This window comes from Ovis canadensis, chromosome 3 (genome assembly GCF_042477335.2).
Source record: "Ovis canadensis isolate MfBH-ARS-UI-01 breed Bighorn chromosome 3, ARS-UI_OviCan_v2, whole genome shotgun sequence".
Classification (NCBI taxonomy): Eukaryota; Metazoa; Chordata; class Mammalia; order Artiodactyla; family Bovidae; genus Ovis; species Ovis canadensis.
This window is the reverse complement of record NC_091247.1, coordinates 192,413,895-192,990,610: the sequence shown is the minus strand read 5'-3', so window position 1 is coordinate 192,990,610 and position 576,716 is coordinate 192,413,895. Positions and strand designations below refer to the sequence as shown.

Below are 576,716 nucleotides of genomic sequence, written 5' to 3'. Positions count from 1 at the left end.
AAATATTTCTCTCTAGTATTTTGTCCTGACAGCTCAAACAAATATAATATGAGAATACTACCTGTGGCTTTTTTTTTTCTCTTTTGGTTTCTAATGCTGAATTTATAATCTTCTCTAACTTTGTGTGACCACACATATTTAAAATTCCTGTATCAATTTGATTCACAGCCACATTTCCTTGTGTGTAGAAAAGGAAGTTACAGACCTCAAATGGCTTTTACATTGTCTGGGGTGATAGGTGCCCTGTACGTATGGGATATCAGATGTTTCGAGGCTGCTCTTGACATTGCTGCTGTTAATGTCTCTTTCATTTGAGAATATTTCCATTCTGTACCAAAAATCTATCTCAGGGGTGAGGGCAAGGGGTGGAAATGGGTACCACGCGGATGCCAACAAGTTTCCCAGTGGGTTATAATCACCAAATTCTCCCGAAAGGGATGCCTGGGGATGGGGGAGAGTCAGAGTGGGGAGGGAGGTAGAAAAACAAATTTTGGCAGACTCAAGTTTAGAAGAAAAACAATCCTTTCACCGAATTTAGCCTCTGCTCTCTGTCATAGAAAATTATAAGTACAAGAGAATTGCATTCAATTTGGGTCAACTATTATTGTTGGAATATGCATCAGTCAGAATTGGCCTCATTAGGAGGGCACTTTCTGAACAGCTATGCAGTGGTTCTCAAAGCATGCAGACTCCTGAGAGGGTGTGATGCGGAGTTTAACAAGCTGATTTCACGTCTCGTATCATTTACATTTCAATCTAGGACTCAAACCAGGGCTTATACAGAACTTTCAATGGCAAGACATGGAGCAAAATATCTTTATATATAAACATGCAGTAACATTATCAGAATTGCCATCGCCTGTTAATTATAAACATAGACCCACCTATTGACAATATAGGCTTGGTCTCTGGGCCTCTTTTTTCCCCTTTCTAATAAGCTGACATTTTCCACTGAACCTACAGATGCGTTGAATTTACATACCAGTCTACACTGAGGCACATGTTTTTATTTTGCTTCCCTATTTATAATCTTTATTTTGAAAACAACAATTGTGGTTTGGATTTACCATGAGGCTGGATTTTACACATGTATAGTCTCATAATATTTTCTTTTTCCTGGAGGCTCTTAAATCATTTTTAGCTATATTATCAGATTTACCATCATCTCATCAGGACATAGTAGATATAGCGTATATTTCCAAACACATGTAATAGATGAAGAAAATGAGGTAGAAGATTAAGAAGCTAGTCCAAACCGAAGTAAAATTTTAGGGGGTGTTTGATTAAGTTAAAACTGGGCTAAGAGAGGCAGAGGGGAAAATCTTGCCTACTTTCTATCCAGTGCAGAAAGTCCGAACAAATCGAAACTTGAACATATTCTGTATCTTGATACTAATGTTAAATCAGAAATTCTGTAACCCAGAACAGAGAAGCCAAAAGCTCAGAAAATCTCAGGTCTGTTTACCCGGGAGAGGTGCTCTGGAGAGGATGTGGGAACTCTCACATATAAGCAAAGGCATTTCCAGTAGGTTTGGGCTTCCCCCTAAAACATCATTGCTGCTTTTTTCTTTTTCCAGGTAAACAAACATATGCTAATGCTGGCTGTTGCCCTAGTTGTTTATGTCTTCAAATCAGGGCTCTATTAATGACCTAGAGAGGTGGGAAGGGGTAGGAGGTTCAAGAGGGAGGGGAACATATGTATACCTGTGGCTAATTCATGTTGATGTATGGCAGAAATCAAACCACTAGTGTAAGTCAATCAATTAACAATAAATATAATCATAATAATTTTTAAAATGGTGCTGATTGGATTCCAACCCTAGCACGGAGAAACTTTCTTCGATGACTACTTATAAGAAAAAGATTGACCTATTTGAAATCACTCAAACTTATGTTCAGGTTGGAGGATTGTATGGAAGCCTCCTGAAAACTTTTTGGGTCTCTCTGAGGTAGCAGAGAGAATATCTTTGAAAGGGAGGTTACTTTTCTGATCCTGCCTTCTCAGTGGATTCTAGCATTTTCGCTTGTGGCCCGAGCCAGAAAGTACCCAGGTGTACATAACTCTACTAAAATTAAAATCTATGATTTCTTTTTTTTTTTCCTTCATCTCTCACACGTTCAGGTTCAATTTTATTTGGCAACTAGGTTTCAGGCAGGTTCTTGTTTCTTTTGAACCAGGTCATCCAGCCCCTGTTTTTTCATCAAAGAATCTCGGTTAACTTTGATTTTTGATTCTCAGACACCCAACTCTCTGAACCACCCATCCTGCCTCAGTGCCCTGTTCCTTTCTTCCATATAAGGCCTTGAAGTGTACTCACCTTACTCAGTGAAAAGCCCTGGGGGATGGGGAGCTGCCAGCCGTTAGAAATGTGATCTAGAGTCGCTCCGCTCGAGGCTGGTCACATCCAGTCTAGACGATATCAGGTATAAAGTGAGAAAAAATATTATCTCACAGTGCTTATCAGACCATCTTCTTATAAGTCCTTTTCTTGTTTAGCTTTTTAGTTCATTTCTTGGTTTTTCTGGAAAAAATGCTGCAGTTATGTTGCTCACGCAGCCAAAAATCTGCACTTAATTGGGCACATAAAAAAAAAGCAGACAGGAAGTCTATTTCCTCACAGAGATATTGTGGTTTATGGATTCTGCTTTCATACTGCTAAGCCAGTGCATTATTTTATTTTTTAATACACTTCTGCTAAGATGTCCCTGGCAACCTAGAAGCTGTTTAAGAGCCCAAGGGAATCAGTTATCAGCCCAGGTAGAGGTCCTTGGTTACAAAATATTAGTTTAGTCTGGGTTTGATTCCGAATCAACCTGAAGTTCTGAAGTTTTCTGGATGCTAGGGAAATAGGGATTTAATATTTGGGTATGCACTGAAAAAGTTACACATGTTTGAGCCGGAGGCGGCTGCATCGCCCAAGGAGGGCTGTGTTGACTCTAGGAGTTCTGGGAAAACATTTAAGTTGCCTGTGTAACTTCCCCCCCACACACCCTCAATTCACTCCCCTCTGAGCAGGAGCTGGAGAGTTTCCTGAGGGCTATCGAGTTACAAAGGGGAAGGAAGCCTTTATCGAAAGATTGAAGATGCTTACTTTTCCAGAGGCCTTTTCATCTCTTTAGCTTTATCCTTTACACTATTCCTCTTTTCATGTACACCTCCTGCATAAAATTAACTTCCCAAGAATATGAACTTGAGAGTCTTGAGAGTCCAGCTTCCCATTTAGAGATGAGGAAAGGGAGAACTAACAAAAATTAGTTCTCATGGTTTTTTTTTTTCCCCCCAATGACATGGGTCTCCAATAGCATTGACAGGACTGACTGCAGCATTGATGTGTGAGTGGAAAAACAAAAATGAAACTACTGTTCTCTTGTCACTTGGTTTGAGCCGTAAGATTGGGTACATTTGGTTCTAGGCCTTTTCTATCTGCTAGTCTTGGACACAATGCCTCATAATTTGGAGAAATTATATAAGCCCCAAATTTTTCCTAGGGCATGTGAGAAACTGCCATTTGTTTTTAGCAACCTAGCGTCATAAAGTTAGGGTGGGCCTAATCCCACTGAAAAGTTAAATGAGAGCTTTGTGTAATTGCTTTGCCTTTTAATTCAAACTAAGCCTCAGGTAATCAAGTCTTTCCCTAATACCCTGGGCTTTATGCAAACTAAAATCCATCCGGTTTGTACAGGTATCTCTAGCCTCAGATTGGAATTTCCTAAGGCTCATGGTCAGCTCAATTCATGAAGGGGAGTTATGCCATGCAAGTGTTTTTACACAGCCCTTTGTCTGGGACTAATTTTGACTCTTTGTCTGCCAGAGAGGGTAAAACTTAGAATCTTTCTCCTGTCCCCTGGGCAATGCAGATACTGGGTTGGAAACTTGATCAAGGGATCAGAGAGAGCTTAGACTCCGTCTCAGGTTCTCAAACTTGTCTCTGCCTCTTTGGCTCAGACTTCAAAGGACTAAACCAAACAGGAAACAAGCCATTGTGCATGGTCATGTATGGCTGTATTTTGACAAGGGGTACAGATCCTACTCTTGGGGTGTTCTATAGGGGAATCATGCGTGGGGCTGAATATCTCCACCTGCTGATTTGGGGATCTGAGGGTAGGGGCAATGGCCCCTCTCTTATTTCTATAGGAATGACTTTTCTAGCTCTTCTTGGTATTGGCTTGGTACCAACAAGCTCACACAGAAAGGGAAAAATAGTGATGAATATTATCATTTATTAGCAAGTTTGTACTACACATCAGGGCTGGTTTCAGTGTCTTCCTCTATATTATCTTACTTTCCAAATCATTGAATAATGTAGGATTTATTATCCTTATTTTGTAGGTGAAGGGGAAAATATCAAATTCTTTCCATCACCCTCAGGATAAAGTCCAAACCTCTTAACAGGAAGAGGCAGGAAAGTGTACCAGTTAAGGGTATGAAGTATATAGCTAAGCTGTCTGGCTTGAATCCCAGATCTGCCACTTACTAGCTGTAAAAATTTAGGCAAGTTCCTTAAGTTTTGCCTCAGTTTCTGCATCTTTAAATTTCAGACATAACTTTATATGGTTGTTAGAGTGTTAAACATTTAGTAAATTTAGTGTGCTTAAAGTAATATCTGGCACATAGTTCTAAATATTGGTTAATACTACTCTTGGGCTTCCTAGGTGGCTCAGTGGTAGAGAATCCACCTGCCAATTCAGAAGAAGCGAGAGACGGGGTAGGGGTTTGATCCCTGGGTCAAGAAGATCCCCTGGAGAAGAATATGGCAACCCATTCCAATATTCTTGCCTAGGAAATCCCACAACAGCAATATTGCGTGCATGCTTAGTTGCTCAGTTGTGTCTGACTCTTTGTGACACCATACACTGTAGCCCACCAGGCTCCTCTGTCCATGGAATTCTCTAGGCAAGAGTACTGGAGTGGGCTGCCATTTCCTTCTCCAATTATTGCTGTTATTAGCAATACTATTACTATTATTAGCAATAGAATGTTGAATAAGATATTCACTATCTCAGATTTCAGCTAAAGCCTCTAAGTTGGGAATACTAGATGATACATATCCTCACATTTTAAAGAACAGTAGATACCATTCCATAAGGCTTACTGAAATGTAGCTGAGTGGTTCTCATTCCATCACACATTTCCACTTATACAGAGAAAAGACTAGAAACTCAAGGATCCTTTGAAGTAGAGAATTCAGTTCTCAGTCTAGAGGGCAGTGCTGTGGCATTTCTCCAAGACAAATAAGAAACTCTGAACACTGTGAGATCTCTGAAAGGAGAGACTGGGACCTCATCCTCACCTGGAAGCTTTCTATGCTTGGGGCATCTGTGAACTGCTTTAGTGTTGCCCCCAGAACAGAGTGCGGAGAGAGAATTCTGGGAAGTCTGACAGACTTGTGAGCAGAGAGGTTCATGCTTGCTTCTTCCCTGGTGGATTCTTAAGGAGCAGCCCTTTTTGGTTGAGTAAAGGAAGACTAGAAGGGCTCAGCTTGCATTCCTCCCGTTTCATTTGGTGAGGACCTATGGGCTTCCTGTGGCTCAGCTGGGTGCTTTGAAAGTCAGGTGGACTTTGGACCATCTGAAGATGCCTTGTCCTAGAAGGAAGACTGTTGACAGTGGAAGACAGGTCTATGGCCAAGAGCAAGGAACTGGGAGAGGGTGACAGGAGGCAGGCTGGAAAGCTCGTTAGTTGTTTGAACAATGCTTCGTGGTGTCTCCTGAAGAACTTACATCCCTCTGGTGGCTCAATGGTAAAGAATGCCTGTAATGCCAGAGGTGCGGGTTCAACCCCATGGCCAGAAAGATTCTGTGGAGAAGGAAATGGCAACCCACTCCAGTATTCTTCCTGGGAAAATCTCATGGACAGAGGAGCCTGGTGGGCTAAACAGCTGGACGTGACTGAGCAACTAAACAACAACCAACAGCCACATCCCAGGACAGAGCTAACATCTGAAGGACCATGACAGGCAGTCAGTCCACACTGGCGCTCACGCTGAAGGAACTGCAACTGCAAGACCAGTTAGGTTAAAAATGTACTTTTCTCTGTGTTCTCCTCACTCCTTTTCCTGTTTTCTGACCCTGGGAGGGGAATAGACAAGGAGAGAAAGAAAAGATCATCATACCTTATTCAATACAGAACCCCAGGCCACACTAGGGTTGCTTTGAGATTGACACTTTAATTTAGATTTAGTAAGTCTTTTTCTTAAGAGTGAGCCTTAATTAATGAAATTAGATTTTTCTTTCAGATATAATTCATCTAGATGCCAAGGACTTTGCTTAAAATATCAAAGAGCAAGGAAAGGGTATTCTACACAATGTGTTTGAGTTCTTCAAGTGAATAATTAAATATTTTTAGTAACTTGCCCAAGACTACAGAGCTTAAATGGCAGAGTTTGAATGTGAACCCATGTTTGATTACCCATGCCATGGTATTTTTACCACATGGAATTTCCCTTAAAATTTTATGATGAAATTAGCCAGAAGAATTCTTCTAAAATGTGCTGTAACTCTTGTAGAAGGCTTGCTAAATTTGCATAACATAGTCAAATACCATATAAGAATAAATAGGACTGAATAGAAAGTATTTTGGCAGCCCCTTAACATTTGAGGCATGACAACTTAGGGAGGAATATCTGCCCATAGAGAGAGAGTTATAAAGACACTAGAATTAATATATGTATCTTAGACTTACATATATATTTGTGTGTATGCATGTGAAGTTGCTTCAGTCATGTCTGACTCTGTGACCCTGTACACTGTATGTACTATATGCTATATACTCTGTGACCCTGTACACTGTATGTACTATATGCTATAAACTCTGTGACCCTGTACACTGTATGTACTATACGCTATAAACTCTGTGACCCTGTACACTGTATGTACTATACGCTATATACTCTGTGACCCTGTACACTGTATGTACTATACGCTATATACTCTGTGACCCTGTACACTGTATGTACTATACGCTATATACTCTGTGACCCTGTACACTGTATGTACTATACGCTATATACTCTGTGACCCTGTACACTGTATACACTATATGCTATATACTCTGTGACCCTGTACACTGTATACACTATATGCTATATACTCTGTGAGCCTGTACGCTGTATACACTATATGCTATATACTCTGTGAGCCTGTACGCTGTATACACTATATGCTATATACTCTGTGAGCCTGTACACTGTATACACTATATGCTATATACTCTGTGAGCCTGTACACTGTATACACTATATGCTATATACTCTGTGAGCCTGTACACTGTATACACTATATGCTATATACTCTGTGAGCCTGTACACTGTATACACTATATGCTATATACTCTGTGACCCTGTACACTGTATACACTATATGCTATATACTCTGTGAGCCTGTACACTGTATACACTATATGCTATATACTCTGTGACCCTGTACACTGTATACACTATATGCTATATACTCTATGACCCTATACACTGTATACACTATATGCTATATACTCTGTGACCCTATATACTGGAGTCCACCAGGCTCCCCTGGTCAATGGATTCTCCAGGCAGGAATACTGGAGTTACCCTGCCCTCCTCCAGGGAACCTTCCCCACCCAGGGATCGAAACTGCATCTCCTGCACTGGCAGGCGGGTTCTTTACCACCAGCACTGCCTGGTATATATATATATAACCCAACATCAGGTTTTTTTCCCAATGAGTTAGCTCTTTGCATCAGGTGGCCAAAATATTGGAGCTCCAGCATCAGTCCTTCCAAGGAATATTCAGCATTGATTTCCTTTAGGATTGATTGACTTGATCTCTTGCAATCCAAGGGACTCTCAAGAGTCTTCCCTGGTACTGGGAAAGATTGAAGGCAAAAGTAGAAGGGGGAGGCAGAGGATGATATGGGTAAGTAGTAATATCAGCTCATTGGACTTGAGTTTGAGCAAGCTTCTAGTGATGGTGAAGGACAGAGAAGTCTTGCGTGCTATAGACCATGAAGTCCCAAACAGTTCGACACAACTGAATGACTCAACAACAACAAATATATACATATATATAAGCTTCTCTGGTAGCTTAGGTGGTAAAGCATATGCCTGCAGTGCGGGAGACCCAGGTTTGATCCCTGGGTTGGGAAGATCCCCTGGACAAGGCAATGGCAACCCACTCCAGTACCCTTGCCTGGAAAATCCCATGGATGGAGGAGCCTGGTAGGCTACAGTCCATGGGGTCACAGAGTCAGACACAACTGAGTGACTTCACTTTCACTATCAATCACATATCGCATATATGCCTAAATGTAAGAAACTAGATCTAAAGAGGTGAAATCAAGTCTTGGTCTCAAGAGAGTAAGAAGTAAAGTCTTTCCTTTATTCCTTGTACAGAGCAATAAATTACTTCTTGCAGCTTAGGGTGCTGTGCCGAGTCAGAGGTGTGTTTCTGGACAAAAAGTCGTACACACACACACACACACACACACACACTTTTCTAAAGTTCTGGGTGTGACCTCTGCCCCCTCAAGTAGTTTCAAGGACCACCTTGAGAGAGTGCATCCTTTGTCAGAGACTTAGTCAAAGGAAATAGACTCTGTTGAAGAGTTGGGCTAAAAGAGTGATAACTCTTGACCAGCTCAACCTGAGTGCTGACACATGCTTGTGGACCTACAGATAGCTTGGAGGCCCTTGGCCATACAACCAGGAGCTGAGGCTGTGGCTAGGATTAAAATCTTGCACAAGAACTCCTTTGATGGGCAAGTAAGCTATGATTTTTAACACTTTTGTCAACATGGGGCAGAAAAGTGGGAAAGAGCCTCCACTATAAACCAATCTCTCCTTTGGAAATCTCAGTGACACTGAGGTCCTTATAAAGACCAGAACCTTTAGTCTAAAAATCTATGTCAAGACCAGAGCCTTAGCTGTGATTACTCACACATGGAACAGAGCAGAAACAAATGGCCTGGAAGGCATTCTTATAATTATAAAGGAAATGTATTGCCAAATAAGCCAGAAAACCAGCCTGCCAAAACCTGTGACAAATCAACCCCATTCCTAGATCTATAAATCGACACCAGCAAGAAGCGGAGTATGGACATTGTTGTGGCCCTGAAAAAGCGTCCTCACCGGTGTGTGCTCCTTATGTGGCTATGGAAGATGATGGACAAAAGAAATCCTCCCAGAAATCCACAGCAGCCAGATGGGCTGACCGGGGACTTACACATCAGTGGGGTCAGAGTTTCTAGCTCCTTTTCAAAGGGTCTCAGTATTTCTAATAGATTGATGACGGCTGTGTTTTCCATTCTCCCATTCCTAATTTCAGTTGTTCAGCCCCCTACTCCTTCCTTTTATTTTGGGTGCTCATGGGCAGATTACTTGTTAGTTTATTTGTGTAGTGGTGGTTAAGCCACTAAGTCCTGTCCAACTCTGTGACCCCATGGATTGCAACACATCAGACTCCTCTGTATTCTCCACTGTCTCCCAAAGTTTGTTCAAATTCATGTTCATTGAGTCCATTAATTTATAGGCCACCTTGTTACAAAGAGCCACCTTGGGATCTGATATAAAGGACTGATTCAGCCAGAGAAGCTTCCACCTTGATCTAGATGCAGGAACTGAATGAGGTGTTGGGACTGGATTCCTTGGGAAGGGAATAGAGTATTCTCTGTGGAGAATGAATAATCTGTGTGTGTGTGCTAAGTCACTTCAGTTGAGTCTAACTCTCTGCGACCCCCATGGACTGTATCCTGCCAGACTCCTCTGTCCATGCGGCTCCCCAGGCAAGAATACTAGAGTGGGTTGCCATTCCTTTCTCCAGGGGATCTTCAGGCCCCCCGGACCAGGGTTTGAGCCCGCATCTCCTGCGGCTCCTGCACTGCAGGCAGGTTCTTTACTGCTGAGCCACCAGGAAAGCCCTGAATAATTCAAACACAGCCAAAGAAAAGAAATGTGGCCAAGACTATTCACTGTCCCTCCAGACCTACCTGCTACTTCTCCTTGATTTTGGGTAGACACGAGAACCCTCGGAATAAAACTATTTGCCAGGCTTCCTTGTAAATTGGAGAAGGGAATGGCAACCCACTCCAGTATTCTTGCCTGGAGAATCCCATGGATGGAGAAGCTTGGTGGGCTACAGTCTATGGGTCGCAAAGAGTCGGACACGACTTCACTTTCACTTTCAGTTTCCCTTGTAAATGGGGATGGCTGTGTGAAGTTCCTCCTAATGGGCTGTGCACAGAACGGAAGACTATAACTTCTTATCCATTACTCCCTTAATGAAGGAGACAAGTTTTACCTCCTTTCTCTAGCCCATTGCTTGGAACATGGTTGCGATGAGAGATATCCAGAATCTCTCAGACAGCGGATACCCCAGACTTCCCTGGTGGTCCATTGGTTAAGAATCTGCCTGTCAATGCAGGGTTGAGTCAGGGATGGGTTCGATACCTGGTCCAGGAAGATCCCAGATGCTGCAGAGTAACGAAGCCTATGCACCTGCACTCTAGAGCCTGAGTATAACTCCTGCTCACCATAGCCAGAGAAAGCTCACAGGCAACCATGAAGATCCAGTGCAGCCAAAAATAAATGAATAAAATAATTTTTTAAAAAGGCAAAGGGTGCCACAGTGACAGTGGAGCTAGAAGACAGAAGGAACTGAGTGCCCATCTTTTGGCAATTACATACATAAGAAGGACTTTTATATCATCTTTAGGCATAAGCTATTTGGGGCCTTTGTAACATTCAGCCAATTCTTTATCCTTTTCTTCATTTTGTCTTTCATACAATCTTTAATATATACTGTCAAAGAGTTTATGATCCAGACTTTTCTTTCAATCTCTGAACACTGAGATCAGCTTAATGTAGCTCTAAAATGTAAAGATCAAGACATAGGCTGTCTCATTCTCCACTGCATTCCTGGTACTCAGTAGACATTTAATCTTTGTTTCTTTGCTCCATGCTAGTAACTGGTCATTTAATTAACTAATTCAGAAATGTTGATTTAATACCCAGTATGTGTAAGATTCTGTGCTTCGAAATAGCAATAATAAGCATTTATTGAACACTTACTGGATGCTAGGCACCAGCATACGTGTGTTTACCTGCATGGTAGTTATGCATTTGAAAATGAAAGTGGAAGTTGCTCAGTCGTGTCTGACTCTGCTACCTCATGGACTGTAGCTTATCAGGCTCCTCTCCCCATGGGATTCTCCAGGCAAGAACACCAGAGTGGGTAGCCATTCCCTTCTCCAAGGTGTCTTTCTGACCCAGGGATTGAACCCACCAGGTCTCTTGCATTGCAGGTAGATTGTTTTCTGTCTGAGCCACGAGGACCTGCTGACATTTATGCATTTCATCCTCACCATAAACCTTTGAAGCAGATTCTGGTATCATCTCCATTGTACATATGAAGAAACTAAGGCACTGAGAAGTTGTGACTTTCCCAAGGTTACACAGATGTTAATAATAAAAATGAGTATCTGGGACTAGAACCCTGGGAGCCTGCCCTAGGGTCTCCCCTCCTAAGCACAGCCCTCTACTCTCTTTCCAAAGGTTACTAGGCATTCATCTTCCCATTAAGCAGCTAATTGAACCACAAAAGATCATGGTTTCTCCAGTGAATGTCCTGGAAAATGAAAGTTCATATCTGAAAATCACAAAGCCTATTTTAGACAAAATGTACTATGTGTTTGGTTAAAGTGGTAATTATGTTGTCAGATAGTAATAGAACTCCCCCAAAAGACTAATTTTAAGGCAACAGAATTAACTTTCTAATACACAAACTTACATTATAATTTTATGAGCCAGACAATTTCATTTCCTGGTTAGTAAAAAAAAGGAAATTTTAGAGTCTTTACTAATTGTTTAATGATACTTTTGGCAAAAATAAAATAGTACTTTTTTCCTTTAATAACTACCATTTATACAAACCAAGTAAAGGAATAATTAAGTCTTGTCTGAAACTGGTTGTTCAAAATGATATAAAAAGACACATACAAAATAATTGCTCTTTTTTAATAAATTAAAAAATAATTTATTTTAAAAAGATAAATATAGGTATTCAAAATACAATTCTCACATGAACCCTAACTGCTAAATATCTAACAGCTTATAAGTTAGATGGAATAGAATAAAAAATAAGTGGTAGGCAGTGCTTATATTCAGATTGCTTAAAACCAACTGTACAATTTTCACTATGTATATGCTCTCACCAAGGTCAAGGTCAATTTCAACCTACCAAGACAAGGTCATAGAACATGAAGTTGGGAAGTGATGTGTACAGACTGCCCTCCAATGCTCATCTGAGCAGCTCCAGCACACCAATAGCTCACAACCAACCAATCACATTCCAGATACAAACACAAGTGCCTACTGTGGGTCTAGAGTTGTACTCCATGTTTTAACAGGGACTACAAGTAGAATCTGGGCTTCCCAAGTGGCACTAGTGGTAAAGAATCCACCTGCAATGCAGGAGATGTAAGAGATATGGGTTCTATCCCTGGATCAGGAAGATCCCCTGGAGGAGCGCAGGATGATCCACTCTAGAATTCTTGCCTGGAGAATCCCATGGATAGAGGAGCCTGGCAGGCTATAGTCCACAAGGTGACAAAGAGTTGGACATGACTGAAATGACTTAGCACACATGCGCAAGTAGAATATACCCCGTACTCTTAAGAGTGAGAATATCTCATGCAAGTTCAGAGAAGCATCTCCTGAACAGAGGGATGTGCAAGAAAATAAAAGTAGTCTGGGCCTTTCCGGAACTGAGGTGTGCAAGATGAGCATACACAAAATATTCCAAGTGTCACTTGCAGAAAGTATTCATTAACCATGCAAATCACACATTATAGGTGCCCAGTCATACAGCCTGTGGCCCAAGATGAAAATGAAATGCAAGCTCCAGTCTTTTTTGTATAAGAATTCCAAGCATTTTTGGCATTAAAAATAAAAAGCATAATAAAAAACAAAAAGCAGTTTTGAGTTTTAGATTTTTGTAAGCATCTGTCTTAGTCTATTTGTCCTTGCAGTGTTAGAACTTGTCCATGCTACTATTTCTTTCATCTACTTTATCACTCTAAATGTGGCAAAACTGATTAGAAGAAGCTTCTTGATCCTGGTCTAGAGGAACAAAATCTAGAACCCTATAGTCTGGGCTTAGGACTTAGCATATGAACCAGTCCTAGCGCTTCAAGTGACATGTACTATGTTCCATGTGAAAACTAAGGTGGAGACCACTGAGAGACTCAGAAGAACAACTATAATTTGCAAAATGTTTTCAGGTAGCATTTTAACATTTCACTTGGTTTTACACATAGAAGTAAATGCTACTTTTACTTTCAGTTCAGTTCAGTCACTCAGTCGTGTCTGACTCTTTGCGACCCCATGGACTGCAGCACACCAGGCCTCCCTGTCCATCACCAACTCCTGGAGTTTACTCAGACTCATTTCCATTGAGTTGGTGATGCCATCCAACCATCTCATTCTCTGTCGTCCCCTTCTCCTGCCCTCAACCCCTCCCAGCATCAGGGTCTTTTCAAACGAGTTAGCTCTTCGCATCAGGTGGCCAAAGTATTGGAGTTTCAGCTTCAACATCAGTCTTTCCAATGAACATTCAGAGCTGATTTCCTTTAGAATGGACTGGTTGGATCTCCTTGCAGTCCAAGGGACACTCAAGAGTCTTATCCAACACCACAGCTCAAAAGCATCAATTCTTTAGCACTCAGGTTGCTTTGCAGAAGGCAATGGCAACCCATTCCAGTACTCTTGCCTGGAAAATCCTATGGAGGGAGGAGCCTGGTAGGCTGCAGTATATGGGATCACTAAGAGTCGGACACGACTGAGTGACTTCACTTTCACTTTTCACTTTCATGCACTGGAGAAGGAAATGGCAACCCACTCCAGTGTTCTTGCCTGGAGAATCCCAGAGATGGGGGAGCCTGGTGGGCTGCCATCTATGGGGTTGCACAGAGTTGGACATGACTGAAGTGACCTAGCAGCAGCAGCAGCAGCAGAAGGTTGCTTTACAGTCCAACTCTCACAACCATACATGACCACTGGAAAAACCATAGCCTTGACTAGATGGACCTTTGTTGGCAAAATAATGTCTCTGCTTTTTAATATGTTGTCTAGGTTGGTCATAACTTTTCTTCCAAGAAGTAAGCATTTTTTTTTTTAATTTTTCTTTTTTTTTTTTATTTTTAGTTTTTTATTTTTTACATTTTAAAATCTTTAATTCTTACATGCATTCCCAAACATGAACCCCCCTCCCACCTCCCTCCCCATAACATCTTTCTGGGTCATCCCCATGCACCAGCCCCAAGCATGCTGCATCCTGCGTCAGACATAGACTGGCGATTCAATTCACATGATAGTATACATGTTAGAATGTCATTCTCCCAAATCATCCCACCCTCTCCCTCTCCCTCTGAGTCCAAAAGTCCGTTATACACATCTGTGTCTCTTTCCCTGTCTTGCATACAGGGTCGTCATTGCCATCTTCCTAAATTCCATATATATGTGTTAGTATACTGTATTGGTGTTTTTCTCTCTGGCTTACTTCACTCTGTATAATCGGCTCCAGTTTCATCCATCTCATCAGAACTGATTCAAATGAATTCTTTTTAACCGCTGAGTAATACTCCATTGTGTATATGTACCACAGCTTTCTTATCCATTCATCTGCTGATGGACATCTAGGTTGTTTCCATGTCCTGGCTATTATAAACAGTGCTGCGATGAACATTGGGGTACATGTGTCTCTTTCAATTCTGGTTTCCTCGGTGTGTATGCCCAGAAGTGGGATTGCTGGGTCATAAGGTAGTTCTATTTGCAATTTATTAAGGAATCTCCACACTGTTCTCCATAGTGGCTGTACTAGTTTGCATTCCCACCAACAGTGTAGGAGGGTTCCCTTTTCTCCACACCCTCTCCAGCATTTATTGCTTGCAGATTTTTGGATCGCAGCCATTCTGACTGGTGTGAAGTGGTACCTCATTGTGGTTTTGATTTGCATTTCTCTAATAATGAGTGATGTTGAGCATCTTTTCATGTGTTTGTTAGCCATCCGTGTGTCTTCTTTGGAGAAATGTCTATATTTCATGGCTGCAGTCACCATCTGCAGTGATTTTGGAGCCCAAGAAAATAAAGCCTGCCACTATTTCCACTCTTTCTCCATCTATTTGCCATGAAGCAATGGGACTGGATGCCATGATCTTTGTTTTCTGAGTGTTGAGCTTTAAGCCAATTTTTTCACTCTCCTCTTTCACTTTCATCAAGAGACTGTTTAGTTCTTCTTCACTTTCTGCCATAAGGGTGGTATCATCTGCATATCTAAGCAATGTAATATTGTGTGTGTGGCAAATGGGAAGGGAATAATGCACCATAGTTGTCTCCACTTATAAGGATTCTGTGGTTTCCCCAAATCTCTTCTTGCTCCATTACTACAAGGTTTCCTTCTGGCTCTATAGGAAAGGATGATGCAAAGACAAAAACTACCTATCTTGTCTTAAAACAAGACTCAGAACCTCTGCCAATGGATTTTCAAGTAGTCTTGTGTGAGAACAACTCATGGGCTTCATAATCATATCTTTTGAAATAATCTCCATGTTTTAATGAAAGGGAGTATTCAGTTCTGCTGGTCAGTAGTCCATCTGATGCATTGGAAATGCAATAGAACTTGAAGTTGAGAGACTCACAGAGGAAGAGTGAAGACCTAGGAGAAAAACTGGGAGATGCCTCTTCCAACCTGAAAATTTTCCTCCCAAAGTTAACCTTGGAAAGTCATGGATACGGTTTCACATAAAGGTAACCACTGCCATCATGAAATTAGCCAGTCACTGGTGACCTCTGATTCTTTTCCACTATCTTGACACAGAAGTGAACAAAATCTTTGTCTTCTCAGTTCGTTAGTGACAAGGCTAGACTTTTTCAAAGAGTACTTGGGTAGTAAGCTTCTGCCTACCCCAACAGAAAAGCTATTAGAAAATTTAAAATTCATCAAAGCATGGGTGTAATGGTACAAACTATCAAAATGTATTTAAGGTTCCAGTGTCACTTTAGTTTGGCTGGAACATCTATTGGGACACTCAGACCTTAGCTGCTTTCCTCAACTTGAATTTGCAGGCAGTTTGGATGGATAGCCAACCTTATTTACCAGGTGGTAAGGGAGCCTCTGATCAAACCAGCTGTGTATAGTTGTGGTGAGACCCTCCCTCCTGCCAAGAGCAGCTTCTACTTTTCTCTTCTCTGTATTTGACTCCCTGGTGGTTGCCTCTGTGCCCAGGATTCTCTGCACCTCTATCTCCTCAGGCGTCTGTGAGAGCTTTTGACTCACTGGTACAGAAGGAATTTTTGGATTTCCCCTAAAGATTTCCCTCCTGTGTTTTGTCCACTTTTATGTATGTGTGTTAGTTACTCAGTCATGTCTGACTCTTTGTGATCCCACCAACTGTAGCTTGCCAGGCTTCCCTCTCCATGGAATTCTCCAGGCAAGAATACTGGAGTGGATCGCCATTCCCTTCTCCAGAGGATCTTCCCAACCCAGGGATGGAACCCTGGTCTCCTGCATCGCAGGCAGATTCTTTACCATGTCCACTCTTATACTATACTGTAAATCTATCCTTTGCTGTCCCCTGCCAATTCCTTTCACCTCCCCTGGTGGCATGCACATGCTCAGTCATGTCCAACTCATTGCAACCCCATGCACTGTGGACTATAGCCCACCAGGCCCCTCTGTCCATGAAATTTTCCAGGCAAGAATACTGGAGTGAGTTGTCATTTCTTTCTCCAGGGGAACTTTCTGACCCAAGGATCAAACCAGTGTCTCTTGTATCTCCCTGCATTGGCAGGCAGATTCTTTACCACTGCACCACCTGGGAAGCCTTCGCCTCCCTTATCTCCCACAAAAAATTCCTCTTCTCTTCCTCTTCCTTCTTCTTTTCCCCTTCCTCTTCCTTCTCCTCCTCTCTCCCTCCTCCTCCTCCTTCTTCTTTCTTCCTCTCTCTTGAAACATTTGTAATTTATTTGTAGAAAGGAAACTTCAATATAAAAAATTAGAAAGCATCTGTGAGACAAATGTGCAATAGCAGGAATAGTGAGTTGCTTCTTAAACTGAAGAACAATCCTGCCCAGTGCCCTTGTCTGCAGCCAGAGTCTAAATGCATTCTGGAGCCACAGATGCTACATGGAGAAAATTCTTATTCTTTTTAGTTTGTCTTCCTAAGAATTCTCCTACTTCAACCACTCAGGGATCCTACAAAGAAAGACAAGTACTCTACAGTTTTAGAGGTGAGAAAATTGAGGCACAAAGAGACTGAGGGACTTGTCCAAGGTTAGGTGGACTTTTAATTTCAGAACACGGTATTGCATTTAAAGAGTTCTTATCACTGACTGTGTAGAAATATTCATTTTAAAATATTTCTGTAGTTAAAACATTTAGTAACTGAAAAATTAAAATATTATACTCATTCTTGCAAGTAGGTACTCCACCATTAGCTAGGAACATGTAAGAATTCACTCTGGGTAAGGGAAATGATGATTTAATTTGCTAATGCTTGCTTATCTGTTTAAAAAGATGTTTATCGATTTGGCCGCACCAGGTCTTAGCTGCGGCATGCTGACTCTTAGTTGCAGCATGTGGGATCTAGTTCCCTGACCAGGGGTCGATTCCAGGCTCCCTGAATTGAGAGCACAGAGGCTTAACCACTGGGCCACCAGGGAAGTCCTTGCTCCCTTATCTCGAGATGAGAAGACTGGTAAAAATGTTAGTGGAATGATAAATGTACTATACTCCTTTTTAGAGGGAGTTGTTGTCCATTTCTTATGGCCTGGTTTTCTCAGCGACTATATTTGAGTATATAGTCTGCAATGCAGGAGGACCCCAGTTAGATTCCTGGGTTGGGAGGATCCCCTGCAGAAGGGATAGGCTACCCACTCCAGTATTCTTGGGCTTCCCTTGTGGCTCAGTGGGTAAAGAATCTGCCTGCAATGCGGGAGACCTGGGTTCAATCCCTGGGTTTGGAAGATCCCCTGGAGAAGGGAAAGGCTACCCACTCCAGTATTCTGGCCTTGAGAATTCCATGGACTGTGTAGCCCATGGGGTCGCAAAGAGTTGGACATGACTGAGTAACTTTCACTTGGACACGACTGAGTAACTTTCACTTTCACATATTTGAATATAATAGGGTTTTGCTGTATCACTCTTTTCAGGTCTCAGGCCATAAAAAAGTATTAAAGATGAACCCATGTTGCAACAGTTTTCTTCTGGCACTTATAATAACTGAATCTCTTTGGATGGAACCCAAGAATCTAACTGTGCTCAATTAGACTTCACACCATGGTGGATTGTGTCATAACAAGATTCTGATGTTCACACATTATTTTTCTTTGATGATAGTTAATGAGACGCTCTTGATCCCTGGTGAGTAAATTCATTGTCAATTCACTCCCACTTTGAAAGATTCTGAATTTTTTCTTGCCTCAGAGGATCATTTCTAGCCCCAAAGGTAAATTAATCTTTTCTTTCCTGACTCCCCCCACCCCCCATGGCAGTAGGAGAAATGGCTTCTCACAGAATGTTCAAATCTGAGGCTTAGTCATTCATTATACCTCTGTGAACACATAGTGGTGTGAGTACTATCGTTTCCATTTAGAAAGAAGGAAGGGCAAGAGAAAGCAAATAAAGAAAAACAGGTGGCAACGTATTATCTCTCCATATTGTATCTTGCATCAGTTACTGCAGTCACTTTTGTCAGACAGGAGATTGCTCACTGTTTGAAGTTGCTAGGTTTCTTCATTTAAATCTTTAAAATATGTCAAAAGAACAAATTATTCATTAATCTCTAATGCCCTCTTGGTATATTGTACTCCTCCAAAATGGTCCACACTGAATCAGAATTCTAGCTGATTTTTTTCCTTTGTCCCCAAACAGGGATGTGAACATGTTAAATGGCTTAGTGGTTCATCTGGCACAACTGAAAATCTGAATGCTTATCTGAACTTTATCTGAACTTTATCTGAACTATCCTGAGTTTTCTTGGGTTTGTAAAATTGGAACTGAAATCTCATGGAAACTGGCTTTCTCAAGAAAGTTTTGGTGAGCCAGAAATACTGTGAGAGCAGCCTTTCCCGTGGTGTTTTGCCAGTTTTTACTTTGGCTTCAGAGAGAACCAGGAAGTTCAGAGGTGAATGAGACTGAAAAATAATGGAATAGTAACTGATCTTTTTTTTTTTTTCTTGGTGCTTCAGAAAAGTTCAGTTCAAAATTGTTTTAGGAACATATCAAATCACTCTTAACAATGATAGGCCTTGTGATAATATGTATCAGGAGAGATTTGGGATGCTATTAATAATTCAGCCCACCTGTGGTAAGAAGGCGGCAACTAGAAATTATTATTTCCTCTCTTTTACCTTTTCATACCGTTCATGGAGTTCTTAAGGCAAGAATACTGAAGTGGTTTGCCATTCCCTTCTCAAGTACACCACATTTTGCCATTCCCTTCTCCAGTGGACCACATTTTGTCTGGCATGAGATCCCCGTACTTCATGGCAAATGGATGGGGAAAAAGTGGAAACAGTGACAGATTTTATTTTGGGGGGTTCCAAAATCACTGAGGATAGTGACCGCAGTCATGAAATTAAAAGACACTTGCTCTTTGGGAGAAAAGCTATGACAAACCTAGACAGTGTATTCAAAAGCAGAGACATCACTTTGCCAATGAAGGTCCATCTCTAGTCGAAGCTATGTTTTTTCCAGTAGTCATGTATGGATGTGAAAATTGGACCATAAATTAGGCTGAGCTCTGAAGAACTGATACTTTTGAATTGTGATATTGGAGAAGACTCTTGAGAGCCCCTGAACTGCAAGATCAAAGCAGTCAGTCCTAAAGGAAATCAATACTGAATATTCAGTGAAAGGATTGATGAAAAAGCTGAAGCTCCAATACTCTGGCCACCTGATACTAACAGCCAACTCATTGGAAAACATCCTGATGCTGGGAAAGATTGAGGGCAAGAAGGGAAGAGGGCAATAAAGGATGCACTGGTTGGATGTCACCACTCTCAATGGACATGGGTTTGAGCAAACTCCAGGAGATACTGAAAGACGGGGAAGCCCGCATGCTGCAGTTCATGGGGGAGTTGGACAAAACTGAGTGACTGAACAATGAATAATTTTCTATTGTTTTTCACAGTTTTATTACATATTTTATAGTATCACTGATCAATTTAATTAGCATATTTCCCCTGACATTACCTATATCATGGCAGATACTTTAATAAGTTAACATTGATTTTCTTTCAATTCAGTTCAGTCATGTCTGACCCTTTGCTGCCCTATGGACTGTAGCATGCCAGGCCTCCCTGTCCATCAGCAACTCCTGGAGTCTACTCAAACTCATCTTCATTGAGTCAGTGATGCCATCCAACCAGCTCATCCTCTGTCATCCCCTTCTCCTCCCACCTTCAATCCTTCCCAGCATCAGGGTCTTTTCAAATGAGTCTGTTCTTCTCATCAGGTGGCCAAAGTATTAGAGTTTCAGCTTCAGCATCAGTCCTTCCAATGAATATTCAGGACTGATTTCCTTTAGGATGGACTGGTTGGATCTCCTTGCAGTCCAAGGGACTCTCAAGAGTCTTCTCCAACACCACAGTTCAAAAGCATTAATTCTTCAGCACTCAGCTTTCTTTATAGTCCAACTCTCCCATCCATACATGACTAGTGGAAAAACCATAGTTTTAACTAGATAGACCTTTTGTTGGCAAAGGAATATCTCTGCTTTCTAGGTTGGTCATAACTTTTCTCCCAAGGAAAAGTATCTTTTAATTTCATGGCTGCAGTCACCATCTACAGTGGTTTTGTAGCCCCCCAAAATAAAGTCTCTCACTGTTTCCATTGATTCCCCATCTTTTTACCATGAAGTAATGTACCCAGATGCCACGATCTTAGTTTTCTGAAAGTTGAGTTTTAAGCCAACTTTTTCACTCTCCTCTTTCACTTCCATCAAGAGACTCTTTAGTTCTTCTTTACTTTCTGCCATAAGGGTGGTGTCATCTGCATATTTTAGGTTATTGATATTTCTCTCGGCAATCTTGATGCCAGCTTGTGCTTGATCCAGCCCAATGTTTCTCATGATGTACTCTGCATATAAGTTAAACAGGCAGGGTGACAATATACAGCCTTGACGTACTCTTTTCCCTATTTGGAACCAGTTTGCTATTTGATGTCCAGTTCTACTCGTTGCTTCTTTACCTGCATACAGATTTCTCAAGAGGCAGGTCAGGTGGTCTGGTATTCCCACCTCTTTAAGAATTTTCCACAGTTTGTTGTGATATGCACAGTCACAGATGATTTCCTTTCCCATCACTTAATTTAAATTCTTACCATCAGGTTGATTGCATTTTCATGGATTTTCATATATAGAGGTTCGGAACCTATCACTAGAGCTTATTAGAGATTTTAGTGGATAGATTTTCATAAATTGTCCTGTAAATCAGTTTTCTGTTTGTAAGCCATGCATGTAGAGGATGCATGAATTATATTTACAGAATCATTGTGAAGGAGAGAGGGATTCTTGTATATTAATATAGTAGTCCTCAAACCTTGGTTGACTTGTGACACTTTTAAATAGGGATGCCCTGGTCCAACCCTAGTCAACCCCACCAGATTGCTGACAATGGAGCCCAAGGTGCTGTGTTTTTATCAAGTCCCACTGGTAATTTTCAATTTAATTTAAGTCTGCAAGGAGACCCAACCAGTCCATCCTAAAGGAACTCAGTCCTGAATATTCATTGGAAGGACTGAATGTGAAGCTGAAACTCCAATACTTTGGCCACCTGATGCGAAGAACTGACTCAACTAGAAAAGACCCTGATGCTGGGAAAGATTGAAGGCAGGAGAAGGGGTTGACAGAGGATGACGTAGTTGAATGGCATTACCAACTCAATGGACATGAGTTTGAGCAAGCTCTGGGAGTTGGTGATGGATAGGGAAGCCTACCATGCTGTAGTCCTTGGGGTTGCAAAGAGATGGACACGACTGAGCTGAACTGGTGTACCAGTATTTTGATGTGTACCAAAGTCAGCTAGTGCAGCAATGGCAAGCGGTGACTCAGGTATCATGAGCTTTTCATCAGATTGTAAAAAACAATGCACAATGACATATTCTATTTATACAAGCACTGACCACTTCATTTCATACATTATAATCTTCATTTTTTGCCAAAAACTACATAAGGACACCCCTGATATCATTCTCATTTTATGCTTGAAGGGACTGAGGCTCAGAATTTCAATACTTTTCCCAATTATTAAGTGACAGAGTTGAAATTCAGATCCTGAAAAGACTAGATCCTGGTCTTTTGCATTGGAGCATGAACTTTTCCACTAAAACGCTAATGCACTGCAGGCAGGGAAAGGAGAAACACCTGTTTGTGCTATTTTAAAAGGTTAAGAAAGGTTGTATTTTCTGAGAAAGACATGCCATTATAAACAACAATAACACCGAGAATTTGATAGACATTTATTTCTAAATGACTTAGTTACCAAAAAAGGCAGAAAGGTAATTGAGACAGACTCTCTAGATAATGTCCCTCAGATATTTGTTCCAATCTGTGAGTGCCCGATAAATCCTTTGTGATAGACTATGGACTTGAAGTTTTTTTTTTTCTTTGTAAACCTTTGTAAAACATAGCAATTAAAGTGCTAATCAGCAATTCTGAGGCTGTGTTGTCAGTCGCTGGAAAGGATCGATCTGTCTTGTTAACCACACCGTGAATTCTATGCTCATTTTTGTACAGAGGCTTGGACAACAAAGGAGATCGGAAACCAGGCTGAGTTACTTCATTTTAAATTGCTAATATATAATTCCTGTAGTGTTCCAACAAGCCAAAGTTTATAAAAAGTTTCTGTAATTTTTCAGAAAATGTGTTGAAATGAATGCCCCCCCCAAAGATTCTTACTTCATTGTTTTTGCTGGACATGTTTTGAAAGCCATTCACCCTCAGTGAACTGAAGGACTGGGCTTTGAATAACTGATACCCTTTGGATCAGTTGTGTCTGTCTCGTTATTTGTGCAGGACTGGCATCTGTCAACCTGGCCTTCATCCCAGGCATTCACTGGGAATATAGTCACCAAGGATAGGGCAAGAGTAGGGGGGCATGAGGGCAGAGAGGAATGATTTCCAAGCTCAGTGATAGTCAAGGGGGGAGAAGTCAATCCCAAGAGGAAAAGAGTAAGTGGAGTTTGTATGTGACTAAATGTGTGCAAGTTTTCTGGAAAACACCGAAGTGTATGTAAGCACAACGAAGTGCCCTTAGGCAGATTTAATGAGTGCAATTGGCATTCATACAAAAGATAACCTAACCTGACACTAACCCTGCCAGTAGTTCAGGGATAATATTTTCACTATGATGAACTGCTCTTGAACTGTTTCTGTAATTTATTTGGTGCAAATAGGCTTTCCTTCAACATCAGACATGCATGTCTTATGGCCATCATTTGTTTATTGTAAAAACATATTTATGATAGCCAATGCAAGCAAAACCCTTCTTCCCACTGGTGTTTGAATTCCCCTGGAGCCTTCTCGTACTGTGTACCACAGCCCTCATGATGAAGTACACGCAAGCTTGTTCCAAACCATGTCCCATGTTTTCTTTGGACTTGCCTTCAAAATCTGTTGCTAAAGAGCAACTCCTAGTGTTTTATAACTTTTTACCATGGTGGTGCTTATCCTTTGGACTTGAAATGATTTTCTTTCTCTTGGTGAAAATGTCAAGTGTGTCTGAGGATCTAATCAGAAAGTGGACATTGGGCTAAATGGAAAGAAAGGAGAACAGCTGACCTTATATAATAGAACAGACATGTTTTAGAAAACCACAGGAGCGTAATAAAGGTCAGTTGGTAGAATCTAGGTACCACAATGTATTATCAGTTTAATCATCACCATTGTTGTTAATATTGTTTATCAGTTGTCTTGGTGATTCTAGAGATGATAACATCTATGGACTAATTCATTCCAGAGATATCTTCTTAAATGATTACTATGTGCCAAGCAGTATACAGTCCAGAAAAAAATTTCATCTGCCAAATCCAATTATTCTTTTCCTATTTGGAACTACCCAATCCTCATCTTGAATTAGTAAGGCAAATTATTTTGGGTTCACTCCCAAAATTTGGGATGTCAGCCATCTTTTAGGGTACCAAAAGAGTCCAAAGATCCAATGGGCATTTTAAACCTCACTTATGAGCACATTTATTTAAGACAAGAAAAGCAAATGAAAAATGATTCGTTTGTACCTCTGGTGATGAAACATCTTGGGTAGAGCTGAGATGATTCTACAAAAGAATGAACACTTCTTTTGAATAATACATGTTAGGACTGTTACCAGTGCATATGACACCTCTGTTTAAGTTAGGAAAAACTGCCCCTTCATCACGACTCTACTTCAATAGGAATATTGTCATAATAAATATACAAGTCTGTGACATCTATAGCACCCTGCTAGAAGTGCTTTCTTGGGCAGTGCACAGCTTACTCAGCCATATGCATTGGCACTATATAGCAGCAATCTCAGACAGTTTAGAGGGACTGCAAACAAACTGGAACAACACATCAATATTAATGCTCCTAATGAGTATCCTCCTAATGAGAAAAAAGTGCTGATAATATTCTGTCACCAAATGTTTCTCATAACTCCATCTCTACAGTTCTCTTCTAAACACACACTTAGTTGGGAATCTGAGTTTATGATTAGCATTTAAACAAAACCTATTTTACTACCTTTCTCACTAATCTTCATTTTTTTCTGTAAATTTCCCTAAATGTTTTCTCAACTGAAAACTCTGTTCCTCCCATTAATCTAATGTAATTTTGCTTTGCTACTCATGGATTATAACCCTCAGTTAACATGGTCATTTGAGGGAGACTTGAGGGACAAAATTGGCAATCCTTCTCATAAAATTCTACCCATTGGAATTTGGGAAGTTTGATTTGTTTATCTATCAACCATCAATTGGTTAGTTCTATATTACTGTGTGAAAGAAACTTTCCCAACTGCCACCCTTCATTCCTTTTTTTCTACCTTTTCTCTGTGCTGCTTGCTGCTGTGTTCAGTCATGTCCAACTCTTTGCAACTCCAGGGACTATAGTCTAGCAGGCTCCACTGTCCATGGCATTTTCTAGGTAAGAATAGTGGAGTGGGCTGCCATTTCCTATTCCTGGGGATCTTCTCAACCCAAGGATAGAACCCATATCTCCTGCATTGGTAGGCACATTCTTTACCTACTGAGTCACCTGGGAAGCTATCTCCCATTTATTTCTACTTTAAAATCATAGTCTAGTCTATGACATGGCCATTATAACACATATGGCAGGAAATCACCATGTCCAACTCTTTGTGACCCCATGGACTATACAGTCCATGGAATTCTCTAGGCCAGAATACTGGAGTGGGTAGATTTCCCTTCTTCAGGGGATCTTCCCAACCCAGGGATCAAACTCAGGTCTCCTGCACTGCAGGCAGATTCTTTACTGGCTCAGCCACAAGGGAAGCCCAAGAATACTAGAGTGGATAGCCTATCCCTTCTGCAGGGGATCTTCCCAACACAGGAATCAAACTGGGGTCTCCTGCATTGCAGGCAGATTCTTTACCAACTGAGCTATCAGGGAACCCAAATCTCAAAGGCTAGTATACATTAAATATATGTCTTTAATTATTTGGACAAAATAAAGTTAAGCATGTATGCAGTAGGGACTAAGAGAGCTTCTTTTTGTCTCAGAACTCTACTCTAAAAATGTCAAAAGCTTCCCTAGAAGAAACAAGCATCACCAAGAAGTTAAGATGGGGAAACTATCAGGGCAGATTCATGGCATCCCATTCCCATTTCAATCAGAAGAGGTCTCCTTTTATGTATCTAATAACTTCAATTTACATATAAGGGAGGAAGGATTCAACAATTGCCACAAACTTAAAACCTATTTGCTTTGGAAATGCATTAGCATATAATCCTCAAGTAGTTACTGTATATCTTCTCCATTCTAACCTCTCCTCCATCTAAATCTTCATCTCCTCAAGGGCTGGCATTGACTCATGACCAACTCTTTGGCTGGCATCATACTTAAACAGGTACACAATAATGTCATTCAAAATTTTTTATTCATACACACTGAATATAAAGTAGCCGTCACATTAGTAATATAATGGATAGGAATTAGATTTAGGCTGATCAAGACTAATCAGAAAAGGAGAAGGTAAAGTGTGTATTGTAAAGTGAATCATAATTATAAAGTGAATAATTTTCAAAGAGGAACAATTATTTTTTAAAGCTTTAATGAATGCCTGGCATGTCTCCATGACATTGTCTTAAAATGATATTTCATGTTCTGAAACACTGGATGACTTTCAAAGTAGTAATATTTCGAGAAGCATTCTTTATTATTTAATTACACTTCTATTTCTTTTTACACTGGAGAAGGCAAAGGCTACCCACTCCAGTATTCTGGCCTGGAGAATTCCAAGGACTTTGTAGTCCATGGGGTCACAAAGAGTTGGACACGACTGAGTGACTTTCACTTTCACTTCCAGGTGTCTTTATTTATTTGTTATTTAAGAAAAGAAGGAAATAACTTTGCTTTTATAGGCTGAAAAAAAAAAGTCTGAACACATCAAATGACCAGACATGTTACAAAAATAGAAAATGGTAGATTAATCCCAGGGACGGGGGAGCCTGGTGGGCTGCCGTCTATGGGGTCACACAGAGTCAGACACGACTGAAGCGACTTAGCAGCAGCAGCAGCAGCAGCAGCAGCAGCAGCAGCAGATTTGTACTACTAATCTCCAATATTCTTCCTCTTTAGCCAGGTAGAGCCGTATGACTTGCTTTTCCTGCTGAAGTGTGACAAGAAGTCACATGAAGGTATAAGGGAAAGTGTGTGCTTATTCCCTTCTCCCTTCCTTCTGTGATAGTTGTCTCTGTCATGAGTGAGGCTAATAATGAGGATCAGAGATCCAGTTGATCACCATGGTTTTGTGGTGTGAACAGGGAACACAAATGACAACAACAACTTTGATGTTGTAAGCATAGGAGTGAGAGTGAAAAAGTGGTTAGGGGATGTATATTTTTATTTTTGCATGTGAGGTCTGAGTCCAAATGTGTTATCAGACTCTTTTGTGGTCTTCCTGCAATCTGGGCCAAGTGTATAAAAACAAACCACACTGGTTTCGTCTCCCCAAAAGTCAGAGAAGGAGGAGATAGAACTGCTGCAGCTATGGCAACAACCTTATTGTTAGGGGAGAGGGCATCTCATTTATTAGTGTCTGGGAAGTTTGAATATGAAAAAAGAAGCTATGCATACCAGAGCAGGAAAATTTTCACTTAGTAGGAAACCATTCTTATGGATATTTGTTGATTGGTCATTTTATCTTCCAAAATCTTCACATAAGTTTAAATCCCTAATTTTTCCTAATTTAACTAGAATTATTAAATTCTAGAGTCTAGATTTAATGCTACTTTGAACCAAGTTCCTTTAATCTTCTGGGGACCTAGCATTCAACCCTTTCCAGCCACAGATTATGTGTGGGCCTGTGTTGGTAAGTATTAACTTCACCCTCTCTGCCTTTCATGGAAAACTTGCCAGGAGCCCAAGCCAATATTTAGACTATTGACATTAATTCTGTCCCTGTCCTTCTCTAAGGTGGTATATAGTAACTTCTAAGATCAAATTGTTAGACAAGCAAAAACATTTTCAGATTTCCTATATTTTATCTTTCATTTTATGCCAAAGGTATAAATTTACATCCAGCATTTGCTACAATCACATGGCCCTCCACAGCAACCCAAGCAAGCAGCCAGCAGAAACAGGAAGTTTAATAAAACCCTATACTTCCATAAAATGTAGCCTGAAATGTGTTGTGGATCTGGTCCCTCCCTTCCAAACTAATAAACTAACATTTTATTTTTAAGGTTACTTGTTACTCTAAATATATTTGGTTGTTTTAAGTGACTCAAGGAAGACATACTTTCAATAGTTGCAGCAGGCTTTGATACGAAAATGCATGTGGACATAATTTTTCATCATTAATTGATAAACTATTTCAAAATAATTCCTTTATAACTTACTGTATTAAATAAAATTGTCTTTATGGTAACGTGTGTATTTTGGAATGAACTATGACATTTTATCTGTGCATTACCATCACCATGCTTTCTGCTTATCAGAGAGAAAAGTTTCACTGTGACTTTTTATTGAACATATATATAGCTGTAGCTGTATACTCAGAAATGATAATTTAGAAGAATAATAAGGTCTTGAAATATATGCCAGGAGGTTGTAGTAGGTTTTTTTTTTTTTTTTTTAAAGAACTGTCATAAAACAATCAAATATACTATATGGGAGGGGGGGGAAGAATGACAGGTAATAAACCCTCACCAGATTAATATTTTTTATAGAGTGTTTAAAAACTGTGAACAAGTATTTGTCAAGAATTTTAAATGTTAAGAAATTACAGCTTCTATTAAGTAGAAATTCTAACTATGGACATGCGCGTGTAGAAAAATAGGGTGAAGTAACATACAATGAAATTTGAATTGGCAAACAAAAGAAATGGAAGAGGAAACAGAACCATCAGAGAACTAAAGGCTATGTTTGGAGTAGGACCAAAAAAGAATAGATTTTACTAAAAACATCATAAGGAATACTGTAGAGGTAGAATATTGTAGAGGTAGCAAAATAAAATGAAAAGTTAAAGGGAGATTAGAATAATGCTGCCCCCAAGGATAGACCATAAAATGTGAAAGAAAAAAATATTTAAAGATATAATTAAAGAGAATTTCTTAGCAATAGAAATAGTCTCAGACATGTTGATTGAATGGGTGCATATGACATGGTTCAGGAATAATTGAACTTAAAACAATGAACAAAGAAACACATCTTAGTAAAGCTTCTAAAGAGTAAGCATGAAGACAAAGTTATTTGAGATTCTAGTAAAAAAGATAACAGATAAGGTGAACTACAGGAGAGTTTATAGAAAGAAACGAATGCTAGAACACAAAGAAGAAATACTTTTAACACCTAAAAGGAGTATAAGCTAAGACTTTTCTACCTGTACAAATTTGTTTATGAATGAGAGAAGATAATCCTTCAGAGGAAAACTTTGAGTCAACCAACATTGAAAAAAAAAAAAAACAAAGAAGAAGTACTGGAGTGGTGCATTGAATCCATTTAACTTTCAAACAAACCCAAAATTAAAAAGTAAAAGAGAGAGTATATTTTTCAGGATATAAATATTTAAAAACTGACAAAGTAGCAGGCAAGCAATCACCAGAAAACAAAAGACAAGTATGCTTAAACATAGGAAAATATGCTCAGTCTCACTCATAAGAAAAGAAATGGAAAATGTGTATGGAACCACGAAAGACCTGAATGGTCAAATAAGCCTTGAGAAAAAGGAATAAAGCTAGAGGCATCATGTTTCCTGATTAAACTATTAAACCTGTTGCTCAGTCACTCAGTCATGTCCAACTCTTTGAGACCCCATGGACTGCAGCACACCAGGCTTCCCTGTCCTTCACCATCTCCTGGAGCTTGCTAAAACTAAAAGCCATTGAGTTGGTAATGCCATCCAACCATCTCATCCTCTGTGGTCCCCTTCTCCTTCTGTCTCCAATCTTTCCCAGCACCAGGGTCTTTTCTAATGAGTCAGCTCTTCGCATCAAGTGGCCAAAGTATTGGAACTTCAGCTTAAGCATCAGCCCATCCAATGAATATTCAGGGTTGATTTCCTTTAGGATTGACTGGTTTGATCTTCTTGCAGTCTAAGGGACTCTCAAGAGTTTTCTCCAACACCCAGTTTAAAAGTGTCAATTCTTTAGTGCTCAGCTTTCTTTACGGTCCAACTCTCACATCCATACATGACTACTGGAAAAACCATAGCTTTGACTAGATGGGCCTTTGTCGATAAAGTAATGTCTCTACTTTTTAATACGCTGTCTAGGTTGGTCATAGCTTTTCTTCCAAGGAGCAAGTGTCTTCTAATTTCATGGTTAGTCAGTCACCATCTGCAGTGATTTTGAAGCCCAAAAAATAAAGTCTGTCATTGTTTCCCCATCTATTTGCCATGAACTGATGGGACTGGATGCCATGACCTCAGTTTTTTGAATGTTGTTTTAAGCCAACTTTTTCACTCTCCTCTTTCATCAAGAGGCTCTTGAGTTCCTCTTCACTTTCTGCCATAAGGGTGGTATTATCTGAGGTTATTGATATTTCTCCCAGCAATCTTGATTCCAACTTATGCTTCATCCAGTCTGGTATTTCACATGATGTATTCTGTATATAAGTTAAATAAGCAGCTCTAGTAATCAAAACAATATAATAATGTCATAAAGCAGATGTGTAGATCAATGGAACAGAATCGAGAGCCCAGAAATAAACCCACTCATATTAGGTCAACTAGTATTTGACCAGGGCACCAAGAATACTCAGTAGTCACTTCAATACATGGTTTGGGGGAAACCAGATATTCACATACAAAAGAATGAAACTGGACCACAATATTATACCACTCACAAAAATTAACTTAAAATGGATTAAGGACTTAAATGTAAGACCTGAAATCATTAAAACTCCTAGGGGGAAAAAACAGAAAAAACTCTTTGGTCTTAGTCTTGGCAATGATTTTTTCCAATATGACACCAAAAGTACAAGCAATAAAAATAAATATTAATAATTGAGACTAAAGCAAATCAAACAGTTTCTTTACAGCAAGAGAAACAATGAAAACATGAAAAGGCAACCTACAGAATGGGAGAAAATATTTTCAAATCATATATCTGATAATGGGTTAATTAAAATATACAAAGAACTCACACAATTCAATAGCAAAATTACTCCCCAAAATTTGATTAAAATATGAGCAATGGAACTAAATCGACAGTTTTTTCCAAAGAAGACATACAAATGGCCAATAAGTACTTGAAAAGGTATTCAACATCACCAATCATCAAATGCAAATCAAAACCACCATGAGATATCACCTCATACTTCCCTGTTAGAATGACAGGGTTGATTTCCTTTAGGATTGACTGGTTTGATCTCCTTGCAGTCTAAGGGACAGTCAAGAGTCTTCTCCATCACCACAGCTCAGAAGCATCAATTCCTTGGTGCTCAGCTTTCTTTATGGTCCATCTCTCACATCCATACATGACTACTGGAGAAACCATAGCTTTGACTAGATAGGCCTTGTCAGAATGAGTATCATCAAAAAAAAAAAAGAGAAGCGAGTATATGGAGAAAAGGGAATCCTTATGCATTGTTGATGGAAGTGTAAATTGGTGTAGTCGTTTTGGAAAACAGTATGGTGGTCCCTAAAAAAATTAAAAAAAGAACTGTCATATGATCCTGCAATCTCACTTCTGGGTACATAATCAAAGAAAATGAAAACAGGATCTCAAAGAGATACCTGCATCTCCATGTTCGTTGCAGCATTATTCTTAAGACATGGAAGCAATCTAAATGTTGATTGATGGATAAATATAGAATATTATTCAGCCATAAAAGGAAGGAACTCCTACCATTTGTGACACTACGGGTGAATTTGAAGACATTATGCAAAGTGATACAGACAGAGAAACACAAATACTGTATAATCTCACTTATAGATGAATCTAAAAAATGTTGAACTCGTAGAAACAGTAGATTGGCAGTTCCCGGAACCTAGGAGATGGGAGAAAGGGGGAGATTTCGGTGAAAGGCTACAAGCATACAAGCTGAATAAGTTCTAGGGATTTAATGTACAGCATGGGGACTATAGTTAACAATACAGTTTGTATACCTGAAGGTTGCTAACATAGTAGATCTTCCCCCCACCCTGTTAACTGGAGATGTATTAATATGCCTTTTGTTACCCAAATGTTATTGACCAGAGATGTTTTAATATTCACTTACATAACAAATTGCTGGTGACAGGCATTAGTTTCCACAAAATTTCCCCAGTCAGTAGTGTGTTAAATGTTTTCATCACACACACAAAAAGTAACTATGTGAGATGAAGGATATGCTAACTAACCTTTGTGTGGTAATCATTTCACAATATATATGTAAATCAAATTATCACACTATATACTTGACATGATATTATGTCAGTTATATATCGATAAAACTGTAGAAATATAAATTTAGCTATCAAAAATGAAAAAGTAGGGAAAAGAAAATTAAAGCTGTGATATATCTTTTTTACTTAGATTAATGAAGATGAAAGAAATTATATAACTGGTGACAATGTATGGATATTAGAAATTTTCATACATAGTTTTTGGGAGTATAGATTATCCAATCTCTGTGGAAAGCAACTGTATGATAGCTATCCATAAATTGGAAATGTCTATAACCTTTGGCTTAGCAATTATATTGTTAGGAATTTATTCCCCAAGTATACTTCAGCATTTCCAAACTATGTGTAAGGGAATATACTTCAGTATTATTGATAACAGAAAAAAAATATTGGAAATAACCTAAGTGCTCTTCTTTATGGGACTAATTTAACACTGAAATAAATACAATGAAATACTATGCAGCCATTAAACTTAAGGAGCTCTGTACATAATGATATGAGGCTATATTCAAGAATGTCGCTAAGCAAGATATAGAACAGGTTGAGAGAAGCACCCACCAATGATGCAAAAAAAAAAAAAAAAGAAAGAAATCAATTAGAGAAAGTTAAGAAGACATAAGGAGCAGCAAACACAGGATAAACATCTCTGTGAGAAAGAAATGAAATATAACACGATGGCCTGGAGACCTGTGGCTCCTGGGTTCCAAGATTAGAAGCACATTTTAGGAGACAACATCATTGAGAATATGGACTTTAGTATGTTTTCCTGGGGTCAAATTTTAGAGTTTTAGTAACATGAACTGGAGCAAGAGCAGTCTCATAACTCCTTTACGCCATGAATTGAAGATATGATAAAAGGGAAACCATACAAATATTAAGTGAAAGAAGAGTGCTGTACTAATATTAACATCAGACAAGATAGAATTGAAAGCAAAAAGCATTGCTGGAAATGAAGGTATACACCACATGATAATAAAAGTGATTGTTCCATGAAGAACGTATATCATGAACTTCTATACACTTAAGTTTAAATTATATTCGATAGATGAAAAGCAAAGGGAATATATGAAGCTTTATTTTATTTTTAAAAAAATTTTTAATTTTACTTTATTTTACTTTACAATACTGTATTGGTTTTGCCATACATTGACATGAATCCACCACGGGTGTACATGCGATCCCAAACATGAACCCCCCTCCCACCTCCCTCCCCACAACATCCCTCTGGGTCATCCCCGTGCACCAGCCCCAAGCATCCTGTATCCTGCATCGGACATAGACTGGTGATTTGATTCTTATATGATAGTATACATGTTTCAATTCCATTCTCCCAAATCATCCCACCCTCTCCCTCTCCCACAGAGTCCAAAAGTCCGCTATACACATCTGTGTCTTTTTTGCTGTCTTGCATACAGGGTCATCATTGCCATCTTTCTAAATTCCATATATATGTGTTAGTATACTGTATTGGTGTTTTTCTTTCTGGTTACTTCACTCTGTATAATCAGCTCCAGTTTCATCCATCTCAACAGAACTGATTCAAATGTATTCTTTTTTAACAGCTGAGTAATACTCCATTGTGTATATGTACCAAAGCTTTCTTATCCATTCATCTGCTGATGGACATCTAGGTTGTTTCTGTGTCCTGGCTATTATAAACAGTGCTTCAGTGAACATTGGGGTACATGTGTCTCTTTCAATTCTGGTTTCCTCGGTGTGTATGCCCAGCAGTGGGATTGCTGGGTCATATGGCAGTTCTATTTGCAATATTTTAAGGAATCTCCACACTGTTTTCCATAGTGGCTGTACTAGTTTGCATTCCCACCAACAGTGTAGGAGGGTTCCCTTTTCTCCACACCCTTTCCAGCATTTATTGCTTGCAGATTTTTGGATCGCAGACATTCTGACTGGTGTGAAGTGGTACCTCATTGTGGTTTTGATTTGCATTTCTCTAATAATGAGTGATGTTGAGCATCTTTTCATGTGTTTGTTAGCCATCCGTATGTCTTCTTTGGAGAAATGTCTATTTAGGTCTTTGGCCCATTTTTTGATTGGGTCGTTTATTTTTTGGAATTGAGTTGCATAAGTTGCTTGTATATTTTTGAGATTAGTTGTTTGTCAGTTGCTTCATTTGCTATTATTTTCTCCCATTCAGAAGGCTGTCTTTTCACCTGGCTTATAGTTTCCTTTGTTGTGCAGAAGCTTTTAATTTTAATTAGGTCCCATTTGTTTATTTTTGCTTTTATTTCCAGAATTCTGGGAGGTGGATCATAGAGGATCCTGCTGTGATTTATGTCTGAGAATGTTTTACCTATGTTCTCCTCTAGGAGTTTTATAGTTTCTGGTCTAACATTTAAATCTTTAGTCCATTTTGAGTTTATTTTCATGTGCGGTGTTAGAAAGTGATCTAGTTTCATTCTTTTACAAGTGGTTGACCAGTTTTCCCAGCACCACTTGTTAAAGAGATTGTCTTTACTCCATTGTATATTCTTGCCTCTGTCAAAGATAAGGTGTCCATATGTGTGTGGATTTATCTCTGGGCTTTCTATTTTGTTCCATTGATCTATATGTCTGTCTTTGTGCCAGTACCATACTGTCTTGATGACTGTGGCTTTGTAGTAGAGCCTGAAGTCAGGCAAGTTGATTCCTCCAGTTCCATTCTTCTTTCTCAAGATTGCTTTGGCTATTCGAGGTTTTTTGTATTTCCATACAAATCTTGAAATTATTTGTTCTAGTTCTGTGAAAAATATGGCTGGTAGCTTGATAGGGATTGCATTGAATTTGTAAATTGCTTTGGGTAGTATACTCATTTTCACTATATTGATTCTTCCAATCCATGAACATGGTATATTTCTCCACCTATTAGTGTCCTCTTTGATTTCTTTCATCAGTGTTTTATAGTTTTCTATATATAGGTCTTTAGTTTCTTTAGGTAGATATATTCCTAAGTATTTTATTCTTTTCGTTGCAATGGTGAATGGAATTGTTTCCTTAATTTCTTTTTCTACTTTCTTATTATTCGTGTATAGGAATGCAAGGGATTTCTGTGTGTTGATTTTATATCCTGCAAGTTTACTATATTCATTGATTAGCTCTAGTAATTTTCTGGTGGAGTCTTTAGGGTTTTCTATGTACAGGATCATGTCATCTGCAAACAGTGAGAGTTTTACTTCTTCTTTTCCAATTTGGATTCCTTTTATTTCTTTTTCTGCTCTGATTGCTGTGGCCAAAACTTCCAGAACTATGTTGAATAGTAGTGGTGAAAGTGGGCACCCTTGTCTTGTTCCCGACTTTAGGGGAAATGCTTTCAATTTTTCACCACTGAGGATAATGTTTGCTGTGGGTTTGTCATATATAGCTTTTATTATGTTGAGGTATGTTCCTTCTATTCCTGCTTTCTGGAGAGTTTTTATCATAAATGGATGTTGAATTTTGTCAAAGGCCTTCTCTGCATCTGTTGAGTATATTAAGCTTTAAATAAAGAGTTTTATATAATTCCATGTGAGTGCTCAGTCGCTTCAGTCATGACCAACTATGTGTGACCCTATGGACTGTAGCCCGCAAGGCTCCCTCTGTCCATGGGATTCTCCAGGCAAGAATACTGAAGTGGGTTGCCATGACCTCCTCCAAGGGATCTTCCCCACATAGGGATCAAACCCAGGTCTCCTGCATTACAGGTGGATTCTTTACCACTGAGCCATTGGGGAAGCCCTAAATCTCCCCAAAATAAAAATATACATTACCTTCAAGTATACACAATATTTACTTTTTAAAAAATTAACTATATGCTAGACCACCAAAGACACCTCAATAAACTATAAGAAATTAATATCATGTAGACTACATTTTCTGACCATAATACAATTAAACAAGAAATCAAGATCAAAAAGTGATTTGAAAGAACCCATATGTTTGGATTTTAAAATATATTTCATGTGTTAGAAAAATATATAAATATAAATAACAATGAAATTAATGCTATACATAACATTTTAGAAATAAGTAAAAAGAATTGGTATATGGCTGCAAAAGCAGAGCCTTTAACATGTTGAAAATAAAGATTTGGAACAAATAAATCATCTAATTCAGGAGGCTAGGGGGAAAAATAAAGGAAACAAAAAAGTATATCTAATTTAAGGACATAATAAAGATAACACAAATTAATAAGTAGAAAATTAAGAAATGATGTGGAGGATTAATAGGCCTGTAAGCTAAAGCTCTGATAAAAAAATGTAAAAAATAGAGAGCACATATAATTAGTAATAAAAAGGAGACAAAATATAGACATAGTACAGATACTAAAAATAAGAGGGACATATTAAATCAATTTAAGATTTAGAGGAAATGTCAATTTTTTAGAAAAATTAAAATTACCAAAATTGACTAGTGAAAAAAATTGAAAACATGAATAAACTAATAACGAAAGAAATTAAAAGTCTCTTTCCAATGACACCAAGCCAAGCCATCTTTAGAGGTGTATTTTAACAAACTTCCTAACAACAAATATCTGTTGTTTTACTATGAATTGTTTATAATAAAAGTTAAAGAAAAAAAGCTGGCTGGCTCAGTTTGTGAGGTTAATATGCTGTTGATACCCAAACTAGACAGAACATTATAAAAGTGAAACTATAGAAAAATTCCTATATGGGCATAAAAATAATCCTAAATAAAATATTACAAGTTGAGTTCATTAGTGTATTAAGAACACACACACACCATGTTTAAGTAGGCTTTATTGCAGAAGAGCAAAGCTGTTTCAATATCATAAAATCTATCAACTGTATTAGTACATAAATCATAGATGCAGGAAAAGGAAAGACTATTTATTCATGTATTTATTTAACAAATATTGATTTAGTATATACTGTGTGTTAAGCATTGCCTAGGCAATGGATTGGAGAAAGCGATGGCACCCCACTCCAGTACTCTAGCCTGGAAAATTCCATGGGTGGAAGACACTGGTAAGCTGCAGTCCATGGGGTCGCGAAGAGTCGGACATGACTGAGCGACTTCACTTTCACTTTTCAGTCTCATGCATTGGAGAAGGAAATAGCAACCCACTCCAGTGTTCTTGCCTGGAGAATCCCAGGGACGGGGAAGCCTGGTGAGCTGCCGTCTATGGGGTCGCACGGAGTCGGACACGACTGAAGCGACTTAGCAGCAGCAGTAGCAGGCAATGGTATGTATGTAACAAGTAAATACAGAGGAAAGTGCTCTGCTTCATAGAGTTTACATTCCAGTGGATGAATCACATGAATGTGTGCTAAGTTGCTTCATTCCTATTGGACTCTTTGCAACCCTTAAGGACTGTAGCTGTCCAAATTTCCTTTGTCTATGGGTTTCTCAGGTAAGAATACTGAAGTGGCTTGCCATGCCCTCCTCCAGGGGATCTTCTCCAACCAGAGATGCGACCTGGGTCTCTATGTCTCCTGCTTTGGCAGGCAGGTTCTCTACCACTAGTACAACCTGGGAAGACCCTCGGATGAATCACACACATAACCAAATAAAGATAGCAAAACTGCATAAAGTCATGGTGTAATAATCACTATCCTCATAGCTCAGTCGGTAAAGAATCTGCCTGCCATGCAGGAGACCTGGGTTCAATTCCTGGGTTGGGAATATCCTCTGGAGAAGGAAATGGTAACCCTCTCCAGTATTCTCTCCTGGAGAACCTGGAGAATCCCATGGACAGAGGAGCCTGGTAGGCTACAGTCCATGGGATTACAAGAATTGTTCACGATTTAGTGACTAAACTACTACCAATAATCCCTACAGAGAAAAACGAAGCAAGACAATGAGAGAGAATTTGATGCTGAGTGGTTTTGAGAGGATCCCTGGATGAATGGAGGCAATAATACAAAAGTTTTAGTGAGAGAGCACATCAGGCAGAGAGAACTGTGAATGCAAAGGCTCCAAGATAGGAATCTGCTTGGATCAAAGAAAGAAGAGGAACATTTAGAAGCGTGCTTGGCCGGCATGAGGAGAAATAAGATGGTTGGAAGGACTGAGTAAGAGGTAAGGGTTTGGAGAGAATGCTAGAACTCAAATCATGAATGGTTTTATTTACCAAAATAAGGACTCTGGATTTTATTCTAAATGTAATGGGAAAATCTTTAAGGGTGTTCAGAAGGGGAGTTACAAGTTCTGATTTGTGTTTTAAATGACTTCTCTGGCTAACATGTAGGGAATAATCTATACTAGAGCGAGTATAGCTGATATAAAAACCAGTTAGAAAAGGAAGACCAACTAAGAAGAAATGGTAATACCCCAGATGAAATGACTTGGTGGCTTATACTAGGGATATTACAGTGATGAGAGAGATTAAATTGATTCATGGATAAAACCTGGTAGCAAATGGATTGGTCAGGGCTTTCCAGAGAAAGAGAACCAATAGAAAATATCAATATATGTGTCTTCTTATAAGGAGTTGACTTGCCAGTTATGGAGACTGACAAGTTTACGATCTGTGGTTGGCCAACTTGAGACTCAGGATAGCTAACAGTATAGTTCTAGTCCAACTCCTAACTCCAGAGAACCAGGAGAAACTGTGATGTAATTCCAACCTGAAGGGTGGTAAGCTTGGGACCCAGAAAAAGCCAAAGTTTCAGTTTGAACCTGAAGGTAGGAATGATGTTCTATCTTGAAGGTAGTTCAAGAAGGAGGAGTGTCCTTTTACTCACTGGAGGGTTCAACTTCTGTTCTCTTCCGGGCTTCAGTTATTGGATGGGGCCACTCACAATAAGGAGTGCAACCTGCTTTACTTACCCTATTGACTCAGATATTAGTCTCATCCAGAAACACTATCATAGCATATCCAGAATAATGGTTGATCAAAATGTCTAGACATCCCATGGTCTAGTTAACTTGACACATAAAATTAGCCATCACAGCAAACTAAGAGTACCCTTAATAAAGAATAGCAGCAGCAGCATGGAAAATCTAGAGATATCACACATAAATGTGAAATTTTAGAAATGCTCCTAGCCTCAGACAAGGATATCACTATAACCACCTATAGGCAACAGTGTGCTCAAGGTCTCATCTGGGACAATATAAGAAGAAAGGTAAGTGCTACAAAATTTGAAAAAGAAACAATAAAACTTTCCTTATTTGTAAAAAAATGTGATTTTAAAACAAAGAAAATCCAAGAACTTGTAAAGCTATGAGAACAAATAAGAAAGTTCCATAAGTTTATTGGACTCAAATCAGCATGCTAAAACCACTGTTTTGTCATTTCAACAAAGCAATAATAACCAACTAGAAAATCAAACAAAAAAGTCCACAAAATAAACCTAGAAATAAACCTAGTGTATGATGGTTAAGACCTCTAACAGGAAAATGAAATATTTTTGAACAATAAAAAGATTTGTATAGGGATACACACTGTTATATTAAAAAAATTTAAAGATGTCAGTTTCTTTCCAAAATACTCTATAAACTTAATAAAATTCTAACCAAGATAAAAAAGAGACTTTATGAAACTTGACAAGCGAATCTTAATATGGAAGCACAAAGAATCAAAAATAGCCAAAATAAATTTAAGAAGAATAAGATGGGGGGAAGGGAAATTTGCTTGACCAAATGTATCAGGAATTTATAGAGCTATAGAAAATAAGACTGTGGTATTGGCATGGGAAGAGTCAAATAAACTCAAGTAATATGATAGAGAACCCCAAAACAGATGCTTTTATATGTGGAAACTTGAATTATGACCAGGGTGGCAATACAAATCAATGCGGAAAAGCAGGACTATTCACTAAGTGGGAAAAATTAAGTAATACTGGATCCCAGTCTCACACCATATACAAAAACAAATTTCAGATGGATTAGAGATCTAAATGTTAAAAGCAACTTTTGGTAGAAAATATGGAATATCTTCATAATATTTAGTTGTGGAAATTTTTCTTAGACAAAACAAAAAAGTAGAGGAAAAGATAGGTAATTTGATACACCAAGATAAATTTTACAAACATCTTACTTTCAACAAAGACATAGCAACCAAGTAAAAAAAAAATAAACCACAGCCTGTAAAGCACATATGAATGACAAAGATATTTGTTATTTTTTCCTAACCAAAGAGAAGAATGAACAAAGTCCATTAACAGGCAACTTAAAGAGAAAATAACCTAAGCAAATAGTGAATATATGAAAAGATGCTCAACCTACCAATAATTAGGGAAAAATAGCAGTGGGATATCATCTCAAACAGGCAACATTTCAATTATGACAGTATCGATAGTTGTCATGGTTGCAGTAACTGTAACTCTTATATGCTCATATACTACTAAGCAGCGTGTGAATTGGTATCATTACTTTGGAGAGCAATTTTGAAATATCAGGTAAAGTTGACATTCATACTCTTCAACTTGGTAATTCCCCTGCCATATATATATATATATATATATATATATATATATATATATATATATATATATATAGTACTTCCCCTGGTATATAACTTGGAGAAAATGTGTATGCTAGTGAATGGGTGCACTTTGTTTTAGCATAGTTTCTAATGAAAAAAAAGTAGAAACAGAAATGTTATTCAATAGGAGAGTACATAGATAAATTGTGATACACTGGAATACTATATAGCATTTTAAAAGAATGAACTAAGATGAACAGTGAAAGCATAGAGTGATGGGGGGGAAAGCAAGTTGCAGAATGGTATTTTCCGTAGTATACCATTTAATAAACTTTAAAAACTGGTAAACATAACCACATCATGTAGTATTTCTACAATGATGGATACATAAATACTGAGTGAAGATATGAGTTATGCATGGAACTTATAAAACTAAATCTGTGAATGTGGCAAGAAAGCAAAATAATAGTGAGATCAAGAAGGGATACTCAAATAACTTCTACTGTCAAAAGTTTCAAAAATTTGGAGAAAATATAATCATTTTGATATGCTTTCATAAAACTGTATGGTGAATATGATGCCAAAATATTCATCTTTTGTCATTTTCCATAGGGCTACCTTACTTCACAGAGAACCAATCACATCATAATCAACATAAGAGGTATCCCATGGAGCTGTGAGGTCCACAGCTTGTGTAGTAATATGAAACAATATGTTATCTATATGTTTGAAATGTTTCAAAAGAGTTAAAAACATTTAATGACATGAAAGCAAAGTGCCTGGTACAATATATGATATCCTATATATTCTATACATTTTCAAGCATGACACAACTCTGGAAGAATAGTAGGGAACTGTTCACAGTTCTTTTCCCTCCATTTAGGGGACAAGGACATGAGAGAGACATATCTACTGTGTATTCTTTTATACTCCTTCAGTTCAATTCAGTTCAGTCCAGTCACTCACTTGTGTCCCACTCTTTGCAACCCCATGGACTGCAGCACGCCAGGCTTCCCTGTCCATCACCAACTCCTGGAGCTTACTCAAACTCATGTCCATCTGTGATGCCATCCAACCATCTCATCCTCTGTGGTCCACTTCTCCTGCCTTCAATCTTTCCCAGCATCAGGGTCTTTTCCAACGAGTCAGCTCTTTGCATCAGGTGGCCAAAGTATTGGAGTTTTAGCTTCAGTATCAGTCCTTCCAATGAATATTCAGGACTGATTTCCTTTAGGATAGACTGGTTGGATCTCCTTGTAGCCCAAGGGACTCTCAAGAGTTTTCTCCAACACAGTTCAAAAGCATCAATTCTTCAGCACTCAGCTTTCTTTATAGTCCAGCTCTCACAAGAGAGAGTGAGAGTTGTGTGAGTTGTACTCTCTTGACTATATTATTTATTTAAAGTTTGCAACAACTTAAATGAAGGGAGATGGGATGGTGGAGGAGATGGTGGAGGAGATGGTGGAGGAGAAAATATAACTACATCAAAAATACATCTACATGTGAAACAGTTCTCACGGGACATTTACTGAATGCTGGCAGAAGAACTCAGACCTCCAAGAGGGCAAGAAAATTTTCATATAACTAGATAGAACAAAACGAAGAAGAAACAGAGAGAGAGAAAGAAATTAGGACAGGACATGCCAACCCTGGGAAGAAGCTGTGAAAGAAGAAACATTTCCATACCCTAAAAAGCCCTTTCACTCTTGGGAAGATCAGAAAGGACAGATGGGGAGCTTCAGGGCCTTGGATGAAAATACAGCTACCAATTTGCTGAGAGCAAAGTGGAGAGAGACTTGCAGAGATGGTTAGTGCTGCAGCTCAGAACTCCCCAGCCTGAGATGCTCATTGCCAGTGTGGGTGGCAGCTGGGTGCTGAGGCTTGGGCTTCAGAGGTCAGACCTGGGGAGAAAAATGGGGTGGGCTGCATGGAGATAGCCTGAGAGGGCTGTGTGTGGTATGCCACAACAGAGGGTGTAGGAAGAAGCCTGGGCCTGCTAGAGAGACAAGATGACATTGATAGAGGTGCATGAGGAGAGGGGCTGGACTGTCATAGGAGCTTCCTTTTCTATGTGTGCTCTCAGGTGGTAGGGCACTACCCACATGACCTCCAGGATAGATGTGAGAAGGTGCCAGCTTCTGCCTCTATTTCAGACTCCAGAGGAGGGGTGCAGGCCATTGCCACTGCAGAGGATCTCACGAGCTGGAGTCAGTCGCAGTTCCTGCCTTTCCAGGAACATGTTTTAGCTGCAAATCTGCGTACTCCCTCTCAAGGGGATAATAGCCAGCACACCCTGAGGAAAGAGATAACAAATATCTAAACTAAAAGCAGCCCATGTACCAAAAAATTTTAAATGCAAGCAAGCTACACAAGGACATTCCTGCATATAAATAGCCCTCTAGGACTACAGTGGAGGTGATGGAATTCCAGTTGAGCTATTTCAAATCCTGAAAGACAATGCTGTGAAAGTGCTGCACTGAATATGCCAGCAAATCTGGAAAACTCAGCAGTGGCCACAGGACTGGAAAAGGTCCGTTTTCATTCCAATCACAAAGAAAGGCAATGGCAAAGAACACTCAAACTACTGTACAATTGCATTCATCTCACACGTTAGTAAAGTAATGCTCAAAATTCTCCAAGCCAGGCTTCAGCAATACGTGAATTGTGAACTTCCAGATGTTCAAGCTGGTTTTAGAAAAGGCAGAGGAACCAGAGATCAAATTGCCAACATCTGCTGGATCATCAAAAAAGCAAGGGAATGCCAGAAAAACACCTACTTCTGCTTTATTGACTATGCCAAAGTCTTTGACTGTGTGGATCACAATAAACTGTGGAAAATTCTGAAAGAGATGGGAATACCAGACCACCTGACCTGCCTCTTGAGAAACCTATATGGATGCGAGAGTTGGACTATAAAGAAAGCTGAGCACTGAAGAACTGATGCTTTTGAATTGTAGTGTTGAAGAAGACTCTTAAGAGTCCCTTGGACTGCAAAGAGATCCAACCAGTCAATCCTAAAGGAGACCAGTCCTGGGTGTTCATTGGAAGGACTAATGCTAAAGCTGAAACCCCAATACCTTGGCCACCTCATGTGAAGAGTTGACTCATTGGAAAGGCTCTGATGCTGGGAGGGATTGAGGGCAGGAGAAGGGGATGACAAAGGATGAGATGGCTGGATGGCATCACCGACTCGATGGACATGAGTTTGAGTAAACTCCAGGAGTTGGTGATGACAGGGAGGCCTGGCGTGCTGCAATTCATGGAGTCACAAAGAGTTGGACACGACTGAGCAACTGAACTGAACTGAGCTGAGGACTACAGTAGATAATTTTTTCTCCTAAATTCACAAAGTAAGAGAAATATAAGTATAATGAAGAAGTTAAGGAACCACTCCAAGTTAAAAGACTAAGAGAATTCCCCTGAAAGAACAAACAATAAAACAGACCTTTTCAGCCTAATAGACACTGAATTCAAAAAGAAGGTATTGAAAATACTGAAGGAATTAAGAAAGGCTATTGACAAAAATGCAAATTACTTTAAGAAAAGAACTAGAAACTGTAAGTAGCCAAGAAAAATTAGAAAATTCATTTGCCTAAAGAAAAGTTGAGTTAAAGGCAATGAAGAGCAGAATGAAAAATGCAGAAGAAAGGATAAGTGATCTGGAAGATAAAATAATAGAAATTACCTAGTTAGAACAGTTAACACAAAGCCAGATGAAATAAAAAAATAAATAAAGGCAATGTAAGAGACCTTTGGGATAATATAAAGCATACCAATCTACATATGATAGTCATTCCAGAAGAAGAAAGAGAAAAGGGGACTGAAAAATATATTTTAAGAATTGTGGCTGAAAACTTCCCAAGCATAAAGAAGGAAACTGATATTCAGATACAGGAAGCACAGAGGGTTCCCAACAAAATGAATTCAAACAAATGTACACCAAGATATAATAAAAATGGCAAAGAATTAAACAGAAGATTTTAAAGGCAGGAAGAGAGAAGCAAAAAGTTAATTACAAGGGAACCCCCATAAGCTTATCAACTGATTTCTCTACAGAAATTATGCAGGCCAGAAGGAAGTGGCAAAATATACCCAAAATCTTGAAAGGGAAAAATTTGCAACCTAGGATACTCTACCCAGCAAGATTATCATTTAGAATAGGAGAAGAGATCAAGAGTTTCTCAGACAAGCAAAAACTAAAAGAAGGCATCAATACTAAACCTATCCTAAAAGAAATATTGAAAGGTCTTCTTTAAAAAGAAAAGAAACAAGATGATAGAGGAAAGAAGAAACCACAGTTGGAAAGTAAATCACTTAATTAAGCTAGTATACAGATTAAAAAACCAAAAATCTATTTGTGAAAGTGATGATAAACACAATGAACAGCGAAAGGATAAAAATGATGGTATAAAACAGGCCATAAAAATTGTAAAATTTGAGGGAAAAGAGTAAGAAAACATAGATTCTTTTTTTTTTTTGAATTTTATTTTATTTATTTATTTTTTTTAACTTTATTTATTTTTTATTTATTTTTTTTTTTAATTTTAAAATCTTTTTATTTATTTATTTATTTTTTTTTAGTTTTTTATTTTTTAAATTTTAAAATCTTTAATTCTTACATGCATTCCCAAACATGAACCCCCCTCCCACCTCCCTCCCCATATCATCTCTCTGGGTCATCCCCATGCACCAGCCCCAAGCATGCTGCATCCTGCGTCAGACATAGACTGGCGATTCAATTCACATGATAGTATACATGTTAGAATGTCATTCTCCCAAATCATCCCACCCTCTCCCTCTGAATCAGTTCTGATGAGATGGATGAAACTGGAGCTGATTATACAGAGTGAAGTAAGCCAGAAAGAAAAACACCAATACAGTATACTAACACATATATATGGAATTTAGGAAGATGGCAATGACGACCCTGTATGCAGGACAGGGAAAGAGACACAGATGTGTATAACAGACTTTTTTTTTTTTTAGAATGGGTTTGAGCCTACAAGACTATCAGTCTAAAGCATCAGATATGGGAAGGGGTTAATATATTTGAAAAACAAGATAACCACAAATCAAAAACATGCAATAAATTCACAAAAACTAGAAAGAAGAGAACACAAGCAAAGAATAGAAAGAAATCATCAAACCACAAAGAGAAAAACAAAAAGGAAAAGAAAGGAACAATAAAAGAACCATAGAATCAATCAGAAAACAAGGTTTAAAATGGCCATAAATACATACTTATCAATAATTACCCCAAATTTCAATGGAACATGTGCTCCATACCTAAAGACACAGAATGGCAGATGATTAAAAAATCAGAGCCTATAATATTCTGCCTATAAGAGACCCACTTTAGGCAAAGGACACATATAGATTGAAAATGAGGAAATGGGAAAAGATACTTCATGCTAGTAGACATTTAAGAAAGTGGGAGTCACTATACTCATATCAGACAAAATAGACTTTAAAATAAAGGCATAAAGAAAGATAAATAAAGACACTATATAATGATATTAAAGATCAATAGAAGAAGAAGATTTTATACTTGTCAACATATATGCACCTCAGTTCAGTTCAGTTCAGTCGCTCAGTCGTGTCCGACTCTTTGCGACCCCATGAATCGCAGCATGCCAGGCCTCCCTGTCCACCAACTCCTGGAGTTCACCCAAACTAATGTGCATCGAGTTGGTGATGCCATCCAGCCATCTCATCCTCTGTCGTCCCCTTCTCATTCTGCCCCCAATTCCATCCAGCATCAGAGTCTTTTCCAATGAGTCAACTCTTCACATGAAGTGGACAAAGTATTGGAGTTTCAGCTTCAATATCAGTCCTTCCAGTGAACACCCAGGACAGATCTCCTTGCAGTCCAAGGGACTCACAAGAGTCTTCTCCAACACCACAGTTCAAAAGCATCAATTCTTCGGTGCTCAGCTTTCTTCACAGTCCAACTCTCACATCTATACATGACCACTGGAAAAACCATAGCTTTGACTAGATGGACCTTTGTTGGCAAAGTAATGTCTCTGCTTTTTAGTATGCTATCTAGGTTGGTCATAACTTTCCTTCCAAGGAGTGTCTTTTAATTTCATGGCTGTAGTCACCATCTGCAGTGATTTTGGAGCCCCCAAAATAAAAGTCTGACACTGTTTCCACTGTTTTCCCATCTGTTTCCCATGAAGTGATGCGACCAGATGCCATGATCTTCATTTTCTGAATGTTGAGCTTTAAGCCAACTTTTTCACTCTCCTCTTTCACTTTCATCATGAGGCTTTTTAGTTCCTCTTCACTTTCAGCCATAAGGGTGGTGTCATCTGCATATCTGAGGTGATTGATATTTCTCCCAGCAATCTTGATTCCAGCTTGTGTTTCTTCCAGCCCAGCGTTTCTCATGATGTACTCTGTATATAAGTTAAATAAGCAGAGTGACAATATACAGCCTTGATGTACTCCTTTTCCTATTTGGAGCCAGTCTGTTGTTCCATGTTCAGTTCTAACTGTTGCTTCCTGACCTGCATATAGGTTTCTCAAGAGGCAGGTCAGGTGGTCTGGTATTCCCATCTCTTTCAGAATTTTCCACAGTTTATTATGATCCACATAGTCAAAGGCTTTGGCATAGTCAATGATGCAGAAATAGATTGTTCTTTGGAACTCTCTTGGGCACCCAAATACATAAAACAAATGCTAAAGGACATAAAGGGAGAAACTTATGGAAAAACAATAACAGTAGGAGACTTAGCACACCACTTACATCAGTGGACAATTCTAGACAGAAAATAAATACGGCAACAAAGATTCCAAATGAAACAATAAAAGAGTTAGAGTTAGTTGTTATTTCCAGGACAGTACAATCAAAAAGTGAGAATACACGTTCTTTTCAAGATGTGCACACGGAACATTCTCTGGGACAGGCTGTATACTAGGGCACAAAACAAACCTCAACAAATCTAAAAGTATAGAAATTATTTCATGTGTCTGACCACAGTGGCATAAAACTAGAAATGAACCACAGCCAGAAAAAGAATGAGAAAAAAAGATTACATGGAGACTAAGCAACATGCTACTAAAAACACCAATGGGTCAATGAGAAAATCAAAGAGGAAACTGAAAAATATCTTGAGACAAATGACAATGAAAACACAACCATAGGAAATCTATTGGAGGTAGCAAAAGCCATTCTTAGAAGCTCATAGTTACACAGGTTCTTCAAACTTCACCTCCACCAAAAAGAATTAGAAAAAGAACAAACAAAACCTACAGCCATCAGAAGAAGGGAATAATCAAGATCAGAGGGGACGTAAAACAGATTTAAAAAAAAAAATAGAAAAAGTCAATAAAACTGAGAGCTGGTTCTCTGAAAGGGTGAACCAAGTTGACAAAAATCTGGCCAGACTCACCAAGAAGAGAGACAGAACCCAAATAAGCAAAATTAGAAATGATAAATGAGAAATCTCAATGGATACCACAGAAATGCAAAAACTGTAAGAGGATACTATGAATAATTATTTGCCAACACATTTGACAACCTAGAAGATATGGACAACTTTTTAGAAACATACAGTCCACCAAATGTGAATCTAGAAGAAATAATTTGAACAGACTAATCACTAGAAATGAAATAGAATCTGTAACAGAAAAAACTCCCTACAAAAAAAATAGTCTAGGACCAGATGGCTTCACAGGTGAATTCTACCAAATATGCAAAGAAAAATGTATACTAATCCTTCTCAAATTCTTCAAAAGACTGAAGAGGGAAAAATCCCAAAGACATTCTATTAATCACCCTCATCCTGACACTTAAACCAGACAAAGATACCACTAAAAAAATGGTCAGGTCAATATCTTTGATGAATATAGATGCAAAAATTCTCAACAAAATAATTGCAAACCAAATCTAACAACACAGAAAAAAAGATCATACACCACAACGATGTGGGATTCATCACAAGGATGGTTTAACATACACAATCAATCAATGTAATACATCACATTAAAGAAAGAAAAGACAAAAACCACATGATCATCTCAATAGATACAGAAAAAGCATTTGACAAAATTCAATATCCATTCAGATGACATGGTACTATATGTAAAAAACCCTAAGGACTTCGCACCAAACTACTAGCACTGATAAATGAATTCAGCAAAGAAGCAAAACACAAGATTAACATTCAGAAATCTGCTGCATTTCTTTATACTAACAATGAAATATCAGAAAGGGAATGTAAAAAAAAATGCTCTTTAAAATTGCACAATCAAAATAAAATATTTAAGAATAAACCTGAATAAGCAAATGAAAGACTTATACACTGAGAACTGTAAAACATTAATAAAGGAAATTAAAGAGGATTCAAAGAAATAGAAAAATATCCCATGCTTTTGGATTGTAAGAATTAATATTGTTAAAATGGCAATATTACCCAAAGTAATCTGCATATTTGACATGATCCCTATCAAATTACCCATGACATTTTTTAACAGAACTAGAACAAATAATCCAAAAATGTATATGGAAGCATAGAAGACCCAGAATTGCCAAAGTAAAACTGAGGGAAAAAATGTGAATCAGGAGGTACAACTCTCCCAGACTTCAGACAGTATTACAAAGCTATAGTAATCAAAACAGTGTGGTACTGGTACAAAATCAGACATGCAGATCAATGGAACAGAATAGAAAGCCCAGAAATAAATCCACACACCTATAGTCAATTAATCTTTGACAAAGGAGGCAAGAATATAAAAAGAGACAAAGACAGTCTCTTCAGCAAGTGGTATGGAGAAAGTTGGACAGGTGCATGTAAATCAATGAAGAAAAAACACCCACTCACACCACGCACCAAATAAACTCAAATATACACAAAATAAACACAAAATAAACAAAATAAAGACTGAAACAGAAGACGTGCCACCATAAAACTCCTAGAAGAGAGCATAGGCAAAACATTCTCTGGCATAAATTGTACCAAAGTTTTCTTAGGTCAGTCTCCCAAGGCAATACAAATAAAAAATAAATAAACAAATGGGACATAATCAAATAACAAGATTTTTCACAGCAAAGGAAATCATAGAGAAAAAGACAACATATGAAATGGGAGAAAATATTTGTAAGTGATGTGACTGACAAGGGCTTAATCTCTAAAATATACAAATAGTTCATGCAATTCAACAACAAACAAAAAATTCAGCAGAAAAATGGGCAGAAGAACTAAATAGACATTTCTTCAAGAAAGACATTTAGGTGGCCAATAGGCACATAAAAAGATGTTCAACATCACTGTTAGAGAAAGGCAAATCAAAACTACAATGAGATATCACCTTACACTGGTCCGAATGGCCATCATTAAAAGTTCCACAAATAACAAATGCTAGAGAGAGTATGGAGGGAAAGGAACCCTCCTACACTGTTGATGGGAATGTAAAAAATTGTGGCCAGTATGGAAAACACTATGGAGGTTCCTCAGAAAACTGAAAATAGAATTACTATATGACCCAACAAAACCGTTCCTAAACATATAGCTGGACAAAACAATAATTTAAAAAGATATATGCATGTCTATGTTCATCAGAGCACTATTCACAATAGCCAAAACATGGAAACAACCTAAATGTCCATCAACAGATGACTGGATAAAGAAGACGTGGTACATGTGTACAACGGAGCACTATTGCTGCTGCTGCTAAGTCACTTCAGTCGTGTCCAACTCTGTGCGACCCCATAGACGGCAGCCCACCAGGCTCCGCTGTCCCTGGGATTCTCCTACTCTGCCATAAAATAGAACAAAGTAATGCCATTCTGCAGCAACATGGCTGAAACTAGAGATTATCATACTAAGTGAGATAAGTCAGAAAGGGAAAGACAAATACCATGTGCTATCACTTATATGTGGAATCTAAAATATGACACAGATGAGCACATCTAAGAAACAGAAGCATAATCATGGACAGAGAACAGACTGATGGTTGCCAAGAAAGGGGTATTGGGAGAGGCATGGACTGGGAGCTCAGGCTTAGTAGATGCAAAATACTACATTTAGAATAGATAAACAAAAAAGTCATACTGTTTACACAGGGAAATTTATAGAATCTCCTGGGATAAATCATAATGGAAAATAACATAAAAAAGAATGTATATATGTGTATAACTGAGTCACTTTGCTGTATAGCAGAAATTAACACAATATTGTGAATCAACTATGCTTCAATAAAAAATAATGTAAGTATAAAACTCATTTTTACTATGTATTTTCAATTTTTACTCTTTCTTTCTTACCTGCAAGCCCTCCAACCTTAAAAAAGAAAGTCACTCCTCTTTCTTTTTCTTCTAGAATCTAGTATATGTTACCATTTTAATAATCAGAGGAAGTGTTTGAGTTGTCATTTCTGTAATAGGGTGGCACTGCTGCGGCTGCTGCTGAGTCGCTTCAGTCGTGTCCGACTCTGTGCGACCCCATAGACAGCAGCCCACCCGGCTCCCCCGTCCCTGGGATTCTCCAGGCAAGAACACTGGAGTGGGTTGCCATTTCCTTCTCCAATGCATGAAAATGAAAAGTGGCACTACTGTGACATTAAATCAGGTTTTACAACTCCAAGTCTAGAGTTCTTTAAAGGAAAAACTATATATGTATATATACTCTATATTTATATACACACACAAACGTATCCATACATATACACATCCCATACTACCTAGGATGATTTCAAGAAATTGAAACCTGAGTTTGTTGGTTTTTAAAGCATAGAACGCAATAGTCCTACTTCTTATGCAAATATCACAAACCAGGCCCTATCTTCTGGCCTCTCACCTGGCATTTTGGAGACTAGGACCGTTTCATGCATGTTCAGTTGCTCAGTCATGTCCAGCTCTTTGCAGTCCTATAGACTGGAGCCCACCAGGACTCTCTTTCCATGGAGTTTTTCAGACAAGAATAATAGAGTGGTTTGCCACTTTCTACTCCAAGGGATCTTCCTGACCCAGGGATCAAACTTGAGTCTCCTGTGTCTCCTGCATTGGCAGGTGGATTCTTTACCACCAATGCCACTTAGGAAGCCCCAGGACCATTTCACATTTGTCTTTCCATCCTCAGCATGTGAATAAATTATGAATAAATGAATAAAGACACAAACCTCAAAGTAGTCTCTATGTTTAGAATATAACTGTCCAGAATCTACCATACCTTTATAGGGAGAATGTAAAAATATTTTGAGAAATCTGAACTATCTTTATGAAAGGTGATTTGTTTAGAATCAGATACCGTGTTTTCAAATAAAATATATTTCAATTAAGATCATTTATACTGGAAGCACGAAAGCTAGAAATCAATTTCCGATAATGGCTATTTCCCTCTCATTTGGGAATAAATTTGGAAGGTGAAGCTTCTGCCTAAACAAAGGTTGATGGAAACATTTCAGTGTCTGAAAATACATGAGCTGAACAGATTTTCCACTCCCTCAACTGCTTAAGACAAGTTACTGCTTTCGTAAAGTATGAACTCAATCCTGGAATTCACTGAGTTAGGTTTTTTTTTGCCCCTGTTTACTGTGTGGCATCAACTTCAGTAGCTTTATTAAAACAGTTGTGTCAGAGGCCTTGATAAGTTAATACCCAGCTGGGTTTTAAAGTCTTAATTCTTCATTCAAATAGTAATTAAACTCCAAAGCTTAACTCAGTTAAACCTTTCTTTTTTCCTTCCATTGAACTAGCATGCTTGTCATGGCAGGGGGTTCCTAAACTTCCTAAGCCCTGATTAAAATATTTTTTTACAAACATAAGACACAATCACCTTATATTATGTAGCTGTTCTTTTTTTTTTTAATCTTATGGTAGAAAATGCAAGCTGATAACAGCAAAACAATTTTTTTTCTTTTTCACTAATGTATTTAATTCTACCAATTATTTTTACTGAAGATGTATTTCAGTGAATAATTCACATTTACTAGAAAATTTGGAAAACAAAGTAAAAAATAAATAAAAGATCTATAATCCTCTCACCTAAAGACAACTCCCATTAAATGCTGATGAGTTTTTTTATTTCTATTTAGCCTTTTCTGCATGTACAATCTTTTGGTTTGGGTTTTACATCATTATAACACACCACAGGAAGCATTAATTTTTGTTTTGTTTTGTTTTTAAGAAAGTGATACAAGCTAAGCAAAATCTTTCAGGCCAATAGGGCCAATCTAATTTCTTTTTTTAAAGCAGGATCAACTAACTATAAATCAAACTTTGGTTGTTTTATTCTTTGGCATGGCTCAATTAGTTTATTTAGGTCATTCTGATGTAGGACTTAAAAGCTATGTGTTTTAGTGGAAAAAAAGTTTGGAATCTCATCAGTCTAGGTATGGATTCTAGTTTTTTCTCCTAGTAACTATATTCCTTAGCTATGTTCGGTTTCACATATGTGTGCTGCTGTACATGGTCCATATTTGTGTTTGCTTGATTTCTGTTTGTTTGTGGTTTTTTTTTTTTTTTTTTGGTATGACAGACACTGTTAGTCTGAAGTATATATTTAACCTCTGGGAATCCCCGTTCCTTCCTTTGTGAAGTGAGAAAAATGCATCCTTTCTTGCAGGACCAATGAGGGCACTAGAAGCAGTGTGTACTAGTGAAGAGTACTACTACTACTAGTACTAGTGTGTAGAGTGTGAAGACTGTGTGTAAACTCATAGAATGGTGACTATTTGAGTCACTTAGAAAAATCCTCACGGATTTTCAAACACACTAGCTTCCAATTAGGCAAACTATTAATGACAGAAATAAAGTAGTTAATTTTAAAGGAATTAATTCTCTCTGAAGAAAGTGTTTAAGTAAAGCAACAAATGGGTGTCTGAAAGATTTCACACTTGCTGCTCTGCTCAGAAGCTCTGTAGATCAGCAGGCTGAGACAAAGAAGAGGAAGGAGGAGGGGGTGGGTATGATGAGGAGAAGGAAGCAAAGAAGGAGGAAAGGAAGGAAGAGAGAAAAGAAGGGAGGAGGGGAAGGGAGGGAGGAGGGGAAGGAAAGAGCGAAGGAAGGAAGGGAAGAAAAATGGATTTGACTCTGGCACAAAGACTCTAGAAGTATGGGCAGTGTGAATTGATTAGAAAAAAATGGGAGTCATGGGACTTTCCCAGTGGTGCACACAGCTTCGTTCCCTGGTCTGGGAAGATTCCACGTACTGCGGAGCACTAAGCCGGAGTGCCACAGCTACGAAGCCTGCACACTCTAGGGCCTGAGTGAGAGCCACAGCTAATGAGCCTGTGAGGGCAGCTACTGAAGCCCAAGTAACTTGGAGCCAGCAAGTCACAGCTACTGAGCCCGCATGCTACTGAAGCCTGCGCACATGGAGCCTGTGCTTCATAGCAAGAGAAGCCTGCACACAGCAAGAGAGTAGTCCTCACTCCCTCAACTAGAGAAATCTCGTGCTCAACTAGACAAGACGCAGTGCAAACAAAAATAAGTAGATATAAAAAAAAGAAAAAAATAAAGTGTCTGTAAACAGCTGAAGGATATGAATCTTAAAAGAAGAAGAATTCTGCTGTGAATATGAGACAAGAAGGAAATAGTTCAGAGCAGCTGCAGTAAAGGATGAACTGATTTCACAGCTAAGTGGGATAGTCACTGTGATTGTATTCCAAAATACAGACTTTTAAGAACAAACTAATTGCCTTCTTCTGACATAGAAATTGTGTTACTTCAAGTCCATTGGGTTAATTATCTTCTGAGAATAGTCTGATAATGGTGACAGCCTATCACCAGCAGCCCTAACACCGGCCAAACTGTCATGCACACTATCCTCCATCTAATCCCCGGCCCCGCCGCCCGCCCCCACCCCAGAGCATCTCTAAAGGGTAAAGGAGTTAAGGGCAGGTGAAGGGGGAAAGAAATGGTATGCCTTCCTTTCACTGAGGGAAATAACTACTGATTGTAATAAAATAAATAACCTAATTGCTGGGTTTGTCTTTCGGAGCTTTTAAATAAACACCAACAAAAAAGGAATACACATTCTATAACAAACTGTATTTACCTGGTAATACCAAGTTGCACTAATTTGACATTTTTTCTTCATTGCTTTTTAAAAGAGAGCACTTAAAAATTTAAGCGTTAAAATCCACGTAGTTGTGTAAATGCCAATGAAGAGGTGAAACGATGAACTTGCGTTTATAGGCAGACAGAGGGCTGAAGTGATAGATTTCTGAGAATCAGCGGCTAGACAACCAGCTATAGTTGAGCAGCTCTGCTCTGATCCCTTCTCACTAAAGCAAAGGCTGCTATTATGACAAATAGAAATTCTTCTGGTAAGTTTTTCAACATAATTATTGAAACTCGTATGTGGTACTCTTTTTCCTAATTCTCTGGTTTATAAGGTTTTGTTTAAGTTTTATCTTTTAAAGAGAATTGCTAACTTAGTGTACTATCTACCAAATCAAAAAGTATTGGCATTTTGATGGCACATTCAAATGTGTTTTATATTCCCTCTTCCCTTTGGCCCTTCTGGGGTAGGTTTAACTTGGTTTCATATAAAGGATGAGCCAAAATTGGGATTTTTTTTTTCCCATTCCCTTAACAGCTATAATCAGAACCACTTTCCATCAATTTTGATCCATTTTTTCCTTTTTTTTCCTGAAGTATGAAAATCTCCAAATTAAAGAATTATAATCTGAGGTATTTCTCCTGTGTATTATAGGTTATTTCTTCTTATGAAATTTTGGAGGGCTAAACAAAGGCATTGATAGTTAAAAAAAAAATAATACTTTAAAGATACAAAATAAATACACAAAATCTTTACTTATATTTAAGATAAAATTAGATTAGTAAGAAAGCAACATCAAAAAAGAAAAGCAATTTCTACATGAAGTCAAAGTATTTAAAGAAATATTTAAAAGCAAAGAATTCAGGTAAGAATGGAAACAAAAAATGAAATAAATAGGTTAAGAATTGACTATATTTGGGGCATAGTAACTTTGAGAAGAAATGTACCCAAGAGGCAGATATCATCACAGTAGTTTTTTATGATACTCTATTTCTGTGTTTTCTGTAAGAATTTGGTTTTAATTATCAAAGGAATATTTAAAATGAATCATTTTATACATGTAATACTTTAAAAAATCTATTGTGAATACTATATATCAATCATTTTATATCTTTGAAGTTTATACTTTGACATCCTCAAAGCAATGAAGAAAAACTAAATTCAAGCCCCAGGGTATAAACAGTAACAAGGAAAGGTCAAGCTGAATCTTTTTCCATGTTAATGATGGTGAGAGTGGGTTTAATTCTTTATTGAACTGTGTGGACCTTTATTTTGATACAGTTTCTCTCCTTAGAACATTGGATGAAAACGGCTGACTTAGAGCAGACAAGGGAATTTCTTGCTGTAAGGAACAAATGCAATGCTCAATCAAATTTCTCATACCCTGAAAAGTGCCACAGAAATCCATACAGATACAGTAGAATGCCAGCTGGCTAGGGCACAAAGCTCCCAGTTTTGTTGAAAGCATCCAAATGCAGTGAAAATATGACGTTTCTTTAAATATCTTCCTCTCTCTTTTTTTTGTGCTATATCAAAAATATTTTGAATATGGGTTTCCCCCCAAGCTCTCTCCTATTTACTAATAACATCACAAATACTATAGTTCTAAATTTCTTGGCTTGTTATTACCGACATAATTCGTTTATTCTTCTTCCAAGAATTGTTTCTATCTAAGCTCTCTTCATATTCTGTGATGCATACTGGTAACCAAAGGTTTTCTAGTAGTTTTTGTGTTTCTGGTTGGAAAAGAAAAAAATGATATCACCCATTATGTACTGTCCAAAGTAAACAAAACTGAAATACTTCCAGCATTTGTTTTGCTGTTTCTTTCAAAGTGCTGGGACTTTAAAGGAGATTCTTTTAAAAAGGACTTTAACAATAGAATATTAAAAGAATAAAGATTATTATTCTTCATCAATATAAAAACCCAGCTAAACTTTTTAAAGCATTTTTTAGTCACTTATGCTCAGTAACTTTTTCCATTCTTATTTGAAAACTTGCGAATTCTTATTTCAAATAATTATGATAATGTTTCTCCTTGATTAATTGAAATTATCCTCTAGATTCAAGAAGGATGATGATAGAATTTATTGATCTAATGCTATGTTTAGCTTTCAATGAAAAATAATAGTCTTAACTATTACATGGCCCAGAAGCTTAACACTGGCATTTCCCCTTTTCCCTCATTTCCAAAATATGTTGCTGTTTCAGTTGTGAAGCATTTATAAAATTATTTCTTCCCCTCATGTAAGGAAAAATGGCAGCTTCCAATTTTAAGATTTAGAGATTTTTTCACTTTTAGCAGAAATCGTGTTGCAACAACAAGCTGAAATAGGTGAGACCTCATTGCATAGACAGAGTTAAAGATATATAAATTTGTCAAAAGATCCCTCAAGTGTTTTGTTTTAATTTTTAAAACTAATCATTAAATACCATAGGGCTATTTGGTAATTATGGGTTCTTCAGATATTGATTGCTGATTATTCTGGTTTTTTAAGGTTTTCATAGCTATAATATTATGATAAGGGGTTCAGTTAAGGAGAATTTCAAGTTTTTATCTTCTAAACAAAAATCAAATTTATAATGAATCTTAATGCTATGAGTAATGTGTTTGTTGATCATAATTTTTTATTGTTATATGTAGAAAAAGTTTTTCATACTAACTTACAGACACCTGGTTAAGTTTTATGGAGAAATTACCTTTGTATTCAGTATAACACCTAATTCAGCCATATACATAATGAATATCAGGTTAGCCAAAAGTTCATTCTGGTTTTTCCATAACATAATTGGTCAGCAAATAACTGTCCTTTGACATGTTGTAAAACTGATATCATTTCACATAAAATGATCTCATGCAAACTTTCCTGTTCATGTCCCTGAAAAAAAAAAAGACTTTATTGAATAACTCTGTCTCTGCCTGGCCTTATTTCAACTGTAAACACTTCTCTTGGCAGACGTCAATGTAGATATTTCTCCAACTTCAATGTTTGTTTGCTAGTTAATTTACTCATATTTAATTTTCATTTATTCGTGCTGCCATGTATTCATTCTCTATTCCTCTTAAGAGACCATTATGTATGTAAGGATGATTATCTGATTTAAACCAGTGATCTCAGGACCAATATCTTTTACTTTCTTCTGCTTCACTAGCTCTGGAAAAAATTAAAACAAGTATTCTCCAAATGTGATAAAGGCAAAAATTACATATCTGTACTACTTTCACCATGATATCTGATTTCTTTCAGAAGTGACTAAATGTTTTCAAGTGTAAGAAAACATGGAATGCCTTGGATCACAAGATCTTTGTTTTAAGATAGCACCCTTCATTCTAAAAACTCTAGAATTCTAAATTCTAAAATATACACAGCTTCTGCTTTGACCACAGAGAGTAGAGTAGCACTCCTATTTTTAAAGATGTATAGAAGAAGTATGTTGTTGTTCGGTTACTAAGTCATGTCTGACTTTTTGTAATCCCATGGACTACAGCACACCAGGCCACTCTGTCCTTTGCTGTCTCCTGGATTTCATGTCCATTGAGTTGATGATGCTATCTAAACATCTCATCCTCTGCTGCCTCTCCTCTTTTTGCCTTCACTCTTTCCCTGCATGAGACTTTTCCAATGAGTCGGCTCTTTGCATCATGTGACCAAAGTATTGGTATAGAAGTATAAATAGTATAAATGAGCTACAAGGATATATTGTGCAACACAGGCTATATAGCCAATATTTTATAATAACTGTAAATGAAGTATAACCTTTAAAAATTGCGAATCACTATGTTGTACATCTGAAACATGTAATATTGTGCATCAAGTATACTTCAATTAAAAATAATTTAACTGAAGAAAAAGAAGTCTGAGAGAGTTTTTCCAACAATTTCCATTTTATTTTTCACCTCTAAGGAAACTGTTTCCATGGAGATGCCTGGTGACCTTCCCTCTACCAGCATTAGGCTCAGAGGATTGGCATGTGGAACTTATGCTGACGAAAGACACAGAGGTGCAAAGTCCTGTCATCTCACGCTCAATCCTCCCTCCCTTCTAAATAGCTACCCCATGAAAAAACAGACTTTTAATCATCACACAGCCCATAGCATGCTGATCTGGTAAAGGCCAACGCCACAGAATGAGGCCTTCGGAAAACGTTTCCATGCCTGTTCTCCTCCCTGCTCCCTGACTCACTGCTACCTTGCTTATGTCATTGGCTATTTGAGGCATCCTGTTGTTCAAACGAAACTGCTACCAAGGTATTTGCTGACCACCTACCTCACAGAAGTGTTGTGAAAGCTATTAAGCTATTAAGCTATTAAGCTATTAAGCTGCTGTAAAGCCATCAGAAAACAAAGTGCTACAGAAGCATTAACAGCAGGGACTCAGTGAGGAAAGGGACCATATTGTACATTAAATCATCATCATTTCCTTCTTTTAGTCTTTCGCGGTCATCTCTTGAGGAAACGTGCTATTCTAGAACAGTGAGATCTCTGCCTGCTCCTGGAAGGTAACCAGGGCGACCGATTTTAAAAACCAGTAAAACCATAAGCCATATTGAATTCTTAATTTGGGGAAACTGATTTTTTTAAACGAGTCAAATTTTTCAGGGAAGTTTTAAGTTTACAGAAAGGTTATCAGAAATTAGAGAGTTCCTACATGGGTGTGTGCATGCACGCACACACACACACACACGCACACACACAGAGAGCTTCATCTATTATTTATATCTTGTGTTACTATGGTACATTTGTTACACTTGAGGAACCAATATTGATCCATTACTATTAACTAAAGTCCATAGTTCCCTCATGGCTCAGACGGTAAAGAATCTGCCTGCACTGTAGGAGACCTGGGTTGGATCCAGGGTCGGAAAGGTCCTCTGGAGAAGGGAATGGCTACCCTCTCCAGTATTCTTGCCTGGAGAATTCCATGGACCGAGGAACCTGGTGGCCTACAATCCATGGGGTCGTAAAGAGTCTAACATGACTGAGCAATTAACACTTTCACTTTCTTAGTTTAATTAGGATTCACTCTTTGTGTTCTTCAAAATCATAGAATGGACTTGAAAAATCAATGTTTTTAATGAGTAAAAGAGTTGTAACTGAAAACACACACACATGATATATGAGGAAACAATGACAAAAGAGACCAGTCAGTTCTCAGAGTAGAAGATGCTTTACATCACTACGCTGAACATCATTGAACATTGAACATCATGTTAGAGAAGAGGGGAAGAGGCTGGAGTAAGAATGCAGAGCAATTCAATTACACAAATAAGTAAAAAAAACTGATAGAAATTTAAAGTTAAAGGATATTTTTTTGGGAAACCTGGAGTTATGCAAAATTTATTTCAAGCAAATGAGATAGGGGAGGCCCTTAAAATTCTCACCTGTAAAAGGCGGGTAAAAACCTAAAATTAAACTTTGAATGGGAATTGGAAAAGTGTTAGGATCACAGAAAAAAAAAAACAACTTAGAGACTATATAGTAGGGGAATTTTGAGAGTATTTAGTATCTTTCAAAAGTGAGAACTTGAAAATGTTTAAACTGTGACTTCATGAAGTCAAAGGGAATCTTTGAGAAGATAAAAGGAGCATTCAACCATTATGCTGACTTTCTTATATGGTTACCATTATTCTCATACAGATGAGCCTATATTAGTCCAGAGAACACCCTTCACTTATTCCCCTCTTTGTAGTATCAGTTCATGATTTATTATAACTTCCAATGAAATATGGAGCATGGAGAATTAAGAGGTGATTTTGTGGGAGTTCTCATTCCTTATTAAAACCCAAGTAAGGAGCTTGCTATTTTTTTTTTAAATTATAGCAAGGCTATAATAATGAGGTCACACAGTAGAGAACAAATACAAAATACCAGGATCTAATGACCCTTAAGAAGTCACAAACTGTAAGTAGCTCTATTATCTTATACATCATGAAAGAAAACTTTCCCAATGATTATTTTAGTAAGGATCTTAATTTAGATGTTTAAATGTGGGAAAAAAAATGTGCCTTAGAGTTGATGAAATACAGCTTATGGAGTAATCTAGAAGATGAAATACTTGATTCTTTCTGCCTCCATGTAGAAAGGTAGCCTATTTAAAAGATCCTTAAATTGTTTCACATTTAATCCTCCATTAGAGAGTTTCTTTCTTCTTCCTGCTATATTAGTTAATTGCCAAAAGCATTAATGAGTCTGCTCAATTTCAACATTCTAAGTTTGAGATCCTTCTCTTATAAGAAAAGAAAATTCACATTTTGAATCAGTACCAGTTTGATTTAATTCCAAGTGAGTTCTTATAACTCACTAAGCCTCAATTTTGTGAACTATAAAATGAGTATAATAATAATGCTGATTTTAAGGGTTATTATGAGAGATAAAGGAGCACTGTACCTGGTGCATTGAATTAATATCAGCTACTCAGGGCTTCTCTGGTGGCTCAGATGGTAAAGAATCAACCTGTAATGCAGGAAACCTGGGGTTAATCCCTGAGTTAGGAAGATCCGCTGGAGGAGGGTATGGCAACCCACTCCAGTATTCTTGCCTCGAGAATGCCCCTGGACAAAGGAGCCTGGTAGGCTATAGTGAGTCCATGGGCTCACAAAGAGTCAGACATGACTGAGCAACTAAGCACATCCAGCTATTATTATGATTTGGTATGCAGGAATTATACTGATCTAGGTTTACTTTCTTTTACTATAATTTTCTACTCATATCAACTTGAAGAAATTGATTAGCCTCTGTGCCTCAATTTCTTCATCATAAATGAGGCTAGTGACACTGGTCTTTCAGGTTCTTAGGAGGATTCAATGAACTACTTGAAACATATCACCTTTCTTACAGCCAGCAACATTCTGCCGATTAACTGAAAATATGATACTAGTATATAAACAGTAGTATGTGTTTGTGTTCACACACCTTATACTCATTGACTCATTTAATCCTCTCAATAATCCTAGGAGGAAGCTAGAGTTATTATCCTCGTTTTACAAACAAGGAAACAGGCACAGCTGAACACAGCCTGGGCAGCACGGCCCCACACCTTGCAAACTGCTTAAGCTACTTCTTCACTTGCCCCAACATTAGCATTAGAAACAACACAAGGCAGCCTTCCAGAATGGACATGGCCTTCTGCTAGACCACAACACCAGGGAAAGAGCAATCATCCAAGTCGCGCTCTTCGGTGGAAGGCAAAGGCAGGCCAAGGGACGTGCCTTTAAAGAGAAGGCTTGCTCACAGCTACAGTATTTGGCACACAGTTAAGAGTTGAGTCATTGAGAAGTCTCTACATAGCCACATAAGCTGGGGAATAACATGGAAGGTATTTAACAATCTGTATGAACACGTAAACCCAGCGTAATAATGAGTAATCTGTCTCCCCAGTTAATGAAAAGAGAAACCGTTCTAAGCAAATTTAAACATTTGTGCAGACAACCATATTTAAGGATGAAAGGAATGTAATACTTGTGCTTGGAAATATTTAATAGACAGGTCAGATGAAGTTCAAGGGAAAGGAGTCAGATTGACTAAAATGGTAGAGGGCAATGGAAAGATTTAACTACACAGGGCACAGAAAATGACAATATAGAGCAGGTAGGGAGGGAGGTGGTATGGAAACCAATTTGAAAAACAGCTCATGAACTCTGAGCTCCCATTGTACCGATAAGTAGTAGTGTAGAATTTTAAGTTTGGATTTTCCTTTGTTTCCTGTGTGTTTATGTGGGTTCCTAAGCAAGACCAATGACTGAAATGATGCAGTGAGAGACACACTAAGATTGGGATCAGAGGAGAGTTGTCTAAGACCTGGCCTGCCTCCTCAGCCAGATGTCTGCAGACAAATGTTTCTTCTATGTCCAAGGTTCCTCATCTGTGAAATAAAGATAAGAATATCTACTTAAAATAAGAATGCGTGTGGAAGGATTTTATAAAATGTATCAGTTCAGTTCAGTCGCTCAGTTGTGTCTGACTCTTTGTGACCCCATGAATCACAGCACGCCAGGCCTCCCTGTCCATCACCCACTCCCGGAGTTCACTCAGACTCACGTCCATCGAGTCAGTGATGCCATCCAGCCATCTCATCCTCTGTCGTCCCCTTCTCCTCCTGCCCCCAATCCCTCCCAGCACCAGAGTCTTTTCCAATGAGTCAACTCTTCGCATGAGGTGGCCAAAGTCCTGGAGTTTCAGCTTTAGCATCATTCCTTCCAAAGAAATCCCAGGGCTGATCTCCTTCAGAATGGACTGGTTGGATCTCCTTGCAGTCCAAGGGACTCTCAAGAGTCTTCTCCAGCACTACAGTTCAAATGCATCAATTCTTCAGTGCTCAGCTTTCTTCACAGTCCAACTCTCACATCCATACATGACCACAGGAAATACCATAGCCTTGACTAGACGGAACTTTGTTGGCAAAGTAATGTCTCTGCTTTTGAATATGCTATCTAGGTTGGTCATAATTTTTCTTCCAAGGAGTAAGTGTCTTTGAATTTCATGGCTGCAGTCACCATCTGCAGTGATTTTGGAGCCCCCCCAAAATTAAGTCTGACAGTGTTTCCACAGTTTCCCCATCTATTTGCCATGAAGTGATGGGACCGGATGCCATGATCTTCGTTTTCTGAATGTTGAGCTTTAAGCCAACTTTTTCACTCTCCACTTTTACTTTCATCAAGAGGCTTTTTAGTTCCTCTTCACTTTCTGCCATTAGGTTGGTGTCATCTGCATATCTGAGGTTCTTGATATTTCTCCTGGCAATCTTGATTCCAGCTTGTGTTTCTTCGAGTCCAGCATTTCTCATGATGTACTCTGCATATAAGTTAAATAAGCAGGGTGACAATATACAGCCTTGACGTACTCCTTTCCTATTTGGAACCAGTCTGTTGTTCCATGTGCAGTTCTAACTGTAGCTTCCTGACCTGCATACACATTTCTCAAGAGGCAGGTCAGGTGGTCTGGTATTCCCTTCTCTTTCAGAATTTTCCACAGTTTATTGTGATCCACACAGTCAAAGGCTTTGGCATAGTCAATAAAGCAGAAATAGATGTTTTTCTGGAACTCTCTTGCTTTTTCCATGATCCAGTGAATGTTGGCAATTTGATATAAATGTGAGGTTTTCAGAAGAAAGGAAAAATCATGAGCTTATAATACCTGAGATCAAGACTTTGTCACTTACTAGTTTTACGACTGGCATAGAGTAATTCACTGATGTCACTTAACCTCTCTGAACTTTAGTTTCTTTTATCTATGGAATAAACTAGCGGTAATCAACCATTTCAGTGGACTTCTGTGCAGGACACATCATCCCTGCAATGTAGATAGCATCACCCCCAATTTTATAGATAAGGAAACTGTGGAATGATGTTTTCCCCTGTCATTGTCATAAGGATTCTCTTAAGGTCTGCAACAGTTGTGGATATGAAATAAAAACAGATATTTATTGGTAGATGAATTCAAGTACATAGTTTCTTAACGGAAGAAAACCATATGTCAAATAGAGGATCTCTTATTAATTCATGAAGGACATGTTATAAAATGCCTTCCTGGGATGGTTGGTCCAGATGATCTCCCAGTGGTCCTTTCAGTTATATTATTCTGGGAAGTCAAGGAGAAACTGAACAAAGAACATAATTGGCAGAAATGAAATTACTGCTTTCCTGGAGACAGTGCTATTTGTCTGAAAATTGTAAAATGTAGATGGGAAGGAGGAAATAATAGGTCTGTGATTCATGATACTAGAAGCTAAGAAAAGGTGGGTTTTCTTTGTGGCTATAAAACAAACAGAAAAAGTACATAAACCCAGTATTTAAATGTTAATTTGCTACAGCCCATCATATGTTTATAGCAAGAATTTGATGGAAGCTTCAGATTAAAAAAACCAAATCTTTCCCATTGCTTCATTCTTATAAGGAAGATACCCAACTGTCTTTAGCAATGCGTATTTACATTTCTGCAGGGAATATCCTGACCTTTTTTGCTGTCATGACCATGAAACAATGCTTCTATGATGGGTAGTATGAGATATTTCAGAACAAAGCAAAACCTTGTGGTTTCTTAGATAAAGAAAAGGCTATCCCTATCTTGCATTTCTTGTAGTTACTGCTCTGTACTTGATTTATCTATTAGCCAGTGTACCATGAGTGCTTTGTAACTGCCCTTCAGACTTGCTCAACTCTCCACATTTTAAAGCAGACATTTGAAAATCTAAAATGGTTAACATGGTATCTAACATGTTACAGATTTTAGAGGCTTTTGGCAAACAAATGAACAAGGAATTGCTTATTCATCTGAAACAGTATCCAGGCACAGGACATGTTTCCCCCAACTTTCTTTGTTTAAACACACTTTTATCTACTTTGAGTTCATCTTATACTGAGGCTTAAATCAAAGAGGAAAAAAGAACTCACAAAATTCCATAGCATTCCATTTGACAAACTTTAATAAGTAGGCTGTTCTGTAAAATGTCTGGTCAGGGAAAAGGCTGAGACTACCAACTAAAACGAGGTCTGAGTTTCTTCTGAGAATTAGAATTCCTTGTGCTCTTCCAAGTCCTAGATGACATAGATAATGGAAAATTAATTTTAATGCTAATGATATGCTTAAATTGGCAAAGATCAGTAGTCATTATGGACTGGTTTTTGTTCGTGTCTTAATTTTGCCATATTCTAAACCTTTGAGCAGGTTTTAAAAACTTACTACAGTACTCCCCAAACTCCAGTGTTTACCTTCCTCCCCAATCCATCTTTTATTACTTTACTTTCCTTCCACATAGAGAAGTATGAAGGTTTTGGAGCAAGACTGACTGGATTAAATCCAAAGGTTTCTGCTAAATTGTGTGACTGTGGGCAAGGTTTTTGATCCCTTTGTAAAATAAGGATACTATCCTAGAAGACTCTCTTCTTAGGAGTGAGTGAGGATTAAATGAGATACTATGCACAATGACTGGATCAACTTAAGTCTTCTCATAAATGTTAGTTATTGTTACTCCATCTAGTAAATCAAAGTATGTGAATATTTAAAATGTTTCCTACTTAATGTCCAAACTGCTTTGGAATTTGGGATTATAATCAAAGTTAGCCCTTTACAACTATGTGACATTGATAGACTCCACCCAAAGGAAATAGATTACATATGCAAACTAAAAATGTTTAATGAAACACAAGTCTGAAAAATTTTAGTAAATTTTTGGGTTTTTTAATTCTTTTATATCTCTATAAAGCTCTTAGAGCTATGTGAGTTTAGAATTGAAACCTTGAGCAAGTTGCTTAATCCCTTTGTCTTTTTTGTAAAATGAGTATATTATAGTACCAATTTCATAGTGTTACTATGAAGATAAAGTGAGTTAATACATTTGAGAGTAGAATAGTGCCTGACATCTCCAGTGAATTCTCAGTTAAGTATTAGCTATTATCATTAATTTATTATTATTTTACAAATGAGGAAATCAAAGTCAAGCAAGGAAGTGAATTTCCCAATTTAAGTTAATGACAAGCAGTAAGGTCTAGCATTTCTGATTTTAAGTCTGCAGTTGTTTCCACTCTGACACCAACTTACTCTTAACCTTGGCCTTGCCCCTAGATATGCTTCAGTTCTTCCGCTGTGGACAAGAGCTTTGCCTTGTTCATCTACAGCTTAGACAGTGAAGATGTGAATTCTGATCATTGATATTTATTGCTGATATTGCAGAAAGACTGACCTCAGACAGTGAAAGAGTTAAGTTCTACACTTGGATGGCACTTGAAGTTTCTGCTCAGGTTCTATCGTTAGCCTTTCCTTTGATTAATCACAAAATACCCTACATAAACTAACACAACAACTACAACAGCAAAAAAACAAAACAAAACAAAACAAAACAAAAAAAACACCCTACAGCAAAGCAAAAGATAAAGAAAAATTTTCTAGAATAAAAACTGTAGCAACTCCTTAAAGAATCCATGATGTGATTTAGCAGATTCCTTAACAACTCTCCCAAACCTGCAAAGCATGGGCACACAATAAGAGTATTTTTAGTGCATCTGAACTGGAGAAGAGGCTGGTTTACAGTGTTTCCCCTGAGGAATCTTTCCCTGCAGGAAGTAAGCAGCAAAGAGAAAAGGAGGCAGACTTGTGGGGGGAATAAGTTAAACCTCATTTTCTTTTTAGCTCTTTGCACATCCCGACTTCAACACCCACTGTAGCCCCTACCTATTCATTCTCTTGTGTCATAATCCCAGGTGCACTCAGCAGCATGCAAAACAAACTGAAGGTGGATATATTTGCATGTCAAGATGGATAAACCAAATTTGGGCAAATGGATAAAAACAAGCACAAGTCATCAGTCTATGCTTGCAAACAACTTTTCAGTTAGACCTTGGGAACAAGGAATATGAGAGTCTTTCTACAAACTAATGTGCTTTCTTACTGGAAATAAGTTTTTTGGGTTTGTTTGAAAGAAATGTTCTAAGTCTATTTTAAATGTTCAAAATTGGTTGTCTGCTAATAGGGAGTTGCTAGAGCTTGGATGTTCATGCTTTGATGTTTTTAGGCATAAATTTTCCAATTTTTCTACCAAAGTAAATTAATCACAGTCAAGAGCAAAGACCAAAGGTTAGAGACAAAACCTGAACAGGTTAGCCAGAGGTAACTTTTTCAAGTTTTCCATATGTGGGGCATAGAATTTAATAATGTAGATTCTTAAAGACAAATGGTCTAGTCTTGAATCCCTGAGCCAACACTGACTAGCTGAGTGACGTTGAACAAGCAAGCTATCCTTCTTCTGCTGCAGTTACTTCAGTCTGTTCAGTGGGGATAATAGTGGTGTCTCTTTCTGGAGCTGTTGTGAGGATAGAACGAGTTAGTTCAAGTGAAGTACTCATAAGAAGGCCTGGCATACACTGAGGGCTCAGTAAATGAGTTTTGATTATTTTGAACATAATCCTTTGCATTCTATGCTATGATATACCTTTGTTTACTTAAAAATAATTGATCCCTACCCCCCAAAAAATTATCAGGGAATTTATCCATTTCTTCAAGAAGAATGTATTGAGGGCATATTGAAGACCTATGCTAAGTCACTTCAGTTGTGTCCAACTCTTTGCAATCCTACAGACTGTAGCTGTCCAGGCTCCACTCTCCACGGGATTCTCCAGGCAAGAATACTGGAGTGGGTTGTCATGCTCTTTTCCAGGGGGTCTTCCAGACCCAGGGATTGAACCCGTGTCCTGCACTGGCTGACGGGTCCTTTACTACTAGTGCCACCTGGGAGACATTGTGAAAGATACAAAGATAAAGCACACAGCTGGCTCTCAAGGAACTTAGTCTTCTAGAGGAAATGAATGAAATAGAGACTGGCCCAATAATAAAAACAAGCATTTATCGACAAAGTACTATGTACCAAGTTTTATGTAAACTAGCTAGGTTCCAAACAGTCCTGCAGGGTGGATATTAGTTTCTCCATTGTACAGCTGTGGAAGCAGAGGCTCAGGGAGGTCAGGTAACATGCCCAAATCACAGGGTCTGCATGTGATGGAGCAAGGACCTGAATCGATGTCTGTCTGAGTTCACAGCCCATGACTTCTCTGCTCCACCTCTGTCATTCTAGTTTGTTGACTCAGTGGTCTTGGTTTGGAAACTGGAAACCCCAGATAAGGACTGGTACCCAGAGAAGGGCAGAAACATCAAAAATTGTGTAAGGATGTTTAGAAAATGAGAGAAGAAAGAGATCTCAAAAAAAAAAAACCCAACCCCACAAATAATTGGTTCCACATTGGAGAGCCTAAGTCTGCGCAAGGACGAAGGAGAGTAGTGGGTTTCATCTCTTGTGCTGGCTCTGCTTGGAGGGTGCTGTTGGGAATGCCAGGTTGGGAAGCATTGTTGATCACGTGGACTTAGTGCAGAGAGTTCCTGTCCAATCATCTGTGTCTTCTGTGAGCAGTAGGAGTGGGGGGGCAGCGCGGTATCTGTAAGCCCCAGCCTGGGGTAAACAGAAAAGCAATGAAAGCAGAAACAGATGAGGATAATTAGTAGGGATCGCTCTGAAGGGTAGAAGGAGGCAGTGAAACTAAAACAGAGGATTGAGCTATTTCTGCTCAACCCTTGATGTCTGGAAAAACAGTCTCTTGAGTTCAGACTATGGTACCACACCCTGAGAAAGACTGAAACTGTTCTAAGCTCTGTCCCCCTAATTTGGATTCCAGTGGTATCTCCTGAATTTTGCTACCAAATTGCCCTGGATAATACAAAGTCCAACTGAATATCTCCATTTGGATGTTCTGCAGGTTCCTAACTCCATTTCATCAAAAAGAACTCATCTTCCTTCGAAAACCAGTTCCTTTCACAGTGTTCAGTGTTATAGTTTAACAGTATCAAATCTATCCACTCATGCCAAATGAGAAGCTAGTCCTAAATTTTAGTCGCTCAGTCGTGTCCAACTCTTTGTGACCCCATGGACTGTAGCCCACCAGGCTCCTCTGTCCATGGACTTCTCCAGGAAAGAATGCTGAAGTGGAGAGTTGTTCTCTTTTCCAGGGGACCTTTCCAACCCAGGGATTGAACCCAGGTCTCCTGCATTGCAGGCAGATTCTTTATGATAAAATTCTTCCTTCAAGTTTTCTATTTCTGCTTATGTACTACCACCTCTCTTCTCTGTTCAAAGTGTCAAATGAATCAATTCTTTGAACAAAGACACATCATTGTCACTGTGGGAAGTGTGCTGTTATTGGCTTACAATTCCCAGAAAAGTCCTATTCAAAGCCAAAGTCATGGGATCACCAGGGTTAATGTCCTGTAACCTCATAAAACTCTAGGCGGAAACACCGGAAAAGGGACACTTTGTGAGAGAAAAGAGGGTGAGAAATATTGGGAACATACAAAACTTTCCAAAAGGAGGAATGGAAGACAAATAAGCAAATTAACATTCCCACTTCATTATTCTGCTCAGAGAAGTCAGTTGTAAGAAAATGGGCTTAGAGCTTTTCAGTATTGGTTGGGGAAAGGTGAAGCATGAAAAAGCAAATTGGATAGTCCACCTTCTTCTTTCATCTCCTAAATCCACTACTCCTGAGGCCTCCTAGATGTGTATCTTCATCAGCCATGACAGAGAGGTGATGATTACATCATTTGACGTTTCACTAAAGTCCTTATAAATATGAACTTTTATTGAGGGAACCCTAAGGTTTCGGTGCAGTATTTATACTGTGAAAGTACTGACATCATTTCATATAATTTAGTGTTCTTAGCATACTCAATTCAGAAGAGCCTAAAACCTTGGGTGCTAAAGGTCAGGGCCTGAGGTACAATGGCAGGGCTGTCTATGGGAAACTTCTTGGATGTCTGATCAAGTATTGATTAAAGGTACTACAAATGTCTAAACTGCATTTACCCTAAGTTTGCTGGAGTTTTTGAAGGAGAAATCCTATTCACAGGTCAGAGGGACACTTGTGATATAAGTCAATTAGTGAGTTGTTCTTTTGAACTGTGTTGCTTTTACTGAATTGATTTTCACTTGTTATTCTACCTTGAGCTAATTAAGTAAGTTGTCCCAAGCTTTAGATTCTCCGTCTGTGCTGTAGGAGTAATAATACAACCTAATTCATTGGACCATTGGAGGAATAAATTAAGCAATCCTGACACACAGTGCATGCTCAAATAATGCTAGTTGTCTAATAATAATAATAATAATTCTACCAAAGGACTATTAATTTTGAAAACTCTTTAAACCCTTCTCTACTTCTACTGGACTTCCCTGGTGGCTCAGATGGTAAAGCATCTGTCTACGATGTGGGAGACCCAGGTTCGATCTCTGGGTTGGGAAGATCCCTTGGAGAAGGAAATGGCAATCCACTCCAGTACTCTTGCCTGGAAAATCCCATGGACAGAGGAGCTCCACGGGGTCACGACTGAGTGACTTCACGTTCACGTTCTACTTCTACTATTATAGGCAGGGATAGGGAAAGAATACCTGCAAAGTACTCTTAATAGGACAAGTTTGGATTTAATTTTTGTCTTTCTTTGCCATCTCTGCTTCTATTGCTTTTAAATCAAAGTACTGTAGAGCATTACCTAAAAAGTTGAGCAGTGCTAGAGAAACAATGATGAAAAATAGTGGCTACTACCCCATTTCTGCCTCTTGGAAGTAATCCTTTAACTATTCTAGCTACTTCTGGTATTTCTAAATAGCATGCTTATGGTGACTTTTTTCCTTTTCTTGTATTTCAGTATTAGAATGTATTCACTGGCTTCCAAATATGGGAGGTAAGATTGGTGTTCTTTTATTTCATACACACACACACACTTCACCATTTTCCTCCTCTTCTTCCAGAAAAGTTCCTGTACATTCAGTGTCTAGCTTATCTATTTTGTTCACCAGTGAGTCATGACGGGTGTGATTACATTTCCTTTACTGCATGACTCTTTGGTTTTCCTTAGAGTTATCGTATACCATGTTTGTTTGTCTGTCTCAGTTTCTTTGTTTTCTAGGTACCTGTTATTAATGTACACTCAAATTTTCTACCCGATCTAACTGTAAAACTGTTGTGAATACAATCTCAGACACATTAGGTAATTTATTGTTTAGTTTTTTTGCTTGGAATCATGTCTCTATCACTCTTTGCTCCAGTCTAAACACATTGCTCTTTGGATGTACTATGTAGATTCTCTCTTGGTATTTCCTTAGTCATTATCCTGGGAATTTCTGTCTTCTACTGGAGTTTCTTGTCCTGGACCTGACTTCTTCCTCTTTATGGTTTATTTTTCTGTTTTAATGGCACATCTACTCCAGTAATTGTCTGAAAAAGATGCAGGAAAGGTATATTGCATGCTTGCATGTCAGAAGGTGCTGGTTGTTACCAATACTTCTATTCCTCTTCTCTCATAGTTACAGATATTTTAGCTGAGCCCATAGCTACCTTCCAAGATTGAAGACCAGATTTTCCAGTGTCTTGAGCAGCTATGTGGTTAGTATGTCTAAATTCTGGAACAAAAACATCAAATGTTAATCTTCCAGGGAACTTCCATGAGATAGAGATGAAACAAACCCTTTTTCATGCCTAGAATATAGATGCCGCCTTGGACTATGAGAACCTGGGTCAAATCTAAGGATGACAGAGCAAAGGATTATAAGGGGTCTGGGTCCCTGAGGGCATCATGGAACAAATCCCACCCTGACTGCATAACCCTGTGCTTTTACCTAAGAGGGAAATGATGTCTATTCCAAGGACTACATAATCTCATCCTTCCTATTATACCTTTCATGTAAGAAAATTTCTTTACCTTCAGACTTGAGTGAAAATTTGGTTCAGTTTAGAAATCTAAGTTGGAAACTATTTAGGCTCTCAGAAATATTGAAATCTAGGTACCTTCTAGCTTCCAGTAATGTTGAGAAATCTGTTGCTATTTTGATTCTTAATACTTTAGATATGAGCTTCTTATTTTTAATGTCTCTCTCTGAAATCTTTTATGGTTAGTCTGATATTTAATGACCTGTTTTGATGTGGATCATTTTTCATTCCTTGTGGAAATCATTTGAGGGGCCTCTTCAAAATGGAAATTTATATATCTCAGTACTAGGAAATGTTCTTAATTTATTTCTCGAATAATTTTGTCTCCTTTCTGTATCTATTTCTGGAACTCCTATAACCTGGATTGTTAGATCATTATTTTAAATTTGTTCTGTATTCTTTGCTATTTTCATTTTTAATCTATCTTTTGCAAATTTGTATTCTCCCATTCAACTCATATCAAAGTTTTATTTCTTCTATAACACTATTCATCACAAGACATTTTTGTTATCTCTAAATATATCCTTTTAAAATAGCAACCTATTTTGTCACATATTTTTCTATGCATATTAATAATTTTAAGTGCATTTTTCCTTCTCTCTGAAATACTGACTCCCTCTGAATTTCTTTTTATTAAAATTACAATTGATTTACAACATTGTGTTAGTTTCAGGTATACAACAAAGTGATTCAGTTGTACATATATATATTTCAGATTGTTCTCTAGTACAGGTTATTAGAGATGCTTGGTTGCTCAGACTATAAAGAATCTGCCTACAGTGCAGGAGACCCAGGTTTGATCCCTGGATCAGGAAGATTCCCTGTAGAAAGGAATGGCTACCCACTCCAGTATTCTTGCCTGGAGAATTCTATAACAGAGGAGTCTGGCAGGCTACAGTCCATGGGGTCACAAAGAGTCAGACACGACTGAGCATGCACACACACCTATAGGGAGAGCCCTCCTGTTCAGTATGCACACTTGGTCCCATGTCCAGAGCCCAGGATACTTTGGGGTTTCCCTTGTGGCTCAGCTGGTAAAGAATCCATCTGCAATGCAGGAGACCTGGGTTCTATCCCTGGGTTGGGAAGATCCCATGGAGAAGGGAAATGCTATCCATTCCAGTATTCTGGTGTGGAGAATTCCATGGACTGTATAGTCCACAGGGTCGCAAACAGTCGGACCCAACTGAGCAACTTTCACTTTCACAGGTTAAGATATTAGGTACAATTCCCAGTGCTATACAGTAAATGTGCTATACAGGGTTGCAAAGAGTCAGACACCACTGATGTGACTTAGCACAAACACATATAGTAAGTCCTTGCTGCTTGTCTATTTTATATATAGTAGTTTGTATCTGCTGTTGGGCACTTGTGTTGTTTCCATGTCTTGGCTATTGTAAATAGTACTATTATGAACATTGGGATGCACATATCTTTTCCAGCTAGAGTTTTCATCTTTTCCGGATATTTTCCCAGGAGTGGGATTGCAGAGTCTTGTGTGCTAAGTCACTTAGTTGTGTCCAACTCTTTGCAATCCTATAGACTGTAGACTGCCAGTCTCCTCTGTCCATGGGATTCTCCAGGCATGAATACTGGAGTGGGTTGCCATGCCCTCTTCCAGGGGATCTTCCTGACCCAGGAATCAAACTTGCTTCTCTTACGTCTCCTGCACTGGCAGGCTAGTTCTTTACAACTAGTGAAACGGGGGAAGATCTGCAGAGTTATCCAGTTTTCTAAGGATACTGTCTTGATACCCTGGAGGAGGAAATGGCAACCCACTCCATTATTCTTACCTGGAAAATCCCATTGACAGAGGAGTGCTGCACTTCATGGGGTTGCAAGAAAGTTGGAGGTGACTTAGCTACTGAACACACATAGTGTCTTCCATAGTGGCTGCACCAAATTACATTCCCACCAATAATGTAGGAGGGTTCCCTTTTCTTTACACTCTCTCTGGCATTAGTTATCTGTAAACTTTTTGATGATCATGTGAAGTGATATCTCATTGCAGTTTTGATTTGCATTTCTCTAGTAATTAATGATGTCAAGCATCTCTTCATGTGCCTGTTGGCTGTCTATATGTCTTCTTTGGAGAAATGTCCATTTAGGTTTTCTGCCTATTTTTTAATTTTTTTTTCTTTTGGTGTTGAGTTATATGAGCTGTCTCTATATTTTGGATATTAACCTGTTTTGGGGCACATTGTTCACAAATATTTTCTCTCTTTCTGTAGGTTTTTTTCATTGTATTGATGGTTTCCTTTGTTATGCAAAAAGCTTTTCAGTTTGATTAGCTCTCACCTCCTGAATTTCTTTTTATCGTTGTTTTGGTCTTTCATGCTGGAACTTTCTTCCAATATATATTGTATTTTGCCATATGTTCATATTTAAGAACGGTGTACAAAAAATCAGATTGGAAAGCCTGCATGTGTGTAAGAGGGAGAAGGGGTTCTCATATTCATAGTGTAGATCTGTGCTTACATCTCCTACTTTAGGTGGGATGCCTCATCCCTGACCGCCACCTGCCCTCATCTCATCCTGAGCTTCTGTTCAGTTTCTAGTCTTTTGTCAGTCTTGAAGAGAGCTTATTGCCTGGTTATATGAAGTTGGAGAGTGGACCAGGGATCTAGTTTCTTTTATAAGAATTTCACCTCATCATCTTATTTTTTCAAATATACTATACAGTCTCTTCTTCTGGGCTCTCTAGTGCCTCCAGTTCCTGAGACTTTTCAAGGCTCTGCAGTATGACTTGTTCAATTCCTGCAGCCATTCTGTCCATGGATATTTAGGTTTCAGCTTGATTGTGTCAGTTACATCTCATCTATGTGTCTTCCATTTTTGAAAAAAAAGTTTTGGTGTTCCTCGACCCACCAATTGATAGTTCATTGACATCATTTTGCCCCTGCAAATGAGCTTATGTTTTAGGGGAAGATACAGATAATATGCAAAACCCTAAAAGGTACAATGGCAATAAATGCTGTAAAGAAAAGTAAATTAGGATGAGAGGGATAAGAATGACAGGAGTGCTAGTTCACATGGCATGTGCACAGAAAGCCTCTTCCAAAAAGTAGCATTTGGATAGAAGCCTGAAGAAAGTTAGAGAAGGAGATGTGCAGATATGGAGAAGTTCAAGTGCAAAGGACGTGAAGCAGTAGAACCAGCAAGGAACAGCAAGGAGGCCAGTGTGGGGAAAGGAGGAGGTGATGTCAGAGAATAGAGGTAGTGCAGTGTTTGTGCAGGGGCCCTGTAGCTTGGCAAGGACCATGGACTTTGAGCAAGATCGGAAGATGTCGATGAGTTTTGAGTTAGTAGTGATATGATCGGTTTAACTTTACACCCAGTCTTGTCTCCTCTCTGGTTTTAGTGGTCCTTGTGAGCTTTCTTTTTTTGTTGTTTTTTAATCTGTTTACTGTGTTTTGTGTAAGGTTTGGTTACAGTGTGTAAGAGTTCAATCCGTGTGTTTGACCAGAAGTCATAGCTTCCTTATTTTAAGAAATTTTCTAACAGTTGTAGTTGTCTCAAAAAATGGAATGACCTGCTGTGAAGGCAAAAAACAAGGATGGATAATCACAGTCACTCTCAATCAAATAAAATTTTGCTTTCTCTCTGTGGATTTTCGTAGCTAAAATGAGCTCTAAGGTTGGGATGAATTGGGAGACTGGGATTAAAATACATACATTATTGATACTATGTGTAAAATAGATAAGGCTTCCCTGGTGGCTCAGATGGTAAAGAATCTGCCTGCAATGTGAGAGACCCAGGTTCAATCCCCGAGTCAGGAAGATGCCCTGGAGAAGAGAATGGCTACCCACTCCAATATTCTTGCCTGGAAAATTCCATGGACAGAGGAGCCTGGCAGGCTATTTGCTCAGTCTCATCTTTACTTTCATTAAATAGGTAATTAATGAGAACTTATTGTGCTCTACTCAATTCTCTGTGGTGACATAAATGGGAAGGAAGTCCAAAAAAGAAAGACTATATGTATGCAAATATCTGATTCACTTTGCTGTATAGTGGAAACTAACACAGCATTGTAAAAAATTGATTTAAAAATTAATTTAAAGTAAAATGAGCTAGTGAGACAAGGTACACTCTTGGAATATCCCACATTCCAGCAGTTCTCACCTGGGGTTGAACCCACCCCTAAAGGGGGCATTTGGAAATGTACCCACTCAGCCCAAAGGGGCATTGAGAAGGTATAGGGATGCTATAGTTTCATGCTGAGGATTCCCCCTTCTCTCTGCCACTGTTGTGCCACAAAGAATTATCCTATCCAGTAATCCAATCGCATGCCCATTGAGAAACAGCTTTAAGTCTCTCCTGAAAAGGGAGGCCAAGAATCCTGTCTCTCCATCATGTGAGGATGAGAGTGAGTCTGGGATGCCTAAGTTTGGCTCTAAGTATCAGGTTCCTCAGGTGTATTGATTTTACACATGAGGGTACCACAACGCTTGAGGTGTACTGGGTGGTTAAATTACACCTGTCTTTGAGTATTATCTTTACCCTGAATCAGATTACAAGTTTCTTAAGGAAAAACACGTGGCTCTTCCTTTCCTCACCATTGTGGACACATAGTAATTTCTAAATAAATACTTGTAGGTAAATCTGAGTTCTGATACTGATTTTGTCATATGAGGTGATACTTGTGGAGCACACATCTTTACTTTGATCAAATCAATCTTCTGTGAATTAGCTTTTTAAATAAAATATTAGTATGGCACATATTACTGTAACTCACATATAGTAGTGGAACTTACCTTCTTCCTTGACACTCTGTGAGGAATAATTGCCATATGATTACAAAACCCCATGAGAGTATGAAATATTTTGTAAGAAGGAGGTGAGGTAAGTCATTATTACATAAAATGCAATTCCTCCTATCATGGCTTGTCTGTGGTGTGGAGGGCCTTGGAGGCGAGCCACAGAGGGCAGACCTTGTCATCAACACACATCAACTCTGAAGAATGAACACTCACTGCTTGTGATCACAGATACAGCTGAGCCCACAGGAAATACCTAACTCACAATCGATCTCCTCCTCACTGTGGTCTGGCAGGACAGGTGATACCTGTCTTCATGAATTTTTGTGCAGGGAATTCATTTTTATTTCAGAATGGAAATCACAAACCTTTCTTGACCAGTGGGAAACATGCTGATGGTCTATCATGCTTTTATTTGTTTTTATAACAACAGGCCTTCCATGGCCATTGCTATTTGTTTAAATGACAGCATTTCTTCATGTGAAAAGCTTTCTTTCAAAATATTTTCAGAATTATGTCTTTTTATTCTTCCAACAATCTTGTGAAGAAGTGAGTAAAAATGACTTCCATGACAAACAGAGTTCAGAAAGTCCATGGTGTTAAATAAATTGCTTATCAATATTGATTTCCTTATTCAACAATGTGAATAAATGAACAGTTAAAAAAGCCTGTGCTGAACATCGGTACAAATGTCACCAGTCTCCCCTGTCCCTGGGATTCTCCAGGCAAGAACACTGGAGTGGGTTGCCATTTCCTTCTCCAATACATGAAAGCAAAAGGTGAAACCGAAGTTGCTCAGTCATGTTCGACTTAGCGACCCCATGGACTGCAGCTTACCAGGCTCCTCCATCCATGGGATTTTCCAGGCAAGAGTACTGGAGTGGGGTGCCATTGGCTTCTCCATGTGAGATTTTAGTGCCATTTATTGACTATGATTTAAATATTTTGTTTGATTTGTAAATCTAGCCTTTCCAAAAACCCTTGTCTGCAATGTGTCACAGTATGGGAAACCAAGAGGTGGTTCCTGCCATGTATTAAATCACTTTTGAAAAAACCATTAATCCCTACATATGTGGAATACAGGGAAACAGAATAATTTAATAACTATATTTTTTAAAAACTTTATACTGTATGTATAATTAATAGAACTTGCTTAAAACTGACAAGAAGAAGAAAAGGAAAGGAGTGTGAGAAAGAATGAGGTAGAAAACTATATTTTAATAGCATTAAACAAATAAGAATAACTACAAAACAGCTTATTACAGTATTAATGTAATGCCAGCTGGACTTTGTTGAAAACTCACATATTAAGGTCAAACTATTGCAGAATGTTTGCCTTAAATGGAAGCAAGAAAATCTAAATATAGTCCAGATAGGTTAAAGATTTCAATGCATATAAGAAATCATAATACTAATAAAAAATAAATTGTCTTATAATTTTACATAGAGAAAGGCAAACATAAAGGAAAGAATGAATAAATGGATAAGTGTTATAAATTTGTATAATCAAAATAAAATATATGCAAACTATGGCAAACTGGACGCAAGTTTCATGTTGGCATAATATACGGCAATTATTAATATACTGAAGATATGAGAAGCATTTGTTGTTATTTAGTTGCTAAGTTATGTCTGACCATCTGCAACCCCATGGACTGCAGCCCATCAGGCTCCTCTGTTCATGGGATTTCCTGGACAAGAATAATGGAGTGAGTTGCTATTTTCTTCTCCAGGGTATCTTCTTGAGCCAGGGATCACACCTATGTCTCCTTCATTGGAGAGTAAATTCTTTACCACTGAGTCACCAGAGAAGCCCCTGAGAAGTATTTACAAATTGATAATAAAATTATAAACACCAACAGCAAGGTGAATAAAGACCCTAAACAGGCAACTCACCAAAGAAGAAATGTGTATGATCAATAAATGTATGAATGGATATTCTCCCTCATTTGTAATCAAAGAAATGCAAACTCCAATGACACTTTTTACACACAGATTTCCAAAGATGAAAATAATAGAAAATACCCAATTTGATAACATTACATAACTTACAAACAGCTATGAAAAGATGAGAAGGGAAAGGCAAAGGAGAAAAGGAAAAATATACCCATTTGAATGCAGAATTCAAAGAATAGCAAGGAGAGATAAGAAAGTCCTCCTCAGTGATCAATGCAAAGAAATAGAGGAAGACAATAGAATGGGAAAGATTAGAGATCTCTTCAAGAAAATTAGAGATACCAAGGGAACTTTTGATGCAAAGATGGGCACAAGAAATGACAGAAATGGTATGGGCCCAACAGAAGCAGATATTAAGAAGAGGTGCCAAGAATACACAGAAGAACTATACAAAAATGATCTACATAACTCAGATAATAATGATGGTGTGATCACTCACCTAGAGCCCAACATCCTGGAATGCGAAGTCAAGTGGGCCTTAGGAGGCATCACTACGAACAAAGCTAGTGGAGGTGATGGAATTCCAGTTGAGCTATTTGAAATCCTAAAAGATGATGTTGTGAAAGTGCTCCACTCAATATGCCAGCAATTTTGGGAAACTCAGCAGTGGCCACAGGACTGGAAAAGGCCCATTTTCATTCCAATCCCAAAGAAAGGCAATGCCAAAGATTTCTCAAACAACCACACAATTGCACTCATCTCAGATGCTAACAAAGGAATGCTCAAAATTAACCAAGCCAGGCTTCAACAGTGCTTGAGCTGTGAACTTCCAAATGTTCAAGCTGGATTTAGAAGTGGCAGAGGAACCAGAGGTCAAATTGCCAACATCCTTTGGATAAATGAAAAACCAAGAGAGTTCCAGAAAAACATCTACTTCTGCTTTATTGACTATGCCAAAGCCTTTGACTGTGTGGATCACAATAAACTGTGGAAAATTCTGAAAGTGATGGGAATACCAGACCACCTGACCTGCCTCTTAAGAAATCTGTATGCAGAACAAGAAGCAGTAGTTAGAACTGGACATGGAACAACAGACTAGTTCCAAATTGAGAAAGGAGTATGTCAAAGCTGTATGTTGTCACCCTGCTTATTTAACTTATATGCAGAGTACACCACGAGAAATGCCGGGCTGGATGAAGAACAAGCTGGAATCAAGATTTCTGGGAGAATTATAAATAACCTCAGATATGCAGACAACACCACCTTTATGGCACAAAGCAAAGAACTAAACAGCCTCTTGAAGAAAGTGAGAGAGTGAAAAGTTGGCCTAAAACTCAACACTCAGCAAACTCTCATGGCATGTGACCCCATCACTTCATGGCAAATAGATGGGGAAACAGTGGAAACAATGGCTGGCTTTATTTTTTGGGGCTCCAAAATCACTGCAGATGGTGACTGCAGCCATGAAATTAAAAGATGCTGGCTCTTTGGAAGAAAGATTATGACCAACCTAGACAGCTTATTAAAATGCAGAGACAATACTTTGTCAACAAAGGTCTGTCTAGTCAAAGCTATGGTTTTTCCAGTGGTCATGTCTGGATATGAGAGTCAGACTATAAAGAAAGCTGAGTGCTGAAGAATTGATGCTTTTGAACTGTGGTGTTGGAGAAGACTTTTGAGAGTCCCTTGGACTGCAAGGAGATCCAGCCAGTCCATCCTAAAGGAGATCAGTCCTGGGTGTTCATTGGAAGGACTGATGTTGAAGCTGAAACTCCAATACTTCAGCCATCTGATGCGAAGAACTGACTTATAGAAAAGATCCTGATGCTGGGAAAGATTGAAGGTGGGAGGAGAAGGGGATGACAGAGGATGAGATGGTTGGATGGCATCACTGACTCAATGGACATAAATTTGAGTAAACTCTGGGAGTTGGTGATGGACAGGGAGGCCTGGCATGCTGTAGTCCATTGTGTTGCAGAGTCAGACATGACTGAGTGACTGCACTGAACTGAACTGAATGTTGACAAAGTTGTGAGAAAGTGGGCGTGTTTATTGGAGGAAACAGATTAGTGATTTTTTTTTTTCAGATAGTAATCTGAAATACAGGTTTCAACAGATTTCAAATATTCTACATACAGTACATTCCCATATTCAGTTCAGTTCAGTTGCTCAGTCATGTCCAACTCTGTGTGACCCCATGGACTGCAGCACGCCAGGTTTCCCTGTCCATCACCAACTTCTAGAGCTTGCTGAAACTTGTGTCCATTGAGTCGGTGATCCCATCCAACCATCTTACCCTCTGTGGTCCCCTTCTCCTCCTGCCTTCAATCTTTCCCAGCATCAGGGTCTTTTCCAATGAGTCAGTAGTTTGCATCAGGTGGCCAAAGTATTGGAGCTTCAGGTTTAGCATTAGTCCATCCAATGCACATTCAGGACTTATTTCCTTTAGAATTGACTTGTTTGATCTCTTTGCAGTCCAAGGGACTCTCAAGGGTCTTCTCCGACACCACAGTTCAAAAACATCAATAGGATTCTGTTTAAGAACAAACATGTGTACTGAGATAGATACATGAATATTCAAATCAGCATTATTTACAATGTTTAATGTTTTTCAAAGAGCAAAATGAGACTACTTTAAAAATTATAGTTGATCCATATCATATTAAGTAGACATCAAAATGATTTCTGTGTCTATATTCATCTTGTCCCAAATAGCATATTTTTTGCTGCTCTGCATTCTCTAATAACACAAGAGTAAAATGCCACCAACACTCAATACCTCAAAGATCCAGGGATTAATCATGTTCACTGACAGACATACACTCCTTCAAAAGGTTTCATGTATATATAGGTATAGCATGAATGTTAATGACAACATTGAACACAGAACTCTGGTCTGTAATTTCTTTAAAAAGATTTTTTTTTAATTTATTTTTTTAATCTTTAGTTCTTACATGCGTTCCCAAACATGAACCCCCCTCCCACCTCCCTCCCCATAACATCTCTCTGGGTCATCCCCGTGCACCAGCCCCAAGCATGCTGCATCCTGCGTCAGACATAGACTGGCGATTTAATTCTTACATGATAGTATACATGTTAGAATGTCATTCTCCCAAATCATCCCACCCTTTCCCTCTCCCTCTGAGTCCAAAAGTCCGTTATACACATCTGTGTCTCTTTCCCTGTCTTGCATACAGGGTCGTCATTGCCATCTTCCTAAATTCCATATATATGTGTTAGTATACTGTATTGGTGTTTTTCTTTCTGGCTTACTTCACTCTGTATAATCGGCTCCAGTTTCATCCATCTCATCAGAACTGATTCAAATGAATTCTTTTTAACGGCTGAGTAATACTCCATTGTGTATATATACACAATGGAGTATTACTCAGCCGTTTAAAAAGATTTTTACTAAAGTACAGTTAATTTACAATGTTGTGCCAAACACTAGTTCCTTTTCTTTTTTAATTTAAAATACGTTATAGATATCTTTCTTTGGCTGAGTAGTTGATACTTGGTACAGAAAAATGTTTACAACATAGAGTAAATGAGCAAAATAGATAAATAAATAAATGGCATTAGAACAATGATTCTCAAATGGAGAGGTGGGAAAAATGGAAAGGTATGAAAAAGGAGGCGGAATCATTCGCTCTTCTCTCCTCTCTCTCATTTTGTCTTTGCAGGAGCCATGTTTGAGTAAGGTGGCAAGCCATGCGTACACTTAGAGAGAGCCCCAAATGGTTCCAAATCACCAGCCGCACCGTCCTTTTCCTCCCCTACTCTTCCCAAGTCAAGAATCATGACTGTTTTTTTTCATTTTAGGAAAATAATATATATGAATATGAGCAGAGAAAAAGTATCTGGAAGTATGTTAACTGCAGTGATCTTTGTAAGGAAGATAGGTAATTCTTATTTTCAGTTTTATACATTTTTTGGAATTTTTCATTTGTTGAATTTTAAATAATATTAACATTACTTGCATTAAAAAATAAAACAAGAAACTTGAAATCCTTGAAAACCACTGCTGGAGAAATCAAGTGACAGCAGTGCAACATGTAACCACAATCATAACAAGCTGAGAAGTACATAACAATAGATACCTTTTGTACTAAACTATAGTTACGTGTTCTAACCCAAGAAGCTAGATAAAGTCAAGTGTACAGCATAGATGACCTGGAGAGCAACAAAAGTTTAAGAATTTGCAACTTTGGTAAATGATGGTGTAAATAAAAAAAAGAGACCATCTAAGTTTCTAAAGTTGTGAAGCACACTGATAATCCTATTCAAATGAGGAACATCCCCATAAACTTTGTTAAACAGAAATTTAGAAGAAAAGGTACATTTTATATAATGGACAGAAAACTTGAAATGCATTATCTCTAGAAATGAATGAGAATGACATACATAAATAGGCTGAAGAGATAATTACTGAATAAGAAAATTAACATTAGATTAAGGAAAGAAAACAGAGAATTGGGGAGTGTAATTCTAAACACTCTAGTCTGACATTAGAAAAGCCCACTAATTTCCCCATAAATCATCTCTGTAATCAGAGACAGACCAGAATTGCATGAATCTGGGTCTGACCGCAACAATTTTTTTTCCATTATAAATTCCAGTTAATGGAATACAAATAATGATAAGCTTACCATCTATTACTTGTGTTCAGAATCGGCAGTTTAAAGATTTAAGTGAAAATATTAATGAAATGGATCTTTTTAGCTTCACGGAGAAGATTCAAAACAGCAGAGAGGGGATGCTGCTCTGTTTTTTGCTTTCTGTGCACTTGTCGGTTCACGCTGGACTTGTGGTCAAGCAGAATTTGTCTACGCTTGTCCTGAGACTTCTGGGTTCTAGAAATAGTAGTCATCCCTCATCCAAATTAAGAGAGAAAAATTATTAAGGAAGATATGAGCAATTAGTAGAGATGTAGGCAGGGAAAGATGTAGGGTTTGCTAAGGTGTGCCAAAGCAGGAAGAGGAAACAGTGCAAAAATTATTTGAGGTAAAGATTCCAGCCAGGCGTGTGGTTCGTGGAAGTGCCCTTATTTTTATTTCCTATTCAGAGAAATATGCTTTTATCTTATCACTGTGTTTTCAATCTGACATCACCTACCAACCAAAGAAAGCAATTTCTTAAATGAAATGGAAACGCCTTTTGCAAACTAATCTTAATCTATACTCTTGATTGCTATTCTTCACCCTCTTCTCACCGAAGGGTTAGGAGAAATCTTCTTCCTGAAAAGTTCTGTTCGTCATTACAATTATCCGAGTATTGGGTTAAGTTTGTAATTCTTTACTCCATTAGTTCTCAGAATTACCACAAGCCATTCTTTTGTTAACGTGCTTCTTTCCTTGTTTCCTTTTCGCATGAACACACAAATACCTTTTCTGTTTCAAAGTTCACCTGATCTAGACTCTGTTCCCCCACGATCTCCACCCCTGTTGAAATCATAAGTTTCTGCATATGATCTTGTAGTCTAGACACACTGTTGATGTGCTAATTGTCACGTACGAAATCTTATAAAATCAGAGACGTGCGTGTAGGTGCAGGTCTGGGAGAGGATTTTGCAAGGTAGATGGTGACGCGGTTGTCCAGATTCTGTTCCCTGGGTGGAATTGACCCCACAGGCTGTAAGATTGGTTTTTCTTCTTCAAATATTTTTATTAGAAGAATTAACAGTGAGAAATAATGAGACTTCATTTCTTTTATCAGTTAGTAACAATAGGCAGAAGTCTCTCCCTTCAGCTCAGTTCAGTTCAGCCACTCAGTCGTGTCCGACTCTTTGCAACCGCATGAATTGCAGCCAGGCCTCCCTGTCCATGACCAACTCCCAGAGTTCACCCAAACTCATATCCATCGAGTCGATGATGCCATCCAGCCATCTCATCCTCTGTCGTCCCCTTCTCCCCCTGCCCCCATCCCTCCCAGCATCAGAGTCTTTTCCAATGAGTCAACTCTTTGCATGAGGTGGCCAAAATATTGGAGTTTCAGCTTTAGCATCAGCCCCTCCCTTAAATTAGTCCAGATACTTTGCTTTAAGAAAGTACTTCTTTTGTTGCAAAGGAGCTTCATTTTCAAACTTTTGCTTTATTTTGCAGTTCTCTGCTTCTCTGAAACTTAGATTTTAAGAGATTTAAGACAATTTTTGCTTAGCATTATATATAGTCCAAATACATATACGAAATGTATGCCAAACACCTTCAACAAGTTACTCTCTCTCTCTGTTTTTTTTTTTAATATATATTTAGTGCCTTGTCATTAATTCAACCAACATACATTGAGCACATATTTTGCACTTAGCATCCTTAAAACACTGAAATAAAGATGACTAAGACATCTCTCAGAGAACCAGAGGATTGATGGGGCCCCCTTGTTGTAAACTACTACACAAAGAGGAAAAGGTTAAGGCAGGCATGTATGGTACCTCTGTGCTTTGGGTGGGAATGGCTATAGGAAGATACATATTGAGAGTGATGTTTATGGAATTTTCAGATACTGAGCAGAAATTTGTTAGGGGCCTAAGAAGGAAAGACAATTCCAGGGAAATGCATCAGTCTGCCCAAAAACTTGGAGATGTGAAATAGATGGGCATGTCTGTGAAGCTTTGAGGCAGTTAAGGCTGAACCATAAGGAGTGAATAGGGGAAAGCAGGGAGATACAATAACAAGGAGGAAAGAGTCAGATCATGAAGGGCCCTTAATGTTCATTAAAGAAAGGAGCTGATTTTTTTAAAATAGGTGATGAAAATTCATTGAAAGGTATTAAGCTGAGAACTGTCATGACGAGTTTTGTGCTTTAGATACAAACAACAACAATGTAGAACCCAGATTCAGAAGCCAGGAAGCATGGGAAAGCCTGCAGGCAAGGAGATCTGGTCATAGGCTGCTGCAGCAGAACAGGCAAAGAGTGCTGAGTCTGAAGTCAGACAGAAGCGGTGGGCATGGAGTGGATCCAAGAGATGTCCATAGACTCAAGCAGACATAATGAATTTTTATATACAGGAGTAATGAGGAGAAAGTGATTTTGAAGTTTCTGACTTGGATACTAAGATCTAATGAAATGAAGTGGAGCAAAATTAGAAAGAGGAAATAAGACAGTTTAATTTTGGATTTGCTAAGTTTAAGATGTGTGTGATATATCAATAGAGAGGTCTATTGCTGAGTTGCTTCGGCCATTGTCTGGCTGTTTGTGACCCTATGGACTGTAGCCCGCCAACCTCAGCTGTCCAAGGGATTTCTCAGGCAAGAATACTGGAGTGGGTTGCCATGCCCTCCTCCAGGGGATCTTCACGACCTAGGAACTGAACCCATTGTCTCTTATGTCTCCTGCATTGGCAGGCGTGTTCTTTACCACTAGTGACAACTGGGAAGCACACAAGCCTAGAAATACGAAACTGAGGTTCAACAGAAGGGTCTGTACTAAAGATAAAAATCAAGAGTCATAAATATCTGGCACCTGAGAGTACAGGATTGGCCAAGACTGTCATGGAGAGTGTGTAGAGAATAGACAAGTGCAAGGACAGAATCTTGGAAGTAAACCAGAGTGTAAACAGGGCCAATTGTAGAAAAAAGAAACCAAGGAAGAAGGAGATAGAACAAATAGAGGTAGAAGAGGATCAAGTAATTGCCACATAAAGTAAGAAAGGCAAGCATTTCAAAGAGAGCTGGTAAATATTTTAAACTCTGTTAAAAAATCTATTGCAATAATAATTAAGTTCCCATCAAAATTTGCAACTATAAGGCTTTTGGAGACTATCACAAAAATAATTTTCTGAGTATGAAGGAGGAAAAAGCCAGATTGCAAGAGATTCAAGAGAGAAGAGGAGGGAAAGCGGCAAAAATATCAGAAGGATGACTCTTGCTAGAGGTCTGAGTGTGAACAGAGGTGGAAGAAAGCCAGCTTTCTCTCTCTTCTCTCTTTCTCTTCTCTTTTTCTTTCTTTCTCTTTCTGGTCTCTTTTTTCTTCTTTGTTCTCTCCCTCTCCTCCTCTTTCTCCTCTTTGTTCTTCTCTTTCTCTCTCTAAGAAAAGAAAGATTTTTTTTAAGCTAAAATTAAGAGGCATTATTTCAAAGAGATGCCCTGATTTTGGAGGGTACTATTAATACAAACATCTGCTTTTGGGGACAAGTCTTCGTATCCTTTAATTTTTTTCATCTATAGTTAGGTTTCCAGGAACACCATCCGATCTGTGACAAACCAACTTTTACATTTATAGCCCTTTGTCCTGCAGCAAGATTCAACTGCACTCACACGGAAGAGCACATGGAGTGAAGCCACCAGCCAGAAATTCCAAGAATACTGAGAATCACTCAGCAAAATGAAGTACTTTCAGCCCAGTGTGTAAGGGTGTAATACCATGCACAGTATTTTTAGTTATTTTCTCTTTATTAAGTCCATTAGATAGATCAATTTAAAAAGCTACTCAGTAAGCATTTATTTTGTACAAAATTAAAAGTATTATAGATCATCTTATGACCATTGTGTACTAATATTCTTGAATTTATCTCCTTGGGTTCCTTCAGTTCAGTTCAGTCACTCATTTGTCTCCAACTCTTTGCAACCCCATGGACTGCAGCACGCCAGGCTTCCCTGCCTATCACCAATGCCAGGAGTTTGCTCAAACTCATGTCCGCTGAGTCGGTGATGCCAACCAGCCATCTTATCCTCAGTTATCACCTTCTCCTCCTGCCTTCAATCTTTCCTAGCATTAGGGTCTTTTCCAATGAGTCAGTTCTTCACATCAGGTTGCCAAATTATTGGAGCTTCAGCATCAGTCCTTCCAGTGAATATTCAGGGTTGATTTCCTTTAAGATTCACTGTTTTGATCTCCTCACAGTCCAAAGGACTCTCAAGAGTCTTCTCCAACACCACAGTTCAAAAGCATCAATTCTTCAGCACTCAGCTTTCTTTACACATATAAAAAGAAATAAAGTTCATAGAATCCTTATGGTTCTTATATTTGGGAAACTTAAAACCCCTTTCAGATATTACCTTAGTAATCCTCATAGCTTTTTATGCTATTTTTTCCCCTAAACTCCACATCATTGCCTTGGGTAGAAAGTAAGAGATGTGTCATTATGACAAACTCTGTGTTCTATCCCAGGAAATACAGCTTATACAGACAGTTTTGGCTGACTAAAAGGCTTTTGAGTCTCAATAAAATGAACTATCCTTGGCTGTGATCCAAAAGTCTACAAGCAATAAATGCTGGAGAGGGTATGGAGAAAAGGGAACCCTCTTACACCGTTGGTGGGAATGCAAACTAGTACAGCCACTATGGAGAACAGTGTGGAGATTCCTTAAAAAAACTGGAAATAGAACTGCCTTATGACCCAGCAATCCCACTGCTGGGCATACACACCAAGGAAACCAGAATTGAAAGAGACACGTGTACCCCAATGTTCATCGCAGCACTGTTTATAATAGCCAGGACATGGAAACAGCCTAGATGTCCATCAGCAGATGAATGGATAAGAAAGCCGTGGTACATATACACAATGGAGTATTACTCAGCCATTAAAAAGAATATATTTGAATCAGTTCTAATGAGGTGGATGAAACTGGAGCCTATTATACAGAGTGAAGCAAGCCAGAAGGAAAAAAACCAATACAGTATACTAACGCATATATATGGAATTTAGAAAGATGGTATTGATAACCCTGTGTGCGAGACAGCAAAAGAGACACAGATGCATAGAACAGTCTTTTGGACTCTGTGGGAGAGGGAGAGGGTGGTATGATTTGGGAGAATGGCATTGAAACATGTATAATGTCATATATGAAACAAATTGCCAGTCCAGGTTCGATGCAGGATACAGGATGCTTGGGGCTGGTGCACTGAGACGACCCAGAGGGATGGTACGGGGAGGGAGGAGAGAGGGGGGTTCAAGATGGGAAACACGTGTATACCTGTGGCGGATTCATGTTGATGTATGGCAAAACCAATACAATATTGTAAAGTAATTAACCTCCAATTAAAATAAATAAATTTATATTTAAAAAAATTTAAGAAAATGAACTATCCTGTTAACTGTTTTTCCACTCATAGCCTCTATTTTACAGATGAGAAAACTTAAATGTATAGCATCACAGAATTAAAGGGTAGAGAGGGATCTCTAGATTGTTGCTTGTTAATAACTACAAACAGGATGACTGGAACAGGTAACAGGAAGGATGTCTTGAACCCAGGCAGATTCTATCACTTATTGCCTTTTGCTTCTGCCTTTTGCTTCTATATTTCTCTGTCTTCTAGTTGGTTAGGTAGAATATGGCTCAAGTTTATACACTGCAACATGAAATATGCTCCGCAATATTAAATACTGAATCTCCTTCTTTCCACCACAGTTCCATACCCTGAGGGAGAAACACTGATTGGTGCTACTCATGGTCCAATAGATTGTGGTTGTACCTCATCAAGCTATAGGAATATATCCCTGAGTTTGGGGTGGAGAAAGGAAGTAGTTAAGGGGATCATTGTAGGCTAAGCAGATATTCCAAAATTTGTCCCTCAGAAAGGTTACTCCCACCTTGCACCCACTATCCCTACCCCAAACACATCATTTTAATGGAAGGAAACATTCCCTCAAATAGTAAATTACTTGGCCAAGGTCATAAAGCGAAAGTTTCCCATCTAGTTGTAATTTTTCATATGCTTTAGCTTTCCAATTGGCACTTGTAAAGAATCCTCCCACCAATGTAAGAGAGGTAAAAATGGGGGTTCGATCTCTGGATGGGGAAGAACCCCTGGAGGAGGGCATGGCAACTCACTTCAGAATTCTTGGCTGGAGAATCCCATGGACAGAGAAGTCTGGTAGCACACGACTGAAACAACTTAGCACGCTCAAATTGTTTTTTGTTGTTGTTGTTATACTTTTATTTTATTATTATTTTTTAGACTGTATCGTATTTCTTTTTTATTATTTATTGTTTATTTTATTTATTATTATTATCATTATTATTATTATTTTTAACTTTTGCTTTTCTTTATTTCACTCTGAATCCCCCTGCTTTTCTATTTGTTTCTAAAAGGTTAGAAGGAGATCAGCCCTGGGATTTCTTTGGAGAGAATGATGTTAGATGGCTGGATGGCATCACTGACTCAATGGACGTGAGACTGAGTGAACTCCGGGAGTTGGTGATGGACAGGAAGGCCTGGCGTGCTGCAATTCATGGGGTTGCAAAGAGTCGGAAATGACTGAGCGACTGAACTGAAGAAGTTAGAGAAAATGCTGTTAGATTATTTTTTTTCAGAAACTCTTACCCTGGTAGTATATTGACTTGTCAATTATTCTTTATGCTCAAAGAGCATGCTTTTATGCTTACAAGTGGAGGGAAGTTAACTCTAGGGTATGAGAACAAAAGAATCAAAACTCAAGACCTCTTTTTTTCCCCAAAGTAACTTTCCTAAATAATTGAGAGAATAATGTAGCCATAAATGATAGCAAAAGTAAATGTATAGCAGTGTAAGCCAAACTACCTAGAAATCACTAAAGGAATAGAAAATAAAGACTACAAATAGAAATCTGCAGAGAAACTTTTAAGGAAATTTGTAATAGCTCTTAGAGAAGATAATGGTAATTATACCTCAGAGGTTGCAAATTTGTGGCCCTCAGACGAATTAGCTTACCTTGTGTTTTATTGGGACAGCATGGTATTTTGAAAACCAACGTAAATTTGAATGTTTTTACATAAGACCTGCTGCTGCTGCTGCTGCTAAGTCGCTTCAGTCGTGTCCGACTCTGTGTGACCCCATAGACGGCAGCCTACCAGGCTCCCCCGTCCCTGGGATTCTCCAGGCGAGAATACTGGAGCGGGTTGCCATTTCCTTCTCCAATGCATGAAAGTAAAAAGTGAAAGTGAAGTCGCTCAGTCGTGCCCGACTCTTAGTGACCCCATGGACTGTAGCCCACCAGGCTCCTCTGTCCATGGGATTTTCCAGGCAAGAGTACTGGAGTGGGGTGCCATTGCCTTCTCCGTACATGAGACCTGCTCCTTCCAATGTAGCCATGCTCTGAACTACTCCTTCGTGTCTTGTTCTGTCATTTACTGTATCATGACTATGCTGCCTGCCCTGGCCCTGAAGACATGTGAGTTTGTACTCCCTAGATGTTGACTGTCATGATGAAAGAAGGGGGCACTCATTCATTCTTGACAGATCAGCTCATACAAAGGCCAAGAGATGTGAGCCATGGATGTGTCTAAGTGAAACAGGGATGCCATAGAAGTTGTCCGAATGAAATTAGGAGACTCTATTGGTAGAATTCTAATAGATGAAAAGGGAGAGTTTCAGAAGGAATTGGTGACAGAGGCCCATAAGTAATGAGCTCAAAAAATTTAGATTTTCTCCATTAAGCAGTTGTCTGACACTTAAATTCTTGTTTAAGAGTTTTTGGAGTTACTTGAGGCAAGGCACTTAACTTCTGTATAATGGTTAAAGTTTCATGAAAAGAAAGATATGAGCTCAAAACTTTTTCATTAATCCAAGTAGGAGATAAGAGTTTTAATAAAGGTGGTGGTGCTGATGATGGAAAGACATAGAAAAGAGGGTAACAGAAAATGGGATTAGACAAGAATGACAAAAGAATTTATGAGACTGCTCTTTCCACAGAGACAAAGAGAAGTGGAGAGAAATGGCAGAATGTGGCATTCTGTTACAAAGGTAATGAAATCAGCCAATGCTGGTTTTCATGTGAGCACAGAGCAGCTCTCCATCCTGCTGGTCGGTGTATTTTCTGCCCACATAGTTACTCATGGCTCTAGCTACTTAACCATGCAGCTTGTCAAGAAAAGAACAGGCAGCTTCAAGGGGTCTTCTGTATTTTATTCATTACAGCTCCTTTTATTTGTTGTTTTAATGTATTTAATTTACTAAATTATTACAGATGTTTTGTATTACAATTCTAACAAGAAAAATGTGAAAAGATGCCCAACTTCTTTTAAGTCTGGTAGAAGTGGAAACATTTTTCCTTCTGCCCGTTCAAATTTCAGTTGATTCTTTTTGAAAATGCTGACTTTAAATGGATGGGTCCTACTCATTTTAAATAGAGAGAAGGGGGAACAAATTTTAAGTGACATTTTGAAGAAAGCATTATATCTTCTGCTTTGAGAATATTTGTGACATTGAGAATCTGGAAGTCTCATAAAGGTCATTACAAGGTACACTGCTACTCTTTTCTAGTATCTTTATTATTATTTGAAAATATTATACACATACATGTATTTGTAGAGGAAATGCTGATAGCATGCCAGCATTATTTGGTGTTAGTATTTGTCGGGGTGTGTGACAACCTTTGGAGAAGGCAATGGCACCCCACTCCAGTACTCTTGCCTGGAAAGTCCCATGGAGAGAGGAGCCTGGTGGGCTGCAGTCCATGGGGTCGCTAGGAGTAGGACACGACTTGGCAAACTCAATTTCACTTTTCCCTTTCATGCTTTGGAGAAGGAACTAGCAAGCCACTCCAGTGTTCTTGCCTGGAGAATCCCAGGGACCGGGGAGCCTGGTGGGCTGCCGTCTATGGGGTCACACAGAGTTGGACACGACTGAAGCGACTTAGCAGCAGCAGCAGTGACAACCTTAGACCCAGATTTTGTGGATGGCTTTTGTGGGAAATATACTTCATGTGGAACAAAGGAAAACCATCTCCCAAGAACTGTATTTATGTGTGATTCATATATGTGGATTAGACCACTTAGGAAAAAACTCAACAAAGAAAAGGAACTTTCCCTCCGGGCTTCATGATTTATCCAAGTTAAATTTGTCCCTGTTCAGACAGTTATAGAAGGCTCACCTAAAGTTGTATTCTCCAAACCCTGGACTGCATTAAAGCTTAGGATACAGCCACAGGTAACTAACTTTCTTTGAACTCTCCCCTAATTGGTGCCTTGTCACTGCAGAGAGAAGTTGAAATTTAATTAAGGGGCAGGAAAGTCCCATCTAATTTTTCCCCGAGCTCTCTGTGGGTTGTCTCGCAGAACTTCAACAGCTGGTGAGTGAAGGTTTTTGGTGCAGATGCTAAATAATGCCTACCCTGGTGAGGCACTTCTCGATCACGATACAGCACAATGGCTTCTTTCTAGGCAGCTGACTCTCCATCTATGGGACACATTGTGTTTCGCTGTCAGACTCCTACTTGCATTGATGCAATTTTTTTTTTTTAATTTTTGAAAAAAATTTATGAAAGGATAGTTGACTTGCAATGTTGTGTTAATATCTGCTATACAGCAAAGTGACAGTTTTACATATATATATATATACATACATACATACACATATATTATTTTTCATATTCTTTTCCATTCTGGTTTATCACAGGGTATTGAATACAGTTTCCTGTGCATACAGTAAGACTTTGTTGTTTATCCATCCTATATACACTATTTTGTTGATGCAGTTTTTAAGGGCACCTTCAAATAAGGGCCAAATGTAATCATGATAAAAGTATTTCAACAAAGAACTCAATTTTTCTTTCTTCTATTCCAGTTATAAATTTCCTGTTGTTTTGCTACAAAATACCCCCAAATAATCAGCTCATCTGAACCTAGTGGGGAAAACCAAAAGGCAATTAAGCAAATACATGTAAAAAAAGATCTCTACAAAGAAGAAAAATTAAGATATTATCAAATACTGTTTTAACAAAAACAAACTTCCCAAAGACACAGTATAAATTTCTGTAAGATTCGTGCCAAGAGGATAGCAGAGCTCTGCTTCCTACATTAGCTCCTTGGAGTAGGCCCAATGTGCTGTCTTAGGAGCATATCCTTCCCACCAGAGTGGATTTCTTCAACCACTCTCCAATGCGTGACAAGGATTCTTAACTACCTGATTGGCTTACATTATATAGAACATACTGGATATTTAGCAATCCAATATGTGCATCTGCTGAGAAATTTAAACATAACTACTGTGTAATGCCTCTAGTAATAATAAAAATATGGTGTTCATCTTTTCATTATGTGAATAACTTAATTACCAATGAGTAATTTCTACTTTATGGTGCAAACTTGACTCATTTGGAAAAGACCCTGATGCTGGGAAAGATTGATGGCAGGAGCAAAGTTGGGGACAGAGGATGAGATGGTTGGATGGCATCATTGACTCAATGGACATGAGTTTGAGCCAACTCTGAAAGATAGCAATGGACAGGGAAACCTGGTATGCTGCAGTCCATGGGGTCACAAAGAGCTAGACATGACTGAGCAACTGGACAACAATAATTTCTACTTTGGGGCTTCCCTGGTGGGTCAGTGGTAAAGAATCTATCTGCCAATGCAGGAGATGCAGGTTCAGTCCCTAGGATGGGAAGATCCCCTAGAGAAGGACATGGCTACCCACTTTAGTATTCTTGCCTGGAAAATCTCATGAACAGAGGAGGCTGGCGGGCTACAGTCCATGGGGTTACAAAAGAGTCAGACAAGACCTGGTGACTAAACAACAATGAATTTCTACTTTATCATATGGTCTAATATATATAATATATATGTAATATCTATATAGAATTTAATTTTTATATATATATATATATATATATAACTATCTACAAGTTCAACTGGACTAAATTTTTGGAATGGCTAGAATCCCAAAGGTTCAATTTGAAGTGATAAAGTCATACAGTGGGCAAAGCCTAGGTCTCAGACCAAGCATGTCAGGATGAACCTTTAGGGATAAAGCAAAGATTCTGAGTATTGCGCTTGTTTGCTTGCCTTCATTAATATACGGGCTTATGGATATCAAATGAAACAGAGGATAAATGTGGTATATTACCTCTAACATCTAACTGAAAGGCATTTGGGTACTACTGCTGAATTCCTTTACCTGCTTCAATCTTTGGGGAATATAGGGCTAGGAGAGTTGGACTGAGAATCATTTTGACTGGATTGCCCATGGAGACTCCAGTTTCATGGTATGCTAACATGGGTGACTTGTACTACCCATGAATGTTCAGCTGTTTTACTGGAAATTATATTTTTATATGGGGAAAATATAAGTAGTAAAAATTCCCAAATCATCAGTTCTGATCTTTTCAATACAATTGATACTTATAAAAACTGGAAGTTTTACTTCAAGTGTATAAATATTGGAATAATTCAGTGAATTTTTCATTCTTCCAAATATGTTGTTTTGAATAAATACAGCTTATGAATCTTTTTAACATATTGTTGCCATGTTACCACGTGCTGTAAATGCAATAGACCAGTTAAAGACCAAGTACTAACCGCAGTCATGTATTTCCTTTGTTTTATATATTTAGGTCAGACGCTAAACATGGGTTTAACATATTTTCTTTGTGGTTTAATTTCCTTTGTGATGATTTCTTTTATTTAATGGGAGTGTAAAAATGTCCCAAGGACTAAAAACAAATTGCAGCTTATTTTTAACACAGGCATTAAGAAGTTCTATGTTATTTTGCCTATGGGTCAAGATTAAACTTTCAGGATCATTTTGGGTTAAAAACGCAACAGCGAGACATTTACATTTTCTTAACAAAACATAGGGGACTATATTCACGTGGCATTCTTGCACACCCACTTGGGCCCAAGTCTTACAACAAACAAGGAATGAGAAAACGTGGGCTCTACAGTGACTTTCAGTGTATCTCTGGTCTGCGCCTCCCTAGAGATGCCCGGAAGGCGCCTGCTTGCAGTACCACCCCACAGCTCATAATGACTCCCAGGAGATGGGGAAGGATTCCTGGACATATAAGAAGGAAAGGCAAACGAAGTCATCAGGGCAGCACCCCAGGACCACCGTGAACTTCACAGCAGTGCACAGAGTGATGTGTATTCATCTCCTAAGTGTTAAAGCTGCAACGGGGTTTTTCATTTCAAATTTACTATCCAGCCCATTAACGTATGTTTGCTTCTGGCACTTCATCCAGTTTATACCCTGATAGTGAACAGGTCTGTTTTAATGGTGTGTGTAATTCTCCTTTCTCAGTAATTTGTTGAAATGTTTGCTTCTTAAACAAGACAGGAGCCTTTTCTGTTGTTGTTGTTGTTTTTGACATTCACTTACCTGCCTGTTTAGTGAGTAGCAGAAATGTATTTTCTTTTACTTTGGCCTTTCTAGACACAATGTATTCGTCAAATCTTGAAATGCATGCCTAATAGAATGTCCTTTGATTTTATCCAGGACTTACTATATTTAACACCTGGATAAATTTAGAGGTCTTTTGAACTAAATGAAATCACTGAGAATCTAACAGTTACCAGACAGCTGTTAATAGTTTTAATAACTTCTTGCAGTTGCCCAGAGGGAGGAAAATGTGCTCTATTTCAGATCTTTATATAAAATAGTGAATTACAATGGGAACAATAATTTAGCTTTAATAAAGGGGAGACTTGTTGATTTTAATAGAACTAGTATTTCAGTTAAAACATTAAATATCTTTACTTTCTTTGCATTAAAAATGAGAATCATCTAATAAATGTACCCATAAAAATTAGTAATGATTTTCTACTCTTATTCTCATTATGGGTGGAAAATACATCTTGAAATGACACAGAAAAGTTTTTCTAAGAATATTTATTATTTGAATAGCAAATTCCAATTTTCCTAAAATGCACTGAAAGTTAATATTGTCTTAAACTAGTGGCAAAAGTAAACAAAACATAGAAAAATTTAAGCAGTCTCTCTTTTTCTAGGAAGGCATAGGATATTTAAGAAAAAGAGGGCAATTATTAAATGGATATTGTTCTAAAAATACAAAAATATTAAAATCAGACATAAATTGATGATTGTTATTTAAACATTAATGAAATTTTCCTAAATTCTTTTTGCTTTGCCAAAAGACAATATAATCCACTAACCACTTATCTAATTTGTAAAGGTTTGTTTTATTATGTAAACAAATATTAGATACACACATGGTTATGCAGATTCAATTCAGAGTGTTTCAGACTAACCATGCTGATTTTAATAAAAATATTTCCCTAAAAAAATTGCTATTGGTTAACTTTGTTTCTTCATGAAACGTGTTTCTACTGCTTCCAAAGATCTGGTAACCGTTCATACAAATGAAAAAAAAGTATGTTTTCCATACATGCATAAGTTGTTCCACAAACATCTGGTAATGAAATTTTGAAAGTTGCTAGATTCTGAGCCAGACCAGGTGTTCTCTACAGCATCTCTAGAACTCAGCAATTGCCTGCAGTAATTTGTTGCAACTCGTATTGGCATTTTTATGGTTATGATGAGGCAAAAGGTGATGACATCATGTACTAATGTTTCGAAGGTGCTGTGAATTCAGTGTGAAAATTCCATCAATGAGTGATTGTTCCTGAAATTGACTACATTGGTGGCCATCACATTTTGCCAACTGAAACATCTGGGCACAAGTTAGTCGTGGCACACCTTGTAAATAACTTAATTGAAATTAATTGCCAGGAGTTTGCAGTACCCTAGGTAGTTTATAAGTACCACTTCTTATTCTACTGCAATGTTTTTGGGCTTAAGGATCTTGTGTTGTCAGATTCCATGGCAGCAGCTTGTGATAAAATTGAAAAGTGTAGAAAACTTATAAGTAAATAACAGGACAACAAGGAAATGAAAATGCCATTTATATATAAAGAAGAAAACATTATATCTCATATATCTACTTAAATGTATAAAATATTTATCTCACAGAAATAATTTTTAAACTATTGTATCTAAAGCAGTTTAACAAAAGAAGATAGTTGAATAATTGGAGTTGGGTCTCTATTTCTCTGAAAAGAAATATTTAGTATTCAGTTCATGTTATAAATATCAAATGTTTACTGTGTTGATAAAAATACTTGAAATTATTGTAGACTAGGAAATCACATATTTGAAAAGATTAAGCAGTTGTTCTATGTAAAAAGGGAGAAGGCAATGGCACCCCACTCCAGTACTCTTGCCTGGAAAATCCCATGGACGGAGGAGCCTGGTAGGCTGCAGTCCATGGGGTAGCTAAGAGTCAGACATGACTGAGCGACTTCACTTTCACCTTTCACTTTCATACATTGGAGAAGGAAATGGCAACCCACCCCAGTGTTCTTGCCTGGAGAATTCCAGGGACGGCAGAGCCTGGTGGGCTGCTGTCTATGGGGTCACACAGAGTCGGACACGACTGAAGTGACTTAGCAGAAGCTTAGCAGCTACGTAAAAAGCGGGAGTCTGAATAGAAAATCTGGGTCCTATTTTTGCTATATAGATTCTAAAGCACAAGTTCAAATAATTTTCTGATTTATTCACACATTCATGCACAGTTCAGTTCAGTCACTCAGTCATGTCCAACTCTTTGCAACCCCATGGACTGCAGCACACCAGGCTTCCCAATCCATCATCAACTCCAGGAGCTTGCTCAGCCTCTTTCCATAGAGTCGGTGATGCCATCCAACCATCTCAGCCTCCGTCATCCCCTTATCCTCCTGCCGTCAATCTTTATCAGCATCAGGGTCTTTTCAAATGAGTCATTTCTTTGCATCAGGTGGCCAAAGTATTGCAGCTTCAGCTTCAACATCAGTCTTTCCAATGCATATTCAGGACTGATTTCCTTTAGGATTGACTGGTTGGATCTCCTTGCAGTACAAGGGATACACAAGAGTCTTCTCCAACACCACAGTTCAAAAGCATCAGTTCTTTGGTAGTCAGCTTTCTTTATAGTCCAACTCTCACATCCATACATGACTACTGGAAAAACCATAGCTTTGACTAGATGGACCTTTGTTGGCAAAGTAATGCCTTTGCTTTTTAATATGTCATCTAGATTGGTCACAGCTCCATGCATCATAATTAGGTAAACGTAGAGCCAGACATCCTGGAATGTGCAGTCAAGTGGGCTTTAGGAAGTATCACTATGAACAAAGCTAGTTAGTGGAGGTGGGAATTCCAGTTGAGCTGTTGCAAATCCTGAAAGATGATGCTGTGAAAGTGCTGCACTAAATATGCCAGCAAATTTGGAAAACTGAGCAGTGGCCACAGGACTGGAAAATGTCCATTTTCATTCCAATCCCAAAGAAAGGCAATGCCAAAGAATGCTCAAAATATCACACAATTGCACTCTTCTCACATGCTAGTGAAGTAATGCTCAAAATTATCTAAGCCAGGCTTCAACGATATGTGAACCGTGAACTTCCAGATGTTCAAGCTGGATTTAGAAAAGGCAGAAGAACCAGAAATCAGATTGCCAACATCCGCTAGATCACTGAAAAAGCAAGAGAGTTCCAGAAAAACATCTATTTCTGCTTTATTGGCTATTGTAAAGCCTTTGACTGTGTGGATCACGATAAGTAAGTAAATAAGTAAGTAAAGTCATTCAGTCGTGTCTGACTCTTTGTGACCCCATGGACTGTAGCCCACCAGACTCCTCAGTCCATGGGATTCTCCAGGCAAGAGTACTGGAGTGGGTTGCCATTTCCTTCTCCAGGGGATCTTCCTGACACAGGGATCAAACCTGGGTCTCCCGCATTGGAGGCAGATGCTTTAACCGCTGAGCCACCAGGGAAGCCAAATTCTTGAAGAAATGGGAATACCAGACCACCCGACCTGCCTCTTGAGAAATCTATATGCAGGTCAGGAAGCAACAGTTAGAACTGGACGTGGAACAGCAGACTGGTTCCAAATTGGGACAGGACCTGCTTATTTAATTTATAAACAGAGTACATCATAAGAAACCCTGGGCTGGATGAAGCACAAGCTGGAATCAAGATTGGTGGGGGAAATATCAATAACCTCAGACATGCAGATGACACCACCTTTATGGCAGAAATCAAAGAACTAAAGAGCCTCTTGGTGAAAATGAAAGAGGAGAGTGAAAAAGTTGGCTTAAAACTCAACATTCAGAAAACAAAGATCATGGCATCTGGTCCCATCACTTCTTGTCAAATAGATGGGGAGGCAGTGGAAACTTAATTAATTTTATTTTGGGGGGCTCCAAAATCACTGCAGATGGTGACTGCAGCCATGAAATTAAAAAATGCTTACTCCTTGGAAGGAAAGTTATGACCAACCTAGACAGCATATTAGAAAGTAGACTCATTACTTTCTAACAAAGGTCCATCTATTCAAGGCAAATAGATGGGGAAACAATGGAAACAGTGGTTGACTTTATTTTTCTGGGCTCCAAAATCACTGCAGATGGTGACAGCAGCCACGAAATTAAAAGACGCTTACTTCTTGGAAGGAAAGTTATGACCAACCTAGAAGCACATTAAAAAGCAGAGACATTACTTTGCCAACAAAGGTCCATCTAGTCAAGGCTATGGTTTTTCCAGGAGTCATGTATGGATGTGAGAATTGGACTATAAAGAAAGCTGAGTGCAGAAGAATTGATGCTTTTGAACTGTGGTGTTGGAGAAGACTCTTGAGAGTCCCTTGGACTATGAGGAGATCCAATCAGTCCATCCTAAAGGAGATCAGTCCTGGGTGTTCATTAGAGGGACTGATGTTGAAGCTGAAACTCCAATACTTGGGCCACCTGATGTGAAGAGCTGACTCATTGGAAAAGACTCTGATGCTGGGCAAGATTGAAGGCAGGAGGAGAAGGGGACGACAGAGGATGAGATGGTTGGATAGCATCACCCACTCAATGAACATGGGTTTGGGTGGACTCTGGGAGTTGGTGATAGGGAGGCCTGGCTTGCTGCGGCTCATGGGGTCGCAAAGAGTTGGACACGACTGAGTGACTGAACTGAACCGATTCAAGGATATGGTTTTTCCAGTAGTCATGTATGGATGTGAGAGATGGACTGTGAAGAAAGCTGGGTGCTGAAGAACTGATGCTTTTGAACTGTGGTATTGAAGAAGACTTTTGAGAGTCCCTTGGACTGCAAGGAGATCCAACCAGTCCATCCTAAAGGAGATCAGTCCTGAGTGTTCATTGGAAGGACTGATGTTGAAGCTAAAACTCCAATACCTTGGCCATCTGATGCGAAGAACTGACTCATTGGAAGAGACCCTGATGCTGGGAAAGATTGAAGGCAGGAGGAGAAGGGGATAACAGAGGATAGGATGGTTGGATGGCATCACAGATGCAGTGGACATGACTTTGGGTAAACTCTTGGTGTTGGTGATGCACATAGAGGCCTGGCATGCTACAGTCCATAGGGTTGCAAAGAGTTGGACACGACTGAGTGACTGAACTGAACTCAACTGAACCAAAATATTACAAGGATGTTTTAATCAACAAATTTTAATGTCAACTCTTTGCTTCTTTCCTTCTTGAATAGCCTTACCTTTGAATTCTTTTCTTTTAAGAAAGGTTTTGCAAATATACCAGTTTAAAAATATTCTGTTGATTGTTTATATTGACATGAAAATTCAATTAATAAACTAAAGTTTATACTTTCCTTGAACATGTCACAACTTATTTTTACACAGAGCAATATAAACTCCCATAATGAACTCAATATTTCAAAACTTTTGTGAAATGTCTACTTTTAAAAATAACTGTATTGTGACTTCCCTGGCTGTCCAGGGGTTCAAACTTTGCCTTCTAATGCAGGGGGTGTGGTTTCAATCCCTGTTTGGGGAACTAAGATCCCACATGCTTCATGGACAAAAAAGAAAAATACAGAAACAGAAAACAGAATTAATACTGCTACAAATTCAAGAAAGATTTAAAAAAATGGTTCATATCAAAAAATCTTAAAAATATAATTGTGAAGTATGAAGATTCATCCATATACCAGGTTTGTTTTAGAGTTTAATGCAGGTAAGAAGTTTTTCTAACTAGTATAATTCTTTTTAGTATATTCAGAAATCTGTGCAACTCATACATATATATATATGGCTTTACTATCAAGGAGGTTAAAGATAATTTTTTGGTTGAATCAGTAGTTATCCTAAGTTCAGACTTTCTGGTACAACCAAATTGCTTCTCTCTTTCCCCTTTTACTTTTCTTGGCTTTTGGGCTTTTATGCTTCTATACTTGCTTCGATAATCAATTGTATCTGTGTTTTCTGTGCAGACTAGAGTAGGTGGGATTTAAATAACAAATGCTTTAGAATATCTAAAGCCATCATTTGGTATTCTTTCATATAAAAAATTTGCAAGTCTATTTATTCTTCCTAGAGCTATGGGTATTTTATATCTGAATTTTTTCCTCCTTATAGCCCACTATAGTTAGATAATACTTTCTGACAACAGTGTTCTGCATTGTTTTTGAGAACAGAAGCCCTTATGTCCACAAATGAGCTTTTGATATAGCAATACAACCTAGCTATTACAATAAAGGATTTGAATTCCTTTCCTGAACTGAAAAAAAATGTATCTCTATACTCATTCATAAAAGTAATCCTGGTGCTTTGTATAACAGACATACAGTTCAGGCAAAGTGAGTTAAATGTATTATCCAAATGTAAGAAAGGAATCCATTTACTCTTTGCTTTTGTTAGAAACAAGCGTGGAGAGTATGGGCAAAGAAGCAGCTTTAACTTATGGTTTTAATCTTAAATGTTTGAATCCCTGTAAGTTTCCCTGAGGTTAATATTTTAATGGTATCAGATCAAATTAAATAAAAAATACATAAAAGGAATGGCAGGCAATTAACAGAGCCATACAAAATCAATGATAGTTGCTTTTTAATCAGATTTCCACTCAGCTGTTTTTCACTACAAATAAATGTATTTTATAATACAAATATATAAGTGTTCGAGTTATAGGTAGAGCTGTACGATTTTAGGATATAGCTTTGTAATTTAAGGAATTTTAAAAGTTTTTTTTTTTCTTAAGGGTCTTACTCTTAATAACAGCTACATTTAGTAAAGCTATAAAAGAGTCAGAAGTAGAAAAATGAGCCTGGGGTTTTGCTAAGGTGTTGCAGAATTGAGAGACATTGAAAGGTTTTTAGGATGCAGTACTGAACAGCACAAGAAATACAGCAAGTCCCCTACATGAGAACCTTTTATTTGCCAACTTTCAAAGACATGAATGTGCATTTGAATGTCCAATCAGGTAAGTTAGTTCACGTCTGGCCTACATTGTCATATATGTACATTCTCTACAAGTGGTTGTTCTTTTGCATACTTTACTATACAGTATTGTATAGAGTACCTTAGCATAGTATCTTTATTTCAAGCCCAGGATGTCTGAAAGCGAGCTTACAGCAGCAGTGATGTAGCTGGTACTGCTAAGAAGCACCAAGCGATAATAATGGAAACAAAAGTGAAAATAATTGAGAGTGTGGAGCAAAGTGAAAAGATGGTGGTAAACATCACTCAGTCTTATAACATTGAACTCCTTGCTGTGCAACAAGAGGAGCTTTGTAATGAAGACCTGTTAGAACTGGAGGCTCACAGAAAGAATGAGACACTAGAGGAAGAAGCAGTAATTGAAGGACCAAGAGATTCATGACACAGGAAATGGCAAGGGGATTTTCTTTATTTGAAGGGGCACTGTTAACTTTTGAGACAAAGGACCCAAACATAGAACTGTACATGAAGGTTGCAGCAGCCATTCAGAATGCAATCTAGTTGGAAGAATCAATATTGTGAAAATGACTATATTACCAAAAGCAATCTGTAGATTCAAAGCAATCCCTATCAAATTACCAATGGCATTTTTCACAGAACTAGAACAAAAATTTTCAAAATTCAGATGGAACCACAAAAAACTTTGAATGGCCAAAGCAATCTTGGCTGGAGGAATCAACTTTCTTGACTTCATATACTGAGCACCGAAGAATTGATGCTTTTGAACTGTGGTGTTGCAGAAGACTCTTGAGAGTCCCTTGGACTGCAAGGAGATTCAACCAGGCCATTCTGAAGAGATCAACCCTGGGATTTCTTTGGAAGGAATGATGCTAAAGCTGAAGCTCCAGTACTTTGGCCACCTCATGCGAAGAGTTGACTCATTGGAGAAGACTTTGATGCTGGGAGGAATTGGGGGCAGGAGGAGAATGGGACAACCGAGGATGAGATGGCTGGATGGCATCACTGACTCGATGGATGCGACTCTGAGTGAATTCCGGGAGTTGGTGATGGACAGGGAGGCCTGGCGTGCTGCAATTCATGGGGTCACAAAGAGTCGGACACGACTGAGCGACTGAACTGAACTGAACTGAACAATGATATAGTCATCGAGACAGCATGCCACTGGCCACACACAGAAATATAGGCCAATAGAATAAGATAGAAAGTCCAGAGATAAACTCATAAACCTATGGGCACCTTATCTTTTACAGAGGAGTCAAGAATATACAATGGAGAAAACATAGTCTCTTCAATAAGTGGTGCTGGGAAAACTGGACAGCTATGTATAAAAGAGGAGAAGGCAATGGCAACCCACTCCAGTACTCTTGCCTGGAAAATGCCATGGACAGAGGAGTCTGGTAGGCTGCCATCCATGGGGTCGCTAAGAGTCGGGCACGACTGAGCGAATTCACTTTCACTTTTCACTTCCATGCATTGGAGAAGGAAATGGCAACCCACTCCAGTGTTCTTGCCTGGAGAGTCCCAGGGACGGCGGAGCCTGGTCGGCTGCCATCTATGGGGTCACACAGAGTCGGACATGACTGAAGCGACTTAGCATGTATAAAAGAATAAAATTAGAACACTTCCTAATACCATGCAAAAAGATAAACTCTCAAAATGGATTAAAGACCTAAATATAAGACCAGAAACTATAAAACTCTTGGAGGAAAACATAGGCAGAACACTCTTTGACATAAATCACAGCAAAATCCTCTATGATCCACCTTCTAGAATAAAGGAAATAAAAACAAAAACAAACAAGTGGGATCTTATTAAACTTAAAAGCTTTTGCATAGCAAAGGAAACCATAAATAAGTTGAAAAGACAACCCTCAGTATGGGAGAAAATAATAGCAAAAGAAAGACTGGCAAAGGATTAATCTCCAAAATATACAAGCAGCTTAATCAACTCAATACCTGAAAAACAACCCAGTCAAAAAGTTAGCAGAAGACCTAAACAGATATTTCTCCAAAGAAGACAGATAGATGGCTAATAAACACATGGAAATATATTCAACATTGCTTATTATTAGAGAAATGCAAATTATAACTATAATCATATCATCTCATACCAGTTAAATGGCCATCATCAAAAAAACTCTACAAACAATAAATGCTGGAGAGAGTGTGGAGAAAAAGGAAATTGTCTTTCACTGTTGGAGAGAGTGTAGACTGATACATCCACTATGGAGAACAGTATGGAGAGTCCTTAAAAAACTGTGAACAAAACTATCATATGACTCAGCAGTCCCACTTCTGGGCATATACCCAGAGAAAACCATTATTGAAAAAGAAACAGGTAACCCAGTGGTCACTGCAACACTATTTATAATAGCTAGGACATGGAAGCAACCTAGATGTCCATCAACAGAAGGACAAAGATGTGGTACATATATACAATGAAGTATTACTTCGCATATAAAGAAATGCATTTGCGTCCATTCTAATGAGGTGAATGAACCCAGAGCCTATTATACAGAGTGAAGTAAGTCAGAAAAACAAGTACACAATATTAATGCATATATGAAATCTAGAAAGGTGGTACAGATGAATCTACTTGCAGGGCAGCATAGAGACACAGACATAAACAACAGACTTGTGGACACAGTGGGGGAAGAAGAGGGTGGGACGAATTGAGAGAGTAGTATGGAAACAATTATATTACCATGTGTAAAATAGGTAGCCAGTGGGAATTTGCTGTATGACTCAAGGAGCTCAAACTGGTACTCTGTGACAACCTAGAGGGGTGGCATGGGGTGGGAGGTAGGAGAGCAATTAAGGAGAGAGGGGACATATATATACCTATGGCTGATTCACGTTGATGTATGGCAGAAGCCAACACAATATGGTAAAGCAATTATTCTCCAATTAAAAGTAAACACATTTTTTATTCTCTATCACCCACCTCCCAGAATACTGGAAATAAAAGCAAAAATAAACAAATGGGACCTAATTAAAATTAAAAGCTTCTGCACAACAAAGGAAACTATAAGCAAGGTGAAAAGATAGCCTTCAGAATGGGAGAAAATAATAGCTAATGAAGCAACTGACAAACAACTAATCTCGAAAATATACAAGCAACTCCTGCAGCTCAATTCCAGAAAAATAAATGACCCAATCAAAAAATGGGCCAAAGAACTAAATAGACATTTCTCCAAAGGAGACATACAGATGGCTAACAAACACATGAAAAGATGCTCAACATCACTCATTATCAGAGAAATGCAAATCAAAACCACAATGAGGTTCCATTTCATGCCAGTCAGAATGGCTGCGATCCAAAAGTCTACAAGCAATAAATGCTGGAGAAGGTGTGTGGAAAAGGGAACCCTCTTACACCGTTGGTGGGAATGCAAACTAGTACAGCCACTATGGAGAACAATGTGGAGATTCCTTAAAAACCTGGAAATAGAACTGCCTTATGTCCCAGCAATCCCAGTGCTGGGCATACACACCGAGGAAACCAGAATTGAAGGAGACATGTGTACCCCAATGTTCATCGCAGCACTGTTTATAATAGCCAGGACATGGAAGCAACCTAGATGTCCATCAGCAGATGAATGGATAAGAAAGCCATGGTACATATACACAATGGAGTATTACTCAGCCATTAAAAAGAATACATTTGAATTAATTCTAATAAGGTGGATGAAACTGGAGCTGATTATACAGAGTGAAGTAAGCCAGAAAGAAAAACACCAATACAGTATACTACACATATATATGGAATTAAGAAAGATGGTAACGATAACCCTGTATGCAAGACAGCAAAAGAGACACAGATGTATAGAACAGTCTTTTGGACTCTGTGGGAGAGGGAGAGGGTGGGATGATTTGGGAGAATGGCATTGAAACATGTATAATATCATATAAGAAATGAATCACCAGTCTAGGTTCATTGCAGGGTGCAGTATGCTTGGGGCTGGTGCACTGGGATGACCCGGAGGGATGGTGTTGGGGGGGGGAGGTGGGAGGGAGGTTCGGGATTGGGAACACGTGTACACCTGTGGCAGATGAATGTTGACGTATGGCAAAACCAATACAATACTGTAAAGTAAAAAAATAATAATAATAATAAATTTTTTAAAAAGTAAATACATTTTTTAAAAAAAGAATACAATCCAGGCTACCATGTCATTTATGATGAGAAGGAAAAGAGCTACTAACCAGACATCATTGGTTTGTTTTTTCAAGAGTGTAGTAAGAATCTAATCCAACCAGGAATGAGAACCTGTGCCGTTAATGTCAGGCATAGGTGAAATTGCAGTTTGCCCTCCATCTCCTATTGCTGACGGCCTTTCAGTTCTACCATCTCTCACCTTCTTCCCCTTCTCCAGTCAGTAACTCTTCTTGCCTGTTCACTGGATGTCAGCCCCTGTATGCTATCTGTTGGATTGTGCTACTGTCCTTTTCAAGGTACTGTGCTGTAAGATTAAATATGTTTTCTTTATGTTTTTGTGTTTGTTTTTTATGTATCGCTTGTGTGAAAAGCATAATGAACCAATTATAGTGCAGTACTACACAGCCAGCCTTGTTGGTTGGATATCTAGGCTAACTTTGTTGGATTTAAGGACACATCAGACTTAAGAATGCACTCTCAGAATGGTACTTGTTCACATGCAGGGGACTTATTGTAATGAATATGATGTGATACAGACACTAAAAGGAGGGACAAGCTAAAACTATCTGTCAACTCCTTCTAAAGGAGATCAGTCCTGGGTGTTCTTTGGAGGAAATGATACTAAAGCTGAAACTCCAGTACTTTGGCCACCTCATGTGAAGAGTTAACTGATTGGAAAAGACTCTGATGCTGGGAGGGATTGGGGGCAGGAGGAGAAGGGGACGACAGAGGATGAAATGGCTGGATGGCATCACCGACTCGATGGACGTGAGTTTGAGTGAACTCCAGGCGTTGGTGATGGACAGGGAGGCCTGGCATGCTGCGATTCATGGGGTGGCAAAGAGTTGGACATGACTGAGCGACTGAACTGAACTGAACTGAGACATTACTTTTTACTTTAAATAAAATCACAGTTTACTTTATAAGACAGGGAAGCACAGAGACAACAAATCTGAATTATGATGTGTTAGATATCAAGATAATGTTAAGCTTGGAAATGAAGGATGGGTGGAAGAAAGAAGGGAACACAAAAGACACCTTGAGCTTCTGCTAGGTTGTTCCTTGGTCTGCATGTTGCTTACATGCATGTATTCACTTTGTGAATATTCACTGAGCTATACTCATGATTTGTGCACTGTCCTGAATTTAAAACTTAGTAAAAATTTACATGAAAGTGAAGAGAAAAAAAGATAGGAACTGTTGAATAAATACTTAAAAGTTATGTCTTCCTTTGCTTTTTCAAAAAAGCCGTCTCAGCTCTTTGTTACTACTCAGTCTATTACAACATCTAGTACCCTTCACACATTTCCAAGATTCAGCTCTATAGGATTGTCAAAGACAGGATCACCAACTCTCAAGTCCTTTTTCAATCTTTATCTCCTATAGTGGCTCTGGCCCCTTGATTCTTTGACTGTTCTTTACCTTAAATTCTTTCTGTAAATTAGGATATCTTGAAATTTTTTTTCCCCTAATTTGTGTTTTGTGACACCACACTCTCCTGGTTCTTATTCAATTATTGACTTGTTTCTTCTCAGCCCTTTTCACTAGATTTTCTTCTGACAGTTCCTTAAATATTTATGCTCCTCTGTTTTCCATCTTCAGCATTTTCTCTTTGCTATACTTTTTTTGGGGGGTGTTAGTTCTAGAAGGTCTTGTAGGTCTTCATTAGAACCACTCAGCTTCAGCTTCTTCAGCATTACTGGTTGGGGCATAGACTTGGATTACTGTGATATTGAATGGTTTGCCTTTGAAACGAACAGAGATTATTCTGTCATTTTTGACATTGCATCCAAGTACTGCATTTCAGACTCTTCTGTTGACTATGATGATTACTCCATTTCTTCTGAGAGATTCCTGCCTGCAGTAGTAGATATAATGGTCATCTGAGTTAAATTCACCCATTCCAGTCCATTTTAGTTTGCTGATTCCTAAAATGTTGATGTTTACTCTTGCCATCTCCTGTTTGGCCACTTTCAATTTGCCTTGATTCATGGACCTAATATACCAGGTTCCTATGCAATATTGCTCTTTATAGCATTGGACTTTACTTCCATCACTAGTCACATCCACAACTGGGTGTTGTTTTTGCTTTGGCTCCATCCCTTCATTCTTTCTGGACTTATTTCTCCACTGATCTCCCATAGCATATTGGGCACCTACTGACCTGGGGAGTTCATCTTTCAGTGTCTTATTTTTTTGCCTTTTCATATTGTTCATGCAGTTCTCAAGGCAAGAATACTGAAGTGGTTTGCCATTCCCTTCTCCAGTGGACCATATTTTGTCAGAACTCTCCACCATGACTTGTCTGTCTTAGGTGACCCTACACAGCATGGCTCATAGTTTCACTGAGTTAGACAAGGCTGTGGTCCATGTGATTAGATTGGTTAGTTTCCCATGATTGTGGTTTTCAGTCTGTCTGCCCTGTGATGGAGAAGGATAAGAGGCTTATGGAATCTTCCTGATGGGAGAGACTGACTGAGGGGAAAACTGGGTCTTGTTCTGATGAATGGGGGGCCATGCTCAGTAAATCTTTAATCCAATTTTCTGTTAATGAGTGGTGCTGTGTTCTCTCCCTGTCATTTACTTGGAGCCAAACTATGGTGGAGGTAATTAAGATAATGGCGACTTCCTTCAAAAGGTCCCATGCATGCCCTGCTACACTCCATGCCCCCAGCGCTGCAGCAGGCCACCACCGACCCATGCCTCCACCGGAGTCTCCTGGATGCTTACTGGCAAGTTTGGGTCAGTTTCTTATGGGGCCACTGCTCCTTTCTCCTGGGTTCTGGTGCACACAAGGTTCTGTTTGTCCCCACCAAGAGTCTGTTTCCCCAGTCCTGTGTAAGGTCTGGTGGCTCTATGGTGCAGTTAATGGTGACCTCCTCCAAGCGGGCTTATGCCATGCCCAAGTCTGCTGCACCCAGAGCCCCTGGCCCTGCAGCAGGCCACTGCTGACCCATACTTCCACAGGAGACACGCAGACACAGTTCTATCTCAGTCTCTGTGGGGTCCCTGTGTCCTGGGGTTCACAAGGTTTGTTTGAGCCCTCTGAGCATTTCTGGCGGGTATGGGGTTTGATTCTAAACGTGATTTCACCCCTCCTGCCATCTTGCTGGGGCTTCTTCTTTGCTCTGGGATGCTGGTTATTTCCTCACAGTTGCTCCAGCACCATGCAGCCACCACTTCAGCACCTACCGTCTGGCTGGGGCTTCTCTGCCCTTGAACGTAGGTTATCTTCTTAGAACCCCTCCAGCACTATGCAGCTGTCACTCTAGCGCCTACCATTTTTCATTGAACATTAGCACAGAAAAAAAGGTTCAAAATTGTCATTTCCAAAGCCCACTCACAATGCAAAAAAGGCAAAACTAAAAAAAGATATCCTTTTCATTATAGGGGACTAGAATGCAAAAGTAGGAAGTCAAGAATTACCTGGAGTAACAGGCAAATTTGGCCTTGGAGTACAGAATGAAGCAGGGCAAAGGCAGATAGAGTTTGCCAAGAGAATGCACTGTCCATAGCAAACACACTCTTCCAACAATACAAGAAAAGACTCTACACATGGATATCACCAGATGGTCAACACCAAAATCAGATTGATTATATTCTTTGCAGCCAAAGACGGAGAAGCACTACACAGTCAGAAAAAACAAGACTGGGAGCTGACAGTGGCTCAGACCATGAACTCCTTATTGGCAAATTCAGAAATTTGAATTTGAATTCAAATTCAACTCTTAAACTGAAGAAAGTAGGGAAAACCATTAGACCATACAGTTATGATCTAAATTAAATCCCTTATGATTATACAGTGAAAGTGACAAATAGATACAAGGGATTAGATCTGATAGACCGAGTGCCTGAAGAACTATGGATGGAGGTTCATGACATTGTATAGGAGGCAGTGATCAAGACCATCCCCAAGAAAAACAAATGCAAGAAGGCAAAATGGTTGTCTGAGGAGGCCTTACAAAGAGCTGTGAAAAGAAGACAAAGGAGAAAGGCAAAGGAGAAAAGGAAAGATATATCCATTTGAATGCAGAGTTCCAAAGAATAGCAAGGAGAGATAAGAAAGCCTCCCTAAGTGATCAGTGCAATGAAATAGAAGAAAACAATAGAATGGGGAAGACTAGAGATCTTTTCAAGAAAATTAGAGATACCAAGGGAACATTTCATGCAAAGATGGGCTCAATGAAAGACAGAAATCATATGGACCTAATAGAAGCAGAAGATATTAAGAAGAGGTGGCAAGAATACACAGAAGAACTATACAAAAAAGATCTTCATGACCCAGATAATCGTGATGTTGTGATCACTCACCTGGAGCCCAACATCCTGGAAGGCAAAGTCAAGGGGCCTTAGGAAGCATCACTATGAACAAAGCTAGTGGAGGTGAAGGAATTCCAGTTGAGCTGTTTCAAATCCTAAAAGATGATGCTGTGAAAGTGCTGAACTCAATAATCCAGCAAATTTGGAAAACTCAGCAGTGGCCACAGGTCTGGAAAAGGTCCGTTTTCATTCCAATCCCAAAGAAAGGCAATGCAAAAGAGTGCTCAAACTACTACACAATTGCACTCATCTCACATGCTAGCAAAGGAATGCTCAAAATTCTCCAAGCCAAGCTTCAACAGTAAATGAACCGTGAACTTCCAGATGTTCAAGCTAGATTTAGAAAAGGCAGAGGAACCAGAGCTCAAACTGCCAAAATCCGTTGGATCATTGAAAAAGCACGAGTGTTCCAGAAAAATATCTACTTCTGCTTTATTGACTATATATTTATTGTCATTTATTGACGAATGCCAAAGCCTTTGACTGTGTGGACCACAGCAAACTGTGGGAAATTCTTCAAGAGATGGGAATATCAGACCACCTGACCTGCTTCTTGAGAAATCTGTATGCAGGTCAGGAAGCAACAGTTAGAACTGGACATGGAACAACAGACTGGCTCCAAATAGGGAAAGGAGTATGTCGAGGCTGTATATTGTCACCCTGCTTTTTTAACTTATATGCAGGATACGTCATGAGAAATGCTGGGCTGGATGAAGCACAAGCTGGAAACAAGATTGCTGGGAGAAATATCAATAACCTCAGATATGCAGATGACACCACCCTTATGCCAGAAAGTGAAGAAGAACTATAGAGCCTCTTGATGAAAGTGTGGCTTAAAACTCAACATTCAGAAAGCTAAGATCATGGCATCTGGTCCCATGATCAGGGACCAGATTATTAAAAAGCAGAGACATTCCTTTGCCAACAAAGGTCCATCTAGTCAAAGCCAAGTGTTTTATTTAATTCAGTGTTGAACTGCCTTTGATGCTTCTCTTGATTCTTCTATATTATTATTTTCCCTCTCTTTTTGGTGTTATCTCTCTTATTGTTTATTTGAGACATTTCCCATTGGCTAGAGACTTATATTTGAAAACATTTTAATTAAGAATATTTGGGTCATATACCTTCTGAGTCTCTGCACATATAAGAATGTCTTTCTATTGATTTCATATGTAAAGAACAATTTAGTTGCATTTTGGGGGGTTAACAAAACTTTATTTCAAAAGGATACAATGTTTTCTTTCCTTTAAATTTATATTCAGGCCCAAGGGTGATCTGAGTTTTACTGCTTTAAAGGCCATCTGTGTTAACTGACTGCCATGGTGTAGAATATTCTTTTCCTTTGAAATTAAAAATTTCATCCTAATGTATCTACGTATTAGTACTTTTATATTAATTTAGCACAATTCAGTTATTGAACTATTTTCATTACAAGTGAACATGTTTCTTCAGCTTTAGAAAGCTTATTTTTCCTATTACAATATTGGTTAAATTGAGAAGAGCACAGATCTATATTTATTCATAAAAAAGGGGAAAATGGAGAAAGGTAAAAAGGGTATTGGATCCAGAAGTGTTTGTAGGTTATTTCTAATTATCTAGTAATAGATAATTACAAATGATAAATTTAAATTATTTTAGAATACAGAAAAAGATGACAGCTTTCATTTTATAAAGCAAGTATAATCTTTGTCCAGTAGCAAAATTGGACAAAGATACCATATACAAGTGCAGAACTCTTTCATAGATATAATGCAAAAAAAAAAAAAAGCTAAATAAAATAGAGTTTTTAACTAAATTTTATGATATATTAAAAATAAGTAGGTTTTATTTCAAATCAATGAGTAGGACACAATTTAGTGATAACAAGTGATATAATTCATCACATTAAAAGAAATTTATATTTATAATCATTACTACTCTTTGTAGTAATGATCACCTTCATAAATTGGATTGGATAGTTATTCACTTGGCATCGCTTCTCTACCCTTTTGTTGTAGAGAAGAAGTCACAGGCTACAACTCCTAGTCAGAAGTTGCCGATAAGATGCACTGACATGAGATTTTTAGGATTCAAGAGGAGAGACCCTTATCTCTGAGGTGGTTGCAAACATGGGATTTGTGAACCACCTACTCTGAGGTCAGACTGAGATTTTCAGGTTTTAACTCCTTGACCTTTGTTTCTGTAGTTCTTCCACAAGATGTGGATTTATATCCACATGGATTTATATCCATAATTCCCACATTAAACTCTAAGTATATGGATTACTTGAAATGCCAAGTTCAGACTGATACAATACAGAAATTATATTTGATAAGCTTCAAAATCCAATCCTTAATAAAAAATAAATCCATACCTTTAAATCATGACAATTTCTTGTGTTCTAGAATGTTTAATGGTAAAATATTAGAGGTATTCCAGTAAAAATGAAAACCAGTGCATGCTGCACGCTTACGCCACTCTCTTTACTGACATATATCCATGCACAACAAAGTGTGGTTACGGGATAGGAGGAGAACAAAAAGTTCATCATTGTTGAATGTGACTCTTTTTACTCTGCAAAGCTCAGATAAATTAATGCTAAAATCATAGAAATTGATGGGTTTATTTTCCATGCCAGCAATAACAATCATTATTCAGTTAGGAAAGATGGTGATGAAATTTTATAATCATTATATGTATAAAACTTAACAATAGTAGAAAATGCTTAAAGAAGTCAATAGAACTTTTCTTAAACAAATTTTGAATCAATGAAAAGACATACCTCATTCTTGGATGTTGAAGTTTCAATATTATGAAAATATCCAGTCCCTTCAAATTAATTTATACACTTAATGTGATTTAAATAAGATTTTAATGAAAATGTTTTTAAAATTTGGTAAAATTCTTATAAACTTTTCTCAGAAAGAATCATGAGCAAGATTTATTTATTAATGAGAGAACAATATACAGATATTCCACCGACTAAACATTAGAGCAAATTATAAAATTATAATAATTAAAACTGTGATACGGTGACATATCACCATAGATATAGATCAGTAAGAATATAATAAAAATATATAAAGCAAATCTAATATACATGGGAATAATAACAAAGTTGTGTTTTTAAATTTTTCTGTTGCCTCCTCCTCTGGTTGTATTTTAATTTTTTATTAGATAACTCCAATCCTCAATCTATTACCAACTTCTTGGAATTTGACATCATGAGAGCCTTGAATAAAATGTTTAAGTGCTTTTCATCTAATAAAATGAGCTTTTTAAAATAGCCTTTGTTTTCAGGCTTATAGAAATATTGGAGATTGGAAGACTTATCTTCCAATACATTATTGGACTTATCTTCCAACATATGTTAAGATGTCAATACTACACAAAGGGATCAATAATTGATCCAATGCAATCAAGGTCCTATCAAAAAATCCCAAAGACTTTTTCTGGCAAAATTAGAAAAACCTATCTTGAAATTCATATAAAATCTCAAGGGACTCTGAGTGTCCAAAACAATTTTGAAAAAGATCAAAGTTAAATGTCTCATACTTCTTGATTCCAAAGCTTACTATAAAGTTATAGTAATTAAAACTGCATGGTGCTTCCTCAAAAAATTAAAAATAGAATTGTCATATGATCCAGTAATTCTGCTTCTGAATATACACCCAAAAGAATGGAAAGAACTACCTGAAGAGAGATTTATACATTCATGTTCACGGCAGCTTACTCACAATAGCTAAATTGTGGAAATAACCCAAGAGCCAAAGACAGCTCACACTCACACACACACACGTATTTTTCAGACTTAAAAAAGAAAATTCTGAGACATGCTAAAGCATGTATGTGAAATAGAGCCAGTCACAAAGAAACAAATAGTTAATTTCAAGTAATCGAATTCATAGAGAGAGAAAGTAAAGTGGTGGTTTCTAGGTGCTAGGGAGAGAAGGGAATGAAGATTTTTTGTTAACTGGTATGGGGTAGCAAGATGAAGGGTTCTGGAGACGGTGGTGATGGGCACACAACAATGTGAATGTATATAATGTCACTGAATACACTTAGAAGTGGGTAAGATGGTAAATTTTATGAGTATTTTATTACAAATAATTAACTGATTACATACACAAATAAAGGTATATTGGAGAGATTATCTCTGAAAGGGAAGAACAGAGATTTTTTTTTTCTGTTTTCTGATCCTTGGATAATAATTATAATCTCATTTCCTGGTACCACCTTTTTTCCCTTTAGTGGAATACCAGCCAAAATCACAACCTTCTCCACTTCCAGAAATCTTGTCACTATTTGACATCTTCACTCCTTTCTTGCTTTCCAGCAAGTTGAACTCAGAGAACTTCTTAAATTAGAAACCATCCTTCCCCTTAGAGGGTTCACATTCCTGTATTGATACATAAACAAGAGAAGGGGTGATGACAGAACAATGTGATGGTGTCAGTTTCTGAAGTTCACCTAAAGTCCTGATGGTGTTGAACTCAAGAGGGCTTCCTATAGTACTTAGACCATCTTGGGGACCAAGAGAAGTGGTATTAAAAGTAGCATAAAGCATAAAAGTTCTAATTTGATAAGATATTTACTAAGAAATATCATGCACAATAGCCTACTAAGATGAAAGGCTTATTTTTGTTCTAAATAATTAAATGATTATGAGGGCAGAGTGGAGAGAAAATGATTAAAATGTAGAATACTAAGTGGTTTACACAGAAAAAATTTCAAGCTCTAAGTCCACAGGAATGGGCAAAAGTTATCTGATAAACAAGTATTTAAAGGGTCAAGATGAAAGGTAGGATTATTAAAATTCAGTTAAATGAGAAAATTTAATAATGGATTCTTTTTTTTTTAAGTGGCCAAGAAAAGAGTCTATTCTACTTATGATATCATTTGTTTAATTTGAGCAGAAAAACTAACAGATGAACTCAAGGCAACTCCAAAACTTCCTATATGATTGATTGAAAAACTTGCCACAAAGCAGATGCTTTAACTGGAAAAGTTTCTTTCATAGCTTCGTCTCTGGGTTTTGTAACTGTCAACCAAATTAGGGAAAAATATTAAAATGTGTTTGAGCAACTGTGCCTCCATCACAGCCTTTTAGGTTAATATAAGAAACATGTTTGAAAATATTAAAGAAGTTATATATTTTTTGTTTTTTTTAACAAGATTGTTATTGATTCATTTAAATGTTCTATCATATATTTTTCTATTAAAAAATAAAAAATACATAGAGTACGGTTCTTGCATGGGTGAAAAGTTCCAGCTCTTTTCTTTTCATTAAGCAGAAATTCACCACCTGCTAAAATTAGGATATTTTTAATTTTTTAAACAATAATAAATTTTTATGAATCTTATTTTCCTCAGTGGTGAGAGAACACCTTGCCTTTCCTTCCATTTGACATGATGATATAATTCAAGCCTGTTAACCTGAGAGTAAAATAAACTCCTCTTAGACTTCCACATTTTAAACTTTCAAAGCATTCCAATAAAAAAGTTTGTTGTTGGAGAAGACTTTTGAGGGTATCAAAAATAATTAGTTCTTCATCTGAATTAATTTGGAAAAAAAGAGAAACATTTAGCTTCACAGAGATTTGACTAAGATATTCTGTTGAAGATTTTTGGTGGATGTATCTATTTCTTTCTCAAACCTATTTCTTCTGGGACCTATCTTTCAATGTCATCAACCTTCTGCTTGGGCTCACAACCTCAAACTATGCTCTCTTTTCACTTCACCCACATCCACTTAGTTTTGACTTTTATGTACGTTTGTCGGCCTTCTTTTCAATCTCAAAATCCACATGATATTGAAATAACCTTTTGACTCAACTCCCAACCTTTCAGTTCAGTTCAGTTCAGTTGGTCAATTGTGACTGACTCTTTGTGACCCCATGGACAGCAGCACACCAGGCCTCCTTGTCCTTCACCAGCTCCCAGAGTTTACTGAAACTCACATCCATTGAGTCCAATGGTTGCCATGCAACCAACTCATCCACTGTTGTCCCCTTCTCCTCCTGCCTTCAATGTTTCCCAGCATCAAGGTCCCTTCCAATGAATCAGTTCTTTGCATCAAGTGTCCAAAGTATTGGAGTTTCAGCTTCAGCATCAGTCCTTCCAATGAATTTTCAGGACTGATTTCCTATAGAATGGACTGGTTGGATCTCCGTGCAGTCCAAGGGACTCTCAAGAGTTTTCTCCAACATGACAGTTCAAAAGCATCAATTCTTTGGCACTCAGCTTTCTTTATAGTCCAACTCTCACATCCATACAAGACTACTGGAAAAACCATAACTTTGACTAGATAGCCATTTTTTGGGAAAGTAATGTCTCTGCTTTTTAATATGCTGTCTAGGTTGGTCCTAACCTTCCTTCTGAGGAGTAAGTGTCTTTTAATTTCATGGCTGTAATCACCATCTGCAGTGATTTTGGAGCCCCCCGAAATAAACCTGTAACAGTTTTCATTGCTTTCCCATCTATTTGCATGAAGTGATGGGACGATCTAAGATGCCATGTTCTTAGTTTTCTGAATGTTGAGTTTTAAGCTAATTTTTTCACTCCCCTCTTTCACTTTCATCAGGAGGCTCTTTAGTTCTTCTTCGCTTTCTGCCATAAGAGTGGTGTCATCTGCATATCTGAGGTTATTGATATTTCTCCTGGCAATCTTGGTGCCAGCTTGTGCTTCATCCAGCGCAGCATTTCTCATGATGTACTCTGCATATAAGTTAAATGAGCAGGCTGACAATATACATCCTTGACATACTCCTTTCTGTATTTGGAACCAGTCTGCTGTTTCATGTCCAGTTCTAACTGTTGCTTCCTGACCTGCATACAGATTTCTCAACAGGCAGGTCAGGTGGTCTGGTATTCCATTCTCTCACAGAATTTTCCACAGTTTATTGTGACCCACACAGTCAAAGGCTTTGGCATAGTCAATAAAGCAGAAGTAGATATTTTTCTGGAAATTCTTGTTTTTCCAATGATCCAATGGATATTGGCAATGTGATCTCTGGTTCATGTGTAGAGTCTTCTCTTGTGTTGTTGGAAGAGGGTGTTTGTTATGACCAGTGCATTTTCTTGGCAAAACTCTATTAGTCTTTGCCCTGCTTCATTCCGCATTCCAAGGCCAAATTGGCCTGTTACTCCAGGTGTTTCTTGACTTCCTACTTTTGCATTCCAGTCCTCTATAATGAAAAGGACATTGTTTTTGGGTGTTACTTCTAAAAGATCTTGTAGGTCTTCATAAAACCGTTCAAGTTGAGCTTCTTCAGCGTTACTGGTTGGGGCATAGACTTGGGTAACTGTGATATTGAATAGTTTGCCTTGGAGACGAACAGAGATCATTCTGTCGTTTTTGAGATTGCATCCAGGTACTGCATTTCAAACTCTTTTGTTGACCATGATGGCTACTCCATTTCTTCTGAGGGATTCCTGCCCGCAGTAGTAGATACAATGGTCATCTGAGGTAAATTCACCCATTCCAGTCCATTTTGGTTCGCTGATTCCTAGAATGTCAACATTCACCCTTGGCATCTCTTGTTTGACCACTTCCAATTTGCCCTGATTCATGGACCTGACATTCCAGGTTCCTATGCAATATTGCTCTTTACAGCATCGGATCTTGCTTCTATCACCAGTCACATCCACAGCTGGGTATTGTTTTCGCTTTGGCTCCATCCCTTCATTCTTTCTGGTGTTATTTCTCCACTGATCTCCAGTAGCATATTGGGCACCTACTGACCTGGGGAGATCCTCTTTCAGTATCCTACCATTTTGCCTTTTCATACTGTTCACGGAGTTCTCAAGGCAAGAATACTGAAGTGGCTTGCCATGGACATCACCAGATGGTCAACACCGGAATCAGATTGATTATATTCTTTGCAGCCAAAGATGGAGAACCTCTATACAATCAACAAAAACAAGACCGGGAGCTGACTGTGGCTCAGATCATGAACTCCTTATTGCCAAATTCAGACTTAAATTGAAGAAAGTAGGGAAAACCACTAGACCATTCAGGTATGACCTAAATCAAATCCCTTATGATTATACAGTGGATGTGACAAGCAGATTTAAGGGCCTAGATCTGATAGATAGAGTGCCTGATGAACTATGGAATGAGGTTCGTGACATTGTACAGGAGACAGGAATCAAGACCATCCCCATGGAAAAGAAATGCAAAAAAGCAAAATGGCTCTCTGGGGAGGCCTTACAAATAGCTGTGAAAAGAAGAGAGGTGAAAAGCAAAAGAGAAAAGGAAAGATATAAGCATCTGAAAGCAGAGTTCCAAAGAATAGCAAGAAGAGATAAGAATGCCTTCTTCAGCTATCAATGCAAAGAACTAGAGGAAAACAACAGAATGGGAAAGACTAGAGATCTCTTCAAGAAAATTAGAGATACCAATGGAACATTTCATGCAAAGATGGGCTCAATAAAGGACAGAAATGGTCTGGACCTAACAGAAGCAGAAGATATTAAGAAGAGGTGGCAAAAATGCACAGAAGAACTGTGCAAAAAAGATCTTCATGACCAAGATAATAATGATGATGTGATCCCTAATCTAGAGCCAGATATCTTGGAATATGAAGTCCAGTGGGCCTTAGAAAACATCACTATGAACAAAGCTAGCGGAGGTGATGGAATTCCAGTTGAGCAATTTCAAATCCTGAAAGATGATGCTGTGAAAGTGCTGCACTCAATATGCCAGCACATTTGGAAAACTCAGCAGTGGCCACAGGACTGGAAAAGGTCAGTTTTCATTCCAATCCCAAAGAAAGGCAATGCCAAAGAATGCTCAAACTACCGCACAAAAGAATGCCCAAACTACCGCACAATTGCACTCATCTCACATGCTAGTAAAGTAATGCTCAAAATTCTCCAAGCCAGGCTTCAGCAATATGTGAACCGCGAACTCCCTGATGTTCAAGCTGGTTTTAGAAAAGGCAGAGGAACCAGAGATCAAATTGCCAACATGTGCTGGATCATGGAAAAAGCAAGAGAGTTCCAGAAAAACATCTATTTCTGCTTTATTGACTATGCCAAAGCCTTTGACTGTGTGGATCACAATAAACTGTGGAAAATTCTGAAAGAGATGGGAATACCAGACCACCTGACCTGCCTCTTGAGAAATTTGTATGCAGGTCAGGAAGCAATAGTTAGAACTGAACATGGAACAACAGACTGGTTCCAAAGAGGAAAAGGAGTATGTCAAGGCTGTATATTGTCACCCTGCTTATTTAACTTATATGCAGAGTACATCATAAGAAACGCTGGGTTGGAAGAAACACAAGCTGGAATCAAGATTGCTGGCAGAAATATCAATAACCTCAGATATGCAGATGACACCACCCTTATGGCAGAAAGTGAAGAGGAGCTAAAAAGCCTCTTGATGAAAGTGAAAAAGGAGAGTGAAAAAGTTGGCTTAAAGCTCAACATTCAGAAAACGAAGATCATGGCATCTGGTCCCATCACTCCATGGGAAATAGATGGGGAAACAGTAGAAACAGTGTCAGACTTTCTTTTTTTGGGCTCCAAAATCACTGCAGATGGTGATTGCAGCCATGAAATTAAAAGACGCTTACTCCTTGGAAGAAAAGTTATGACCAACCTAGAGAGTATATTCAAAAGCAGAGACATTACTTTGCTGACTAAGGTCCATCTAGTCAAGGCTATGGTTTTTCCTGTGGTCATGTATGGATGTGAGAGTTGGACTGTGAAGAAGGCTGAGCACCGAAGAATTGATGCATTTGAACTGTGGTGTTGGAGAAGACTCTTGAGAGTCCCTTGGACTGCAAGGAGATCCAACCAGTCCATTCTGAAGGAGATCAGCCCTGGGATTTCTTTGGAAGGAATGATGCTAAAGCTGAAGCTCCAGTACTTTAGCCACCTCATGCGAAGAGTTGACTCACTGGAAAAAACTCTGATGCTAGAAGGGATTGCGGGTAGGAGGAGAAGGGGACAACCGAGGATGAGATAGCTGGATGGCATCACAGACTCGATGGACGTGAGTCTGAGTGAACTCCAGGAGATGGTGATGGACAGGGAGGCCTGGCGTGCTGTGATTCCTGGGTTCGCAAAGAGTCTGACACGACTGAGCAACTGAACTGAACTGAACTGATCTCTGGTTCCTCTGCCTTTTCTAAATCTAGTTTGAACATCTGGAAGTTCATGGTTCATTTACTGTTGAAGCCTGGCTTGGAGAATTTTGAGCATTACTTTACTAGCATGTGAGATGAGTGCAATTGTGTGATAGTTTGAGCATTCTTTGGCATTGCCTTTCTTTAGGATTGGAATGAAAACGGACCTTTTCCAGTCCTGTGACCACTGCTGAGTTTTCCAAATTTGCTGGATTATTGAGTTCAGCGCTTTCACAGCATCATCTTTTAGGATTTGAAGTAGCTCAACTGGAATTTCTTCACCTCCACAAGCTTTGTTTGTAGTGACGCTTCCTAAGGCCCACTTGACTTTGCCTTCCAGGATGTTGGGCTCTAGGTGAGTATCACACCATCATGATTATCTGGGTCATGAAGATCTTTTTTGTATAGTTCTTCTGTATAGTTCTTCTTGCCACCTCTTCTTAATATCTTCTGCTTCTATTAGGTCCATACCATTTCTGTCCTTTATTGAGTCCATCTTTGCGTGAGATGTTCCCTTGGTATCTCTAATTTTCTTGAGGAGATCTCTAGTCTTTCCCATTCTATTGTTTTCCTCTATTTCATTGCACTGATCACTTAGGAAGACTTTCTTATCTCTCCTTGCTATTCTTTGGAACTCTGCATTCAAATGGATATATAAATTTCCTTTTCTCCTTTGCCTTTCTCCTTTGTCTTCTTTTCACAGCTCTTTGTAAGGCCTCCTCAGACAACCATTTTGCCTTTTTGCATTTCTTTTTCTTGGGTATGGTCTTGATCACTGTACAATGATCACTCCTGTACAATGTCTTAACCTATGTCCATAGTTCTTTAGGTCCTTGGTCTATCAAATCTAATCCCTTGAATTTATTTGTCACTTCCACTGTATAATCATAAGGGATTTGATTTAGGTCATACCTGAATGGTTTCATGGTTTTCCTACTTTCTTCAGTTTAAGCCTTTATTTGGCAATAAGGAGTTCATGATCTGAGTCACAGTCTCCTTCCAGTCTTTTTTTTTTTCTGACCTGTATAGTGCTTATCCATCTTTGGTTGCAAGTAATATAATCAATCTGATTTCAGTATTAACCATCTGGTCATGTCCATGTGTTAGATTCTCACTTATCCAGTCCACTCCCACACCATACTACACAATTTTCATGGTAAACAATATTAATGCTAACTTTATGCTCCTATAATTTTCCATTGTCAGTTCCCTTTTGGGAGCATGTCTGATATGCAGTGCTCTCAAGGTCCTATTCACAATGCAGCCCTGTAGCATTATTTCCCACAACTACCTCTTATATACCCTAAAATCCTAGTATCCATGATGTTACTTTCATAGAAGATGTGTTTTCATCACTCTCAATACATCTAAGTGAATTTTGACTCATTTCCAAGACTAAGTTCTGACTCTGAACTCTCCCCCAAAGCCTTGATTTTTCCATTCTTCAAATTCTCATAGAACTTTCTATAAATCACCTACTTTTTATAATTTTGATCATGTATTCAAATTTTCATTTGCACTTTAATGCATTGATATATTTCAAGTTCCTTTTGAGCAAGGTTAATAGGTGCTTTATCTTGTTATTCCCTATACTCCAATGTTCAATAAACATTCACTTAATCATTTAATCTGTGTGTAGAATTAAAAGCCCTTGAAAATTCAAGTGTGAGATAGATAAAGGAAGGGAATTTACTTACCTCTGAATAGTATTATGCGTCTGTAAGTGTAAAGAGGAGAATTGAGTTTAGTAATCCCAAAGCTTTTGTCATAAATTTGAAACTGTTACCCAGAATTTATGAAAAACTCATAAAAATACATCACATCTCGTATGATTGGTTAATTTCTAAGTATTAAAAATTCCATGTAGGGGGAATGGAAACATAACAAAACAACTTCCATACTCTATTGTCTTTCCTGTTGCCTGGTTCTGGTGATTCAACCTTGGCTTTTTCATAGGAGATACCCATTGCAGGACACAGTAGAACTGATTACTGCACACTGCCCTCTGGTGAGCCACAAGGGTAATCTAGAGGGGAAAACTTGTGGTTGAGAGTATAACTTACTCTCCATGCACAAGATGCCAACTGGTGCCAAAGAATGATGTCACATTTTATGATGTGATCACTTCTCTCAATTGTGCTCTCTTGAGTCTACCAATTCTTTCCATGCAGGTCATCAAACGGCCATCAGTTGGTAAAACTTTCCTCTTCGCTAAGCCAAAAATGGATCCAGAATAGATGTAATGAGTTTTACTAACCCAAACTTTAAAATAAATATTACTATTACTCCCACCACGACATTTCCCTGCATCTTCCAATATCCCCAAAGCACTGCCTGAAAATAATGATAAAAAATATTCTCAGTTTTCAAGGAAAATAGACTCTTAGTAAATGACATGTGGAACACTCATATCCACATAAACAAATTGTATTTCATGTATAAAAATATAGAGCTTTCTCATTCTTCAAGAGAAGGCCAAAGCCCAAATAACCAACCCAATAACATTAGAAGCACTGTTTGACTTGGAAAGACCACAAGTATATCTGGCTTTTGACCATATTAAAACAGTCATATTTTTGGGTGATGTTATTCATCTATTCATTTACCACCTGACCAAATACCATCCATGACTAAATCAATAATTAAAAGTTTCAGAATAGACATGGAACTACTCAAAACTATTCTTCTAGGAAGGATACATATAACCCCACATCCAAAGAGGTGTTTCATTGGCTTATGTAGTAGCAGTGTAGCAGTGTTAGTCACTCAGTTCTGTCCAACTGTTTGGGACCCCACAAATTGTAGCCCACCAGGATCCTCTGTCCATGGGATTCTCCAGGAAAGAATACTGGAGTGGATTGCCATTCCCTTCTCCAGAGGATCTTCCTGACCCAGGGATCGAACCCAGGTCTCCTGCATTGCAGGCAAATTATTTACCACCTGAGCTACAGGGAAGATACATTTACTGTTCATATACAAGGACATTTGTTGTTTTCTTATTCTATTCCCAACTTTGGGAAACTACATGCTATGAGTGATACCAATAATGGATGACCTTCAAATAAGTGGAAATTTCCTTTCCAAAGTAAAGAAAGATTTGTAGAAACATCAGAGAAGAGCCTTCTTCTTATTTAATGGAATGCTAATTTTTTTAAAGTTCTCTTTTATCAACACTTTGAATTTCCTCAAACTCTAAGGAACTGATACTGCTTTAAAAAGTTCTAACCTTCTAATATAGAAATGTAAATTTTCATTATGTAGTAGCTGCAAATGTTTTCTTGGCTCTCAATCTCAGAAAACTAATTTTTACTTATGGTTAATTTATTTTACTTTCAAATAAGAAAACTTTCTGTGGAAGATTTAATACTGATTTCTGTTGAATTGTTACTTAAAGTGGGTAAACAGATTCTTGAATTCAGAGAGAAGTTTAGATAAAATAATATCTAAGGTCCTTTAAACTCTCAAATTCAGTGTTGTCACTGGTGTCATATAGTGGTGAATAATAATTTTAAAGTTTCAAATATTAACCACATATGTAATACATACTTAAATGCAATCTTTATATTGTTGTATATTATGTAACTATAAAAGTACCATAAGGAGAAATGGTACAAATGTGTCTTTTTTTACCACAGAAATAATGTTATTCAGTTCAGTCGCTCAGTTGTGTCTGATTCTTTGCTACCCCATAGATTGCAGCATGCCAGGCTGCCCTGTCCATCACCAACTCTCAGAGTTTACTCAAACTTATGTCCATTGAGTTGGATGGTCCATCCAACCATCTCATCCTTTTTCTTGAAATGAGAACTCAGGATTTGCTGTCAATTTTAATATATAACATAGAGCAGTGTTAATCATTTCCTTCTCCTCCTGCCTTCAATCTTTCCCAGCATCAGGGTCTTTTCAAATGAGTCAGTTCTTTGCATCAGGCAGCCAAAGTATTGGAGTTTCAGCTTCAACATCAGTCCTTCCAATGAATATTCAGGACTGATCTCCTTTAGGATGGCCTGGTTGGATCTCCTTGCAGTCCAAGGGACTCTCAAGAGTCTTCTCCAATACCACAGTTTAAAAGTATCAATTCTTCAGGTATTCATTGTTATTCAGGTTTGATTAAATATCAATTCTATGTCTACTCAGCATTTACTCAAACAGGATACATCTGTATTTTGTAGTAAATGCTTCTACAATAAACTAAATGTTTGTCAAACAAATATGCAAATTAATAGCATTGTATGTTATAAATATTATATAAAAATTTCTTTTCCTTTTTTTATATCCAGCTTGTTTTTATGGATACTGATCAAAAAGTAAAAGGCAATAACCAAGTCATAGAATTTAAATGGCTTATTTATTTTTAATCTTTAATTTTAAAAATATTTTATTGTGGTGAGAATATTTAACATTAACTCTACCCTCTATTTGATTATTATAATAAGCTTAATGAATATTGTTCATCTCATACAAATATAAAATTAAAGAAATAAAAAAAAACTTTTTCTTGAAATGAGAACTCAGGATTTACTCCCTTAATTTTAATATATAACATACAGCAGTGTTATTCATATTTATCATCTTGTACATTATAACACTAGAACTTGTTTGTCTTATAACTGGAAATTCATACCTTCTGATTGCCTTCATTCAGTCCCTTTTTCCTCTACCCACACCCCTAAAACTCCCACCTCAGGTAACCACAAATCTGATCTCTTTTTCTATGGGTTTGTTTGCTTTTTAAGTATAATTGAGCTGCAACACTTTTTTGTTTCTGCTATATAACACAGCGTGTGCTCAGTCGCTTCAGTCGTGTCCAGCTCTTTGTGACCCTATGCACTCTAGCCCACCAGGTTCCTCTGTCTATAGGATTCTCCAGGCAAGAATACTGGAGTGGGTTGCCATGCCCTCCTCCAGGGAATCTTCTGGAGCCAGGAATCAAACCTGGGTCTCTAGCATTACAGGTTGATTCTTTACTACTAAGCCTCTGGAGAAGCCCACAACAAAGTGATCTGATCTGATTTGAAAATGATCACCATGATGAGTCTGATTACAATCTGCCATCATACAAAGATACTACATAGCCATGGACTATATTCCCACACTGTATACTTCAAACCATGACATTTATTTCTCAGCTGAAGCTTGTACCTCTTAACCTATTTTATCTATGTCTTTTCTTTCTCCACTCCCCTCACCTCTGACAAAAACCTGTTGTTCTCTGTGTCTATAACTCTGTTTCTGTTTTGTTATGTTTGTTCATTTAAGATTCTATGTATAAGTGGAATTTTTGCCTTTCTCTACTTATTTTACTTAGCATAATACCATCAGGTTCATCCATGTTGCTGCAAATGGAGAGATTCCATTCTTTTTTATGACTAAGTAATATTCCATTTTGTGTGTGTGTGTGTGTGTGTGTGTGTGTGTATTTCATGTTTTCTATATTCATTCATCTGTTGATGTGAACTTAGGTTGCTTCCATATTTTGATTATTATGAGTAATGCTGCAATGAATATAGAAGCACATATATCTTTGCTAATTAGTTTTTTCATTTTCCTTGGATAAATTCCCTGGAGCAAAATGAGACTTCCTTGGTGGTTCAGATAGTAAAGAATCTGCATGCAATGCAGGAGGCATGAGTTCGATCCCTGGGTTGGGAAGATCCCCTGGAGAAGGGATTGGCTACCCACTCCAGCATTCTTGCCTGGGGAATTCTATGGATAGAGGAGCCTGGTGGGCTCTAGTCCATGGGGTCACAAAGAGTCAGACATGACTGAGTGACTAACACTTTTACTTTCTTTCACGGCATGGTAGTTCTACTTTTAATTTTTTTCAGAAATATAATATCCATGCTGTTTTCCATAGAGGCTGCACCAATTTACATTTCCACTAATAGTGCAAGAGGTTTCCTGTCTCTCAAAATTCCTCAACAACATTTGCTATTTGTTTGTCTTTTTGATTAAATCCATTCTGACAAATGTGAAGGGATATCTCATTATGGTTTTGACTTGCATTTCCCAGATAATGAGTGATGTTGAACATCTTTTCATGTGTCTGTTAGCCATCTGCATGTCTTCTTTGGAAAAATGTCTATTCAGATCCTCTGCCCCCTTTTTAATAGAACTATTCAGTTTCTTTTTTATATTGAATTGTATAAGTTCTTTGAATGTTTTAGATATTAACACTTATCTTCTCCATTCACTAGGTGGCCTTTTTGTTTTGTTGAAAGTTTCTGTTATTGTGCAAAAAATTTTAGTTTGAGGTAGTCCCGTTTGTTAATTTTTCCTTTGACTTCCTTTGCCTGAGGAGACCTATCCCCCCCCCAAAAAAAGAAAAAAAAAATTACTAAGAACTATATCAGAGAGGTACTGCCTATGTTTTCTTCTAGAAGTTTTGTTGTTTCAAGTCTTATGTTTAAGTCTTTAATTCATTTTAAATTTGAATTTATTTTGTGCTTGGTGTGAGAGAACAGTCCAGTTTCAGGCTGTATAGAGCTGACTAGTTTTCCCAACTCAATTTATTGAAAGTGCTGTCTTTCCCCATTCAGAGAAGGCAATGGCACCCCACTCCAGTACTCTTGCCTGGAAAATCTCTGGTTGCAGTCAGTGAGGTCACACAGAGTCGACTGAAGTAACTTAGCAGCAGCAGCAGCAGTCTTTCCCCATTGTAGATTCTTAATTATCTTGTTATAGATTAATTGTCCATGTAAGCGTGGGTTTATTTGGGGGCTCTCTATTCTGTACCATTGATCTATATGTCTGTTTTTGTACCAGTACCATACTGTTTTGATGTTTGTAGCTTTGTAGTATAGTTTGAAATCAGGGCACATGATATCTCTAGTTTTGAACTCTTTTCTCAGGGTTGTTTTGAGTTTTTAGGGTCTTTTGTGTTTCTACACAAATTTTTAATTTGTCCTAGTTCTGTGAAAAATGCTGTTGGTATGTTGATAGGAATTGCATTAAATCCATAGATTTCCTTGGGTGGTATGGTTGTTTTAGCCGTATTAATTCTTCCAATCCATGAAACCAGCATATCTTTGTTATCTTCAATTTCTTTAAACGTTTTTTAGTTCTCCAAGTCCAGAGAACTGATTAGAATTATTCCTAGGTATTTTATCTTTTTTGATGTGATTATAAAGATTGTTTTCTAATGTCTCTTTCTGGTAGTTCATTGTTGGTGTATAGAATGCAACAGATTTCTGTATATTAAATTTGTATCCTGCAACTTTACCAAATTCATTGATGAGTTTTAGCAAATTTTTGGTGTTGTGTTTAGGATTTTCTATGCATAGCATTATGTCATCTACAAATCTGTCATTATTTCCTTTACTTTCTTTCTGATATTTCATTGTTATTGTATAGAAATGCAACAGATTTCTGTATGTTAATTTTGCATCCTGCAGCTTTACCAAATTCATTGATGAACTCGAATAGTTTTCTTGTATCATCTTTAAGATTCTCTATTGTCTGCAAACAATAACAGTTTTACTTCTTTTCAAATTTGGATTTCTTTTCTTTTTCTTCTTTAATTGCTGTGGCTAGGACTTCCAAAACTATGTTGAATAAAAGTGATGAGGGTGGGCATCCTTGTCTTGTTCTTGATACTATAGGAAGTGCTTTAAGCTTTTCACAATTGAGTATGATGCTAGCTATGGGTCTGTCATAGATGATATTTGTCATATTGAGTATGTTCCCTCTATGCCACATTCTAAAGAGTTTTTTTTATCATAAATGGATGTGGAATTTTATCAAAACCTTTACTTCATCTACAGAAATAATCATATGGATTTATCCTTTAATTTGTTAATGTGCTGTATCACATTGAATGATTTGTGGATACTAAAAAATTCTTGCATCCCTGGGGTAAATCCCACTTGTTCATGGTGAATTACTCTTTTAATATATTGTTGGACTTGCTTTGCTAGCATTTTGTTGAGGATTTTTGTTCTATATTCATCAGTGATATTGGTCTGTAATTTTGTGTGTGTCTGTGATATCTTTGTCCATTTTGATATCAAGGTGATTTGGGCCTCATAGAATGAGTTTGAATGTGTTCCTTCTTCCATAACTTTTTGGAATAGGTTCAGAAGGAAAGTTGCTAATGTTTGGCAGAATTCACCTATGACCCCATCTGGTCCTGGACTTTGTTTCTTGGGAGTTTTAAAATTACTAATTCAATATCAGTACTGCTGGTTGGTCTGTTCATTTTTTTTTTTCTTCCTGGTTCCGTCTTGGGAGATTATATCTTTCCAAGAATGTGTCCATTTTTTCTAGGTATCTATTTTATTGGCGTTTAATTGCTCATAGTGTCCTCTTGTGATCCTTCGAATTTTTGTGGTGTCAGTTGTAATTTATTTTTCATTTATGGTTTTATTGAGTTGGGTACTCTCCCTTTTTATTCTTTATGAGTCTGGCTAAAGGTTTATTCACGTTATCTTTTCAAATAACCAGTCTTTAGTGTAATTGACTTATCTGTTGTTTCCTCTTAGCCTATTTTTTTTTTAAATTTCTGTTCAGATCTTTATGATTTCTTCCCTGCTGCTAACTTTGTGTTTGTTTGTGTTAAAGTGTCTTGATATTATGGTATTACTGTGAATTTTCCCCCTCGTATCTATTAACACATGCTTTTTGTAATTAGGTCACCTGAAACTCCAACACTTTGGCCACCTCATGTGAAGAGTTGACTCATTGGAAAAGACTTTGATGCTGGGAGGGATTGGGGGCAGGAGGAGAAGGGGACGACAGAGGATGAGATGGCTGGATGGCATCTCTGACTTGATGGATGTGAATCTGAGTGAACTCCGGGAGTTGGTGATGCACAGGGAGGCCTGGCGTGCTGTGATTCATGGGGTCGCAAAGAGTCAGACACGACGGAGTGACTGAACTGAACTGAACTGAACTGATGATGGAACTGGTGATAGAAGCAAGATCCAATGTTTTAAAGAGCAATATTGCATAGGAACCTGGAATGTCAGGTCCTTGAATCAAGGCAAATTGGAAGTGGTCAAACAAGAGACAGCAAGAGTAAATGTTGACAATCTAAGTATCAGCGAACTAAAATGGACTGGAATGGGTGAATTTAATGCAGATGACCATTATATCTACTACTGTGGGCAGGAATCCCCCAGAAGAAATGGAGTAGCCATCATGGTCAACAAAAGAGTCTGAAATGCAGTACCTGGATGCAATCTCAAAAACGACAGAATGATCTCTGTTCATTTCCAAGGCAAACCATTCAATATCACAGTAATCCAAGTCTATGCCCCAACCAGTAACGCTGAAGAAGCTCAACTTGAATGGTTCTATGAAGACCTACAAGACCTTTTAGAACTAACATCCAAAAAAGATGTCCTTTTCCTGATAGGGGACTGGAATGCAAAAGTAGGAAGTCAAGAAACACCTGGAGTAACAGGCAAATTTGGCCTTGGAATGTGGAATGAAGCAGGGCAAAGACTAATAGAGTTTTGCCAAGAAAATGCACTGGTCATAGCAAACACCCTCTTCCAACAACACAAGAGAAGACTCTACACATGGACATCACCAGAGGGTCAACACTGAAATCAGATTGATTATATTTTTTGCAGCCAAAGATGGAGAAGCTGTATACAGTCAACAAAAACAAGACCGGGAGCTGACTGTGGCTCAGATCATGAACTCCTTATTGCCAAATTCAGATTTAAATTGAAGAAAGTAGGGAAAACCGCTGGACCATTCAGGTATGACCTAAATCAAATCCCTTATGATTATACAGTAGAAGTGAGTAATAGATTTATGGGCCTAGATCTGATAGATAGAGTGCCTGATGAACTATGGAATGAGGTTTGTGACATTGTACAGGAGACAGGGATTGAGACCATCCCCACGGAAAATAAATGCAGAAAAGCAAAATGACTGTCTGGGGAAGCCTTACAAATAGCTGTGAAAAGAAGACAAGTGAAAAGCAAAGGAGAAAAGGAAAGATATGAGCATCTAAATGCACAGTTCCAAAGAATAGCAAGAAAAGATAAGAAATCCTTCTTCTGCGATAAATGCAAAAAAAATAGAGCAAAAGAACAGAATGGGAAAGACTAGAGATCTCATCAAGATAATTAGAAATACCAAGGGAATATTTCATGCAAAGATGGGCTCGATAAAGGACAGAAATGGTATTGACCCAACAGAAGAAGAAGATATTAAGAAGAGGTGGCAAAAAGGCACAGAAGAACTATACAAAAAAGATCTTCACGACCCATATAATCACGATGGTATGATCACTCACCTAGAGCCAGACATCCTGGAATGTGAAGTCAAGTGGACCTTAGAAAGCATCACTATGAACAAAGCTAGTGGAGGTGATGGAATTCCAGTTAAGCTATTTCAAATTCTGAAAGATGATGCTGTGAAAGTGTTGCACTCAATATGCCAGCAAATTTGGAAAACTCAGCAGTGGCCACAGGACTGGAAAAGGTCAGTTTTCATTCCAATCCCAAAGAAAGGCAATGCCAAAGAATGCTCAAACTACCACACAATTGCACTCATCTCACATGCTAGTAAAGTAATGTTCAAAATTCTCCAAGCCAGGCTTCAGCAATACATGAACCGTGAACTTCCTGATGTTCAAGCTGGTTTTAGAAAAGGCAAAGGAACTAGAAATCAAATTGCCAACATCCGCTGGATCATGGATAAAGCAAAAGAGTTCCAGAAAAACATCTATTTCTGCTTTATTGACTATTGCAAAGCCTTTGACTGTGTGGATCACAATAAACAGTGTTAAATTCTGAAAGAGATGGGAATACCAGACGACCTGACTTGCCTCTTGAGAAATCTGTATGCAGGTCAGGAAGCAACAGTTAGAACTGAACATGGAACAACAGACTGGTTCCAAAGAGGAAAAGGAGTATGTCAAGGCTGTATATTGTCACCCTGCTTATTTAACTTATATGCAGAGTACATCATGAGAAACGCTGGACTGGAAGAAACACAAGCTGGAATCAAGATTGCCAGGAGAAACATCAATAACCTCAGATATGCAGATGACACAACCCTTATGGCTGAAAGTAAAAAGGAACTAAAACACCTCTTGATGAAAGTGAACGAGGAGAGTGAAAAAGTTGGCTTCAAGCTCAACATTCAGAAAACGAAGATCATGGCGTCCGGTCCCATCACTCCATGGGAAACAGACGGGGAAACAGTGGAAACAGTGTCAGACTTTCTTTTTTTGGGCTCCAAAATCACTGCAGATGGTGATTGCAGCCATGAAATTAAGACACTTACTCCTTGGAAGAAAAGTTATGACCAACCTAGAGAGTATATTCAAAAGCAGAGATATTACTTTGCTGACTAAGGTCCATCTAGTCAAGGCTATGGTTTTTCCTGTGGTCATGTATGGATGTGAGAGTTGGACTGTGAAGAAGGCTGAGTGCAGATGAACTGATGCTTTTGAACTGTGTTGTTAGAGAAGACTCTTGAGAGTCCCTTGGACTGCAAGGAGATCCAACCAGTCCATTCTGAAGGAGATCAGCCCTGGGATTTCTTTGGAAGGAATGATGCTAAAACTGAAACTCCAGTACTTTGGCCACCTCATGAGAAGAGTTGACTCACTGGAAAAGACTCTGATGCTGGGAGGGATTGGAGGCAGGAGGAGAAGGGGACGACCAAGGATGAGATGGCTGGATGGCATCACGGACTCGATGGACATGAGTCTGAGTAAACTCCGGGAGTTGGTGATGGACAGGGAGGCCTGGCATGCTGCAATTCATGGGGTCGCAAAGAGTCAGACACGACTGAGCGACTGAGCTGAACTGATGCTGGATGTATATATATTTTCAATTTTCGTAAATTCTTGATAATTATGTAAAGTTCTTCTTTGTCTCTTGTGACAGCCTTTGTTTTTAAGGTCTATATTGTCTGATATGAGTATTGCTACCACAGATTTGCTTTCATTTCCATTTGAATTTAATATCTTTTACAATCTTCTCGCTTTCAGTCTGTCTGTGTCTTTAGATCTGAAGTGAGTCTCTTGCAAGGAACATATATATGGATTTCGTTTTTGTATCCATTCAGCCACTCTGTCTTTTGACTGGAGCATTTAGTCCGTTTACATTTAAAGTCATTATTTGTACGTATGTACTTATTGTCATTTTGTTAATTATTTGTAGGTTGTTTCTATAATTTTCAGTAGTTCTTTTTTCCCCCATCTCCATTTTTGCTTTTGTCCCTTGTGATTTGATGCTTATCTTTTTATACTTGGATTCCTTTCTCTCTTTTATGTATATATCTATTATAGATTTTTTTGTTTGTTGTTACCATGAGATTTATATATAGCAACCTTCATACGTATGTGATTATTTAAGTTGCTGATCTCCTAAGTTCAAATGAATTCTTAAAACCTTGTATTTTTAAAACCACCCCCCCCCACACACACACATATTTACCACAGTTACTACTACATTGACATCATATTTTACATCTTTTTGTTTTGTGTATCCTTTAACTCCTTATTGCAGATACAGGTGATTTTACTACTTTTGTCTTTTAACATTCCTACTAGCTTTATGCATAGTTGATTTACTACCTTTCCTGTGCATTTGCCTTTGGTGATGAGATTTTTCTTTTCATAATTTTCATATTTCTAGTTGTGATGATTTCTTTTCCTCTTAGAGAAGTCCTCTTGCTGCTGCTAAGTCACTTCAGTCATGTCTGACTCTGTGCGACCCCATAGACGGCAGCCCACCAAGCTCCCCTGTCCCTGAGATTCTCTAGGCAAGAACACTGGAGTGGGTTGCCATTTCCTTCTCCGATAAGTGTATGAAAGTGAAAAGAGAAAGTGAAGTCATTCAGTCATATCTGACTCTTAGCGATCCCATGGACTGCAGCCTACCAGGCTCCTCCGTCCATAGGATTTTCCAGGCAAGAGTACTGGAGTGGGGTTCCATTGCCTTCTCCAGAGAAGTCCTCTTAGTAAAGCTCTTTTCATGGTCTTAACTTTTAGTTTTTGCTTGCCTGTAAAACTTTTGCCCTCTCCTTCAAATCTGAATGAAAGCCTAAGTAGAGAATTCTTGGTTGTAGTTTTTCCCTTTCAGCATTTTAAATATGCAGTATCACTCCTCTGGTCCCATCACTTCATGGGAAATAAATGGGGAAATTATGGAAACAGTGTCAGACTTTACATTTTTGGGCTCCAAAATCACTGCAGATGGTGATTGCAGCCATGAAATTAAAAGATGCTTATCCCTTGGAAGGAAAGTTATGACCAACCTAGATAGCATATTAAAAAGCAGAGACATTACTTTGCCAACAAATGTCTGTCTAGTCAAGGCTATGGTTTTTCCAGTGGTCATGTATGGATGTGAGAGTTGGACCATAAAGAAAGCTGAATGCTGAAGAACTGATGCTTTTAAACTGTGGTGTTGGAGAAGACTCTTTAGAGTTCCTTGGACTGCAAGGAGATCCAACCTGTCCATCCTAAAGGAGATCAGGCCTGGGTGTTCATTGGAAGGACTGATGTTGAGGCTGAAACTCCAATACTTTGGCCAGCTGAAACTCCAATACTTTGACCACATCATGCAAAGAGTTGACTCATTGGAAAAGACCTTGATGCTGGGAGGGATTGGGGGCGGGAGGAGAAGGGGACGACAGAGGATGAGATGGCTGGATGGCATCACTGACTCGGACAAGAGTTTTGGTGACCTCTGGGAATTGGTGATGGACAGAGAGGCCTGGCGTGCTGTGATTCATGGGGTCGCAAAGAGTCGGACATGACTGAGTGACTGAACTGAACTGAACTGAGCTACTTCTTTCTGGTCTTTAAAGTTTTTACTGAAAAGTCAGCTTATCACTTTATGGTAGTTCTCTTGTATGCAAGTTATTGGTTTTATCTTTTTACTTTAATATTCTCTGTCTTTAATGTTTGGCATTTTCATCATAATAACTGTTCTTTAGTATGGCTTTCTTTGGGTTCACTCTGCTTGGGACTCTCAGTGCTTTCTGGACCTGGATATCTGTTTCCTTTCTCAGGTTAGGGAAGTTTTTAGCTATTACATCTTCATATATATTCTCTGCCTCTTTCTCTCTTTTCTCTTTATGGGAACCCTACAGTGCAAATGTTAGTATACTTCATGTCATCCAAATTGTTCTCATTTCTTTTTGCTTCTTCTTTATTTTTTCACTGTTAAGCTTGGGTGATTTCCTCTACTCTGTTTTTCAGCTTGCTGATCCATTCCTCTGCATCATCTAATCTACTGCTGGCTCCTTCTAGTGAATCTTTCACTTCAGTTATTATATTCTTCATCTTTGGTTCTTCTTTATATTTTCTAACCCTTCATTAAAAGTTAATTTCTCATTCTGCTCATTAATCTCCTCCCAGGTTCTTTGAGTATCTTTATGATCATTATTGTGAACTCTTAACAGCTAGATTTCTTATCTTCACTTTTTAAAATTACATGAATTAATTAATTAATTTTGCTTTACAATATTATCTTGGTTTTGCCATACGTTGACTTGAATCTGCCAGGAGTGTACCTGCTTCACTTAGTTCGTCTTCTGAGATTTTTTTCTTGTTCTTTTGTTTGAAATATATTCCCCGGTCCCTTATTTTGCTTAACGTGATGCTTTTATTTCAATGTGTTGAGTAGGTTGGTTACGTTCCCCGAACGTGGAAAGCTGGCTTTTTGTAGGCCGTCTGTCCTGAGTTTTCCGTGAGTCCGCTTCCTTCTGGCCGTCAGAGGCGCCCTCTGTGGCCGTGCGGCCTTCTCTTGCAGTGACCTGGCCACTGTGGGAAATCCGGAAGGTGTGTCTGGTCCCCAGGGTGGTTGGTTGCTAGGTCCTGCCCTGTGTGGACTCTCCTGGCTGCTGGTGGGAAAGACTAGATCACAAAACAGCTAGTTGCAGAGCCCAGAGGGTACTGGGGCTAGTGCTGGCCCATAGGTGGGCAGAGTCAGGTTCTGAGGTGGGTGGTTGTACTGCCAAAGGTCCCAGATATAGTGTCAGCCTATTTATGAATTGGACTGGTCCTTGATATGGTTGACTGCAGCGTGGGGGTGTCCCAAAGCTGGTATCCACTCACTGGTGAGTGGGGCTGGGTCCCAGGATGGCTGGCTGTGAAGTTTAAGGTGTTTTGGAGGTGGTGTTGGCCTGCTGGAGGCTAGGGGTAAGAGCTTGGCTTGGTCCTAGGGTTGGTGCTGGCCTGTTGGTAGGTGGACTGGTTCCTGACACAGCAGTCTGTGGGGATGCAGTGGTCCTGGGGCTGGTGTCCATTTACTGGTGGGTAAGGGTGACTGCAGCCATGAAATTAAAAGATGCTTACTCCTTGGGAGAAAAGTTATGATCAACCTAGATAGCATATTCAAAAGCAGAGACATTACTTTGCCGACTAAGGTCCATCTAGTCAAGGCTATGGTTTCTCCAGTAGTCATGTATGGATGTGAGAGTTGGACTGTGAAGAAGGCTGAGAGCTGAAGAATTGATGCTTTTGAAGTGTGGTGTTGGAGAAGACTCTTGAGAATCCCTTGGACTGCAAAGAGATCCAACCAGTCCATTCTGAAAGACATCGGCCCTGGGATTTCTTCGGAAGGAATGATGCTAAGGCTGAAACTCCAGTACTTTGGCCACCTCATGTGAAGAGTTGACTCATTGGAAAAGACTCTGGTGCTGGGAGGGATTGGAGGCAGGAGGAGAAGGGGACGACCGAGGATGAGGTGGCTGGATGGCATCATTGACTCGATGGACGTGAATCTGAGTGAACTCTGGGAGTTGGCGATGGACAGGGAGGCCTGGCATGCTGCGATTCATGAGGTCGCAAAGAGTCAGACACGACTGACAGACTGAACTGAACGGCCAGGACTGACCTGAAGGCCAGGTCCTGGGTCTGGTTATTCATTAGAGGACAGAGACAGCTGGAGTCTCTGGCTGCAGGGCTCAGGGGTCCTGGAATTCATATCAGCCTGCTGGTGGTGAGGCTGAAGCTCAGGTTGTGCTAAGGCTAGCACCCGTCCAGTGGTGGGTGATCCTGCTTGCAGGGAAGTGCTAGCCCACTCCTGGTCTCTGGCTTCAGGATGCTGGGAATCTGGGAATTGGTGTCAGCACGCTGGTGAGCAAGACTGAGTCCTGAAACCCGGCTGTGGAGCCCCAGGGCATTTCAGGTCTAATGCCACCAGTATACTGGTGTGCGTGGACTGGTCTTGAGCCCTCTGGTGGACAAGGGTGGTGCCCAATGTGATTGTGGATTCAGGATGTCTTAAGGCAGCTGGTTTGCTGGTTCTTGGCATAAGACCTCCCATTACTGCTACTTACATACTTGTGGGCAATGCCAAGGCCCTGTGCTAGAGGATGGGTTCCCAAGCGATGTTTGTCAACACCAGTGTCCTCCTGGTGCAACAAGCTCTCACAATGACTCTCCAGTGTCTATGTCCCCAGCATGAGCTCCAGTTGCCTCCTATATCTCCAGGAGGCTCTCCAAGATCATCAGTGGGTCTGGCTGGGCTCCTTTCAAATTACCACTTCTGCCCTGGGTCCTGAAAGATGAAAAATTTTGTGTGCTTTTCTGGTGGCTGGGTGGTAAAGAGTCTGCCTTCCAATATAGGAGACTCAGTTTTGATCCTGCATTAGATTGAATGGGCTTTTACTGTTCTGGATCTCATTGTCCATTCTATATATCTTTGGTTGTAGAAGATCTTTTCTGCTAGTTTTCCAGTCTTTCTCATCAGTCAGTTCAGTCACTCAGTCGTGTCTGACTCTTTGAGACCTCATGGACTGCAGCACTTCAGACTTTCCTATCTATCACCAACCCCTGAAGCCTACTCAAATTCATGTCTATCACGTTGGTGATACCATTCAACCAACTCATCTTCTGTCATTCCCTTCTCCCGCCTTCAGTGTTTCCCAGCATCAGGGTCTTTTCAATGAGTCAGTTCTTCGCAACAGGTGGCCAAAGTATTGCAGTTTCAGCTTCAGCATCAGTCCTTCCAATAAACACCCAGGACTGATCTCCTTTAGGATGGACTGGTTGGATCTCCTTGCAGTCCAAGGGACTCTCAAGAGTCTTCTCCAACACCACAGTTCAAGAGCATCAGTTCTTCAGTGCTCAGCTTTCTTTATAGTCCAACTCTCACATCCATACATGACTACTGGAAAAATCATAGCTTTGACTAGATGGACCTTTGTTGGGAAAGTAATGTCTCTGCTTTTCAATATGCTGTCTAGGTTGGTCATAGATTTTCTTTGAAAGAGCAAGTGTCTTTTAATTTCATGACTGCAGTCACCATCTGCAGAGATTTTGGAGCCCCCCAAGATAAATTTTCTCACCAATACTGATAAACTATTTTTCAAATTATTGAAAAAATAGTTTTCCTTAAATAGTGAAAGCTTTGGTGTGTCCATCTGAATTAATCATCCCAGGGTCTTCCTACTCTGCCATCTTGGCCATGCCTCCAAATAGCTTGTTTAAAAATGACTCTGGGAGATTTCCTACCTAAGAGAGTCTCATTAGTGGAAGTCTAGCTGACAGTGCAGGGGACACAAGTTTGATTCCTTGTCTGGGAGGATGCTACATGCAGTAGGGCAGCTGGGCCTGTTCGCCACAACTATTGAGCTTTGCTCTAGAGCCCAGGAACTGCAACTAGTGAGCCCATGTGCCACAGCTACTGAAGACTGAACACTCTAGAGCATGTGCTTCAAAAGAGAGAGGCCACGGCAATAAGAAGCTTGTGTACTACGACTAGAGAGTAGCTTCTGTTTCTCACAACTTGAGTAAAGCTTAGTGAATTGGCCAAAGAATTCAGATATTTGAGATATATGGAGAATATAGTAGCTCTAAAGACAGTGGTAAGAGTGGCAAGAATATGCAGAACTGTACAAAAAAGATCTTCACGACCTGGTTAATCATGATGGTGTGATCACTCATCTAGAGCCAGACATCCTGGAATGTGAAGTCAAGTGGGCCTTAGGAAGCATCACTACAAACAAAGCTAGTGGAGGTGATGGAATTCCAATTGAGCTATTTCAAATCTTAAAAGATGATAATGTGAAAGTGCTGCACTCAATATGCCAGCAAATTTGGAAAACTCAGCAGCGGCCACAGGATTGGAAAAGGTCACTTTTCATTCCAATCCCAAAGAAAGGCAATGCCAAAGAATGCTCAAACTACTGCACAATTGCACTCATCTCACACGCTAGCAAAGTAATGTTCAAAATCCTCCAAGCCAGGCTTCAGCAATATGTAATCCATGAACTTTCAGATGTTCAAGCTGGATTTAGAAAAAGCAGAGTAACCAGAGATCTAATTGCCAACATCCATTGGATCATCCAAAAAGCAAGAGAGTTCCAGAAAAACATCTATTTCTGCTTTATTGACTATGCCAAAGCCTTTGACTGTGTGGATCACAATAAACTGGGGGAAATTCTGAAAGAGATGGGAATACCAGACCACCTGACCTGCCTCTTGAGAAATCTGTATGCAGGTCAGGAAGCAACAGTTAGAACTGGACATGGAACAACAGACTGTTTCCAAATAGGAAACAGAGTACGTCAAGGCTCTATACTGTTACCCTGCTTATTTAACTTCTATGCAGAGTACCATCATGAGAAACACTGGGTTGGAGGAAGCACAAGCTGGAATCAAGATTTCTGGGAGAAATATCAATAATCTCACATATGCAGATGACACCATTCTTATGGCAGAAGAACTAAAGAGTCTCTTGATGAAAGTGAAAGTGGAGAGTGGAAAAGTTGGCTTAAAGCTCAGCATTCAGAAAACTAAGATCATGGCATCCGGTCCCATCAATTCATGGCAAATAGATGGGGAAACAGTGAAAACAGTGGCTGACTTTATTTTTTTTATCAAAATCACTGCAGATGGTGATTACAAAAAATCATGAAATCAAAAGATGCTTACTCTTGGAAGGAAAATTATGACCATCCTAGACAGCATATTAAAAAGCAGAGACATTACTTTTCCAACAAAGGTCCATGTAGTCCAGGCTATGGTTTTTCCAGTAGTCATGTATGGATGTGAGAGTTGGACTGTAAAGAAAGCTGAGCACTGATGAATTGATGCTTTTGAACTGTGGTGTTGGAGAAGCCTCTTGAGAGTCTCTTGAACTTCAGGGAGATCCAACCAGTCCATCCTAAAGGAGATCAGTCCTGGGTGTTCATTGGAAGGACTGATGTTGAAGCTGAAACTTCAATACTTTGCCCACCTGATATGAAGAACTGACTCTTTGGAAAAGACCCTGATGCTGGGAAACATTGAAGGCAGGAGGAGAAGGGGATGACAGAGGATGAGATGGTTGGGTGGCATCACTGACTCAATGGACAAGAGTTTGAATCAACTCTGGGAGTTGATGATAAACAGGGAGGCCTGGTGTGCTGCAGTCCATGGGGTCGCAAAGAGTTGGACACGACTGAGCAACTGAACTGAACCGAACCGAACCGAACTGAGAGACAGTGGGACAGAATTGTTCTTGCTAAGCAGCATGGATGTTCTACAGTAGGATAGTGAACAATTGAGAGTAAATAACAGGAAACTAAAAGTCATGTGGGAAGTTGAATGGGCCTCTTTTTTGCATACAAGCATGGTCTCATTTCCTGCAAGGGGAAACTAGAGAAAGCTGAGGGCCAAGACAAGACTTTATGGTCACAGTGGCTGAAATTTAAAGACGACTAAATTTTAACCAAGATACATGGTCAATGGTATGTAAAGGTGATATGGTAGGATTGCCATGGTAAAATGTTGGTGTGCATGTGTGCCTGCGTGCTCAGTTGCTCAGTCATGTTCGGCTCTTTGTGAGCCCATAAACTGTAGCCTGCCAGGTTCCCGTGTCCATGGGACTTCCCAGGCAGGAATAGTGGAGTGAGTTGTCATTTCCTCCTCCAGGGGATCTTTCCTACCAAGGGGCCAAACACACAAAAGTTCAGGGAAGGGAGTAAAAGCTCAAGAAAATAGGCATGCTACACACACACACACACACACACACACACACACAAGTATGGCTGCCAGATGGTGAGATCAATATGTTCCATTGGCAGGCCAAGAGGATTCACAGTTTACCAAGACCATAAGGAAGTGCTGGTGAAATAAGCACAGCCACTGAACAGTAGCTTGGTAGTGCTCCTCTTTAGGGTGAAATTACACTAAGAGAGGTCTTTATAGGTCTCATCTCATTGATAGCAAAGAAGAGGTTAGGACCCTGAAACCCTAGAGGTTGGGTGAAGGCACTTAACTACCAGAAGACAAGGGTTTTCAATTATTATAATGACTGACAAGTTCAGTATGAATGCCAAGACGTACAATGTTACCAAAAAAGTTAGGAGAATGTGATAGCCTTATGGGCAAAATCGATGGGCAGTGATAAATGTAATCACTCAGCATCTACCAGCAGAAGAATGCAAGGATGGATAACTGGGAGGCTGAGTGTGGCTGCCATAATAAATGTGCCATGATCGTTGTCCAATTTACGGATCAAAGCCAATTTTCAGACCACAGAACCCATTCATTGTAGTTGTAGGTCCTCATGGAGATTGACCCTGTTATGACCACGGCATGCATATGTGTAGGACTCCTACAGTCTTTCTCAAAAGAGACCAAAGGCCATGCACATTTTAAAAACAGCTGGGCACTAAGCTTTAGTTAACACCGAAACCAGGAAACCTAACATACATATCATTAGGACCTCAGTCAGAGTGAGAGAATATTTAGGGTAGTTGAAGAATGGAGTTCTGTCCAAGGTTTACAATGGGTCCACTGATAGGAACAGAAACTACCTGGCCTGCACAGGCTGAAATATTATCTAGCCCTTTATAGAGAAAGTTTGCTGGCTTCAGATCTAAATGATGCCAGAGTGGTTATCCCTGTCATACTATCATATCTCCATTTGATTCACTCATCTGGCTCCTGAAGAAACTGGATGGATCCTGGGAGATGACTACAGACTATCTCCAGCTCAACCAAGGTATCCCTGATCATAGCTACTGTGCCAGATGTGGTATCTTTGTTAATCTAAGTTTATTGTTGCTGTTCAGTCGCTAAGTCATGTCCAACTCTTACAGTGAATTAATTTAGCCTTAGGAACAAGATATGTAGCAACTGGTTTAATGAATGCATTCTTTTCCATCCAACTCAGATAATGGGATCAAAAACCTTTCAGGGTATGTTCACATGAAAAGAATAAATATATATTTAACAAGGCAGTAGCAGGAGTGAACTATCAGATAGTGGATGCGAGAAGGATCAACACTTGTTCTCCAGTGTATATCATCTTCTTCCTTCTTTGTGGTGGAATCTCTGAGTCTCAGCAGCCTCAGAACTGCAGCTGAAGAGGCCATTTCCCAGCTTCTCTTGTAGCTAGGCATGGCTGGCCAGTGGGATGTGAATTGAAATGATATATGTACCTTCTGTGCCCTAACCTTAGAAAGAGGCATTTCCTTTCCTTCTCCCTTATCCTTGTTCTGCCAGTTAGAATGTGGATGTGATGGCTGGAGTCGGAGCAGGTATCTTGTTGTTGTTGTCCAGTCACCCAGTCGTGTCTGCCTCTTTGTGACCCCATGGACTGCAGCACGCCAAGCCTCCCTGTTTCTCACCACCTCCCAGAGCTTGCCCAAGTGTGTGTCCATTGCATTGGTGATGCCATCCAGCCATCTCATTATCTGATGCCCTTTTCTCCTTCTTCATGAGGTTTTCATGGCTGGCCATTCCCTCCTCCTGTGGATCACGTTTTTTCAGAACACTCCACTGTGACCTGTTCATCTTGGGTGGCCCTACACAGCATGGCTTATAGCTTCATTGAGTTACACAAGCAACTTCACCACAACAAGACTGTGGTTCCATGAAGGGGCCATGTATCTTAATGTAGGTTAAGAGAGAAGATTTTATATGGACGACTCCTGTAGGTTCCAGAGTCATCTGTAGAAGGGATAAATTTCTCCTGTGGTGAGAAGAAAAAATTACCCACAGAGAATGGCTACACCTGAGCAAGAAGAAAACAAAAAAATGAATATTCACAGATCAGCTACATTGAAGTAGAGGGACTTTTTGAATTGGATGAAGAATAATCTGGAAAGTCAGAGAATCAAGACAGAATTTTGTTAAGGTTGATGGGGGAGTGAATTTCTGTAAAGAAACTGACTCAGTCTCAGATGCTTGTATATTTTAGGTAGTAAATCTAATTGGGAGATAATAAACATACACACATATGTCTTAGATACAGTGATTGTAAAACATTCAAGTCACTACAGAGTGTTAACAAAGAGACTTTATGCTATTATTATAAAGTTGGGCGTAATGTTGCCTATGCACCTCAGTCACATGGTGATCAAGGATTCATAGCAAAGTACTAGAAAACAAAGAGCACAGAATTATTCATATTCCTCACAACAGGACTCATATAATCCATTTTTAATTCAGAAGTCTTGTTATCAAATATTTCTATAAAATCCTACATTTGGGGTATCTCATAAATCTATATAGATACACTATATAAAAATCTAACTTTACTTAAAAGTAACTTCATTAATGTAAAAGCTAATTTTATTGTCACTTAATCCCTAATTACTATCTAAAGGTATGATTAGCATTTGTTAAATTGGTAGAGAAATTAGGCAAAGTACTATATGATGTTGGGGTTTAAGATACACATCTAGCAAAGATTCTGATAAGTGTATTAGAATAATGTAAAAACTTATAACATGAGTAATAGTTAAAACAATGCCTTAGCTGTTTGTTAGTAGACTCCCTCATCCTCCCAAAAAAGCTTTTTTGTTTGTTTGTTTGTCGCTTATTGCCAGAAACAGATTTAGACACTGCAGGTTTGGTACAGTTTGTGCCTTTATATCCTTATAACTATGCTTTCAAACTTAGAAATTGTCATCAAAGAAAAAATTAATTAGTGTTTTATTTATAATTTAAATTGTAAGCCAGGTATTCCTGGATGACGGCTTAATAAATATGCAGGTAGAACTGTCTCTAACAGTATTCTCCAGTTATTTGGATGATTTTTTCCTATGTGAGGTGTCGTTTGACATAATGACAAAGAATTCTTTTTATCATTACAATCACTTAATATCCAAACTTAAAGAAATAAATGGAAGGCCCTTCCACCGTTCATGTGTAATACTTTGCTTTCTCTGGTCAACTTAAAAAAGTGATCAGACTCTCAGGAGAATGCTGCTTGGGGTTCCACCATGATCTTTCAAACCCCATTTTTCAAACTTCTGAGTTTTCTCATGATGTGTTAATTCTGTGGTGGACCAAAATTTTTGAAAAAGTTTAATTCAAACTCAATTTATCTTAGTTGTAGCAGCTCTGGCATGGCTTTCTGCCCAGAGTATTGCCTGTTCCATCTGCAAAAGTGGTAGAGTAAGTTCTAAGGAAGCAATATGATAGTTTAATATAGAGGTAAAACCTAGGTCATGTTTGGATTTTTCAATATGCATCACATAAAGTAGTGTTAGCAGCCACAGATACAACATTTAATTAAGGATTTGGAATTATGTGAATAATTTTGGAGTTAGAATTAACTCAGAATATTAAAAAAATTCAACATTTTTAATGTTTTTATAAAGTTTAATGGCCTAATCCTGAGATCTCAGTTTAAAGACCACTGCATTATTGAGGATATTTCGAAGATCAACAGGGGGAGAGAAGGGCAAGGCACAAGTGATTTATTCTTTGTCTCCATAATAAGCATCATGTATGCAGTCATCTCTGTAATGAGAGTGATTCTTCCTTTAGTTAAATTGAAATTAAACTCTTCCACCTTTGACATGCTTAAGATTTAAGTATGCAGACATTTAAGTTGGAGGTCTGAAGGCTATTTTTCCTACAGAACTGTGACTACCGTGTTTCTTATTGTCTTGGTCATGAAAGGTATGGACTTTCTCTGACATATTTTAACCAATATATATATCACCAGGCTTCCCTGGTGGCGCAGAGGTTAAAGCGTCTACCTGCAATGCGGGAGACCTGGGTTCGATCCCTGGGTTGGGAGGATTTCCTGGAGAAGGAAATGGCAACCCACTCCAGTGTTCTTCCTGGAGAATCTCATGGACAGAGGGGCCTGGTGGGCTACAGTCCATGGGTCGCAAAGAGTCAGACACGACTGAGCGACTCTTGGTATATATCATAAACCCACTGGCTCATCTATATAATATCCATCAAACTAATCAAAAAACTTAATTTTAGACATGAAAACCCACTTATAGCACTCATTTTATTGGTTAGCAAAGTCTGAAGTATTAATGGAAGACAGTGATAGCTGAAGCACTTATCCTTGCTGTGTTTGGAAAACAGTCTTTTGATTAAACACCATCTGAGTACGTCTAGTGTGAACTCTAGATTATGGCAACTGACGATTATTAGACGATAAAGTAAATTAAGTGACATGTATGAATGCATATCATATTATCTAAAGTATTTTGAGGTAAGGTATAACAAACTAGTGGTAAAGAGCTTGCTTGCCAATGTAGAAGACACAAGAGCCGCAGGTTCAATCCCTGGATTGGGAAGATCCGCTGGAGGAGGGTATGGCAACCCATTCCAATATTCTTGTCTGGAGAACTCCAGGGATAGAGGAGCCTGGCACACTACAGTCCATAACATGCATGCACACACATAAGAAGCAAATTCAAAGTGACTTAACATTCCACACAATATTCAACACTGAATATTGAGGATGAGTAGCAGAAAAGTCAAACTATGTTGATTTGATTAGAAGGCTCACATATATGAACAATGAATACGGGAAAAGCAAGGGGCCAGAGGAGTGCCTGTTTAAAACTTTTACAGCTTGTTCTTTTGCGGCTTGTTCCTCATATCCGTTCGTCTATTTGCAATGCTACAGATCTTTGTTTATTTGATCAGCGTTCCGGCTCCACGTCTCCTTCAGTTTTTGGTCACAAGATGACTACCTTCAACAACAAGGACCACATGCTTTCTCGTTCAAATCAAGGGCGGGGTAGGAGGGGAGAGGGTGCCACGTCTCACAACCTTGGGCAAAGTCCTGTAGTTGGTGCCCACTGTCAAACCGTTTGTTATGGCCAGGGGAACACCACAGGACAGGACTGATCCAAATTGGATTTATTTTGGGAGAAGTGTGAGGTTAGTTCCACCTAAATTTCTGAGGTATGTGCTACACAATGTAAAATAAATGTCAGGCAAGTGTTCCCCACAATCACTATCAAAGCATGTAAATATACAACAATGATATGATTTTCTCTGTTGAAGTGAAACAAAACAAAACAAAACTTTACTCTGAGCATATGTAATAAAGATCCTGACTGTATTTTTGATGTTTGATCACTGACAACTTTCAAGCCTCATCCATTCTCTGTTGACCTGCATCTGGGCAGGCTGATATGAAAGCCCTGATGCTCCTTCTCTGGTGCCATAGAGAAATTCAAGCTGTAGAAGCCCTGGTGGCTGCATGAGAATTTTCATCTTAGAGCTACAGCCTAGCCACCATAAAATGCCCAAGGCTAGTCTCCAACTCCACTACAAGGACATTTTGGATTTGCTAGGAAGGCTTGCCCTGCTCTTTCTAGAAAGTCTCGTTATGTGAGCAATAACTTTCATATACCCCTTAGTATATGTGTGGTTGAAATCTGAACCAAATTTCAGGTGTGTGTCCATTTCACTCCTGTGGGTGATTGCAATAAGTTATAAGAATAATAAGTTGTAGTGTTTCATTATTCTTATCAACAAGTGTATCATCTTCCTGAATCCCCTACTTCTTTGAAAATTACCAGAAACTTGGGATATATCTTTTGTTCTTTCTTAATGTTTCTTTTTTCTTTTTTGCTGCCCACCATGCCTTTCAAATCCTCTTTGCCAACTTCATGACTACTACCTCAACTCAGACTTTCAAAATTTCTCATTCTAACTGAAGAAAGCTGAGCGCCGAAGAATTGATTCTTTTGAACTGTGGTGTTGGAGAAGACTCTTGAGAGTCCCTTGGACTACAAGGAGATCCAACCAGTCCATTCTAAAGGAGATCAGTCCTGGGTGTTCTTTGGAAGGAATGATGCTAAAGCTGAGAAACTCCAGTACTTTGGCCGCCTCATGTGAAGAGCTGACTCATTGGAAAAGACTCTGATGCTGGGAGGGATTAGAGGCAGGAGGAGAAGGGGACGACAGAGGGTGAGATGGCTGGATGGCATCACTGACTCAATGGATGTGAGTTTGAGAGAACTCCGGGAGTTGGTGATGGACAGGGAGGCCTGGCGTGCTGCAATTCATGGGGTTGCAGAGTCGGACATGACTGAACAATTGAACGGAACTGAACTGAACTGAACTGAACTGAATTATTTCATCAGTCTTCCATTATAATAATTGGTTTGTTTTCCCAGTCTTGGCCATTTATTCTCTAATATCTCCATCTTCCACACTGTTCCTGAAGTAATTCTCCCCTAAACTTGCCTAAACAATCCATTAGATTTCCATGAGATTTCAAACTCCTTAGAAGTTAGCAAAACTATTCATCTTGCCCTATCTACATTTTTCCATTTCCTCTGCCACATTTCCACTCATCATTACCTTTGCTTCCATTATACCTACATACACACTACACAACACTTAAGTAAACAGTTCATATGCAAGGAAATACATATAAAGGTACATGCTTCTTTGTCTGGAGCACATTTGCATTTCTTAGCTTGGCCAATTTTAATTGATTCTTCAAGATTCATCTTGTGCTTTATATTTTATGAGAAGTACTTCCTGTTTAGTGCAGAATGAGTGACATGCTCCTCCACATTTCAACAAACTTGAACTCAGTGCTTACTATCGTTGTAGTTGATTTGATCCTCTACATCTTTCTTCAGATTTGATCTTCTTGAGGGCAGGAACTACGTGTCTCATTTCAGAAGGTCACAATCTATTAGGGTGGTAAGTCTGTAGATACATAAATAACAAAGGTAGCTAACAATAAAAAAGATGACTTATGGCAAGTAAGTAACAGAGTCATAAGTCCTAGAGGAGATAAAAAGGCTCACTGTGGAGAAATTAGGGCCTTAGTACATAAATGGAAATGAAAAAAATAGCAGCCACTTTGGAAAACAGTTCAACTGTTCCTCAAAAGGTTAAACATAGAGGTACCACATGACCCAGCAATTCCACTGCTATGTGTATATATATATATATATACACACACACACACACACACACACACACACACACACACACACACACAAGAGAAATGACAACATATGTTGATACAAAAACTTGTATATCAATGTTTATAGAAGTATTACTCATAATAGCCTAAAAGTGGAAACAATCCAAATGTCTACCAATTGAAGAATGGATAAACAAAGTTTGTCAACATGGCTTGAAGTGAAAGAAGCCAGTCGCAAATGACTGCATATTGCAGATTCTGTTCACAGGCCATGTCCTGAACAGACAAACCTATAGAGACAAAAGAGTAGATTAGTGCCTGTCTAGGGCATCAGGGAGAAGGGAACAAGAGGAATGGGGAGTGACTGACAAAGGCTATGAGGTTTCTCTTGGGAGTGATGAAAATGTTCTGAAGTTGATTGTTGTGATCGTTGCACAACTTTGTGACTGTACCAACAACCACTGAACTGTCCTTAATAAAAGGAGAGAAAGACTTCCTGGTGCTGGAGAAATCTGGATACACAAATGAATGATGTGAAAAGCAGAGACAGCACGTTGTAGTGAATTAACAAATCTTTTTGTTCAGCAGACTTGATCTGAATCTGCTCTGCCACTTGGTCAAGTTACCTTTCCTAAGCCTGTATCCTCATCTAAAAAGTGAATATATCAGTATACTCATTTCAGAGGATTAGTGCGATGACAAATTATATAACAGATGAAAATATTTAGCCGAGAACAGAGCGAGTTTCAATAAATATTAGTTTCTATTAGTCTTATAAACCTGCTCAATATTGAATATTGGATTAGGTGGGACAGAAAGAGCAGGTTATATCAGTGAAAACTCTCAGAAACTTATTTGACGTTTGTAGCAGAAAGAAATTTGAGGCACAAAATAATACAAAGATAATGGTATATATTCAACTTAAGAAACATTTATTAAATTCTTTCTTCTAATCACTAGACACTGTGCTAGATTGTAGAATATAAAAGATAAAGGAGAAGTAGACTAAAAGATGTGCAAATAAGAAGTGGTCCTTGACTTGGTGGTCCAGTACACAGGTAAACAAATAATGTGTAAGAAAGTATCCTATTTCTTATAAAAGAAATGTTGGCTTTGCATACACCTAAGATGGTGGACAGGAATAAAAGGGTACATAAGAGGTGACATCCATGCTCAATATTGAAACTGTTTGTTAACCCCTTTAGCCTGCAATTACTGGAAAACTGATTGTTAGGATTCTTTGCTGACATTTTCCACCTCCAATACAGAGCAGAGATGATTACAGGCTTGATCCACTTTTCTTCAATGGAAAGATGAGAAAGATAATGTCCAAAGTGTTAAAGTTTAAAATGTTAAAGAATGCCTGTTATACAATGATCATCAATATTCCAGACACTAATGATTAAATTCCCAGGCTACTTGTCTTTTTTATTTGACTGTCGACTCCTTGAAGGCAAAAATCTTGAGTGTATCTTGTGCTCTTTTTGGATTGTCCCAATTTGGCTCAGTAGTTACATTAACAAATTGTTAAATGTTTCCCAAATCCCTCTTGGCTTTCCCGGTGGCTCAGTGGTAAAGAATTCACCTGCCAATGCAAGAGTCACAGGTTTGATCTCTGGGTGGGGAAGATCCACTGGAGAAAGTAATGGCAACCCACTCCAGTTATCTTGCCTGGGAAATCCCGTGGACAGAGGTACCTGATGGGCTATAATCCATGGGGTTGCTAAGAGTCAGACATGACTCAGTGACTGAACAACAACAAATCCCTATTATGTCGAAATTGGAAGAATCTTTATTAAAAAAATAATCTATATAACTATGGGTGTCTTCTCTAGCGGCTCAGACGGTAAAGAATCTGTTGGCAATATGGGAGACCTAGGTTAGATCTGCAATGGAACAACAACAAAAAAACAACTTTATATAACCATGCTTGTTTTCAAATAAAATGGTCAGTTTTGTCATTCTCTCTTTTCTTTAGGAGAAACTATTTGAAGGTTTGGTAAACAGGGGGTACCTTGGCAGCTGAAAACAGATTTTCCTTTGAACAGAGATGGCATGTACAGATCGCTGTGATGTGGAGATAAGGACAAGAACAAATGTAATTCTAGAGCAGAGCTCTTTTGCTGGAGTCATGCAGCAGTGGTCTGGAGAGGCTCTGGACTTGACTGCAACCTGGTGCTGTGAGTTCTGATGGTCAAGAGGAGACGTTGTCTAGTCCACTCTTTTCTTGAGCACTTAACTCAGTTCCAGGATTTAGGGTACTCTGCTTGAAGGTGGTTAAGAAATCAGGGCCCGTTCTTCTCAGGACCAGCCCTACAAAGTCCTAGACAGGCGTGCCATTATGGGGATGGTTTGACTTGTATGGGTTAGGTACAGAAACAGGGTCTGTCATTCAAGTGAACAAGAAGCTGGAACCAACAGGAGGTTGCGCCCGAGTCAACCTGTTTCACAGGGAAGCGCTCTGACGACCACAGGAGCCAAGAGTGGCGGGCCTCAGAAGATGGGGCCTGGGGCTCGCGCTTGGCCTTGGCACACGTGACGCGCCTGTGGGCGTTGAGTGACAGGCGCGGCGTTGGGCGGGCCTTGGCGGAAATCAACTTCCGGGGGCAGAGGCTCTGGAAGCCGGGTGGTGAGTGCGCTGTCCCAACGCCCGTACCTGGGCCGCATTCCCCTAGGTCTGGGTCGCGCCCGGGTGCGCGCGCGTGGCTGTGTGCTGGGGTGGCTCACCAGGCGCTGTGGGGGAGCAGCGCGGCGGTGGTGGCAGTGACTGCAGGCGGCAGCGGCGAGAGCCGGGGCGCAGGTAAACGGACGCTCGCCTTCTGGGCCTGGGTCTGGGGCCCGGGCCGCAGGAGGCCGGCGGCGCGCCCTGAGGCGGCCTGGGCACGGGCGGGGAGCGCGGCCGGGCTTCCGCCACCGGTGGGTACGGCCCCGGCCCAGGGAGATGTCGGGCCGGGGAGTCACGGGGCGTGACCCGCCGCGGGCTGGAGCTGAACCTCGCTCCCCAGCGGGCGGTGTCTACCCGTGCTTGCCCTCGCCGGCAAATTTCTGCCCCGGCATGTTCCAGAACCTAATGTTTTCGGAAGTCTACGCACAAGTACACGTGATTACTGTGTCACCAAAGCTCTCATGAACGGTAACTTTGATCCTTGCCGAGTTTTCACCGATCGCGCCTGGTTTAAGTTTTCCCTTTGATTTAAGTACAACAGTGTCCGTCAGACAGTCACATTTCCTTGTCGTTACTTTGGGCCACAGACTGCAATAAAAGTAGCATTTCAGAGTGAAGGCAGTGGCTGGTAACTTTCCAAGTGGTGAGGCATCTTTCATCCCCTTAAGTGCGCCCCCTCTCCCACAATAAAGATGATTCTTCCATCTGCCCTTTTTGCACACTGCGGAGCAAAGCTTTGAACGTAAAACCTATTAAAAGCAGCGCTGAGTGGGTTTTTTTTTTTTTTTTTTTTTTGGTAGGATGCTGCTGCTGCTACTCTCACTTGCTTCCCTGATGAGAGTTGGGGCACAGCCTGATTACCTGGAGGGTCAAGTTCTGACCACAGTTGTAGGTGATTCAGAGGCGCCTTAGGAATTAGGGCTCTTTCTCCTTATCCCCCCTTCTGAACTGTACAGGAACTGATGCCCACCTTACTCGTTAAATAATTATCTGGGCGGTAGTTGGACGAAGGCTTTTGGACAGCATTTTGAATGTTGCATTCGTGCTGGTGATTGGGGGTAGGCTGACTTTTCATCTCGTCACGGGGGGATGGGCTAACATTTCACCCTACAATTTAAGACCGAATTCCCAGAATATTTAGTTGGGTGGTATGACAGGGACTGGCAATAAATTCACGTTGTTCTTTGCCATCGGAGACCTGTATCCTTCATCTTATTTGCTTTCTGCTGCAGTTTCTGTTCCATTGAGGGGATTAGCGCTACTGTACCTGTAAGGTTAATGGAGCTGGAGGATGCCAGAGAGAGTGCACCTGTGTGGTGCTGGTGAGTGGGTAAATTGTGTGGTAGAGAACTGACCAGGTTACGAAGTTTGGTATACTGCAGGCTGGCTAGGAGGTTGTTCTGTGAGTTGGGAAATCTTATTATTAACTGGTGTCCTAGCAACAGTACATGCCAAATGGAATAAACATAAAACAAAGTGGTGAAAGTTACAATTTACCTAACTTTTATTAAATGGAAAAATGTATCTTCTTATTGGAGTGATCAGCTCAAAACTCATGTTTATTTTAATCGTTTTATTTTAATCATCTTGATATCAGACAGACTGCAGAAGGTCATCATAGAGAGACAGCATTTTTTTTTTTTTTTTAGTGGCAGCGGGGGTGGGGGGGTGGGGGGAGAGGATAGAAGGTTACCGAGTAGCTAGTCTGAAGCTTAAATGGACAAATAGGAATTTGCCTAGTTAGAGGCATTTTATCTTGTATTCCTAGCTATAGATATATGGTTATAAAGTATATAGGATTGTTATGAATAAAGAAAATTATATTTATTGTCTTGTTCTTCATAGCAGAAATTGGGGTGGAAGTGCATTCAGTTGGCTGAGGTCATTTTTATTAGTAACTTGGAAAGGGCATGTTTCGGTGAGTGTTTCCAAATTTTAGCTTGTAATCACTGTGCCTCCTTTATCAATCTGTTCCTTGTGACTTTTGGTCTTTCTTGAAACTCATCAAATTTTGTTATTTTCTGTCTAAGCAATGAGAAAAATAAAAAGGACACACTGGAGTAACTTTTTATATCAGTGTGTTTCTTCTTCCTTATGATAAGTCAGTTTTTTGATTTGTAATATTTCTAAAACTTTTTTGTTTCCCCCATGGTTTCTCCTCCACCCCAATACCCATTTAGATGGGTTGTCATTTAATTTGAAACATATTTTTCAAAGCTTCCCTGGTGGCTCAGTGGTAAAGAACCCACCTGCTAATGCAGGAGACTGGGACTTGATCCCTGGGTGGGGAATATTCCCTGGAGAAGTAAATGGCATCCTATCCCTGTATTCTTGCCTAAAAAATTCCTTGGACAGAGGAGTCCAGTGGGCCTCAGTCCATGGCGTTGCAAAGAGTCAGACATGACTGAGCAATTAAATAACATGTTTTTCAAAAGAGCATGTCTTGTGTCTTTTAAAATGTGGGCTTATTGAGGTATAGTTTATAAGTAAAAACACTCTTAGTATCTTGTTTTTAAACTGACACATGCACAATATTCATATAACTACCACCACAACCAGACACAGAACATTTCAGTCATTCCAAACGTTCCCTCGTGCGAGTTTGTAGTTGGTTTCCTCCCCTCAGTGGTAGATCAGGCAACCACTGATCTGTTCCCTATCCATGTCGCTTTGTCTTTTCTGGAATGTCATAGAAACGAACTCCTACAACAAATAGAATTTTTTTCTGGTTTCTTTCAGTTAATGCTTTTGTGATTCACCCATTTTGGTGCATGTATCAGTACTTTGTCCTTTTTTGCTTTATTGCCATGTACTATTTCATTTCTTTGCATTGATCACTGAGGAAGGCTTTCTTATCTCTCCTTGCTATTCTTTGGAACTCTGCATTCAAATGGGTATATCTTTCCTTTTCTCCTTTGCCTTTAGCCTCTCTTCTTTTCTCAGCTATTTGTAAGCCCTCCTCAGACAACTATTTTGCATTTTTGCATTTGTTTTTCTTGGGGATGGTTTTGATTACTGGCGCTGCACAGTGTCACGAACCTTCGTCCATAGTTCTTCGGGCACTGTGTCTATCAGATCTAATCCCTTGAATGTATTTGTCACTTCCACTATATAATCATAAGGGATTTGATTAAGTCAAACCTGAATGGTCTAGTGGCTTTCCCTACTTTCTTCAATTTAAGTCTGAATTTGGCAATAAGAAGTTCATGATCTGAGCCACAGTTGGCTCCTGGTCTTGTTTTTGCTGACTGTATAGAGCTTCTCCATCTTTGGCTGCAAAGAGTATAATCAGTCTGATTTTGGTATTGACCATCTGGTGATGTCCATGTGTAGAGTCTTCTCTTGTGTCATTGGAAGAGGGTGCTTCCTATGACCAGTGCGTTCTCTTGGTAAAACTCTGTTAGTCTTTGAACTGCTTCATTTTGTACTCCAAGGCCAAATTTGCCTGTTACTCCAGGTATCTCTTGACTTCCTACTTTTGCATTCTAGTCCCCTATGATGAAAGGGATATCTGTTTTGGCTGTTAATGCTAGAAGGTCTTATAGGTCTTCATAGAACTGTTTAACTTCAGCTTCTTCAGCATAACTAGTTGGGGCATAAACTTGGGTTATTATATTGAATGGTAGAAGGGAAAAGACTAGAGATTTCTTCAAGAAAATTAGTGATACCAAGGAACATTTCAGGCAAAGATGGGCAAATAAAGGACAAAAATGGTATGGAACTAACAGAAGCAGAAGATATTAAGAGGTGGCAAGAATACACAGAAGAACTGTACAAAAAAGATCTTCATGACCCAGATAACCACGATGTGTGATCACTGATTTAGAGCCAGACACCCTGGGATACAAAGTCAAGTGGGCCTTAGGAAGCATCCTTAGAAACAAAGCTGGTGGAGGTGATGGAATTCCTTTGAGCTATTTCAAATCCTAAAAGATGATGCTGTGAAAGCGCTGCACTCAGTATGCCAGCAAGTTTGGTCAGCAGTGGCCACAGGACTGGAAAAGGTCAATGTTCATTCCAGTCCCAAAGAAAGGCAATGCCAAAGAATACTCAAACTATTGCACTCATCTCACATGCTAGTAAAGTAATGCTCAAAATTCTCCAAGCCAGGGTTCAGCAGTACATGAACTGTGAACTTCCTGATGTTCAAGCTGGTTTTAGAAAAGGCAGAGGAACCAGAGATCTGATTGCCAACATCCGTTGGATCATCAAAAAAGCAAGAGAGTTTCAGAAAAACATATACTTGTGCTTTGTTGATTATGCCAAAACCTTTGACTGTGTGGATCACAACAGACTGGAAAATTTTTCAGGAGATGGGAATATCAGACCACCTGACTTGCCTCCTGAGAAATCTGTATGCAAGTCAAGAAGCAACAGTTAGAACCAGACATGGAACAATGGACTGGTTCCAAATCAGGAAATGAGTACGTCAAGGCTGTATATTGTCACCCTGCTTATTTAACTTATATGCAGAGTACATCATGAGAAACACTGGGCTGGATGAAGCACAAGCTGGAATCAAAATTGCTGGGAGAAATATCAATAACAGATACGCAGATGATAGCCCTACTTTGGCAAAAAGTGAAGGAGAACTGAAGAGCCTCTTGAAGAAAGTGAAAGAAGAGAATGAAAAAGCTGGTTTAAAAGTCAACATTCAAAAAACAAAGTTTGTGGCATCCAGTCCCATCACTTCATGGCACATAGATGGAGAAACAATGGAAACAGTGACAAGCTTTATTTTCCTGAGCTCCAAAATCACTGCAGATGGTGACTGCAGCCATGGATTTAAAAGACACTCCTTGGAAGAAAAGCTATGATCTAGACAGCATATTATAAAACAGAGATATTACTTTGCCGACAAAGGTCTGTCTCGTCAAAGCTATGGTCTTTCCAATAGTCATGTATGATTGTGAGAGTTGGACTGTAAAGAAAGCTGAGCACTGAAGAATTGATGCTTTTGAACTGTGGTGTGGGAGAAGACTCTTGAGAGTCCCTTGGACTGCAAGGAGATCCAACCAGTCAATCCTAAAGGAAATCTGGCCTGAATATTCATTGGAAGGACTGATGCTCTGCTTGAAACTCCAATACTTTGGCCACTGATGTGAAGAACTGACTCATTTGAAAAAACCCTGATACTGGGAAAGATTGAAGGCAGGAGAAGGAGATGACAGAGGATGAGATGGTTGGGTGGCATCACCAACTCTATGGACATGAGCTTGAGCAAGCTCTGGAAGTTGGTGATGGACAGGGAAGCCTGGCATGCTGCAGTCCTTGGGATTACAAAGTGTTGGACTGACTGATCTGACTGCCTATTTTATTTTATGGCTATATCACAGTCTTATTTATTCACCAGCTGATGGACATTTAGGTTGTTCCAGTGTTTCTCATTTAGGAATGAAGGCGCTATAAATATTCATGTACATTTCTTTGTACATTCTTCTGTGGGTCTTTGTGTAGATAAATGCTTTCATATCGTTTGGTTAAATTTCTAGGAGTATGAGTCTCTGATTATGTGGCAAATGTTCACTTAACTTTATAACAAATTACCAAAGATAAGAAATTGTCAGCATTGTTTGATGCTTCCATTTTCTCCACATGCTGGTCAGCATTTGTCATTTTGCTTTTAATTTCAGCTATTCTAATAGATATTTAGTGCTATCTCAATGATGTTTTAGTTTGAATTTTCCTATCAGCTAATATGTTGAGCTTCCCTGGTGGCTCAGATGGTAAAGAATCTGCCTACAACGCGGGCAACCTGGGCTCGATCCCTGAGTTGGGAAGATCCCCTAGAGGAGGGCATGATAACCAACTCCAATATGCTTGCCTGGAGAATCCCCATGGACAGAGGAGCCTAATGGGCTACAGTCCATGGGGTCGCAAACAGTCGGACACGACTGAGTGACTTAAGCACAGCAATATTTTGAGCATCTTTTCATGTCCTTATTTGCTATCTTGTGTGATTTCTTTTGTGAAGTGTCTGTTAAAATCTTTGGTCTGTTTTATTAGTGAGTTATAAGAAGTCTGGATCCGATTCCTTTATCAATATAGGTTGACAGATATTTTCTTTCAGTCTATGGTTTGTCTTTATTTTTTTAATTGTATTTTTCAAAGAGTTGAAGTTGTACATTTTGAAGAAGTCCACATTATCATTTTTTTTCTTTTGTGATTTGTGCTTTTGCATCCTATCTAGAAAATTTTGACTAAACCAGAGATACAATGATTTTTTTTTTTTCTGTGTTTTCTGTTAGAACTTTTATAGTTTTAGATTTTACCTTTAGGTCTGTGATCTGTTTTGATCAGCTTTTTATTCATTTCTGTTTGTAGTACAAGATATGTGTCAAAGTTCTTTTTCTCTCTTTCTTTCTTTTTTTGGTATATGGACACCTAATTTGTCCAGTAACACTTGTTGAAAAGACTATCCTTACTATCCTTTCTTCAGTAAAATTTCTTAGCTTCTTTGTCAGAAATCACTTGACTCTATGTGTAGATATGTTCCTGGACTCTCAGTTCTGTTCTGTCATTCCATGTGTCTTTCTTTTGGCCAAACACACTGTCTTCATTAATGTAACTTTGTAGTTTTGTTTTGAAATTAGGAAGTCTTGAGTCTTCCAATTTTTTTTTTTTAATTGTTTTGGTTACCTGAGCTCTTTCTTTCCATGTATGTTTGTAGAATCAACCTATTTCTATAAAAAAGCATCCTGGAATTTTGATTCTGGACGCATTGAAGTTATAATTTTGCTTGAAGAGAATTGACATCTGAATGGTTTCTAATCCATTAATAAAGCCTTGATTTTCCTCATTAATATTTTAAGCTTTTAGCAGAAAACTGTAACACACATTAAAAAAAATATATGTCTGTTTCATGTTTTTGGTGCTGTTGTAAATGATATTCTTTTTAAAAATTTCAATTTACAATTATTTATATAAATAAATTGATACTTTATTTTGACCCTGAATTCTCAACCTTGTTAATAAATTCACTTACACTAGTAGGTTTTGTAGACTGTTTGGAATTTTCTGTCTAAACAATCTTGTCTGCCAGTAGAGACAGTTTTAGTTAGTTCATATTTTCCTATTTGCCTTTTATTTATTTTATTTTCTCATTATACTGGCTAGGATCTTCATGATGAGGTTAAACAGAACAAGTAAGAGCTGACATCCTTGCCTTAATTCTCATCTTAGTGAGGAAAGTGTGTTATCTTTTACCATGAAGTAGTTAATTATTGTTTTTTTGTAAATACAATTCTCATCAGATTGAGGAAATTTTCTTTAACTTCTAGTGAAAATTTTTTAAAAATCATAAATGAATTTTGTATTTTTTTGATTGTGGAAATTGTAGTTGATTAGAATGGAAAGTTGAGAAATAAACCAGTAAAGAAAAGAATTAATCCATTTCTATTAGTGTGAAATAATTCCTGCTGTGTCTTGCTGGCATTTTTTGTTTGTTTTTATTTTGAAAACATTTAAAAAACAAAGTTGTAAATATTGTTATATTTTTTCATTTTCACTAAACATTACACTCATTGCTTACTACATCATGAATTACTTGAAAATTTGACTTGTATGTTCTTGATTTATCATTTGGATGGTTGTTTTCCCCATTAGAATTAATATTAAGTCTATGGGCATAATTCTGATAAAATTCTTTTAGTTAATTTTTAAAAAGTTGATTATTACTCAAAATGCATGAACTTTTTTCAAATTCTTAATATACACTGCCCCCTTGTTTAATTTTATATTCCTAGAATTTATCTGCCTGGACTTTAATTTGCAACAATCTTGGAGCAAAAGGTGGCAGTTAATATCGTTGATTTTTTTGAGCCGTGTTGCAAGATAGACTCCTAGGATTTCAGAAACTCAGTTTATTAGATTGATCTAGTTTATATCATTTATTTTATAGGTTTAGCATGTGCAATGGGTAAATGACTTTTCCTTCCACATTATTATTTTTCTGTCAGTGATCTAGATAAAATTCCTAATGTGTTTTGTGTAATGTAAAATGCTCAGGTTCTTTTTATAAGGATTGTAGAAATCTTTGTGTTCAATATCATGCAGAAACCCTTTATGCATGTTGTTTTATTGAATTCCAACCATAAGCTTTTGTTGTAGGTAAGTAGTATTTTCCCCATTTAATAGGTGAGGAAACTGAGTCTCAGACAAGTGAACCATGTTATTCAAGGTTGTATCAACAGTGAGTGGTAAAGTTGGATTTATCACAAGTGTTTTTTTTAATACTGCTTTTATTTGTAGACTACAATATCAATATTTGTATTTGTAAGGCCTCCTCTGACAGCCATTTTACTTTTTTGCATTTCTTTTTCTTGGGGATGGTCTTGATCTCTGTCTCCTGTAAAGTGTATCAAACCTCCGTCCATAGTTCATCAGGCACTCTGCTATCAGGTCTAGTCCCTTAAATCTATTTCTCACTTCCACTGTATAGTCATTAGGGATTTGATTTAGGTCATACCTGAATGGTCTAACGGTTTTCTCCACTTCTTCAATTTCAGTCTGAAATTGAATAAGGAGTTCATGATCTGAGCCACAGTGGGCTCCCGGTCTTGTTTTTGCTGACTGTATAGAGCTTCTCCATCTTTGGCTGCAAAGAATATAATCAGTCTGATTTTGGTGTTGATCATCTGGTGATGTCCATGTATAGAGTCTTCTTTTGGAAGAGGGTGTTTGCTATGACCAGTGTGTTCTCTTGGCAGAATGCTATTAGTCTTTGCCCTACTTCATTCTGTACTCCAAAGCCAAATTTGCCTGTTATTCCAAGTGTTTCTTGACTTCCTACTCAGGCTGTCTGGGGAGGCCTTACAAATAGCTGTGAAAAGAAGGGAAACGAAAAGCAGAGAAAAGGAAAGATATATCTATTTGAATGCAGAGTTCCAAAGAATAGCAAGGAGAGATAAGAAAGCCTTCCTCAGTGATCAGTGCAAAGAAATAGAGGAAAGCAACAAAATGGGAAAGACTAGAGATCTCTTCAAGAAAATTAGAGATACCAAGGGAACATTTCATGCAAAGATGGGCACAATAAAGGACAGAAATGATAGGGACCTAACAGAAGCAGAAGATATTAAGAAGAGGTGGCAAGAATACACAGAAGAACTGTACAGAAAAGATCTTCACGACCCAGATAATCATGATGGTGTATTCACTCACCTAGAGTCAGACATCCTGGAATGTGAAGTCAAGTGGGCCTTAGGAATCACTACGGACAAAGCTAGTGGAGGTGACGGAATTCCAATTGAGCTGTTTCAAATCCTGAAAGATGATGCTGTGAAAGTGCTGCACTGAATATGCCAACAAATTTGGAAAACTCAGCAGTGGCCACAGGTCTGGAAAAGGTCCATTTTCATTCCAATCCCAAAGAAAGGCAATGCCAAAGAATCGTCAAACTATCATACAGTTGCACTCATGTCACATGCTAGTAAACTGATGCTTAAAATTCTCCAAGCCAGGTGTCAGCAATACATGAACCGTGAACTTCCAGATGTTCAAGCTGGTTTTAGAAAAGGCAGAAGAACCAGAGATCAAATTGCCAACATCTACTGGATCACCAAAAAAGTAAGAGTTCCAGAAAAACATCTATTTCTGCTTTATTGACGATGCCAAAGTCTTTGTGTGGATCACAATAAACGGTGGAAAATTCTGAAAGAGATGGGAATACCAGATCACCTGACCTGCCCTTTGAGAAACCTGTATGCAGGTGAGGAAGCAACAGTTAGAACTGGACATGGAACAGACTGGTTTCAAATAGGAAAAGGAATATGTCAAGGCTGTATATTGTCACCCTGCTTATTTATATGCAGAGTACATCATGAGAAACTGGGCTGGAAGAAGCATAAGCTGGCATCAAGATTGCCAGGAGAAATTTCAATAACCTCAGATATTCAGATGACACCACCCTTATGGCAGAAAGTAAAGAGAAATTAAAGAGCCTCTTGATGAAAGTGAAAAAGGAGAGTGAAAAACTTGGCTTACAGCTCAACATTCAGAAAACGAAGATCATGGCATCCGATCCCATCACTTCATGGGAAATAGATGGGGAAACAGTGGAAACAGTGGCTTACTTTATTTTGGGGGGCTCCAAAATCACTGCAGATGGTGATTGCAGCCATGAAATAAAAGACACTTACTTCTTGGATGGAAAGTTATGATCAACTTAGACAGCATATTCAAAAGCAGAGACATTACTTTGTCAACAAGAGTCCGTCTAGTCAAGGCTATGGTTTTTCCAGGTGTCATGTATGGATGTGAGAGTTGGACTGTGAAGAAGGCTGAGTGCCGAAGAATTGATGCTTTTGAATTGTGGTGTTGGAGAAGGCTCTTGAGAGTCCATTGGACTGCAAGGACATCCAACCAGTCCATTCATTCTAAAGGAGATCAGTCCTGGGTGTTCATTGGAAGGACTGATGTTGAAACTGAAACTCCAATAGTTTGGCCACCTGATGTGAAGAGCTGACTCATCTGAAAAGACCCTGATGCTGGGAAAGATTGAGGACAGGAGGAGAAGGGGACAATAGAGGATGAGATTGTTGGGTGGCCTCACCGACTCAGTGGACATGGGTTTGGGTGAACTCCGGGAGTTGGTGATGGACAGGGAGGCCTGGCATGCTGCGGTTCATGGGGTTGCAAAGAGTTGGACATGACTGAGCGACTGAACTGAACTGACAATACCAATATGGAGTTCATGTAAGCATTTTGTATAGATTCTGCTTGTTCTGGATTGGTCTTCTTATTTTAATTTTTAGAATAAGCTCATTAAGCTATTTAATCAACACGAGACAGTTTCAGTTAATTCTAAAGTGACCAAATGGGAATTTGTATTATATTTATATCGGTTTATATTGTCTAATTTAAATTATTTTAGATATTTCTTGCCCTATATCCTCTTCCCTTCCCTGTCAAGTCTCAAATAAGGAGTATAAAGACTGTTATTAGCTATTGCTGTAGTTTTACGTAAAGAATTAGAGATACATTTATTGTCACTAGTAGAGAATACAGTAATTTTAAAATTTTGAAATGAGAAGATTACTTTTAAGTTACAGGTTTATTAGATGAAGATTAGAAGTAATGTTAGGTACTTTAAAATGCAGCATGTTATAATTCTAGTAAACCTTTTATCTTTAGAAGTGTATGAACATTTTGCCATTTACATAATGCTGTTGAACACATATATTCATTTAGACTAATTATATCAATGAAAAAAACCACTGTTTTGTAAAGTGTGAAATCACTTTTTTCCATGAAGTGCTATTCAGGAGAGACTGTCTTTCTTCTCCCTTTGCCAGCCTTGCTAACATAGACCATGTGCGTCTCCTACCCAAAGCAGGCATAGATAGTGAAGAAGCCAGCCTAATTGCCTTTTATGTTGTGTCCAATTTTGTGGCAAGAGAGGGTCTACATGATCATTTCAAGATGTTTTACTTTTGTGTTATAAGAATTCAAAATTTCTGCAATTGTAGTAAAGATAGTAGTGCTATATTATGCAAGCTCCGTTAATATGTGTATGCTTCTCTGATAGACTTAGGTGTTTACATGAATATTACTAAAAAACTACATGTTGGATGAATGAAAGTCAGATTTTCGGTTGATTTACAGACTTTTAAGAAATGGATGCTCCAAACCTTGGGTTGTTTATAGTATACCATTCTGCATATTGATTATGAAGTATTCAGTTATACTTCATGTGTTACTGGTGTGCAATATTGTACTTGTGTCTTTGAATCTAAGGCATTGTAGTCTGTACATAGTTGGATCGTGCTTTTTCTTCATTTGCAAATTTCTGCCTTTTGATCAGGTTGTTTAACACATGGTTATTTAAGATAACTATTGATAAGATAAGGATTATACTTGCCATTTTACTGTTAAGTTGGTGCATATGTAATTGAAGTTTTGAATCATGAATTTTAAATCATTATAACTAGGCTTAGGAGAAGGCAATGGCAACCCACTCCAGTACTCTTGCCTGGAAAATCCCATGGACGGAGGAGCCTGGTGGGCTGCAGTCCATGGGGTCGCTAAGAATCTGACATGACTGAGCGACTTCACTTTCACTTTTCACTTTCATGCATTGGAGAAGGAAATGGCAACCCACTCCAGTATTCTTGTCTGGAGAATCCCAGGGACAGCGGGGCCTGGTGGGCTGCCTTCTATGGGGTCGCACAGAGTCGGACACGACTGAAGCGACTTAGCAGCAGCAGCAGCAGCAGGTACATCTTTATTAATCAAAATAGTAACCATTACAACATTTTTGCCAGTGAGAAATAGGTTTGTTTATTCCTGTAGCATAAAAATTTGTGCTTTGGGATTTGATGAACTCTTGGAAAGAATTTTCTGCTTCGTGCTGGTTGTGGAAGCATTTTCCCTGCAAAAAGTTGTCCAGTTGCTTGAAGAAGTGGTAGTTGGTTAATGAGAGGTCAGGTGAATATGGTGGATGTGGCAAAGTTTTGTAGCCCAATTCATTCAACTTGTGAAGCATTGGTTGTGTGATGTGTGGTCAGGTGTTGTAATGGATAAGAATTGGGCCCTTTTTGTTGACCAGTGTGTGCTGCAGACATTGCAGTTTTTGGTGCATCTCATTGCTTTGCTGAGCATACTTTTCAAATGTAATGGTTTCTCTGGGATTCAAAAAGCTGTAGTTGTTCAGATCACCAAATAGTGACCGTGACCTTTTTTTTTGGTGCAGCTTTGGCTTTGGGAAGTGCTTTGGAGCTTCTCAGTCCAGCCACTGAGCTAGTTGTTGCTGGTTGTCATATAAAATCCACTTTTCTTTGCATGCTACAGTCCAATCGAGGAATGGTTAACTGGTGTTGTGTGGAATAAGAGAAGACTCTTCAGAACGATGATTTTTTTAATTCGCGGTCAGTTCACAAGGCACCAATTAACAAGCCTTTTCACCTTTCGAATTTGCTTCAAATTCCAAAGGACTCAACTCAGTGGCTGATGTTGTATTCTTGGGCAACTTCTGTGGTTGTAAGAGAATCAGCTTTGATGATGTCTCTAAATTGGTTGTTGTCAACTTCTAGTGGCTGGCCACTACACTTTTCATCTTCAAGGCTCTCATCTCTGCAAAACTTCTTGAAACCAACACTGCACCATATGTTTGTTAGAAGTTCCTGGGCCAAATGTGTTGTTGATGTTGTGAGTTGTCTCTGCTGGTTTACCTCCCATTTTGAACTCAGATAAGAAAATTGCTTGAATTTACTTTTTGTCTAACATCAATTCCCTAGTCTAAAGTAAATATAAAATAAACAGCAAGTAATGTCAGTAGAAAAAAATAAAGAAATGCATATTAAAATGATGTTTAACATAACCACATTTATTTAAGAATGTATTCCAATATCAAATGGCAAATTTCTACAAACAAAAACTGCAGTTACATTTGCATCAACCTAGTATTTGTTTTCTGTATATTTTTAAGTTTTTGTTGCTGTTCCTTAATCCCATTACTGCTTTGTGTTGTATTAAATAGTGTTCCATTTTCTAGTGTTCCATTTTAATTCTTTTATTGTTTCTCTCACTATGTTTAAGTTACTTTTTTAGTGATTGCCCTGGGGATTATAACTAATGAGTTTATAACAGTCTGTTTGGTGTCTATTTTGAATTAGCACCAACAATCTCAAATTTATAAAAAGTTTGCTCCTGTGTAGTTCCATTTCTTCTCCTTTGTTGTGCAACTATCAACATAAATTACATCTTTCTACGTTGATGCCCATCAACACAGATTTGCAGTCTTTCTTTGTGCAGTTGTCTTGTAAATTGTATAGGTGAAGAAAGAATTACAAATACACCTTTTGTGACAGTCACTCCGGTGTCTCTGACTCTTTGTGACCCCATGGACTATATAGCCTGTCAGGCTCCTCTGTCCTTGAAATTCTCTAGGCCAGAATACTGGAGTGGGTAGCCATTCTCTTCTCCAGGGGATCTTCCCAACCCAGGGATCAAACCCAGGTCTTCCACACTGCAGGCAGATTCTTTACTGTCTGAGCCACCAGGGAAGCCCAAAAGACAATTTTTATATTTACCTGTGTCTTTTATATTTGCCTGTGTAGTTATCTTTACTGGTGCTCTTTATTTCTTTGTGAGGATTCAGTTGCTTTGTGTGGTTCTTTCATTTCAGCCTGATTACTCCTTTTAGAATTCCTCATAGATAAGACCTCCTGGTGGTAAATTTTCTTTGTTTTTGCTTTGAGTAAGTCTTAATTTCTCCTTTTTTTTTTTTTTTTTAGTATTAGTTTTGCTGGGTATAGAATTCTTGGTTGAAAGTCTCTCTTTCAGCACTTTGGGCCATCACATTGCCTTCTGGCCTCCATGGTTGTTTATGAAAAGTCAGGTTAAAAATCTTATCACTGATTCCTTGTACGTGATGAGTAGCTTCTATTTTGCTGATTACAAGATTCTCTTTTTGTCTTTGGCATTTGAAAGTTTGATTATGACACCTTAAAGTGTGGGTCTCTTTTAATTTTATCCTACTTGCAATTTGTTGAACTTCTTGGATGTGTAGGTTAATGTTTTTCATCAAATTTGTGAAATTTTCTAGCATTATTACCTTAAGTAGTTTTTCTGCCCCTTTCTTTCTCTCCTTGTTTTCTGGAACTCTGATTATGCTTATGCATATGTTAGTATTCTTGGTGGTTAGCCACAGGTCTTTGATACTTTGTTAACTTTTCTTTATCCTTTTTCCTTTTGCTCAGACTGGTTAATCTCAATTGACCTATCTTCACATTCACTGATTCTTCCTTCTATCAGTTCATAAATTTGCTGTTGAAGTCTTCTAGTGGATGTTTTAACTTTCAACTCTAGATTTTTTTTAAATTTATTTTTTTTAATTGGAGGATAATTGCTTTTCAGAATTTTGTTGTTTTCTGTCAAACCTCAACATGAATCAGTTATAGATATACATATATCCCCTCCCTTTTGAACCTCCTTCCCATGTCCTGCCCCATTCCACCCCTCTAGATTGATAGATAGATTGAGCAGCTGTTTGAGTTTCCTGAGCCATCCAGCAAATTTCCGTTGGCTGTCTATTTTACATATGGTAATATAAGTTTCCATGTTACTCTTTCCATACATCTCACTCTCTCCTCCCCTCTCCCCATGTCCATAAATCTGTTCTCTATGTCTATTTCTCCATTGCTGACCTGTAAATAAACTCCAGGTTTTATGTTTTATTTTTACAACTCCAGTCTTTTCATTAATATTCTTTATTTTGTGAGACATTGTTATTATTTTTCCTTCATTTAGACACAGTTTCCTGTGGTGATTTGAGACATTATATTTGAACATATTAGAGTCGTGAATTTTAATATCTTTGTCTAATAAGTCTAATGTCTGAGTTTCCTCACGAGTAAATTTCTGTTGACTGCATTTTTTCCCTCTGTGTAGGGGCTCTATGTTTTTGTTTCTTGGCATGTATCATAATTTTTGTTGAAAACTAGACATTTATAAATATATGTCTGTTGGGTATATATATTTTAAAATACATTATATATATGTAATGTGGCAACTCGGGATATTAGATTTTTTTTCTCTCCTCTCCAGGCTTTTAATATTTTTATTGTTACTATTTTTCTTGCTATTTTTCTGTCTTGGTGAACTCTTTATGTAAACTCTGTGTTCTTTTCTTGTGTGGCCACTTGGAATTATGCCATTCTCTTTTATATTATTGGGTAAGTTTAAATAGAGGAAATATTTAATTAGGGCTTGTGAATTATGCTTAAAAATTAATAGAATTATCAAAATGATTATAAAAAGTAAGAAAACATTATTGAATGCTTATAGTATGCTATGCCTGAACATAGTACTTGGTTAATGGGATTTTCTAGTAAAGAAAGATAAGTAGAAGCTTAGGGTTTTTTTTTTTTTTTTTTTTTTCCAATTTGGTGAAAAATGTCTAGACTTGTACTTGTGGAGTTTTAATGCCTTAGTAATTAAAGGTAACTAAACTTACTATTTTCCCCTAGCATTTAACTCACTGACTTAGCATCTTGTCATCTTGTACTACCCAAGAGTCATAATTGAGAATGTAAGTTTCACTGCTTTAGAAGAGATTTGGATGATTGTTGCCTTCAAACAGTTGATAAGAACATGGGGTTAATGTGTAGAAACACTTATACACAATGAATGGAACTTCAGTGAATAAAACTTACTGTTGTCAGTGCCATCACCCTAATAGCTAGCATTTTTGGATTTGCTTATATATTTACTCAGTAGAGAATGTCAGTTGACATTTCTGTAGGATCTTGACACTATTGCATAAAAAAAAACAAAAACAAAAAACAAACATTGGGAGTGCTTAGATTGCCTTGTGAGAAAACTCTGGATTTTTAGCTAATGGCTCAGTTCATAATGGTACAGAGGAAAAGTTTTTCAAACATTGTTCAGAAGATGTCAGATTTTTCAGGAATATACCCAATTATAGAGGCTTTGTGTGCTTCAGACAATTTTGTTTCCACATGCTTATTTAATTCTGTTTTGGATGAGCTAGAGTCTATATATTTTAGAAGTCTTTAAGATAAATTTGGTACTCAATTACTTATTATATATGAAAGTAAAAAAAATAAATTGTGGGTTGAAATCAGATGAAAAAAATGATCCTGCCAAAGATACTGGTACCTTAATTCAGGAAGAAATGAAAATCCGTGATTAGGACAGTTTTATATTATCTTAGAAAAATGTGAGCAAGCAAGGCCTTTATGTATTTTTTTGGTAAACAGGTGTGTTTTCTGTTAAAGGACACTACTAGCAGATGAAGACCTTTGATAGGTGCATGAACAAGGATTTAATGACTGTCAAACTGAGTTTATGAGAGTGAAATAATGGACTTACAGAGCTATGGTGAGAAGCAAAATTCAACTCAACGGAAATCTTTATTGAGCCCTGACTATAATTTTAGGGTTCTGTACTAGGCAGTGGAAGATACAGAAGTAAATGTCACTTGATTTTCAAGGATGTCCCAGTCAAGTAGGTGAGAGTAATGTAAATGACATATTATAGGGAGAGCACTGATTGAAAAGTAATGGGGTTGTGAAAGTTAGATTAGGAATGCAAGGGAAGACCCTGATGAAGCTGGACACATTGAGCCCCTGAATGCTGATGAGTATTTTTGCCAGTGGAAGCATCCTTCCCATATGCTCAGTGATAGTGGCTTTCTCATTCTCACTGGGAGCTCTGCCTCACTCCCAGGGGAGTAGCTCTCCACAACTGTCTGAGATCTGAGGGGATTAATTCTGCATCAGTGGTTATACCAGAGGCAGTTGCCAAAAAAGGCAGTGCTGATCTCCTTAAGACCTGCCCCTACTACTCTCAAGACCTGCCTCTACACTCTTGTAGATCTGTGACTAGACTCAAATCCCAGCAGGTTTCTAAAGATGAGGCACAAAGTGTGACTCATGGGGAAATGTAGTACACTCCAAAAGAACTACTTGAGCTTTCTAATTTATATAGACAGAAATCCGGGGAACATGTGTGAGAATGATACTAGAGGTATGGCATAATCATGAAAAGAACATAAAACTGGACCAGACAGAATTTATTTATATGGGCTCACTAAGCAGAGCTTCTGCATTTGGTGTGGCTGTTTGACTGAAATATGCACCAAAAGGTGGCACACAGTGAGTGAATTGGAAACACAGGACCTACCTATTTTGGTTCAGGGATTCAAAGGCTTTGAAGGGACTCAAAGGCTTAGGGAGATAGGAATATTAGAGTGGATTTGTCATTTAAGAAGTGCTCACCCCAACTGGGAGGGTCCAGAGGACACACCTTTTACTAATATTATGAGTGATACATTGTGAGGGGAGTCCTGGCATCCTTGAAGAGCTCTGTGATTGATTCAGTGGGAATGCAGTCACTGAATCGGGAAACCTAAATGCAATGGGAGGCAATGAATTCCAGGGTGACAGGGCCCAGTCGTGACATCTAACTGTCAAGGCAAGGTGAAACAGGTTTGGACAGTAGAGTAAAAATGACATTTATAATAGTCTGACTCATGCAAAACAGTGGTGTTGGCCAGTTGATTATGGTGGTCCTAGAAGTGAAAAGATAGGAAGCCTACTAAATTCTTATTTGATCTGTATAAGCAGAAAAGTTCTAGGTCAGGTGAACAGAAGTCTAGCCTGAATCATAAACAGAGTCATGACCCATCAGTCAATTCTAAGACTTGAATTTTTGCAGACCTTGAACCCTTTGAGTGAAGAGGAGGCAAGGTCCCCTTGAAGAAGGACTCTGGTACACTGCCAAAGTGTATACCGGTAATCTTTCTCCCAGCCCTCCCCAAAGGGACCTACAGCCTTTTACTAGGGTAATTGTGCATTGGGGAAAAGGAAGTAATCAGACCTTCCAAAGACTACTGGATATTGGCTCTGGACTGATGCTAATTCCAAGAGACCTAAATAGTCCCTTTGGTCTATCAGTCAGCAGAGTGGCTTATGGAAGTCAAGTAATCACAGAAGTTTTAGTTCAAGTCTGTCTCACAGTGGGCTCAGTGGGTCCCCAAGTCCATCCTGTGGTTCTTTGTCCAGTTCCAGAATGCATAATTGGAGTAGATATACTCAGCAGCTGTTGCAGTCTCCACATTGGTTCCCTGACCGGTGGAATGAAGGTGATTATGGTGAGCAAGGCTAAATGGAAGACAGTATAATTGCCTCACCTAACAACATAGTAAACTGAAAGCAGTTTCTCATTTCTGGAGGAATTGCAGCTATTAGTGCCATCATCAAGGACATGAAACATGCAGGGACAGTGATTCCCACCACTTCCCCATTCATCTAATCTGTTTGGCCTGTGCATAAACAGATGGATCTTGGAGAATGACAGTGAATTGTTATAAGCTTAGCCATGTGGTGATTGCAGTTGTAGCTGCTTTACCAGATATGGTTTTATTGCTGGAGCAGTTTACTACATCCCCAGGTGACTGTACAGCTGTTGATCTGGCAAATACCTTTGTCTCCATCTGTCAATAAGGTCTAACTGAAAAAGTTTGCTGTCAGCTGTCAAGGCCAGCAATACACCTTCACTGTCCTACCTCAGGGGTTCAGTTCAGTTCAGTCGCTCAGTCGTGTCCGACTCTTTGCAACCACATGAATCGCAGCATGCCAGGCCTCCCTGTCCATCACCCACTCCCGGAGTTCACTCAGAGTCGTGTCCATCGAGTCAGTGATGCCATCCAGCCATCTCATCCTCGGTCGTCTCCTTCTCCTCCTGCCCCCAATCCCTCCCAGCATCAAAGTCTTCTCCAATGAGTCAACTCTTCGCATGAGTTGGCCAAAGTACTGGAGTTTCAGCTTTAGCATCATTCCTTCCAAAGAAATCCCAGGACTGATTTTCAGAATGGACTGGTTGGATCTCCTTGCAGTCCCAGGGACTTTGAAGAGTCTTCTCCAACACCACAGTTCAAAAGCATCAATTCTTCAGCACTCAGCCTTCTTCACAGTCCAACTCTCACATCCATCCATGACCACTGGAGAAACCATAGCCTTGACTAGACGGACCTTCGGCAAAGTAATATCTCTGCTTTTGAATATACTATCTAGGTTGGTCATAACTTTTCTTCCAAGGAGTAAGCGTCTTTTAATTTCATGGCTGCAGTCACCATCTGCAGTGATTTTGGAGCCCCAAAAAAGAAAGTCTGACACTGTTTCCACTGTTTCCGCATCTATTTCCCATGAAGTGATGGGACCGGATGCTATGATCTTCGTTTTCTGAATGTTGAGCTTTAAGCCAACTTTTTTGCTCTCCTCTTTCACTTTCATCAAGAGGCTTTTTAGCTCCTTTTAACTTTCTTCCATAAGGGTGGTGTCATCTGCATATCTGAGGTTATTGATATTTCTCCTGGCAATCTTAATTCCAGCTTGTGTTTCTTCCAGTTCAGCGTTTCTCAGGATGTACTCTGCATATAAGTTAAATAAGCGGGGTGACAATATACAGCCTTGATGTGCTCCTTTCCCTCTTTGGAACCAGTCTGTTGTTCCATGTCCAGTTCTAACTGTTGCTTCCTGACCTGCATACAGATTTCTCAAGAGGCAAGTCAGGTGGTCTGGTATTCCCATCTCTTTCAGAATTTTCAACAATTTATTGTGATGCACACAGTCAAAGGCTTTGCAATAGTCAATAAAGCAGAAATAGATGTTTTTCTGGAACTCTCTTGCTTTTTCCATGATCCAGCGGATGTTGGCAATTTGATTTCTGGTTCTTCTGCCTTTTCTAAAACTCTGCCTAATTTAGTTTGTGTGGCTCTGAATCACCTGGTTCACACTGGTCCATTAAATTGACAACATTATGTTGACTGGACCTCGTGAATAAAAAGTACCAACTACATTAGACTTGTTAGTAAAACATTTTAGTGTCAGAGAGTAAGAAACAAATCTGATAAAAGTTCAGGGGCCTCCTACCTCAGTGAAATTTCTAGGGGTCCAGTGGTATGATGTATCTTGATATATCACTTCTAAGGTTAGGACAAAGATAAGTTTTTGCATCTGGGCCCTCCTACAATCAAGAAAGAGGCACAACATTCAGTGGCTCTCTGGATGTTAGAGACAACATAGTCTCCATTTGGGATATTTTGCTCTAGCCTGTTTCCTGACTCAGAATGCTGCTAATTTTGAGTGGGACCCAGAACAAGACCAAGATTCTGCCAAAGGTCCAGTATGCTGTGCAAACTGCTCTGTCACTTGGGCCATGGGATTTAGGAGATCTAGTGGTCCTTCAAGTGTAAATGGTGGCTAGTGATGCTGTTTGGTACCTTTGGCAGATTTCTGCCAGAGAATCACAGGGCAGGCCCTTCGGATTTTGGACCAATGCCTTGCCATCCTCTGTGGATAACTGTGCTTCTTGAGAAATAGCTGCTGTTCTACATTTGGGCCCTAGAGACTGATTGCATAACCATGGGCCACCAAGTTGCCATGTCACCTTAGCTGCTCATCATAAAATGAGTGCTATCTGACCCACCAACCCATAAAATTGGGCATGTACAGCAGTACTTCATTATCAAATGGAAGCGGTATATATCTGATCAGGCCTGAGCAGGCCTTCAGGGCACAGACAAGTGGAAGAAGTGGCCCAAATGTCCATGGTCCCTACTCTGATACAGTGTCTTCTTTTTCCAGAGTACACCTGTGGCCTCGTGGAAAGTTTGCTAAGATCAGGCCACAGAAGAGAAGACTAAAGCCTGGTGTATAGATGGTTTTGCATGGTACACAGGCAGCCCAGGAAAGTGGTTGACTACAGTAGTACAGCCCGTTTCTGGGACATCCCTGTAGGATAGTAGTGAAGGGAAATCTTCCCTGTGGGCAGAACTTCAGGCATTGCACCTGGTTATTCACTTTGGTTGAAAGGATAAATGACCAGACATGCAGATGTGCACTGATTCATGGTCTATGGCCAGTGGTTTGGCTGGATGATCAGGATCTTGGGAGAAACATGTTTGGAGTGTTGGTGACAAGGAAATTTGGGTGACAAGGAAATTTGGATAGACTTCTTTGAATGGGGGAAAAAAAGTGAAGATATTTGAATTTCATGTGAATGCTGACCAAAGAGTGATCTCAGCAGAGGAGGATTTTAATAATCCAGTGGATAGGATGACTCTCTCATTCTCTGTTTACCAGTCAGCCTCTTTTCTCTGTCATCTGTGTCATTGTCTAGTGGGCTCATAAGCAAAGTGGCCACGCTGGCAGGGGTGGACGTTACAGATAGACATAGCAGCATAGACTTCCCCTCATCAAGGCCAGCCTGGCTGTGGCCACTGCTGAATGGCCCAGTCTGTCATCAGCAGAGACTAACCCTGAATCCTTGATCTAGCACCATTCTTAATGGGTGAGTAGCCAGCTAACTGGAGGCAGGTTGGTTTACTGAACTGCTCCCATCATGGAAGTGGCAGTGATTTGTTCTTCCTGGAATAGATGTTTAGTTTGTATATGGATTTGCCTTCCCTGCATGCAGTGCTTCTGGCAAAACTGTCATCTCTAGAATTATAGAATGCTTCATTCACTACGTGGTATTCCACATAGCATTTCTTCTGTTAAGGACCTCACTTCACAGCAAAAGAAGTGTAGCAGTGGGCCCATAGTCATGGAATTCACTGGTCTTACCTTATTTTCTGGGTTTTCCAGGTAGTGCTAGTGGGAAAGAACTTGCCTGCCAGTGCAGGAGACATAAGAGACACTGGTTTGATCCCTGGGTCAGGAAGATCCTTTTGGAGGAGGGCACAGCAACCCATTCCACTATTTTTGCCTGGAGAATCCCATGGACAGAGGAGCCTTGTGGGCTGTGGTCATAGGGTCGCGAAGAGTCTGACACGACTGAAGTGACTTGGCACCGCACACAGCACAGCATCCTACCATCCTGAAGCAACTGGCTTGACAAAATGGTGGAACGGTCTGTTGAAGACCAGGTTATGGTGCCATTAACTTATTATGGTGTCAGTACCCTGTAGGACTGGGACAAGGTCCTCCAGAAGTTGTATATACTTTGAATTAGCATACAGTATATGTTGCTGTTTTTCCCATAGCCAGGGTCACAGGTCCAGGAATCAAGGGGTGGAAATGGGAGCAGCACTGTTCCCTGTTGCACCTAGTGACCCTTTAGCAAAATTTTTGGTTTCTGTTTCTATGACTTTATGCTCTGCCAGTTTATAGGTCCTAGTTCCAAAAGGAGGAAAGCTTTCACTTGAAGTGATTCCACTGAACTGGAAATTAAGACTACTGCCTAGCTACTTTGGGTTTCTCATGCCTCTGAATCAACAGGCAAAGAAGGAGTTACTGTGTTGGCTAGGGTGATTGATCCCGACTACCAAAGGGATATTAGACTTATATTCCACAGTGAAGGTAAGGACATCTATGGCTGAAATACAGGAGGTTTTTTAAAGCATCTCTTAGTATTATGTCTTGTGATTAAGGTCAGTGGAAAACTAAAACAACCCAATTCAGGGAGGTCTTCTAATGGCCCAGACCTTTTAGGAATGAGGATTTGGATCACCCCACCATGTAAAGAACCATGACCAGCTGAAGTGCTTGCTGAAGATATTTGATTGGACTTTATTCTGAGTGTGTTTGTGAGATTAACATAAGAATTACTGGACAGAGTAAAGCCGATTGCCCAATAGAACAAAAAGCTGAGTAAGACAGAACTTCTGCCCAATTGCCTGAACTGGAAAATTGGTCTTACTTTTGGACACTTTGGATGCAGACTGGGATTGCACCATCCATTCTCTTGGGTTTCCAGCTTGTCACCTGTGGATCTTGGGACTTCTTAGCTTCTGTAATCTTATGAGCCAGTTCCTCTTAATCTAGTTCTCTCTCTGTGTCTCTTTAATGTGTGTGTGTGTACATGTATAAAATGTATATATAAAATATACAATTATATTAAAATTATGTAGTATTATAAAAATAGTAATTACAAAGCTGCAGTTACCAAATAGTATGGTACTGGCATAAAGACAGAAAAAGATGCTCAATTTCACTAATTAGTAGAGAAGTTGAAATCAAAACTACAATGAAGTATTATCTCACATGGTTCAGAATGGCCATCATCAAGAAGTCTACAAATGGTAACTTCTGGAGAGGGTGTGGAGAAAGAGAACCCTCCTGTACTGTTGGTGGGAATGTATATTGGTACAACCACTGTGGAGAATGGTATGGAGATTCCTTAAAAAACTAAAAATAGAACTACCATATGATCTAGCAATCCTACTCCTGGGCACATATCTGGAGAAAACCATAATTTGAAAAGATACATGCATCCCAGTGTTCATTGCAGCACTATTTACAATAGCTAGGACATGGAAGCAACCTCAGTGCCCATCAATAGTGGAATTGATATAGGTGTGGTACACACACACAGTGGAATATTACTCAGCCATACAGAAGAATGAAATAATGTCATTCACAGCAACATGGATGGCCTAGAGATTATCAGACTAAGTGAAGTAAGTCAAAGAAAGACAAATGTCATATAATAATCACTTATATGTGGAATCTAAAAAGTATGATACAAATGAATTTAAACAGAAACAGATTCATAGATGTTGAAAACACACTTATGGTTAACAAAGGGAAAAGGTGGTAGGAGGAGGGAAAAATTACAAGTTTGGGATTAACATATACACATTGCTAATATAAAATAAGGAGCTACTGTATAGCACAGGAAACTACTCAGTCTTCTATAATAACTTATATGGGAAAAGAATCTGCAAAGAATGTATATGTCTAACTGAATCATTTTGCCATACATCTGAAACTAACAGCACATTGTATATTAAGTATAGTTCAATATAAAATAAAAAATTAGAAATAAATATCTAAATATTACAAATAAAATTATATATTATATACAAATAACAATTTTTCGTTGTTGTTGCTAAGTCATGTCTGACTCTTTGCTACCCCTTGAACTGTAGCCTGCCAGGCTCCTCTGTCCATGAGACTTCCCAGGTGAGAATACTGGAGTGGGTTGCCATAACAGTTATATATAGTTATTATTTTTTGTACTGCTGATCCTTGAACAATGTAGGGGTTGGATGCTGGACCTCATGTAGTCTAATATCTGAATAATAACTTTCTAGTCGGCCTGCTGTATCTGTGGTTCTGCATCCATTGCTTCTACCAACCATAAATCATGTCATATTGTAGTATGTATTTATTTGAAAAAAATTTGCATATAAATGGGCCTCTGCAGTTCAGTCCCATTGTTGTTCAAGGGTCAGCTGCAGTAATCTGGAGGATCCTGACTAATACACTCCCCATGGACAGAAAATAATTGACTATTTTGCAAAGTGGAATGTCAAATATGGAGCTAATAAAAGTTTTAAAGAATATATGGTCATCTTACCACTGTATCAAGAAGAGTGACCTTGCAGTTTACTTTGTAAATTGCTTTCATTCCTTCAGTTGAGTTCATTTGCTCAGTTGTGTTCAACTCTGACCCCATGGACTGTAGCACGCCAGGCTTCCCTGTCCATCACCAACTCCTGGAGCTTGCTTAGACTCATGTCCATCAAGTTGATGATGGCATCCAACCATCTCATCCTCTGTCATCCCCTTCTCCTCCTGCCTTCAATCTTTCCCAGCATCAGGGTCTCTTCCAGTGAGTCAGTTCTTCACATCAGGTGGCCAAAGTACTGGAGCTTCAGCTTCAGCATCACTCCTTCCAGTGAATATTCAGGACTGATTTCCTTTAGGATGGACTAGTTTGATTTTGCAATCCAACAGACCCTTAATAGTCTTCTCCAACACCACAGTTCAAAAGCATCAGTTCTTTAGTGCTCAGCTTTCTTTTTTATTTTTAAAAAATTTTTAAAATATAAATTTATTTATTTTAGTTGGAGGTTTATAGTCCAACTCTCCCATCCATACATGACTACTGGAAAAACCATAGCTTTGACTAGACAGGCCTTTGTTGACAAAGTGATGTCTATGTTTTTAATATGCTGTCTAGGTTGGTCACAGCTTTTCTTCCGAGGAGCAAGCGTCTTTTAATTTCATGGCTGTAGTCACCATCTGCAGTGATTTTGGAGCCCAAGAAAAACAGTCTCTCGCTGTTTCCACTTTTCCCCATCTAGCCATGAAGTGATAGGACCAGATGCTGTGATCTTAGTTTTTTGAATGTTGAGTTTTATGCCAGCTTTTTCACTCTCCTCTTTCACTTTCCTCAAGAGGCTCTTCATTTCCTCTTTGCTTTCTGTCATAAGGCATATGTAGATATGTTATCTGCATATCTGAGGTTATTGGTATTTCTCCCAGCAGTCTTGATTCCATCTTGTGCTTCATCCAGCCTGGCATTTTGCATGATGTACTCTGCACATAAGTAAGTAAGCAGGGTGACAATATGCAGCCTTGATGTACTCCTTTCCCAATTCATTTCTTACTGTATTCCAAATCTCACATGATAAAGAAATTACTATAAGATGCTGAGTCCTACTACTATAAGGATAATTTATAGTAAAACTCTTAGGAATCATGACTAAGTTCTCAGAATTAATTAGCCTCAGACACATTCAGTGTATTGACATTTAACAACTGTCTAATGATTACTGACAGATGTCTACTTTTGTTTTAAATGTATCTAGTAAAACTTAGTTACTGTTACTGCTATTGTTCTTTGAGCTTTTATTTTTATCATAGTCTCATTAGATTATGGAAACTAGTCATTATGCTAAGAAGTTAATCACGTATACTGTAGAGAGATTTAATGAATATAAAAAAATGAAATGATATGTCTGATAAGATACTACTTAAAAAGAGAGGAAAAAAATCTGTGAATAGCAGTACTCAGTACTTGCTTTGTTTTCATTTTTCAAAAGTAAATGAAGGGGCAGTCATGAAGTCTATAGGATTTTCCCCTTTTTGAAAAGTTTTAGGGAAAAAATATTTGGATATTTTCAGCATTTCAGTTCAGTTCAGTCACTCAGTCGTGTCTGACTCTTTGCGACCCCATGAATCGCAGCACGCCAGGCCTCCCTGTCCATCACCAACTCCCGGAGTTCACCCAAACCCATGTTCATCAAGTCGGTGATGCCATCCAGCCATCTCATCCTCTGTCGTCCCCTTCTCCTCGTGCCCCCAATCCCTCCCAGCATCAGAGTCTTTTCCAATGAGTCATCTCTTCGCATGAGGTGGCCAAAGCATTTTAGTTTCAGATTCAACATCAGTGCTGCCAATGAACACCCAGTGCTGATCTCCTTTAGGATGGACTGGTTGGGTCTCCTTGCAGTCCAGGGGACTCTCAAGAGTCTTCTCCAACACCACATTTCAAAAGCACCAGTTCTTTGGCACTCAGCTTTCTTCACAGTCCAACTCTCACATCCATACATGACTCCTGGAAAAACCATAGCCTTGGCTAGACGGACCTTAGTTGGCAAAGAAATGTCTCTGCTTTTCAATATGCTATCTAGGTTGATCATAACTTTCCTTCCAAGCATGTTTTAATTTCATGGCTGCAGTCACCATCTGCAGTGATTTTTGGAGCCCCCCAAAATAAATTTAGCCACTGTTTCCACTATTTCCCCATCTATTTCCCATGAAGTGATGGGACTAGATGCCATGATCTTAGTTTTCTGAAAGTTGAGCTTTAAGCCAGCTTTTTCACTCTTCTCCTTCACTTTCATCAAGAGGTATTTAAAGCTGATTAATTACCACACGTTCTTTCCATTGTGATTATGTAGCAGAGATGAGGTCCAGAATCAGGCAAAAAGCATGTTTGTTTTTTCTTTTTTAATTTGACTCTCAGTAGACTTGTTCTCGGAGAAGGCAGTGGCATCCCACTCCAGTACTCTTGCCTGAAAAATCCCATGGATGGAGGAGCCTGGTAGGCTGCAGTCCATGGGGTTGCTAAGAGTCGGGCACGACTGAGCGACTTCACTTTCAATGTTCTCTTTCATGCATTGGAGAAGGAAATGGCAACCCACTCCAGTACTCTTGCTTGGAAAATCCCATGGATGGAGGAGCCTGGTGGGCTGCAGACCATGGGGTCACTAAGAGTCAGACATGACTGAGCGACTTCACTTTCACTTTTCACTTTCATGCATTGGAGAAGGCAATGGCAACTCCCTCCAGTGTTCTTGCCTGGAGAATCCCAGGGATGGGGGAGCCTGGTGGGCTTCCATCTATGGGATCCCACAGAGTTGGACATGACTGAAGCGACTTAGCAGCAGCGGAAGCAGCAGCAGACTTGTTCTCTGTGTCTCTGGTGTTGGATTTTATAGCAAACTTTTGTTGGTTCTCAGGCTTGGAAAATGTATAGTGGTTTTCTAAGCAAATCTTCAGTCACTTTGTGTCATTACTTTGTGCAGTTCAGTTACTTTGTGTCATTAATTAAAAGAAAATATGTATTGTGCCTCAAAAATATCACAGAATTAGTTATTCTAATAGAGAAATGTGTAGATCTTTTTGGGAGTTTCTGTGTAATGATTTATGGACATCGTCAGCCTTCGGGGAGGAAGGAAACCATAACAATTGAATAAAACACCACTAATTGGTTTTATATGTGAAAGCTGGAGCATATGTTTCTATGTGTAACTGTGACATTCTTTCATGTAATTATCTGCTCTTATCCATTCTTAAAATAACACAATGAGAATTGTTCAGAGTAATCTTGTTAAAATAAACAGGAAATGCTGTTTCTTCATCTTTGAAATTGAAACTGAAATTTGTTGATGACCAAGTTATATGTGTCTGTGTTCAGAAAGAAAGTTGTTGTGAGGCATATAAATAATATTGCTTTCATTTTAAGATATTCTTTGTTTTGGCCTTTCAGAATATCATAAAGATATCAGGGAATATCATACACATCAGGGAATCAGTTGTGATGACAGTGAAGGAGGCAGGGCTTAGGAGAATTGCACTTTTGTTCACATCACTGCCATTGCTTTTATGTTACCATAGTGCATATATACGTTTCTCCCATAAGGAAATTTTGGCCTAGTGGAAGCTCTTAGCATATTTTTAGGGACTATGGAAAAATGAACTAGATGGTTGTATTATGGTACTGACAGCAGAGATGCTGGCACAGACTAGGACACATAATTGAATATATTTGTATATTAACATATATGCCCATATGTATATGTTTCACCTTAAGTTGCCTGGGCATATTGAAATCCCTCAACTCATTGTATTCTTTAAATATTCTAGTAGAGTTGTTTACACATATGTCAAGTTTGTGGATATTTGAGTTGTATATAGCTCTTGAACAATTTTTAAGTAAATTTCTGAAATAGCAATTTTGAACTGACTACTTTGTTTTATATTAATAGCTACAGGCATGCTTTGGATTTTTTCTCATTTGAGAAGTAGAAGTCAGTAAAGTCAATCAAAAATAATGTGTTTATTAATGAACTATTGTTCTGTGCAGGAAAAAAAAATTGCAAACTTCAGAATGGCTGAAAGAGTCAGAAGATGAGACTAGAAATGTAAATTTGAGCCAGATCATTAAGGGACTCTCGGATCTCTAATGGAGAAGGCAATGGCACCCTACTCCAGTAATTTTGCCTGGAAAATCCCATGGACGGAGGAGCCTGATGGGCTGCAGTCCATGGAGTCGCTAGAGTCGGACACGACTTAGTGACTTCACTTTCACTTTTCACTTTCCTGCATTGGAGAAGGAAATGGCAACCCATTTCAGTGTTCTTGCCTGGAGAATCCCAGGGATGGGGAAGCCTGGTGGGCTGCTGTCTGTGGGGTCGCACAGAGTCGGACACGACTGAAGTGACTTAGCAGCAGCAGGAGAAGGCTCTCTAAGGATAGATTACTGGTAGCAGTATAGTGGAATGTATAAGCTTCATCATGGGCATGATGAAGTCCACCCTGGGCAGGCTGGGATAATGCTCTTACCTGTTGATTGCTTGGGGGAAAAACAAAACAAAACATTATGTAATCATTGTTATTTAGCAATCTTAAAAAATAAGGCTTTTCTGGGGACAAAGGGTGGTGATATGACAGAAAGTTTAAAAGAAAGACAGAATATCAGAAAGCTGATTACAATTTGAGTATGCCTGGTAGCTTCTCTAGTCTCAGGCAGCCTGGCTTACAGTTGTTTAGTTGCTAAGTCATGTCTGACTCTTTTGTAATCCCATGAACTATAGGACTGTAGCCCACCAGGGACCTCTGTCCATGAGACTTTCCAGCAAAGAATACCGGAATGGGTCGTCATTTCCTTCTCCAGGAGATTTTCCCAACCTAGGGACTGAATCTGTGTCTTCTGCTTTGGCAGGTGGATTTCTTACCACTGAGCCACCAGGGAAGCCCCCATATTTCACTTAACATCTGAGGCTATCTTCCTGTGTTCCTAATACATCTGTCCCCTTCTACTCTAGTCTCCTTGGTTTTCTAGCTTGATAACTCCATGATCTGTTCTCACTTCCTCTGTCCTTGGATACTATATTTCAAGGTTACCCATATTACATACCCTGAGGTACTTTACATACTGCATATCTTTTTTCTCTAAGTCTCATTCCCTCCCCTCTTTGATTTTGCTAGCAACTATAGTTCAGCCTAAGAGATCATCTTTTCTCTGACCTTAATTTCAAGAAATGACCATTAGCTGGACTGTTTCCACATTGTACTCTTTCTACTCCCACCCCTGCTGGAGGAAGGGACTTAGCACTAGTGATAAGCAGTGGGATTGTGATAAAAAGTCTCAAGAGTATTCTTTTCCACTATTTATTCTGTATTCTGTGGTGATTTAAAAACTCAGTTTTATTGAGATGTAATATTTATACAATGAAAATAACCAATAATATAATAATATTAAAATCTTAAAAAATAAACTAACATGACACAGTGGTGGTGGTTTAGTCACTGAGCTGTGTCCGACTCTTGTGATCCCATGGACTGTAGCCTGCCAGGTTCCTCTGTCCATGGGATTTCCCAGACAAGCATACTGGAGTGGGTTGCCATTTCTTTCTCCAGGGGATATTCCTGACCCAGGGATTGAACCTAGTCTCTTGCATTGCAGGCAGTTTCTTTACCACCTGAGCCACCAGGGAAACACCAAATCACATGACTTCTGACAAATATTCAGTATTTGTGAATATTACATTCATGATGTAGAACATTTCCATCACTCTGAAATACTTCCGTGAGTCTGTTTACAGTTGATCCTGTGTTACCACTCTTGGTCCCTGGCAACTATTGACTTGGTTTTGGTTACTAAGGTTTTGCTTTCTTAAGAATTTAATATAAAAGGAACATTATAGATGTCTTTTTTTTTTTTGTATTTGTGTGTGATCAGCTTCTTTCACGGAGAAGGCAATGGCAACCCATTCCAGTACTCTTGCCTGGAAAATCCCATGGACGAAGGAGCCTGCTAGGCTGTGGTCCATGGGGTCACTAAGAGTTGGGCACGACTGAGCGACTTCACTTTCACTTTTCACTTTCATGTATTGGAGAAGGAAATGGCAACCCGCTCCAGTGTTCTTGCCTGGAGAATCCCAGGGACGGGGGAGCCTGGTAGGCTGCTGTCTGTGGGGTCGCACAGAGTCGGACACGACTGAAGCAACTTAGCAGCAGCAGCAGCAGTAGCAGCAGCTTCTTTCACTTGATATAATAGAGATTCATCCATGTTGCACATATGTTATTCATTTTTATTGCTGAGTATTATAGCCCACTGTATGGATGCACCACAATTCTTTTATCTGTTTACTAGTTGATAGGCATTTTAGTTGAGTCTGTTTTAAGTCTTTTTAATTTTAGCCACTTTAGTAGATGTGATCAGTACCTGCATTTTGGATTTAATTTTCATTTTTCTAAAGGCTAATGATGGTTAAACATCTTTTCATGTGCTGTTCTTATGCTTTCTTTTATGAAATGTGTATTCATTTTTTTGGTCATTTAGAACATAGAATTGTTCATCTTATTTAGTTGTAAGGGTTACGTTTATATTCTGGATCGAAGACCTTTACCAGATGTATTTTTCAAATATTTTGTCCCAATCAGTGACTTGCCTTTTCATATTCATAACAATACATATATTTAAAAAATTTTAAAACTGTGGTAAAATATATATATAGCATAAAGTTTATCATTCTAATGTTCAATGGCATTAAGTACATTGATATTGTTATGCAACCATCACCACTGTCTATCACCACTTTTTTGTCATCCTTAATTGCAACTCTGTACCTATTAAACAGTAATTCCCCACAATCTCCCACCCTAGTCCTTGGTAACCACCATTCTACTTTCTCTAAGAATTTGACTATATCAGTGCCTTATATAAGTGGAATCATATAATATTTGCTGTTTTGTTTTTGTCTTATTTCACTTAATATAATGTCTTTGGGTTCATTTATATTGTGTCATGTATCAGAACTTCCTTCCTTTTTAAGGCTGAATTGTATTTCATTCTATGTATGTAGTACATTTTGTTTATCTGTTCATCTACAGATAGACATTTGGGTTGTTTTCACTTTTTGGCTATTGTGAATAATACTGCTATAAAGTTGAGCATATGCTTATCTGCTTTCAGATAATTGTGAGTGTTTTAGTGTGTGAGGAGTCTCTGCTTTAAGTTCTTTTGTGTATATACCCACAAATGGAATGCTGGATTATATGGTAATTCTGTGTTTAATCTTTTGAGGAACTACCATTCTCGTTTCCGAGACACGCTACATTTTTAAAGTCTATTTCCTTTCTGCCTTGGTTCAGTGAGTGTGCTTCGTCATTATAGACAGTGAACCATTGGGAAAGAGCTACTAGTACAGGAAGAATAGTAGCCAAAAAATCTGCAGGTTTGCGTGCTTTCTCCCTTATTTCCATAAAAGCTGTTACTTGTGTTAATGCATTGATCTGAAAGTTAAATGTTTCTCTGAAAGTGGTTCAGCAACCACTGGCATCAAAAATAACGTTATATATTCAGATTCTTGAATATTCGTCACTCTGATTCAGAGTTTCTGGAAGTAAGAACAGACAAACATGTGTTTTGAACAGACGTGTTTAATTTTGATAGTCTCTTTTGTTTCTTCTGTGGTTTGTACTTTTTGTTTTACTTAAGAAATTTCTACCTAACCTGTGGTCTGAAAGATTCTCTTCAGTGTTTTCCTGTGGAAGTTACATGGTTTTAGGTTTAGGTTTATTATCAGTTTCAAGTTAGTATTTTCTTTGCATGATACACTGTAAATGTCAAGGTTCATTACTTTGCATATTGATATCCACCTGGTCAAAAGACTCTTCTTTCCCTATTGTATTACCTTCGGAACTTTGGGGCATATATGTGTATCTGTTTCTGAACTCTATGCTTGTCACACTATGTTGACTTACTGTAAGAATCATAATCATATAGTGTGAGTCTTTCAGATTTGTTCTTCATTTTCAAACTATTGGTTATTTAGGTTCTTTACATTTTCATGCATATCTTGGAAATAGCTTGACAGTTTTTAAAGTAAAGCCTACTGGGCTTTTGATTAGGAAAATATTAAGTTTATATTTCAATTTGAAGAGAAGTAGTAGCAATGCAGAATTAATCTGGTTCCTATATATATTCTGTACACATTTTGTTAAATTTATCATTGTTTCAGATGTTTGATGCTACTATTGGTATTGTTTATTTAATTTTCATTTATTAGTTTCTAGACTATAAAATACAGTTGATTTTTTTATATTGACTTTGTGTTTTTCAGTCTTTGACCTTTAACACAAAGTCAATATAAAATTTTTAGTAAATTCCTTAGGATTTTCTTTATAGACAAGGGTGTTTCCTGTGAATGAAGATAGTTATACATCTTTTCCAGTCTATATGTTTTTAATTTCAGTTTATTGTCTTATTACACTAGCTACGACTTCCAGTAAGATCATGCATCTTTGAGCTGTTTGGGATCTTAAGATGAAGGCATTCAGTCTTTGACTTTTAAATATGTTAGCTGTGAGTTTCTTGTTTTTGTAAATAGCCTTCATCAGGCTGAATACATTTTCTTCTGTTTTTTGTATATTGAATGGGTTTTGAGTTCTGTCAAAATGTTTTCTGCATTTATTGACATGATCATATGATTTGCCTTCATGTGAATTAAGTTTTTATTTAGTTTTGGATATTCAGCCTAACTTGTATTCCTGCTGCTGTTGTTCAGTTGCTCAGACATGTGCAAGTCTTTGCGACTCCATGGGCTGCAGCATGCCAGGCTTCCCTGTCCTTCGCTGTCTTCTGGGGCTTGCTTTGATTCATGCCCATTGAGTCAGTGATGCTCTCTAACCATCTCATCTACCTTTATTTCATGTTATATTATCTTCATACATTGCTAGAAAGTTGTTTTAACTTTGTTAAAGTGTTTTTATTTATCTGTATTGATATTGGATGTTATATAATCTTTTATTCTCTGATCTTTGTCTGGTTTTGGTATTGGAGTGATACCAAATACAGTTAACTTCTCTATTTTGTTAAAGAGTTTGTGAAAAATTTGTTTTGTTTCTTGAATTTCATAAACTTCTCCAGTAAAGCCGCCTGCACCTAAAAGTTTCTTTGTAGAAGGATTTTAACTATGAAATCAATTTCTTTAATAGATCCAGCTGTAGTCAGTTTAATCTATTTATCTGGAGTGACTTTTGGAAGTTTTTCATATTTTAATGAATTTGTCCATTTTATGTAAATATTTGACATTATTGGCAAGAAATGCTTTTTAAAAAAATATAACTTGCCCTTGTTATTCTTTTAATATCTGTATGTTTCTGGAGATGTCCTAATATTGAAATTCTTACATTTCTGATATTGGTAATTTGTGTTGTTTCTTTGTTTTTATTATCAATTTTACTGATATTTGGGAAGAATCATCTTTTGTTTTTTGTAATTTTGTCTGTTTTTATATTTTGTTTTTTTAAATTGCTGTTCTTTCTTTTGAGTTTAATATGTTCTACATTTTGAGATGCTTAAGGAGATAGGCTTAGATCAATTATTTGACTGCTTTTTTGTTCTGTAAATATAAGTATATAATATTTATAAATTTCCCTTAAAGCACTGTTCTAACTCTATCCCACAAATTTTGATATGTATTATTTTTGGTTATATTTACTTCAAAATATTCCTCATGGTTTATTTAGAGTTGTGTTGTTTAATTTTCAGGTATTTGGGAGAATTTCCAGATTTCTTTCTTACACTGGTTTTTAATATATTTCTTCCCCACCTAGAGAAGATACTTTGACTGATTTCTCTATTTTTGAATCAGTTGAGACTTATCTTGATATTGTATTCTATAATGTTTAATCTGTTGTTAATCTCATCCTCTTTTTTTTCTTTTTTTGTTTTAGAAGTTCTCTGGAAGGTCCATTTGAGTCTTTTTTACATCTTCCATGTTTCTTATCACCATGATCGTTTTTTCTTCTACTTTCTTAAACATGAAACGTTTATAATGGCTGTTTTCATGTCTTTGCTTCTTCTCTTATCTTGCTAATTTCCGTCTGTTGGGTGATTTTTCTCCTGGTTATAAGTCAGATATGCAGATGACACCATCCTTATGGCAGAAAGTGAAGAGGAGCTAAAAAGCCTCTTGATGAAAGTGAAAGAGGAGAGTGAAAAAGTTGGCTTAAAGCTCAACATTCAGAAAACAAAGATCATGGCATCCGGTCCCATCACTTCATGGGAAATAGATGGGGAAACAGTGGAAACAGTGTCAGACTTTCTTTTTTTCGGCTCCAAAATCACTGCAGATGGTGACTGCAGCCATGAAATTAAAAGACGCTCACTCCTTGGAAGAAAAGTTATGACCAACCTAGATAGTATATTCAAAAGCAGAGACATTACTTTGCCGACTAAGGTCCGTCTAGTCAAGGCTATGGTTTTTCCTGTGGTCATGTATGGATGTGAGAGTTGGACTGTGAAGAAGGCTGAGTGCCGAAGAATTGATGTGTTTGAACTGTGGTGTTGGAGAAGACTCTCGAGAGTCCCTTGGACTGCAAGGAGATCCAACCAGTCCATTCTGAAGGAGATCAACCCTGGGATTTCTTTGGAAGGAATGATGCTAAAGCTGAAACTCCAGTACTTTGGCCACCTCATGCGAAGAGTTGACTCATTGGAAAAGACTGTGATGCTGGGAGGGATTGGGGGCAGGAGGAGAGGGGGACGACCGAGGATGAGGTGGCTGGATGGCATCACGGACTCAATGGACGTGAGTCTGAGTGAACTCCGGGAGATGGTGATGGACAGGGAGGCCTGGTGTGCTGCGATTCATGGGGTCTCAAAGAGTTGGACACGACTGAGCGACTGAACTGAACTGAATAAGTCATATTTTTCTGATTTCTTTATATTCCTGTTAATATTTGATTGGATTAAGACATTTTGAATTTTATCTCATTGATTGATGACTTTTGTTGTATTTCAAATAGTGCTGCATTTTGTTCTGGCTCTCGGTATATTGTGTGGGTTCAGTTGGATTATTTTGAGGGACATTTCAAGATTTTTAGTTAGTGTCCAGAAAATCCTTTCGTTGTGGGTCTAATTTAGCCTCACTGCTAAGGAGATGCCCTTTTGAGGATTTGCTGAATACTCTATGCATTAAGAGATTTATCTAATCTGACTGATAGGAATACAAACTGTTGCCTTGTTCAAGCTTCAGATGTTCTGCTTACTTTTATTTTACTTTTCCTATCCTTGTGGAGTTTTCTCATGTGTATAGAGGTTATTACTCAGCCCAAGACTTGAACAGATCTTTCTAACTCTTAGGATTCTAATCCAGTGTAGTTCTATCTTCTCAAGTATTTGGCCCTGGAAATTCTACCTATCTTGTAAACTTTTAACTCTGTCCCCTTAATTCAGCGAGAGGCTTGGGTTTCCCTACCATTTAACCAGCCTGTAAACTGACTTCAGGTTGTAAAACTTGTTTCCTTTCTCTCAGGAATTATAATTCAGTGCTGTCTGTTGTCTCTTATACAACTGTTTCATGTATCTTGTTCAGTTTTCTAGTTCTTTTAGTTGGGACATTGTCTGTGTGTCTCCATTTTGGTTTGAAGTAGAATGCTGTCTGTATATTGTAGTTTAAACTTTTCTCCAACCTTTGTCATCGTTTTATTTTGAAGCATCCATAGTACAGAAATAATAGACACTCCGGTGGTGTGTAGTAGTAAAGATGTTTACAAATTAGCTACTGGTGATATTTAGAAAATGCATTTAAAAAATTTATTTCTATTGTCTTATATTCTGTGTTATATTTTATAAAGTATACTTGGTAAATTACTCAGAAAAGTAATATTTCTCCTCTTAACATATTACTAAGTCTTTGTATAAAATTTATCCACTTGGAAAATGTACCATATTTTTTGGTACTTTGCTGTATCTTAAAACATCACTTTCTACTTTTAGTAAACTGTAAGGAACCAGACATTTTCTCATTCCTGCATCCATAAAAGGTCATTTTACTCAGCAGCTATTTAGAAAATATCGAGTTACTTTACTACAACGTGAAGAATTTTGGTGTATAAATTTTATTTTGTTTATGTAGAGATCCTCAATATAGTTATAGGAGTTCCCTGTTCATTTTCTGAAGTGAGTCTAACCTAATGTCTCTTCCAATCTGTATTCTTTTGGACTAGGTGACGATCCCAGGGCTTTCCATCTTTGACATTATTATATTTTCATTATTTTCAAACTATTTTAAGATACCTACAATTGCACTTGAACAGGTTCAGTGCTTTGGATTTTTTAGGATTCATGCATGTGGTAACAAATACTACCAGTGACATCTTTTCCAAGGCATAAAGACTATAGATATATACAATTTAAAATTATTTCTTTTGGAAACTCATCTATTTTTCCATTTTTTCTTTATTTCTTATGGAAGTTATTATGGAATAATAAGTTTCTTTATTTCTTATGTCAAGGTTATGCAAGCTTTGACAGACTGAGATTTGCCAGCCTATCCAAGGGAAAAGTCAGCACCTTACATAGTGCCAAAGTAGAGGGAAAAAAACCTGCCAGTCTTTATGGCATTGTATAAGGAAATTGAAAACTTGGTGAAAAGTATATGTGCAGATGTATATAAACTTGTAGTTCTTACATTGCTTCTTGGTTTTTATTGTGTTCTGTTTATGTTCTGTGCAGGCTATATAATATGGCCCTGAAAACGCGCCCATCCCCCTTTATTCATACTTATTTAAAGGGATGTGTGAATTTTTAGTGATGTTGAGGGTCAAGGTTAACTTTTTGCTTTCTGTTGATATATCTAGTACTTATCTGATATTTCTGTACATGAGTGGAATTTTTTGTATTCTTTGCATTTTACCCTAGGCAATGCTGTGTGCTAGACTGTTTGACTCTGGTTTCATTTGGCTTCATTTTCTGTACCTTTTACCCATTGAATGTACCCAACCTAGCTTCTACTGTCCAGTGCAACTATATGCCACCCTTATAGTTTGCCTGTCTCCTGAGCAATATCCCTTCATTTATATTTATTCCTTCTGCTTTTGAAACTTAACCTTTCTAGTATACTGTTTCACTAGGATATTACATAATTTGATAAATTGAGTAATTATCACATATTAATGATATTGCTTCTGGTAGAGAATGGTAATTCCAGGAGATTTTTAGTTAGTGAGTCTTTAATATTATAATTAAGTACTCTGAGTGAGATTTATTTTATTTTGAGGTATTTTAAAGCTTTATAGAAATTCTTAACTGTGGGGAAAAAAATGTCTTCTTAAAAAAAGGAAGTGGTCCTTGAAAACTGTTATGCTCTCGTTGGGAAAAGTTTTTCCTGTTGAAACTCAGGCTGGTGCAGGTATGTCTGCACTGTTTTCTTGGTAGGTCCAATCATATTTTCATGGATGATCTGCTTGTCCCAGAAAGTGGGAATCTTTCATTTGGGAAATGAATCTTTCATTTGGGAAGTGCTTAAGTGCTCTTCTACAAATCAGTGACCAGAATCATTTCATTTTGTGCCCATGTGGTTTCTGTGGGTGGTTTGTTGTTTTAAAAACTGTTTCAAAAAAGTACATTTTTTTTTCCTGGCAAACATGTATATCCTGTGTAAGTATTTTTCATTATTAACAATTTTGAGAAGAACCATCTCCAAGTCATAATGCAGTTGGCTTAAATCATGAGGTTTTATCGAGTCATCCCATATGACTTTTATCTGGTTTGCCAAGATTGGTTAATTTGAAGTTCCCAAAGGATAAGATAATGGTTTCCTTTCCTGTGTCTCATTGTCACCAACCTGTTTTTGGAAATTATTTCTATCAATTTTATGTAAATAATCATCTTTAAGAGAAATTCATGAGACATTAAGTTTCTTCTATGTTTATATATTGGTTTACTTTTGGAGGTTCAGTTCAGTTCAGTTGCTCAGTCGTGTCTAACTCTTTGCGACCCCATGGACTGCCGCATGCCAGGTCCTTCTCTTCATCACCAACTCCCGAGGTTTGCTCAGACTTGTCCATTGAGTCGGTGATGCCATCCAACCATCTCATCCTCTGTCATCCCCTTGTCCTCCTGCCTTCAATCTTTCCCAGCATCAGGGTCTTTTCTAACGAAACAGTTCTTCACATCAGGTAGCCAGAGTATTGGCACTTCAGCTTCAGCATCAGTATTTCCGATGAATGTTCAGGACTGATTTGCTTTAGGATTGACTGGTTGGATCTCCTTGCAGTCCAAGGGCCTCTCAAGAGTCTTTTCCAACACCACAGTTCAAAAGCATCAATTCTTTGTTGCTCAGCTTTCTTTATGGTCCAACCCTCACATCCATACGTGACTTCTAGAAAAAGCTTTGACTAGATGGACCTTTGTTGGGAAAGTAATGTCTCTGCTTTTTAATATGCTATTTAGGTTTGTCATAGCTTTTCTTCCAAGGAGCAAGAGTCTTTCAATTTTATGGCTACTGTTACCATCTGCAATGAGTTTGGAGTCCAAGAAAATAAATCTTGTCACTGTTTTCATTGTTTCTCCATTTATTTTCCATGAAGTGATGGGACTGGATGCCATAATCTTAGTTTACTGAATATTGAGTTTTAAGCCAACTTTTTCACTGTCCTCTTTCACTTTCATCAAGAGGCTCTTTAGTTCTTCTTCACTTTCTGTCATAAGGGTGGTGTCATCTGCATATCTCAGGTTATTGATATTTCTCCTGGCAATCTTGATGCCAGCTTGTGCTTCATCCAGCCCAGTATTTTGCATGATGTACTCTGCATATAAGTTAAATAATCAGGATGACAGTCTATAGCTTTGATGTGCTCCTTTCCTTATTTGGAGTCAGTCTGTTGTTCCATGTCCAGTTCTAACTGCTGCTTTTGACGTGCATACAATTTCTCAAGAGGCAGGTCAGGTGGTCTGGTATTCCAATCTCTTGAAGAATTTTCCAGTTTATTGTGATCCACACAGTCAAAGGCTTTGGTGCAGTCAATAAAGTAGAGGTAGATGTTTTTCTTGAACTCTCTTGCCTTTTTGATGATCCAGTGGATGTTGGCAATTTTATCTTTGGTTCCTCTACCTTTTCTAAATCCAACTTGGACATCTGGAAATTCTCAGTTCACATACTGTTAAAGCCTTGCTTGGTTAATTTTGAGCATTGCTTTGCTAGCGTGTGACATGAGTGCAGTTGTGTGGTAGTTTGAACATTCTTTGGCATTGCCTTTCTTTGTGATTGTAATGAAAAATGACCTTTTCCAGTCCTGTGGCCACTTCTGAGTTTTCCAAATTTGCTGACATATTGAGTATAGCACTTTCACAGCATCATCTTTTAGGATTTGAAACAGCTCAACTGGAATTCCACCACCTCCACTAGCTTTGTTTGTAGTGATGCTTCCTAAGGCCCACTTGACTTCGCCTTCCAGAATGTCTGGCTCTAGACAAGTGATCATACCATTGTGATTATCTGGGTCGTGAAGATCTTTTTTGTACAGTTCTTCTGTGCATTTTTGCCACCTCTTCTTAATATCTTCTGCTTCTGTTAGATCCATACCGTTTCTGACTCTTTGCGACCCCATGGACTGCAGCATGTCAGGCCTTGCTGTACATCACCAGGTCCTGGAGTTTACTCAAACTCATGTCCATTGAGTCAGTGATGCCATCCAACCATCTCATCCTCTGTCATCCCCTTCTCCTCTCACATTCAGTCTTTCCCAGCATCAGGGTCTTTTCCACTGAGTCAGTTCTTTGCATCAGGTCGCCAAAGTGTTAGAGCTTCAGCTTCAGCATCAGTCCTTCCAATGAATATTCAGGACTGATTTCTTTTAGCATTGACTGGTTGGATCTCCTTGCAGTCCAAGGGACTCTCAAGAGTCTTCTCCAACACCACAGCTCAAAAGCATCAATTCTTTGGCACTCAGCTTTCTTAATGGTCCAACTCTCACATCCATATGTGACTACTGGAAAAACGATAGCCTTGACTAGATAGACCTTTGTTGGCAAAATAATGTGTCTGCTTTTTAATATGCTGTCTAGGTTTGTCATAACCTAGAGGAATGTTGGATCACACCAAAAAAAGATACCTTATGTCCAAGGGCAAAGAAGAAGCCCCAGCAAGACATTAAGAGGGGCAAATTGTATTTAGAATCCAACCGCATACCTGCCAGAGATGCTCGGAGGGCTCAAACAAAACCTTTTGTGCACCAGGACCGAGTGGCCCCACAGAGATTGAGCCAGACATGCCTTTGAGTGTTTGTCACCTGCAGAAGCACAGGTCAGCAGTGGGCTGCCACAGTGACAGGGCCTCTGACTTCAGCAGCCCTGGATCATGCAGCATTATCCACTATAGAGCCGCTGAGCAGATGACCCACAAACTGCAGAATTATTATACCAAAGAAATTCGTGCACTGCTAAGAAAGTTCTAGGACTCAAAACAGATTTCCTAACCTGGGGATCCGGCAAAGGGACTGAGAACCCCCAGGGAATTTGACTTTGGAGGTCAGTGGGATTTGCTTACAGAACTTCCACAGGACTGGGAAAACAGACTCTTGGAGGGCACAGACAAGACCTTGTGCACACCAGGAGCCAGGAGAAAGGAGCAGCGACCCCACAGGAGACTGAGTTAGACTTGCCTGTGAATGTCCAGGACTTTCTCGTGGAGAGGTGGGTGGACAGTTTGGCCTCAGGCCAAACAACAAGGAGGGATCACAGCCCCACCCATCAACAGAAAATCAGATTGAAGATTTACTGAGCATGGCCCTGACTATCAGAACAAGAACCTGTTTTCCCCACAGTCAATCCGTCCCATCAGGAAGCTTTCATAAGCCTCTTATCCTTATTCCTCAGAGGGCAGACAGAATAAAAACCACAGTCACAGAAAACTAAAGCAAATTGATCATGTGAACCACAGCCTTGCCTAACTCAGTGAAACTATGAGCCATGCCATGTAGAGCCACCCAAGACGGACGGGTCATGATGGAGAGTTCTGACAAAATATGGTCCACTGGAGAAGGGAATGGCAAACCACTTCAGTATTCTTGCCTTGAGAACCCCATGAACAGTATGAAAAGGCAAAAAGACATGACAGTGAAAGATGAACTCCCAGGTCGATAGGTGCCCAGTAGGCTACTGGGGAAGAGTGGAGAAATAACTCCAGAAAGAATGAAAAGATGGAGCCAAAGCGAAAACATTACCCAGTTGCGAATGTGACTGGTGATGAAAGTAAAATCCGATGCAGTAAAGAACAGTATTACATAGGAACCTGGAATGTTAGGTCCACGAATCAAGGTAAATTGGAAGTGGTCAAACAGGAGATGGCAAGAGTGAACATCGACATTTTAGGAATCCGTGAACTAAAATGGACTGGAATGGGTGAATTTAACTCAGATGACCATTATATCTACTACTGTGGGCAAGAATCCTTTAGAAGAAATGGAATAGCCATCACAGTCAACAGAAGAGTCCAAAATGCAGTACTTGGATGCAGCCTCAAAAACAACAGAATGATCTCTGTTTGTTTTCAAGGAAAACCATTCAGTATCACAGTAATCCAAGTCTATGCCCCAGCCACTAATGCCAAAGAATCTGAAGTTGAATGTTTGTATGAGGACCTACAAGACCTTCTGTAACTAACACCCCTCAAAATGTCTTTTTCAGCATAGGAGATGGGAATGCAAAAGTAGGAAGTCAAGAGATACTTGGCGTAACAGGCAGTTTTGGCCTTGGAGTTCAAAATGAAGCAGGGCAAAGGCTAATAAGAGTTTTGCCAAGAGAACGCCATGGTCATATTAAACACCCTCTTCCAACAACGCAAGAGACCCTACACATGGACATCACCAGGTACATTGTCAGTACCGAAATCAGATTAATTTTATTCTTTGCAGCTGAAGATGGAGATGCTCTGTACAGTCAGGTAAAACAAGACTGGGAGCTGACTGTGGCTCAGATCATGAACTCTTTATTGTAAAATTCAAACCTAAATTGAAGAAAGTAGGGAAAACAACTGGACTATTCAGGTATGACCTAAATTAAATCCCTTTTGGAGGTTATTTCCCCACTATGTCTTTTTCTGTATAGAATTCCTATTTCTGATTAAGGGTTGAATTCCAGCTTTCTCATTGTGCTTTGATTTTTATCTTCTCCATTTTGGCTTATTCGCTAGACATCTTGTCTTTCATTGAATTTCAAAGTGGTTACATTTTTGTCATTTTCCATTCCCCGTCCATCAGTGAGGGTTTGCTTCTGTAGGTATACTGCAACCTTTCAGTAGTGAATTTGAATTTAAAGAGAAGTTAAGTGGAGTTTTGAGCTATTTCAGAATTGTAACATCAAGCTATTAATATCTGGCCATGGTGAAGGGTTTCATAAAAGTAAAATTTTGTAGGAGAAGCTTCATGTCATCAGCTTGTAGGTAGTCCTGGAAGGCATCTTTAGGATTTGGCTAGCCCAGACTTACAACTTGAAATAGTCTGCATAAATATTTTTGTTAATGAATGAGTATTATTTATAACTTGGAATGAACTAGAAAGAATATTTGAAGATGACCTCTCTGGACTTTCTAATTTAACAGAGGAAGAAACTGAAACACAGATAAGGTGTTTCAGATAACTGAACACAGATGACTGAAATTGCACAGATAAGGTGACCATCTGTGTAAACACAGTGATTTAGTGGAAGAGTTAAGTCCAGGGCTCTTTGTGCTCTTTCCGCTACCTTGGGGTCTCTTACCATTTTATCTCCAGCACAGTAATTTTGAAGAGTAAAATGAAACCAAGGATCTGGTTTTAAAATACCCCAACACATTTTATCTTTTGTGATATGAATTTGAGTGATGAGAAAATTTACAAATTCATACCACTTTTTTCCTCTTGATCTATAAAATGCTGTCTTAACACTTGTTTATTTGAAGAAGGAAATTATTTGGCTCTTATTTTAATTTGAGCCTATTTTCATTGCATTAAAGGATTTTAAAAACTTCCCTGAAGGTAGGAAATCATGCAAATAAGAACTTCCTGTATTGGCTGTTTATTGCAGATTTAGCCTTATTATTCTCCTATCTGCCTTTCTAACAGAACCTATTTGTTCACATATCTAACCCTGCTTCACCTGACTTAGAGAGAGTCCTCATTCCTAGTTCCAGGATTGGTTTTAGTCAGTCTAAGTGAAACATAGTAATTCCCTTTCTTTGTTAATAACAGGTTCAAAGATGAGCAGACCATAGTCTCAGACTAGTTTGCTCTTATCTCCAGCCTATGGATAAAGTTATACATAGGAAATCAGATCCAAGGGAGTCACAGAGAATATCTGAAGCTCTGATTTGTAGTGCTTAGAGCCTGCTCTGCCTATGGGCTTGTTATATGAGATCATGGTTATACATTTGCTTATTGTTTAAGCCAGTTTGCTTTTGGAATTTTTTGTTACTCCCAGAGTAAAGTATGGTATCTGGTGCATCTTGTACTACTTTTCACTGTGAATAAAGACTTCATATGAATTAAGTTTTGGTGATTAAACTGATCTGAATTCAAGAAAGACCTTCGATTCTTGTTCAGGGAACTAAGATCTCACTTCAAGTCACTGCTCACTGCTGTCTCCTCGAGGTCAATACTGTATTACGCTTTTTAAAAATTATTTTTTAATCAAAGGATAATTACAGAATTTTTTGTTTGTTTTTTGCCAGTTACCAGCATGAATTAGCCATTGGTATACATATATCTCCTCCCTCTGGGACCTCTTTCCCATCTCTCTCCTCCCTCTGGGACCTCTCTCCCATCTCTCTCCTCATCCCACCCTTCTAGGTTGATACAGAGCCCTGGTTTTAGTTCCCTGAATCATACAGCAAATTCCCATTGGCTGTCTGTTTTACGTATGATGATAAAGTTTCCATGTTACTCTCTCCATACACCCCAACCATATTACATTTAACGGTCATGGGTCCTCTTGGCTGATGGCTTTTTTTACCTTGTTTTTGATGACCTTGACAGTTTATTTTGAGGTGCAATAGTCACGCGTTTTGTAGATTGTCCCACTGTTGGTTTTGGTCTGATGCTTTTCTTATGTTTAGAATAGAGTTACGGGTTTTGTGGAGAAAGACTACAGAAGTAGAGTGCCATTTTCATCACTTCATATCAAGGGTACAAACTGTCATCATGACTTATTGTTGATACTGACTTGGATTATCTGGCTGAGGTGGTTTTTATCAGGGTTCTATGTTCTAAAGTTATTCTTCTTCACTCCCCCTTTCCATATTGTACTCTCCAGAAGGAAGTCACTATCTGCAGCCCACACTTAAGGGGTGAGGAGTTCCACCTCTGTGAGGGTACAGTGTCTATATAAATTGTTTGGAGTTTTTCTGCATGGAAAATTGATCAATTTCCCCTACTTATTTATTTGGGGCTTCCTAGGCAGAGAATGCGATGGCACCCCACTCCAGTGCTCTTGCCTGGAAAATCCCATGGATGGAGGAGCCTGGTAGGCTGCAGTCCATGGGGTCGGGAAGAGTCGGACATAACTGGGCAACTTCACTTTCAGTTTTCACTTTCATGAATTGGAGAAGGAAATGGCAGTCCACTCCAGTGTTCTTGCCTGGAGAATCCCAGGTACGGGGGAGCCTGGTGGGCTGCCGTTTATGGGGTCACACAGAGTTGGACACGACTGAAGTGACTTAGCAGCAGCAGCAGCAGGTGGCACTAGTGGTAAAAAAAATCCATCTGCCAATACAAGAGATGCACGTGGGTTTGATCCTTTGGTCAAACTGGAGTTTCAGAAATACTCTGGAGAAGGGAATGGCAACCCACTCAAGTATTCTTGTCTGGTGAATTCCATGAACAGAGGAGCTGGCGGGCTGTAGTCCATGCGATCGCAAAGAGTCAGACACAACTGAGCATTCACTACTGACATTTACTAATATAATAACACTATGGACTTGTAGATATTTTCTACCTTGCTTGGCCTCATATTTTAATTGCTCTTTGTATATTGATAATTTATAAATATGTTTGTCTTAACCAGTCTTCCCACCTTTATTTTAGAAAGAACTCTTTTTTGTTAACTTCCTATTGGACCTTTTTCTTTCTTTCTTTTTTTTTTAACTGAATCTCAAAAAAACAGGTCCATATTGCCTAGGCTCAGCCTACTCATTTTATACCTCATCTCTTCATTTTATGCTTCATTCAGTTCAGTTCAATTCAGTTTAGTCGCTCAGTCATGTCCAACTTTTTGCCACCCCATGAATCGCAGCACGCCAGGCCTCCCTGTCCATCACCAACTCTGGGAGTTCACTCAGACTCACATCCATCGAGTCAGTGATGCCATCCAGCCATTTCATCCTCTGTTGTCCCCTTCTCCTCCTGCCCCCAATCCCTTCCAGCATCAGAGCCTTTTCCAATGAGTCAACTCTTCGCATGAGGTGGCCAAAGTACCGGAGTTTCAGCTTTAGCATCATTACTTCCAAAGAAATCCCAGGGCTGATCTCCTTCAGAATGGACTGGTTGGATCTCCTTGCAGTCCAAGGGACTCTCAGGAGTCTTCTCCAACACCATAGTTCAAAAGCATCAATTCTTCGGCACTCAGCTTTCTTCACAGTCCAACTCTCACATCCATACATGACCACAGGAAAAACCATAGCCTTGACTAGATGGACCTTAGTCGGCAAAGTAATGTCTCTGCTTTTGAATATACTATCTAGGTTGGTCATAACTTTTCTTCCAAGGAGTAAGCGTCTTTTAATTTCATGGCTGCAGTCACCATCTGCAGTGATTTTGGAACCCCCAAAAGAAAGTCTGACACTGTTTCCACTGTTTCCCCATCTATATCCCATGAAGTGATGGAACCAGATGCCATGATCTTAGTTTTCTGAATGTTGAGCTTTAAGCCAACTTTTTCACTCTCCTCTTTCACTTTCATCAAGAGGCGTTTTAGTTCCTCTTCACTTTCTGCCATAAGGGTGGTGTCATCTGCATATCCGAGGTTATTGATATTTCTTTTGGCAGTCTTGATTCCAGCTTGTGCTTCTTCCAGCCCAGCGTTTCTCATGATGTACTCTGCATATAAGTTAAAAAAGCACGGTGACAGTATACAGCCTTGATGGACTCCTTTTCCTATTTGGAACCAGTCTGTTGTTCCATGTCCAGTTCTAACTGTTGCTTCCTGACCTGCATACAGGTTTCTCAAGAGGCAGGTCAGGTGGTCTGGTATTCCCATCTCTCTCAGAATTTTCCAGTTTATTGTGATCCACACAGTCAAAGGATTTGGCATAAGCAATAAAGCAGAAATAGATGTTTTTCTGGAACTCTCTTGTTTTTTCCATGATCCAGCAGATGTTGCCAATTTTTTCTCTGGTTCCTCTGCCTTTTCTAAAACCAGCTTGAATATCTGGAAGTTCATGGTTCACATATTGCTGAAGCCTGGCTTGGAGAATTTTGAGCATTACTTTACTAGCGTGTGAGATGAGTGCAATTGTGTGGTAGTTTGAGCATTCTTTGGCATTGCCTTTCTTTGGAATTGGAATGAAAACTGACCTTTTCCAGTCCTGTGGCCACTGATAAATTTTCCACATTTGCTGACATGTTGAGTGCAGTGCTTTCATAGCATCATCTTTTAGGATTTGAAATAGCTCCACTGGAATTCCATCACCTCTACTAGCTTTGTTCATAGTGATGCTTCCCAAGGCCCACTTGACTTCACATTTCAGGATGTCTGGCTCTAGATTAGTGATCACACCATCATGATTATCTGGGTCGTGAAGGTCTGTTTTGTACAGATCTTCGGTGTATTCTTGTGACCTCTTTTTAATATCTTCTGCTTCCGTTAGGTCCAGACCATTTCTGTCCTTTATCGAGCCCATCTTTGCATGAAATGTTCCCTTGGTATCTCTAATTTTCTTGAAGAGATCTCTAGTCTTTCCTATTCTATTCTTTTCCTCTATTTCTTTGCATTGATCGCTGACGAAGGCTTTTTTATCTCTTCTTGCTATTCTTTAGAACTCTGCATTCAAATGCTTATATCTTTCCTTTTCTCCTTTGCTTTTTGCTTCTCTTCTTTTCATGGGCTGTTTGTAAGGTCTCCTCAGACAGCCATTTTGCTTTTTTGCATTTCTTTTCCATGGGGATGGTCTTCATCCCTGTCTTCTGTATGATGTCACGAACCTCATTCCATAGTTTATCAGGCACTCTATCAAATCTAGTCCCTTAAATCTATTTCTCACTTCCACTGTATAATCATAAGGGATTTGATTTAGGTCGTACCTGAATGGTCTAGCGGTTTTCCCTACTTTCTTCAATTTAAGTCTGAATTTGGCAATAAGGAGTTCATGATCTGAGCCACAGTCAGCTCCTGGTCTTGTTTTTGTTGGCTGTATAGAGCTTCTCCATCTTTGGCTGCAAAGAATATAATCAATCTGATTTTGGTGTTGACCATCTGGTGATGTCCATGTGTAGAGTCTTCTCTTGTGTTTTTGGAAGACGGTGTTTGCTATGACCAGTGCATTTTCTTGGCAAAACTCTATTAGTCTTTGCCCTGCTTCTTTCCGTATTCCAAGGCCAAATTTGCCTATTACTCCAGGTGTTTCTTGACTTCCTACTTTTGCATTCCAGTCCCCTGTGATGAAAAGGATATCTTTTTTGGGTGTTGGTTCTAAAAGTTTTTGTAGGTCTTTATAGAACTGTTCAACTTCAGCTTCTTCAGTGTTACTGGTTGGGGCATAGACTTGGATTACTGTGATATTGAATGGTTTGCCTTAGAAACGAACAGAGATCATTGTGTCATTTTTGAGATTGCATCCAAGTACTGCATTTCGGACTTTCTTTTTGACCATGATTGCTACTCTATTTCTTGTAAGGGATTCCTGCCCGCAGTAGTAGATATAATGGTCCTCTGAGTTAAATTCACCCATTCCAGTCCATTTTAGTTCACTGATTCCTAGAATGTCGATGTTCACTCTTCCCATCTCTTGTTTGACCACTTCCAATTTGCCTTTATTCATGGACCTGACATTCCAGGTTCCTAGGCAATATTGCTCTTTACAGCATCCGACCTTGCTTCTATCACCAGTCACATCCACAACTGGGTATTGTTTTTGCTTTGGCTCCATTACTTCCACCCAAATTTACTTTTCCACCTGCTTGCTCAAGCTAGATAGAAGTGAAATCCCACAGTATTTTCCCCTTATCCCCTCTCCCTCAGTAGCTCTCATTTGGATTATATTTGTCTGTTGCAGATGTGTGCTACTACTATAGAATTTTCCTCATTGACTCATAGCTGTTTTCCTAAAATTCATATCATTCATTGAAAATACTCTGTATTACACATCCCTTCTCATAATTCTTAAATAAATTCTATTTCCAACACTAATTTAATTGTGATATTAGTCAAATTACTTGGTCTGTCTCTAGCCTAAGTTTTCTTATTTAAACAGTGTATATAATGATAGGGATCTTCTGAAGACTAAAACTACTAGAGTGTCTAAAGAGTTTAGATATCTGTCTGGAACAAAATCATACAACTCTGACAGTCATTTTTATTATTTTTGTGATTCCTTCCAAATTCCTTGTCATGACCGTTCATATTTTGTTTCCTAGCTACTTCTTAGCAGCTTCATTCATGGATGCTCTCTAACCATAGGGTGCTTATCATTAAGTGGCCACATTATCATTAAGCATCCTTTACTGGTGGTTATCTGGCTTCCACTTGAAGCTGTCTAGTAGGAAAAAATTTGTAATTGGAGAGTTATTGATTACTTTTGGACAGGTCTAAGTTTTAGAAAATTTTTTTTATTGTATATTTGAAATCTGTTTACCATTAGTTTTTATTTGTTCCCTGGAGTGATAAACAATGTGAGCATTCAGCATTTTACAAGCATTTTACCATCAAATATGTGTTCAGTACATTTCAAAAGTCTCTTGGTTAGAAATGAGAGAAACCGGAAACACTCTGGCCTAAGAAAGACAAATTTGCTCATTGACAGTAATAGTCTCCTGACTTTTTCAGTTGTTTCCCTCTGTTAAGTAGTAGATGTACATCCAGTACGGAGAAGGCAATGGCACCCCACTCCAGTACTCTTGCTTGGAAAATCCCATGGACGGAGGAGCCTGGAAGGCTGCAGTCCATGGGGTCGCTGAGGGTCGGACATGACTGAGCGACTTCACTTTCACTTTTCACTTTCATGCATTGGAGAAGGAAATGGCAACCCACTCCAGTGTTCTTGCCTGGAGAATCCCAGGGACGGGGGAGCCTGGTGGGCTGCCGTCTATGGGGTTGCACAGAGTCGGACACGACTGAAGTGACTTAGCAGTAGCAGTAAATCCAGTATGGGTATATCTATCTGTACATTGTGTACATACAATGACTATAATAATTTATTTTGTACAATATAAAACAAAGGATAAGAGAAAATCCTTTTTGGATGTAGTATTTCTTTTCAAATTCTGGTGGATTATCTTATGTACCCCGTAGTTCTCCTCAGGTTGGTTAATGCATACCACTTTAAAGTCCTCTAATATATATATAATCAAGCTGTAGTATGGGTAGAATTGGAGCTGGCCTTTGGGATGACTGAACAGACTCAGATGCCTCAAGAAATTCTGCTTTTTCTTTTTGAATCTTTCCTTAATGGCATCACTCTTTCAGACTGACTTCCTCTTGGAGCTAAGACCATGGCTGTTGGCTTTGGGCTCATTTCTTCACTTACTCAACAAATTATGAATGGAGTATATAGTTTGTGCCAGATGCTATTTTAGGTGTTTGAGATACAGCAGAGAGTATTAAAAAGAAAGATACTAAGTGGTAAATGCTATCGCAGAGAATTAAAGTGATAGGACAGTGATTAAGTGTCTGCTTATGAAGGCCTTTGTCCACAGGGGGCATTAAAGCTGAGATCTGAATCAGAAGAAATAGCCAGCCATGCAAATATCAGAAGGAAGAGTACTCTGGGGAATAGCTCAGGCAAAATTTAGAGGGACTGAACTTGCATGCTGAAGAGTAAGTTAAGGCATTGGATTTAGAACTTAGAAGATGAAGAAAGTTTTGTGATATATGGGATTTTCCCTTCTATCTCTAGCTGGAAATATCTCTGGGAAAGACTGATCCAGCTGGAGTCAATTCTTTATCCTTCAGTTCAGTTCAGTTCAGTTCAGTTCAGTTGCTCAGTCATGTCTGACTCTTTGCGACCCCATGGACTGCAGCACGCCAGGCCTCCTTGTCCATCACCAGCTCCTGGAGTTTACTCAAACTCCTGTCAATTGAGTCAGTGATGCTCTCCAACCATCTCATCCTCTGTCGTCCCCTTCTCCTCCCGCCTTCATTCTTTCCCAGCATCAGGGTCTTTTCCAGAGAGTCAGTTCTTTGCATCAGGTGGCCAAAGTGTTGGAGTTTCAGCTTCAGCATCAGTCCTTTCAATGAATATTCAGGACTGATTTCCTTTAGGATGGACTGGTTGGATCTCCTTGTAGTTCAAGGGACTATCCCACAGAGCTGCCAGAACTTACACAGGACTGGGGAAACAGACTCTTGGAAGGCACAACAGTACCTTGTGTGCCCCAGGAGAAAGGAGCAGTGACCCCATAAGAGACTGACCCAGACTTGCCTGTGAGTGTCCAGGAGTCTCCGGTGGAGGTGTGGGTCGGTGGCCTGCTGCATGGTTGGGGGCACTGAGTGTAGCAGTGTGTGCATGGGATGTTTTGAAGGAGGTCACCATTCTCTTCATTACCTCCAGCATAGTTTTTATCCTTAGGACTAATTATTATGGCTAAGATGTGTAGCTTGGTGTTGGTTAATTGTCTATCGTTATGGCTAGAAGCATGGAAGGAAGGGATGTGAGTTGGCAAAATGACTATGGACCTTGTGGGTCAAGAGCATTTCATTTCGTTAGCTAAGAGTTTTGTTGTAACATATTTGAAGATACCTGTTGTTTGTTATCTTTGTTGACTTTTTATCAAGGCTAAACTTTTGTAGTATTCTTAATATATCTTCATTCCCTGAATAGTTCGTATGTAAAGGATATATGTACTTTATTTCCTAAGGCAGGGAAATTGGCCAGTGTATTTCATAAAGTATTTCTTAAGTTGAAAGGGTTTCTTATGTGCTGCAGGGGGTAAACACTCCACCTGTCAATACAAGAGACATAAGAGACTCAGGTTCAGTCCCTGAGTCGAGATGATCCCCTGGAGAAGGAAATGGCAATCCACTCCAGTATTCTTGCCTGGAAAATCCAATGGACAGAGGGGCCTGGCTGTACGGTCCATGGTGTCGCAAAGAGTCAGATATGACTGAGCGACAGAGCATGTAAATTGAAAACAAAAGGAGTTTCCAAATGTGTCTTCCTGAGAACACTTTAATTCATATTGTTTCATCTTCCAAGTGTTTTTTGATTAATATTTTTCCTTATTAGTTTTTGGTAATATTGGAGACTGATCAGTATGGCAGTGAGGGTTGAATGGTTTGAAATCTGTATAGCAGTGAGGGGCCAAAATACCGACTCATCGTGGTATTCACTATTACAGGGAAAGATCGGTACTAGAGTCTGGCATTTTTGAAGTGATGCAGCTGCAACATGTCAGCTCTCTGATGCTGCATGACAGTCTTAATTCTTGAACTCACATGGAGTAGGTGCCTATAAAGAAGCATGAGACTAATTTCCATTTAGGATTGCGTATGAAATATAGTGTTAATAAGTGATGAAATAATTATAGACTTTGATATCATGTCCTTTTTAAGCAGTCATACCATTATTTATTCAATTTTCAGTGTTTGAGCTAAGTTAGGTTTGATTCATAACCTAAAGCAACTCTAACTTAGGTTAGAGTTCCAGTGTGAACCTTGTGTGTTTGCATGCTTAATTTAGATGTTGAAATGTTGTGTATTATGCATAGAGACTTAAAAAATTTGCAAGAGAAGAACTCTGTGGTGAATTATTTTGCTTTATTGTTATTACAGAGTTTTAGCAATGCTTTTCTATGTTGTGATTTTGGTTTTTGTACATGCAGGTTGTGAGAAATAAACTGGAAATCCTGTCTCTGTGGTTGGAATCTAGTGTGGCTTCAAACAAAATATTTTATTTAGTAGCATGTATGTGCCAGGTAAAATTTTAAATGGATTTTTCATAGGGTACAAACTTTTGAAGCCATCGATTTTATAGTTCTAGACAGACTCCTGTTGACTTACAGTTGATTTTTTTACCTTATAGGGGGGAATCACTTGCTGATTACACAAACAAAGAAAGAAATATATCTGTACATCCTTAGTACAACTTATTCCTATGTACTTGAGACAAATTGTTTGGGAAAGAGTTCTGAGGTGACATGCCAAGGCTTATTATCCTAAAAGTCTAGTAAGGTTTTTTTCTTTATATTTTAAAAATGACGGGTGTATTTCAAGATACAGAATTTCTTGATTTGTTTAAAAGAATCTGGAAGAGTTGAAATGAGTAATTGTATGTTTTTAATTGTACTTGAAGAAGATACACGTTTTCTTCTTTCCTTTCTCCTTATATGAGAAAGGAAAACATTTCTTTAGGAAAACATTGTAGTATTATTAGGGTGGCCAAATTTAGAAAGGTCTAGGTGAATTTATTGTCTTTCAGCTTGCATCATTCTTATTTATTTGATTGGCTAGAGATGTCATATGTAGTTTGAGGTCTCTGCGTCTGGCTTTATATTAAGTGAATCTGATCTAAGCTCAGCTTTCTAAAATGGTGATTTTCCCAGCTTTAAATTAGGACTTTAGCATTGAAAACTGTGTGATTTTGTGTAAGTAGAACTCAGATTGTGATGTTGTCTGTCACTTCATAATTCTGATTTTGGAGTTTTAGTTTTTAAAGCAGAATAATTCACTCCAGAAAAGTTCACAATCTGTGATTTTCCATACATTACCAGGAACATTGATGGTCAATGTTTTGAATCAAACTGGATATCTTTTATTAGAAATTTGGTGGAACCTTTTACTCACCCACTCATTGAATTGTAACCATGAATTTTCTGTCTTTTATGTATGAAAGTATAGGAGACCCTTTATATTTGCATTCATAAATTTCTTGGGAACACAGATTTTTATGGAATTTTCCTGCACTGATAATATAAAGGGATTGTATCTCTTTTTTGATCTAAGGATAGACCTAGAGGATGAGTCACTTAGTGCTTTCTTGCCTTACTTATAACAAAAATTCACCTTTTAAAATATTGGTCTGAATTGCACAGAGTTTCAATTAGAATATTGCAAGTATCATGGTCTTTTTTTGTAGCTATTGTCTATTGTATAACTGCCGTGTACTGGTTTATAAATGCCTTGGGGATCAAGTTTACTGTATATTCATTTTTGTATTACATTATACTTAGCTCCTCACATAATGTGTTACACAGGGTAGGTATAAGATGTTTGTTAAATTAAATAGTATTGACTTGAAATAGAAGCAAGGAATTAGGCAGATGGAAAAACTGGGCTAACCTGAGGAAAGCTGAGTCTTAAAGTCTTTCTAGATATCTTATTGTTTTAGTTTAAGGAATCAAAGATGATGATATTATACTTACATTTAAAAACCTGTATGATGGACTAGTCAGAAGTTGTAGCATGTCTTTGTTCTGTATCAGCTAGAGATTTACTTTTCATTAAGCTGCTCTGTGTAATAATTTTGGTGGTTAAGAAATACCATTATTTTGTTTCAGGAGATAGCTCTTATGAATTAATTTCTAGATTTAATTTCTTTAGTCTTTCTGCATCCTCCATACCTCCATTTTTAAAAAAAAGTGTACTTTGCATATATTGTGAAAAGTAGAGATCAGAAGTGTTTGCCTTGTTGCGTTCTGACAAATACACAACTGCGTAACTATACGCTGATGAAGATACAACACATTTTCATTTCTCTAGAAAATTCTTTAATACTCCATGTAGTCTCTTTTTACACCACTCTGTTCCCATGCCCTGTTTCACTCTTCTGATTTCTGTTTGCATAGATTAGTCTTACTTGTTTCTAACTTCATGTAAATGGAATTATGCAATATGTACTGTTTGTTACTGGCTTAATTTGCCCAATGTAATACTTTTGATTTATTTGATTATTATTATGACATCTCTTCACTTAAGTCTTTTTGATGCAAAACATAAAGTTCACCATCTTTATCATTTCAAAGTGTATAATTTAGTGGCATTAAGTGCAATCACATTGTGCTACCATCACCATTACCATTCATCCTCTTTTAATTGTAAAACTGAAACTTCATCCTTAAGAACTTACAGTACAAGCTTCTGTAATGCAACTCACTTGGCCTGGTAATTAAGTTTATAAAATTTTTTTTGGCCAGAGTGAGTAGTCATAAAGATTATCTGTATATACCTTAAAACGTAATATATATTTATTATTAGTCTTTTGATGTTGGGTCTACATCTATTCTATGAGCATAGATCTGATTGGAGTTCATCATGGACTTCCTTAAATCAAACTTTTATCTATTATCTTCAATTTCTAGTTTCAGTTTTCTTTCAAGTGTCCTGAGACAGTTAAAAATTGTCTCAGTGGTTATTGTACAAAGTGTTTATAAATAGTCTTGCCGCTTGACAGTATTTATTTTTAAAGCAATTAGCCTTTATCAGTTTGTTATAAAGTATCCAGTTTATTCACGGAAACAAGTACTTCTAGTTCTCATAAATTTTTAAAAATAGTTAACCAAATTATATTATTGTATTAACAGATACAACTCATAAAAATGCATAGTACAAAAACACCTCATTCTTGATAGTGTACAATTCAGCTGATGGGAGTCATGTAAAAGTTCAGGGTCATGTCCTTGTAACCTTGACACTTTCCTTCACACTGTGAGAATCAAAAGTAGTTAGGAATATTGGTTTATCTCTTAATTTACTCATGAGTTAGTTAATGGAAGACAAGAGAACGTCTGCAGATAGTAAGTTGATAATTTAAAAGTTTATAAAAATTTAATGCCTTAACCCTATAATGGAGAAGACAATGGCAACCCCCTCCGGTACTCTTGCCTGGAAAATCCCATGGACAGAGGAGCCTGGTAGGCTGCAGTCCATGGGGTCACTAAGAGTTGGACACGACTTAGTGACTTCACTTCCACTTTTCACTTTCATGCATTGGAGAAGGAAATGGCAACCCACTCCAGTGTTCTTGCCTGGAGAATCCCAGGGATGGGGTTGCTATCTATGGAGTCGCACGGAGTCTGACACGACTGAAGTGATTTAACAGCAGCAGTGGCAGCAGCAGCCCTATAAATTGGCAGTGTAAGGAAAAGACTCTCTGCTTTCTTTTCTGTTGCTATAGTGAGTGTTTACATGCCGTATGATGAAATTATAGTTTTTGTTTTTCTGTTGTGCAGCAAACATCACAATTTATTTAATTTTGCTCGTGATTTTGCAGGTCAGGGAATTTGGCTAGGGTTTTGCTGGTCTTACATTGTTCTACTCAGGTGGTGGCTAAGTGCTGGGGACACCTGAAGCCCTCTTCATTTACATATCTAGCATGGAAGCAACCTTTGCTTGAAGAGAGATTGAGTAGATGTTTTTCCCTTCATGTGGGCTCTCCACATGTCTGTTTTGGGTCACCTTTCAGTGTGGTGGTCTCAGAATAGTCAAATTTCTTCTGTGGAAGGTGATTTCCTCCAGAACAAGTGTTCCAAAAGATAGGAGGTGGAAGCTATTACTTTCATAAAGTATAGGTCTAGAAAATAATACAACGTCGTTTCTACCACATACTGCTGGTCAAAGCAATCAATCACAGAGCCCATTCGTATTTAAGAGGAGGAGACAGAGACTCTTCTGTCTGTAGGAGGCATGTCAAAGAATTTGTGGTTGTTTGTAATCTGCCATGGGTTTAAATGGTGTGTATAATTAATAACATTTTTACTTTAGAAAGCTTGAGTGTATTTCTGTTGGTTGTCAACATTGAGGTCTATGGAAGAAAACATGGGTTTGTATTTAACTGGTTTGAATTATAAATGAAATATTTGGAAAGAGTAAAACTGATGAAGACTAGAATGCTGGTGGCAACTTCATTATAACAGTGGTTATTGTAAGATTCTTATTTATCAATCCAGTTCCTGTTCTACCATTAGGTTTGAGTTAAAGTGCTGCATCACATTTAAAAGGGGAGGAAAATAACGCTTAATAAAATATATAAATGAATTTAAGTTTTAATTTATTGGCAGGCTGTAAATCCCATTTGGTATCCTCATAACAAACATTTTAGACAATATTGTGAGTTGGTTTTAAGTGGACCAGCTCTGAGTTTCATGTTTTAGAAGTCAGCATTTTAAAACAAATTTAACATTTATAAATATTGTTTTTCTTCTTTGTTACATAAGGTGGATGCAGTGTCATTTTTGTATATAACTTGGTAAAATTTATCTTTGTTTTTAAATGTGATAATCTTTTATCACCTGTTAACAATAAAGGACAATCAGATTTTATGAGTAATATATATTTCAGTGACACACTTAATGTGATCTTTTTTGATGACCCATTGGTCATCACAGTGAAGAAACAGTGAAGAATTTCTAAAATGGTCTTTAGAAATAATTTATTTCACTAGGTTTTGCTATGCTTGCTGTTGGAAGTAATGTCACTTTATGATCAGCCAGCATTTGAATGTGTGTTATGTTTAGTTGGATGCTGAGAAAACATAGATCAAGGAAATTGGATCTATATATTCTTATATAATTGGTATCAAATTGATGTAATTAATACCAGTATTGAATTATTTTTTGAATAAAGCAAGAATGGAAATGTTCTCTGTCTCTACTTGTGACTGTGGCACTTGTTTCCATGATGGGGCCATGGAGAATTACTTTCAGATTTTAATTAAGTCATTTCTTCTCTTTAGACAAAGGCTGGTTATTTCCAGTGACTTGTAAAGCAGTGTTATTAGTAATGACTCATTAAATTTCTTACATACTTTGGTTCTGTTGCATAATTTATAGTAATAAATTAATTTTTATAACCATTAACTTTGTTTCCTTATTTTATATAAACATTATATATTAGAAGGTAGAGGCAGTTTTCTATGAAAGAATATTTCTATTTGGCTTTATGATACTTTATATATAATATATATATTCTAAATAGCAGTATAAAATTATGTTTTTAAGTTTAATGTCACTGTTTTATTATAACATGCCTTCTTCACTTCCATTCAATCTTTTTGTGCCTTGAACTGTTTTATTAAAATAAATTACTTTATTTCTAAAATTAAAAAAATTTTGTTCATTTATTTTTTACCTAATATAATTGACCTACAGTATTGTATTAGTTTCAGGTGTACAGCACCTGATATATCTGATATTTTTATGCATTACAAAGTGATTTCTGTGATATGTCTAGTTACAATTTGTCACTGTGCAAATTACAACAGTACTTGTGACTCTGTTCTGTGTTGTACATTACATTTGTTTTACAAATGGAAATGTGTACCTCTTAATCTCTCTCACCTGTTTCACTTGTCCCCTGATTCACTTCCCCTCTGACAAATACCATTTTGTTTTCTGTTTCTGTGACCCTGTTCCTGTTTTGTTATGTTTGTTCATTTTGTTTTTTAGATACCGCATATGATATTTGTCTTTCGTGGTGTGACTTGTTTTACTTAGCATAATACCCTCTTTTTTATGGCTGAATAATAATATGCCATTGACTGACTATACCACATCTTCTTTATCTGTTCATCTATTGATGGTCACTTAGGTTGCTTCTGTATCTTGGCTATTGTAAATAATGTTGCAGTGAACATAAGGGTGCCACAAATACCTTTTTGAGTTCGTGTTTTTATTTTATTTGGAAAAATAAACAGAAGTAGAATTGCTGGGCCCTATTATAGTTCTATATTTAATTTTTTGAGGAAACTTCACATTGTTTTCCATAGCAGATGCACCAGTTTCCACTGTGAAAATTATACAAGAGTTCCCTTTTCTTTTCCTTGTCAACACTTTTAATTTTTGTTTTTTTTTGGCAATAGTCACCATGGCAGGTGTGAGGTCATGCCTCGTTATGGTTACGATCTGCATATTCCTGATGATTTGTGATGTGAGCATCTTTTCATGTGTCTGATGGCCACCTGTATGTCTTCTTTGGAAACATGTTCAGGTCCTCTGCCCATTTTTTAATCAGATTACTTGTTTTTTGATGTTGAGTTGCATGAGCTCTTTGTATATTTTGGATATTAAGCATTGCCAGATATATTGTTTGCAAATGTCTTATCCCTTTCAGCAGGCTGCCTTTACATTTTATTGATAGTTTCTTTTATGGTACAAAAGCTTTTACTTGATGTAGTCCTATTTGTTTGTTTCTGCTTTTGTTGCTTGCCTGATAGACATATCTAAAAACAGTACTAAAACTAATGTCTAAGAGGTTAACTACGTATGTTTTGTTCTAGGAGTTTATGGTTTAAGGTCTTTCATTTAGATATTTAATCCAGTTTGAGTTTGTTTTTGTATATAAGAAAGTAATCCAGTTGATTCTTTTGCATGTAGCTGTCCAGTTTTCCCAACACCATTTATTGAAGAGATTGTCTCATTGTATATTTTGGCCTACTTTGAGTAGATTAGTTGACAGTTTAAGCATGGTTTTATTTCTGGGATCTCTATTCTGTTCCATTGATCTATGTCTGCTTTTATGCTCATACTATATTGTTTTGACTACTGTAGGTTTGTAATATAATTTGAAATCAGGTAATTGATGCCTCCAGCTTATTTCTTCTTTCTTTTTTTAGCTACCTACCGTCTTTTGTGTTTCCACAGAAAGTTTTGTTTTAGTTCTGAGAAAAGTGCTATTGATATGTTGGTAGGGATTGTGTTGATTCCATAGATTTCTTTGGCTCGTATGGTCATTTTACAGCATTAATTCTTCCAACCCAACAATATGGCATATCTTTTCCTTTGTTTGTGTCATTTTTAAATTTCTTTTCAGTGTCTTTTAATTCTCTGAGTCTATGTCTTTTACCTCTTGTTAGATTGATTCATAGGTATTTTATCTTTTATGATGTAATTATAAATGGAATTGTTTTCTTAATTTCTCTCTTTGATAGTTCATTGTTAGTGTATAGAAGTGCCACAAATTTCCATCTGTTAGTTTTCTGTCCTGCAATTTTACAGATTCATCGGTTAGTTCTAGTAGTTTTCTTAGTGGCATCTTTAGGATTTTCTACATATGCTCTCATGTCATCTGCAAACAGTGACAGTTTTGCTTCTTCCTTTGTAATTTAGATTTCCTTTATTTCTTTTTTTGGTCTGATTGTTGTGTCTAGAACTTTCAGTACTATGTAGAATAAAAGTAGTGGACCTCCTTGTCTTGTACCTGACCTAAGAAGAAATACTTTCTTCTTTTCTTGTTTGAGTTTCATGTTGGCTGTGAGTTTGTTATATATGGCCTTTATTATGTGGGGTGTGATCCCTCTATACCTACTTTGTTGAGAGTTCTTATCCTAAATGTATATTGATTTGTCAAAAGCTCTTTTGTGTGTCTATTGAGATGTTTATATGATCTTAATTCATTCTGTAGTTTGTTAATGAAGTTTATCACATTCATTGATTTCTGGATTGAACTCTCCTTGCATCCATGGGATAAATTTAACTTGGTCATGGTGCATGGTCCTTTTAATGTATTGCTGAATTTGGTTTGCTCATATTTGTCCATTTTATTGTTACTGTGTAAAAGCATATAACAATAATCAACTGTTAGTTTCATTGATCTTTTTCATTATGTTAGTCTCTAGTTCTTTTATTTCTACTCTGATCTTTGTATTTATTTTCCTCTTCTAACTTTGAGTCTTGTTTATTCTTCTTTTTGTAGTTTCCTTTGGTGTAAGTTTAGGTTAATTGCAGTTTTTCATGTTTTCTACGGTAGGTTTGCATAGCTGTAAACTTCTCTCTTAGAGCTGCTTTTGCTGTGTCTCAGTGGTTTTGTATCATTATGTTTCCATTTTCATTTGTGTCCAGATGTTTTCTGATGTCCTCTGTGATTTATTTAGTGATCAGTTGGTTGGTTAGTAGCCTCTACTTGTTTGTGTTTTTTTGCCATTTTTTTCTTGTAGTTGATTCCAAGTCTCATAGTATTACAGTCAGAAAAGATGCTTGATATGATTTCAGTCCTTTTATTTTGTGGCCTTGCATCCTTGTCCTAGAGAATGTTCCATGTGCAGTTAAAAGAATCTGTATTCTGCTGCTTTTGGATGGAATGTTACCTCTATTCAGTCTATATGGTCTAATGTCTTGTTTAATGCCTGTGTTTCCTCATTTCCTGTTTGCATAATCTGTCCATTGGTTAAGTGGACTGTTTAAGTCTTTGACTGCTACTGTGTTACGGTCCGCTTCTTCCTTTATGTTTGTAATATTTGCTATATTTAATTAGGTGCCTCTGTGTTAGGTGCATGTGTATTTATATATTTTCAGTTGTTATATATTACTGTTGGATTGACCCTTTTGTGACGTGAAAGTGAAAGTTGCTTAGTTGTGTTTGACTCTTTGTGACCCCATGGACTACACAGTCCATGGAATTCTGCAGGCCAGAATACTGGAGTGGGTAGCCGTTCCCTTCAGGGGATCTTCCCAAGTGAGGGATTGAACCCAGGTCTTCTGCATTGCAGGCAGATTTTTTTACCATCTGAGCCACCAGGTAAGCCCAAGAATACTGGACTGGATAGCCTATCCCTTTTCCAGCAGATCTTCCTGACCCAGGAATCGAACTGGGTTCTTCTGCTTTGCAGGTGGATTCTTTACCAGCTGAGCTATCAGAGAAGCCACTTGATCCTTTTGTCATTATGTAAGGTCCTTCTTTGTCTCTTGTTACAGTCTTTATTTTGAGATCTGTTTTGCCTGATATAAGCATTGCTACTTCAGTTCTCTTTTTTAAAATTTTATTTACAAATCAGTATGAGTATACCTGGCTATTCAGAGTTTTCCTAGTACAACCAGTAATTCTTGTATAATATATGGTATCATTTTACATTGAATTTTGATGATTCTCACATTAAATTTTTTCTCCCTTCTCGTTCTCTTACCCACCCTGTTATATACATACAAAAATCATACATATTACTGTATTCTCATGTTATAATGTGATCAATATCTCAAATCGTCATATCCCCAGTTCCAGTTCTCTTTTTTACATTTGCATGAAATACCTTCTTCTATCTCCTCACTTTGAGCCTGTATGTGTTTGAAGTGAATCTCTTGTTGGCAGCATATATATGGGTCTTGTTTTTGAATCAGTTCAGCCAGTCTGTGTCTTTTGACTGGATCATTTCATTGATTCACATTTAGAGTAATTATTGATAGATATGTACTTACTGTTGTTGTGTTGATTGTTTTCTGGTTGTTTTTGTAGTTTTTTTCTGTTCCCTTCTTTGCTCTTTTCCTTAATGATTTAATGAGTATCTTTAGTGCTTTTTTAAATATAAATTTATTTATTTTAATTGGAGGTTAATTACTTTACAATATTGTATTGGTTTTGCCATACATCAACATGAATCCACCACAGGTATACACGTGTTCCCCAGCCTGAATCCCCCTCCCTCCTCCCTCCAATCTTCAGTGTTACGTTTGAATTCATTTCTCTTTTTTTAGCACGTATCTTTTTTAGATTTTTGGTTTGTGGTTACTATGAGTTTTATATACAAGAATATGTATTTACATACATCCATACATATGATTTTTTAAAGCTGATAATTTCTTAAGTTCAAATGCATTCTGATAACCCCGCATTTTTACTCCCTCACTCGCACACATTTACTTTTTTTGACATCATATTTTACATCTTTTTTTGTGTGTGTCCTTTAACTACTTACTGGCCTCTTAAACTATCCTCATTGAAAAACAAAAAACAAAAAACAATGTTCTTTCTCTCTCTCCTTTTTAGTTCAATTTGAGTGACTTCCTCTACTCTGTTTTCCAGTTTTCTGGCCTCTTCCTCGGTATGATCCAGCCTATTGTTGATGCCTTTGATTGTATTTTAAAATTCTGTTATTGTGTTTTGCAATTCCATTTGATTCTTGTTTATATTTTCTGTCTGTTAAACTCTCTACTTGCAGAGCAATGTATTGTGTTATATGAGGATATATAATGATAGGGTTGAAGGATAGGCTTTATCCTCATAGGAGCTATATAGTCTATTAGGGAAAGTTAGACAAGTATATTACATTTTAAGGGAGGTGTTAAAGTGATATTACTTCAGAGAAGTGAACTCTGGTAGCTATGCTTAGTGCTAGTGGTAAATAACCCACCTGTCAATGCAGAAAACATAAGGGAGGCAGATTCAATCCTTGGGTTGGGAAGATCCCCTGGAGGAGAATATGGCATCCCACTCCAGTATTCTTGCCTGGAGAATCCCATGTATAGAGGAGCCTGGCAGGCTACAGTCTTTGCGACAAGGGGTCTCAAAGAGTCAAACAAGACTGAAGCAACTTAGCACGTGTGCATGCTTTTTTTTGGCTAAAGGAGAGGATAAATAGGGAAAATAAAGACTGTAAAAAGAGTTGTAAACTTAACAATTGTATAAGGCATGATTATTTGAATATTATGGGCTTCCTTGGTGGCTTGGATGGTGAAGAATCTGCCTGTAGTGTAGTAGACCTGGGTTTGATCCCTGGGTTGGAAAGATCCCCTGGAGAAGATAATGGCTATGCACTCCAGTGTTCTTGCCTGGAGAATTCCATGGACAGAGAAGCCTGATGGGTTACGTGGGGTTACAAAGTGTTGGATATGACTGAGCAATTAGTACACACACATATGAATATTAAGCTGCATTCAGTCATATTTCTTTTGGTCAATTCAAATGGGATTTTACTTTAAAATTATGCCTTATACTGCCATCTTGGTTATTAAGGTCGGTATAAGGGAGAGGTTTTCTTGTGGCTAGATAATTCCAGTTTTTTTCTTTTAGGTATATGACATAGGAGAGAAATGCATGATATAAGTTGTATTAGTAAATATGGACATTTTTATAAAGTGTATTTTTGGATTGGCATGCCTGTCTGTCCTCCCTTCCACCTACTTTCCTAGTCTTGTTCTTGAAGGATGAATGTAAGTTTATCAGATAGATAATGTCCTCAAGAAAGGGCATTCCAGGAGGGAGATGTGTGTAAGAAGATAGCATATACAGTGTACCCATTTTTTAAATAAACTTTTGTTTTAAAATAGTTTTAGATTCACATAAATACTTCAAGATTGTACAGAGAGTTATTTTATATCCCACATCTATTTTTTATTGTTATTATTTTATACTGATATGGTATGGATTTCCATAGTTTCTGCCTACTGTCCCTTTTCTATTTTAGAGTCCTGTTCATGATACAAATTGTATTTGGTGGTCATGTCTCCCTAGACTCCTCTTAATTGTGATGATTCTTCAAACTTTGCTTGTTTTTGATGGCCATGATAGTTTTGAGGCATGTGGGTAGGTATTTTGTAGATTGTCCTTCACTTGACATTTGTCAGATGTGTTACTCATGATTAGACTGGAGTTATGGGTTTTGGGGAGGAAGACCACAGAGGTAAAAATAATTTTCATCACATCATGTTAAGGATACATATTGTCATCTGATTTATCACTGTTCATATTGAATGGTGACCATTTGGCAAAACTGGTGTTTGTTAGATTTTTCCACTATAAAATTATTCTTCCTTTCTATACTGTTCTATGCTCTACATATCTGAGGGTAGCATATACGTATAAGTTATTTGAAATGTTTCTATATAGGAGGTTTGTCTATTTTTCCTTATGTATTCATTTAAGTATTTATATCAGTATGGACTTATGGATTCTTATTTTAAACTTTTAATTATAATCCAATTACTTAATTTTGTTTGCATAAATTATTCTAGCCTTGGCCAGTGGGAGCTCTTTCAGTTGACGCTGTTTAACCATCATTTTGTGAGTTGTGTGTGTGTGTGTTAGTAATTACTTTCTGACATTATAAGATTCTCTAGGCTCATCCTTATGCTTCCTGACCAAGTCTTAGAACCAACCATTTTCTCAAAGAGCTCTGGATTTTTCTTTTAGAGAATGGTGTTAGAAACGAAGATTTGGTTGATAGGTGTTCTCATTGCTATCAGGGCGTGGATGCTTGTAGACTTTCTCAGCTGACAGAGAAAGAAAATATATGTGAGTATATACATGTATTTATGAATATTTTTCTCTGTAATCAAATTTATCTCTGAACTAAAGTATACTAAACATACTTCATATTGATGTCTTTATCTCTAACCCATTAAGCCAGCATCAGTCCTGCTTTCTCTCTTGCTTATTTGAAACTTTTTCTCCTACAGTGAGAAATCTGGCTCCCACCATCTGCCATTCATGTACTGTATTGTTTAATTCCAGTATATATGTGTGTAGCATAGTTTCAGAATTGATACTTGACTATAGTTCTTGTGGACAGTTCTCTTTGTTTTTAGTGTTAGGGACTACTTATTTCCAAAGATGCCTAACTCCTTTCTTCTCTCAGTGAGCGTATTTCAACATTTGTAATACAGTTAAATTATTTGATCACATTCAATTTCCTATTCTGAGATTCCCTCAATTTCTAAATTGTTTAAAAAATTTACACATAGTAAGGTTCATTCTGTGTTCTAATACATAGTGTCATATATGCACTGTTACAGTATCATGCAAAAATATCCTTATGAAAATCTGCTATGCTTTCCCTATACAACATTTCCCACCTTTAGCACTTGGCAACCATTAGCCTAATAACCATGTTCTCTAGTTTTGCCTTTATTCAGAGTGTTGTATTATTGTAATTATATATGCAAAAAAGCAAAATGGCTGTCTGAGGAGGCCTTACAAATAGCTGTAAAAGGAAGGGAAGTGAAAAGCAAAGGAGAAAAGGAACGATATAAGCATCTGAATGCAGAGTTGCAAAGAATAGCAAGGAGAGATAAGAAACCCTTTCTCAGTGATCAATGCAAAGAAATAGAGGAAAAGAATAGAATAGGAAAGACTAGAGATCTCTTCAAGAAAATTAGAGATACCAAGGGAACATTTCATGCAAAGATGGGCTCGATAAAGGACAGAAATGGTAGGGACCTAACAGAAACAGAAGATATTAAGAAGAGGTGGCAGGAATACACAGAAGAACTGTACAAAAAAGATCTTCATGACCAAGATAATCATGATGGTATGATCATTCATCTAGAGCCAAACATCCTGAAATGTGAAGTCAAGTGGGCCTTAGAAAGTATCACTACAAACAAAGCTACTGGAGGTGATGGAATTCCAGTGGAGCTGTTTCAAATCCTAAACGATGATGCTGTGAAAGTGCTACACTCAATATGCCAGCAAATTTGGAAAACTCAGCAGTGGCCACAGGACTGGAAAAGGTCAGTTTTCATTCCAATCCCAAAGAAAGGCAATGCCAAAGAATGCTCAAACTACCGCACAATTGCACTCATCTCACATGCAAGTAAAGTAATGCTCAAAATCCTCCAAGCCAGGCTTCTGCAATACATGAACCGTGAACTTCCAGATGTTCAAGCTGGTTTTAGAAAAGGCAGAGGAACCAGAGATCAAATTGCCAACATCCACTGGATCATGGAAAAAGCAAGAGAGTTCCAGGAAAAACATCCATTTCTGCTTTATTGACTATGACAAAGCCTTTGACTGTGTGGATCACAATAAACTGTGGAAAATTCTGAGAGAGATGGGACTAATACCAGGCCACCTAATCTGCCTCTTGAGAAATCTGTATGCAGGTCAGGAAGCAACAGTTAGAACTGCACATGGAACAACAGACTGGTTCCAAATAGGAAAAGGAGTACATCAAGGCTGTATATTGTCACCCTGCTTATTTAACTTAGATGCAGAGTACAGTATGAGAAACGCTGGGCTGGAAGAAACACAAGCTGGAATCAAGATTGCAGGGAGAAATATCAATCACCTCAGATATGCAGATGACACCAACCTTATGGCAGAAGGTGAAGAGAAACTAAAATGCCTCTTGATGAAAGTGAAAGAGGAGAGTGAAAAAGTTAGCTTAAAGCTCAACATTCAGAAAACTAAGATCATGGCATCTGGTTCCATCACTTCATGGGAAATAGATGGGGAAACAGTGGAAACAGTGGTTGACTTTATTTTGGGGGGCTCCAAAATCACTGCAGATGGTGATTGCAGCGAAGAAATTAAAAGATGCTTACTCCTTTGAAGGAAAGTTATGGCCAAACTAAACAGCATATTAAAAAGCAGAGACATTACTTTGCTGACTAAGTTCCGTCTAGTCAAGGCTATGGTTTTTCCAGTAGTCATGTATGGATGTGAGAGTTGGACTGTGAAGAAAGCTGAGGGCTGAAGAATTGATGCTTTTGAACTGTAGTGTTGTAGAAGACATCCAGTCCATCCTAAAAGAGATCAATCCTGGGTGTTCATTGGAAGGACTGATGTTGAAGCTGAAACTCTGATAGTTTGGCCACCTGATACGAAGAGCTGACTCATTTGGAAAGACCCTGATGCTGGGAAAGATTGAAGGCAGGAGGAGAAGGGGATGACAGAGGATGAGATGGCCTGGATGGCATCAGTGACTCGATGGATATGAAATTGAGTGGACTTCAGGAGTTGGTAATGGACAGGGAGGCCTGGCGTGCTGTGGTTCATGGGGTCGCAAAGAGTGGGACACAACTGAGCGACTGAACTGAACTGAACTAAACTGACGTATATAGTATGTAGCTTTTTCAGACTGGTTTCTTTCACTTAGTTCTCTTCATTAAAGATTCATCCATGTCTTTTTGTGGCTTGATGGCTCATTTCTTGTTACCACTGCAAAGTATTGCATTGTGTGGATGTATCTTAGTTTGTTTATTGTTTTTCATATTGAAGGACATTCTGTTTGCTTCCAATTTTTGGTGATTGTGAATAAAGCTATGAACATTGTCCTGTAGGTTTTTGTGTATATATCTGGTTATTATTTTTAAAGACTTAGAGTCTGTGTTAGTTCTACTGTACATCAATAATGTATTAAGTTTTTACTTAGACCTGATCGTATACTGAGGATATAATTTTGAAAAATAATTTGGTTTTAGTTTTAATGTTTGTAATAGAACCATTCACATACTGTAAATAGGCTTCTATAATATTTGGTTATTCATAATTAAATGTTAATTGATAACTTTGGTATTATGAATAAATATAATTTGCAGATAAAATTTATAGTAACATGGTAGTAAGACTCCATTAACCCTAAGGTGAGTACCCATTTGGACTCTAGTGATTCAACAGGGTTAATGAACTTTAGGACAAAGCAGTTTCTTACTGGGGTCCAGTCAGAATCAACTTTATTATTATTTGTTTAATTTGAAATATTTATATTCTGCTGTATGTGGGGACAAAATGGGAGCAAGACATAAACTTAGGCAGAAAATAGAGTAGGTGATGTTGATAAGTGGCTGCATTAAAACATGTAGTTTTAAAGTTTATGCATTCAGCAACTAACAATTGAGCAATTAATAGCATGTCAGCCATTGTTGATGGGGATATGATAAAGACAAACAGAAGGATATTTGATGAATAGTATTAAAAAGCTTTGAAGTAAAATAATTTATGTGAATTAAATAGAGAATCTGGAAGTAGATCTCTGTATATATATCAGTGTTAATTATGAAAATTCAATTTGGAAGAATGAGGATAGGTTTTAATAACTAGTTCTGGCACATCTGGTTATCCACTTTGTGGTAAATAATTTGGATCTCTATCTAATACATTATATAAAAATAAATTCCGTGTGGAAGGAATAATAAAAATTCTGCACTAAATTTGGGAGATTGCATGTGCATTCTTGTAATGAGGGTGACATGAGCCATCATTATAAGTCTATAAACTATAAGAAAGAAGACTGTATTTGAATCTATGAAACAGCTTTGGATGAGAAAAGATAGCATATGAACAGTGTATCTGAAAAAAAATTTACATTGCAAAGAAGGGACAAATGGATATCTCTTACATGAAATAACTACTTAGATATTGACAAAAAGGGAACAGCAATAATAAAGGAAAACTAGTGCAAGATATGAAGAAGCAAATCCAAATGTCTCACAATATATAAAAAGATGTTCATACTTAATAGAAGAGTAATGCAAATTAAGGTAACAATGTATTTTAACTTTGTATCTATGAGACTGCCTTCTTAGCCCCTACCCTTCTTAAAAAAGAAAAAAGGGGCAGCAATAATCTTTTGCTGACAGTAGACTAAGGGAAAAAGCTATTTTTATATTTTGCTGGTAGAAAGACGAATTAATGGAGTCTTTTAGGAAGATGATTTGACGACCATCTATTAAAGTAAAAAATATTCTATGTATACTAGTTGACCTAGCAAACCTGTTCTTTGGAATCTAGCCCATTGAAACATACCTCTGCATATAAAGGTTTCTGTACAAACATTTGTTTCAGTTCAGTTTAGTCGCTCAGTTGTGTCTGACTCTTTGCAGCCCCGTGGACTGCAGTACACCAGGTTTCCCTGTCCATCGCCAACTCCAGGAGCTTACTCAAACTCATGTCCATCTAGTTGGTGATGCCATCCAAGCATCTCATCCTCTGTTATCCCCTTCTCCTCCCGCTTTCAATTATTCCCAGTGTCGAGGTCTTTTTCAGTGTGTCAGTTCTTTGTATCAGGTGGCCTAAGTATTGGAATTTCAGCTTCAGCATCAGTCCTTCCAATGAATATTCAGGACTGATTTCTGTTTATTCATTTATTAAACAAATAGTGGTAAAAAGACAGACAAAGTGTACAAGACAGAAACAAAGTATAGGTTTATTGGTAGAGGAATGACTGAATAAATATGTATTGAATATATATCTACAGGATGGAATCTTAGCAGTTAAAAAGAATGAATCAGATATATTTCTGTTGGGTATTATGCTGTGGGAAAAATAAGGTAACGAAAAATGTGTGTGACATCCTTTATTTTAAAGAAAATGCAGTACCATTATAACAGTACCATTATATATACAGATGTCTACGTGAAGATATGTAATTGGATATGATTACATGAGGATAGAAGTACAAGCTAGATATGTATTTGGTTGTTTACATATTGCGTTCTTTACTTGGGCCATCTGGATGGGCAAATGGGTGGTGCCTTTATGTGGTGCACGAAAGGAAGGTATATTGTGAGCCAAGGAAAGATGTCCACAAAGGAAAAGTAAGATTGCATTAAAAATAATATTTTTATGATAGCAAAATCATACTTATGCTTTAAAGTTATATATTTTTATATCTATATTTAAATAATTAAAAAGATTGCATGTATATTATTAATCAGTATAGTTTCTTTGGAAAGTGATTGTTAAACAAACTTCATCAAGCAGTGTTCATAGTCTTTGACCTAATCAATCTGTACCTAGAAGTTTATACTATGACCGAAAATAATATTAAAAAGTTAATGTATAATGAAGTCATTGTGACATTGGTTCTACAGTAGGGAATATATTGGATAAACTGTAGTGTTTAAAAGTAGGATAATGATTAGATTGTCATGCTGATGGTATATTCAGTTCAGTTCAGTTGCTCAGTCATGGCTGACTCTTTGCGACCCCATGAATTGCAGCACGCCAGGCCTCCCTGTCCATCACCAACTCCTGGAGTTCACTCACACTCACGTCCATCGAGTCAGTAATGTCATCCAGCCATCTCATCCTCTGTTGTCCCCTTCTCCTCCTGCCCCCAATCCCTCCCAGCATCAGAGTCTTTTCCAATGAGTCAGCTCTTCGCATGAGGTGGCCAAAGTACTGGAGTTTCAACTTTGGCATCATTCCTTCCAAAGAAATCCCAGGGTTGATCTCCTTCAGAATGGACTGGTTGGATCTCCTTGCAGTCCAAGGGACTCTCAAGAGTCTTCTCCAACAGCACAGTTCAAAAGCATCACTTCTGTGCTCAGCCTTCTTCACAGTCCAACACTCACATCTACTCATGACCACAGGAAAAACCATAGCCTTGACTAGATGGACCTTAGTCGGCAAAGTAATGTCTCTGCTTTTGAATATGCTATCTAGGTTGATCATAACTATTCTTCCAAGGAGTAAGCATCTTTTAATTTCATGGCTGCAGTCACCATCTGCAGTGATTTTGGAGCCCCCCAAAATAAAGTCTAACAATTTTTTCACTATTTCCCTATTTATTTCCCATGAAGTGATGGAACCAGATGCCATGGTCTTCGTTTTCTGAATGTTGAGCTCTAAGGTAACTTTTTCACTCTCCACTTGCACTTTCATCAAGAGGCTTTTTAGTTCCTCTACACTTTCTGCCATAAGGGTGGTGTCATCTGCATATCTGAGGTGATTGATATTTCTCCCCGCAGTCTTGATTCCAGCTTGTGTTTCTTCCAGCCCAGCGTTTCTCATACTGTACTCTGCATCTAAGTTAAATAAGCAGGGTGACAATATACAGCCTTGATGTACTCCTTTTCCTATTTGGAACCAGTCTGTTGTTCCATGTGCAGTTCTAACTGTTGCTTCCTGACCTGCATACAGATTTCTCAAGAGGCAGATTAGGTGGCCTGGTATTAGTCCCATCTCTCTCAGAATTTTCCACAGTTTATTGTGATCCACACAGTCAAAGGCTTTGGCATAGTCAATAAAGCAGAAATGGATGTTTTTCCTGGAACTCTCTTGCTTTTTCCATGATCCAGTGGATGTTGGCAATTTGATCTCTGGTTCCTCTGCCTTTTCTAAAACCAGCTTGACATCAGGAAGTTCATGGTTCACATATTGCTGAAGCCTGGCTTAGAGAATTTTGAGCATTACTTTACTAGCATGTGAGATGAGTGCAATTGTGCAGTAGTTTGAGCATTCTTTGGCATTGCCTTTCTTTGGGATTGGAATGAATACTGACCTTTTCCAGTCCTGTGGCCACTGCTGAGTTTTCCAAATTTGCTGGCATATTGAGTGCAGCACTTTCACAGCATCATCTTTTAGGATTTGAAACAGCTCCACTGGAATTCCATCACCTCCAGTAGCTTTGTTTGTAGTGATACTTTCTAAGGCCCACTTGACTTCACATTTCAGGATGTTTGGCTCTAGATGAATGATCATACCATCATGATTATCTTGGTCATGAAGATCTTTTTTGTACAGTTCTTCTGTGTATTCTTGCCACCTCTTCTTAATATCTTCTGCTCCTGTCAGGTGCATACTATTTCTGTCCTTTATCGAGCCCATCTTTGTATGAAATGTTCCCTTGGTATCTCTAATTTTCTTGAAGAAATCTCTAGTCTTCCCCATTCTATTGTTTTCCTCCATTTCTTTGCATTGCTCACTGAAGAAGGCTTCCTTATCTCTCCTTGCTATTCTTTGCAACTCTGCATTCAGATGCTTATATCTTTCCTTTTCTCCATTGCTTTTCGCTTCTCTTCTTTTCACAGCTATTTGTAAGGCCTCCCCAGACAGCCATTTTGCTTTTTTGTATTTCTTTTCCATGGGGATGGTCTTCATCCCTGTCTGCTGTACAGTGTCACGAACCTCATTCCATAGTTCATCAGACCCTCTATCTATCAGATCTAGGCTGTTAAATCTATTTGTCACATCCACTGTATAATCATAAGGGATTTGATTTAGGTCATACCTGAATGGTCTAGTGGTTTTCCCTACTTTCTTCAATTTAAGTCTATTTTTGTTAATAAGCCACAGTCAGCTCCTGGTCTTGTTTTTGTTAACTGTATAGAGGTTCTCCATCTTTGGCTGCAAAGAATATAATCAATCTGATTTTGGTGTTGACCATCTGGTGATGTCCATGTGTAGAGTCTTCTCTTGTGTTTTTGGAAGAGGGTGTTTGTTATGACCAGTGCATTTTCTTGGCAAAACTCTATTAGTCTTTGCCTGCTTCATTCCGCATTCCAAGGCCAAATTTGCCTGTTACTCCAGGTGTTTCTTGACTTCCTACTTTTGCATTCCAGTCCCCTATAATGAAAAGGACATCTTTGGGGGATGTTATTTCTAAAAGGTCTTATAAGTCTTCATAGAACCGTTCAAGTTGAGCTTCTTTAGCGTTACTGGTTGGGGCATAGACTTGGATTACTGTGATATTGAATGGTTTGCCTTGGAAACGAACAGAGATCATTCTGTCGTTTTTGAGATTCATCCAAGTACTGCATTTCAGACTCTTTTGTTGACTATGATTCCTACTCCATTTCTTGTAAGGGATTCCTGCCCTCAGTGGTAAATATAATGGTCCTCTGAGTTGAATTCACCCATTCCAGTCCATTTTAGTTCACTGATTCCTAGAATGTCGACGTTTACTTTGCCATCTCTTGTTTGACCACTTCCAGTTTGCCTTGATTCATGGACCTGACATTCCAGGTTCCTAGGCAATATTGCTCTTTACAGCATTGGACCTTGCTTCTATCACCAGTCACATCCACAGCTGGGTTTTGTTTTTGCTTTGGCTCCATCCCTTCATTCTTTCTGGAGTTATTTCTCCACTGATCTCCAGTAGCATATTGGGCACCTACTGACATGGGAGTTCCTCTTTTAGTATCCTATCATTTTGCCTTTTCATGCTGTTCATGGGGTTCTCAAGGCAAGAATATTGAAGTGGTTTGCCATTCCCTTCTCTAGTGGACCACATTCTGTCAGACCTCTCCACCATGACCAGCCCATCTTGGTTTGCCCCGTGGGTATGGCTTGGTTTCATTGAGTTAGACAAGGCTGCAGTCCTAGTGTGATTATATTGACTAGTTTTCTGTAAGTATGGTTTCAATGTGTCTGCTCTCTGATGCCCTCTTACAACACCTACCATCTTACTTGGGTTTCTCTTACCTTGGGCGTTGGGTATCTCTTCACGGCTACTCTAGCAAAGTGCAGCTGCTGTTCCTTAACCTTGGACGAGGGGTATCTCCTCACCACCTCCCTTCCTGACCTTCAACGTGGGATAGCTCCTCTCGGCCTTCCTGTGCTGGGGCAGCCACCACTCCTTCGAAGTTGAGTTGCTCTTTCCGGGTGCCGCTCCTGGCCTTGGGCATGGGGTTGCTCCTCCTGGCCGCCGCCCCTGTTATGCAGATTGAAATAATACAGTCATGAAGAGTACATTTACAAAGCCTGTAATTTCTTTGAAGTATATTAATGGTGTAATACATGAAAATGGAATTTATAATTTCATGTGCAATTGAAGCATATATATATACATTTGAATACTATAAATTAAAAGGCTAGGATGACATCATAGCAAATTGTTTTTATGTTGTTTTGACAATAAAATTCTCAAGAAAAGTACAGTTCAAGTATTACAAAACAAAATTTAGAAGAAATGCTTATTAAAAATTTATATCTAGCCTTATATAATTTTATATGTGGCAAAATAATTTTAAAGTATGCTGTAGGCATTTGCAGACTGTACATTTGAAGTCAACTGAGCATCTTTATCAGTATCTTATCCAAAAAATTTCAGTCTCTTCATGATTTATTAATGAGAAATCTTTAGTTTCATGTGCCATATTTCTTACTATGAGAAGATTGTTGAGTATCTGGAAATAATTAGCATGATTTCATGCTTTTATAGTTACAGTGTTGGTAGAGATTCAGATAGCCAGTTCTATAACAGCTTAGCTGTTGTATGTCATTCAGTTATTTGATGATTAACAACTTAGCTATTTTCAGAGGTGAGCATTTATGTAGCTGATTTGCTCGTTACATATTAGAGGAGAAAGAGAATTTGATTTCAATTGCCTATTCTATTTTTGATGGATCTTTCCAAATCTCTTAAACACTTTACTTTTTGTGTACTTGTGTGCATCTTACCTCACATTAGGTTTTATGAGAGTTTGTGTACTTTGTATGTATCTGATGTGGGTTCTTTTAAATTTCTTGGTTTGTGTTTGTTGTCTTTAATTGATTGGAAAAACTTTCAGCCAATATCTCTTTAAATCTCTCTCTCTCTCTTTTTTTTTTGGTGATTTTAATTACACATATGATAGACCTTCCAATACTGTCCTGCAATTTATGGATAGATTCTTTTCTCTCTCTCTCTTTTTTTAGCCAATATGTGTTTGTATGTGTTCCAGTTTGAATAATTTCTGTTGATCTATTTTCAGGATCACTGCTTTTTTTTTCCCTAGTCTGTACATTTTGATGATAAACCCATGAAAGATATTTTGCACCCTGATACATTACCAGCATTTCCATTTTACTCTTTTTAATAGTTTCCATCTATCTATTGATAGCCATATATGCATATTTTCCACCTTTCCATTGTATTCTTCTATCACAGCTGCTTTTTTCTTTTTTAATTCGTGTCATCTGGAGCATTGCCTAGGCTGGTTTTGATTTCTTTGTCTCTTGATAGTTTTCTTTCTCTTTTACTTGTCTCATAATTTTTGTTGCTGTTTGTAGAAAATGGAGTTGAATTGTATTTATGACTAAACAGGAACACATCTTTTTTAAGTCACTGGTGTTGAAACACCAACATGCTATCTAGCCTTATAACAAGTTTTCTTTGTGGTAAAATAAGTTTAAAGTTTCCTTTAGGCATTTGCAGACTGTAAATTTTCAGTCAGTTGAGCATCTTTATCAGTATCTTATCCTAAAAATTTCATTCTCTTCATGATTTATTAATGAGAAATCTTTAGCACCATAATGGTAAGTTAATGCATTATGAAGCTAAGTCAATTTAAAGGAAAATGCTCTGTAAGTCAAAATTTTTAGAGACATTTAAATTTTGTTTTAATGAAGTACATAATTTAACTTTTTCAAGATACATGGCATAAAAAAACTTCATTTTAAGGAAACTTCATTTTGAAATGTTTGTAGATTCATAAGAAGTTGCAAAGATAGTACAGAGAAGTCCTGTTTTGTTCAGTTTCCCAAATGGTTATATTTCATGTCACTGTGGTACAGTAATCTCCCCCCAGGTGGCACTAGTGGTAACAAACCCACCTGCAGGAGCCATAAGAGATGCGGGTTTGATCCCTGGGTCAGGAAGATCCCCAAGAGGAGGACATGATAGCCCACTCCAGTATTCTTGCGTGAAAATCCCATGAACAGAGGAGCCTGGTGAGCTACGTCCATAGGGTGGCAAAGAGTCAGACACAATTGAAGCGATTTTGTATGCATAATACAATGTCGAAACTGGGAAATTGATGTTGGTACAGTGTGTGTGTACAGTTCTGTCATTTTATCACATCTGCAGATTTGTATAACCAATATCACATCAAAACACAGAACTATTCTGTCATCAGTAAGATCTCCTTGTGCTACCTTTTTATAGTCAGCCTTATTCCTTCCCTTCCTACCATCCCCAACCCCTAGCAACTGCTAATTTGTTCTCCATATTTACAGTTTTATCATTCTGACAGTGTTACATAAATGGAATCATACAGTATTTGACCTTTTGAGAGTAGATTTTTTTTCCTCACTCAGTTAATGCCCTTGTGATTTATCTAACCTGTTGCATGTATCGGCAGTTCTTTTCTTTGTAATGCTGACTAATATTATAGTAGCATGGATGTGGCACTGTTTAACTGTTCACTTATTTTAGAACTTTTTGGTTGTTTCTGTTTTTTGACTGATGAAAACAAAGGTATGAACAATCATGTACAGATTTTTGTGTGGACATAAGTTTTCATTTCTTTGGGAGAAATACCCAGGAGTACAATTCTAGATACTTTGATAAGTGTATATTTAACTTTTAAAGACACTGGCAAATTATTTTCCAGAGTAATGGAAATGACTGTGCCATTTTACATCTCCACTAGTGGTGTTTAAAAGATCTAACTTCTCCACAGAATGGAAGAAAATATTTGCAAACCATATATCTGATAAGGAATTAATATTCCAGAATATACAGCGAGCTCCTAAAACTCAGCAGGGCTTTTCTGGTGGTTCAGGGGTAAAGAATCTGCTTGCCAATGCAGGAGACGTGAGTTTGATCCCTGGGTCGGAAAGATCCCTCAGAGGAGGAAATGGCATTCTACTCCAGTGTTCTTGTTTGGGAAATTTCATGGACAGAGGAGCCTGGCAGTCTGTAGCTCATGGGGTCACAAAAGAGTTGGGCATGACGTAGGAACTAAACAATAACAGCAACAACAAAACTCAACACTAAAAAACAAACAAGTAGATTAAAAAATGGCTAACGGACTTGACTGACATCAGTTTGAGCAAGCTCAAGGAATTGGTGATGGACGTGAAAGCCTGGATGCTGCAGTCCATGGACTCACAAAGGGTCAGACATGACTGAACGACTGAACTGAACTGGAAGGTTTTGAATAGACATTTCTCTAAAGATGTGCAGAATGCTAATAAACTCATTAAAAGATGCTCAGCATCATTAACCGTTGGGGAAATGCAAAGTCAGTTGTAATGAGATACCGCCTCACACTCATTAGGATGGCTACTATTACCAAAAAACCCCCCAAACAAACAAAAAACCCAGAAAATAATAAGTTTTGATGAAGATATAGGGAAATTGGAACACTTGAGCACTGTTGGTGGGAATGCAAAATGGTACTGCTGTTGTGGGAAACAACTGTATGGAAGTTCCTCCAGAAATTAAAACTAGAATTACTTTATACTTTAACAATTCCACATCAGGATACATACTCCAAATAATTAAAAGCAGAGTACAAGATGCTGACTCAGAGCCGTATTCTTCACAAAAGCTAAGACATATGAAACAACCCGAGTATCTTGACATATATGGATAAACAAAATGTGGCACAATGGAATATTATTCAGTTAGAAAGGAAGGGACTTCTGATATATGCTACAGCATGGAAGAACTTTGAGGACATTATGCTATGTGAAGTAAACCAGTCACAAAGAGACAATTACTGTATTATTCCGCTTAGGTAAGGTACTTAATGTAGTCAAAATAGAACATAGAATGATGGTTGTCAGGGCCTAGGGAGATGAGAATAGGGAATTACCATTTAATGGGGACAGAGTTTTAGTTGTGCAAAGGAAAATGAAAAGACGGATGATGGTGACTTCATAGTAATATGAATATACTTAATACCACTGAACTGTACACTTAAACATGATTAAGATAGTAAATTTTGTGTGGTATTTATTTTACCACAATAAAAAAATCAACCATGATGAAATTATTAACAACTCTATGCCAGCTGTTTTTTAAAAACTTAGAAGAAATAGACACATTTCTAGAAAAATATTACTTACAAAAAATGAGGGAGAAATTAAAAGTCTGAATCATCCTATAATTACAAGAAATTGAATCTTACCACAAAGAAAGCAACAAGTCCAGATGATTTGCTGAGCAAGTTTCTACCAAAATTTTAAGAAATAGGTTATTCCAATCTGATGCAATCTCTTTTAATTAATAGAAAAAGAGAATGTTGCCCCACCTAGTTCTGAAAGCCCTATGTAACCCTGATATCTAAACCAGATGAAGGCATTAGAAGAAATGAAAATTACAGTTTATTTCACTCTTGAGTGTAGATGTAGAAATTGCAAACAAGATATTAACGTTTTGAAATGTGCATTGTAAAAGAAGAAAAATACTATCACCAAGTTCTGTTTATTTCAGGTATGCAAGGATAGATAACTATTATATCTATCCTTTTAATCTATTAATATAATCATTTACATTTATAGATTAAAAGAGAAAAATCATATGGTAATGTCAGTAAGGTAGAAAAAAAACATCTAATTATCAATGTAAATTCATGATTAAAATGCTTAGTAAATTAGGAAAGTTGGAATTGTTTAACCTGTTGGGACTATTAAAAAAAAACCAACAATAATCAACAGACATGTTTTTAAATGGGAATATATTAAAAACATTCCCCTTAAAAACAGGACTGTTACAGACATGAATGTTATCACCCATTCTAGTGGTTTTATTGCTACATAAGAAATCATCTTAAACTTGAGGGCATTAAACAACTATTTTATTATTCCTATGGATTCTGAGGGTCAGGAACCTGAACAAAATAGGAAGGTTTGTTGCTGCTCTCCCCTTGCTAATGCATCATTGGGATGACTTAACTACTAGAAGTGGCTGGATGGCTGGAAGCTGGAATCATCTGAAAGTATTTTCATATATCTGGTGATTTGATTCCAGTTGCTGGCTGGGGGCTCAGGTAATCAGTTGAAAAACTTGCAGGTGACTTCTCCACATCATCTTTCCACATGGTCTGGCTTGGCTTTTCTCACAACATGGTAGCTAGGTTACTAGTCAGGCAATACAAAGACACAATCAGAAATTAGTTTTGTGACCTAACTGGGAAAGTCACACATGTTAATTCTACTGTACTATATCGGTTTTGGAAGTTTAATGATTAATATCCCATAGTTTCAAAAGGAGAAAACAGAACTATTATGACTCTGGAATGAGTATCAATGTTTCATTCTTAGGAGAATATGTGAGTTAGGAGATATTTTTGATAATGTCTTTGAAGACTACAGTCACCACATTACCTCTTGTACTTAGCACTTTATTGAAGGACATAGCCAGTGCTTGAAGATAAGAAAAATAAATTAGAGAGAGAGAATTGGAAAGAAGTAAAATTGTTATCTGGAGATAATATGATCATTTACATATAAAATCAAAAGATATAAATTATAGATGTCAGTTTGGCAAAGCTGAATGGATATAAGATTAATATACAAAAGTTAAAAGTTAATTGTATTGTTATACAACAGCATCAGACAACTAGAAAATACAATTTAAAAGAAGATATTAATGTATCAGAATGTTAGTGTCTAGGGATAAATCTAGTAGATATAAAAGACTTCTTCAGTGAAAATTATAAGATTTTATTAATAGGCATTAAGAAAGATTAATTATGGTACATCTTTTCAGTAACAAAATATTATAAGCCACACAAATGTTTGTTGAAAAGAAAGTGACTGAATAAAGGTATGTTAAAGTAGTAAAAAAGAATGAATGGTAGCTAAAATAATATTAGCAACATAACATGAAAAAATTAAATCCCCTAAATTTATGTCATAGGATGCCCTATAAAAATAGCTAAAATATACCTTTTGGTGGTAGATAGAAAATGGAACTTCATTAACCTGCAAACAAAGGAATGATGAAAAATAAATTTAGGATTGTGACTCCAGAGAGATCCAAGGAGGGGTTATATGTAATTTGTTATGATCTGCAGTTTTATGCCTGGTGGTGGGTTTCTGTATTTTAATTTTATTTAAAAAAATGGAATAAACAATTAAAAAAAAGACCAAATGCCTTGAGGCAGGAGTATGATTGTTAGGGAGGCTATGTAGCTAGAACAGAGTGAGTCAGAGGGAGTTATAGTTTAGATCAGAGAGGCACTGGATGCTCTAATTATGTCTAGGAGAAGAGTAAACAAATTCTTAACAAAGGTTTAAAGCTGTCTGTGGTTAAATAACCAAACACTGAGACATTGTGTTTTAATTTTACTCTTACCCAACAACAACAACAACAGTCTACCTAGGAGTTTTATGCTTATTATAGCAGAACAGCCATGTTCCAGATAGATGAGGTTATTAAATATATCTGTCCAGATAAATGAAAAGTCACTATAAATAGAAAAAGATAAAAAAGCACATATAATACTGTGAAAGATATGAAGCACTTTATAAAGTTGTCAACACTGTACTGTGTTGTTAACTAACACTTTTCTCTATTGTTTGTTATATAGTGAAAGTGAAAGTGAAGTCGCTCAGTCGTGTCCGACTCTTTGCGACCCCATGGACTGTAGCCTATCAGGCTCTTCCGTCCATGGGATTTTCCAGGCAAGAGTACTGGAGTGGATTGCCATTTCCTTCTCCAGGGGATCTTCCTGATCCAGGAATCGAACCCAGGTCTCCCGCATTGCAGGCAGACGCTTTACCATCTGAGCCACATTGCCTTAATATTGGGATGTAATTGCAGGCTTTTTGCAGAATATATTTTTACTTCTAATCATTAGTCTTAATTTACAACTTTGTCGTCATGTTTGCTTTGCTTAGTGGTGAGACTCCAGAGTTTGTGTTCTATAGAGGCATGAGTTTTTAGAAGAAGTCACCTGTGTAGCAGAGTGTTGGATGGAACAGAAAGGCGCAAACTGGAAGCAGAAAACTATTTTGAAGGCTGATGCTATGAACCAGATAAAACATAAAGGTGCTTTAACTAGGGTAAAACTATTAGCAATTGAGTAGATAAATTATAGAAGTATTTAGGACACAGTATTTGGTGAGAGAAGGAGGAGGCAAGGATGATTCCAGCTTTTGTTCTTGGCCAACTGTGAAAGAATCCTAGAAAATGAAAGGTGAAGTCGCTCAGTCGTGTCTGACTCTTTGCGACCCCATGGACTATAGCCCACTAGACTCCTCCATCCATGGGATTCTCCAGGCATGAATACTGGAGTGGGTTGCCATTTCCTTCTCCAGGGGATCTTCCCAACCCAGGGATAGAACCCAGGTCTTCCGCATTGCAAGTAGACGCTTTAACCTCTGAGCCACCAGGGAAGCCCAGAGGAAGAGTCAATTTGAGGTTGGTGGGAGAGATCTTCGGTTCAGGTTTGATTGTATTGAAGTACCTGTTAGATGAAAAAGAAACTGGTCAGTTGTCTTTTGAGTTTATGGATCTGAAGCTCAGGAGGTGGATCTGAACTAGAGATCCCTTAGATTGTTTGTAAATAAAATGAATCTAAAGGAATGAATAACCTAGAGAGTTTATTTGAAGTGAGATAAAAATGCCAGCATTTAAAGTGTAGGTAGAAGAAGGACCTGTAAGGGAGACTGGGAAGAAACAGTCGGAGAAACAGGAAGAAAGAGGGAACAAGTATGGTTGTTTTGCAAGCTGGAGATTGAGAGTGTTTTGAGAAGGAAAGACTGGTCAAATGCTGTTAGTGTTCAAATATGACAAGGAATTGAAAGTGTCTTTTTGCATTTAGTGAAAAGGAGGTAATCGGTTGCAGGCACAGTCTGTAGGTCTTTAAGAATAGAGCATCTGTGATGTTGAGTTGTGAAAAGGAGAGGGCTGTGGTTGGAGAAGAATGTGCAGTTAAGGATGGTTTTGCTTTTGTTTTTGTTTTGTTTCATTTTTAAAGATGTAGGACGTGGAACATGTTTCATTGTTAATAGGAAGGAGCCAAATAAAAGGGGAAAGTTGAATATTTAATAAAGAGAAGGAATAATTGAGAGAGTCAGGTCTCAGAGCACAGATAGAGTGGAATAGTTGGGCTTCCCTGGTGACTCATACAGTAAAGAATCAGTGGGAGACCTGGGTTCGATCCCTGGGTTGGGAAGATCCCTGGGAGGAGGGCATGGCAACCCACTCCAGTGTTCTTGCCTGGAGAATCCCTATGGACAGAGGAGCCTAGCAGGTACAGTCCATGGGTTCACAAAGAGTCAGACGCGACTGAAGCGAATAAGCACATCACAGTTGCCTACACATGCTAGTAACTGTAGTTTTGGTAGAAAAAAGTAAAGGGCCTTCCCTTAAAATGCCTTCTTTGTTTAGCAGGAGGCTTGATCATGTACTTCGATTACTGAAAGTAATAGGTTGGAAAGTTTGAGGAGAGCTGAGAAATCTTTGAAATAGCTTCTGGAGAAGGGGAGCAAGAGGCTTAATTAAAGAAAAAATGTATGTGGTTGGCAGCACTGTGGACCCAGTTGAAGATGGAAAACATGAATTTTGTGATCCTTCTAAGCAGAAGGCAGGCAGTTGGATATTGTTGGTGGTTCTGTATGAGAGCTATTATCTCCTGCCTTGTAAGAACTCCAGGTTCTGAAGCTATTGAGAAATAGAACCAAGAGTTCTAAGAACCAGAAAAGTGTCTCCAGTCTTAAAAGTTTAATGTAAATGTGGCTTGGATTGACGCTGAAATGAGGTCTCCCGCAATTTCTCTCCTGAATTAAATTAACCCATTGGCTAAAACACATGAATCCAGACTAAGAAAATAAAGTTTTTCTCTGGTGAATTTCCCTTGTGAGAGCTAGATCATAGGAAGATTATATTGTTTATGGGCATAAAGTTCCCAGTGAGGAACCCAAAGAACTTGCTCTGTGCACGCATGCTGACCTCTACACAGTTAGCAGAAGAAGATGGCAGAGGATAAGATGGTTAGATAGCATCACCTGCTCAATGAACATGAATTTGAACAAACTCCGGGAGATAGGGAAGGACAGGGAAGCCTGATGTGCTGCAGTCCATGGAGTCGCAAAGAGTAGGACACAACTTAGTGACTGAAAAACAACAATGACAATAGGAAGTTTCAAAATTACCATTAGCTACAATAATAATTGAATAAGAGAATGAGTGTAGCACTGTAATTTCTTCTAAGATGTAGACTTTTTGTGCTCAAACTCCAGTGTATTTTTCTTGGAGAAATAAGAGGAAAAGCAGAGTATTGGAGGAACTATTAGTAACTCATTTGCTTTCATTCAGTCATTTATTCTAAAAGCATTGATTCAATAACACTTTTTGGAGTTCCTACTGTGTGCTAGGAACTGCATAGTTGAAGGTTCTAGGGAAAAAAAAGTTTAAGAAATGGTCCATAAATTACTTTGGAAGACCTTATGGAAATTCAGGTAAATAATTTCCTTGACAAGATAAGCTTGAAATTCTGATTTTGTGTTTTGATTAGACTCTTCCATTTAATTCAATCTTAATGGCTATTCACTTTTACCTTAGCTAAGGGTGTGTGTGTCTGTCTGTGTTTATGTGTATTTCCTTTGTTATGGTTCCTCTTACCAATTTATATTTGCTTTGGATTGTGTGAAAAAAATCACCTGTGTGTTACTTTTAGGAACATGGCATGAAATAGTCTCAAATAGAAAAAAATTTGGATGTTGGTTAGCCAGTAATTTTCCAGATGGGATAGAGATTGATTTAAATGCTGAGTGGACAGGGTAAGGCACTTTCGGATGACTGAATACTCTGGATAATCTCTGGAGATGGTAATTTATGAAGTCAGTTACTTAAATTGTCTACTTTTCTATTTGGTGTTTTTTTGCATTTAATTTTGAGCAACTTTGGTGTCTGAGATACACTTTTACATTTTGTATAAATATTTATAATACGGGAACATGTCATAAAGAAGACTAACATGAAACATTTTCCATTTATTCACTGATTAAAGGCTAATTTAAAATATTTAAGCCTTCTCTTAACAGTTTATTTTGAAAAATAAAACTTGCCTTGAGTTTTCTTTTCAGAGTAGTAGTTTGACGCAAATAAAGGGTACTTGATTCATTGTGCCATGATTGTTTCTATGCTGTCATTAAAAAAGTCAATTATGAAAGCTCACAGTTTAAAGTTGTAAAAGGCTTGTTATGGCCGAAGTCCATCTTATGATGCCCTCTTTTCCAGCTTCTCCATTTCTTGGTTTCTAGAAGCAAGATATTTAACAGCATATATAGCTGAATCTTTTAGTGTTTACCAGTTAATCGCAAAATAACATTTATTATTGCTGTGTCTTGATTTTTAAATTTCATACCCATTGTCTTTCCAATGTGGAAGATAAGACCTAAACTGTCTTTTACCTCTGGCTCATACCACATCCTTCATCATCTTTCTCTTACCTTCTCAATATGGTTATATTATAATTTTGGTACAGGTAGTTATTCACTGTTAACATTATTATGACCATGTACATACTACTCACAGCCGAAAAATGTAGTATGTTTGCTTTTCCTGTCTAACACATTGTTTTCTTGCTGTTTTCATTTAGCTAATTTTCTAATCAAGCCTACATTTTTCTCCAGTTGTTTAAAATTACACTTATTATGGTAAAACAGAGACAGTCTATTAATTTCATTTCCTCAAATACATCTCCCAGGAGCTTTCCTCTGTACTCCAATTTAGACTTGTTGCTGTCTCTTCTTGCTACTCACTTCATTTTTCTGGGACAATTCCTTTTGTTTTTAACTTTATTTGGATCTCCTTTTTCTTAATCCCATATCTCTCTCATGTCTTATTCCTTTGATTTACTCCACATAATTGTTGGAAAATAACTTTTTTTTGAGACTGTCAGGTGTGAATATGACTTATTTTCCCTCTACTTGGTTATTTGTTGGATTGGCTGATTAAGTAAGTTCTATGTTGTAAAAATTTCCCTCAAAATCCTAGCTTCATCCCTTCATTGTTTTTCACTTTTCAGTGATGCTCTTGTAAAGTCTAATACCATTACATACATTCTCTATCCATTGTACAAAACCTATTTTATCTCTTTATAAGCTTGTAGGATCTTCTCTTTTTTTGTAGGATGTAAGACACTGCACTCTTAGTGTGGCTTTTTACTTCTATTTTCTTAGATACCTAAGGAACCATTAAATGTGCAAATTATATCCTTTAGTTTTAAAAACTTTTATTATTTGGCTCATGATATAGCTTTTGTTTTCTCTATTCTTTCTAGAATTCCTAAAATTAAATATTGCATATTGTAGACTGGATCTTATAATTTTCTTACATTTTTACTCTGATTTCTCATTTCTTTTTCTTTTATACTCTGCTTCTTAAAGGAAATTTTCTTAGCTTTATTACCCAACCTGAAGTGTTTCATTTCTGTAATCATTTAGATTTTCAAGACCATAGTCTTGTTATATACCACCCAACTTCCCTCCCAAATTAAAGCTTCTTGTTATTTCATGAATGCGCTGTCTTCTGATCTCAACTCTCTGAAGGTATTTATTATAGTTTTTATTTTGTAGCAAATATTTCTCTCATATGTAGTCTCTGTTTCTTCTGTCTTTTTTCCTTTTTGCAGGGAGTTCATTTCTGTCTTTCATACTGTTGCTTTTGTTCTGTCTTTTAAGTTGTGTCTGACTCTATATAGCCTCATGGACTGCAGCATATCAGGCTTCCCATCCTTCACTGTCTCCTGGAGTTTGCTCAAATTGAGTCAGTGATGCTATCTAACCATCTCATCCTTTGCCACTGTCTTCCCCTTTTGCCTTCAGTTTTTACCAGCTTCAGGGTGTTTTTCAGTGAATCAGCTCTTTGCATCAGTTGGCTAAAGTATTGGAGCTTTAGCTTCCTTATAAATACTTCCAATGAATATTCAGGGTTGATTTTCTTTAGGATTGACTAATTTAATTTCTTTGCAGTCCAAGGTACCCTCAATAGTCATCTCCAGCATCACAATTCAAAATCATCAATTCTTCAGCACTCAGCCTTCTTTATGGTCCAACTCTCACATCCATACATGACTACTGGAAAAACCATAGCTTTGGTTATACGGACCATTGCTCACAAAATGATGTCTTTGCTTTTTAATATGCTTCCTGGGTTTGTCATAGCTTTCCTTCCAGGTAGCAGGCATCTTAATTTCATGGCTGCAGTCACCATCTGCAATGAGTTTTGGAGCTCCAGGAAATAAAATCTGTCATTGCTTCTGCTTTTTCCCCTTCTATTTGCCATGAGGTGATGTAACCAGATGCCATGATCTTAGTTTTTTGAATGTTGAGTTTTAAGCCAGCGTTTTCACTCTCCTCTTTTACCCTGATCTAGAGGATCTTTAGTTTTCTGCCATTAGAATGGTATTATCTGCATATCTGAGGTTGTTGATATTTTTCCTGTATTCTTGAATCCAGCTTGTGAGTCATCCATCCTGGCCTTTTGCATGATGTACCCTGTATATAAGTTAGGCAAGCAGGATGATGACACTATACACTTTGTCATACTCCTTTCCCAATTTTGAACCAGTCTGTTGTTCCATGTAAGGTTATAACTGTTGTTTCTTGATCCACATACAGATTTCTTAGGAGACAGGTAAGATGGTCTGATACTCTCATCTCCTTAAGAGTTTTCTATAGTTTGTTGTGATTTATGTAGACAATGTAAATTGTCATTGAGAATGGCTTTCACATTGTCAATGAAGCAGAAGTAGATGCTCTTCTGGAATTCCTTTGCTTTCTCTGTGATCCAGTGAATGCTGGCAATTTGATCTCTGGTTCCTCTGCTTTTTCTAAACCCAGCTTGTACATCCTGAAGTTCTCAGTTCATGTACTGCTGAAGCCTAGCTTGAAGGATTTTGAGTGTAATTTTAATGAGTGCAAAATGAGCACAATTCTGTGGACATTCTTTGGCATTTCCCTTCTTTGGGACTGGAATGAAAATTGACCTTTTCCAGTCTTATGGCTACTTCTGAGTTTTCCAAATTTGCTGGCATAATGAGCACAGCACTTTAACAACATTAACTTTTAGTGTTTTAAATAGCTCAGCTGGAATTCTGTCACCTCCACTAGCTTTGTTCCTAGTAATGCTTCCTAAGGCCCACTTGACTTCACACTCCAGAATGTCTGGCTCTAGGTAAGTTACTGCACCACTGTGGTTATCCTGGTCTTTAAGACCTTTTTTAATATAGTTCTTCTGTGTATTCTTGCCACCTCTTAATATCTTCTGCCTCTGTTAGGTCCTTGCTATTTCTGTCCTTTATTGTGCCTGTCCTTGCATGAAATGTTCACTTGATCTCTCCAATTTTCTTGAAGAGATCTCTAGTCTTTACCATTCTGTTGTTTTCCTATGCTTCATTGCATTGTTCACTGAAGAAGGCCTTCTTATCTCTCCTTGCTGTTCTCTGGAACTCTGCATTCAATTGGATATATCTTTCCTTTTCTCTCTTGCTTTTCACTTCTCTTCTTTCTTCAGGTGTTTGTAAAGCCTCCTCAGACTACCACTTTGACATCTTGCCTTTTTTTTTTCTTCCTTTCAGATGGTTTTGTTCACTGACTCCTGTATACTGTTATGAAACTGTCCATAGTTCTTCAGGCATTCCATCTACCAGATCTAATCTCTTGAATCTATTCATCACTTCACTGTGTAATCATAAGGGACTTGATTTAGGTCATACTTGAATGGCCTAGTGGTTTTCCCTATTTTCTTCAATTTAAGCCTGAAATTTTCAGTAAGGAGCTGATGATCTGAGCCACAGTCAGCTTCAGGTCTTGTTTTTGCTAACTGTATAGAGCTGCTCATCTTTGGCTGCAAACAATATAATCGATCTGATTTTGGTATTGACCATTTGGTGATGTCCATGTGTGAAGTTGTCTCTTGTGTTCTTGGGAAAGAGTGTTTGCTGTAACCAATGTCCAAATGTGTTCTCCTGACAAAACTCTGTAAGCCTTTGCCCTGCTTCATTTTGTGCTTTAAGGCCAAACTTGCCTGTTACTCTAGGTATCTCTTGTTTCCTCCTTTTGCATTCCAATCGCCTGTGATGAAACAAATGTCTCTTTTCGGTGTTAGTTTTAGACGATCTTGTAGGTCTTCATAGAACCGTTCAACATCAGCTTCTTTGGCATCAGTGGTTGGGGCATAGACTTGGGTTACTGTGATGTTGAATAGTTTGCCTTGGAAATGAACTGAGATCATTATGTCATTTTTTGAGATTTTACTCAGGTATTGCATTTCAGACTCATCTGTTGACTATGAGGGCTACTCCATTTTTTTTCTAAGGGATTCTTGCCCACAATAGTATATATAATAGTATTCTGAATTAACTTTGCCCATTCCCATCCATTTTAGTTCATTGATTCTTAAACTGTTAATGTTCACTCTTGCCATCTCCTGCTTGACCATGTCCACATTATCTTGATTCATGGACCTAACATTCGAGGTTCCTATGCAGTGTTGTTCTTTATAGCATCGAACTTTAGTTTCACACCAGACACATCCACAACTGAGCATCATTTCTGCTTTGGCCCTGTCACTTCATTCTTTCTGGAGCTATTAGTAATTGGCCTCTGCTCTTTTCATATTAGCTATTTTCTTTTTTTGTCATTGGAATATTCTTATTTTTTCCCCCATATTTTAAACTTTTTATTTTTATTAGGGTGTAGCTGATTAGCAATGTTGTGGTAGTTTCAAGTAAATAGTAAATGGACTAAGCCATACATATACATGTATCTGTTCTTCCCCACTCCCCTCTCCCTTCCAGGTTGGCACATAACATTGAGCAGAATTCTATGTGCTATACAATAGGTCCTTATTAATTATCTATTTTAAATATAGCAGTGTGTACGTGGCCTTCTCAAAGGCAACCAAATTATCCCTCCTCTACTCCCTGGCAACCATAATTTCATTTCTACATATCTGATGGTCCTTGCCTATCTGTTCAGATATGAATGAGACACTAATTATAAGGTAGCTTATGCTTATGTAATGATTAAAGTGTGTCAGACATTGTTCTAAGTGCTTCGTCTATTTTAACTTATTTAATCCTCACAAGGACTTTAGGAATTGGTTACCATTATTGTTATTCCTGTTTGACAGATAAGAAAACTGAGTCATAAAATGATAAATAAGTTGCCCAGTTTTACACAGTTTGGTAAGTGGCAGACCTAGAATCTGAATCCAGGCAGCCGAACTCCATATTCCCTTCTTTTAACTGTTATACTTATTTTGTCTCTTAATGCAATAAGGAGCAAATAGGAAATTCCATGTATGTGGGTTGCTGTTCAGTAGACCAGTCATGTCCGACTCTTTGTGACCCCGTGGACTGCAGTGCACCAGGCCTCCCTGTCCCTCACCATCTCCTGGAGTTTGCCCAAAGTTCATGTTCATTGCATTGGTGATACTGTCCAGCCATCTCATCCTCTTGATGCCTTCTCCTTCTGCCTTCAGTCTTTCCCAGCATCAGGGACTTTTCCAATGAGTCATCTGTTCGCATCAGATGACCAAAATACTGGAACTTCAGCTTCAGCATCAGTCCTTCCAGTGAATATTCATGGTTGATCTCTTTCAAGATTGACTGGTTTGATCTCCTTGCTGTCCAAGGGACTTTCAGGAGTCTTCTCCGGCACCACACTTTGAGGGCAGCAATTCTTTGGCATTTTGCCTTCTTTATGGTCCATCTTTCACAACCATGGGCTTCCCTGGTGGCTCAGATAGTGAGGAATCCACCTGCAGTGCGGGAGACCTGGGTTCTATCCTGGGTTAGAAAGAGCCCCTGGAGAAGGGAATAGCTACCCACTCCAGTATTCTTCCTGGAGAGTTCCATGGACAGAGGAGCCTGGCAGTCTACAGTACATAGGGTTGCAAAGAGTTGTACACAACTGATTGACTTTCACTTTTCACTTTCACAACCCTATGGGACCACTGTGAAGATGATAGCCTTGAGTATACAGACCTTTGTCGGCAGAGTAATGTCTCTGCTTTTCAACACACTGTCTAGGTTTGTCATCACTGTTCTGCCAAGAAGCAATCGTTTTCTGATTTCATGGATGGCTGCAGTCACTATTTGCAGTGATTTTGGAGCCCAAGAAGAGGAAATCTGTCACTACTTCCACCTTCTGTCCTTCTGTTTGCCATGAAGTTATGGAACCAGACACCATGATCTTAGTTGTTGTTGTTGTTGTTTTAAATATTTAGTCTTAAGCTGGCTCTTTTACTCTCCTCCTTCACCCTCATCAGGAGGCTCTTTAGTCCTCTTAGCATTCTGTCATTAGAGTGGTATCATCTGCATATCTGAGGCTGTTGATGTTTCTCCTGCTTATCTTGATTCCAGCTTGTAATTCATCCAGCCTGGCATTTCTTATGATGTGCTCAGCATGTAGGTTAAACAACAGGATGACAGCCAACAACCCTTTGAAACCCCTTTCTTGATCTTGAACCAATCAGGGTTCTAACTGTTGCTTCTTGACCCGTATATGGGTTCAGTTCAGTTCAGTTCAGTCGCTCAGTCATGTCCGACTCTTTGTGACCCCATGAATCGCAGCACGCCAGGCCTCCCTGTCCATCACCATCTTCCGGAGTTCACTCAGACTCACGTCCATTGAGTCCGTGATGCCATCCAGCCATCTCATCCTCAGTCGTCCCCTTCTCCTCCTGCCCCCAATCTCTCCCAGCATCAGAGTCTTTTCCAATGAGTCAACTCTTCGCATGAGGTGGCCAAAGTACTGGAGCTTCAGCTTTAGCATCATTCCTTCCAAAGAAATCCCAGGGTTGATCTCCTTCAGAATGGACTGGTTGGATCTCCTTGCAGTCCAAGGGCCTCTCAAGAGTCTTCTCCAACACCACAGTTCAAACGCATCAATTCTTCGGCGCTCAGCCTTCTTCACAGTCCAACTCTCACATCCATACATGACCACAGGAAAAACCATAGCCTTGACTAGACGGACCTTAGTCGGCAAAGTAATGTCTCTGCTTTTGAATATACTATCTAGGTTGGTCATAACTTTTCTTCCAAGGAGTGAGCGTCTTTTAATTTCATGGCTGCAGTCACTATCTGCAGTGATTTTGGAGCCCAAGAAATAAAGTCTGACACTGTTTCTACTGTTTCCCCTACCTGAGTGAGCTGTATGTTTGTGGAGTGTCTGGTGAGGTCCTTTGTCAGGGAGTGATTAGATTAGATCAGAGAAGAATCTTATAATCTACTGTATAGAAGTTGAAGACCTGCAACTGGCAGTTTGGTTGCTGAGTGGTGAAAGAAGATGGGGGAATGGGTCTTAAAATTTAATACAATTTTGATTTAATCACCTGTCTCTGATCTTCCAGTCTAGAGATTTGCTTTTACACTGTCCAAGGATTAAACCTTCAGTCTTCTTCTGTGATGAGGAATTATTAATTGCCCAGTTGTGCTGATTCTGGGAGGGGATCTTGGGATATATCTGTGATTCTTATGTTGAGTCTCATCTTTACTCGTCTTTCAGTGCTGCCCATTCCTGAGCCTTTTGTGGTTTCCCTGATATAAATGTGTTTGATTTTCATTTTCCCCACTGATAGTATAAGATTCATCTTCCTTGTATTTGCATTCCTTTTTTTTTTTTTTCTTTTTACCTACTCTTTGACCTTTGTTTATGTGGAAGCAAACAATCCAATCCTCGCTTGCTATCTTTTAGGAAAAGATTTTAGGAAAAGACTTGAGTATAATCCATGTTCTTAATGTGCCATTTTAAATTCTCTGCTAAGTCTCTTGAAATAAATTTCAGATGTCTCCTTTTACCTGAAGGATTTCATAATGCTCCAACTTCTGAAAATTTTTTCCCGCCTTGCATGTAAGACCCTTTCATATGTTGTGTTATTTATATTTGCATGCTCTTCTTACACACTGCCCTCTGCTCTACAGCAGACTGTAACTTCTTGAGGACTTTGAGTGAGCCCTTCTGTAGAGTTGCTCAGGAAAAAAGTTACGTTAAAAGTGCATGGATTTAGGAGCCTGTTGGGTTAGAGTCCATGGGGGTCACAGAGTCACACATGACTGAGCGACTAACACATTTTTCTTTCCTAAGTGTTGTGTATATGTTTTTCTGGATCACTCTAGTGGCTCAGATGGTAAAGGGTCTGTCTGCTATGCAGAAGACCCAGGTTCTATCCCTGGATTGGGAAGATCCCCTGGAGAAGGAAATGGCAGCCCACTCCAGTATTCTTGCCTGGAAAATCCCATGGCTCTCGGAGCCTGGTAGGCTACCGTCCATGGGGTTGCAAAGAGTCGGACACGACTGAGCGACTTCAGCAATATATTAAATCAGCAATATATTAAATACTGAGGGTAATTTAGGAGAGAATTAATATAGTCATGCAACAAGAGAGATTAAATTCTGAAATAAATAAGTCTGAGAATTGTCATTGTTCAGTCACTAAGTCATGTCCGAATTGTTAAACCTGGATTTTATGAAATCTTCCAACATAGATAACTAATCATAACAAAGTGTTTATCTCTCCACTTGCCATGACACCAAAGAATGAATTGCATGGATATGCCAATTTTTTGGCCAGGCTCATGATTCTATAACTTTTATGACAGAAATATTTTAATGTTTTAAAATAGGGTTGCTTAATTTTATATGTACTTCAGGCAGATAATGTTAAGTGCTGGAAGTCTTCTAAAAGGTTAATAAATGCACTGTAGATGAAGCAGTGTTCTAAATATATTGTACTAACTAAATATATAAAGAAGCCCACACTTGTAATATTTCCTTTAAAAACTAATTTTTAGTTTTTGTATTTTGTAAAGTTGATTTTGACAAATCAGTGCTGTTAATTTTGCTTCCTCCTGCTCTTTAAAATATTCAGAAGGAAACAAACTTTCAGAATTTGAACTAAATTGTTCAGAGAAAGGCTATTACTTTAAAATAATTTTTATTTCTCTAGTACTGTATTTTAAGAAACTCAGGACACGTTTGCCTTTTAAAAATATATTAATAGTTCTTTGAAAATAAAATACCGGATGACTTATCTGCATTTTAATATTTAATAGTTGCTGGGGTATGGAAAGCATCTGTGGTCACTAACATCTTCTTTTGTAGAGCTAAATCAGTACTTAGGAAGCTGATGGTATTTGGTTGATTACCGCAGGCAAACAAGCTGGAATGATTCTTAGGCATGGGTATTTGTTTTTGTTTTCAAATTTTCTGGTATCTTAACAAATAACTTACTGGGCTGTGTCATATGAAAACACATAGATGCATTACTCTAAAAATTCCATTCTTTTGAAACCAAATTATTTGGGTACAGTGTTTGCAGATACTAAAAATAGCTTTTAATTGTCTCCTGAGATTCGTGGGACACATGGAAAAGACAAACTTGGTGTTTATAATTTGACTTGGTTAATTCTCAGTATCCATATCACTCTTCTTTCATAATTTCTTCATGAAAAATGTAATCACATACAGATTTCTACTCGCTTGCATCAGAATTAATGTGAATTCCATTTCAAACTAACCACCATCAAAAGTTTCTGAAAGTCTGGTTCATATTTTTTAAGTGTATGTGGATGATTTGCTTCGTTTTGATTTTTGGAGAAGTACATCTTTTGAATTTTTTCAACAGATTGTTAAATTGTGGGTAATGGTGACAATACTGGTATTATATTCTGGTTAATTTAGTGTTGTCCATTTTTATAATGTATTGAATATTTCTATCTATAGATTTCTTATAGTGTCATTGCCTACTGAGTTTCTGTGAAAATAAATTTTCTTTATCTATTAAAATAAAACAATCCTGAGATTGCTTTTTACTGTTTACTTTTCTTTGACTATTTTTGAGTTTTATTTTTCAAGGCATTAGTGTTAATTAATGCCATGGACAGTGGAGCCTAGCCTGCTGTGGTTCCTGCTGGGGTTGCAAAGAGTTGAACATGACTGAGCACGCGCATACACAGTAGTAATTTTGGTGACAAGGTAAAGCATGACAGCTGCTTTATCAGTCAGAGCAAAATGCCTTAGAAAATACCTTTAGAATTATTGCTTAGTATATACAGTTTAATTTGCTTAGCTGTTTTTGTTCTTTTTTTAGAAGTTGGAGAAGATTTTTTGTAATGAAGTCCATCTTGTATTATTGAGACAAGAAAGCTGTAATTAATATGTGAATATGTCCACTTTTGAAAGATAGAAAAGGAAAACCAGTTATTGACCAGAGTGTGACTTCTGTCCACCAATTCACAATTTATTGTAAATTTAATTTTGTCTTGATATATATCACTTATTACTTGTTTTACCTTTCTGTTTTTTAGTTCTTTCATGGTTTGTTCGATGAAAGCATCTCCTTTTTATTTTTTTCTACTTTTTAAAGCCCAGGCACTCATAGTTTTACCCTTTTATTTTTATAGAATGCATTTAGGACAAAATAAAGCATGTATTATCCCACTGCTTGTCTCGCTTACATATTTTAAGGGTAAAGAAGACAGGTATTCTGAATATTTGCTTGTGTTTTTCTCTTCCCTAGTCTCCATGAATACATGACTTGATTTATCTTGATCAGCCTAGTAACTTGCTCCACATTTTTCCAAAAGTGCAAAGCAGTTTCAGCTAAAAATACACATATCAAAATGCTCCAGAAGTTGTGGCCACAGCTCAAAAATGCTGATCAATTTTGAAAATCTAAATCAACCTCGGCCATGAAACCAAGGGAAGAACCTTTGTGGTGTGGGACAGATTTCCAAAAATTCACCACAGTCCTGTTCTTAGCTGGAGTTTGTGCTGATGTTGCCAGACAACTGAGGAATAGATGCAAAAAGCAGGAAGCATTATTGAATTGAGCCCTAGTGCCAATTTGGGAAAAGCAAATTAAAATGTAAAAGAATATTTTTCCACTCCTGGCGTCTCAACACAAAATGGCAAAATACATGGTTGCTGAAAAAGTCACAGAAATTGTTAATATTGCCAGAATGGCTAATTTTGTCAAGAAAATCTCAGTCCTTTTGTGTTAAAAATGCATATGTATTTAGTTAAATCATTTTCTTAACCCAAATGAAATAGTTCTAATTTAGAGATCAAAAAAACAAGTCAAAATGTATATGCCCTTAAGTGAGAGCAGTGTTCTGACGTAAATGACCATTGTGTGGCCTGTTTCAATGGCTTTTGTTTTTCAGGTGCACTTAAAGAATGGATGATGATGATTTTGGTGGTTTTGAGGTATGTGCTATTATTTACCTTATTTTATTATGTAATTGTTTTAAATGTTTTATTAATCATTGATGTTCATGATCCTTTTTTGATCATTTTGAATGTAACTCTGGAATAAAAAAATGAAATACAGAAAAATTAAAATATATTCCCTCTGAAAGTTAAAATTGATTTATTATTATTGAACACTTGATCATACCCATAGGAATGTTTTAAATTGAGGTAATTAAGTGCTGCTGGTGGAAGCACTAAAGAAGAGATTTGAGAAATTGTCAGCAGATGGTTCTGTTGGGATACATGTCTATTAGGAAATACTTGTGAGATGAGGGATGAGTGTTGAAGATCTGGGACATATTTTCATGTTTATACCTGTAATGAGTTGATTTAATGTGTTAAGTACATCACCTTTTGGTGGCTTACAGAGCTAATTAGTGTGTTTGTATTGTTAGATTATTCTCTCAGGTTTTAGTTGGATGCTTTGTAAGGAAATTGTTAACTGAAGAAGCCCTGTCTTTTCCTTAATCCTTTTCAGTATGTGTTCATTTTATTGAAATATTTTGTAACCCAGTTATTTTTATGGAGCCAGTATAGTCTTGCAGGAAAATCTCTGGATTAGGAGTCAGGATGCCTGAGCTCAAGTCCTGGAACTACCATCAAGTGAGCTCTGTGATTTTTTTTTTTTCTTTAAGAAAGACTTTTATCTAGTTTGGAACTTGGTGAAAAGGAGATTGTTAAAGATAGTGACTGTAACTGATGACAGTACAATAGGAGAAATGAGACATTAGTATATATTCAGTGTTCTGAATGTCATGAAAGAATGGTATGAGTTTATTTTAGGTTAAGATCAGTTTCGCTCCTGTTGCTCTTTAATATCTGTTAATATGGAAATAATCAGAATATGAACTTACCTATTTTCTGCATTTCATCTAAAACTTTTTGTTTAGCACATTGATATGCTTTCTGCATTTGCTTTAGTATTTTGGGTTGTTGGGTGACTGAATCTTATGTTTCTTGATTTATTTTATCAGAGAACTCAGAGTAGATAGTATTCTCTAGAGTAACAGTTATACTTCAGTGTATAGTCAATGGATCTATTCCTTTGAATATTACACAGGTACAATACTAACCAATCATTCCAATTTAATTATGGTTGCTAGGATTCTTTCTTCTACATTCTGCTGTAAAAATATGAAAGGTTTCTATACAGAAACCTTTCTGGGAGGAGACATCTGAAGATCAGTTAAATACATTATGATTCTTTACTCCTAGATACTTTAGTGTGTGTTAATATTTCCTAAGAATAAGGACATTCTTTTGCTTAACAACAGTACAATTATCAGTGTCAGTGAATTAAGCATTGATGGAATATTCTGAAATGATTTTTAATACAGTTAAAAAATAATTGTATTGTAATTTTAGAAGTAAAATACTAAAATACTTCTAGTGCAGAAAAATTTGAAAAACGACTAATAGCCAAATGAATAAAAATTGCCGCTAGAAAACCTTGTTTTTAATTTGTTTTTTGTCTTTCTTACCTTTTTTCTAGATAAATATATAATTTTTCCTAGACAACTACTATCTGTATTTTTATGTGAACATATTTTAGATGTTATTAAGATTTTTGTTCCTAAAACATTTTTAATGGTTCTAGAGAATTCCAGTATATGAGTAAAAGATGATTTATTTAATCAGGTGTCTGGTAAATGTTTAGATTGTATCCAATGATTGCCTATTATAAGTAACCATTTGGTATACATCCTTTTGGGTAAAGTTTTACAATTATATGTTTAGGATGAATTCTTAGAAATGGAATGTCTAGGTCAAGGAATATGCAGTATTTTTATTTTATTTTATTTTTTTGACCTTCCCTCATGACTTGTGGGGCTTCCTAGGTGGTAGTATTGGTAAAAGTACTGGTCTTCTGCCAGTGCAGAAGACTAAGAGAAGTGGGTTCAATCCCTGGGTTTGGAGGATTCCCTGGAAAAGGGCATGGCAACTCACTCTAGTATTATTGCCTGGAGAATCCCATGGACAGAGGAGCCTAGCAGGCTACAGTCCATTGGATCATAGAGTCAGACATGACTGAAGTGACTTAGCACATTTTTCATAGTTTGTGGAGAGTAGCTTCTGTATTCAACATCACTCAACTGCTGTGGCAGATTCCCTCAATTGACTTGTCAATTGCCCAATTGACTGTCTTTGTGGCTGACAACTCAATGCAGAATCCAAGTTGAAATTCTGGTCCTTTTTTTCCAATAGCAATTTTCCTGTGACCTGAACAGTTAAGAGAGAAAACTTTTCACTTTTACCCACAAACTCAGCATTCAGTAATTGGCTGTCTCATAGTTTAAAACTGTTTAAAATGAGGGTTTAATTTAAATGTCAGGTTTAGGAGTCTTCTAAATGTTGAATGCTGGTAAGTCCAGCTGGTATATTATTAAAGTGAAAGTGAAAGATGCTCAGTCGTGTCCAACTCTTTGTGACCCCATGGATACAGGGCATTCTCCAGGCCAGAATACTGGAGTGGGTAGCCTTTCCCTTCTCCAGGGGATCTTCGCAACCCAGAGATCCAATCCAGGGCTCCTGCATTGCAGGTGAATTCTTTACCAGCTGAGCCACAAGGGAAGCCTGGTATATTATTAAAGCATATGGGTAAATCTTGTTTCTTTAATCTCTTTTTGATCTTGTGATAGTTAAATAAAAAGATTTAATGTCTATATTTTTGAAGAAAAATAATGTATTTTTCCTGTATACATAGGTAAATATTGCAGGTTCAGAAATGAAACTGTGAGGATATGTAAAATAAAATTTCATTGACAGGAAATATATCTGAGTAAGGAAGGAAAGTTTAACTCAAGGACAGAGCACAAGCACTGGAGGCAGTGACTAGTGGTTGGAGGTGGTAGCACTGAAGACTGAAAAACAATTTAGTATTCAAAGGAAATTTGAAAATGTGTAGCGTATTACAGCAGAGAAGGCAATGGTGACCCACTCCAGTACTCTTGCCTGGAAAATCCCATGGATGAAGGAGCCTGGTAGGCTGCAGTCCATGGGGTCGCTAAGAGTTGGACACGACTGAGCGACTTCACTTTCACTTTTCACTTTCCTGCATTGGAGAAGGAAATGGCAACCCACTCCAGTGTTCTTGCCTGGAGAATCCCAGGGATGGGGAAGCCTGGTGGGCTGCCATCTGTGGGGTCGCACAGAGTTGGACACGACTGAAGCGACTCAGCAGCGGCTACAGCAGCGTATTACAGAGAATTATGCTTGTAGAATTGGGAGGCTTCATTGCTTAAATAACATTTCTACTTTTCAGATTTTCTAAAATAATTTTGCCTTCGTTTTATAGGCTGCAGAGATTTTTGATGGAGGAAATGGGGAAACCCAAACTACATCTCCTGCCATTCCTTGGGCTGCTTTTCCTGCAGGTAGTATAGAGTAACTTAGAATGTTTTTCTTATTCAATTCTTTTGTCTTTCTTTTGAAAGCACCTTTCTACCTTTGCACTTTGCCTTCTTTGATCTGATAAATGGAATGACCCAAATTTAACCTAGTTTTTTGCATAACTAATTATGAATTGCATAACAAATTCTGAAATGATGATTCCAAAAATGATACCATCAGCATTAAAATGGAATTAAAGTACAATTTGCATTTCCAAATTTGTTTTAGTTTTAGAAAGGTGAGATGCCAAGTAATTTTTTAGTGTCCAGTTCATTAATTAAAGACTTCTTAATATTCTAAAGATTATTTGTCATCCCCCACAGTATTTAAATTTAGAAGTATTTCTATAGGAAAATCATTCAAAAATATTAAGAATTAAGTTATCTAAGAAATGAAATACAAAAATAAATTCCATTATTGAGAAGTATTTTGTGGAAGACCTAATGTTCAGTATTAATATAATTCATATCTAAATATTATTTTGTGTTTTCTTTTTTTCTGCCAAATTATTGTAAAGTCAGGAGTCAAAGATGAAAATATTCTTTAACAGGTCTGTCTCAGATTATTAGAATTATTCATTTTACAAATATTTTTGAGTACCTTTTATGCATGAGACACTATGCAGACATGTCCTTTACTTCAAGGAAAGACAAGGCAAGCATATGTATATATGTAATATGAAGCAGATTTGTGATTTGGGAAGAATGATGATCATCCATTTTTTTGACATCTATTCCTTTAGTAAATGTTACTTCATGCCTCAAATGAGTCAAGTATTGTCCTTGAAACTGGTTATATATCATCTGTCTGGGCTTTGAAGGATGAATTTAATCTCAATAGGCAGAGATAAGAATGAAGAAAGATTTTGAAGGGAGAAAAATGCATGGAATAAAGGTGTAAATATGGAAAAGAGGATGGCACTGTTAGGATGCTCATTTTTGTTTGAGGGGTATAAGTGTTGTTTCCTTTGCCTCAAATTGCTCATCTTTTTCCTACTGCTGCTCTCCCCCACACCCTTGCCATATAGACTCATGTTTGTTTTATGTACTGTTTCTTACTTTATTATTTCTTTTTCTGGGAAGTTTTCCCAGAGAACCTTCTCCCATCTACATGTACCTGTTTTCTGACTTTCATGTTAGACTGTAAGTTATGTAAGGCTGCATCTATTTGTTCTGTTGTTATGTTTTAACTGCTGAACATAGTACCTGGATTGTACTTGGTCCTTTAATAAAAGAAGAAAAGGAGTGAATGGATGAATAAGTAACTGAATAAATGACTAGACTAGGGTGACAGCAGGAGGTGGGTAGGAAGACTAGATAATATATTTACATAATGGGTGAGGATTTTCAGCACGCCATTATGTATTTGTTTTTTGTGAAATAGGTAGGGCAGCTGCATTCTTCCCATTGTTCAGATAATGAAATGATAGCTTATGAAAGTTTTGGAGTCTGATACAGATAAATATGTTTAGGAATGAAATCTAGACTTTCAGGTTCTTGTTTCAGTTTATTGTCAGGAACTCTGTCTTTTGAGAAAAGCATCAGCAGGACTGTCTGTCTGACTGATTGCGTGTTTGGGTGAAGGAGGAGTCAGAGTTGATTTTTAAGGTTACAAGACTTGGTTCTAAAAAGGATAGTATTACCATGAAAGAAATAAAGAATTTAAAAGAGTTGGTTTGGGACAGTATGAGGCCTTAATTAATTTGTCTTAGACATGTTTATTTAAAGTACCTAGAGTTCAGGAGAAAGGTGGACTGGAGGTCTTGGTTTGGTGGTTTTCCCATTGATATGACAGTTGAAGTTGTAGGAGATCACAGTGGGAAGCCGCATATAGAACGAATAGAGTTAAGTAGAGAAATTTAGATGCCCATAGTTAGGGAACAGGAAGAAAAAAAGAGACTTGAGAAATAAGGAGAGTATGGAATAGTGCAACACAGACATCAGACATAGAACATTTCAAATGGTTTTGTAAATAAAGACTAAGTTGGCCTAGTGTGCCTAGTGATTAGTCTGCTATAGGGCTGGCAGTCAGTTAGAGGATGATTTCCTTATAGCAACTGGGATAATTTGCCTCTGAGACTATCTGTTTTAGCCTTCAAAACTGTCAGTCAAAGGAGGTACCTAGGGACATGCATTTTTCTGTAATATTAGCATCATTTACTTAGTGGGATCTTTTAAAATACTAGATTATATGCAGTGCTGATAATAAAATTTAAAAATTATAGAGTAAATGAAATGCACATGTTGCTTCTTCACACAGATTATTATTTCTAGGCCCATCTCTCCTTATGGTGAGGCATCTAATTAATGATACGTGTCTATGCACTTCCTTAATCATAGGAGTTGGAGAATGTAGGATGTGAATGAATATGAAATTATGAATCTCCTTTTTAATTCCTGCCTTTACTCTTAGTAAAACTGGGATAAATATTGCCTCATTTCAGTAAAAGCTATTCAGTGAGAATTGGTATAGAATTTAAAGACTCAAGAGAGTTTTCTATAACAGGTTAACCTGGGGTATCCTCTAATGCACATTAATGAAGTCTCCTTTATATACATTTGGGAAGGTCCCCTGGAGGAGGAAATGGCAACCCACTCCAGTATTTTTGCCTAGAGAATCCCATGGACAGAGGAGCCTGGTGGGCTACAGTCCATGGGGTCGCAAAAAGTCAGACATGACTGAGCGACTACTGCTGTACTGCTATTCAGTGAGAAGAACTGCCTCAAGCATTCTCCTCTCTCCTTCATAGCCTTACCCTCTAGCTTGTCTCCCTGACTGTTGTTTGAAGCCTATGAATCAAACTGTGATCTACATTATGTTTCTAGATGATGTCTGCTACTGTTTGCCGTTGCTTCTGGTTGTCATACCTAGGGCAGGTATGACATCCCCTGTCTGCTTACTTGAGTCTTATTTTTCTTGTTAAAAAAATACAGTTCTCACTGAATTTGTTCAATTTCTCATAATTGCTTCTTGGTCTGAGCTACTGTATCTTTTTTTTTTTTTGGTCTCATTTCCTTGGCCCTTGGCATATACCAATTTGTGCCTTTTAAAATTTATAAATAATAAAAATGTAATAAATAATAAATATGGACTATTTCTCATTATATGCATTTAACCACAATTTTAAAAAAGAACTGACTCATTTGAAGAGACTCTGATGCTAGGAACGATTGAAGGCAGGAGGAGAAGGGGATGACAGAGGATGAGATGGTTTGGATGGCATCACCAACTCAATGGACATGAGTTCGAGTAAACTCCGGGAGTTGGTGATGGACAGGGAGGCCTGGCATGTTGTAGTCCATGGGGTCGCAAAGAGTCAGATACAACTGAGTGGCTGAACTGAACTGAATTAATGATTTATTGGAATATATTTGATCTACAGTGTTGTGCTAGTTTCTGCTGTACAGCAAAGCACATCAATTATACATATACATATTGAAATATCCACTCTTTCTAGATTCTGTTCCCATATAAGTCATTACAGAGTAATGAATAGAGTTTCCTGTGGTATACAGTAGGTTCTTATTACTTATCTATTTTATATATAGTAGTGCATATATGTCAATCCCAATTTCCCAATTTGTCCCTTTCCCCACCATATTAATCAGTTTTGTGTCCAATTCAGTATTTTTAATTATATTCATATTGTTGTGCAACTAATCTCTAGAACTTTTTCATTTGTAAAACTGAAACTCTTTAGCCATTAAACAATAACTACCCAGTTTCCCCTCCCTGCAGCCTCTGTCAACTCCCATTCTACTTTCTATCTTTATGGATTTGACTACTCTGGATATCTCATATAAATAGAATCATTAGTATTTTCCTTTTTGTGACCAGTTTATTTTACTTTAGCATGATACATTCTCAAGTTTCATCCATGCAGTAGCATGCATCAGAATTTCCTGCCTTTCTAAGCCTAAATAATATTCCAGTGTGTGTACAGACTACATTTTGTTTATGTGTTCATTTGTCCATCGATACTTAATTGCTTCCTTTGGCTATTGTAAATAATGCTGCCTTCGACATTGGTGTACTAATACTTTTAAAAATATTAGTTTTTCAGTATGACATTCGTCTCTGCATGTCTACTTTAGTCTAAGCCTTGGAGGGCAGGGACTATGTTTTAAGGTTTTTTTGAATCCTAAGTACCTAGTATAGCATTGTGCCTTGCTAATGAACAGTGCTTGGTAATTGTTTCTTGATAATGAGTAGAGCAGATTTACTTTCAAGTAACTCTTTTTGATTATTTTAATTCTTTGAGACTATTTAAATAGCCTGTTAATCACAAGTTAAAGGAAGGCAAACTTAAGTTTTCCTTAAAAATTACAGTAATCTAGAAAAAAACACCTAAAAATCTTAGATAATTATTCAAGGATGGCTAACAAGCTGTTTTGTCTGGAGCTCAGCTAACTTTCCTGGTCATTTCACATTTAGACAGATAACCTGGGGATAATGATTAACAAGAGTAGTCACAGATTCTCAGAAAGTGAACAGCTATTTAGCTATTCTTTTATTTTCATTTTCTCCCCTGGTCCTACAGTGTGTTGGCAGGTAACAGTAGAGGACAGCAGCAGTTAGGCTGAATTTTAGTTCAAGATGTAGGAGTGTAGAAGCAATAGTAATAGTATCCAGTTCTTTTACCTCCTTTTAAAAATATTATTTTTCTAACGTTTTCCCAAAGAAAAGTCATTCCAGATTTTGCATATCATAAGATATCAGTAATTTTTTGAATTGGCTTCTTTTATGAACTGTACTTTTTTAGAAAAACAATTTTTTGGCTGAGAAATCTATTTTTTCAGAATCATTTTTGAGCAATTAACTGTCTTTTGTAAATTTTTAGAAGACTGGTAATATTCTGCTTTTTAGAAAAGTAACTTTTTGAAATGAATGTCTATCTTCGAAATTAATATCTAGCTTTTGATATACATATGTTTGTGTTCCTTTATACAAATGCAAATGTATACACACACACACACACATACACACGTGTAGACATATATTCCACTTTTACCTTGATTGCAAATTACCTTTCCTACTGTACTCTTTTGAAGGAAGGATTTTATCTTTTCTTGACCTTGCAAACTCTAAGAACATTAGACTGTTAGTCTTAGTTTGGCTTTTGTATATTTTTTATTATGCTTTCTGAATTCAGCAGACTCAAAGTTACAGAATCCATGATGTTTATTTAAGTTAATTATTTAACTTGTTTGTTCATTCGTTCGCTAATGCACTCATTTATCACGTGTGAAAATATACTATATATCTGACACAAAGTACCGTGCCGTGGACCAACTTATGCCACTTTCAGTGATACCATATGAAAAGAGTCATCTCAAATGACGAGATGTTCCGTGAAATGTAATGTTAGTACTGGCAAGTGATTTTATCACTAACTTTAGCTTCAAATCTATGATAGAGGTTGCACGAAAAGTATATTAGGTCAGCAAGTATCATCATGATGCCGTTGTATTCAGTGTGGATGGTGCTGTTTCAGAGGCAAATGACTGCCCTTTTTTACTTTTAACTGTATAAATGTAAATTGCCTAGAAGGTGAGGTCCAAAGCAAAACCTTGAATACTGTCCTTTCCAATATGCTTCCAAGTTCCTTGCAGCGCTACACAGACCACATTAAAATGCATTAACCATCAAAGGTAAAAGCACGTGGTCCAGACAGATAACTTTAATCCAAATTAGCTCCTTCAAAACAGCTTATATAGGAAGCAACTAAACTGTCTTTCACAAGCCGACTCTTTAGAAGGAATAATGGGAGTTGGACCAGCAGATGTTGAACCGAATAACTTAGATGTGGTTCACTTTGCATCTGGAGCTATTTGCATACAAAGCCAACAGGAAAGTTCAAACATTTTTCTCAAGACATTGGCAGAAAGAAACCTGGAAGACAGATGCCTTTTTGATTTCATGGTTCAGTTTTTCCATTCTCCATTCTCCTGGCCAGGAAAACCTAGAACAACAAATCGGTTCTTTTATTAATATCCCATTACTCTCCTTGCTAACCCCGTTTTTCCAGTAGAATCTGTGTTACGCATCTATAAGAACTCAGAACCTGAGTCCACACATTTTTTGTTTGAGAAAAAGTTGTGGTATTTTCTTTCAGATTAATCTGTGGTTTGCATACAGGGATAGTAAATATTAATTGAATTCATTGGTCTGATCTATCTTTGAGGTAAAATTTGAAGATGACTTACTACATGTTCACCTACTGTATTATAATAGGCAGTATGGGTGATGTTTGAAAACTTTCCATTGCTTCTACTTTATATCCACATTGGATATTTTTTGCCAGGACATCAACTGGATTTCAGTTGTAGTGTAGTAATTTTATAATATTGTTACACTGGATGTTTGAATGGAAGGTTGCCAGTTAGCTTCTTTTTGCTACTTGCATTTTTTTCTTACTTCCCTAGATTTTTAACTCACCTTTATTTTTTCTGAAGTCAACTTTATAAATGAGGACTAAAATGTTTAGCTTCTATAGAGGTATGAATTATTCCTGTACATATATTAGGCCTTACGTGGATTTTCAGTAATTTATGCAACTTTTGTCTTCATTAATGCATATAATAAAGAATAGAAAAGTGATATTTATTATGACCTTGAAGATTAGGTTTGTAATGTGTTTTAGAATCCATTATCTCTGACACTGAATGAGGAGTTCTGGTTTTTGCGTTTAGCTAACTGTGTAACTTCTCTGAAACTCACTTATTTAATCTATAAATTGAAGGACTAGATGATATCTAAATGTTCTTCCAGAGTTTGAGCTCCACGTTTATTTCTAATTTTTTTCTGATTATAGTGTCTGTAATATGAGTAGCCTCCAGTAGGTGAATCATACCACCTCATTTTAACTGCATGGTCCCACTGACACAGTGCTGATCTAATTACACTTAATCTAAAAACATAGCTGTAAACCTAGAACACAGATGTCACTATAAAGAACTATAATACTGAAGAGAAACTTTTCTATGCATTTTAATTATTATCAGTTACTGTTTAAACTGATTTATTTTCCAATATTTTATGGTACAGTCTGTATCTCTTCTATCTGATTCTGAGCTTGCTTATTAAAAAGACAGTGGTTTCAGCAAAGGAAACTGTAAGGAAGATGAAAAGACAACTCTCAGAACGGGAGAAATTAATTGCAAATGAAAGGACTGACAGAGGATTAATCTACAGAATATAAAAGCAGCTCGTGTAGCTCAATATCAGAAGAACAAACAACCCAATCAAAAAATGGGCAGAAGGGAGAAATTAATTGCAAATGAAAGAACTGACAGAGGATTAATCTACAGAATATAAAAGCAGCTCGTGTAGCTCAATATCAGAAGAACAAACAACCCAATCAAAAAATGGGCAGAAGATGTCAACAGACATTTCTCCAAAGAAGCTATGCAAGTGGCTAATAAACACGTGAAAAAATGCTCAAAATTGCTTATTATTAGAGAAAAACAAATCAAAACTACAATGAGGTGTTACCTCTGGTCAGATTCTCCATCATAAAAAAATCTAAACAATAAATGCTGATATGAATGTGGAGAAAATGGTGCAGGGGGCAGGCCGGAAATCCTCTTGTACAGTTGGTGGGAATGTAAATTGATATGACCACTATAGAGAGCAGTATGTAGATTTCTTAAAAAACTAGCAATGTGATGTGGCAGTCCCACTACTGGGCATATACCCTGTTCAGTTCAGTTCAGTTGCTCAGTCCTGTCTGACTCTTTGCAGCCCCATGGACAGCAGCACCCTGAGAAAACCACAATACTGAAAGACACATGTACCCTGGTGTTCATTGAAACACTGTTTACAATAGCCAGGACATGGAAGCAATCTAGATGTCCATTGGCAGATGAAGGGATAAAGTTGTGGTGCATATATACAATGGAATATTATTCAGCCATAAAAAAACAAATTTTAGTCAGTTTCAATGAGGTAGATGAACCTCTAGTGTGTTATATCATTTCAGTTCAGTTGCTCAGTCGTGTCCGATTCTTTGCAACCCCATGAATTGCAGCATGCCAGGCCTCCCTGTCCATCACCACAGTTCAGTTGCTCAGTCGTGTCCGATTCTTTGCAACCCCATGAATTGCAGCATGCCAGGCCTCCCTGTCCATCACCAATTTCCGGAGTTCACTCAAACTCATGTCTGTCAAGTCGGTGATGCCATCCAGCCATCTCATCCTCTGTTGTCCCCTTCTCCTCCTGCCCCCAATCCCTCCTAGCATCAGAGTCTTTCCAATGAGTCAGCTCTTCGCATGAGGTAGCCAAAGTATTGGAGTTTCAGCTTTCGCATCATTCCTTCCAAAGAACACCCAGGGCTGATCTCCTTTAGAATGGACTGGTTGGATCTCCTTGCAGTCCAAGGGACTCTCAAGAGTCTTCTCCAACAGCACAGTTCGAAAGCATCAATTCTTTGGCACTCAGCTTTCTTCACAGTCCAACTCTCACATTCATATATGACTACTGGAAAAACCATAGCCTTGACTAGACGGACCTTTGTTGGCGAAGTAATGTCTCTGCTTTTTAACATCATATCTAGGTTGGCCATACCTCTCCTTCCAAGGAGTAAGCGTCTTTTAATTTCATGGCTGCAATCACCATCTGCAGTGATTTTGGAGCCCCCCAAAATAAAGTCTGACACTGTTTCCACTGTCCCATCTATTTCCCATGAAGTGATGGGACCAGATGCCATGATCTTCATTTTCTGAATGTTGAGCTTTAAGCCAACTTTTTCACTCTAGAGTGAAGTAAATCAGAAAATGAAGAACAAATATTGTATATTAACACACGTGGAATCTAAAAACTAGTACTAATTTTTGCAGGGCAGCAGTAAAGACTTAAACACAGAGAACAGACTTGTGGACACAGTGGAGTATGGAAAGGTCAGGACGAATTGAATGTCACATTGAAACATATACCTACCATATTTAGAATTAGCCAGTGCATATTTGCTGTATGACATGCAGGGAGCTCTGTGTGGTGCTCTGTCATAATCTAGAGGGTTCCAGTGGGGTGGGAGGAAGGTTCTAGTGGGAGGGGACATATGTATACCAATGGCTGATTCATGTTGATGAATGGCAGAAACCATCACAATATTGTAAAGCAATTCAGTTCAATTCAGTCGCTCAGTTGTGTCTGACTCTTTGTGACCCCATGGACGGTAGCATGCTAGGCCTCCCTGTCCATCACCAATTCCTGGAGTTTACTCAAACTGATTTCTTTTAGGATGGACTGGTTGGATCTTCTTGAAGTCCAAGGAACTCTCAAGAGTCTTCTCAACACCACAGTTCAAAAGCATGAACTCTTTGGCACTCAGCTTTCTTTATAGTCTAACTCTCATTTCCATACATGACTACTGGAAAAACCATAGCCTTGACTAGATGGATCTTTGTTGGCAAAGTAATGTCTCTGCTTTTTAATATGCTGTGTATAAAGCAATTACCTCCAATTTAAAAAAATGAAAAAGAAGAAAAAATAATGGTTTGATTTGAAATATTATAGAATACATGTAAAAATGTTTGTAATAGAGCTTTATAGAAATTTTTTCCACTTTATTAAAAATGATGAAGGCTTGGCAGTGACTCTTTTCTCTGTAAGATAAAGGTAGTGTTCTTACTGTTGATGACAATGCTGAATTAACCAACAGCAATAGCAACCAAAACTTAGGCTCTGTCTGGCTCAGTAACGCTAGAAGTTTTTGTCAAATGTTCTGATATGAATATGTGCATTTCCTTATAGGTCTCCTTATACATTACACTAATTGACTCAGAGAGTAAACTTCTTATTCTTTGTGACAGATAGGGAGACATACAAATATGTGGTAAAAATGCATGAAATAAAAGGGAAATAATGTTAAAGATATACAGTGAGCATTTCTTCTTTTTTGGTAGGCCCCTAGTTCCACTGCCTTGATATAACTTATTTACACTTTTTGTTAAAACCCTCCAGGTATCTGCCAGGCGTATATAACGTGAATGTATCCTCCTCTTCTCCTGAGATAGGCATAGCAGACTGTACGTATGTACATGGTATCACCTCCTGCTTTTTTCCCACACCAGGAGATTTTGCTACAGGAGTACTTGTCGATCTTCCAGATTCTTGTTAGTAGCTGCATGACACACTTTTCAATGGATGTGCCATTATAGACATAACCAGTTATTTTACTGGCAGTTTTTTTCTGTTACAAGTAGCCCTAGAATGAATTTTCTTGTATGTATTTTCGCTAAAGCTGTTTTAATTTAGCTGATAATATTATATTGTTCATGTATCTTAATGGAAAGATTAGTTAAAATTAACATATTTCATTTATTAATTTCACTAATATGAGCAGAAGGCAAACATTCTCTTACTCTAAATAATGTCGAGTTTTATATTTATGTAGCCATATATAAGAAAATGTTGGTCACATTGGTTACATAAAATGACCACACTCATGGTTATTTTATGAGTATGTGCTTAGTTGCTCAGTTGTCTCCAACTCTTTGCCACCCCATGAACTGTAGCCTGCCAGTCTCCTCTATCCATGGGATTCTCCAGGCAAGAACACTAGGGTGGGTAGCCATTGCTTTCTTCTGGGGAGCTTCCTGACCCAGAGATCGAACCCAGGTCTCCTGTACTGCAGGCGGATTCTTTACCATCTGAGCCACCTGGGAAGCCCAAAGAGTGGTTTTGCTCTCAACCCCATGGACCTATAGCCAACTAGGCTCCTCTGTCTTGGAATTCTTGCAAGAATACTGGAGTAGGAAGCCATTCCCTTTTCCTTTATGAGTATGTTGAAAATAAAATCTTTAGCTGGCAGTCTTCCCTAGTGGTTCAGTGGCTAAGAATCTGCCTGCCAATGCAGGGCCATGGGTTTGATCCCTGGTCTGGGAAGATTCCTCATGCCTCAGGGCAGCTAAACCTGTGCGCCACAACTACTGAGCCCGTGTACTCTAGATCCTGTGCTCTGCAATAAGAGAAGCCACCACAATGAGAAGCTCTTGCACCACAGCTAGAGAAGGCCTGCACGCAGCAACAAAGACACAGTGCAGCCAAAAATAAATGAAATTAAAAATCTTTAGCTGTCTATGAGCAAAGTAGCATGGTAGGTTGAAATAAACTTCAGTTGTTACACTGTATTTTTTAATGTGTCAAATAATGTTTATTGCAACACTGTTTATAATAGCTTAAACTATTTTTGCCTGGAAAATTCCCGGGGAAGAGGACCCTGGTGGACTACAGTGCATGGGGTCACAAAGAGTCAGATACAACTTAGTGACGTTAAACAACAACAAAGCTAGTTTTCTTTAGAATCCTAAGTCTGTAATTACAGTTACTAAAATTCCCCTGCAGTGCAGAAGTCACAGGTTGGATCTCTGGTTCAGGAACATCTCTGGACAGGAGATGGAACCCACCCTGGTATTCTTCTTGCATGGGAAGTTCTATGAATATTGGAGCCTGGTGGGCTACAGTCCATGGGGTCTCAAAGAGTCAGACATGACTTAGTGACTAAACAAGAACAAGAAATAACCCAAATGTCAGTCACAAGGAGAAAGCTTAATATTTGGAGATATATTTATTTGACAGACAACCATACACCTGGAAAGCTAGCAAATTACCACTGTGCGTAAAAATAAGAAAGAGTATCCTGAACATAGGCACTGTTTTCACAGTGTCTTTAAGGGATCAGTCAGAAGTCTCAATTGACAAAGTGTTCTATAATTCAGAGCCTAGTACACAGATCTGAAGTTTACAGTGTCAGCCTCCATTTGGAGTCCTGAAATTCTTGTTCTTCATGATGTTGAGGGTTCTGTGTTTTAGCCAGAGAGCTAGGCTTGGTACCGGTTCATAGTGGGTCCCATGTCTGAATCTGCCAAAGGACAGAAGTTGTCATCTTTTTACTCACTCAGGACAGCGTGGGGTAAGGAGTGGGGAGTAGATTTCAGATAAAAGGGAACAGTGGATGAATGGGGTAATATGAGACTAGGAAATACTTCTGGCTTAAATTCTCTGGATGAAGGTCAGAGGCAAAGACCAGACGTGAAGCTAACAGAACTGCCTGTGTCTCTCATCCCTTCTATCCCTTTCCCCCTAGGATTCTTGTTTTAGACTCTTAAGGCCTACCTCAAGCTTGAAACAATAAAATCTTCTACTGTGGGAAAATTCAAGTGGCCAAACTGAAGTTTGAGGGGCCCATGGGATCATGACACTTGACAGGATGATTGGACCAGCACAGCCAGAGGTTCTGCTGCTGTGCCTGCTCACACCTGACTTGATGTCTTTGGACTGATGTCTTCTCATGAACACTGTTGCTTCAGTGTGTTCTTTGTGCTCACTCAGGTTGAGTTTTCAAGTACTTCTTCCTCTTTTTGAAGGCTGGGTATTTGATCTTCTCAAATAGAGTCTCCAACCCTCTGTGCTGTTCTATAGATGCTGCATTTCTGGGGATCCTCTTTGAGGAGTACCATGATTTCTTGAGATTTTTGAATCTTCTGATCTTGCTCTATTCCTGTTCTCTCCTTGTAGTTTTATGATGTGCAACCTACCCATCATCAAATACTGTAGGTTCTATGTTTAATTAAACTTGGTATCTTTTCACTTCTCTCTACTTCCCTAGTTGTGTGCGAAGTCGCTTGAGTCGTGTCTGACTCTTTGTGACCCTATGGACTGTAGCCCAAAAGGCTCATCTGTCCATGGGATTCTCCAGGCAAGAATGCTGGAAGGGGTTGGCATGCTCTTCTCCAGGGTCTCTTCCTGACCTAGGGATTGAACCTGGGTTTCCTGCATTGCAGGCAGATTCTTTACCGCTGAGCCACTGGGGAAGCCCATTTTCCTAGTTACTGCCCCAGTAAAAGGTCCCATCATGTCTTTCTGGGATGACTTCTGGAGTTTTTATTCCCACTCTTAAATCTCTCACCACTTTTAAGTGGCACCCAGAGGTATGGGCCCCAGTAAATACTCATAAGTAAATCTTGGCTATATGTGGAATTTGATTTTAAAGTTTAGAATTTTTTTTTTAATCTTTGTGGCTTCCTGAATTATTGCTGTTGCCGTTCAGTTTCTAAGTCACGTCTGATCTTTGCAACCGCATAGACTGCAGCACGCCAGGTTTCCCTGTCCTTGACTGTCTCCTTAAGTTTGCTTAGATTCACGTCCATGGAGTTGGTGATGCTATCTAACCATCTCATCCTCTGCCACCCTTTTTCCCTTTTGCCCTCAATCTTTCTGAGTATCAGGGTCTTTTCCAGTGAGTTAGCTCTTTGCATTAGGTGGCCAGAGTATTGGAGTCTCAACTTCAGCAACAGTTCTTCCAATGAATATTCAGGGTTGCTTTCTATCAGGATTGACTGGTTTGATCTCCTTGCAGTCCAAGGGATTCTCAAATCTCCTCTAGCACCACAATTTGAAGGCATAAATTCTTTGGCACTTAGCCTTCTTTACAGTCCAACTGTCACATCCATACATGATTACTGGAAAAACCGTAGCTTTGACTATATGTTGTTGGCAAAGTGATGTCTTTGCTTTTTAATACACTGCCTAGGTTTGTCATAGCTTTCCTTCCAAGGAACAAGCATCTTTTAATTTCATGGCTGCTCTCAACATTCACAGTGATTTTGGAGCCCAAGAAAAGAAAATCCGTCAATGCTTTCACTTTTCCCCCTTCTATTTGCCATGAAGTGATGGAATTGGATGCCATGATCTTAGTTTTTTGAATGTTGAGTTTTAAGCCAGCTTTTTCACTCTTTTTTTTTTTCACCCTCATAAGAAGGCTCTTCAGTTCCTCTTTGCTTGCCCTTAGAGCAGTATTATCTGCATATCTGGGGTTGTTGATATTTCCCCCAGCAATCTTGATCCCAGCCTAACATTTTTCATGATGTACTCTGCCTATACATTAAATAAACTGAGTGACAATATACAGTCTTGCTGTACTCTTTTCCCAGTTTTCAGCTAGTCAGTTTTTCCATGTAAGGTTTTAACTATTGCTTTTTGACCCACAAATGGGTTTTTCAGGAGACAGGTAAGGTGGTCTGGTATTCCCATCTCTGAGAATTTTCCACAGTTCATTGTGATCCATACGGTCAAAGGTTTCACATAGTCAGTAAGCAGATATAGGTGTTTTTCTGGAGTCCCCTTGCTTTCTCTGTGATCCAGCAGATTTTGTTGTCACTTTGATCTCTGGTTTCTCTGCCTTTTCTAAACCCAGTTTGTGCATCTGGAAGTTCTCACTTCACATAGTGCTGAAGCCTAACTTAAAGGATTTGAGCATAATCTTCAGTTTAGTTCACTTCAGTTGCTCAGTCCTGGCCGACTCCTTGCGGCTCCATGGACTGCAGCACGCCAGGCCTCCCTGTCCATCACCAACTCCCGGAGTTTACTCAGACTCATGTCCATCAAGTAGGTGATGCCATCCAGCCATCTCATCCTCTGTTGTTGCCTTCTCCTCCCGCCTTCAATCCCTCCCAGCGTTAGGGCCTTTTCTAATGAGTCAGTTCTTTGCATCAAGTGGCCAAAGTATTGGAGTTTCAGCTTCAGCATCAGTCCTTCCAATGAATATTCAGGACTGATTTCCTTTAAGATGGACTGGTTGGATCTCCTTGCAGATCAAGGGACTCTCAGAAGTCTTCTCCAACACCACAGTTCAAAAGCATCAATTCTTGGGTGCTCAGCTTTCTTTATAGTCCAGCTCTCACATCCATACATGACTACTGGAAAAACCATAGCTTTGACTAGCTGAACCTTTGTGGCAGAGTAATGTCTCTGATTTTTAATAAGCTGTCTAGGTTGGTCATAACTTTTCTTCCAAGGAGCAAGCATCTTTTAATTTCGTAGCTGTAGTCATCATCTGCAGTGATTTTGGAGCCCCTCAAAATAAAATGTCACTGTTTCCATTGCTTCCCCATCTATTTGCCATGAAGTGGTGGGGCCAGGTGCCATGATCCTAGTTTTCTGCATGTTGAGCTTTAAGCCAACTTTTTCACTCTCCTCTTTCACTTTCATCAAGAGGCCATTTAGTTCTTCTTCACTTTCTGCCATAAGGGTGGTGTCATCTGCATATCTGAGGTTATTGATATTTCTCCCGGCAAGCTCTATTCCAGCTTGTGCTTCATCCAGCCCAGCGTTTCTCGTGATGTACTCTGCATATAAGTTAAATAAGCAAGGTGACAATATATAACCTTGATGTACTCCTTTCCCGATTTGGAACCAGTCTGTTGTTCCATGTCTGGTTCTAATGATTGCTTCTTGACTTGCATACAGATTGCTCAGGAGGCAGGTCAAGTATTCTGGTATTCTTGTCTCTTTAAGAATTTTCCACAGTTTGTTGTGATCCACACAGTCAAAGGCTTTGGTATAGTCAATAAAGCAGAAGTCGACGTTTTTCTGGAACTCTCTTGCTTTTTCAGTGATCCAACGGCTGTTCGCAATTTGATCTATGATTTCTCTGCCTTTTCTAAATCCAGCTTGAACATCTGGAAGTTCACAGTTCATGTACTGTTGAATCTTGGCTTGGAGAATTTTGAGCGTTACTTTGCTAGCATGTGAGATGAGTGCAATTTTGCAGCAGTTTGAGCATTCTTTGGCATTGCCTTTCTTTGGGATTGGAATGAAAACTGACCATTTCCAGTCCTGTGGCCACTGCTGAGTTTTCCAAGTTTGCTGGCATATTGAGTGTAGCACTTTCACAGTATTATCTTTTTAGGAATACCTTTTAGAACTATAGATACATAGTGATGTTTTTTCCTAATCTTATTCCTTTAAAAAGTTTGTCTGCCTGACATGAAGGTTGTGATTATTTTCTATTTGTCAAGTTAAAGGTCAGAATGAAGGAAAGTGGGTAAAAGGTAACTCAGGTCATTTGGATAGAAATTTTTAAATTTATTTTGGCAGATATCACAGAACTGTCACAATATGGTAATAAAATATTTCTTGCAGTTGGTTATTATGTAACCCTTTAGCCATATAAATAAAACTGTTATTGTCTTCAATCATTCTTTGACACTTATGAATATACAGCAAGTAAAACAAAAGGAAAACTTTGCTGATAGAATTGCTCATTTAAGAGTAAACAGACATTTATGGATTTTATCAGTCTATTAGTCCTTAAAGAACATTCTCTAGTAATTTACTCCTTGGTCTTATGATCTGAACACTAATACTTTGTTTTTTTTTTTTTATGAAATACGTAATGAAATTTAAGAATTTCATTTCTAAATTGTTAAAGATTAGATTCTCATTTGATTACAATCCTGTGTGGAGTCAGGGCATAGAACTTTTACTTTCTACCTTCCTTTGTTTGTTCCCCCACCCCCACCCCCATACAATAAGTATTTATTGTATATCAAGTACAGGGAGAACAACGCAAAACAGCCATGATGAAAATGCTATGAATTTGTTACCTAACATTTGTCAAGTGGAGCATAGGCTGCCTTATGGTGAGTTTAGTCCCACAGCAGACTATAGGAGAAGTTGAAATGAATAAATTTATTGCTCATAGGTCCTGGAGGAAGTACATGGCATGCCTTGTGGGGCCACTTGAGAAATGAAGCTAGAGTGCAGAGAGAGAATATGGAAGAACTCAGGGCATATGCCTTTATTTGTGTCCCTGGGTAGAGGTCTTAGGGGTTTCAGGGTAAATCTGGATTGCTCAGTTTACACCTGAAGAGCAGGGTATAGGATCCTCAACCAGCGGTCTTATCAAGGAGGTGCAGAATGTCTTGGGAGGCATGGGGGAACTGCTGATCACAAGTGTTGTAGGGGATGTCGTATTAAGAACTTAAATTTGCTTGTGACCTGTGTGTGGGCTGTTATCACAGGGCGTGTGCTTGCCCACGAAAACTATGGCAGTTTATTGTCCCCGCAGGCCACTTCGCCAAACAAATGAATTTGGAGGCAGTGAGACTGTGGAGTCACTTAGCTAAACTCTCGACATGGAGGATATATACTTTCATGACTCCTTCAACCTTGTAAGGTACACAAATATTAAACAAACAGTTACATTTCATCATTTAATTATAACTAGGATATCATTTTTAAGAGCTGAAACTCCAGTACTTTGGCCACCTGATGCGAAGAGTTGACTCATTGGAAAAGACTCTCATGCTAGGAGAGATTGGGGGCAGGAGAAGGGGACGACAGAGGATGAGATGGCTGGATGGCATCACTGACTTGATGGACGTGAGTTTGAGTGAACTCCGGGAGATGTTGATGGACAGGGAGGCCAGGCGTGCTGCGATTCATGGGGTAGCAAAGAGTCGGATGCCACTGAGTGACTGAACTGAACTGAGCTGAACAGGATATCAGGATAGCAGGAGCAGAGAGTGAAGTGAATACTCTCTGGCAAGGATATTAGACCACTGTCAGTCCAAATAGGGGTCAACATCAACAGGCCAAGAAAAAAAGGGCCTCTTATGTTTAGGGAGACAGACTCTTCTGAAAGACCTGAAAGCTTTGCAGTAGAGAAGGAGACATTGAGACAACATTTCTAAAGATACTAAGTTTTGGTAGTGTCAACATTCTTAATTTTACGTTTGTTTTTCAGATTTATTAACATCCCTTTCATGATTGCTCTTCTCTTTACTCTATTTTGTTGGGCTTATTTTTGTATTTTTTCCTAATTTAAAAAATTTGATGCCTATCTTGTTAATTTTAACCTTTTCAAATATAAGGATTCAAGGATGTAAATTTCCCATTGATTATTACTTTAGCTATGTCTTGCTGGTTTTTGTTTTTTCAATCCTCCAATATATATATTTTCTAATTTGGAGTCTCAATTATTTCTTGAGTTATTTTAACAGTGTTCCTTAATTTCTAAGCATGAATTTTTTTTTTTCTAGTTACTGTTCCTATTTTTTGATTGCTTTATTCCTAGAGAAAGTAGCTCAATATATATATATTTGTAATTTGATGAAGTTTGCTCTGTGACATGTTATCTGAGGATTAATTATAGATGTATCTTGCATTTCACTGTGCTTTTCTTCATCATTGTCAAAGCTGATACATAACCTATCCATTGTTTGTAATTTTCAACTCTCTTTCTTTCTTTCTTTTTTCCCTTCCCACTCCCTCCCTCCTTCCTTCCTTCTTCTCCTATCCTCTGCAATATCCATCCCACCCTCTGCCTACACCCCCTTTTCCAGCTTTCCTTTCTGCTTCCCTTCTCCTTTGCCTTTATCTTCCCTTTTGCTCTTTCTTTTTTTTCCCTCCCTGTCTTATACCCTTCCCTCCTACTCCACCCTTCCCTTCCTTCCATTGCATTGTTTGATACAGGCTGTTTTCTTTCTTTTGTTCTAGGATGGGTACATTACTTTTAGCTTATTTTTACTTTGAGAATATATTCCTTTGGGGGTCAGATGTATAGGGGAGGGCCCTTGAGTGAGTCCTGAACTTCTTTCTTTGTCCCCTATGTTTCTGAGGTTATGAAAACCAAAACTGAGGTTTACAAAGTTTGGCAAATGTCTTCAAGGCAAAAAGTTACTAATCTCTGTTACATATTTAGCTTTTACCTGAGTATTTCTTACTTTTAGCCAGATCCTCAGGTTGATTTTTCTTTTTTTATGTTACTCTGTACATTTAATTGAAGTAGAAGTGCTTCTGTTAGCCAGATACTTACTTTCCCATAATTTTGGAAATAGTTCTAGGACTTTTTTGGTGAAAAAAAGTATTCTACTCCATGTATTCTACTACTTGATGCCTGGTCTTTGCTAATTTCCCTGAAAGTAAAAAAAAAAAAAAAGACATGAAAAATTAGGCAAATGGATTTTTGTTTGCTAGATTCTAGCAATTAGAGTATATAATTGTATATTTAATATATTTCAGAGTCTTGTATCATCATTGTAATATATTTACTGTGGCCTAATTAAATATGATAATGTCAAATGTGCTGGTATTGACTTTTTCTTAGACCCATATACTATATAAATCATAGTTTTTATCCCTTGATTATTTAAGAACACTTGGTATGTTTATATTAATTGAATATTTTATATATACATATATAGATACATGATTCTTAAAATTTTTGAGTTACATTTCTTTAGAAAGAGAAGGTATTGTTATTGGTCAAGAAAGTACTGTTTAGAGTTTAAACCTGATGTCATTTTGGATTAATTGGGTGTAAACCAAGGAGATATATGTTTCCTAGGTTTTCTTATGTTTAAAGTGAACTAAATATACAATCATTTTTACCAAGTGTATAATGAAAATAACTGGAGCTTCCTTGTAGCTCAAATAGTAAAGAATCTGCCTGCAGTGCAGGAGACCTGGGTTCAGTCTGTGGGTCGGGAAGATCCTCTGGAGAAGGAAATGGCAATCTACTCTAGTATTCTTGCCTAGAGAATCCCATGGACAGAGGAGCCTGGCGAGCTACAGTCGGGGGATCAAAAAGAGCTGGACATGACTGAGCGACTAACACGCACACGCAATGAAAATAAATAGTGTGTTCTTTCTCTGGAGGAGATGGATATGAATCTATGAATTTTTTACTTCTGGAAAGTGGTTCACATTTTCATGTTAGTGATGTACCATTTGTATAGTTTTTTTATGTAGCTCATAAAATGTTAAACAGCTGGGCTGAGGGATAGATTGTGAGTTTTGCTTTATTTACTTTATTCTCTTAGGTTTCTGAGTCTGAATCAGTCTTCTTGGGGCAATTGGATTTTAAAGTTTTCATAGAAGGGCAGTGTTTTTAGAAAGAAATATAGAAGTTTAACTGGTCAAATTTGGTTTAGAAAAGGTCTTCATTGTTTTGCTTATTGAAATTATTGGCAAGACTTCTTTGTGGATTAAAACAAATCTGACATGACAGAATCCATACTATAAACTTTTATCATTTCTCTGTTGAAATTTATATGTATATTTTTATAGGTTAATATATAGTTACTGCATGTATAATTTAGAGAAATTTCAGCTTTTTGTTTTTAGATTTTTAATTTTATAATTATGTTTTACTTACCTGCCAAGATTTACAGGAAATTGAATTTCAAAGATATGCTATTAGGTTTCCTAAAGGCTAATTGAAGCCATATTTCATAAGCTCATAACATATACTGATATATTTACAGATTTAGTAAGTAATATAAACCTTTCTATTTAAGACCATGTAAAGTATACATTAAAATTAATAAATGTTTTAGAACTACAAAAGCTTTATGTTCAAATATATTTTTATAAGAAGATGCCACAAACTGACTTTCTTCATAGTAATTGAAAATTTTAGAGATTTACAAGTGACTTACTATAATAAAGGGAATTTCTAATATTCATCATGAGTGCTATAAATACTACTATGTCAGCTAAGTTTGAAATTTTTTTAATGGAGTAATCTGTTTCTAGTATGACAAATGCTCTTTATTTTAGCTTTGTCTTGAAATGACCTTGCCTGTTGGTTAATCCAGTTACTTAACTTTAGCAAAACCTGAACAGAGCTGCATTGCGAAGTGCTGTTGGCTAAGTTCTGTTTTATGCATCAGCCCTGTTGTTGTTTTCCCTACTGTCACAATAGCTTGAATTTATACAGCATTTCATATGAACTGTTATAAATATTGTCTTAAGTGGCCCTTTTGTCTTATAATTCATCTTATACATGATTTCCAGAAGTTTTTATATCATGACATTCAGAACCCCTAAGTTCTTTTGTCTGACTTTCAAGGTCCACTGTTACCTGGTAATGATCTGGCTCTGCTGACTTTTCACTCACTGTTACCCTTGACATACCAATGATTCAGTAAAATGGAAATTGCTTGCTCTTTTCTGTACATTTTCCCAGTATATTCTTGCTTCAGTTCTGTGTTCTAGTTTTGCTTTCTAGCTGAAATATTATTCTTCATCTCTGCATGTTCAAATCACATCCTACCTTCAAGGCCTGGTTTAAATATCTTAGTTTTCCTCACTCAACGTTATCAGCCCACCTCAATTCTTCCCAAATCTGAAAGTGACCTTTTTCTATTAATTACTGTTTTGTTTTGTCTGTGCCATTTTTCTGTTAATAATTCCTTTAAGGTCGATGGTTATTGTGCCATGTAACCCTGGTTCTGTCCTACTTCTCTAAACTTTCCTTTTGGCTTCTTCACTTTATTATTTTCTTTCTCCCTTCCTCTTAAAAATTGTTGTTTTGTAGGGTTTTGTCTTTAACTTTTTCATTTTTTCACTAATGGAACCTTTTAAATGGGGACTTCCCAGGTGGTGCTAGTGGTAAAGAACCCGTCTGCCAGTGCAGGAGACGTAAGAGACGTGGGTTTGTTCCCTGGGTTGGGAAGATCCCCTGGTGAAGGGCATGGCAACCCATTCCAGTATTCTTGCCTGGAGAATCCCATGAACAGAGGAGCCTGGGGGCTATGGTCCATAGGGTTGCAAAGAGTTGAATACTACTGAAGTTACTTAGCATACAGCAATCCAAGTTTGTTCCTTTACTCTTTCGTTTTAAATTAAAATTTTTAAAAAATTTATTTAATTGGAGGCTAATTACTTTACAGTATTGTGGTGGTTTTTGTCATACATCGACATGAATCAGCCATGGGTATACATGTATCCCACCAATTTGAATCCTCCTCCCACCTTTCTTCTCACTCCATCCCTCTGGGTTGTCCCAGAGCACCAGCTTTGGGTGCCCTGCTTCATGCATCGAATTTGCACTGGTCATCTATTTTACATATGGTAATATACATCTTTCAATGCTATTCTCTCATATTGTCCCACCCTCGCCTTCTCCCACATAGTCCGAAAGTCTGTTCTTTACATCTGTGTCTCTTTTGCTATCTTGCATATAGGGTCATCATTACTGTCTTTCTAAACTCCATATATATGCATTAATACACTGTGTTGGTGTTTCTCTTTCTGCCTTACTTCACTCTGTATGATAGGCTCCAGTTTCATCCACCTCATTAGAACTGACTCAAATGCATTCGTTCTTATAGCTGAGTGATATTCCATTGTGTATATGTACCACAACTTCCTTATCTATTCATCACTGATGGACAACTAGGTTGCTTCCATGTCCTAGTTGTTGTAAACAGTGCTACAGTGAACATTGGGGTACATGTGTCTCTTTCAGTTCTTGTTTCCTTGGTGTATATGCTCAGCAGTGGGATTTCTGGGTCGTAAGGCAGTTCTGTTTCTAGTTTTTTAAGGAGTGACTCAGAGGTTAAAGCGTCTGCCTCCAATGTAGGAGACCCGGGTTCAATCCCTGGGTCGGGAAAATCCCCTGGAGAAGGAAATGGGAGCCCACTCCAGTATTCTTGCCTGGAGAATCCCATGGACAGAGGAGCTTGGTAGGCTACAGTCCACGGGGTCACAAAGAGTCGGACATGACTGAGTGACTTCACTTTCACTTTCAAGGAATCTCCACACTGTTCTCCATAGTGGCTGTACTAGTTTGCATTCACGCCAACAGCATTCACCTTCTCCACCATTTATTGTTTGTAGAGTTTGTGATGGCAGCCATTCAGACTGGCATGAGATGGGTACCTCGTTGTGGTTTTGAGTTGCATTTCTCTGAAAATGAGTGATGTTGAGCATCTTTTCATGTGTTTGTTAGCCATCTGTATGTCTTCTTTGGAGAAACGTCTCTTTAGTTCTTTGGCACATTTTTTAATTGGGTTGTTTATTTTTCTGATTTTGAGCTGCATGAGTTGCTTGTATATTTTGTAGTTTAATTCTTTGTCAGTTGCTTTGTTTGCTATTATTTTCTCCCATTCTGAAGTCTATCTTTTTAGCTTGCTTATAGTTTCCTTTGTTGTGCAAAAGCTTTTAAGTTTAATTAGATCCCATTTGTTTATTTTTGTTTTTATTTCCTTTACTCTGGGAGGTGGATCATAGAGGATCTTGATGTACTTTATATCAGAGAGTGTTCTGCCTTTGTTTTCCTCTAAGAGTTTTATAGTTTCTAGTCTTACATTTAGATCTTTAATCCATTTTGAGTTCATTTTTGTGATGGTGTTAGAAAGTGTTCTAGTTTCATTCTTTTACAGGTGGTTGACCAGCTTTCCCAGTACCATTTGTTTAAGAGATTGTCTTTTCTCTATTGTGTATTTTTGCCTCCTTACTTAGCAGATGGCACACCCAAGTTTGTGCCTTTACTCTTTTGTTTTAAATTTTTTTTTTAAGTTGGAGGATAGCTGCTTTACAATGTTGTGTTGATTTTTGCCATACAACATCCCCACAGTCATAATTTTTTTAATATATATATATATATAAATAATATATATCCCCTCCATTTTGAGCCCCCTGACTCCATCCTGCCCTTCTAGGTCATCACAGAGCACCAGGCTGGACTCCCTGTGTTATATAACAGCTTCCTGCTAGCTATCTGTTTTACACAGGATCATGTATATATGTCAATGTATATATTTCTCAGTTCATCCTACCCTTTCCTTCTCCTCCTGTGTCCACAAGTCTGTTTTATATGTCTGCATCTCCATTTCTTCCCTGTAAATATGTTCATCATTTTTCTAGATTGCATGTATATGTATTAATATATGATTAATTAAAAATACTTAATTTTTAAAACTTAATTTTAATTAATGCAAGTTTAAAAATAATTTTTAATTAATTTTTTCTCTCTTTGAGTTTCTTCATTTTGTGTAAAAAGCTCTAGGTTCATCATACCTTTACTCATGCCCTTCTTTAGAGCTCCAGGTTGGTCTTTCTGATCTAGCTGGCTCCATATGTACCATAAAGTCTACATGTTTGTAACATTACCTGTCTCTCCTATTACTGCTTCAGGCCTGTACTCTTCATATATATATTTCTTGCACTTAATGAAATCACCATTCATTCATGTATACAGGTCAGGTAATTATGCTATTCTCATGTCGTTTTAAAAAATTTGTTACATTTAGTTGATTGGGGCCTCTGTAATTTCCATATTTCTTTTGAGCCTTTTTTTTCTCAATTATGCTCAAAAACTTGCTGTACCCTAAACACATTATGTGAATTCATGATTCTATACATTTTTTGGGGTACCTTTTTATATGCCGTTCCATTTGCCTAGAAAGTCCTAAGTAAGAATTATGCAGACGTAGGTATGAGTCTGAGCTTCACAATTAAAAGCCCCGTGACCTTTCTAAGTTAAGTACACTTTAAAGTATCCATTTACTTATCTATAAAATTTTAATTCAGAAGAGATATTGTGAAGATCAAGTGATGGTACATATACATACTTTCACATATACAAGTATATGTTGTTTTTATTGCATTTTGTAGATACTGTGCCTTTCATAGGAACCCTGCATCATGCAAGTCTGTCAGCACAGTTTTTCTCAGCAGCATTTGTTCACTTTCTGTCTTTCTGTCACAGTTTGGTAATTCTTGTAGTATTTCAGATGTTTTCATTATTATCATATTTGTCATGGTGAGTTGTGAACAGTGATCTTTGTTATTATTGTAATTGTTTTGGGGCACCATGAACCATACCCATATAAGATGGCAAACAATTCATAATTATGGTGTATGTTCTGACAGCACCACCAACCGGCCATTCCCCCATCTCTCTCCCTCTCCTCTGGCCTCCCTAACCCCTGAGGCAAACACTATTGAAGACAATATTGAAATTAGGCCAGTTAATAACCCTACAATGGCCTCTAGATCTTCAAGTGAAAGAGTCACATCTCTCTCACTTTAAATCAAAGGCTAGAAATAATTAAACTTAGTGAGGAAGACATGTTGAAAGCCTCTTGAATGAGTAAGCCAAGCTGTTAATGCAAAGGAAAAGTTCTTGAAGGAAGTGAAAAGTGCTACTCCAGTGAACACAGACATGATAAGAAAGTGAAAGAGCCTTACTGCTGATATGGAGAAAGTTATAGTAGTCTCGATAGCAGATCAGATTAGCTATAGCATTCCTCCAAGCCAAGTCCTAGTCCAGAGCATGGCCTTAACTCTCTTCAGTTCCTATATAGGCAGAGAGAAGTGAGAACACTGCTGAAGAAATATTTGAAGATATCAGAGGTTGGTTCACGAGATTTAAAGAAAGAAGCCTTTTTAATAACATAAACAAGTACGTAAATAAGGTAAAGCAGCAAGTACTGATGTAGAAGCTTCAGCAAGTTATTCAGGAAGTCTAGCTCAGATAATTAATAAAGGTGGCTGCACTAAGAAACAGATTTTCGCCATAGACAAAACAGCTTTCTATTGGAAGAGATGCTGTGTAGGACTTTCATTGCTAAAGAGGAGAAATTTCAGAGCTTCAAAGGACAGGCTGACTTTTCTTGTTAAGGGGCTAATACAGCTGGTGGCTAAAAGTGGAAGCTGGTGACTTTAAGTGGAAGCTGGTGACTTTAAGTACAAGCTAATGTTCATTTTCCATTCTGAAAATTTTGGAGTCCTTCAAAATTATGTTCCTATTTTATAAATAGAACAACACAACCTGGATGACACATATTTGTTTACAACACAGTTTACATGGGAAGAGGTCAGAATATCAGCATTCATAGGAATTTGGAAGAAGCTGACTCCAACCGTCATGGATGACTTTGAGGGTTTAAAACTTCATTGGAGGAAATCACTACAGATGTGGTGGAAATAGCAAGAGAAGTAGAATTCAAATAGAGCGCGAAGATGTGACTGAATTGTTGCAGTCTCATGATAAAACTTGAAGGAATGAGGAATAACTTATGAATGAGCAGAGAAAATGGTTTCTGTAGATGGCATCTGCTCCTGATGAAGAAGATCCTGTGAAGATTATTGAAATGAGAACAGAGGAGTTAAAATTACATAAACTGAGTTGATAAAGCAGCAACAGTGTTTGAGAGGATGGGCTCTACTTTTGAAAGAAGTTCTTCTATGGGTAGAATGCTATCAAAAGGCATGGCATGCTACAGAGATACAGTTTGTTAAAGAAAGAGTCAAGTGATATGTCAAAGTTCATTGTCTTATTTTAAGAAATTTCTACATTCACTCCAACCTTTACCACCACTCTGATGTTTCATCAGCTGTCAAAATTGAGGCAAGCTCTGCCACCAGCAAAAGACTCATAAAAATGAGTGAAAGATTGACATTTGCAACAATACGGATGGTTCTAGAGATTATCATACAAAATGACATTAAGACAGAGGAAAAACAAATATATGATATCACTTATATGTAGAACCTATAAAAGAATACAAATGAGCTAATTTACAAACAGAAATGTACTCACAGACATAGAAAGCAAATCTATGGATACCAAAGGGGAAAGGAGGGATAAACTAGGAGTATGGGATTAGTGTGTTGTTGTTATAGTTGCTAAGTCATGTCTGACTCTTTGTGACCCCAGGGACTGTAGCCCACCAGGCTCCTGTGTCCATTGGGTTCTCCAGGCAAGAATGCTGGAGTGGGTTGTGATTTCTTCCAGAAAATCTTCCCCACCCAGGGATCGAACCCGAGTCTTTTGCATTGGTAGGCAGATTCTTACTGCTGAGCCACCAGGAAAGCCCTTATATGGTAAATACTAGTTGTTTATGTATTTTATATAGAAAAGACAGAGAAACCAGAGATCAAATTGCCAACATCCTTTGGATCATAGATAAACTAAGAGAATTCCAGAAAACATCTGCTTTGTTGACTACACTAAAGTCTTTGACTGTGGATCATGGCAACTGTGGAAAATTCTTCAAGAGATAGGAATACCAGGCCACTTTACCTGCCTCCTGAGAAATCTCTATGCAGGTCAAGAAGCAGTAGTTAGGACTGGATGTGGAACAACCAACTGGTTCCATTGGAAAAGGAGTATGATAAGTCTGTATATTGTCACCTTGCTTATTTAACATGAGGCACATGTGCAGAGTATATTATGTAGGCTGGATGAAACAAGCTGGAATTAAGCTTCAAAATCACTGCAGATGGTGACTGCAACCGTGAAATTAAGATGCTTGCCCCTTGATAGAAAAGCTATGACAAATCTAAACAGCATATTAAAAAGCAGAGACGTTACTTTGCCAACAAAGGTCTGTCTAGTCAAGCTATGGTTTTTCCAGTAGTCATATATGGATGTGAGAGTTGGACCATAAAGAAAGCTGAGCGCCAAAGAATTGATGGTTTTGAACTATGGCATTGGAGAAGACTCTTGAGAGTCCTTTGAACAGCAAGGAGATCAAACCAGTCAATCTTAAAGGAAATCAGTCCTGAATATTCATTGGAAGGACTGATGCTAAAAGCTGAACCTACAGCACCTTGGCCATCTGATGTGAAGACCAGGGTCATTGGAAAAGACCCTGATGCTGGGAAACGTTGAAGGCAGGAGGAGAAAGGGACAACAGAGGATGAAATGGTTGGATGGCATCACTGACTCGATGGACATGAGTTTGAGCAAGCTCCAGGAGTTGGTGATAGACAGGGAAACCCTGATGGACAGGGAAGCCTGGTGTGCTGAAGACCATGGGATCGCAAAGAGCTGGACATGACTGAGCGACTGAACTGTAACTGTACTGTAGTGTGTATGTTAATCCCATGGGCTTCCCAGGTGACAATTCTGTACAATATGAGGATTTGTACTGTTCATTTTTCTGTCTGTGTGGATTTTCTTTTTTTATTTTTTCTTTATCTACTTTGTTCTAGAAAGGGCTTAATGCATTTGATAGGTTTGTTGGCAATGTTTATTAGATCTAAAAAAATTGGAAGGTTTTTATCCATTAAGCATTTGTGGGAGATATTTGAGTATCATTTGTTATGTGGACATGTCATTTGTATCATCCATAGTTCTAGTAGAGAAGCAGAACCAGTAGGAAATATGTGTCTGGGTGTGGGTTTAGGTGTGACTGTGGGTGTATGTATAAAGAGACATATTCCAAGTAATTGGTTTGCATGGTTTTAGGAGCTGGCTTAGGCAAGTCTGAAATCTGCAAGACAGATCATCAGGGAGGGCAGGTTTGAATTATTAGGCACAGTTTGAAGCTGCAGATCACAAGCAGAATACCTCAGCTCTCCTTTTAGGATATCTCAAGTGATTGCATCAAGTCTATACAAATTATTTAGAATAGTCTCCCTTGCTTAAATTGTTTGATTTTGAGCTTTAATCAGAATATCTTCACAGCAATACCTAGATTACTGTTGCATTTAAAAACTGGTGATGATAGCATATCCAAATTGACATATTAAAAGACTGTCACAGTATTCTTACTTTCTCTTGTGTATGCCTGTCAGCTCAGTTCAGTTGCTTAGTCACATTCAACCCTTTGTGATCCCATGAACTGTAGCATCCCAGACTTCCCTGTCCATCACCAACTCCTGAACTTGTTCAAACTCATGTCCATCAAGTCAGTGATGCCATCCAATCTTCTTATACTCTGTTGTCGCCTTCTCCTCCTGCCTTCAATGTTTCCCAGCATCAAGGTCTTTTCCAGTGAGTCAATTTTTTGCATCCGGTGGCCAAGGTATTGGAGTTTCAGCTTCAGCATCAGTTCTTCCAATGAATATTCAGGACTGATTTCCTTTAAGGTTGACTGGTTTGATCTCCTTGCAGTCCGGGGGACTCTCAAGAGTCTTCTCCAATACCACAGCTCAAAAGCATTAATTCTTCAGTGCTCAGCTTTCTTTATAGTTCAACTCTCATACCCCTATGTGACTGCTGGAAAAACCATAGCTTTGACTAGATGGACCTTTGTTGGCAAAGTAATGTCTCTACTTTTTAATATGCTGTCTAGATTGGTCATAGTTTTTCTTCCAAGGAGCAAGTGTCTTTAATTTCATGGCTGTAGTCTCCATCTGCAGTGATTTTGGAGCCCCCCAAGATAAAGTTTCTTACTGTTTCCATTGTTTCCCTGTCTATTTGTCATGAAGTGATGGGACCGGATTCCATGATCTTAGTTTTTTAAATGTTGAATTTCTTGACAACTTTTTCACCCTCCTGTTTCATTTTCATCAAGAGGCTCTTTAGTTCTTTGCTTTCTGCCATAAGGGTGGTATCATCTGTGTATCTGAGGTTATTGATCTTTTCCCCAGCAATCTTGATTCCAGGCTGTACTTCATACAGCCTGGCATTACACACAGTGTATGACTGTGTATCTATTTAAATGTAAATTTTAGCATGATTATGTTATTTCTGTTTGTCTTGCCATTAGAGGCAGAGGTCAGTCACAGTAGTATTTAGTAAGTATTCAGTAGTCGAAGTTGTAAAAGGAACTGTTTTATCTTAATCTATTCATCTTATTTCTGTTACTGCAGTTTTATAAATTTCTCAAAGCTGCTGATTATTACTGCTGAAAGGATATACTTTGGTTTGACTTACCCCATAGAATCCTAGATTTAATGAAATAAATGGGGTAATGTATCTAAATTATTTCTTCTATTCTTTAGTCTATGCACCATGTATGGAAAAGAGTTGTAAATGATTTAATTGAAAGATATATTTTATGAGATAGCAGGAATCTTTTAAATATCATAATTTAAAGGTAGAAATGTATATGTAGCACCAATAAGAGAAAACTAAACAATGAAAATAACTGTATTCAGAATATTTATAATGATAAAATAAAACCTTGCACTCTATTATTTGGTTGGTAATTTTTTCTTACTTTGATATCATCCTGTCAATACAAACAGGTTTTAAAATTCCAAATTAAATCTAATTATGTGATTAAGGAGTTCTATGGGATAATGATACTATTTACCATAGAAGCGGAAAGAATGAAAATTATGAAATCATTGATAATTTTACCAATCATATTAAGATTATTCTAAGTTGTTTATAACTCTAAAACTTGATTTTAATTTCAGAAAATCATTTATTTCATTGCTATTTTTGCCCTATATTTTAAATCTAGAATTAATTTATATGGCACATTTTTTCATTTCATGAAAATTACTATTTGTTTATTGTAAAGATATGTCTCTGTAGAGTAAAATAAACTTTTTATTGTATACAAGGTGGGGACACTTTAGAGGGACATTTTGATAATTTCTTTTTTGGAAGTAGTCAAGCTGCATGTCATTATTTCAATTTTTTCTTTGTTTCTAGAATTACTATTGTAAGTAGATTTCAGTCTAGTCTCTTTTTAGATTCATATGATCTATTGATAGTTTACTTAGATGTCTATTAAGACATATCTATTAGAACAAATATGTTCTTTTCTAAATACATAGTTAATGTTGAGTTAACTTTCTGGCTCTCTTCCTCTGAAAACATGATGAAGTAGAAGGTCATACTTGTTACCAGGCAGTAGTATTCATGGATGAAAAATGAACTTGGTAAGTAAATTCTGTGTTTTGTAAATAAGCAGTATACACCTGGTTGGAAGCCATAGTTTTGGACTGCGTGTTAATTCTTGTAACCGAGCATGTCTGTTTTAAAACCCTGATAGCTGTGTCTACAAAGTTGTTTCAAAAGGTATTGACTCTTGGGGAGCATATGGATGACTTCTCAGTGGAGATGAGTCTCACTCTCACCATACTTACTTGATTATGAGCTTTGGCTTGGTTTGAGAGCATATACTGTTTCTACCCTAAATCTTGTAAGTGAATCTGATGCCCCTTATGATCTGGTAGTTTTGAATCCACCTGTCTGGTTGGAAATAAAAGAATCACTTTAGGGGTATTGTGAAGTCCATATTTGAACTCCTTTTCTGTCCCTGACCTAAACCCCAGCAACTTATTCCAGCTTCAGTTCAGTTCAGTCACTCAGTTGTGTCCGACTCTTTGCGACCCCATGAATTGCAGCATGCCAGGCCTCCCTATCCATCACCAACTCCTGGAGTTCACTCAGACTCAAGTCCATCGAGTCAGTGATGGCATCCAGCCCTCTGATCCTCTGTCGTCTCCTTTTCCACCTGCCCCCAATCCCTTCCAGCATCAGAGTCTTTTCCAATGAGTCAACTCTTTGCATGAGGTGGCCAAAGTACTGGCGTTTCTTTCAGCTTTTAACATCATTCCTTCCAAAGAACACCCAGGACTGATCTCCTTTAGAATGGACTGGTTGGATCTTCTTGCAGTCCATGGGACTCAAAAGAGTTTTCTCCAACACCACAGTTCAAAAGTCTCAATTCTTCAGCGTGCAGCTTTCTTCACAGTCCAACTCTCACATTCATACATGATCACTGGGAAAACCATAGCCTTAACTAGACTTAGCTGTTGGCAATTCCATCCTTTCTTTAAATGCTCGAGTCATCTTTACTCTTTTTTTTTCCTCTTACACCCTCCATCTACTTCAGCATGGAATCTTATTGCCTATACTCTCAAGAATATGTATTTTGTCACTCTTATCTACTATTAATAGTTTGAGTCATCATCTCTTGACTAGGTTTTTGAAAAGATCTACTAAGTAGATCTGGTTTCTTCTAACCCACAACAATCTGTTCCCAGAATAGCCGCCACAGTGATGCCTTTAATACATAGGTCATCTCTGCTCAGAATTCTAAGTTGGATAACAGGATTGTCTGAAACTGCTTTTTTTTTTTTTTTTGATGGCCAAAAATCTGAGATAGGCATTTCTCCAAAATTTGTAGGGGATTTCAAAGTATTTTCTAGGCACATGTTTGTTGTCATGTATATAATACTAGTAAACTTTGCCTTCTTGATAAAAATTTAGTGTGCAGAGGTATTAATAGCTGATGCAAATTAGATTTTTGGACTTTCTAACATTCCCTGCTTTCACCCTTTGTGATTATACCTTTTGTATTTAATGTCTGTCTATAGAAATGATGTTTGTCAACCAGTACCTCATTATGTCCATGAACATGGCCAGTATTTACTGAGTTTTTGTGAATTGTATATACACTGAAATGAAAGTAGCACAATTTAACCCATGGTCAGGCAATGAGGATTAAATAAAAGTAGAAGCAGGTTATTTACTCTGAAAATGAGGTGTTCTTCCTTCTTTTTTTTTGGTCTGGCCTTTGAACTACTCCCTGTGAAATTCCATATATTAATTGTCTTCTGCTATAAGTAGCCTCTAATGAAGCAAGTTTTTTTTGTCTTCGAAACATAACTTTGTTTTCATGAACTTTAAAAGTTTCATGGAATGTTCTCCCAAATGTTACTATATTATGCAGAATGGGTGGAAAGAACTGCCATTAGACATTAGGAAAGTCCATGTGGAGCTATTGCTAAAGAACCTACCTGCCAGTGCAGGAGACACAAGAAGCATGGGTTGAAGATCTCCTGGAGGAGGGCATAACAACCCACTCTGGTATTCTTGCCTGGAGAATCCCATGGACAAAGGAGCCTGATGGGCTATTATTGTCCATGGGGTTGCATAGAATTGGACAGAACTGAGCGACTTAGCATGTATGCGTGCGTTATAGTCTGAATCTTTTACTGTTCAGCAGTATAATTTAGATGAGACACTTGAACTTTTTAGGCTTAATTGCCTGTGATATGTAAATTTTTTTCTATATGTTGTCTTGGTTACAGACACTGTGACATTGTACCCACATGAAAAGCTTGGCACACTTTTGCCTAGGAGGCTTTAGAGATGGACGGTTATTTTCCTGTTGAATTTGCTCCTACTCAGGGTTGGAAACTGGCCCTTGTGGACTCAGTTATCTAATTTTGTCAATATATTGAGAGTTGATTTATCTCAGAGACAAACTAAACTCATGAAACTTAAATATAAAAACAGATTACAGATTTTTTAATTTGCAGTGTAAAACTTCTCTGTCAGAAGATGAAATGCTCAGAGTCTGTTGTCTCCCTCAGGCAGAACAAATGGTAAATCACATTATGATCACACAGTGTGTGGTGAACATGAAACGAGAATAAAAGGAGTTAAATAAATTGAGTTAAATGATATTATGGTGAGGTAGAATGTTTCTTTCACTTTATAGAAATGGTCTTGGCAAGAGGAGTGGAATAGTTTAAAACTTTAAGTGTCCTTTTCTCTGGATAATACATGAATTCTGCCAATATTTCTCTATCTTTCCTTTTAAGTTTCTGACTAGAACCTATCGTCTTCCTGGTTGCTTGTGTTATTTCTTTAAATATATTAACTAAATAAATTAATATTTTGTATTTCACTCTTTCTAGCTTTGGAATAGTTCTCTCTTATTTAGAAGATTGTGCATATTTGTGTGTTTTGATCACTTAGGTGATGATTCTTCTGATAACTTGAGTTTTTAAAGCAGTTCCCCAGTCATTATATTATTTGATTATCATAAATTTTGTTTGTTTGTTTTTTGAAAAAAAGGCTGGTTTTGTTTTTTTCCTTTTATAAATGAAGAAATCAAGGCCCACTGTCTGCCTTGGGGTACTGAGTTCTACCCCCTACAGCCCATTGTAGAACTGGGATATAAATCTAATTCTTAAGGTTCATTTTTTCTTCTCTGTTCTGTTCCTCTTGTGAAAGGAAAATCTAAATGGAGTTGGTATTGCTAAGATTGCTCTCTAAACTGGAGTGGGGAGGCCACTGAAGTGTGGCTTATGCATATTTCAGCCTAGGTAAAATCTGCCCTCTTGAGCACTTACTGTCCTAACAGCATCTAGAACATCTGCCAGAAACCCAAGATATGTATTGGAGTTTTACCCTAAAACAACTGGTAACAGCTTACTCATTAAGGACAAATATTTCTTTTCTTGTGTCAAGAGTATAGCCTTTTGCCTTTATAAGACCGTGACTCTTTTCTTCCTTAGAACACTCTTTTGGTTTTACCTGAGTCTGTGTCTCGTGAGTTGTAGTTCATCAGACCCCAAATAAACACCTTTGTTCTTTGCAGCCTAAATGTTGTTTATTCTTGGATACTCTGGAGGAGTGGCTTGAGTTCCATTAAGAACACTAAGACTAGGAAATATGCATTAAAAGCAATGATGTGCTTCTGATCTCAGATTTTGTTTTCTTTTTCAAATTATTTATTCATAGATAGTAAAGTGAACTTTCATCAAGGAAGTATAAGCCAATTGTATTTTATTTTTGTGAATTGTAGATGTAAGTTTTGTTGCAGTTAATTAAATTTATTTATTTATTTTTTGATGAGTTAAATACTGAATATTCTAAACCTTAGCTTGTTGTTTCTCTTAAATGAACAATTGTTAAGGGTTCACATCCATTCTATGCGGGGTTTTTTTCTTTTAAGTATAAGATTTTTCAGCACTAGTGTTTCTTATTAAAAATTTAATTTTTGTTTTGTCTTTTATGCTTACTAAGAAGTATTAGTTAGATGTTTCATTGCACTCTTGTGACAGACATTACTTAGATGAAGTTGTATTCCTTTTCTTTTAATTTTTGTTTTGAGAGCTACTGCAAGATGTATACTGTTTTCAATTTATTTTAACCACATGGTTCATTAATTTTAATGGGTAAACTGGGAATAGAATTTTATTTAAGCTACATATTTCATCTAGATTTGGGCCTATAAAATTTCTTGAAGGTAATTCTAAGAGTTTAGGTGTCTAATAGCTCCTATTGTATTTAAATTACTGATAAAGAGGATATAATGACCTCCACTTTGGGTTGAGGACATATAGCTTTAGATATCTATCTCTAAAGAATATGTTGGTGTGGTAAGTTTTTTTTTCTTAATAGTGTATTCATCATATTGATAAAAAGTAGACTAGTCTGCTGCTGTTAAAAATTTTGCTGTTTATAAAGTTTATGAAAGTCACATACATGTATGTATTGCACACATAAGCATATAGATACTACATTACTTTAATGGGAATACTTAAATATACTATACTGCTTAGAATAGTATAGATGCTTCAGACTCGAATACAGGAAAAGTACCCCCCAGTCTCTATAAACTGAACAGTTCCATTTGTATACAATGATGATTCATTTTGCATAAACTCTGAGAATTATTATGGGGCTGTTTATTTCATCTTAGGAGGCTGAGCTAGCTTCTTGCAAATAGGAATCATGCTGTAATCTACTGAAACCAGTCAGTATGTTGCTATGGAAAATTTTAAATTGATATTTCTATTTTATGATTTAGATAACCGAGAAAAGAAAAACTATTTTGACTTCAGGAAACAATGATTAAACCAAAAGTATTAACATATGTTTTAAAAAGATTTGTGGCAGAAGTGGCATATTGGAAGAGAACAGTAAAGGGTCTTTCAGAGAATAAAAGAAGAAATTTGCTATTGATGAGAGAATAGTATACATTAGAAACAAAAAGAATAGCAAATAATCTCCACACTGTATAGAGAAAGGAAATTGTGGCAGAGTTTATAGTGAAGGTTTAAAGAAAGAGGAAAGAAAGAACTGTGAATTCCGTTTTTCTGACATTCACGTTTTGTAAGTAGATTAGCTTGGCCATTTGATTAACTCAGAGGGCAGAAGTGAGCTTTAGTTTTACTTCATTAGTTTTGCTTTTCATTGTCAATAGTATGTAGTTAAGAGTTTGAGGACTGCTGTTTTTTCGTTATTCTTTGAATTGGCATTGTTAAATTACTGTACATATGATAGCCAGATTTTTTAATAACAGAATAGTAGCTTTGGTTGTTAGTGTCATGTAAATATATACTTTATTGAGGATAAAACTTTTATTAAATTCTTAAGTTTTCATCTCTTTTTTACTTTATACTTTTACTGTTAGGTGGTGTAGGTTTCATTTCCTTGTATTGTATCTTTCATTGTTAACATACACATAAACCTCAAATCCTACAGGATTTTAACTTGGATTTTTGATCATTTTAGCATACAGACTCAGCCTTTGAAGCAAATAGACATTCTGATCCTGACAGTCTTTTGGCCATGAGGTCAGGGACATAATAGTTAAAACTGAAACCTTTAGGTTCTTCATTTATAAAATGATTATTATTAAGTATCTAATCATCTGGCTTCCAAGTAGTTCAAATGGTAAAGTATCCGCCTGCAATGCCGGAAACCCAGGTTTGATCCCTGGGTTGGCAAGATCCGTTGGAGAAAGAAATGGCAACCCACTCCAGTATTCTTGCCTGGAGAATTCCATGGACAGAGGAGTCTGGTGGGCTATAGTCTATGGGGCTGGAAAGAGTTGGGCATGACTGAGTGACTAGCACAGACACAATCAGCTAACAAACAGAATATTTTGCACAATGCCTGGCATTAACTATGTACTCAGTCAATGGCAGTTCTCTCCCCTTTCATGATTTCTTTTTAGTGGACCTATGTATTATCTACATTCAGCATAAATTTAAGGATTATCTGATTCTAGCCCTGTTCCATGTCTTTGGACTATTTTATATTTTACAGCTATTTATATGTTATAGGTAACTGTTACACAGGTAAATTCTGTCATGTTGGGTAGAATTTCAGTTGTCTTCCTTCTCCTCTTTGGTTTCAGTTCATTTTAGCATTCTTTTACTCCCTATCAATTTGTGCTAGTTTAACTTTTCCTTTGAACTGGTTGTAACATTTGCCTGGTTCCCTCATTGTATGAGCAGAATAAAATCTTTCACGTGTTCATTTTGTATCCCTACGAGAGTCAAATTTTACCCTTTGTCTTGGAATGATTATCTTTCTTTACTATATTTAAATATTAATATACACTATTTCCAAGGAATGTCTAAATCAATCCTCCAGAGTAGATTAGTTTATTAAACACCTACCGTGTGTGCCTGTGGTCAGTTGCTCAGTCATGTCCGACTCATTGCAGCCTGATGGACTGTAGCCCACCAAACTCCTCTGTCCATGGAATTTTCCCAGGTGAGGATACTGAAGAGATGTCATTTCCTGCTTCAGGGGATCTTCCTGACCCAGGGATCCAACTCCTGTTTCTTGCATTGCCTTTGGCTCTCAGCCTTCTTTATGGTCCAACTCTCATATCCATATATAACTACGGGAAAAACCACAGCTTTGACTATACTGATCTTTGTCAGCAAAGTAGTGTCTCTGCTTTTTAATACCCTGTATAGGTTTGTCATAACTTGGTATATTAATATTTTATTTTAATCATTTATTATTTGAGATGTTCCAACAGTGATACCAACTTTACAAACAATGGCAAGTCTCACTCACTATAAATATTTAACCACTAAGGTTTAATATTTATTATTTTAATACTAGTATGATATTCTTAAGGTGAATATAATATTTTATTATAATTATTATTTGTGTATTATTTTAATACTGATGTGATTGTCTTAGGGTGAAATTTCTAATTTGAAGGATTTGTGTTGTATCTTTCATTGCATAGTGTCTTGAATATAGTGATACTCTATAATTGTGTTTTCAATGAGTGAATGGATAAAGGAGTCCCTGAAAGACCACCACTTTTTTCCCTTAAGTTTCTTATCATATTGTAATGAGATTTAAAATTTCTTTTTTATTTAGGTATAATTGACATGTAACATATATCAGTTTTATGCTTATAATGATGTAATGCTTATATATATTGCAAAAAAGATCACAATAAAATCAAGCTAACATTTTTGCTCATACATAGCTATAGATTTTTTTTTTTCTTGTGGTAAGGAGTTTGTAAAACTTCATGTCTTAGCAACTTTCAAATATACCATACATATTATTAACTGTGGTCATCGTATATATATTATTTGTATATACTTAATATATATATAAAATTATACCTGTGAATATTTATTTTACAGCTTGAAATTTGTACCTTTATACCCAGTCACCCGTTTTGTCTTCCTCTACCCTCTGCTTTTGTAAACCACTGGTTTACTGTCTCTATCCATGTGTTCCGTTGTTTGTTTTTAGATTCCTCATATAGTGATAGCATAAGGTATCTGTCTTTGTTTGACATATTTCACATAGTATAATGCCCTCAAGATCTATGCATGTTGTTGCAAATGGCAAGCTTTTCTTCTTTTTTATGATCAAATAATATTCCTGTGTGTGTGTGTATGTATTACATTTTCTTTATCCATTGATCCATTGATGGACACTGAGGTTGATTTCGTATTTTCTATATTATAAATGATGCTGCACTGAACATGGGTGCACATGGCTTTCTGAGTTATTATTTTTGTTTTCTTTGGATAAAATCCAGAAGTAGAATTGCTGCATCATACAATAATTCTATTCTTAATTTTTTGAGAAGTTTCCATATGGTATTCCATAGCATCTTCATCAATTTACATTCCACCGATAGTTCACAAGGGGCTGCTTTTCTCCATTTCCTTACCAACACTTGTTATTTCTTCCATTTTTGATAATAGCTCATCAAAGGTATCTCATTTGTGGTTTTGGTTTGCATTTCCTTGATGATTAATGATGCTAAACACCTTTTCATGTACTTATTGGCCATCTATATCTCTTCTTTGGAAAAATATCTATTGAGAACTTATATTTATTTTTTAATCAAAATTTTTTTTGCTATTGAGTTCTTTATATATTTTGAATATAACCCCTTTTGAGATATATGGCTTGGAAATGTTTTCTCCTATTTAACAGTTTTTAGTTTGTTGTATTTTAGTTTTCTTGGTCATTTTGCTTTTGTTCCCTTTACGTTTGGTATCTAAAATAAAGTCTTAAGTAGCCAGTTTCCATAGACTGAGGAGTGAAAAACTATCTTAGCATAACACCTTAATATATTGCTTTAAGTTGCAATAGCAGTTTTTTTCTTTCTGTTGGGAAGTTGCTTAGAATTTGAATATGTTTGCCTATGAGCAAGAGATAAAACGAAAAGAAATCTCAGATTTTGGTATGTAACTTGGTCTAAAGATGTGTGATTTTGAAATATTTCTTGCGTATTCTTCCAACTTATAAGACTCAGACAATGCCCTCTGTATCTTGTTAGTTTCTGTTTTTATTTCTTTTGTAGTTGCTGTAGGGTTTTCTTCCTGCTGTGATAATAAAGAATCACTGGTGATGTAAGTAGCACAGTTCTTCATTTGCCTGTTCAAAAGTTATATTTATATGATACGAATTTTTGTTGACCATGCTAGCAATGGATTATAGAGACTTTACCTCTCTCTTTCTCTTCTAGAAATTATAACGTACTTTCTTTAGTCATCTGTGTAATTCTAAAAAGTACTCACTGAAATTTTTGGTATGTGTTAGTGTTTCCTTGGAGAAGGCAATGGCCACCCACTCCAGTACTCTTGCCTAAACAGCCCTTAGAGAAACACTATTATTCCTCAATTAATCAACTAGAGATGGAGCATTTATTTATAGAACACTTTAAAGGGTAATAGAAAATAACTAAAATGATGTAAATTTAATCATGTATGTGCTACCCCTTTTATTAAGAAAGTAACATGTCTTTTTCTTATGATTCAACCTCAGGCTTTTTAAAGGTATTATATATTTCTCTTTTCTTGGGCTCCAAAATCACTGCAGATGGTGACTGCAGCCATGAAATTAAAAGATGCTTACTCTTTGGAAGAAAACTTATGACCAACCTAGACAGCATATTAAAAAGTAGAGACAGTACTTTGCCAGCAAAGGTCTTGTCTAGTCAAAGCTATGGTTTTTCTGTAGTCATGTATGGATGTGAGAGTTGGATGAAAAAGAAAGCTGAGCACCAAAGAATTGATGCTTTTGAACTGTGGTGTTGGAGAGGACTCTTGAGAGTCCCTTGGACTGCAAGGAGATCCAACCAGTCAATCTTAAAGGAAATCAGTCCTGCATATTCATTGGAAGGACTGATGTTAAAGCTGAAATTCCTATACTTTAGCCACCTGATGCAAAGAACTGACTTATTGGAAAAGACCCTGATGCTGGAAAAGATTGAAGGCAGGAGGAGAAGGGGGCACCAGAGGATGAGATGGTTGGATTACATCACTGACTGGATGGACATGAGTTTGAGCAAGTTCTCGGAGTTAGTGATGGATAGGAAAGCCTGGTGGGCTATAGTCCATGGGATCACAAAGAGTCAGACACGGCTGAGTGACTGAACTGAACTGATATTTCTCTTTAAATCTCTAACAGATATCTTAGATACATCTTGAATCCATTAAATTATGTTTACCCATTAGATTTTTAATCAAGAGGTATTTCCTATAGGGAACCTTTCTTATAGAGAGAAAATACTTTTCTAACTGGCAAATTTTACCCTGTTTTTTTGGTCAGTTAAAGTAAAATAAAGTAAAACTAAAAATTAAAAAATATATATATTATTAAAGAAAAAAAAGTTTATCCACTTATTTGTACTTACTACCATCTTCATATTTAGATATGCTGTTTAGATTTTCTTCAATTCTTACATCTGTTGTTGTTGTTCTGTTGCTAAGTTGTCTCCAGTGCTTAGTAACTCCATCAACTGCAGCATGCCAGGCTTCCCTGTCGTTTACTATCCTCTAGAGTTTGCTCAAGTTCATGTTCATTGAGTCGGTGATGCCATCCAACTGTCTCCTCTTCTGTTGCCTTCTTCTCCTCCTAACCTCAATATTTCCCATATTTCCTCACTTATTACATATCCTTTGTTTTCCATATAGATGAAAGAATGTTGAAAAATGGGCCCTTGACTGGGTAGGGGCATCTTTAATTGGAAATTAAAGATCAAAAATTGTTTCTATGTTAAAAGTTGTAAAAATTATTATCATTATATTAGTATTCTACTCTTGAATTAACTATTAACAGATATAAACAGATTTCTTTGTGTATAGTTAAAAGTGCTTAGATAATTCCACCTATTTCTTGTTTTGACTTTGCAAGAGTTATTATGCTTGTGTAAACAAAATATAGTTGACCACAGGCAGAATTACTGGAAAAAAATGCATACTATTTGGAAACTTAGTGCTTTTTTGCCTGTGTGGTGTTGTGACTTATTGTGCTTTAGTTTTGTGTTTTAGAAGAGGTCTGTCAATGAAAAATGATATGTTCATTGACTATGCTAATTACCATTACAAAGTTAAAGATGAGGAACTGTCATTCATTGCACTTTTAATTAACTTTATTGCTTTAAAGGAATATATGATGACCTTGTATCCTTTAATTCTTAGAAAAACAAGAAGTTCTCATTTGAAATGAAGCAATTTGTGTCTGTAGTGTTGCTTACTTTGGCCACCTGATGCGAAGAACTGACTCATTGGAAAAGACCCTGATGCTAGGAAAGATTGAAGGTGGGAGGAGCAGGGGATGGCAGAGGATGAGATGGTTGGATGGCATCACCAACTCGATGGACATGAGTTTGAGTAAGCTCCGGGAGTTGGTGATGGATGGGGAAGCCTGGCGTGCTGCAGTCCATGAAGTCTCAAAGAGTCAGGCATGGCTGAGCGACTGAACTGAAGTGGACTGAACTGAGTCTTGCTTAAGACTTAAAAGCAAGCAAACAGACAAAATACCTGAAGAAAATTTTGTAGATTTCTACTTCTTGAAAAGTGTTGGCTGAATTTTTATGGAAATTGTTGCTGTTGGGTACACTTGATGTGAATTTAAAGATTCTGGGCATAGACGTACAGCAGTCAACTTTCAATAGACCAAAGAAGACTACAGCAATTTGAAACATTAAAAATTGTAACTTCTCAGCTAGATGAGAAGATAATTATATTTCACATATTAATATTCATAGTTTTTCATTGTTATGTTTAAAAATTGTCATTGAACAAACATGTATAAATATGTATATCATCTATATTATTGCATTACATTTAGAATATGTTTATGTGTACAGTATTTATAAATGTAGATTTTTTTTTTTAGGATGAATTGCTGTTTTTGCATAGTCACCTAAAATTCAGTGAGAATATATGACTTGTAGCATAGGAGGCCTAACTGAAAAATATAGTTTCTGGTTAAAGGGTAACATCGTTATAGTCTCTTTTCTTTTGCAGCACTACTCATTTGTTTTCTCATTTAATTTTTAAACTAGGATGTGAATTATGTTCAGTGAACATTTATATTATCAAATTAAAAATATTCCTGAAAATTTTCTTAATCTTTCATAAGTTGAATGCACATGTAAATTCTAGGCATTTTAGGTTCAACTTTACTGATGTCTGCAATAAGTTTTGATGTGATTAGTAGGATGCTAGAAGGATTTTCACCTCCAGATCTAATATTTATTGGTCTTTTACTGATTCTTGATATCTTTTCAGTAAAGCATCATTTCTTTGAGTACACCGTGTGCTGTGCTCAGTTGCTCAGTCTGAATCTATGTGACCCCATGGACTGTAGCTCACCAGACTCCTCTGTCTATGGGATTTTTCAGGAAAAGGTAGACATTTCCTTCTCTATGGGTTCTTCCAGACCCAGGGATCAAAATCTGCATCTCCTGCATTGTGGGCAGATTTTTTACCGCTGAGCCATTGAGGGAGCCTAATTGGTCACTATTAGTCTTTAAGTTGGATTAGAGTTATTTCTTCTCTTACTTACCCAGAGCAAATTTTGGTCAGTGAGAGGGTACAGCTCATGCATTTTGAGTACTGCAACAAGGAAGGACAATGAAACAAGAGATCTTCAAAAATATATTTTTAAGCATATATAATTTTTTTCTGTTATATTTAAAATTTTGCCTTGTGAATCTAACTATTTAACTTAAGAATTAGAACATGACTAACTGTAACAACCCTGTTCTGTCCCTGTACTTTTCCCCAGAGGGAACCTCTGGCTTAAATTTTTGTTATAATTTACTTGATTTTATTAAAAAAAAAGTTTTTTCTGTATATTACATATATATGACATTTATATATATGTGTGTGTGTATATCTATATATCTGCATATATATATATATATGTATAGTTTTACTTGTTTGTGTGCCTTATAGAAATGGGTTGTTGTTGGTGGTGGTTTAGTTGCTAAAGTGTGTCCGACTCTTGGAATCCCATGTACTGTAGCCGACCAGGCTTCTCTGTCCATGGGATTTTCCAGGCAAGAATACTGGAGTGGTTTGCCGTTTCCTTCACCAAGGGATCTTCCCGACCCAGGGATCTAACCTGGATCTCCTGCCCTGTAGGCAGATTCTTTATATGGATTGATGCTGTGCAAATTTTCCTGCAGTTTTTTTTTTTTTAATCCAAAGTTATGTTTTAAGCCTTACCCATGTTGTTGTATACACTTACATTTATTTTCACTGATATAAAATATTCTAATTTATGATTATCCCACAGCTCATTTAATCATTTGAGTGTCAGCAGATATGCAAGTGTCAGTATTGCTAGGAGTATTCTTATACATGTTTTCAGTGATACCAAGTCTGTATTCACCAGTTTTGCAGAGGGGAGACTTTTGTCGGAGACAAGCTATTTTCCCCTTCGCGAGTAATTTCTTTCCTATTATACATTTTTCCTTTTTGCTCATTCCTCTTGACTTTTTACTTTTAATTACAGAAAAAGCTGCAAGAAATAGACGAAGAATTCCTCTGTACCCTTCATTCACTTTCTTCAAATATTAACATTTTGTCATGTTTACTTTATCTTTATTCTTTTCCCTCCTCTTCATTCTTTTCTTTTTTCTTCCCTTTTCCCTTTTTCTCCTGATAATGTATTTAGTATTTTTTGTTTGTTTGTTTGTTGTTCTTTTACTGAGGCAATATAGGCAAAGTACTGTGTTCTAAAGTAGCATTTGATTCTCACCTTCTACCCTCCAATCCCTTTCCTTAGTAAAGCTATTATATTATTTATTTGAAATATGGTTTGATTGTTGTTCTTTGTATTCCATTTTAAGATTTAGTTTCCCTATTCCTCTGCATGTTGATTCTAGTTTTATTTTATTGATTATGTGAAACATTAATATGGTTCCAAAACTCAGAAACATATTATGAAATTACATTTAGGGAAGAGGTACTTCCCACTATTCAATTCTGTGTCTTTCCACTTCATTCCACCTCTCTTCTACCTATCAGTCTCTTTATTTTTATTTTATCCTCTCTATGTTTCCTTTATGACAAATGAGTAGATGCATGCATCTGTATCTTTTCATGTATTTAAGGACTGTTTGTATTCTGTAAGTTATCTTTAAATTTTATTTAAGTTGATTTTTGATAGAATATTTCTGTGTATTCTATAGTCATCTGTCAATCTTTTCTTTTGTTGTGTCTGGAATCGAGTCATAGTTAGCCATTTCTTACATGCTCTTATATGTTCTTTTAGTACTTATCTGATCTTCTTTTTATTTAGAACCATAGTCGATTTGTTGCTTTTATTTGTTTTTTGGTTTGTTTATAATGGGAGATATGAGTCTAATTTCAGTGTTTTCCAAATGGCTAATCAGTTCTTCAGGCGTTGTTTATTAGTAAGCCCATCTTTGCCCCAGTAATTTGAAATGCCATTTGGTCATATATTTATATTTCACATACATGACTCTATTTCTGGACTCTCTGGTATATTTTTCATTCTGTTCATGGTGTTCTCAAGGCAAAAATACTGGAGTGGTTTGCCATTCCCTTTTCCTATAGACCATGTTTTGTATTTTGTATAAATACACTGTCTTAATTATAAAGGATTTATTCTTTATTTTAACATAATTATTATAGAATATCTTAACAAGGTCAGTAGTAGGTTTTATGGCAATTTAGTTTATTTTAATAAGGGGCAAGTATCCTCCTAATACTTTTTTCTTTTTTACCTTTTGTGTTTTTACTTTTTCCATGTAATATTTAAAGTCAATTTGTCTAGCTCCATTATAAAAAAATTTTACTTTTACTGGAATTATATTTGTCTATACATTAACTAAGAGAAGACTGACATCTTTATGATGATTAGTTGCCCTATTTAATCAGAAGAATCTCTATTGCTGTTCAGATCTAGCATTGAGTCTTTGAGAAATGCTTTAAAGGTTCCCTCATATTTTTTGATAAATGTATACCTAAGTATTTTCTCTTCTTTGTTGGTATGGAAAATAATATTTTCACTACCACCATATCCTCTAGATAGATATTGTTTTTACATATGAATACAATTGGCTTCTCTTCATTAAGTTAATATCTTATTACTTTACTGAATGTGTTTATTGTTTGAGTTAGTAGAAGCATGAGGTAGTTTTACTCCATGCCAAAGGTAAGAGAAACCCAAGTAAGATGGTAAGTGTTGCAAGAGGGCATCAGAGGGCAGACACACTGAAACCATACTCACAGAAAACTAGTCAATATAATCACACTAGGACCACAGCCTTGTCTAACTCAATGAAACTAAGCCATGCCCACGGGACAACCCAAGACGGGCGGGTCATGGTGGAGAGGTCTGACAGAGTGTGGTCCACTGGAGAAGGGAATGGCAAACCACTTCAGTATTCTTGCCTTGAGATCCCCATGAACAGTATGAAAAGGCAAAATGATAGGATACTGAAAGAGGAACTCCCCAGGTCAGTAGGTGCCCAATATGCTACTGGAGATCAGTGGAGAAATAACTCCAGAAAGAATGAAGGGATGGAGCCAAAGCAAAAATAATACCCAGCTTTGGATGTGACTGGTGATAGAAGCAAGGTCCGATGCTGTAAAGAGCAGTATTGCCTAGGAACCTGGAATGTCAGGTCCATGAATCAAGGCAAATTGGAAGTGGTCAAACAAGAGATGCCAAGAGTGGATGTCGACATTCTAGGAATCAGTGAACTAAAATGGACTGGAATAGGTGAATTTAACTCAGATGACCATTATATCTACTACTGTGGGCAGGAATCCCTCAGAAGAAATGGAGTAGGCATCATGGTCAACAGAAGAGTCTGAAATGCAGTACTTGGATGGAATCTCAAAATGACAGAATGATCTCTGTTCGTTTCCAAGGCAAACCATTCAATATCACAGTAGTCCAAGTCTATGCCCCAACCAGTAACACTAAACAAGCTCAACTTGAATGGTTCTATGAAGACCGACAAGACCTTTTAGAAATAACACCCCCCAAAGATGTCCTTTTCGTTATAGGGGACTGGAATGCAAAAGTAGGAAGTCAAGAAACACCTGGAGTAACAGGCAAATTTGGCCATAGAATGTGGAATGAAGCAGGGAAAAGACTAATAGAGTTTTGCCAAGAAAATGCACTGGTCATAGCAAACACCCTCTTCCAACAACACAAGAGAAGACTCTATACATGGACATCACCAGATGGTCAACACCGAAATCAGATTGATTATATTCTTTGCAGCCAAAGATGGAGAAGCTCTATAGAGTCAACAAAAACAAGACCAGGAGCTGACTGTGGCTCAGATCATGAACACCTTATTACCAAATTCAGACTGAAATTGAAGAAAGTAGGGAAAACCACTAGACCATTCAGGTTTGACCTAAATCAAATCCCTTATGATTATATAGTGGAGGTGACAATAGATTTAAGGGCCTAGATCTGATAGATAGAGTGCCTGATGAACTATGGAATGAGGTTCGTGACATTGTACAGGAGATACGGATCAAGACCATCCCCATGGAAGAGAAATGCCAAAAAGCAAAATGGCTGTCTGAGGAGGCCTTACAAATAGCTGTGAAAAGAAGAGAAGTGAAAAGCAAAGGAGAAAAGGAAAGATATAAGCATCTGAATGCAGAGTTGCAAAGAATAGCAGGAAGAGATAAGAAAGGCTTCTTCAGCGATCAGTGCAAAGAAATAGAGGAAAAGAACAGAATGGGAAAAACTAGAGATCTCTTCAAGAAAATTAGAGATACCAAGGGAACATTTCATGCAAAGATGGGCTCGATAAAGGACAGAAATGGTATGGACCTAACAGAAGCAGAAGATATTAAGAAGAGGTGGAAAGGATACACAGAAGAACTGTACAAAAAAGATCTTCAAGACCCAGATAATCATGATGGTGTGATTACTCACCTAGAGCCAGCCATCCTGGAATGTGAAGTCAAGTGGGCCTTAGAAAGTATCGCTACGAACAAAGCTAGTGGAGGTGATGGAATTCCTATTGAGCTATTTCAACTCCTGAAAGACGATGCTGTGAAAGTGCTGCACTCAATATGCCAGCAAATTTGGAAAACTCAGCAGTGGCCACAGGACTGGAAAAGGTCAGTTTTCATTCCAATCCCAAAGAAAGGCAATGCCAAAGAATGCTCAAACTACCGCACAGTTGGACTCATCTCACATGCTAGTAAAGTAATGTCAAAATTCTCCAAGCCAGGCTTCAGCAATATGTGAACCGTGAACTTCCAGATGTTCAAGCTGGTTTTAGAAAAGGCAGAGGAACCAGAGATCAAATTGCCAACATCCGCTGGATCATGGAAAAACCAAGAGCGTTCCAGAAAAACATCTATTTCTGCTTTATTGACTATGCCAAAGCCTTTGACTGTGTGGATCACAATAAACTGTGTTAAATTCTGAAAGAGATGGGAATACCAGACCACCTGACCTGCCTCTTGAGAAATCTGTACGCAGGTCAGGAAGCAACAGTTAGAACTGGACATGGAACAACAGGTGACTGGTTTTAAATAGGAAAAGGAGTATGTCAAGGCTGTATATTGTCACTCTGCTTATTTAACTTATATGCAGAGTATATAATGAGAAACGCTGGACTGGAAGAAACACAAGGTGGAATCAAGATTGCCGGGAGAAATATCAATAACCTCAGATATGCAGATGACACCACCCTTATGACAGAAAGTGAAGAGTAACTAAAAAGCCTCTTGATGAAAGTGGAGAGTGAAAAAGTTGGCTTAAAGCTCAACATCCAGAAAACTAAGATCATGATATCCAGTTCTATCACTTCATGGGAAACAGATGGGGAAACAGTGGAAACAGTGTCAGACTTTATTTTTTGGGGCTCCAAAATCACTGCAGACAGTGACTGCAGCCATGATATTAAAACACGCTTACTCCTTGGAAGAATAGTTATGACCAACCTAGATAGCATATTCAAAAGCAAAGACATTACTTTGCCTACTAAGGTCCATCTAGTCAAGGCTATGGATTTTCCTGTGGTCATGTGTCGATGCGAGAGTTGGACTTTGAAGAAGGCTGAGCACCGAAGAATTGATGCTTTTGAACTGTAGTTTTGGAGAAGACTCTTGAGAGTCCCTTGGACTGCAAGGAGATCCAACCAGTCCAATCTGAAGGAGATCAGCCCAGGGATTTCTTTGGAAGAAATTTTGCTAAAGCTGAAACTCCAGTACTTTGGCCACCTCATGTGAAGAGTTGGCTCATTGGAAAAGACTCTGATGCTGGGAGGGATTGGGGACAGGAGGAAAAGGGGACGACAGGATGAGCTGGCTGAGTGGCATCACTGACTGGATGGATGCGAATCTGAGTGAACTCTGGGAGTTGGTGATGGACAGGGAGGCCTGGTGTGCTGCAATTCACTGGGTCTCCAAGAGTTGGACTCGACTGAGTGACTGAACTGAACTGATCTGAGGTAGTTTTCCTCCTTTTCTTATTTTTATGCTTCTATTCAGTTTCTCTTGTCTAATTACATTGCTTTCGTGCAGTATTAAGTGGTATTGAGATAGTCGGCATCCTTGTCTTATTCCTGATCTTGGAAGAAATACCTATAGGTTTTTTCCATTAATTACCATGATTACCTTAGTACTGAGGTCTGTATGTTTTACCATAAGAAATGATGCATTGATTTTTATTTGTACAGTGTCTTTTTTTTCCAGTGTTAATTTTGCTGTTTTTCTCCATAAGTCTATTAATATAGAGTGTTATATTAATGAATTCTCTAACCTTGCATTCCTGAACAAATCAAACTCATTCATTGCATATCATTTTCTCAGTATGGTATTAGATTATGTTTAGTAATATTTTATTTAAAACTTACACCTAGTTATTTTTAGGTAAATACTCCAAAATCTTTGTTGTTCTGGTTATTATTATTTTTATTATCAGGCTTGGCTATCAATGTTATGTTAATATTATATAACTCTAGTGAAGTTTTCCTTCATTTTCAATGCTCTGTAAGAATTTTAGAGTATTGGGATAATTCTAGTTTTGAATTTTTTGTTAGAAATTCTCTTGAAATTCTTTATAGAGTGTGCTTAGTCACTCAGTCATGTGCAGCTCTTTTCGATCCTACTGACTGTAGCCCACCAGGCTTCTCCATCCATGGGATGATTTCTCTAGGCTAGAATACTGGAGTATGTTGATATGGCGTCCTTCAGGGGATCTTCCCAATCCAGGGATCGAACCCAGGTCTCCTACATTGTAGGTGGAGTTTTACTAGTCTGAGCCGGCAGGGAAGCCCTTATGTATAAGGTAGTTGGCTTATAATTTTATTTTTTCCCCAAGGAAATATAGGCTTTTAAATTATTTAATCCAGTCATGTTTTATGGACTATATTTCTATGGAGACTTTCCCATTATATTAAGATTTTTCAAATTTATTTACCTAGAAGTCTTAGAGGATTTTAGGATTAATAAAAAAAAAACTCTTCCGTTTTAATTATTATGTTACCTTTGTTACTTAATTTTTATATTTGTACTTTTCTCCTTTTATAAATTAATAAGTTAATTACTGTTCTCTTAATTTTTTTAGAATGTCAGGATTTTGTTTAATTTGATCTGCTTTTTTAACCTTTGACATCTGCATTGTCTATTTTTTTTACATGCTTTTAAAGTTTTCTGTGTTGTTTCTATTTTAGTTTTGATATAGATATTTAATTCATTTTAAAATTAATTGAAGTAGTCAAGGCTCTACATGTTTTTTGTAAACACTGCTTTAAATGTATACCATAGATATGTAATGTTTTCTTTATTTCTTAGAAATGTGTAATGTCTTTATAGTGGAAAATTAAAATTGTACTGTGACTGGATGGATAATGAAGTAGGTGAAAAGATTCCTGGAAAAGCTTGTTGGTATTATTTTAACATTTAGAAGAGGAAACTGTGACTTCTAGAGGTTTGTGTAATTTGCCCAAGGCTGCATAACAATAAGTTGTTATGGTTCAGATTTGAACCCATTTTGATTCCACAGCTGTGGCTTTTACTTAAGCAATAATATTGTGAGGTCACAGAGGTACTGAACAGTGTGGCTTAATCAGGGAACAGTAAGTAGCACAGTGTGACTGGAGTGAAATTGGCACCTACTGGTATCATTTCTGTGTTGGGCAAATATTTCTTTGGGAAACTATTAACATGAAATAAAGCAGGATTATGTAAGATAAAGGGTAAGTGTGATGCATGTACCAGACAACCCAATGCAACTGTCTGGTGGTTAGGTGAGCCTCTGGATCAGGAAGTCTGTAGAATGGTTTGTGTTGGACATGTGAATCATTTGTCATTAACTTATAGATGATAATTTAAATAAGAACTTCTGAACCTGGTAAGAATGTTGTGAATACTGAGAAGATTAGAGGGTGTAAAAAACAGTGAAATGAAGATTGAGTGGAAAAGAGTCTGAAAAACAAGAAAAAAAGTCAAAATACTAGAAGGAATTTAGGATGTGTGTGCATGTGTGTGCTGAGTCACTTCAGTCAAGTCCAACTCTGTAGCCTGACAGGCTCCTCTGTCCATGGGATCCTCCAGACAAGAATACTGGAGTGGGTTGCCATGCCTTCCTCTAGGAATTTAGGCTATAGTGGCTTATAGGTGCCAAAGGAAGACTTTCAAGGAAAAGGGAAAGTCATTAGTGTGTGATGTGCTCTGGAGTAAAAGAAGGATAAAATAAAAAATGTTCATTTAACTTAACAATAGCTGAAAGAAAATTAATATCATAAATTATGAGTCTAGTGGAGTGACGAGGATTTGAAAGAAAAAGGAAATTTGGTTGTGAAGGGCAAGTGTGAGAGGGTGGTGGTAAGTATTGGAGTGTGAATGTGAGGGTGCTTCCTCGCCCTCCGTACTTTACTCCCTCAAACTCCCTTTTCCTTTCCTTTATTTATCTCATTCCTTTCTCTTACTTCCTTTATTCTACCCTCTTTCCCACTTTCTCTTCTTAACATGGCGTACTTGAACATATAATGTTACAGAGTGAGAATTTAACTCATGACAACGTGACATTTTGTCTTACATTATCGATATAAATATGAATAACATGCATGGTGGTATGGTGGTTTAGTTGCTAAGTTGTGTCTGACTTTTGCAACCCTGTGAACTGTAGTCTGCAAGCCTCCTCTGTCCATGGGATTTTTCCAGGCAAGTTATACTGGAGTTAGTTGCCATTTCCTTCTCTGGGGGATCTTCCCTATGTAGAGATCAAACCCAAGTCTCTCGATTGCAGACAGTCTCCGGACACCATAGAGGTGTAATGGTAAAGAATCTGCCTGCCAGTCCAGGAGGTACAGGAGCCTCGGGTTCCTCGGATATTATGCTGCTGAGCCACTGGGGAAACCTGTCCATACACTTTGTACCTTTTATACCTGGAAGTAAACATACTTGTCCAACAAATTTTAACAATCTTTGAAGTAATGATGAAGGTAATTTCAGCACAATGCTAAAAGCTTTACATATTTTAGTCAATTAAAACCTCATCATCACCTCTATGTCAGTTTTACAAATGAGGAAACTGAAGGAAGTTAAGTAAATTTGCCAATTGTTTTGTACTTATTTTGGCAATATAATTTCAAAGCTTATGGTCTTAATCATAAGGCTGTATTCCTTTTTCCTATACTTCAGTACCTATTGTCATTCCTTTAAAAAGTTAGTAATATTTTTAGTATAATTTTAATTTAAAATTAGAAGTTAGAATATTTTGACATTTTAGGGAAATCTGTTAGCATATAGAATAATGAAGGATAGAAAAAATAATTTCTGAAAAGGGTATATCAAGTAGAAATGTGAATTACAATTACAGGGTTTTTTTTGTGTGTTTTAGTTAAAATAGCGAAATGCTTGTTGGAGAAACAAGGATACCTTGCCCAGTATGGCACACAGTATTTGAAAAATACAATATAGATATACAGTAAAAGCATATATAAGATAATTAAGTAGTCCTGTATGGTACCAATAAAAAATTGATACAGTCTTTAGTTTGTTAATACCTAATGACCTTATAAATGTCTTTCTTCAGGGAAAAATGCAATTGCCATTGTGAGCTGCCTTCCAGAATTTATGCTAGAGCTTCGCTGACGTTGCTACTGATGCCAATGTGGAATAAAGGTCTTTATAATTTAGACAGTCAAAACGGATAAATGAATTACTCTTAAAAGTGATTTAGTTTCTCTTCTTAAACATTAAAACACACATACAAATATATTTGAATTTTTAGAAGGGACATTTGAAAATAATCTGTTTATTTTGCTGTCATCAGTATTTTTGTCTCATTTCATGTTTGGAATTGGCTTTCCTTTTGTGACCTCTGTGTTTGAACTCTAATTACAATCTAATAATGTTTTGTTGTGAAACTAAGTACAGAGTTGCTTTTCACCATTATTTGTCTGTGGAAACAAACTAAAATTGACCTTAATATGAAAAAAAAATCTTATGTTGTTCTAAAAGAAGAAATTAACACAGAGACAGTAGATTAACTATTGTAATGTCATTGGTTTTCCCCTTAGCTCTGGTAGTAACTAATTCATCTGATTTGCCTCTTGGGTCATAAACTCACTGAATATGTGGATGCATGTCCTGCTCATTGCTGTCTTCTCGGTGCCTAGTGCCTGTGTCTGGCACTTGGTAGGCATTCTAGTGCTTTTCATAACTGAATAGGTAAATAATAAAGTTAAATAATTTCTGAGTTGCAAATGGACCCCTGTGGTAATGTATTAGTATGTAAACATTAAGATTCTATTAAATTGTTTTGTTTGCCTGGGTCTCACATGGAAATGTCATGTTAAATTTAGAAACACTAGTTTTAGATCTTAGATAACAATCCCTGAAAAGTAATCATAGAATCTTCATTTTCTATCCTTTGCTTTTACTTTCCTTGTCCTGTTTCCTTTCCTTCCCTCTACTCTTTTTCTTCCCCTTAATTGCTCTTTATTTTTTCTCTTTACTAATACTTTTTTTTGGTTTGTTTGTTTTCCTTCAGTATCTGGAGTCCATCTTTCTCCAGCTTCTCCTGAGATTGTATTGGACCATGATCATACTTCCCCTTCAGTTGGCTGCCTCTCTTCTGAGCCCATCATTGCATCACCAGAGAATACACATGCAGATAATAGCATTGGCAGTCAGACTATTCCTAAAGCACAGGTAAAGACAAGCAAATTTTTATAGGAAGTTTTCCTACTTAAAAAATTGCATACTGATTTAATTGAAGTTTTCCTGATTTCCTTTTTTTTTTTTTCTGTAGATACTCTTTGAGGTTAATATCTTGAATTCAAAAAACTGAACAATGTTTGTTTTGTGACATAATTTTAAGGTGTCTAAATAGCTTTATTTACTAAAATATGATTTGAATATCCTATTTATTAAAATAGACTTACTTTTACATTGGAAATCGTGAATTTCAAAAAGGAAAATAATTACAAAAACCTTTTTCTTGGGGCTTCCCTTGTTGTCCAGTGGTTAAGAATCTGCCTGCTGATACAGGGCATACTGGTTTGATCCCTAGTCTGGAAAGAGTCCACATGCCTCAGAGCAACTAAGCCCATGCACCACAACTACTAAGCGCTCTGGAGATCAGGAGCCACAGCTTCTGAAGCCTGCATCTCTAGAGCCATGCTCTGCAACAAGAGCAGCTACTGCAATGAGAAGCTTGCACATCACAACGGAAAGTAGCCCCCATTCATTACAACTAGAGAAAGCCCACATGTAGTAATGAAGACCCAGTGCAGCCAAAAATACAATAAAATACATACATACATAATTTAATAAATATTAAAAAATATATTTCTCTTTCAGGGGAACTTAAAATATGTTTTCAAGTATTAGAGTATTCATTTCAGCTTTAGAATAAAAACAAAAATATAGCAGTCATAATGGTTATTCCTTCAACTGTCTATTGATCCAGGCCTTGTTCTAGATGCTGGATTTAGACCAGATTTCCAAAGTGCTATATACAATCTTGAGTCACCTGTTATCTTTATTAGAAAGTGATTTATAATGTAATAGACAAGCAAATTCTGAATGTGTGTGTAAATTCAAGATCTTGCGAGTGTCAGAATTTTCTATACTTATTATACACCCTCAGGATAAGAAAAAAGTTTTTTAGTGCTTTATTTGGAAAATAATAAAACCCTTAAACTCTAAGTTTAGAGAAAATTTTCTTTCTTAGGTCAGATTGTTGTAACAATTTGAGGTCTTCTGTTGATTTACTTAAAGGGTGAAATAATTTCAGAACCTTTGCTACAACTTAATTTCCAATGTGGTTTCTAGTGCCCTTTGGGTGATTTCTTTCTTGGTATAGTGTAAACTTTCCTCTCTTGTGTGTGTGTGTGTGTTTTTTTCTTTAAATGTGGTTTAGAATCAGCAATCAACACACACTCATCTGGATATCTCACTTTTTCCACTGGGTTTAACTGATGAGAAAAGTAATGGAACAATTGCTCTTGCGGATGATTCTGAGGATCCTGGAGCCAATGTATCAAACATACAGCTTCAGCAGAAAATTTCAACTCTGGAGATGAAACTCAAAGTTTCTGAAGAAGAAAAACAGAGAATTAAAAAGGTATATTTACATTTGCCTAAAAAAAAAATGTTTGAATTGCATATTCTGGAAATATAATCCCAAACTCTGAAAATTCATCAGTGGAAAAGCCGTTATGCTCTTTGTGATATGCTTAAGTTGGTTAGATGAGTCTATCACTTACAAAAGCTTTTGATAAGAAATTTCTAGCCATAAATATGTACTTTTAAAGATATGAATGGCTTTCACTAGATTTTTTTGTTTTCCTAATGAATGCTTTCCTTTGGATTTATTTTGAAAGCACATAGTGTTGCAATTTTATGTAGATTAGAAGATTTGTACTATTCATTTGTCATTAGAGAAGTCACGCATCACGAGATATTTGACAGAATACTTAGAAATACAGCTGTTCTTCACACCAGCCAGAATGGCTGCGATCCAAAAATCTGCAAGCAATAAATGCTGGAGAGGGTGTGGAGAAAAGGGAACCCTCCTACACTGTTGGTGGGAATGCAAACTAGTACAGCCACTATGGAGAACAGTGTGGAGATTCCTTAAAAAATTGCAAATAGAACTCCCTTATGACCCAGCAATCCCACTTCTGGGCATACACACCGAGGAAACCAGAATTGAAAGAGACACATGTACCCCAATGTTCATCACAGCACTGTTTATAATAGCCAGGACATGGAAACAACCTAGATGTCCATCAGCAGATGAATGGATAAGAAAGCCGTGGTACATATACACAATGGAGTATTACTCAGCCGTTAAAAAGAATTCATTTGAATCAGTTCTGATGAGATGGATGAAACTGGAGCCAATTATACAGAGTGAAGTAAGCCAGAAAGAAAAACACCAATACAGTATACTAACACATATATATGGAATTTAGGAAGATGGCAATGACGACCCTGTATGCAAGTCAGGAAAAAGGACACAGATGTGTATAACGGACTTTTGGACTCAGAGGGAGAGGGAGAGGGTGGGATGATTTGGGAGAATGGGAATTCTAACATGTATACTATCATGTAAGAATTGAATCGCCAGTCCATGTCTGACGTAGGGTGCAGCATGCTTGGGGCTGGTGCATGGGGATGACCCAGAGAGATGTTGTGGGGAGGGAGGTGGGAGGCGGGGTCATGTTTGGGAACGCATGTAAGAATTAAAGATTTTAAAATTAAAAAAAATTAAAAAAAATAAATAAATAAAACTTCTTGACACTTCAAAAAAAAAAAAAAAGAAATACAGCTGTTCTAGTAAATTATTTGTGTGTGTTCTTATTTCTGTTTTCTACAAAGGTCTCTATAAAAAGACTTGAGCAAGTTTATCGGAAGTATGTGTTGAGGTCATTTCAGTTCAGAGGATCAGTCATGTCCGACTCTGCAGCCTCATGGACTACAGCACGCCAGGCCTCCCTGTCCATTGCCAACTCCCAGAGTTTACTTAAACTCAAGTCCATTGAGTCAGTGATGCCATCCAACCATCTCATCCTCTGTTGTCCCCTTTTCCTCCTGCCTTCAATCTTTCCCAGCATCAGAGTCTTTTCCAGTGAGTCAGTTCTTCACATCAGGTGGTCAAAGTATTGCAGTTTCAGCTTCAGCATCAGTCATTCCAATGAATATTCAGGACTGATTTCCTTTAGGATTGACTGGTTGGATCTCCTTGTAGTCCAACGGACTCTTAAGAGTCTTCTTTAACACCACAGTTCAAAAGAATCAATTCTTCACCACTCAGCTTTCTTAATGATCCAACTCTCACATCCGTATGTGACTACTGGAAAAATCATAGCTTTAAATAGACTGACATTTGTTGGCAAAGCAATGTGTCTTCTTTTTAATATGCTCTCTTGGTTGGGTGTAACTTTTCTTCCAAGGAGCAAGTTTCTTTTAATTTTATGGCTGCAGTCACCATCATTGGTAGTCTTGGAGCCCCCAAAATAAAGTCTGTCACTATTTCCAAGGTTTCCCCATCTATTTGCCATGAAGTGATGGGACCAGATGCCATGATCTTAGTTTTCTGAATGTTGAGTTTTAAGCCAACTTTTTCACTCTCCTCTTTCACTTTCATCAAGAGGCTTTTTAGTTCCTCTTCACTTTCTGCCATAAGGGTGGTGTCATCTGCATATGTGAGGTGATTGATATTTCTCCTGGCAATCTTGATTCCAGCTTGTGCTTCATCCAGCCCAATGTTTTGCATGATGTACTCTGTGTATAAGTTAAATAAGCACGGTGGCAATATACAGCCTTGATGTACTCCTTTCCTGATTTGGAACCAGTCTGCTGTTTCATGTCCAGTTCTTCCTGTTGCTTCCTGACCTGCATACAGGTTTCTCAAGAGGCAGGTCAGGTGGTCTGGTATCCCCACCTTTTTAAGAAGTTTCTAGAGTGTGTTGTGGTCTGCAAAGAGTTGGACACGACTGAGCGACTTCACTTTCACTTTCACTTTCACACAGTCATAGCTTTGGCATAGTCAAAAAAGCAGAAGTAGATGTTTTTCTGGAACTCGCGCTTTTTCGATGATGATCTCTCGTTCCTCTGTCTTTTCTAAATCTAGCTTGAACATCTAGAAGTTCATGGTTCATGTACTGTGGAAGCCTGGCTTGGAGAATTTTGAGCATTACTTTACTAGCGTGTGACATGAGTGCAATTGTGCGATAGTTTGAGCATTTGACATTGCTTTTCTTTGGGATTGGAATGAATACTGACTTTTTCCAGTCCTGTGGACACTGCTGAGTTTCCAAATTTGCTGGCATATTGAGTGGAGCACTTTCACAGCATCATCTTTTAGGATTTGGAATTCTGTCACCTCTGCTAGCTTTGCCTGTAGTGATGCTTCCTAAGGCCCACTTGACTTCACATTACAGAATGTCTGGCTCTAGATGAGTAATCACACCATCATCATTATCTGGGTCGTGAAGATCTTTTTTGTACAGTTCTGTGTATTCTTGCCACCTCTTCTTAATATCTTCTTCTGTTAGGTCCATATCATTTCTGTCCTTTATTGTACCCGTCTTTGCATGAAATGTTCCTTTGGTATCTCTGATTTTCTTGAAGAGATCTCTAGTCCTTCCCATTCTATTGTTTTCCTCTGTTTCTGTGCATCAATTGCGGAAGAATGCTTTCTTATTTCTTCTTGATATTCTTTGTAACTCTGCATTCAAATAGATATATCTTTCCTTTTCACCTTTGCCTTTAGCTTCACTTCTTTTCTCAGCTATTTGTAAGGCCTCCTCAGACAACCTTTTTGCTTTTCTTTTCCTTGGGGATGGTCTTGATCCCTGCCTCCTGTACATATGTTGAAATAGCATGTTATTTATAGTTAGCTAAAATGCTTTTATATATTTATTTAATAAGCATGAATGCTTTTAGTATTATCAAGGTTAGTGTTAATGTTAGTGTTTGCTATTGGTCTGGAAAGGCGAGTTAAGCGTACATTTTATATTGTTGAAATCTAAAGACCATGCTTCCTGTGGGTTCTTTCCTTTCCAAATATTTTCTGTGTGTCATTGAAAAATCAGAGTCTATGTTTTGCCATAAATAGTATACAATTTATGCTTGGTTTTTTCTTTTAGGATGTGGAATCATTGATGGAGAAACATCGTATCTTAGAAAAAGATTTCCTTAAAGAAAAAGAGCAAGAGGCCATTTCTTTTCAAGATAGATACAAAGAACTTCAGGTAAACAGCAAATTAAAAATTTAATATGTAAGCCTTTTGATGAAGTATGTTACATATAATTTCAGAAAGTGCTCAATAAATGCTCTATGAGTGAGGGATCAGATACTTGCTTAAATATGTAAAATACTGACTAATATTGATGTAATCAATGATAAATGCCATTTTGAAAAGTAGATATCTCTGAGGAGCTGTCAAGGTTAGTTGCTTGAGTTTCAGTCTGGCTTAAAATATTCTGTTTCTGATGATTTTCTCAATTTGGAAATTGCACATTGCAGTTTTTCATATTGTGATTACATTTGAAAAGAACTGATATATTTAACCTTTTTCATAAATGTAATCAGTCTCTTTTTCTCCTCACATTTCCTTAACAAATTTGTTTCTTCTGCAGTCTTATCCGTCTCAGTAAATAGCAATTCTGTCTTTCCAGTTGCTAAAGCTGAAACCCAGATTTACACCTTTTGTACTTACTCCAAGTCTGTTCCTTTAGCTGTTGGCTCTACCTTCACAATATCCAGGTTTTGACTGTTTTTCATTATGGTCACTGCTGCCAGCCTATTCTAAGCCACTCTTATTTCTTCCTTGGAATGCTGAAGTATCTTCTATTCTAACTTATCTTTCTGCTTCTGTCGTTGCCCACTTACAGATCATTCTCTACATGGCAGCCAGTGTGATCTGTTTAATAGTTAAAGCTGCTCATGTCATTTCTCGCTCTGAAATCTTCGGTGGCTTCTCATCTCACTCAAACTAAAAGTCAAGTAAGTCCTTAAAATGGTTTGCAAGGCCCTTCATTTTCTTGCATCCCTTCTCCCTTCTTTTCCCTGACTCTTCCTCCTCAATTGTTTTACTTTATCCTGCGGTCTAGAATACACATCCCTCACTTTTCTGCATGGTTTACTTTTTGATATCATCCTGGTCTCCATGCCAGTCTCACCTTATCAAGGGAAACCTTTTAGATAGTGCTGACATACCCTACCAGCCTTCCCATATTCTCCTTTATTTTTCTCCATAGCACTTTTTACATCTGACAGAGTGTGTATTTACTTGTTTATTTGCATAGATCATTTTAATAGTCTTCTAAGTGGTCTTCTAGCTTCTACCCTTGCTCTTCACTCCTAATGAGTCTTTGTTTCAGCAGGTGAAATAATGTTTTTAAGAATGTGAATCACTTCATTACCCAACCTCAATTATCATTCTCCTTTCAGTGTAAATCTTCTGACTTCTCTCCAACTCACTGCCAACACCCCCCCACCGCCCCCCACCCCCAACCCCACCCCACCCCACCCCGCCCCAAGTGACTCTTGCCTGACCTCACCTCAGCTGCTAACTTACACTGAGTTCCTAATGAGGTCCAGGTGAATGTGTGAGTCTATGTTACTGAGAGCATTCCCTCCCTGTTGGGGTGGTGCGTGGAGGGAAACAATATGTGATTCATTCACATTTTCTCCAACTGGAATGCTCTTCCTTTCAGATATCTGCATGGTTTTGTTTTAAAAAGGGCAAAACTTGAAAATAAGGGAAAGCATTAAGAGTGTGTTCTTTCAGGAGGACATTACTTACTTGACCTACTCACAGATTATTTAGGAGAAATATAGCAGTGCTATTAAACAGTGCTCACTGTTTACTGTTGATTAAAAGTCTCGGTTGTATTGACGGTACATGCCAATTTTTTTTGACAGAAAAGGTACAAACAATACTGGTCTTTTAGAATTTCAAAACATACTGTTCATATTACCTTATAGGATATTCATCATTTTTGTTTCTAACTAGGACTCTTGCTTAGTCTAATACTCTGTTATTTAAATTTTCTATCCATGTGTGCTAAGTTGCTTCAGTTGTGTCTGACTCTTTTTGACACTATGGACTATAGCCTGCTAGGCTCCCCTGCCCATGGGATTCTCCAGCTAAGAATATTGGAGTGGGTTGCCATCCCCTCCTCCAGGGGATCTTCCCACCTAGGCATCGAACCCGTGTCTCTTATGTCTCCTGTGTTGACAGGCAGATTCTTTACCACTAGCATTACCTGGGATGCCCTTTTTATAGGTATGCCAATTGAAATGCTCTTTGCAATGGTCTTAACATCTGATTCATTCTGTTAGCATAAATGGTTAATTAATAAAGAGTAGATTAAGCCTGTGATGTGTTTCCTTTATATTTATGTGAATCACATTTCAACTGTTTGAAAATTGTACTCCCTAACAACTCTCATGAACGCTTGCTACCTTTAGAAACTTGCTCAAATGCTACCTTCTTCTGGAAGCTTTCTTTGACTATTCTGTAGAAAATAAGAATCTGTGTACATGGTCAGCATTTCCTATCCCCATTTCTTTTCTCCCCCTCTCGTCATAACACCTGTTATTTCATTTTGATTTGTTTATTTTTTGTTTTCCTCTACCAGAGTGTAAGCTCCATGAGATTAGGAACTTTCCTTTCCAATGCTTGGAGCAATACTGGCTTATAATATGGCTCAGTTAATACTCTTGAATGAAAGAATTCATTAATATAATGCACCGTGCTCCCCAAGGGCTAATTACAGTGTGTATGTCCACATTTATAGTCCCATACTTAGAATTATAGTGCTTATTAGTAGGTTCAGTACTGAATACTGAATACTTTGTGTTTTCTTTTCTCTACATTGAGTGACTTATTCTGGGCCTGCTAGTGAGACAGATACCTTTGAAATTCAGTTTCTCAGTCTGTTAATGCGAATAATAACGTACCTGAGAGACCAACACCTGACATTATAACACTGAGCTTTCCATAGTGAAGGCCAATAGTGACAACATAATTGTTGACCTACTGTTTTTACTGTCAATAGTGATAAGAGTAACAACTTCAGTTTTCAAAGTGGATATTCAGTATTAAAAATTTTCAAAACTAATATTCAATATTAAAACTAATATTCAATATTTAAAATATTTTCCTTTTACTAGAAACAATACTTCCCAAGAAAACATTTTTTGGTGATTTTCATTCAGTACCAAAAAGGACCTCTCTCCTTTTCTTATTATGTGTAAAAAAAGAGTAAACTAACAGCGAGTATTTTATCACCTTGGCTAAATAAGTGATAGAAAAGTATACTAGGAAGTCTAATAGTCAAATTGAACTCAAAGACAGGCATTCTGTTTAGTTTCTCTATCACTGCTGGGTGATGGAAGAAGTCTGGGCTTATCATTTTGGTCTTTGCTCATAGAGCTGGAGAAGGGACCATGTTTTTTTCCAAGGGGTTTGACTCTCATAGGGTGTTTACTATCTAAAAGTTACCTGTTCTGCTAGGTTGCCCCTTTCATGAACCTTTGGGTAGAGAAGGATAGCTTTTCTTTGGGCTTGTCTAGTTTGTGCTCCTTGGCATGTGCTCATTGCTGGTCATTCCATTATCCAGTTTGGAATTTATGAGGGAGACTAAAAGCAAACTTACAGAATTTGCTACTGTGTCATTCCTGGGTCCTCAGATTCCCAGGTGGTCTGTTTTCTTGTCTCTCTCTGTAGTTTTCTTAGATTTGTTTTAAAGATAATGTCTGGGCCTTTCAGCTGTACTTACTGAGAAACCTAGGGAGAGGTGCATCTACCTCATCTTAGTCTAGAAGTGAAATAAGAAGAAATATTTTAAATTTTAAATATTATGTATTGTAGCTACTACAGGAAATCAATTCCACCTTAAAATACATTAATTTAAAGCAAGTATTTTGAGTAAATTTTTTAAAATGAAATTAGTGTAAGTAATCAACTCATAGAGTCATTATAGATAGAGGAGGGGCAAATAAAAATATGTGTAGCTCAATTTGTGAGATAATTCATAAATCTCTATATCTGCATTATGCTTATAAGTTTATGCATAAATAGGTAATGCGTTAGACTTTTTGGAAGGATATTTTTAATAAATATTTTTAAATTAATTGTACCTGATTATTAAGAATTGAGAAAATCTTGGGCTTTGCTCTTTGACCTACTTTGTGTAATTCATTTTTTTCTGGGAATATAGCCCTTTTAAAAAAACTGGTGCAAAGTTTTTTCTATCTATTACTTTTTAAGAAACAGAAGATGTGATTAAATTTGTGAATATCAGAGGAGAATACTCTATGCTAAATATAAGTAAGATGAAATTTTAGCAAAAGTGACTTTTGAAATCATGAATATTAAGTTTTTTGCTTAAATTTGTGGCCTGTCAGTCATCCCTCAGATATTTGAAAGTTAATGTATTTATTGTATATTTTCTTCAGACTGTGGTAATCCATATAATTTTTCTTTAAGCCATATGTTACATACAAGTTTTTAAGTTTGTGTGGAGCTCAATGAAATAGAAAACATTTTCTTTTCTGCTATTTTTGATGATAGGGATAATATATTGGTGCTTGCCTCTCTGTGATATCCTAAATGAAGCAAAATATCCAGGAGTACGCAAAGATAATCCTGGCAAGACTGGATTAAATTAACTGAAAAGTTTATGTGTGGAGGTGTACAATACAGAAAAAGAAAAAAAAAATTCACACCTTCTCATCACCATGAAAAATCTAGGTGTTTTCAAGTGATCTGAAAATGTAGTACTTTAATTTTTAATCTTGTAAAGAAATCTGCCTCCACTTAGACTAGTGTTGGGTGTGCCTTTGTCATGATTTTAGTCTAACCAGAGATCGAGTAATTAATAAATGGAATGTTTGTAAGACCCTTCAACTTTGAATAAAACAAAACAAAACAAAAACACTAACTCTTACAGAGAATTCTGCCAGTGTTGATTTTTGTGATATGGTCTAATTGCTAGGCTAGGTGGAGGGGTGTGAATGTGCCGATAACAGAAGGAAATAACAAAGAACATGAAGGCTGCAGTACAATGGGGGTGTGCACTACCTCTCCTTTCCTGTTCTGTCCAGGGTGTGTAGCCCTAGCAGAGGAAGAAACGTGAGTCATGCTGCGTTTGTCTGAGGTAGCTATTTAAAGGACTTCTCATGAAACATGAATAGAGAACTTATCTTAGTATAATTTGGATTCCAGTGTCTTCTGTTTTCTTTCTTTGACTCTCATAGCAAGTACATCATACCTGTGACAGGCAGTGAGGAAATTTGGAAGCTTACCAAATTATGCATCTCATAGTGTGACCACATTTTAACAGGTTTAACCAATAGATCTTAGCTGATTGTTAAATTATCTCTGATAGTTGTCAGTATTGGTACCTATGGCTAGATCTGGGAATTTTCTATACAGACTCTTTAAAGATTGAGTCTGTTCCTCCAAATGCTATTCCCCATTGATGTTGCTTAGCTATATAGTATGTTGAGTGTTCTGTTTGAGAATTTAATTTTAAAAAATATTGTGAAAATCCAGTGTTTCACAGGACTTACAGTTGATCTCATAAATGGGTTTTAACCTGTGTTCTGTTGCTGATTTCAAAGGTTACATTACTTCAATAAGAATAGATATTATTCTTAGTATTTTTGCATACTTTTAAAGTGAATACTAGTCAGCTGTTGGGAAGTTGGGTGCTTAGCCAGAGACCAAGTAATATTAATAGTTATGCTTTATGGCATTAAAGCAATGGCTTTGATATCCTTGAGCATTTAACTTGATAACTTGTGAGGAATTAATCAGTTCTGCATAAGTAAACCAAAATGTAGTTGATGGTAGAAATACCAAGAGAAGTAGAATTGAAAATAGAGCCTGGAGACGTTACTGAAATTTAAGAGTTGCTTCTTTTGGTTTAGCAGGGAGAGTGGTTTCTTGAGATGGAATCTGCTCTAGGTGAAAATGCTGTGAAAGTGGTCAAATGACAACCAGGGTTTAGAATATTATGCAAACTTAGGTGGTAAATGGCAGGGTTTGAAAGGATTGACTCCAGTTTTGGAAAAGTTCTACTGTGGGTCCAATACTATCAAGCAGCACTGCATGCTACCAAGAGTGTTTGTGAAAGGAAGAGTCAGTTGTTGTGGCCAACTTCATTGCTAGCCTTATTTCAAGAAATTGCCATACTACCACAGCCTTCAGCAACCACCATCTTGATCAGTCAGAAGCCATCAACACTGAGGCAAAACCCTCCACCAGCAAAATGAGTAGAATTCACTGAAGACTCAAGTGATTACTGGTATTTTTTAGCAGGAAAGTATTTTTTGACTAAGGTCACTACATTGTTTTTTTACGCATAATGCTATTTGCACACTTAATAGATGAAAGCATGCTGTAAAGATAACTTTTATGTCACTCTTGCCAAAATATTTGTGTGACTTGCTTTATTTTGGTATCACTTTACTGTGATGGTTTGGAATCAAACCACAGTATCTGTGAGGCATGCCTATATACAGGTGGTAGTGTACTAAATAAATATACTTATTTGAGGAAATATTCTCCTTTTCCTTTTTAAAGAATATTTCTTGGATGCCCATGCATAGTGGCTCATTAAGAGATTCCTTATTATTTTCATTTTATATTATCTGAATATATTATTCTGTTTTCTTTTATTATAAAGTATTGCTTCTTTTCAGTCTATTCTTTCAATTTCTTACTCTTTAAAGTCAAAGAATTTTACTATAATATGTCTTGGTATTGGTCATTCTGGGTTGATTTTCCTAGATTTCCAGTATGTCCTTTAATATACATCAGTTTCAGTTCAGTTCAGTCGCTCAGTCGTGTCCGACTCTTTGCGACCCCATGAATCGCAGCACACCAGGCCTCCCTGTCCATCACCATCTCCTGGAGTTCACTCAGACTCACGTCCATCGAGTCCGTGATGCCATCCAGCCATCTCATCCTCGGTCGTCCCCTTCTCCTCCTGCCTCCAATCCCTCCCAGCATCAGAGTCTTTTCCAATGAGTCAACTCTTCGCATGAGGTGGCCAAAGTACTGGAGCTTCAGCTTTAGCATCATTCCTTCCAGAGAAATCCCAGAGCTGATATCCTTCAGAATGGACTGGTTGGATCTCCTTGCAGTCCAAGGGACTCTCAAGAGTCTTCTCCAACACCACAGTTCAAAAGCATCACTTCTTCGGCGCTCAGCCTTCTTCACAGTCCAACTCTCACATCCATACATGACCACAGGAAAAACCATAGCCTTGACTAGACGGACTTTAGTCAGCAAAGTAATCTCTCTGCTTTTCAATATGCTATCTAGGTTGGTCATAACTTTTCTTCCAAGGAGTAAGCATCTTTTAATTTCATGGCTGCAGTCACCATCTGCAGTGATTTTGGAGCTCAAAAAAATAAAGTCTGACACTGTTTCCACTCTTTCTCCATCTATTTCCCATGAAGTGATGGGACCAGATGCCATGATCTTTGTTTTCTGGATGTTGAGCTTTAAGCCAACTTTTTCACTCTCCTCTTTCACTTTCATCAAGAGGCTTTTTAGTTCCTCTTCACTTTCTGCCATAAGGGTGCATATCTGCATGTCTGAGGTTATTGATATTTCTCCCGGCAATCTTGATTCCAGCTTGTGTTTCTTCCAGTCCAGTGTTTCTCATGATGTACTCTGCATATAAGTTAAATAAGCAGGGTGACAATATACAGCCTTGACGTACTCCTTCTCCTATTTGGAACCAGTCTGTGGTTCCATGTCCAGCTCTAACTGTTGCTTCCTGACCTGCATACAGATTTCTGAAGAGGCAGGTCAGGTGGTCTGGTATTCCCATCTCTTGAAGAATTTTCCACAGTTTATTGTGATCCACACAGTCAAAGGCTTTGGCATAGTCAATAAAGCAGAAATAGATGTTTTTCTGGAACTCTCTTGCATCTTCCATGATCCAGCAGATGTTGGCAATTTGATCTCTGGTTCCTCTGCCTTTTCTAAAACCGGCTTGAACATCTGGAAGTTCACGGTTCACGTATTGCTGAAGCCTGGCTTGGAGAATTTTGAGCATTACTTTACTAGCATGTGAGATGAGTGCAATTGTGCGGTAGTTTGAGCATTCTTTGGCGTTGCCTTTCTTTGGGATTGGAATGAAAACTGACCTTTTCCAGTCCTGTGGCCACTGCTGAGTTTTCCAAATTTGCTGGCATATTGAGTAGAGCACTTTCACAGCATCATCTTTCAGGATTTGAAATAGCTTAATTGGAATTCCATCACCTCCACTAGCTTTGTTCATAGTGGTGCTTTCTAAGGCCCACTTGATTTCACATTCCAAGATGTGTGGCTCTAGATTAGTGATCACATCATCATGATTATCTGGGTTTTGAAGATCTTTTTTGTACAGTTCTTCTGTGTATTCTTGCCACCTCTTCTTAATATCTGCTGCTTCTGTTAGGTCAAGTAGTTGTTATTAATTGTAAACTTAATACCTGTATTATTTTCTCACTATTTTTTATTCATTCTGGTGACTAATTGTGTGTGTATTGGTTACTCTTTGTCTTCCATATTGCCCTTTATTCTTGAATCCTTTTCATCTCTTTTTTCTTACACTGTTGACATAAAATGTGTTTCCTCTTATTCTCTTAAGGTGTTAAGAAAATAAATGTTCTTAAATGTGTTCTCTTAAGGTATTGTCCATTCAGCTCTTTTGATATTATGTTCTTTTTAATTTAGTCATCATTTCTGGAATAATTTATTATTTTATAATTTTTTAAAAATTTCTTACATCATTCCTGAATTTTTCTAATAATAATTCATATTATTCTATAATCTACTTTATTACTTTCATAATATCTTTTAACTTACCTTGAAGTACAAGGATAGAATTTAAAATTTCTTTTTGTAATATATATTTCTACTGTGCCTTTATATTCTGTGGGGCTGTCATGCTGTTCCATAAATACATAAATAAAACATTGTCTGGCATTTGACTTAATAATTTTTTTTTGTTTTTATGCGAAATTGGTTTTCTTGATCTTTTTAACTGGAGGAGTGATTTAAGGCTTTTTTTCCCCCTCATGATTGTATAGTGCTCTTGTATTTTTGTCAGATTAAAAGAATGTGGCAAAATTTATAGATTTTTCTGATGCTGTTCCTTTCTTTCACTTTAACTTGATATTATTTTCCTTCCTTTTTTTTTTTTTTTAAGTGGTTGTTGTCTCATGCTTGGTCTGTGTGGATTCCGTTCCTAGCTTTTTCTGCTCAGTACGGGGCTGGCTTTCTCTTGACGTACTTAGAGTTTACTGGATCTAGTTTATCCAGGCCATTTACACTAGGGACACTCATGCTTACGGGAATGGAAGGCCCCTCCGTCTTACCTGCTGTCCTCATGCTGGCCTGCTGAGTTGTTGTTGTTGTTCACTCCCTCAGTTGATACGATTTCCTTTGGGATTAACTGGTTTGATCTTGCATTCCAAGGGACTCTCAAGAGTTTTCTCCAACGCTGTAGTTCAAAAGCATCAATCTTTTGGCGCTTAGCCTTCTTTATGATCCATCTCCCATCTATTAGCTGTTTTGGAGTTCTCATGTCTGTCTGATATCCCATTGCTTTCATCTTTCCTCCTGCACAGATTCTGATGCCATGTAGTCTTTAGACTGTTCTTGGTTTATCCTCACTTGCTTATATCTGGCATTCACAGAGATACTGTCACATCTGTTTTTATGAATGATATTGATTATGAACTTTTAGTTCATATTTCTTAAGGTGCTCTATGTGTTTTTGTGAAGGAATTTTGGGAGATCTAAGAACTATATCATCACTACTGCCAGAGACCCAGTATTCTCTCATTGTTGTTGTTGTTCAGTTGCTAAGTCATGTCCAACTTTTTGCACCCCATGAACAGCAGCATGCCAGGTTCCCTATCCTTCATTATGTCCCTGAGTTTGTGCAAACTCATGTCCATTGAGTTGGTGATGCCATCCAGCCACCTCATCCTCTGTCAGCCTCTTCTCCTCTTGCCCTCAGTCTTTCCCAGTATCAGGGTCTTTTCCAGTGAATCAGCTCTTTGCATTAGGTGGCCAAAATATCGGAGCTTCAACTTCAGCACCAGTCCTTCCAATGAATATTAAGGGTTCATTTCCTTTAGAATTGACTGGTTTGGTCTCCTTGCTCTCCAAGGGATTCTCAAGAGTCTTCTCCAGCACCACAGTTTGAAAGCATCAGTTGTTCTGCACTCAGCTTTCTTTTTTTCTGCTTTTCTCTTCTTACCTTTTTTTATGGTCCAAATCTCACATCCATGCGGTCACTGTTAATGGTTATTAAAGGGAGTTGTCTGGGATGGTGAAGGTTAAACATATGCTTTCCCCAAGGATGCTTACCTGTTTATGGAATTAGTACTAGATTACAGGGAGTCATAGGTTTCTAAATTGCTTAATACAATTTGTGGCTAAAAAACATCTTTTGTTTATTTTTGTATACTACTGCTTGGTCCTTGTAGGTGCCTGTGAGAATTATTGAAATAAAAGAGAAATGTCAAGAGAATAAAGGAAAACTACTTGGGAAGACTACTACTTTATGTGTTGTTTCATCTTCAATTTTATAGAAAGTCAATTATATTACATTTTCCATATAGTTATTGAATTTTATGTGCTTCATTCCATTTTTTTAATAAAAGTAAAAAAATAAGTTAATTTGAGTAGGAGGGTATTTGCAAGCATATCTAAATGGTTACTACTCATTTGATTTTTTGTTCTGTAAATTATAACTTATATTTGTAACTTTTTACCTGTATCTTTAGAGTCCAGATCACTAAGATCATGATTGGTGTTCCTAATAAGAAACTTGTTAAGTCACCCCCGACCCCTGCAAAGTGTTAACTATCTTGAAAATAAACAAAGGTTTTATACTATTTCTCCTCATTCAATATTCCTTAACTTAGGTGTTGACAACCTTTCCCTAACTTGCTGCTGCTGCTGCTACTGCTGCTAAGTCGCTTCAGTCGTGTCCAACTCTTATGTGACCCCATAGATGGCAGCCCACCAGGCTCCCCTGTCCCTGGGATTCTCCAGGCAAGAACACTGGAGTGGGTTGCCATTTCATTCTCCAATGCATGAAAGTGAAAAGAGAAAGTGAAGTCGCTCAGTCATGTCCCACCCTCTGCCACCCCATGGACTGCAGCCTTCCAGGCTCCACCATCAATGGCATTTTCCAGGCAGGAGTACTGGAGTGGGGTGCCATTGCCTTCTCCGTTCCCTAACATAGGAGTTAGCAACTTTTTCTTTTAAATGAGGATCATTTTTTAGTAGATACAAATGGTGTACTTTTCCAAAAAGAAAACAATAAACTCTTAAAAAAAAGACTAGATTTTATAAAACAGTTTAAATAATAACAAAATTATAAATACTTTATAAAAGCACCCTTCCCCTTTTTATCATCCAAATATGCAGTTTTTAGAAAAGCGAAAAAATTTTAGTTCTACCAATGGTAAAAATGAATAATTGACCAGATGGATTGTTTGTTTCTAGATAGCAGTAGTAATGAGAAAATTGACCTTTTAATTTCATAGAGTTCCAAGATTGGAACCATTTTTGAGAACTGATATTATAGGTACACATTTTTAAAATTTTATATCAGTTAATATTTGAAGGTATCATGTGCTTTTTCTCATTCCTGTTCTAATAATTTTGAAAATCAAGTTGTCTCTTTATCAAAACTTCATTGTGTAATTTTGAATTCATTAGAAGAATACCATCTTCAATTCTATAGACTAATTGACCATTGTGAAAATCTTTTTTCTCATTTACACAGCAATAGAAATTTAAAATGTTTGCTACCACTTCACAAATCTAAGATAACGTAGATTACATAGATTATCTAAGATAACTTAGACACAGCCTATTAAAAAGAGTCAAGTAAGAAAGAAAAATGAATATTGTATGTTACTGCATATATATGGAATCTATAAAAATAGTACTGATGAACCTCCTTTCAGAGAAAGAACGGGGACACAGACGTAGAGAATGGACTTGTGAACATAGTGGGGGAAGGAGAGGATGGGACAAATTAAGAAAGTAGTATTGATGTATATACACTATCATGTGTAAAATAGATGGCTGGTAGCAGTTTGCTATATAGGCAGGGAGCCCAGCCTGGTGTTTTGTGACAACCTAGAAGGGCAGGAGTGAAAAAGTTGGCTTAAAGCTCAACATTCAGAAAACGAAGATCATGGCATCTGGTCCCATCACTTCATGGGAAATAGATGGAGAAACAGTGGAAACAGTGTCAGATTTTATTTTTTTGGGCTCCAAAATCACTGCAGACGGTGACTGCAGCCATGAAATTCAAAGACACTTACTCCTTGGAAGAAAAGCTATGGCCAGCCTAGAATTGAATCGCCAGTCTATGTCTGACGCAAGATGCAGCATGCTTGGGGCTGGTGCATGGGGATGACCCAGAAAGATGTTATGGGGAGGGAGGTGGGAGGGGGGTTCATGTTTGGGAATGCATGTAAGAATTAAAGATTTTAAAATTAAAAAAAAAAAATAAATAAAATAAAATGTTAAAAAAATAAAAAATTAAAAAAAAAAAAAAAAAAGAAAAGCTATGGCCAACCTAGATAGCATATTGAAAAGCAGAGACATTACTTTGCCAACAAAGATCCGTCTAGTCAAGGCTATGGTTTTTCCAGTGATCATGTATGGATGTGAGAGTTGGACTGTGAAGAAAGCTGAGCGCTGAAGAATTGATGCTTTTGAACCATGGTGTTGGAGAAGACTCTTGAGAGTCCCTTGGACTGCATGGAGATCCAAACAGTCCATTCTAAAGAAGGTCAGTCCTGGGTGTTCTTTGGAAGGACTGATGCTAAAGCTGAAACCTCATTACATTGGCCACCTCATGTGAAGAGTTGACTCATTGGAAAAGACTCTGATGCTGGGAGGAATTGGGGGCAGGAGGAGAAGGGGATGACAGAGGATGAGATGGCTGGATGGTGTCATCGACTTGATGGACGTGAGTCTGAGTGAACTCCGGGAGTTGGTGATGGACAGGAAGGCCTGGTGTGCTGCAATTCATGAGGTCGCAAAGAGTCGGACACGACTGAGTGACTGAACTGAACTGAACTGAGAAGGGTAGGATGATAGCAGAGCGGGAGGCTCAGGAAGGGAGGGCATATATGTGTAATTATGGCTGATTCTTGCTATTGTAAGGTAGAGGTTGGTACAGCATTGTAAAGCAAGTATCCTTCAATTAAAGGAGAAATTAAAAAATAAAGGTTTTTTTTTAACCTGCTTTTAATTTAAAACTAGTTATCTTAGTTTTAATGAATTGCCTTCATTAAAGAGATTTTCTGCAAAAAGTTTTTCTATGAAAAACTGGATTAAGAGTCTACCTTAAATTTGATTACTTATATTCTCATAGTATGATTCTGCATAAAATTTTAGCAGCAAGTGTATATTACTTTTATATGTTTATTTGGTCCTAAAAGTTTTCCTCATTTTTCATTGAGTGATTCAAGGCTGGATGCTAATTTCATTTCATAGTCATGATTTATTTTCAAGTTAGATAGTACATGACCCCTTGTGAGCTATACTAATGCCAAGGTTTATATGAACACATGTCAGAGATGGTATAGAATCATCATTATAATTCTTATTCTGTGACACTGAATTTTTTTTTTTTTTTTTGAGCAAGCAGTAGGAACTTTATTTGGAAAGTCAGCAAATGGTGAAGATGATTGGATAGTATCCCAAAAAATCATCTACCCTGAGTTAGGATTCAGGCTTTTTTAATACTGAAAGGGGTGAGATGTGGTTGTTTGCTGCAGACTTCTTAGTGCCTGAATCTTTTGTTCTTGCAGCTGTCTACATAGGCAGGTCACCATATTCATGTAAACCTCCAACAGACAGGGACTTCCCAGCTGGCACAGTTAAAGAATCCATCTGCCAATGCAGGAGATGCAAGAGACTTAGGTTCGATCTGTGGGTTGGAATGATACCCTGGAGGAAACAGCAACCCACTCCAGTATTCTTGCCTGGAAAATTCCATGGACAGGGCAGTCTGGTGGGGTATAGTCCATGGGGTCACAAAGTGTCAGACACGACCCAGCATAGCACAGCCTAACATCCAGCAAAAGAAATGTTATTTTCTATGATGCAGCATTTTATTAAACTCTGTGAATGGAAAACTCTTAAAACTTTAAAGGTCACAGCCTTCAGAAAGGGCTATCCAATAACTTATCTCAAGCTATAGGCAACATTCTTAACTTGTAGCAAAAGCAATAGAATACAAAGGTTAAAGTAAAAGATTCAATATGGAGTCACATTTGTTGTTCTCTTTTACAGAGTGTCCACAATTTTGTTTGTTCATTCATCATACCTAGAAATGTTTCCTGGAAACGACCTGTCGCCTTTCACATAAATACTTCAATATGCATCTCTAACACATAAAGACTTTATAAAATGAGCACTAACTCTTTAAGATCCCCCACACTCAGCCCCGGTTTGGTTGCTCCTTACTGTCTAAGCAGTGTCACTTGCCCCAGTGAGATAAATCCTCCCATTTTCACTCAATCTTGGAAAAAACATGGGGCTCCTCCCTGCCCTAGATGCCAATTATAAGACTAACATTCTGCTCTCCCCCTTTTTAAATGATATTGAATTAGATCTTTAACTTGTCTTACAAATTTAAATAATTTAAAATTTTCATTTCAGGATCACATAAATTGGTGAAATATAATTTAAATGTTTATTTACAGTAATCCTATTTACTATTAGGATGTTTATAAATACCTTTGTCACTTTAAGAGTTCATGGTTTACCTTCTTTATGAGATTGTTAATCACCCAAGGAAAATTCTTAGAGTGCACTTGGATTTTTTTGTACCCAGTGTTTTTGAACAGTGCTTAGTGATAGATTTGTGTGTGTGTGCGTGTGTGTAATGGTATTGCCAAAAAAATAGGAAAACATGGACTTACAATGTGGCTAAGCCTTATTCTCATCCAGTGGTGAGGCAAACCTGTTATTTTTGAATACTCTAGTTTACAATCTCAAGGGATATATTTACTGTATTTTCCTACTTATCTGAGGTCACACTCTGACCTCAACCATTCTAGAACAAAGCCACAGACCTCACCAGTAAATGAAGAGAATGGTTTGAGCAAATTCTTTAAAAATCCATGTACTTTATTTGGTAGGTAAGTCATGGGGTCTTTTTCTGTCTCAACCAGATGGTTGAGTGCAAAGTAATGGAGAAAAGATGTTTACACTCACAGCAGACAAAAATGAATGTTGAAGGAGAAAACACATCCAAAGCTTGAAAATCTGAGAAATTTTGAGGCAGGGTTAGGTAGCTCCCAGGGTCTATATGTTTTCTGTATATTTGTTTGATGAACTTAAAATTTTAGACTTTACTCAGGTAAAAACGTTTAGGAAAGTGGTATCGTAAGGCACATTTACTACATATCTATAGTTTGGCTTTCAAGTGTACTATCTCCTTTTCTCTTTGAATGTTTACTTGCTTTACATCTTCCTTCTGAATATTGTGATTCTGAAGGGAAGAGTCAGAAATTTACTATCTAAAACCTTTTCACAATACAGAGAATAGTGGCCAAAATTTGTTAGCTTTGGAAGGATGATTATGTAGAATAAATGCTAAGAATTTTGTGATCGGCTTAACTAGTTCATTGTTACTTCATGATTTATCTCTTAACTGAAAGGCTATGTTTTGAAATAACATAATTCAACATAATAATTTCTTCAGATTTATCTGGCTAAAGTAGTTTCTGCTCCCCATAACCCCACTCTTGTGTTTTCCTCAGAGTAAGAATGTTGCTTATGTGTTTATTGTTTGACTATTCCTCCCTTTTCTCAGAATATAAGTTCCAGGAAGGTGAGGCATTTTCTGTCCTTTTTAATCATTGCATTATCAACTCCCAAAGTAGTACTTGACACATAAAAAAATGTATGTTGGTTGGTTGGTTGACTGAAATTGTTAATAGCTTGTGAAGTTCTCTGAATTTAGTGTCTGTCCCTACTTCCCCCTTGCTCAAATTCATATGCTGAAGCCCTAACCCCCAATGTGATTGTATCTAGAGATGGTGCCTTTGGGAGATCCTTACATTTCAGTAAGGTCAGAAGGAAAGGAAAGGATTAGTGCTCTTTTAAGATAAACCAGAGTGCTTGATCACTCTCTCCCCACTAGGGATGTGAAGACACAGCTTGAAGGTAGCTTTCTCTAAGCTATAAGCTAGAAAGAAAGTCCTCTCTAGAAATCATTCATCCTAAGTTTCTTCAGTCTTGTCTGACTCTTTGAGACCCATGGACTGTAGCCCTCCAGGCTCATGTGCCCATGGGATTCTTTAGGCAAAAAAACCCAAAGGAGTTGCCATGCCTTCCATCAGGGGATCTTCCTAACCTAGGGATTGATCCTGTGTCACTAAGATCTCCTGTACTAGCAGACTGATTCTTTATCACTAGTACCACCTGAGAAGCCCCAGAAATCATTCATCTTGGCACCTTGATCTTGGATTTCTAGCCTTCAGAGCTGTGAGAAAACAAATGTCTGTTGTTTATCACCAGTATATGATATTTTGTCAAAGTATCCTGAGCACACTAAGACATGGAGTATAGGTGTTTTTGATGCCTTTGAATTGAGGTGCTGGAGAAGACTCTTGAAAGTCCCTTGGACAGCAAGGAGATCAAACCAGTCAATCCTAAAGGAAATCAGCTCTGAATATTCATTGGAAGGACTGTGGTGGCAACTGAATCTCTAATACTTTGGACACCTGATGTGAAGAGCCTTCTTGCTGGAAAGACCCTGATGTAGGGAAAGATTGAAGGCAAAAGGAAAAGAGGGCCGCAAAGGGTGAAATGGTTAGATAACATCACTGACTCACTGGACATGAAGTTGAGCAAACTCCAGGAGATAGTGAAGGACAGGGAAGCCTGGTGCACTGCAGTCCATGGGGTTGCAAAGAGTGAAACATGACTTAGAGACTGACAATAACAACAAATAGGTGTTTTATATTTAAGGCTATAGTGTACTTCATCATCCATTTAATGTTTCCTTTTGTGAGCCATCTGTATGCTAAAACTTAGTTGAATTCAAGTATTTAAAAGATAAAAGTAAAATACTTTTTTTTTTCTTTTTCTTTTTTTCTTTTTTTAAAATTTCAAAATACTTTTAATAATTTTAAAAAACTGCTTAAGGAATTTATGGTATTTAAAGGAAGATTTTGTGATAAAAATACTAGGAAATGTGTATTTTCTTTTGAGCTCATACATATATTACCCTTGTATTTTGTTAAATAACATCTTATAAGAAAATATATGGTTTCAGCTGTAGATACAGAATAGAGGGCATTTTAGTAATGAAAAATAGATATAAATATGCTACTTACTCCTTCTGCTTCTAAAATTACAGACTGACAGCCAGGGAGTGTCACAAGTTACGGCAATGTCTGAAATCACAGAACAGCCTGAAACCTTTAGAATCTGAAAAAGGTAGCCTTCATAGTAAACACTAACTTACTCTTTACTGCATAGGAATTTATAAATGTGGCAATAACTTAGGTCCTGCTTCTGCTTTAAGACTTAATCAAGGACCTCACACAGTTTAAAATCATTGACCCCTCTTTTGCTTTCAGTTTCATAAGACTTTTTCCTCCTCTGTTATTTCAGACTTGTTCCCCACCTGGCCTTTGAACTCTCCCCCATTTTGTCATAGTTTCTTTTATACAGGTAGTATGCTTCCTGGAAAGTTTATTTTTCTTATTTTTCAGTATGTGTACATTTTATATATGTCTAAATATACTTTCTCTGCCTTCCATATTATTTCTTCTGTCTTAGACATTTTCTTTAGCTCTCTTTCTTAAAACATAATCTTTCTAGCAACACGATCTAATAAGAATTCTAATATAGAAACTTGTAACTGTGAAAGTAGCTTATAATTTCGTACCTTACAGATAACATTAAGATAGATACTATCAATTTCTCCTCTAGAATATTGTATAAATTTACATCTTTACCAAGAAATAAATCAATGTGCCTATTTTGCCACATCCTTGCCTACACTATGTATTACCAGTCTTTTTGCCAATTAGGAAAGTAAAATATATCTCTTGTTTTTTAATTTTTATTTTCTTATTGGTATGTATGAATTTTCCTTGTGCTGTTAACCATTTTCATGTCATTGTTGAGTTTTATTTCTTTTTTGTCCATTAAAAAATCTGTTCATCTAATTTTTAATGATTTAAGAAAACCTTTATACATGATGGTTATTTACACTTTGCCAAATATTATGAGGATTATTTTCTATTTAATTGACCATTTAGTTATCTAAATGTTATACTTCTTTTTCTTAGCTAATCTTAACTATTAATCTTCCAGTTAGATTTTACACTCATTCAACATGTTAAATTTAGAAAGAACACTCAAGATTCTGATAGAAATTTCATTAAATTTTTAGATTTACATGTAGAAAATTGACATTTTTCCGTGTATACAGTTCAGTTCAGTCACTCAGTCATGTGCAACCCTTTGCAACCCCAAGGACTGCAGCACACGCCAGGCCTCCCTGTCCATCACCAACTCCTGGACCTTGCTCAAACTCATTTCCATTGCGTCAGTGATGCCATCCAACCATCTCGTCCTCTGTCATCCCCTTCTCCTGCCTTCAATCTTTCCTAGCATCAGGGTCTTTTCCAGTGAGACAGTTTGCATCAGGTGGCCAAGTATTGGAGCTTCAGCTTCAGCATCAGTCCTTCTAGTGAATATTCATGACTGATTTCCTTTAGGATTGACTGGTTGGGTGTCCTTGCAGTCCAAGGGACTCTCAAGAGTATTCTCCAACACCGTAGTTCAAAAGCATCAATTCTTCAGTGCTCAGCTTGTCCAACTCTCACAACCATACATGACTACTGGAAAAACCATAGCTTTGAGTAGACAGACCTTTGTTGGTAAAGTAATATCTTTTCTTTTTAATATACTTTTCTTGGTCATAGCTTTTCTTCCAAGGAGCAACTGTCTTTAATTTCAAGGCTGCAGTCACCATCTGAAGTGATTCTGGAGCCCAAAAAAATAAAGTCTGTCACTGTTTCCACTGTTTCCCCATCTGTTTGCCATGAAGTGATGGGACCAGATGCCATGATCTTAGTTTTCTGAATGTTGAGTTTTAAGCCAACATTTTCACTCTGCTCTCACGTTCATCAAGAGGCCATTTAGTTCTTTGCTTTGTGTTATAAGGGTGGTATCATCTGCACATCTGAGGTTATTGATATTTCTCCTGGCAATCTTATCTGCACATCTGAGGTTATTGATATTTCTCCTGGCAATCTTGATTCCAGCTTGTGCTTCATCCAGCCTGGCATTTTGCATGATGTATTCTGCATATAAGTTAAATAGGCAGAGTGACAATATACAGCCTTGATGTACTCCTTTCCTGATTTGGAGCCGGTCTGTTGTTCCATGTCCAGTTCTAACTTTTGCTTCTTGACCTCCATAGAGATTTCTCAGGAGGCAGAGCAGGTGGTCTGGTATTCCCATTTCTTTCAGAATTTTCCACAGTTTGTTGTGATCCACACAGTCAAAGGCTTTGGCATAGTCAATAGGGCAGAAGTAGATGTTTTTCTAGAACTCTCTTGCCTTTTTGATGTTCCAGCAGATATTGGCAATTTGATTCCTGGTTCCTCTGCCTTTTCTAAAACCAGCTTGAACATCTATAAGTTCACGGTTCACGTACTGTTGAAACCTGTCTTGGAGAATTCGGGGCATTACCTTTCTAGCATGTAAGATGAGTACAATTGTGTAGTAGTTTGAACATTCTTTGGTATTCCCTTCCTTTGGCATTAGAATGAAAACTGACCCTTTCCTGTCCTGTGGTCACTGCTGAGTTTCCCAAATTTTGAAGGCATATTGAGTGCTGCACTTTCATAGCATCATCTTTTAGGATTTGAAATAGCTCAACTGGAGTTCTGTCACCTCCACTAGCTTTGTTTGTAGTGATCCTTCCTAAGGCCCACTTGATTTCACGTTCCAGGATGTCTGGCTCTAGGTGAGTGACCACACCATCGTGGTTATCTGTGTCATAAATTCCGTGATTCCATGTATTAAATTGTTCTTTAGCGGACGTGTTTCTCAATTTATTCCAGACTTTTAAAATATCCCTCAGTTGAGTTTTATAGTTTTCTTCTTATAACTCCTGGACATTTACTGTTAAATTTTTCCTAAACATGTTAAGAGTTTGTGTTTCACAATAAATTTATAATTATACTTGTATTGTGAATTTATACTTTATAATTCTAAATAACAACTATAGCAATATACTTGTGATTTAGAATCAGGTTTCTTGTAATCTCACCTGCCTTTCAATCTTGATAGTTAAAAGCCCTTTAGCACCTACTATTGCTATAGATTTTACTCCTGAATTCAGTGCAACAAACTAGAGTACATATACTCTCCCAGAAACTGTGTTAAACCATGAAGGTAGAAATGTTATTTGATTGGGTGAATGAATGAAAAAATAAATGCAAACATTGTCATGTAGTCTGATAGTATGCTAAGTATGCAAGATCATGAAGGATGAAAAGTCATTAGAATTTCGACTCAGAAGGTTGATTGGTCTTTGTGGTCATCACTGGGGAGGGGATGGATTGGAGAGGGAAGAACATGTGCAAAGTCCTGCAGGTATAAAATAGTGTGACTGGTTTGAAAGACAGCTAGTACTGGAGATTCAGTAGTGAGTGTGTCTGGTTTGGATTATTAGCACAGGACATGAAAGCTGCAGAATCTGAAAAGGTTGCTGTGGTCTATCAAAAGCTTTTGGTATTTGTGTGACACTGACTTTTTTGGTGTTTTCGAAAGATGTTCTTGCAGTTGATAGGTGTGAGTTGGAGGAAAATGAGATGCAGTTAGGGAGGCCTCCAGTATTCTTGCTTGGGAAATCTCTTGGACAGAGGAACCTGGCAGGCTACAGTCTATGGAGTCAAAAAAAAAGTCAGGTATGATTGAGTGACTAGGTATTATTTTGCTAGATATAAGTTGGGTGCTTGATATATTAGTGGAAAAAAACCAACAGCAGCAAATTGCTGTTCATGGAACCTCCTTTTTAGTATATGAAAGAGAGTAATAACTTTACAGTAAGCTAAATAGAAGCTATTTAGCTTAGATGAAAAAAACAGAGCAGGATAAGGGAATTGGGATTACAAGGGAAGGAAGAGTAAATCAAAATTTTAAGTGGAATGATGAAGGTTTCAGTCAAAACATGACTTTTGAGCAGAGACTTAAAGATGGTGAGAAGTGAAGATTTTAAGTCTAGAGAGAAGCCAAATGAAAATACTCTGAAGTCGGAACCTACAAGAGCAGTGTGGCTGGAGCAGAATGAATGAGGGAATGTAGGAAATGAAGTCACCTCACAGTGGAGGTGGAGCAGGGGATGGGAAGGACATAAAAGCTGAATTTTATTTAGGAAAAAATATTTTTATGAAACCGTTCAATTTTACACTTAAAAAATGTATGAATATCATCACATTTTGTTGAAAGAGTATGTCATAGTAAGCGGTAGTGTAGGCAGTAACAGACTATATGTTCTGCAAAGCAGGCTGTCTGTTGTCGTTCTAGAGCATATATATTCTTTGCAAGTAAAGCCTGGTCAGCAGCCAGCTTTCTTCCTTCATCGAAGACTCAGACGTGGCTCAGCACACTTTCTGTTTCAGCTTTTTTAATCTAAAATATTTTTGTGGTACTCCACATTTTTCCCTCCAGTGGATCTCTCTCCCCTTTTTTTTTTTTCCTCTGTCATTGCAAACATGATCTGCTTTAGAATTACAATATAAATCCATCTTTATTTCTCTGCAGTTGTGAGATGTGGCTGGGAGTTCAAATAGGGTTAGTTTTTAAGCAGGATTGAACTTGATGGACCATTTGGCATATTTCTTGTATATCTTTGGTAGATTCTCAGCAGCTTTAGTATTTTAATGATTTTTAAAACTATTTAAGATAATTTTAAATCTCCACTATATTCATAGAAAACTTGACAGCTAATTTTTTTAAAGAAACTAATGAAGCAGATTTTGTTGTATGTGGAATTCAAAGGATTCCCTTTTATCATATATTCTTGATAATATACTTTGACAAATTAGTACTTTGCTAATTTGCATTTTATAGATTTTTAAACTTCTGTGCCTTTCAGAAGTATCACAGATTTAATTGATGTCTTGCATTGCTATCAGCCTTTCAAAACTACAGGAAAATTGAATCATAGATACTTCCATCTACCTTACATCATTATCTAGAGAAATATATCTAGATGATACTTCAACCCAAATTTACACTTTGGGTATTTTTAGCTTTGGTTGTTTTTTGTAAGCAAAAAAAAAACAAAAAAACACAAAAACACCTGTAGATTTATATTTACGTATGTGCAACTCATTTCTTTTCACAAAAATTTCCTTTTTGAAAATGTTTTGTTTATTTAGTTTTGGCTGCACTGGGTCTTCACTGCTGTATGCAAGCTTTTCTCTAGTAAGTGGCGAGGGGGGCTACTCTCTAGTTGTGGTTCGCAGGCTTGTCATTGTGGTGGCTTCTCTTGTTGTTGAGCATGGGCTCTAGTTACACAAAGCACGGCAGTTCAGTAGCTGCAGCTTACAGGATCTAAAGCACAAGCTCAGGCGTTGTGGTGTACAGGCTTACTTGCCCTGCAGCATGTGGAATCTTCCCAGACCAGGGATCAAGCACATGTTTCCTGCATGGGCAGATGGATTCATGATCAATGGACAACCAGGGAAGCCCTTCTACAAAAGTTCTGAGTGTCTTTTTTGATTTGAAACATCAAAGTAGATGTTTGAAGAACATCAGAGTCATGTTCTGATGATTCTGAAGAAACTCAGAATCAGGGAATAGACAGAGTGGAATATTAAGGCCAAGAGAAAAGCAGGGCATGTATAATTATTTCTAAACTTTTTTCATTTTAGCACTGAGCTACAGGTTTTACTCTCAGATGACTAATTTTGCTAAACAGGCCGGCATTGTAACTTGTAAAGAAAAACTTAAATGAAAGTTGCATAGACATTTAGTAGAATTTGTGGTAATAAGGCCTAAAAATTTGGATGAAGGACTTGTACTTCAAAGCAGTATAGTTGCAGAAAATAAAAAGGGAAGAGAGATGACAAAACATTTCCCTCTACCCATAATCATGTTCTGTTGTTCATCTTCTTGAAGAGGCATCACAGTTGTTGTATACCAGTAATACCAAGAATTATTATTTCTGTTTTCTGTGAAGGTTTTAGATATGAAGTAAAGAGAGGTCAATTTTTTAACTTTCATTTTGTTTTAAACAAGGTAATGGAATTTCATATGTGAATATCAGAAAAATATATTCTTAATTTTCATTTTTAGGCCACTTAGCTGTTGGACAGTTTTATTGGATACTTCAAATAGGCACTTTTCCTTCAGCTGATAGTTTGATAGTAGAGACAAATGAGACTTTAGACAATGGAAAACATAAATGATGATGTTTGCGGAAAAATATTGTAATCCATTTACTTTCTACTAAGCTCATAAAATTTGTCTCTTTGAAAATAGAGATGCATTTTCATACCTGGACTCTTCATATGGTATTGAATGGAAAATAAAGGAGTCTTTCTGAAATAATACTGAAGAAAGAAAATTAAAATGTGATTCAGTTCCCTGTTATGCAAATAATGATTCAGTTCAATTTTGGACTTCAGGGGCCAATAATTTTTATGAAAGTATTACTAAAGCAAGGTGTTTGGGTTGGATTTTAAAATCAATGTCCTTTGGTTGACTTCCTTTCAGTCCCCCCCTCCCCCCATTTTGGAGTACTTGTTTATCGTATTGTGGCATTTATTTCGTTCCCTCTAAATTTTTCCTTTTGCATCCCTAGCACAAATGTGGACATAGATCTAAATCTAATCCATATGCTAAATAAGTTGTTTTTCTATATGCTGTAAACCTTATTGTGTATTCCTAAATGTATTATATCTTATATCATTTGAGTTCTCGTATGCTTGGCATACTTTTTAATTTTATGGGAGCTGAATCAGTAATTGTGACCAAATGACAGTTACAGACTCTGTATGTGTATGTGTGTGTGTGTGTGTGTATACACACATACACATGTATATATACACACATACATATAGTACAAATTATTAGACAGTTTAAAAAACATTTTGGCCAATACTGAGATAATTGCTGACATGATTTAATATAACGCTTAATGGGGACTCTGATAGTTGTTACAGCCAGATTGGAAGATAGCCAAGGTTATTGCTCTTTATGTTGAGCTTATTGTAATCTGCAGGGTTATACATATTTAGCTTCTACCACTTCTTAATGCTTCCAAGTGTTGCCTTTTTTTTTTTTTTAAAGAAAACAACTTAGTCATGCAAGAAAGCCTTGAGAAGAGAATATTAGTCATCACTAACTAGTAAGCATCATAAAATTGACTTTAGCCTGTTCTTTCTGATTATGTTTTTAATTTCAGCAATAAAAGCTCATGTTCCCGGATTAGAATTTATTTTTGAGCTTTCAATTACGTGTCAAAGTCATCTGTCAAAGCTGTGATCTGGTAGTTTTAAACTTATTTAAAAATCAGGAAATATTCTGAGGCAAAGAGAATCATTCGTAGATTTCTCCTTTTATTTATTTCACCTTGGTCATATAAAAACTGATGAACTGCAAGCTAAATACTACTTTCTAACCCCAAAGGCATGCTTAAATGCTATCTTAACTCCATGCTTGTGGTTTTTGAGTTGTCAGTAATCTCCAGGATGAATATTGTGGATTGGTTATTTGCTGCCAACACAGCATCCTCCTGACAGAGGTTCATGTGAGGAAAGAAAGTCAGATTGGGGTAAAATTAAAGGACAAAAGGGAAGCAAAAGTATTGTATTCTATGAAAATGGTGATGGTGTTATAGTTTTTGCCACAACCTTTTTGGAAAATCATTTTAAAAATACTGTAGAAATGCCACAGATTTTGAAATACAATTTTTCCCCTTGTTTTGAAGCCTAGGATTTAGGGATGATAGTCATAACAAGTTAGTCTATTTTTGGAAAGATTACTTTGTATACCACAGTTCTTCACCCTGAGTTAGGAGACAGTTCACTGTTTTTATGCAATTATATTTGCCCTCATCCATTTATTTAATAAGCACAAGGGAGGTAAAAATAGAATCAAATGTTCATTTTACTAAATCAGAAGTTAAATATTTTTCATTTGTGTAATTCCTTCAAGATCATTGTTAGAAATTATAACTTTCGAAATAACTTCTTTGGGAATAGATATTTTAGTACTTGAAAAAGATTCCTACCAACTAACTCCTTTTTTGTTCTAGGAATGGGTTTTTAAGGATTACTAAAATATGTAAGAAATGATACCTATTCTTAAAATCATATTGGAGATTGTATATACATATATAAGACAAGTCAATATGTGATAAGTTTATAAGATAGGTGTCAAATTTAGTAAATATTTTAGATAAGGCTTGCATTTTTTTAAGGCTTGCATTTTTAAGTCCCAGTGCTTCCTTAAAGGATTTATTTCTTTGATAATTAGAAAGCAGTGTAATTGAATGTTTTATTAAAATTTGAAATATATATAGATTAAAGAAAAAGAAAAATATATAGATTTATTGATATCCTTTATTCAGAAAGAATTCAGAGTAGTTAATTATACTTATTAGGAAATTATAAATACAAGGTGTATAACTCATATAGATATTCTAAGTAAAATATTATTGACAGAGGTGTAGTCACATCAGATAGGACTTATTCTTTCAGTAATTGCCTCCCAGTTGACTCAGTGGTAAAGAATCCTCCTGCCAATGCAGGAGACGCAGGAGATGCAAGAGATGTGGGTTCGATCCCTGTGTCGGCAAGATCCCTGGAGGAGGAAATGGCAGCCCACTCCAGTATTCTTGCCTGAAAAATCCCGTGGACAGTGGGGCCTGCCTGACTATAGTTCATGGGGTTGCAGAGAGTCAGACAGGACTGAGTGACTGAGCATGCAAAGCACAGTGACAAAACTAATTGGCAAATAAAAATTCCAATTTGTAAGATGGTGATACATACTCTTGGGTTCAGGTAAACTTGGCAGCTGTTGGAGCATTTTAAGAATGACTTTTCTAGTTTTTGCAGTTTATATTTTAAGGAAGCAATTAAAAAGCTTGGAGGGGATTCAGAAAAGAGCCTCTTTAGTATTAAACGGCAAATATGGCCTAAAAGCATGGTGGATTTTAACTTGAGTTTTTCAGAAATTTTCTTTTGATTAATAAAGACTTAAAAATACTTACTTTTGTATACTTGTGCTTAGTCTCTCAGTTGTGTCTGATTCTTTGCAACCCCATGTACTACAGCCCACCATGCTCCTCTGTCCATAGGGATTCTCCACGCAAGAATACTGGAATGGGATGCCATGCCCTCCTCCAGGGGATCTTCCCAATCCAGGGATCAAACCTAGGTCTTCTGTGTTGCAGGCAGATTCTTTACCCACTGAGCCACCAGGGAAGCCCAAGAATACTGGAGTGGGTAACCTATCCCTTTTCTAGAGGATCTCCTGACCCAGGAATCAAATTGGAGTCTCCTACATTGCAGGTGGATTCTTTACCAACTGAATTACCAGGGAAGCCCTTACTTTTATATACCAGTATATTATCTTTCAAAGAAATAGATTAAGAAATGAGGGGAACGATCTTTGTTCAAACTGTTTATCTTGATTTTTCATTTGGAAAATGTGTTTTGTCATTTGTGATAGTTAATAAAGATTAGGTGTATTAATGTTTTTTATTAGTATATAGTACAGCAGTCCAGATTGATGTCTGCTCTTCCCGTCTAACTTTCTAGTCTGTAGCTCTCCTGGTGAGTTGGGAGGAAGTGGAGGAATGGGTAAGCACCTTAATAATTATTGGTGATGTGAGACATACGCATTCTTCATCTGGGTGAGATCTGATTTCATTGACTGATGGTGCTCCTAGTAATTTCTTGGCCCCCACATGGATTATGAATGGTTTTCATTGGGCAGTGCTGAGATTTACCTCAGCAGTAGTATTTGCTGAGGACTTCTTCAGTGTGGCTACTGCTGGCTGTGTCAGTTGTCTAGGACAAGGTCATTCTCTTGGTGGTGTGACTTCTCATCTAGTTCAGCAGCTGCTGATGCAAGTCAAGAGAGTCAAGAGTAAGGAGGACCTTCTAAGATGTTACGAGAGACTGACTCTATTTTGTTACCCAAAGAAAAAAGAAAAAAGTGAAAATGTTAGTTGCTCAGTTGTGTCCATGGACTATAGCCTGCTGTGGGCTCCTCTGTCTGTGGAATTCTCCAGGCAAGAACACTTGAGTGGGTAGCCTTCCCTTTTCCAGGAGATCTTCCTGACCCAGGGTTTGAACCCAGGTCTCCCGCATTGCAGGTAGATTCTTTACTGTCTGATCAGACATGAGTAAATACATTCCTCTGGGAGGGGAAAGAGAAGCTTTTCTCCAGCAACAGTGTCATTTCCATGAAAATGAAGACTTCTTTCCTTATTCCTTCTTTTTTCCCTTGTTGCTCTTTGTGTACCCCAGCAGTGATGGTGACTGTGGCAGTGGCACAGGCATTTAGAAGTGGCAAGGACCAGCTCTGCTACAGTTTAGTTAACTCTGGGAGCGAGAGGGCACATTGTATCTCGACTGTAGTTTTGAAGCTTAACTGCACTTCCAAGATAACGGAAAAAATCCTTAGCAACATCCTCTCACAAGCTTGTTCCTCTCTGTTCTTTCTATATGTGTGCATGGTAGAGGAGGAGTGTTTGTGTGTTGGCATAGTTACCATGTTTCTTTTTTTTAATGCTCATGTTTGGGTGGCTTTGTCCAGAAATTGAATTTGCTGTGATATAAAAGCTTATGGGTAACACCTTGATTCTGTTCCCCTTTTATGTGAGATCAGCTGCCTTTTTTTCTGTGCAGAACAGTTTGAAGCCTGTTCACAGTTCTGTCAGATGAGGCAGTAGTTTTAAGTCCTAGAGTGTTCAGTAGAAGAACTGATTAGATTTGTTAGAGTATCTGGGCTCTAATTGCTTCACAGGTTTCTATCCGGATGCAGTGTACCTGTTTTTATTTTCTCTACATTTAATACTTTTGAGCTTTGGATCTTTTCCTCACTTGTAGTCAGTAGTTCTAAAGACATTACTTCCATCTACCTCTTAAAGCAGCCATGTACTCACTATTCAGAATTCTGCAAGAAGAATGCTGACTCCAGGGAAAAAAACTCTTTGAGATATTGGACAGCTGGAAGCAGAGACACCACTACTATGTCCCTCTCCCCAAGCTCCACCCTTCATTTGTGGCCTAGATGATGCTGAGTTTGGTTTAGGAATTAGGAAACTCCAGTGTGTATAAGCATTCTTTTAGATGGAAGCTCATGGATTATTGATGTAAATGCTTCCTGAATGGTTGATATAAGCCTTGAAAATAACAATTGTAGTCACATGTTTTCACAGATCTGGTAGGACAGTGTGTATCTTAGCATGGAACCAAAGAGTGAGGGAAACAGTGTGCTTTAACTGCTCCTCCTGTAAATGGCCATCTCAGTTTAAATAAGTTATCTCTTCTTAGGTTATTGGATCAAGAAATTAAAAGGAGTCTTTTCTTCTGGCCAATCCATATTCTACCTGAAAAACTGTGGAAAGCGCCTCAACTTGTTTCTCTTGAGAATATTAGTGAGACGTCTCCAGAATTCCCTAGTGGGGCTTAGGTGATTAGGCTGGAGCTGTGCCGTGGTATGACTCTCTATTCCTCCAGAGTTTCTCATGTGCTCATTTTCTAGGCTAAGTTATACTCTTTGAAAACTAATCTTCTTATACATTGGCAGAAAAACATAATGTGCTGTAGTTTGTTCTTCCATATTAAAATTTGTTATTTTAAAAATTTTATTTATTGTTGTTCAGTCGATAAGTCGTGTCTGACTCTCTGTGACCACATGGACTACAGCACATCAGGCTTCGCTGTCCTTCACTATCTCACAGAGTCTGCTCAATCTCATGTCCATTGAATCAGTGATGCCATCCAGCCATCTCATCCTCTGTCACCGTCCTCTCCTGCCCTCAATCTTTCCCAGTGTCAGGGTCTTTTCCAGTGAATTGGCTCTTTGCATCAAGTGGGCAAAGTATTGGAGCTTCAGCATCAGTCCTTCCAGTGAATATTCAGGATTGCTTTCCTTTAGGATTGACTGGTTTGATCTCCTTGCTGTCCAAAGGACTCTCAAGAGTCTTCTCCAGAACCACAGCTTGAAAAATTGAAAGCATCTATTTTTCAGCACTCAGTCTTCTTTATGGTCCAAATCTGACATCCTCACATGTCTACTGGAAAAACCATAGCTTTGACTATACGGACCTTTGTCAGCAAAGTGATGTCTCTGCTTTTTAATATGCTGTCTAGGTTTGTCATTGGCAACCCACTCCAATATTCTTGCCTGGAGAATCGCATGGATGGAGGAGCCTGTTAGGCTGTAGTCCATGGGGTCGCTAAGAGTCAGACACGACTGAGCGACTTCACTTTCACTTTTCACTTTCATTCATTGGAGAAGGAAATGGCAACCCACTCCAGTATTCTTGCCTGGAGAATCCCAGGGACAGAGGAGCCTGTTGGGCTGCCGTCTCTGGGGTCGCGCAGAGTTGGACATGACTGACGTGACTTAGCAGCAGTAGCAGCAGCAGCAGCAGGTTTGTCATAGCTTTTCTCTATATATGTATCAATTTGGTATAGCTGAGTAGCAAGTTACTTCAAAACTCCTACATTAAACCAGTAATCATCTATTATTACTGTTCATGAGCATTTGGATCAGCTGGTTCTGCTGATGTAGTCCAGATTCAGCTGATTTCTGTCGAGCTCTCTCAGAAATCTGCAGTCATCTGATGGGTAGGCCTGGGGCAGGCACATCTGGATAGACCTCGTTTACATGTGTGGTGATTGACTGGCTGTTGGCTATGGTGACCAAGTAAATGGGCCACATATCTTGTCATCTAGTAAGCTAGTTTTGTCTTCTTATGGTGGCTGAAAAGAGTTTCAAAAATATCAAGAGAGCAAGTTTCAATATGCAAGCACTTTTTCAGTTTCTGCTTTCATGATGTTTGCTAACACCCGATTGATCCTAGTAGATCTCATGATCATGACCAGAGCCAGCATGGGAAGGCCTTACCAAATAGCCTGGCTTCCGGTAAAGGTGAACAGTTGAGACTGTGACTGCAAAAGCACATACTGTACATTGTTTATATTGTCAGACTTATTTCCCCTTTATTATTTTTTAATGTTTGAAAAAGGTCTCCCTTTGGTGGTCCCTTTTAAGCTGTTTTTTCAGTACAGGAGAATTTTTACATTTCTTTATCATCCCCGCTCTGGATTCTTATTCTAATACAGTTGATTCCCATTGTTCAATAAAATAGTTGTGTCGAGTAAAGTCACTGAAAACACTGAATTCTCAAAGGTTGAACCACTGCTCTTAAGGGAAATACAGGGTGAGGCTCCTGAGATCATCTAATCACAATACTTTTATCAACTGAGCTATATTTAACCTTGTTTTATGTCTGTTTTTATGAAAATTACTGTTTAGTAGATATGTTGATGTCATGGCCAACAACAGTATAACTTATGGTTGAACAAAGTGTATCTAACACAACTGTTTTCTGCATAAGTCACATCACAGCCTTCTTGCTTTTAGAGACACTAGTCAGCACTTCAGCAGTGTGCCTGAGGACCATTTTAAAAATGAAATCACCAACAATAAGCACAAAAATGCAGAAAACATGGTAGTGAATAGATTGACAAAGTTATTTGTTTATAGAAGGACAGCTGAATCAAGAAAGCAGAGAGAATTGCCCTATTTGACCTGACCTGGGAATGTGTATGTTGGGTAATTCAAATTCTTCAATGTTCTGTGTCTATCCTCAGATGTCTCTAGAAGTACCTAGAGTATTGATTTGGGTTACAAGTAAATTTTAGCTACTTGTAACTAAAGACAAGCAAAGAGGAACTACAGAGCCTCTTAAATAAATGTGAAAGAGCAGAGTGAAAAAGCTGGCTTAAAACTCAAGATTGAAAAAACGAAGATCATGGTATCCAGTCCTATCACTTCATGGCAAATAGATGGGAGATTAAGGGAAACAGTGACAGACTTTATTTTCTTGGGTTCCAAAATCACTGTGAATGGTGACTGTAGCTATGAGATTAAAAGATGCTTGCTCCTTGGAAGAAAAGCTATGATAAATATAGATAGTGTATTAAAAAGCAGAGACATTACTTTGCCTCCAAATCTATATAGTCAAAGTTGTTATTTTTCTAGTAGTCATGTATGTATTTGAGAGCTGGGCCATAAAGAAGGCTAAGTGCCAAAGAATTGATGTCCTGTAGCTACTGCTGAGTTTTCCAAATTTGCTGACATATTGATTGCAGCACTTTAACAGCATCATCTTATAGGATTTGAAATAGCTCCACTTGAATTCTATCACCTCCACTAACTTTGTAGTAATACTTCATAAGTCCCATTTGACTTCATACCTCAGGATGTGTGGCTCTAGGTGAGTGACCACACCGTGGTCCATGTGATTAAGACTTTTTTTTTTTTTTTTGTATAGTCTGTCTATTCTTGCAAAATTTTTAAAATCTCTTCTGCCTGCCTTTCTTAGGTCCTTACTATTTCTGTGCTTTATATGCCTATCCTTGCATGAAATATTCCCTTGGTATCTCCAATTTTCTTGAAGAGATCTCTAGTCTTTCCATTCTGTTGTTTTCCTCTACTTCTTTGCATTGTTCATGGAAGAAGACCTTCTTACTTTTCTTTCATTTTCTCTGGAACTCTGCATTCAGTTGGATATATCTGTCTGGTTCTCCCTTGCTTTTTGCCTCTCTTCTTTCCTCAGCTGTTTGTAAAGCCTCCTCAGACAACCACTTTGCCTTCTTGCATTTCTTTTTCTTTGGGATGGTTTTGGTCACTGCCTCCTCTACAGTATTATGAACTTCCATCTGTATTTCTTGAGGCACTCTGTCTACCAGGTCTAATCCCTGAATCTATTTTTCACTTCTACTGTATAATCATAAGGGATTTGATTTAGGTCATACCTGAATGGCCTAGTGGTTTTCCCTACTTTCTTCAATTTAAGCCTAAATTTTGCAATAAGGAATTCATTGTCTGAGACACAGTTGGCTTCTGGTCTTGTTTTTGCTGACTGCATAGAGGTTCTCCATCTTCGACTGCAAAGAATATAACCAATCGGATTTCATCACATTGGTGATGTTCATGTGTAGAGTCATCTTTTGTGTTGTCGGAAGAGGGTGTTTCCTATGACCAATGTGTTCTCTTGACAAACTCTGTAAGCTTTGCCAAGCTTCGTTTTGCACTTTAAGGCCAAACTTTGCTGTTACTCCAGGTATCTCTTGACTTCCTACTTCTGCATTCCAGTCCCATGTGATGAAAAGGACATCTGTAGATATTCATAGAACTATTCATCTTTAGCTCTTTGGCATCAGTGGTTGGACATAGACTTAGCTTATAGACATCACATAGATAACTGTGATGTTGAATTGTTTGCTTTGGAAAGGAATCAAGATCGTTCTGTCATTTTTGAGATTGCACCCAAGTACTACATTTCAGATTCTTTTGTTGACAGTGAGGGCTACTCCATTTCTACTAAGGGATTCTTGCCCACAGTAGTAGATATAATGGTCATCTGAATTAAATTCACCCATCCTTGTCCGTTTTAGTTCACTGATTCCTAAGATGTCTATGTTCTCTCTTGCCATCTCCTGTTTGACCACATTCAATTTACCTTGATTCATGGAACCAGCATTCCAGGTTCCTATGCAATATTTTCTTTACAGCTTTGGACTTTAATATCAACACCAGACACATTCACAGCTGCACGTCATTTTCACTTTGGTCCAGAAGCTTCATTCTTTCTGGAGCTATTAGTAATTGCCCTCCATTCTTTCCCAGCTTATTGGACTACCTGGCAGGCTTGTCTTCTGGTGTCATATCTTTTTGCCTTTTCGTACTGTTCATGATGTTCGTGCAGCAGTAATACTGGAGTGGTTTGCCATTCCCTCTTGCAGTGGACCATTTTGTCAGAATTCTCCTCTTGGATTGTCTTGCACGGCATGGCTCATAGCTTCACTGAGTTATACAAGCCCCTTCGCCATGACAAGGTTGTGATCCATGAAGGGGTTTAAAAATATAGCTTATGTTTAAGTTTGTTTCAATACCCATTTTAAGATGGACTTATATACTTGTCCTTTATTTGGAGTTGAAATGGTTTCTGGGAACATTTGTGTATATGTGCATGTCTTTTAGTTACAATCTCAAATAGGAGTGTTTCAGTTCAGTTTTATTCAGCCACTCAGTCGTGTCTGACTCTTTGCAACCCAATGGACTGCAGCATGCCAGGCTTCCCTGTCCATCACCAACTTGAGTTTGAGCTTGCTCAAACTCATGTCCATTGAGTTGATGATGCCATCCAACCATTTCATCTTCTGTTGTCCCCTTCTCTTTCTGCCCTCAATCTTTCCCAGCATCAGGTTCTTTTCCAGTGAGTCAGTTCTTCACATCAGGTGGCCACAGTATTGGAGTTTCAGCTTCAGCATTAGTCCTTCCTCGAGTATTTAAAGGTTTATTTTCTCAGGAATCTAATAGCCTAAGGAATATGAGGTACTGAAAGCAGCAGGTAAGTTTTCTTCTGTACGGAATAGTTGCTTTTCCATATTTAGTGTGGGAGTCAGTTTGTTGGCATATTTCTCTTGTTCTTTACTAAGATTGATTGCTTTAAGGAATTTAAAAGAATGATCTTCAATGGAACAAAATAGCCCAGAGATAAATCCACACATCTGTGGACACCTTATCTTCAACAAAGGAGGCAAGAATATACAACGGATTAAAGACAATCTTTTTAACGAGTGGTGCTGGGAAAACTGGTCAACCGCTTGTAAAAGAATGAAACTAGAACACTTTCTAACACCATACACAAAAATAAACTAAAAATGGATTAAAGATCTAAATGTTAAAAGCAGAAACTATAAAACTCCTGGAGGAGAACATAGGCAAAACACTCTCCGACATAAATCACAGCAGGATCCTCTATGACCCACCTCCCAGAATACTGGAAATAAAAGCAAAAATAAACAAATGGGATCTAATTAAAATTAAAAGCTTCTGTGCAACAAAGGAAACTATAAGCAAGGTGAAAAGACAGCCTTCGGATGGGAGAAAACAATAGCAAATGAAGCAACTGACAAACAACTAATCTCAAAAATATACAAGCAATCTCAAAAATATACAAGCTCAATTCCAGAAAAATAGACGACCCAATCAAAAAATGGGCCGAAGAACCAAATAGACATTTCTCCAAAGAAGACATACAGATGGCTAATAAACACATGAAAAGAAGCTCAACATCACTCATTATCAGAGAAATGCAAATCAAAACCACAATGAGGTAGGTACCATTTCACACCAGTCAGAATGGCTACGATCCAAAAGTCTACAAGCAATAAATGCTGGAGAGGGTATGGAGAAAAGGGAACCCTCTTACACTGTTGATGGGAATGCAAACTAGTACAGCCACTATGGAGAACAGTGTGAAGATTCCTTAAAAAACTGGAAATAGAACTGCCTTATGACCCAGCAATCCCACTGCTGGGCATACACACCAAGGAAACCAGAATTGAAAGAGACACATGTACCCCAATGTTCATCGCAGCACTGTTTATAATAGCCAGGACATGGAAGCAACCTAGATGTCCATCAGCAGATGAATGGATAAGAAAGCTGTGGTACATATACACAGTGGAGTATTACTCAGCCATTAAAAAGAATACATTTGAATCAGTTCTAAAGAGGTGGATGAAACTGGAGCCGACTATACAGAGTGAAGTAAGCCAGAAAGAAAAACACCAATATAGTATACTAACACATATATATGGAATTTAGAAAGATGGTAACAATAACCCTGTATGCGAGATAGCAAAAGACACACAAATGTATAGAACAGACTTTTGGACTCTGTGGGAGAGGGAGAGGGTGGGATGCTTTGGGAGAATGGCACTGAAACATGTATAATATCATATAAGAAACGAATTGCCAGTCTAGGTTCGATGCAGGATACAGGATGCTTGGGGCTGGTGCACTGGGATGACCCAGAGGGATGGTATGGGGAGGGAGGTGGGAGGGGGGTTCAGGATTGGGAACACGTATACACCCGTGGCAGATTCATGTTGATGTATGGCAAAACTAATACAGTATTGTAAAGTAAAGCAAAAAAAAAAAAAAGATCTTTGAAGAGGAAAGCAGGTTTTACTAACGCAATTTTTACAATGCACCTAGTAAGAGCTCATCATTTTCTTGGTATTATTAAAAGAAAAAAAAAAGTTCAGTTTTTCTAAAGAATCCAGTTTCCTTGGGGCTTCTCCAATGGCTCAGTGGGAGAAAAATCCACTGGCAATGCCAGAGTCACAAAATATGTGGGTTCGATACCTGGGTTGGGAGTATCCCATGGAGGAGGAAATGGCAACCCACTCCAGTATTCTTGCTTGAAAAATCCCATGGATAGAGGTGCTTGGCATGCTATAGTCCATGGGGTCACAAAGAGCTGGACACGACTGTGTGACTGAGCACACACAGTGCACACATCCCTGCACGCAGTCTTCTTTCCCTTGCTCCTTCTCATCTGCTGAAAGCTTAGAACCTGGATTACTAAACTTGGTGGACTAGCTTGAAGAAGGGTTAGTAGCCACTGTATTAGACTTTGGGGCAATTCTTCTTTATATAGAGCACAGAAATTCTGGAGCACAAATTTTTGTCAACTATTTTTACTTTTTAGCATGCATTGATTTTTTACTTTAAAAAGGTTTTTTTATTTTGTTTATTTAATAAGAAAATTCAATGATCAGCTTTATATACTCTTAGCTTATAGGAAATTTATGTACTAGCCAAAGCAAATATATTTTGTGCCCTAAGTCAAGCAAGCAGATGTAAAAACTCTTCTCTCCAAATGGACAAACAAAATTGACTTACACCCTAAAATGTATAATCATAGGGTGAGTTGTGCTATGCACTCAGTCAGGATATTCCAAGTATCCCTCTTTTATTGTTAACATTTCGCTGTAATATGTGTAATTCGAATGTTTAAAATCCATCCACCCCCTCTCTTGCCCTTACCCACAGCACTACCCCTTAATAGAAGTCAATTAGTGTATCTGATGATTAACCAGAGATAGTGATCAATTCAGTGTTATAGAAACTATATTGGATAAATAGAGAAGATACAGTATGTTGGATTCCTGGGTGTCTGTTTTCAAGAAATTGTCAGGACCAATTTTGACTTTCCCATGTATTCTGACTATAACCCAATTTTCATATGAGGTACCTCTCTTTTCAGTGTTTGGTTGTATATTAATTACCATGCTAATAAACCCTTGACATACTTACTTTCACTTAATTCCCACTTTGGGACGGTCTGATTAGCATTATTAGTCCCATTTACAGTTGAAGAAAGTGATGATAGTAAATTGCTTGTCCAGGGTTTACATTGCTAGTAAACTCATGCCCTAGGTTTACAACTGGATAGACTTTAACATACTAGAATGGTATTGGAGGTGATATTTTGTTCTAATTGTTTCCTTAAAGGAGATAAAGAATGTTAGCTTTTATTCTGTTCAGAGTTTAATTTTGAAAGTATTTTATTTAAATACTTTAATTATTTTGAAAAGAACTCTGACATATAGCAAACATCTCCATGTCTGTCTCTATTCTTTTTGTTTTTGGAGATTATATCAAATATCTGTTACCGTTTGTTTGGTAGAGGGACAGCTTTGTGAGCACTGATTCTTATACTGACATGTTAACTCTTGTTGCTCTCATGGTCTGTAGAGCAGTCAAGACTGTATGTCCCTGCAAGAAAACCAAGAGAAAAAAATCACATTTTTTCTCTTCATCTCATATATAGCAGAAGTATTTGCCACAAATTTTAATTTTCTCAGAAATGATGATTGTATTTTATCATCAGAGGATAGTGTTTGAGATACCCTGAGGGGTAGATTAAAAAAGCAAACAGCAGCTTTTGCTGCTTTTTTCTAATCCCAATCCCCTTTTCTAAAGAAATACAAATAGATCATTTTATCTAATTTCTTAGTAATAAGTGGAAAAAATAAACAGGCAATTCCCAATCATTGGGGCCCTCATTCAAAAGAATAGGATACTCCCAGAAGGGAATTGGTTGGAATATTTTCTTCTTGTCTAGCTTGGCTAGCTGTTAGCAGAAATAATTAGTAATTTATGGCAGGACAGGAAGAGAATCTGATTCATAGATACACTAATCAGAATAATAATCATTGGAAAATTGGGACATATCCATATTGTATTGCTCAATGTGATTTTTGAAAGTGTTCCTTAAGTTCTGTTGGAACAAACACGGTTTATACTGTATATTATTACACGTATTGGACATAGTGGCAGTGGTAACAGTGTTGTAAAGGGCTTAATAATTCAACTTCAGAGTTTTGTTTTAGGCTAAGATTTGGCAGAGTTAGGCTTACTTAGTTCATTGGTGACTAATTTATTTTCTAAAGTTTGAAGAGTTTTGTTCAAATCCTAGTCAATTGTTATTTCTATCATGCGGGATATATATATATATATATATATATATTTTTTTTTTTCCCTAGAAAATTAAGACACATTTTGGGAATGATTACAAACATAAAAGTAGACAGGAGAATAGGAAGATCTGTCATTTCTTATGCTTCTGTGGCTACATTTTTGAATCACCTTAAAGAAGAAGAAAGTGAAAAATAGTCCTTGCCAGAATGCCCTGTGTGAAAAATTTTTTTCTAAAGTAAAATTTGGTAACTATTCTAACTTTGGATATTTATATGGATTCCTACATGTAATTTTCCATCTTTTTAAAACAGTTGCTACTAACTGAAGAAGATATTTTCCATTTTTCAACATATTTATTCAAATTAATTCCTTCTGTAAGAAGATCTTTGTCTTAATAGTGCTGTGTTTTATCTGGATGATATGCAGAGTACTTTCCCAGCATCAGTTTTGGTTCAAGTTACTGAGTACTTGTTAAAGCCCCACTGTCAAGTAGGTTTTCCAGGTCAGTTGTCACCAATTTGAAATGGTTAGTTTTACCTAGTTTTCTTTCAATTTATGGCATAATTTTGAAGCTAACCATTGTTCCTTGGAGATAAGTGTCTCTCATGCCAAGAATTATAAAACTATCTATAATACTTTCACCAAACACCATCATGCATTTGATATATTTTTCATTTTTATGATATTCAGAATGTGTCAAATGCAAACTATTTGTGTGCCATTATTTATCTAATACAGCTTACACATTTCTCATACTCCTAAGTTCTTTACAAATATTTTTGCATAATATTATGCATTAGAATGAACCATAATTTTCAGAATCTTCTCTTTTTACTGTTTTACATATTGATTATTATTGGATTTCCCTGGTGGCTCAGACAGTAAAGCGTCTGTCTACAATGCGGGAAACCTGGGTTCAATCCCTGGGTTGGAAAGATCCCTTGGAGAAGGAAATGGCAATCCACTCCAGTACTCTTGCTTGGAAAATCCCATGGACAGAGGAGACTGGTAGGCTACAGTCCATGGGGTTGCAAAGAGTTGGACACGACTGAGTGACTTATTTAAAGATATTTTTAGTCTTTTAAAATCATGTCCCCAAAAAATTTTTATGTAGAAAACCTATCTTGATTTATTATTTCTTTTTAATATAAATTGTTAGAAGAGGAATTGGCATGTCTGACTCTCTGTGACCCCATGGACTATAGAATCCATGGAATTCTCTAGGCCAGAATACTGGAGTGGGTAGCCTTTCCCTTCTCCAGGGGTTCTTCCCAACCCAGGGATTTAACCCAGGTCTCCCGTACTCTAGTCAGATTCTTTTCCAGCTGAGTCACAAGGGAAGCCCAAGAATACTAGAGTGGGTAGCATATCCCTTCTCCAGCATATCTTCCTGACCCAGGAATCAAACTGAGGTCTCTTGCATTGCAGGTAGATTCTCTATCAACTAAGCTGTCAGGAAAGCCCATCTTGATTTATGATTTTCTTTTTAATGTAAATTGTTAGAAGAGAAATTACTGGATGACAGGGTGAAAATATTAACATTAAGTTAGCTTCATGAAAGGTTGAACCAAGTTATGTTGCCAGTGCTTGTTTCATAAAAGAACGTGAAGTCACTCAGTCATTTCTGACTCTGTGACTGCAGGGACTGTAGCCTACCAGGCTTCTCCATCCATGGGATTTTCCAAGCAAGAGTACTGGAGTGGGTTGCCATCTCCTTCTCCAGGGGATCTTCCTGACCCAGGGATCAAACCTGGGACTCCCGCATTACAGGCAGACACTTTACCTTCTGAGCCACCAGGGAAGCCCTGTGCTTGTCTCATACTTGCCTTCTAATATAGATTACATTCAAGAAGAGTTTTGTTAATTTGAAACCCATAAAATGGTATCATCTTTTAATTTAATTTTTTGAAATTATATTTTGTATTGGACTTAAAAATATTTCCATCAGATATTTCTTTTTTTCCATAGGAAGTATCTATCCCATACTTTGAACATTTTCCTTTTATGATTGCAATATTTCTTGTTTTGGGCTGTGGCATGCAGGGTCTTAGTTCCCCAACCAGGGGTTGAACCCACACCACCTTTAGTGGAAGGATGGAGCCTTAACCACTGGACCACCAGGTGAAGTCTTATACCCTTTATAGATACGTTTTCTGTTGTGGGTATTAAATATTTTTTCTTGTATGTGAATATTTTTCTTAGAATAATAATTTAATGATGATGGTTAATAAATAGTGAGCAGCAACTTACCAGACATCGTTAGAGACAAAGTCCTGAATTTAGAGTCCAACTTTTAGTGAAGTATAGACAGTGTATAAACAGATAAATCTGTAGTTTGTCATGCCATGATAAGTACTATAAACAAATAACAGAATAAAGGATCTGGAAAGTGTTAGGATATGATAAAGTAGTAGTCGAAAGCCTCTCTTGACAGGAGAACTTTTGGAAAGACAAGTATAGGTAGGCCTTCTGGACCCTGGGCATGTGAGAGAGAAGTGGGTCAGACAGAGTAAGCACATGAAAGAGGGAAAGTTGTATCTGATATGTTTTTAGAAAGCAAGGAGGTTGGGTTTCTGAGAGGGATGTACATCCATCTGCTTTCCATCTTTTGTCTTCTCAATTCTTTGACTGTTTGCTTTTTAGTTTTGTATTATTACAAGCACACACAAAAAAAAGAGGAAAATTGGAAGGCTAAAAATCTTTTCAGGTATTTTTGTTACATTTGGAGTGGCAGAAGCCATAAATATTCATGTATAATCTGCCATTTCTTTTAAAAATCCGCTGTTGTTATTATGATAAGGGTTTAAACATGTATTAAATTGTTAATATCCTAAAATAATAGTTATTATTTTGAACAATTCATTTCAGTTCAGTTCAGTTGCTCAGTTGTGTCTGACCCCTTGTGACCCCATGGACTGTAGCATGCCAGGCCTCCCTGTCCATTGCCAACTCCTAGAATTTACTCAAACTCATGTCCATTGAGTTGGTGATGACATTCAAAAATCTCATACTCTGTCATCCCCTTCTTCTCCTGCCTTCAATCTTTCCCAGCATCAGGGTCTTTTCAAATGAGTCAGTTCTTCACATTAGGTGGCCGAAGTATTGGAGTTTCACCTTCAACATCAGTCCTTCCAATGAACACCCAGGACTGATCTCCTTTAGGATGGACTGATTGGATCTCCTTGCAGTCCAAGGGACTCTCAAGAGTCTTCTCCAACACCACAGTTCAAAAGCATCAATTCTTTGGTGCTCAGCTTTCTTAATAGTCCTACTCTCATACATGACTACTGGAAAAACCATAGCTTTGACTAGACAGACCTTTGTTGGCAAAGTAATGTCTCTGCTTTTTAATAGGCTGTCTAGGTTGGCCATAACTTTTCTTCCAAAGAGCAAGCATCTTTTAATTTCATGGCTGCAATCACCATCTGCAGTGATTTGGAGCCCAAAGAAATGAAGTCTGTCAATGTTTCCACGTTCCCCCATCTATTTACCATGAAGTGATGGGACCGGATGCCATGATCTTAGTTTTCTGAATGTTGAGTTTTATGCCAACTTTTTCACTCTCCACTTTCACCTTCATCAGGAGGCTCTTTAATTCTTCTTTGCTTTCTGCCATAAGAGTGGTATCATATGCATATCTGAGATTATTGATATTTCTACCGGCAGTCTTGATTCCAGCTTGTGCTTCATCCAGCCGAACATGTCTCTTGATGTACTCTGCACATAAATTAAATAAGCAGGTGACAATATACAGTCTTGATGTACTCCTTTTCCTATTTGTTCCATGTACAGTTCTAACTGTTGCATCTTGAGCTGCATATAGATTTCTCAGGAGGCAGGTCGGATGATTCTAATATTCCCATCACTTTAAGAATTTCCCATAATTTGTTGTGGTCCACACAGTCAAAGGCTTTGGCATAGTCAATAAAGCAGAAATAGATGTTTTTCTGGAACTTTTTTGCTTTTTCCATGATCCAGCAGATGTTGGCAATTTGATCTCTGGTTCCTCTGCCTTTTCTAAAACCAGCTTAAACATCTGGGAGTTCATGGTTCATGTACTGTTGAAGCCTGGCTTTGAGGATTTTGAGCATTACTTTGCTAGTGTGTGAGATGTGTGCAATTGTGTAGTAGTTTGAACATTCTTTGGCATTGCCTTTCTTTGGAATTGGAATGAAAACTGACCTTTTCCAGTCCTGTGGCCACTGCTGAGTTTTCCAAATTTGCTGGCATATTGAGTACATCACTTTCACAGCATCATCTTTTAGGATTTGAAACAGCTCAACTGGAATTCCATCACCTCCACTAGCTTAATTCATAGTGATGCTTCTTAAGGCCCACTTCACATTCCAGGATGTCTGGCTCTAGGTGAGTGATCACACCATCATGATTATCTTGGTCATGGAGATCTTTTTTGTATATTTCTTCTGTATATTCTTGCCACCTCTTCTTAACATCTTCTGCTTCTGTTAGGTACCTACCATTTCTGTCCTTTATTGTGCCCATCTTTGCATGAAATATTCCCTTGGTATCTCTAATTTTCTTGAAGAGATCTCTCAACTGTCACATTCTGTTGTTTTCCTCAATTTTAAACACAATTAGGTAAGAAGAAATCCAGCAAAAGGCTGTGTGATGTCATCATTAGGGGAGATATCTTATTGTATTAATATACTGAGCTGACTTAAAATCAGTATAAGAAAATCTTATAAGAAAATCAGTATAAGATCATGGCATCTGGTGCTGTCACTTCATGGCAAATAGAAGGGTAAAAAGTGGAAGCAGTGACTGACTTTTATTTTCTTGGGCTCCAAAATCACTGTGGATGGTGACTGCAGCCATGAAGTTAAAAGACACTTGCTCCTTGGAGGGAAAGCTATGGAGACCTAGACAGTGTTTTAAAAAGCAGAGACATCACTGCTGAAAAAGGTCCATATAGTCAAAGCTGTGGTTTTTCCAGTAGTCATGTATGGGTGTGAGAGATGAAACATAAAGAAGCCTGAGCACTGAAGAATTGATCCTTTTGAATTGTGATGCTGGAGAAGCCTCCTTACAGTCCTTTGGCCAGCAGGGCAATCAAACCAATCAATCCTAAAGGAGTCAACTCTGAGTATTCATTGGATAGACTGATGCTGAAGCTGAAGCTCCAATACTTTGGCCATATGATGCAATAGGCTGGCTCATTGCAGAAGACCCTGATGCTGGGAAAGATTGAAGACAAAAGGAGAAGGAGGTGGTAGAGGATGAGATGGTTAGATAGCATCATCGACTTAATGGACATGAATCTGAGCAAACTCTGGGAGACAGTGAAGAACAGGGAAGTTTCGCATGCTACAGTCCATAGGATCACAAGGAGTGGGACACGACTTAGCAACTGAGCAACAACAACAAATACTGAGTCTCCTGAGAAGAAGAGTACTGAGGTGCTTGAGGTTTGTTGTTGAGTAAAGGAAGAAATTCTTTCAAAGAGGGACATTAGAAGTACTGTAATAGATTTCTTATGATTGCCATAACATATTGTTATGAACTAGGTGGGTTAAAATGACAGAAATTATTCTCTCAAAGTTCTAGAAGTCAGAAGTCTGAAATTAATGTCTGCAGGCCCACTCTCCCCCTCAAGGTTCTAGTGGAGTGTCTTTCCTCCTACAGCTTTTGATGGCCCCTGACTTCCCTTGATTCTGGGAGCAAAACTTCATTATCTTCTTTTGTTGCATGACCTTTTCCCTGTATCTCAAATCTTCTTCTCTTTTCTATAATAGGGAAACCAGTCAGTAATAAATGGTGAAAAACTGAAAGCTTTTCATTGAAAACTAGAAATAAGGATGGCTACTCTTGCCACTTTTATTCAACACAGTACATAGACAGAGAAATAGGCAAGAAAAGGAAATGAAAGGATTGCACATTGGAAGGGAAGAAGTAAAGCTGTTAGAATTTGCAGAAGACATGATATAATATAAAGAAAACTAAAAAAATGTTAGAACTAATAGAATCACTGAAGTTATAGAATATGAGAACAATATTTTTATACACTAATACAATTAACAAAAAGAGAAATTAAAACAATAATCTCATTTACAATTGAATCAAAAAGAATAAAATATGTAGGATAAAGTTAACCAAGGAGGTGATTGACCTTTACAATGAAAACTATAAGAAATTAATTTAAAAAATTGAAGAAGACACAAATAAATGGAAAAATATTCTATGTTCATGGATTGGAACAGTTAATATTGTTAAATGTCCATACTACCCAAAGCAATCTATAGATTTGGTGCGATCCTTATCAAAATTCAAATGGCTTTTTTTCACAGAAATAAACTATCCTAAAATTTGTATGGAGCCACAAAAGACCCTGAATAGCTAAAGCAGTCTTAAGAAAGAAGAAGAAAGCTGGATGCATCACACCCCTGATTTCAACTTTTTACAAAGCTAGAATATTGAAACTGTATGTTATTGGTATAAAAACAGACAGATCACTGGGGCAGCATAGGGAGTCCATGTTGAGTCCAGAACTCAACATGTATAGACAATTAATTTATGACAAGGAGTCATATGTATATGGATGGATTATCTCTTCAGTAAATTGTGTCATGAAAACTGGATAGCCACATGCAAAAGAGTGAAACTGCACCACTGTCTTACATCATACAGAAAAATTAACCCAAGTGTATTAAACACTGAAATCATTAAACTTCTGGAATACAGCATGGGCAATAAGCTCCTTGACATTGAGCTTGGTGATGATTTTTAGGATCTGACAGCAAAAACAAAGGCAACAAAAGCAAAAATACGCATAGAACTATATAAAAAGAAAACCAAACCAAGGTTAGAAATAAAACAGATTGGCGGTTGCCAGAGGCAGGGAGTGGGAAGTGGGAAAAAAATGGGTGAAGTGGGTCAAAGGGCAAAAACTTTCAGTTATTAAATAAGTGACTCCTGGGGATGTAATGTGAACCATAATAACTATCGTTAAAAATACTATGTTGCATATTTGGAAGTTCCTAAGAGAACAGATCTTAAAAATTCTCATTATAGGAAAAAAACTCTGGCTATATGGTAGCCAGTGTTGACTAGACTTGTTATTGTGATCATTTTGCAGTATATACAAGTATTGAATCATTGTGTTGTATACAACATTAAAATAACATTGTTATATATCAGTTACTGGGCTTCCCTGGTGGCTCAGGTGGTAAAGAATCTTTCTGCAGTGCAGGAGACCTGGGTTTGATCCCTTGGTCAGGAAGATCCCCTGGAGAAGGGATTGGCTACCCATGCCAGTATTCTTACCTGGAGGATTCCGGGGACAGAGGAGTCTGGCAGGATACAGTCCATGGGATTGCAAAGAGGCAGACATGACTGTGTGAATAACATTATATGTCAGTTATACGTTTAAAAAGAGAGAGAGGAAACCAATCGTTGGATTTAGAGTAAATCCAAGATGCTCTCATGTCACAATTGTTAACTTGATTAAAAACTTTTATAAAAAAAATGTTAAATTGATAGATACTAGAAATTAGGAACTTGATATATCTTTTAAGGACACAGTTTAATCCATTACAGCCTGCTCCCTAGAATTCCACAAATTTCTGCCCTTCCAAAGTACAAAATACATTTACCCTATTCTAACATCCCCAGAAACTTCAGTTCATTTCAGTATCAGCTCTGAGTCTAAAATATCATCTAAGTGTCATTAGCTAGAAAATCCCAAATGTTGTCATCTAAATTATCTAAACCAGATACAGGTGAGACTGGATATGATCCATCCTGGGGCAGAAGTCTTCATTGGTACATCTGTCAAACTATGAAACAAGTCATCAACTTCTAGAATATAGTGGTTGTATACATATGGGATAGGCATTCCCATTTCAAAAAAGAGTAATTGGAAGTAAAAAATGGGGACCACCAGATCTAAGCAAGTTTGAAACACAGAAGCTCAAGGTCTGTTAGCTTTTAAGGCTTGAGAATAGTCTTGTCCGGCTTGATGCTCCACCCTGGGTGCCGAAAGCTCCAGCTTAGTGAGCCTGTGAAACTGTGACTTTGGCTTGCTCTGTATCTGGATGCATGGCTGCAGCTGCTTAGCCCACTGCTCTCATGGTTCTGGCCCGTTCACCCGTTCATCATCAGTGGCTTTGTCACTCTCTTCATGATTCTGCAGACTGTACACATAGGTTGAGCTTCTGCAGCTAGGTCCATGGTCCTAGCCTCTCAACCCATGGCTGTGTCCTCAGAATCTTCCTCCTTTTACTTGAAGTTTATGGCATGAATGTCGCTGTATAGCACTCTCAGCCTGTGTGTTCCAGGTTCAGTTCAGTTCATTCGCTCAGTTATGTCCAACTCTTTGTGACCCCATTACCGCAGTATGCCAGGCCTTCCTGTCCATCACCAACTCCTGGAGTTAACCCAAACTCATGTTCATTGAGTCATGTTCATTGCCATCTAACCATCTCATCCTCTGTTGTCCCCTTCTCCTGCCTTCAATCTTTCCCAACATCAGGGTCTTTTCAGATGAGTCAGCTCTTCGCGTCAGGTGGCCAAAATACTGGAGTTGCAGCTTCAATATCAGTCCTTCCAGTGAACACCCAGGACTGATTTCCTTTAGAATGGACTGGTTGGGTCTTCTTGCAGTCCAAGGGACTCTAAAGAGTCTTCTCCAGCACCACAGTTCAAAAGCATCAATTCTTCGGCACTCAGCTTTCTTTGTAGTCCAGCTCTCAAATCCATATATGACTACTGGAAAAACTATAGCCTTGACTAGATGGACCGTTGTTGACAAAGTAGTGTCTCTGCTTTTAAATATGCTATCTAGGTTGGTCATAACTTTCCTTTCAAGGGGCAATCGTCTTTTAATTTCATGGCTGCAGTCACCATCTGCAGTGATTTTGGAGCTCAGAAAAATAAAGTCAGCCACTGTTTCCTCTGTTTCTCCATCTATTTGCCATGAAGTGATGGGACCGGATGCCATGATCTTAGTTTTCTGAATGTTGAGCTTTAAGCCAACTTTTTAACTCTCCTCTTTCACTTTCATCAAATGGCTCTTTAGTTCTTCTTCACTTTCTGCCATAAGGATGGAGTCAACTGCATATCTGAGGTGACTGATATTTCTCCCTGCAATCTTGATTCCAGCTTGTGCTTCCTCCAGCCCAGTGTTTCTCATGATGTACTCTGCATATAAATTAAATAAGCAGGGTGACAATATACAGCCTTGACATACTCCTTTTCCTATTTGGAACCAGTCTGTTGTTCCATGTCCAGTTCTAACTGTTGCTTCCTGACCTGCATACGGGTTTTTTAAGAGGGAGGTCAGGTGCTCTGTTATTCCCATCTCTTTCAGAATTTTCCACATTTTATTGTGATCCACACAGTCAAGGGCTTTGGCATAGTCAATAAAGCCGAACTAGCTGTTTTTCTGGAACTCTCTTGCTCTTTCGATGATCCAGCAGATGTTGGCAATTTGATCTCTGTTTCCTCTGCCTTTTCTAAAACCAGCTTGAACATCTGAAAGTTCGTGGATTACGTATTGCTGAAGCCTGCCTTGGAGTTTTTTAGAACATTACTAGTGTGTGAGATGCGTGCAGTGGTGTGGGAATTTGAGCTTTCTTTGGCATTGCCTTTCTTTGGGATTGGAATGAAAACTGACCTTTTCCAGTCCTATGGCCACTGCTGAGTTTTCCAAATTTGCTGACATATTGAGTGCAGCACTTCCACAGCATCATCTTTTAGGATTTGAAATAGGACAACTGGAATTCCATCACCTCCACTAGCTTTGTTCATAGTGATGCTTCTTAAGGCCCACTTGACTTCACATTCCAGGATATCCGGCTCTAGGTGAGTGATCACACCATCATGATTATCCAGGTCATGAAGATCTTTTTTGTACAGTTCTTCTGTGTATTCTTGCCACCTATTCTTATTATCTTCTGCTTCTGTTAGGTCCCTACCATTTCTGTCCTTTATTGAGCCCATCTTTGCATGAAATGTTCCCTTGGTATCTCTAATTTTCTTGAAGATATCTTTAGTCTTCCCTATTCTATTATTTTCCTCTATTTCTTTGTATTGATTGCCGAGGAATGCTTTCTTATCACTCCTTGCTATTCTTTGGAACTCTGCATTCAAATGGGTATATCTTTCCTTTTCTTTTTGCTTTTTGCTTGTCTTCTTTTCACAGCTATTTGTAAGGCTTCCTCAGACAGCCATTTGCTCTTTTTGTTGAGGTTTTTTTTGTTGTTGTTGTTGTTGTTCCTTGTAGAATCCCAGAAATCCAGTACCCTTCTCTCATTTCCTTCCATTTCTGTCTCTCTCTATCCAGGTTTGCTGGTATAACATTCTTAAAAACTTTGTAGATCTCCTGTGTAATCTGAGAGGATTAATGTCATTAAACAGGTGGTGGTTATTCAGTCACTCAGTTGTGTCCAAGTCTTTTTAACCTCATGGACTGTAGCATGACAGGCTTCCCTGTCCTTTACCATCTCCTTGAGTTTGCTCAAACTCATGTCAGTTTAGTCAGTGAGGCCATTTCATCTGTTGTCTCCTTCTCCTTCTACCTTCACTCTTTCCCAGCATAACGATCTTATCCATTGAGTTGGGTCTTTTCCATTAAGTCTGCTCTTTGCATCAGGTGGCCAAAGTAAGGAGCTTCAGCTTCAGCATCAGTCCTTCCAATGAGTATTCAGTGTTGATTTATTTTAGAATTGACTAGTTTGATCTCCTTGAAGTCCAAAGGACTCTCAAGAGTCTTCTCCAGCACCACAGTTTAAAGGCATCAGTTCTTTAGCACTCAGCCTATTTTTGTCCAGTTCTTACATCCATCTGTGACTACTGGAAAAACCACACTTTTGACTATATGGACATTTGTTTGCCATGTAACATATCTGCTTTTTAATATTCTGCCTAGGTTTGTCATAGCTTTTCTTCCAAGGAGCAAGCATCTTTTAATTTTGTGGCTGCAGTCACCATCTGCCGTGATTTTGGAGCCCCCCAAAATAAAGCCAGCCACTGTTTCCACTGTTTCTCTACCTTTTTGCCATGAAGTGATGGACCAGATGGCGGGATCTTTGTTTTCTGAATGTTGAGTTTTAAGCCAGCTGTTTTACTCTCCTCTTACCTTCATCAAGAGGCTCTTTAGTTCTTGGCTTTCTGCCATCGGATGGTGTCATCTGCATATCTGAGGTTATTGATATATCTCCCAGCAATCTTGATTCAAGCTTGTGCTTCATATAGCCTGATATTTCACATGAAACCTGTATTTCCTAAAGCTGTAACTAGGTTCCACAGACTTGATGACTGATATTAGCAAAAATTTTTTCTTTCACAGTTATAGGAAATAAAGTCTAAAATCAACATGTTGGCAGTGATGTTCTTGGAGTTGGCATTCTGTGTCTCAAAGTAGCTAAAGTCAGTTTCTGCCTCCTTCACTAGTCTCAGTCCCCTTTCTTATAGAGAAACTAATCTTAGGACTTAGGGTTCATTCTGTGTCCCAAGTAATCTTATCTTGGGATATCAAAGACCCTAGTTCCAAATTACATACACAGATACCAGCAATTAGGAGATTATCTTTTTTGAGGATGTCTCAGTTCAACCCACTGCAGGCACCAAAGGTGAATCTCAGTGTATTTCAAATGTGAATGCAAATCATTATTATGTAGATAGAAACACTCAGAATATGAAGACAAATGACCAAAACATTAAAAAGCAACTTTTATTATTAAGCCATTTTTCTTTTCTCCATCAAAATATTAACTATTTTGAGAGACAGTGTTGTTAGAAAGTCCCATTCTGTTATCAGAATTTAAAATACAGCCAAACTTTGGAGAGCAGGCTTAAAATGAGAAAAGTTGTAAGAAAGTAGAATTTGATGATGTTGACATCCTTACTGAATGGTAGGGTAATATTTGTAGATGTGTACATAAGGCTTAAGTCTTTCCCATTAACTGTTACAAGCTGTCTGCTCTTCCTTCTTTCCCCCTCCTTATCCTCCTTTCTTCCTTCCTTCTTCCTTCTTTTCCTTCATCATCTTTTCCTCTCCCTTTCTCCTTTCCATTCCTTTCTTTTCTTTTTAGTTGGCTTGAATTAGCTTTGAGCATCTGCTTCTCAAGGCACTTTGCCTTTGAAGACTTTAACAAAGTAGAAAATAAATAGTAATTTGTTTCAAATGTCGCACAAGTGGAGTTTCTGCCTTTCACTTTGGAGCAAATAATAAGGTGACGTTGAAGTAGCAATAGGAGCAGTGCCAATCCAATCAACAAGTCAGCTAAGAATTTAGCCAGGGTTATGCAAGGGGCCAGATTCTCAGGCTTTGAAGGATTTGGCCTTTATTCTTTAATGGGTTATAGTTGGTGGAGAAATTGTTGTGTTAACAGAGCAATGATAGTGACAACAATAATGGCACTGCTAAAAACATATCATCTTCTGTTATGAATTGCACTTGAGTCGTCGTTTTAATCGTTAAACTAAATAGGCTATGGCCTGCTTACTCATTTCTCATTTGAAACTATAAATTCTTTCCTAGAAGTTTGCTTTAGACATGGATGTGACATTGTCACATTTGGGTTTTGTAAGGTGGCATGTAGAAAAGTCAGTTACCTCCGTGCTGGTGTGAGGACATCATGGGATTTTTTTGCATACTGTCATCTGTTGTATCTGTTAGAAAAGTTCGAGAAGAAGTTTGTTCCATTATGTTGTTTTTGACTGAGAGTGGGCCACAAAGCCAATAGTTTGGGATCTGTGTGCTGATGAAATCCATACAGTTGGGTTAAGTTGGCCATTAATGGGTCAGGGCCAGACATGAAAATTAACTCTTAAAAAATTTTTTGAAATCTTAAGCTAATGGGACACACATATTAAGGGTGTCTGTTTCAGTAATGGATACAGTTGATTATGGCACTAATGCTTTATTTCCATATATAAGATTACTTTACCTTTAGGCTGATTGATTCTTTCATGCTTGTGTTATTTTTTTTCTCCCATTTTATATTTGGCTAAGAATTTGAATTAGTCTGTGAAACTGACTTGGTAATATTTTGAAGGATCCTGTCAGGTATTGTTTTTACGGGTTGTATAGGGAAACTAAGAAATGAGGGAGCAAGGAGGTAAAGATTAAACATACATTCAATGGGAAAGACTTTGCTGCATCATGCCAGTGAAACCTACTTTTCTTTATTATAGAACACAACTAGGCTTGTTTCAGCTATTGAATGTGGGGTCAGTAAGAGATGGAGAGGTGGTGTTTTGTTGTTTTTGTTCTGTTTTGGCAAAGTGGATGCCTGTGGGATAATTTCATCTTCCTGCTTTTCTGACATTTATAATCGGGCCATATGTTGGATTCTTCAGATTTTGGTGGGAGCAGTTTATGCCATTTCTTACTCCAGATCTTTCAGTGCATTGGTTAGATGTTATCCCACTATTTTTATTTTGATTTCTTGTCCTGCAAATTTCCTTTTGGAATATCTGGAGATGGTTATGACTGCCTTACCCAATATAGTGGATTTGTAAGGGATATAATATTGTGGCTTCAGAGAGAGAGCGGTGATGACACCTGGATTAGAAAACTTTTCTCAATCAGGCTATATTAGCTAATTATATTCTACTAATTATGTTCAGCCTAATTATAGACTTGTTCTTGGCCAAAGAATTTGGAAAGTGAAAAGCAACTGCTTTCTAAAAGGTGAGGTAGAATGGTGGATTGGACTTGTGAATTTTTCTTTCTCCCTCTGTCCCTCCCTTCCTCCCTCCATTCCTTGCTTCCTACTTTCTGTCCTTCTCAAGTTTTTTTTTAAAACTACTGTAATAATTCATTCCAAATACATCAGTCAAATGTTGCCTTTTACCAGCTTTAATGGAGAGGATCCTGCTGCTATGCATCAGTCAATTTATTAGGGATGATTAATATGGGCTTCCCAGGTGGCACTAGTGATAAAGAACCTCCTTGCCAATGCAGGAGACATAAGAGACATGGCCTTGACCCCTGAGTTGGGAAGAGCTTCTGGAGGAGGACATGGCAACCCACTCTAGTATTCTTCCCTGGAGAATCCCACGGACAGTGGAGCTTGGCAGGCTGTAGTCTATAGGGTCGCACAGAGTTGGACACGACTGAAGCGATTGTGCACACAGGACACAGTATGGGTTCTACTAGATTTTTTAATGACCAATAATAATGTGAATCGTAAAGTGTTTATCAGTTTTTCCTGTAAGCTTTGGCTTAAAAATATTTTTCTGCATGAATTGTGATTCAAATATTTAAATAGAGTTTTGTCATTGATATAGCAATGAGATTTTAAAGCTGTTTATTTCTCATTTTCCCATGAAACATCTATATTTGTTAATTTTGTGGTTCATATTTACATGTGTATTCAATCAAAGATAATTTTTCAGCAACAAATATATGCAGGCATATTAAAATACTAGACCTATGTATGTTTAATAATTTCGACAAAGGATTGATATTGGGAGATTGTGAGTAGCAGAGAATTGGTTAATGTGCTTCTGGTAACATTTGAAAAGCACCTTTCACATTTTTGTCAGACCAGAATTTCTGGTTGACAGTAATGAATTGATGAATGACCATTTCAGCTTTACCAAGAGTGATCAGTTTGTGTGTTATTTTCATCAGATATTGTTCATTGTTGTTCAGCTGCTAAGTTATGTCTGACTCTGCAACTCCATGGACTGTAGTATGTCAGGCTTCTCTGTCCTTCACTATCTTCTGGAGTTTGCTCAAACTCATGTCCTTCAGAAGGAGTGACTTATGACAGATTAGTCCATTTATTAATGAGTTTTTATAGAAAGCAAATCTATTGAAAAGCAGTTTGGAATGTACTCAGATATCAGATAGTTCAGTCTTTGTCGTGATATTTTTTAGTAAAAATCGGGCTGACAGATCAGAAGATGTGATTTAGCCTTTGCCCTGCCCTCACTGATAACTCAGTGATCTTGAACAAACTTCTTGATCTCTCAGCCTTAGTTTCCTCATTTGTAAAATGAATGCATTGAAAAAGCTTACCTTTGAAGTCTTGTTTAGAAACTCTGTAGCTTTATTTAAGGTGAGGGTATTTTCCTGAATCTTCCCATTCTTACGATGGTTTTGGGTTTGACATTTTGAAAGAGAGCTATCATTGTGGTCAGATTTGGTTTTGACTACTTTGAACATAGGTTGTAAATTTTGGGCTCTATTTTCTTGAAATAAGAGTTTCAGGCCATGTATGACTATTTGGTTATTCCTGTGTTTTTCTTTTGGTAAGTGGGAATCCTGGTCTGTTACAATGTGGTTGTATGATTACCATCAGTAACTTTGAAGTAAGCAAAGTGGGTTGATTTATCTAGCCAGTTTTAACATACAGTATCATAGAATGATATCATAGAATGTTATTCATTGTTGTTCAATTGCTAAATTGTGTCCGACTCTTTGTGACCCCATGGACTGTAGCACACCAGGCTTCCCTGTCCTTCACTATCTTCTGGAGTTTGCTCAAACACATGTTCGTCAAGAGTTGGTAGTATATTTTAGAAATGATTTCATCCAACTCTCTTATTTAATAGGTAAAGAAACCTGCTCAAAGATGTTTCTTAATTTATATGCTAGGCTTATATCAGAAAAAGAGCATTGATCATAATCTCATTCATTAATTCAACAAACAGATATGTGAATCTATCAAGTAGCCTTCTTTTTGAAGACCAAAATTTAAATACATTTTTAACAATTGTTACTATGATTTTAAATAACTCTCTCTGTTGAAGAATGAAACACGATTCTTACTTAACTAATATATTTGGCTTTCAGATCCTGTCCATTCAATCTCATCTTTATTCAGTCCTTATTTATTGAGCAGACATTATATACAAGGTGCTGTTTGAGATATATGTATGTTCAATGGCAAGTGAAATTTCGCCTTCCTAAATTGAACTTAATGTCAAATTTTGAAATCTCCCTACTGTCTGTCTTTTCCTCACTTTCCCAAGTGCCATAGTGTTAAGAGTATCATCATTGTTTTCCCCAGTATGTGAGAGAGATGGGAAATGAAGAGTACAAAACAATAAGTAGTGATAAGGGCAATGAATAAAAATAAAGCATGATTAGTGGACAATGATGAGTGTGTGCTATTTTATATGGGGTGGTCAGTGAGCATCCCTGTGGTACAGTGGTTTTTGAGTAGTATTCAGAGGAAATGAGTGTGTGATATTTGGGGTGAAAAGTATATCAAACACAGCAAATAACTTCAATAGCCTTATGGTAATAATGTGTTTATAATGATTTGAGGAAGGCCAGTGACAACAGATGGAAGGATTTAGGGTCAGAGGGGTATAACTTTGGGCTATGGGAGGGATTATAGAGTTTATTTGCAGTAATGTGGAAGCTTAGAAATTGTAGTCAGATGTGTGATATTTTATAATTTAACAGATATTTATTGAGTACCCACACTATGTCTGGTACTATTTTACGTGTTATGCATACTGTGGTGAACAATTCCTGCCATCATAGAAATTACATTCTTTGTGATTGCCCTCAAGTTTTAGGGTAAAGTGTCTGCTTACAATGTGGGAGACCTGGGTTTGATCCCTGGATTGGGAAGATCCCCTGGAGAAGGAAATGGCAACCCACTCCAGTACTCTTGCCTGGAAAATCCCATGGACTGAGAAGCCTGGTCGGCTACAGTCCATGGGGTCGCAAAGAGTCGGACATGACTGAGCGACTTCACTTTCACTTTTAAGTTTTAAAGAACTGTTTTTGCTGCAGTCTCGGAAGAAGAGTAGAATCAAAGAGGCAGGGATGTTGGGAAATGATCATAGTGTGGACTAGAGGAGTAGCAGTGGAGATGTTGACAACTGTCCAGATTGTCGATCATGAGATGGAGACATTAGACATTTGGTTAAAAAAAAAAAAATAAACATCAAGCCAGTATTCTTGCTTGGAAAACCCCATGGATGGAGGAACCTGGTAGGCTACAGTCCGTGGGGTCACAGAGACTCGGACACTACTGGACGACTTCACTTTCTTTAGATATACATGTAAAGACCTTAATAGGCAGCTAGATAAAGAAATCTGAGGATTAGCTATGGCAGAATTGGAGATATAATTTAAGGAGTTGTACAAAGATGATATTTAAATTTACTTATCAGTTGAACAAGGTAAAGAAGAGGTCTCATTCTCTGGAACTCCTGCAGTTTGAGATTGGGGCAGTGAAGAAGAGCAAACAGGATGGACTGATAAGGAGAAGAAACAAATGAAGAAAATATTTCAAGAAGGAAGAGGGTGGATTGGGCTTGGTGATTGGCAACAGCAGAGGCTACATGATTTTTGAATCTTCTTATATTTTCTTATAAAAACTAGTCTAAGGTAGTTAAGGGGAAAAGTCCATAAATAACATCTTGAATAGGAAAATAGATGGCAATTATGCTTATATGATTTATGGTGCAGAAGCTAGTAGAGCTGAACTATAGACAGCAACAAGATAGGCATGTCTATCACATCCATGCTTGAGTGATGGAGGGGAACATAAAGGAACATAAAGCCCTCATTTCTTTTGGAAATACGCAGAGAAAGTACCCATCTTAAAGTCATCCATGCTAAGGAGAATGGTAAAACATCATACAGACACTGAAGAAGGAGAATGTTCAGATACTGGTAGGGAGGGGATCAGAGAAAGCATTTATCAAAAAGTACTCAAGTTGCTGCATTGGAAAAACACTTTTTAATTTTTTTTAAACCTTATAATAGCCAACAGAAGAGGAAGCCCTAGAATCATGAAGCTGCGGAAGTTCTTCAGGCTAACTTCAACTCAGGGTAAACTGGTACATGGTTAAGAGAAAAGGATTGTTGCAGAACTGAGTACAGTAATGGAAGCATTTGAACAGCAGGAAAAATCAAAAATAGAACAGTAGTTCCAAAATGAGAAAAGAACAAATAAGATAAAGCTGATAGAAAAAAGACATTAAAAAAAAATCCCAAATGAAGATTAAGCCTGAAGGAATAAGAGGGAATACAATAGTATAGAAAGAAAAAAATAATAAAGCATGACAAAATGAAAACTAACATAAATGAAGGAGAATTTGAGAGAAAGGAATAATTATAGAAAACAAACAGTGTGTTTGTTTTTACCCAATCCAGTATGTATGTAATTGGATTCCCCGAAGAGGAAGACTAAAGAGGTGAAACAGAACTGTATGAAAAATCTAATTCAACCACCATAAATGATATGAAAGAAGACTGGGGCCTATTTTGAAAATGTACATGTATACCTGAAAAAATAGACCCATAACAGTCAATTATGAGACATCTTCTAGTGACTTTAAACAAAGTGTTTTTCAAAATAATATCTAGGAAATCTGTAACTCCAATGACTCTGCTTTTTTGGTTTTCCAAGGATAGTCTATATTTATACTGTTATCCTAGTGCAGTTATTACCAGAAACGCCTTTTATTCTCAAAAGTGATCCAATTTGGAAAGTAAATTGTATAGTCAATCTAAATATAAAATAAAATTAGATACATGACAGACTTTTTAAAAAACACACTATATGCCAACAGAATAATGTAAGATAATTAGAATATTCAAATAAAGTATGAATCAGCACAGCTAACTGGTTTTCTATTTTAAAAGCTGCAAATGGTTCTCAGCAATCAGAAACTTAAAGATTGTTATTCTCTTGGTTGTTTATGAGAAATCTTTCACCTCAGTGAATTGCAAGAAGTAAAATTTTAAAACCAGCAATCTGTGATCAGAGTGAAACAAAATTAGAAATGAAATATCAAAATCAAAGAAAAACACCATTCAGCTTAGAAATTAAATTGACACAAACATACTATTTCTTTCTTCCACCAGTGTAGGTTTTTGGCATTCATGTAACATTGGCATAACTTAAAATTCATCATTTAAAATGATATAAAGTATAGTTCAGTGTTTTTTTTTTTTAAGTATATTCACAATATTGTTGTACTGTGACTAGTATCTAACTGGCCAGATAGTATCATCACCTGAAGCAGCCTTGTATGCATTAAGCAGTTGCTCCTTAGGTCTCTTGTCCCCCAGCACCTGACAGTTGCCAATCTACTTTCTGTTTCTGGATTTACCTATTTTACCTATTTACCTATTTTGGACATTTCACATAAAATGAAACCATGGAATACGCAGCCTCTCGTGTCTAGCTACTTAGGCATAGCATAATGTGACATTATACAGGAGACAGGGATCAAGACCATCCCAATGGACAAGAAATGCAAAAAAGCAAAATGGCTGTCTGAGGAGGCCTTACAAATAGCTGTGAAAAGAAGAGAAGCGAAAAGCAAAGGAGAAAAGGAAAGATATAGGCATCTGAATGCAGAGTTGCAAAGAATAGCAAGAAGAGATAAGAAAGCCTTCTTCAGTGATCAGTGCAATGAAATAGAGGAAAACAGAATGGGAAAGACTAGAGATCTCTTGAAGAAAATTAGAGATACCAAGGGAACATTTCATGCAAAGATGGGCACAATAAAGGACAGAAATGGTAGGGAACTAACAGAAGCAGAAGATATTAAGAAAAGGTGGCAAGAATACACGGAAGAACTGTACAAAAAAGATCTTCACGACCCAGATAATCATGATGATGTGATCACTCGCCTAGAGCCATCCATCCTGGAATGTGAAGTCAAGTGGGCCTTAGAAAGCATCACGACGAACAAAGCTAGTGGAGGTGATGGAATTCCAGTTGAGCTGTTTCAAATCCTGAAAGATGATGCTGTGAAAGTGCTGCACTCAATATGTCAGCAAGTTTGGGAAAATCAGCAGTGGCCACAGGACTGGAAAAGGTCAGTTTTCATTCCAATCCCAAAGAAAGGCAATGCCAAAGAATGCTCAAACTACCACACAGTTGGACTCATCTCACATGCTAGTAAAGTAATGTCAAAATTCTCCAAGCCAGGCTTCAGCAATACGTGAACCATGAACTCCCTGATGTTCAAGCTGGTTTTAGAAAAGGCAGAGGAACCAGAGATCAAATTGCCAACATCCGCTGGATCATGGAAAAAGCAAGAGAGTTCCAGAGAAACATCTATTTCTGCTTTATTGACTATGCCAAAGCCTTTGACTGTGTGGATCACAATAAACTGTGAAAAATTCTGAAAGAGATGGGAATACCAGACCACCTAACCTGCCTCTTGAGAAATCTATATGCAGGTCAGGAAGCAACAGTTACAGCTGGACATGGAACAACAGACTGGTTCCAAATAGGAGAAGGAGTACGTCAAGGCTGTATATTGTCACCCTGCCTATTTAACTTATATGCAGAGTACATCATGAGAAACACTGGACTGGAAGAAGCACAAGCTGGCATCAAGATTGCCGGGAGAAATATCAATCACCTCAGATATGCAGATGACACCATCCTTATGGCAGAAAGTGAAGAGGAGCTAAAAAACCTCTTGATGAAAGTGAAAGAGGAGAGTGAAAAAGTTGGGTTAAAGCTCAACATTCAGAAAATGAAGATCATGGCATCTGGTCCCATCACTTCATGGGAAATAGATGGAGAAACAGTAGAAACAGTGTCAGACTTTATTTTTTTGGGCTCCAAAATCACTGCAGATGGTTACTGCAGCCATGAAATTAAAAGACGTTTACTCCTTGGAGGAAAAGTTATGACCAACCTAGATAGTGTATTCAAGAGCAGAGAGATTACTTTGTCGACTAAGGTCCTTCTAGTCAAGGCTATGGTTTTTCCTGTGGTCATGTATGGATGTGAGAGTTGGACTGTGAAGAAGGCTGAGCGCCGAAGAATTGATGCATTTGAACTGTGGTGTTGGAGAAGACTCTTGAGAGTCCCTTGGACTGCACAGAGATCCAACCAGTCCATTCTGAAGGAGATCAACCCTGGGATTTCTTTTGAAGGAATGATGCTAAAGCTGAAGCTCCAGTACTTTGGCCACCTCATGCGAAGAGTTGACTCATTGGAAAAGACTCTGATGCTGGGAGGGATTGGGGGCAGGAGAAGAAGGGGGCGACCGAGGATGAGATGGCTGGATGGCATTGGGGACTCAATGGACGTGAGTCTGAGTGAACTCTGGGAGATGGTGATGGACAGGGAGGCCTGGCGTGCTGCGATTCATGGGGTCGCAAAGAGTCGGACACGACTGAGCGACTGAACTGAACTGAACTGAACTGAATGGTTTCAAGGTTCTTTCATATTAAAACATGTATCATTTCATTCCTTTCATGGGTGAAGAATATTCACTTCATTGAATGCAAGTATTATCCAGTATGGATAATACTTCATTTAAAAAAAAAACAGTTGATCAAAATTTACATTGTTTTTACTTTTTTGCTATTATTAAATGATGCTCATATGCACGTTTGTGTCCAAGTTTTTGTGTAAATGTATATTTTCAATGCCCTTGGGTGTATAATTAAGAGTGAAGTTTCTGGGACATTTGGTAGGTCTATGTTTAATTAAATATACCTTTAATTTTTGAGAAGCTACCAAACTTCTTCACTGTGGAAGCGCCATTTTACATTTCAACCAGCAAAGTGGAAGGATTTCAGTTTCTCCACCTCCTTACCAATACTTATTTTCTGAATTTTAATTACAGCCATGCTGGTGGATGTCAGTGGTTTTGACTTGAGTTTCTATAATGGCTAATGATGTTGAACATTTGTTTTTGGAGAAATAGCTACTCAAGTTCTTTGCCCATTTTTAAAGTTTGATTATCTTTTTGTTGCTGATTTACAAGAGTTGATTATATATCCTGGATCCTAGATCTTAGGTCTGTTGATATTTTTACAGATATTCAGTGGGTTGCTCTTTTGGTTTCTTAATAGTATCCTTTAATGCACAGTTTTAAGTTCAGGTATTTTTAACTTTCTTTGTTTGTGCTTATATTTTAGTGTCATATTTTTAGAAACTGTTACTTAATCCAAGGTGATAAAGGTGTGTACCTATCTTTTCCTCAAGAATTTAGTAGTTTTATCTTTTCTATTCTGAAAGTTGATAGATTTGGTTTTAATATTTATACATCATGTGAATTGGGGTTCCAGGTTTAGCCTTTTGCATGTGTGTCCAGTTTCCCACCATCATTTGTTGATAGAATTATTCTTTCCCTATTGAACTGACTTGTTTACTCTTGTAGAAAATCAGTTGCTTATAGATATATAAACTTATTTTGATGCACTCATTTTCATTTTCCAGTGGAATCTCTACCCTTATGCGAATACCACATTGTTTCGGTTATTGCAGCTCTTTGCTCAGTTTTGGAATTAGGAAGTGTAAGTCCTCTGATGTTGCTTTATTTTTTGAAATTGTTTTAGTGACTCATAATCACTTGCAGTTCTATATGAATTTTAGGATGAGCTTGTCTGATTATGCAAAATAAAGTCACTGGAATTTTGATAGGGATTGCATTGAATCTATAGATAAAATTTGGGATTAGTGACACTTAACATATTAAATCTTCAAATCCAGGAATACAGGATGTCCTTCCCATTTTTTAAGACTCTACAATGTTTTATAGTTAGTAGTGTAAAAATTTCATACTTCTTTGGTAAAAAGTATTTCTAAGTATTTTACCTTTTTTATGCTTTTGTAAATGGAATTTTTTTTATTTCATTTTTGGATTGTTCGTGCAAGTGTATAGAAATACAACTGATTTTTTGTGTTAATCTTCTTTCTTATAATGTTATTGAACTTGCTTATTGAATAGTATTTTGTTTATTAGACCTAATAATTTTTCACAGTTTCCCATATATAAAATCATGTCTTCTGAAAATCTGGATAATTTTACTTTTTCATTTCTAATCTAATAATTTCTAAGAACACTTTTTATTTATTTTTCTTGCCTGATGCCCTTGCTAGAATTTCAGTATGCTTTTTAATGGAGTTGGAAAGAGTAGGCATTCTTGTCTTGTTCCTAATGTTAGGGGAAAGTCCTCAGTCTTTCATCAATAATATGATTTCAGCCGTGGGATTTTCACAATGCCCTTTATCAGGTTGAAGATACTGCTTTTTAGTTCTTAATTTTCTGAATATTTTCATCATGAAAGTTTGCTTGATCTTGTCACTGTTTTTCTGGGTACTAAGATAATCTTGTAGGCTTTTATTTCCTTCATTGTTTTAATGTGGTATATTAAATGGATTGATTTTTATATGTTGAACCACCTATACGTTCCTGAGATAAATTACACTTGGTCGTAGGCTATAGACTTTTAAATATTCTGTTGGATTCTGCTTACTGCTGTTTTATTAAGGAATTTTGCATCCATATTCATAAGAAACATTGCTTTGTCTTTTCTTGTGTTGTCTTTGTGTGGCTTTGGATTAGTGTAATACTGGCTTTATAGAATCAGTTAGGACATGTTTTCTCATCTATATGAGAAAGATTGGTGTTAATCCTTTTATAAACATTTGTTACAATTCACCACTAAAGTCATTTGAAATAAAGGATTTTCTTTTGTGTGAAGTGTTTTTGATTACTGGATTCAGTCTCCTTACTTGTTATAGGTCTATTTGGTTTTCTGTTTCTTCTTGAGTCAATTTTGGTAGTTTGCATATTTCTAGGAATTTGTGCCCTACAACTTTGTTATCTAATTTGTTGGCGTGTTGTTTTTGTTCAGTCACTAAGTCATATCTGACTCTTTGCAGCCCCATGAATTGTAGTGTGCCAGGATTTCCTGTCCTTCACTTTTTCCCAAACTTTGCAAAAATTCATGTCCATTGAGTTGGAGATGCTATCTAACCATCTCATCCTTTGCTACCCTCTTCTCCTTTACCTTCAATCTTTCCCAACATCAGGGTCTTTTAGTGGTTCATAATATTTTTTGTATGTTCTTTTTTGTTTCTTTAAGTTCAGTAGTAAGCCCTTTCCTTGCTATTGATTTTACTGATTTGACTCATCCCTTATCTCTTTTTTTTTCCTGCCTTGGTCAATGAATGTTTATCATATTGCTGATTTTTTATAAAGAACCAACTTTGGTCTAGTTGATTTTCTCTACTGATTTTCTATTTTTTTCTTTATTTTCTTTTTATTCTTTTAGTTTCCTTCATTATGCTTAATTTGGGTTTAGTTTATTCTTCTTTTTCTAATTCCTTAAAGTGAAAGGTTAGGTTATTGGTTTGATGTTTTCTTTTTTTAATATAGGTTTTTAATTTCCCTTGTGATTTCTTCTTTGAATAATTGGTTATATAGGAATATGTTTGATTTCTATAAATTTGTGAATTTTCTCATTTTTTCACTGTTATCTCAAATTTCATTCCCTTGTAGTTGAAGAGAATACTTTGTGTGACTTCAGTATTTTAAAATTTATTAAGACTTGTTTTATGGTTTGCCATGTATTCTATCCTGGAGATTGTTTCATGTCTACTTGAGTGTACTGTGTATTCTGTTGTTGTTGGGTGCTGTATTCTATAGTTGCATTTCTTATAGTTGGTGTATGTGTTGTGTTGTTCAGTCTTCTATCATTTATTTTTTGGGGGGCTCCAAAATCATTGCTGATGGTGACTGCAGCCATGAAATTAAAAGACACTCCTTGGAAGGAAAATTAGGACCAACTTAGACAGCATATTTAAAAGCAGAGACATTACTTGGTCAACAAAGGTTTGTCTTGTCAAGGCTATGGTTTTTCCAGCGGTCATGTGTGGATGTGAAGGTTGGACTATAAAGATAGCTGAGCGCCGAAGAATTCAAATGTGGTGTTGTAGAAGACTTTTGAGAGTCCCTTGGACTGCAAGGGGATCCAACCAATCCATCCTGAAGGAAATCAGTCCTGAATATTCATTGGAAGGACTGCTGCTGAAACTGAAACTCCAATACTTTGGCAACCTGATGTGAAGAGCTGACTCATTGGAAAAGACCCTGATGCTGGGAAGGATTGAAGGCAAGAGAAGGGGACGATAGCGGATGCAATGGTTGAATGGCATCACCGACTCAATGGACATGAGTTTGTGTAAATTCTGGGAGATGGTGATGGACAGGAATGCCTGGCGTGCTGTGGTTCATGGGGTCTCAAAGAGTTGGACACGACTGAGAGACTGAACTGAACTGGTATCAATGATGAGAATTTCAGCATAATCCATCAAGCTTTTGTCAATAGCTGCTGTATTCTAAGGGGCTTCCCAGGTGGCGCTAGTTGTAAAGAACCCACTTGCCAGTGCAGGAGATTAAGAAACTCGGGTCAGTCCCTGGGTTGGGAAGATCCCCTGGAGAAGAACATGGCAACTAACTCCAGTATTCTTGCCTGGAGAATCCCATGGACAGAGGAGCCTGGCAGGCTTGCACAGAGTTAGACACAACTGAAGCAACTTAGCACATGCTGTATGCTAAGGCTGTAAGAAGACGTAGCCATCGATTAAGTGTTTATTTTCAACTGCAATAAAATATGTCATAGAACATTTTTATCGTTTATAAAATGTCTATTTGAAAGACCTGTTATATGAATTGCTTAATATATTGTACTCTATGTGTGCCTTTAATAGCACCCAAATACTTTTTAATGGTTCATGTCATTATTCAGAACCATAGTTGCTGAATGGTCAAACTTTATTATTGAAATGGTGCATATTCATCTTCAATTTCTAGATAATGATGTAAAAGTAGAATATATTCTGTTTCATTTAGCAGATCTATGAATTTGCTTTGCTTCAGATTGTAAAACACTAAAAAGCTCTTGGACCTTTTTGGTTCTAAATTTCAATTCTGAACTAAAGAGATTAGTTGGTAATAGGTATTGTCAATGAGAGAAAAAAGTAAATTAACATTCAATTAGTTAAGTCTGAAAAATCTTGGTTTTAGTAAAATTCAATGGTTTCTTCTGGATTTGTAGAAGGTTTAATATTTTAATATATATTGTTAATTTCCAGAATTTGTTTGCCCATGTAACCTATTTTATATGAGTTTGTTATTAATCAGTGGCCTTAAGGTAGAGTATATGCTTCTCAAGAACTGCTTAAGATGTTCCACTGTGATGTGAAAAGAAAATGTCATAATAGCTGTTTCTCTTTATTTTCTTAAAATTCTTGAAAACTAAGAAAAACAAAATCTATGTTATTATTCATTATAGAAACTGATACCTTTGCCCTCCTAGGTGCCTTTATGAAAGTTGCGTACCATTAGTGAGATAACCTGACCTGAATGGGAGTTCCAAAGTGATGAGTTGGTGGTGCTGCCCATGTGCCTTTGCTTGTTTTTAGTATAATAGAATGTATGAGCTTGCTTTCTAGGTGATGGGATTTTGTTGCTTTGTTATTTAGTTTTGACTAAAACAACTCTTTAGTCCATCTTAAAGGAGATTAGTCCTGGGTGTTCATTGGAAGGACTTGATGTTGAAGCTGAAACTCCAATACTTGGGCCACCTGATGCAAAGAGCTGACTCATTGGAAAAGACCCTGTGCTGGGAATGATTGAGGGCAGGATGAGAAGGGGACGACAGAGGATGAGATGGTTGGATGGCATCACTGGCTCAATGGACATGAGTTTGTGTAAACTCTGGGAGTTGGTGATGGACAGGGAGGCCTGGAGTGCTGCGATTTATGGGGTTGCAAAGAGTCGAACACGACTGAGCAACTGAAGTGAAAACAACTCTCACAGAAATGGGAAAATGACTTTAAAAAAATATTGTTGCCATGAGCCATGGATTGATAATCATACCAACAAAAATCAGTGTCTATATCAAGGGGGCCCTTATTGGTCCTTTATGTTTAGGTTTTTCGGTAAAGAGTGATTTAGCTACAGAAAGATATATAAAGCTGTATACTGGAAAAGGCAATTAGAATTTGATAATGAAATAGAAATTCTTGAATACGTTAAGTATAAGCAGTTTATAAATGAGGAATTGGTAACATTCCCAGGTGGCACTAGTGGTAAAGAACCTGCCTGCCACTGCAGAAGATGTAAGAGATGCAGGTTCGATCCCTGGGTCAGGAAGATCCCCTGAAGGAGGGCGTGGCAACCCACTCCAGTATTCTTGCCTGGGGAATCCCATGGACAGGGAAGCCTGGAGGGCTATAGTCCATATGGTTGCACAGAATTGGACATGACCATGGCAAGTTGGCACACACTCTCACAAGAAAAAATGAACAAGAACTGTTTTTCTTGTCTTTTTTTTCCTAAATATCATTAATTTGCTCACCAAATCCACTGAGGTGATGGTGTAGTCATTCAGAGTCCCTGGCTGACAGAGGCCCTCCTGCTGTTTGCAGCACATGGCTTTAATTGTCATCCACGGCAATGACATCAGCAAGCAAATAGTGGGGGACAAAGGAAGTACGTGGAGGATTTGTTGGAGGTTTTGTGGTTCAGGTCTGAAATGGTGTGCATCACTTCTACCTACCTGACATTCCTAAAATAAATCATACTTGGTTGAGATGTATTATTTATTTATTGCTAGATTCCAGTTACTAATATTTTATGTAGAATTTTAGTTTTTGTTTTCATAAAAGAGATTGGTTCATTATTTTATCTTTGCAGATTTAATTATAAAGGATATGTTTTCTTAATAAAATATATGGGGAAATGGTCCCTCTTTTTTCATTCTCTGGAAGATTTTGTGTAAGAGTTGTGTTATTTATTGTTTATTAAAAGTAACCTTTTTAATAATCTGCACTTATATGATTCTTGGTCAGAAGTTTCATTTTGTTTTTAATGTAATATAGGTTCAGTTTTTTTCTTTTTTCTAAACACATACAAAATTTTTCAGAATTTTTATTTCATCTTCTTTCAGTTTTGTTTTTTTCCCTAGGAGTTTTTTCATTTTACCTAACAGTTCATATTTATTGCTGTAATATTTAATAATATCTTGCTATTTGTTTAGAAAAATCTATTGGTTGTATAATATCTTGAATTCATGAGTAACATTAGAAATTTTTGTTTTTTATTTTCATCACTTTATTGTTCCCATCTTGCTAGATTTTATTTATTCTTTTTTCTTTGGATTATTTTTTTAACAATTGTTTTACATAAATATTTGTCTTCTTATTTTGTCTTGTCTTTTTAAAGGTTTTTTTTTTTTAATATACTTTCAATCATTTATTTCTCTTTTGCTGTAGGTTTTCCCCCACTATCTTTTGGTCCTCTAGTCCTGCTTTCTGCTGTTTTACTTATTCTTTACCTCATTTATTGCATTGAGCTGTAGAATTTGTTTTATGAATTCCAATTCTCTGAAGAAATTCTCTGTGCTATCCACTTTCCCCACTTCTCTATTTTCTTGTGTATATTTATTCATAAATATTGTAAACTTTTTGATAACTAATATCTGAATCACCCATGGGTCTATTTCTTTTGTCTTTTCTATTTTATGTTTCTTTGGTCTCATCTGTTATCATTTCTGATAATTTTGCATTGAAATCTTTACATTGTGTTTGAGAAATTGGAAAGGTTCTGTAGGATGTTAACATTCTCCAAAGAGAGTTCAGCTTCTCCTTTCCTCGGAAGGTAGAATGAGGGTTTGTTCTCCTTAATCTAGTAATTCTCAAATTTTGTTACATATTGACCTATTGACATGTGTGTATTACTGGAGAAGTAATGAGAAAAAAAAGGTTCCAGCTTTTTGGATGACACAGGGCCTCCTGTCTCTAGATCCAGGTCCATAATTGCCAGATGTCTCAAGGGATAACACCATTGCCTTGGATTATCTTACTTGTGAGCATGGTTTTCCTTTCCCAGTTATGGTTTCCCTTTAATCTCTCATTGCTATCTTCAGAATGCTTTTAAACAGAAAGTTTTTTTGAATGGGTTTCTCTTTGTTTTCAGCTGCAACATTGGTGTGCCACAAATCACTCACATCACTTATAAATGCAAAAGTCAGTGGTGTGTTATTTTGTAAACAACAACAACAACAAAAAATCATAGCTTAGTTTCTTATTTTCTTTCAGGAAAAGCATAAACAAGAATTGGAAGATATGAGGAAAGCGGGTCATGAAGCCCTCAGCATTATTGTGGATGAATATAAGGTAGTTATTTGAGAGTCTGTCATATGCGTTATTTGAGAGTCTATCAGATATCAGATTGGTTTTTCTTTAAACCAATCACATGTGAATGGTTTGATGTCCATCCTTCTAGAGATTTCTCTTTAAATACATACACACACATATTTGCTCATGTCATGCTGCTATAATTTTGATTTGCTTTTAGAAATATGTTCTTCTACTCAATCTATTCTTTTGTTTCTTGCTTACTTACATGGCGTTATATATTTTCATGCCAGTATATATAAACATCCAATTTTTGTCATTGTTCTATGCTACTACATTCTATATTTATACACATGCTTACACATATATATGTATATATACATGCACCATCATTGGCTTAATTCTACCTGTATAATTAGGCATTAGTTTATTTTTTATTGTTAATTATTATAATAACTGTTTAAAAAAACCCTTCTATCATATGTGGAATGTAGACATTATTTGTTGATTCAACTTCATCCCTAGACAAGATAGAAGTTCATTTCATTTTAATTAGCTGACATTTAATGTCAAAAAGCTTCCCATAACAAGTCATTTGAATAAAAGTAGTAAAAGAAATAGATCTAGATTTTAAGTGAAAGACACTTTAAAAAAAATTGAAGGTATTAAAATAGTCTGGTAGATGATAGGTCTTGGAACCTGGAACGTCATTTTTATGACCACACCCAATACAGAAATTTGTGCCATACTTGAGAAGGCTGTTTTAAAATGTCTGCTTTTTATAGCTGTGACTATTGGCTCTTTTCTTTATAATGTTGGGAATTTTTCGTTCTACTAATATAAACCAGCTTTATAGTTATTGAGTTGAAGGAAAGTGTATAGGATCTATTTTGAACCATCTTTTCTTTTGTCCTAAGGCTAAGAGTGGGAGGAATTAAAATAATGGAATTTACATAATTCTCCTGGATATTATATGATGTATTTTTGGATGAATTTATGTTTTACTTATTTATATTTATGAATTCTAAATTAAATGTTGTAAAAGTACTTACATTGTTGTGTTCTTCTGAAAAACTTAGTATTTTATATTTAAAATTTTTTTGGTTCTGGCTCTACATATTTCCTTTGCTAAAAATATGTTTATAGTGTATTACTTTAGACACTGGCAAATAATTAATTTAAAAGCATATGTGACAACTTTGCAAATATATTTTGTAAATTATATTTTAAAGAAAATTAGTTGAGAGCCACTCATTTCACCTCTTTGTCTCATATCATTATGGGATGCTCATTTAGAAAAAGAATTTAGAAGTTTCAGGCATTATGCATTTATTTCAATTTGCTTAAAAGGACTAGGTATCAAATCAAGTATCCTACAAAGTTATATTTAATTTATCATAGTATACTTATAGTCAGTTAATACATAAAGTATATAAATTCTCTTATAGCATGGAACTTCAGTGTAAATACATTTTATATAGCCTTCTGTATTGATTTATTGGTGAGCTTCACATTTTGCACAAAGATACCTCAGTATTTTTACAAAAGATATATCTGATAATTATTGTATAAAATTTTAGAAACCAAAGGGTCTTAGAATGATACTGACAACTTCATAGTACTATGGAAAAACTAAAGTAATTTAGATAGGAAAAATGTCAATGTTTTCTTGGTTGGTTAGTTGTCTTTGTAATGTAAATGTTAATGATTTGTGGCCCATTATGGAACAAGAAAACAATTTTGTTTTTTTCCATCATGAATTCATGCATGAGAAGTTCATGTCCTAATTATTTTATTTTACTTCTCTTTTTGCCTCATTTGCCCCAGACAAGGTACTGGAGAAGTAATCAACCCAGAAATATCAATGAGGTCAGATGATAGACCCCAAGAAAAACCTACTCTTTCTATCCAGAAGACCAGGAAAGCTTCCACTTGCTTTAGATAATAACCATTCTAATTCCACCAAATACCAGCAAACTGTAGCCCGACTCCAAGCCCTGCCCACAAAGGCTGGTTAAGGGGGCCTAGATTTGACCTTTTATCAGTTTGTAATGAGGTGCCCTTTCTCATCCTCATTGGGGTGGTGTATGTGTTAATTGCTCAGTCATGTCAGTTAGTTGCTCAGTCATGTCGGACTCTTTGTGACCCCATGGACCGTAGCCTGCCAGACTCCTCTGTCTATGGGATTTACCAGGCAAGGATACTGGAGTGGGTTGCCATTCTCCTTCTCCACGGATCTTCCTGACCCAAGGATCAAACTCAGGTCTCCTGCATTGCAAGCAGGTGCTTTACCATCTGAGTTACCAGGGAAGCCCCATTGGGGTGGGGTCACTTTCATTTTTATATTAATTTTAGAATCAGTATGTAAATTTAAAAAGTCCAAGTTGGATTTTAATTGTGTTTTCATTGAATATGTAGATCAATTTAGGGAGTATTGCCATTTTAACTGCATTAAGTTTTCTGATCCCTAGTCATAAAATGGCTTTATGTTTATCTTCTTTAATTGCTTTCAACAGTGTTTTACAGTTTTCAATATTCTTTTATTCTTTTTGACAATGTTCTAAATTGAATTGTTTTTCCTAATTTCATGTTTAGATTGTTCAGTGCTGCCATGTTTTTGCGTGTTGTTCTTATACGTGGTCATTAGTTCTAATAGTTGTTTAGATTTTGCAAGATTTTCTATATATAAGACCATGCCATCTGCAGCTAGAGATTGTGTCCTCTTTTTTAATCTGGATGCTTTTCATTTCTTTTTTCTTACCTAATTTCCCAGGTAGACTTCCAATATAATATTAATAAGAGCTGCAAAATATATATATATATATATATTGATTAACCATTAAGTATGATGTTATCAGTGAGATTTTTATAGATGGCCTTTAACCCACTCTAGTATTCTTTCCTGGAGAATCTCATGGACGGAGGAGCCTGGTGGGCTACTGTCCATGGGGTTGCAAAGAGTCAGACACGACTGAGTGACTTAACTTCTAACTTCTTCTAACTTCTTCTTTATTAGGTTGAGGAAATTTCATTTTTATTTGTAGTTGGTTGTTTTTTTAAAATCATGAAAGGCTGTAGGATATTATCCAATGCTACATCTCTGTTGAAAAATTATTTTTTTTTTCCTTTATGTGATGTGCTCCACTTGTCTCCTGCATTGCAGGAAGATTCTTTACTGCTGAGCTTCAGGGGAAGCCCCTAATATTATGTATTATGTTATGTACTAATATCCTTATCTTTTGCTACCTTTAATAATGATATATCATAATTCATACATTTTTATTTTCTAAATTCCTGAAGGAATTGGCATCTTTGCAAAAATTTCCTCTTTAGGACTGCTAAGAATTTCTACTAGTAGAGCTGATTGATTTAGTCAGATAAACCTGATCTAAGCCATAGCTCTGGTACTTACTAACAGTGTCACCTCTGGCAATTTACTATATATGAATTTTAATTTCCCTATAAGTATATGAGGGACTAAAACATAGAACCTATTAAGAGAAGTATTGTGAGGACCCAGTGAGATAATGAATGCTGATCATGGCTAATAATATCACTGGACATAAATAGTGGACATGAATTTGAGCAAATTCCAGGAGATGGTGGTGGGCAGAGGAGCCTGGTATGCTGCAGTCCATGGGGTCCCAAAGAGTTGGATGTGACTTAGCAACTGAGCAACAAAAACAACGATGATGATGCTGTCAATAAATTTTTGCAATTTAGTTTTTATAATATTCAATATATCAGTTTTCTAGTATAGCAGTTTTGATGGCTTGTCCTTATCTTATAGCTGACTATTAATTAGCTTACTTCTCATACAGTGCGGGTGCTTGTTTCAGTCTGTTTTAGAAATGTCTATTTAAGAGAAAGCGATCATGGTCTAGCCCTTCATATTCCTGGGCTTCTGCTAAAAAGTCATTGTTCTTTTATTCATTTAGAAAGTAAAGTTATTATTCTCCAAATAAAATAATTAATTAAAATGAAGAAAGTAAATAGCTTGCTTCAGACTGATGAGTGAAAGAAAGACAGTGAAGTCACTCAGTTGTGTCCGACTCTTTGCGACCCCATGGACTGTATCCTACCAAGCTCCTCCGTCCATGGGATTTTCCAGGCAAGAGTACTGGAGTGGATTGCCATTTCCTTCTCCAGAGGATCTTCCCAACCCAGGGATCAAACCTTGGTCTCCCGCATTGTAGGCAAGCACTTTACCATCCATCTGAGCCACCAGGGAAGTCCATGATGAATGAAAGGCCATGTGTAATTCTGCTAGAGTGCAGAAGAAAACAACGCTAACACTAACTTAATGTGCTACATATGCCAACTTTTCCTATAATATTCTTTTCATTGTATTTATTTTGTTTCTTTCATGTCATGATTTAAAAATCTTTTATCCTGATAATTAACAACAGTAAAATAAATGTAGATCTTGGGAGGCTTGCCATAGGAGCATGCCACATCTAAGATTGTTTACTACAAGGAACAAGAATTTTCCTTTACTTGTTTAACTGGGCTTTTTTCTTCAAATTGTCATTTGCTACTATATACAGTACCTCAGACTTCACAATTCTTTATATCTGTAGTTTTCTCTATCAAGTATTACTATCCATGATATGTGTGCATGCCAAATCACTTCAGTTGTGTCTGACTCTGTTATCCCATGGACTATATAGCCCGCTAGACTTCTTTGTCCATGGTGTTCTCCAAGCAAAATTACTGGAGTGGGTTTCCATGCCCTCCTACAGGGGATCTTTCTGACCCAGGACAAACCTGTCTCTCTGAAGTCTCCTGCATTGGCAGGGGAGTTCTTTACCACTAGTGCCACCTGGGACACATCCATGATGTAGAGCACCTTTTTTTATTAAGGTAATGTGTAGTTGTATTACTGGGCTGGTATTTTGCTTGTGATGCACTCATCTGTTGTCATTGATTAGGGTATCTTAACCTGCACTTTTTGCAGGACATAATAAATTACTTGGGTTGCTTTTAAGAAATCATACTAATTTTCTTCTCTGGAAATTTAAAATCAGTTCACATAGGTGGGATTTGGGCATCTATATTTTCTTTGAAGTTTTAGAAGTCATTCTGCTACCCCAAGGAGGTTGTTAACCATCAGCTTATCCCTTCATGTTTATTTGCCTATCATTGTATCCTATTTGTTGCTATTTTCCTCATTCTTATTATCTGAATTGAGCCTGTCAAGATTGTGTGTGGGTGGGTTTGTGTGTCTGTGTGCATGTTTAAATTGAAATCACTATGAAATTTTTCCTTATTTGAAAATGAGAGATATTCTGACAGATTTAAATGACAGTTGAATGGACCACTTTCTGTTTGAAAAAGTTACAAAAGAAGCAAAAGTTTTAGCTGTAACTAAGGAACTAGATTTATCCCACATTAAGATTTTTTAAGTGAAAAGTTAAAGTGAAGTCGTTCAGTCGTGTCCGACTCTTTGTGACCCCATGGACTGTAGCTACCAGCCTCCTCTGTCTATGGGATTTTCCAAGCGAGAGTTCTGGAGTGGGTTGCCATTTCCTTCTCCAAAGATTTTTTTAAACTTATGTCTTATTTTCCTTTATGTAGGATAAGTGATCAGAGCAAGAAAAAATTTCTTTACAGTGGAGTATTGGTATAATAGCACAGAGGGACTGTCAAAGAAAATCATATAGAAAAAATACAGGCATATTTGCTAAAACAAATGTAGTTCTTTAACTTAAGGCATGTGATGCCCTGAATTTTAAAGAGAAAGTAACTTGTGATCTCTCATTTCTTGCACAGATATGTTTGGTTCTTGTTTTCTTTTTTAAACTATCTCTGTATACATTTATTCAGTTAATATACTATATGTAAGTGCTTGAGGTAAAACTGTTTTAGATGTTAATACATTCTTAATTTTCTTTTTTATCCAAACTGACTTTTGGAAAGAATTTTCCAAAGAAAGTTCTAGTTGACTCAATGTGTTAAACTTCAAAGCTAGAACTTTTGCTCACATGCTCTAATAGTGAGTGGAAAGTACTCAAAAAATTAAGTTTAGCATGTTGTTTCTATTTTATTTTATTTTACTTTAAGTCTGGTTCATTGATGATCCCAAATTGACATGTATAAGATAACATAGGATTTTTTTGGTTAATAGTTTTGTTTTACTACTATATACTGAATCTTCTTGTTCAAGACAATGACAAAAGACTACCTCCTTTCTTTCTTTCTTTTTAATGTGGCGTTTGCTTTAAGATAGATTAGTTAGAAAAAAGTGCTTTTCCTTTTGAAACTCTAGTATTCAGAATTTATTTCATCCCGAAGTTGTATTTGCAAGTTAGTTATTTTCTTTGTTCGGACTCAACTTGTTTATTTTTCAAATTGACTTACACTCAGCTGTTTTGTTGTTTAAACTTAAGGGATTTAGACATTTTTCAAATCATAGGAGATAGAAGTGTTGAAACATTGAATTTGATATAGTTGATAGATGAGTCAAAATGGTGACTGGAAAGTTAGCCCAAAAAAGGCAAAAAAGAAAATGCATTATGGTTTAATATTTATTGCAAACACCAATAAATTATAACTGTAGTGATTTAAGGTCTATTACATGTTTCTTGGCCCCCTCATGGGTGCCTAACCTAAACATTTTCTGTATCAGTTTTTTGGTGATATGAAAATTAGTTCCTGGTCATCACATTCATTTTCAAACTAGAAGTTTTCATAGCCTCCTCTGAAACTTTAGAGCTTTCTATTCTAACCCTTGTGTTTTGCGTGCATGCTTTCAGCCAAGTTGAGTACATTTAAAAAACTTATTTACATATCTCAAGATATTTCCACCAGATTAGACATATAGACATATACTCATTTTTTAGTCTTTGTTTCTGAAAGCTTGTCTGAATTGATGATCTTTAACTTGGTTTATTACATCCCAGATGCCAAAAGCCGCTGAGTGCTAGACACATGATTAGTGCTTATAAATATTTTACTCATTTAAATGAGCAGACAAGGAATTAGCTGATTCTTTTCTAAAGTCTCAGAACATTTTATGAAGAGAATTCCCTGATTTTTTTTTCTTATGTTTAAGTACCAGAGTATTGAACTAGATACACTAGAGTTTTTGCTTATCAGACATACACATTCTCTGCTATTCAGAGTGAAAGATGGTGCAGAATTGCTACATAAACTTAAATTGTTCTGAAATTATCTTGAGTAAAATTCTTTATTTCCCATTTGATCAACATTAGTTTTATTGAGAGTATTGGTTCATTGTGCATTTCTCAAAGGTTAGTTGCCTGAAGTCTCTTTTGCTATGGACTGCTTTGAATTTCAGCAGTGTAACATATGTCAAATGTCAGCTTAGAATATCACATGCCTGCTATATTCCATTTTTCAAAAGCATCTACTTGCTAGTATTTTATTTGAACTCTTGAGTTGTTTTGTACTGTTTTATAAGGGAGAACATAATACATTTTGGAGACCAGTTTTTCCCAGGGTGTAGAATTACTTTTATTGTATAAAGTTCTGCTCCAAGGAGGAGGAAATGACATTTTCTTTTCTTTTGATGTTTCCCCTTGATTAGAGATTGCTAACTTTTTGTGTAAAGAGGGGATAAGTAAAAATGAAGATATGTGAAATGCGTTATGTATCTTTAAAAAAAAATTATACCATTTTGTTAACCCAAAGATATGAAATAAATTTATAGTTTTAGTTATTTGATTGAACAAGGATCCTCATAAATTCCAGCTTTTATCATATGATCAGATTTTTCCTGGACAAATAAAGATGCTTGCTGTTGCCAATAGCGTTTGGCCTAACAGCATGCTAGATACTAGTGATTGGTTTGGAACTCATAACTTGGCTTGTCCATTCTTATCCCTCCCATCAAACTTAACCTCAGCAGAGGATTGAGAAAGGTTTGGTAGTTGAGAACTGTTCTTATGTGCCTCTGAGTTTTCTGGGCTAAGCCAGAATCTTGCATGCAAGGCTATTCTTGTGGTTTTCCAGCCAGGCCAAAACCAAAAGGCATTGGAAACATTGCAAGAAAAGTTGTTCTATTATAGATTTAAGGCTTTCCTTTATATTGTGACTGGATTTTCAGCCTGATAGTCAAACGAATGAAGAAAAAGACTCCATTCTGTATTGAGGATATAAATTTCAAATTTTTGCTGCAGAGAAGTCTTTGAAAAATAACTCCAAAGATTAACAAAAAAATTAATGAATAGGTTTTATTTAGTTGTTTCTTAAGACATGTAAGACCTGCCTTTTTCCATTAGTTATTTTTGGCTTACCTTCCAAAATTAAATTTAAATGTCAATTTTTTTATATCACATCAGGTTAATATTTGTGACTAATCTTAATGAGACTTGAAAATTGTGATTCCTGTCCATTGTTAATTAATTACAGACTCCTGCTTATTATCATGAAAACTCAAGCTGGTCTATCATAAGTACCTTTTATCCATAATAATATTTTCTTTCTGTGTTGAATGAGGCTGGGTCTGTTTTGTTCTTATAGAGTTGAAATAAACCTTCTGTTTAACAATGTTATTCAGGAGGTTTCTACATTTAGTAGGAATGCTGAATGAGTGAGTTTATAGTAGTATCTGAAGAATATAATTTCTGTAACTATTCTAGTCAATGTGATGTATCAGTTATGTGATTTTTAATTTTCTGTTATTGTAGTGAACTGAATTATCAGTTTATTATCATGTTTATTAGACTTTAGAAGAGATGTAATTGATGTGTTATAGATTTATTTTTATTGGAAACTAATAATCCAGTTAGTGGATAATTACATACCATAGTTCTTAAAGGCAGAAAAGATAAACTGGTTAAAATTATTCTTATAAGTCCAAATGAAGATATATATATATAAAACTACCTTTAAGATTTTTTTCTAATTTCTTGTCTGCTTGAAAATTAATAAAAGAGGAATGGTTAACTTTATGCTTTAATCTGAACTATAAACCATTAGTGTGCAGCAAAGTATCAGAATACATGTCTGGTTTTGATTTTATCTGTTAAGTTTTAGTTAACTAGCTTTTGGGAAATTTTATATATGCATATATATATACACATATATGTATGTTTTATGTAATTTGATATATACAGATATATATATCTATAACATATATATATAGCTTATATATCTATATGGATATAGATATATAAGTGTATATAAATGTATAAATTTGTATAAATATATATAAACATAGGCAAAAAGTGAAGAGAAACTAAAAAGCCTCGACGAAAGTGAAAGTGGAGAGTGAAAAAGTTGGCTTAAAGCTCAACATTCAGAAAATGAAGATCATGGCATCTGGTCCCATCACTTCATGGGAAATAGATGGGGAAACAGTGGAAACAGTGTCAGACTTTATGTTCAGGGGCTCCAAAATCACTGCAGATGGTGAGTGCAGCCCTGAAATTAAAAGATGCTTACTCCTTGGAAGAAAAGTTATGACCAACCCAGACAGCATATTGAAAAGCAGAGACATTACTTTTACAACAAAGGTCCATCTAGTCAAGGCTATGGTTTTTCCTGTGGTCATGTATGGATGTGAGAGTTGAACTGTGAAGAAGGCTGAGCACCAAAGAATTGCCAAAGAATTGCCAAAGAATTGATGCTTTTGAACTGTGGTGTTGGAGAGGATTTGAAAGTCCCTTGGACTGCAAGGAGATCCAAACAATCCATTCTGAAGGAGATCAGCCCTGGGATTTCTTTGGAAGGAATGATGCTGAAGCTGAAACTCCAGTACTTTGGCCACCTCATGCGAAGAGTTTACTCATTGGAAAAGACTCTGATACTGGGAGGGATTGGGGCCAGGAAAAGAAGGGGACGACAGAGGATGAGATGGCTGGATGGCATCACTAACTTTATGGACATGGGTCTGAGTGAACTCTGCGAGTTGGTGATGGACAGGGAGGCTTGGTGTGCTGCTATTCATGGGGTCGCAAAGAGTCGGACACGACTGAGCGACTGAACTGAACTGATACATATATACATATATGTGATGGTAAAGCGTCTGTCTATAATGTGGGAGACCTGGCTTCGATCCCTGGGTTGGGAAGATCCCCTGGAGAAGGAAATGGCAATCCACTCCAGGACTATTGCCTGGAAAATCCCATAGACAGAGGAGCCTGGTAGGCTACAGTCCATGTGGTTGGGAAGAGTCGGACACAACTGAGCAACTTCACTGCATCCCTATATATATATATATGTGTATATATATATATATATATATATATATATATATATACACACACACACACACACATACACACACACATAGGTGGTGCTAGTGGTTAAGAACCTGCTTGCCAATGCAGGAGAATGAGAGACACAGGTTCAATCCCTGGGTCGAACAACAGACTTCATCCATCATGCAAAATGAGTACAACATACACAATACTGGGATGGATGAAGCACAAGCTGGAATCAGGATTATCAGAAGAATAATCAATAACCTCAGATATGCAGATAACACCACCCTTATGCCAAAAGCCAAGAGGAACTAAATAACCTCTTGATGAAGGTGAAGGAGGAGAATGAAAGAGCTGGCTTAAAACTCAACATTGAAAAACTAAGATAGTGCTTGCTTCGGCAGCTGCTGCTACTGCTACTGCTAAGTCGCTTCAGTTGTGTCTGACTCTGTGCAACCCCATAGATGGCAGCCCACCAGACTCCCCCATCCCGGGGATTCTCCAGTGCATGAAAGTGAAAAGTGAAACTGAAGTTGCTCACTCATGTCTGACTCTTAGCGACCCCATGGACTGCAACCTACCAGGCTCCTCTGTCCATGTGATTTTCCAGGCAAGACCGCTGGAGTGGGTTGCCATTTCCTTCTCCATATACTAAAATTGGAATGATACAGAGAAGATTAGCATGGCCCCTAAGCAAGGCTGACACACAAATTCATGACACGTTCCATATTTTTGTAAAGTAATTAGCCTCCAGTGAAAATAAATAAATTTATATTAAAAATAACAAATTTTAAGTAGGAAATAAAATGATTATAGAAAAGAAAAAAAAGAATAAATATTCTCAAACTGTATAGCATAGCATTCTATATTCAGTATCCTGTGATGAACTATAATGGAAAAGAATATGAGAAAGAATGTATACATCTATGTGACTGAATCACTTTGCTGCACAGCAGAAATTAACACAACATTGTAAATCAACTATAGTGAGTGAAGTCGCTCAGTTGTGTCCGACTCTTTGCGACCCCGTGGACTGCGGCCTACCAGGCTTCTCCGTCCATGGGATTCTCCAGGCAAGAATACTGGAGTGGGTACCATTTCCTTCTCCAGGGGATCTTTCCAACCCAAGGATCGAACCCAGGTCTCTATATTTCAATAAAATCAATTGAAAAAACAGAAGTAAACATTTTAGCTACGAAAAAAAGAGAAAAACTAAGATAATGGCATCTGGTTCCATCTCTTCATGGCAAATAGATGGGGGAACAATGGAAATGGTGACAGACTTTTATTTTCTTGGGCTCCAAAATCAATGCAGGTGGTGACTGCAGCCATGAAATTAAAAGACACTTGCTCCTTGGAAGAAACTCTATGACAAACCTAGGCGGTGTATTAAAAAGCAGAGACATCACTTTGCCTGTTGACAAATTCCGTAGAGTCTAAGCTATGGGTTTTTCCAGTAGTCTTGAATGGATGTGAGAGTTGGATCATAAAGAAAGCTGTGTGCCAAATAATTGATACTTTTGAACTATGGTGTAGGAGATCAAACCAGTCAATCCTAAAGGAAATCAACCCAAATATTCATTGGAAGGACTGATGCGGAAGCTTGAAGCTCTTATACTTTGGCCACCTGATGTAAAGAGCCAACTCATTAGAAAAGACTCTGATTCTGTGAAAGATTGAAGGCAGGAGGAGAGGAGGACAATGAGGATGAGTTGTTTGGATGGACATGCGTTTGAGCAAACTCCAGGAGACAGTGAAGGACAGGAAGCCTGGCATGCTGCAGTCCATGGGGTCACAAAGAGTTGGACCTGAGTGAGCAACTGAATAACAATCAAGAATAAATTAAAATTATTAGGAAGTAAATGATTTGCCCTATTGTCTTCAAAGTATCTTATTTATTTACCAACGAATCATGCATACAATACAGAACTTAAAAGATATGAAAGTATGCGTGTGTGTGTGTGCTAAGTTACCTCATTTGGTCCGACTCTTTTTGTGACCCTATGGACTGTAGCTGCCTGACTCCTCTGTCCATGGGTTTCTCAAGGCAAGAGTACTGGAGTGGATTTCCATACCCTCCTCTAGTAGATTTTCCCAATCCAGTGATTGAACCCGTATCTCTATGTCTCCTGCATTGGCAGGTGGATTCTTTACCACTAGCGCCACCTGGGAAGCCCAGAAATATGCATAGTAAAAATTAAATTTTGCTCCCATTGCTGTCAGAGTATCAATTCCCATCTATTCTTTAGGCTTTATTGCTTCCAGAAATGAGATAATTTGCTAAAGATTGTCATGTGTGATTTGCAATAAATTGATTGTCAAATTGTTTTATAGCAGTGAGAAAGGAATTCCATTTGAGGAATAAAACTTATAGAGTCTGATTTTATCCATATGGTTACAAGCACCAAGTTCAAAAGTTATCCTGTTTTGGTAGTTTAGCAGAATATTCTTGTAACCAAGTTTCTTGGTAGTTAATTCATTGTAACAACCTAATTTGGGTGCCAGCAAGGTCTTCCCTTGTGGCTCAGCTGGTAAAGAATCCTCCTGCAATGCGGGAGACCTGGGTTTGATCTCTGGATGGGGAAGACCCCCTGGAGAAGGGAAAGGCTTCCCATTCCAGTATTCTGGCCTGGAGAATTCCATGACTGTATAGTCCATGGGATCGAAAAGAATCAGACACGACTGAGTAACTTTCGATAAATCGATAATCAATAAATCACTACTTTATATTTTAATGGTGAAATACTTCCATTCTAGTTCGTATATTAACAATTCCTCTGAGACACTTTGATGACTTTGTCCCTTCCCTGAGGCTTCATCCTAATCCCTCCTAGTCAAGCTAGAGATCAGCACTGCAAGGACCTCTGACACCTGCTCCAGTGCTGGGGATGACACTTCTGATTTTTTGGTGCCCAAAAAATGGATTTTAAATAGTTTACACATCTCCCCGTGCAATGTCATTTCTGTTATATATGGTTTTGGTGTTGAAACACCAATGCTTTGGCCACCTGATGCGAAGAACCGACTCATTGGAAAAGACTGTGATGCTGGAAAATAATGAAGGTAGGAGAAGGGGATGATCAGAGGATGAGATGGTTGGATGGCATCAATGACTCAATGGATATGAGTTTGAACAAGCTCCAGGAGTTTGGTGATGGACAGGGAAGGCTGGTGTGTTGCAGTCCGTGGGTGTCACAAAGAATCAGACACGACTGAGCGACTGAACTGAACTGAATATATGGTTAACACTTAACTGGAAAAGAACCAGGTTAAAGTACCTTAAATTGTCATCTAAGTTTACGACATTCTTCTCTTTGTGATCAAAAAGAAGACATAAAGGAAAATTTCATCTTTGTCAGTGTGAAAGTGAAAGTGAAGTCGCTCAGTTGTGTCTAACTCTTTGAGACCCCATAGACTGTAGCTTACTAGGCTTCTCTGTCCATGGGATTTTCCTGGCAAGAGTACTGGAGTGGGCTGCCATTTCCTTCTCTAAGATACACTTTGTCAGTGTATCTTCTGATAAATTGATTTAGATGAAACCTCTAATCTCACTCAACTTTTCAATGTGAATAAAAGTTCTTTTCTAATTTTTGAGATCTATATTTGGTAAATGGATGTCTATTAATTTGGAGGGAAATTATTTTAACTATCTTAAATCTGGTAATTTAAAAAATATTGTTGATACAATTTGAATCCAAATAGCTTGAGTTTCCTTTTCATGCAAATAAGGAGTTTAGTTTTCAAAAATCAGCAGAAGGCTGAACAGTTCTCTTTTGAAAGTTTATCAATATAAAGAATTAAGTTAGCAGGCAGAATTTCACAGAATTCCTTTATTACTGGCAGAGACGAAGCTCTATTACTTTTCCTATTTATTAGATAACACATCTGAGGCATGGAGAAGCACAGCCAGAAAAGGAGTTGTGAATATAGTCAGATCATTCAAAGCTTGATCCAGAACTGTATTTAGCAAGTATGCTGCCTCCTTGGAAGGTTAATGATTGTGTATTTAAGTCAAATATTCCTGACATGTACATGGGTTTCTTTTTTTTTGTGGTGTCTGATATTTCAGAAAACGGAATGTTATGTCTTTAGTGTTTAATAACTAGGTACTTCATTGAATCCTATGAAAGATTCTGGAGAGATTTTAGTCAGAGTTGGTTTTTTTTTTTTCCTTTTCTTTCATTCCTTCCTTTCTTTCTTCTTTAACTGAAACTGTAGCTCTTATGCAAGTCACAAGAAATAATATTGTGGCATCTGAGGGAGAGGCATGTCCATATGGCAGCTTTTCAGAAGTTTAAAGTATCTGGAAGGCAGACATGCAGCGTCTCTCTGCTGAACTTAATTTTAGAAACTTCTTAATTTTAATGTGTTGTCCATGGCACAAAAGGAATTTTCACTGGGAGACTTTTGTGGTGTTTGAGGTAACAACTCTGATGTTACTAGAATCCCTTAACAACAGGGCCAACAGGAATGATTTCTTCTGTCCTAAAGATTTTTTTTTTTTTTTTTTGGTTTCACAGCCCGCAGAGCATTTTATAGCATGGCTAGACTGTATTGAATTTCCATGTTTAGATCTACACCCATAATTTAGCGTTTTTCTTTTTGAATTAGTACAGTGCCACTGCACAGCACTTCAAATACTAGAAAAATTTAGGATCTGCAATTCCAAATGCTTGAGATCTGTGACAAATAAATTTTCACCAGCTTCTCTATGACCTTGACACTGCTCTTTGTTTAAGTTAAGGAAAGGAAGGTTGCGGTCATTTGTTTTTTTAATCCATTTATCCATAATTTTAGGAATTGGTTTTTGTCCTGCTTTCTAAAAATAAATATGACCAAATCCATTACTATAACGCCTCAGACATCTGGAGTTTACACTCTTGAGAAGCATGCACCTTCATTTTCCCCAAAGGTTGAACTTAAAGATTCTAGATGTTGCCTAACTTCTGCCTGCCTGTGTAGTCAGGTCATGAACCTGAGCTCGGATTTAGATCTAGGTTTTTTAGGTAAACCCAAGCCTTAAGTTCAGATACAAGTTTTTCTTTAAGAGAGTTATATTCCCTAGTCCTTATTACCTTGTATGTTTAAATCATTTACCAATGATAGATTTTGATCACATTAATTCTTTTTGTATTCCAACAAAATTTTCTAAAATGTCTAAATATTGTTTTCAGAGATAACCTAATGTTTCTCTTCTAATGCAACTACATCTGTACCACAGTTGAATTACTAACTCACTGAGGTCTTAAAATATGTGTGTCTGTATCAGTTTTTCTTCCCAAACTACAAGCCAACAAAGTTATAGATTGACATTTTAGATCCCAACATTAGCAGAAGATATCTGATTAGCCAAGAGTCACTGAACTTTAAGACATGTTAGTGAGCTGCCATCATTTGGACACTATATATTAATTTTCATAATCTTATCTTGTCAGTCTAATTCAGTATAAAATGGAGAATGTAAGTATTATAGAAGAACTTCATGCTAATAGACAGTGTGTCCAGATGAAGTTCAGGCAGATGTTAATTGGCAGATATACTTGCAGCATATATATGGCACTTTTCTGAGAGACCATGAAAATAATTCAACTGTTCTTTTTAGGATTCACCCCTTCATTACAAGAGAGGATAATTTCATTACTCTTAATTATACTGAATAAAAAGTGGTATATGCATGGTGCATTTATGTGTGTGTGTGTGTGTGTGTGTGTGTGTGTAGCTGACAAAAATTGGTGCTATATATTTCATTCTCACAAATTGTCTATGTCTATTGTTTTATGTTATTTGACTTTTTTGTACTTTGAAACACTGAAGAAAATGAAAGTAGGTCAGATTATAGAAACTTTCTTGTCTGAGTAAAAAATAAAAATGCATTTCCATGGTTCTATGTGATTGCCTTTGTCTGGAAGTCTGGTGCTACTATAGCATCCGGTTGGATTCCCTGTTTCGTATGATCTACAGTGGCCTTTTTTCTAGTTTTTCAACTCATCAGCCTTTATTCCTATGATAAAACTTTGTACATTTTTCTTTGTTGAAAATGTTCTTCCCTCAGATTCAAAATAAAACTGTTTTTTTCTTCCTCATTTGTGACTTCCTAAGAGAGCTCTTGACTTCCCCCTCTGAAAAGTTTCTCCCCCATTATTCTATTCCTTTAGCCCTTTTCAATTTTCTTTACAGCATGTAACACCATCAGAAATGTTTGTTTATTGTCTACCTTGCAATCTTCTGGGGCTTCCCTGGTGGCTCAGAGGTTAAAACGTCTGCCTCCAATGCAGGAAACCCTGGCTTGATCCCTGGGTCGGGAAGATCCCCTGGAGAAGGAAATGGCAACCCACTCCAGTATTCCTGTCTGGAGAATCCCATGGACAGAGGAGCTTGGTAGGCTACAGTCCACGGGGTCACAAAGAGTTGGACATGACTGAGTGACTTTACTTTCACTTTCACTTTTGCAGTCTTCTTTGTCTTCCCCACTTTCCTTATCTACAATGTGAATTGAGGAGAGTCAGGCTCTTATCTCTCTTGTTGGGTATGCATCCCCAGTGCCTAGAACAATGTTTGGAATAAAGCATGCATTCAGTAAATATTAGTTGAATAAATGAAGCTTTAATAAATAATTGTTGTTCAGTTGCTAGTTCAGTTCAGTTCAGTCGCTCAGTGATGTCCGACTCTTTGCGACCCAATGAATCGCAGCACGCCAGGCCTCCCTGTCCATCACCATCTCCCAGAGTTCACTCAGACTCACGTCCATCGAGTCGGTGATGCCATCCAGCCATCTCATCCTCTGTAGTCCCCTTTTCCTCCTGCCCCTAATCTCTCCCAGCATTAGAGTCTTTTCCAATGAGTCAACTCTTCGCATGAGGTGGCCAAAGTACTGGAGTTTCAGCTTCAGCCTCATTCCTTCCAAAGAAATCCCAGGACTGATCTTCAGAATGGACTGGTTAGATCTCCTTGCAGTTCAAGGGACTCTCCAGAGTCTTCTCCAACACCACAGTTCAAAAAGCATCAATTTTTCAGCGCTCAGCTTTCTTCACAGTCCAACTCTCACATCCATCCATGACCACTGGAAAAACCATAGCCTTGACTTTGTTGTAAAAGTAATGTCTCTGCTTTTGAATATGCTATCTAGGTTGGTCATAACTTTTCTTCCAAGGAGTAAGCGTCTTTTAATTTCATGGCTGCACTCACCATCTGCAGTGATTTTGGAGCCCCCCAAAATAAAGTCTGACACTGTTTCCACTGTTTTCCCATCTATTTCCCATGAAGTGATGAGGCCGGATGCCATAATCTTCGTTTTCTGAATGTTGAGCTTTAAGCCAACTTTTTCACTCTCCTCTTTCACTTTCACCAAGAGGCTTTTGAGTTTCTCTTCACTTTCTGCCATAAGGGTGGTATCATCTGCATATCTGAGGTGATTGATATTTCTCCCAGCAATCTTGATTCCAGCTTGTGTTTCTTCCAGTCCAGCGTTTCTCATGATGTACTCTGCATAGAAGTTAAATAAGCAGGGTGACAATATATAGCCTTGACATATTCCTTTTCCTATTTGGAACCAGTCTGTTGTTCCATGTCCAGTTCTAACTGTTGCTTCCTGACCTGCATATAGGTTTCTCAAGAGCAGGTCAGGTGGTCTGGTATTCCCATCTCTTGTAGAATTTTCCACAGTTGATTGTGATCCACAGAGTCAAAGGCTTTGGCAGTCAGTAAAGCAGGTGACTATGTCAGTAAAGCAGTTGGCATAGTCAATAAAGCAGTTGACTATGCTAAGTCAACAAGTTTAGTTGCTAAGTCATGTCCAATTCTTTGTGACCCCATGGACTGCAACCCACCAGGCTTCTCTGTCCATGGGATTTCCCAGGCAAGAATACTGGAGTGGGTCAAATTTCCTTCTGCAGGGCATCTTCCCGCCCCAGGGATCGAACCTGTATATCTTGTATCTCCTGCAATGGCAGGGGGATTCTTTACCACTATGCCACCTGGGAAGCCCAACCCAACCAAGAAACAGGTATTAAAAAACATTCCTAAAACAGTACCAAAACATGCAGAGTTTACTAAAGATTTTCTGTTTACTACCTGATTAGTTTTTCTTTCCAATGTACAAACCAAGTATATCTGAATATCGGTTGTTGTTGTTTCAGTCCCTAAGTAGTGTTCACCTCTTTGCGACCCCATGAACTACAACATGCCTTGCTTCCCTGTTCCTCACTATCTTCCGGGAATTGCTCAAACTCTTGTCCTTTGAGTCTGTAAGGCCATCCAACTATCCCATCCACTGTCACCGCTTCTCCTCTTGCCCTCAATCTTTCCAGCATTAGGGTCTTTTCCATTGAGTCAGGTCTTCACATCAGGTGGCCAAATAATTGGAGATTCAAGCTTCAGCATCAGTCCTTCCAATGAATATTCAGGGCTGATTTCCTTTCGGATTGACTAGTTTGATCTCCTTGCTGTCTAAGGGACTTTGAAGAGTTTTCTGTGGCACCACAGTTGGAAATCATCAATTCTTTGGTGCTCAGCCTTTTTTGTGGTCCAAGTCTCATATCCATACACGACTACTAGAAAAAACATAGCTTTGACTCTAGGAACCTTTGTCGGCAAAATGATGTATCTGTTTTTTAATACAGTCTGGGTTTATTGTAGCTGTTTTTCCAAGGAGCAAGCATCTTTTAATTTCATGGCCACAGTCACCATGTGCAGTGATTTTGGGGCCCAAGAAAATAAAATCTGTCACTGTTTCCATTGTTTCCTCATCTATTTGCCATGATGTGTTGGGACCTCATGCCACAATCTTCATTTTTTGATTCTGAGTTTTAAGCCAGCTTTTTCACTCTCCTCTTTCACCATCATCAAGAGCCTCTTTAGTTCCTCTTCACTTTCTGCCATTAAAGTGGTGTCATCTCCATATCTGAGGTTATTGATATTTCTCCAGGCAATCTTGATTCCAGCTTGTGATTGATTCACCCTGGCATTTTGCATGAGGTACTCTGCATATAAGTTAAATAAGCAGGGGGACAATATAAAGCCTCAATGTACTCCTTTCCCAATTTTGAACCAGTGTTGTTCCATGTCCAGTTCTAACTGTTGCTTCTTGACCTGCACACAGGTTTCTCAGGAGGCAGGTAATGTGTTTTGGTATTCCCAGCTCATTAAGTATATTCCACAGTTTGTTGTGATCACACAATCAAAGGATTTAACATAGTCAACGAAGCAGATATAGATGTTTTTTGAATTCCCTTGATTTTTCTATGATCCAGCATATATTGACAGTTCAGTCTCTGGTTCCACTGCCTTTTCTAAATCCAACTTGTACATCTGGAAGTTCTTGGTTCATGTACTGCTGAAGCCTGGCTTGAAGGATTTTGAATATAATCTTTCTGGCATGTGAAATGAGAGCAGTTGTATGGTAATTTGAACATTCTTTGGCATATATAATTAACAGTATTTTGTAAAAACATACACAGTTTTGTTTGGTTATCATATACCAGAAATCTTGCTAACTCTTGACCAGACCCTGTACAAAAAAGGTGAATCACTTTGGTTCAGAAAGAAATAGGTCCTTAAAGAGCAGCTGTGTAGGAACCTCCTGTATAAAGTGACTGGGAGTAAGAGATCTCAGGTGTACCTTAAATAAATTTGAAATCAGAGGCAATTTTTTAAGTATAAATGTCTATAGGAAAAAGGAAAAAACAGCAAATCAATGACTTAGTTATCCATATTAAAAGTTTAGAAAAACAACAAACTAAAGTAAAAAGCAAGCAAAACGTCAGGTAGAATAAGTAAATTATACAGTGGAAAAGCAAGGGAGAAAATGAACAAAACCAATAGTTAATTCTTTGAAAACACAAACAAAATGAGCATACCTTTAGACCTACTGATCAACTAAAGCAGAGGAAAGACTCGAAGTAGAAAATCAGGAATGAAAGAGAGCATATCAGTACTTACCTTACCAAAAAAAAATAATAATAATAATAATTAAGGAATACTGTAAACAACTGTATGGATGCTAAGTCACTTCAGTTATATCCAATTCTTTGTACCCCTGTAGACTGCACCAGCCAGACTCCATTGTCTTGCAGTGGGTTGCCATTTTCTACTCTATGGGACCTTCCTGACTCAGCAATCTAATCCCCATCTCTTATGTCTCCTGTATTGGCAGGCGAGTTCTTTATCACTTACCCCAACTGTGAAGCCTACTGTGAAAAACAACTATATGCTGTGTGTGCTAAGTCCTTTCAGTTATGTCTAACTCTTTGCAACCCTGTGCACAGTACCCCACCAGGCTCCTTTGTCCATGGGATTCTCCAGGCAAGAAATACTGGAGTGGGTTGCCATGTCAATTTTCTTATTTTATTTTTAGTTAAATTGGAAAAGATCTGAAATAGATTTTGAAAAAGCAAACTGTCTGGCTAAGTCACTTCACTGTTCACCTGAAATCGCCACAACATTAATTGGCTATACTCCAATACAAAATGTTTGTGGTATTAAAAATTAAAAAAAAAAAAAAAGCAAACTGTGATAGTTTCCTAAGAAAAGTAAAATTGTATTTGATTTCAAATGACCCTTTACACCAGTTTATTTATGTGTACTACTGCAGTCCAAAAGCTAAACTAAGAATATAAATACAGACATAGTTATCATCAGTGTTTTAATAGTTTTTCTATGAATTGGCAAATAATACAAATTGGATATACTGAAATCATGATTCATTTCTTCAGTTCCTTCAATAGTTATTTGTCTTCTGTTAGGTACTATTGTAGGTAAAATGGATACATCAATGAATTAACTACAGATTCCTGTTTCCTAGGGCTTAATTTTTACTAGGGATATTTATTTTGTGTTTTGCCTCTAGCTTATTCCTGTTTATAAATTATGACTTAGAGGATTGACTTTTAAAGTAATTTTAATTAATTAACTATTGCCTAAAATTAGCTATGAAGTATTCTTCTAAGGTTATGTGCTAAATGCCAACATTGGAGACCATCTGGTTCTCTAGACACATCTACTCTGAAAATCTGGACAAGTAATTAAATTTGATGAGCCTGGAATGAGATCTGTAAGAACTGGGCTGTTTCTAGGGAAAAGAGAAATTCTCTGGATTTGTTGGTACAGTGGATTGTAGTTTGGTCTGCAGGAGTCCATTTGAGCTGTAACTTCTCCACTCACTTAAATTCCAGTGTATACTCAGTTCCATTAAAAACAGTCTGTCTACTGCTTATGGGTATTGGTTGGTGTAGCAAAGTTTTTGACTTAATATCATTATTTTCTAGTCTAATCGTTAAAGAATTTATAACATACTTTTTTTTCAAGGAGTTTATCATCCTTTACATGCTCTATTTTGTTTATTCAAAATTTATACTTGTGGAGTAGAAAGAATAAATATTTCTAATCTAAAATAATTTTTAAAAATTCAGATCTCTCTTAGGTATTAAATGTATTCAGCAACAGAGTTGGTAACTGAACTTGGTAGTTATAATTTGAAACTTAGTGAACTTTCTAATGAATATTGGTATCATTAAAACTATGATTTTTAAAACATTAATCTCAGTATAAGGAATGCCACTCCCCAAACAGGTATTGCATGTGTATGTTATGTACAAATAACTGTAAAAACCTCTGTGTGATATGCAAAGCTGAATATAAATGTGACATAGTTCCTGTTTTAAAGAAATCTATGATCTTGTTGACACCTTTAAAATTATTCTTGAAGAAGTGTGGTCAGTAGTTTTCCTGTCTGCTAGGATGATACAGAGGATCTCGTAGGACTGAAGCTAAAACCTAAACATGTTGAAAATTAGCAAAATATTCCCTGCTTTTGGTATCATTTTTTTCTTTATAGAAGTGTTTGTGTGCATCTTTGTTTTTCTGCCTCTACACATAATGAAAATCTTAGTGCTTTTATTTGTGTTTAGAGGAGTTTAAAATAGCTGATAAAGGAAGTAATTCTTTCATGAATCATTTTTGTAGTGTTATTTAAACCCAAGGGAAGGGTTACTTGTGTCTTTGATATCTCTAGAGCCAATTACAAAGGAAAAAAACAATTAAAGGAAAATATTAAGACTAATGTGCATTTTTGAACATAACTGCACAGGAAGTTGCAACACAATTATTATAGTATATTACACAGGAGAATAAATATCCAGTTATATAATGATAGAATTAGCTATAAAACCTTGTAGATAGTACCATTGTTTATTATTATGTATTCCACAATGATTAATATTCTACTTCTAAGGATTGTTTTCGGACAGCACATCCTTTGTTTGGACAGTGACAATAATAATTCCACTGTACAGCATTATCAGTCAGTCAGTTCAGTCACTCAGCCATGTCCAGCTCTTTGTGACCCAATGAACTGTAGCACACCAGGCCTCTCTGTCCATCACCAACTCAGAGAGTTTACCCAAACTCATGTCCATTGAGTCGGTGATGACATCCAACAATCTCATCCTCTGTCGTCCCCTTCTCCTCCTACTTTCAATCTTTTCCAGCATCAGGGTCTTTTCCAATGAGTCAGCTCTTTGCATCAGGTGGCCAAAGTATTGGAACTTCAGCTTCAACATCAGTCCTTCCAATGAACACCCAGGACCGATCTCCTTTAGGATGGACTGGTTGGATCTCCTTGCATTCCAAGGGACTCTCAAGAGTCCTCCAACACTACAGTTCAAAAGCATCAATTCTTCAGGGCTCAGCTTTCTTTATAGTACGACTCTCACATCCATACATGACTACTGGAAAAACCATAGCCTTGACTAGATAGACCTTTGTTGGCAAAGTAATGTCTCTGCTTTTAAATATGCTGTATAGGTTGGTCATAACTTTACTTACAAGGAGTAAGCATCTTTTCAAGGCTGCAGTTACCATCTGCAGTGATTTTGGAACCCCCAAAAATAAAGTCTGCCACTGTTTCCACTGTTTCCCCATCTATTTGCCATGAAGTGATGAGACCGGATGCCATGATCTTCGTTTTCTGAATGTTGAGCTTTAAGCCAACTTTTTCACTTCCTTTCGCTTCATCAAGAGGCTCTTTAGTTCTTCACTTTCTGCCACAAGGGTGATGTCATCTGCGTATCTGAGGTTATTGATATTTCTCCTGGGAGTCTTGATTCTAGCTTGTGCTTCTTCCAGCCTAGCCTTTGTCATAATGTACTCTGCATCTAAGTTAAATAAGCAGGGTGACAGTATACAGCCTTGACATACTCCTTTTCCTATTTAGAACCAGTCTGTTGTTCCATCTCCAGTTCTAACTGTTGCTTCCTGACGTGCATATAGGTTTCTCAAGAGGCAGGTCAGGTGGTCTGGTATTTCCATCTCTTGTAGAATTTTCCACAGTTTATTGTGATTCACACAGTCAAAGGCTTTGGCATAGTCAATAAAGCAGAAATAGATATTTTTCTGGAACTCTGTTGCTTTTTTGATGATCCACTGAACGTTGGCAACTTGATCTCTGGTTCTTCTGCCTTTTCTAAAACCAGCTTGAACATCTGCAAGTTCACGGTTCATGTATTGCTGAAGCCTGGCTTGGAGAATTTTGAGCATTACTTCACTAGTGTGTGAGATGAGTGCAATTGTGTGGTAGTTTGATCATTCTTTGGCATTGCCTTTCTTTGGGATTGGAATGAAAACTGACCTTTTCCAGTCCTGTGGCCACTGCTCAGTTTTCCAAATTTGCTGACATATTGAATCCAGCACTTTCATGACTTCATCTTTCAGGATTTGAAATAGCTCAACTGGAATTCCATCTCCTCCACTAGTTTTGTTTGTAGTGATACTTCCTAAGGCCCACTTGACTTCACAATCCAGAATGTCTGCCCCTAAGTGAGTGATCACACCATTGGGATTATCTGGGTCATGAAGATCTTTTTCATACAGTTCTTCAGTGTATTCTTGTCACCTCTTCTTAATATCTTCCGCTTCTGTTAGGTCCATACCATTTCTGTCCTTTATTGAGCCCATCTTTGCATGAAGTATTCCCTTGGTATCTCTAATTTTCTTGAAGAGATCTCTAATCTTTCCCTTTCTATTGTTTTTCTCTATTTCTTTGCACTGATCACAGAGGAAGGCGTCTTATCTCGCCTTGCTTTCAAATGGGTTCATCTTTCCTTTTCTCCTTTTCTCCTTTGCTTCTCGTCTTTTCACATCTATTTGTAAGGCTTCCTCAGACAGCCACATTGCTTTTTTGCATTTCCTTTTCTTGGGAGTGGTCTTGATCCATGTCTCCTGTACAATGTCAAGAACCTCCGTCCATAGTTCATCAGGCACTCTATCAGATCTAGTCCCCCAAATCTATTTGTCACATCTGCTGTATAATCATAAGGGATTTGATTAGGTCATACCTGAATGGTATAGTGGTTTTCCCTACTTTCAATTTAAGTCTAAAACGGGCGATAAGGAGTTCATGATCTGAGCCACAGTCAGCTCCCGGTCTTGTTTTTGCTGACTGTATAGAGCTTCTCCATCTTTGGCTGCAAAGAATATAATCAGTCTGATTTCAGTGTTGACCATTTGGTGATGTCCATGTGTAGAGTCTTCTCTTGTGTTGTTGCAAGTGGGTGTTTGCTATGACCAGTGCATTCTTTTGGCAAAACTCTGTTCACCTTTGCCCTGCTTCATTCTGTACTCCAAGGCCAAAGTTGCCTGTTACTCCAGGTGTTTCTTGACCTCCTCCTTTTGCATTAGCCATGCTGTGTGGGGCCAGCCAAGACGGACGGGTCATGTTGGAGAGGTCTAACAGAATGTGGTCCACTGGAGAACGTAATGGCAAAACACTTCAGTATTCTTTCCTTGAGAACCCCATAAACAGTATGAAAAATCAAAAAGATTGGATATTGAAAGATGAACTCCCCAGGTCAGTAGGTGCCCAATATCCTACTGGAGATCAGTGGAGAAATAACTCCAGAAAGAATGAAGGGATGGAGCCAAAGCGAAAACAAACCCAGTTGTGGATGTGACTGGTGATAGAAGCAAGGTCTGATGCTGTAAAGAGCGATACTGCATAGGAACCTGGAATGTTAAATCCATGAAACAAGGCACATTGGAAATGGTCAAACAGGAGATGGCAAGAGTGAATGTCTACCTTCTAGGAGTCAGCAAACTAAGATGGACTGGAATGGGTGAATTTAACTCAGATGACCATTATATCTACTACTGTGGGCAGGAATCCCTTAGAAGAAATGGAGTAGCCATCATAATCAACAAAAGAGTCTGAAATGCAGTACTTGGATGCAATCTCAAAAATGACAGTATGATTTCTGTTCGTTTCCAAGGCAAACCATTCAGTATCACGGTAGTCCAGGTCTATGCTCTGACCAGTTAATGGTGAAGAAGCTGAAGTTGAACAGTTCTATGAGGACCTACAAGACCTTTTAGAACTAACTCCCCAACAAGATGTCCTTTTCATTATAGGGGACTGGAATGCACAACTAGAAAGTTCAGTATTATCAGTTCAGTTCAGTTCAGTTGCTCAGTTGTGTCCGACTCTGTGTTCAGTATTATAGTCCCACTTAAAAAAAAAAAATCTTGTTATGGCAATACAAAGATTTTTAGTATATGGCACCTTCCTACTTTTCTATATTTTCTGCCATTCTGTCTGCCTCCACTCTTAATTCCAGCTAGTCTTCTTTATTTAATGTTCTCTGTGAATAGCAATCAGCCTTACAGGCAGGCCTTGGGCATCTTTTCTATCTCTGATAAGCACCTTGCACCTTCTGTTTTCTAGAGAATGTTTCTCTTCAACAATAGAATGAACTCAGTGAGGACCGACTCTTTAAATCTTTCTGTTCCTGTTATCTACCTTAATGTCCTTTTTATAGAGGGATACATTTAAGTAACTGAATGGGGCTGAGAGGCTTGAACTATGTGAAAACTGGTCATTTGTGCAAGCTTTTTTCCATGTTCCATAATTACAGTTTAGCATTTACATGATTCATTATCCTATGGTGCTTACTTCCTTAAAGTTTGGTAGAAAATGAGTATGGTAGAAAATGAGATTAATCACCAAAGGAGAAAGTACTGTTCATTTGTGTTTCTTAATTATGATGAGGAAGTATTATTTTATTTCATTAATTTACCTGTCTCTCTAAAGGATATAATTTACTAAAAAATAACAACTTGATATTAAAACTGGGATTATTTGGTATCATACCAAATATGGAAATGAAAACAGTCCTTTCCATTAAGCATAACAGTTCTGCCATAACCCAAGTCCCCCCAGAGAATGACTTTTTTCTCTCTACAAAAGATGCCATGAATGTAACCCAAGAGAACTGGCCATAAATCTACCAACCTTTAAATTTTCTGAAGTCCAAAAATAGTATTATATTGTACCAAAGGTAAATAGGAGCTTTACATTATCTAGCCAGTTTAAATTTTAATTGTTTTCATAAATTATCATTATGGATTCTTTAGAAGACATAATATATAAATGAAAACCTTAAGCAGTGCTGTTAAGCAGTTCTTTTTATGTTGGTGAAATTGCCGTCAGAACTTTATTTTCCTTTACCAACTTACTGGTAATTCTGTAGCTTCAGAGTGATGACTGTTGAATTATAGGAGTAGAAGTATCATGAGACAGTTTAACATTTGCAAGAGAAAGTTAATTATATGAAGATTTGAGACTTATCCAGAGGTTTCAAAAATATTTTTGTCTCAGTTTTTAAAAATACATGCATATTTATTTAGCCTCTTAATGCATGTTGTTTCCAACCAAGTAAGTCTATTTTCAAAACAGAGATTATTTAAGAGATTTGGCATATTTTTCTTTTCTTGGTAAATGTGCCAAAGGTCTGTTTTCTATAAGACATGTGTCTGTTTCAACTTACTATTTTGATTATGAGTAGTTTATTATCCAGATAGACCTTCAAAAATAGAATATTTGCTGGAGTTCTTATGCGTATGGTGAAGTGAATATTTTAGAATGATTCAGGATTTATAAATAGCATGTAAGATAATATCGAGAGCACATTAACTATAATGTATAATGCCTTTAAAAAAAAGGAAAGATGATAATATTCTAAGCGTCGCCAATACGGAAGTAAGTGGGCGGAACGTCTTCCAATGCTGATTTGGCTTCCCTTAGAACAGTGTTAACATCTTTATATTTAAGTGACTGAGGTTCCAGTGTTTACACTGTCCACTTGCGTTTGTCTAGTCTCCCAAGTTTTATTACTTCTTATGAATACTGCCTTGAGATTCTGCCATCCACACTTTGCCTTACACCTTTTCACATTAGGGGCGTGCACTTCCTAGGGGGCAGTTTTTTTCATGATTGAAACTGCTCAGAGTTTCCATCTGCTTTTACTTGACTTGTGGTCTTGAAGATCATGCTTGGCCCATGGGATATTACAGTGTGCCGAGAGGATGTGGAGTTTTGTCAGCCAGTGAAATATGTCTGGTTTTTTTTTTTTTTCCTCTTTTCTTTTTTTCTTCAGCAGCTTTCATATGCTTCTCATCCTGTGTGGTCTTTGCTAAACTGAATTTATATTTAACAGAACTGCTCACTCTCTTTATCATCTTCTATGACTTGGCCTTTTTAAAGAGAAGGTGTGTAGAAGGAAAATCTGAGCCAAAAAACTGTAGTTTTGGCAATAGGAAAACCGAAAACCAAAAGCTTAAAGTAGTGTTATATATGAATGTGCTTTAATATTCACAAATGTTTATTTTGTAATGCAGAAGATCATATTTCAGACATGTACATCTGTCAAAAAAATTTATCATGCCAATAGTAGATTCCAAGTTTTGTTTGTGATCCAAATAACATTTTTGCTTGTTTTTAGGCACTACTACAGTCTTCAGTTAAGCAACAAGTAGAAGCTATTGAAAAGCAGTACATTTCTGCAATTGAGAAACAAGCACACAAGTGTGAAGAGTTGTTAAATACTCAGGTAATAAAATTGCACATCCATTATATATTTATACTTTTCTTCTGACTCTCTTCCCCTGAGAGCTCTATAACTGTTTATTCACTTTCATGCCATTTACTTTCCTTGATGTATTTTGGAGAAAAAAAATCTGATGTAAAATCAGTGTTAAAATTTGGGAATTTTATGATAGACTAAAAATAGGACTAAAGGCCTAAAATATGTGAATAGTCCCCAAATTAATGATAATTCTTATACTGATTTCCAGAGTATCATATTATTTATCAAATAGCAAAAGCAAAAGAGATGACTGTAAATGTATTATGGCATGTGAAATAATTTGTGGTGTAAGATTAATAAATAATATTTTAATTTAAGTACTTATTTGTGTTTGATTTACCTTTAATTGCTTATATTAATTTATTTCTATTTTGATATTTTCTCGTGATTTTTTTTGTTTCTTCTTGATTATTGTCTTAGAAAGCATTGCAGACATGATAAGTACATTTACATGAAATAGTCAATTGAAAAGCCTGTATGTATGTGTCACAGTATAAATAATATGTGCAAGAAGTTCCCAGCTACACTTTTGAATAATGTGAAGCTTGGTAGGTGAAAATAAAATCAACCTTATATAAAAGACCAATTTCATATTACGGGAAGAAAATATACTAATAGAAAATTTAGATCTAGAATTTAAATGAAGATTTATAAACATGCCACTTAGTCCCCAAGATTGGGGTAAGCTTGGTTCAGTATTTTCAGAGTCATTTTAATAAGTGGTTTGGAATAGGAAATGCACGGCAAATTTTATAAATTTGATAGAAAACAATTACATTCTCTTGACTGGTAGAATACCAGGTTGTCAGAGATAAGAAGGATATGTCTGTATAAATGTACAGAAACGTCACAGAGAAGAGGAGGTTACAGAACCGTGAAACAGCATAAGGCATGTATTAGCCAGGCCAGCGCATGTTATGCCTTAAACTCCCTGACTTCAGACGGTGAAGATTTCTGTCTTAGCCAATTCTGTGTATACACTGAGGCTGCTTTGAGGGCTCAGTGTCACGATGTCCTCGTGATGGAAACTAGTCTGATAAAACAGTTCAGTTGTGGACTGTTACTTGTTACCTGGTAGAGTTAAAAAAAGAAAACACCTCAGATCAAAGAAAATCAGTCAGATTTCCTACTGGTGTTTCAGCATTGTGGACTGGAAATGACACTTCTACTCCCAACTTGTATCTGCAGTGCCCGCAGTTATCTTGGGGTCAGGGAGTGAAACCCTACTCTGAATCTGGAGTAGGGAGAGGGAAAGGGCAGAAAATCTTTGATAAGCAGCACTGGTATACTATGGTCTGCTCTTTGGGTTGCCAGATATTTCCAGCCTTCATCTCTCAGGTAAAATTTCTTAACCTGCCCACGTGGGAGAAAATCTGAAGGTTCTATCCAGATATTGTTGTTGTTGTTCAGTTGCTCAGTTGTGTCTGACTCCTTGTGATCCCATGGACTGCAGCATGCCAGACTTCCTTACCTGTCCATCGCTATCTCCTGGAGTTTGCTCAAACTCATATCCATTGAGTCAATGATGACATCCAACCATCTCATCCTCTGTCACCCAGTTCTCTTCTTATTCTCAATCTTTCCCAGCATCAGGGTTTTTTTCAGCGAGGCAGATCTTCCTATCAGGTAGCCAAAGTATTGGAGCTTCAGCTTCAGCATCAATTAGTCCTTCCACTGAATATGCAGGACTGATTTCCTTTAGGATTGACTGGTTTGATCTCCTTGCTGTCCAAGGGACTTTCAAGAGAATTCTCCAGTATTACAATTTGAAAGCATCAATTCTTTGGTGCTTGGCCTTCTTTATGGTCCACCTCTCACATCTGTACATGACTACTGGAAAAACTATAGCTTTGACTATATGGACCTTTGTTGGCAAAGTGATATCTCTGCTTTTTAATATGCTGTCTAGGGTAGTCATAACTTTTCTTCTAAGGATCAATCATCTTTTAATATCATGGCTGCAGTCACCATCTGCTTTGATTTTGGAGGCCAAGAAAATAAAGTTTGTCACTGTTTCCCTTAATTTCTTATCTGTTTGCCATGAAGTGATGGGACCGGATGCCATGATCTTTGATTTTTGAATGTTAAGTCAGCTTTTTCACTTTCTTCTTTCACTTTCATCAAGAGGCTCTTTAGTTTCTCTTCACTTTCTTGTCATTAAAGTAGTATCATCTGCATATCTGAGGTCATTGATATTTCTCCCAGCAGTCTTTATTCCAACTTGTGCTTCATCCAGCTCAGCATTTTGCATGATGTACTCTGCATATAAGTTAAATAAGCAGGGAGACAGTATACAGACTTGGTGTTGCCCTTTCCCGATTTTGAACCTGTCTGTTGTTCCATGTCCAGTTCTAACTGTTGTTGCATGACCTGCATACATGCTTCTTAGGAGGCAGGTAAGGTGATCTGATATTTCCATCTCTTTAAGAATTTTTCAGTTTGTTGTGATCCACACAGTCAAAGACTTTAGTGTAGTCAATGAAGCAGAAGTAGATGTTTTTCTAGAATTCCCTTACTTTTTCTATGATCCAACGGATGTTAGCAATTTGATCTCTGGTTCCTCTGCCTTTTCTAAATCCAGCTTGTACATCTGGAAGTCCTTGGTTCATGTATTGTTGAACCCTAGCTTGAAGTTTTTCGAGTATTATTTTGCTAGCATGTGAAATGACAGCAATTATATGGTAATTTGAACATTGTTTGGCATTGCCCTTCTCTGGGATTGAAATGAAAACTGACCTTTTTCCAGTCCTCTGGCCACTGCTGAGTCTTCCATATTTGTTGGCATATTGAGTGCATCATTTTAATAGCATCATCTCTTAGGACTTTTATTAGCTTAGCTGGAATTCCATCAGCTCCACTACCTTTGTTTGCAGTGATGCTTCCTAAGGCACACTTGACATCACAGTCCCAGATGTCTGGCTGTTGGTAAATGATAGTCTTATGCTCAGAAGTCCAGGATATTTGAGTGATAGGTGGGAAATGATGTGCTGTAGTCTCTACATCATCAGGTCTAGATATATAGTCCCTTTTGACCTGAAGAACTAGAAACTAAAATATATGTTGTTTACCGCCAACAGATCTAGTATATAGTAGTGAGATAAAGGGCAGAGTATATACTGTGAATGCTCTCAGAAGGAAAGATGAATCAGAGATGCATAGCTATCATTACTATGTAGCAATTCTAAAATCTCAATGAATAGATTCAGTAAGTACCTCTGCTTTGGGGGTTTGATTTGCTTTTTAATTTACCATGATTCACATTTCAAGGTTTAAGGCCAGGGTTTCTTGTCCATTGTTCTTTATGAATCCTATAGGGTCTAAATTTTTAGTATTTTTTCTTTTTTGGCTATACCTAATGTGAGTATTGGAGATTATAGAATTTCTCACCCTGCTCCCTCTCTATAAAAATTTGGGAGTCCTGGATCATTTAGGGTAGGAAACAGTCACAGTTCAGGATGACAATTCTTTGGACATTTTATATGGTTACAATTGGCTCCATTTGTTAGATGCAAATCCCTAGTTACTTCAGAGACCCGTGTTCTAGATTTAATATGTTAAATATGTTCATGCTTCCTGTCTGTCTATGTTTCTCTCATCTTCTGATTAAAGATAGCTTCGTTTATGAAACCAGTTTGAAGAAATCCCAGTGTTCTCTTTTTCTCAAACCATTTGGTCCTAAATGAAAGCATATACAGGACCATCACAGACTTATTGAGTCTTTTCTTGGGGATCCTTTAATCCATTGAATCTTTAACAGTGAGTTCACCTATTTACAGTTTGCAAGAGCAGTTTAAAGAGTAAACTGTCTTGGAGACATTTTTATAAAAAAATATAATTAACCAAGCAGAAGAAAGACTTGTAAGCTAAAACTGCAAAACATTGCTGAAAGAAATTAAAAATAACCTAAATACGTGGAAACACATTGCATGTTCATCAGTGGAATATCACCAGAAATATTTTCATGAGAAATATGTAGTGAAGAGCACTCAAGACTACCATGGGACATTTAAAGGATGACTGAACTGAACTGGACTGAAAGCAGTTCAGTGTGATGAAATAGTACTTAATAGCAATATGATCATTAGGTAAAAGCATATAAAGTGTTTAAATGGCATCTCACAGATATTTTCCAAATCATATTTCTTGAGATGTCTTTTGAAATTTGAAGTAAGTAACTTTAATAAAAATAATACCTGAATTGTTCTTTAAGAATAATTTTGCTTTCATGTGTATATGAGTCTTTTTTTTTTTCTATTTTATTCAAATTTAGAATTTAAGGGGAAAGCAAGTTAAGACTCATAAGAGTAGTTACAAGCATGTGATCCAGAATCAAAGAGGCTCCATTATCCCTGGCTTTGTCACTTCGCTGTGTTACTGTGGAATGTCTTTAACCTCTCTGTGGTTTATTTTTCTCATCTATTAAATGTATTAGGTTGGTGCAAACATAATTGTGGTTACGGACCGTGAATTTTAATCATTATAACTAGGCTCAAGCACATCTTTATTAATCAAAATAGGAACCATTATGCAATCAACACATTTTTGCCACTGCAAAATAAGTTGGTTCATTCCTGTAGTGTAAAAATCCATGTTTCAGGATTTGACAAACTCTTGGAAAGCATTTTCTGCCTCCTGCTGGTTCTGGAAGTATTTTCCCTGCAAAAAGTTTTCTAGATGCTTGAAGAAGTAGTAGTCAGTTGATGGGAAGTCAGGTATGGAGGAGGCAAAACTTCGAAGCTCGATTAGTTCAACTTTTGAAGTGTTAGTTGTGTGATGTGCAGTCAGGTGTTGTCATGGAGAATAATTTGCCCTTTCTGTTGGCTAATGCCCACTGCAGCAGTTGCAGATTTGGGTGCATCTCATAGATTTGCTTCAGAGAAGGCAATTGCACCCCACTCCAGTGCTCTTGCCTGGAAAACCCTATGGACGGAGGAACCTGGTAGGCTGCAGTCCATGGAGTTGCTAAGAGTTTACACGATTGAGCGACTTCACTTTCACTTTTCACTGTCATGCATTGGAGTGGCCACCCACTCCAGTGTTCCTGCCTGGAGAATCCCAGGGATGACGGAGCCTGGTAGGCTGCCGTCTGTGGGTTGCACAGCGTCCAACACGACTGAAGCGACTTAGCAGTAGCAGCATGGATTTGTTGAGCATTTCTCAGATGTAATTGTTTCTCCGGGATTCAGAAAGCTATGGTGGATCAGACCAGCAGCACACCACCAAACAGTGACCATGACTTTTTTTTTTAGTACAAGTTTGGCTTTGGAAAGTGCTTTGGAGCTTCTTCTCTGCCCAGCCACTAAACTGGTTATCACCACTTGTCATATAAAATGTACTTTCTGTTGCATGTCACAATCTGATCGAGAAATGGTTTGTTGTTGTTGAATAGAATGACCTTGTCTGCTACATTGCCTGACCTGAAATAAGATATTAACCAGGAAAGTGACATTTGTCCCTAATTGTTGTTATTGTTTTCTCATAATTGAATTTTCAGTTTGTTTGTTTTTTTACATATTCTAGATAAAAATCTTTCTTCAGATATGTGCTCAAATACTTTATCATAGTCTGTGGCTTTTCTTTTCTTCTAATGTATTTCCAAAAGCAGAAATTTTAAATGGCATACAAATCCAATTCATCATTTTTTTTCCTATGGGTAATTCTTTTGATGTTACATCTAAGAAGTCTTAACCTAACCCCAAATCAAAAATATTTTCTTCTGTATTTAATTTTAAAGGTTTTAGTTCATAATTTCAGGTTTTCAAATGATCCAGCATATGATTTTTGCATATGGTTCTAGATATGGACTGAAGTTTCTTCTTTTTTTTTTTATATGGATGTCTAAGCATTACAGTCTTAATTGCTAAGATGACTTTTCTTTCACCAGTGAATTTCCTGTGTACCTTCTTCAGAAATTAATCATATTATGTGTGGGTTTGCTACTTAATTTGCTACCAGTTCAATTTATCTATTTGTCTGTTTCAACTCAAGTCTTGTACTATTTATTTACCATAGACATTCAGTAAGTCTTGAATTCAGGTAGTGTAAATCTTCTAATATTGTGCTTATATTTCAAAGTCATTTGGGCTATTCTAGGTCATTCATCGGAGAAGGCAGTGGCACCCCACTCCAGTACTCTTGCCTGGAAAATCCCATGGACAGAGGAACCTGGTAGGCTGCAGTCCATGGGGTCGCAAAGGACACGACTGAGCAACTTCACTTTCACTTTTCACTTTCCTGCATTGGAGAAGGAAATGGCAACCCACTCCAGTGTTCTTGCCTGGAGAATCTCAGGGAGGGACGGGGGAGCCTGGTAGGCTGCCGTCTGTGGGGTCACACAGAGTTAGACATGACTGAAGCGACTTAGCAGCAGCAGCAGCAGGTCATTCATATTTCCATGTAATCTTTATAGTCAGCCTGTTGATTTCTACAGCAAAGCATGCTGGGATGTTTTGAACTGTGTTTACTCACAGCCAAATACTCTTGACACCGAATATGTGGATTTTAACATCAGAGATTTCTCCAGTTCTCTGTGTACACCAACTGGATGTCCTAAAGTGAATTTATTCTCACACTGCCCAGAGTTAGTGCAGACCCCACTGGTTAAGGTCTCAGTTCCACAAGGCTACACCAACTTCAAATGCCAGTCCCAAGTCCTGGACCTCCTCTATTTCTGACCAACTGGGTATAAAGCAAGGGTTCTCACAAATTCCTTTTGAGGCTTTAATGGTTTGCCATTTTATTATAAATGATGCAATGTAGGGCAAGATAAGGGTGAGAAGGTACTCTCTGGGTGTGTATCTCTTCCAGCAACTTGATGTGCTCACTAACCTGGAAGCTCTCTGAATCCTTTTGTTTAGGGGTTTTTATGGAGGTTTCATCACATGGGTATGACTGGTTAAATCTATGACCATTGTTGGTTTACTTGTTCTTCAGCACCTCTCCTTTCCATCCATGTTGAGGAAGAGGATAAGGTTGAATGTTCCAACTCTTTCTTTTATAATATGGTTTGTTACTCTGACAATCAGTCTCCTGAAGATATCTTGAGACCTACCAAGAGCCTCCTCAAACATGAACTCAAGTATTGTTGAAAGAGTCTTCTTGTGAATAATAAAAGATACTCCTTTCACTCCTAAATACCCTGGATTAAAAGGGTTTTAGGTCTCTGCTAGGAACTGGGGATAAAGACCTAATATATATTTCTTATTGTATCACAGATACTGATTGGATTAAGTTGATTCTATTTAGATGCAGTTGACTGCTTAACAGTATTCAGTCGTCTTACCTAATAATACAGTTTATTGCTCCACTTATTTGGGTCTTTTTAAAATTTTCCAGTTTAAAATTTTTCACTGTTCAAGTCGAACACAGTTTTGGGGTCAAATTTATCCTGATATATTTTATATTTATTTAGTGCTAGTTTGACATATACTTTTAAGAATTTTAATTACCCGGTTCCTGTTGCTGGTACATAACAGTCAATACAATTCTGTAATGATGCTAAAATCCCTTACTAGTCTAAGCACTTCTTTTTGTAAAGTCTATAAGGTTTTCTGTATAGATGATCATGTTGTCTGAGAGCAGAGACATCATTTCATTTTCCATTTAATCTCGATGCCTTTTATTTATTTTTTCTCAACTTATTGAACTAACTGAACCTCTAGTAAATGTTAAAATAGAAGCATATCTTTGCCTTTTTTTGACCTGGGAAGAAAACATTCAATTTTTCATCATTAGATACAAACTTAGCTATAGAAACCCTAAAGGCATTTATTAGGTTAATATTTTCTTCCTGCTCTCAAGTTTTTATTCCAGGAATAGATGTTGGATTTTATTGTCATTTTATCTCTGTATATGTTTATGGTGTAATTTTTTTTATAAATCTTTGGTGACCTCTCTTATTTTATTCCAGTTATTAGTGATCTGTATCTTCTTTTTTCCTCATTAACTCTTTAGCAAAAGTGTTAGTTGCTCAGTCATGTCCAACTCTTTGTGACCCCATGGACAGTAGCCCACCAGGCTCCTCTGTCCATGGAATTCTCCAGGCAAGAATACTAGAGTGAGTTGCAATTCCCTTCTTTGGGGAACTTCAGACCCAGGGATCAAACTCTTGCACTGCAGGGAGATCCTTTACCATCTGAGCCACCAGGGAAGTGACAGTTTTGTAGAGGTTTATTATTTATTTTATCCTTTCAAAGAGTCAGCTTATTTCATTGATTTTCTTTGTTTTTTTTTTTTTTTCTTATTTCTGTATCACTGATTTCTACTCTGACCTTTATTATTTTATTTCTTTTTTTTATTTTTATTTTTTTATTTTATTTTACTTTACAATACTGTATTTTATTTCTTTAGCTTAATTTTAATTTGAGATTTAATTTGTACTTATTCTAGTGTGTTGAAGTAGACACTTAGGTCATTGATTGAAGTCTTGCTTTATAAATAACCTATTTAGTAACGTGAATTTCTTTCTAGGTACTACTTTAGATATGTGTTTCACAGTTTCAAATGTCATATTTTCATTTTCAGTGAGAAAAAATACTTTTAAGTTTTTTTATTGATTTCTTTTTTAACCTTGGATTATTTAGAAACATGTTATTTCATTTTTAAATATTCTGTGGTTTTCCAAATGTACTACTTTTATTGATTTCTGATCTCATTGTAATATAGACAGAGAATGTACTTCATATGATTTAAATACTTTTTTTAGATTTCTCTGTCTGCTTGAAAAGAGTTTTCATTCTTCTGTTGGTGCAGTTTTTTTTTTTATAAGTGTTAATTGGATCAAGTTTTTGTCATGTTGTTTAAGTCTTCCATGTTGTTACAGATTTTTGTTCTATTGTCTACCAATTACTGAGAGGCAGGTGTTAAAATATCTGACTATACTTACGCATTTGACTAGTTCCCCATTTATCTGACATACTTGTATTTGGTGCATAAATGTTTAGGATCATATGTCTTCTTCACATAATTTTATGGCCTCTGTTGGTTTATCATTTACAAATCTTTGTTGTGCTATTTATATTGCTTTAAGGGAAGTTTGACGAATCTTTCCCAAAAAGATAGGTATTAATAGTAAATATTTTAGGCTCTCTGTTTCAACTGTTTAACTCTGCTGGTATAGTGAGAAAGTGCCTATAAATACTATGTAGTGAGTGGGCACTGCTGTGTTTCAATAAAAATCAGGCTCCAGATTAGATTTGAAATGAGATTTGCCAGCCTCACAGATCTAGGACAGGAACTAGTATAACTTGGGGAATTTTAGTTTTCTGGGCTCTTAATTTCCTCCTGATGACAATTGTTTCTTTCTGAGATTTTCTTTATCATGAAAAGTTCTTGGACTGCTTTACTTGTTAACAACATTCTCTTTCCTACAGAGTTTGATGCAGTAAATCCAACAGGGCAAAGAAATATATGAAGCTGAACCTTATGAAATTGGCAATACTTAGCTGTTTTTTTGTCTACAAAAGCAGCATTTATCAGTCTGTTGTAGTTTTAACAGGAAACCAGGAAAGTGTTTGTTTCCACATTATTGGGAAATATCATTTTGGTTAGTGTTTTTCAATGAGACTGCCGGAGATATTTGTTCAGATTAACAGGCTTCTTGGCCATTAATTTTGATTCTTAATAGTTTAGTTGGAGCCCAAATATATGTAATTCTTATAGACTGATCAGGTAATACTTATCAAAGAACTTAGTATTGCCTCTGTATTGCTCATCTTCAGCACTTACTATGCTTAATTCTTGCCATCTCCTGTTTGACCACTTCTAATTTGCCTTGTGTCATGGATCTGACATTCCAGGTTTGTATGCAATTTTGCTCTTTATAGCATCAGACCTTGCTTCTATCACCAGTCACATGCACAACTGGGTATTGTTTTTACTTTGGATTCGCCTCTTCATTCTTTCTGCAGTTATTTCTCCACTGATCACCAATAGCATGTTGGTCACCTACCAACATGGGGAGTTCATCTTTCAGTGTCCTGTCTTTTTGCTCAGATCATAAACTCCTTATTGCCAAATTCAGACTAAAATTGAAGAAAGTAGGGAAAACCACTACACCATTCAGGTATGACCTAAATAAAATCCCTTATGATTATACAGTGGAAGTGAGAAAAAGATTTAAAGGACTAGATCTGATAGAGAGTGCCTGATAAACTATGCACAGAGGTTCATGACATTGTGCAGGAGACAGTGATCAAGACCATCCCTAAAAAAAGGAATGCAAAAAAGCAAAATGGCTGTCAGGGAAAGCCTTAAAAATAGCTGTGAAACAAAGGGCTGCAAAAAACAAAGGAGAAAAGGAAAGCTATACCCATTTGAATGCAGAGTTCCAAAGAATTGCAAGAAGAGATAAGAAAGCCTTCCTCAGGAAATGACAACCTACTCCAGTATTCTTGCCTGGAGAATCCCATGGCCTGAAGAGCCTGGTGGGCTGCAGTCCATGGGGTCACAAAGAGTCAGACACGACTGAGTAACTTTACTTACTTCGTTACTCAGTGATCAGTGCAAAGAAATAGAGGAAAACAATAGAATGGGAAAGACTAGAGATCTTTTCAGGAAACTTAGAGATACCGAGGGAACATTTCATGCAAAGGTGGGCTCAATAAAGGACAGAAATGGTATGGACCTAACAGAAGCAGAAGATATTAAGAAGAGGTGGCAGGAATACACAGAAGAATTGTACAAAAAAGAGCTTCATGACCCAGATAATCCCGATGGTATGATCACTCACCTAGAGCCAGACATCCTGGGAATGTAAAGTCAAGTGGGCCTTAGGAAGTATCACTACAAACAAAGATAGTGGAGGTTGAGCTATTTCAAATCCTGAAAGATGATGCTGTGAAAGTGCTGCACTCAGTATGCCAGCAAATTTGGAAAACTCAGTGGCCACAGGACTGGAAAAGGTCAGTTTTTATCCCAGTCCCGAAGAAAGGCAATGCGAAAGAATGCTCAAACTACTGCACAGTTGCACTCATCTCACACACTAGTAAAGTGAAAGAAAGTAAAAGTGAAGTTGCTCAGTCGTGTCCAACTCTTTGCAACCCCATGGACTGTAGCTTACCAAGCTTTTCCATCCATGGGATTTTCCAGGTAAAAGTACTGGAGTGGGTTGCCATTTCCTTCTTCAGAGGATCTTCCCAAGCCAGGGATCAAACCCGGGTCTCCTGCATTGTTGGCAAACACTTTACCCTCTGAGCCACCAGGGAATCCCCATGCTAGTAAAGGAATGCTCAAAATTCTCCAAGCCAGGCTTCAGCAATACGTGAACTGTGAACTTCCAGTTGTTCAAGCTGGTTTTAGAAAACCCAGAGGAACCAGTAATCAAATTGCCAATATCTGCTGGATCATCAAAAAAGCAAGAGAATTCCAGAAAAACATGTAGTTTTCCTTTATTGACTATATCAAAGACTTTGACTGGATCATAGCAAACTGTTGAAAATTCTGAAGGAGATGGGAATACCAGACCACCTGACCTGTCTCTTGAGAAACCAATATGCAGGTCAGGAAGCAACAGTTAGAACTGGACATGAAACAACAGACTGGTTCCAAATAGGAAAAGGAGAACGTCAAGGCTGTATATTGTCACCCTGTTTATTGAACTTATATGCAGAGTACATCATGAGAAATGCTGTATGAAGGCTGGATGAAGCAAAAGCTGGCATCAAGATTGCTGGGAGAAATATCAATAACCACAGATGACACCACCCTTATGGCAGAAAGTGAAGAAGAACTAAACAGCCTCTTGATGAAAGTAAAAGAAGAGAGTGAACAAGTTGGCTTAAAGCTCAACATTCAGAAAATGAAGATCATGGCATCTGGTCCCATCATTTCATGGCAAACAGATGGGGAAACAGTGGCTGACTTTTATTTTTTTGGGCTCCAAAATCACTGCAGATGGTGACTGCAGCCATGAAATTAAAAGACGCTTGCTCCTTGGAAGGAAAGTTATGACCAACCTGCTGCTGCTGCTAAGTCACTTCAGTCGTGTCCGACTCTGTGTGACCCCAGAGACGGCAGCCCTCCAGGCTCCCCCGTCCCTGGGATTCTCCAGGCAAGAACACTGGAGTGGGTTGCCATTTCCTTCTCAAATGCAGGAAAGTGAAAGTGAAGTCACTCAGTTGTGTCCAACTCTTCGCGACCCCATGGACTGTAAGCATATTAAAAAGCAGAAACATTACTTTGCCAACAAAGGTCCGTCTGGTCAAGGCTATGGTTTTCCCAGTGGTCGTGTGTGGATGTTAGAATTGGACTATAAAGAAAGCTGAGTGTTGATGAATTGATGCTTTTGGACTGTTTTTGGCGAAGACTCTTGAGAGTCCCTTGGACTCCAAGGAGATCAAACCAGTCCATTCTAAAGGAGTTCAGTCCTGAGTGTTCATTGGAGGGACTGATGTTGAAGGTGAAACTCCAATACTTTGGCCACCTGAGGCGAAGAGCTGACTTATTGGAAAAGATGATGATGCTGAGAAAGATTGAAGCCAGGAGAAGGGGACAACAGAGGATGAGATGGTTGCATGGCATCTCCGACTCAATGCACATGAGTTTGAGTAATCTCCCGGAGTTGGTGATGGATAAGAAGGCCTATCGCGTTGCAGTCCATGGAGTCGCAAAGAGTCAGAAATGACTGAGTGACTGAACTGAACTGAAATGAACTATGCTTAATTCTTCACCCTTTAAATTTCAGAAATTTAGATGAAGGAATTTTATTCCTCCATTTTATTTAGGTGGTTTTGACATCAGAGAACAGTGTGAAAGCGTATACTCTACCATATGTAAAATAGATAGCCAATGGAAATTTACTGTATGACTCAGCACACTGAAAATGGGGCTCTGTAAAATTCTAGAGGGGTAGGAAAGGATGGGAAATGGGAGGGAGGTTCAAGAAGGTTGGGACACATGTATCGGTTTAGTTCAGTTCAGTTGCTCAGTCATGTCCGACTCTTTGCAATCCCATGAATTGCAGCACGCCAGGCCTCCCTGTCCATCACCAACTCCTGGAGATCAACCAAACTCATGTCCATTGAGTCGGTGATGCCATCCAGCCATCTCATCTTCTGTCGTCCCCTTTTCCTCCTGCCCCTAATCTCTCCCAGCATCAGAGTCTTTTCCAATGAGTCAACTCTTGGCATAAGGTGGCCCAAATACTGGTGTTTCAGTTTTAGCATCATTCCTTCCAAAGAACACCCAGGGCTGATCTCCTTTAGAGTGGACTGGTTGGACCTCCTTGCATTCCAAGGGACTCTCAAGAGTCTTCTCCAACACCACAGTTCAGAAGCATCAATTCTTCAGTGCTCAGCTTTCTTTCTTTCTTTTTTTGTTAGTGGGTATAGTTGTTTGTTTATTTATTTATTTATTATTTATATATATATATATTTTTTTACTTTACAGTATTGTATTGGTTTTGCCACACATCAACATGAATCCGCCACGGGTGTACACATGTTCCCATTCCCGAAACCCCCTCCCACCTCCTCCCACACACCATCCCTCCTGGTCATCCCAGTGCACCAGCCCCAAGCATCCTGCACCTTGTATCAAACCTAGACTGGCGATTCGTTTCTTATATGATATTATACGTATTTCAATGCCATTCTCCCAAATCATCCCACCCTCTCCCTCTCCCACAGAGTCCAAAAGACTGTTCTATACATCTGAGTCTCTTTTGCTATGTCACATACAGGGTTATCGTTACCATCTTTCTAAATTCCATATATATGCATTAGTATACTGTATTGGTATTCAGTTTTCTTCACAGTCCAACTCTCACATCCATACATGACCACAGGAAAAACCATAGCCTTGACTAGACAGACCTTTGTTGGCAAAGTAATGTCTCTGCTTTTGAATATGCTATCTAGGTTGGTCATAACTTTTCCTTCCTAGGAATAAGCGTCTTTTAATTTCATGGCTGCACTCACCATCTGCAGTGATTTTGGAGCCCCCCAAAATAAAGTCTAACACTGTTTCCACTGTTTCCCCATCTATTTCCCATGAAGTGATGGGACCGGATATCATGATCTTCGTTTTCTGAATGTTGAGCTTTAAGCCAACTTTTTCACTCTCCTCTTTCATTTTCATCCAGAGGCTTTTTAGTTCCTCTTCACTTTCTGCCGTAAGGGTAGTATCATCTACATATCTGAGGTTATTGATATTTCTCCTGGCAATCTTAATTCCATCTTGTGCTTCTTCCAGCCCAGTGTTTCTCAAGATGTACTCTGCATATAAGTTAATTAAGCAGGGTGACAGTATACAGCCTGGTCATACTGTCTTTTCCTATTTGGAACCCGTCTGTTGTTCCATGTCCAGTTCTAACTGTTGCTTCCTGACCTGCATATAGGTTTCTCAAGAGGCAGGTCAGGTGGTCTGGTATTCCCATCTCTTTCAGAATTTTCCACAGTTGATTGTGATCCACACAGTCAAAGGCTTTGGCCTAGTCAATAAAGCAGAAATAGATGTTTTTCTGGAACTCTTGCTTTTTCGATGATCCAGTAGATGTTGGCAATTTGATCTCTGGTTCCTCTGCCTTTTCTAAAACCAGCTTGAACATCAGGAAGCTCACTGTTCATGTCTTGCTGAAGCCCGGCTTGGAGAATTTTGAGCATTACTTCACTAGTGTGTGAGATGAGTGCAATTGTGCAGTAGTTTGAGCATTCTTTGGCATTGCCTTTCTTTGGGATTGGAATGAAAACTGACCTTTTTCACTCCTGTGGCCACTGCTGAGTTTTCCAAATTTGCTGGCATATTGAGTGCAGCAGTTTCACAGCATCATCTTTTAGGATTTGAAATAGCTCAAGTGGAATTCCATCACCTCCAGTAGCTTTGTTTGAAGTGATGCTTTCTAAAGCCCTCTTGAGTTCACATACCTAGATGTCTGGCTCTAGGTGAGTGATCACACCATCGTGATTTTCCTATGGCTAATTCATGATAAGATATGATAGAAACCACAGCAATATTATAAAGCAAGTTTCCTGGCAATTAAAAAATATAAATGTAAAAAAGGATACAGTGGAAGAAAGGACCTGTAAACTTTTTACTGTCTTTGTGACCTTAGAAGCCACTTATGCTGTTTTTTATTCTTTATTTGTAGTTTGAGGCAACTGTGTAATTTTTTGTGCCTCTTTTTAAAATCTCTAAGTTAGAGTTAATTATAGTTTCAACAGGGCTATGTAAAGATAAATGAAGCACAGTGCCTAGAATATAGTACTACTCAATAATCAGTAGCTGTTGTTACATGGAGAAATATCTTGATCTGCAATTACTTTTATGTAAAGGAAGTTCATCTTTCTGAAACAAGAAATAGTTCACTCATCCATTGTTGTGTCTTTTTTATTTTTGGTTTCCTTTTTGAAAGAATACTTAGATTTTCAATCTGGCTATAATTTCAATTAGCATTTGGCAGGTTTATTTTTAAAAACACATTATTTTTGCATAGTTCAGTTCAGTTCAGTTGCTCAGTCATGTTTAATTCTTTCCTACCCCATGTACTATACAGTTCATGGAATTCTCCAGGCCAGAATCCTGAAATGAGTAGCCTTTCTCTCTTCTCCAGGGATCTTCCCAACCCAGGGATTGAACCCATGTCTCCCCCATGGCAGGTAGATTCTTTACCAGCTGAGCCACAAGATTGGTGGATGGAAAATTTTATGACCCTATTGTTTTGCCTTTTCTACGCAATATTATGTAAATGGAACCTGGTAGTATGTTGAGTTTCAAGACTGGTTTCTTTCACTTGCTATAATACATTTCATATGCCTCTATGTTGTGTATTTAACATTAGTGTATTCTTTCCATTGCTATATAGTATTACATTGTATGAATGTGCTACAGTTTGGTTCTCCATTTACCATTTACCAGTTAAAGAAAATTTGGGTCGTTTTCAGCTCTCAGTGATTATGAATAAAGCTGCTGTAAAATATTTATGTGCAATTTTGTAACAAATGTATGTTTTCATTTAAAAACTTTTAGTATCTGTGTTGTTAGGTAGTATCTGCTTAACTTGATGTCAGCTGTCTGTTTTTCAAAAGTGGTTGTACTGTTTGTACACCTACCAGCAATGTAAGAGTGTTTCATATTATTTTATCAGCTCTTGGCACAATGTTTGTTTAAGTTAAGCCATTCCAGTAGTTGTGTAGTGGTGGCTTATGTTCTTACATTTATTTTTACTGGAGTATAGTTGCTGCACAGCACAGTGAATCAGTTATACATATTCTATGTTAATATAGCCACTCTTTAAGATTCTGTTCCCGTATAGGTCATTACGATCTATTGTGTAGAGTTTCTTGTGCTATACAGCAGATTTTTATTAGTTACCTATTTATATATGTAATAGTATGTATGCCAATTCCAATCGCCCAACTTATGCCTTGTCCTCCTTTCCCCTTAGTAACCTTTAGTTTGTTTTCTATATCTATGACTGTTTCTGGCCCATAAATAGGTTCATTTATACTGATTTTTAGAATTCCATATGTGGTTTTAATTTGCATTGACTTACATTTAATATGCTTATAAGTTATATTCAGTTTGCATTTGACTAATAGTTTTAAGTATCTTCCTGTTCTTATTTACCACCTGTGCATTTTATTTAGTGAAATATCTGTTTTATGCTTATTTTTTATTTTGGATTATTAATTTCCTTATTTTGTTTTGAAGACATTTCATATACTTAAGTCTTTTATCAGATTTATCATTTGTAAATATTTACTTTATATTCTTTTAACAGTGTCTTTGGGAAGAGCAGGAGTTCATAATACTGATGAAATTCACTTCATCAGTTTTCTTTCTCATGAATTATACTCTCGGTGTTACACAGAAGAACTTGTTACCTATCCCAAGTCAAAAGATTATATTTTCATCTAGAAGTTGTAGGCTTTACATTTGAGTCATTTTTGTGTATGGCATGAGGTATAGATCAAATTGATTTTTTTTTTTTTGTGAGTATCCAGTTGTTCTACACCATTTATGAAAATCCTTTTCTCCATTGAATTTCCTTTGCACTTTTGCTGAAAATTAATTGCACATATGTGTGTGGGTCCTTTTATGGACTAAAGCAGTGGGTACTTTGTATTTATTTGCCTATCTTTGAGGTTGCCATGACTTTGTTAGGATGCTTAAGTACTTTGTCATACTTCTGTATACATACTCTGTTCGTCTATTGGAGTTTTGTTTAGCTATTTATATAATCAGTGAAAGTGCTGGAAAGCCTTCATTTGCATCTGTCACTCTTAGTACCTCTATCATTTTAGGGTATGTCAGATGCTTATTGTAAATCATATGATAACTTAGGAAGTTATTGAAGATTTTTGGTTGTCACCTTTATTGTGTAAGAGTGCTATAATTACATTGGAATAATCAGTTTAGTTTTCTCATAAATTCAAATTCACTTAGTTATGCTAATTCATCAATTTTTTGGTAATTATTTTTTCATACTGTTGTTTATATGAATAAAATTGTAGATATCAAATTTAAAATTTTATAAGAATTCATTAGTTGCAGATATTACTTATTTTAAAACTTAATTTCATATATAAAACATTATAAAACAACATTAAATTTTAATGCTTTTATATGAGTTATGGTGTTACTATTCTAATCCCTTGTTAGCATGTCATCAGGATCACTTGAATCTCATTATCATAAAATAGGCAGAAAAAGTTTGCCTTGAGATCATTTATCTGCCAGGAAAAACACATTTTATTACCTGCTAATTATTGTCCCAAATGTATATAAGTGATATGATCAGGTTGTGGTAGCCATAAAATTGTTTTTCTCTCTTACCACATACTTCACTTTTATTTTTTTCTTTATGAGTAGTAAATTTAAGAGAGTGAATAAAGAGGTGAAATTTTAAATTGAAATCTAATCTACTACACAGAAAATAAGAAGCGTACTTCCTCTTTTTCCTGAATATATTATTTTAGAGAATAGGTCAATCATCATCAACATTTAAAACACTGTGAGTCTGTTTGCAGAAGACATGATCCTCTACATAGAACATCCTAAAGACTCCACCAGAAAATTACTAGAGCTAATCAATGAATATAGTAAAGTTGCAAGATATAAAATCAACACTCAGAAATCCCTTGCATTCCTATACACCAATAATGAGAAAGTAGAAAAAGAAATTAAGGAAACAACTCCATTCACCATTGCAACGAAAAGAATAAAATACTTAGGAATATACCTAACCTAAAGAAACTAAAGACTTATATATAGAAAACTATAAAACACTGATGAAAGAAATCAAAGAGGACACTAATAGATGGAGAAATATACCATGTTCATGGATCGGAAGAATCAATATAGTGAAAATGAGTACACTACCCAAAGCAATCTACAGATTCAATGCAATCCCTATCAAGCTACCAGCCACATTTTTCACAGAACTAGAACAAATAATTTCAAGATTTGTATGAAAATACAAAAAACCTCGAATAGCCAAAGCAATCTTGAGAAAGAAGAATGGAACTGGAGGAATCAACCTGCCTGACTTCAGGCTCTACTACAAAGCCACAGTCCTTAAGACAGTATGGTACTGGCACAAAGACAGAAATATAGATCAATGGAACAAAATAGAAAGCCCATAGAAAGGAGGCAAGAATATACAATGGAGTAAAGACAATCTCTTTAACAAATGGTGCTGGGAAAACTGGTCAACCGCTTGTAAAAGAATGAAACTAGAACACTTCCTAACACCACACACAAAAATAAACTCAAAATGGATTAAAGATCTAAACGTAAGACCAGAAACTGTGAAACTCCTAGAGGAGAACATAGGCAAAACACTCTCTGACATAAATCACAGCAGGATCCTCTATGATCCACCTCCCAGAATACTGGAAATAAAAGCAAAAATAAACAAATGGGATCTAATTAAAATTCAAAGCTTCTGCACAACAAAGGAAACTACAAGTAAGGTGAAAAGACCATCTTCTGAATGGGAGGAAACAATAGCAAATGAAGCAATTGACAAACAACTAATCTCAGAAATATACAAGCAACTTATGCAGCTTAACTCCAGAAAAATAAACGACCCAATCAAAAAATGGGCCAAAGAACTAAATAGGCATTTCTCCAAAGAAAACATACAGATGACTAACAAACACATGAAAAGAAGCTCAACATCACTTATTATCAGAGAAATGCAAATTAGACCGCAATGAGGTACCATTTCACACCAGTCAGAATGGCTGCGATCCAAGTCTAAAAGCAATAAATGCTGGAGAGGCTGTGGAGAAAAGGGAACCCTCTTACACTGTTGGTTGGAATGCAAACTAGTACAGCCACTATGGAGAACAGTGTGGAGATTCCTTAAAAAATTGCAAATAGAACTGCCTTATGACCCAGCAATCCCACTGCTGGGCATACACATTGAGGAAGCCAGAATTGAAAGAGACACAAGTACCCCAGTGTTCATCATAGCACTGTTTATAATAGCCAGGACATGGAAACAACCTAGATGTCCATCAGCAGATGAATGGATAAGAAAGCCATGGTACATATACACAATGGAGTATTACTCAGCCATTAAAAAGAATACATTTGAATCAGTTCTAATGAGATGGATAAAACTGGAGCCGATTATACAGAGTGAAGTAAGCCAGAAAGAAAAACACCAATACAGTATACTAACACATATATATGGAATTTAGAAAGATGTTAATGATGCGAGACAGCAAAAGAGACACAGATGTATAGAATGGACTTTTGGAGTGTGAGGGAGAGGGAGAGGGTGTGATGATTTGGGTGAATGGCATTGAAACATGTATATTATCATGTAAGAAACGAAGTGCCAGTCTATGTTCGATACAAGATACAGGATGCTTGGGGCTGGTGCATGGGGATGATCCAGAGAGATAATATGGGGTGGGAGGTGGGAGGGGGATTCAGGATTGGGAGCTCGTATACACCCGTGGCAAATTCATGTCAATGTATGGCAAAACCAATACAGTATTCTAAAGTAAAATAAAGTAAAAATAAAATTAAAAGAAAATAAAACACTGTAATGTTTGGGCTTTCCAGGTGACTCAGTGGTAAAGATGGAGAAGGCAGTGGCACCCCTCTCCAGTACTCTTCCCCGGAATATCCCATGGATGGAGGAGCCTGGTGGACTGCAGTCCATGGGGTCACTAAGAGTTGGACACGACTGAGCAACTTCACTTTCACTTTTCACTATCATACATTAGAGAAGGAAATGGCAACCCACTCCAGTGTTCTTGCCTGGAGAATCCCACAGATGGGGGAGCCTGGTGGGCTGCCATCTATGGGGTTGCATAGAGTTGGACACAACTGAAGTGACTTAGCAGCAGCAGCAGTGGTAAAGAATCCATCTGCCAATGCAGGAGACACAGAAGTATCAGATTAGATCCCTGGGTCTGGAAGATGCCCTAGGGAAGAAAATAACAACCTGTTTAAGTATTCTTACCTGGGAAATCCCATGGACAGAGGAGCCTAAAGGGCTACAGTCCATGGGCTCGCAGAGTCAGACAGGACTGAGCATGCATGCACATATAAGAAACATTTACATAAGAAGAAAGCCGTGGAAAGAATAGTCCTTCTCATTACTTGAGGGGAAATTTGTAGTGATCAAAAGAAGGGAGAACTTCTTAATTCCTGGTTAATTTTCTTTTCTTTTTTATTTATTTATTTTCTTTAATTTTTATTTTTTACTTTTACTTTACAATACTGTATTGGTTTTGCCATACATTGACATGAATCTGCCACGGGTGTACATGAGTTCCCATTCCTGAACCCCCCTTCCACCTCCTACCCCGTATCATCTCTCTGGATCATCCCCGTGCACCAGCCCGAAGCATCCTGTATCCTGCATCGAACATAGACTGGCGATTCGTTTCTTACATGATAGTGTACATGTTTCAGTGGTTAATTTTCTTAAGTCCTGTGTTGTATTTTGTTTTTACTTTCATTACTCTCTCTTAGTACAAAAATCACTTTTCACAGAGGACATTGGTAAAGGAGAACAGAGAAGCCCAAATCAGTGAAAAAGATTGCTATTGTGCACCAATCTGCTGCTGATATGTCCATAATTGCCTGTCCAGGTGAATTGTGATCGAGGAACTTGGTAAATGAAAGAGATGAAACATTGCCTGTAATCTTTTGAATTTTAAAAGAATGTGCTAAATACTCTAGATCAGGGGTTCCTAACCCCTGGGCCACAGACTGGAAGTGATCTGTGGTCTGTTAGGAACCTGACCATCCAGCTGGAGGTGAATGGCAGGTGAGTGAATGAAACTTCACCTGTGTTTAACAGCTGCTCCCTATTGCTCACGTTACCCCCTGAGCTCAGGAAAACAAGCTCAGGGCTCCCACTGATTGTTCATTATGGTGGGCTGTGTAATTCGTTCATCATGTATCACAGTATAATAATAATAAAAATAAAGTGCACAATAAATGTAATCATCTAGAAATGACCCTTCATCCTGCAGTCTGTGGAAAAGTTGTCTTCCATGAAACTGGTCCCTGGTGCCAAAAAGGTTGAGGGCTGCTACTCTAGACTACAAATGCAAAAGTATTTGTAGTAACTTTCAAAAGTTACTTTTCTGTAGTGACTTTCAAAAATTACCTTTTTGTAGTGACTTTCAAAAGTTACTTTTTTGTAGTGACTTTCAAAAAGATTATTTCACAAACTAGTGATTGTTGAGATGTTTCCTAGCATGATTGTATAATGGATTGTTAAAGAAGATTGGTAACTTCTGGAAGCAAGATTGATTTCCTAATGAAATAAAGTCTGGCTAAACTTATCCATTTGGAGGTCAGATTTACTAGACTAGACAGGGAAATGGGATAGAACAAATTATCTCAAATTTAACAAATTAAGTCTCTCACAAACTCATTGTGAACAAAAGTATAAAATACATGAGAGCAAGGGCAATAGATAAAAGTTGGCTAAATGGCCTTGCCAAATATATAGATATTTAGGTTAATATCCACTCAGAAGAATGATCTATAGTGGGATGCTGCAGTGTTGCCTAATGGGTCACCATTTCTTGAAAGAGGCATTGCAAGGAATTCAAATTTGAGTTTAAATTCAAAATGTTACTTCTAAGCTAGATTCAGACAGTCCTTATGGTGAAACAATGCTTTGCATATCCAGGTAATATAATTATATTTTATCTTACATCAAATTTCTGATTCATGAGTTTTAATCATAAGGTATAAAAAACAATGGTTAGCTCTGAAGTCTGAATTATTAAATTGTTTATATGATAGAGAATCCATTGAATATAAAGATCTTTCTTATGTCTCCATTTTTTGTCAAAATTGTTACATATAACACATTTTTAAAATCTCTGAGCAAAGAAAATAAGTTTAATTGGTAGAAACTAGTTTTCAGAATAACTTTTCTAGATTAAAGTTATTTATTATTATTTCTACTTTCAGTATTTTGTTTTCTAAAAGTTAATAAAAGCATTTTCATAAGATTATTTCTAATCAAATAATTAATTTTATCCAGAGTGGATATTTTAAAGAAAATATTAATATTTCTAAAGGAAAATACCCAAGATACTAGTTTACGAAAATAAAATATTTTTCAAAAAAGTTATAAATGTGAAGTGGTTTTTAAAATATCCACATTAAGAGTTGGAGTAAACAGCCTACTGATATATAAAATATTCCCATATCATATCCTTAAATTTAGCAAGAGATATTTGTGAATCTTGACAAATGAGAATATTCTAAATCAACAAAGCTAATGTCAAATCTACTCATTCCCCTGTGTATCTGGATTTCCATTCAGCAAATGCATAGTGAATCCAAATTAAATTCAGTTTCTTGAATCACAGAATCTTTGGATCAGAAATTAACTTAAGGGAAATACTTTAACTAGTCATCCAGTGCTTGAAAACCCTCTGTAAATTACTCATTAAATGATCGTCCATATTATGAGGAGGTTACTCAAGTAAAAAGAAATTTGCTACCTGAAGGAACACTTGTTGTTTAGTCTCTGAGTTCTGTCTCTTTTACAACCCCAGGGACTGTAGCCCTGCCAGGCTACTCTCTGTTCATGGGTTTTTCCAGGCAAGAATACTACAGTGGGTTGCCATTTTCTACTCTAGTGGATCTTCCCAACACAGGGATCAAACCTGCATCTCCTGCATTAACAGGCAGATTGTTTACCACTGAGCCACCTGGGAAGCCCATGAAGGGAACACTGTTCACTCACTATCCCTTTATATTGGGTTTAAGTATATGAAATAATTATTTTTATAGGTAAAAATGGTCTAATATAGCTGATTTCATATCAACCCAATATAGTTAGATGGAACCTAATACCTTTGTATTTTCATGAGTTAAACTGTTTCTTTCTAGTTTTAATACATTGACCCTAGTTCTGTAAGGATCCAGAATAAGTCTATTCTTTCTTCATATAAGTCTTCCAAATAGGAAACTTGATTTCAAGTACCTTCAGTTGTTCTTCATACTGTATGTTTTTATGTCCCTTCAATCCTGTATCCACTGGCCATTAAATATTTTATTTGAATACAACCTTTTAAAAGTATGATACTCAGTACTAAAGGGAATTATGTGATATAAGTTGAAAAAGAGTGGGACTTTCTTCTTCCCATTGTTTTTTTGACAGTTAATTTCAATTACATCAGACTAAAATGACATTCATTTTTAAAACTAGCCTTTAAAACTTAGTGTTAAATAAAAGGCTTCCCAGGTGGCTCAGTGGTAAGAATCCATCTGCTAACACAGGAGATGTGGGTTTGATCCCTGGGTTGGAAGATCCCCTAGTGAAGGAAATGGCAACCCATTCCAGTATTCTTATCTGGGAAATCCCATGGGCAGAGGAGCCTGGTGCACTACAGTCTGTGGCAACACAGAGTTGGACAAGACTTACTGACCAAGCATGCACACAAATGTTAAATACATGTTGTGTGGCTGAAGTTGTTCCTAATCATCTACTAATGCTGAAGTTTAAAGTAAAAGACATTATTCCTTCTGAATTTCAATTTTGGATATAGCCCCGCTGCTCCAGCATTAAAAAAAAATACTACTTCATGTCACATACAAATGTGTAAAAATTTGTATAAGTAAGAAAATTCCAGGGCCCCCTTACCCTTTTCAAAAGCTAGCATGAGTTACACCTTGTCCTTGGAAATTAAGATACAAAGGAATGGGTGTAAGCTAAGCAATCTATCAAAACTCCCAGCTGCACACCTGGCCATTAGTGGATCAAGCTTTGTGTTCTCTGTTTCATGGGTAGAAGAAGGCAGCAAGAACTTGTGACCCGGTAGAGTATCTCAAAAATATCTTTCATAGATACTTAAGAGTTTTCCATGTATCCTTATCATGTTCTAACCACTGTAAAGCTTTTAACACTTTGGTAGTATAAGCAGCAATGACAGAATAAATAAATAGGTAAAATGAGGATTGAAGTTGAGATTATACAACTGTCAGATTTGCTGTAAGTAGCGTGTCCAAAAAAGCATGTACACTTACACTAAATATGTACATGCTCTAAACATTTTACTCTATTAACTAAATTTGGTATGTTTCATTTATGTTAAAATGAGTGGAACAAATAAGTTGACAAGCTGGCACAGAACTTACATGAAGTTTTTCCTGTTATGCCCAAAATAGTGATCCTACAGGCTCTGCTCAGAATAGAAGGACCTAGAATAAATGGAAGGCTCTATAGTGCAGCAGCTACCAGCCAACAGCTACCAGCCAACAGCTACCAGCTGTTTGAGATTAGTCAGTTCTGTTTACCCTATTGTGCCTTCCTACTAAAAGCCATGAACCAAAGGCTGCTGAGAACTCACCTTCAGTCTGAATGTGGTTTAAAGCTTGCTGCAACAAGGCATGAAAGGGGACCATGTATGTCTTGGGATTAGGGGAAAATAATGATAGAATGTGAGGATTATAATTGGTCATTGAATGGTCTTGCAAAGATTTGTCAGAATGTATTTAAAAATTGGTCATTACGTAGAAACAAATGAAAATGAAAACACAACCACAAACACAACCCAAAACCTATGGGATTCAGTAAAAGCAGTGCCAAGAGGGAGATTTGTAGCAAAACAAGCCTGCCTCAAGAAACAAGAGAAACATCAAATAAACAGCCTAACTTTACATCTAAAGCAACTAGAAAAAGAAGAATCCCAAAGTTAGAAGGAAAGAAATTATAAAAATCAGAACAGAAATAAATGAAAAGTAAATGAAGGAGACTACAGCAAAAAAATCAACAAGACTAAAAGCTAGTTCTTTGAGAAGATAAATAAAATAGAGAAACCATTAGCCAACTCATCAAGAAAAAAAGGGAGAAGAATCAAATCAGTAAAATTAGAAATGAAAATGGAGAAATCACAACAGACAACAAAAAATACAAAAGATCCTAAGTTGAATTATATGCCAATAAAATGGACAACTTGAAAAAATGGAAAAATTCCTAGAAAAGTACAACCTTCCAAAACTGAACCAGGAAGAAATAGAAAATCTTAACAGACCCATCACAAGCATGGGAATCGAAGCTGTAATCAAAAGTCTTCCAAGGAGCAAAAGCCCAGGACCAGATGGCTTCACAGGTGAATTCTACCAAAAATTTAGGGAAGAGCTAACACCTTTTCTACTCACACTCTTCCAGAAAATTGCAGAGGAAGGCAAACTCCCAAACTCATTCTGTGAGGCCACCATCACCCTAATACCAAAACCAGATGAAGATGCCGCAAAAAAAGAAAACTGCAGGTCAGTATCACTGATGAACATAGTTGCAAAAATTCTCAACAAAATTCTAGCAAACAGAATCCAACAACATATTAAAAAGATCATAAATCATTCCCAAGTGCTTTATCCCAGGGATTATAAGGATTCTTCAATTTTCACAAATTAATCAATGTGATACACCATATTAACAAATTGAAAGTTGAAAACCATATGATTATCTCAATAGATGCAGAGAAAGCCTTGAAAAAATTCAGCAACCATTTATGATAAAAACTCTCCAGAAAGCAGGCATAGAAGGAACATACATCAACATTATAAAAGCCATGTATGACAAACTCATAGCAAACGTTATCCTCAATGGCAAGTAATTGAAAGCATTTCCTCTAAAATCAGGAAAAAGACAAGGGTGCCCACTGTCACCACTATTTTCAACATAGTTTTGGAAGTCCTAGCCACAGCAATCAGAGAAGGAAAAGAAATGAGAGGAATCAGATTGGAAAAGAAATAAAACTCTCACTGTTTGCAGATGACATGATCCTCTACATAGAAAGCCCTAAAGACACTACCAGAAAATTAGTAGAGCTAATCAGTGAATCAATGAACTGGTTTCAAATAGGAAAAGGAGTACATCAAGGCTGTATATTGTCACCCTGCTTATTTAACTTCTATGCAGAGTACATCATGAGAAACGCTGGACTGGAAGAAACACAAGCTGGAATCAAGATTGCTGGGAGAAATATCAATAACCTCAGATGCAGATGACACCACCCTTATGGCAGAAAGTGAAGAGGAACTAAAAAGCCTCTTGATGAAGGTGAAAGAGGAGAGTGAAAAAGTTGGCTTAAAGCTCAACATTCAGAAAATGAAGATCATGGCATCTGGTCCCATCACTTCATGGGAAATAGATGGGGAAACAGTGGAAACAGTGTTAGACTTTATTTTGGGGGGCTCCAAAATCACTGCAGATGGTGAGTGCAGCCATGAAATTAAAAGATGCTTACTCCTTGGAAGAAAAGTTACGACCAGTCATACCTAGATAGCATATTGAAGAGCAGAGACTGCTTTGCCAACAAAGGTCCATCTAGTCAAGGCTATGGTTTTTCCAGTAGTCATGTATGGATGTGAGAGTTGGACTGTGAAGAAAGCTGAGCGCCGAAGAATTGATGCTTTTGAACTGTGGTGTTGGAGAAGACTCTTGAGAGTCCCTTAGACTGCAAGGATATCCAATCAGTCCATTCTGAAGGAGATTAACTCTGGGATTTCTTTGGAAGGAATGATGCTAAAGCTGAAACTCCAGTACTTTGGCCACCTCATGGAAGAGTTGACTCATTGGAAAAGACTGATGCTAGGAGAGATTGGGGGCAGGAGGAGAAGGGGATAACAGAGGGTGAGATTGCTGGATGGCATCACTGACTCAATGGACGTGAGTCTGAGTGAACTCTGGGAGTTGGTGATGGACAGGGAGGCCTGGTGTGCTGCAGTTCATGGGGTCCCAAAGAGTCAGACACGACTGAGCGACTGAACTGAACTGAACTGAATCAATGAATATAGTAAAATTACAGGATATAAAATTAATACACAGAAATCCCTTGCATTCCCATACACTAACAATGAGAAAACAGAAAGAGAAATTAAGGAAACAATCACATTCAGCATTGCAATGAAAAGTATAAAATACTTTGGAATAAGTTTACCCAAAGAAACAAAAGACCTATGTATAGAAAACTATAAAACACTGATGAAAGAAATCAATGATGACACTAATAGATGAAGAAATATACCATGTTCGTGGATTGGAAGAATCAAGATAGTGCAAATGAGTATACTACCCAAAGCAGTCTATAGATTCAGTGCAATCCCTATGAAGCTACCAATGGTATTTTTCACAGAACTAGAACAAATAATCTCACAATTTGCATGGAAATACAAAAAAACCTTGAATAGCCAAAGCAATCTTGAGAAAGTAGAATGGAACTAGAGAAATCAACCAGCCTGACTTCAGACTATACTACAGAGCTCCAGTCAAGACAGTGTGGTACTGGCACAAAGACAGAAATATAGATCAGTGGAATACAATATAAAGCCCAGAGATAAATCCACACCCCTATGGACACCTTATCTTTGACAAAGGAGGCAAAAATATGCAATGGAGAAAAGACAATCTCTTTAACAAGTGTTGCTGGGAAAACTGGTCAACTACCTGTAAAAGAATGAAACTAAACCACTTTCTAACACCATACACAAAAATAAACTCAAAGTGGATTGAAGATCTAAACGTAAGACCAGAAACTATAAAACTCTTAGAGGAAAACATAGGAGGAACACCCTCTGACATAAATCACAGCAAGATCCTCTAATCCACCTCCCAGAGTAATGGAAATAAAGGCAAAAACAAATGGGACCTAATTAAACTTAAAAGCTTTTGCACAATGAAGGAAACTATAAGGTGAAAAGACAGCCTTTAGAATGGTAGAAAGGAATAGCAAACAAAGCAACTGACAAAAAATTAATCTCCAGAATATACAAGCAACTCGTACAGCTCAGTTCAGTTCAGTCGAGTCGCTCAGTCGTGTCCAACTCTTTGCGACCCCATGAATCGCAGCACGCCAGGCCTCCCTGTTCATCACCATCTCCCGGAGTTCACTCAGACTCACATCCATCAAGTCAGTGATGCCATCCAGCCATCTCATCCTCGGTCGTCCCCTTCTCCTCCTGCCCCCAATCTCTCCTAGCATCAGAGTCTTTTCCAATGAGTCAACTCTTCACATGAGGTGGCCAAGTACTGGCGTTTCAGCTTTAGCATCATTCCTTCCAAAGAAATCCCAGCTCAATACCAGAAAAATAAACTACCCAGTCAAAAAATGGGCCAAAGAACTAAACAGACATTTCTCCAAAGAAGACATACAGATGGCTAACAAACACATGAAAAGACGCTCAACATCACTCATTATCAGAGAAATGGAAATCAAAACCACAATGACATACCATCTCATGCTGGTCAGAATGGTTGCCATCATAAAGTCCACAAACAATAAATGCTAGAGAGGGTGTGGAGAAAAGGGAACCCTCTTGCACTGTTGATGGGAATGCAAACTAGTACAGCTGCCATGGAGAACAGTATGGAGATTCCTTAAAAAACAGGAAATGAGGTGGGGAGGGAGGTAGGAGGGGAGTTCAGGTTGGGGGACACATGTACACCCATGGTTGATTCATGCCAGTGTATGGCAAAAATCACTACAATACTGTACAGTAATTAGCCTCCAATTAAAAAAAGAAAAAAAAAACACAGGAAATAGAACTGCCATACAACCCAGGAATCCCACTGCTGGGCATACACACCGAGGAAATCAGAATTGAAAGAGACACATGTTCCCCAAATTTCGCTGAAACACTCTTTACAGTAGCTAGGATGTGGAAGCAACCTAGATGTCCATCGGCAGATGAATGGATAAGAAAGTTGTGGTACATATACAGGATGGAATATTACTCAGCTATTCAAAAGAACATATCTGAGTCAGTTCTAATGAGATGGATGAAACTGGAGCCTATTATACAGAGTGAATTAAGTGAGAGAGAAACACCAGTACCGTATATTAATGCATATGTGTGAAATTTAGAAAGATGGTAATGACAACCCTATATGCAAGACAGCAAAAGAGACACAGATGTAAATAACAGACTTTTGGACTCTGTGGGAGAAGGCAAGGGTGGGACAATATGAGAAAATAGCGTTGAAACATGTATATTGCCGTATGTAAAGTAGATGAACAGTGCAAATTCGATGCATAGAGCAGGACACCCAAAGCTGCTGCTCTGGGACAACGCAGAGGGACGGGCTGGGGAGGGTTTTGGGAGGGGGTCATTCAGGATCGTGGAACACATGTACACCCATGGCACATTCCTGTTGATGTATGGCAAAAACCATCACAATATTGTAAAGTAATTGGCCTCCAATTAAAATATATAAATTATTTTTTAAAAGAAAAAACTTGCTCATCACCTCTTGGCCGTTGGCTAACATCAAATGTATTTTAAAAGTCGCTGTAACAATCTGTGATCTTTGGAATACATTAGTCTTTCTAGGGTTACTTTTAGGTTAGTTTTTCTGTGCTCTTGGGAAGGATGAGTATGAGTGAAATGTCAAAAAGATTTGAGCTTAGATAGTCTGTTATGTGCATCATGGTTAGGTCTGGCACAGTTTATTTTGTGACGTAAGTATGTTTTGAAAAATATGGTTTTGTTTCCATTCATAGTTCTCCCTCTTGGGCTAGTTGTCAGTAATACTATTTTCTGCTTTATCGGTATAATTGTAATATTTTCATTAAACTTAGGTGAAGAAAGTTAATCATACTTCTCAGTTCTTGGCTTATTATCCTGTTGTATCTTACAAGGCCCTTCCCTATGTGTGTGTCTGTGCATGTGTAAGTGCATTTATGTGTACATTTATACAATTATACAATTTTTATCCTTCCTACTTCCCTACTTTTATCCTTCTTCCTTACTCCTAGTGCCTTCCCTCCATTTTAATATATGTCCTTATTTGAATGTGCTCTTGCAAACTCTGTGTTATTTGATGTGCATATTTTTTTTGTTGTTTTACAAAAATGTTATTATGTATAGAATGCATTCTGTTTCCTAGGCTTCTAAGGTCCACTGAACATTTTGCTTTTAAAATCTGAAACTGATGTTATGTGTGCATGTAAATCCTGTGTTTTAATATAAATCCATCCATGCTGTGTGGCTTTCAGGGTCTTAGTCTCTTGACCAGGGCTTGAACCTGTGACCATAGTAGTGGAAGCACTGAGTCCAGGGAATTCCCAGAATTTTACTTTTTGTAATAAACTATAGATACCTCATTCTTAACTTAAATTTCTTGTAAGTTTTTTACTTTGGAGATAACTTTTCAGTAAGTTGCCTATTCATTAACCTTTTGTAAAATTGAAGTTGATATATTTTTCTTGTCAGTTTGCAGGAGTTCTTTGTAAATTGAAATATTAATCCCTAAAGGCTTTTAGATAAAATAGATTTCTTTCATCTGTAATTGGAATACTAACTTTGTTCTTAGTATTTATTGCTAGAAGCAAATCCCTTATTTTGATGTAATCCAATTACTGCTTTTTGCCTTGTGGTTTGTATTAACGTTCTTTAAGAATTTCTTTATTGTCCTTACAGCCAAAGGCATATTGGTTCATGTTTTTCTTATTAACTTTATTATTTTACCTTTCATATTTTGGTATTGTATCCCTATAGTCTTGCTTTGTTTATCATCTTAGATAAAGATTCAGTATTCATTTTTAGGCTTCTCCCTAAAATGAGCCACTTTTCCTAGTAGCATATACTTGAGGAGTCTGATTCCTGGTTAAAAACCTGCATGTTTTTTAACTGACTGTTTTTTAACTGCATGTTTTTTAGTCTGACTCTAGGCTATTACAAAGGCTTTACCTGGCAGGCCTCAGAGAGAAAACAATTCCCCTTAGTAGACTTACTACAAAGCCAGGGCCTTGCAGCCTTGGCATTCAAGTCCTCAGGTCCCAGTGCTGGTCTTGCTCTTTACATAGTTGCTTCGGGTTTCCCTGGTGACTCAGATAGTAAAATAATACACCTACAGTGTAAGAGCCCCAGGTTCGATTCCTGGGTCAGAAAGGGAATGGCTACCCACTCCAGTATTCTTGCCTGTAGAATTCCATGGACAGAGGAGCCTGGTGGGCTCCAGTCCATGGGGGTAGCAAAGAGCCAGACATGACTGACCAGCTAACACTTTCACTATTCATTTCTGCCTCAGGTGCCTTCATTCCTAGGGCTCTTTATAAGTGCCCTGGGCAAAAGTCTTCCCAGGTGATTCTGCCAAGACCTCCTCTTTGGGAGGAGAGAGAAACTTAGACACTTCCCTACTCTGATTCAGTCTTCATAACTTTTCCTCTCCTTCCCTGCCTGGTTTTTCCCTCCTTTCCACCTGAGGGTTCGTACAACACCCAGAGACTTGTTGGGAGCACCTGCAGCAGTGAGATGACTCCCACTTCTACTCTGATTCACTTGACCTTCACCTTCTGTGCTGTTCCATGGTGCAGGGTGGGGTAGGGGGAGGCAGTGGGTTTTAGCCACTTGCTTGTACTACACCGGTAAGTGATTAAAGGCTTCTTTATTACTGTCATTTTGGCTCATTGTTGGTTGCTTAATCAGCAAGTCTGACACTTGAGAGTTTGCTCTCTTCAGCTCACCTGAGCTCTCAGGATCACTGTGATCAAGGATCTCAAACTGTAGTTCTTCAATCAGCAGCTTCACTGTCAGTATCACTTGGAAACGGTTGGAAATGCAAGTTCCGTAGTGCTACTGCAGACTGCTGAATCCAAAACTCTGCTCTTGGGCTGATCAAGCTCATAACAAAGTCTTCACATGATTCTGATACATGCAGAAGTTTGAGAACCACTGACAAAACCTGTTACCCTTTATACATTGTTTTTTTGTGGTACTCCTTTAGGTCCTGCTACCACTATCCTAGCAGTGCTCAGTCGCCTCTGACTCTTTTGTGACCCCATGGACCGTAACCTGCCAGGCTCCTCTGTCTGTGGAATTTTCCAGACAAGAATACCAGAGTTGGTTGCCATTTCCTACTCCAGGAAGTCTTCCCAACCTCAGGGATTGAACTTGCGTGTCTTGTTTCTCCTGTATTGGCAGGCAAATTCTTTACCACTAGTGCCACCTGGGATTAAGTTCCCAGGGATACATGGTCTGTCTCTGAGCTTTTTATTCTGTTGCATTAATCTGTTGTTTTTTTTTATGTAAATATTATGATATTTTATTACTACACAGTGTGGTATTTCCCAGGGTGTGGTATGGCAAGTCTCTGCTCTTTCCCTCTGATGATTTTTGTTTCAACATTTTAAATATTTAACTCCTCTCTAGTAGCTGCATGGTTTCTGAAATCTACTGTCATTCTTAGCCTTTTCCTCTTGTAAGTAAAGTATTTCCCCCTTTCCTCTCTTCCTATCCTGCTTCTTCCATGATTTCTCTCTCTCTCTCTCTTTTTTTTTCCCTTGCCATCTGAATATAATACACATAGGTGTAGGAGTTTTGTGGAATTTTTTTGGTACTTATCTTGCTTGGTGTCCTCTATGCTTCCTGGATCCATGGTTTGGTATTTGTCATTAATTTTAGAAAAATTTTGGCTATTATTTCTTCAAATATTCTGCTTTATTCTTCTCCTTTTGGTATTGCAGTTACACATATGTTATGTCATTTAAAATTGTCTCGTCATTCTCAACTGTTCTGCTCTGTGTTTCTGTTTTCCTTTTTTTTTCCTCCCTCTTTGTACTTAAGTCTAGGAAGTTTCCATTGGCCTATCTTCTTTCTTTGGTTAGGTTGACTCTGCTGACGAACCCATCAAAGGCATTCTTTCTTTCTGTTTTTACTTCTACTATTTCCCTTTGTTTCTTCCTTGGAGTTTCCATCTGTGCTTTATTCACCTGTTCCTGCATGTTATTTTCTTTTTCCATTAGCTTCCTCAACATATTTAATCATTTTTATTTTAAATTTCCAGTCTGATAATTCATAAACCTCTGACATATCTGAAACTGGTTCTGATGCTTTTTTTTGTTCCTGACTTTTTAGCCTTTCAGTCTGCCTTAATTTTTTTGTTAAAAGATGATTTTTTTATCTATGTATGGTGACTGATGTTAGATTTATTATAGTGAAAATTTCTGAGTATATACAGGTATCAAACCAATATATTGAATACCTGAAATTAATATAGTTTTACATGTCAGTTATACTTCAATTAAAAAAAAAAGATGAACATGTTGTATCATGTAATCAGAATTGAGGTAGACTCTTAAGGGGCTTCATCAGTGTCTCAGATGGTAAAGAATCTGCCTGCAATGCGGGAGTCCTTGATTTGATCCCTGGGTCAGGAAGATCCCCTGGAGAAGGGATTGGCGTCCCACTCCAGTATACTTGCCTGGAGAATTCCTTGGATCAAGGAGCCTGATGGAATACAGTACATTGGGTTGCAAAGAGTAGAACACAACTGAGCAGCTAACACATTTAAAGGGAGGTTTTCTTAATTTGTCTAGGAATGAGTAGCTGTGTTTAATGTTTTCTGTTGCTGTAAATTTTTTGCTAGAGGGTTCAGATTCCTCAGAGTTTTTGTTTGTTTGTTTGTCTCTCCTCTTGTGTTTCGCTTCTCTAAGAACTCCTCCTTAAGAAGAGTTTGTGTCTTACTGCTCTTTCAACTGTTATCTACTATGATTTTCTAGAACCTTGTTGGTTTTGGAGAAAGAAATGGCCGCAACCCACTCCAGTATTGTTGCCTGGAGAATTCCATGAACAGAGGAGCGTGGCTGGGCTATAGTCCATGGTTTTGCAAAGAGTCAGACACAACTGGGTGACTTTCAGACACAACTGGGTGACTATCACTCACTCACTTGTTGGTTTGGTGATATAAGGCATTGGAGAGGGGAAGTATTCTGTAATTGACTAAATTTTCATCTTTCAGTGAGCCTGTGACCTTCACAAGTGTTTGTTGGCTTTTCCCCCTCTTTTATGTGAGTCAAGAAGGGTTGAGGGAGCTGGAATCTCGGTAAGGCCCTTTGCCCGGGTTTAAGGTTTCATAAGGTCTTTTCACCTAAAGCATAGACCTTTGTTATGGAGAATGAAGAGAAGGGCTACCCACTCCAGTATCCTTGCCTGGAGAATTCCATGGACAGAGGAGACTGGCAGCACAGTCCATGGGGTCGCAAAGAGTCAAACACAACTCAGCAACTTTCATTTCACTTCATGCTCTCGGAATGATTCACAGTGGTTACTTTTTCTATTCCCTTCAACAGAACATGAGGGGAAATTTCTTGGCTTTTCATACTGAATGATTCACAGTGGTTACTTTTCCTACTCCCTTCAACAGAACATGAGGGGAAACTTCTTGGCTTTTCATACTGAGATTCTGATGCAGTTTCTGGAGGGAGAACCCATTAAACTGTGTGGAACCCCCTAAACCATCACCTGGCAGAGTTGTCGCTCTCATACTCATCCTCGCTCAGCCTCAAGCAGTTCCTCAAATTTACCATCTAAGTGCCGGCTGCTGCTGCTGCTGCAGTTGTTGCTAAGTCGCTTCAGTCATGTCCAACTCTGTGCGACTCCATAGACGGCAGCCCACCAGGCTCCCCCGTCCCTGGGATTCTCCAGGCAAGAACACTGGAGTGGGTTGCCATTTCCTTCTCCAAGGCATGAAAGTGAAAAGTGAAAGGGAAGTCACTCAGCCTTGTCCGACTCTTCATAACCCCATGGACTGCAGCCCACCAGGATCCTCTGTCCATGGGGTTTTCCAGGCAAGAGTACTACCACTTTATATATCCAGTAGCTTCTGCTCTTGGTAAGATGATCTTGGTTGTGACTCTGGATTTGCCTAGTTGTAAATTGATCGTGATGGTGGGGATGGGAGGGTTTGCTTTATTCTGGTTCTCTGATAGATCTAAGCATGTGATCTTTAGTTTGTTTCAGCTTTTTTCTTGTTCAAGAATCACGTTGATCTTCCAGGCTCTTTACATGTCAAAGCTGAAACCAAATGTGTGAATATACAATTTCATTATCTATTTTAGCAAGTGTCTTATCCATTATACCTTTTCTTAGATTTAAGCTTCTACTGAAGCTTATTCCTACAAAAAAGACCAATAAAGGCATAGTTGACTCTAGTTGAAATAGAGATGGGGATGTCTAGTGCTCTGTTGGGCAGAATTTGAAAACCACCAGTCCTTACTATAAACTAATCAAGACCAGGGCTGAACCCTTCTGAATATTCTCTTGATTTTTGTCAATCATTCTGTCTTTAATTGATGTTAGGAGTTAATGGTGTGTTTTTTATAATATGCTGATTCATTATAATTCACAGTGTTTACTGTATATCCTCATATACTTCATAGATACATAGTTATTTGGGGGGGAAATGGAGTATGCTTTATTTTAAAATATATATTTTATAAAGCTGTAAAAATAAAATATTCTGCTTAAAAAATTTCCCCATTGTCTGGAGAATTTGTTTTTCTTTAATATGGAAGAGAGAGAGGCACTGTCTTTTTATTTTCTATATTCTTTCCCTATGTATAATCTTTTAAAAAATATGTCAAAGATATTTGATGTGATTATTTCATTTCCCATCTAGAAGATACTAAATATGTGATAATATTTCCCAAGGTGTTATCATCAAATCTGCATTTCATAATAATTATAAAGTTTGTGTGAGAAAATTGCCAGACCTTTTTTATGTCTTCCAACTTCAGAGTCTTTAAACTTTCAGGTAAATTTTGAGGAGTGGGGCTGGGAGTCTGATATATAATTCTTTTTATTGGCTTTCCAATTTCTGTCATGTTATATATGCTTCTGACCTGTTTTTCATCTGAACTAGTAATTTAGTCCATTACTGGTCTGTGTAAATCTTAGCCACAGCTATTTCCCAAGGTGGTTTGGGGTCTAACGAGTGGTTGGTGTTGATGTCCAGCAGGAAATCTTGCAAACCAGATGATTGGTGTGGTTCAGACTGTAACCTTGTTAAAGCATTGGTCAGGTTGCACTTAGAGCTATTTAATTAGTTTGCCAATAATATTTGTGTACAATTTTTAGGTGACCACTATTTTTTTTTTCCTTTCATCATAGGAAAAACTTAGTTGCTTGTTGTTATCAGAGTCATATATTAATCCAGTACATTTTTTCCCATTAGTCTATCTTTAGTCAGGCATTATAATAACTGTTAGATATTCCCTTGAACACTAGTATCTATAATGATGTTGTCAACTTGAATGGAAAGTTTTTAATATATCAGGCACTGTACTAGAAAGGTTTTTTAAAAGTATAAGAATATTCTTTGCCTTCAAGAAAGTAATAGCCTTATGAGACACAGCTGTAAAATAAATTACAATAAAATAATGCATTCATTATATAAACAAAATACTCTAAGATTGTAGATAAAAGAGTAGGAAATTCTTTCTGGGTCTTCAAGAAAGAATTTAAAAGAGGTAACATTTTAATGGGGAAAAGGTTTGTTTTTGACTGGAATAGGAAAGTCAAGCTATCTCAAGGGGACAAAACTAGTATGAGTTAAAAATTAATTTAAAATGTATATATACTTTTTTCTTCAAATTTATTGAAAATAATTCACATAAACAAAATATGTACCCTTTTAGATGTACCATTCTTTGCATTTTGACAGACATGAACATTTTTACAACTAGCACTTAAAACAAGAATAAAATAAAACATTTCCATTACCCTTCCAAAATTCTCTCATGTTCATTTATAGTCAATATATACATGTATTTTTAATAGAATTTTTATATGGAAAGTCAACTTATACATTAGTTCTTTCATGGATTGTCCTTATGATGTTATATCCAAAAAATCATTGCCTTATCCAAGGCCATCTAGGTTTTTTCCTAAGTCATCTAGGAGTTTTAAAAATTCTGTGTTTTAAATTTAGGTCTATGATCCACTTTGAGTTAATTTTTGTGAAGAGAGTGAGAACTGTATCTAGATTCATATTTTTCATGTGGATGTCCAGTCGTTCTAGCAACATTTGTTGTAAAGACTGTAACACTGTATTGATTTTGCATCTATGTCAAAGATCAGTTGACTGTATTCATAGGGGTCTATTTCTGAACTGTTATGTTCCATTTATCTCTTTGTCTGTTTTTTGCCATTACCACACTATCTTGATTACAGTGGCTTTATAGTACACCTTGAAGTCAGAGAGTATGAGCCCTCCAACTTTGTTCTTGTTTAATACTGTGTTGGTCATTCTGGTTGTTTTTTGTTTTTTTTTGTTTCCTTTCTTTCTCTCCATATCTTTAAAATCTGGTTGTCCATATCCACAAAATACCTTGCTGGGATGTTGACTGAGATTACATTATGTTTATACATCAATTTGGAAAGAACTGACATATTGATAGCATTCCATCTCCCTTTCATGAACATGGAAAATATATTTTGATTAATTGTTCTTTGATATCTTTCATCAGAATTTATAGTCTTATATAGCTCTTATACAGATTATGGTGGATTTATACCTAACATTTTCATTTTGTAGGTGATAATATAAAATGTATTGTGACTTTGCCTTTTCATACTGTTCATGGAGTTCTCAAGGCAAGAATACTGAAGTGGTTTGCCATTTCCTTCTCTGGTGAACCACGTTTTATCAGAACTCTCTACCATGACCTGTCCGTTTTGAGTGGCCCCGTTGGTTTTCCAGTAGTCATGTATGGATGTGAGACTTGGACCATAAATAAAGCTGAGCAGCGAAGAATTGATGCTTTTGAATTGTGGTGTTAGAGAAGACTCTTGAGAGTCCCTTGGACAGCAAGGAAATCCAATCAATCAATCCTAGAGGAAATCAGTCCTGAATATTCATTGGAAGGAGTGATACTGAAGCTGAAACTCCAATGTTTTAGCCACCTGATGCGAAGGACTGACTCACTGGAAAAGACTATTGTTGGGAAAGATTGGAGGCAGCAGGAGAAGGGGATGACAGAGGATGAGATGGCTGGATGGCATCACTGACTTGATAGACATGAGTTTGAGCAAGCTGTAGAAATTGATGATGGACAGGGAAGCCTGGCATGCTGCAGTCCATGGAGTCGCAAAGAATGGAACACAACTGAGCAACTGAACTGAAATGATTGTGACTTTGATTTCAAGGTTGTTTGCTGTATAGGAAAGGGATTGGCTTTTGTGTATTAATCGTATATACTACAATGTTATTATAATTGCTTGTCAGTTCCAGGAATTTTTTAGTTAATTCTTCCAGATTTTCTACAAAGATGATCATGCTATCTGTGAAGAAAAACAGCCTAATTTCTTCTCCCTTTTTATCTCCGATTTTTATTGTGTTTCATTAGCTAAGACATCTAGTTCAGTGATGAAAAGCAGATGTGAGAGGCATCATCCTTGCCTTCTTCCTCAGTTTTTGCTTCATCCGTTCGTATTACTCCCTCAGATCAAACACCTGTTTAAATTGGAGGAATAACCTGATTGCTTCCATTCTTTACGCATATTAGAAATTATGTCTATTTGGTGAAATAAATTTAGCATAATCTATCTTTAGTCTTGGGCTTCCCTGGTGGGTCAGATGGTAAAGAACCTGCCTGCAATGCAGGAGACTTTGGTTCAGTCCCTTTGTTGGGAAGATACCCTGGAGAAGGGAATGGCTACCCACTTCAGTACTCTTGCCTGAAAAGTTCCATGGACAGAGGAACCTGATAATCTATAGTCCATTGAGTTGCAAAGAATCAGACATGACACTGAGGAACTTAACACATACACATCTTTAATCTTATTTTATTTCTTTAAGAAGTTTTTTGATATTATTGAGTTTGTGGTAAAACTGTTTTAAGTAGATCTCATATTTCATCTTATTTATGTTTATATTTAATGTATTAGCCCATGAAGAGATGAAGCAGCTGTAACTCAACATTATATTAAGACATTTATTGAATTTATTTAGTATCCATCAAATCATGTTAATATGAACATGTGATTTAAGACCACCCTTCAGGCTTCCCTTGTGGCTCAGCTGGTAAAGAATCCTCCTACAATGCGGGATACCTGGGTTTGATCCTTTGGTTGGAAAGATCCCCTGGATAAGGGAAAGGCTACCCATTCCAGCATTCTTACCTGGAGAATTCCATGGACTGTATAGTCCAAGGCGTCACAAAGTGTCAGACACGACTGAGCGACTTTCACTTTCACCAGACCTCTTGATCTTTTTTCAATGCTTATGCTTATTAGAATGTGCAGAATATATACTATACATATAAGATAATGTGAAGTTTGTGGACTTGTGATAAATTGAAAACTGTATACCTGAACATGAGCTTCTCGGATTCCTTAGTCAAAAATTTGATGTTCAAAAACTATCTACATATGATTGTGATTAAATCTGTTTACAGTATCTCCTATGAGTCACATTACAGGAAAGAGGATTTTTTTTTCTTTTCTTTTTTTGCAAAAATCATGTGAAAACCATATAACCTCTATATTTATATTTGAGTCTATATCAAAAATTTTTCTCTTGAAAAAATTTCTTCCATAATAGCAGAAAAGAAGAACCCACTTCTGAATGCCTTTTGTTTTAGGCTGAATTTCAAAGGGCTGTTCTTGGTATTGTTACACTAAGCACCTACTCTGTAAGATTAATGGGACTCTGTAGTTTGTCTTTATTTCTTTAAATTGCTTTAAAAACTACTAAAATTTCAGTATAGTTTTTTTTTTTTAATTTTAAAATCTTTAATTCTTACATGCATTCCCAAACATGAACCCCCCTCCCACCTCCCTCCCCATAACATCTTTCTGGGTCATCCCCATGCACCAGCCCCAAGCATGCTGCATCCTGCGTCAGACATAGACTGGCGATTCAATTCACATGATAGTATACATGTTAGAATGGCATTCTCCCAAATCATCCCACCCTCTCCCTCTCCCTCTGAGTCCAAAAGTCCGTTATACACATCTGTGTCTCTTTCCCTGTCTTGCATACAGGGTCGTCATTGCCATCTTCCTAAATTCCATATATATGTGTTAGTATACTGTATTGGTGTTTTTCTTTCTGGCTTACTTCACTCTGTATAATCGGCTCCAGTTTCATCCATCTCAACAGAACTGATTCAAATGAATTCTTTTTAACAGCTGAGTAATACTCCATTGTGTATATGTACCACAGCTTTCTTATCCATTCATCTGCTGATGGACATCTAGGTTGTTTCCATGTCCTGGCTATTATAAACAGTGCTGCGATGAACATTGGGGTACATGTGTCTCTTTCAATTCTGGTTTCCTTGGTGTGTATGCCCAGAAGTGGGATTGCTGGGTCATAAGGTAGTTCTATTTGCAATTTTTTAAGGAATCTCCACACTGTTCTCCATAGTGGCTGTACTAGTTTGCATTCCCACCAACAGTGTAGGAGAGTTCCCTTTTCTCCACACCCTCTCCAGCATTTATTGCTTGCAGATTTTTGGATCGCAGCCATTCTGACTGGTGTGAAGTGGTACCTCATTGTGGTTTTGATTTGCATTTCTCTAATAATGAGTGATGTTGAGCATCTTTTCATGTGTTTGTTAGCCATCCATATGTCTTCTTTGGAAAAATGTCTATTTAGTTCTTTGGCCCATTTTTTGATTGGGTCGTTTATTTTTCTGGAGTTGAGCTGCATAAGTTGCTTGTATATTTTTGAGATTAGTTGTTTGTCAGTTGCTTCATTTGCTATTATTTTCTCCCATTCAGAAGGCTGTCTTTTCACCTTGCTTATATTTTCCTTTGTTGTGCAGAAGCTTTTAATTTTAATTAGATCCCATCTGTTTATTTTTGCTTTTATTTCCAGAATTCTGGGAGGTGGATCATAGAGGATCCTGCTGTGATTTGTGTCTGAGAGTGTTTTGCCTATGTTCTCCTCTAGGAGTTTTATAGTTTCTGATCTTACATTTAGATCTTTAATCCATTTTGAGTTTATTTTTGTGTGCGGTGTTAGAAAGTGATCTAGTTTCATTCTTTTACAAGTGGTTGACCAGTTTTCCCAGCACCACTTGTTAAAGAGATTGTCTTTACTCCATTGTATATTCTTGCCTCCTTTGTCAAAGATAAGGTGTCCATATGTGTGTGGATTTATCTCTGGGCTTTCTATTTTGTTCCATTGATCTATATGTCTGTCTTTGTGCCAGTACCATACTGTCTTGATGACTGTGGCTTTGTAGTAGAGCCTGAAGTCAGGCAAGTTGATTCCTCCAGTTCCATTCTTCTTTCTCAGGATTGCTTTGGCTATTTGAGGTTTTTTGTATTTCCATACAAATCTTGAAATTATTTGTTCTAGTTCTGTGAAAAATGTGGCTGGTAGCTTGATAGGGATTGCATTGAATTTGTAAATTGCTTTGGGTAGTATACTCATTTTCACTATATTGATTCTTCCAATCCATGAACATGGTATATTTCTCCATCTATTAGTGTCCTCTTTGATTTCTTTCATCAGTGTTTTATAGTTTTCTATATATAGGTCTTTAGTTTCTTTAGGAAGATATATTCCTAAGTATTTTATTCTTTTCGTTGCAATGGTGAATGGAATTGTTTCCTTAATTTCTTTTTCTACTTTCTCATTATTAGTGTATAGGAATGCAAGGGATTTCTGTGTGTTGGTTTTATATCCTGCAACTTTACTATATTCATTGATGAGCTCTAGTAATTTTCTGGTGGAGTCTTTAGGGTTTTCCATGTAGAGGATCATGTCATCTGCAAACAGTGAGAGTTTTACTTCTTCTTTTCCAATTTGGATTCCTTTTATTTCTTTTTCTGCTCTGATTGCTGTGGCCAAAACTTCCAGAACTATGTTGAATAGTAGCGGTGAAAGTGGACACTCTTGTCTTGTTCCTGACTTTAGGGGAAATGCTTTCAATTTTTCACCATTGAGGATAATGTTTGCTGTGGGTTTGTCATAGATAGCTTTTATTATGTTGAGGTATGTTCCTTCTATTCCTGCTTTCTGGAGAGTTTTTATCATAAATGGATGTTGAATTTTGTCAAAGGCCTTCTCTGCATCTATTGAGATAATCATATGGTTTTTATTTTTCAATTTGTTAATGTGGTGAATTACATTGATTGATTTGCGGATATTGAAGAATCCTTGCATCCCTGGGATAAAGCCCACTTGGTCATGGTGTATGATCTTTTTAATGTGTTGTTGGATTCTGATTACTAGAATTTTGTTGAGGATTTTTGCATCTATGTTCATCAGAGATATTGGCCTGTAGTTTTCTTTTTTTGTGACATCTTTGTCAGGTTTTGGTATTAGGGTGATGGTGGCCTCATAGAATGAGTTTGGAAGTTTACCTTCCTCTGCAATTTTCTGGAAGAGTTTGAGTAGGATAGGTGTTAGCTCTTCTCGAAATTTTTGGTAGAATTCAGCTGTGAAGCCGTCTGGACCTGGGCTTTTGTTTGCTGGAAGATTTCTGATTACAGTATCAATTTCCGTGCTTGTGATGGGTCTGTTAAGATTTTCTATTTCTTCCTGGTTCAGTTTTGGAAAATTGTACTTTTCTAAGAATTTGTCCATTTCTTCCACGTTGTCCATTTTATTGGCATACAACTGCTGATAGTAGTCTCTTATGATCCTTTGTATTTCTGTGTTGTCTGTTGTGATCTCTCCATTTTCATTTCTAATTTTATTGATTTGATTTTTCTCTCTTTGCTTCTTGATGAGTCTGGCTAATGGTTTGTCAATTTTATTTATCCTTTCAAAGAACCAGCTTTTGGCTTTGTTGATTTTTGCTATGGTCTCTTTTGTTTCTTTTGCATTTATTTCTGCCCTAATTTTTAAGATTTCTTTCCTTCTACTAACTCTGGGGTAAAACAAAGGCTGTGAAAAGAGACAAAGAAGGCCACTACATAATGATCAAAGGAACAATCCAAGAAGAAGATATAACAATTATAAATATATATGCACCCAATATAGGAGCACCACAATATGTAAGACAAATGCTAACAAGTATGAAAGGGGAAATCAACAATAACACAATAATAGTGGGAGACTTTAATACCCCACTCACACCTATGGACAGATCAACTAAACAGAAAATTAACAAAGAAACGCAAACTTTAAATGATACATTAGATCAGTTAGACCTAATTGATATCTATAGGACATTTCACCCCAAAACAACGAATTTCACCTTTTTTTTCAAGTGCTCATGGAACCCTCTCCAGGATAGATCACATCCTGGGCCATAAATCTAAACTTGATAAATTCAAAAAAATCGAAATCATTCCAAGCATCTTTTCTGACCATAATGCATTAAGATTAGATCTCAATTACAGGAGAAAAACTATTAAAAATTCCAACATATGGAGGTTGAACAACACACTTCTGAATAACCAACAAATCACAGAAGAAATCAAAAAAGAAATCAAAATATGCATAGAAACTAATGAAAATGAAAACACAACAACCCAAAACCTGTGGGACACTATAAAAGCAGTGCTAAGAGGAAAGTTCATAGCAATACAGGCATACCTCAAGAAACAAGGAAAAAGTCAAATAAATAACCTAACTCTACAACTAAAGCAACTAGAAAAGGAAGAGTTGGAGAACCTCAGAGTTAGTAGAAGGAAAGAAATCAGTATAGTTTTAAGAAGCAATCAATAGGATATTTTAGATAATCAGAGTATAATAAGCTTTCCAGTGTTTCTAAATGAGATTTACTGGTTTAGATTTCAACTCATTTTCATAATGCCTTTCAAAGTTTTGTAAGGCGATGTCTTGCAAATTCTGTAGAAAGGACTGCTTTGTTTCAAAATTGTAAATATTTAAAGAGTCATATGATTAAATGTTTTCATTGATTCAATTCTGGCTCTGAGGTATGTAACAAAAGGTGTTCAGAACATCCTCACCTTGGAATGGTCTGCTAGTAAGGTACAAAGACTGTACTGATTATCCTTTATATCATCAAAATCCATGTTACCTACTTCCATGGTGCTAAACTTTAATTTAGACAAGTAGGGAATTCTCTATTGAGGCAGGCAACAGAAGTAATACAGGCAATCTCCAGATATGCTTTACATTTTATTTTCGATTTAATAAAGAGAGTCTGAAACCTTTTTGGCCAAATTATCTCTCAATACTTTTTAATTTCTACCTTAATGTGATTAAATAATGAAAATAATCTCTGGCCCAGAGAGGAAAGATATTCCTACATTTGAAGAACCTGTCAGTGAACAAACCTCAAATCCAGTGCACCTTCTTACTACACTCTCCTACAAAAGTTGAAAAAAGAGCTCCAATCATTTTCCTTCTTATACAGATAGTATTATGAATAGTAATAGTTGAAAAGTAGTAGTTAAAATATACTATCAGAAGTAGAAGTAGCATTTTTAAAGATGTTCAAATGCTTGGTTATTAGGAAAATTCAAGTAAAGGCCACAGTGATATTGCTAAAATGACTATCAGTTCAGTTCAATGGCTCAGTCCAATTCTATGCAACCCCATGGACTGTAGTACACCAGGCTTCCCTGTCCAACACCAATTCCTGGAGCTTGCTCAAACTCATGTGCATTGAGTCAGTGATGCCATCTAACTATCTCATCCTCTGTCATCCTCTTCTCCTGCCTTCAGTCTGTGCCAGCATCAGGGTCTTTTCCAGTAAGTCAGTTCTTCCCATCAGTTGGCCAAAGTATTGGAGCTTCAGCTTCCGCATCAGTCCTTCCAAAGAATAGTCAGGACTTATTTCCTTTAAGATTGACTGGTTGGATCCCTTTGCAGTCCAAGGTACTCTCAAGAGTCTTCTCCAACACCACAGTTCAAAAGCATCAATTCTTCGTTGCTCAGCTTTATGGTCCGACTCTCACATCCATACATGACTACTGGAAAAAACATAGCTTCAACTTTGTCAGCAAAGCAATGTCTCTGATTTTTAATATGCTATCTAGGTTGGTCATCACTTTCCTTCCAAGAAGTAAGCATCTTTTAATTTCATGGCAGTAGTCACCATCTGCAGTGATTTTCAAGCCCCCCAAAATAAAGTCTGCCACTGTTTCCACTATTTCCCCATCTATATGCTATGAAGTCATGGGACCCGATGTCATGATCTTAGTTTCTTGAATGTTGAGCTACAAGCCAACTTTTTTACTCTCCTCCATCACTTTCATCAAGAGGCTCTTTAGTTCCTCTTTGCTTTCTGCCATAAGGGTGGTGCATATCTGCCATAAGGGTGGTGTCACCTCCATATCTGAGGTTATTGATATTTCTCCCAGCAATCTTGATTCCAGCTTGTGCTTCTTCCAGCCCAGCGTTTCTCATGATGTACTCTGCATATAAGTAAATAAGTAGGGTGACAATATACAGCCTTGACATACTCCTTTCCTATTTGGAACCAGTCTGTTGTTCCATGTCCAGTTCTAACTGTTGTTTCCTGACCTACATACAGGTTTCTCAAGAGGCAGGTCAGGTGGTCTGGTATTCCCATCTCTTTCAGAATTTTCCCCAGTTTGTTGTGATCCACACAGTCAAAGGTTTTGGCATAGTCAATAAAACAGAAATATCCATTCATCTGCTGATGGACATCTAGGTTGCTTGCATGTCCTGGCTATTGTAAACAGTGCTGCGATGAACATTGGGGTATACGTGTCTCTTTCAATTCTGGTTTCCTCAGTGTGTATGCCCAGCAGTGGGATTGCTGGGTCATAAGGCAGTTCTATTTCCGTTTTTTTTTAAGGAATCTTCACACTGTTCTCCATAGTGGCTGTACTAGTTTGCATTCCCACCAATAGTATAAGAGGGTTCCCTTTTCTCCACACCCTCTCCAGCATTTATTGCTTGTAGACTTTTGGATTACAGCCATTCTGACTGGCGTGAAATGGTACCTCATTGTGGTTTGATTTGCATTTCTCTGATAATGAGTGATGTTGAGCATCTTTTCATGTGTTTGTTAGCCATCGCCAGTCCAGGTTCGATGAATGATACTGGATGCTTGAGGCTGGTGCACTGAGATGACCCAGAGGGATGGTACGGGGAGGGACTAGGGAGGGAGGTTCAGGATGGGGAACACGTGTATACCTGTGGTGGATTCATGTTGAAGTATGGCAAAGCCAATACAATATTGTAAAGTAATTAACCTCCAATTAAATAAATTTATACTTTAAAAAATTAAAAAAAGAACCCAAGCAATGAGTTTGACCCCTGGAAACCAGTTTCAAAAATTGAGGGACTTCCCTGGTGGTACAGTGGTTAAGAATCTGCTTTGCAATGTGGGGGGTATAGGTTGTATCCCTGGTTGGGGGAACTAAGATCCCACAGGTTCTGAGGCAACTATGTCTGTGTCCTGCAAGTACTGAAGCCCATGTGCTCTGGAAGCCACATGCCATGACTAGAGAGTCTGTGTGCCACAGTGAAAGATCCCGCATGATGCAGCAAAGATCCTTGCAGCTAAGACCTAATGCAGCCAAATAAATGAATAAATAAATAAGTAAATAAATATTTTTTTAAAATAAATAAAATAAATAGATGTTTTTCTGGAACTCTCTTGCCTTTTCGATAATCCAGCAGATGTTGGCAATTTGATCTCTGGTTCCTCTGCCTTTTCTCAAACCAGCTTGAACATCTGGAAATTCACAGTTCACGTATTGTTGAAGCCTGGTTTCAAGAATTTTGAGCATTACTTTACGAGCATGTGAGATGAGTACAATTGTGGGGTAGTTTGAGCATTCTTTGGCGTTGCCTTTCTTTGGGATTGGAATGGAAACTGACCTTTTCCAGATGAATTTTCCAAATTTGCTGACATGTTGAGTGCAGCACTTTCACAGCATCATCTTTTTGAGTTTGAAATAGCTGAACTGGAATTCCATCACCTCCACTAGCTTTGTTCATAGTGATGCTTCCCAAGGCCCACTTGACTTCACATTCCAGGATGTCTGGCTCTAGATGAGTGATCACACCATCATGATTATCTGGGTCGTGAAGGTCTTTTTTGTACAGATCTTCTGTGTATTCTTGCGACCTCTTTTTAATAGGTGAATTTAACATGGTCATTTCCTCTACCCCTGTTACACACACCCAAACAAATCACTAAAATGGCAATTTTCAATTCAGTTCAGTCGCACAGTTGAGTCCTACTCTTTGTGACCCCATGGACTGCAGCACGCCAGGCTTCCCTGTCCATCACCAACTCCAGGAGTTTGCTCAAACTCATGTCCATCGAGTCACTGATGCCTTTCAACCATCTTATCCTCTGTCGTCCTCTTCTCTGCCTTCAATATTTCCCAGCATCGGGGTCTTTTCAATGAGTCATTTCTTCACATCAGGTGGCCAAAGTATTGGCATCAGTCCTTCCAATAAATATTCAGGACTGGCTTCCTTTACAATTGACTGGTTTGATCTCCCTGCAGTCCAAGCAACTTTCAAGAGTCTTCTCCAACACCACAGTTCAAGCGTCAATTCTTCGGTGCTCAGCTTTCTTTATAGTCCAAGTCTCACATCCATACATAACTACTGGAGAAACCATAGCATTGAATAGATGGACCTTTGTTGGCAATGTAAGGTCTCTGCTGTCTAGGTTTCTCATATCTTTTCCAAGGAGCTAGTGTCTTTTAATTCCATGGCTTCAGTCACCATATGCTGTGATTTTGGAGCCCAAGAAAATAAAGTCTCACTGTTTCCCTTATTTCTCCATTTATTTGCAATGGAGTGATGGGACTGAATGTCATGATCTGTTTTTTTGAATGTTGAGTTTTAAGGTAGCTTTTTCACTCTAATCTTTCACTGTTATCAAGAGGTTCTTTAGTTCCTCTTCACTTTCTGCCATAAGGGTAGTGTCATCTATGTATCTGAGGTTATTGATATTCCTCCTTGCAATCTTGATTGCAGCTTGTACTTCATCCAGCCCAGCATTTCACATGATGTACTCTGCATAGAATTTAAATAAGCGCAGTGACAATATACAGCCTTAACATACTGCTTTCCCATTTTGGGACCAGTCTGTTGTTCCATGTCCAGGTCACTGGACATGTTGCTTCTTGACCTGCATATGGATTTCTCAGGAGGCAGGTAAGGTGGTCTAGTATTCCCCTCTCTTGGACAATTTTCCACAGTTTGTTGTGATCTATCTACACAGTCAAAGTCTTTGGCGTAATCAGTAAAGCATAAGTAGATGTTTTTCTGGCACTCTCTTCCTTTTTCTATTATCCAACGGATGGTGGCAATTTGATCTCTGGTTCCTCTGCCTTTTATAAATCCAGCATCAACATCTGGAGGTTTACCTGTTGAAGCCTGGCTTGGAGGATTTTGAGTATTACTCTGCTAATGTGTGAGATGAGTGCAATTGTACCATAGTTTGAACAGTCTTTAGCATTTACCTTCATTGGGATTGGAATGAAAACTGACTTTCCAGTCCTGTGACCACTGTTGAGTTTTCCAAATTTCCTGGCCTATTGAGTGCAGCACTTTAACAGCATCATCTTTTAGGATTTGAAATAGCTCAACTGGAATTCTATCACCTCGGCTAGCTCTGTTCATAGTGATGTTTCCTAAGGGCCACTGGACTTCATTTTCCAGAATGTCTGGCTCTAGGTGAGTGATCACACCATTGAGGTTATCTGGGTCATGAAGACCTTTTTTGTATAGTTCTGTGTATTCTTGCCAGCTGTTCTTAATATCTTCTTTTTCTGTTAGGTCCATACTGTTTCTGTCCTTTATTGAGCCCATCTTTGCATGAAATATTCCTTTTTTACCTTTAATTTTCTTGAGGATATCTCTAGTCTTTCCTGTTCTGTTGTTATCCTCTCTTTCTTTGCTTTGATCACTGAGGAAGGCTTTCTTATCTCTCCTTGCTGTTCTTTGGAACTCTGCATTCAAATGGATATATCTTTCCTTTTCTCCTTTGTTTTTGCATCCCTTCTTTTCATAGCTATTTGTAAGGCCTCCTCTGACAGCCGTTTTACTTTTTTGCATTTCTTTTTCTTGGGGATGGTCTTGATCTCTGTCTCCTGTACAGTGTCCCAAACCTCCGTCCATAGTTCATCAGGCACTCTGTCTATCAGATCTAGTCCCTTAAATCTATTTCTCACTTCCACTGTATAATCATAAGGAATTCGATTTAGGTCATACCTGAACGGTCTAGTGGTTTTTCCTACTTTCTTCAATTTTAGTCTGAATTTGGCAATAAGGAGTTCATGATCTGAGCCACAGTCAGCTCCTGGTCTTGTTTTTGTTGACTGTATAGGGCTTCTCCACCTTTGGCTGCAAAGAATATATTCAGATTATAATATATTTTGATTTCAGTGATGACCATTGGGTGATTTCTATGTGTAGTGATCTCTTGATCTTAGTTTTTTGAATGTTGAGTTTTATCCAACGTTTTCACTCTCCTCTTTCCCCTTCATCAAGAGGCTCTTCAGTTCCTCTTCACCTTCTACAATAAGGGCTGTGTCATCTGCATATCTGAGGTTATTGATATTTCTCCTAGCAATCTTGATTCTAGCTTGTGCTTCATCTACCCCACCATTTCGCATGATGTTTTCTCTATAGAAGTTAAATAAGCAGGGTACAATATACAGCCTTGACGTACTACTTTCCCAATTTGGAACCAGTTCGTTGTTCCATGTCCAGTTCTAACTGTTGCTTCTTGACCTGCATACAGATTTCTCAGGAGGCAGCTAAGGTAGTCTAGTATTCCCATCTCTTGAAGAATTTTCCACAGTTTATTATTTTCTACAGAGTCAAAGGCTTTGGGAAGAGTAATTAATAAAGCAGGTGTAGATGTTTTTCTGGAATTGTCTTGCTTTTTCTATGATCCACTGGATGTTGGCAATTTGATCGCTGGTTCCTCTGCCTTTTCTAAATCCAGCTTGAACATCTAGAAGTTCACAGTTCACATACTGTTGAAGACTGGCTTGGAGAATTTTGAGCATTTCTTTGCTAGCATGTGAGATAAGTGCAATTGTCTTGTAGTTTGAACATTGTTTGGCCTTACCTTTCTTTGAGATTGGAATGAAAATTGACCTTCTCCCATACCATTAAATATCTTTTTCAATCATCTTTCCTAATAGCAATGGATATTTATTCACAGAATCTTTGTAATATTATTCTGAAAAAAAATCAAAAGCTGATTACTGAAATCCTTTTAAAGCCAAATGGAAGTGAGGTCTTATCAGTTATAATACTTATATCTTGTAGCTTTAGTAACTAGGTAATACTGGCACTGCTTTTAGCTTTTAAATGATTATTGCTGCTGAAAATGAGTATATAGATGTAATTATTGCTGAAGCTCTTCCTTCAAAACCTGAAAATTTCTTAGTCTCTCTGTGTCTCACATAACTCACTCTGAAAAATGAGGAAGACTGTCATTCAGTTTAGCAGTTTCTTGTGTTTATTATGGTACAATTACATGTAAAACACTTTTAACAGTGTCTGAAACTTTAAAGTGCTCAAAAATGTTAGCTATTATTTTATATGTGTGTGTACACACACACACACACACACACACACACACACACACACACACATATATATGGTAGTTACTTTGTATTTTCTCCAGTAGAGCTATAATTTTACTTAAGGTGTATTTTATGTAGGGTGCTTCTTTCAAATGATTATCCTGAGTTTATTTTGGCTCAAACGAACTCAAAAATAGTGTTTTATTATAGTGTACTTCAGAATTAAGAAATGGAGTTCAGAAATGAATTTTCTAATCCTTGCATTGTCATTTTTAGCTACTGTATCATCTTTTACTAGTTCTTGTTGGACCCTTGGAGAAATGTGGCCTCTTTGTAGTTTAGTCGCTAAATCTTGTCCAATTCTTTGTGACCCCATGGACTGTAGCCCACCAGGCTCCCCTGTTCATGGAGTTTCTCAGGCAAGAGTACTAGAGAGGACTGTCATTTCCTTCTCCTGGGAATCTTCCCAACTCAGGGATTGAACCTGCATCTCCTGTATTGGCAGGTGGATTCCTTACCACTGTGCCACAAGAGAAGCATCAGAGAAACGTGGCCTACTTATAGTTAATTACTTACTGATTTCCATTAGTCTGATTTATTATCTTAACTGTTCATTTTAAGAAGAAATCACTTTCAATATTATCGACGACTCTTAAAAATTTCTTCTATAGTTTAATTCTGGTAATTTTTACTTGTTCCATTTTTGCTATGTTTTACCCTCATTTCAAAGCCTAAATTGAATATTTTCAGTCTCAAGTGAGAATTGTACTTACCATTTTTTGTCTAATTATTTGCCTGGTTAAACATTTTATCATGTGTGTCTTATAAAGAGTATTAGATGTTATTTCTGACTTCATGAAATTCTGTGTGCATTTAGACTTTCAAAGAATATAACATTAAAGTCTTAGTTATTATATATCATATGCTAGGCTTACTGATTTATTATTCAAATGATTTCCACAAATTCCTAGGATACCAACAATTTTTCATCATGGTGTCATGATTTATATTGCAATGTAAATTTGTTTTTAAAGAAAAATCACATTTTTCTTATAATTTTTCTTATTGTAACTTTTCCTATCTTGTAAATTAAGATAAAAGCATTAAAATTAAAAATAGAAATCATAGATTATCTTAAATTTCTGTTTGGTCACTTACTCTCAACTTAGATTATCTGCCTGAAAGCTATTTCAATCAGAACAACTTTGAATGAAATAGATCTGCTTTAAAATACTGAGTATCTGAAATTGGTTCATATGTAAAGGAGGCTCTTATGTATATAGTTCTAAATCTGAGAAAATATTTTATTTGCTTTTAGTAACTGAGGAGAAATCTGTGTGAATGGGAATACATATGTTTCGCTTTTCCTGAGAGCGCTGTTCAAAACAAGTATCTGGCTTATCTATATTGAAGGTGTTGAGGCCATAGAGGTCAAATTTTCTCAACAAAACTTCATTCAAACTCCAAGTTTGAATAATGATAATCTGATGAAGACTCTGTGTGCTTTTTTACTAGTACAGAATAAAAATGAATACACGAACTCCGTATTCTTTAACAGTAGCTATCACAATAATATTCCTTTGATACTTTCATAGATTTATTTATAGTTTTTGAATCTGTAGTAAAATCTTAGGATGAGACTACTGATCTTTCAATTTCTTTAACAGTACTTTACTAGAAACACAAATATTCTGTTAGGATAATTTTTCATGAGGCAGACATCAGTTATAATCTGATTGCTCTCACTGTAAGCTGATAATAATAATTTTAATGAGTATATTTTCCAAGTTTAATTTTAGAAAAGAACATTTTATCATTTTCTGATTCACTTCATATTTGGAATATCTTTCAGATTAGATTTCATGTCATCTACTATACTGAATTTGGGGATGAAAAAAGTATGTCTTGACTGATGAAAGAAATGGGAATTCAGATTTTTTGGCTCCTAAGCCCTCATTTTAGCCAGCTTTCTTATTTCCCCTGGTAACTACTTCAGATGAATTCCACCAGCTGTTCTCCATGTTGATAGGTTATCTATCTCAGAGCCATAATCTTAATGCAGTTAACTTTGCTTGTAGCATCAGAGGCTCCTTGAAATGCTTGACACAGAGAAGGAACTGTTAAAAGAAAAAATAAAGGAAGCTTTGACTCAGCAATCTCAAGAACAGAAGGTAATATTTTAATTTTGCTTACAGTGTGGAAAGAATGTTCTGTTGCCCCCAAAAATACTGTAATGTCTAACCATCTTATCATTTACAGGAAATATTGGAAAAATGTTTGGAGGAAGAAAGGCAAAAAAATAAAGAAGCATTAATATCTGCTGCAAAGGTATTTCTGTCTGCAAAGTTTATTGTGAAGTTTAATTCCAATACTTTTTATTAGTTCAATTGTTTTTATGTTTACCCCACCTCAAAGCCTAAAGTGAATGTTGTTGGTCTCATGTAAGAATTGTTTTTGTTATATTTATGCCTAAGTATTTACCTGGTATAGACCCATCAGTAATAAATTTCTTTGTAAGTAAGTGGAATTAATAAACTGAGTTCATTAATGGTATAGTCAGTGCACTTTTAAAATATTTCATTCCAGAAAATTCAAATTTTTTTTTCCTCTTCTGCTGTTTGTATTCTTATTAAACATACATTACATACAAGATAATGATATTGAAATGCTTTACATTTAGATTATCAATCATGTTAAAAACAATATATCTACATAGGCGCAACAATATCCACTTGGTATTTGACAGGTATCACACAAGTATTAAGTATATGTGTTTATTTGTATGTGCATATGTGTTTATCAAGGTGAATGATTTTTAAAGCCAACATTGAAATAAATCATCTGGATAGTATATGCATAGATTTTAAATATATGTATGCTAATGTATACATATGTTGACCTGAAATACACCATCAGATATTTGTCCAACAAAAGTGTGTTTTTTCATTATTATGATTGAATTTCAGTTTGGGGTGTGCTAGCATGGCAAGCCACATACAAATTCCCATGTGGCAATAAGAACACTTTAATAGAGAGGAAAGGAAGTTGTAAGGTTTGCAGGAAATAGAGAGTTCATGGCTTGTCGTTGTTTGAGTCCCTGGCAGGAAAGAAGAGGAGGTCTTTCTTCTTCCTCTTGGGCTCTACTATAGTTTCAGGGTGTGACAGCTTCCCCTTAAAGGGGTCTCCTGACACTAATTGATGTTTCTGTTTCTGAATTTTTTTACGTTTTCCCCTTTGATCAAGATCTTTCTCTAAAAACATCACAGATTAAGAACCATGGTTTCTGGTTTCAGCAATTTTTGTCCATCATTGTTAGAAGCAAAGTGGTGCAGTTTGGAGAACTATTGCAGTTGCATTCAAGTAAGAAGGAGGGGTAGGAGGGAGACATCTTAGGCAGTTTTTATCTAAAATCTACATGTTATCAAGATTGTAGACATCAGAGATCATCTGAAGTGTTATGTCATCATCATCAAAGGATTGATGACAAACTTCTAACAAGCCTGGTCTAGGTATCTAGGGAAAGCTGTCTCATCAGATGTCATTGACTTCATTTCCAGGAAGTCTTTACTTTGAGGTCACCAGATGATATGCATGACCAGTTGGGGTTCCATGCTTTCTTAAGCTGTGTACTGTGAATCCAAGAGTCTATTCCTTGGAGTTTGATAGTGCAGAGGCTAGTTATCAGTGCCTGATAGGGGCCTCTCCAGTGAGGTGGAAGAGCATTCTTCTGGAAATATGTCTTCCAATAGGCAAATCTCCAGGTGCAAGGTATGATGCTTAAGGTCGTCACCTCTCAAGAGTATGTTGTGGAAAGGTTTCCTCTATCAGAGCATAGTTGTTCTTCATGGAAACATGTTCTTCATGGTTGTTCTTCATGGAAACAACTAGGCCTTTGCAATATTGGAATATCTCCCCTTTTGTTAGCTGTGAGTCCAAAAAGGCAGGAGCCAAGTGCATTGGATGTCTTGTGACTGTCTTGGAGGGTGAGAGTTTAGTTGTGACATTTGGAATGATTTAATTGTGCCATGCGAACTCTTTGGTCCTGCATGCCATAACTGAAGATCCTGTATGCCACAACAAGATCAAAGGCCCCACATGCTGTAACTTAGACCAGGTACAGCAAAGTAAATAAATAAATATTTTTTAAGAGGGGTGAGCATTATATGAGTTCCAAAAGGGGTGGACCTGGGATTTAGAAAGAAATTTTGCTAACTGAATCTCAATATGCTATGAGTGTATTCAACTAAGCCAGAAGGATTGAGAGTGGTAAGCACAGTGAATGGCCTACTTTCTCTACCTTGCTTAGATTGAAGAAAGCAGGAAAACCTGAATTTTGCAATAAGGAACTCATGGTCTGAGCCACAGTCAGCTCCAGGTGTTGATTTTGCTGACTGTATAGAGCTTCTCCATCTTTGACTGTAAAGAACATAATCAGCCTGATTTTGGCATTGATCATCTGGTGATGTCCATGTGTAGGAGTTTCCCTGGTGGCTCAGACAGTAAAGAATTCATCTGTAATCAGGAGACCTGACTTTGATCCCTGGGTCAAGAAGATTTCCTGGAGAAAGGAATGGCTCCCTATTACAGTATTCTTGCCTGGAGAGTTCCATGGACAGAGGAGCCTGGTGGGCTAGAGTCCAAGGGGTTGCAAAGAATTGTAGATGACTGAGGGACTAACACTTTGGTGTCCATGTGTCGAGTTATCTGTGTTGTTGCAAAAGGCTGTTTGGTATGATCAGTGTGTTCTCTTGACAAACTCTTAGTTAGCCTTTGCCCTGCTTCATTTTGTACTCCAAGGCCACATTTACCTGTTACTCCAAGTATCTCTTTGAGTTCTTACTCTTATATTTCAGTCCCCTATGATGAAAAGGATATCTTTTTTTGGTGTTAGTTCTAGAACGTCTTGTAGATCTTCATAAAACTGGCCCACTATAGCTTCTTCAGCATTAGTGGTCAGGGCATAGACTTGGATTACTATGATGTTGAATGGCTTGCCTTGGAAATGAACCAAGATCATTCTGTCATTTTTGAGATTTCACCCAAGTACTGCATTTTGAACTTTTTGTTGACTATGACGGCTACTCCATTTCTTCTAAACGATTCTTACCCACAGTAGTAGATGGTGCTCTGAATTAAATTTGCCATTCTCATCCATTTTAGTTCACTGATTCCTAATATGTCGATGTTCACTCTTGCCATCTCTTCCTTGACCCCATCTAATTTACCTTGATTCACAGACCTGACATTCCAGGTTCCTATGTGATATTCTTTTGTTTTTTTAACAGCTTCAGATTTATTTTCACCACCAGGAACATCTACAGCTGAGTATCATTCCTCTTTTGGCCCAACCTCTTAATTATTTCTGGAACTATTAATAATTGCCCTTCACTCTCCCCCAGTAGCGTATTGGATACCTTCCAACCTGGAGGATTTATCTTCTGGTGTCATATCTTTTTGCCTTTTCATACTGTTCATGGAGTTCTTGCAGCAAGAATATTGGAGTGGTTTGCCATTCCCTCCTCCAGTGGACCACATTTTTTCAAAACTGTTCACTATAACCCATTCATCTTTGGTGTTCATGAACTTCATTGAGTTACACAAGCCCCTTCACCATGACAAGGCTGTGATCCATTTGTTGGATGATATAGAAAGCAAATGAATTCCAGAAAAATATCTACTTCTTTTCACTGACTACACTAAAGTCTTTGACTGTGTGGATCACAACAAACTAGAAAATTCTTAAAGAGATGAGAATAGCAGACCACTTTACCTGTCCCCTGAGAAACCTGTATGCAGGTCAAGAAGCAACAGACCTGGACATGGTACAGCTGACTGGTTCATGGAAAAGAAGACAAGGCTATATATTTTCATCTGGCTTATTTAACTTATATGCATAGTACATCATGCAAAATGCCAGGGTAGATGAAGCACAACTGGATTCAAGAATGCTGGGAGAAATAGCAACAACCTCCAGTTATGCAGGAGATGCTACTCTAATGGGAGAGAGTGAGGAGGCACTAAAGAGCCTCTTGATGAGGTGGAGACAGGAGAGTTACAAAGCTGGCTTGAAACTCATGGCATGAAAAAACTAAGATCATGGCATCCAGTCCCATCACTTCATGGCAAATAGAAGGGGGAAAAGTGGAAACAGTGACAGATTTTCTTTTCTTGGGCTCTAAAATCACTGCATACAGTGACTACAGCCATGAAATTAAGACACTTGCTCCTTGGAAGAAAGCTATGACAAACCTAGACAGTGTATTAAAAAGCAAGGACATCACTTTACTGACAAAAGTCCATATAATCAAAGCTATGGTTTTTCTAGTAGTCGTATGTGGATGTGAGAGGCAGACCATACATAAAGAAGGCTGAGGGTTGAAGAATTGATGCTTTTGATTATGGTGCCAGAGAAGACTCTTGAGAGTCCCTTGGACTTCAAGGAGATCAAACCAGTCAATCCTAAAGGAAATAATTCTAAATATTCACTGGAAGGACTGATTCTGAACCTGAAGCTCCAGTACTTTGGCCATCTGATTTAAAGAGCCAACTCATTGGAAAATACCTTGATGCTGGGAAAGATTGAAGGCAAAAGGAGAAGGTTGCAGCAGAGAATGAGATGATAGACACAATGGGCATGAGTTTGGGCAAACTCCAGCACATAGTGAAGGACAGAGAAGCCTGGCTTGCTGCAGTCCATGGAGTCGCAAAGGGTTGGACATGGCTTAGTGACTAAGTAGCAACAAACAACAAGCACAGTGAAAATGTTTTAAAACCAGCCAAACAGCACAAACTTGTTGAAGTGCATAGCCAGTAAAATGGATTTTTAGATCACTATGATGTTTGAAATGAGCTCCTCAGGTAGGGACAAACTTTTCTACAAGTACCTTAGCCACAGAAGAGAGAATATCCTGTCTGTGAGGGGAGGCTTCTTTCAGTCCACTCTGAAATCTGTAGACCATGAATAAAAGAAGTTCATTAGAGATCCTCACTATTTGAACCACAGCAAGAGCTGCATTATAGTAATGAGATGGAACCCTGAGACTATGCCTTTGTTGTTGATTAAGACAGGAAGAGATTCATCCTCAATCACGAAAAATATTTCTCCAAGCCAGCTGAAAGGGAGGACTGGGAAGAGACCCTGTAGTTCCTCAAAACCCTGCAACTGAGAATTGAAAGGACAAGGGAAAGGCTGATTAGAGGATCGAAAACACTCAAAATACTTAAATTTGTAACAGTCTTTTCCAGTGGCCTGGCTCTTTGCAATTATAGCAGAAACTGGGAAGGTTTTGGTTTCATTTAGAAGTCTTCATTTGCTGGATTTGAAGATTAGGAAACCTGGTATTCTTCTTTTCCAGTGACTCATCTAGAGTGTGAGAGAGCTGGTTTGCTAGATTAATTAAGTCTGAAGTAGACATAGTTTTCCATTCCATCCTCGTCCTTTTTACTAGATGGAAAGAAAGAGGTCCCAGTTCAGCCTATTAATAATACAAAATTCAAAGCTGCCTGGGTGGAATCAACATCTGAAGGACGACCAGAATTTTCTTATAAGCATTCTGAAGTTGATTATAGTAGTCATAAAAAGGGTCATCCAATTTTTGTGTGCAATCCTGAATTCTGTTTCAATTGACAGGTTTTGGAAAAGCCCCAGGAATTGCTCGATGAAGTCATCTAATGATTGCCTGACCTTTCAGGATTTTCCCAGTTAGCGGTTTTCATCCTATGCTGGGCCTGGCCTTAACCAACAAGTATATGAACTAGCTGACATGAGTCAGAGGAACGCTGTTGATAAGTTTGAATGACTGTATTAAATTCCTCAGCAAATGTATGAGGATCTTCAGTTTACTTTGAGAAAATATTTTATTATGACTTGCAGTTCAGGTTTAGTTCAGAGAATATAAGAAATTAAAGGTTTAACTTCTGGATCCTCAGAAGGCTTAGTTTTACAAGAAAAGTTCTGAATATTTCAGAGGAAAATGGGGTGGGAAGAGTTTTAGAAAAAAGGGTAAGTTTGATAGGATAATTACTATGGGATTTAGAGGAGGCATCAAGGGCACAGAAAGGTGGGAGGAAGACAATGCCAGAGGCAGAGTCTGGGCAAGAAGATCCAAGGATGAGAAAGATAGTGCTGTGGAAACCAAGGAAGAAGAGCCTGAGGCTTTCGGAACCATTTCATCTTTCCTTAATTGTTTGTTTGCCTCAGTTAATCTTAAAATCTTATTTTGCACAAAGGCTATTTTCAGCTTTGGATAATGGTGAGAAGTCTTAAGATACCAATCAAAACAGGCGTACCACTCTGTTCTGAAAGGTTTTGAACTGTTGTGATCTAATTCAGTTTTAAGGAAATTAAGTTTAGGAATTTCAAAACTTTCCCATAATGGCCACTGATATTCTAACTTGTCTTTAGTCAGGTCAGTTTTTCTTTTTTTCTTCTCTTTTTTTCAAAAATGAGCATGAGGAGGATTAGAACTATTGTGTTTAAAGATCAGTTTAGCTGGAGTCCCTGTAGGGAGAGTGACCTCAAAATACTTAGATAAGTGGTATCTCATTTCTCAGAGGATTTTCTCTAGATTAAAAGGACAATTTCAAACAGTTTAACAGCTTGCAACTCAAACAGCGTGTAAGCTATCACCAGTCAGTTCTAAGGAGACAGCGTGGCCCTGGAAGAACCAGGCCTAAGGCCTTTTCAGTCAATTTCCAGAGAATAGTCCCTTCCAAAGAATTGGCCAAAGGATGAAAAACAGATACAGTTTCAGTGAAGAAGTCACTATTCCCAAAGGAATGGACTAAAGGCATTTCCAGCCAGCTTCAATGCAAACAGTCTGAACTCAAAATCGGACTGAAGCACCAAATGCATGGAGAACAAGGCCTTTAGCAGAAATGCAAAACCTTAAAACAGGGTCTGAATAAAACCTGGAGAGCCTCAAACACAAAGAAGGCATGAACTTAGGATCTAGGAGAAAAGTGTACCTATAAAACTCCAATCAGTGAGAAAGCAGTGACAGTGGGTTCCACATCTGTTCAGTAGCCCCAGAGCCTTCAGGCGTCTTCTCTGATCCCTATGCAGGCCACTAACATGTAGACCTAAAATAAATAGAATGCCAGATATTTCTCCAGCGATGATGCATCTGTTCAGGATTGTCAGGGAATTGCAATTAAGGGTCTGCAACCATATTGTGAGCCATGTGCAAGTCCCCATACCTGCAGGGAGGAGGAAGAAAGGGAAGTTGGGAGGGCCATGGTGAACAGAGTCCATGGCATTTCATTGGCTGAGTTCTCACCGGGAAAGTAGAGGAGTCTTGCTTCTTCCTGCTGGGCTCTGCCATGTCACAACATGTTCTATCTTACGGTCTCCTGACACTATTTAATTGAAGTTTCTGTTTACTAATTTCTTTTTAACACAAATAGAGCACTGAGTGTTGCATTTGAGATTTATATTTAAATTTAGCAAACAAATGTTGAAAGTCTCCTATGTACAAATCACTATGCTGGGGCGGATGTTCAAGAATGACTATGATTGTGTCTTTTTCTTAAAGAATTTACAATCAGATTAGAAAACCTTCCTTATATACTAATAAGGTAAAAAGGAACGCATTAGATATTACGAGTGCATAGATTGTGTTTCCATGTCGCAGCAGTTTGTAATGGTAAATTTCTTTTGAACTGAGCCTTGAAGGATGACTAACATTCTGAATAGTGAGTTGGAATTTTATTCCATGGAGAAGTAGAGAGACATTGAAATTTCCAAGTATAGGTGGGTCATAATGGTAACTGATATTAATTTGGGGGAAACTGTAGCAAGAAAGGCCAAAGCCTGAGAAGGAATTAACAGAATGTATCAGAAGTCTGGGTAAGAGATAGTGAATGGCAGAAAGAACTTGAGTAGCAGTAGTAACTTGGAAAATAATGAAATAGCCAAATTCTGGAAATAGAAGATGGAATCAACATGTTTGGTATGGATGATACAGGATATGGCCAAGTTGTGAACTCCCAGAGTATTCCTTCAGATCCAGAGAAGGAAAGAAGTTCCAAAGAATTGAAAACACTCAGCAGGATGCATAGAAGAATATATGTAGCATGCTGTCATGCAAACCAGGAAAAGAGAGGGCTTTACAAAATCAGAAATAATCAACTATATAGAACATTGCTTGAGGTCATGAAAATAAAGATTAAAACAAAGAACAAAAAATACCATTTGGTATAAACAACATGGAAGGCATTGGTGTACACAGTAAGGGAGTGATTAGAAAGAATTGTGAAATAAAGCAGGAGTTTAAAAAATGATGACTGTCAGCTTTAATGGCTTTTGTCAAACTTGCTTGTGAGCTGAAAACAAGAGAAAAAGTGGTAACTCTCTCAGGAGTGGGAGGCCCATGGACTTTACTGTGTACCAAAATATGATTTTCTTGAGGAAAATTCTTAGGCAGCTGTTTGAGTTGCATCCAAAATGGGCTCTTTTTTCATGGAACACCATTTTACTGAATTACTAGGGTTATACAGACTTTAGTATGTGGCAGACACTTTCTCCAAAATAAGCAGAATGAGCCCAGCACCTAAAGGGGAAAAAAAAAAACCCCCAAAACTGACAGTTTTTGTTACCAATGATAAAATTAGAGATTTAAAACAAAAATTAGAAATTTGGAAGATTTATTTCTACTTTTTAATACTTAAAGACTGTTCTAATGAGATTGATGGTAATATGAAAAATATGACTGGTTTGGTTATAATATTGAAAAATGTGTCAACATCTGAAAGAGATGCATAACTCATTGAATCAGTGTTTTCCAAATAAAAAATGTTTAAAAAATCATCTGTAAAGAATTCATTCAGAAGGGGGGGTCATGTTTGGGAACGCATGTAAGAATTAAAGATTTTAAAATTAAAAAAAAAAAATCTGGAAAAAAAAAAGGTAAGAAAAGATTGTAATGTAACAGTACAAGAAGTTCATTGACGTGATTTTATTTTTCTTACTGCAACTTACTTTAAGAACTACTCTTTGTTAAGTTTTGGTGTGAAATCAGAAAGAATGTCCACAGTGATCTCAACTGGATACATTTAGTATGTATAAGATACATTTTATTTTCTACTTCATATCTTTGTGAGGCTAGGTTGTTACACACTTCAGCAAAAAAAATCATGGCAGATTTAGTACAGAACTCATATGAGAATCTAAGCTTTCTTCTATTAAGTCAGATAGTAACGAGGTTTGCAGATATTCTTCTAACTTTTTAACTTTGGAAAATTAGTTTTTTTCCTAAAATTCATTATTAATATATATTTAATGTTATTAATTTTTAATTAATTAGTTAATATGTTTATCTTCTCCTGGTTTGCATATCTAAGGTGGAAAATCTTAATTGTATAACCCATGTAAACAAAAGCTCTTAGAAGTCCTCTATAATTTTAAGAGTGTAAAAAGGTCCTAAGGCAAAATAGTTTGAAAACTGCTACTTTAAATTAAGGCTTGGTTTCTCTGAAGTTTAGAAATACCATTGAAATAAGTTGGTTATTTGTGTAAAACCAAATAATTGATTTTATTTTAAAGCAGTTATTACATATGAATTTTAAAAAAATGTCAGAAATAAACCAAGTAAGATCAAAGTTTTGTGTTTTTTAGGTTAACTCCAGTGTGTCTTATTCAAGGAATTACTGTGGTCACTAACTCAGATATTTTTGTTGTGGTCATTATTTGTTTTGAAGCTTGAGAAAGAAGTGGTGAAGGATGCAGTTTTAAAAGCTATAGAAGAAGAAAGAAAACATTTGGAAAATGTCCATGCTGAAGAAAGGGAGTTATGGAAGACTGAGCACACAAAAGATCAAGAGGAAGTATCTCAGGCAATTCAAAAAGCTGTACAAGAGCAGAGAAAAATTAGTCAGGTTAGTAAAATTAGCTCTTTATGAATATTTTCTTCCTTCTAAATTTTCTCAAAGTAACTTTACTATTATTTTATCTTACTTAAAATCACCTTATTGGGCATAATTATTTTACTTTTGAGTTTAATATTTTAACTGAATAATTTTTAATATATCTATACTTTTCACTTTTTAATGCTGATAATTTTGCCTTTTTAGTCTATTTTCAAATAAGTCAGAATCCAAATTTATGTTTAATCACTATAACTACATTGTCTCCTCTTTGATATGCTTGTTTTCCTTTTTCACAAACACACATATGCACATAAAATCAAAGAAAATAATATATATGTGTTGAAAACAGTTTAATTAGATTCATCTAATTTGTGTAGCTATATACCTGTGAAAGTGAAAAAGTCGCTCAATCATATCCGACTCTTTGCGACCCCATGGGCAGTAGTCTGCACCAGGCTCCTCCATCCATGGGATTTTCTAGGCAAGAGTACTAGAGTGGGTTGCCATTTCCTTCTCCAGGGAATCTTCCCCACCCAGGGATCGAACCCAGGTCTCCCTCATTGTAGACAGACGCTTTACCCTCTGAGCCACCAGGGAAGTCCTGGTGGTAGTAAAAGTTATACCTGTAGTTGGTAGTAAAAATAGAACCTCACGAATAACCCCTGTAGTCTCATGAAGTATACACATATCAACAAATATGGCCTACATTCAAAATATCTTTTGATTACATTAATAAAGTTAAAAATTCATTAGTTTAATTTTCTGTATTTGAATTTGCATGGTTCTATTAATACTTGCATTTAGTCATCTCAGGTATGAGATAACTGAATAAATCTTTCCTCCAACAAACATAAAAAGCAAAAAATAACATTCATAGAAGTCTTTGTTTTACATGATTGTTCATTTGACCATGCTTTATAAACGTGACTGAAAAGACTTTTCTTTTCAGCTTTTGAGAACAAAAACCCAGATTTTCTTATGACTTGTTAATTTTAATGAAGTGCTAGGAAACCAAGTGCTTCTAGTATCTAGGATCAATGTTATAGTTGTTTTTTTTTTTTCTAATGTCACTTAAGTTTGTTCTCAAAAACACAAAATTACCCATTTATTATGAAAATTAAACAGATCTGTCACTAATATCTATCTATGGTAAGAAAACAGTGTGACAGTAATGTGATAAATTTTATCTTTTTTTCTTTTCTTTTTTCCACTAGCATAATGATTATTTTCTAATTCTTTCTGTAACCTATGTTAGTGTCACAAGTTTATATTGTATATATGTTTAATTGTCTGTCAGTTCAGTTGGTTGGAATTCCATGCCACTAATGTCAAGATCATTGGTTAAATCCTAATTTGGAAGAGTTTACTTAAAACTTCTTTGTGACCACAGACCATTCCTTTAACCTCACAAAGATGTGGGCTGTTAGTCACTATGAAATTGGGAAAGATGGCATGAATAAATCAGCACATGTTCATCACCCAAACTAAAAAACATAGAAGAGTACCCTCCTCTGTGAGTTTGTAAGTATTCTTGTCCATAAGAAACATTATAGTATATGACAGATGCTGAAATTTGTTCTCTATAGGCTCAGGGTACCATGAGGACAATCCAGTCATGTCATGAATAAATATATTGTGTTTCTTTTCTTACAAATGGATGCATATTTTGATAAAGAGAAAAAAAGTGTGTGAGTGTGTGTATATGTGTGTATAATTGCCTAGTAGCTGACAGTTGACTAGAGATCCACAACAGAAAGAACAAACAGTGTTGCCAGGGAGCTCCGATAAGTGATACGGTCCTATCAAATGTGTTCCAAGTTTTCCTTAAACAGCTCACTACTTTTATTCTCACATGGTTGCAGAAAAGGCAAAACCAATACAATATTGTAAAGTAAAAATAAATAAATAAATAAAGATAGGATGAGGAAAAAAAAAACTACAGTGAAACAACTGGCATTCTCTTAGCCTCTTAAAGCTTCACAGTCCTATTCTAGAAAGTTGACAAATTACTTTTCTTGGGAAGCAGATGGAGCTTATATATCTGTTATGTACTTTACCTACTTAGACCAGCAGGATAAGCCAGTAAGTTGCCATGTTCAAACTTTGGTGTTTTATATTAATAATTGAAAAGACCACCTGAAATGTTTCAAGGACTATACTTATTTCTGAGGATACAGTAGTGAGGGGAAAAAAAAAAAATCCCTTCTTGTAAAGAAAACTCACAGGAAACTATTAAAGAGGTAATAAAATGTGAAGTAGTGATCAGGGTCATGAAGAAAAATGAAGCTATCTAAGAAGCTAAAAGTGAGGGGACCATTGTATAAATAGTGTAATCAAGTAAGGACTTAAGGAGGTAGCATTTGAGCTGAGACCTGCATTGAAGTGAGGAGTTTACTTTGAGACTAGCTGGGGAAAAGAGTCGGAGAAGGCAACAGCACCCCACACCAGTACTCTTGCCTAAAAAATCCCATGGATGGAGGAGCCTGGTAGGCTGCAGTCCATGGGGTTGCTAGGAGTCAGACATGACTGAGCGACTTCACTTTCACTTTTCACTGTCATGCATTGGAGAAGGAAATGGCAACCCACTCAAGTATTCTTGCCTGGAGGCTCCCAGGGACAGGGGAGCCTGGTGGGCTGCTGTCTATGGGGTCGCACAGAGTCGGACACGACTGAAGTGACTTAGCAGCAGCAGCAGCAGCGGAAAAGAGTATTTCAGGCATGGAGAATAGCAAGTATAAAGGCTTTGAAGCAGAAAGATGCTTGTGAAAGTGAAAGTTGCTTAGTCGTGCCTGCTGACTCTGCGACCCCATGAACTATACCTACAGTCCATGAAATTCTTGAGGCCAGAATACTGGAGTGGGTAGCTGTTCCCCTCTCCAGGGGATCTCCTCAGCCCAGGGATTGAACCCAGGTCTCCCACATTGCAGGCAGATTCTTTACCAGCTGAGCTATGAGAGAAGCCCAAGATTACTGGAGTGGGTAGCCTATCCCTTCTCTAGCAGATCTTCCTGACCCAGGAATGGAACCAGGGTGTCCTGCATTACAAGTGGACTCTTTACCAACTGAGCTACCAAGGAAAGATGCTTGGTGTAATTAAAACTGTATGGCGCTGCTATGGGTATAGATAGATACAATGACCAATAGAATAACATAGAATACAGAAAGAGACACAAATTTTTTCTGTAATTTACAAATTTTTAATCTGGGTTCCATAGAAAGGGGCCCTAATTTACTGAAATTATGCAAGATTTGTGTATATGTGCAGATTTTTCTGCAGAGATACGCTGTAGCGTTTATTAGATTCTCAAAAGTATTTTACTAATTATCCCAGACAAGATTAAAAATACAGTCATTGTTTAGTATCTGTGAGGGAGTGATGCCAGAGCCCATCATTAATACCAAAATCTGCCAACTCTTCAAGTTCTAAAATCAGACCTCACTACCCCAGTTCTGCATCTGCAGATTCAAGCAGTCACTGTTTGTGTTTACTGAAAAAAGTAATACACGTTTAAGTGGACTCGCAGTTTAAGGCTGGGTTAATCAGGAACAATTGTAATTGCAGCTGGCTGTAATTTTATCCTGGACTTTTGTCTACTAATATGAATTTGAGATAAATTAAATATTTAAATCTAGAAATTTAATATGTTAAAAAGAAATTGGGCAGATGTCGATACTCTTTGAATGGAGAGTTCAAGCAGGACTTGAGATCCTTAGTCTCTGCCAAATATTTTATCCAGAAAGGCAATGAGAATACTAGCAAAAATTGTCATAAGAGTTACAAAATGAAAGTTCCTAAATAGACAAGAAGCACAAAAATTATTCCTAGAGGATGGGGATCTATTTTGATTCTCCAGTTTTTATCAGCACAACATTGTAAGATATACAAAGGAACAGAAAGATGTGCTTATAAACAAGAACTACAGTCCTGCTAACAGTCTACAGAAACTTCATTAATGTTGGACTTAATAAACAAAGACTTTAATCTGCTATTTTAATGTACTAGTATTAGGAGATCCATTGTTAATCATATAAGGCAGAATTGAAATCCCATGTTTATCATAATGCAAAGGAAAAAGAAGTAAAAAAATGAGAAATATAGTGCTTTGAATTATTTTTTAGTTTAAAAACTGAATGGTGATATTTCTTGATGAAAAGTATACATGGTTTGGTCTTCAACTTTGAAAAGGCATGCTAATTTAATGACATGCTTGAGCATATCTAAATGAAATTGTCGTATGTGGCCATGGTCTTTGAAGCCCATTAGAAAACATGGTTTTGTTCTCTTTCTTGGATCCATGAAAGCTGGAACTTGGTATGCTTTTCACATACCAAATTCTTTTTGGTAAGAGGTTTGCCGTTATAAACTAGCCAAAATTTTATGCCCACCAGCCCTGAAGTCTTTCATCATTAATGAAGTTTGCTTCTTTTCTCTTCCCCTCACACATACCCTAGCCTTCCTTCTTGTAACTAATATGCCTAAAATATGGTCTGGGCCTCTGGGCATATCAGTATATAAAGTGTAGTCAAGCTTGTTCTGATTTTATTCTTTTACTGAAGGTTTTTGCTAATAGTATCCAAATGGAAAATAAAATTGATGCTAGAGCACAAAATTTTATGAATCTTCCATTTTAGGAAACCACTAATCTCCTGTTCCTCACACTTGTTGAAAATAATCCTCAATCTTAGTGTTGATAAATTTCTACCTGATAAGCTCTATATGGATTATCAGAAAAATTAATATATAATAGATATATAGGTCAGTGAGAGGTAGGTAGGTTAACTGTCACAAAATGAAAGTCGCTCAGTCGTGTTTGACTCTTTGCGACCCCTTGGAATAGTCCATGGAATTTTCCATGCCAGAATGCTGGAGTGCGTAGCCTTTCCCTTCTCCAGGGATCAAACCCAGGTCTTCCACATTGCAGGAGGATTCTTTACCAGCTGAGCCACAGGGAAGCTCACCTGTCATAAAAGAGTATCCTAATTACAGAATAAACCACAGGACATACATTCTTGGATTTGGTCTATGTACATTTTTTTCCTACCTTTGACAGGATGAAAATTCACATCAACCTCCAAGTTTGGAAAGCATTGCATTGACACTTTAATACTGGCCTTTTAGGGGTTCACTGAACACAAACACAAAAGAATTATGGAAATTTTTATTCTCTCTTGAGAGAATGCCTCAGACTCTCAGTGGTCAGGACTCCAGTTGGGGTAACATTGGTTTTCACTATATTTAAAAATAAATGGTTTGAAATAAACTTAATTATCTTCTAAAAAAGAATAGAATTTAGATTGGTATTCATATTGCCTTGCCGTTTTCCTAATAAGCTCACCACTAGTGAGTTTATCATCAACATGTAAAGTTTTTCTCAACTAATGTGGCTAATAAGGTGACAGTGTGATTCATATGAGTATCATTGTAAGACTTTGATGTTCTTTATCTGTCTTCTGTCCATGTGTTTGTTGCTGTTTATTTTAGGTCATTAGCTTAAAAAGTATTCTTATGGAACTGTTTCTTCATCTGCACAAAACAGTAAGACAGTGGTGTTGATGATGGTAGAGATGGTGATAATTCTAACGATATTGGCTATCTTTAATTCAGTTCTAACTATGAGGTACTTTTTAAATTGTTTTACATGTTTGATCTCACTTAAGCCTTAAAACCAACTTATGAGACAAAAACTATCACTCCCATTTTCATATATGCAGAAATTAAACCTCAAGAAGATTATTTAACTTGCTCAAGGCCATAGTAACTCAGATGAGGCAATAGGCCACGTTGAAAATCAGGCAGCCTTACTCTAGAGGCCTTGTGACTTACTACTGTTCTCTCTCCCAGTGTGCTCATCCTAGAACAAATACAAACACATATTATTTGTAATTAAATGTATAGGTAATTTTAGTAGGAAAACGTGAGGGAAATTTTTTATGTTTTTATTCATTCAGTAATATTTATTGACCATCTGCCATGTATTGGCACTTTTGGAAGCTATGAGCATATAGCATTGAATAAGATACCCAAGGTCCCTAGGCACTCATAGAGCGTATATTCAAGTTGAGAATGACCCATGATAATTAAAGTAATTCATTATAGAGATATGGACTTCGAAGAAAAAAAAATGAAGGTTCTGTGTTTGGGTGAGGATAGGTGCTAGGGGAACTTTTAGATATATAAGTTAGGAAAGAAGCCAGACTCAAAAAAACTTGCATGCTGCATGATTCTACTTACAGGCACACTTTGTTTTATTGTGTCTCACTTTACTTAAGCTTTGTGGATGCTGCATTTTTTACCGACTGAAAGTTTGTAGTACCTTTGCCTTGAGCAAGTCTATTGGCACTATTTTTCCAGCAACATTTGTTCACTTCATGTCTCTGAGTCACATTTGGTAATTATAATATTTCTGAGTTTTTCATTATGTTTCTGTTTGTTGGGATCTATGAACAGTGATCTGTGCTGTTACTATCACTGTTGTTTTGAGGGCACCACAGCTGCACCTATGTAAGTCAGTGAACTTAGTCTGTAAATTTTGTATGTATTCTGACTGCTCCATCGATGAGCTGTTTCCCTATTCTTCTTCCTCTCCTTGGGCATCCCTGTTCCCTGAGACACAACAGTATTGAAGTCAGGCCAATTAATAATTCTTAAATAGTCTCTAAGTGTTTAAGTGAAGGGAAGAGTCGCACTTCTCTTACTTTAAATCAAAAGCTAAAAATAATTAAGCTTAGTGAGGGGCGTTCTTGCTGAGTTGCTTCAGTGGTGTCCAGCTCTTTGCAACCCTATGAACTGTAGCCAGCCAGGCTCCTCTGTCCATGGGATTCTCCAGGCAAGAATACTGGGGTTGGTTGCCATTCCTTCCCCCAGGGGATCTTCCCAACCCAGGGATCGAAGGCATGTCAAAAGCTGAGACAAGGTGAAATCTAGGCCTCTAACACCAAAGAGTTAACCAGATTGTGAATGCAAAGAAAAGTTCTTTAGGGAAATGAAAAATGCTATACCAATGAACCCACAAATAAGAAGAAGCATAACAGCTTTATTGCTGATATGGATAACGTTTTTCTGGATAAAATATAAAACCAGCCACAACATTCCTTTACAACAAATCCTAATCCAAAGCACGCCCCTGACTCTGTTCAGTTCTGTGAAGGCCAAAGGAGGCAAGGAAGCTGCAGAAGAAAAGTTGGGAGCTAGCAGAGGTTGGTTCATGAGGTTTAAGGAAAGAAGCCTTTTTCGTAACATAAAAGTGCAAGCTGAAGCAACAAGTGCTGATGTAGAAGCTGAAGCGAGTTATCCAGAAGATCTAGCTCAAATAATTAATGAAGGTGACTGCACCAAATAACAGACTTTTAATGTAGATGAAACAGCCTTTTATTGGAAGAAGATATCATCTAGGATGTTCACAGCTATAGAGAAGTCAGTGCCTGGCTTCAAAGCTTCAAAGTACAGTTGACTCTCTTATTAGAGGCTAATGCAGCTGGTTAAGTTGAAGCCAGTGCTCTTTTGGCCCTGAAAGTCCTCAGGCCCTTCAGAATTATTCCCAATTTACTCTGCCTATGCTTCTTATAAATGGAACAACAAAGCCAGGATTACAGCACATCTGTCAACAACATGGTTTACCAAATATTTTCAGTTCTGTTTCTACTACTCAAAAAAAAAGATTCTTTCAAAATATTACTGCTTTTCGACAGTACACCTGTCCACCCATGAGCTCTGATGTACAAAGAGATTAATGGTGTTTTTATGCCTGCTTAACAGAATGTCCATTCTGCAGCCTGTGGGTCAAGGAGTAATTTCAACTTTCAACTCTTATAATTTGAGAAATAGAGTCTGTAAGGCTGCAATAGATACTGATTCTTTTGATGGATCTGAGCAAAGTAAATGGAAAACTTCTGGGAAAATGCCACCATTCTAGATGCCATTAAGAACATTCAGATTCATTGAAGGAGGTCAAAATATCGACATGTAGGAGTTTGGAAGCAGTTGATTTCAACCTTCCTGGATAACTTTGAGGTATTCAAGACTTCAGTGGAGGAAGTAACTGCACATTTGGCTAAAGCAGCGGCAAGGGTTTGTGAGGATTGACTCCAAATTTGTTAGAAGTTCTACTCCAGGTAAAATGTTATCAAACAGTATTCCAAGTTACAGAGACTATGAAAGGAAGTCAATCAGTGCAGCAAACTTCATTGTTCTGTCTTATTTTAAGAAACTACTGCAGCCACCCCAGCCTTCAGCAGCCACCATCCTGATTAGTCAGAAGTCATCAACCTTGAGGCGAGACCCTCCACCAGCAGAAAGATTAAGACTCTGAAAGCTCAGAGAATGTTTAACATTTTTTAGCAATAAAGCTTTAAATGAAGGCATGTATTACTTAAGACATAATGCTGTTGCACACAATAGACTATAGCAAAGTGTAAACCTAATAACTTTTATATGCTCTGAGAAAAAAGATTTTGTGACTTATTTTTTTCCAATATTCATTTTATTGCCGTGATCTGGACCCAAACCCACAATATCTCCAAGATATGCCTGTATTTAAAATCCTAGAGAAGGCAAAATTAGCTTGAGAGGGGGACATTTGAAGGTGATGAAAATGTTTTAATCATAATTGTAGTGGTGCTTACATTTGATTTGCTAGAACCATATCAAATTATATCTTTCATACTGATAATTTTACTATATGTAAATAATATTTTAATGAAGCTAATTTTTATAAACAAATGACTACCAAGAATAAAGTATTGGATAGATAGCAACTTTAGATGGTGACTTCATTTATCAGTACTATGGTGAGAAAGAATTCAGTTTTATGGAGATAACTAGATAATTAGATTATGGAGATAATCTAATTTGTACACACTAAATTTGAGGTATCTATTCATAATCCAAGAGGAAATATTCAGTAGGCAGTTATAAATATGAGCCTGGAGCTGAGGTGAGTTGTCAGGGCTGGAGACCAAAATTTGAGATTAACAAGTATATAAATGATATTTAAAAGCAAAAAAATCTGGACAAGGCTTTACATGACATTCTTTTATGGAACTTGGGCCATTTTCTAACTAGAAAGAACTACATTCACTTTAAATTAACTGTGTAATAGTAGAATCAGTCTCACACTCCTGATTACTGTATCTCAGATGAAATTGGGAAGGTATTAAAGTTATTGATGCTTTCTGTATCACACTGTTACTCAGGGTTGATCAACCAGCTCTTCATCTACATTTTCTGGAAAGCTCAGAGCCAGCAACACAATAGCAACTCCTGCCACCCTCTGCCCAGCTCCTGTCTGGTTTCAGAGGCCACTGCTCATTCTGTCTGCTAGTTCTTTGGCAGCTGGTTGAGAAACATCAAGCCTGAAGAACTACTGTCCTGGGAACTATAAACTGCTTGAGTACTGACTGAAGGGCCTGGCTTTGTGAATGTTTTCATTAATTCCAAGATTTAGGTCACTCCACAGCACTCAGATATGTCTTTAATGGAAAGAATTCCAAAAATAAAATGTGTAATTAGCAGCACTTAACATCTTGGCCACTAAGTCTTACTCAAATGTGGAGAGAATAGCATGTGGCAAAGCAAAAAGCAATCAGGCTTAACTTAAGCAACATCATTTACTCCTGAGAAATTCAAGGGGAAAAACGGCTTTTGCTTCCCAATTTACTTCTAGATTCTCTCTGTATTAATACTGACTTTAACTGGGGAGAGAAATGTTAAACTATGACCAAAAACATGCTACCTAAGGATTGTGGCACATATTTATCCAAATGTACTTGAGAGATGACTTGATTTGATTTGGCCTTGTTCATAAAGTAAGACCAAGTCACAGTGTTGATTGTAGACTTGCACTTTTTTTTTCTGGTATATTAAGGAGAAAGCTTATGACTCTGGCTTATTTGATGTTCATATTAAATTAATTCTGTGTTTCTTAAAAATCTTTGTTAAAGCACATTTGTTATTGACACCAAAGTGGGCAAAAAGAGTCATTAATTTTGCTGTTCTAGCAAAGTCCTGTAAAAAGACTCCAGTGCATACAGACACTTAAACTATGTCTGACGTTGGAAGCTCTTCATAATAGTTTATAACCACAGCCACAGTAATTTGGGGTTATGTTTTCCCCAGAAACCACAGACATTACAATCAGTGGTTAAATTTTCTTTGAAAAATTTAGCATTGCCACCTGACCCTTCTTTTTAAAAAGGAAATAACGTTTCTATTTTAACTTAGCAGGCCAGATAGTTTCACAACACTGAAATAATTTTTCAGTATTGACTTATTTTGTTTTGATTCATTAGTTTTAAATTTTTTTATGTACTGAAATTTGATAGTAACCTAGTTAGGTATAGGTAAAATCTTAATTAGATTTTTAATTGTCAAAAGTATTGTATCTAGAGACAAGCGAACAATAGTACATCAGCTTACCTTCTCATCTCTCAAGACTTTTTCCTCCTGTTACATTTCCTATTTTATTCAAATAGTGAAATAGCCATCTACCAAGTTAGCCAGTCCAGAGAAGGAACTCCTCCTAAACTTTTCCTCTCTTGTCCCCATTTCACTACCTTTAAATCATTAAAGTTTTCCCAATTTACCTGTTAAATAATCCTTAAACATACACACTTCCTTCCTACCTGCTATCACTGTCTTAATTAGGGTTCTTATTGCTTACCTTGACCTCTTATGTACATTTCTTTGTTTCCAGTTTTGTCCCTTTTCAAGTTGGAATAATGTCAGTGCCTCCCATAGCCTGTAGAATATACATAGAATGATCCACAGATCTTTCAGAACATAAAATAGAAATCTTTTAGTGACCTGGTCTCCACATTTCCAGCTCATATTCTGCCACTCTGCTTCACACTTCATGCTTTTTGTACCATCCTACTGGTACACTTACTAGCATGTTCATGATATGTGTTAGGCGCTCAGTTGTGTCTGACTCTTTGTGACCCCGTGGACTGTAGCCCATCAGACTCTTATCTCCATGGAATTCTCCAGGCAGGAATACTGGAATGGGCAGCCATTCCCATCTCCAGGATATCAAAACTGGGTCTTTTGCATTGCAGACACATTTTTACCATCTCAGCCACCAGAGAAGCCCCATTTTTGGTACTGGGCCTTTAGTAATACTGTGCCTTCACCCTAGAATGCCATTGCTTTCCTGACTTTCAAAACCCTCTCTTGTTAATAACTTAGTTTTTTTTTTTTTTAATTCAGTAAATTTCTTTGTACATTTCTCAGATTAACTCAAGGTTCTTTCCCCTTCATTGGCAGTATTTAACTCTATAGTGCCTAACCGTATTATGTTAAAAGGATCTGCCTCTATGTCTTCTTCATTATATTATCAGCACTTTTAAAGTAGGAATTGAGTCTTGAACAAGCTGCAAGAAGTTGTGAAATGGTTCTGGACCAGCACTGTTTTAGGAGAATCATTAATCTTTCAAAAATGAACTTGATCTCTGATAATACAATTTGGCTCTCTTAAGAGTTTTGCTTGCTTTTAAATGGAATGTGTTACTAAAAGTAGGATCACCTAAATTAATGCTTTGGCTGTTATGATCCCTTTTTTAAAAAGTATGCATTAGATTGTTGGGTGCCAAACTGAGATGATTCCTACTACTATTGAAGTTTAATAAAGCACTCAGAAAGAAATCTGGACCAAAAAAAAAAAAAGATAATTTCAGATTCAGAAAAGTGTTTACTTTGAACAACTAGTTTCGATTTGTTGTAAGGTAGTGATGAATTACTGCATGAGTAGTAGTAGGAATTTTTTAGTCACAGTAAAGCACACACTCGCACTGGTCAGATGGAAACAGCACATTCAGTTCCATATACCATGTTTTAAGAGAGACATTTCCAAATCAGAATGGGACTAACTTAAGACATTTATTAGTGCTCCCTCAGCATCTATTCCTCTCTTCCCAAAGTGATACTTTTTATTTCTTAGCCATGTGGTTTAGGTGAGATTTAACCTACTTTCTAATCTAGGCATAAGTCCTTATTTACTTAGGCTAATGATTATATTCCATCCCCATGTTAGAAGGTTCCAAGAACTCACACATACTCTGAGTCAAGCCTATAAGACTACATTTGGGACTTGGATCCTCAAGTACGTAAACACTCTCATTCACAGAAAAAAATGAGAAAATCTTCGGAACTGTAGGTGACCATCTTGGGACCATATGTGTAGAACTTTTTGTGCAAATGGAGCCAACACCAAAGGCAGAGCTAGGGAGACAGATCCCCATCACATTGCTGGAACCTGTATTTCTTTTATGTTTTTCTGTGTGAGACTGAATTATTTTTAGACAGTTTGTGCTGAATTTTCTGTTACCTGCGATTGAAATGACTAACTGATTGCCAAATAAATGTGCTAAGTAGCAAATGGGGTTAGATTTGAGTCCTAACTTGTGACTTGTGTTACCTTGACCAATTTTTAAAAATGGATGAGGCCCCATTTCCTCCAATCCCACTGTAAAGTGGGATTAATAATACCTGCTTTGTAGAGATGCTGTGAGACCTTAAAAAACATGTCTTTCAAAAAGAATAAAAACATAGAAAGATCGATTGTCGAATAAAAATACTGATAGATTATAAAACAGCTTTAGACACCATAAAATATCATGTAGATATTATGTGGTATTGTGGTCAAGTCAGTGACAGAGCAGGAAACTTTGCCATATAGTTTTGAAGGAATTGGAGTACGTAGCTCAGAGAAGAGGAGAATAAAGATATGAGAACATTGTTCACATATTTGAAGAGCTGCAGTGAAGAGTTATTGTTGTTTATTTATTTGAAGAGGGACAGATTAGAAGAAATAGGTGAACAATTTTAAATTTCCCAATATGATAAAAAATCATTAGATCACAGGTTATCTAGCAACAGGTATATAATTTTTATCCAGGACTCTGAAGAAAGGATTAAGTAGGAGACCGAAGAGTGTATATATATTGAGAATATCATTTCTACTGTCCTTTGTTATAGAATCTCTCTGTTCCTGTGTCAATAGGAATTACCAACCCTGCAGATTTGTACCCAGTTACTAACATTGTGTTAACATAATCATTGGAAATTCTTCCAGAAATAATTACTATAAAATCTCTTTAAAATACGTTTGAAATTTTTGAAATTGCCACTTTTTAAACATAATTAAGTAGTTTTACTGCTTTAAATCTCAGGGTATACCTGCCTTTCAAAATGGTTCTGAAGATTAAGTGAAAAACACACATTAGTTTTCTTACTTTAAATACCAAATATCATTGCTTTTTTAGTTTTTAATACTGTTTACAGTATATTTTTCTTAACTCCGCTCTTCACACGGACCTCTATTATGTCACCGAATCTTTAAGCACTGTTGATAAGTTTATAGCCCAATATAAATTCACTTAGCTTACTTAGCATGTTGCCTGAAACATAAGATTTGTTGTAACTGAGATGACCACTGCTGTTGTTGATGCTGTTTATTTTACCATTATCACCACCACCTTTGTAGTTTTAACACCTAGAATAGTAGCATGTATGATAAACAGTTGGACTGTGAAGAAAGCTGAGCACTGAAGAATTGATGCTTTTGAACTGTGGTGTTGGAGAAGACTCTTGAGAGTCCCTTGGACTGCAAAGAGATCCAACCAGTCCATTCTGAAGGAGATCAGCCCTGGGATTTCTTTGGAAGGAATGATGCTAAAGCTGAAACTCCAGTACTTTGGCCACCTCATGTGAAGAGTTGACTCATTGGAAAAGACTCTGATGCTGGGAGGGATTGAGGCCAGGAGGAGGAGGGGACTACAGAGGATGAGATGGCTGGATGGCATCACCGACTCGACGGACGTGAGTTTGAGTGAACTCCAGGAGATGGTGATGGACAGGGAGGCCTGGTGTGCTGTGATTCATGGGGTCGCAAAGAGTCAGACACAACTGAGCGACTGAACTGAACTGAACTGATGATAAACAGTGAGTGAGTGGCTAATTGCTGTGATTACTTCAGGCTGTAGTTTCTAAACTGAATCAGGGTGCCCTGCACTTCAGTGACTTCACAAGGATGCTGCCTGGTATTTTAAGTATTAAAGGACAACACAGAGAAGACACTTGAGATCTCTTGACTAGCTTGTCAATACTAATGACAGTCTTACATTTCTTTCTATTATTATCATATCTTAGTGAAAGTGGGTTTTATGTGTTGCTATGATAAAAAAAAAAGTACCATGCAAATATCATTGTGGAATAGGAAATAAAGTCCAGTCTTAAGTCAAGATTGTACAATGCCTGACATGTACAAATTCCCATAAATAACTATGGTTAATAATGAATTAAAAGTTTTTTTCTTTCCATTTTTTGTATCTTTTCAAATGGCTACTAAGATATGTTCCATTAATAGATGAGAAACTTAGGTATTTCTTCTGGCCTAGAGGGCACCATGAACAAAATTAGAGACAGCCAAACAAATCATGAACTGAAAAAGCCAGGGAAGCTTTAACCTAGGTGTATCCACAAGATATATACCTCTTGTGGGGTCCACAAGAGATGTAAGTTATAGTCCCTATGCTTAAGTAGGTTTCTTTGAATTGAGGAAACAAATTCACTCATTTGTTGAAGATTAATTAGGCATTTCTGCTGTATACCAGGTACTCATTTTGCCAACAGAGTTTCATATAGTCAAAGCTGTGGTTTTTCCAGTAGTCATGTACAGATGTGAGAGTTGGACCATAAAGAAAGCTGAGCACCGAAGAACTGATGCTTCTGAACTGTGGTGCTGGAGAAGACTCTTGAGAGTCCCTTGGACAGTGAGGAGATCAAACCAATCAAACATATAGGAAACCAACCCTTAATATTCATTAACAGGTCTGATGCTGAAGCTGAAGTGCCAATATTCTGGCCACCTGACCTGATGCTGGGAAAGATTGAAGACAAAAGGAGAAGAGGGTGTCAGAGGATGAGAGGATGCTGAGGCTGAAGCCCTAATAATTTGGCCACCTGATGGGAAGAGCCGACTCTTTGGAAAAGACCCTAATGCTGCAAAAGAGTGACAGCAGAAGGGGGTGATAGAGGATGAGAATATGAACTGTAATAATTATAATCACTAATTTCAGTGAAAAGCATTATTCACTTCTGTGGCATTCTCAAAAATTCATAACCCCCATCTAATTGTAAGAGAAAAAAACACCAATCCAGATTTCTTCAAATGAAAAGTACTTTTCAACAGTGTCAATATAATAAGGAAAGACTGAGAAACTGCCACAAATTGGAGGAGACTAATGAGACATGATGTCTGAATGCAATATCTTACCCTAGTTTAATCCTGGAACAGAAAAAAGGCATTATTAGAAAAGCTGTTGTATATGCTCAACAGAATAATCTATTGAGTGTAATCTATTTAATATTACCATATGATATTAATTTGTTAGCTTGATAAATGTACCATAGTTATGTAAGATGTTAATATTAGAAGAAGCTGTGTTAAGGGCATATGAGAACCCTTGTACTGTCTTTGTAAGTTTTCTTTACCTCTAAAATTATTTCAAAACAAAAAGTTTCATACATTTTTTTCAAACACATATCCAGATAAAAGAGCAGTTTTATTAACTCCCTTCTAAAACCTCACCGAAATGAAAACTCTGAAATGGAGCCCTAAATTAGAAGTGGAGATGACTGAGAAGACCAATATACAACATGCAGTGTACTCTGGGGGAACTCCCAAAGGCTTCCCAGTTGGTGGAACCAGGCATCTCTAGAAGTGAAAATGAAGATGAAGCTTCAGTTTGAAGAGGTTTGGAAGTTTGTGTAATAAACAGATCCCCACACATCCTCTGCAAATTCTATCAGAAACCTGGGATTAGTTCTCTGGGGGAAAAAGAAAAAGAAAGTGGAAGGTGTCTGGACCAAGGATCACCAAACATACTTGAAGGTATAAATGCTTTAATGAAATGGGATTGGGAGGACAGCAAGGTGAAAAGTTTTCAGCTGCTTATTGAGAACATTACCCGTTTTTCCCATCACAGCTCTCAGAATGCTGAAAACCAAACAGGAAATTCGAAGATTCTTTAACTGAGGCATCTAGGCAGCCCAGAATAAAAGACTTAACTGTATTGGTATCCGAAATCTCCCTAAGGAAGCAACTCGGCCAGATTACTCTGCTCTTAAGATCACAGTCCATAAACCACAACTGCAAGCACAGATATGTTACTCAGCATTTTAGTGCTCTACTCTTAAACATGAGCAAATAGTCAAGTATAAATAGAATACTCCTCATGAAAAGCTGAGATTAAAAACGTTCTATGGAGACATGAAAAGTTAAAAAAAAAAAAACACTATCGTTAATTTCCTTAAAAGTAAGAGATTTTGCACCTGTGAAACAGGAAGAGGGTGCCTTTTTAAAAGTCACTTGAAAGGATTAGAATTTTAAAATACAATAGAAAGTTTAAAAACAACAGCAAGAGTCAGAAGATGAAGTGTTAGGAGTCTTCCAGAGAACATTGTATAAAAATACGAAGAAATGGAAAATAGAAGTGAAAAGACGAGGCAATTGGGCAATTGGTTCAGGAGATTCTTTAGCTGAATCACAGGATCTTGAGGTGAAATGAAAAGCAGAAAGTAAAATGCAGTAAATATAATAATAATAATAGTATTAAAGTAAATCTTGCAAAATTGAAAGACATGAGTTTCTAAATTATAAGATACAAGTTTCTAGGTAGGGCTGTTACTAAATTTATCATTAAATTTTGAGAAGCAAAGGTAAAGAAAATACATAAAGGTTCTCATAAGAGGGATATATTTATGCAAATGATAATGAATCAGAATGTGTAAACAGACTCCTCAATAACCTTGAAAACTGCACAAATTTTCCCTAGAAAGCTACACTCAGCCAAACTATAATTTAAGTGTGAGGGTAAAATGAAAGCATTTTCAAGACAAAGGAGATACCAAAACTTATGCTTCTCATGTACCTGTTTCTGAAGAATCTCCTGAAAGAGGTACTCTATCAAAACAAAGAAAGAACATGCCTTTTCTGAGGAATCTCCTGGAGGAGGTAAACTATCAAAACAAAGAAGTAAAGAAAGAAAAAAGAATCCAGTGGTATCTAGAAAGTTGATAAGCTCCAGAGAGATGTAGCCAAACCCCTAGAAAAATCATGGAAACCCCAGAGTAACTGACCTAGAGACTGACCAATCCTGGTTGGAGATATGTCCAGGAGATATGTCTCTAAGAAGGTAAACAGACTGCTTGATACCTTCGAATGTATTGAAAAGACATATCGACAATTAGATAAGAATTTTGGAATTAATGTTTAATACATATTTGCTTAAGCCAGTATAATGTGGCTACAGTAACACTGTATCATTTCCGAGCCCATATCTTGAGAGACATTCCACCCTTTCTTTTACAATTCTTTTCAGCAGCTACATGAAAAATCCCTAACTAGTCTGCAGGAGATAGGAGCCCATAGAAAGGAGAAACAAGCCAGCCTACTGTAGGCCATCATTGTAGCAGCAGCCAGATTGGGACCCGCAGTTGATGGCAGATACATGGGAGAGCCCAGCCAAGACCAAAAGAACTGTCCAGCTGAGCCCAGCTCAGGTTGCCAGCTTACAGAATCATGAGCTAAATCAGGGATTGGCAAGCTTTTTCTGTAAAGAGCCAGTTAGTAAATATTTTAGAAACTTACGGGCCAAGAGGCTTAATTGAAAATATTATGTAAAGCTTATGTTTACACAAGAAACAGCAAATATTCACAAATTTTTGTTGATGAACTTCAAAATATAGTAATACTAATTTTTAATAATGTGCATCTACTTGTGTTCTTCGCTAAGTTGTGTCTGACTCTTTGCAACCCCTTGAACTACAGCACACCAGGCTTCCCTGTCCTTCACTACTAGTGAGAAGAATAGAATTTTCTTTGGAAAGAATAACATTTTGCTTAATGTGGTTCCATTAAGTATTCCTGTCATCAAAAATGATTACAAATACTTATTTATTAATGCCAATATCTAATGAGACTCTACATATTTCACTTTAAGAATCTCTTTCACACAAATAAGTACTGGAAAACATTGGTATCAGTCAATGAGTATATAATTTTAATTGAGCGTATTCACTATTTGAGAAGCATTTATAGAATTAAATTCCTCTCATTTTGCCTATCATTACACTGCAGATTGATTATTTCCAATTGAAAATTAGATGGAAGCTCCTCAGTTACCTGGCAGATGAATTTTGAAATATGGAAATTTCATCTGCAGTTAGATCAATATGTGAAAAGCACTGATGGAGCTGTAATGTGAGCTCATAAATTTATGTAGGAATTGAACAGTTACTTCCTTAACTGTTGATACAAAGGAACTGCATAAAGTAGGTTGACTTATGATTCAGACATTCATTTTCTGAGGTGCAATTCCACAACCACATGCAACTTTTAAAGTAATACATAATTAAATAATTATGAAGAGTAGAGACACTACTCTGCGGACAAAAGTCCGTGTAGTCAAGACTGTGGTTTTCCCAGTGGTCACGCGCAGTTTTAAGAGCTGAACCATTAAGAAGGCAGAGTGCCAACAAATTGATGCCTTCAAACTATAGTGCTGGAGAGCACTCATGAGAGTTCCTGAAACAGCAAGATCAAACCAGTCAATCTTAAGGGAAATCAACCCCAAATACTCATTGGAAGGACTGATGCTGAAGATGAAACTCCAGCATTTTGGTCATCTGATGTGAACAGCTGACTCATTGGAAAAGTCTCTGATGCTAGGAAAGATTAAGGGCAGGAGGAGAAGAGGGCATCAGATGAGATGGCAGGATGGTATCACTGCTGCAAAGGAAATGGGCAAACTTTGGGAGATGGTGAGGGACAGAGAGGCCTGGCGTGCTGCAGTCCATGGAGTCACAAAGAGTCGGACATGACCAGGTGACAGAACAACAGCAGCAATGTATATCATGTATAAAATCAAAGTAAAGCCCATTGTTGCTCTAGAAAATATTTGATCAGTTCAGTTCAATCACTCAGTCATGTCTGACCCTTTGTGACCCCATGAATCGCAGCACGCCAGGCCTGCCTGTCCATCACCAACTCCCGAAGTTTACTTAAACTCATGTCCATCAAGTGGGTGATGCCATCTCATCCGCATCGTCCCCTTCTCCTCCTGCCCCCAATCCCTCCCAGCATCAGGGTCTGTTCCAATGGGTCAGCTCTTCGCATGAGGTGGCCAAAGTACTGGAGTTTCAGCTTTAGCATCAGTCACTCCAATGAACACTCAGGACTGATCTCCTTTAGAATGGACTGGTTGGATTTCCTTGCAGCCCAAGGGACTCGCAAGAGTCTTCTCCAACACCACAGTTCAAAAGCATCAATTCTTTGGCGTTCAGCTTTCTTCACAGTCCAACTCTCACATCCATACATGACCACTGGAAAAACCATAGCCTTGACTAGATGGACCTTTGTTGGCAAAGTAATGTCTCTGCTTTTGAATATGCTATCTAGATTGGTTATAACTTTCCTTCCAAGGAGTAACCGTCTTTTAATTTCATGGCTGCAGTCACCATCTGCAGTGATTTTGGAGCCCCCCAAAATAAAGTCTGACACCATTTCCCTGTCTATTTGCCATGAAGTGTTGAGACTGGATGCCATGGTCTTAGTTTTCTGAATGTTGAGCTTTAAGCCAACTTTTTCACTCTCCTTTCACTTTCATCAAGAGGCTCTTTAGTTCTTCAGTTTCTGCCATAAGGGTAGTGTCATCTGCATATCTGAGGTTATTGATATTTCTCCTGGCAATCTTGATTCCAGCTTGTGCTTCATCCAGTTCAGCATTTCTCATGATGTACTCTGCATCTGAGTTAAATAAGCAGGGTGACAGTGTACAGCCTTGATGTACTCCTTTTCCTATTTGGAACCAGTCTGTTGTTCCATGTCCAGTTCTAACTGTTGCTTCCTGACCTGCATATAGGTTTCTCAAGAGGCAGGTCAGGTGGTCTGGTATTCCCATCTCTTTCAGAATTTTCCACAGTTTATTGTGATCTACACAATCAAAAGCTTTGGCATAGTCAATAAAGCAGAAATAGATGTTTTTCTGAAACTCTCTTGCATTTTTGATGATCCAGCAGATGTTGTCAATTTGATCTCTGGTTCCTCTTCCTTTTCTAAAACATTGTACAGGAGACGGGGATCAAGGCCATCCCCAAGAAATAGAAATGCAAAGAAGCAAAATGGCTGTCTGTGAGGGCTTACAAAAAGCTGTGAGAAGAAGAGAAGCTAAAAGCAAAGGAGAAAAGGAAAGATAAAAGCATTTGAATGCAGATTTCCAAAGAACAGCAAGGAGTGATAAGAAAGCCTTCCTCAGTGATCAATGCAAAGAAATAGAGGAAAACAATAGAATGGGAAAGACTAGAAATCTCTTCAAGAAAATTAGAGATACCAAGGGAACATCTCATGCAAAGATTGGCTCAATAAAGGACAGAAATGGTCTGGACCTAACAGAAGCAGAAGATATTAAGAAGAGGTGGCGAGAATACACAGAAGGACGGTACAAAAAAGATCTTCACAACCCAGATAATCACAATGGTGTGATCACTAATCTAGAGCCAGACATCCTGGAATGTGAAGTCAAGTGGGCCTTAGGAAGCATCACTACGAACACAGCTAGCAGAGGTGATGGAATTCCAGTTGAGCTATTTCAAATCCTGAAAGATCATGCTGTGAAAGTGCTGCACTCAATATGTCAGCAAATTTGGAGAATTTTCCCACAGGACTGGGAAAAGTCAGTTTTGATTCCAGTCCCAAAGAAAGGCAATGCCAAAGAATGCTCTAACTACTGCACAACTGCATCTTCTCACATGCTAGTAAAGGAAATGACCTTCATCATGACCTATTGTAACATTATAGAAAGTGATTCTAGTAAGGAGTACTGGAAAAATTATATAATAATGTGGATTTGATTTTTTACACATATTTTAGTTTTAACAAAATATATTTAGAATGAGAAGTGTCAATATATTTTAACAAACTTACCAACATATGCAAATGGATGTTTTTCCCTCCAAACTGTTAATTTTAGAGCAGTGCTTCTCAACTGAAGATGATCTAGTAAGCAAATACCAAGTATACTACTTATAATAATACTCCCACCTCCACCCCCAGCAAGGAGTTGTCATTAGTGCCAAGGTTAGAGTATAAATCATGCCTTAGAGAATATATCATGTTCCAGGATGTGCACATTACTAAAATATTCTGGAAAGTATTCTTTCAGAATTGCCTTGTTTGAATGTATTCATTAGTGGCAAATCATCATCCCTCATGAAGTATATTTTATTTTAGACTAAGTCTCATGACTCACAGGGACAATATAGTTCATTCATGGAATTCAAGAAAACATGCAGGCAGACACATGAGCATGCATACAAAATTCACTGATTGTTGCTTGTTCCGAATTTAGTTAGAAAGTAAAAGGTTTAAATTTTCTTTGTCATATTCAAAAATACTTATTTATTGAAATAAATGAAATAATAATTTTTTTCCTGTTTTCATTTATATTTTATACTGGAACATAGATGATTAACAATGTTGTGTTAGTTTCAGGTATACAACAAAGTGATTCAGTTATACACATACATGTTTCTATTCTTTTTCAAGTCCTTTTCCCATTTAGGGCGTTACATAATATGGACCTGAGTTGCACGTGCTATATAGTAGATACTTGTTGGTTGTTGTTGTTAAGTTGCTCAGTTGTTTCCAGTTCTTTTCAACCCCATGGACTGTAAGACGCCAGGCTTCCCTGTCCTTCACAGTCTCCTGGAGCTTGATCAAACTCATGTTCAATGATAAGTGATGCCATCCAACCATCTTATCCTCTCTTATTCTTTTCTTCTCCTGCCTTCAATCTTTCTAGCATCAAGGTCTTTTCTAATGAATCACTTCTTTGCTTCAGGTGACCAAAGTACTAGAGCTTCAGCTTCAGCATCAGTCCTTCCAATGAATATTCAGGATTGATTTCCTTTAGTATTGACTGTCTTAATCTCCTGGCTGTCCAAGGGACTCTCAAGAGCCTTCTCCAACACCATAGTTCAAAAGCATCAATTCGTCAGTGCGCATTCTTCTTTATGGGCCAACTCTCACATCCATACATGACTACTGGAAAAACCATAGCTTTGACTAGATGGGCCTTCGTCAGCAAAGGAATGTCTCTGCTTTTTAAATATGCTATCTAGGTTGGTTGTAAATTTTCTTCCAAGAAGCAAGCATCTTTTTAATTTCATGACTGCTGTCACCATAATCTGTGATTTTGGAGCCCCCCAAAATAAAGTCTGTCGCTGTTGCTGTTGTTTCCCCATCTATTTGCCATGAAGTGACGGTACCAGATGCCATGATCTTTGTTGTTGTTGTTGTTGTTTTTGATTTCTGACACCAAGTTTATTTATATCGCTCAACATTTTCAAGGAATGATGTTCTACATGGTCTTATAAACTACTTACCTCAGAAATATGTCATTAAAGATTTTAATTAGTAATATATTCAAATGTTTATGATCAAATACTACCAGAGACCTTATAATGAAACAAGTCACCTGTTCCACCCCTCCCCATCCATGGTTCTGCTCCCCCGAGACAAATTCTAAGCTTTTCTACTTAGAATTCATTTGGAGGTTACTGCCGTATTTCTTTCTTTTTTTTTCTAGGCCAGTTCTTCTGTATCCTTTTTCATTCATCATCATTAATGTCCTTGTTTGTGTGTATATCAGCCTCTTCCTTTGAAGACATCGAGGGTTGTTGTTTGTTTCTTTTTTTTTTTTTACTTTTTCGTTTTCCTCTTCTACTTTCATCAAGAGGCTCTTGGATTCTCTTCACTTTCTGCCATGAGGGTGATGTTATCTGTATATCTCATGTTACTAATATTTCTCCCGGCAATCTTGATTCCAGCTTATGCTTCATCCAGCCCAGTATTTTGCTTGATGTGCTCTGAATAGAAGTTAAATAAGCAGGGTGACAATATACAGCCTTGAAGTACTCCTTTCCTGATGGAACCAGTGCATTGTTCCATGCCCAGTTCTAACTGTTGCTCCTTGACCTGCATACAGATTTCTCAGGAGGCAGGTAAAGTGGCCTGGTATTCCCATCTCTTGAAGAATTTTCCAAAGTTTGTTGGGATCCACACAATGAAAAGCTTTAGCATAGTCAATGAAGCAGAAGTAGATGTTTTTCTGGCACTCTCTTGCTTTTTCTGTGATCCAGCAGATGTTTGCAGTTTGATCTCTGGTTTCTCTGCCTTTTCTAAATCCAGCTTGTACATCTGGAAGTTCTCGATTCATATACTATTAAAGCCTAGCTTCGAGAATTTTAAGCATTACTTTGCTTGTGTGTGAGATAAGTGCAGTAGTTTGAGCATTCTTTGGCATTGCCTTTCTTTGGGATTGGAATGAAAGCTGACCTTTTTCCAGTCCTGTAGCCACTGCTGAGTTTTCCAAATTTGCTGGCATATTGAGTGCAGCATGTTAACAGTATCATCTTTCAGGATTTGAAATAGCTCAAGTGGAATTCCATCACCTACACTAGCTTTGTTTATTGTGATGCTTCCTAAGAGATCCTAACCATTTGTTGGATATCTGTTTTAAATATAAGTATGTATATATAGATTTTACAACCTTGACTGTCACCTAACTGCCAGCTGGGGAGGAGAGAATCAAAGGAGACTTTCTTTGTAAATGTTCTTCTTCAACTCAAAATTTAAGAAAGAAAGGAGCCTCAAAAGTATCCACCCTAAAAAAAATTTTTTTAAACTGAAGAACATAGTAGCTAACTCTCTTCATCTTTTTCCTGGATATATTCCTTTTATTTAAATTGATGGTTTTGTTTTCAAACATTTCTAGTCAAATTTGACCCTTACTAGATAGAAATTGTGTTTGATATTCAATATGATATGGATTTACCTTCTATATTCAACTAGTCTAGGTCTACAGTAGTTTTAAAATTATAAAATCCTTAAAAAGCAAGGCTTTTTGCAAATGCTGTCCTGAAATAATGTGAAACTATTTACACTTTTTATTTACCCACATAGTGTGAATATTCACACCCTTCATCACAGAAATATTATTGTGTTTTATTTCAGGGGGCTTAGTAACATACGTATTAACTTATTAACTTTTTGCCTTTATAAAATCTGAAAAGTTTCAAATTCCAAATTAGTATGTGTGAAACCAACAGGAGTTGTAATAGTAGGTGCTTTTATTTGAAATAATCTTTTTGTCTTTTTTTTTTTTTTTCTCAAAAATCATTATAGCTTTCCATAATGAAGTATCACCTCATACTGGTTAGAATAGTCATGATTTAAAAGTCTACAATAATAAATGCTGGAGAGCATATGAAGGAAAGGAACCATCTTACACTGTTGGGGAAATCTAAACTGGTGCATCTGCTATGGATAACAATATGCAGGTTCCTGAAAAAACTAAAAGAGTTATCGTATGACCCAGAAATCACACTCCTGGGCATGTATACAGAGAAAACTCTAATTTGAGAAGATGCATGCACCCCAGTGTTCATAGCAGCACTATTTACAATAACCAAAACATAGAAGCAACCTAAATGTCTGTTGACATGAATGAATAAATGTCCTATGTACACACAAACACACAATATGGAATGCTATTCAACTATAAAAAAAAAAAGCACAAATTAATGCCATTTGCAGCAACATGGATGGACCTAGAGATTGTGATAGTGAGTGAAGTAAGTCAGAGAAAGACAAATATCACATGATATGTGGAATCTGTTCGTGATACAGATGAACTTATTTACAAAAGAGAAACTCACAGATACAGAAATTAAACTTATAGTTACTGCAGGGGACAGGAAGAGGCATACATTTAGAATTTGGGATTAACAGATAGGGCTTCTCAGGTGGCTCAGTGGTAGAGAATCTGCCTGCCAATTCAGGAGACATGGGTTCAATCCCTAGGTCAGAAAGATCCCCTGCAGAAGGAAATGGCAGCCCACTCCTGTATTCTTGCCTGGAAAATCCCATGGACAGAGGAGCCTGGTGGGCTACAGTCCAGGCAGTGGCAAAATAGTCAGACCCAACTTAAGTATGTATGTGTGTGTGTGTATAAAATTGGGAAAAACTAAACCAAAACATGTATACACAACAAAGTGAAGGGTCCTCAAGAATAGCAAAATGAGGGAAATACTGAGAAATATCAAGGCGTCTTCTGATTGCCTGTTCAAAGAAAGATACTGCCTGTGTAGACAAAAGGAAGTTAGAGTTTGTAGCATTCTTCCAATCTATGAAATGCTATTTTAGCACAAAATATTTCTTAGTTTTTGTGAAGTGTTAATATTTCTTCTTTAGAATTTTAGCCATCTTTCTCTTTACCTGAAAATTTGAAATCTCTTAGGGTCCTTGATTACTATTTTGGCAAAATGAGTAGTACCACTTTTCTTCCTAGATTTCTCATTTCAGATATTAGGACACAGAGTGAAATTTTTACCTCTCATTCACGGTGTCCAGCTCTCAACGTCTTAACCTGGCAGGAGGACTGAACTATCTGTAAATCTTACCACCCGGACCACACTTGATTATTGTGTGATGGAAAAGCTAAATGTGAATAAAACAGCCTAGAACATTAGGGTGTTCTTGGAAGAATAAATACAAGTTGGAAGTCTTATGTGAATAGTGCAGAGTACAGGAAGGCAATCAATCATGTAAACATCAAATGAAAGGTTGGTAAGGAAGCTATTGGAGTATTTTAGGCTCTCCCTGCAATAAATGGCTTACTCCATTTTTTTTCCCCTTTCACTCAGTTTGAAAAAGTGAGTTCTGTGGAATCTGTTCACAGAACCCAAAAGATTTCTGTAAGTTCTTATTCCTGTTTAAAGACATGCTTTGAAAAGAATGAGTTCAACCCTTGGAACATTTTTAGTTTATATAAAATGGGCACAAACATGTCATAGCACATACCTCCCTGACTTTTTCTCATCCTTCCACAAACAGGAAACAGTTAAGGCAGCAATAATAGAAGAGCAAAAACGAAGTGAAAAGGCTGTGGAAGAGGCAGTGAAGAGAACAAGAGACGAACTGATAGAGTATGTAAAGGAACAGAAAAGGGTAAGTATCCCCTGAAGGTTTTAATTTGTTCTTCCATAAACTGAAGCATTGGCTTCTGTACAATGACATTAAATTTTAAAATATTTAAAACATCCTTTTTCATCTAATTTAGGAATCTTCATCTAATATTTTTTCTGGTATAAGTATATATTCTAATAGTTAAGTCTATAAACATAAATTCCATTTGTTAACAAAAAAAAGCACTGAATAATTTCCTGCTGGATCCCCAGAAATGACCTATTTTCAGTTTGACTTTACACTTTAAAAGAAAGTAGACAGGTATAGATTTTTTAAGTTTTTGCCATAAGTTTGTTATTTCTTATGTAATGGTTGTCAAAATTTGTGTGCACTCTTTAGGCCTTCAGACTAGGTTCACACCACTGTGGTTCTAGTAGATTTTATTACAGTTATCAAATTAGGGCTCTTCTGCCATAGTTTCATTTTGAGAACAAAATTCAGAAAATGCTTGTCAGAATTTATAATGCATATTGAAGCTTTACAAAATGAATGTCATTTTGGTGCAGTGTGGTTTTATTAATTTGTAAGTCTGAGCAGTAGCTGAAAATAATGTATTTAATAGCTTAATTTTTAGACTTTTCAACAAATCTTATTTTTTTTAGTATCCAGGATGAGAAATACTTAGGATGAGATGTTTAATGGTAATCTCTATAATAAGCGTGTTAAATTACAGTATATTATACAATAAGTTATATGGTGAATTATCACATACTATTTTATGTCTTATTTATATGTTTAGTATAACATAGATATTAAAGGATTATATATTGCACAATATATGGTATTATACAACATAATAAAATTATAAATAAAGCATAAAACATAGTGTGTATAAGGATATTTGGCACAGGTAATGGTTGTCAGAGTAAGAAATAAAAGATTACTTTTCAGTTGGCAGTTAAGTAGAAGAGTAATGATACTCCTAGGAATGTCATAAGAACTCATGATACCACTTGAGTTCCATACTCTTAATTTAAAATCAATTTTGGTATGATATAAAGAAAATTCTTACCTTTCAATAGCTACCATTAGGTTTCAACAGAGTTTTGTCAACAGAGAAAAAAAAAAAGAAAAATTCTAAGTAAGCTTTCCAGATTAATTAATCACTCACAGAAACATTTCATGTGGGATTAAATCTCTGTGCAACTTATCTCAAGATGTTTTTAAAAGTAACTTAACCCCTCCTCCCCCCAAATATCTAATAGATATATAACCTTCAGAAGAGTGACTTAGCTACTAAAGAATCCACCTGCAATGTGGGAGACCTAAGTTTGATTCCTGGGTTGGGTAGATCCCCTGGAGAAGGAAAAAGCTACCCACTCCAGTATTCTGGCCTGGGGAATTTCATGGATTGTATAGTCCATGGGATCGCGAAGAGTTGGACACAGTTGAGCAACTTTCACTTTCAGAAGAGAAAATTCTGAGCCAGATGTCATCAGCTGAACTTTCAGGAAGTGATATTTTCCCAGAAAACTGCTATTTACATGTGTTTTCTCAAGGAGTTTATGTTAAATAACCTACTTCAGAAGCAGTCATACAAGAAAAGAATTATAGATGCTTTCCACATACACACAGAAATTGTGATAGTGAAAGAACACAGACTTGAAATAAATTCAGGGTATTGTGGATGTATCCTTTAAAAAAAAACTGAAGTATAGTTCATTTCTAATGTGTTAGTTTCATGTGTACAGTAAAGTGATTCAGGTTATATATGTGTGTGTGTGTGTGTGTGTATATATATATATATTTATTTATTTATTTATTTATTTATTTCAGATTCTTTTCCCTTAAAGATTATAATAAAAAGTTGAGTATAGTTCTTTGTGCTGTACACTAGATCCTTATTGGTTATCTGTTTTATATATAGTAGTTTGTATATGTTAATCCCAAACTCTTATAGATGTATTCTTTTTAATCATCTTTTCTTAATAATATATGACCAGTTCTTATTTGAACACTTAATTTGGACAAGAAATTATGTAAAATAGCAAACTTATTCATAAGGGTGTCTTAGATGAATATTTCTTTGATCAAAATTGAAATTTTCTCTTAAAAAAACTTTAAAATTGAATATTACTTTCTGCTCAAAAGAAATTTTGCGACTACCATTAGAAACATTTAAAATGAGAACAGGAAATGCCTTTACAGGAGTCATCTGGTTCCTGTGTGAGGTAATTAACCCTTGAAGAAAACTGACAATGATCTCTGCCATTTAATCTGTGATCTTGCAAATTATATTAAAGGATTGTGCTTATATACTCAGTCATGTCCAACATTTTGCAACCCTATGGACAATAGCCCCCAGGTTCCTCTGTCCATGGGGTTTCTCAGGCAAGAATACTGGAGTGGGTTTCCATTTCCTCCTCCAGGGGATCTTCCCGACCCAGAGATCAAACCCACGTCTCTTGCATTGGCAGGTGGATTCTTTACCACGGAGCCACCTGGTAAGTCCATATGAAAGGATTCAGTTCAATAACAGTTCAGTCACTCAGTCATGTCCAACTCTTTGTGACCCCATGGATGCAGCCTGCCAGACTTCCCTGTCCGTTACCAACTCCCAGAGCTTGCTCAAACTCATGTCCATAGATTTGGTGATGCCATCCAACCATCTTATCCTCTGTCATCCCCTTCTTCTTCTGCCTTCAATCTTTCCCAGCATCAGGATCTTTTCCAATGAGTCAGTTATTTGCATCAGGTGGTCAAAGTATTGGAGCTTCAGCTTCAGCATCCATCCTTCCAATGAATATTCTGGACTGATTTCCTTTAGAATTAACTGTTTTGATCTCCTTGCAGTCCAAGGGACTCTCAAGAGTCTTCTCCAACACCACAGTTCAAAAGCATCAATTCTTCGGCACTCAGCTTTCTTTATAGTCCAACTCTCACATCCATACATGACCACTGGAAAAACTATTGCCTTGACTAGACGGACCTTTGTTGGCAAAGTAATGTCTCTGCTTTTCAATATGCTGTCTAGGTTGGTCATAACTTTCCTTCCAAGGAGTAAGCGTCTTTTAATTGCATGGCTGCAGTCACCATCTGTCATGATTTTGGAACCCAGAAAAATACAGTCAGTTGCTGTTTCCCCATCTATTTGCCATGAAGTGATGGGACTGGATGCCATGATCTTAGTTTTCTGAATGTTGAGCTTGCCACCTCTTCTTAATCTCTTCAGCTTCTGTTAGACCCATACCATTTATGTCCTTTATTGTGCCCATCTTTGCATGAAAAGTTCCCTCAGTATCTCTGATTTTCTTGAAGAGATCTCTAGTCTTTCCCATTCTATTGTTTTCCTCCTTTTCTTTGCCCTGATCACTGAGGAAGCCTTTTTTTATCTCTCCTTGCTATTTTTTGGAACTCTGCATTCAGGAGGGTATATCTTTCCTTTTCTCCTTTGCCTTTAGCCTAAAAGATTAGTATCTCTTTATGTTAGATAAACTAGTTATCACCTTTAGAAGTGTTCATTAAATCACAACAGTCATTACAATATTAGATTCTATTTGCACCAAAGTTCCACTTCTCTATCCTTCTTCCCTTATATAGTAAGAACAATAAATTTAATTTATTAAATAAATTAACATGATTTAGAATAAACATGATTCTAATAGTTTATTCGACTCATGTTACTAGATTCATAGATGATTTAGACTAATTTAATTAATATATTAATAGAAAGTTTATTACTTTCACTTCGGGACTTGAGAATTTTTAAAATAACACACATTGTGGAATACTTTTAACATTTGAATGTTTCTACCTCTCCAAATAGAAAAGCTATAAAAAAAGGAAAGTGGCTAGAACATCTAAAATGAAAACACCCACCATGAGATTTCTTATAACTTTTAAAAAATTAAGATTCTCTATAATCTGATTCTTTTTGAAATGGATTTCAGTGTTTCAAGTTAATTTTTATGAATTTTGGAGGCTTGCAAAGTTTTCACATGCACACAAAAAAGACATCTTGTAGCTTATAAAGTAATACTTAGAAGAAACAAAAGATTTTTTTAGCAAATTCATAATCTTTTTGTCTGTTTCCAAAGACTAAATTAGAGCAGCTCATCTCTCCTTATTCCTTTGTAAGATGAATTTCTTTTTGCATCAGAGAAGAACACTTTTCCAGAACAAAAATTTTCCTTTCTCCTCTCCAGCTTTTTTAACTAGAGTCAACTTGAGATTTTCAACATCAGACACCTCAAAAGCCCTGTAGACCTTGATTCCAACTGGGCTTACATTCCAGTCTGTGAAGTAATTGTCCCCTCTAGAAGTTTTCCAAAATCTTTGAAAGAAGAAGTCTAACCCCATGTTAGTTTCTGTCTTTATATGTCTTTTGTCCTAACCAGTCTTTAACTTTTTTTTAAAACTGTAGTATAACAATCTTCAACATACGTTGTTAAGCAAAAGCCACAGTTTGAATCATTGTGTATCAGAGTGGCCTTAAGAAATGCAGTTTACATTGTGACCCAATTCTCAGTGAATCTATAAACAAAAATAAAAATTAGAAAAAAAAATTTACAAGACAGTACCTACCCTTACTATGAACAGTGTACTCTGGTATTTTCTATTCTTTTCTTTGTTTTTTACAATTATTTTTAAGTAGATAAATTAAGATTTTTAGTTAGAATTTCAAAGTCTCAAAAATTAATAGAATGAATAGACAGAAAAGTAGGAGGATATAGTAGACCTGAAAAGCACTATGAACCAATTCAACATAATTAAGATTTATAGAATTTTCACACAACAACAGGATACAAATTCTACTCAAGTTCTATAGAGTATAAACCAGGAGACAGTGGAATATATCCAGGGACTTTAAAACAAGGTACAAAAATTTCATGGTCTAAAGATATTGAAGTCATACACAGTCTGTTCTCTTATCACTGTGGAATTATGTTAGAAATCAATATCAAAAGGTAGTTAAAAATAACTACATATTTTCATGTGCAATGTGACATTTGCCAAGAGAGATCTTTGACTTAGCCTTTAACTCTCAATAAAGCTAAAAGTTCAGTATTTTAAAAGAGAAATAGAATGAAATATCTGAAATGATTATCTTTTCAAATAGCTTACAATTTATCCTATAATATTAAGTACAGTAGAATTACAAATCACTATAGAGGATAATATCCCTTTTTCTGGACATCTGGATTCAACAAGTTTTTAAGCAGTGATCCAACCCTTTTGAGGATTACAGTTATACTCAGAATTAGAATTATACTAGGATTAAATTAAAATTATATTGAGAAAATGTTTTACTTTTAAATGTTATTTACCAGGTTTTTTTTTGTTATAAATAGAGATGTCACTAAACTTTATAAATACTTACCTTCATCCATCTAAACATCTTAGATTGGATGAAGGGATTACCTATACCTATACTACCTATGTACTAATTATGTGAATCAAAATTTACACTGAAATTACATCCTGAATTATTTACTAAGTTGAATATATAATACGTATACTGTTAGTCCAAGTCATAATAATCAAAAGTTTGTGTGTAATCAAACTATTCCAAGAAAGCTTTAAAATGATCAACCAGAAAAACAATTCAAGTTAATAATGAATCTGTTTCAGTGACTATCTTGTAAGTGCTTTTTTGTAGGTATTCTAAATTGATAGTATTAAAAAAATCCTCTATAAACTATCTTGTTAAACTGAGAAAATTATTATATTGAGTTCACTAATATAGTATGAAATTGAAAAGCCAAAGTTTTGCAATCTCACTTCTTATAATTTTTTTTCATATTAATTGATAGAAATTGTCTAAATTTTTAATGAATTTATAAATTTTTGTTATAATTTATATGTTAGAGAGGAAAAAGTAAACAAGAAAACCTGAAAAGATTTTAACATACACTCAATTTATCTGGGAATCAGCTAGGTATCCCTAAGGGTAGTGATTTGACCCCATGGACTGTAGCCTACCAGGCTCCTCCCTCCATGGGATTCTCCAGGCAAGAGTACTGGAGTGGGTTGCCATTTTCCTTCTCCAGGGGATCTTCCCAACCCAGGGATTGAACCCAGGTCTCCCGCATTCCAAGCGAATGCTTTAACCTCTAAGCCACCAGGGAAGCCCTATAACAGCCATACTATATTAAAATTATTTTTTTTTATTTTAAACTCTCTTGAATCATTACAAATTGTGGATTAAGGGATAGCAGACTACAGCCTATGGGTCAAATTTGATTTTCTGCCTGTTTTTATAAAGTTTTATTGAAACACACAACCACATCCATTCATTTATGTGTGCATACTGCAACCACAGAGTTGAGTAGTTCAGAGAGATCATGGGGCCCACATAACCTAAAATATTTACTGTCTGGCCCTTTACAGAAAAACATTTGTCAACTCCTGTTCTAGGCTATCAAAATAATCTTGATGAGAAAATTTCTTCCTGTCAGCCCTTCAAGATATTTATTCTTTCATTATGCCTCATTAAAACTAGACAATTGAAATTCCTAAGGTGCTGGAAAAGATTTCTCTCTTGATATTAATTACCAGATAATGCATTATAGTATTTCAGACCTGGTCATTAGTGACATAAACTTTATTTTAGACTAAAGGAGATTGTAGAAAAATGAGATGGGAAAGACCACATCCCTTGACACTTCCCTAGGGAGGAAGAATTTGTGGTTGAAAATGACCTATGGCCTTTGGATTAGAATGAAGTGTTCTAACTCATCCCACAAGTTAAGACTGTTACACATGAGCTTGCTATGAGGGAGGAAGTGTGAATAATATTCAGCAAGCAACAACTACTCACAGCCAAGCAGTGATTCCTAAAAAATAAAATCCCATCCAAATGTAATAAAAGATTATTTTTTTTTCCTCTTAAGAACCAGAATTATGGCCTGTATTTTCTAAATCACCTCCAGGAAAATAATCTGCACTTTAGAGGATTCTTTTAATTTAGATCTTCAGAGAGGAGTAAGGAGCAATAACCTTTACTTCAAAGTTTCTGTGGTCAAAGCATTGTTATAACTTTTTAATTATAAAAGGACTGATTTGATCCAGGTTTTCTACAGTATTCTTGAGTGTTTGCATCTCAAACTATTTAATAAAAGGCAATATTTGGCCAAAATGAACTCTCTTTAGTTTCTGATCTTTTATATAGTTACTTGAATTAAACATGATTTCAAGACAAGTTCTTTAATAACTTGTGTTGCCTTACTCTTCTCCTCTTAATAATTTGGGAGTCAGACCAGCTGGTCTCTAGTGTGGGTCTTACAGTTCTGAAATCTGAAGACTATGAGTAACATTTTCCTTGACAACTGATGAATCTCTCCATGGGTTTTTAATTCTTGGTATAAATCACTTGCATCATTTATATTTATTTGGTGTATTATTTATACATCACTGTAGGGAAATGACACTTTCCTGACATTCCCCAGCCTCTTGCCCGTTCTCATCCTAATCAGTTGGCCTTGCTTCTCCTATCTTGGGGAAGGCTATATTGTTACCTGCACAAGAAGCAACTCAGTAGGAATTCAACATCTGCCCTTGTAACTTTTGCTTTGGGTCTCATATTAGAAAAGGCTTTTATCTGACCAGGTCATATTAAAATGAATAATACACCCTCACATTCAATCATCATCTGTACTTTCAGTTGTACCTCATTTTTTATGTCAAAGGGAATTTAAAGATTCGTATAGGTATGATCTAAAAGGTTATTATTTTTATATCTTATACTCTGAAAGCTAGTTTCATACAGTACACCTTAAAATTTATTGCTGTTTTTCACTTTATATTTTAACAATCTTCTTGATCCTCTTTCTTATTCTCCTGGACTCACTTACATGAGAATAATCTTGAAAGAACTTACTGACATGTTAACAATCATGGACTTTGGTAAGGCAAATCTGTTGACCATTTCCATTTCAACAGTGGGGTCATTAAGAAGATACTATAGACATAACAATGCTTACATTAAGTACTATAATTCCTGTTTCAGCGATAAGACATAAGTATGTTCCAACTTAAAATTTATGTATTTGCACTTAACTGGTTTGGCCCAGCAATTAATTTAATACTCTTCTTTGTTCTTTGTGATAACATTTTTGTTTAAGGCAAAGCAAAACTTCTAAATCAGAGTACTGTAAGTATAAATACTTTGGTTAGAGTCAGTATCTAAAAATGCCTATTCTGTTTTTGTGTAACATAAATGTTCATCTAAATAATTCAGTCAATTCTTGAATCATTATAGTGATAGTGAAGATTAGCTTTATTCTTCATTAAAAGGTTTTAGTTTTTTCTTAAATATTCAGTTGATTTTTCCATAATTGTACAATATTAAAGTTCTTAAAATTTAGATGGTGATAAGAATTGATTCAAATCATAGTTAAATCAACAAAATCAAAGTGTCAACTTTGAGTCGGGCCACAGAAGTGAAGAGTTGACACACCCGATGGCTATGCTATCATTAAAGGCTTAGTTGGGTATAGCTTCTTGAGATGAAGAAGAGCTGAATAACTTTTGATGTAAACAGTGAGTAGCTGATATGGAAGGAAAGGCAGAGGTCAGATCTAGAGGAAGTGGTGGCTACCAAAGGCCCCCAAATTGAAATAATCATGATGACAACAACAATAGAAGCTAATACTTATATAGCATTTACTAGGTTTCAGGCACTAGTCCAAGGATATTATTACATGTGTGAGTGTGTATATATTCATTACTCACAATAATGTTATTAGCCACCAGATCACAAAGCTAGAAAGTGACAGTCTAGCTCTGGAGCCTGAACTGTTAGCCGCTGGGCAAACCATTTCTGTGGGCAAGATGCAGCAATGAAGAACAGGGAAGAATTTTGTGAATAGGTCAGAGTGAAAGTTTCAAATTAAAAGCCAAGAAGAGTAAGAGGATAACAGAGATTCATGTTTATGTTTTATAAGTTGCATGGCACTACATGGTATCTACCAGATCAAAGCTCCTGTTAAAGGACTAGAACCACCATATCTTTAAAAAGCTATAAGTTTTGTTTTAGAAGGAAAGCATAAGAGCATATTATCTTAAGTAATTATATAAGTTCAAAAAAATGGCTTGAAGCAATAGTAAACACCATAACATAATGTAGTGCTTGAAAAAAGGTCAAAAACATTATGCTGATAATAATTAGCAATAGAATTCCAGAAGATCACTTAAGACTACAATGATAAGAGTGGGCTTTTTCATTTCAGTCAAATAGAAACTAAAATATGGACTAGCTGCTGCTGCTAAGCCACTTCAGTTGTGTCTGACTCTGTGCGACCCCATAGACGGCAGCCCACCAGGCTCCTCTGTACCTGGGATTCTCCAGGCAAGAACACTGGAGTGGTTGCCATTTCCTTCTCCAATGCATGTATGCAGGCTAAGTCACTTCTGTCGTGTCTAACTCTGCGACCCCGTTGACAGCCCACCAGGCTCCTCTGTCCATGGGATTCTCCAGGCAAGAATACTGGAGTGTGTTGCCATTTCCTTCTCCAAATATGGACTAGACTACATAGTAAATGGAAGATGGACAATGTTACATGAGCAACCAAAGGGTTTGGTTTCCTACAGGAATAGGCAAATTAATTTGTAAACATTTTTATTACAAAGCCTATTTCTAGATTCTTGATATAACCTTTTGGTTGCAGTTCTATAAGGTTCTAGTTCAGGAAGCTGTTGTTATTGAGGATAGTGGAGATGGAGATTTCATTGTTTTTTTTTTAATTTGTTGTTTTACTTACCCTTTAGCCACCCTTAGACGTTAAAAAGCTTGTATATATAACTTCATTTATTCATGAAGTATTTATTAAGAGTCACAGTTGCCTCTACCATGCTGCTATTAAGCTGGTTAGAAAGAAATGAATAAGAAGTGGTATTTCAGATTGCCAGAATCTTCATCTATACAACATAGATCCTTATATCTATACAACATACATCTTTATATACCCTCCCATCTTCCTACCTGAGCTGTGTACTGGGAAGTTTCAGTTTTAATTTTTTTCCCATTCTATAAACAACTGTTAAGCATCTTTAATGATGTTCTGCTGTGCTCAGGACATGAGGTTAAATGAGATAATCAAGAAAGAGAGCTTTTTCCTTGGTATCCATAATAGCAACACGTATATGTTTAACAACTAAAATATATAAAGATTTTTACCTCTGTTATTTGATTCTTATAATCAGTTCAGTTCAGCTCAGTCACTCAGTCGTCTCCAACTCTTTGCAACCCCATGAACCACAGCACACCAGGCCTCCCTGTCCATCACCAACTCCTGCAGTTCACCCAAACTCATGTCCATCGAGTCGGTGATGCCATCCAGCCATCTCATCCTCTGTCGTCCCCTTCTCCTCCTGCCTTCAGTCTTTCCAACATCAGGGTCTGTTCAAAGGAGTCAGCTCTTCGCATCAGGTGCCCAAAATATTGGAGTTTCAGCTTCAACATCAAAACAGCAGCCATTTGAGTGCCAGGTTTGTCCAGGACACCATAGTGGCTGCTTTGTTTATACTGTTTCACTTTATTCTCAAAACTTTTCTAAAATAGTATCTGGATTTTACAGACAAGGAAAACTAAGTCACTGATGTAAGCTAACTGCCTGAGATCAATAAAAAGAGGCAAGATTTTAACTTGGTTCTGTCTGACCGCAAACTATGTATGGTGATTCCTGAGTAAAGTTTTAAATCTGGTTGGATAATTTACTTTACACATCATTTTTCATGTGGTATTTTAGGATTGTCAGTTTCTTCTCTAACAAACTTGTAATTATATGTTTTATTTTCATAGGCTCCATCTAAATAAACTGGATACATTTTATAGGCTCTGTCTAGATATTAATATTAATTAAATTGGGTCCATCCAGATAAATTAGGTAAAAAAGTAGATTGACACAGACAGTGCAGACATATACACACATATGAACACACAATTCACTTGGGAAATAGCTTGAAATTATTCATTACATAAAATTTGTAAATTATTTTTAAATACATTTTTCACCTATGGTAAACTTTTGAGTATCCTAGCAAAGGCTATTTGTTTAGATACTTGAAATATTATTTTATTCCTTCAGGGTCTTAAGGTTTTGATTTATATAAAATTCAGTCCCTACTTAGTTTTCCTAATTGTCATGACAAATTAGGTGGTTTAGAACTAAACCCTTAGCCTATTCCCTTTAGTTGTCATAAACTCCCCATCAGTTCAGTTTAGTCGCTCATCATGTCCACCTATTTGTGACCCCATGGACTGTAGCACGCCAGGCTTCCTGTCCGTTACTAACTCCCAGAGCTTATTCAAATCATGTCCATCAAGTCAGTGATGCCATCCAACCATCTCATCCTCTATTGTCCATTTCTCCTCCTGCCTTCAATCTTTGCCAGCATCAGGGTCTTTTCCAGTGAGTCAGTTCTTCCCATCAGGTGGCCAAAGTATTGGAGTTTCAGCTTCAGCATCAGTCCTTCCAATTAATATTTAGAAATGATTTCCTTTAGGATTGACTGGTTTGGTCTCCTTGCAGTCCAAGAGACTCTCAAGAGTCTTCTCCAATACCACAGTTCAAAAGCATCAGTTCTTTGCCGCCCAGCTTTCTTTATAGTCCCAACTCTCACATCCATACATGACTACTGGAAAAACCATGGCTTTGACTAGACAGACCTTTGTTGGAAAAGTAATGTCTTTGCTTTTTAACATGCTTTTTAACATGCTATCTTGATTGGTCGTAGCTTTTCTTCCAAAGAGCAAGCGTCTTTTAATTCCATGGCTGCAGTCACCATCTGCAATGATTTTGGAGCTCAAAAAAATAGTCTGTCACTGTTTCCATTGTTTCCTCATCTATTTGCCATGATGTGATGGGACCAGATGCCATGATCTTCATTTTTTGAATGTTGAGTTTTAAGCCAGCTTTTTTACTCTTCTCTTTCATTTTCATCAAGAGGCTCTTTAGTTCCTTTTCACTTTCTGCCATAAGGGACATCATTGGAATTAATGCTCGTTTCTCGGGACATATAGGCTAATGCCAAATTCCCTTAAAATTATACTTCCTCTAGGAATTTTTAAAAAAAAATGAAAAACAGAACTAACATGTCAAAGTTACTTCAGCCCTTTAAAATATATTAAAATATACAAGTAAGTATTGCAAACTTTTTTTTTTTTTTTATGGAGCAAGTCAAGAAAATGAGCCATGAACTCAACATATTCTATTTGAAAACTACTCATTTTTTTAAATTCTAAAGTTCAGTTAGCTTGGAGAATATATATATATTATTTTGTTCAGTTTTAGCCTGGAGCTAAACCACATTGTTGTTCAATCACTAAGTCGTGTCCAACTCTTTGGGACCCCATGGACTGCAGCACTCCAGGCTTCCCTGTCTTTCATTATTTCCCAGAGTTTGTTCAAACTCATGTCCATTGAGTCCATGATGCCATCCAACCATCTCATCCTCTGTCACCCTCTTCTCCTCCTGCCCTCAGTCTTTTCCAGCATCACGGTCTTTTCCAATGAACAGCTCTTTGCATCAGGTGGGCAAACTATTGAAACTACAGCTTAAGCATTAGTCCTTCCAGTGAATATTCTGGGTTGATTCCTTTTAGGACTGACTGTTTCTCCTCCAGTCTGACACTTCTCTTCAGTGGCTCTGTTTTTCATTCTTTCTGCATGACTTGCAGGAGCTTAGTTCCATAACCAGAGATTGAACCTGTACCACAGCAGTGAAAGAGCTGAGTCCTAACCACTGGACAGCCAGGAAATTCCCTCAGTTCCTAATTCTGTTTTGTGATGTAGAAAGAAGAAATTGTTGTTATTATAAAAAGATACAATGATTGAGCAATATCAATTCAGCCTTTCCACTAATATCTGCAAAAGTTTCTTGTAAGACATTTAAAAATACACTACCTTCCTCTTGTATACTTTAAACAGTTGGACCATAGAAATTACATCTCTTGGATTGTAGACTTCATAATAGGCTAATAGTCTTAACTATCCTGAAGGTTTATGAATACCTGCTAGTTCTGATTCTTTTATTTCTTTTCAAATATATAAATAGTTAAGAAATGAATTATTTTTTATGTGCTGCTTTTTAAAAGAAATTCCTGAAGTGACTGTTGTCTTATTTCCTTCCACTATCAAAATCTCCAACTTCCAGTAGAAAGGAGATTGTATTATTACTAAAGAATATTTGGTAGTTTTAAAATTTACTCTATTTGATTTATTGTATAGTTATTTTCCATCATATGTATCTTTTCAGCCATCAGTTATTTCCTTTAAAAAAAAATAGCAAAAACAACAATTTGGTTTGTAACTAATAGTGCCTTGGAAACAGCATTTTCTAAGAGATGCGGTATTTTTCTTCTCATATGAAAACAGAGAAAACCTCCTTGATGTTCTGTTCCTTGCTGATTCATATGCACTGACATGACCTCTCTGTGTTCCTGTCTTGCTCTGAAAGCTTCGTACTCACTCTGTAAAGGGAGCCCAGTTATTTAATATATGTGAACTCTAGTCTGTAACAGAATTAAAAGATATGTCATTTATGATCATCACATTTTTAATGAAACCATTAGATTATAGGTGAATCATATCTGACTAAATTGTCAGACTGTTTTTGTTATTTTTTAAAAAAGGTAATACTGGAATAATACTAAATGGAACACTAAATGAATAGTCAGGATAGTAATTTTATTAGCATTTCTTTTCCTTCTCTGAGATTGATGTACCAGTATACATCTCTTCTTGTTCTTTCTCCTTTAGAGATATTCATTGCCCTATATTTTTTTCTAGTAATTTTTCATTTGTTCCCTCATCATTGATTAGTTCAACTGAGATTCTGTACTTGAGATTTCATAATCCTCAGTTTTATATGTAAAGCTCCAACATTCAAATCAGTTTACCACCTAAGAACTACTTTTTATCTTTGTATCCCTTGATCAGAGAATTTGAGAATAACATAATATTAATATCCTATGAATATTCGATAGGTTGTTGGTCTGTTTGAAAATTATGTATTTTTATATTCAAATTGAACTCCTAATTTTAAGCAACAGTTTTCTGTGATTGATTCAGAAAAAAAAAAAGGAGTTTGTTTATTAAGAGGTTATTTGGTTGAGAGAAACAGTTAAAACCATGACATAGAACTGGTCTTCTGAGGAAATTCTGGTGCTGCTGCTCTCCCCCCAAGTGTTAAAGAAGGCTATGATTGCTTCTGCTTTCCTATTATGCCATTTGTGTATCACTAAAACCATTTCACAACCTCTGCTTTGAAAACGCAAAGTCTGCCACCACTTTCACCAGCAGGGAAGATTGCACATCAAGTTTCACTGTTCCAATTGCTTATTTCTTACTTCTTATTCCTCTATCAGAACTCCCCACAGGCTCTTAATAAACTGTTGACAGTTCTAACATCTGTTGAGTCTATTGGTCATTAAGTTCAAGTAGATGCACTGCAGCCTGGACTAACTAGGAAGCCTCCTTTTTCCTCCAGGATCCACTCACAAGTAGAGGCTTTCAGGCCACTTCATAAATAGGTCAAAACAAGATTCCCAAGCTTTAGAGTATATATATACACACACTCGTATTACCTTCAAGCATCCTATCTAGCTCTCTGCTGCTCTTTTAGTGGCAGAAGGTACAGTAAGTTATCTTTAACTTTGAAGAAGGTGTCCTGATATGCTGAAGATCACTGGACTCTCAGAAACTTCACTGAGGTATAAGTCTTATATTTTTGTTTGATGTATTTCTCACCATACTGCACTTGTATTAGACTCACAGGTATTTTTTACATACCTGTTCTTTATGAAGAATCTTGAGTAGTATTATTGTAGGTCCTAGAGACATATATCATCAGTGCAGTTGTCCTGTGTAATAGAGAGACAGTAACGGTCTTAGTGAAGTAAGTATACTGTGGTTCAGAGCCAAATAGTGTATATAAGCCTAAGATAAAATGAATTATTGTCCTACCTGTCATATGAAAAATAGCTATGGTAGGTGTTTCTGTGTCTATTGTAATAGAGGGGGAAAAGCATTTTCCAGGTTATACTTGTATACGTGGTGCTGAGTTCTGGTAGAGAATGCATGTCTGCTACAGCAGCTTTGTAGAAATGACTATCTGATTAGGCTTTAGGCATTTATATCTTCTACCAGTTCTAACTGTATACTCTGTATGTGTTAAGGGCCCAGCTGCCCTAGATAGGAGGCAGATTCAGATTAAAAGTCCACTCATCATTTAATTCCCACTAGCATCCTTTCTGACCCCTAGTCCACAATGGTATTCTAGGCCCCCAGTTTTAGTTCTCATTCAGAGCAATTGGAGGAGGCAATGGCACCCCACTCCAGTACTCTTGCCTGGAGAATCCCATGTACAGAGGAGCCTGGTAGGCTGCAGTCCATGGGGTCGTGAAGAGTCGGACACGACTGAGCGACTTCACTTTCACTTTTCACTTTCATGCATTGGAGAAGGAAATGGCAACCCACTCCAGTGTTCTTGCCTGGAAAATCCCAGGGACGGGGGAGCCTGGTGGCCTGCCGTCTATGGGGTCGCACAGAGTCGGACACAACTGAAGCAACTTAGCAGCAGCAGCAGCAGCAGCAGAGCAATTAGATTCAATAGTAGTACCCAGAAGACCAGGCATTTCCCTTTCTCCAGTGCAGTTGCCTTTATGAGGAAGGCCAAGCTGAAAATTTACAGTGTACACCTGCAATATATGTCTTCAAGGACTTGCATTCTCTCCTTCACTCAAAAAACTCTGGGTCTGTGAATTGACTTATGACTAGAAATTGGTAAAGACATTACACATTACAAATTTTTGTTGCAGTGGCTCCTCTTTCACTAAATCTGGATACCTTAATCATTTTATTAAGTTGGAAAAAAAATTTTTTTTGTATCCCTATCTGTTTGATCCATACAGATCATCTGATCAGGTAGCCAGAGCTAATGATCACTGCAGGCCAAAGAATTTTAATTCAGCCCTTCTAATAATCACAGTAACCATTTCCTCCTGCCCCTCCTAGTTATGTGCTTCTGGCTGAGGTCTTTCACCTCCACATCCCATGGTCTAGGTTGAAAGCAGTGGTACCTGTCACCTCTCTTGGGTCATAGAAGATGATGCTTGTCACTAATGCTGGCTTCTCCCTCCCCGGGAACAGGGTTAAGGAGTAGCTCATGGCTGTGGTGGCTGTGTTTCTTGCCTTGAACTGAGAATTGTAGCATCATTAGGATTGTGAGCACTTCATATCTTTTTTCAAAGCCGTGCTGTGGAATGAGAAGCAACTAACTTCTTGCTTGAATTTTTCATACACTGGATCTCCCAAAGTCTTGCCTTCATTTGTCACTTCAAGTGACTGTAATTAATAATTTGTTTCCTTGCTACTGTGGGCTATGGGCTGCCAGACTTTTTTTTTTTTCCTTCAGAAAATTAGCTGGATTTTTGGAGCCATCAACCCTTATAGCATCAGATAACCATTCATAGATCTTTTTGATTTTCCTAGGGATGTCTTGCCTTCAACTGCTTCTAGTAGCCATTTAATAACAACCAGGGTTCTTATTTTAAGTAGAAGAAAACTGCCTCCAGCCTGTTAAGCAGCAGAAGTTTTATTAAAAGGATATTGAGTAGTTGACCAAGTTGTTGAGAGCTGGAGAACCAGGGTCAAGGTAAAGCTTCCAGAAACAATACCAAAAACGACACCACCAAACTTGCTTAAAGATGAGCCCCTTTTTGTTGCCACATTCTCATCAGTGGGAACCCATTGCTTAATTTAGTCAATGCAGTACTCAACAGTTGCTACTGTAGGCTATGGGCTGCCAGATGTTTGGTTTTTTTTTTTTTCTTCAGAAAATTAACTAGATTTTTGGAGCCATTAACCCTTATAGCATCAGCTAACCATTCATAGATCTTTTTTATTTTCCTAGGGATGTATTGCCTTCAACTGCTTCTAGTAGCCATTTGATAACAACCAGGGTTCTTATTTTAAGTACAAAAAACTGCCTCCAGCCTGTTAAGCAGCAGAAGTTTTAATAAAAGGATATTGAGAATGAATGATTCTTATCCTTATGAGCAAATGGGTGCTATACAGAGCCTCCTTCCCCTATTGCTCACTTCTGAATCAAAATCTTTTACAGTTGACTCTGATTATCAGAGCCTTCAGGGTAGGGCAGGCTAGATAACTAAATTTTCTGGGTTTTACCTAAGGGAGTCATACTTCATAAGACTAGAAATCCATCAAACATAGGAAGGGTATCAAAAACCAGAGAACATTACAAATGGACACTACATATTTGGGGAATTTTTTCCAAGTTGCTATGGTTATAGTAGAAATATTTTTCCAGCTTTTTAGTCTCTTGGCTAATTCTAAAACTGATCCTTTGAAGTCAAACTAGATGGGTTTCATTCTTCCTAAAACAGAACATTAGCAATTGCCAGGTTCATCAGATATCTTGAAGAAAGTTTGTCACCTGGCCACTACCACTTCATTCTTTTTCAGCAGTCTGAGGTTTCTACAGTTATGTATGTGACACTGTTCAGAAGATATGCAATACTTTGGATAGGTAAAGTTTTTGTTTCCATGTACTTATGCTAAATACCAATAATTTTAGAAGGTATAAAGAGATTTTTTAAAATTTTTTAAGTTTTAGTGATTAAACTTATCTTTGAATTAACCAACAGTTTCACTCCCTGGTAATTCTGGGACATTTTTGTTTGCATTAGTTATAGAAATTCTTTTCGTAGAGTGATGGCCGCAGAGGTTACTAAAGAGAGCTCGATTGACTTGTCTTTCTACTGAATTCTCCTGGATTGAGTTAATTACCTCTGTGACCTTGGCACCATCTTTGTTCTCTGTATTTACTTCACACTCTGACAAGTGGGTCTCTTTCTTCTATCTTCCTTTCCATTTTCTTGCAATCAAACCTGTTATCCATGGCTTCTGGATATTTTTTTCAACTCTGATTAAAGTGTAAAACTGAAGAAAATGGTGAGAAACTGAGCAGCAAAGTACTGTTTATCAAACTAAGTAACGTATTCTAAGCCTGAAAAAGGAGAGCCTTCAGTTCTATAATATGTAATAAATATATAGGTTTCGTTGTGTCTCTTGACTGGTCCTTGTTTCTTCTATCATTGTTTGAGCTTCTGGGTTGTTACAGAAGATTATGTTCAAAACCTGGCTGCCAGTCAGAACATTCTTATACTAGTAAGTCTGAAAGTTAGATCACTCCAATTTGAGTTTTTTCTGAATGTTGTTTTCCAGTATAGATGACTTTCTGAACATTTGATTTGAAGTACAGTATTTTGGATAAATCCTATATCTGGCATTCAGTGTACATTGGAATTGATTCATTAAGTAATCCCAATATTCCTGTCCTGTCACCATGGTTTTTCATGTTTTTTGCATGTATAATGTGATTATTACCTTGTACCAGGAACATATAAATCATAGTTTCTTTGCCACTTTATAAGAATTTTAATGTCTGCTTTTTACTCATCTGTGGGGACATTTGGCATATGAAATAACTTTGTTGCTTCATTTTTCCTTTATAGTTTAGAGTGCTTATTCATTTAAGATTTGGTGTGACTGTAATATATTCAACAGTTTGCTTTTGTCCTCTATATTTATTCCATTCCTGTGGTTCACATTTTCCTTTTCTTATGTATCATGTGTTGAAAATGGAAATATCTTGTCTAGGGTGGAGCTTAGCCATGGGACTAAACAAACATGCTCTCCTTCTGCACTTTGTTGATTTTAGTGGTTAAATTACTAAAAATCCTGTAATAAAAAAAAAAAAAACACTTTATATCTACCTTTTTTCATTGAGTCCTTTCACAATACAGATCCCTTCCTTTCACAGCTCTTAACCAAAATACAACTTGTTTGCTCATACTTCTTATATATTTAGGACTCCCACAGCGGTAGTCAAGAGATTAGTGAAAGTAGCATCAATAGGCGAGATACTAATTCACTAAAGTTAGTGAAAGAAACTAAACCGCTTGAACTGAGCTTCCAAAACTCAGAAGAAATCTATGATGGGCATGCTCTTCTCATGTCAGGGGTAGAAGTACTGAAAACCCAAAACATGTAAACATTGGAAGTTTCTGGTTTTGTCATATCTCTGACATCTTGTTGGCCAAAGCAAGTCATATGGCCAAGCCCATAGTCAAATGCTATAAAGTACATTTCACCCATCATGAGGCCAAGCATGTTGCACAGTCAAATTCAACACTGATGGCTTGGAAAAATTCTTTTTCTCATGGAGGTGGAGGGAAATAGTGGATGAATATTTGCCAAATAATAATTCGATGTACCACACTACCCAATCTCTAGGTTAGCTATACTCTCTCAAAGTATACTCCATCATATCACCATGCTGTTTTATTTTCTTCTTAGTGCACATTATCTGAAATTATCTTATTAATGTTTGTTCAATCAAGCAATATTATGAAATACTTAATAGGTACCAGACAGTACTCAAGTACTAAGGATACATCAGTAAATAGATTAAAAACTCATTATCTATCTCCCCTGATAAAATGTAAGCTCTGAGGAAGAAAAGACTTTGTCTGTTTCATGTTCTCAGTGTCTAGAATAAGCCTAACACATAGCAGATGTTCAATAAAATTTCATTTCATGCATGTATATTATCATAAAACAGATCGCCAGTCCAGGTTCGATGCATGAGACAGGGTGCTCAGGGCTGGTGCACTGGGATGACCCTGAGGGTTGGGATGGGGAGGGAGGTTTGGAGGGGGAATCAGGATGGGGAACACATGTACACTCATGGCTGATTCGTGTATGGCAGAACCACTACAATATTGTAAATTAATTAGCCTCTAATTAAAATAATTTAAAAAACCTTGTTTCATGAATGCCATTTAACATGTATGTAATCTAACTTCATTTGCTCAGATTTCATGCATATAAGACAATTTTGGAGATGTTTTTATAGTTAGCCTTGTGAATTTAAGATACTCCAATTTTTCTGCTGAGAAAAGGATCTGTGCTTAGTGTATTTCTAAGTCCAGAGTTTATACCTCAAAGTAACTGAAAACCAATCCTTGAATGTAGTAGTCTCACCAGGGTAAAACCACCTTGAGAGACTTCTTAAGGAATGGACCCCATTGGCTAAGTATATATTTAATTCCCTTCCAAACAGGAACAGCATTAAAGATAATACAAAGGGATTTTTTACATGGAGTATGTTATACTCAATATCTCATGAGAGTTATGTTCACTGTAGATACTTTATTGTCTTTGCTTCAGGGCCCTACTGAAAATAGTTTTAATGATAAAGAATTTGCCCATTCTTGTTAGGCTCATATATGGCAGGCACACAGCATGTGTTAAAGGGTGAAATTAGTTGATACTGACATCAAGTTTTGAGTCATGCTGCTCATTTACTTTGGTCTTTTAAAGTTCTGTTTCAAGAACTTTGTCTCAGATTATGTACATATGGTACCAAACCAAGCAAAAACTTAACAAGAGAATATCAGAATAGATCTGCTCATATAAGTCTGAACTGCATAATTCAACAGTTATCGCAGGAATGTTTCCAACCCCCATCTCTGAAGCTTTAGTTGTTTTATTTTTACAGTCAACCTATTAATGTCTTATAGTATATATGCTGTGGCCAATCTCACATTCAGACGAAACCAGTCGTAGCAATTCTCATTTATACTTTAGGTCTTTAAACATTTACATGCACTCAGCTTTGAAACAGTATTAGATGCCCTTGATACAGTCATTCAAGAGCTACCACCATTTGCTAAAGAATATACTATTATCTAATTACAGTAGTTCATAGTAAAATCTAAGTGATCATTAACTATTTATATAGAATTAGTGATATAGCACTGAAAAATGAGAAGTAAGGTTTTATACAATTGTACACCTGGGTCACACAGAGTTGGACCTGACTGAAGTGATGCAGCAGCAGCAGCAGCAGCATACCAAGAAAATTTTACCTTTATACTGTGAACAAGATAAATTGCCACACATGTGACAGTGCTGTAAGGGAAATGGAACAGGTGGAGCTGTAGAATCCCATAAGATAAGGAGTTAAGGAAATCCTCATGGATCAGAGAAGCCTTCCTAGGTTCATTGCCTAGGCTTAAACTTCAAGAATTACTTGTTTCTCCGTATGTCCAACACGTAGGGAAGACTATCCTTGGAGTATATCCAGATTCTGACCATCACAACTATGGTCACCACTGTCTAAGCCACTAAGTCTTCTGCCTGGAATTCTACAAAAGCCTCCTAATTGGTATCTTTACTTCTACTGTTAACGCTCCAAAGTCTGCTCTTAACACAGTAAGCGGAGTCATTTTTTGAAACTTAAGTCATATTAGTCGCTTCTCTGCACAAAACCTTGAAAGAGCTTCAGTTCAGTTCAGTTCAGTCACTCAGTCATGTCCGACTCTTTGTGACTCAATGGACTGCAGCACACCGGGCTTTCCCTGGCCATCACAAATTCCCAGAGCTTGCTCAAACTCATGTCCATCTAGTCAGTGATGCCATCCAGCCATCCAGTGATGCCATCTCATTCTCTATTGTCCATTTCTCCTGCCTTTGAACTTTCTTAGCATCAGGGTCTTTTCCAGTGAGTCAATTCTTCACATCAGGTGGCCAAAGTATTGGAGTTTCAGCTTTAGCATCAGTCCTTCCAATGAATATTCAGGACTGATTTCCTTTAGGATTGACTGGTTTGATAACCTTGCAGTCCAAGGGACTCATGAGTTTTCTCCAGCACCACAGTTCAAAAGCATCAGTTCTTCTGAACATAGTTTTCTTCACAGTCCAACTCTCACATCCATACATGACTACTGGAAAAACCATAGCTTTGACTCGATGGACCACTGTTGGCAAAGTAATGTCTCTGCTTTTTAATATGCTGTCTAGGTTTGTCATAGCTGTTCTTCCAAAGAACAAATGTCTTAATTTCATGGCTGAAGTCACCATCTATAGTGAATTTGGAGCCCCCCAAAATAATGTCTGTCACTGTTTCCATTGTTTCCCCATTTATATGCCCTGAGGTTATGGGACTGGATGCCATTATCTTAATTTTCTGAATGTTGAGTTTTACGCCAGCTTTTTCACTCTCTGCTCTTTCATTTCCATCAGAGGCTCTTTGCTTCCTTTTCACTTTCTGCCATAAGGGTGGTGTCATCTGTGTCTGAGGTTATTGATATTTCTCTTGGCAATCTTGATTCCAGCTTGTGATTCATCCAGCCTGGCATTTTGCATGACATACTCTGCATATAAGTTAAATAAGCAGGGTAACAATATACAGCCTTGATGTACTGTTTTCCCAATTGGAAACAGTCTGTTGTTCCATGTCCAGTTCTAACTGTGGCTTCTTGATCTGCATGCAGATTTCTCAGGAAGCAGGTCAGGTGGTCTGGTATTCCCATCTCTTGAAGAATTTTGCATCATTTGTTGTGATCCACATAGTTGAAGGTTTTGGCTTAGTCAATGAAGCAGAAGTAGATGTTTTTCTCGAACTCTTTTGCTTTTTCTGTGATCCAGTGGATGTTGGCAGTTTAATCTCTGGTTCCTCTATGTTTTCTAAATCCATCTAAAATATCTGGAAGTTCATGGTTAGCGTACTATAGAAGCCTGGCTTAGAGAATTTTGAGCATTACTTTGCTAGCGTGTGAGATGAGTGTAATTGTACAGTAGTTTGAGTATTCTTTGGCATTGCCTTTCTTTGGGATTGGAATGAAAACTGACCTTTTCCAGTCCTGTGGCCATGGCCGAGTTTTCCAAATTTGCTGGCTTATTGAGTTCATCACTTTAATAGTATCATCTTTTAGGACTTGAAATAACTCAGCTGGAATTCCATCACCTTCACTAGCTTTGTTTGTAGAGATGCTTCCTAAGGCACACTTGACTTGACATTCTAGGATGTCTGGATCTAGGTTGGTGATCACACCATCATGGTTATCTGGGTCATGAAGATCTTTTTTGTACAGTTCGTCTGTGTATTCTTGCCACCTCTTCTTAATATCCTCTGCTTCTATTAGGTCCATATCATTTCTGTCCTTTATTGTGCCCATCTTTGCATGAAATGTTCCCTTGGTATCTCTTAATTTTCCTGAAGAGATCTCTAGTCTTTCCTGTTCATTTTTTTCCTGCATTTGTTTGCATTGATCACTGAGGAAGGCTTTCTTATCCCTCCTTGCTGTTCTTTGGAACTCTGCATTCAAATGGATATATCTTTCCTTGTCTCTTTTGCCTTTAGCTTCTCTTTTTTTTTCAGCTATTAGTAAAGCCTCCTTGTACAACCATTTCCTCTTTTTGAGTTTCTTTTTCTTGGGGATTGTCTTAATCACGGCCTCATGTACAGTGTCACAAAACTCCGTCCATAGTTCTTCAAGCACTCTATCAAATCTAATTCCTTGAATCTATTTGTCACTTCCACTGTTTAATCATAAGGGATTTGATTTAGATCATACCTGAGTGGTCTTAGTAGTTTTCTCTGCTTTATTCAATTTGAGTCTGAATTTAGCAATAAGGTGTTCATGATCTGAGCCACAGTCAGCTCCCAGTCTTGTTTTTGCTGGCTATAGAGCCTCTGCATCTTTGGCTGCAAAGAATATAATCAATCTGATTTCAGTATTGACCATCTGGTGATGTCCATGTGTAGAGTTGTTTCTTGTGTTGTTGGAAGAGGGTGTTTGCTGTGACCAGTATGTTCTCTTGTCAAAACTCTGTTAGCCATTACCCTGCTTCATTTTGTTCTCCAGGGTAAAATTTTCCATCTCACTCTAAAAGTTGGTCATTGCAACATCATATATGACCCTTGTGACCTGGTCCCCTGTTTCTTTTCTTACCTCTTAAAAACACCAAACAGAACAGAGAAATATTGCAACTTTCTCATAGGTTTTTGCTGTCATCTAATACTGCATTCAGTGTTTTCAGAATGTTACTAAATTGAACCCATGGGTGAAATTGAAAACTGAGAATCTTGATTTAGTAAGTACAGTTAACTATGCATTGTTTCAGATTTGACCCACATATCATTTTGAGGCATCTTTTTCAGCTATGACAGCCATTAAAACCAAGTGCAAAAATATATGATATCTAGAGCCAAATTGCTGTATTGCAGTGTACTAAACCAAGATTTTCAAGTATAGTGAAATATTGTTCAATTGTATGAATCTCACTTTTAAAAAAATTGTGTATTTCATATTATGCATAATATGTTAGTAAAAAATACAAATATATGTTCATAATTAATAAAAAGCATTACTTAGTGGTAAAGTGTTTCTATTTTAGATCAGTGGTTTTCTCCACACTCATGTCTAGGACAAGATTCCCATAAAAACTTTTTTAACTAGGTAGTGTAGTGAGAAAACCAGTTTCATGCTTTTGCTGAGAAAGTTAGCTATTCAGTTTGTTCTCTCATTTCAAATTGGAAGAGAATATTTGACAGGGAGAAACAAGGTGGAAAGAGATGTAACACAGATGTCACAATTCATTTGTGCCACCATCATTTTAGTGCTATATTTAAAGTTATTTTAAAATATACTTTGCTCCCTAAGAGCTTCAGTATTAAAAAAAAAAGAATATTTGTTACATTTGTTTGTTTTATTGCTTTAATATTGATAGGAAAGCTAGGAGCTTAAGGAAGAGTAGAGAATCAATAAGACGTATAGCATTTCAGAAAATAGCTAGATTGCTTGTGGAGTAGTCCAGAATGAAATTTTTTTTTATTGAGGTATAGTTGATGGACAAAATTATGTTTCAGGTATCCAGCATAGTGATTCAGAATTCTAAGTTATATTCCTTTTATGTGTGTGTATATGTGTGTGTCAGTTACTCAGTTGTGTCCGACTCTTTATAACCCAGGGACTGTAGCCCGCTAATATGGAGTATTGAGTAGAGTTCCTTGTGGTATAAAGCAAGTTTGTATTAGGTAATCTAATCTATATATAGTAGTGTGCATATGTCAATCCCAGTCTCCCAGTTAATCCCTCTGCCTCTTATCCTCTGGTAACCATGACTTGGTTTTGTACATCCATGACTTTACTTCTATTTTGTAAATAAGTTCATTGTACCCTTCTCAGGTGGCACTTGTGGTAAAGAACCTACTTGCCAATGCAAGAGAAGTGAAAAACGTGGGTTTGATCCCTAGGTCAGGAAAATCCCCTGGAGAAGGGTATGGCAACCCACTCCAGTATTCTTGCCTGGAGAATCTATGGACAGAGGAGCCTGGTGGGCTACAGCCCATAGGGTTGCAAAGAATCAGATGAAACTGAAGCAACTTAGCACCCATGTTTTAGGTTCCATGTATAAGCAATAATAGATGATATATGTCTTTCTGTGTCTGACTGACTTCACAGAGTATGACAATCTCTAGGTCCATCCATGTTGCTACAAATGGCATTATTTTGTTCTTTTTTTGTTTTTTGGCTGGGTAAATTCCATTGTATATGTATACCACATTTTCTTTATCCATTCCTCTGTTGATGGACATTTAGATTTCTTCCATGTCCTGGCTATTGTAAATAGTACTGCAGTGAACATTGGGGTGCATTATCTTTTTGAATTATGGTTTTTTCCAGGTATATGCCCAGAAGTTGGATTGCTAAGTCATATGGTAGTTCTATTTTAATTTGTGTTTTTTTTTAATTTTTAAAAACATTTTTTAATTAAAGAATAGTTGCTTTACAGAATTTTGTTATTTTCTGTCAAACTTCAACATGAGTCAGCCATAGATATACATATAGGCCCTCCCTTTTGAACCTCCCTCCCATCTCCTGCCCCATACCACCCCTCTAGATTGATACAGAGCCCCTGTTTGAGTTTCCTGAGCCATATAACAAATTCCTGTTGGCTGTCTATTTTATGTATGGTAATGATGCTTTTGAACTGTGGTCTTAGAGAAGACTCTTGAGAGTCCCTTGGACTACAAGGAGATCCAACCAGTCCATTCTGAAGGAGATCAGCCCTGGGATTTCTTTGGAAGGAATGATGCTAAAGCTGAAACTCCAGTACTTTGGCTACCTCATGCAAAGAGTTGACTCAGTGGAAAAGACTCTGATGCTGGGAGGGATTGGGGGCAGGAGGAGAAGGGGACGACAGAGGATGAGATGGCTGGATGGCATCACTGACTCGATGGACGTGAGTCTGAGTGAACTCTGGGAGTTGGTGATGGACAGGGAGGCCTGGCGTGCTGCTATTCATAGGGTCGCAAAGAGTCAGACACGACTGAGTGACTGAACTGAACAATGTAAGTTTCCATGTTACTCTTTCCATACATCTCACCCTCTCCTCCCCTCTCCCCATGTCCATAAGTCTATTCTCTATGCTTTTTGCTCCATTGCTGCCCTGTAAATAAATTCTTCAGTACCATTTTTCTAGATTTCTGTATTTGTGTGCTAGAATACAATATTTATCTTTCTTTTTCTGACTTATTTTAGTTTTTTAAGGAACCTCTTAGGTTGTGTTTTAAAGAACTGTTCTCCATAGAAGCTGTACTAGTTTACACTCCCACCAAAAGGTGTAGGAGACTTCTCTTTTCTCCCCACCCTGTCCAGCATTTATTGTTTGTAGTTTTTTTGATGATGGCTATTCTGAACAGTGTGAGATGATACCTCATTGTGTGTAGTTTCTATTTGCATTTCTCTAATAATTAGTAATGTTGAGCATCTTTTCATGTGCTTTTTGGCCATCTGTAGTCTTCTTTGCAGAAATGTAAATTTAAAACGTCTTTCTTTTAAATTTAAATTTATTTATTTTAATTGGAGGCTGATTACTTTACAATATTATGTTGCTTTTGCCATACATCAACATGAATCCACCACAGGTGTACAGGTGTTCCCCATCCTGAACTGCCCTCCCACCTCCCTCCCCATACCATCCTTCTGGGTCATTCCCCATTTTTTCATTGGGTTATATTTATTATTATTATTATATATTAAGCTATATGAGGTGTTTGTATATTTTGAAGATTAAACCCTGTAGTTGCTCATTTTTTACAAATATTTTCTCCTATACTAGTTCAGTTCAGTTCAGTCGCTCAGTCGTGTCCGACTCTTTGCAACCCAATGAATCGCAGCACACCAGGCCTCCCTGTCCATCACCAACTCCCGGAGTTCACTCAGATTCACATCCATTGAGTCAGTGATGCCATCCAGCCATCTCATCCTCTGTCGTCCCCTTCTCCTACTGCCCCCAATCCCTCCCAACATCCAAGTCTTTTCCACTGAGTCAACTCTTCGCATGAGGTGGCCAGAGTACTGGAGTTTCAGCTTTAGCATCATTTCTTCCAAAGAAATCCCGGGGCGGATCTCCTTCAGAATGGACTGGTTGGATCTCCTTGCAGTCCAAGGGACCCTCAAGAGTCTTCTCCAACACTACAGTTCAAAAGCATCAATTCTTCGGCGCTCAGCCTTCTTCACAGTCCAACTCTCACATCCATACATGACTACTGGAAAAACCATAGCCTTGACTAGACGGACCTTAGTCGGCAAAGTAACGTCTCTGCTTTTGAATATGCTATCTAGGTTGGTCATAACTTTTTTTTCCAAGGAGTGAGCGTCTTTTAATTTCATGGCTGCAGTCACCATCTGCAGTGATTTTGGAGCCCCAAAAAATAAAGTCTGATATTGTTTCCACTGTTTCCCCATCTATTTCCCATGAAGTGATGGGACCGGATATCATGATCTTCGTTTTCTGAATGTTGAGCTTTAAGCCAGCCTTTTCACTCTCTTTGACTTTCATCAAGAGGCTTTTTAGCTCCTCTTCACTTTCTGCCATAAGGGTGGTGTCATCTGCATATCTGAGGTTATTGATATTTCTCCTGGCAATCTTGATTCCAGCTTGTGTTTGTTCCAGTCCAGAGTTTCTCATGATGTACTCTGCATAGAAGTTAAATAAGCAGGGTGACAATATATAGCCTTGACGTACTCCTTTTCTTCTTTGGAACCAGTCTGTGGTTCCATGTCCAGTTCTAACTGTTGCTTCCTGACCTGCATACAGATTGCTCAGGAGGCAGGTCAGGTGGTCTGGTATTCCCATCTCTTTCAGAATTTTTCACAGTTTATTGTGATCCACACAGTCAAAGCCTTTGGCATAGTCAATAAAGAAGAAATAGATGTTTTTCTGGAACTCTCTTGCTTTTTCGATGATCCAGCAAATGTTGGCAATTTGATCTCTGGTTCCTCTGCCTTTTCTAAAACCAGCTTGAACATCAGGAAGTTCACAGTTCATGTATTACTGAAGCCTGGCTTGGAGAATTTTGAGCATTACTTTACTAGCCTGTGAGATGAGTGCAATTGTGCGGTAGTTTGAACATTCTTTTGCATTGCCTTTCTTTGGGATTGGAATGAAAACTGACCTTTTCCAGTCCTGTGCCACTGCTGAGTTTTCCAAATTTGCTGGCATATTGAGTGCAGCACTTTCATAGTATCTCCTATACTAAGTTATGTCTTTTTGTTTATAGTTTTGTTGCACAAGAAGTTTAAATAGATCCCACTTGTTTACTTTTGTTTTTGTTTTCATTAGGAGGTGGGTCAAAAAAAAAAGATCATGTTGCTATCAAAGAGTTGTTTATATCATAGAGTGTCTGCCTATGTTTTCCTCTAAGAGTTTTATTGTGTCTAGACTTACAATTAAATACTTAATCCATTTTGAATTTATTTTTGTATATGTTGTTAGGAAATGTTCTAATTTCATTCCATTACATGTAGCCATGTGGTTTTCCCAGCACCACTTATAGAAGAGACTGTTTTTTCTCCATTTATATTCTTGCCATCTTTGTCATAGATTCGGTGACATAGGTGTATGGTTTATCTCTGGTCCTTCTATTCTGTTGCATTGAGCTACATTTCTGTTTTTGTGCCAGTATGCTGTCTTGATTATTGTAGCTTTATCATATAGTCTTATGTCAGGGAGCCTGATTACTCCAGCTCTTCCTTTCTTTTTCAAGGTTGCTTTGACTATTTGGGGTCTTTTCTGTTTGTGTACAAATGTCTTTCTTTGTCTGGCTTATTTCACTTAGCATAATGTTTTCAAGTCCATCCATGCTATTGCAAATGAAATAACTTCTAAGCAATAGTGATAAACTATAATTTACTTTTCCAGAAAACAGGATTGAGGTAGAACTCATGAGTAAATTCATCAGTAAATTAAATACCATATTTATATGATGCACAAGTAATATAAAATTTGTCCTTATTTTCAAGGGCTTATGAGATGATCTGTCAAAAGATATATTTAAAAATTAATGCATTATATGAGGCAGTACAGGATTGTTGTAATACTTAACTGTGCCTGTCATTGCTCTGAGCCTTCAGAAAAAGGACCATCAGGAAAGACTGAAATGTAACAGAAAAGACTTTTAGAGACTAGCTCTTCGTCTAACCTTGAAGAACTGTGACCAACAGTACCAATTCCCCATATAATATAAAATCTCCCCTTCTGCCTACTAATAGAATGCCAGGGTTATTTAAGGTAGCACTTTAATGATTTATGACAAACACACAACTCCTCAAATTCCTCTACAAGCCTTTAATGGCCATGTAACCTAATTCTAGGCACTGTGGTACCAAAGGGAGTCTATTGTGTGAGAGTTTTAAGAGAGCTATTGTTTTCCTGGTAAAAAGGGACAGACCCCTTTGGCAAGTGTGTGTTTTGCATGTCCTTCCTCTCTTTTTTTCCCCACGTAGAGCATAGGCTAATGCCTGAAGGTGCAGTCGCCATCTTATAACAAAAGGGAAAAATATATATGCTGAAAATAGACAGCATAATAAAAAGCAGAGATATTACTTTACCAAAAAGGTCCATATAGTCAAAGCTGTGGTTTTTCCAGTAGTCACGTATGGATATGAGAGTTGGACTATAAAGAAAGCTGAGCACTGAAGAGTTGATGCTTTTGAACTGTGGTGTTGGAGAAGACCCTTGAGAGTCCTTGGACTGTAAGGAGATCCAGCCAGTCCATCCTAAATGAAATCAGTCCTGAGTATTCATTGGAAGAACTGATGCTGAAGCTGAAGCTGCAATACTTTGGCCACCTGATGTGAAGAACTGACTCATTGGAAAAGACCCTGATGCTGGGAAAGATTGAGGGCAAGAGGAGAAGGGGACGACAGAGGATGAAATGGTTGAATGGCACCCTTGACTTGATGGATATGGGTTTGAGCAAGCTCTGGGAGTTGGTGATAGACAGGGAAGCCTGGTGTGCTGCAGTCCATGGGGTCGCAAAGAGTCAGACATGATTGAGTGACTGAACTGAACTGAAGATGTGGAGAAAAAGTCTGGTTTCTGGACTCTTTACCAGCTCTGCCCTGTATAACCCCAGGCCTTGATGCATTAAATAATAAAATCTTGTTTAAGCCACTGTTTTTCATTTGTCTGTTGCACACAGTCTGAAGGATGAAAAAGAATGTTTGAGGTTAGAGTAAGTAAAAAAGTGAAAGAAAAAAAGCATCAAGTCACAGTTAAATTACTAATATGAGAGTACAGTGAAGAGACTGAAGGCCACTAAAATGAAGTTTATATTGACTCACTGTATTTAAATGGACAAATTTCCATAACTATTTTAGGAAAATTTTTTAAATTATTTTCTTTGCTATCATTTATGAATTATCAGAAAAAACTTGGCATTCTTCTGTCCATTTTTCTTAAATGAAGGCAGAATTCCATAGGTCCCTATATTTAAAAGTATTCAATAGTCCATCAGTCAGTTGTAGATTTCTTCGAGCTTTCCCCATTAAAGACCTTAAACTATCATGAAGGATAAGCTATTTCAGTAATTTTTCATGTTTTTCCAACAACTTTACACCACAGAAAACAACTTTACACTTTACACTCAGACATCAATTTGTCATCTGCAGGACTGACACATCCAGCATTATTTCAAAGAAATCATATTGCCTGTTTTCTTAGCTGCAACCCAGTAATCTCTGATTTAAACAAAGGACAAGGAAAATTCTCAAAAGTAGCAAAATATATAAGGTAGTGAGTATAGCTTCGGAGAAGGCAATGGCACCACACTCCAGTACTCTTGCCTGGAAAATCCATGGACGGAGGAGCCTGGTAGGCTACAGTCCATGGGGTCGCTAAGAGTTGGACACCACTGAGTTACTTCACTTTCACTTTTTATTTTCATGTATTAGAGAAGGAAATGGCCACCCACTCCAGTGTTCTTGCCTGGAGAATCCCAGGGACGGGGGAGCCTGGTGGGCTGCCGTCTATGGGGTTGCACAGAGTCAGACACGACTGAAGTGACTTAGCAGCAACAGCAGCAGAGTACAGGTTAATTGTATTCAAACTGAAAAATGTCAGTCTCTTTAAGGAGAAAGGTTTAAAATCATGTAGTTTAATAAAAGTAGTTAGCATTCAGTGCATCTCTGGTAGAAGGAACTAGTAGAGTTTCATGTAGAGAAAAGTGGGAGTCACTGAAATCCCTTTTTCTGATCCCCTTGGGAGGAGGGAAAGAATGAATAGGTGCAGCCATACACTGAAGAACATTTCCTCTACTTTCATGGCTGAAATTCATGTATTCCAAATCTCTTAGCGTGTTTGGAACTAGGGTATAAATTGCAAAATTTGATTGTGATTTAAAAGTATCTGTTGTGATTTAAAAGTACCTGAATTCTTATTATGAGTAAGGTTATTATGAAAAGAATTGGTGTTGAAAATGTCACTTTAGGAATTGAAAAGATTATTGATTGATGAGTTCTATTGTGTACATACATTCAGTATCAGCCATAATATGTTGAAATCTCTTACAACTATGGTCTTTATACTTCTCTGATATCTTGGAATTGCCAGTTAGTAGGTTGAGGAAAAAAAGGTGTACAACTGAGAAGAAAGAATAATCAAAAAACCACCCTGGATCAATTGCTTCTTTACTACAAGAAGATAAAATATTTCCTAGGAAAAGAAATAAATTATATAATCATGAAATATTTTCATGTCTTCTATAAGGTTTTTTCCCCACAGGAAAGTTCTGAGCCTGTTATTAAATTGTATGTGATGAAATGCTTATGTCACTTAAAAGATTCTTATGCATATCTTTCATTCATCATTTATAGGTCAAGAAAAATTACTGTCTGGCCAGTAACTGACAAATGAAGTTTGCCAGAAAAACAGCTACTCTGTAGCTATAACTTAATCAGCAGAGATCATTTTGGAGTTGCCATTTCTATTTTAGAAACTTGCATGGTGGCAAATGGATAATAGTACTGTGTGTGTGTATTTAGTCACTCAGTCATGTCCTACTCTTTACAACCCCATGGAGTGTAGCCCACCAGGCTTCTCTATCCATGGAACTTTTCAGGCAAGAATACACAGCGGGTTGCCATTTCCTACTCTAGGAGACCCTCCTAGACCAGGGATTGAACCCACATCTCCTGCTTTGGCAGGTGAGTTCTTTACCACTGTGCCATCAGTTCAGTTCAGTCGCTCAGTCATGTCCAACTCTTTGCGACCCTGTGAACTGCAGCACACCAGGCCTCCCTGTCCATCACTAACTCCCGGAGTTCACTCAAACTCATGTCCATCAAGTCGGTGATGCCATCTAGTCATCTCATCCTCTGTCGTCCCCTTCTCCTCCTGTCCTCAATCCCTCCCAGCATCAGAGTCTTTTCCAATGAGTCAACTCTTCACATGAGGTGGCCAGAGTACTGGAGTTTCAGCTTTAGCATCATTCCTTCCAAAGAACACCCAGGACTGATATCCTTCAGAATGGACTGGTTAGATCTCCTTGCAGTCCAAGGGACTCTCAAGAGTCTTCTCCAACACCACAGTTCAAAAGCATCAATTCTTCTGCACTCAGCTTTCTTCACAGTCCAACTCTCACATCCATACCTGACCACTGGAGAGACCATAGCCTTGACTAGACGGACCTTTGTTGGCAAAGTAATGTCTCTGCTTTTGAATATGCTATCTAGGTTGGTCATAACTTTCCTTCCCAGGAGTAAGCCTCTTTTAATTTGATGGCTGCAGTCACCATCTGCAGTGATTTTGGAGCCCCCCAAAATAAAAGTCTGACACTGTTTCCACTGTTTCCCCATCTATTTCCCATTAAGTGATGGGACCATAGGACAACCTAAATTATAGGCATCATAACTGTTAAAAGCTGCTTCAGTGTTACTGAAAATAAGAAGTGTTACTCATTGCAGCATCTGCTAATGGGCTTCTTTCCTCATTTTATCTTTAAAGAAAAAAGATGACATTTGTCTTAATTATTCAGCAAGGATCAAAGAGTCTTTGATTTTCTTATGCATGTATTTAGTTTTTCTAGATTTCTTTGCTTAAAGAATTGTTACTGAATCAGATGATCTAGGATGTGGGAAACGCTAATGGGGCACTGAACTTTATATACCAGATTATGGAAAAGAACGTATTTTTGTGCCCTGCACTGAAGTGCCGTTTTATTGGCTTCTTTGTATAACAACACAGCTGATGGAAGCATGGCCTTGGAAGAGTTATTCTGGGAAGTGAACACGATAGCAACTCAGAGAATTGCCATTCTATCTTCCCACAGTGAAAAATGAAATGAATCAAAGCATCTGTAAAGCATAAACCAAAGTGATTATTCATTTCTTTCCTTGTTTAAGAAACATGCTGTACACTCCTGCTGCAGTCCTCGCCTCCAACCCCAATGCCAGTAATTGCAGATTCAGATTTACCACAACAGAGTCTGACCCAGAGCTATACCCAAAGAGCAACCACATCCAAGACACAGGAGGAAAGCCAAAAATAATGAAAGGCTCTATATCTGAAAAGATTCTTATTTAAGATCTCAGGTGAGCCTATAGAATTATGGACCCAGGCAATCAGACATCAGTCAGACATGCAGTTTCTTTTCATTTGCCTTGTATTTCTTGAAGTCCTACCAAGAAGTGCTCCAACGGAGAGCAAACAGAGATGACTGCTTAAACAGCACCTTTGCTCCACAGGAAAATTTTCTTTAGGTAAATAGTCTTCAAGACTTATATAGGTTTCACTGTGCATAAATATGTAATAAGGCTAAAACCAAAAGGCAAATGAATGATTAAACATATTTCTGAAGGCAGAGAAAATTAACTAAATCATATTTGTATCTAATAATCACATATTAATTAAATTATCTCTTTGGTGTTTGGTGCTGGTGTGATATACAGCACCTACATATCTGCACGGTTCTTTGGTTACAAGCAATACAACTGAATCAGGCTAACTTTGGAATAAGGGAGTTTGTTGAAAGGATATCCAAAGCTTGGAGAATTGTTGAAAGGCTGTACCGTAGACTTAGAAATGGGCAAAAGAAACAAGTCATCTTTGGAAATTCAGAGGCAACAACATTAACAGTGGTGTCACAACTTAAGAAAAGCAAACTGGGTAGTGTACCATTACTAGATGAGGACAAAACTAACTATATTCTGTGTGTGTGTGTGTGTGTGTGTGTGTGTGTTAGTTTGGCTTACATGCCAGCCCTCTGGCTAGTTAAAGGCAAAATTTCTTATTACAGACCATCAGACTGTACCCCACTGGAAAGAATTAATACTCAAATGAAATCTCTCAGAGGTTAAAAGACCACCAAAAGAGACTTTTTAGCAAACGGTATACATAAGTATATTAAATCCACCAGTAGTCTTGTATAAAAGAATAAGTAGCTAGGTATTATCCAAATGAAAATATTTAGCCGCCATGGGTTGAATCTTGAAGTCTGAGAGGATGAAGTTGGTGTTTAGATAGGAAACAGAAAAAATGGTTTCTGTGAAAGCTTGTCATGCTTCTTAACAAATTTTCTAATTCCATTCACAAAATTAGACTTTGATAACTAGTTGGATAATGACTTGTTTCATAAATTTATTGAATCTGTTTTATGTGCATAATTCTTTGGATAATGTAAAGAAAGATGAGGTAATTATTTTTCACCCCAGAGGAACACAACATGAAGACTGCCTGTCTTGTGAGGTCTACCTTAGGATATGGGCTGGGAAGAAGGCCTCAGTATGTCTAAAAGGGAAGGGATTCTTGATTTCTACCACCTGTCTTCTACCAGGTTTTCTCCTTCCGAGGTCTTTCTCATCTTCGCAAATGGCACAGTCACTCAAACCAAAATACTGGGAGTCATCCTCTTTCCCCAGTTCACGTAGATTTCCAAGACTTCAAATAATGCTGATTTCATCAAGTTTTCACCTCCTCTCCATCTCATCCTCTCTAATCCAAGCTGGTAGCGTCTTTCAGCAGGTCAGATATGCTGCAGAGTATCTCCTCCATCTCCGCAACTGTGTCGTAAGACCAAGCCTGCTTCTATTCCTCTGCCCCCTTCCTCGCTGCACTGTATTGTCCATCCAGCATCCCAGGTCTGTCTTCTCAAAGCGTAAATCTGATCATCACATTATAATGCTTGAAATCTTCCAAAGTTCTCCTAAATGTTATCTGTTCAGAAAGGCCATCCCTTAGCCATTCTAGCTAAAATCACTCCATACATTCTTCTCCACACCTGCCATACCTCATCCCCTGCACCCCCACCCAGGACTTATTTTTATCTCTTAGCACTTAAGAGTAACTGAAATGATCCTACTGTTTTAAATGATCCTATTTTCCCTAAAGAATAATAATGTGCTTTAAAAGAAAAAAAGCCAAATGTTCCAGTAGATACCCTATTTTGTAGGCATTCAGTAAATATTTGCTGAATAAAAGAGTGATGGTCACAGCAGGGACTGAGCCAGGGGTGATTCCTCTTACTGAAGTAGTTGTTCTATTCAGTAAGGTCTGAGAAAAACCCATACTTACTTTGCTAACTTTGTTTTACGAAAGGTGCCTGCAATGTGTCTGCATCTCACATGTCAATTTTATGTTGGGGAAAAAAAAAAAAAAAGGTGCTGTGGTCCCTTGCTGCATTTTCTGCTGTGATCAGTCTTCTGTCTCCACCAAGCCATGAGCATTTCTTGTTACTGGCAGATGAACATGCTTTTTGGCCATGAGAAAATAATAAAAGGTTCTTAGTTCTAGGGCATTCTAAGATTTTCCATAATGTTTTCAGTGCAGTTACCTCCATTCTTTCATTTTATGGAAATAGCTCTGAATGTCATTAAAAATACATGTGTTTGTGACTAGATGGATTTCAGTACTTAACATCTTGTGTCAATCTTGTTTTTTAAATCCCACTGCCAACCGCTGTGGCCTGGTTGGACCACCCATATTTGAGTTTCTGTGATGCATTCTTTTATGAATAGGGCCTTTTTTCCCTATTGGATTTTCCTACCTATCGACAAATGACTGTTTTCTACTTGCAAGGGAAAAGATACTACACTGAGCGAATTTATACTCCCAGATCAATTTGAATTTCTTGTCAGATTTTTTTTTCTTTTCCTAATGTGATTTCCTTAAATCAGTAGAAATAATATTCTCTAAAGCTCTAGAATCTGATTTCAAAGAGGAAGAAGTATAATTCAGAATAACAGCAGAAAGAATGTGGATATAGAGAACTCAGAATTAACCCCAGTTCCTCCCCATTTTCTGCATTCCCTTTTTCAATGCCCTTGGCTCTATCAAGCCAGATGTATTTTCTGAGGCCAGCTAGCTGTCTAGCACTCTAAAAGATAGTGTGGGATAAAGCAGGGGTTTGCCAAACATGATCAGCTTGCTGCCTATTTTTAATAAAGTTTTATTGGAACATAGCTACATCCATTTGTTTGCATATTATCTATAGCTATTTGTGTGATACAAGAGCAGAGTTGAATAATTATGACTGAGACATATGGCCTGAAAAGCCTGAAATATTTACTGTCTAGACTTCTGCAAAAAATATTTGCCAGCCCCTGGTATATAAAGAGGGAATTCCCTGGTGGTCCAGTTACTCCCATTCTCATAGAGTTTATGAACTGATTGAATTGGTTGTTATCACGTGGAGTAATTGGCAAACAGTAAATGACAAATTGAATGATACTAAGGAGAATAGGTACCACAGAATGGTTATTGATTGGCAGATAAATCTCATCTATAGTGAAGCGATTATTTAAGCATGCTGAAGTATGGAAAGCTTCCTTGTAATTACTTTCCCCTGTTACTCTGTGCTTTTCTTTGTTGAGTCCCAGATATGCTATAACAGTCAAAGACATTCATAGCATCATTGTCAAAACTTCTCCCAGAAGTATGTCCTCCATCATTCCCCCAAAGAAGTAAGTTGGAGAAATAGAATCTTAAGGCTGCAGCATTGTTTAGAACCTCGCCTCGCTTGGTTAGATCCTCAGCTATGCTTGAAAAAGTGAAAGAACCTCCAAATGATAAAGGAGGTAAATTCTGTGCAAGTAATAGCTAATCTTATTGACTATTCAGAATGTGCCACCTTAGAATGGTGTTTCTCAGCAAGAAAGCTCCTACTTTTTTAATAATTAAACAGTAGTGGGCATGTAACCCACTAAGCTCAGAGCCTGACACCTGGCACATTACAAGTGCTTATTTAGTCTTTACTGTCAATATTTAGAGTAAATTGAATAGTTTATTTCAGACAGTATTATGATAATTATGCTGATGAAAGTAAGGAAAGCATATGTTAGCCCTTGATTGCATCACCCTCTCAGTTAAGAAAACATTTGTACTTAGGAAGTACGTAACAAAGTGATTCACAGTAATGTAAAATTAGCTGTTTCATCAGTGTAGAGAAGACTGTCTTTTGATTTGGTTGTGCTGTTTATCAATAATAGCCCTTTAATATTTTTTAAATATCAAGAGAAATTAACTAGAGTAAATGAAGCTGTATCTACTCAGCTGCTTCTCTTTATAAAAACCTTTTATTTTAGTTTAATGTAAATTCTAAAGCTACCACTCAATGGATTTTCACAAAGGAAGCACACTTGTGTAACCAGAATGTTAGTCAAGCAGAAAACTGCCAGCATCTCAGACACCCCGGCCTCCTTCCAGTCACTGCTACTCCCCCAAAGGGAAACTTCTTCCTTAGGAACTTACATTCTAAAGACAAATGGTGGAGATGTTAGCACATTCTTTTAATAAGCCCACAGACTCATCTAGACACTTTGAGAATAATCTGACATTTTAAGAAGAGAATAGTCTTCAGACACTAAAGTATTTCATGCTAAACATGTCAAAGTCCTTTTTACACCATCCCCAAGTGTGCTTTGGCATGTTTCATATGAAAGCCTTCAGGGGCAGACAGTTATTTTCCCTTTTTAAAATAGAGAAGGAGGAAGGGTTTAATTGTATTAAAAAGTTCATGATTAAAAAAGCAATAGCAATAATCAGTCTGTTGTGGCTTCACTAGAATAGCTATTAGTCAGTCATGCAAACTTCACCAGACATGGAGATATGGAAAGTGAATTGGAAAGAGTCTGTTCTGCTCTTATCTCATGCATTCAGGTAATTTTAAAACTTTTTATATTTTTCACTAATGTCTGAATAGAATTCATGTATCCCCCTCCTCTTTCTCTGTTTCAGAGGCCATGCTGATCGACACTGACAATTAATTAGGTGCTCTGAATTATATATGAATATCCTATCCAAGAAAATGCTTTGAAAGATACCCAGTTTCCTATTTCTTAGAGTTATTTCCCCATCCTAATTTTTCTGTGTTTTGCTTCATGTTATATGTTTTTAAATTACTTAGAACAAACAAACATAAACAGAAGGTCATTACAATTCTTGTTCCCAAATGTTTAGTTTGGCATCTGATGCAAGGCCTCAATTGCAGGCTGGAGCGCCAGAAGCTTGAGCTGAAGACACGAATGTGGTGCACAGACATGATTCAAATTCGACAGAGTGTTTATATTTTCCCAAGGGCCTCATTAACAAGAGTTAAGCCCTAAGCCCTGTTACTACCAATATATCTTAACAGGTTAACTTTTCTGATTTGTGAAGTAGAGTATCATCTTACATATATGCATCTTTAAACAAGCTTCTCTTCCCTTTCAACTGCCCTGTAAGCTACTACAGAAAGTTTAACACTCAGTCCCTACCACATTTGAAAATGTGTTTTGTTAAATATCCCTTGGCACATAGTCACCCAAGTAGAGTTCTATTTTTTGGTAGTTTCAAAGTTAGAATCAACCTAAATGTCCATCCACAGGGGACTGATTAAATGAATTATATTATGATAGAATATCGTGTGTCTGCTAAAGCAAATCTGCATTTGTTGATATGATTGTAAAACCTCCTGGATCATATGATCCTGTATATATAAACATATTTTGCTGTATGCCTCTGTGTGAGTATTGTACTAGAAAATATATTTTAATAAACAAAAGGAAAAAGTGATCGATGATCTTCTCTGGGAGGTGTGTTAGGAGAGATTTTGCTTCCTGCTATATCCTGCTTTGTTTAAATATATGATATATTGATTATATCTTAGTTTTAAAAAGAGAAAACAAGTTTAAGTAGAGTGTTGTCTGTTTTTTATATGTCCATTATTTCAACCCTTGTTCTTTACATTTTAAAAGTATATTCACAATCCTCTTTGGCTAAAACAGGTTTGACTTGAGTGTCCAGCTGGAGAAGGCTGGAGTTTTGGTTTCCCATTTGATCCATGTCATGCTTAGAGAAAGATGCTGACCAATGAAGTCAGTACCAAAACTGACAGTGGTATTGGGGTTGTAGAGAGTTCTTTAGATCAGTTTCCTACCTATTATCTGGGTGTGTTTTGTGGTTTTTATAGGATTAGAAACAATTTACATTGAGGCTTCAGGAGCATTTTCATGCTGCTCAACTCACAGAGCAATATAAACCCACGGGACTAAGAATGGGCTTTCTGTGAAGTTAATAGGGTAAGATGAGTACAAGCACCTGGTTCCCTTCTTGTTTCCTATTTGCTAAGGAAGGCAAGTAGATAGTGGGGTCAGAAACATATGTGTAGGCAAGGGCATAGTTTTCAAGGAGATATGGTATGATACGATTTTGAGGATGTTGCTAAAACTTTTTAAGAAGAAAGGCAAGTGATTTGTGGAAATAAACCAATGAGGAAAATAATTTGTCTCTTCAATATATTATGCCATCACTATTTGCCTAATCCTCCATATTTATTTCTTGACCTTGATTTTTCCTGTGTTTGTAGTCTGATAAAGATTATTCTTCCTGAACACAATTCAGAGGCCTACGATACCTCTTGTAATTTAGGTAAATGTTTACGTCCTTCAACAGTCACCTGAACTGGAGGTAGAAGTAACACCCTCAAGAAATTGAGTGTGATAAATAGCATCCAGGTAGCTCCTGTGTTGGGTTATATTCATCAAAAAAGGCCACAGTAGTGTTTCCAGGCCAACATTCTCCTGTCATTCCCCTCAGTCTGAGGCTGAACTTTGCGAATGCCTCAGCAAATAGAATGTGGTGGATATGTGTCTGTGCATGCTAAATTGCTTCAGTTGTGTCTGACTCCCTGTGATCCTATGGACTGTAGCTTGCCATGCTCCTCTGTCCATGAGATTTCCCAGTCAAGAATACTGAAGTGGGATGCCATGCCTGCCCCAAGGGGATCTTCCTGACCCAGGGATCAAACCTGCATCTCTTATATCTCCTGCATTTGGCAGGTGGATTCTTTACCACTGTTGCCACCTGGGAAGCCCGTGATGGATATGACACTGTGTAATTTCAAGGCTAGATAAGGCAATAAGGCTACCACCTATATCTTTTTCTTTCTTGAAACACTAACTTGTGAAATCTGGCCACCTAGCAGTGACAAAATTGAAAGTAGCCTATGTGGGGGGACCAGCATCAACCATCAAATATGAGAGTGATTGAGTCCTCAGGTGTGCTAGCTCCTGGCCTTCAAGTTTTCCAGCTGAGATCCCAAACATTAAGGAAAAATAAGCTGTCCAGCTGCACCATATTCCGATTCCTAACTCACAGAATTTATGAGCATGATCAATGGTTGTTTTATACCACTAAGTTTTATGATGATATTAATAACTGGTACTGGGCCACTTCTAAATATTAAAATCTTGAAAATTTTAAAAATGTATGACAGTATTTTTTTCTAAACTGTAACTGCTAAAATAAATGAGTAATTATTTTTTTCTCTTTTTGTTCTTTATTCAATAAATTCATCAAACATTTAGTCAACACCTCATATGCCAGGTACTATTTTAGATGTTGTAGATACAAAAGTAAATATATAAGAATGCCTATTTCCCTTAGGATTTTCTAGGGGGCTTACATTTTAATGGGGTATGAGACTGACAATAAGTACATGTATAAGTGCATGTATTTTGGTGGAATCAAGCTGGAATCAAGATTGCTGGGAGAAATATCAATAACCCCAGATACACAGATGACACTACCCTTATGGCAGAAAGCAAAGAAGAACTAAAGAGCCTCTTAATGAAAGTGAAAGAGCAGACTGGGCTTAAAATCAACATTCAAAAAACGAAGATCATGGCATCTGGTCCTATCACTTCATGGCAAATAGATGGGGAAACAATGGAAACAGTGAGAGACTATTTTTGAGGGCTCCAAAATCACTGCAGATGGTGACTGCAACCATGAAATTAAAAGACACTTGCTCCTTGGAAGAAAAACTATGACCAACCTAGACAGCATATTAAAAAGCAGAGACATTACTTTGCTGACAAAGGTCCATCTAGTCAAAGCTATGGTTTTTCCAGCAGTCATGTATGAATGTGAGAGTTGGACTATAAAGAAAGCTGAGCGCCAAAGAATTGATGCTTTTGAAGTGTGATGTTGGAGACAACTCTTGAGAGTCCCTTGGACAGCAAGGAGATCAAACCAGTCAATCCTAAAGGAAATCAGTCCTGAATATTCATTGGAAGGACTGATGCTGAAGCTGAAGCTACAATACTTTGGCCACTTGATACAAAGAACTGACTCTTTTGAAAAGCCCCTGATGCTGGGAAAGATTGAAGGCAGGAGGGAGAAGGAGATGACAGAGGATTAGATGGTTCGATGACATCACCAACTTGATGGATATGAGTTTGAACAGGCTCTGGCAGTTGGTGATGGACAGGGAAGTCTGGCATGCTGCAGTCCACAGGGTTGCAAAGAGCTGGGCAGGACTTGAGCAACTGAACTGATAATATTTGGGGATGATAAATGTCATGAATAAGGATCAGGAGTTATTGATGCAGATGAAGAGTAGGGGTGCTCTTTTAAAGTGAGTGAGAGCAGTCCTCAGTGATGAACTGAGTTGGCATTGAAGAATAGACATGAATATAGAGAGTGATCAAGTCATGCAACTGTCTAGGAGAAGAACATTCCAGATAAAACACCAAGAGCAGTGGGCTGATGTAGAAGACTGCTTGGTTGTATTTGAGAATATGTAAGAAAGACAGGATGCTTAAAGCAAAATGCGCAACAGGAAGATGAAAGTGAAGTTTGAAGTGTTTGCCCAAAAGAAAACTGAAAAAAGTGATTTACATTAAGGTGTGACTGATCTCTATCAAATGCTATCATGGACTTATAATTGAGCAGTCCTTAATTAATGTTATCTCTGATGACCTAATAGTGAAAGGACTTCAGAAATTGTAATTTAAACTCTGAAAAGGCTCAATGAATTTTAATTGTTAAATGCACATTTTCAGAGAAGTAAAATGGAGTGGTCACTGTTGAGCATAACATATAGTGCTAGGATAGAAACAGTAGGGAACACTGGGTGAATATAAAAGTTTAAACAGAGGAAGAACAATGTAAAACTTCCAGATTTTAGAGAAGAGTATGCTTATATACTTTTTAAATGAGCTTTTAATTATAGTAAAATTCTATTTTAAAATATTTTCATTGAGTCTCTTTTTCACATTTTGAGAGTTGTGAAATTGCACCTGGCTTATTCATACTCAAAATCAGGCACCTGCAATCTCTTAATTAGGAGCAAGTTTCCAAAACAAATAATCCTTATTTTTACATTAAATTTGTTCCCTTCATTTTCTGTCAATAGTTTGCTTGCCTATAAAATATAAACTATGTTTTAAATATTTTCTTCAAGATTAATTTTTGTGACTTTATCCTTTAATCAAGTAATTTATGTCAAGTTTCTAGTAAGTCACACTTTAAGTGGTTGTTGTTGATAACTATCATTTTGATATTTTGGTTATCTGATAAGCGCACTCCTCAATTCTATTCATACTTTCCCTTTTTGCATTACCAAAGACTATTTTGAGGTGGATGTAACTAAAAATTATGTGGTTCCCTTTGTAATGACTCAAGAATACAGAAAATTTAGCCACTGAAGTGATCCTTATTTATTTATTTATTTATTTATTCATTCATTCATTCATTCATTCATTCATAGTGCTCCCCCTCCCCACCATTTATTTTTTTATTATTAAATAGCCAAATAATGAGAACCAGATTTTGAAATGTTGCTTTGCTGTGATTTTTTTTTTCCAAACTTTATTTGAAATGTGTTTCCTTAACCCTCCCAACAGCTTCACTATTTGATTTGGACAACAGAAGTACTTTGTAGTCTTCTGCATGTGTAGATATCTTGTAATAATTTTCTAATTAAATGTTTTCTTCATTTTTCCTATACTTTCATGTATGTTAGCAACGATGCATCCCTGGTGGCTCAGATGGTAAAGAGTCTGCCTGCAGTGCAGGAGACCTGGTTTGATCCTTGGGTCGGGAAGATTCCCTTGGAGAAGGAAATGGCAACCCACTCCAGTATCCTTGCCTGGAAAAATCCATGGATGGAGGAGCCTGGCAAGCTACAGGCCATGCGGTCGCAAAGATTCGGACACGACTGAGCGACTTCACTTTCATGTATTTTAGAATCTGAATAGTCCTTTACACTATTATTTATTCTCCCTATATAATGTACTAAAGTTGATTTAAAAAGATAACCTCCCCACAAATACTGTTTTCATTAAATATTCATCTTCTATCACAAAGTATTGGACATTAACTCAGCACGACAGTATGAGTTTAGACTCTGGAGCCAAGAACTTGTATGTTCTGAATATAGTTTACTGCCAGTCCTCAGATACAGAACTCTTTGATGTTCTAATTTCCTCATCTGTAAAATAAGAGTGACGATCAGAATTGTCAGTACTTAGTTTCCATTCTACTTTTGAGACTTCTTTTGAAACTACTAAATTTACCTGATGAAATCAATATCTTGTACAACTTTGTACAATTCTTTTTGTGTAACAACAGTTTTAGTACAAGGAACCTTGTGGAGTGATCATCAAATAGTGGGATGAAGTCCCTCAAGGAAATGAAATGCCAGTCAGCTTTCTTTGCTTTGCAGGACTTCATCCCTCTTCGATGATTGCTCCACGTGGTCCCTGATTCAAACCAATCAGTTGTGACTTTGTTCCCTATCTACAGGATACATGTTAAATCTATTTGTAACACTCCCCCAAAGAACTCAATTCTTCTGTTGACTTTAACTGAGCAAGACTCCAAACATGTCTTTTCTTAACTGTGGTTCAATATTCCTTAAAATATGAATACCAGATTGGTAATTTTGGCAGTAATTTATGAACTAATGAACTCTTGGCAATCCCAGCTTTAATGCCACCTCTGAGGAAGATTACTTCTGCAGAGGTCTCTAACATCTGCATTAGTGTAGTGGTCTTCCTCCCTAAACAGTATCCCTACACTTTCTCATTTCTCTCTCAGCTCACAACATAGGTAATTCTGGACACATAATTCATTTTTATGTAAAGCTCTCCAATCACTGAAAGGTCTACTTTTTTGTTAAAAATTGTACTTATATATATATATATACTCAACATAAATTTTAAAATATACTTCAGTGTTTGAATAAATGAAGAACCATATAGATTTATCTTTTTAGTAGTTTTAGGTTTATAACAAAATTGAGAGGAAGATAAGAGATTTACCATATACTCTCTGCCCCCAGAGATGCACTATCTCCCCTGTTATCAGCATCCCCCACAGGTTAGTACATTTGTTACAACTGGTGAACACACATTAACACATCACAGTCACTCAGAATCCACAGTTTAGACTAGGATTCATCCTTTGTATTGTACATTCCATAAGTTTTGACAAATATATAATGATATATGTATGCTAAGTCACTTCAATCATGTCCGACTCTTTGTGACCCTATGGACTGTAGCCTACCAGTCTCCTCTGTCTGTGGTGATTCTCCAAGCAAGAATACTGAGTTTCCATGCCCTCCTCCAGGGGATCTTCCCGACCCAGGGATCGAACCCTCATCCCGGCATTATAACATCATACAGGGATCAAACTCATGACCTGCCACCCTATAACATCATACAGTTTATGTTTACTGTCCTAAAAATCCTTTGTGCTCTGCCTATTCAACACCTCCTACTCTACCCCAACAACCAGTGATCTTTTTACTGTCTGTGGTTTTTCCTTTTCCAAAATGTCATATAATTGGAATCATATGTAACCTCTTCAGATTGGCTTCTTTCTCTTATTATTAGGCATTTATGGCTTCCCAGGTGCCGCTAGTGGTAAAGTGTGTTGCCTTCCAGTGCAAGAGACATGAGAGATGCAGGTTCAGTCCCTGGGTCAGGAAGATCCCCTGTAGAAGGGAATGGCAAACCACTCCAGTATTCTTGCCTGTAGAACCTGATGAACTGAGGAACTTGGCAGACTACAGGCCCTGGGGTTGCAAAGAGTCAGACATGACTGAAGCTCTTTAGCACACAGCATAGGCACTTAACTTTCCTCCATGGCTTTTCATGGTTTGATCACTCATTTCTTTTTTGTGCTGAATAATATTTTATTGTCTGGATATACTACAGCTTACCCATTCACCTGTTGGGGGACATCATAGTTGTTCCCAAATTTGGGCAGTTATGAAGAAAGCTGCTATAAACATTCACATTTAGGTTTTTCTGTATGGACATAAATTTTCAACTCCTTTGGTAAATACCAGGGAGCACAATTTCTGAACCCTATAGTGAGGATATGTTTAGTTTTATAAGAAACCACCAAATTGTTTTCCAAAGTGGCTGGACCATTTTGCATTCCCACCAGCAGTAAATGAGAGTTGCTCCATATCCTCACTAGCATTTAGAGATGTACGTTTTCCAGATTTTGGTCATTCTGATAGGTATGTAGGGGTATGTTATTTTAATATGTACTTTTCTGAAGGCATATGATGTTGAGCATCTCTTCATATGTATGTTTGCCATCTATTTATCATTCCATCTTTATTATAAAACAAAGATTTTTATCTTCCTTTCAATCTGTATAGCATTTATTTTGCTTTCTTGGCTTATTGCATTAGCAAGGACTTCTGTTATGATGTTGAAAGGATGGTTAAGAAGAGGACATCCTTGCCTTGCACCTGATCTTAGTGGGAAAGCTTTGAATTTATCACCTAAAGTATAATGTTAGCTCAAGGTTTTTTGCGAATAGTCTCTATGAAGTTAAGAAAGTTTCCCTCCTTCCTAGTTTGCTGAGGGATTTTATTGTGTGTGTTAAATTTTGTCAAGTCATTTTCTGCATCTATTTATATGATCATGTGGTTTTTCTTACTTATCTTGTTGATGTGATGATTACTTAATTTTTGAATGTTGAACTAGCCTTGCATACTTGAGATAAAACCTACTTTGTCATTGTATATAATTCTTTTTATACTTTTTTGGGTTGATTTGCTAGTATTTTATCAAGGATTTTTTTCATCTGTGTTCATGAGAGATGTCTGTAGTTTTCTGTTCATGTCTTTGTTTGGTGTTGGTATTAGAGTAATGTTGGCCACATAGAATGAATTAGGAAACATTCTCTCTGCTTCTCTCCTCTGATTCCATATAGCTTTTGACTGCTAGATTTTCATAGAAAAATTAGTGAGACCAACTTCTACTCAGAGCACATGATTTGATATTTAGTTTAGCATACTTAACATTTAACATATATTTAATATATATGGTTATATTCAGAGTCACTATCTTGGCATTTCCTGAAGATTTTAAACTCCATAGTGTCTTTTACTTACAGAAATCTAGATATATATCAGCAAAATTATCTTCTTTCATCCAAGCGTAGTGATACCTCTATAGTAAATGAGGTGGTAAGCCATTTGGATAGGTCATACCTATGGAATTTCTCTATAATAGTCTGCATTTGTTTTACCACACACCATTTAGATTACTTGATCCTTCTATTTCCTTGTATAATGTCATTTGTTTACATCAGAACACAAGAAGAAAGAGTTTTAGTGTATTGGCTGAATTTGTTCACATTAAAACAAAAAGAAAGTTTTAATATATTGGCTGCATTGCCTTAATTAATGGCGTACTCAGATAGTACACTGTAATGGAGAAAGAGCAGATGTCTTGGGACTGTGTGATACTTTATGTGATATTTTAGGTGCATCTCAAATGCAGTATGCACTTATGGATAACATTTTTTAAGAAATAAAATTATCCTCCCACCTTTGTTAATCTTACTTCCTAGTTGTAATGCATTGTAAAGATGCTTGGGGAAGGTGGATTACACTTGAGACACTTTGCCAGGTTTTCTTCTGAACCTTTCTCCCTTGTCAATATAAATATAAAAATACAAGTATAGGTGAGAAATAAGAATTTTTATTAATTGACATGGCTATTTCTGTAAGAATTCTAGTTTACAACCATTTGCTTTTGGATGTATAAAAAGCAACTACAGATGATCATTGTTGTTTATTTGACAAGAAAAGTAAGTGGTTGAAATAGAAACAAGTCATATAAGAGCTTTTATACCAGCCTCACAAATATCTCTGGGCTATGAACCATCAACTTATGAAATTTCTACCCAAAACGCCATCAATTCTGATTTGCAAATTCCCTACAGGTATTTAAAGAATGAAAGAGAAGATTCTTTGCCTTTTCTTGTTTTGTTTACCATTACTGGATTGTCCCATTTTATTGGAAAGTCTTTTAACTTTAACATAGTAGCATGGCATAGGTTTACTTTTCATTTTAGTAAGAATAGTATATGATTAGAAATGTGTGGTTTTGAATCAGATTTCCTGGATTAAAACTGACCTTTGCAATTTATTAGATGTGTAAATTTAAGCAAGTACTTTAACCTCTCTTACCACATTTTGTTCATCTGTAAAATGGAGATTAAAATAGTTCCTACCTCACATAGGATTATTATGATAATTTAATTAGTTAGCATGTGTAGTGTTTACATTACTTGGCACATAAAACATTCGCTTTTGGTGTTAGCTACTGGTGCTATTATTTTATTGTTGAGATGAGTCCCTTAACTGTTTGGCTGAGATCAGATTGTGTTTGGTTCTACTCATTCTGTCTTGATTTTTAAATATTTGTTAAATATTTTTTGTTCCAGAAGTGCATAAAATATATGTTTTATATATTTCATGTTGAAATATAAATTTCATGTTGAATGGAAAACGAACACCAAACAATGAGTGTGAAACTGATGGAAAGTCAGTATAAATATATATTTATGCCACAATGTCCTGTCTACTTACCAAAGTTAATCTGCAAAATTACTTGGAATTTCCTGGGCACAAAACTATCATATTTTATCCATAATATAAGTTTCAAATTAAGAACTTTGTTTCTTTCCATATATTAACTTGTTTGCCTAGGCAAAATTTCACTGCTTTAGTTTAAAATTCATCCCCTCTATTTATTTTTTAACATTTTTAGGTGTTTTCACTCTAAAGTTTGTAAATTAGATACTCTAGCAAAGAACAAGAAAAGAAAAAATACTTGTCAATGCAACTTGGAGGTATATATGTTCAGGTGATTGGCATAACCTGATTACTATGATTTTTAATTTTTAACCATTCATATACTCTTAAGCTATAAAGACATTATATTATAGTATAATATATATATTATAATATATAGTATAATATAGTAATATATTATTATATTAATATGTAATATAGTAATATATTATAATAATATTATATTATATTATATTACAGGACATTATATTCCACTAGTTGTTTTTCAGCCCCCAAATTAAAATTTCTAACTCAGTGGAAATTTCAGTCTCACTTCCAACATCTTGAGCTTATCCTCAAGTAAATTTTTGTTTCTGTTATAGTAGTAGACACATACAGTGTAGACTTGGTACCTTTATCACTGGAACTTATATTTTCCTCCTAGTAACATAAGCTAGAAATAACTAAGTCAGAGGTGAGTAGTTTAAAGGTACAAAAGCTTAGCAAAGTCATAAAAAATTCAGGATTCTTCTGACTTTGTAGGGCTTCCCTGATAGCTCAGTTGGTAATGAATCCACTTACAATACCGGAGACCCTGGTTCGATTCCTTGGGATGGGAAGATCTGCTGAAAAAGAGATAGGCTACCCACTCCAGTATTCTTGGGCATGCCTTGTGGCCCAGCTGGTAAAGAATCCGCCTACCTTGTGGGAGATCTGGGTTCAGTCCCTGGGTTGGGTAGATCCCCTGGAGAAGGGAAAGGCTACCCACTCCAGTATTCTGGCCTGAAGAATTTCATGCACTCTATATATAGTCCAAGGGGTCGTAAAGAGTCAGACATGACTAAGTGACTATCACACACACACACTCACTCTGACTTTGTACTTTTTAACTCCTTAGCACTGGCTTACATGATTAAGGCTATAAAATGGCAGCTGGAGCTCCAGTAAACACATTTGAGGTAGCGGAAAAGGGAAGGATGCAAGAATCAAAATAGGGAAAAGAAAATCAAGACAGGTGTCTGTCCCACTTTTAAGGAGCTCTTCTGGAGATCCTCCTCAATAACTTGCACTAACATCTCTTTAGTTACCCCTTGAAGCCAGCTGGAAGGAAATCTTGGGAATGATACCGTGAGGAAGTTCACATTTTTCCTAGGACTAAACTGAAATTTTATTGGTAAGAAAGATGAGTGGATGTTGGAGAGAGAACTCTCAAGCTTTGCCGTAATCCCTGACTTCTTGTATCTTCTGTTTGGTAGGTTCCAGTGTTAAGTATTTTCAACATCTCTTTAAGCAGGTGCTATTGCCAGTTTTAGACAATAATATCCAAATTTAGCTTTCTTAATTGAAACCAAACCTTCTTTACTTGTTTACAAGGAGGGAGGTTATGGTTTTCTTACATTTCTCAATCCAGCTGGGATTTTAGGAGGACCGACAGGGTGTTTTCCCACTTGACTCCGTTAGTTGGGTAAATGTGTTTTAAAATGTGCCAGACATACGGCATTGTGTTTTTTCAAGGCTTTAGCGGTCAAATACCCTGTAAAATCCTGAATAGAGAAGAAGAGCAGCCCTATTTATTTAAAATAAGAGGAAAAACATCTATTCTCACTGACTTACATCTGATTAAATGTTTCTTTGTTCCAATGGTTTTATTTTGGATACTGAGGATTTCCTAATGGGAATCAGATATGTGTCGCAGGTGTGGGGTAGCTCACCCTGTGCACGTAGCCCTTTCTATCACTAGTGGAGAAGAAGATAAGCAAGCAAAGATTGTTGAAACCTCAGAGGTACCCCCAAGATGAGGTCCCCCCCCCACAGTGCCTTTTTGAGTATTTCCCCTTTCTTTCATTATGGATCTAGAAAGAAGTAATCTATTGTTTTTATATACAGCCACTGAGGTTTACAGATCCTTTAAAGCATATGTGATGTATTTAATGTGCCAGTGTTTCTTCAGATGCTTCTGTTGCATTTTCAGGGAATCATTTGTATGTTAATATAACAGAAAGCTTCCCGAACCTGCTGTTTAGGAAGAGAAGAAAATTATATGTTTTAATAACTATATCTATAGGGCTTTTGGCATCTTGACAAGTTTTTGCACAAGTGTACACAGTGCAAGAAACCCCTACATATTTATAGCAAAACAGATACTGTGCCAAGGCCCCCAGCCATAACTGAAGTTCTTATCTGAAAAGGCGCTGGAGTATCATGGTTGAGAGAATAGCTTGGTATCATACACACCTGTATTTTTTTTTTTTTTTAATAATTAATGAGGAGAGCTTTATTTTCATTTTATGCACTGATGGTTTAGTAGCAATGTTTTTTTTTTTTTAATTTTTAGTTTTTTATTTTTTAAATTTTAAAATCTTTAATTCTTACATGCATTCCCAAACATGACCCCCCCTCCCACCTCCCTCCCCAGAACATCTTTCTGGGTCATCCCCATGCACCAGCCCCAAGCATGCTGCATCCTGCGTCAGACATAGACTGGCGATTCAATTCACATGATAGTATACATGTTAGAATGTCATTCTCCCAAATCATCCCACCCTCTCCCTCTCCCTCTGAGTCCAAAAGTCCATTATACACATCTGTGTCTCTTTCCCTGTCTTGCATACAGGGTCGTCATTGCCATCTTCCTAAATTCCATATATATGTGTTAGTATACTGTATTGGTGTATTTGAATCCTGTCCCTACCACTCGGGCAAGTCATAACAGTCCTAAGCCTCAATGGACTCATTCAGTTTCAGTAGAATAAAAATGAGATAATGCACAGTAGATAGCTTCCAGTGATACCCTGTACTTATGTAATTACCTCCCCTTGAGCCTGGGCTGGATGAAGTGAAGTTGACTTTTAGAAGATTGTGGCCTCTGTCTTGGGTGTTATCTTGCTCTCTCGGTGTGCTCCTGCTGTGTCTAATTCTCCCTTGGGTTCCTTGCTTTGGAAGTCAGCTGTCATGTTATTAAGCAGCCTTGTGGAGAAGCTCACATGAGCTCTATTGAAAGTGGATGTTTTGAGGCCTATCATCAACCACTCAGGGAGCTTGGAATCAGCATCTCTTCCAGCTGAACTTGGAGCTGACTGCAGCCCCAGTTACGCCTTGATTGTAACCCCTTGGTAGAGACCATGCATGAGAGGCACTCAGTTAATCTGCATCCAGTTTCCTGACCCACAAAAACAGGGAGATAATTAATATCACAGTTTTTTGTTTTGATTTAAGCCATTATTAGGGTGATTTGTTACACAGTAGTTGATAACCAAGGGCTTCCCAGGTGGCTCAGTGGTAAGACTCCACCTACCAATGCAGGAGACAGGGTCTATCCCTGAGTTGGGAATATTCTCTGGAGAAGGTAGTGGCAACTGACTCTAGTATTCTTGCCTGGGAAATCCCATGGACAGAGGAGCCTGGCGAGCTACAGTCTAGAGTAGCTACAGCCCAGATCGCAAAGAGTCAGACACTACTTAGTGGCTAAACAACAATAACAAATATAACACAGAGGCAAGTTCACCTGTGAATAGCAGGTAGTAATAGTAACACTGTTCTCAGAGCAAGAAAAGATTAGACTTGATATGTGTGCAGAGAGCTTGCAATAAAGCCTTTTGGGGAATTTCCTGGCAGTCCAGTGGTTAGGACTATGTGCTTTCACTGCCAAGGGCCTGGGTTCATTCCCTGGTCAGCGAACTAAGATCCCACAAGTTGTGCGGTGTGGCCAAAAAAAGAAGTAGGTTTGTGAACAGTCCTTTGCCTGCTTTTGTAAATTGAAACATAAAAGACAAAATGCATCAGTCATTTGAGAATTGTAAGATAGCACAGAAAGCCAGGAACCCCCAGAAGTCATGTAATTCTTCCTCTTATTTGAAAATAAGATGAAATTCAAATTGCAAAAAAATCAAAACAAAAAAGAATATAGAAAGTAATTTGCAAATATTGTTCCTTAGATTTGCACAAAAGAATTGCTAAAATATTAAACTGATGAAAATATAAGAGTTTATTTTTGTTGTGCTTGATCAATTTGTTACTTAATAATCTTTGTTCAAGATTTTTGTGTTGTTTAATTTACAAAAGACCAGTGATCTTTGCAATGCTTTTGCACTAACCAAGATTTGAAAATATGTAGAAAAAGGTTTTTCATGGCTTGGGAACATGTAATAAATTGTATTTAACACTTTATGTGGAAATGTCATATTAAAATCAGTTAGTCTGTCTTGCCAGAATCAATCCATTTTTCATTTGAGATAAATTCTTACCATTGAACTCTGGAAAGTAGGATATGGAACTTAATAAGTAAATACAACCTTATGGGTCAGAGCCCTAGGATAGAATTTCTATGCAATTACTACTTTACTATACAATTTTCCACATGGTGCTAGTGGTAAAGAACCTACCTGCCAATGCAGGAGACATAAGAGTCCCAGGTTTGATCCCTGTGTCAGGATGATCTCCTGGAAAAAGGCATGGCAACCCATTCCAGTATTCTTGCCTGGAAAATTCCATGGACAGAGGAGCCTGGCAGGTTACAGTCCACAGGGTCGCATAACTTGGACACAACTGAAGCAACTTAAGGCACTTAACACATACAATTTTAATTACCTTTACTTTTGTTGTAAAATTTTCCTAAATCTGTGGCTTTTTTCAGATGTTCTGGAAATTGTCTGAATTAGGAGTAAAGCAGTTGTTATCAGAATTATTTTCTTTTCAAGTTTATTAAGCTTCACACATGGAACCTTCTACTAGAACGTCTAGTGGCTGTTATCAGGGAAGCAAAGGTGAAACATTCACTCACTCCCCCAGTGCATCCTTTTCTGGCCTACTGCTCTTGCTTTAACTTATAAGACTGAATAGTGTGCTTGCACATTAAAGTTTGGAATACATGTTGGTTTATGCTGCCCAGATGATTTAGGGAAGAACAAAAATGAGTGTTCCCATGCCCCCGTGGATTCTGTGGTTGTTTAGGATAAAAAAGCAAAACTGCCCAAATATGTAGAGCTATAGATGACTCAAAAAAAGATAATTTACTTACCCTAAGACATCTTAAAAACAAAAGCAAAACAAATCAAAACTCACAGTTCTTTAGTTGTGGCCAATAGGATTTAAGACTCTTTATACCCGTTTTTCATTTACTCTAAAAGAGCATCTGTAATTCATCTTGTGCTTGCTGGCAAGTTACACAACTTCTTTATATGTTGATAGATTTTTACTAAATAGATTAGATTTGAAATATACTTTAAAGTATAGGAAAGGCGATGTGAACTCTGGATTGAGTGTTCAATAGACATTAAATTTCTTTGAATGTTCTGATAAAGATCAGGGCAGCATTTCAGAAGTTCAGGTCAAAGCACCTGGCACTGCCTTAGATCAGATCACTCTCCTGATCATATTAAAATCTTTTAGAGTCAGAGTCATTTTAAACATATGTTTCTATATCACTATTATCCTGAAGTTGGTTCAGAATCTCTTTCAACATGATTTATAATAACAACATAAAGCTAAAGCTCCAATACTTTGGCCACCTGATGGAAAGAGCTGACTCACTGGAAAAGATCCTGATGCTGGGAAAGATTGAGGGCAGGAGGAGAAGGGAGTGACAGAGGATAAGCTGGTTGGATCAATGGACATGAGTTTGAGCAAGCTCCAAGAGATGGTAAAGGACAGGGAAACCTGGTGTGCTGCAGAGTCAGACACGACTTAGCAACTGAACAACAACAATAGTTGTATTCCCAGAGAGGGAGTTTTCTATGTCAACTTCAGCTTTATATACAGTATATATTTCTTGTAGTCCAATTTATTTATCTGAAAATATAACGAAAAGATTATTTTATTACTTGTCTAAAATATGTAGATGATTTTAAAAGAGAAACCCTTTATGGTTATAAAATCAGTAATAAGACATTTACTATCGAGACTCCATTAATGCTACAATAATATTACAGGTAAGTCTAAATTTTCTTAGGCTGAAATGCAGAAATTGAGGATATAGGATATAGGTGGTATTTAAAGCAAAAATGTTTAGATGTCACAATAAAATCATCTTCAAGTCTGTGAGCCCCTAATGGGATAATTTCATGAAACCAAGTAGCCTATTATGAGTATGTGTGCATATTAAGTTTTAAAACTGATACATAATCCACTTCTTTTATGGCTACATTAAGAGACAGGATATTTATATCATTCCCCCAGAATGACTGTCATCACCTTTCTGGCCCTAGTGCTGGTACTCAAGTCCATCGTCAAAATGTAGTGAGGCCATGATGCTGCGAAGTCACCTGCGAAGTCCGACTCTGTGCGACCCCATAGACAGCAGCCCACCAGGCTCCCCCATCCCTGGGATTCTCCAGGCAAGAACACCAGAGTGGGTTGCCATTTCCTTCTCCAATGCATGAAAATGAAAAGTGAAAGTGAAGTCACTCAGTCGTGTCTGACTCTTTGCTACCCCAATGACTGCAGCCTACCAGGCTCCTCCATCCATGGGATTTTTCCAGGCAAGAGTACTGGAGTGGAGTGCCATTGCCTTCTCCAAGTGGGGCCATAGTCGTCTTGATATATAGTTTCTTAAGCACAGATAAACTCAAGCTAATACTTGTAAATATATTTTGAAGAAGTGTATTTTTTAAGTGTAAGATGCCATATTGTAGTTCAGTCACTAAGTTGTTTCCGACTCTTTGCAACACCATTGACTACAACACACCAGGCTTCCCTGTCCTTCCCTATCTCCTGGAGTTTGCTCAAAGTCATGTTAATTGTGTTGGTGATGCCATCCAACCATCTCATCCTCTGTTGCCCTCTTCTTCTCCTGCCCTCAATCTTACCCAGCAACAGGTCTTTTCCAGTGAATCAGATCTTCACACCAAGTGGCCAAAGTATCAGAGCTTCAGCTTCAGCATCAGACTTTCCAATGAATATTTAGGGTTGATTTCCTTTAGTATTGACTGAGTTGATCTTCTTGCAGTCCAAGGGACTCTCAGGAGTGGTGCTGTGATTCTCAGAACCAGTTTGAAGGCATCAGTTCTTTAGCAATCACCCTTCTTTATGATCCACCTCTCATATCCATACGTGACTACCAGAAAAAACATAGCTTTGACTATATAGACCTTTGTCAGCAAAGTGATACTAGGTTTGTGAAACTGGTATATCAACAATTCAACATGTCAGTTTTCCAAAATTGTAAAATGTAGATGTTAGACTAAGCAGCTTCAAAGTCTCTTAACATTAAAATTCCAAGATGATGGGGGACTAAGGAGAAACTGAATCAGTGCAACCTTCTCTCTATATACACATTTCATTTTGAGTCTAGGGGAGTTCTCAAGAAAAATTGATTTGTGGGGCATTTTCCAAAGTATGCTTTATACATACACACGATTCCAAGGTCTAAAAGTTTGAGAAACGTTACTTATGCCCTAGCCGTATTGGCAGCTCACAATACTTATTAGCACTAAGACTCTGAGAATTTCTATATAAACGGAACCCTTTTTTATCTTTCATTTCCCCAGTTTTCTCCAGTTTATCATATCTTAGAAATGACACCACTATTCTAAGAATCACCTTTTATTTCTTTTCCTTTCATCCACACACTCCCTATCCATCAGTAACTCCAGTCGGTCTTGTCTAGAAATAGAAGCAACTGTTAAGCCTCTACTGCCAATAGTCTGATTAACTTTACATTTTTTCCCAGGCCAAAAATTCTCTTAATTGGATTTTCTTCGTCCATTCTTGCCCCCTCTACAATCTCTTGTTCCCAGTAACAATGTGTGATTTTGTTGTTGTTGTTTGACAATTCCACATGGCTTATGGGATCTCAATTCTCTGATGAGGGATTGAACCAGGGCCAGAGCACTGAAAGCTCAGAACCAGGGAACTCCCTACAAGTGTGACATTCTTCAGACATAGAGTATGGCCACATTTTAGCTCAAAGCTCTCCAGATTTTTCCCATGCCCTGTAACACCTTCCTGCTCTAATCACTGTCTACTTCTCTGATGCTCTCCTACCCTACCAGTTCCCCCGTGCTCATTTTGCACCTATCTTATACTTACTACCAGTCGTCACTGAAACCAAGTCTGAAGACACACTTTGGACTTTAAATTTGGACTTTAAAAGTGTTTTCGTCTGCTATGGACATAACTTCCCTGATGTTTTTGCATGGTTCCTTTCCTCCCTCACTTCTCTTTTGTTAACATTTTTTTAAATTTATTTATTTATTTGGCTGAGCCAAGCCTTTTTTTTTTTTTAATTTAAAAATTCTTTATTGCTAAAAATGCCAACCATCATCCAAGCCTTCAATAAGTCATATGGTAACACAGCAGTAACATCAAAAGTCATTAATTCACCATAACAATTGTAATAATTGTTATATATATCACCATAACAATTGTAATAATAATGAGAATGTTTGAAAGATTGTGCAAATTACCAAAATGTGACATAGAGACAAAAAGTGAGCAAATGCTGATAAAAAAACTGCACCAGTAGATTTGTTTGATGCAGAGTTGTCACAAACCTTCAATTTGTGAACAATGCAAAATCTGCAAAATGCAATAAAACAAAGCATGCCTGTATATACATGACATATAATTGAGTTTTCTGGGAGCTTAGATAGTGCTCCATTTTTCCTTATCACATAAACTTTTAAAAGTGAGGAAACCAGAAATAAGAGTTTTTCAAAAGTTTAAAAATAAAAGTACAAGTAATTTAGAATACAAAATACATGTCTTAAGGTCTCTGTGACTGCTGACTGCCACACATTTGGCTCTGATATAACAGCCTATAAAATAACCACCACCAAATCAACTTCTTGACTCATGATGCCTGTAAGATAAAAAATGCATTTGTAGGGGAAGCCCAGCAATTCATAAAACTTAAGTGCAAGTTTTTAGGCGAATCTTAAAAAAGAGAGAGAGAGAGAGACTACTGTGTGCAATTACAGGGAAATATCCTCAACAGTTATTCACAAATAAGTGAGAAATTTTTATCTGTTTTGTAGAAGAGAAAGCTCAGTTACTGGCCCTCTCTGCTGAGATAGTAGTGCTCTTAGTTGCAACAAATGGCCTCTTTAGCCTGTGTTGCTACCATAGATAGCATTGGCCATGCTGAGCACTGGTGCCAGAATGCCATCTTATTGCTCCCAGAAACCAAACATCTTCACTGCCACCCTCCCCAGAAAACAGATCCCCTTTGATCTTTTACAAACCAAATTGTCCTGCATGACATTTGATTGTTGGACCTGAAATCATCTGAGCCAAGCCTTAAGGGTGGCATGAGGGATCTTTTCATTGTATCAGGTGAACCCTTTGTTGCAGCATGTGGGATCTAGTTCCCTGACCAAGGATTGAACCTGTGACCTCTGCATTGGGAGCATGGTCTTAGCCACTGGCCCACCACTAAGTCTCTTCAGTTCAGTTCAGTTCAGTCGCTCAGTCATGTCCGACTCTGTAACCCCATGAATTGCAGCACACTAGGCCTCTCTGTCCATCACCAACTCCCAGAGTTCACTCAAACTCATGTCTATCAAGTCGGTGATGCCATCCAGCCATCTCATCCTCCGTCGTCCCCTTCTCCTCCTGCCCCCAATCCCTCCCAGCATCAGAGTCTTTTCCAATGAGTCAACTCTTCGCATGAGGTGGCCAAAGTACTGGAGTTTCAGCTTTAGCATCATTTCTTCCAAAGAACACCCAGACCAATCTCCTTCAGAATGGACTGGTTGGATCTCCTTGCAGTCCAAGGGACTCTCAAGAATCTTCTCCAACACCACAGTACAAAAGCATCAATTCTTCTGCACTCAGCTTTCTTCACAGTCCAACTCTCACATCCATACATGACCACAGGAAAAACCATAGCCTTGACTAGACAGACCTTTGTTGGCAAAGTAATGTCTCTTCTTTTGAATATGCTATCTAGGTTGGTCATAACTTTCCTTCCCAGGAGTAAGCGTCTTTTAATTTCATGGCAGCAATCACCATCTGCAGTGATTTTGGAGCCCCCCAAAATAAAGTCTGACACTGTTTCCACTGTTTCCCCGTCTATTTCCCATGAAGTGATAGGACCAGATGCCATGATGCTCGTTTTCTGAATGTTGAGCTTTAAGCCAACTTTTTCACTCTCCTCTTTCACTTTCATCAAGAGGCTTTTTAGTTCCTCTTCAAGATCCCTTGGAGAAGGAAATGGCAATCCACTCCAGTACTATTGCCTGGAAAATCCAATGGACAGAGGAGCCTGGTAGGCTACAGTCCATGGGGTCACAAAGAGTCAGACACGGCTGAGCAACTTCACATTCACGTTCACGTTCACTTTCTGCCATAAGGGTGGTGTCATCTGCATATCTGAGGTTATTGATATTTCTCTCAGCAGTCTTGATTCCAGCTTGTGCTTCTTCCAGCCCAGTGTTTCTCATGATGTACTCTGCATATAAGCTAAATAAGCAGGGTGACAATATACAGCCTTGACGTACTCCTTTTCCTGTTTGGAACCCATCTGTTGTTCCATGTCCAGTTCTAACTGTTGCTTCCTGACCTGCATATAGGTTTCTCAAGAGTCAGGTCAAGTGCTCTTACTGCCTTTTCCAAGTGGTATTCTCTAACCATCCCTCCAAAAAGATCTCCTCTCTGCCTCTGTCAAATCCTCTGCTCTACTTTGTTATGTTTTATAGTGTTGATCTTCACCTGAATAATATTAATTTGTCTCCTCAAACTAAAATATAAAGTGTACAGTAGCAGAAAATAGTCTTGTTTACCACTCTATTTCTCTAGTGCCTGAATCAGTGCTTGGCACATAGTAGGTACAGGATAAATATTGAATAAATGAGTGAATGAAATACTATATGACTACTCCTAAGCTCCACTAAACTCAAGTGTCACTTCCTTCCTCAGTGTCACTAAACAGTCTGTCTTTGTTCCTGTTCATCTGCTTTCCTAGATTTTTTGTCCACATCTTGTTTCTCTTTAAGAAAACACTCTTGATATTCTCTTTCAGTCTCTTCAAATCCTCCTCAACCTCTGTGAAGTTGTCTCTGCTACACTCTCCCACAGTGATCTCTCCCCAATTTTGACTTTCCATCGGACTCATCTTTACCTAATTGTCATCACCTAGTTGTTCTTTAATGGTTGTGTGTATGTCTTCAAAAACATTATAAACTTAAGGACAAGACTGCTATTTGTATACTTTTAGGGGGTTCAGAGTAATAACACACAAATAGTAGCAGTCTTAACTTTTTTTAGCTGATTGACTAATAGATTAGCTCGATCTCAAGTGTGTATATAAATGAAACAACAGCTTGAAGCCATGTGTGTATGATTGTGTGTATGTGGTGGGTGTATATAAAGTCAAAAAAAGAGAGGCATTCATATCCAACTAACGTTGTTAAAAGAGTAGCATTGTAATAAAAACTGAAGAACTATTTCATTTATCAGAAGGTAAACAGTCCTTCTTACCTGATATGATGTTATCAACTGGAAAACCTGCCTGAGTAATTACAGTTCCAGATCATCATACTTGACCTTTCTTCAATGCCTGTGAAAGAGCTTGTTAGTGACTGTGAAAACAGAATCTATTCAATATATTACTAAACATAAAAACATATGTTTATGAGTAATTGTCTATCAGTAGATTTGCTGAATATTGCTTTCTAAAAGCATAAGTTTAAAATAAGCAGGAGGGAAGGTTGGAAAAGTAACTTTGATAAAAGTAGACCTGTTTTCACATCTTCTGGTATATCTTGTTGGTGAAACCCTAGACAATACTGACATCACAATTAATACTCTGTATTTTAAATTTCATATATATTAATTATATACATTCATATATTTATATACATATATATTCAAAAACAACTATCAGATTTTCTAGGATGTAAACAGTGTTCTTAATAGTCCCATTAAAATAAGCTATGTTTGTTCTTAACTAAATTTGAATTTTGCTTTTTTGACCAGAATAAGTTGACCATGTATCCTATTATGTTTTGGTGAAAGGAAATAAAAGCTAAAGTCGCTGTTTTGTTTTTCTTTTTCTTTTGCTATGGCATGAAATACTAATCAATAAGTGAATCTAATATAGGGAGTTATTGAAAAATCATGTCTTTTTACCCCCTAACCTTAATATTAACTTTTAACAAGCCATATGTATGCTTCTAAATGGGTTTCAGCAGTGTGCCAGCAAACTGAAGAGATGACAAAGGGAAAAAATGATTTTTAAAGTCTCAGTGTCCAGAGACTCTGAGTCCAGAGACTCAGAAAAGATGTGAAGTTTAGCTACCTAAACCCAAAGTTAATACATCAGTCATTTTACAGTGACTACTTCCAGGGTGACTTTTAACACAGGCAAGAGAAAGGAGTGCTTGGAGTCTCTCAAACATTTTTGTCCTTGTGCATATCTCTGCTTTTTACAAAATTATAGCATATTCATTCTGATGCATAATCTAGAGGATTGTTAGAGGATTGTTACAGTCGTAGGTTGATTGCTAGTTTGTGCAATTATGAGTTTATGCTATATGGTCTCAAGGAGAAATTTCTCCTCTTATCTAACATTCATAAATTCTAAGATATTAAATCACTTTGGCTTTTAATAGAACTGGTGTTTTGGGGACATGGAGGGTTTATAAAAGATTTTGAATTTATTAAATCTAACATTATATGTAATTAACCATAGTAATAAAACAAAAGCCACCTCCAGTATAAATCTACGTATTTCATTCTGACTCTCCCTTCTGAATACAAGTGTCATCAGTTTTGGTTGCATAAGTTTCTTGTCCTGAAATGTTGGCAACTCCGTGAAGCCAAGGAGATCAAGAAGCAAAGAGCTCCCCACCTCCAGCAGCAGCAACATTCACAGCCGCCTCTGCTAAATTGTCTCTGATTATGACCCGGAGAAGATTACGGGATTCCCATTCATCCCAAGAGGACAACCACCTTCACAAATTGTTTTAAGCCAAACCATTTCAAAGAAAAGTATCAGGAAAACACAAAAGGCTACAGTCATGAATGAAGATCTTGTAATCAGCCTGTGTAGATCCCCTCTAAGAATCTTAATATCTGATTCACCATATAAAACAAATGGAAATACTAAAATGAGTGAATTAGAAGTCACCAGTGGATCATCAAAAAAGCAGGAGAGTTCCAGAAGAACATCTGCTTCTGCTTTATTGACTATGCCAAAGCCTTTGACTGTGTGGATCACAATAAACTGTGGAAAATTCTGAAAGAGATAGGAATACCAGACCACCTGACCTGCCTCTTGAGAAACCTGTATGCAGGTCAGGAAGCAACAGTTAGAACTGGACATGGAACAACAGACTGGTTCCAAATAGGAAAAGAAGTACATCAAGGCTGTATAGTGTCACCCTGTTTATTTAACTTCTATGCAGAGTACATCATGAGAAACACCAGACTGGATGAAGCATAAGCTGGAATCAAGATTGCCAGGAGAAATATTAATAACCTCAGATATGCAGCTGATACCACGCATATGGCAGAAAGCAAAGAACTAAAGAGCCTCTTGATGAAAGAGGAGAGTCAAAAAGTTGGCGTAAAACTCAACATTCAGGAAACTAAGATCATGCCATCTGGTCCCATCACTTCATGGCAAATAGATGGGGAAACATATTTTTGGGCCCCAAAATCACCACAAATGGTGACTGCAGCCATGAAATTAAAAGATGCTTACTCCATGGAAGAAAAGCTATGACCAATCTAGACAGCATATTAAAAAGCAGAGACGTTACTTTGTCAACAAAGGTTCATCTAATCAAAGCTATGGTTTTTCTAGTAGTCATGTTTGGATGTGAGAGTTGGACTGTAAAGAAAGCTGAGTGATGAAGAATTGATGTTTTTGAACTGTGGTGTTGGAGAAGACTCTTGAGAGTCCTTTGGACTGCAAGGAGATCCAACCAGTCCATCCTAAAGGAGATCAGTTCTGGGTGTTCATTGGAAGGACTGATGTTGAAGCTGAAACTCCAATATTTTGGCCACCTTATGCGAAGAGCTAACGCATTTGAAAAGACCGTGATGCTAGGAAAGATTGAGGGCAGGAGGAGAAGGGGACAATAGAGGATGAAATGGTTGGATGGCATCATTGGACATGGGTTTTGGGTAGACTCTTGCAGTTGGTGATGGACAGGGAGGCCTGGTGTGCTGCAGTTCATGGGGTCGCAGAGTCAGACACAACTGAGCAACTGAACTGAACTGAACTGAAGTAATTTATGTTCTTCTAAAGTATTAGATGGTATGGTTGGCTGAATGGTAGGTACATGTGATATGCTAAAATTTATTTACACAGTTGTAGTATTTAAAAGAGCATATTTCCATGGGCTTCCACAATGGTAAAGAAAGTGAACGTCTTAGTTTCAGTCGTGTCTGACCTTGTGAACCTATGGACTATAGCCCACCAGGCTTCTCCATCTATGAAATTTTTAAGGCAAGAATACGGAGTGGGTTGCCATTCCTTTCTCCAGGGGATCTTCCTGACCCAGGAATTGAACCCAGGTCTCATGCATGGCAGGCAGGTTCTTTACCATCTGTGTAACCAAGAAGTCCATGAGTGATAAAGAATCTGCCTGCAGTGCAGGAGATGTGGGAGACTTGTGTTCAATCAGGACTTCCCTAGTGGCTCAGATGGTAAAGCATCTGTCTACAATGTGGGAGACCCTTGGGTCAAGAAGATACCCTGGAGGAGGGCATGGGAACACATTCCAGTATTCTTGCCTGGAGAATCCCATGGACAGAGGAGCCTTTTGGGCTACAACAGTTCATGGGGTCACAAAGAATCTCACCCTACTTAAGTGACATATTTACATAGGAATAGGGTGAACTGTCTGTGGAAGCAGAATAGGGAGGCTGAAGAAAGATTCAGGCATATATGGAAACCTGATTTACGATAGAAGTAGCATTGCAGATGACATGTTTTTTGGCTCAAGCAATATCTATAAGATATTGTAGCATACAGAGGTCTGTGTGATGGGTGTTCACTACAGCATTTTGCTAGTATAAAAGCAAAAGATTGTTCATCCAAATGTCTGTCGATAGTATAATTTTTAAATAAGTAATAAAACAATTCATTATATATATTAAATTGTAAATATAAAATGGAAAATTATACAGTGATTTAGACAGAGAAAACAGGGAAAAACCACTCCTTTTGTGCACTACATCTGGGACTAATAGGTGACTCAGACGGTCAAGAATCCAGCTGCAGTGCGGGAGATCTGGGTTCAGTCCCTGGGTTAGGAACATTCCCTGGAGAAGGGAATGGCTACCCACTCCGGTATTCTGTTCTGGTCCCAAAGAGTCAGACACGACTGAGCAACTTTCACTGTCACTTGCTCTGGAAAGCAATTTGGTAATAACTATCACAATTTAAAATATGCAGATCCTATCAAACAACCTGATTAAAAATGGATGGAAGAACTGAATAGACATTTTTTTCGAAGAGGAAATGCAGACAGCAGACAAACACATGAAAAGATGATCAACATCACTAATCATCTGGGAAATGCAAATCAAAACCATGATGAGATATCACCTCACACCTGCCAGAATGACTATCATTGAAAAGAATAAAAATTACAAATATTGGTGAGGATGTGGAGAACACTGAACTCTCATATGCTGTTGGTGGGAATGTAAATTGGTACAGCCACTGTGGAATACAATATGGAGATTTCTCAAAAAACTAAAAATGGAACTATCATATCACCCAGCAATTCCACTCCTGGGTATATAGTTAAAAACAAAAATACTAATTTGAAAAGATACAGGGACCCAAATGTTCATTCTAGCATTATTTATACTAGCCAAGGTATAGAAGCAACCTCAGTGTCCATCAACAGATGAATAGTAAAGATGGTGTATATATAGACACACACAATGGAATATTGCTCAGCAATAAAAAGAATGAAATTTTGCCATCTGCAACATCATGGATGGACTTGGAGGGCATATTAAGTGAAGTAAGTCAGAAACAGAAAGACAAATAGTATATGATATCACTTATATGTGAAATCTAAAAAAAGTACAATAAACTTGTGAATAAAACAAAAAAGATGCAGACTCACATATATAAGAACACACTGCTGGTTACCTCTGGGGAGAGGGAAGGGAAAAGAGGCAACGTAGGGGTAGAAGGAAAAAACAGGGTTATTATGAGATTATATGAAATCATCCATGTAAAACTTTTGAAAATTACCAAGCATTATAGAATTTAAATAATCTTCCATTCAGTAAAAAATGAATAATTTTTTTAAAGGACAGGATATGAATGGATGAACAGAGGTGACTGGCTAGGTGTCTAATCAGAACACTGGCATTCCCCATGAATAATGCTGCTGGCTGTTCTGGATTCTGGAACACTGAAAACAGCAACTGCACTGACAGTAGGGAAAAAATGAATTATAAGTACTTTGGCATCTAAGAGAGAAGTGTGTGTCTGATCACTATTGGCTGTAATATTTTTGGTCAATTACCTAGAAGTAGGAACAACATGTGAACTGTGAACTTCTAGATGTTCAAGCTGGTTTTGGAAAAAGCAGAGAAACCAGAGATCAAATTGCCAACATCTGCTGGATCATCAAAAAAGCAAGAGAGTTCCAGAAAAACATTTATTTCTGCTTTATTGACTATGCCAAAGCCTTTTGACTGTGTGGATCACAATAAACTGTGGAAAATTCTGCAAGAGATGGGAATACCAGACCACCGTCTCTTGAGAAACCTGTATATAGGTCAGGAAGCAACAGTTATAACTGGACAGGGAATAATAAACTGGCTCCAAATAGGAAAAGGAGTATGTCCAATCTGTATATTGTCACCCTGCTTATTTAGCTTATATGCAGAGTACATCATGGCAAACGCTGGGCTGGAGGAAGCACAAGCTGAAATCAAGATTGCCAAGAGAAATATCAATAACCTCAGATATGCAAATGACCCACCTTTATGGCAGAAAGTGAAGAGGAATTAAAGTGCCTCTTGATGAAAGTGAAAGAGGAGAGTCAAACAGTTGGCTTAAAGCTCAACATTCAGAAAACTAAGATCATGGCATCCAGTCCCTTCACTTCATGGGAAATAGTTGGGGAAACAGTGGAAACAGTGTCAGACTTTATTTTAGGGGGGCTCCAAAATCACTGCAGATGGTGATTGCAGCCATGAAATGATAAAAGACGCTTGCTCCTTGGAAGGAAAGTTATGACCAATCTAGACAGCATATTAAAAAGCAGAGACATTACTTTGCCAACAAAGGTCTGTCTAGTCAGGGCTATGGTTTTTCCAGTGGTCATATATGGATGTGAGAGTTGGACTATAAAGAGAGCTGAGCGCCGAAGAATGGATGCTTTGAACTGTGGTGTTAGAGAAGAATCTTGAGAGTCCCTTGGACTACAAGGAGATCCAACAAGTCCATCCTAAAGGAGATCAGTCCTGGGTGTTCATTGGAGGGACTGATTTTGAAGCTGAAACTCCACTACTTTTGCCACCTCATGTGGAGATCTGACTCATTTGAAGAGACCCTGATGCTGGGAAAGATTGAGGGCAGGAGGAGAAGGGGACGACAGAGGATGAGATTGGTGGATGGCATCACTGACTCGATGGACATGGGTTTGAGTGGACTCTGGGAGTTGGTGATTGACAGGGAGGCCTGCGTACTGTGGTTCATGGGGTCGCAAAGAGTCAGACCCGACTGAGCGACTGAACTGAACTGATCAGAAGTATTACACTTTTCTCTATTAATGAGATTTTTTTGTTAATTGTGTTTATTTTTCACACATTTACTGACTGCCTTGTATATTGTATCTCTTGGTGTTTTTGTCTTGCTCCTTTCATAGCCTGTTCTTCACACAGTGCCCATGTGAACATACTAATATGTTCAACCATAATTATATGATATTTTATCATGTATCATCATATTATTTTGCATCTAAAAATAAACTATCCAAATATTACAATGTAGAAAATCCATATAATAGAATCCCTTTAGAAACCCTTGAACATCTGAAGGTAATGTACCCAGGTTGAAATTTCTTTGGTGCTGTAAAAATAAGGCAAAATTGAAATAAACTTACATGTCTATCAGTAAGAGAGTTGCTAAATAGATCATGCAATAAGTCAAGCAATATCTTAAAAAAAAAAAAGGGAAAAATTTCCAGTAATGGCATAAACCCTCCCATGGTTAACAGTTAGAGCATCTGGACCAAATTTTTTTTAAAACCCATCTTTAAGTGCTTGGAAACATCTAAAGTAGATAGAAACTACTAGGAATATACTAGACCTGGGTGTTGGTATACCCTATTCATATTTGAATTTAGACCAAGTGCAAAATAATTTTTTAAAACTTCAAATAATTAACTTTCATTATGCTTTATGTGTATTAAAATGAAACTTTAAAAATTTCAAATGTCTACTACATAGCTTTTAGATTATTAGGCATGTTTTTACTTTTAGAATTAAAAGTATACCTATCATTTCCTAGTAGATTGTTTTACTCTGTTTGGGTTAAGTATTGATTCATTCAATCTCAGAAAATATTTATGGGATGTCTAACATGTGACCAGACTTTCTTCTAATGCTGAGGTACAATAGTCATCAAGACAGAGAAGCTCTCTGCTCACCTGGGGTTTACCTTGTAAAGAACTGTCTTACTTAATAGAGACTTTGTAAGCAAAAGATATATATTTACCTAAAGTTATCATCTGAGAGAAGAATGGAAAAAAAAAAGGAAAAAGGATAAGCAAGAATCCTGTTTCTTTATGTACATTAAAATCCCTAATATTAGAGGGAGTCTTAGTAGTTTTCAATCTTTTTACATGAGGATTTTGATAAATTTACTGTATTCTTTTTGATTAATTTTTAGGATATATCAAAATTTTAATATTCTATTTTTTTCAGTCATTTTAGAAATTAGTGGATTATAGATGTGTAATTTACTAGAGAATTTTTGTTTGGATTTGTCCTTTATGTTGAGGGAGCTTGTGGAGGAATATGTCAACTTTTACATAAATATGACAGATGTGTATTGTGAAATGGAATTTATTTGGCTTTCTTTTGCATTTATCCATTCTTCTATAACCTGTAGGTAATATGTTGTTGGTTATTTTTATACCATGAGCAATTTTTTAAGGCAGGAGAATTAAAAACTTTTTTGATGTAGTTAATAACCCTTAACATTATGAAAGTTTTATATGACTTTTATTATTAAACCTCTGTGATTTTGTTCACTGCGTTTGTTATTAATACACTAAAATTATCCTAATTAAAAAAATCTCTGACTCAGCAGATAGACCAAATCAAATTTAAGTTTCAACAGTATCAAATATTCCTTAAAATACTCCTTTCCCAGGAACTTTCTCTTAATTTTAGGATATTGGGTATGTCCTCACTTATCCTTTGTCCCAGGTAAACTTAGGCCTGGTGTAATTATGCTGTTTTTCCCTACTATGTTTTTCTTTTGTTTTTTGCATCTGTTATATTTTTATGATATTTGTAGATATCTTGTCTGTATATTCATTAAGAAATGGTATTTTAAATACTATTTTATATTTTCTGAAATCATTCTGATCAAATTTATGATATTTTCCAGTAGCTGAATATCAACATCAATTATAAAATTGTAACAATTATCATTTCATCTTAGATGATAGACCAAAAATAGTGACTGCAGTATATCTGAGTTTAAAGCACTGTTTGATTTTCTAAATCAGCATCTGAAAAGTTTTGTCTAGTGGGCTTCAGTGGCATGCTATTCTTTATCCCTCAACTAAGTATATTCTTTTTTCTTTCTCTCTCTCTCTTAAAAAAAATATCAACAGCTTGACCAAGTCATCCGCCAAAGAAGCCTGTCCAGTTTGGAACTGTTCCTTTCCTGTGCTCAGAAACAGTTAAGTGCTTTAATAGCTACAGAACCAGTTGACATTGAATAAAGAAAATGTGACAAGCTAACCCACACTGGCAATGGATAAATCATTAGACCTCTACAATTCATGCTCTGAATTATAAAGATACTTTTGTTTTCTTTCCAAACCTTGGAAAATTGGTTTCCACTTCAAGGATAAACTAAAACAATATTTAGAAGAACAAGAGATCTAATTTATTTTCTTTTATTTTCTCCTTTATGTTTAATGTTATTTTATTAGTAGCAGTAGTAGCAGCAAAAGACAGTATGATGTGCCCTCAAAACCATTGAAAATTAACAAAATTTAATTAAATAAACTTATAGCTTCTGGTGGCCGGTTACATTTTGTATTTGGCAAAAATAGTAAATATCTTTACTTATCATTTCACAGTGACTCCGGATGAGATTCTAGAATGTCATCATACATTTATTTGATTTCGAGGATATAAATAGCATGGTTTTCAATGTCATCTTTTTATCTGTGTAACTTAGCTATGAAGCATGGATATGCCAGAGAATCATTCTGATATTACCAACCTCTTCTATAGTGGGATCCATATATTGTCATTGGTAGCAATTAAAAACACTGAAGATTATTAAATTAATTCAACTTTGATCTTATGTACCACCTAAAGGAATATATATGTATAATATGCTTATCTCCTATTTCTGTTCTTCACAGTCACTATGAATCAATGAAATCTTTTTTCTTACCAATCACACCATGAACTTAATCTCTAGAAAGAGAATATAACTTAGGGAATTTATATTCCCTCTTATATATAAATATAATGGAATCAGGTCCAAATATGAGATGTGAAATCCTTTCCCAGTCCTTCAGGATGTACTTAATTCATGAGCAGTGTGCTTCAGTGCAAAATCATGAGGTTTTTGTTTTCTTTTTTGACATGAAAACTAAAATATCATTTAAAATGTTTGCAAACATTTTTGTTTTGTTTCCTGAAATGCTCCTACTTTCATTGGCTTTGTACTTTTCTGGGATTTCTCGGTGTAATAAAGAGAGCTTCAAATATTATTTGGTTGTTGTTATTTTTAATACTTTAAAGTTTTTTCTTTAATTTTTTTTTCTAAATCTAACTTCTACATCTGTGGATGATGATGTTTTTAACTTATACCTACACACCAAGAATCTTTAACAAGGGCTTATTTTACCAAGGGCTTCTCTGTTGGCTCAGATGGTAAAGAATCCACCTACAATGTGGCAGACCTGGGATTGATCCCTGGGTTGGGAAGATCCCTTGGAAGAAGGCATGGCAACCCTCTCTAGTGCTCTTGCCTGGAGAATCCCGGTAGACAGAGGAGCCTGGAGGACTACAGTACAGAGGAGGCAAACAGTCGGACACTACTGAGTGACTTTTACTTCACTTCAAGAATCTTTAAATTGTTAATGACTACTTAGTTGTTTTATCTTACAAATTTAAATAAGAAATGAAAGCAAGCAGGCCACTGATTTGAAATGCAGCACAGTTAAAAAGGGGCAAAAGGGCTTTTAATCCAGAAACAAGTCAATAAAACATTGTAATAGTCATGTTTAAAATCAGTTGACTCTGTCATCAAATTTAAAATGATAGGATATTTGACAAGTTACTCAGATATGAGTTCAATGAAAATGAAGCATAGAAGGTCATTGAAACTAAGATCCAGAGATATATTCAAGAGAATATAATCATCTCCACCTCTCTTTCTGTCCCAGCTAGCACAGAATGATTTTTTTGTTCTTCCATTTGGAGTTCTAGTTTTGCTCTTGACATAGACTAATTATTGTCTGAAGTAATTTGGAACAAATTGATACTGATCAGTCTCTGAATATTTGCAGAACACCCACCATGCACAATAATAAATTCTTAGATTGCTACAATATTTTTATCCCATGGAGTTGTCCTTAAAGATAACTGAGAATAATCATCTGGACATAGAACTAATTAATACATTTATCCTTCCAAACTGAATTAGCTAATAATCTGTTTCAGTGATATTCAGTTACAGGTTTCCACATTTAGAACTGTATTCTCTTTTTGTTCTGGTTATCACAAGGACATAAACCATGTCAAGTAGCATTCACTAAGAGAATTAGACTTAAACATTTAAATCTCATGCTTACAATTTAATTTCTCATGATTTAAGCATTATGCTGTTGTTAGGGGAAGCACACTGACTGAGCCCACCCACCCTGGCCAGGCACCATAGTAACTATTTGCATGAGTTGTTTTGACAGGAGGTCCTGGTAAAGAACATGGAACTAATAAACCGTCAACCAGAAGAGCTCTGAAAAGGTCAAAAGGAGACACCACATGTCAGATCACCTCCCAGAATCCTTCTCACTGGCATCCATATAGACTGAACAAGGCATGCACGACCAGGAAGGACTGTGAGTCAGAATGACTGGCTAAAGACAACCCAGAAACTAATCCCATCACCACAAAACACAAGACTGCTATGTGGCAGAGCAGTTCTCCTAGGTTCCCTTACCCTACTGCTGTCCACCGGGCCCGCAGTAAAACTGGGGATTTCATTCCCGATAACATCTTTTGCTTTGTCAGCACATATATCTCCCCAGACAATTCATTTCTGAGTGTTAGATAAGAGCCCAGTTTTGGGCCCTTGAAGGGGGTCTCCCTCCCTGAAACACTGTTACTAAAGATAAGAGATTCTCCCTGATATATGAGCTGAAAGTCTCAAACTAGTCAAATGTTTTGTATCTAAAATTTTCCCCTCCTATTGTATGGTTTCCTTACCACTTTTTAGAGCATTTCCTATCTTTATGTCTAGGTGAATAAAGCACCATCTTGAAAGCCTATGGGTAAGAGAGTAATTAGATTTTTTGAGTGACAAAGCACTGTCAAATTGTGACTCCATTTTTAGTAACATGCTTGAGGGTTCATTATTAGAAGAGTTATTTCCTCAAAAAACAAATGAATATCTGCTTTGAACCAAATATTTTCACATTATTATATCAACACCCCTGTGAAGTTGAAATAACCCTGTATAGGAGATGATATATCCACGTTGATTAGTGTAGATTAGGTGTTTAATTGCCCATGAGGACCAGATAGAGTTCGGGGGGATTCAACCGCAGATCTTTCAACAGGTAGTTTTATTCTTTCTAGTATAAAATTGCAGATACCTAACATCTTTTAGAACTGGACATGGAACATCAGACTGGTTCCAAATAGGAAAAGGAGTACGTCAAGGGTGTATATTGTCACCCTGCTTATTTAACTTATATGCAGAGTACATCATGTGAAACGCTGGACTGGAAGAAACACAAGCTGGAATCAAGATTGCAGGAAGAAATATCAGTCACCTCAGATATGCAGATGACACCACCCTTATGGCAGAAAGTGAAGAGGAACTATCTCTTGATGAAAGTGAAAGTGGAGAGTGAAAAAGTTGGCTTAAAGCTCAACATTCAGAAAACGAAGATCATGGCATCCAGTCCCATCACTTCACAGGAAATAGATGGGGAAACAGTGGAAACAGTGTCAGACTTTATTTTTGGGGGCTCCAAAATCACTGCAGATGGGGACAGCAGCCATAAAATTAAAAGACGCTTACTCCTTGGAAGAAAAGTTACGGCCAACCTAGATAGCATATTGAAAAACAGAGACATTGCTTTGCCAACAAAGGTCCGTCTACTCAAGGCTATGGTTTTTGCAGTAGTCATGTATGGATGTGAGAGTTGGACTGTGTAGAAGGCTGAGCGCCAAAGAATTGATGCTTTTGAACTGTGGTGTTGGAGAAGACTCTTGAGAGTCCCTTGGACTGCAAGGAGATCCAGCCAGTCCATCCTAAAGGAGATCAGTCCTGGGTGTTCATTGGAAGGACTGATGCTAAAGCTGAAACTCCAATACTTTGGCCACCTGATGCTAAGAGTTGACTCATTGGAAAAGACTCTGATGCTGGGAGGGATTGTGGGCAGGAGGAGAAGGGGATGACAGAGGATGAGATGGCTGGATGGCATCACCAACTCGACGGACATGAGTCTGAGTGAACTCTGGGTGTTGGTGATGGACAGGGAGGTCTGGCGTGCTGTAATTCATGGGGTCGCAAAGAGTCAGACATGACTGAGTGACTAAACTGAACTGAACATCTCTCCATAAGAAATTATCTGGAAATATTTATCCAAATAGTCATCACATTACTTTAATCTTTAAAGAAGGAGACTAACCCCCTTTTATAAGCCTAGTTAGAATTCAAGCCCTGCCACATTCTAACTGTGGAACATTGGACAAGTTGCCTAGCCAAAGGGAGTCTCTGTTTTCTCATTTGTGAGGTGAAAATAGTGAGTTTAATAGACTTTAAAAAAAAAAAAATCAAGCTTGTAAAATGCCCCATAGAGTAGACCTCATTGGTATGGCCTCCAGTTCACAATAAGCCCTCTTTCTCTGGGAACTGCCCACAAAGCACAGGTGCAGTTGCCCACAAGCAACTGGCTAAACAATATTATTCTGCCCCTCTGACACTGACTGGCTGTTCCATAGGCGAAGACCAAAACTAGGCCTCTTGTGAAAAGTCATGTGCTGAGATACTTCAACTATTTTACCCTGCAGGGCAAGACATGAACTCTACTTCTGAGGGCAGAAGTCCCCTGATCACTGTCTTTCCTGAGTCTTGGATTCTTTGAGCTACCCAAATATTCTTCCAATATGCCAGCACCACTTACTTTTTTCCCTTAAGCTAGCCAGAGCCAGTTTCTATTACATGCAACCAATAAAGTATTAACCAAAGCAGTCCAGCACAGAGCCCAGCTCATAATCCCTGGATACCTGGCACTTATAAATTCTTCATTTCCTCCACCATACTAATCCTCATCCAAAATGGGAACATTCTTTGATTTATTTTAAGGAATGTTAAAAATATAACTGAACCAAAGCCCCTATTGTCTAATAAAGCCAAGTAAATCACAGATACCTAAAACTGTGAACAAACAGTGCCCTATTTAGAAGTTCTCTGTCACTCAGAATCTGGAATAGAGGTTTAAACTCAGCCTCACTAAACGCTGATTCATGTTGCAGTTCAGTGAAGCCTTACTCAGTAATTGCTTTGAAATCAAAACCAGAACAGTGTCCCTATGATTGATATGATTCTGCACTAAGTCAGGTATCTACAATTATAACTTTTTTCTGACAGTTATACTGACTGGAATCAGGAAATGATTAATATGCTTTAAAGAATGACGAATTACTCATTCGCTAAATTAAAATAAGTTTGCATAATAAATTCTGAATAAGAAAAAAGACATGTAAATACCTGGAAGACATTTATAAAACTATAAGAGAAAAACGAGTTATTGAATCTAAGCACTTAGCCCCTAGTCTTCTGTTTACATACCAGTAAACAACTCTAATAAGTCTCCAGACTACTCAGAGGAGCAAGAAGCCAAATAAATTAATAGTTCTTCGGTTGGGAATTGGATTTATATGATCACACTGAAAATATAATTTTGTCAAAACTTTATCTCTAGAGATTAAATTGTAATTTCATATGGAGTACATATAGAATGAAATAATATTTTGTGTTTGTTGTTGTTTAGTTGCTAAGTCATGTCCGACTCTTTGCAACCCCATGGACTGTAACCTGCCAGGCCCCTCTGTCCATGCAATTTTCCAGGCAAGAATACTGGAGTGGATTGCAGTTTCCTTTTCCAGGTGATCTTCCCAACCCAGAGTTGAACTCGCATCTCCTGCATTGGCAGGTGGATTCTTAGACTGCCGAGCCACCAGGGAAGGCCATGGAGTACATACAGAATTAAATAATATTTTGTGTTAGTTGCCACTTATAATTAATAATATGTATTCTTTGTTTTATACATATCTTTCTGAACGAAGAGCCCACATCTATGTTGTTTATTATATCCTGAAGGAATTTCCTGGTACTTAGCCTGTGTGTGAACTTGGTATATAGTAGTGAGCTCATAAATAATCAGTTATTCCACTAGTAATAAATTAAACTTGAGCTAATAGAGTCTGAGTGCTAATTTAAAGGAATAACTAAAATTACCATGGTACAATAAGAAATGAGGTCCTATGAGAAAGTTAAAGAACTGTCATAAAACAGTAACCTGCCTTTTAAACACTTTAAAATGAACCTGCATTTCCAAAAGGTACATGGGATAACTAAATCACAGCTACTAGAATGCTACTAAATTGATGCGCTACCCAAATTTACAAGATCCCCTAAGAGTGTAAGTAGAGACTGTGTGCTATGCTTAGTCACTTAGTCGTGACTGACTCTTTGTGACGTCACGCCCTGTAGCCTGCCAGGCTCCTCTGTCCATGGAGATTCTCCAGGCAAGAATACTGGAGTGGGTTGCCATGCCCTCCTTTAAGGAATCTTCCCAACCCAGGGATCGAACCCAGGTATCCCGCATTGTAGGTGAATTCTTTATGGTCTGACCCACAGGGAAGCCCAAGAATATTGAAGTGGGTCGCCTATCCCTTCTCCAGGGGATCTTCCCAATCCAGGAATTGAAATGGGATCTCCTGCATTACAGGCTGATTCTTTACCAGCTGAACTACCAGGGAAGCCATATGAAAAATTACATGTCAAATAATTTCTTACAGTAGCAAGCTATACCTGGCCTCCCAGTATTGGGAGTGAGCTGTAAATACTAGACTCACTGCTCCTGGTCCATCAGGTTTCAGCTACAATAGTAGGGAGGAAGAAAAGTTAGAGAAGGGATTGTATGCACAGGATTTTAGAGTCAAGAATAGGAGATCCAGAGGACCCAGCAGGAGCTGGGTGAGGGATGGGGACGGGGACAGGTGAAGAGAAGAGGGAGTTAGGGATCAGGTCAGAAGTGGGAATATTCAGAAGAATGTGTGAGTCCTAGTGTTAATGAATGCTGAAGGATATCTAATAGGCGTTTAGACTCCCACTCTGACTCACAGTTGTGGTGCAAACTAGTCTTTTATTTTTGAGAAATACACAGAGATCAAGGAGCAAAATCATTCAAAAGACAGGAAAACTTGACTCAGTCCTGGCAAAGATTCAGTTCTCAAAAGCCTGGAAGCTGATTTAAAAAGAAATAACTGAAGCTACAGAATGAACAAATCACTGACTTAACAAGTTCATATGCTAAAGCAAATTATAGAAAATGTCTTGTGGCAAGATGTATAGTAATAAATTCTGAGTTTTTGCTCTTTTGTGTAGGTGTTCTTTTCTAAAAATGTTAGATCCACCAAACACTGTGAAACATACTACCTTTATGAAACATAATTTTCTGTAATTCTCTGTATCTCTTTTTGTCTGTTTTCCATAACTTCTAAAAATGTAAAGGTTTATAGATTTATTAAAAATCTATAATAGGGATGCAAGTAGTCCAATTTTAGTAATTGTCTCAGTGAGCTATTTTTTGGAATTAATTCTACATTATAATTTTACAGGCAAACCGTATGTTTTTTTGTTCATGGCTTTTTATGTAGCTAAAAATAATAGCACACTTTATTTTTCTTATAATTTTTCTTTTTTCTCATAAAGCAAGTCATAGACTTTTACACTTTGTATCAAATCAAAACTGACATTGGCAGCAGTTTTATAAAATGACATAAGCTAGGTAAAATATCAAATCAGAATTTTTTAGAGAACTCCAGTCCTAGCTTCCAAGAAATCCAGATAACCACTACAGTTATTGATAAGAGTGAGACATGTTCTCTTTTATATTAATTAAATTCAGAGTGTCACAGGGATTCTACCTTGGTAACACTGGCAGTTCCCCACACGAATTCTTGTGCTTGGAAATGTCTTTATCTTTATTCCTTAGAAATTGAAAGGCATATTCTGTATTACACATGTTAAGTAATCTAAAGCCTGAAAATTCTATATAATCCACAATGCAGTGTTATATAGACCTTAATCTTAAATGTAATGGGGCTGATGCCCTCATTTCTTTATTCTCTCTCTGTTTCTCTTCTGATTCCGCAGCTTTGCATACTCGCCATAGGCTAAAAGATCATTGGCTTTTAGGTCCAATCTTATATCCATCTGCCTGATTAATGTGGTACCAAACATGTCAAACCAGCGCTCTTCATCACCACCTCACCCCTGCCAACCAGAGATCTTTCTCTGTCTTTTGTAATATTTCCCATCTCGACAAATTTAGTCCTTCAAATTTAGTCCTGTCAGCTGTACTCCAAGACTTTTCCTCAATTCATCTACTTTTTTCCATTCATTCTCACAACTACCTCGCTAACCAAAGCCTTTGTCATCTTGTGCCTTGTTGTTCAGTCACTTGGTCGTGTCCCACTCTTGGCAACCCCATGGATTGCAGCACCCCAGGCTTCCCTCTCCTTCACACTGCTTTTGAAATAGTCTGCTAAGTGAGTCCTTATTTTCATTCTTGCTCTCAAATCATCAGTTCTCCACATTACAGTTAATGATTTCCTAAAGCCTAAATTTATTGAACCAACTAATGTGTCTATGGGAAAATACATTCATAATTTTACTCTGGATGCTAGGAACATATACAAAGTAGTAAATAGTTTCAAATCATTGGCAGTGGTTTCAATCACTGGGGCAGGGATACTGACATGATCAAGTGTAGGTGGTAAAAGTATGATTGGGCTGAAGAAAAGGAGAAAGTGGTAAATGAATGGTTGAGACTTGCAAGTGTGCAATGAGTATGTATATACTTTTGGGATCCATCTCCTTCTTTTTCACATCCTTTCCTTCTATATGGCTTCAGTTTGACCTACAATTATTTGACTCTACGATTATTAACTTTTCTATACCAAAATGTTTCTCCTTAAAGGTTTACAAGGGAATAGAATTCAGCATTAAAATATCCATGATCTCTTAGCAGTCTCCAACCTGTTTGACAGGGAAGATGGTTTGGGGATGGTTCAAGCACATTACTTTTATTGTGCCCTTTATTATTATTACATCAGCTCTATCTCAGATCATCAGACATTAGACCCTGGAGGTTGGGGACCCCTGTCTTATATAATCCTTTTCAAGATTGATTAGGGATTTTATTCACAGTGGTGGGAAAGTGGAAGCAAAATATATTCCTTTCCCCCCACCCCCCATGGTGAATCTTTTCATCCAGTGTTGCTTGTACTACAAAGGAACATGCAGTTTCAGGCCATTCTGGGCATTTTCTAAGTTAGTCCTGGCTTGCAGCATGAAGGACGAACATTTTCTCAACCTTCATTAGCTACCTTCTGGGGATGAGAGACAGAGGCTTCTCAGCCCTCAGGAAAAGTTCACTGTCTCTTCTTGCCGTGTGGTACCACCAATCCTGCCATTATGGGGAACAAGTAACAAGGTAGGAAACTCAAGTGAGATGGGGGCCTGGGGTTGTAAGAATGGAGGATATAGCAAAATTTGAGAAATTTCAAACAGGAGCACCCTGACCTTTTCTAATTACCTGTTCTAATTATTACCTATCAGTTAACTAACAGAAATACTTAAGAAGTAGAATGTATCAGGTACCCTCTGGGCAATTAAGCTTGCTTCAGCATGCTGAGATGGTGGCCATGCGTCTTTCCTTTATGAAACAGAGGACATAGGACCACATAAGACCCCAAGGTTGGAGCAACACCATGAAATAGTCAAAACAAGGAGTGTGAATAAAAGCATGAGATGGTATTCAATTTTACATTTTGTGCTCTAAGTATTTTTGCATATTTCTTTCTCTTAAGCCTTTGACTGTGTGGATCACAATAAACTGTGGAAAATTCTGAAAGAGATGGGAATACCCACATGACCTGCCTTTTGAGAAACCTATATGCAGGTCAGGAAGCAACAGTTAGAACTGGACATGGAACAACAGACTGGTTCCAAATAGGAAAAGGAGTACGTCAAGGCTGTATGTTGTCACCCTGCTTATTTAACTTATATGCAGAGTACAACATGAAAAATGCTGGGCTGGAAGAAGCACAAGCTGGAATCAAGATTGCTGGGAGAAATATCAATAACCTCAGATATACAAATGACACCACACTTATGGCAGAAAGTGAAAGGAATTAAAAAGCCTCTTGAAAGTGAAAGTGGAGAGTGAAAAAGTTGGCTTAAAGCTCAACATTCAGAAAATGAAGATCATGACATCTGGTCCCATCACTTCATGGGAAATAGATGGGGAAACAGTGGAAACAGTGTCAGACTTTATTTTGGGGGGCTCCAAAATCACTGCAGATGATGACTGCAGCCATAAAATTAAAAGACGCTTACTCCTTGGAAGAAAAGTTATGACCAACCTAGATAGCATATTGAAAAGCAGAGACATTACTTTGCCCACAAAGGTCTGTCTAGTCAAGGCTATGGTTTTTTCAGTGGTCATGTATGGATGTGAGAGTTGGACTGTGTAGAAGGCTGAGCGCCAAAGAATTGATGCTTTTGAACTGTGGTGTTGGAGAAGACTCTTGAGAGTCCCTTGGACTGCAAGGAGATCCAGCCAGTCCATCCTAAAGGAGATCAGCCCTGGGATTTCTTTGGAGGGAATGATGCTGAAGCTGAAACTCCAGTACTTTGGCCACCTCATGCGAAGAGTTGACTCATTGGAAAAGACTCTGATGCTTGGAGGGATTGGGGGCAGAGGGAGAAGGGGACAACAGAGGATGAGATGGCTGGATGGCATCACGGACTCGATGGACGTGAGTCTGAGTGAACTCCAGGAGTTGGTGATGGATGGGGAGGCCTGGCGTGCTGCGATTCATGTGGTCACAAAGAGTCAGACACGACTGAGTGACTGAACTGAACTGAACTGAAGAGGAAGATAATATCTTAGTATGCTCAATATGAAAGAAAACTAATCTGGGGCTTTTACCATTAATTGTGTAGCAATGCCTCTGGATAGAACTTTCAGAGATGAAGGAAACTTTCTATATATGCATTATGATATAGTAAACCACTAGCTGTAGGTGAGTACTGAACACTTAAAATGTGGTTTGTGTGACTGAGGAAGTTAATTTTTAAATTTAATTTAGTTTAAATTTATACAGCCACATGTGACTAGTAGCCACCATATTGTACATTGTGAATCTAGAGATTTTCTTGCCAGGGAAGAAGCAGTGACGATTTGTTACCCTTGATCTTCAACACAGTCAAACTTGTTTGCTTCCACCCATCTTAAGATTAGTGTGGGACTGAGCAGGTCAAGAGTTCAAATGCATGTGAAATTCTTTAAGGAAAGATATCTCACCAGCAGAAGGCTGAGAAGGCAGTGCTGTTGATGTATTTAATTTTATCATGACTAAAGAGTAAAAGACCTACTAAGTCTGAATAACCCTGTGACTTATTATGACTCTCAGAGCTAGGAGCATTTCTGGTTTAGTGCCTGCAGGAAGAACCATTTATCTTTGACCAAAATAATCCAAAAAAATCAGAAACTCACCTCTTAGATTCACGGAAATACTTTAAATTCAGTCTTGGTTTGCTTTTGAGAGGGACTTGGAGAATTAATGTAACTTTAATTTTTTAAATTAAGCAGAAATTGAAGAATGTCATTATTCAATCGGTTTAGAATAATTCAATTTATTCATCGTTCATAATTGAATACTAAGGATTCAGACTTCCAAAAGATTTTTAATTAATAAAATAATATCCAATTAGTTATGTCTTTCAAGAATATTTTATGTACACGTTTTTCCCAGTAATTGAATTTGTTGAGAAATAGCTTGTCATTTCAGAGAAGGCGATGGCACCCCACTCCAGTACTCTTGCCTGGAAAATCCCATGGACAGAGGAGCCTGGTAGGCTGCAGTCCATGGGGTCACGAAGAGTCGGACATGACTGAGCGACTTCCCTTTCACTTTTCACTTTCATGCATTGGAGAAGGAAATGGCAACCCACTCCAGTGTTCTTGCCTGGAGAATCCTAGGGACGGGGGAGCCTGGTGGGCTTCTGTCTATGGGTCACACAGAGTTGGACACGACTGAAGTGACTTAGCAGTAGCAGCAGCAGCTTGTCATTTAAAAAATAAATGCACTGAGCTCCTACTATGTGTCATGCATTGTGCTTGGCAATACAGCTAATTAATGCTCTTAACAGTTCTCTTTTAGGAGAGGAAAATAAGGCTGAGAATGGGTCAGTAACTCACCAGTGATCATAGCTTGACAAGGACCGCTTCATAAGGTGTAAAGCCAGATTCCAGCCCATGTCTACCTGATGACAGTCCATGCTTATCAGAAGGCTAAACAGTTCCTTCTGCCAGTTACATTCACCTATTTTATTTAACCAAGTTTCTCAGTCTATTTAGGTTCACTTTTGTGATGTGTCTCCCACCAAAGGATGCTGATGATCTTAAAAATTTACAAATTCCAGGCTTAGCTTATTGGCAACCAGATTGCGCTGACTGATACGTCATCACACCTGGCACTAAACTCTGTAGCTTATTGGAGTGCCAGGGTTTCTGCTAATGGGGCAAAGTTATGGGAAAATAATTTCCCTTCTAAGCCAAATTCCATTTAATTGCTCTTGTTTACCTGGTGGGAAAAGGTTTACATCCCACAGCTCAAGCAAATCAATACTGCGATTTAGCCTGGAGTTACATTAGCTAAATGACAAGAATATAAAATCAAGAGATCAACTTCTACAGTATTGGCTAATATAATGTAACAAAGAGTCTGCCAAAAGACTAATCTTCTCCCAAGCTCTAATCAATTCTTAAGGGAAATTGTCAATCTAAATCAATAAGAACTTGATGGTATGATGAGCATTATAACCTTACATTTTCAGAGAAGGAAACAGAAAAGGTTTGAATAAAGTAATTTAATTCTCTTCTAAATCTTAGTCATAGAGCACAAAACAGAGCCAAGAACCACTAGCTCCTTTTCTCAAATTTTACCTATTATTTGAAATTGATACAGCTCTCCAGTGATATTAACATCAGAAATTACATCACATATTAAGTAATTTGGAAATAGACAAGAGAGTATTGTTTCCGTTGCAAGACTTTAATGAGAAGGTTTGTATTCTTCCCTTTCATAAATTAGCACAGGTTGTGCAGGATGGAGCCTGGATGTGTGGGTTCAATTCTCAGGTCCATCATTTACCAGGTCCATCATTTAGTATTTAACCTGTTTTCTGCCTCAGTTTCCTCAGTTTTAAGACTAGAATTCACTTCATAAGCCTGTTAGGTTAATGTGTAAAGCCATTAAAATATTGTCTGGCCCATATTTCAGAATTTATCTTCTGTATTCATAAAGAATAAAATTGCTATTTTTATTATCTTTAAGATTTTTCATTATTATTTTTGTTAATGTTTTTCATATTGATTGAATGTCATTTGTTTAGCTTTTAAAAATACTTGCGTTATTTTGACCCATTTGTTCTGATTCATGGTTTTTCTCTTCTGTCAAACCATGTCTTCGTTTATTTGAAACAGATTTATGATCTGTCATCCTTCAGCCACATGTCCCAGTAGATTCCAAGTAAGAAGCTTAGAGTCCTGTAAAACTTCGTCTTCAGAGAGGGTGAAAATAATGCTTTCCCAAATGATTTTTTTTTCCAGTGGCAGCAAAAATTTTGAGAATTCTAAACACTCTTTCCTTCAACAGTTATCTAAAATTAAGGCATGTACATCTGACCGCCATGCAACCTCCAAATTTCACTGTTGTGATTGTCTCAGGTATGTTTACCTTCAACAGACTTAGCTCCTCCTCCTCCTTCTCCTCCTCCCCTAGTCTGCTGAATTCCTGTTTGCTGTGAAGAGTGGTGACAAATGCTGATCTGAACTAGACCACATTCAGATGAAGTCAGATGGAGGACTTGGCCTCACACCAAACCTTAAAGCAGAGGGGAAGGGTGGAAACTGCTGTCTTGTAAATAGCGAGCCACCCAGTGCGTAAGCCCTGAAAACATGTAAATAACACTACGTCTCCTATGCTTTAATTCTCAATTTTGTTATGCTACCTTTGCCAGCTAGTTTAACTGAGTATGATTTGCAGTGTTATTTTATTGAACATTTTTTGACAATTTGAATACAGCTTTGAATGCAGTGTTAAATCCTCTTCTGGCTCAGCAGATTGCAAAATTGCACGCTCTGTCTACGCATCAAATCCTAGGTCTGGAGGGGATTTCAGACTTGACCTAGTTCAGCACATCCAGAAAATACTGCATTTGAACTTTCTTATAACAGATGGTATCTCAAACTATGCTAAATGACATCCATATAAGAAGATTAATTATATTATTAAAGACTTTCTCACAAAGGTTAACATTAAGCTTGGCTTCCATTTCTGATAAATTCATACAATTTTGTCTTCTTGTTTGAGGATCACCAGCCAATTCCAGTGTCTGGACCAGTAAGTTTAATCACCATTTTGTGACTAAGGAGGAAACTAAATGTCATAAATTATGTTAACAATTTAGTTCTAAATTTTTGTGTCAGCTTTATGTGTCAGGTTTGGGACTGGTCAGTTTTTGTTAATCCATCAGGGATCCAGTGTTGGAAAAGTCCCAGAGAAGAGCTACTCTGAAGAACTCTCAGAGAATTCAGCTCAATTCTGGCAGTCCTTTTATAGAGATTTTGAGATGACCAGAAACTACACCAGCATAATACCTAAAGCTTTGGCCTAACAGGAATTTAAATTATAACTACATTACATTATCATGTTTTTGTGAAAATTACATAAGAAAAAAAATTTATATGTCAAAGGAAGGAAAGTTTGCTTTAATCAATGCCCCAATGATTGAATAGCATATATTCCATAACACAATAAAGATTTACCTCAAAACCATTGGGCCTTCTTATCTCCTACTTTCTATTATTATTTAGAATTATTTTTCAGTTATAAGTTGACAATGATAGGTTGCTTTAAAATATTAAATATATGGCATTTTAAAAATTCACATGGATTTTAAACTTAGCTTTAGTTACATTTTTAATGTATTCAAATTGTAGAATACTTCATAATCAGCATCTAGGACCTGTTCATTTCATTTATGATTAAATAGTCTCTTCATCAATCTATTTATTTTTTTTAAGTTATTTTCCCCTTAAAAGAAATGAACTGCTGTGTTGTGTGTTTTCTTGGAAACCATTCAGGCTGTATGTGGAGACTTCTGTTCTTATTCTCTCCAGTTGTCCTCTGTTTCAGAGACAGAGGATGGGTTGTATTTCCCTAAGCCATAGCAGTTCAGTGAGGCACTGCTGAGATACTAATGAACGATGAGCAGAACTGAAGTGTATCGTGTCCAAGCCAAAACATTCAATTACTGCTGCCAGACCCACCAGCCCAAAGCTCTCTTCCCCTGCTGAGCGACAGTGGAAGAGACCTTGTGTTGAAATGGTAGAGACACGAGATCAAACAAGAGATCAAACATCCTGCATCACTGAGTTGCCACAAGGACAGTTGTTGGAGGAAACCTATGCCCGCACATGGTTTTAATTGAATGAGAAATGAACTTTTTTTTTTTTTATGTTAAGTTGGAGATCTCGGAGTTTTCTGTTATTGCAGGAGAACTTGATCTATCTTAATATAACTAGAAATAGGTAAAATAAATCTCAGGATGAACTAACTTCCTTGGGATTCTTATTAATACCCATTTAGACCTTGTCTGAAAGAGATCAGTCAACTTCCACAACGAGTGTTGGTTCGGTGTCTAATGTTTCCAGTCACTACACAAGATACCTGTGAGAGAAAGATTGTGAGGCTACAACATCTTGACTTTAGGTCACATAGAAGTACTTCCTAGGGTTTTGTTGAGCCATTCAATGGTGGGAAACTTTACTGAAAATATTTGATCAGAATAATTTGTTAATCTGAAAATGGTACATATGCGCATTGTGTGTACACATCATACGTGCTGAACGCACTCAGCTGGCATGAATGTTTTAAGCATAGGTGTATGTATGTATTTGAAGGAGGAGGGGGGAGAGAGAGAAAGATACAAGGCACCACATTCTTCAGTTGGTCTTTCACTAAATTCCAAAAGCCAGACAGAATAAATTTGTAATCAGTGTAATTGTGGTCTACCTGACACTGTCTTGCACAGAATAATAGTGGTTCCCTGATAACATGGAAATCACATGTTTCATTTCCAGCCAGTGGCTAACTGATCACTTTGTTTGTTCTTTCTTTCTTTTGTAGAATAGGTTGAAATTGTCTGAAATGAATTAGTGCAATAAAAAAAAACATATATTTTACTATTACATTGTATGTGCTTAGTCACTCAGTCGTGTCCAACTCTTTGCAACCCCACACGGTAGCCCACCAGGCTCCTCTGTGCATGGGATTCTCCAGGCACGAATACTGGAGTGGAGAACTTCCCAACCCAGGGATCAAATCCAGGTCTCCCTCATTGCAGGCAGATTCTTTACCATCCTGAGCTACCAGGGAAGCCAGTGTACATATTATCTATATACTATTACATGGTATGTACACTTAGTTGCAGTTTTTTGTCCTAAATTAAATGTAGATTTTATTGAATTACTATTAATGCCAAAGAACTGCTATTCAGTCACATAACTGTTTCATAGTTGCACCTTACCTTGCCTCTGACCTATTACCTATGCCACTGGGCAGTGACATACCCATCATATTCAGTTCAGTTCAGTTCAGTCGCTCAGTCATGTGTGACTCTTTGTGACCCCATGAATCACAGCATGCCAGGCCTCCCCGTCCATCACCAACTCCCAGAGTTCACTCAAACTCATGTCCATCAAGTCGGTGATGCCATCCAGCCATCTCATCCTCTGTTGTCCCCTTCTCCCTCTGCTCCCAATCCCTCCCAGCATCAGAGTCTTTTCCAGAGTCAACTCTTCGCATCAGGTGGCCAAAGCATACGAGTTTCAGCTTCAGCATCAGTCCTTCCAATGAACACTCAGGACTGATCTCCTTTAGGATGGACTGGTTGGATCTCCTGCAGTCCAAGGGACTCACAAGAGCCTTCTCCAACACCACAGTTCAAAAGCATCAATTCTTTGGCACTCAGCTTTCTTCACAGTTCAACTCTCACATCCATATATGACCACTGGAAAAAAACCATAGCCTTGACCAGACGACCCTTTGTTGGCAAAGTAATATCTCTGCTTTTCAATATACTATCGAGGTTGGTCATAAGTTTCCTTCCAAGGAGTAAGTGTCTTTTAATTTCATGGCTGCAATCATCATCTGCAGTGATTCACATAAGTAAAAGTACTAGTTTGTGGGAAAGAAACATGGAAAATCTGGCCTTAGCTTTTCTTTATTTAGTTGACTAATCTAGTTCTTGAAGTGATCAATAATGAAGAGATTATCATTAACATTTATTTTGTCCTTTTCATGACTAAGTGTTTTTAAAAACATGTATTTCAACCCTACAATACCTCCTTCAAGTGGCTAATGGTGTTCTCATGGTACATATTAGAAAAGTAAGACTAACTAACTTATCTAAGACACACAGGTATCAAGTGAACAAACTATCATCCAAACTTGGATCAGTGCTCTGATAACATATGTCATTACAGTTTTTAATAGTAAAAAATCCTATTTGCTAATGTGCAGGCATGCTCAAGTCATGTCTGACTCCTTGCAACCCCATAGCCTGTAGCCCACTAGGCTTCTCTTCCATGGGATTCTCCAGGCAAGAATACTGGAGTGGACTGCCATGCCCTCCTCCAGGGGATTTTCCCCACCCAGGGATTGAACCCAGGCCTCCTACTTTGCAGGTGGACTCTTTATCATCTAAGCCACAAGGGTAGACTCCAGTTTCCTCTAGAAGTGCCTAAATAATCTCTAACAGCATTTCTAGAGCACTAATCATCGGTCACCTGCATCAGAGTCAGCTGGGGTACTTGCTAAAAATGCAGATTCCTGGTCCTCTACCTAAACTTTATGAGTCAAAATTTTCTAAAGAAGGTTTCAGAAATTTTCATTTTTTACTTGTTTTCTAGATGACTCTAATATACAGTAAATTTCGAGAACTGCTGAGACATACTTAGTCATTCAAACAACTGGGAGACTCTCTCAACCCTTATAGAAGTGACTGATTTTATCATAACACCTCATAAGCTGCCTTATGTTTGACTACTTCACCTGTGTCAAGAATCGGAACAGTGAATACAGTTTAGCTAGTAGTAGGGGCCAAAGAGATGCAGTGGTAACCAAAAAGCAAGGGGTAACAAGAGGAATGTGTGTTAGTTGCTCAGTAGTGTCTGACTCTTGCAACCCTATGGACTGTAGCCCACCAGGCTCCTCTGTCCATGGGTATTCTCCAGGCAAGAATACTGGACTGGGTTGCCATCACCTTCTCCAATACTTTTTCTTTATTTTCAGAGTAATTTGAAGAAACACTTAACATAAGTATACTAATGGGTTAATTTTAAATATGACATTGAATGCTATCTTTAGGAAATATTAAGAAAGCCAAAATTTATAAATTTGGAGACTTATGCTAAGGGAGAATTTGAATATAAAAAATGAAAATGAAACAGGTGGCTTGGAGTGGTGCGGCATAGTTAGGCAAGCAGTTGTCTACCGCTGGATGGAGAGAAGAGAAGCAGACACAAGTAGAGGGTGTGGAGAGTAGCATTTGAGAACAAAACACCGTCTTTACACACATTCTTTTAACCCAGGGTTAAGTGGTGGTATCCTGTTTTGCAGTTTCAAAATTTGAGTCATAGAGAAGTTCCATGAATTGCCAAAGTTCAATCGGTTAGTCAATGGCAGAATCAACCATACTCCAGTAACTCCAAACCCACTGCTTTTCCACCTAATTATTTTGCATTTTCTTTTGTTTTAAGCCTTCCAAGTAATTTTCAGTTCATCTGAAGTTATTGTAACTGTCCGAGTCAATTTGAACTAATATGGCAGAGCACTGGTAAGCACTGAGCATTTTTGAGTGTTT

General features: G+C 37.5%; 1 protein-coding gene and 1 non-coding gene across 5 annotated transcripts; both read left to right on the top strand.

Moving 5' to 3' along the window:
• The first annotated feature begins 150,439 nt into the window (after positions 1 to 150,439).
• CCDC91 (coiled-coil domain containing 91) lies at positions 150,440 to 558,963 on the top strand. 4 transcript variants are annotated; one of them, XM_069585459.1, is made up of 14 exons: positions 150,473 to 150,693; positions 245,499 to 245,541; positions 248,882 to 248,960; positions 300,557 to 300,645; positions 301,517 to 301,677; positions 302,891 to 303,094; positions 306,627 to 306,731; positions 372,923 to 373,000; positions 400,896 to 401,003; positions 453,746 to 453,838; positions 453,927 to 453,995; positions 463,365 to 463,541; positions 489,482 to 489,595; positions 557,845 to 558,963. In XM_069585459.1, the coding sequence occupies exons 4-14, from the start codon at positions 300,627 to 300,629 to the stop codon at positions 557,953 to 557,955; spliced, it is 1,239 nt and encodes a 412-aa protein (XP_069441560.1). In that variant the 5' UTR covers positions 150,473 to 150,693; positions 245,499 to 245,541; positions 248,882 to 248,960; positions 300,557 to 300,626; the 3' UTR covers positions 557,956 to 558,963. The 4 variants fall into 4 exon arrangements, with proteins under 4 accessions (XP_069441557.1, XP_069441560.1, XP_069441561.1 ...); XM_069585456.1 differs by lacking the exon at positions 300,557 to 300,645 and having other exon boundaries at positions 150,440 to 150,693; XM_069585458.1 differs by lacking the exons at positions 150,473 to 150,693; positions 245,499 to 245,541; positions 248,882 to 248,960 and adding an exon at positions 287,577 to 287,619.
• Positions 383,758 to 383,864, top strand: LOC138438397 (U6 spliceosomal RNA). Its single transcript, XR_011256336.1, has one exon. It is a non-coding gene; the product is annotated as a U6 spliceosomal RNA (small nuclear RNA).
• Positions 558,964 to 576,716: the final 17,753 nt, after the last annotated feature.

What these genes read in the sequence shown, in the direction of transcription:
- CCDC91 (XM_069585456.1), top strand. Translation starts at nt 245,512, where the DNA reads ATGGATGATGATGATTTTGGTGGTTTTGAG. An exon ending in AGCAATCTCAAGAACAGAAG is followed by an intron (nt 453,839 to 453,926) that starts GTAATATTTTAA and finishes TATCATTTACAG; the next exon opens with GAAATATTGGAAAAATGTTT. An exon ending in AGCAGAGAAAAATTAGTCAG is followed by an intron (nt 463,542 to 489,481) that starts GTTAGTAAAATT and finishes TTCCACAAACAG; the next exon opens with GAAACAGTTAAGGCAGCAAT.